The sequence below is a fragment of the Rhinolophus sinicus genome, chromosome 15 (assembly GCF_057876585.1).
Source record: "Rhinolophus sinicus isolate RSI-liver-muscle chromosome 15, RSI-T2T, whole genome shotgun sequence".
NCBI lineage: Eukaryota > Metazoa > Chordata > Mammalia > Chiroptera > Rhinolophidae > Rhinolophus > Rhinolophus sinicus.
The window spans coordinates 10,007,507-10,556,250 of record NC_142515.1 but is presented as its reverse complement, the minus strand read 5'-3'; the positions used below and the strand labels follow the sequence as shown (position 1 = coordinate 10,556,250).

The window sequence follows — 548,744 nt, the reverse complement described above, 5'->3', positions numbered from 1 at the left end:
CACAATTTAGTATAAACAGATCTTTAACCTTATTACTTGACTATCCACTACCTCACCGCCAGTGTCTTCCAGAAATGTGCCAGGTTTATGGAATAGTTTTTTATTAACACCAGAATCACAGTAAGACCTGAATTGACAAGCTTGGATGGCTAAGGTCCTTTTAACATGCTCTCATTCTCTGAATAGAACAGAGCTGAGCGATTTAAGGATCTGTATGAATCTCTCCCGGCAAAATGTGTCCAGCTTCTCAATGGAGTTTTCTGTGAATCCAAACCCTTAAAAAGTGAAGCAGTTAAAGGATGTGTGTGAAAGTGCTATTGTAGCTGCAGCATTGGGTCTCTTTAGTGCTGTATTAGTCAGCTCAGGCTGTCATAACAGAATACCACAGACTGGTTGGCTCAAGCAACAGAAATTTATTTCTCACAGTTCCTGAGGTTGGGAAGTCCAAGATCAAGATGCCAGCAAAGTAGGTTTCCTTCTGAGGCCTCGTCTCTTGGGTTGGGAGGCAGCAGCCATCTTGCTGTGTGCTCACATGATCTCCTCTTTGTACAAGTGTGTTTGGAAAGCGAGGGAGGGAGGGAGGGAGGGAGGGAGGGAGGGAGGGAGGGAGGGAGGGAGGGAGGGAGGGAGGGAGGAGACAGAGATCTCCAGTTTCTTATGAAGAGACTAATCCTCTCAGGGCCACATCCCTATGACCTCATGTAACCTTAATTAATTCCTTAGTGTCCCCATCTCCAAATACAGCCACACTGGGGGTTAGGGTTTCAACATATGAATTTTAGGGGTACACAAACATTCAGTCCATGAGAATGCTTATGATGAAAGTGTAACCAGAATGGGGAAAGAGTTCAGTGGGGGAAGAACTGAAACATAGAGTAGGAAGGAAGTAATGTTGACACATGTAAGAATTATCTAGATTGTTTCTACATATATTCCATCAAGGAATACTCACTTTTTTAGTACATACAAATGTGCAAAAGACAGAGGGGCAATGTAATTTTAAGCACTCCAAAAGCTTACAAACACCAGATTTCACATCAAAGGTTTTTGGTAAGTCCTACTCCAAAATATGTATTCTAAAATTTTCTCAGTGTTAATTTGAGAATTCTCAAATATCTGATTGTTTACTCTATGACATTACTGGATTTTTATAACAAATGTTTTTTTAAGTAGCTCAGACTTTTCTCCTGGCTCTGGTTTTGAGACTTTCACTCTGAATATTATTGTTTTGCCAGTTTTCTGGGGGAAATGTCAGTCATTTGATTTATTTTAATCAATAAATTTACCTTCCCTCCAGAAAATTCCTGCCCTGGAAATCTGCCAAACCATGCATTTTGTGAATGAAATACTTGTATTTATGAGATTTCTATGAAAAATAGAATTACTAAATACGTTTTACTAAATCCTAGTGAATGTGATGTAGCTAGTGAATTGAGCTCGAATTGTGTTGCATCTGGCACTCATTTTGAACATGTAAGTTTCATTTACATTATCAAACATATCTTAAAAATCATAAAGCAGTTTTTCTTTGCCAAGAAATATTATAGTTTCTGAATAGTTTTCCCTTATATTTAGTAATTTTTTTCTTAGTGTAGAGATTACAAGTCACACTCATGTTATAAAAGATTAATTGTGGAGGTCTTTTTTAGTGGCTGCTAAAATCTCTGATTGATGAAAATTTCCCCAACTATAATGAAATCCCTTAAATATTGTTCAGTTGGAAAAAGTGAATATGACCTTGTTGGATGTATAATAAATGTGTTTCTTGCTGAAACTGAGAAAGAGAATAATTAATTTCCATCTATATAAAACGCCTCATTTTCTGCATTGAAGAAAAAGTTGTCCGGTGACTCATGCAGAAGAACAGAAACAATGGAGTTCTGCATTTTAGGAATTCTGTGATTTGTTTTTAAACTTGCAAACCAAAACATCTACAAACAGTCCTGGTCTTCCAGGAATACGTTGAACAACTAGTACTGTGACACCGGAAGGAGTTACCATTTGAGGAAACAACGTTGCTGTCATGTAGGATGTTGCCAAAGAAAAGCACATTTTTTAATTGGTCCTGTCTAGTGCTTTCAGAATCTTCTGGTTCAATGGGCTGTACATCAGAAGAGAAAGAGGACAGGAGAGGAAAGTGTAGTGAACATTTCTGTATGTTAGGTATATTGCATCTAATATCATATGCTTTTATGAAGTAGTTATTATTGTATCCATTTTACAGATAAGGAAATTAAGGCTTCAAGAGTTTAAGAAACTTGCCTAATGTCACACAGCCAGTAACAAGCAGCAGTGGCATGGGGAATTCCCCTGGACTCTCCAGTTCATGGTCTCTCCACTGGCACTCACTGCCCCCTTTAAGATAAACTTCCCAGCACAATACAGTCAATAAAGTATAGACATTATTACTACCCAGTGAGATGTGTACCCAGTGGGAGCTCATGCAAAGAGAGGCTTTGGGAGCAAAATGTGTCTTTCCTCTCCAACCCCCTCAGTACCCCTCAGTGAGTGATCAGATCCCATCAGAGGAACCCTCTTCAATCATTTCTGCTTTGATACATTGGAGTTTAGGTTAGTTTCCCTTTACCTAATACCTTCATCTTCCCAAACAGTCCAAAGCTGTTAAAAGAACACTGTGTAAAGCTTTAAACACAGACCCTGGCGTTTACTGAATAATGGTCACTAAATATTAGTTTCCTTCTCTTACACACAAAAACTAAAGTAGGTGGAGGGGGAGAGGGAGAGAGAGAGAGAGGGAGCGAGGGAGAGAGAGAGAGAGAGAGAGAGAGAGAGAGAGAGAGAGAGAGAGAGAGAGAGAGAGAGAGACAGAGAGAGAGAGAGAGACAGAGACAGAGACAGAGACAGAGAGAGAGAGAGAGAGAGAGAGAGAGAGAGTTGTGAGGAGGAATTAAATTCGTAGAGCACAGAGGATTTTGGGGGCAGCGAAAATTCTCTGCATTGTAACCATAATGATAGACTCGTGTCGTTATATGCATACATTTATCCAAACTCACAGAATATACATCGAGAGTGAACCCTAAGGTAAACTACGGGCTTTGGATAATTATGATGTGTCAATGTGGGTTCATCAATTGTAACAAATGTACCAGATCACTCTGGTAAGAGATACGGATAATGGGGGAGGGTATGCATGTGTGGGGGCAGTAAGTGCATGGAAAAATCTCTGCCCCTTCCCCTCAATTTTGCTGTGAATCTGAAACTGCTCTAAAAAAAATAACATCTTTTAAAAAATCAAAAGAATAATAATTCATTACATGTGAAAATTATATGAAATCCAAACTTTAGTTTCCATAAATAAAGTTCTATTGGAGCACATAGACAAAAAATATTTTTTTAAAAACTAAGGAGTACCTAAGTATTGATAGAATATCAAATTCATATGTCACATCTTCGTGGTCCTTACCATGCGCCTGACACTCAGCACTTTGCTAAGGTTTAAGGAGAAGACACATGAAGTGTATCAACTGGCCTGTTGATACACTGAAGAAGTTTGTAGCCTGAGACACGTAATTTGGTTATAAATACTACATTTTATACCATAAGTATTAAAATTGTGAAGTCCATGATATAAGTATAAACGATAGATCCTAAGGATGGAAAAGTAAGCTAGATGGAATGTAGCACATGCTATTTCCCTTGCCTGGAACACTGTTCTCTTTTATACCTTTGAATTTCTTTTCATCCTTCAAAATCAAGTATTACCTCCTGAGTTAAACCTTTCCTTATTCATGCAGTTTGTGCCTTTCTTCTCTATGCCTTCATAATAGTTGATACATAGCATATAGAAGTACAATCAATTATCATAGCTCAGTCTACCCTGACCAATAAATACATTGTGAGCGCCTTCAAAGGCATAGATTGTAGATCTATGATCAATTTTGAGTAAATTATGTATACGGTACAAAGTATAAGTCAAGGTTTATTTGGGGGCAATTTGTTGAAACTCCTTCATCTGTTGAATGGCCTTTGCACCTTTGTTGAAAATCAGATTGACCATATATGTGTAGATCTATGTTCTAGACCCTCAATTCTGTTCCACTGGACTATGTATATCCTTTCTCTAATAACATACTGTCTTAATTATAGTGGCTTTATAGTGAATTTTGAAATCAGGTAGTATGAGTCTTCCAACCACATTTCTCCCTCCCACAAATTGTTTTGACTATTCTAGTTTGCTTGCTTTTTCATACAAATTTTAGAATTATTTTGTCAATGTCTCAAAAAAAATACTGCTGAGATTTTGATTGGGAATGCATTGAATCTATAGATCAATCTGGAGAGAACCGACTTCTTAACATTATTGAGTCTTTAATCCATGAACAGTTTATCGCCCAATTTATTTAGGTTTTCTTTCATTTCTCTCATGAATGTTTTAGGGTTTTCAGCATATAGGCCATGCACATGTTTTAGAATTTTTCCTAAGTATTTCATGGGTTTTGTACCATATTGCACATGGTACTGTTTTTAATTTCAATTTCCAACTGTTGAATGCTATTAAATAGAAATGCAATTTTTAAATTTGATCATGCACTTGAAAAGAATGTGGATTTTGCTGCTGTTGTGTGGATTGCTCTATAAACATCAATTAGATCAAGTTGGTGAATAGTGTTGTTCAGATTTTCTATTTCCTTACTGATTTTCTCTCTACTTGTTCAATTGATTACTGAAGAAGAATGTTGAAATCTTCAACTATTATTGTGGATATGTCTATTTCTCTTTTCATTTATATCAGTTTGCTTCTGGTATTTGAAGCTAGTTTTAGGTTCATATATATTTGAGTTTTATGAGTTTTTGTGAATAGACCTCTTTATCATTATCTCCTAGTCAACATCATCTTCAATAATATTCTTTGTTATAAAGTCTACTTTGATTGATATGAATATAACCACTCTAGTTTTTCTTTTTAATTAGTATTTGCATGACATGTTTTCCCATTTTTTATTCTTAACATATCAATACCTACTTGGGTCTCTCTTTTTTAACCCATCAATCTCCGTCTTTTAATTGTTGTATCTGGAGTATTTACATTTAATGTAATAATTCATGTGGTCAGATTTAAATCTACTATCTTTCTAGTTATTTTTCATTTTTCCACATACTCTTTCTTTCTGTGCTTTTCTCAGATGAGCCAGTGCTCCCATCTTATCTCTCCTTGATGGGGTCTGTCATTCTTTGGATTTTTAGCTACTTGTTATCCCTATAAACTTAGTGTTCTTATAGTTCAAGGAAAGTTGTAGTTGTGTCCTTTGTACAGCACTGTCTTATTTTTAGAGTATGAATAATGAGCTTTCCACATCCTAGGTAAAAGTGGAACTCATTTTCATTTTTTAGGATATTTTTGCTTGATATAGAATCCTGGGTTGAGGGTTTTTTTCTTTTGTTATTTTAAAGTTGTTCACTGTCTTTTAGCCTCTGTTTATTTCTAATGAGATGTCATTAGAGGCCCATCAAATTATTGTTCCCCTGTTTGAAATGACTCATTTTTCTCTGGCTGCTAGCAAGATTGTCTCTTTATCTTTGTTTTTCTTCAGTTTGACTATAATGTTTCCAGAGATGCAGTTTATATTTTATATATTTTGCTTGGAGATTGCTGAACTTCGTAAACTAGAAAATTTCTGTCTTTAACCAAATTTGGAGAATTTTCAAATCATATTTTTTTCTAATTTTTTTCTAGGCCATTCTCTCATTCCATTCCTCAAATATTAGACATTTTGATGTTGGTCTACAGGACCCTAGGGGCTCTGATCATTTATTATAATTTTTATCCTCTGTTCTTCAGATTATATCATTTATAATGGTGTATCTTCAAGTTCTCTGATTCTTTTTTTTGTCATACCCATGCCATTGGGTCATGCAGTAAATTTTTGTTTTATTTTTCAGTTCTATAATTTCTATTGAGTTCTTTTTTATAGTCTATATCTCTTGTCTGAGGCTTCCTACGTTTTCATTCATTATAATATACTTTCTTTTCAGTCCTTAAGCATAACTATTTTAAGATCCTTATCTTTCGATTCCAACATTGGGGTCTTTTCAGGATCTCCATTGATTTTTTTTTTCTCTTGAAAGCGGTTCATGTTTTCCTGTTTCTTTTTATGACATGAAATTTTGGATTTCATCCTAAAAATTGTGAATGATATGTTGTAGACACTCTAGATTCTATTCTGTTCCTCCAAAGAACATTCACTTTTTTTTTTTTAAAGCATGCAGTTGATTGGCTGAGCCCAAAGTACTGGGCTCATCATGGCAGTTCAAATCTATAATAAGTTCAGTTATTTTAGCATTAGCTAGGCTGCTTGAAGAATAGTCTTCACTTGCATAATTCAAGGGTCATTCAGAGATTAGGGCATAATTTCTATGTAGAACTGTTTTTTATCCTCAGTTTGCATATGAGCAAACTATCCAAAAAACCTAAAATTAGTTGTATCATGAACCAGGAAAGGGATGCAGATCTTCCATATGGCTTTCAATGATTCTACAACTAAAATATGCCTAACCACCAAGAACTTGGATCTAAGTCACATCATTCAATGGTCACTGGGAATGTTTACCTGGTGTCTAAATATTTTTTTCACCAGGATTTTTGTCCCAGTCAAAATGAAGATAATCCTGGGAGTGAAAACACAGGAAGCGAGCCACACTGCATTGTGACTAAATGATCAGCTGATTTCAGGACAGGGGTTTTAACAAAGGGAAGGAGGACTAGGAGGCCATAGAGGACCCAGGAAGAAGCGACAGGGCCAGGTTGGGAGAAGGAAGGGTGGATGGTTGAGGCAGAGAAAACCAGCTTGGCCTACTTCATCCTTTTCTAGGTTTGGGCTTGAAATTCATAAATGGAGATGAGACAATTAGGTGAACACACTGTTTTTTCAGATTAGATGCTGAATTAAAGTACATTTGGTTTTTATTCACTAAAGAACATGTCACACTTTATGTGAGATTAGATGTTAAGAGCTGTACATCTTGCTCTGCCAAATATTAACTCAGGTTAATTGAGGTGATGGTTTCAAAACTTAAAATGATTTAAATTGTTCTTCAAGGTTTACGTTCCTCCCATACTATATGTCACATGTGATAAGTCATCCTAAGTGCTCGAGTGTGTGATGCCATCAGTGACCCTGTGTCAAAAAGAGGAACAAACAGAGTGGGGAAGGGCTCAGGTTGGGTCCTAGTTATACTACACCCAAATGTAATGTTGAATTAAGTTAATTTATGGGTATTTTCTTAACTGTAAACTGAAAAATCTCATTCCCAAGAAGTTGTTTTGACTTTTAAGCAGAGGATACTATAAAAAGTAGACTATTATAAACTCTCCTGAAGCAAACTATTTTGCTTTATGTAAATAGCGTTCTCAAGTAATAAATACTTAAGGGACCCCAAAATAAAATAATGTATGAAGCTCTGAATTTCCAACCAAAAACGTTCCAAAGATTTACCTTTGAAAAGGATCTGTCTTTAAGGAGAAAGAATACTGAAAACACACCAAGTGCCCTAAGTTCCAAAGTCATAAGTGACAATTAAGGGCAAGAATTAAAAAGGAGAGCGCTTTGTTCTAAGAGCGCCAAAGACCTAGGTACAAATTCCTTGCTCCCACGCAGGTTGCTGGATCTCGGACCTTAGATGTTCTCATCTGTGAAACAGGAATAACAACACCTGCTCTGCCTGCTTTCATGGTGGTTGTGAAGGTCAAGTGCAGAGGCAGCAATGGATGTGAAACAGCACCCCTACCAATGGGACACTTGTATATAGAGGGTATATAGAGGACCAGGCTGTGCCTTACATCCCGGGGCCTTGCTGTGCTGTTTAAAACATGTTATTTTGGAAAGTGGTATCTGCAGATAGTACATTAGAGCTGAAGCAGGATGGGTACTTTCTTGAACGTTCTGTTAAGGAAAGAGGGTGGCAGGAGCAAAGGGCTCAGCACCTGAAACTGTGGGAATCACTTAACTTTAGAGGAAGACAGCAAATAACATTCTTCAGATGGGTTTAGTTAGAGACTTAAGGGCAAATGGATCAGGCACCCTGCCCTAGACCTCTGGGTGGAAGGCGTTAAAGAGGGACCTGAGAAGACTAGTGATTTTGTTGCCATCTTAAGAGGGTATGTAAATAGAAAACTAGTTTGTCAACATAGCTACTGGCAGTGGCTATCACTGGATGGGGGGACTATTGTGGTTCCCCCAAATAAGACCTAACTGGAAAATAAGCCCTAGTATGATTTTTCAGGATGACATCCCCTGAACATAAGCCCTAATGTGTCTTTTGGAGCAAACCTTAATATAAGACCGGGTCTCATTTTTGGGGAAACGGTATTAGTGAGAAAATGTGTGATTTTTATTCTTTGTATTATTTACATTTTCTAATTCATCCATAATGAGACTGTCTATTTCCACAATAAAAAATGTTATTTATATAAAAAGTCAATGTAGATTTAAAATTTCACATTACATGTGGAAAAAAGAACCTATATATTTGTTTTTCCAGTTAGTAGGCATATTATTTTACAGGTAACTTCTTTGAAGATGAAAAATGTGCTTCTTGATCATCAGCAATCCTTTGTGATGACCAGTCAATCCACTCTCTCTCGGTAGTGAGGGCAGTATACTACCCTGCTACTATAGGCAGGGCCTGCTCAGACGGGATTGGTTGTGTTGAAGGGGCGTGGCACAAATAACCGGGAGGAATCAGGCCACAGAGCTAATGAAGTGCCCCAAGGAAAGAAAGTCCTACCTATCAGCCATGAATTCTCTCCCCCAGTGCGAGACACCTGAGGGCACATGACCCAGGAATGTGCATCCCAAGATAATACTACTTTCAGAGAACTCTACTTATAGGTAAGTAACTCTCCTTTATAGGAGGTATCTTTGTGTGGCAGACTGTTTATGGGAGCAATTTGAATTGAACTTTAAATGAAAAAGGCATATCTCTGTAAGTGGTAATAATTTTAGTCATCTCGCTGTGGCTAGGGGTTGTGGAATTCATTAGCACAGATTAACATATAAAGTGGGTGAGATATCTAATAGCAAACGGAGAGGTTTAGGGGCCTTAATTCATCACTGAATGAACAGCGTGTACAGTATTAGGGACTATGAAATTTTTAATTTACACAAAGTGTCCAAGAATATAGGGAATAAATTTAAACTCAAAACAGATAATGGAGCTATGCCCTGCCTGGCTGGCAAGTTGAATTGTTTTTACACTGAGTGAAGAAAGCTAATTATCCCAAGCACAAGGAGACTGCTAAAAATAATAAGATTATAAGGAATAATTTGCTGATATAATTACAACAAAATTGGGTACACACAATCGTCAGATACATGTATTGCTTGACCTGGGTGAGAAAGTGAAATAAATCCTTCTTCTATAGCCTTCGTAAATTTGTTTTTATCATCTCCAAGTGGTGTTTGCACAGGCAGCACAATTTGCATGTGTAATGTGGCTGTACAAATTGACAACAAGTAAATTATTCAAGGAAATAGGCTGGTCGCGGGTCTGAACTATCTCACAAAGCCTATTCATTTTGAAGAATCACTGAGACGTGAAGCTCATACATCAACCGTTTTCTGACAATCCTCAGACTTATTGTCTCCTAAAATGTCATTATGGCTATTATTTATGAAGCTAATTCATTTATTAATATATATTTAACTGTGACTTGTCATGCACCTTAGCAGACATTCTGTGCACTGCATATTTTTGAATAGATGAAAGACTTTTGCATGCTTTAATGATTACTGTAAGCTGCTATAGATTTATAGAATGCAGCTTTATTATCTACTTGCATTAATACCTTTTTATAACTTTTTTTGCTTAAGGCCATCAAATATAAATGGCAAATGACATATTCAAAAGATTGTATGGAATAAGATTTTCCGAGTTTGTTGAATTTTAGAACAAAATGGGTTATCTGTCAGTTAAGGCCTAATTCACCTAAAAAGACAGGTATATACCAATTATGTTGAATTTTCCTGCAAAATATAGGCTGCAGTTTTTCAAGAGAAAGGAAAAGATGCATGATTCATTGAGCTCTTTTCCTTCTGAGAAGACAGCCCACCTTTTACGAGCTGAGGTTGGACAACAGTTCCCAAGGAAGCTGAATTTTAGGTGTCTGTCGTTACTTGGGGCCTTGCACTGTGCCGTTTACGTGGTCTTTAATCAATAAATAGGTGTTGCATGAATGAGTGAACAGATGAATAACCTCCAGTTTTTCTGATAATCCATGAATAACATCAGTGTAAATAAGCATTGACCTAGAATACTATTTTATACATTTCTGCTTTAGCACTTCCAACCTCTAGAGAATGTTCTGCGACTCTCCCTATGATTTACACTAAAGCATATGTATATGCAATCAAAATACACAACACATGTTATTTTTATAGTGTGCATAAGAATATATCAGTACTGGACATGGCCTGCTACTTCTGGTTGCCACTGTTTAAAGTATGCTCACTAGCATCTTCCACCATATGTGACATGGCTAGTGTGTGTGTGTATGTGTGTGTGTGTCTTTATGTGTAAAGTAGAAGTAACGAGGTAACGAGCATGAAAAGGAGAAACAATACGGTTGCTTAAGATATTCTGCTCTGACAGGGCTTCATGCTAACCACTTAAATATTCACCATCTTTCTAACCTAATGTTTCTGCATTTGTGTAGGATAGACATAGAAGTCGTACAGTACCAACCAAGTAGTAGGGCAGCAAGGCAAACACAATACCACTGCAACCGACCAATAGAGCTGAAGCTATTGCAAACCAGATGCTTCGTTGTTAAAGGTAAAGATAATAACATAAAGAAAAAGGCCATTATCTGGGCATTGTGTTGCACGTATTAGCTTCCATAATGTCATAAATCACCAACATTTTTAGATAATTAAAATTTGTTTTAAAAATACTATGTAACCTATGGAGACAAAAGTACATTAATGGCTGTGTAGGGCTGAAGAGAGGTGGACAGAATAGACAGTGACTGCTAATGGGGTGACGAAAATGTTTTAAAATTAGATCATGGTGATGGTTGCACAATCCTGTGAATAGATGAAAAACCATTGAATTGTGCACTTCAAATGGGTAAACTGGGGTATGCAAAATATATCTGAATAAAGATGTTTAAAAAATCCTGCTTGATAGATGCCAAAATTAAATTATTCACTACTTAGAACCAACATCATGAACTATGACTAGTAGCATAAGGAAATAACTACTTAGGAAACTAGCTCATGAATGAAACTAAGTTGAAATATAAAATAAGTAACCCACCCACAAAACTAGGGGAAGGAGGCCTGCCTTTCAGGAGGGAAGTCAACCTTCAACAAGAATGTGTTATGTAATCTGACAAAAGGAAACAAATCCCTGTAGCTCAAATACTGATAAAAGTCACCAAATGTAGTTGAGAAAAATCTTTAGTAAACGCGTAGGGAGATACCATTTTTCATTTAGAATCATTGTGTAAGACCAACAAAACATCAAGAATCTATTTTTTAAAAGTAATTTCCTTCCATAAGCATCTCTCAAAATGTCCTATTAGATATGGAAAGCAAACCACACACACACATACAAAATGTCTTTCCAACTGCATAACCCTGGCAGGGAAGCTGATGACATTTTTATTAGTAATATTAATCACATGCTTACAGGGGAAAATGTCTCACTTTTCCAGGAACCATAATATTTACCTATTTACACCTTTTAAAATTTCAGTAACTCCAACTTAGAACCCTTAACCTCCATAACCTTCAAAAAAGAAGTAAAATGAAAATTAATAAATGTTCCCTAGTGTGCTATGAACCATTAATTGTACAGCCTGAAAAGCTTTAGCCTAATAAGAAACATGCCTTCAGCAGAAATGTGAAAGTCATCTGTGATGCTCATGATTTAATGATAAAAATGTGCAGTCAATTTTCAATGAAGTTAAGACCTATAACCCAGGAATATTTTTAACTCACAAATTCTTGCAGATACCTGAGGAACTTTGAAAGGTGAACAACTTGCAGTACTGAAATGTTCTCAGCATGAATTAAATAATTCATCTCTAAAATGGTCTGAAGATAGAGGCAATAGAATTTCTAGCAATAACAGCTGATCAGAGATGGGTTTGGCCCACACACCAGGAAAGCATGGGTGTTTCATTCATCTAGCAACAAAATAATTTTATTAGTAAAATTTTAAAGAAATATTGTATTAGGAATGAAGACATGTTAATAGTATCAATGACCATAAATCTCACATAAGTTTTGAAAATCAGCTCTAGGTTTACCTATGAAAGTCCTAAGTATAATTCATTCATTCAAATAAATGGTTAGTTTTCCCTATGAACCAAGTCTGGGGTAGACATCCTGGAACTAGCAGATTCTGGGAGGATATAAAGGTGAATAAAACACAGTGCTCGTCCCTGAGGAACTTAAATCATGAGAGGAGTGTGATGTGTTTGCAAAAATGTTGCCATTTTTGTTTGAGTTCTTTACGATGAGCAATGTTTTATTTTTGTAATCAGAACGAAGGGCATTAAGGTGAATTTTTTAAAGCACTTAAGTGCTATTGAATGAGGTGCAAACTTTTATAAGCATTCATAGGCGAGATCCCCACCAAGAAAAATTTTCAAGGAAGTATTCGCATGTGAGCTGGGCCAGGAAGGATGACTAGTATTCTGATAGACTGAGTTGGAGAAGGCATTCCAGGTAGAAGAGATTGTGTAAGCTAAAGCTGGAAGTAAAAGTAATATAAAATGTAATGTGCGAGGTGTGACAATTAAGGTCACCAACTCATCCTAGAAAAAGTGCTCCATACCTCATTGCTGAATATCACTACAGTCACCTTTGAAGTACTCCCCTTGGGAAGCTATGTACCGACGCCAGCACCTAGTCTACCCTTCAAAGCAATTTTGGAACTCTTTTTTTGGATTGGCCATCAGAGCTGTCATCATATTACCCTTGATGTCCTGAATGTCATCAAAATGTCTTCCTTTCAATATTTCCTTTATCTTCGAGTAAAGAAAGAAGTCATTGGGGGCCAGATCAGGTGAGTAGGGAGGGTGTTCCAATACAATTATTTGTTTCCTGGCTAGAAACTCCCTCACAGACAGTGCCATGTGAGCTGGTGCATTGCCGTGATGCAAGAGCCGTGAATTGTTGGTGAAAAGTTCAGGTTGTCTAACTTTTTCACGCAGCCTTTACAGCACTTCCAAAGAGTAAACTTGGTTCACTGTTTGTCCAGTTGGTACAAAGTCATAATGAATAATCCCTCGGATACCAAAAAAGGTTAACAACATTGTTGCAACAAGTTCGTGAACTTAATTGTCATACAGTCTTACTATGCAATATAGCTGCAAATAAGGGTGTATGTAGGAGAGAAAAAACTAGAACCTTATGTTGAAGCTGAATCTCCAGAGGCCTACACTGTCACACTCATGAATTCAGATTCAGATTGTGAGGTCACATGTGTAAAGTACTTAGCGTACAGTACCAGGTGCATGGTAAGTGCTCAATACAGATGAGCTGCTATTATGATTGTGCAAGGTCTCAGAAAGAGCTGGGGCAGAGCAAGTCTGTCTTGAATTTAGTGTCCTTTCTATTCCATAGGTAGACTCTAGATGAGTGCTCCCCAATAGATAGGTTGTATTGGGGTACAATCCACTTTTATCTGGCTCCTGGCCCATCTCTACACAGCACTCCTCGTATCCCTGTGGCAGGCAGTAACCCATCTGCAGGTTCCTTCAGACAAAGGCCGTGTCCTCTTCCCTAGCTTGGCTCCCAGGCTTTAGCACACGCTGGGTGTCCAAGAAATGCTGCTTGAACCAACTTTCCTCCCCCCTTAGGTGTTTATACTCCCAGATAAATGAAGAAATTGATACTCCGGTTTACGCAACAGCATATATGGCCTATTTATTTAGTAGGTGAGTGTGTCGTCATAGCACATGCTAATGATACTTTGTTTCTGGACCTGCCAGTTTCCTTAACGAGTACTGTCCTGAGAGGCCCTGGCCTGCAACCCTCTGCATATTGAACCCTATCAGTTCTCCTCCTCCACCCCCAAAATACGTCACTTACCCACATAGGGGTACAGCAAGTAAAATGGGCTTGTCAAGTGCCTAGCACTGTACCTGATGCACACTACCATTCAGTAAGCATGCGCTGTCCCTAACACCAGAGCTTCCGACTCAGCCACCATTGGCTCTGATATAGCACACCACTTAGAGGAGTGTTTTGGAAGTAAAAGAAATTGGAGAAGGCTCATCACAGTTTTCATCTGCCTGTCTCCTTTAGAGAGATTCAGCCACTCAGACAGACATTGACGCACACTTTTCTTTTCTATGACTGTCTGCACCTGCTTGTGGCTGAGCTCATTTCTTGTAAACCCAGAATTGTAGATTTCAGAGCTGCAATGTAAGTCAAGTTTTTCTGTTCCCACAAGGAACTAAGGGACTGAGGCCCAGAGTACTCAAGGCCTAAAGGGGTGCCTTTGGTAAACATTCTTATGAAGGAGGAAAGAGGAAGAGTTTTCAGTTTTAATCTGAAGAGAGCCATGCCCATTCACTTATATGTTGTCCATGGCTGCTTTCACACTACAACAGCAGAGTTGAGTAGATGCAACAGAGACCACAGAGCCTGCAAAGCCTGAAATATTTACTACTCGGCCCTTTACAGAAAAAGTTTGCTGACCCTGGTGCAAAATAATGGCTTTGTCAGTCAAAACTGAGTTTAAATCCCAGCTCCAACTTGGGCGAGATAATCTCTTTACGTCTCAGTTTCCTTACCTATAAAATGGGAGTAATGATTGTATCTATTTCGTAGGGTTATTGTGAGCATTAAATACCTCAAAGTACCTGGCACAGTACCCATAACATGGTAAACTTATTAAATGTGAACAATGATGATGATGATGGTAAACATGTAGGTAAAATTACCATACAGGGAACGCCATACCTCAAAAAGGTTTTAAAGTGGCTTGTTGAAGGCCTACAATATAATGCCGTGTGTGTGTGTACACACATACATATATACATATATGTATATACACACATACTTATACATACATATAATAAATATGAAAAGATATATAGGTATTAATGCAAGTAGAATACACAAAGCATATACATATATTACATATTACATATATGAAAAAATAGGTATTAACGAAAATACTAATAGAATACATATACATACATATACACACACACAATTCCTTTGCAAAACAAAATCCTTTCTCAGTTTCTGGGCACAACACAACCAGTATGCGATGAAATTACCTGGTTGCATGATCTTCGCACTAAAAGTGGAAGAGAGGTCACATGGAGAGCTGAAACGAGGGTGAATTTAGCAGTAACTGAACAAGTTTCCCCTTTGCCACTGATCCCTTTGCAATGACTCTTGAGCTCCTTTCATTTATTTTCCACCCAGTGGTGAAACTCAGTCACTGCAGCCGCTGAAGCCAAGTGCTTTTTTTTTTAATTCCCCCGTAGGACTCACTGCCTGTTTCTAAATACTGGGAAAACAACTCAAAAAAGTTAGTAAAGTTGAGGGAAATGAAGATGTTGGAAGGATTGTGATTCCGAAGAGCCAGCACTGCTTTGGGAATGAGAATGCAGGTGGCCAATTACCACCTTCTAACAAACTATAATGCCTATTTACTGTGTCTGTTGCCTTTGTCCCTCTTCATGATGTTACTTCACCAAGGGCTGGGATATTTGACCATTTTGTTTAATCAGTGTATCCAAAAGGCCTAAAACAAAGCCTTGTATCTTTTAGACACTCTGTAAATATTTGTTGAGTTGAATAAATGGCTTCAGGTCTATAGACTACGCTGCTTTGAGGAAAATACTAAGTGTTGTCTAAGACAAGGTCATTAATATCCTCAGCCTATCTGGCCCCTTGGACTTGATTTGAGCCTCTGTGATTAGAAAGATGAGGTTCACTGGAACTGTTTCAGGGGAGACTGTGAGACTCTGGGCACCAGAAGAGCTGCCCTGGGGTGTGGGAGGGGGAGGGGAGTGATAAATAATAAAGAAGGGGAAAAAACAACATGAGATACAAACAAACTCAAACAAGAAATGGAATGGGCTTCTGGCTTCTGGTAGTCCTCCTGCACATAACAGCTATAAACTCTGAACATAATATAGAAAGCAGCTGTCCAGAGGCACTAGAGAGCAACTAAACAGGCAAATACAGGAGTGGAGCCTGCGTTTGGAAGAAGGGAATAGCAATGGGCAAGTTTCCCATTATTACTGCTTTTTGCTGGAAAGCAGGAATTCGTGCCAAATAGGAGTGACTAATACTTGTACAGAAAACCTGTAGTCTTAAGGGCATGGAGAGCCAGGAGATAGAGTTCAAGGTGATTACAGTAACTGGAAAGTAAGAGGGGAACCTTGGAAAGAAGAGAGCTACAGGTGGTGGGGAGCAGTGTATTACTGCGTATAAATAAACTCTGCACGTATCATTGATGACACTCCAGCCATGTGTGCAAGCAGCCCACTCAGGCTTACGGAACTGGACAGAAATTTCTGTTGCTGCTTACCACAAGGGAGACAGTTTGGAGTCCGAAATGAGTTAAGCTAGAGGAATACAACAGAATCCAGAGGTGCTACAATACAGCATTCACAATTTCGTGGCTAAAATAATAATAAGCACATCAAGAAAAAATGAAAATGTGAGCCAAAAGGCAATAAATGGAGACTAACACTGAGACCACTCAGTGGCTTGAATTAGCAGACAAGGGTTTTAAATCAGCTATTATAACTATGAAAAATAACTAAGACTATAAACATTACTTTCTTTTAAAATATAATGATTGTTATTTTTAATTTATTTTGAAATATTGCATGTATCAAGAAAAACTTTAAAATAATATGGCAAATATTTGGGTACTCTCCACCTAATTTAAGAAACAAGCCATACCAAATATTTTTAAACGCCGCCATTTGCCCATCTCTGAATGTATTTCTCTATACACAATCCCAATAGTAACCACTACATGGAGTTTCATCATTACCTCGACTTTTTAATATAAGTACACTTATGGTTAAGCAATATGTAGTCTAATTTTGCATGCTTTGGAATTCTAAATAAATTGCATTATACTGTATGCTTTCTTCTGCAACTTATATTTTTTACTCAACAATATGTTCTGTGACACTCACTCAGGTTGGTGTACACAGCTGCGGCTCATTCACTTTCACTGCTCTATAGTATTTTATGAACATATTTCCATTTACTTTTTTATTCTCTCTTCCCTGAGTATTTGGGTTGTTACCATTTTTTGCTATTAGCAAAAAAATGCTGCTATGAACATTCTTATACAAAAATGCGTATTTCCATGTTTAAGAGTTTCTCCAGAACAGTGGTTCTCAAAGTGTGGTGCTGTGCCAGGAGACTCAGGTTCCCCGGGGATCTTGTTAATAATGCAAATATTTGGACCCCACCACAGACATACTGAATTAGAAAGTCTGGGGACGGGGATAGCAATCTGTTTTAATGAGTTCTCCAGGAGATTCTGGTGTGCTGTCAAGTTTGAGAACCACGGCCGGAGAACTGAATGGTTGGAGGGTACATGCACCTTGATTGGATAACATCAAATGACTGTCTAAAGCGATTGTATCAACTTACACTCCCACCCGTCGTTATATGAGTTTATACTGTTTAACATCCTGACCAACACTTCACATTTTCAGAATTTCTAACTTTTTTGGCCTATCCAGTTGGTACAAAATGGTTATCTATTGTGTTCTTATTTCAGTCTTCCTTGAAGCTAGTAAGGTGGATTATCTTTTTATTCTTTGTTAGACATTCATGTTTCCTTTTCTATGAAATGTCTGTACCTGTCTTTTGCCCATTTTTCTATTGGATTGTTTGTCTTTTTTTAATTAAGTTGTGCACTCCTTTTCAGTTAGATATTTTACAAATGCCTCTCCCAGTCTGTGCCCTTTCTATTCATTTTTAAATAGTGTCTTTTCACAGACAGCAATTTAGTGGTTACCAGAGGGTAAGGGGGAAGGGTAGGTGGTAGAAGAGGGTGAAAGGGTCAAATATATGGTGATGGAAAGAGAACTGACTCTGGGTGGAGAGCATACAATGTGATATATACTCATAGATAATGTATTATAGAAATGCACACTTGAAACCTATGAAATTTTACTAACCATTGTCACCCCAATAAATTAACTTAAAAAAATAAAAATAAATGGTGTCTTTTGATGAGCAGAAGTCTTTCATTTTAATGTAGTCAAATTGATAATTTTTCTATGTGGTTTGTGTTTTTTTGTATCTTATTTAAGAAATGCTTCTCTACCATGTAATAAACATATTCTCTTTTATTTTCTTCCAAAAGTCTTGATATTTTGCTTTCATATTTGGGTCTTATATTCACATTGACTTCATTTTGTATGGTATGAGATAGAAATCCATTTTTTTCCCCATAAGATAACCAATTGTCCCAGTTGCATTGAATGCATAACTTTGGAGGAGGAGAATTTATAATACGGAGTTTTCCAATTCATGACAGTAGTATACCTGTCCATTTGTTTAGGTCTTCTTTAATATATTTCTATAAAATTTCATCGTTTTGGGTAAATTTATTCCTAGATATCTTACACATTTAAGTTGCATTGTGAATAGAATCTTTTAAAAATAAAAATCTATTTTTCCAAATGCTTGCTACTCAAGTAGAAAAACCACTATTGATTTTTGTATAATGGTCTTCTAGCCAGAAACTTTGCTTCCTTTCAAAGTGGTAAAAGCCAGACTATGTTTCTGCATTATAGTAATTACTGCAAGTTGCTGTAGTAACATTTATAGAACCCTTGGGAAAAGATTTAGAATACTCAGTCAAATTGTTACCCACATATAAAAGCAAAATAAAAAGGATACTCTCAGTTCTACAAAGTCTCAGACTCTTTCTTTTCTGCATCTTGCTTGAGGCCATAGGCCAGAGTATTAAGAAATGAGTTAGAATTTAAAAATACTGAATGGAGATACTCCTGCAAAGATGGACCTGAGGTAACCACTGTCAATACAGAAATAATCAGATAAGAGCTCTCACTAAAAGGCTCTGCTGCTATCTGGCTTAAGTGACTTTTTAAAAATAGTAGTACACAAAATAAATAAATATTTTAGAATAAAATAGGGGTGGCGGGGAGCTTAGAACCTTAAATTAGAAATGGATGGGAAACATGGAATCCATTGTGTAAAAGCTAGTCTTTTATGCAAAGAAGTAATGCGCCTATTGTTTTTATCAGATATTTATAACTTTAGAAGCTGTGAAATACTGTTATATTGACCAGTTTAATTAACAAATTAGGTGTTTACATTCCAAATTGTTTTAAAGCATCAAAGGAGACACTACAGTACATTGTGGTAAAAGGTATATAGAGAAGGGACAACAACAGAGAAGTACAAAAAAGGGAGGAAAAAATAAAACTATGTAATGATGACAATGAATATAGTTATAAATTCTCCATAGAAATAGGGATGGGACTAGGAAGAGGCTCATATTGAATTAAAAACAACTTTAATAATATATTACTTAGAATATTTTAAACCAAAGCACTGCAAACATGATTAGAAATAAAATGATGGTTATTTCAGTAACATAAAGTCTACTGAAGAGAACAGTTTTCTTTGGGAAAATGCTTCTGCAAGATTTTTGCTTTGTATGGCAGGCTACAGAAAGGTATGTTTAAATTGACTACAAAAAAGTTTCTAAATCTCATTTATTTTACTTATCTATCAAATACTTATACAGTGCTTACATGTGCCAGCTATTATTCTAAGTGCTTTACAAAGAGGAACTCATTCTATTAGTTAGGATTCTGGCAGGAAACAGATGGTGCACTCAAATTGGATAAATTGAAGTGAATTGAATAAAAGGAATATTTACAAAGGTGTGAGTGGGATTTAGCAAACGCAATACGGGATTGTGCAACACCCTGGCTAACAGCCGCAGGGAGCCTTTACCACCCATAGTCTGCCTGCGGGCCAAGGAGAGAGAGAGTGGTACCCAGAGAGCCCAGGCCATGGGTTGCAGACAACCATGGCAACCAGGCAGGGAGGGAACAAGGGGACTAAACATCCCGACCTCACTCTTCTCCTGCCTCTGGCTCTTCCGATGGTGCTTCCCATTAGCCAAACAGGACAGAAAGTCAGAGGGCAAAGAGCTCACTGGTGCCACTTTTGTGGCACCAGCCTCCCAGGGTGCAGAAGCAGGGCAGAAAGGTTGGAGGAAGACATGAGGGAGCAAAGAGGAGATACTCAGAACACTCACCATGAGTCTGTTGAGTAGATACTATTGTAGTGCTACACGCATTTTTATAACAAGTGACACACAGAGAGGTTAAATAACTTGCCCAAGATTGCACATCTGGCAAATGATGGCTCCAGGATTTTAACCCAGGCAGTCTGGCTCCATTGCACTAGACCTAGCTCTCTTATGATATTATTACACTAGAAGTTTATATATCTTCTTATAGCCATGCTCTATTTTAAAATTATTTCTTCTAACACTGTCTGATATACTGGGATTTAAATGAATGCAAAAAGACCATTGTGAGAGTCGTTTTTGACTTCTTTCTACCACCTGTTTAAGGGCTGGGAGGCATTTTTATGTTATTGTGGACACTTAACTACCAAGACTCCCATTATGATTCACAGATCATTTTGAAAATTGAGCAATTTTCATGATAGGCATACTTCCCAGCAGCTTCTTAGTATAGTTGGGACGATTATAGCCAGAGGAAACACAGGAGGTGAAAATTTGGTCTCATTTCTAAGTGTTCAGTTATAAATGTGGATTGTGGTTGCATTAAACTTGTATACGAAAAGTCTTTTAATTTTCCAATAGAATTGTAGAAATCCATTAATGCTTCATAATTAAGGCATAAATACTTTCTAAATTTATTTTTGGTGAATATTTTCAAATATTAAAATAACCATATTTCAATATAAAATAAGTGTGTCCCAGCAAACAAACTAAAGCATATTTTTAGAGAGAAAAATATGTTTGTGTGTTTGTTGATTTCTATCATTAGCTTGGTGTACTCTTGAATAAACTACCTACTAGAAGATTCAGAATTGGGCGTAAGTACAAGGCCAAAATGATTGCCACGTCCAATACTGTTTGCCTGGAGGTTTTTGTATTGTTGCATGTGTTTTTGTTTCCCCAGAACTTTCACCCTTCTACGTCTATGCTCCTGCCATCTTGTACAGCTGCCCTTTCCACCCTATTATTCTATTCTCTGCTTGTCCACTGTGCACCCCATGTCCCAGGCACACTGCTCATCTCACCCTTCCCTGGAGAACACCTTTGGCTTTTCATACCTCTGTGCCTTTTCATTTTGTCTTCCCTCTGCCTTGAATGCCCTTCTCTTATGCTTGGTAACTCCTGCTCTCCATTTGGGAGTCCAAATGCTATCTTCTGTGAGGCAGATTTTCACTTCCTTCTATGAGCTTCTAGGATTTTGTATACATGCCTCTTCTGCAGACCTTACTATATTGTGTTAACATGATTTGTTTGTATATCTCTTTATTCCACTGAACTGTGACTTTTTGAAGGCAAAGACCATAAAATGCTAAGAGTTTTCAAAAAGTTGTTGAATGAACAAATGTTACTGAACCAACTAAAGAGAATTAGTTTTATGATTCTTGGCCATCGTACAAGGGCCAGAAACCCTTCAAAGTCTGTTTATACCTTTATGTGTCTGCCACCTGCAAGAAGAGATTCAGAGGATAACTTAATCACATGAAAAATATTTATCCTGCTTTGCATTTTCCTGATATTAGGGTCTATGAGTTAAATACATGTCTGGTATAGTTCCTCAGTAGATAGATTGAATATTTCCAATGTGAACCAGAATTCCCAAATTATTAATAGCTTCCTTAGCATGTTGCTTCTTATAATGATGCCTTCAGTAAATTCATTCAATTTTAGATATACTAAAAATTATATCCATGCTCAAAACATTAAAACAGTCTAAACATTATTTCTCATTACTTACCTCTGAATAAGTATTAAAATCAGAATGTGAGATAGGTCCATATTATTACAAATGGGGATGAAATTTTGGTTTAAAAAATACCTTTCGGTACCCTGAGTGTTACAATAAGCACTACATGTTTGTTTTTAATTTGTGTGTGAATGTTGGTCTTTTTTAAAGAATGAGTGAGGCTCTTCCTCGATCTTCTTCTGGGTCTCAAAAGATGCCTCCATTAGTGGGTGTTATTTCAAACTGTCCCAAAATGAACTTTCCAGTTTCGGCCCCTGTGGTCTACCTGCCTGCTCATCCAGTTTCCCCCAGGGGTCACTACCCACACCGCTTACCTTAAATTCAGTTTATGTTGAACCATTTTCTTTTATCCCCTGTGCCATTGACTGTCACTCCCTCAATTTATCTGGGAATAAGACAGAGCGAGGCCAAGTTCAGGCATCCTTTAGCATGTGGTGCTGAAGCTGGAGAAATAGCAGCCGAGTGGCAGCCTTCCCTACTCCCATCTCTCACCCAAACCCCAAGGTGAGTGTTAACCTTTCCGTGGTGTGGTACATTCTTATTCCATTTGAGAGGGAGTTCGGTGAGGATCTTTCACTGAGGTCGCCTTTTCATTTTCTCTTCCTCCGTGGCCAGATGAGTCCCAACGTTAGTTACCAGCTGAGATGCTATATACAGAAGTGCGTTGTAAGTCACAAAGTAGTACCTAGGAGTAAAACATACCCCTTACCTAAACTGTGAGAGAACAAGGATGCCTGTAAATGTTTTTGAAACTGCAATCAGCTCATTGTAAAGAAAAGTATTTCATCTAGAGACCTCAAAATGCAATTTGAGGACTTAAAACTCAGGCGTATTTTTCTTGGTTTCCAGAACTACATTCCTATTTACTGAGAATCTGTGGTTTAGAAAGTGTTATCTAAATCCTTCACTTAAATTGGCTAATGAATTAGAATCGTTTTTGAAGTTATTAGTTTTACTTTCTAGCATTCATTCTCTTTCCCTTAATCTGCCATATGGTATACATTTATTTGGAATATTAATGTGAATTAAAATTAATTTTGTTTAGGGAATTTGGAAGAATTTCCTAACATCCCTTGGGGTAGTTTGAAATGCCCTGGAGTGAAACAAACTAGGGTTGGGAGACACTAATCTAGATTAATGTTAATAGATACCAGGTCGGGATTAATCATGTGTTTTTGTGCTTTCTGTAATAAAATAGAGTGCTACAAATGCTTGCATTGCAAATAATAGTTAATCCCTGTGTACTGAAAACAATATTTAGTTTTTTAATAATTGTCTGAAGTTAATTCTTCTGATGCAACCATGATTCATTTTCTTCTGATGGTTTATAGCTTTTATTTGGATGTGAATAGTAAATGAATTATAGTTCATTTGGTAGCTTTTAAAACTACAGCTGAAATCTACCTCATGGTTTAGTCAAATGAACAGTCATGAGATTTTAAACAAGTAATTTACAACTAATAATTTATAACAAGATAGGTTTTGCTGTTAAAGAAAAGCACAGTGGATTAAAAAGCATAAGATGAATGTAAGTGCTTGGAGCTGTCCTTTGTTCTTAGCATGCTGGCAATTCCTGTCATTAATACCAATCCTTGGCTTTATTGTGGCAAATTCCATTTGGGATGTTTTTAAGGTACTTTAGAAGCATTTGTTTGTTATTCTTCATCGCATTCCTGGGCCATGGGTGCTCTACCTCAGAAGGAGAAAATTTGTTTCATTGGGCGTTAAAAGTAGGTTTAGGACCTAAGTCACAAGCCTTTTGGAAAGGAAGTAAAGATAGTATGGAATTCCAGTGGATTCTTCCCTACCAACTCTCAAGGAAATACCACCACTCCTTGAGGCCAGTGGTGAAAGAAGCAAAGACGACCCTTCCCTTGCAGCTTTGGAATGAGATGAATTATTCTGCCATATGCGAACCCTCAAAATAATTCTGTCCATGAGTCTAGGATAGGTCAGTATGTGAACTCTGAGCTGGAAATTATTGCTTAATGAGTCGTATTCTCAAAGTTGTGGTCCCCCCAACATCCCCACTGATAACTTGTGTTCTCTAAGCTGTAATTTTCTTCTGAGAAAACTATGGGACATCACTTCTGCTTGGGCAAAAGCTTCTTGTAGGTTGGGGTTTTACCTTTTCATCTTTGTATACTCAAGATCTAGAATCCGACACGAGAATACACACACACACACACACACACACACACACATGCGCACACACACACACACACACACACACACAGTGGTTACTGATTGACCAAGTAAATGAGTGTCAGTAAGTCATAGAGAAATATGACCCCTTAAACTCCATAAATAAAATTTAGTATGTGAAGTGTAGCAATCAATAAAACCAGGTCTTGTTGCCCTTGTTTCTTACTAATAGTTAAGGAATGGTAATTCCTTATCATCCCAAACAGCAGAGATCTTGCTGTTACTTTGAATTCCACTTCAGTTTTCTCATACATCTGTTGGAACCCTCAGCAAGATAGTGGTTCCCGTAATTCAAGCCACCGTCCCAGTGAACATGCCCTGTAGAGTCTTTAATTTAGGATCAGCAAACAAAGATCACAGCTACTTTCTTAGTCCCCTTAAACAGTGACCAGGTGTAGCTTTCCAAGAGCCTTGGCAGACACTGACAAAATGTTCTAGAAGGACCTAGTCTTATTTTCTCCTTTGTGATTAGAAATTATCTTTTCATTGTTAAGAACAGCTCCTGAAAACATGGGGAATGTTGAAGACAAAGCATACATGTGGGAGGGAAATTGAAGACAGGGTTGATCCCACAGTTTTGCAAGTGGATTAGACATGAAGTCAGATGTTTCCTGATTACACTGCGTTTGGTAGGCATTGAGCTGGCCAAACAAAAAGAACCCTGTCTCTGCTCTTGCCTATGCAATTTATTCCTGTTTAGTTAACAGAAACATTGCTCTTCCAAATTTCCAGGTTAATCTTCAATTTTGTAATTACATTAGTAATTAGTGTAAATTAGCATAATTAATCAAGAATTAATTAACACACTCAACTGAGAATTATTTATTTGGGAATTTAAAATATTATAGTGTTCTATGTACGTAAGCTAAAGATGTTGATTGGGCCTGAAATTACAAATTTTATAAATCATTCACTTTGGATGTAAAAACTAAAATAAAAGAAAAACTTGTATCTTTTATTCCTTTAAGAAGAGACAAAAGGAGATTATTTCCAAGCATTATTTTGTCATTGTAAATCTATATTTCTTTCCCAGATTACAGGCTAATTACTAGTGATTAGAGTCATAGCTAAAAATATTCTCATTAAAAATACATAGAAATAATAAATATTGTATTAATTATCTAAGGAAATGAGATTAAAGTTAGCTCTTCTTTACTAGGGCATAACTCTGTGTCAAAATTCCATATCTGGGGCACACTCATATGTGCAGATTCACGGTGGGAAAAGGGATGCAGGATATGAATCACATCAATGACAACACAGTAAACCATTTGATCTCATTTATTCAGTCTCTCTTCACGCTCCAAATCAAATATAATTTATATAGTCTTTGTAAATAGACTTTTTCAGTTTGGCTATGAAAATCATAGTTTAGTAACATGATTCCTATCTAAAGAGACACCCTCATAGGTAATGTATCAGCATACTCTAGAATTGTGTTTAGCCACCTTGAAACCTCTGCTAAGGGTCCAGTCCCTTTCCTCTTTTTGGTCCACTTGAAAAATCTGGAAGGGATACTGGAGGTGCTGAATGCTAAGACTGATTTTGCTCTGACTAAGAAAATGAGGAGGTTACTTCCTGATTTACCCAAGAAAAATACGCTAGCATTCTGGAGAATAATGTTAGAAACGGCAACCATGCAGGAAGGATTATAAAGAAACCTCCAGCAGTGAAAGCCTTGTCATTTATCACAAAAGACCTGTCAGTTGGGTTAGGAAAACAAGCATCTTCTTGTTCTAGTTGGGACCCTCTTCGCCCCCCACCCATCCTTTACATAAGCAATAAATTGGGAGGCATTGGAAGCTGGGTAAGTTGAAGCAAGCAATGTCAGGATACCCAGACCTGGCTCCTAGACCCTCCAGACTCACAAAAGCCAGCTAAATGCCAGATCCCAGGAGCCAGAATCCTTATATCTTATTTTCCAGCGTGTCCACCATAATGGATGGTGAAGGGGGAGAGTCAAGTGAGATGATGGTTCAGGGAAGTTACAGTTGTTTCTGATGAGGTAACCACTTGGATTAGGAACCTAGATTTAAGCTAGGTTTAAATCCTAGCTTTACCATATACTAACTATGTGATTTAGCCTTCTTAAGTTTGAGTTTCTTCATCTGTAAAATTGGGATAATAATAGTACCTAACTCTCAGAGTTGTTCTCAGAATAAAAACAATAATAGCTAATATTGACTGAGCATTTACTATGTGTCTGGCATTGTACTAATCTCCTGACTTTTTCAATCTTTTTTTTTTTTTTTTTTTGACACACCCTCATCACTGGGTCATTGGTCCAAGTATCTCTACTTTTATTTGTTATCATTTTTAATAATCTAGTAGGCACTTATAAATCTACTACCAAAATTAAAACTGGGGCTTTGACAATAACTTACACCTAAATAGGTGGTTCCTCCATACCCCCCAATCCATCTCTATTATCCGTTATCTGTGTTAACCCTATTATTACTCTCATTATATAGGTGAGGAAACTAAAGCTTAGAAAGATTAATTACCTTCCCTGAAGGCATTCATCTAGGAGGTGGCAAGGCCTTGATTAAGCAAAAAAACTCCATGTGGCATATGATATAGCACAAGTATCACCAACCACTCCAGAAATGGCCACCATTATGATTCCCGTATGTCCATCTAAACGTGTTATGACAGCCAATACTATGGCAGAAGTAGAGGGAAGCACAGACCCACCGTTAACTCTTAGGGTTGGATGGCTGGCAACTCCAGAGATGGTAAAGGTGACATTTGCATTTTGCAGTGGAGAATTAGTCCATTGCCCTCTTTAGCACATATCTCAGGTTTCTGCCTTCTGTTCTAATAAAGAGAGCACTGAGCTGAGATTGAGGAAAATTGTGTTCTAGCCCCATGGTTGAGTACACCTTGATTGTATACCCAGGTGTATGTCTGCCATGTGACATCCTGGGAGATCAACAATCAGGACATGTTTCTACCTGATTAATTTTCTCTCAGAGGTTGGCATTGCTAGAGATTAGATAACCTGTCCTCCAGGGCACCCAAGGGGGCATAGAAAATGACAGAAGTGCTCTGATTGCCCCCTCAGCTAAGATATTATTGGAACTGGTACAGACACAAAAGCAAGAATATCACTCTTATATTTAATTTCTTTTCACTTCTTAATTAGGTTGAGATCTTGAATAACCACTTCGACAGAAACACTTGGTAAAAAAAGAAGATCGCTTCTATAAATTATCTTAAATGATTCAACTATAGAAAGCTACATTTCCCAGTATATCATTTTTGCTATTATTCTTGCATCAGTGGCTGACCCCAGAAATGAGAATAGAAAAAGTATTCTCATGGAGGTGACTTGTCTCCTATTGTAAACAAAATTACTGTAACCATTCTCTGAATTATTCTATCAGTTAACTTTCCATTGATGACAAAGGAAATTCAGGACACCAAGAAGCTGATAGTTTCCCATAGAATCTAGCAAGATGATGTGGAAGGATTTTAGACGTTTAGCTCCTATTAAAGTTAACAAGAGCTGTGCTGTTAAAATCCCCTCATGACACTTTGCATATATCCTGGGGAGTCTGAAGAAAATGCCAAAGGGTCATCAAAACACCAGCATCACTTTGATAAACTTGTCACAGGGTAAAATAAAATACGTATATGTTTGCTTCTTTTCCTCTGAAATATAGAGTAATTATGACTGTACAAAAACCTTTTACCATAACTAATTAACTATGAGCTCCTCATAAACTATGTGTTGACAGCACCGTATGTCTAATTATCTTTTTTTCTCTTCAGAATTGTGATGTTGAATAATGAAGAAAACATTACCTGATGAAGTCTTTTATTTTATGATGATATCTCTGGAGACAGAGGAGACTCAGAGGTTTAAGTGCCACCTCCATTTACATCTTGGCTTTGGCAAGCTTTCAGCTGGTTGTGATTTGCATGGAAGCCACATTATTTTTAAAAGAGGAAGGAAGGAAGGAAGGAAGGAAGGAAGGAAGGAAGGAAGGAAGGAAGGAAGGAAGGAAAGAAGAAAGAGAGTGTAATAATTACAAAATGATCTCTATAGCTGTTTAAGCACTCTCCTAATCCTAGGCATGAGAAACCCTTTTGATGTGTAGAAAGTCAGGCCATAGCTGTTTACCTCCAGCCTACTCTGTTGGGCAGTGTAGCTTGGGTTTTGCCAATTCCATTAAAACATCTCTTCGCTCCCTGCTCCATAATGAACCACTCTCACTAATTCAAACCAGACCAGCATGAACTTATATGACAGAAACAGGAAGGTGGGTATTTTTTTTTTTTTTTTTTTTTGGCATGTGTATAATTTTTTCTTTTTTAACTTTTGAAATCAATGGCTCAAATCCGTTCCTGCAGGCACGTATGAGTAGGACCAGACATGCTAGATAGGGCATTTTCAATCCTTGTCTATTCCCAAACCAGTGCCCACCTTCCAAATCTTCCTACATTTCTGTCAGAGCTCAGGAACGTATTTCAACAGGGTTGGCTATTACGCAGCACTTTCCTTGCTCGTTCGCCCAATCCTGTCTTGGGCTGCTCCATGTAAGGCCGTTGAAGTCCAGGAGAGCGGCCAGAGGGAGGGATTTGGGGAGCACTCAGCCACAACTGGAGCACCCCAAGGGCTTGGCTTTCTTTTCCCAGAGGTCTGTCTGTCTTAATGTCTTCATTGTTGCACAGTTCAGTGGGAGTGCTAACACAGTGCTTCCTAAACTGTGATATAAATATGAATCGCCTGGGATCTTGTTAAAAGGCAGAGTCTGATTTAGTGGCTCCCAAATGGGGCCGAAGGTTCTGCATTTTTCCCAAGCTCCCCAGTGACGCTGGTGTTGCTGGTCCATGGACCACACGGTGAGTAGTGAGCTCTCCACTCCTCGGAGCCAGCTCCAGGGTTTTCTCTCTCAGAAGAAATCCTTTCACTTCCCCCTCAGCCCTTCTCTGAAATCTGGGAGCACAGCAATGATACTTGGCGTGGATCTTAGTACCTAAGCAGCCCCGGTCTCCTCTAATGGATAAATGTTTTCTGTGTAGAAGGCTCATCCTCACCGTAGATACCAAGCTCTGCTTACTTGTCCCTCTGCCTCCTGCCCACAACAGTGATGACACCTAGAGCACAGAGGCCGTAGCAACTACTGTCGAACAGACTTGGGTAGGATTGGATAGAATTGGCTATGATTTCGTACACTGTATTGAGAATACATTTCTTTCCAAACAGGATTTATAGACTATGTGAAAACTTGATGGGAGATGTCATATTTTAAAATGTTTGGAGCAATGATTCTCAAATAAGCAATCGAGTTCTAGCACTGGATCTCAGACCATGCACATCACCCCAACCCATCACCCTGTCCTCAAGTCAACAAGCCCAAAACTGGAAGGAACATATAAGCAGCAACTGGGTCTTTACTTTCCCTTCCATGAAGAACCTTCATGACTTCCCATCATGGTCTCCCCCATCTCTCTGACCTCTGCAGGCATCTCAAAACAGTAAGAAAAAGGAAAAAAAAGAAAGAAAAACCTCCTCTCTTCATTATAGGACAACCTCTAATTCGATAACTTAAATGTGTAATAAAGCCCCATTTATTATTATTTTTCCTGAGTTATCTTTCAGCCAAGTGGGTTGAATTTACATGTAGTCATTTGGTTTTTTCCTGCTGTCATTCCATCTTTGTGTAGTACCCTACAACCTCCCATCTCTCCTTTGCCCACCCCATTCCTAAGCATGCATGTAGGTCCAATGCAAATCCAACTTCTCAGATTTCCCTTCTCACTGCCCCAGCCTGGGAATGTCACTCTCCTTAGAAATTATAGAGCTGCAGTTATATGTGGAATATATTCGGCCATTCATTGTGTAGTATCCCATTCTATGTTGTTCTTTGCTGTCTAAGGCTGCTGTTTAAATACTTCATTGTTAGTTAACTTTAGACATACTTATACCTTATCAAAAGATGCTAGATGAAAATTTGCTGAAGAAATCCATGACCCATCCCCCTGTGCCCCCTTGTGTGTAGCATGGGGGACAGAGGTACAGGCCATGGATTCCATTCATCCATTCAACAATTAAGCTTTGAGCACCATACAGTGGGGTGATTAAGTAATAACCAAAATAAGATGAAATATATGTATGTAGTTTAATATAATACCTGCTATTTCACCGTCCAAGTACTTTCACGTATAACATCTCATTGTCCTTGTGACATCCTCCCGAAGCAGATGGGAAAAGGTAATATGTCATGCAAAGCATTTAATTAGTAAACTCACTTTGACAGTGTTTCAACTCAAGATGTGAAAAAAAAAAAAGATATTAAGTGGAATAATATAAAATTTAACTGTGACATGTCAAGCAAACTCTTGGAGCAGATTCATAAAAATACCAGAGATGAACAATGATTCAACAACGAAACAACAGTGGATCGATTTATGGCTTATTTAGCCAAATCAGCAATCTGGAAAAGATACCTCTTAAATTTCAACTGAAAGCTTGACAGAGAGTAAGGCAGCCTGACCTCCATGGTTAATAAATTCCATAAGTAGAGAGCAAACATTAAAAATGCCCCGTAGCTCAATGTCTTCAGCCAAAAAGAACTAATCCAATTGACTGAGACCAAAGAAAACGACTGGGGATGTATGGTTCCAGAATGTCTCTGAGGTATTCAAAACCAAGTCAATTTAAGGACTTGTAAGTTAATAACTAGGACTTTACACATAATCCTGTACTTTACAGGTAGCCAGTGAAGGTTTTTTACAACCAGGGTAATGTGATTTTCATGCCTGGTGTCAGTCAGAGTGTCAGTAACTGAGTTCCAGACCAAGAGAAGTTCCTCAATCAGCACTTTAGGAGAGTCCCCCCAGAACACAGGCATAGGGGTGCAGCATGGACCCCTAGGATGACAGAAGTCATAAACATGTGGAGGGAGGTGAGAACACTGGGCCGCAGCCATGGGGAAAGCTGGTTCGTAGGGCTTTTAGAACTGTGTTTAGTAAATAATGAAATAGGGAGCCTGAAAGATATGTCAGGTCAAAGATTAAGTGCAAATTCATAAAAAAAAAAAAAAAAAAAATCTTGGTTGCTAACAACCTTCCAAGCTACAGCTCTGGGCAATTTACGGATTTGCAGTAATGGTAAGAACCCAGAAGCAATAGGAGTTTCTCCTTCGCGTGATTCATCATCAGCTTTTAACAGTTAGGCAGAGAATATCCGGAGCTGAGGTGGTTAGAGAGTGAATTGAAGTTTCAAAGGGGTGAAGATGACTACCTTTTTTTTTAAATATACTATATAATGTTAGATGACTATTTTAAACGCATTGATTGGATTCCTTTTTAGAAGTGGCCCAAGAGGTAGGGGTGTGTGTGTGTGTGTGTGTGTGTGTGTGTGTGTGTGCGTGTGTGTGTTTTCCAGTGGAAATATTGTAATGTAAGATAATAAGATCTTGACATTTTTTTTGTAATTGACTAATGCTTAGAAAACTAAAATCAGGAAAGCCACAAAACCATTGGTTGAACACCTAACGTTTCAATCACAGTACCAGTCCTTGACACACATCCTTGTACTCTAATGTTACAATGCAGACAGTACTAGCTGCAAATGCAGACTAGGAAATGCGAGCGCAGGGATTCACCGCAGACCAGCATCCCTCAGGAAGGCAGCATCTCAGGCCCCCGCGCACACGTCCTGAATCAGACTCTGCCTTCATCAGTGGCTGTAGCATTCTGACAGGTCATTCTATGTATCACTTGAGTGAGTGCTCATAGAGAACCTGGGGAGACCAGTGAGGTGACCAAGCTGAGGACTTGCCACCCATCCCTGCCATGCAAATGACAGCAGCAGAAGGGCCCCTCACCCAGGAAGTGCATACGCAGAGCATTGCTGGAGAAGTGCCATGTGGTGAAAAATGAAGAAAGGGGACACCTTTGGCTGGCTGTGGCAGGGCTCTCGGGAAGAGTCGTTCCACAAAAAGTTACTGAGGAACAACCATTATTACAAAATAGAGGTCAAGACACTGGGTTCTGGAGCCAGGCTGCCTGGGTTTAACTTCAGATCTGCTTTATAAGCTTGGGCAACTCATTTAATCTCTTTACCCCTCAGTTTCTTCATTTGTAAAATGGGAATACTAATGGACTTGTGGTGAGGCATACAGAAAGAGTTCAATGGATGCTATCATAATTTCCCATGTTGTTCTGGGGGCTATGCAGAGTGTGGAACGAGACAAACATGGCCTCTGCCTTCACATCAAGGAACTTAGCTTTTCGAGGGTAGGCCGACTTGATGAGGTACAACTGTGGTACGTGCTACGTGAGAAGAGTACAGGGAACTACGGAAACGTGTGAGAGAAGAGCCTGACTTTCATTGTGGTCTGAAGTTTGAGTAGGGAGGGTCTTCCTGGTGTAAAGGATAGCATTAAATACCCTAATGATGCAGTGAACACTGGAGGACCTGAAAGATGGTCTGTGGGGGGAGGTTAGAGACCGAGGTGGTTCTGGTGCAATGGAGTAGGCAACCTAAACAGACCCCTGCAAAAACACCTGGAAATGCTGGATACAAAAAATGTTCTCTTACTGCAGAATATAGCTCATAAGAGTGGGAAACCCTCAGTTGCTGGAACTGAAGAAGAAACTGAGTAAACCACTGAGCTCTGCCACGACTGCCCTTCTAGGAGTTATTGATTTCAGTAACCCTAAGGCTTGGCTAAGAGAAGATGAGGCCTTGGGCTGTGGGAGGTAAGAATTTGGAGCTGCAACCCCTTCCATGTAGCTGAGACACGCAAAGGATAGACTAGGAAGTCTCACCACAGGCACAGAATGAGGAAGTAGTCTGCCATTTTGGGTGGAGAGAGAGATTACTGGATTCGTATTTCTAAACTATTCTAGCTGCAGATTGAAAGAGGGAAACTCAACATTCAGGGAAGACATTCTGGTGGCTTTGACTGGTCGCATGATTAATTTCAGGTCCAAAATTGTCCATTCTTCCATAAGTGAAGAATGGAGTTTAACAAAGAGCTTGGGAAGTGACTCAGGAAAACAAAACAGATCAATAACAAGAGTTGGGCTTCTAGCAACCACAACAATAGATGTCAATGGGATCCATGTTGTAGGAAATTTTGGAAAAGTCAGTGCAGGTCAACCCGGGCCAAGAGAAGAATGTAACTACAGATAGGAGGGACCTTTCACACTTTGGTGGCAGTAATCATGGCCATCCCTGCAGAAGACAGTGCTGCAGAGTAGTCCAGGGCAATGGGGGGGGGGGGGGGGGGAAGGGAGGGGCATGGGGGAAGGGAGTGTGGTCTTTGGCTTACATCTGGAGCTGAGACTTCAAAGAAAATTCTGGAAGGGGCTGGGAATCCCACCAGAACTTCAGTGTCACTGACTCAGAATTGTTTCAGGCTAGGAGACCCAGTCATGTAGTCTAGCATCTCATTCATCTTGTAGAGCTGAAAGGCGTAGAAACCAGTCTGCTAATCAGTGTGTACTCCATGGGCCAGAGCCTCAGCCTCACCTGGAGGCCCCACTCCAGGTCTCCTGAGGGAGAACCTGCGTTTTACCATGTTCCCTGGGGATTCTTACACACACTATAGCTTGAGGTGCGCTGCTTTGGAAGACAATGTCATCTGAGCCATCTGTGACGGAGGATATGGGATCAGGGTTCTGAAATGGAGTGTATGAGGGTAGTTTTGAAATAGTCCAATTCTTCTCAGGCAAAACGAAAACAGAAGGAGAGATTTGGCCATATCTAGGCCAAGGTAGCTAGGAATATTGGAATCCTCTGACAAGTCAGACTGGGTAAGTGCAACAAAGTGAACGGGAATGACGTAGAAGAGATGCAACCTTGAGAAGCAGCTTAGAGTTATAATTTCTGATTTCTTTCCACTCCCAGTTAAATGAGAATCCAATTGACATCAGCCGCTAACTTACAATGCAACCTTAAGATGTGCACAAGCATAATTATTTTAGATTTAAATTCATAGCTACAGTGGCTTTGCACTGAAGCAACATTTTCCCCACAACACACATTACAATCTTTCTACATGCCTCCAATGTCACCATTTCGGATATAGTTTACCCATAATGCAGTTAGAACGCTGATACGAACATCACTGAAGCCCACTAGTGGCTTTACCATCCCTCCGTTCAGTGAGTACAAACTGAGCACCGCTATGTGCCTGTGCTGGGTGCTGGAAATACAACAGTGAATCCAATCGATGTGGTCACTGTTCTGACAAGGCTTCAAGTCTATGAGATTAAACATAATCATCGCATCTTGCTGTCACACAGCAGCCTAACTCTCTGTCCCCTCGTGCCTATACCTAAAGAAAGAAGAGTCTGTGAGACTGATCCTTTCAGAGACTTTACTTCACCTTTGTGCTCACACCTCATGTCTCTCTGTTTGGCCCCCAATAGATGGTTGGGCAGCCAATGACAGGTAAGATTCTTCACGGAAGGAACAACCCAAGCCAGGCGCAGCTGAGTGGGGACCACCAGAAGAATTCATGGGGTCGACAGAGGTGGGCACAGCCCCCCACCCTCCCCCAGCTAAGGAGAGCTTCTGCCTGTGTGCCTATATTCCTTCCCACAACCTGCTTGGGAAGTGAGTCAATGATGTGATAACATCAGTTCTCCTTCCATTCTTATCAATAAGTTTCAGCATAAAGGATTTGTCACTGGGAAGGCACATATCATAATTGTTAAGACATCCTGGGACTTTTGATTCCGGCTGTTTGCAGGCAAGGGTGATTGGTCTGAATCAGTTTTCTGGTCTGATGTATGAGACTCACAGACCATGGAGAAAACAATGCTATTTCCTTGTGTGTATATCAATAAAAGCCAGAAGGTGGCCCAATTTGGGGCTCTCAGCCCTTTGAGGTTGTGAGACCCTTGGCCCCCTGTTTCATAGCTGTCTTGATTTCTGTTTCTTTCTTAACCCTTCGCCACCCCTTCTCGTTCTCTCACTGCCCATGTTGCGCTGGACGTGACAACACCTCTATCTACTTTCCTAAGTATTATTACACTGCCACTCTGATTCATCTGTGTCATAGCACTGTATCGGTGATAAACCAGTAAACCTTTATATTTGCATGCCTGCTGCTGTTTTGCTATATAACACGCTGAATGGATCCGAAATCTCTTCTGTGCCCTATTTTTAGGAATATTTTTCTTTCAGCTTCAAGATATTCCTTCCTGTAGTGAAAAGCCTTGAGAGTCCTAAGGGATGGCAATCAAGCCCATAAATATGTAAAATTCTCATTGAATTAATAGATTTGCTTTTTGTTGCCTTTTTTTCTTTTCTTTTTGGCTTGGTAGAATATAAAAATCTGGCAAGTTCTCTAAAATTCTATCACTTAGGTCTCTTGGGGGGAAATGTGAGAACTGAGGAGTACAGCATCAGCATCCTGTACTTGGTGTCTCTAGATAGTGCTGCTGGGTCCCCAAGAGCTGCAGAGATGGTTTCTCAACTTACTGTCAGCTGCAGCAGCTATGGAAGAAGACTGTGGCTTCTCCTCTACCCACAGATGTGCAGAAATAGCATTGGAAGCCAGAGAAGAGAGGCAGGTGGGAATTTAACCCTCTCCGCTCCCACTTCATCACCACCAAGGCTGGCTTTTCCTAACTTCCTTCTCCGGCACTAATCACATGCGCTGATAGGTATTAGCTATATTTATGTTCAAGTCCATATAGAAAAACAACAACAAAACCTGGCCCCTTAGCCAAAAGGCAGATAGAGATTTGTGCCTAGAAAGATAAGACAATAAAAGTAGCTGTTAATTATTATCACTGGGTTAACTGGCGTAGAAGATAGAATATCTTCTAGCTTGCGTTTGCTTCTCCCCTTTCCCCGTCCCTATTGCGTGGATTTAGCTTAATCATTGTCTCCATGGGAGGGAGATAATCGTAGAAGTGTTTGTGGTCTCAGGACCGAGTGCCAGAATCAATACTAATGAGCTCAGTTTTGTTGGGGATTCCAGGCGTCACGTGGTTGGGAGATGAGAATACATTCCTGAGTGTATTGGGATAGTGAGAGGCCTTCAAAGACCTCGTTTCTGCCAACAGCTGCCCCCTCTCTTGTCTTCCTTCACTGTCTATTTCCAGGTGTCATCACGTACTGTCATGTCTTTCCTGGAACTATGTTTGGATTCATCCCCTTCCTCTCCATTCTCATAACCACATCCCAGGTCCAGACTCAAGTTCTCTCTTCACAACCGTTCCAGCTGATATCCTGGGGTCCACTGGTATCCACATCTGTCTATCCCATGAGGGTGATTTTCTATAAAAGCCACTTTGTTCTATTTTTTTATTGGCTCAAAAATTCTAGGTGAATGACAGTCCTGTGCAGTTTAACCTAACTCTTACGTATCTAAGAACACATAGACCATAGAATGAGAAAGACCTGGGTTTGGATTCCGTCTCCACCAGCTGCTTATGGTAAGTTCTCCAACTTCCCTAATCTTTAGTTTGGTGGTGGTGGTGGTTGTTGTTGTTGTTTTTCTTTCTTAATATGGCAAAATATATATAACAAAATTTGCCATGTTAATCATTTTTAAGTGTACAATTCAGTGGTTTTAGTCACACTCACAATGTTCTGCAACCATCACCACTATTTCCAAAAATTTTCAGAAACTTTGTACCCATTTAGCAATAACTTCCCATTTCTTCTCCAGATGCACTATGTTCCTTCAATGTGTTCACCAACTCAGAAGTTCTCTGAATCTTATTGTTCAAGAGTTTTTATAGAGCTCAATCTCCAGCCACTCTCCCCTCCCCAGAGATGTGGGCATGGGGGTGAGACGAGGAGTGGGGAATGGAGTTGAAAGTTCCAATCTTCTGATCATCGCCTAGACTTTCTGGTGACCAGCCACCATCCTAAAGCTATCAAGGAGCCCCACTTAAGTCACTTCATTAGCATACACACACACACACACACACACACACACACACACACGCAACTGTTTTGGAACACCCTCTCACTACTCACCTGCTCTGACCCCCAATGACTTTTTCTTTACCTGAAGATAAAGGAGATATTGAAAGGAAGACATTTTGATGACATTCAAGACATCAAGGGTAATACGACGACAGCTCTGATGGCCACTGAAGAAAATGAGTTCCAAAATTGCTTTGAAGGGTGGACTTGGCGCCGACATGGGTGCATAGCTTCCCAAGCAGAGTACTTCAAAGGTGACTGTAGTATCTGAAATTCAGCCATCAGGTATGTAGCACTTTTTCTAGGATGAGTTCGTGAACTTAATTGTCATACCTCATATATCATTTTAGATTAGTGTTTTCATATTCTTTGGATAAATACTGAGAAGTGGAACTGCTGGATCTTATGGCAGTTCTATTTTTAATATTTTTGAGGAATCTCCATTCTGTTTTCCATAGTGGCTGCATCAACTTACATTTCCACCAACAATGCACAAGGGTTCCCTTTTCTCCATATCCTTGCCAACACTTATAATTTCTTGTCTTTTTTATAATCGCCATTCTAAGAAGTGTAAAGTGATATGTCATGGTGTTTTTGATTTGCATTTACCTGATGATTAGTGATGTTGAGCATCTTTTCATGTACCTGTTGGCCATCTGTATCTCTTCTTTGGAAAAATGTCTATTCAGATCCTCTGCTCATTTTTCTTTCCTTTTTTTTTTTTTTCAAAGATTTTATTGGGGAAGGGGAACAGGACTTTATTGGGGAACAGTGTGTACTTCCAGGACTTTTTTCCAAGTCAAGTTGTTGTCCTTTCAATCTTAGTTGTGGAGGGCGCAGCTCAGCTCCAGTTCTAGTTGCCATTTTCTAGTTGCAGGGGGCACAGCCCACCATCCCTTGTGGGAGTCGAACCAGCAACCTTGTGGTTGAGAGGATGCACTCCAACCAACTGAGCCATCTGGGAGCTCAGCAGCAGCTCAGCTCAAGGTGCCGTGTTCAATCTTAGTTGCAGGGGGCGCTGCCCACCATCCCTTGCGGGACTCGAGGAATTGAACTGGCAACCTTGTGGTTGAGAGCCCACTGGCCCATGTGGGAATCGAACCGGCAGCCTTCGGAGTTAGGAGCATGGAACTCTAACTGCCTGAGCCACCGGGCTGGCCCTCTGCTCATTTTTCAATCAGGTTGTTTTTCACTTACTTGCCTGAAGTTTTTATACATTTAGGATATTAACTCCTTATCAGATATAAAATTTGCAAATATTTTCTCCCATTTGGTAGGTTGCCTTTTCATTTTGTTGATGACTTCCTGTGCTGTGCAGAAGCTTTTTCATTTGATATAGTCCCATATGTTTATTCTTCTTTTGATGCCTTTGCTTTTGGAGTCAGATCCAAAAAATTATCACCAAGATCAATGTCAAGGAGCTTACTGCCCATGTTTTCTACTAAGAGTTTTATAGTTTCAGGCCTTATATTCAAGCCTTTTATCCATTTTAAGTTAATTTTTGTGTATGGTATAAGATAGTAGTATAGTTTTATTCCTTTGCATGTGGCTGTCCAGTTTTCCCAACACTATTTATTGAAAAGATTGTAATATTTGTCTTATTAGGGAGACCACTTCACAGACGGTGTAGATGTCTGACCTCTGCAGTGTACACCTGAAGCTGAATAATATTGAATATCAACTATAATTTAATATACATGTAGTCACAGGATGTGGGGTACAGCATAGAGAACAGAGTCAAAGACATTGTAATAGCTATATATGATGTCAGAGGGGTAGTCGATTGGGGGAGAGGGGTTATCACTTCGTAAGGGGTGTAAATGTCTATTACATTGCTTTGTACACCTGAAACTAATAAAAAAAGAAAGAAAGAAAAGACTGTCTTTTCCCCATTGTATATTTTTAGCTCCATTTTCATAAATTAATTGACCATATAGGAGAGGGTTTATTTCTGGGCAGTCTATTCTGTTCCACTGATCTATCTATTTTTATGCCAATATCATACTATTCATTTATTCTAGCTTTGTAATCTAGCTTGAAATCAGGGAACATGATGCCTCCAGTTTTGTTGTTCTTTCTCAAGATTTCTTTGGCTATTCAGGGTCATTTGTGGTTCCATACAAATTTAAGGGTTTATTCTATTTCTGTGAAAAATGCCATTGGAATTTTGATAGGGATTGCACTGAATTGTAGATAGCTTTATATTCTGGATATTAAATCTTTATCATGTCTATGATTTTCAAGTGCTTTCTCCCATTCTGTAGGGTTTTGTTTTTTTACTTTTCTGATGGCATCCTTTGATGCACAAAAGTTTTAAAGTTTGTTGAACTCTAATTTAGCTATTTTTTTCTTTTGTTTGTGCTTTTAGGTCATTCCCAAGAATCTATTGCCAAATTCAAGGTCATGAAGATGTACCCCTGTGTTTTTTCTAATAGTCTATGGCTTTAGATCTTTTGTTTAGATCTTTGATTCATTTTGAGTTGATTTTTGTATATGATGTAAGGTAGGGACCCAACTTCATTCTTTCACATGTGGAAATTCAGTTGCCCATCACTATTTGTTGAAGAAACTGATCTTTCACCATTGAATGGATTTGGCACCCTTGTCAGAAGTCAGTTGGCCATATATGTTTGGGTTTACTTCTGGACTCTTAATTCTACTCTATTAGTTTATATGTCTAGCCTTACACTAGTAGCACACTGCTTTGATTCCTGTAGCTTTGTAGTAAATTTTAAAATTAGGAGATATTAAGCACTCTTTGTTTCACTTCAAGATTGTTTTAGCTATTTGTGGCCCCTTGAAATTCCATATGAATTTGAGACCTGCCCCCCCCCAAAAAAATGGCCCTTGGAAATTTGATAGGGAGTGCATTGAATCTGTAGATCACTCTGGGGAATACTGCTATCGTAACAATATTAAGTCTTCCAACTGATAAAAATGGATGTCTTTCCATTTACAGATTGTCTTTAATTTATTTCAACAATGCTTTGTAGTTTTAATTGTACAAGTCTTTCACTTCCTTGGTTACATTTATTCTTAGACAGTTCATTCTTTTAGAAATGGAATTGCTTTCTTACTTTCCTTTTCTAATTGTTCATTGTAGGTGCATAGAAACTCGAATATTTTTGTGTGTTGATCTTATATCCTGTAACTTTGATGAATTTGGTTTTTAGTTCTAGTAGCTTTCGTGTGGATTATTTGAAATTTTCTTTATATAGGATCATGTCATCTGTGAATGTTCTACTTTTTCCTTTCCAAGTTAGATGCCTTTTATTTCTTTTTCTTTTCTAATTTTTCTGGCTAGAACTAGTACATTGTTGAATAGTTGTGATGAAAGTGGTCATTCTTATTTTCTTCCTGATAATTTACTTTTAAAATACTTATTAAATTGATGGGATTAGTGCCCTCATAAGAAGAGACAGGCGAGAGCTTGCTTTCTCTCTTTACCTCTCTTCCCACCATGTGAGGATATAAGACAGCTATCCACAAACCAGGAAGCAGGCCTCCCCAGAAGCCAGCCATGCTGGCAGGGTCCAGGGGAGGTCTGATCTTGTACTTCCAACCTCCAGAACTGTGAGAAATACATTTCTGCTGTTTAAGCCCCAGTTGATGATACTTTTGTTACAGCCTAATCTGGTTAGAAAACCAGATTATCATAAATTTTTACACTAAAGGCATATTGACCTCAGTTTCTATTACCCAATACAACATGTCCAACTTTTAACAAAAAGGTACACTAAAGATAAGAAAGAAAAAACAAACAAACCCACAGTCTAAGGAGACAAAGCAAGCATCAGAACTAGACTCAGATATGAAACAGATGTTAGAATTATCAGAGAGGGAATTTTAAATAACTATGATTGATATGTCAATGGTTCTAATGGAAAAAGTAGACAACATGTAAGAACAGATGGGGAATGTAAGCAGAGGTTATTTTTTAAGGTGTTGAAGTTATGTCATATGATACACCACTGGTAAATACTCAGCACTGTTCTTATGTTAAAACCCATAGAACTTTACAATACAAAGAGAATAAATCTTAATGCATGCACATTAAAAATAATAATGTAGGAGGGCACAATGAAACGTAGAATATGACCAAACAAATTACAAATGTATGAAACAACTTCACTATTATAGTGGAAAGTTATAGATAATTAGTGGAAAGAGACTATGAGGTAATGGATTAGACTTGGAGACAGATGTATAAACTCATGTTTAGCTTACTTAATATAGATACAGATGATTACACATAGAAATATTTATAGGTATATGTATATACATGGTTTAGCATACGTACATAGTTTGTTGCTCTGGCAACCAAGAGATTCTAGAAGCAATGACACCCCAGCAGCCATGAGCTCACCTAATGCCCAGATTTTGGTTTCATTCTCTAATGAAAGGAACCAGGGCTCCTTAGAGAAGTGGCTGGTTCTAGAATCAGGGTAGGAAACATATAAGACGACTGCAGAGCATCTTGTAGTGTCAGAAGGATCAGACAATTCCTCTGCATAGTATACCCAGGGCCAGCTGTTTCCCAGGATAAAGCCACAGGGAACACTTGTTCCTAGTTCCCAGAAGAAGAACCGGACCCCACACTCAAGCAATAAATCCACGGGGCCTTTTCATGCTTTCTGCACTGACTCTTTGGCAAGGGTTTTCTCTTTACTTCTCCCCTAGCAGGGTGACCTCACTTTCCACCCTCCCTGGCTCCACTTAGAAGCTCTCACTAAGACATCTGTTGAGGACAGCCCTCTGAATGTGTTTCAAATTTTGTAGTTGAGTGCTTGGATGTCATACTCTGATTCCTGGCTCTATCCACAAGGGAAGTGAGGAACAGGCCTTTCTGTCATAAATGTGAGATGAAAATAACAGTATGTTGGGCAGAGCATGGGAGAGGCTATAGTAATAAGCCCCCTTGATTATAAGTAAGTAAATGCCTATTAGTATTCGGTACATTGCTATCATGTTCATCTACAGCATGTACTTACGAGGGAGAGAAGATTTCAATTCTGCAGCTCAAAGCACGTTTTAAAGTGCCTGTACACAAATTTTCATTTAATTATGTTCCCTACCAGCTGGGAATGATTTACAATCATATGATTTTAGAGTTATTAGGTGCAAAATTTTAAACTCTTCATTTGTAGGTGAGAAAACTGAAGTAGAGAGCTGCCTTGCCATTGCATGTACATTATACAAAGATTTCATAAAAATGCTATTTATGCAAGAGGAAAAACCTTATTGTAGCTTAGAAGAATTACTTAGTCTTTTAAAAGTCTTAATAAACATTAGCTTTTAATAAAACTTTATTATAAAGCCTTTGCATTAGAAGGGATCTAGAGCAACCTGTAGTTATAGTTACAGAGTTAGGCAAGGAAGCGAGGATGCATTCATCCTTCCCCCATCCCTGTTTAACTATTGATTATAAAGTATAGGGGGTGGCATTTTGAAGCTTCATGATACATGTAGGTCATTCTAGCAAAAGACAATACATGAAAGTCCAAACTTCCAAAACAAGCATGTTAAGAGGAAATTGTTTACAATGTAAATAAATTATCTGCCTTACAAAATTAATCATTCCAGGGCTCATTCGTATAACAATCTATCTAATATATATAAAAACTATTTGCATCGAAAAAATTCTGTTTAGGCTATATGACTGAATTGAGAAAGGAAGTACACTAGTACCTGGTGATAAATGTAACCATTAGGAAATTCATTAACCCTGATATGATGCAAATTCTCTTTTGATTTATTTATGTTTCCTTAAAGTTCAATTATTTGTAAGAAGTCTTGAGGCATTTGCTCAGCAAATCATACCTGTAATCTTGTTTGGCCTTAGAAAAGAAAGACATAAAAGTACAGTTTCAACGAAGAGCCCCAGAGTAAGCTGAAATCTGTATTTTACTGTCAACAGAGTTAAATAAATATATGATCTTTACTGCATAGAAATGCTTTCCTCGTATCCTCGTCATCAAACTGTCATGAGAACGATTTCATGTCATTATGGGGTCATGACAGCTACTATGTTTTTTTTCTGAACTTTCAAGAACTAGCCATGTTCTAGACCTATCGAATTGCACATATATGATCAGGGGCATTTCTCAAATGTTTTGTACTTAAAGAAACTTCTGGAAGTCCAGAGGTTGATAACAGAAGGTCAGTACTCTGCTAGACATCCCATTTCCCCACCTTCTCTCATCAGTGGCTGCACACAGAGCTCCACACTCCAACACGTATGGATGGACAAAGTGATGGGCAACAAGACCCTTCCCAGGTGAGGACATTTCCTTGAGACTCTGGTGTGAAGATGATAAATGGAAGGACCATTGGGCTTTCTACCAATGACAAAGACATATTACAACGGATTAAGGAGTATTTTCAGTTTTGTTATGTGTCCACTCTTGACCTTGTAGATATATGATGGATAAAGGAAATTTAGATTACTTCTGACATTTCAAGATAAAATTTCTGCGGACACTTGCTGTACTGGACTTCCCACTTTTGGCAGTAGCTAGGTACAGTATCATTTTGTTAAAATAAGGAAGGCCTGCCTGGCACCTGAACTCTCCACTGCCCTCCTCTGTGTTATAAATAATATTCCAACCAGATTCCGACTAAGCCACTTCACTTTGCAGTGATTATTTTTCATGCCTTCTTAGCAGATTCTAGGTATTATTATTTTTGTTTTTTTCTTTTACTCAATTACATTTACATTTATGGAGCAGGAAAGAGGACATTTCAAACACATTTAACTAGGTTTGCTTTGGGGTCAGAAATGTGCTGCAACTCCCACCCCAGTCTGCAAACATCTGGCATCCCAGATGGGAATAATAACAATTCTTCTCTTATTTTCATAACTGCATTATGGAAGATGTTTGCTGGCTTCCTCCTCAGTGAGTTTAATTCACACCAATACTTTAAGGAAGATTAGAAAGAGAAAAAGGGAATGAAAGAAAACATTTCTGGCAGCACGGAGTTGAGTTTTCAATGTTCCCATTATATATATATAAAAAAAATCCAAGATAATTATAGCATATGACAGATCTTTAAGGCTTATTTTGTGAATCAAATCAATTGTGTATTATTTTCTGTGCAGAAGCTCAATACACACCACAAAAATGCTATATTTTAAACCCAGATATAGGTTTTATAATTTTTCTCTAAAATGATTTTCATCAGTGAAATGGTTTTCATAAAGCCAGCTGAAAATCAAGCAACATAGTAGAGCTGCTTTTTGTTCTATGTCACCATTCAGCCTCACCTGAAATACTGACATCAAGAGATGCTCTAGCTGTTGCATCACTAACTCTTTCTAACAGCTGCACTAAGGAGTAATCATGTTATTTTTTTCTGAGATGATTTTCTATAGCATTATCCAGGTTTGCTGTAGTGAACAAGTCAGAGACTCACGTGCCCACTATCAGCTCCTGACTGAACGGGGTCCTCGGGGTGAACCGCAGAATCACAGATCCAAAGCTAGATAAGACTCAGAGTCACTAGTTATTAGAGCCACCAGAGAGATTAAACCAGGGACAGAGTCAGGTCTGAACTCTGGACTAACAACCTAGTATTCCTGAGGAAAAGACAACCAAATGCCAGTGTCATGAGCACAAGGGGTTTTGTACCTTTTGTTAACGGGTGTGTCCTAAGCGTCTGGAAGAGTACTTGGCACATAGTGGGCACTCAGCAACATATTTACAAAATGAACGAATGAGGATCGCTCCCAGCTTCTTGATCAAGATCATAGTCAGCTAGGAATCCGACTTCACTTTCTTGTGTGGCCCTGCATGGTTGTCAGCATGAGTCAGTGGAAAGAGCACCCAGATCTAATCTTAATGAAGTTACTTATGCATACTTAAGTTATCTCAGGCAAGTAACTTTATGGCTATATTTCCAAGAGCAAATAACTCAGAGCCTTAGCTTGCTCATCTGGGAACTGACATAATATTGGACCTACCTGTTTCATAAGGTTTAATGCATATCACAGTAGATAGTGTACGTCAAACTCTAAAGTGCTGTCAAAATATTGTTACTATCAGTAAATGGTCTGAGATGTCACCAATTTATTAACAGAAGTGTTGGCTGCAGAAGAGTTGAGCCAGGAACTCTGGCAGAAGCAGCTACTCCAGTGATGAAAGCCCCTGGCCTAGGGCATGCTGGGAGCCCTGAACTGCTCCTGCGCTAGCACCAGCCTAGCAGAAGCGAGGAAACCAATGCAACCCAGAACAAGGTGCAAGGTAGGGTAAAGGAGTTGGAGAAAGCAGTTGAGAAGAGGGCAGGGCCAGGCAGAAGTTCAAGTCCTTACCCCAAATAACGTTTATGCATTTATAAGACCCAGTTCAGGTAGTAGATTAAAATGCAGTGCTGAGACCTCTGGGTGGACGTGGACATCTAGGTCATTGGTAGACAAATCATTCCTAGATCAAGGTACAAGCATCTGTAAACCAGAGCTAGATCTGAGGAAAGGGAGCTGGCCGATCCTAGGAGAGAGGGCTGGCATTAGGGCTCTGTCGGGTGCCAGGGATACACCAGGTAGCAGAGGCTGTTAGAAGAGCCCAATGGGCAGGCGTGTCTCACACGGGGGAAGAAGGAGACCAGAGCTCAGGGCTCTGTCCACTCCAGACCTCTGCTCAGACACCTGAGGCTCCTCGAGCACCAGCAGACCCAGGCGGGTTAACCCACAGGGGTCAGACATCATTGTTGGTAGGGCTGAGTTCTCTGATGATTAGCACTAGTGCTGTCAGTAAGACAGGTATTTTTTGAAAACTTCAAAGGATGTTGTTTTTGCTAGGGGGTGACAGGAGACAACAGTTACGGGCAAAACCACAGATGCTACTTTTGTGACATCTGAAAGCATGGTATTATAAGGCGAAATCCTGAATGTACACCTACCAATTTCCAGTGGTTCATTCAGAACAAAAACCATACGGCAGCCAAAGCCATCATAGCTGCAGAACAAGGAGCAATGCTTGTGTGTATATACTCTTCTCCTAGTCCTGACCTTTTGAGTCACCTTGTCCATAGACCACCAACTGAAGGCCATCAAGGGAGGCCGGGGACAGTTTGTGGCTGTTCTCAAGACCTCCTTCTTATCAGTCTCACCCATTCGAGTTCTACCAGAGTCCTGACGCTTGACTTTATTTCCTATTTCAGCTTTGTGGTCCTTCTGAGTTGACAACTGACTGAAGCTTTCCTAGCTTGTCCTTAGTGCACTCCAAGAACTCTGGCCTTCTTGGCTCTGGCCCTATCTACCCCTGGACATTTCAGGCGGAGTGCTTTGCTCAAGCTCTGACCCTACGACTGGACACTGGCCTCCATCAGCGAGACCACTCAGTCCACCCAAAGAGGTAAGCATTGCAAGTAGCATGCTGTACCAAAGCCTCTCCACTGGGATCCTGCAGCCACGGCCCTGAGAGACCTTGGGGGAAACCCACACCTTATGGGGGACAGCTCCACGTTCAGAAGTGGAAGAAAATGGCAAGCTTAGAGGAGGCGCTGACCCAGGAACAGCATGCCCACCCTCCTGTTACCTAAAGCGTTTCACTTTCATTTCTGATTTTCTTTTAAGAATCATCCATTTTAATTATGCAAATAAGTCATTGAAACTTATGAAATTTCAATCATTCCCATTCTACTGTAAAGTAGTTTGATGCAGTTGTTTTCCTCCCAGTATCTAGCTCAGAGCAGCTGTAAGGGTGAATATGCCTTTTGACGAGATACGGGAAGGAGTCAAAATAAGTAATATAACTGAAGACCTTTGGAAGCCAGGGGAAAACGCTCTTGAAAAAACACGGTGCTTCAAGGAGGAGGGGAAAAGGTTAGAGGAGCTCTGAGGACAGCTGGAGCCAGGGCCCAATGACACCAGGAGGCAGAAGAGAGGTAGAAGAAAGAAAAAACCAGTTTCTCTGTGGTCTCACTGCTCTCCCCAATTTTACAGTGATGAATCAAAAAGGAGGGTGAAATCTCTTCCTTCTTCCCATTTTACTTCCTATTCCTGAGGTCAGAGCTCATTCTGATGTAATTATTATCATTTGTAAGTGGGCTTTAATGTTTTTAATTTAAAAATTTGGAATAGATAACATTTCCAATGGTTCAAAATTCAAAAGGCACCCCCCAGAAAGCCATATCCAGTTGACTGGAGATCCTTCTGGAGCGGAACAATCCATATACAAACAAGTACACACTCTCACGCATACTCTCTTTTTCCCTTAGGCTGTTATATTTAAGGTAATGGTTCAGGAACATTATGTTAAATTAGCCTTGGGACCTGCCGGGGAAGCTGACAACAACCATTTATAACATTTTTCCCGAGAGAAACTGTGTTCTCAGATTCACAAAGTCAACCTAAAGGTAAATTTCTAGAACCAAGCACATTCATAAGTTGGAGACTTCCTGTTTAGATCTGTAAAGCAGTGCTGACTAGGCAGAGATAGGATGAATGAGGAAGTGAAAAGCGAACACTGACTGTATGTGTCAGATTAAAGTGTCCCGTGATATTTTTCCTCCCAAAAGCACCTTCAAGATGGGCGTTTTAGAAGCCAACATTTATTGGGCTAAGGGTTAACAAGAAGTGAGAACAGGAAAAAACCTTCATATGTTATCAAAATTCTTCTTCATCAGCTAAAGATAAGATCTCCATGCAAGGGGTTCTAAGGCTGTCCTCAAAAACCCCTCGAACTGGCTCACTGCTGCCAACAGTTGATGTGTCTGTGGATGGAAATTCATTAATTCCAGGCTCTCACATGAGAAATACCTTAACAAAATAAGGGGCCACATATATGTATTTTGTTTAATGTCACTACCTAGTGTCTCCTGGCACAAAGTTTGTGTTGATTGTTTCTACACGACAAAGTAAAACAAGTATAAGGATGTGGATAATGGTTTCCAGAAACATCTAGACCTCACTGTGTTTGCAAACAGTCCACCGTGCCTGGGTTGAAAGTATCTCATCTTGGGGGACCCCACTTCACCCACACAAATAACCACAGGTTTATTACAAAGCCTGTGTATGGACTGCAATGAACATCCTTGAAAGGATAAACATTTAGATTTCTCACCAATAAGAGGAAGTAGTTCAATAGCAAAGAGGAAGTGATTAAATTCCCCCTTTTGAATTTGGTTGGACCTAAATAAATCAACTCTTCTTCTTTTCTTAACCAGAACGTATAGTTCAGTTAGTTTTTGCTGAAAAAAAAAAAAAAAAAAAAAAAAAGGAACATTGGCATCAGAGATTGAAAGCTGTGAGCATGGTTTTCTATCCTAGTAGATTTCTGGAAGGGAAGACTGCTGGATCTCTTGGGTTGAGGGATATTGGGGGAAGAGAAAGAAAGGGAAAGGAAAGAAGTAAGGAAGGAGAGAGAGAGAGAGAGAGAGAGAGAGAGAGAGAGAGAGAGAGAGAGAGAGAGAGAGAAGATAGGACACAGGACATTCAGTTAAATTTGAATTTCATACCATGTCATACTCATCGTTTTATATTCCACAGTGCTCAGAACAGATTGTACATGATAGTTTTTCCCAAAGTTGTTTGCTAAACTGAATTAGAGATCATTTCAACATATCAATTTATTAATTTAGCAAACACATAGCACTAACTAGGTGCTAAGGACTCTTCTAAATGCTTTACAAATGGTAACATATTTAATAGGCAGCTGGTCATGAATATAAAAAAATCTCAGCTAATAGTTTCTCTTTAGAATTTTAGATCTCTGTTGCATCTTTATTCACAGGGTCAATACAATCTGACTTGAATTGCTATCAAAGTTTTATAGGTATAATTTTCTTTGATTATGAAAGTACGTATTCCAGTAAAAATTTAGGGAAATACAGAAAAGTATAAAAAAGATAATAAAAGCACCCTTCACAAAGATAACCCCCTTTAGTATTTTTCATGAGACATGTATTTTGAATATCTCTGCAATAACTAACTGCAACTTCTGCTCATTCTATCAAAAGAGCATCCCAACTCCCAATTATTCGCCATCCTGTTATATATGTTATTGCTGTCCATGCATTTATCACTATCTAAAATTATCTCATTTATTCAACTTTCATTTCCTCTCTGTCCCCTGCTACTAGAATTGAACCCCCCTGTATGTCTGCAGTGATGGGTATATAGTTGATGCTCAATAAATGTTTCCTAAATGCATTAATATCCTTTCTCTGCTATGTATAGGACTATTGTGATCAATTCAGCATACCTTACAGCATTGTGTTTTGGTGCAAACACAACTTCTGAAATTATTTTACACAAGATTGCGTAGGCTCAGTATCAAAAAATGTTAGAATTTTGGCTAAAATTTAATGACCACCGTATCTGAAAAATATTAGGTACAGATTAAAATACTTATAATAATGTTGCAAAAATGCTTTTTAAAATGCCAGTAAAGTCTTGGATTTTAATGGGTTAATCTTTTCTCTCCTGAGGCTATCATGGGCAGAAACTTGACAATGCAAATCTTAAATGAGAACATATTTAACAAGGTCAATAGAAAGTGTCATTGTCACATGTTCTATAAAGCCAAAGTTTTGCTACTTCTCCAAATGCTTATTTGACAAGAGAGTGTTGTTAGGTATGAAAAATCCAATGTACCAAAGGAATTCAGAGCACTAAAGGAAAACATAAATAGGAGCATCCATTTAACAATAATTGGTTGCTGGAAAAATTCTTTATCATGGCCCTAGGCCATATTAGGACACAAAGAAAAGGGTCTGGTTTGGCTCATAGATTTCTTTTTCTTTAAAGGAAATTAAATCTGTTCACATCTATTATCACAACATATCCATGAAATAGATAAATAAAACCCTATTATTGTTCCCATTACCACCAACCCAATGAGTATTTGTTAAGCATCTATTGTTTGCCCAGTTCTGTGCTAAGTCAAACGTGCCTACGAAAGAGTTTGGTTTAAAAGAACTTTAGATATAGTATGGGAAGTGAAATAAAAAGGTTTCAAATAATTAGGAAAAATAGAGCCAAACTAAGCAGCGCCATTTCTTATGGAGTTTGGGGATGGGAGAGGAGGGTGTGAGCAAGTGGAGAAGTGGCATTTCCAGAGACAGAAGGAAGCAGGGATGGTAACCATAGCAATGACAATTACAACATCACATGGACTGAATGCTTACAACAACGGCAGGTACTAGTCTACGTGCTTTGCGTAAACTCACTTAATCCTCACAGAACCCTATGAAGTTGATCCTATTATGACACCCACTTTGCAGAGGAGGAAACTGTGAGCTGCAGGATAAAAAGAAGTTGCCAAGTCACAAAGCTAGTACGATTAGGGAGAGAAAGACACAAGCTAGTCATGAACCAGGCCTGGATATCAGGACTGGAGAGACCCTGGCCCAGCCAGAGAAAAAGATCCAGTGGAGAATCATGCGGATAAAGCCAGAAGGATAAAAACATGCCAGTTACTTTGAGTAGTTTGGGTTCAGTCCTATAAGCCAGCAGTTCTTAAAGTCTTTGGGTTCAGGATCCTTTTATACTCACAATAATTATTGAGAACCCCAAAGAGCTTTTGTTCACATAGGTTGTATTTATCAATATTTACCATATAGAAATTAAAACCGAGAGATTTTTAAAACATTAAAAATTTTAGTATTAAAATAGTATATGACAATCACTATTTTCAATAGTATATGAAAATATGAAAGTATTATTTAAACCCATTACATGCAACACAAGTAATATTTTCACGACGGATGACTATATTATCCAAAACAAAGAATATTTAGTGGCAAGAGTGACACTATTTTACATATTTGCAAATTTCTTTCATGTCTGGCTTAATAGAGGCAGCTGGATCCTCACATCTGCTCCTGCATATAATATGCTTTGACATGTTATTTCAGTTGAAGCGTATGGAGTAAGACTACGCTAACACGGATATGTAGTTGGAAAAGCGAGGAGTTTCTTAACAGCCTTTTCAGATAATTGTGGATAATCTGTGATACTATACTAAAACTCAAAAATTCGTACTTTCTTTCCCTCTTTGTTGTTTATTAAGGTATTACCTATACACAAGAAAACAAATCAGTTTTACACGCAGAACATGACGAAATTTAGTCCCGTTATCAAAGTGCTATAGAACACGTTACCCTATAAAATTCTTTCATGCCATTTGCACTCTAATCCCCACCCCTAGCCTCGGGCAATCAGTGATCTGCTTCCTGTCACTATAGTTTCAGAATTTCGTGTAAATGGAATCATGCATAGTTTTTTTATGTTTGCCTTCTCTCGTTTAGCACAACACTTTTGAGATTTAACCCATGTTGCCTATATTATTACTTTGTTCCTTTTTATCGCTAAGTAGTATTCCATTGTATGGATATACCACAATTTGTTTATATATTCACCAAATGTTAAATATTTGGGCCACTTCCAGTTTGGGGCTGCAAACAATAGGGCTGCTATGAACGATCACATATGCATTTTTATGTGGATGTATGTTTTCCTTTCTCTGATGTAAATACATGGGTGCAATGGCTGGATCATATTGTAAATACATGTTTAATTTTATAAGGTTCTGACATACTTTTTTCCAAAGTGACTGCACCTTTTAGCATTTCAACCCACAATGCCTGAGAGCTCCCCACATCCTTGCTAATATCCACTCCTGTCAATCTTTATTACTTTACCTATTCTACTTAGTAGGTTTATAGTGGTTTCAATGTGGGTTTAATTGGCATTTCTTTTATGACTAGTGATGTTGAACATACTTATACATGCTTATTGATTATCTTCTTTTGTGAAGTTTGTATTCCATCCCTTTGCCCATTTTTAAATTGGGTTATTTATTTTATTGTTGAGTTGTAATCGTTTTTTAGATATTATGAATACAAAGCATGTGTTGGATTTGTATTTTGTGAACTTTTTCCTAGTCTGTGACTTCCCTTTTTGTTTCAGACAGCAGAAATTTTTAGTCTTGATGAAACACATTTTATCAATGCTTTTATAACATGTGTTTTTGGTGTCCAGTTTAAGAAATCTTGGCCAAAAAAAAAAGGAAATAAATCTTGGCCTAAGCCAATATCACAAAGATTTTCTTCTGTATTTTTTCTAGAAGTTTAATCACTTTAGCTATTACATTTAGATCTATGACCAATTTTGCGTTAATTTTTGTGTATAGTGTGAGAAAATGGTTGAGATACACACACACACACACACACACACACACACACACACACACACACATAGATATATCCATTTGTCCCAGCCCCATTTCTTGAAAAGACTATCTTTACTCCATTGAATTACCTTGGTATCTTTGATGAGAATCAATTGACCATGTAACTGTGGGTCTATTTCTGGCCTCTCTAGTCTGTTCCTTGATCTGTTTTTATATTAGCGTCTCATTGTCTTAATTATTATAGCTCTATGATAAGTCATGACATCACGTAGTATGAGTCTTCTAATTCTGGTCTTCTTTTTCTAAAGTTTTTTTTAGCTATATTAGGTTCTTTGCTTTCCTATATAAATTTAAAAATAAACATTAATTTCTTCAAAAAAGCCTGTTGGGATTTTGGTTGGGCTTGCATCAAATCTATAGATCAATTTGGGGAGGATTGCCATCTTAACAACACTGAATCTTCCAACCCAAGGGTCAGCTAATATGGTCCGCAGGCCAAATCTAGCCTATTCTTGTATGCCGTGAGCTAAAAATGGTTTTTACATTTTTGGAAGAGTCATAAGAAACAAAAAATCAAAGAATATTCCACAGAGATATGTGGCCTGAAAAGCCACCAATATTTACTATCTGGCTCTTTAAGAAAAAGTTTGTCAACCTCTGTTCTAACCTTTGGATATGGCACACCTCTCCATTTATTTAGCTCTTTAGTTTCCTTTGAAATGTTTTATAGTTTTCAGTCCACGGCTCTTATACATCTTTCATTAAATGTATGCCTAAGTATTTACTATTGTGGACCACACCTTAAGAACTGTTGCTATAAGTAGTAGGGACCCAAATAGTTAGCTGTCTTTTTCTTTTTTAAATGAGTCAGATTACATGGTGAAAATATGAAAGAATTATTTTAATAATAGTGTGGAAGGATCCACAGGGGCCAGAAGCAAGAAAAACGAGGAGTCTGCAATATTTAAAATGAGAGGTGCTAGAGACATGGGTTAGAGTAGTGGGAGAGAAAAGGGAGTAAATTAAAAATACATTTCAAAGGTAGGGAAAGCGGGATTGGAAATGGATGGATAAAGAGGATGAAAGAGACGGAAGAGTCAAAGACAACTTCAAGGTTTCTAGCCTGTGATGTTAAACGGCTCGTCCGTGGTGATTTTTATTTGGTTTACTTTTATCATCTGGACGCACAAATGGGATTTCCCCCCATCTAGCTATTGTAGCTCCCTACATTCAGATTCAACATTGAAATTACCTGCTATCTCTTCACACCCCATTAGTGAACAGGTAGTATTTTGATGGATGTTATATGATCAGAGAAATCCTGGGTCTTGGTGGCATGTGGAACGTAGCTCTCTCTACAGCCTTGTTTTAATTATTTCTTAATATTCAAAACCTTTGTAGCTATGTGGTAACCTACAAGAACATTATTTTTACCACCTTGTTTGTTTGGAAATCATTAGCCCTTTAAGACATTTATATTATTTATGACATTTAATTTGTTTTTTCCTTTTTCCATTCTTTGGCTTCTTTTGAAGTCACACTATTAAACCTCCTGAAAAATATTTGTGTGTGTTTAGTTAACACAAGCTCCTGTAAGTTGAATCCATGCTGGGAAAAGGTTCAGGTAAGCTCTATATAAGCTTACAGACAATTGTGTAAATCTTCAGCCATTAAAGAGAAAGGAGAAAAAAGCCACCCTCATTACACTGCTGTCATTTACTCTTCATCTCCTGTCCTCTTTAGCAGCATTAAGATGGGATGTAAATTTGCCAGTTAATGCTGTTAGAAAATGGATGGTTCAAGAAGGGCAGGAATTAGAGATCAGTATTAGGTGCAGATAAGCTCCTTTCCCTCCGCAGTGGCGGCTGTTTAACATTCATGGGAAAATCATCATCAAACAGCGTTATCACACCTCTGTTGATGGCTGAGGAACTTCATCACTATGATAATTTTTTTTATAGCTGTGAGCCAAAAAGCTCCCTTTTATTTCTGCTGTCTAGAGCTGTGATAGAAGCTTGTTTATGTGGGTAGGATACAGCCAACCCTGGGCTTCTCGGCAGGGTTTGATTTCTTCTTTCCCCCCTCTGCTCTCTCCTTGTGCGTGTTGCACTAAACAGTCCTACTGATATATATACATACTTCCATATATATATATATATGGAAGTTCTCCAACAATTCTTCAAAGCATTACAGATACTTTTATGATCGGTAATTCCAACTTTGACAAGTGATGCCATTCTGTAATGAAACTGTCATCCATTTTATTGTGAGCAAAATGCTAACTTGATAAATGGAACGTGGAGGGGAAAAGAACTGAGGGGTAGGAGCAGGCCAGAGGCCGGGGAAATAAATGCCTGACTCTGAATACCTGGAAAGCAAACTATTCAAAAGAATCAAAGCACCCCCTCAATAGCCTGTTTCTCATCAATAGGCCAAGTCGTCAAAGCCCCTTGCCTGTAATTACTCCTGTCTGAGTCTCAAGCGAAGTAAACTGGAGATGACTCGGGTCTCCTGCGGTCCCTTTTTGGCTCGATTCTACTTATGTGTTTAGAATGTTTGGGGACAGCATTGGTTGTGTCATTCTAAGCTTACCGAATTTGCTTTAGAACACACAATCTTTGCACATGATATTTCCCTGACATGTTTAGACATCTTCAAGTATATGAAAGATAAAAGTTGCAGTTGTCACTTGCAGAGACGGGAGGTATTCTTCTGAGGTAGATAAGGAACCTATTCAAGGAAAATGTAAATTTATTAAGGTGCTCAGGCGTATGCCTCTTTGCAGCGTTGACCTCATTTTTGGAGGCTTAAGTGCTCTAAGTGATTCCTTCCCGCTTTGAGAATGCAGCTAGAAATCATGGTTCTGAAAAGCAGTTTTGTCACCCGGACAGAAAGGTACTATAACTTAAATGGTTGGAATTTGAATTCAGGATTGATTTAACTACTTCAATAATTTCCTTTCACCTTCAGCTCATTTCCTTTCTTTCCCCAAGAGCAGACTTCCAGTCCTGCCATGATGGGCTGAATTATGCTTGGAGTTTGGAGATAAGCACTTTTGTCTACCAGGCTCGGCTCAGACAACCAAACTCGTTTCCCAGAAGACTGGAGTTTGAATCCTGTTAGGATCCTGGAGGTGAAAAGCTAGCGCCTTATCAGTTAAGTATAGCTATTTAAACATAAGTTTAAAAGAGATACTGCAGGATGGGTGGACAGCCTTTTTCCTATAAGAATAATCTTCGGGAAAGCTGGCTGGCTGTTCCCTAAAGATCAGATAGCCCTTCCGTCCTTAAATAGCTTTGGCCACCTCTGAGTTCTCGAGATCAAGAGCCAAAGATGCTTCCTCATTCCAAGATTTCCTTTTCCATGTTTGTTAAAAAAACAAACACGCAAACCAACCAACCTAAGGAGGTGTTTAATTTTCATGAGCGCACTGGTTTTGAGGTGAGTATAGGTTTAAGTTTTAACTCTGTGGGCTTCTCTTTGTTGGTGAAAAAAAATCACAGAACCCCCCCCCCAAAAAAAAAAAAGAGCTATTCAATATGTTTTATATTCATTCTTCTCACTGGACCCCTGAAGTACACAAGCGAGAGATAGCCCCTGCCCTATGGGTTGGGGGTGTTACCTTCTAACACCTACTCAGTGATCCCCGCATTAACTCCCTCTCTCCATGGACGTTGACACATCCAGAAGGAATCTTGATATTTCTTTTCTCAGTTAATGGAAACTCCACAACACTGAACACCATTCTTTACTTGTTTGTTGCCTGTCTCTCTCCACTATAGTGTAAGCTCTATGGGGCAGACATTAGTTTCCTTTTTTAATTTGTTATTCCTGCTATATACCCAGTAGTGCCTAGAACTGAGCCTGACACGTGGTAGGTGCTCCAGAAATATTTGAGGAATATGAAGCATGCAAGAGCTTCCTAGTATTGTAGCTCAACGCTCAAGGGACTGAACCTGGCTGGTAGAGAAATCCCAGAGGCAGCAGGGACATCCCAGGACACCGGAAGTAACCAAGAATGCCCCTTTGCTTCTGAGAAATTTGTTCACCTCTAAAGCTAGACCTAAGAAAGATCCAGAGAAAGATATGTTTTACAGTCTCCTGCAATGGCCAATGGGAAGAAGAAACCAAGGGATGGGGTGTGGGGTGAGGTGGAATTCTTTTTACCAACAATTTCAGGGAATGTTTATCGCCAGTGGCCCTTTCTAGCCCTTTCTTTCTGTTGAAATACAGATCAGCCATTCTCCATATTAATTATAAAGACTGTATAACTATAAGCCACGAGTCATAAGGGAACTTTATTCAGAGTGGAAGAAGAAGGAGATCCCAGGGGGGACAGCAGGTGGGAGCAGTGGCCCTGGAAAACCCAACAGAGATGCCAGTCCCCAGAAGGGGTCAAGGTCAAGGCCATCATTGTGTCAACCTACAAAGGCCTGAGAGCAGATCTTATGACCCACATAAAAAGGGGCTGGCTGGCTACATTTAGCAACCACTGAAGTCACACATTCTCTAATTTAGCTCATTTTACACTAACTACAAGAAACAGCTTTGAGTTCACAAGAACAAAAGAGAACGCTGATGATTTCCTTTGGCTCTTTTGCCAAGTCATCAGCATTTTCTAGCCCCGGTCCCTACCTTCCCCCCGCCCGCCTTAAATCCACCTACCTCTTTCATTATTTGAATTAGTCTTTATTTTTTTCTTGGAAAAAAAGAAAAAATTAATTAAACTTTTAGTAACTAGAACCCATTACAGAGATATCTTGTACTCACAGTATGTAGGCTATGATTCAGTTATTAATTAATGTATTTTTTTTTTTTACCTAACTTTGACTTTGGAGCTAAGTATGTTAATTTTATAAGCATTACATTTTGACTTTACTGGACACATCTGCGTGCATACGTGTGCGTGCACACACACATGCACATTCATTTGACAGAATTATAACATGAATCAGTTTTGATGCAAACCCAAGTTTACACACATCTTTATATTTTCAGATTTTCTGTGGCTATCAGGATGTCCACTGGAAAGTGTAAAGATGAACCTTACTACGTCTGAGTTGATGTCAATTGAAAAATGAGAGTGATGAGCGAGTTGTTTCCATTGATACTGTCTGACACGGCCTGGGGATTCCATCTGAATCTACTTATCAGCCCCTTGAATCAGATAAAACTCAGGAGATACTTTGTAACACAGAAACCATTCTTCTGTCTGGGGGACTCGGGAAAACAGTCAGTGATGACAGAAGTAGCTGCCTGCAAGGAATAGTTGGTAGCATTTTGGACCAAAGCCTGCTTTCCAGAGAGCAGTTCTTCCTGGCCTGTTTCTTCCCCCAGTTCCTTTACTCTGCATTCTCTAAACAGGATATGGACATTAAGGAATCACAGGAATTCATGCTTGGGTCTTTTTCATGGAGTCTTGGACTACCCATTTGTTGTGTTACAACCTAAGGTGCACAAGCAAAATGAGCTCTGCAATTCCCCTGACCTGATGTAAGCACTGCATCGCCCCATCTCCCCACCACACACACACACACACACACACACACACACGCACGCACGCACGCCCCAAAGATACTGCTGAATCTGTCAGAGGAATCGGTTTTCTCCGTAGAAGGGATGGATTTGGTCTGCTCCATTTATACTCTCTCACCTCCATTGACCCAGTGCACAGCTATGAGCTAGGTGACCAAGTCATGAAGGCAGCCAGAGGCCATGGGGCGGTGATAAGCCAGTTGACCCATTTAAGGTTGGCCCCTGAATGTTGGCACTGAGTCAACTAGCCACAGCCTCCGGCGGCCACACAGCAACACGTGAAGGCCCACAGGTTCTGCGGCATCCAAAGCACTGCGAGCTCCCACCCCTGTTACCTGCCGGGGCCAGAATGAGGTGCTCTGTCGGAGCTCTGCCCTTCACCCCATGTCCCAGTAGTCAGAGACCAACCGGGCCATGAGAACACATCAGCACCTATCTGTCACCTCTAACAATTCACGGAACAGATTCTCCATTTCCTTTGTTACGCTATGAATATTCTGCAGCTTCTCCCGTTTTATTAAGAAGCCTTTCCCTTGGTTTCCTCTTTGTTCTTCTCATCTAATCTCTTAATGGAAGTTGCTAATTAAATTCCTATAGCCATTTTTTTTACAGTGTTTTGAATAGCAAAGTCTGTCAACTGCAGAAAGTGTATATTCTTATCAACACGCCCGTTGCCTGGAGGAGTGCAGGCCTTGCTGACAGATGGCTGCCGAGGAGGGCCCAGCAGCGCTCACATCTGCAGCGCCTGCCAGCAGGAGTTCAAGAGCAAGTACAGGCTGCCACCGCCCAGGGCCTGTTTGGGTTCAGGAAACAGAAGCCAGGTTGCCAGAGTGTTTCTGTGAATCTCAAGTGGAACTTGGCAAATTTGAGCCAAGTATTCTGGGCAGGTGCTTGTTTTTAAGCATCCTTTGATGCTGCCCCCTTAACGAGCACATATCCCTTTACATTTCTGTGGTATCAAATCTCTAAAGGAAATTTAAAAAGCAGCTGAGTGCCTGACATGTACGCCAGCACGTCCTTTTATCAGACACAAGTCATCAAATTGAGTTCCATTAAATTTACTTGTTGCTATCTAGTAGGAGGTCTCAAGGCCTTCATGAACAACGCAGATTGGTCTTTTATGCTAAATTTACATGGGAATTAAAGACGCAATTGCTCTCCCACAAACCAATCTCACTTTTATCCCCACAGAGGTAGTCTGCTGCACTACATCTTATAGTTGTGAGTGGTTAATCGAAGGGCAACCCACCAATCCAGAAATCAGTGCCAAATCAGTCCCTATAAAGAGACATTTGTCCTTGATCAAGTGCTGGTACCTGCCTAAAGCAAAAATTCATTTATTCTCTCAACACAGACTTTGTCTATGCATAGCAGTTATCAAGCACTGGCTATGGGACACAGAGTGGTTGTCACAATCTGGCTCAAGAAAGCAGGCGAATCACACAGGTCTAGCCCCCTCCCTCCACAAGTCATCAGAAGACAGGGGTGTGTGTCTTCATAATAGCGCAGGAAAATAAGAGAGACTGACCAGGGATTCTGAGGAATTTCTGAGAGATAGAAAGAAGGGATCAAATCAAAGGAGAAATAAAGCTAGAGTCTAGCAGAACTACAGCTCAAAAAGGGGGCAAGTGCCTCTGATATAAGGGCAATTGCAGGAGCTCTCCAAGTGCAGAGGCAAAGGCTAGAAGGAAGAAGGGTCCCCGTGGAAATGGAGTCTAAAAATTCAACTCAGCAATTATGTCCATCCAAAAGCAATACTTACACTTGTGCGCCAGTGTGTATAAATGAGAATGGGCCTTGCTGCCTGACTGAGAACAGTGAAAACAATCTGATGGTCCACCTATAGGTGAGTGGGTTACTATGAAATTACGTAGATCACTATGTCCTGACATGAAAAGATCTCCAGGACATGCTGTTAAAGGGAAAAAGCAAGTTGTAGGAAAACAAAGTAAAATTAAAGATTAGATAGATGATTGATTGATGATGATAGGTAGCTGGTAGGTAGGTAGGTAAATAGGTAGATAGAAAGATAGATAGATAGGTACACATGTTTGTGAATGCAAAGATAAAGGTCTGGAAGGAGATTTGCCAAATGATTGTCAAGATAATCCAGGATGATGTCATCTCAAGATCCTTAACTTAGCTGCAAAAACCCTTTCGCTAAATAAGGTCACAGTCATGGGTTCTGCGGGTTAGGATGCTGGCATATCTTTGGGGGAGCATCATTCAACTGACTACAGATGCTTAGCCAGCTTCCTGGGTATTCACAGGCCTTTGTTCTCAGTTTTCTCTACCAGGTTTGGGGGCTGTCTTAGACCTCACACTTGGCTTGCCGTCTAGCTTGGATGTTGTTTTTGGTAGAAAGGGAACAGTGGGGATAATAAAATGGTGTGGTTTGAGAGATGAGATTCAATATCCTCATTATTTAGATGGAAAAACTGGCCACAAAAAAAGCCAGTTGCTCGTCCAAGATCACATTTAGTGGCAATGCTGAAATCTGGGGGCTCTTTCTACCATCCTATGCTCTGGAATATAAGATTCTAGGTACTTATGTTTGACCTTGGTTATGGGTTGCATATTATTAGGTATTAGATGGCAGTTACTGTGAGGAAGAAATATTAAATGGAGGTATCATTCATCTTACAACGCTTTATCCTATAGCAGGACCTTGGAAATACACTCCTGTTGGGCAAAACATAACCAGACTTCCTCCTTCCTTCCCTCCCTATTTCTTCCTTCCTTTCCTCTTTCCTCCCTCCCTTCCTTCCTTCCTTCCTTCCTTTCTTCCTTTCCTCTAGTTTATTTAAACTGCTTAGTACTTTCTTGCTTAGGTCTGATCTTATCCCAATAAAATAAATCTGCCTCCTTATTTCAGTTTAATTGTGGTGTACTAAATTGTGCTTTGCTCTAATTAGAAAAGAAAAACTACCCCCAATGCTATAAAAACAAAACAGTTTAGTTCAATTAGTTCACCCAAAGTGTTATCGAGGCCTTTAGTTCAGTCTGGTAAACCAAGGAATAGGATTGCACACTTCAAAGGCTGGGCAGTATTTTTCTTGGGACCTGAATTAGGAAAGAATGGGGTGTGTGTTGTGCGGGGGGGAGATCCTTTGGACTCACTTACAAGGTTTGGCTTGATAGGAGCGCTGGGTGACTGTGAATATCTGTTATGTAATACACACCCCAAGCAGTTGTAAAGTCATTCAGACAATGGTCAAACTTGGGAAGTTCCCAGCTCATGAATATTGCAGATAGCCCATTTTCTTCACCTTCAGTTGAATCTGATACTTTTGAATAGGCTGTGAGGTGTTCAGGACTTTATCTGAGCCAGTGCCGCTAAGCTGAAAGGAGACTTGAATGGATGAGGGAGTCATTCAAAAAATGCTTTTATTTGGTTTCAGAAACACTTTCTTTGTTTTGATGTGCTCAGCACATCATCTATTTGAAGTCTGGCTCCACAAGAGTTTTTATCTCCAAAGCAAGAAAAATATGGTAATTTTAAATAAATAAGCCACCCCAACAAAATGTATTTAAAGAAAAAAAACACAAAAAACTATCTCCAAGAGATGTGTGCATTTTGAGCAAGGGTAGTGCCTATGTAAAATCTAAATGAATGCATGGCGGCCATCATCCGTCTTTCTCTTTGTTCTTTATGAAAATATTCACATGTATCCAACTAAATTAACATATATTATCACAAACGTGTCATTCTCAAATTACCTGAGCTCAGCTTATCACTCCCCATTCTTTTTTCACTCATGACTGTCTTTCTGAAAACAAAACAACATTATTCACACCAATAAGTGTAACAGGCACAACGGGAGAAAGCCCTGGGAGCAACTTCTTTGTACTTAATCGGGCTGACCTCTCACTCTTGGCTTCTCCTTTCTGTGTCTCTCTGGAGTCGCCTCTCTGAGAAGGAACTGTGGAACTCTATGTTCCATTAGTGTGCCCCGCACTCATTTGTCCTCTGCCACCCCTTTGTGCTCCCGGAGAAATCAGCATCCAGGCAAAATCTAACTCCTGGCTTTATTCTGCAATTGAAAACAGTATATCTTGTTTAAAGAGATATACTCAATTCTTCTCACTATCTTAATTCATATGGGGTTTAAATGGCTAGGGAAAAAGCCTCAGCAGATGATCTCCTGATACTTAAATGAAAAAATAAAATAAACTATTTACTTAAAGCTCCATTTGAAGCCAGAGCCTCTTCGGAGGATTTGGCCAGACTCTAAGAGTCGCATATAAGATGGGAGAGAATTGTATTTGCATACATTCCCACACCTGGGAGTGAACGTGTGTAATAAACACCTTGATCTATACCAGTGAGAAACAAGAAGTGGGGGGTATCTAAAAGTATATGGAGAAAAGATCTCACCCACTCTGAATTCTAATTCAGGCCAGGAAAACAGGAAAAGATTCCAGTTATGTCCAATTTAGGACTCAGAACCAACAATAAAGAGAGATGTTTTAGAATATTCTAATGTCAGTGGTATACTAAGAGCATTACTTTTAGATTCATTATTTAGAGCAACTTGGCGCTCAAAATATCTTCTGATTTAAATGAAAACTGAGCCCTCTACCAGAACATTAGGAACTATATGGGAACAGGTTACAGTTGTCTGACTTATTCTTTGTGTGTCTTGAGTGGCAAATACCATTTACATAGGTTGCCAAACACTCATTCATTATAATAATGACATGAAATAGCTGGAGTTCTGCCATTTTTGCAATATGAAAATTCAAGTATAAAGCAACTTACTCATCTATGCTTGCTGTTTATATTTCTTACAAACTTTTCAGACGGTTCATTTTGACCGAGAGGCTGTAGAGGTCAAAAATACCTTTTAACCATGACTATCATAGATGCACACGTGACCAAAACTCCATTTTAACAATGGCCGTCAGAAACCTGCATATTGTTCAGAATGACCAGACCAGACAGGAACTTTGATGTGCGCTGGATGTTCATTTTGATCTGGGCTTTAACAAACCCTATTTCTTTTTCCAGCATCTTAGCAATATGGGCAGATCACTTGCCATTATCCTTGCATACTCATTCTTTTCTGAAATTCAAGATTTCATCAACCATTGTGGCTAGGGTATTCTGGTTCCATTCCTATCTTCGCCGTAAATTGGCTTATAATTCATCTATGAGCAGAAGGTGTATGCACACTCTCTAAAGAGAGGGCAGGTAAATTATCTCTAATTCTGCTCAGTTACCACAAATCAACATTTATTACTCTTGCTCAAAATTACAAAGTTGGTTCATGCCTGGATGCCTGTTAAGCCTGCAGTGAATCAAGAACTCTAAACCCTACTGGCATTGACAGGCAGAATGTCTGTAAAATTACTCTGAAAACATTAAATCTTCATGGCTTAGAGATTAACACTCTCCCCTGCGTGGAGGCATTTTCTAATACAGAGTGTTAAAATTAACTTGCCTTTGTTAAAGCATCACTATTCCTATATATTCCACCTAAGCTATGTAGGAGACAGACAGACACGGAGATAGATTTTTTGGTGCTAGGAAACTGTGACTGTCCCCATATCAGGGGCAAACACCAAGTCTTTCTTGAAAACGACTTTTGGTTTAAGCCTTCTTCTGAAATAAGGCTTTGGGAAAAAGAAGAAAAAAAAAGCTGCCTACTCTGATTAGACTCACAAAGAGACTACAGTACTCCACATTATCTTAAGAAAAACAAAAGCCCGAAAGCACAGCCCACAGCCTTTCCAGTCAAGTAGACAGACATTAAAGTACATTTAGCACTATCATTTGTATGTCTATAAATATCAATAAAGTATGTGATTTGGCTTCACTTTCACACAAAGAAGGAGGACTATCCTTTTCAGGAAATTTCACAGAGACACTCACCAACAAAAGTTCAGTAACCTAATCTTTGGAAAGCTCAATAATGCTAAGTTCAAAATTGCAGGTTTTAAACTAATGTACCTGATAAGTGATGATGGCAGAACTAAAGCGACCCATTATTAGGTAACCCAATCTCCCCAGTCCCAGTTATCTGTAACAGAGAAGAGTCTCCCTAAAACAGAACTAATGTGTTCACATCTACATTAATCTCTGAAGTCAAAAAGAGGCATTCTTCCTGGGTTTTATCTGTTTCCAAATGTCTGCCTCCATGAGAAGTGAATTCGCACTCCTGAGGCAGCTATGCAAATGACTCCAATATCTTTGTCCGATAGGTGCTATTTCTTACGGATCCACGGGATACTATCCTGCAGACACTTTCACAGCTGTCTGACTTTTATGTGTAACAAGACTTAGAGACCCTGAGCCAAATGGGGGCTGTGCTTCTGTTGCTTCTAGACGGTGAAGGACCTGAGGTTTGAACTGGTGTGTGGTGTGGGGGAAGGGGTGTGTGAGCAGTAGGTTAGGGTTTTTTCCCCTTCTTATGTGTCACACTGCTTCCAACTTTTTCTCCAGCACAAGTTTCCTCTTGCAAGGTGTCATGATGCTAATAGAGGGGATTTGTAGAGCCTCCCTCTTCCAAATTTATTCGCGCAGGGCCACTTATCACTGCTAGTGGTTTGAAACCTCTATCTTTTTTCTCTTTCTGAGTTGCAGTCCCTATTTCCAGAGCTGAAATAAACATGGTCCACAAACCATTCATTACTCAGTAATACGTTAGGAGATAACATGAGAAAGGTAAAACTTATTCAAGATGATGTGTTTCTCCTGCCTCCCTCCTAGGCTAACATTAATAGCAACTCCAGTAAGTATATTTATTTTTACTTTGCACAGTTTTACGCGTTCTAATGTGGACTTAAATAATTTCCCATTTTAAAGCTGAATTAAAATCATCTCAGTGGGATCCAGCAGGTAGGATAACTTAGAGTGGGGCTACCTCTTCTCTTCCTGGGCAATCTTGACTGGTTCTTGCCTGGAAATATACATTTCCATGAATAAGTGTATTGACATATGTGAATTTGCATGTTGGATCTTACAAGTCCAACAGAATTAAGTTAATAAGGACGATCCTTGGCAAATACATTAAAGGCAAGTGTTTAATGTCCCTGAAGAGGGAGTGACAGTACCCTGCTGAGTAGAACATTAGTTTTCTTTCACCAACCTCTCAACCTGGGACTGTACCCAAGAGACATCGCAGGAGGGAAGAAAATGATCAAATGAAGACTCTCTCTCAAAAACAAGAGCTATAAATTTTTTTGAGCCACTTACGGTCCTACAATTTCTTGAATTCAGAAGTTGTGTCTATGAAACAGGAATTCCTTTTTATAATGACCATCCAAAAGAGGCACTTTGTTTGCTATTAAAAATTTGGCTAGCTCCAGAGTGAAAAAAATAAATAAATAAACAGCAATCTCCTGTTTATTCAGAAAGGCTTAAGAATATTTAACTATTCCATATTAAGAGTTATCATGTGTATCAAATATGGATTACCAGTTTTTTTAAGAATCTTAGTAAACTAAACAACATCAAATTCGAAAACTATCCAGAATAAAATTCTTCTAAATTCAGGAATTTGCAGCACTGCCAAGTTAAGACTGAATCCATCAATTAACATTCCATAATCCTAAGGTTGTGAAAAATGTAAGCGATTGAGCTGACCACATGTTGAATTTATTAGGATATTCCAGGGGAGGTTGGCCTTTTAAACTAATCTGAGATTTTAGCTTATTATTGTCACCTGTTTCTTTCCAACAAACATGGAGCAAGAATGTGAAAAACTCAAAGTACTAGAGACATAAAAGAGTGGAGTAGACCTCAGTAGGTAACAGAGGTTACATCTAGAGCAGAGGTTCTCAAACAAGCCTGGACAGCAGAACAGGGGGCCTTGTTGAAACACAGGGTGTGGGCTCCATCCTTAAAGATCCTGACTTAGTAGGTTTTGGGTGGAGTCCAAGAATTTGCATCTCTAACAAATTCCCAGGGGACGCTGATGTCGCTAGTCTAGGGGTTCACATTTTGAGAACCATTTTTCTAGAGTCAAGTGAAGGTTTGCTTGTTTGTTTGTTACTCAGTTAACTTGATCAGGTTAATGTAAACTCAAATAATTCTGTCCATAAAAATCCCTGGTATGCCCTAAGAAACATTAGTTGGCCAGACTGATCAATTAATAGATTTTTATTTTATTTTGTACCATATTGATACAGAGTCATAAAAATTTCATCTTATGACCACAAAGAGCCTTTGAGCATTTCAGTATTTCCATGCAGTATTTAAGCCAAATAGACCTGGATTCATATACAGCTATGTTCTTTCCAGCTATCTAACTCTGGACAGGTCATTTAATAGCTCTAAACCACAGAAGGACAAATACTGCATGATTCTACATACACGAGGTATCTGGAATCGTCAAACTCACAGAAGCAGAGTAGAACGGTGGTCGCCAGGGGCTGGGGGAGGGAAAATAGCGAGTTGTTTCTCGAGGGGTATAAAGTTTCAGTCATACAAGATGAATAAGTTCTAGAGAACTGCTGTACAACATAGTACATATAGAATTTAAAATACAGTGTTGTGCACTTTAAAATATGGTAGGAAGATAGTTCTCATATTAAGTGTTCTTACAAAACAAACAAACAAAAACACCAACCAAACAAACAAAAAAACAACACACACATACAAAAGATCACAAGGAAATTTTGGAGGTGAGATGTTCAGTACCTTGATTGCAGTGATGGTTTCACGGGTATATGCATATGTCCAAACACAACAAAATGTATACATGAAATATTTGCATTTTTGTGTATTAATTATACCACAATAAACTTTTAAAAAGTTTGCCATCCAATGTGTTACAGAGCAATGACAGTGGTGGGGAGGGGCAACAGTGGCTAAAGCAGAGAGGGAAGGCCTCTCTGAGGAGGTGATGGGTTGAACTCTACCACCTTCCTTCCCTAAACCACTGCAGTTTTATTTCCCCACTGACTGAACATGTTGTGGACCCAATTACTACTTTCCTTTCATCACTCGTCTACACCTACTTCATCAGCATGAAGAAGAAACAACCCCAGCAGAATAAACGTTTTTCAATTCTCCACTTTTTGCACAGGTCGTATCATTTGGCAAAACTCACAAAAGCCCCATAAAGATGAATTCAACAATGGACCTCCAATACCTTGAGAAGACATTCAAGTTGTGTGTGGAAGTTTACCAGAGCCCAAGCCAAATGCCTTACAATCTTTGAAACACTACTGAAAAACAGCCCACACTTGCTCTGAATTATTGTGGTCTTTCAAAGTCTATACAAAGTAATATGCAAGGAGACAAAGCTATTTTACCGGGCAGACAGATATTCGAAATTACTCGTTCTTAACAAGCATGGTAATACATCAGTCAAAAGCAATAAATTTAAACTTAATGAAATCTCAATTTGCCTACAGTGCATTTCACTTTGACATTTTCTATATTGCCACGGTGCTTTGATAAAGTTTTTTAAAATGCAAAGACAGTGTCTGTAAGGCTAAAGACCAGACTTGGTGCCATTGTGGCCAAAGCAACATTACAGTACTTAAGTTTCATCACTCCATGCCCTGTGGCAGGCAGAGCCCCAGCGCTAACACAGGTTCAGTTTTCATTATCATCGTATGATTAGGCATTTTACTGCATTTAACTGATAATACAACTACCAGCTCACCTTAAAAGAATTAGCTTGGAGGTTTCATTGCTTTCCAAATGGAATTCATTTGACAAACAAATGACAATTAGCCTACTCTCCCTGTTCTGCGTCAGGATGCTTTTTGATTGAACCTAGACCAATTTACAATTTTTAAATGAGTTTAGACATTTACATTTAAAATGTCTAGAGGAAATTAGCCCTGGGACATCCAACAGCCAAAATGCTTTTTGAAGTTGATTATTATTTGATCTAGTACCCTCTACCTGTACATTTTGTTCTGACTTCAAAGTTTGGGAATGTAAATGTTACTTCACCTCAAAGCACAGGGAGAAACTTAAAAGCGGTTTTGCTCATTATGTTATGCAAAGGAGCCCATATTTTAATATTCGTTTAATATGGTTAGTTAGCTTTAATGACACCAGTGTGACAGTGTCATAGTTTTGGAATCTGAAAGCGCTGATTGAAGTTTCTGGCTGCTGCTTCTATTTTTCTTCACGAAAAGGAAGTGTGCCCTTTGAAGGACAGGCCAGCTCCTGGATTCGTCCATTCGGGTGAGCATGAAATGTGGGAACTTACAGATGAAGAGTTCACCTGCCCCGGTGAAGAAAGCAAAAATCATGAAATCAAGGACCACAGAGACACTCGACTGTTATAAGCCAGTTCTGCGTGTTTTGTAAGGGCAGGCCCTTGCAGCCACTGCTGCGAGGAAACTGCTGGAACTTCCATTATAAATATGCAGTGCTGATAACCCAGCCATGGAAACTGGCATTGCTCTGAAATTAAGCCCAGAGCTGAAAGCATATTTTATTTGTTTTTCTTAATATTGCCACATTCTTGTCAAAAAGAAATGACAGCCCTTTGCCCATCCCACAGTGTCCGATGGCAAAAATAAAATACAGCGAGGGGAAAGGTTATAAATACGTATATAACACAAATACGTATTCTAATATCACCATCCTGTTCTGGATATTACTACAAAAGGCCTGAATATTCTCCACAATACATTCAAAGGAACATTCACGCACAAAGGGCACGTGACGCAGCATCAAGAAGTCTTCCAGTTCATATCTGTATGGAATTATCATGGCTTTCCCATGTCATCCTTGGGCGTTCCCCTGAATATTTTGAATTTCTAGTTTTGCCTCACACTATAGGACATACGCCACGTGTTTTCAAAATAACGCTGAGTTTAAGAGTTCACAAATGGTAATGCTATATACTCCCAGCCCAGAATTAATGGTTTTGAACACTTTTCTGTGACAACATTAGATGCTGAAATAAGTGATCCAGCCTCTCCTTAAACTTCACACCAGTCTCAGGAGGGAAGAATGCCAGGAAAGAGTGAATTAGCCCAAGTCACAAACATAAAAAATGGCAGAGAAGGCCACCAAACCTGGTCTCCTAACTGGATTCCTGGTCTTACCACAATATATTGTGAAAACGGTGATAAACAAACAAACAAACAAAAATGTTTATTTTCATCTTGGATAGCTTAAGTTTGTTGCTGAAAAGATGAAACTTCCTCCAGTTTCCTTCACTTCTAAACTCTATCATTTCATGTCAGCTCCCTTCCCTCCTCCCACTCTCATTTTCCTTAATGAAAACAGAACCAGAGTGTCCTTGGAGTAAGCTCTGTTTCAATTCCAAAATTAACACACTAGCAATCAATTTTCCCACAGGCGTAATATTCAGACTATGCTAGAGACATGCCCTGAGCATCCTTCTTCCAAGGGTTTTACAGTTTCTACTTCTTCCTGCACACATGGGAATTTTTATTCCTATATCAACGGCCTGGCAACCACCATCTTATACAGACAGCATCCTCAGAAAGTGGCTCTGACAGCACCAGACTGGCCTCAAGTCCAGGCAGCAGGATTGGAAAGCTGGAAACTTTTGTTAGGTCATCTGCCCTCTACTGGACGGATCTCCAGCTGCTGGCACTGGAGCCTGGAAACTGCACCAAGGTTTTGCTTTGAGAAGGGTGAGGTTTTCACTAAGCCACAGGAAAGCATTTTGATGTTTTAAGAAATAAGAGTTTTTCCTGCCAGAGCTTCTTAGAAATGCACTTTTCTCTATCTAGTCTGTACTGGTATATCATTTATTCTGCATCTTCCGTTTTCAATCATAGCTGCTTTTAAACAAACAAACCATGGTGATCATTAGAATGAAAGCTATGAAGAATTCTAACATCTCTCTCTGACACTGAAGTGCTATACAAGCCCCGCCCTGGCACCAATGACCTGGTGATGAGGGACGAAAAAAATACCGAAACAGGGCATTCTCATAACACGGTCACAGCATTAAGCGGCAGAAGACCTATTAAGGGGTTGAGACCATGGGAGAGACTGTAAATCCTCCTCTGATGCTTATTAACTGTGTGACATTGAGCAAGTTACATAACCTCTCCATTCCTTCCTCTGTAATATAAAGTTATCATCTGCCTCCTATGGTTATTGTAAAGAGTTAACACATATAAATAACTTAGACTAATCCTTGGCACATAGAAAACACTACATAAACGTTGGGTAGGATCATTGATGTCGCACAACTCAAGAGTTCTAAGTTAAATGCAGAGTAGAAGAGACAGAAGTGGTGGTCTTCCAGATCTTTGTTTTAAGGATTTTTTTTTTTTTTTTTTTTTTACATTTACTCGAAGGGGATGAGTATTACGGCTTCTACGTTGAAAATAAAAAGGGAATTTCTATTCCAAAACAAGGAATAGAACTTTCAGCGAAACCTTACTTGAGGAAGTGACTTCTCTGCCTTCTCTGCTAGTACGACATTGGAGTATTCTTCAGAAAAGGGATGACTTCTCAGGAATTGTTGATCTTGTCTTTGTAGGAGTTTGCAAAGGAAGGCTAAAAGTTGAAATGATTTTTATGTATGAAGCATGCATTGAGGAATATAGTACCCATCTATTCACTTATTCAACAAATATTTATTGGGTGCCAACAAGCCTTGGGCTAAGTAGAGGAGATACAGATGTAAATAAGACAGTCACGGACCCTGAAATACGCAGCTTACAAACTGATGGGAAATTCAGACAGTAAACAAGTGATTAAATGTGAAGAATGGTCTCAAAAGAGAAGGACCAGGAACCATGGAATATGAAATCTCATCTGGAGGTCCCACTGTCTAATTTTACGAAAGATTCCTTCGCATGGAGAGATCTCTATGTGGGAAAATGTCATAATGTTCTTTAAAAGTCACAGAAGAGCTATAAAGTCCTCATTAGCCAGGGTGGGGGAGATGGCATATTTAGGAAAATCAACAACTGGAAAGGGCATATTTATCCACGAGAAAAACATGGGATTTGCAACACCAGTTCAGGAATACATCAGAGCAAAACATTGCATCTTTATGCTCAAGGTTTCCGCTATATGAAGTAGAATTGCATTTTCAGTACTTGATAAAACTGCATGCCACCGCAGTGTGGAATATTCTTGAAGGGTTCTCAGAATTCGAGTGGGCTGCCAGGCTCGGGCAGGGACTAACTTGAACACTCTTAAGGGTTGCTGAAGAGTAACTGGGGATATTACAGATCTGCCAGGAGATATTTTTTCTCCTCTAAGACGTAGAGCATCTGCAGGTATAAGATACAGATGTATATATACAATGTCTACCATTTATAGTGAATTTCTTCCCTTATCAAATTTTCCAAATAACTGAAGTGATACCAGGGAAATAATTGCCTGTGGTTCATCAAGCAAACATAAATCTTAGCTGTATGAAACCTCAAGTTACATTATTATTAGAATCTACTGTCTATTGGGTTGGGATTGTCTTTATTTAATGAATTTCCATGGAAGGAAACAACTTTCGGTTAACAATCTTGGGTCACAGAACAAGTCCCTGATGACAGCCTATTTTCATCAGTGTGTGTGAAACTGCTATTTTTAGTAACCCACCTTTTGCTCTTGCTGATTTTTCTCACTCCCTTCATATCCTTCCTCAGTAACTCATCATTTTCAGGTCAAAGCCATAAACATACAATCAAGTAGAGATGATATATATATATATATATGAATATTATTCCTCTAGCATCTAAATCACTGGATTAAATGTTCCAGAAGATTTCCCAATACTCTGCTCATATAGATAGAATGTCAGACAAAGAGGTAAATTAAAAAAAAAAAAAAAAAAGGTTTGGCCTGATAATTGACATGCAGAAACCAGGGAGGGAAAGTTGACTCAAATTCAAAGAAAATGTATTTCAGAGACTTATTCTTCCAGAAAAATTTCGCAGAACTAGAAAACTGTATAATTAAGAAAAACTACTAACCTGCTAATACTGATTGAGAACTGAACATGTATGGGTTATCGAATGGCTTTAATTTAATGTAATTTAATGAGGAGAAAAATATAAGCTCTTGTCAGATATATCACCCATTTTGGTAACTGTTTTGTTAAGTCTCTCTAGAAGAGGTTTTAATTAGAACCAAAAGAAGATATTTTTAATATAAAAGTTATTATATACACAGTTATTATATGCCTAGATATACATGCATGAACACACACATACATTTATTTCATAGAAAGCAAACTACATACCCATATGCCAAGTGGACCCATGGGAAATGGCTGAAGACCATTACCTTTTATGTAAACATAGTAAAATAAACGAACTCCACTTAAACAAGAAACAAGCCACCTTTTCTCACCTTTCCAAGCCACAGTCTGAAAGATCTTAGAATCTGAAATCACAATTAAGGTGTGCTGATGACTAAGGTAACCTGACATTTGCAGTAAAATATTAAACCTCTTTGAAGTGTATTGCTATTTTGATTGCATTGAAAGCTTTCTTTCTTTTTTTAATTAAAGTTTATTGGGGTGACAATTGTTTGTAAAATTACATAGATTTCAGGTGTACAATTCTGTAATACATCATCTGTAAATCCCATTGTGTGTTCATCCCGGAGTCAGTTCTCCTTCCATCACCACATATTTGATCCCCTTTACCCTCATCTCCCACCCCCCCACCCCCCTTACCCTCTGGTAACCACTAAACTATTGTCTGAGTCTATGAGTTTTTGTTTCTCATTTGTTTGTCTTGTTCTTTTCTTGTTTTGGGTTCATATACCACATATCAGTGAAATCATAATTCTCTGCTTTTTCTGTCTGACTTATGTCGCTTCGTGTTGTAAACATTGAACGCTTTCTAATGATTCATTGTAGTTAGGCAGCATGCTGATTGGTGTCTTTCCCTGGAAAGTAGGTTTCTTCATCCACATGCATAAATTACATTTGGTGATGTTGTAGTAGAGATTAGTAGAGCTACGATTTGGTAAAACTAATTCTTAAGCATAGATAAAGAGCCATTCCATTCACTTGGGAAAGATCCACAATGAAAGTAGCCATTCATGGGCCTGGCGCAGACATCAGCCATCTCCTTCTCAGCGCGGCCGCAGGTCCCCACTCTTAAGGTGGCGTGTAAGTGAGACCCGGGATCTCTCATCTGACAAATGCTTTTTCATGTGAAATACGTGAACTCCTTTCCCCCCTAGACTAAGTTGTTTCAGATCATTGTCTCTTCCGTAGTACAGGAAGAGAAGTTAATCTATAAAACAATGAGACTTCACTCTGGATGCCAAAATCTGCAATTATGCTGCACAGAGGGGCTTCATGAATAATTCCTGGGGTATGACCTGACATTAATCTGGGTAGGTAATACAGAGCTGGGGCATTGCCAGCATAGAGCTGACTGATTTCTTTATAACAGGGCACCTTCGATGTGAGGAGACAGTCTTTTCTCTAAGTTCTATCCTCAATCCAAACTGAGCACGAAGCTGTTCTCTTTATGTCTTATGTTTCTTCCTGAGTTGCATGTCTAGGTCATGGCAAGAGGGTACCATCTTAGAAAAAAGGCAGTTCAATTAGGCAAGACACCTCCAAGATGTTAACTCTTGCTCACATATTGGTTAGTGGCAAGTGACCTTGGAGGAAAATTCCCCAATGTGCCACAACAATCCATTTGTCGTTGTTCCTGGCCAGGGCACAAAATCAAGACACCAATTTACTCTCAGAACTGGTTGCTTACGGAAGGGGGCCCGGGAAAATAATTTCAGAAATTCTTTTTTAGGAGTTATTGATAAGACAATTTTGATAGCAATTGTCTTGAAGCAACCCAAAATTATGACAAATATGTGGTCTTTTCTTAGTTAAAATAGTCCATTGATTCAAATACATATTTACAGGATGTATATCTTTGGTCAGCATTGTGACAGATATTGTGAGCAATTCTTGAAAGTAAAAAAAAAAAAAAAAAACACAACCAACCAACCGATGACAATAACATGTTTTCTGTTCCAGGGATCTTGCTATCAACTTAGAGAAATGTGAGTGGAAACAGATAATAGTGTTCAGAGAAAGAGGAAGTGAGAGGGATAAAATGCAGGGAGATGCTACCTCGCAGAAAGTTGAGTTTGTGTTGAGCTTTGAAGGGTGATAATAAGGGTTTGGGTTGGTGAGGGCGACTGGGGGAATGTTTCTAACAATAATAATAACCAAGCAAAAGTGTGGACAGGGCACCACTTTTTCTGTGTAACATCTGAAATAGTTAACAACAGGTAGAGCACAGGTATTGATCCATCGGAGCGTGCACTGCCTGCCGGTAACAACCACAATGGTCCATCACACTAGACTATCAGCCTGGACGGTTCAAAATTTTCTTGTTCTTCTGTTTGTTCACTTGTCTATTGCCTCCCGCCTCTACAATGTAAATGTACCTGCAGCCCTTGGATTAGTGCCTGAGCATGACTGTTTCTCGTATTTGTTCAGTGGCTGAGTGTTTATGTAACTGCACATAAAAAAAATCTCAGCTGAGCCTAACTAAAGCAGGAAACTCATTGTAGGGAGTTGAGGTTGAAAAGAGAGAGATGGGCAAAATGATGGAAGCCTTTCATTATCAAGATTAGACAGTTGAATAATTTTCTGTGACGAGTGGAAAGCTTCTGAAAATATACCAACAGGGATACAGCAATATCATTCCCAAAGTCATCATGTCCAAAGTCACTGTTACTTTCTGTAACACTGATGAGCTTTTTACTCAGTGCCAGGTAGTATTAGTACTTCGTGTTTTACATGCATTACTTCATTCAACTCTTGTAACAACTCTATGAAGTGGCTCCTATTTTTATCTCCTTTTTACAAATGAGCAAACTGAAGCTTAAAGATCTCCAGTAACCTGTTCAAGGTCACATAATTACTAACCACTGCACTGTATGCCTATATACACCCCACACACACGTACTGATTGGAATGGGTTTTCTAACAAAATTAAATGTACACTTTAATAAGGAAATATTACCCATAATTTCAGCATGCTACCACTCTTATAATTTCTTCTTACTCTGGAGGAGTGGCACTACCTTCATTTTATATAGTGGTAACTACAGCTATTACACAAGTTTATGATGTGCTTTTCTACTTAGAGTTATCAAGTAAAACTTTTCTCTGTTGTTCCATATTATTTATAATTATAGTCTGTAATGGTGGTTCTTTAGTTCCTTTTTTGCCTTTGCTGATTTTTTTCTGAGGGGGTCGGTTTGCTCTTATCAACAATGTTTCAATAGACATATTTTTCCACGTACCATTTTTTTCTTGCCAATTATTTCCTTGCCAATATTTCCTTTGAATTAATTCCTAAGAGTGATTGTACTGTGTCAAAGAGTATGAATATTTTGTAGGTCCTGAATTGTACTGCCAGATTGTTTTCAAAGTAGATTGTCCTAATTTCTACGAATTCCAGTAATTATTATTTGCTAATTTTACTAAAAACCTCATAATCATCTGCTGTTAGATGATTTAATTTTTTTTTTTTTTTTTTAAAGATTTTATTGGGGAAGGGGAACAGGACTTTATTGGGGAACAATGGTCAAATTGTTGTCCTTTCAATCTTAGTTGTGGAGGGTTCTGTTCAGCTTCAAGTTGTTGTTCTTTCAGTCTTAGTTGTGGAGGGCGCAGCTCAGCTCCAGGTCCAGTTGCCGTTGCTAGTTGCAGGGGGCACAGCCCACCATCCCTTGCGGGAGTCAAACCGGCAACCTTGTGGTTGAGAGGACGCACTCCAACCAACTGAGCCATCCGGGAGCTCAGCGGCAGCTCAGCTCAAGGTGCCGTGTTCAATTTTAGTTGCGGGGGTGCTGCCCACCATCCCTTGCGGGACTCGAGGAATTGAACTGGCAACCTTGTGGTTGAGAGCCCATGCTCCAACCAACAACTGAGCCATCCGGGAGGCAGCTCAGCTCAAGGTGCCGTGTTCAATCTTAGTTGCAGGGGGCAGAGCCCACCATCCCTTGCGGGACTCGAGGAATTGAACTGGCAACCTTGTGGTTGAGAGCCCACTGGCCCATGTGGGAATCGAACCGGCAGCCTTCGGAGTTAGGAGCACGGAGCTCTAACCACCTGAGCCACCGGGCCGAGCCTAGATGATTTAATTTTTACCGAATAAAAATAAGTGGTACTTTTCATTAACGTTTTTGTTAATAGCTAATTTAAACATTTTAAAAACGAATTATACTATATATTTATTCATACTCAAATTTACTTGTTGAAATCTTAATGTTATTCTTACAAAGTTGACTGAGATCTTTATATACTATAGATAGTACTATAATTTGTCATTTTCAATATAAATATATTTTATAACAGGCTGCTTTAATTTATTTTTAGTTTCTATGTTTTCACTATAGAGGCATTTTGAAATTTCTTTACAATCTATTTGTATGCCCTTCAGTTGCTTCAATCTTTAGAAAATTCTCATCCTTCCAATTAGCTCAGATTCTATTTTATTTTTGGTTGATTTTCACTGATTTGATTTTTCACTTAATCTTTTTTCCAGATGGAGATTATTTTTGCTCTACAATAAGGAAGCAATCAAGCAATTTTCCTCTCTCTCAATATTTATTAAATAATTCTTCATTTCCTTATTGCTTATGATACTTTATGACACACCAATTTTTACTATTTAATTTATGGGCTTCTTCCCTGTTCCACTGACCTATTTTATTTGTTAGTATAGTCTTATCTTTTTTTTACTACTGTTGTTTTATAGTATGGTTTTATATTTGATAGGATGGGCCTTTTGAAAAAAAAAAAAAAACATTTTTGTGAACCACACCCATGTACTTTTCCAAATAAATTTTCAAATACAGGAAATCACGAATTACTTTTGTTTTTTTCTAAAATAACCTGAAATTTCAAGTGAGATTGCTTTAGCCTGTATGTGGACTTAGGATAAATCAGCACTACCGTCTGCTTCTTTTATTCTAACCTTTTTATATTTCCCAATAAAGATTTCTTTATGAGGTAAGTCACTCACACTTTTTATTATGCCGTTTCTCAAGTTTTTATATTTTAGTGTTATTGTCAACAAGATCCTTGTGTAATTTCTAATTACTATTTTTGTGGGTATAAAAGAATGTAATTTATTGTGCATGTTTAATTTGTACTCAGCTAAATATATAAAGTTATTGCTAGAAAGAAAGATGGTAGATTAACTATTATAAAACCTAAATCTCAGCCATTATCTTAATGGGCATTCCTCACCTTTAACTTCTCTATAGCCAAAAGTCTCCCATAGCAAGTTCTCTTGCTTAGTAGTTACCTGATTTTGCAAAGAGTGTTTTTGGAAAGTATACAGAGGATTTGTTTTTAATTGGCCAATGTGGATGTTAAGTTTCTACACCTTTAAAAATGAACTAAGCTCAAGTTATGAGGATCGTGGACTTTGGGACCTAGATCACTGATTTATCTGTATGTCAGAGTCAATGCAAAATTATGTCTTGAACATTTTATTACTTCGGATAAAATTCAGATGTGAGTAATAAAGACCCAGAAAAACCATGGCTAAACAAGTTAGTCTCACAGAGTCACACTGCTCAGGGCTCGGGCTTCTTCAGGCTGAGTCCTTGACAGAACAGCTTTCCCCTCCAACTTCCATGCCATCATCTGCATGCTCCAAAATGCTCGTTGGAGCACCAGCCATCATAACCTCATTGCAAGCGTCAGGATGAAGGAAGAAGAAAGGAAGGTAAAATTTCCCCCATGTTAATCAAACCTCCCAGAAGTTTCACAGTTCCATGGCCACAACTCAGGCACTTGGGTCACATTAGCTGCTGCAATGAAGCCTGGCAGATGTCAGCTTTTTACTCAGTAGCCATGTGCCCAGCTAAAATTGGGTTTTGTGCATCTGAGAGGAAAGGGGAGATGACTATTTGGTAGGTAACTGTGTCTGCCATAGAATCTTGTCACTGACCAAACATAATTCTTTGGCCTGAAGTGAGCAGGCAGCCCTCCGTTCAAGCAGGATTCCTTATAAACTTATCACTCATTACCCGAAGACCGCAGTCCTACTCCTGGCAGAGCTTTTTAATGTGTTAAAAGTATTTAACCAATACCATAGACTACCTGACATAGGTACTTTTTAGAGCTTATAATTTTGTACTCACTTCTCCACAATGTCTATCAACATCAGTTACATGTATTTTAAATGGGTTCTTTACCATGTTAAGAAAATATCTATTCCAATTAAATTCTTTTAAGTTAGAAATAGATCATAAGTTTTGTCAAAATCTTTGTTTATCATATGTAAGAAGAATTACATATTTTTTCCTTATTTAACCTACAGATGTGAATTATTTCATTACTTCTTTTTCAGTAATTATATTCTCAGTTTGAACTTTCGTTGCATTGCAGGGATAAACTTATTGGCTATAAACCATTATTTGTTTAAAATACAGCTGAATTATTCTTACTGCATTTGATTTCAAAATTTCCTTTCTATATTCATAAGTCTTTCCACCCCACTTTTCTGTTATTTTCATCTTGTTCGGGATGAGAATTATACAATTATATAATTTATTGTTTTAATTAGTTAATTAATTCAATCGTGTGAAAACGTTCATTTGAAAGCCTACTAGGGGCCGGGCAGTACTCTAAATGCTTACAACAGTCATAGCTGCACATGAGTGTAATAACTACTATTATTGCTTGATCTGTCTGTGCTACGTTATGTGGTTCTTATGAAATAAACAGTGAAGAAATCTTTGGAGTCAAAATCAAGAATGTAGTCAACTGTCACAGCCTCACTGAGCCTCAGTTTCCTATTTTTAAAATGCAGATACCAATAACACCTACACAACAAAGCCAGCCGCCTGCTCTAATTTGTGTATAGCTGATATCTGTTAGGGTTATTCTCTGACTACAGATTTCACTGAGGATGGATGAGTATTATTGTAAAACACTTGATAATCACTTTTAACGCTACATTTGACTACGTTTGTTGTTAATATCTTTGGACGACTTTTTATGGCAGTCAAAAACTGTTATCATTTGGGGATTCACTCTTTCCCCTTCATCCATTCACCTCTTCATTCATGCTAATCTAAATTTCTGAAACGTCTTTATCTTTCTGCATCTATTCCTATGACATCATCATCTTCTTCATACTGGAGTCACTCAACTCTACATCTCCAGCCCAAAGCCACAGATCCTGCCAGCTGTCTACAGGATATTTTCCCGGCATGTCCCCCCAATTTTCCCCAAATCTGTTCTTTCTTTTGAATTCCCTAGTCCTGTTATTCCAGCAGAAACAGCAATGACATCTTCAACTTCACACTCTTCCATTCCTGGCTTTCCTTCCACCTGCATCTTAAACATTTGCACCAATTGCCCTCACCCCGGTCCAAGCTGCCATCACTTCTTGTCTGAACAACTATAATGATGCCCTTATTCATCCCTCTCCCACCAATTTTTACTTAACTTTTACTCATTCTTCCCTCTACTTCCAGAAGATTTGGGGAAATACAAAACTGTTATATTATTCTCTTGATTGAAATATTTCAGTCCCTCTTCAGTGCTTTCAGGGTAAAGTCATAAGATCCTTAAAGTGATTTGTCCTCCATGTGCCTTTGTGGCATTTTCCTCACCACACTGCTACTCTCTCTTTCCCTAGAAGATTCCTTTTCATCCTTCAGGCCTCTGGGTAGCTGCCCTCTACTTCCACCACTCAGAAACCTTCCCTTGTGTTTTTTTGTGTTTTTGTTTTTGTTTTTTTAGAGCTCTGTAAGTATTGAATGCAGATAGATGGATGGATAGATAGATACATAGATAGATAGATGATAGATAGATAGATAGATAGATAGATAGATAGATAGATAGATAGGGAATTTTTGGTTAAATGAATGAATGAACTACTGACTCAGTTGCCTTCGTAAATGAAAAACATTCTTTAGTCTCATTATTTTCCCTTGAAATGTAATTCCATTTTTTCTAGTTTTGATCATTTTAGTGAGAAAGGATAAAAAGCCTCTCCAATTTGTTCTCTCTTGTGGATAACCTCAAATTTTGACTTGTAAACCAACAATATGTCTTTTCTTTGCATGAGGCTATATTTTGGTGTTGGTCCCTATTTATATCACACCAACTCGACGAGCCTTCTCAATTTCCAACCTCATGTGTATACATATCATCTATCTTCTTCAGGAATTACTGTTACTCATCGTTCGGATCTATTTTCAATCCTCTAGTTCTGTCCTTTTTTTTTTTTTTTTTCACGATATATTCAGCTTATATGACTCAAGTTTATCTTCTTTTTTTACTCATCTAATTTTAGTATTTTCATTCTGATTTTTATTACTTCTAATGAGAGTCCTTTCTTTGTTTCTTTTCTTTCTTCTTGTCTCCCTCCCTTCCTTCTCTCCCTGTCTCGCTTTCTTCCTATATTGGGCTGCACATGTTTAATAACTATGCATCTTCTATTATCTCTTTGAATATAAATTCCAGCCATTCTTAGAAATATTTGGGGTCTTTTGATGAACATTCATTTCAGATGTAGTCTTTTTTCACATTTCAAACTTTTTTTCAAAGCTACTTTTAAATGTTTATTCATGCATTCCTTAACTTCACCCTGCAAACTTTGTTGAAACTTCTGAAAGTGGCGTATATTTCGGATAATGTTAAAGATTTGTTGATGGAATTTAAGAGAAGGAGATTCCTGTTGTTCCTTTTGATCATTCCAAATGTGTCCCTCTAAAGAAGATATATTTAAAGGATTGGTTAGGAATTAATATATAGGATGGAATTAATATATAAGGAGGAGTGGAATTAATATATAGGATGGAATTAATATATAGGGAGGAGTGGCTAGAGGCAATTGAACAATTAGGAGCCTCTGCAATAAACCATGCCTGTAGCAATATGAGCTTAGAGTAGGGTAAGAGTGGAATAGGAAAACAAGAAAAAGCTGGCCAGAAGATACATTCTAATTGACTTCATTTAAATCAGATGTTTCAAAGCATGAATTAACCAAATGGATCATTCTGTCATTTAACCCATTTGTCGTTGAACAAATTCAAAATGCTAACTAATAGCTATCAATATTCCTGGACAGTAATGACAATGAGTATTGTTTTTGAGCACAAGTAAAGAGAACACATTTCCCCCAAAGAAACTCTATACGTGCTGCCTTTTCATCAGCTCTCTCTGGGCAATTGCCCCTGTCATCTAGGCAGTGCAATTCGACGTGCCAATCTGATTAGGACCTAGAGCTACAGGAGGGTGAGGCAATCACACTGTCCAGCCCTGGTCCATCGGAAGCCCACTGTTCAACCCTCATCCCAATGCAACTGCTACAAGTAACTACAGTAATAGAGTTAATTCTTCCTTTCACATTGTCCCAGCATTACTGACATCACTATTGGAGTATTTGGGTCTCTTGAGATGTGTTCTGGAAAGATCTTGCGAAGAGGAGTTAAAGGCCTGCCTGCACTGAAGAGTGACGAAAATGTAAATTTCAGGACTCTTCCCAGTGAAGCAGACATATTTCACCAAGGCCAGATTAATTTAACAGCTACATTCTCATTCCTGAGTGTTCGTAAGTAAAAACAGACCTACAAAACAGTCAGAAGTGATTCCCTAAATACATACAGTGTGCAGAGGCCCTGTCCAGCCAAAAGGATCCAACAGGGTCCCTAAAAGTTATGTGATGACACATCGCAGCAGAGAAGAAGCCTTTCCATGTTGCAATTATTTATATAAATATTGTGTAGGAATGCTTAAAAGCAATATATCAGGGCTGGTTTGGGGGCCACTAGAAGGAAAAGGCCCCAAGGTATCCTACTTTAGACGGAACTGGAAATTATATGTATACCAATTTCACCCGACGATACCAATTCAACAACTGATTCCAAAGCTATAACCTCTACGTGTTGCTCAGCAACTGACTGGTGCTATCGCCCTAGAAAAGCCATGAAATCCTCTCACTTCCTCCATTTTTTAAAAGCCCTGCTTTGAAAAGTACATCAGTGTCTCACCCTGCAAATATTTTGGAGTACCTTCACTGTGCCAGAGACGCTGGGGCAGGCCTGTATGTAGGACCCCGTGCCAGCCCTCAGGGAATTTATAGGGTAGGTACCTGACAGGCACGTGAATGTGTAAGGTAGGTGATGGGTCAGTGGGAAATTGTATAAAATGGAGCCAGTGGGAAAGCTTGGATTTGGATAGGAGATGGAAAGGGAGCAGCCATTTTAGGTGAGTGTCATTTGTGCCCCTGGTGAATGCAGAGTGCCCCTTCCTTCTCTAGTCCCTGAGGTGTCGCCTATTTGTCTATTTGCATTGATAGCACTGTATTATAATCATTTGCTTTTTAGGTCATCCATGCAACTCATTATGGGCTCTTCAAAGTCAGGCACGATGTCTGACTCATTTTCCCCCTGGCGCCTAGCATAAACTATGTGCTCAATCACTGTCTGCCCAATAAATAAAAGAATGAACAACGTTTCACCATCAAAGTGGAAATAAATCTGCCATGTCCATTAACATAGAAGAGATTGGTTTCCCTCTTCCATGCCAGTGGGAACGGTCTGGGAGAAAACTGCCTGCCCGAGAAGGGCTTGAAAAGTGTGTGTGTGTGTGTGTGTGTGTGTGTGTGTGTGTGTACACACGCACGTGTGCACAGGGGGAGTTTCTAGTGGATCTTGTCCTCAGGAAAGAGTCCAAGGTTAAAGATGAAAATCATTAGTCAGGCATCATAATTGGAGGGCTGAGCAAATGTGGGAATTAAATTTAAAAAAGCAATAAGAGATGGTGAAGACAAGGAAGCAAAGTAAAGCAAGTAGATGACTTGGGGTGGTTGAGTGCATAAATTACAAAGGGCTTTCTGGGGTGGCCGGCCTGGTACAAACTCTTTGGGCTAAGGACAAAGTCTCAAAGTTCCAGATAAAATATATCCCAAATATTGCATGGGATATCTTACACCAAATATTCTTGTATTAAAAAGAAATTATCCACTGTTTATGGGCATCTTGTATATTTATTTGCTAAATCTGGCAACCCTGTCTTAATGGAACAGCCAGGGTGGAAATAAGGGTGGACAGGTCTGGTGGAATGAGATTCTGGAAAGTTAAATCCCATGAGGCTTCACTTGGCAATTTTATTCAAACATGATTACTAGGTGGTCAAGACATCTCTCCAAAGACAAGAATAGATTTAGTGAGTAAGATAATAAGGTGACTCTCAAGTGATAGCAAATGATGTTGGGTTTCTTTCCCACCCCCCTGAGATTTTCACACCTGTGCCTAGAGTCACCTGAACTTACAAACATCCCACATGTGGCTTCTGTCCAGGAGCCAGTGACCCCTCACCAGACACTACCCTCCAGAGGCTCAGGGGAAGAAAACCTTTCCTCTGTCTCTCCTATGAGAAACAAGAGAGTAAATTGAATTTCCACATGGTGAGTAGCGGGTGTACCTTAGGGGACATTTGGCTGCAAAACCTCTACTTAAAACATCTTAAACAGAAGTTTGTTTTTCTTACATAACAGGACATTGGAGATGGGAAGCTGATTTAATTGCTTAGCAACGTCAAGACCACATGCCTGAAATGCTCTGTTTCTGCCTCATGGTTGCAAGATGGCTGTGGCAGCCATCAACCACCACGTTTCTGTCCAAGGCAGGAAGAAGGTGAAGAACATAGAACCATTCAACTGCTTCTGATCTTATTCTTCTTGTCTTAGGGAAACAAATGGCTTCCCGAACTCTGCCCACCTCAGCAGACTTTTGGTTGTATCTCATAAAAGATTTGCGTTCCTCTAAGATGAAACTAGGAAGAAGAAGGTGGGTAGCTTTTGGGTCAAAAAAACAGTTTGAAAGGAGTGCTAACCTGGCCAGCCTTCCGGAAGAAACAGCTCCATGAAGCACTGAAAAGAATCCAGTCTCTGGAATTCAACAAACCTTGATTCAAATGCAAGCTCTACCTTCTCATTGCTCATGGGGCCTTGAGCAAGACACTAAACATTCTGAACATCCGTTTCCTCGTTTGAAGACAGAAGGTAGAAATGGTGACCTCAGAGTAAAGAGGAGGTGAAGATGGGAGATAATGTGCATTAGACACCTCGAATAGTATGTGACAAGAAGTATGAAACGAAGAGTGGCTATTATTATTTGGAGACACCAAACAATTAAACGTGGGTTTGTTTCCTATGTGGCTAAAATATGCCTTCTAGTAGGGATACATTTTCAAAAATTAAGTTCCAAATTACGTACATTTTACCTTTTCAGTGTATGTGCAACCCAACAGAACCATTAACAAACAATTTAATTTGGTTGTCTGGATTAACCATGGTCATTCATCTACATACTCATGTGATTAGCAGAAATCAAAAAGTATTACAAAAGGACACTTCTGTAGATGTACAGGTTTGGGGCACGACTCCAAGATTGTAAGTTGTCATTTCTTTCTTAAACTACATGAAAAGAATTTTTGGTTCAAGGAATATTTAGTTCTTCCATGAAATAAGAAGTGTCATCTTAAAAGCCCTTTATTTTAAAACATATTTTATATTCAGGTTCCCATTGAAAGAAGACTATAGAACTCAAGATAATCAAAATGGTTTCAAAGGCCAAACAATAGGACATTTGGACTCATGATAATGGTCATCTGTAAAAGGGTCCTTGAAGCCTATTAACATTTACTCCATTTGACAACTGAAGCTCCATGAGCTCTTCATAAGGATGAAAGAGAATTATATATGTTATTGCAATGTTTGGATATTGAAAGTCTAAATGTGGGCTAGAGAAATTAGGATAAACGATTACACACACACAGATGTTTAAAATTTACCAGTAATGAACTCACATGCCCGAACTTGAGAAAACGAAGGAAGAAATGGCATTGTAATTCCTCATTATTTGTAAAAACATCTTCTATACAAGCCAATTTAATACCTACAAGGCAAATAGCAATGACTTGTCCAAGGAAATATTGAAATCCATTAGGATTGCATGTGCGTAATCTGATTCAACAAGTCAGTCTATTTTTCTCAAAAACATAATATCTTTTCGGCATTGTGTGAGATGAAGGTTAGATTACATTTCTTGCCTGTGCAATAATTCCCACATCATAAATTCTGATGAAATTATATCAATACAAAAAGCAAATGGATGTCTGACCTACCATGGTTTTCTAGTTCTCAGGGAGAGAGGCTGACATACAAGCAAATCCCCAGCTGCTTGGAGCGATGCTATTACAGCGTGCCTTTGCCTGGGAACTGTTATTAACTATCTTGACCAGGAGCGGCTGCTCGAGTTTGTGGTTTCTGCTCTGAATATTAAACTTGGGCATACAAGAGTCCTTATTGTGGGGAGCACTTGGAAATGGTAATACAAAATTGCTCTATATTTGCGGGATTTGATTGCTTTAGATGATACAGCCCTAGCTGGTGGGCCTCTCTTGCTGCTTGTATTTCCAGATGATAAATCATTCCTTTGACAGGGTATCTGCCACAACCAGGTCTCAGTTTCCGTGGTATCATTTTTTATATTACAACTGGCAACTGCTCTTCTGGGCTGTTCATATAAGTGACACATTTTGCATAATTTATGAGAATGGGGTCAAAATCAAAGCTAATAAAAGCCTCCTCAACTTTTCTTGTACATGTCAAGGCATCTCAGACTTTGAGTTTTGAGAGGACTGGGTCATGGACACAGGATGTTAGATTTTTGTACGGTGTTGATAGGCACAATGTTTACCAATACTGAAATTTAATATCGCAAAAGTCAGCATGAAGCAAAGTGACAGCTACAATTAGCCAATCAGTTACTGATAGTCAACCTTCAAGAGCAAAATAATATCTCCTTAAAATGTATGTAAAGAGACAAAAGCATTTAATGCATCCTCACATGGAAAAGGTAGCTAGAAGTGCCTCACTTTCTTCTTCTGAAAAAGAAGGGCATTGGACAAGATGGTCTGCAGGCTTCCTTCTTGTCCTGACGTTTTGGTGAGGCAACAAAATTCACAGGCGGAATTAAAGTACAAGGAACACGAACGATGTTAATGGACTTATACTTGACTGTTGCAAACAAGCTTAGATGAAGATCAAAGATTTAAGAGCCTGAAGGCATCTTTCATTCCTGGAACCTACATACCAACTCTATAGTAGAACCCATTCCTAAAATTATGCGTTTTAACTCTCAGAACATTGTCAACTCCTGGTTGCGCCTGAGATGCCCTCGTTTTTCTCTATGTGAAGTTAAGGAGCTATTGATGTAGAAGATGATAGCCAACAAGAATAATGAGATCCAGGTAATAGTGTGAGCTGCCTTCCAAATCCTCTTCTTATGAATTTATGAATGAAGGAATCAATAGTTTAAAAGACTGTTTTGAAAGCACCTTGGCCCTGAAATAAGAAGTTCTCAACTCCCCCCACCCCCACCCCCACGTCCAAGAGGCCTGGCTTACTCTGGGTGTCCTTGGTTGCTTTTATTAGATCAATGCTTCTTTGACGTTCCATTAGTCATAATACAAAGCAGGAACTGTGAGTGGCCCAAGGCTCACATTAGCTGAGAGTGGTTTCCAAATTAACCAAGTTCAGCATTTCCTGAGCAATTAGGTACCCTTCCCCATCCACCCTCCCCCACCACCCAAAGGAGGGATTTGTATATATTTTCTAATATAACCAAAATATAACTGTAGTGTAACCAGAGAAATCTGGTACAAAACTTCTGTTGGAAACTCCCAGAGATGGTCCCTGAGCCAAGTTGGCTTATTGAAGTAACTTCCATCCTCATGGGATGTATACCGCTACATGGTCGGCACACTGCAGAGCTCTTTGGGAAAGCATGTCTTTCCAAAATGTGGAAGGATTTTTTTTTTTTAAATTGATAATTGTTGAATGCTGAAATCGATTCCCTTGGGAATTTTACTTAACGATTGGATCTCACAACTGAGGAGACTTTCCAGACAATTCCTTCATTTTTCAGATAAGAAACTGAGGTGCATAAGAGTAGAATTCTTCGCCCAAAGTCACAGAGGTGGCAACAGAGTTGGGACTAGAACCCAAGGACTACTGACTCATACATGCGAACGGTGCCTTTCAAGCTTCCTTGACCGTGAACCACCCTATGCAATGTACTTTCCATCGTAATCCAGTTATATTTACATCCAAGCAACGGAAACAAAATCTCAAAAAATGACCTTTACCCTTATTATGTGTGATGTGCCCTAATCCATTCCATGCTGTTCTGTTTCACTCACTTCTTTTTTGGAACACTGGTCATGAACTACTTATGGTTATAACTTCCAGAGTTTGAAAATCACTGTGCTAGATTACAGTTGCTCAGAAATGGCTAATTAGATTTCCTTTAATAAAGACTTTCTACAAATAAGCTGTTATCCTGTTTCCCTGTCTGAGAGACAGAGTAGAATAGGCTTCCTCATGCAAGCCCAGGATTCGGCAGACCTGCTACATTTGATAGAAACAAAATGGATTCCTCCAATCAATTATCAGTTTCTCCTCAATATTAGTGACTAGAAAACCTTAAATGGCTGGAAAAAAGAAAAGCCAAATAATATGAGATGCAGCAGTGATCAGAAGCAACAATTCTACTAAACTGTGAGCTGCTCAGACAATAGGTGCACACTCCTCTGCCGAGATGCTTAGTCAGGCTCTCTGCCGAATTTTAGGGTTCTTTGCCTTGGAATAAATGGCTCTTGTTAATAATTGGTCCATAAAAGTCAGTGCAGTGTTTTGGCCTATTTGGGGGACTGTGGTAAACACCCAAGTTCATCAATCCAGTTTCACTGGTTGGGGGAAAGGTGGTTTTGTTACAAAGCTAAGCCAGGCTGCGAACCTATCAAGAAGAATGAGGGGGAGCAATCACCTCCAGAGTGATTTGTAGGATTTGCTTGCAGGTTTTCCAATGATGCTCTCAGGTGATCAGTACCTCCAATCTTCTCTATAGCAAAGCACATGAAATCCTAGTTTCAATATGTCTGTCATTTAACATGTGGTGAGTCTTTTTTCCTCATCAGGGTGAAGAACAGAGCCAACGAATCGGAGCTGTGGCAAGTGCCCCGGATGCCAGGAACAGGAAACATGGAAGCAGTTCTCAGAAGACAGACGCTCACCACGGGCCAACTCCTGGCTGCTGATGCTATGCACACTCCCCATCTGACGTGGCCGCTTGCCAGGAGCGTGACCACAACAAGCAGGAACTCCCTTTGTCCACTTCCTCCCTGGGACAAGGCATGGACCTGCATCTCATCAGTTCACCAAATGCTTGATGCCAACCCTGGGTTCATCCTTACAGACTGGGGATGGAACAGCTTAGCTTCTTTCACTGGAAATGCTCATGCCTCCATCCTATGGTAATACGGAGTCAGCCAAACCTTGTTTTTCACTCGGGGTTGATTTCTGGCAAAAGTCCCACCGCAGGACTCCAGCACTGACAGAGGTTAATGGGTACCATTTAGCCACTCTCAGCAGCATTGGTTTGATCTTCTTGGCTCTGGTACTCTTCCTCCTCCTGGCACAAGAAAATTCAGCTTTTGCCCTTTATCTCGTTATCCAAGAGCCTGAGTGCCCATGACAGCCGTGGATGCACATGCTGCTCCTTCTAAGTCCTTGGCAGAGCAGCAGAATTCAGACCAACGCAGGCAACGTGTACTGAGCTCTTCATTTTTCCCTAAACAGCCAGCTGGCCTGTTGCTGAAACCAAGACCAATCAGAAAAGACACACACACATATGTGGCTGGTGCTGCCTTGTTTTCTCCTCCACCAAGAAAGACGGAGGAACAGACAGGGGCTGGAGGAAGCAGTGTCTCACTCTTATAAGGAAAGCTGATTAAAGCTGCCCTGAATCCAAAGAACTCTTTGACTTCTCTGAGTTCCTGAGTCCCCAGAGTACGTGCCTCAGTCCACATAGTTACATATGAACATGGCTTTGGAAGAAAAACGCCAAGGTAAACCTGATGGCCTCTTGGCAAACAAGTACACGTTGGTTGCATTTATAAACATTGGGTCTCTTTCGGAACATCTACTGCTTCCTGACACCCACCGGAAAGCTCCTGGCCCTCAGCCTGAGACCCCACAACAGAGAAGCAGAAACAAGAGGGGGACACAGAGGGTAGGGGCACACAGTCGACTTGGACCTTGAAATTAGCATAAAGTCATATTACTCCGGAAGACGCCTGAAGTCACACACGAAGTACAACACTGTCCCCAGCCCCACTAAGGGCGGTCCAGCTTCCCAGTGCATTCAGCACCGGCATCTCTCCTCCAGCACTGAACAGGTCGCTATTACTTTGGTTGAGCGTCAGAGGAAGTGGTTGGCTTGCATTCAGGAACACAAAATGCATAGCTTTTAACCCAAGACTCACATTTGGACAAGCAAGAAGCTCAAAGATGGGACTGGGACCCACTGCTTACACTCCGTCCACGAGTGGAGTGGCACCTAGAATTGCCCAAGCAGGCAAACACATTCATGACTCAATTTCCCGGGCAGCACCTTCCTACTGCCCTCCTCTCTTCTCTCTTTTCTCTCACGCACAGAGCTGAATTTGCCCATGTTTGGGAGTAAATCTTCATTCCCAAATATAGCTGGGAAGGGAGCTCAGTTTCCAATGTAGAATTCCTGCCCCTTGCCCCACCATGAAGATTCCAGAATTATCCAGAGTAATTCTCATTTCTAACTACATGTAAGTTCTGAAAGTTCATGTTTGGCTAAGGATATTTGGAAATCAAAATTCTGCTCATGAAGTGCACAGGGAAGAATGCAGAGCAAAGGGGGCTTCACAATACAGCACGGGGCCTCAGCTTAACAGCTCTGAAATGGGCGGAATAACACCCGCCTCCATGGAAAGGGTGGAATCAGGTTAATTAATTGGCTTCCTCAGAGCAGAAAATGTGTCATCCTCTTCAAAACCTTAGGATGAAAGGTGTGAAATGGTGTCATTGTTTCATAGAGTGCTACATCAAACATGGGACGCCTATAAACCTGTAACACGTAATTATCATAAAAATAGCACACTGTTAAAACTCCCAGAAGAGTATGCCATATTGGGTGGAAGAGGAACACATACATGGTCCTGAGCAAAGAACCCCACCTCCCTTCCAGATCCCAGGACCTGGCCACTGTTACCTGTCTTTGAATTTTTCTAACAGCCTCCCAGACATTCTCCGATTCCACCTACACTCTGTGATACTGTGATTTATAAAAAGAAAGATATATTTGGTCTTTGTCCCCACTTCTGGCACAGAGCGTCTAAAACCCTTGGAATTTCCTAAGCAGTGAGAACAGCAAAGGGGTCTTCTGTTATGCTAATGAGGTGATCAGGGAAATCAACCCTGTTATTAGAGGGATGGAACTTTGAGTTTCACCCCCTTGACGTCCAAGAGGGGACACGAGCTTGAGGTTGAATCAGCCACCAATAGCCATTGATTTAATCAATCATGCTGATATAATGAAGCTGCCATAAAAACCCAAAAGGATGGGGTTCAGAGAGCTTCTGAGTTGGTGAACGCATGGAGGCTGGTAGGATGGCAGCCTGGCAAGAGCCTGGGAGCTCCGTGCCCTTTCCCCATATCATGTCCTATGCTTGTCTCCCATCTGGCTGTTCCTGAGTTATATCCGTTTATAATAAATCGGTAATATAATAAGTAAAATGTTTCTCTGAGTTCTATGAGCTGCTCTAGCAAATTAATCAAATCCAAGGAGGGCGGTGTTGGGACCTCTGATCTATAGCCAATGGTTCGAAGTGGGTAAGAGGCTGGGTAGAGAAGCAGTCTTTAGGACTGAACCTCTAACCTGTGGAATCTGATACTATCCCCAGGTGGACAGTGTCAAAATTGAGTTGAACTGTAGGCCACTCCGCTGATGTCGGAGAATGGCTTGGAGGTGTAGGAAGTCCCACCCCCACACACACACTAGAGTTGGGGCTAGCATCCTACCCTCCTCTGTTCTCCACACAGCAGCCATAGTGACCATGGCACGTCTCCGCTCCAACTCTCCCCTCACACCCACCTTACTTGCATTGAAGTCTCAAGTCTCTGCAGTGGTCATTCGCTGAGCCTCACCTGACCTAACCTGTCCCACCATCCTCTACGACTCTCCCCTCTGGGTCCCCTCATGGTGACCCTTCAATGTCAGCAGGCTCCTGCCTTGGGCCTTTGGGCTTGCTGTCCCCCCTTCCCTCACGCTCCCCCAGATATTTGCTCCTTCTCTTCTGGGTCCTGTTCAAGTGCTATTTTCTCAGTGATGCCTTCCCTCCTGATTACCTTGTTTAAAAGTACAACACTCGCCTCACACACAATCCCCCTGCCCCTTTCCTGGTTTATTGTTCTCCACAGTTCTTATCCATTTGACCTACTAAGTTCTTGTGTGTTTATTTTCTGCTTCCTACAGGACAATGCCACCTCTACCAAGGCCAGGATGTTGTTCTGCTCTCCTCACTGCTGCCTCCCCATTGGCTAGGTCAGGACCCGACACCCGGAGGTATTCAATACATATTTGTTAGATGAATAAACGAATAACAAGTTCTTCCCATCATAAGGACTTTTTGCACTTCCCACAAGATTATCCTGGTCAGACTCTCTCATCATTTCTGCAGCTGCCCTTCTGATCATTTTCAGGTGTTCACATGTGCCTTAAAGAGAAGTACCTAGTACAGGTGGGGGGAGCCAAAAAGAAATGCCACTGGTAAAACGCTTACTTTGTTTCCCAAAGGGGGGAACTATGCCTCCTACTCTTTTATAGCCCATTTTGTTGTATTCTATCTGATAGAGCCTTGGGTGCTAATTAGGAGCTTCTCTAATGTATCAAGTGAATGGGTGAGTTGTTAGTCCCTGGCTTTCCACCATTTTGTGCTGAGATCCAACAGAACCCCTTTGTGAAGACGGCATTAGGGTAGAGGACTAACACCCATATGTGTGTCTTATTAAAGGCCTTTGGGTTGCAAGTAGCAGAAATCCATTCCAGCTGGCTCATGCAACAAAGTGGGTTTTATTGGAAGGACACAGAGTTAGCTCAAAGAACCTTAGAAAGGGAGGGACTCGTGAGGGACTAAAATCAAGAACTGGAAAGCTGGCACAAACCATGTTTACTCTCTCGTTCCAGTCCCCTGGTCTCTCTTCACAGCTGGCCGTTTTGTACCTATTTCATGCCCTTCTCTGTGTCTTCGGCTAGCATTTAGTATTTTCTGTCTCTTTGTACGTGTGGGTTAGACATTGGTGCCTCAGCTGACTCTACTATGGTCCTTTCAGGTCAGGTGTTCTCCAAGCCCCACCAAGAGCCCAGAGACCCTGTTCCTTGTGCCAGGGAGAGAATATCTGATCAGCTGCCTTGGGACAGAAATCCACCCTGCAACAATTTTCACTGGTGATAGAGGTGAAGTCTTTCGCAGGTCTGCAATTGCTTATCTGAAATTTGTGGGTCCAAATGTGTTTCAGATTTTGCAGCTTTTCATATTTTAAAACAGTAATGTGGTTCAGACACTGTATATTACCTAACATCATCACGGAATCTGGGGCCACATTCTAAAAATTAAAGACATGAACATTTCTGTAGGAAAATATATGAATATTCATAATAAACGGGACAAAGAAATATTACAAACAGTTCCAGGTCAGGTGTGGTCAGCTTTTGCTATCAAATGAATTCAGATCAGGTTTGAGTTTGCCCCAAATGAGTTAGAAAATCTTTCAATTTTCAGTCCTTGGGTTTTCTGGTTGAGGATAAGTAGAATAACCATGTAATTTATTGTCAAAACTTCACTTCTGAGAGTAAAGAGGATGCTCCCAAGAATTACACTGGGAGGGAATGCTGAGATATGCAGTGTCATTTTTCAATCTCTCCAACCCTCCCATAATTATAGTCAGAGCAAGAAGGAGAGCAAAATAAAAACCCAGGAAAAACATCTACCAAAAAAAACCCCAAAAACAAAAACTAAGTTGCAGTTATCCCCATAAGCTCCAAAAGGCAATTAAATATTTAAGAGCTACAAGATCTATATAGCATCTGTGCAGGAGGAAGCAAAAAAAAAAAAAAAAAAAAAAAAAAAAAAGCTACCAGGCATCGAATGGCCTTGAGAACAGTAGAACCCCCAAATCCCCAAAACATACACTAGGAAATATGGCAGGTCAATTTGAAAACAGCAATTGAAACTGAGAGGGATTTTTGCACAATCCAATTCTCAGGGGAGTGCAAAGGTTTATAAAAATGTCTGAAGGGGCTGCAGTAGTCTGGGCCCTATGAACTCTCAAAGAAACAAATCAAAATTTCCTTCCAGGATAAAGCTCCTCCTTCAGAGTAGAATCCAGAGTAGGACAAAGACACCACAGAAAAAAATAAGATCCAGATAAAACTGTGGGTAGGCAACATAGGGGAAAGTTTTCTGAAATATGAAGCCATGTGTTTTTTTATCACTGTGGAAAAAACAAAAGAGAGAGCTCTAGAGACTTGAAGCTAGAAAAAAACGTGTTCTAACTTCCCTCCCCATCCCCACCCAAAAGTAAAAGAAAACTCACTTTACATGATAATAATAAAAAATAATGCTTGCAGTCGAATCCCATACAAAGTTATTATTTTTAAAAAAGAGAATAAGAGAACAAATAGCATACCAGAAAGACATGCCCACAAACGGCATAAGACATGCAACCAATATTTCAAAGTGAGCTGAAAGAAATAAAGATGACAAAAAATTATGGAAAATATGAAAGAAAATCATAAGTCAGAACGATAAAAATTCAGACATGAGGTTATAGAACTCAGGGAAAATTTAGAAATAAAACAATAAGTCATTTCATAAATGAAGACTACGTTATAAGAAACAAATGACCAAACACAACATGTAACACCTTATGAGATGTAACAGCAAACTTTTTTAAATTATTAAAAAATAAAGAAATAAAAAGGATTCAAAAGGAAATGATAGATGCAGGAGAAAGGAAGAAAAAGAAAAAGAAAGCAACATATATCATAGAAGGGCCCTTTCCCCATCAAAGAAGGAAACCAAAGGGGTGGAACAACAAATACTGCAAACTAGAATTCAAGAAAAGTTTGCTGAAATAAAAAAGTCACTTGAAACTACGTATTGAAAAGACATACCATGGACCTGAAGAAAAGAAAGAAAAAGAAAACCCAGAAAGACCAATATTGAAACGCAGTCTTAAAAAATGACTAGACTTTTAAAAAGAAAAAGAAAATCCTTTGGGCATCCAAAAAAGGCCAAGTCAGGTGGAAAGAAACTAAGATGACCATCAGGCAGCTCAATAGCAATGCTTTGTGCCGGAAGAAAAATGGAGTGACATCTTTAACACAGTGAAGGAAAGAAGATATGATTTTATACTTTTTAATCCAGTCAAATGGATATTAAAGTATAAATACTGCAGAGAGACTGTTAGGAACAGTAAAGAACCCAAAATATCATGAGCTCCTAATGAGGAATCTATTAGAATAATAGGCTTCAGACGATCAAAATGGCGGGAGTGACCCTGACCTGAAGACTGATGATTTTGTATTCATGGCACAAGAAAATGGAGATATAAATGTAAGACAAAAGTTTGCAGTAAAAACCTGTCATCCGGAACCTAAACAGTAGCATCAGTATCAACTCAGGATATGCTTTATCTTTAAAATGTTCCTAACTAGATCCACTGGAAAGACCTAGAAACCATGACTAAACACTAGGAATGCGCACCTCAAGTGCCCAGACTGTGGTCTCTAAATACGACATCCTGCTTAAAGGAAACAGGGCTTCTTGGAGAAATAGCTGATCCCAGGACTGGGGGAGGAACTGTACAAGGTGAACATGGAAGCTCGTGTTATATTAGAAGCAAGGAAGTTACCAAAGGAGATTGGAATTTGTCAACAAAACTCAAGAGCCAAGTTGAAGAAGTCCCCACTGGCTCACCATGGGGCAGTGTGAACATCAATAACGATAATAATTGTCATATTGAAACATATGAAATGTACTTATATTCGTGTATTAATAATGATGTAAAAATAATCAATTGAAAGCAAAAGGAGATAGAGAAGGAATCTATAAATAGAAGGAGACTTAATAGAAATATCAAAATATTGCAATATGAGTCTTTATTTGAATCCCAGTTCCAACAAACAAACTGAAAAAACCAACACATTTATAACATTTATGAGACAAGTGGAAATTTTAAGAGTGACTTGATAATTGATTACATTGAGAAATTATAGTTCATTAGTATAGGTGTGATAATAGTATTGGGGTTATGGTGTTGTTGTTTTTTTAAGTTCTTATCTTTTATAATTATGGTGACTGGGATTTGCTACAAAATACTACAGAGAGGAAATGGGGATACATGGAGCTTTATTACTCTATTTTGTGTATTGTTTTGTATGTATTGGAAATTTTCCATAAGAAAAGTTTAATTTTATATCAGGATAACAGACATCAATTAGGACTGTCCCAGGCAAAAACAGTCTGCAGTTCACACTATTGATAAGGGATGATGGATACATGGTCCTAACATGGTTATAGGGGCCCAGAGATGTAAGTGTCAGGCCTGTCAGACACCTCAAAAAGTGTTCAATAGAGTTATATTCTGATCATTTAGCATTTTTGACATTATAGCTAATCTATTTTTATTTTCACTTTTACCCACATGAATCTGTTTAATTTGGATGATAACAATTTCTTATTTGAGAAGTTCAGCCGTGTGATTTTTTTTTTTTTTTTAATCTAGCTCCGTTTCTCCAAAAGAGCCTCTAGCAAACAGGCCACTAAAAGTTGGCAGCTTTATTGTTGAATGCATTCAATTATCATTTTTTAAGTCTAGCACCACATTCCTTTAATGATTTAGGACTTTGCACGGTTTTAAATGTCTCCCAAAGCTTTCATTGTAAATTGTGTTAAACATCAAAGGAGGTAAGTGATGCCCAGATGCTGTTTACCTCCTGTGAGATTCTTCACACTAAATAGGACGGGGCACCCTCAACAGATTCAGAAGTGGAGCTGGGTAAAAAGCAATAATCTTCATTTGGGGATGCGAATCCAAAAACCCGGCGCTGAGTATGAAAAACCACGTTCAAAAATCTTTATAAAATCGACCTTGATTTTATTTCCAGTCCCATCAAGAAACACGACGACAATTCCCATGTCCACAGAGGCAGAGGTCCCGCGAGGCTGCAGCTGACTTAGGGTTAGTGTTACTGGGTTTCAATGGCATTTGTTTAAAAGGGGCCCCTAAGCCAGAACCTTCTCCATTATGAACTCATTTGCCACAAAAGCAACACAACCACATCAGGACATTTCCCTGCTCGCTTCTCTGCAAGGTCCTGCTGGGGGGACAGGGTTCCTATGCCAGGTACCATTCTTGAGGCAGCCACTCACAGGCTTTCATGTTCCTAAGAGGGCTTATTCTAAGGATACATCCCTTACGCTTCCAGATTTTTAAAGGCAAAAGAACAAAAAATCAATGTCTGCTCACCCCCGCCACCATGGATGGCATCTCTTCAAACTTTTGATAGCTTTGTGTCTCTCTGAATGGCTGGTTATTTCGTGACATGAAACCCTAGTATTGGCCCATCTAGTCTGGAATTTGTCACTGGGAAAATTCTCGATTCCATGGTTGCAGAGAGATCCCTGCCTCTCTGCTCTCGTGCTGACATTTATTCCCTTCCCAGTAGACTCCCTTGTCTGTCAGTCTGTCTGTCCCCAGATGTTTATCAAAAACCTACCATGCTCCTATATACATAATTTTAGGCAAAGAGGACATAGTCATGCAGCCAAACACCTCTTTTTATTTTCTTCTGAAGGGTTTTATTCAGTGCAGAGTAATCTGCAGTGCTGCAGTATCCCTGGGTCCCCCTCTCTGTGACCACAAGGCAGGATAACCTGGGCGTAAACGCGTGGGCTCTGGCTGCCTGCATTTCAATTCTGCTCTGTGAGCTCAGACAAGTCACTTAGATCTGCTGTGCCTCAGCTGAGTGCTCTGTAGTATGGGGATACTCAAGTTCCTCCTTCTAAGGGCTGATGTGAGAATTAAATAAATCAATACACATAACAGTGCTGGAAGCTCCATACACATCAGCTATGGACTGTGAATGAAGAAAGTATAGCTGTGGGCTCCCAGGCGGATAAAGCCCACCCTGAAACACTCCCCCACCCCTTCTTTCCCTCTTCCCCTTGCCACCCGAGCCTCTACTATCATCATTCTCCTAGGCCTCTCTCGGCCCTAGCCTCCTATTTTCTCATACTTCCAAATCACACTCTCCCATCCCCCCCAGAAGAATACATAAACTCTAATATCCTAACCTACTTTTTACAAATAGTGCCTGTCAAACATAACAACTTGATAGTGTTTCATGGACAAAAACAGATATTAGAGCATGAGAATGTTGACCTCTCCCCCGCCCTCCTAAGGAGGAGCATTCGGTTCGCTTGGCGCTTGGCTCCTGGGCTTGGCTTTGCTGACCTGAGGCCATGGAGGGAAATGCAGATCAAAAGAAACTGAGAACATCAAGACCTCCCTGCCTCAGGGAGGGCTCGGCGCTCCAACCGGAGAAAAGCAAAGCCCCGGGAGGCTGGGAGAGAAGCCCAGGGGAGAAGAGGAACAGCGAGGAACTGGTACAGGGAGAGTTTTTTGTTGTTTTTTAAAGGCAGTAAAACGATTTGGGGCACTTTGGGGAGAAAGATGAATAAAGACAGATATTGATAAAGTCTGGCTGTGCTAAGAGTACAACTCTTCCCTCTGCTGTCCTTTCGAAAAAGCATTCTGTAGGGCCATACAAATTATTGTCAAGGCGTTTGGAGACTGACTTGCATTTCTTTCGGATTCGGTGAACAGAAAAGCTCAGATTTATTCAAGTTACAACTACAGGTGCAGCTCACACTTACTGGGCACCTACTGTGCCCTGGGGGGTCTCGTAGGCAGTATCTATAATCCTCACAGCAACACTGCCAAGCAGGTGTGATGATTCCTTTTTTCCTGGAACTTAGTTCCACCACAGTTAAAGTTAGCAAGCAACTGGTACAGGGAGAGTTTTTTGTTGTTTTTTTAAAGGTTAAAGTTAGCAAGCAGGTTAGTGAGAAGCAGAGATGGGATTCAAACCCAAGTCTATCTGATTCCAATGCCTGAAGTCTTTCCACCACGCCACCAAATCCAAACATAAGCTTTTAGTGTGTGCTTAAAATATTCTGTTATATCATTATTACTACCACTATTGTAAATTTCAGTGGTGTGCCCAATGCAATGCCATGTGTGTGCTAAACTGTGTTGTCTTTGGTTCTTTTAAATTAAGATATCATTTGAGTTGATAAATGCTTCAGATTGTGTAGTTAATTGAGTTTCCTATCAACACTGCATATCCACATGTCAAAAACAAGACTCAAGGAAATGGATCATTTTTCAAGTACTTTCTTGTATGTGTGTATACGAACTGGCAGAGAAGGAAAGACTCCAAGGAGGCTGTTTAAGATTTTAGTGCAGCTCCTTCAAAATAAGTACATAATGTTGTTTGATTTCCAAGAGGCCTAAAAGAATAGTAAACAAATCGCACAGCCGGTCCTTTACAGCACACTACCTGGGAAAAGCATTGTTTGTTCACAGCAAATATGTAACCACAAAACACATTCAAATGCAGAAAAATCATCTGACCAAACAAAATAACGATAAATCAGCTTGAAACTTGTTGCCATTACAGGATATTAAATATGCTCACCTAGGGAAGAATGTGCCTTAGTCACCTAGTTAATTGTGCACAAAATTAAAGGGGCTGTGCACTGTGATTTATAGGTTGGATCTTCTAATTACTTAGCTGTAGCAATTAGGATTTTCTTTGTATTACACTTCTTCAGGCCAAAGATGCCTTCTATCGCTCGGGCCAGATTTAGGAGGGCAAATCCTGGCTTCCGTCCCATCTCCCATGACGCCCCTGGGGTTGAAGTTGTCCCCTACTGGGCATCTTAAAGGTGAACCCAATGCTGTTGGGAGGAGAGGAGAGGAAAGTCATTGTAATGACTGAAGTGTTCTCTCCTTGAAAGACCAGTTGGCTTTCTGGTCCCTTTGTAGCTTCAGGGGGCCCACTGCCTTAGAGACTCAGGTATTGTCTTTAACTAATACAGTACCTTCCAGAGATTTCCCTACTAGAGAAAGATCAGAAGAGCCAGGAGTTCAAGAGAAATGTTTATAACATTTTTTTAGACCTACATTAATCCACAAAAGTATTATTTAAAGTTGGAAAAGGTTTTGGGACACATGGTACAACAGGATCAGGAGTTATTTACCCAATGCATCCCATGTGCCAGGAACTCTGCTAAATGTGCACAGGCTCTGGAGTCCAAATGCCAGGATTCAATCATGGCTCAGACACTTACTAGCTGTGTGGCATTGGGATACTTCATTAACCTCTCTGAGCTTCAGTTTTCTTATCTGTAAAACAGAGCTAACAAGAGTGTTTGCCTCAAAGAGTTTTAAAGATTAAATGAGATAACACTTTAACCCGAGTTCCCTTAGCATAGCTCCTGGCGTAAAGTAAGCACTTAATGCACACATCATTTTTTAGTGTACTTAATATCTCCAACCCTATGAATCATTGAGTCATTTATTTTTTCACTCATGCAACAAATATTTGAGGACCTATTAATTGACACAGAAGGCCATGTTCTTTTCATTACCCTTCTTTGCCCTCCCAGGACATAAAACTTAAACTCCTGGGCACAGGAAAGCCATTTGTTATGTTGAGTGAGAAAAAATCAACTTTTTGAAGTGTCAAAAGGGTTGGATTTAAACTAGTGTAAATCACAGAGCTCTGGAGAGCACACACAACCAGAGTGTCGGCACCGGGCAGGGCCACATGGCTGGAACTCTTAGCATCAAAGCAGCATGTTGGGTTTCACTGTGATGGTTACGTGAAAGCTTGGAGTTGCCTTCCACAGATCACGTACTGGGGTGGCGGGGAGAGAACTGGCCTTCACTTCAGTTATGGCTGAGTTATGCTGTGTGCCAACCCCCGTGCTGGTGCTGGGGACCCAAAGATGGGCAGCAACAACCTTGTGGTCCAACGGGCACATGAATGTACAAACCAGCCTTGGCCATACCCGTGGGAAGGGTGAGGGAAACTGAGGGAAAGGGTAGCTGACGTCATATGCTGAAGCCTTGGGAAGCATCCCAAAGGACGGAACATTTGAGCTGAGGTTCCAGCCAGCATTTGCCCTGAGGACAAATGTGGAAGAATTCCCTGGGGAACCCAAAGAAGCCCTCCAGTAAGAAGTTTCTAATAATCGTCATAATAAACACAGCTACTGTATATGTAGTCAAATTCAAGATCCATAGTAAATGTCATGGTTTTCATTTAAATGATTTTCTCTTTTCGCTGTTTGAATGACTTCCCCAATTTGAAGACATCGCTCCCAAATGAGACTCAGTTGATTAATGGGAAGACCGTGGTCCCATAATACCTTCGACAATGAGGAACAACTAACAGGCATTCAGCAAGACACACTGGACAGCAGGTACACCCCCACAGAAGTTCGGTACCTCTTTTCTTTTGTGTCGCCTGAATGAAAAAACTGCATTTGTCTCTTGGTTTGTTTCCTTTGGCAAAGAGAATTATAAAATGTGTTACTCTATTTATGAAAAATCAGTTCTCTAGAAAACCATGCTACTTGTGTTGGCAATACAAGCAAAGGTGAACTGGTTGCCACCAAATGATGCCCATCACTTGAAATATACACCCATCACTTTCAATTCAATGAATAGGACCCCTTTATCAGTGGAAACAAAAGGGTGTGGTCAGCTAGAAAATAGCCCAGTTGGAAATAGTACCCTATTTCACTTGGTGGATCACAGACTTTGCACTAGGGTGTTTGAGATTCTGATAAGTTGTTGGAGTGGGTTTTTTCCTTTTTAAAGTCATTAAACAGCATTTCCTTGTGACAAAAGTCAAAGGTTTGATCTCAACAATTAGGAAATGAGTTTTTCTTTCACTGTGCTGGGGGAAAAATACTTCAACTGAGCTAAGACCAGCAGGAAACACCATCTTGGTTAGCAGCGGAAAAACGGCTCTCTCCCAAAAAACTGTTTGTACCTGCTCAACACACTGAACACGGAATAGTTGCAGTGGGACTAACGAAGACCTAGGCTAATCTCTTTCTTTGCCTTACTGAGCCAGAGGGACTCTCATGCTCATTCTGCCCTCTGGTGGCTGGTTTTGTGAAATGCCTCTGGAAGGCTACATTGTAAGCCAGAACCACTTTCTTTTTTCATATGATTTCATGTAATTCTTATCTACAATTACAGTGCCCCAAAGCTGCTATCTTCTGCCTGGTAAACCCAGATTCAGTTTTCTAATCAAATTGACTGAAATTCTGACTTATTTAATTAAACACAGAATGAGGCTTTTAAAATGTGCCTCAACACCCAGGTTTAAGCTAGTTCAGGTGAGCGGCAAATGAATTGATTTCATGAGTGAATTCATTCGGTGGGTGAAACCCAGGACATTAGATGATGAACCCTTGAACATTTCAAAGATCAGTGTATTTAATTTATCAGACAGCACGTTCATTTTTTAGTAATTATTGGCACACCGAGGCTAAAATCCTTATAACTAACAATAACAAAAGCCAAATGAAGAAGAAGAAAGACGCCTAACTTGTTTATTATAAAAATACATTACCTAAATCAGTATCGGCACAAGAAGAGACAAAGTTCAGAAACAAATCCACATATTCATGCAAACTTAATATAGGAGAGAAAGGTATTACAAGTCAGAGTAGAAAGGATGTACTCATAATAAATGCAACTGGGATAACTGGCTATTCTTTTGTGCAAAATAAATTTAGATCATACCTCAAAATATAGAAAAATTAATAATACATTCATATGTAGTATATGTCTAAGTGTGGAACCCAAAACTTAAAAGTTTAGAATAAAGTATAGGAGATTATCTATAAATAATACACAAACACGCCTAACCAAAAATAGCAAAGATAAATGTACACAATTGTATGGCGTAAAACTTTTGTAAAAGTCATCTTGATGTTAACCAAGATTAGCAGGAAATACTTGCAGCACACAGGACCAATGAAATCTTAGGATCCAGGCTACATAAAGAATTCCTATCAAACAGTTTTTAACAGGCAAATAACCCATTACAAAAAAAGAGAAAAACACACAAACTGGCAATTCAGAGAAGAAGAAACCCAAATGGGCGCTATAATGCACAACCTAATAGTAATGCAGGAAATGCAGATCAAGACCTCAATGAGACGGAATTCAGCTCCCATCATATCGACGATTAAAGGAAAAGTTGCCAATACCAGCTCCAGATGTAGACAAGGATGTGCAGACAATAGAATTTCTCTACATTGCTAGTGGAACTTTAAATTGGCACAATTGCTATTTAATAAATAACTAAAATTGTAGAAAAAAAAACCACTTAGTATCTAATTGACATTTAATACTAATAATTGATGAATATCTAGTAAATATACAACTAACATAGATATCAAGTATCTCGATAATTTCTAATCAAATTGATGACACACATTGTTGACAGTCAAGAGTCATTTTGGGTCTAAAGCTGTTTTGTTTTGGTTTTGGTTTTGGTTTTGTGGGGTTTTTTGCACACATGCACCAGGGGGAGTTAGCAGTAATGAGACTGAAGGGACATTGCTGCACAGTCAACACCCAGGTACCTCAGAGCTACTGTCATGTTTCTGTCCGAGTTCAGCATGGCGGCTACAAGCATGGGCTTTGGGGTCTTGCAGACCTGGGGCTCTTAGACTTTGCAGCTGTGTGACCTCCAGCAATATCTCTAGATCCCAGTTTCCTCGTTTGTCAGTGAGGATAGTGATAGCTCTATCCTAAAATTATCGGGAAGATCAAATGACAGGTCTATAAAGTATAAAGTATTTTGCATAGTTCATGGCACATAGTAGATGTTCAATAAATGGCGGCTGTTGTTTTCATTATCAGTATGAACTATCTGTACCGAGAATTAATAATAATTGATGACTAAGGATAAATCATCTTTTCTGACTAGGAAAACAGATATCAAGAAAGAACATTCAATAATACCTCAGGGTAGTAAGAATGGCAGTCGGAATGTCCCTGTGAGGAAATATCCAGAGCTGCATGTATAGTTTTACCACCTATTAGATCATAAACCAAGAATCTCATCGACCCAAATCATCACCCTAAATCATCACCCTACTGGAGACACTGCAGTCCCCTCTCACTGGCAGTGTAGACTGGCGCACACCCTACTTTCTCGCTCATTGACAGACTTGATTTCTGACCATCAATAGGATACACACACTAAGTTTGTGAGACAGCCCATTGTTCACTAAGGAAAGAAATGAAACAACGACTTGTTTGAATGCTCAGTTTCTGGCCTGGCCAAAAGGAAGACCAAGAAGTCAAATGTACCTTAATGAAGTTCTTGGGCTGGCCCACGCCCCCAGGCCTGGGAGCTGCAGGACGGTGGTCCAGATGATAAGAAATAAGACTGATGTCTGACAAGGCCTTTGTTCAAAATGGAGAAGGAGGCTTCCCACCAGCAAATGCATCCCAGTTAAGAAGCCGGGGAAAGGCAGCTAAAATTCTTTTGGTCACATCATTTCCTGTAAGCTGAAACTCTTTTACAACCCATTTGCTAAATTTATAAAAATTTACATATAAGAATGTAGAATTTTATTACATGGCATGCCAACTGCAACAGTGGGGTGTTTGACAAGGAAAGAAATCAGTAAGTCAAAGAACTTTACATGTATGTAAACTGGCTGGAAAAGTGCCTGTCAGCCATCGCTTTCTGTACCAGAGGCTGAATGCAGAGCAGTAGACACAACTGGCTGCAGCAAAACAAATTCAGTTCACCAGCAACCACTGCCCACCCTCCACCCCACCCCACCCCACCCTCAAAAACCTGGGCTGTGCCAAACTCCACTGCACCCTGGTCAGGCTGCAGACACTCATTAACACTGATTTATCCATGTATTTATACTTCAGTCATTAACTAAGCACCTACTACATGCAAACACAAAGATATGGTATCTGCCATGAGATGTTTTGGCTTAAGAAGAAAGGAGCTACTCGGGACCACTTTCATCTCTTTGCGCTAGCCCCTCTTTTGAGCCAGGTGAAATTATTCACCTGCCCTGTCTCCTGTTGGCCCCAGGCTGCCCATATCCTGACATGGCATCCTGCCCCGGGGAGCGCATTAGGAGCACCTAATGGTGTGGTGTCAGGCTACTCACCCCAGCCGGTTACCCGCACCTCGTCCGGTCTTCCTGACTCTCACCACAATTCTGCCTGCTCTCCTGCCAGCAGCTGCCTGTAGGCTCTTTAATTCTGCTGCCGCCAAACTGTGAGCACCTGTTGTCTGCAAAGCCATCTTACTCTCCTTCTTGGCATGTTCACAGTCCTCTCCTCCTGGTGCAGGCTGAGTTTTCTCGAGCAGATGTGTAATGGAGTTTGGGCTGCAAGATGTTTGATGGGGATCAACATCTGTGAAAGGAAAGGGGAAGAACTGAAATCAGACAGAAGGGTAAGCTATGCAGGCCTGACCAACTCCACCAACTCAGTGGGAGCTCTGGAATGATATTGCCTGGTGCAGTTGTCCCGTGTTGAGGTTAAATGGCCCGGCCTTTATACTGCTGCCTGGATGATTCCAGCCACCAGATGTGTGCTTCCCTAAGAAGAGTGTGACCTTGGACAAGATGGCTGCCATGGCTGAGGGATCCCTGAAAAAACTCACAGTTGGTGCTGTCTGCTGGGCAGCAAATCCTTCCTTGACGGGCAGCTGGGTGCCATGTCTTCATATCAGTACACCTGTCATCTTCAGGGCAGACCCCTGCTGGCCTTGACCTTACATATCTGCCTGCTCAGAGCTCCAACCTATTTCTGATCTTTGTCTCCAGACTCTCTTTTGACTTCTGGCACAGAAGTTTTGTCTTATGGCCATGGATACTGGAAAGCTCCACTGTCAGTCCACCACCCCTTGACGTGGTCCACCCCACCCCTGACTCTCAAACCCCCAAACCCATCCATGACCTTCACCCACCCCCAAGTCCCCCATTCCCGCACCCTCTTGACCAGTTCCGCCTGCACCATGGGTCCTGTGGTTTGTTGATATTCCCAAAGAACTCCCAGGGGGGGAAATGGGATTGGAAGAGGGAGATGGCATCCATGCCAAGGTGGGCTCACCCCAAATGCATGGCTACAGCCACAGGCCAGATGTATCCTGGCCTAAACAGTAAGAGAGAGAATCACGTTCTGTGCGCCAATATCTACAAGACAGTTTCAACTCCTTGCAAGTGATGCTGAAAGAAATCATTTTATCTGGGAGATTTGGGGGGCCTGTGGTTTATTTGAAGCTCTAGAGGCCATAAAAAATCACTGAATGGCCAGCTTCTTGAGTATTCAGTAAATCCTGTTCTTCCTTCAATATCATCCTCATTTCTCAACCCAAGAACTCACCCAATCTCTTCGAATCATCGGCCTGGCAGTCATTTCCTTTGATCCCCAGCCAGTCTTTCTTCTCCCCATTCAGATTGCTGGCCTCTTTCCACCATGACGTTCATTATTCCTGCCTTTATGTAGAAACAATTTTCCCAGCCTCAATTTTCCTCCCCTTCTAAAAAAATTACAAATAAAAATCACCTCTGCCTGAGAGCCTTCTCTGATTAACATCTACTAATTCTGATTATGAGTTTATTCTGCATGTTACCCGTGTTAGGTTTATATTAAAACCAAATGGCACTGGATAAAATTTCAAAGCATTGCCCAAGCTATTATTTTTATTGCATCAGTTCCTTTCTTAAATCAATTAAGCAGCAAATAGGCTAGGGAACATTTTCATGCCATTAGGGACACGTTAGATAGTTATTCTTTGCTTTTTATAAACTGGCTTTGTTGTAATAAGATTTGACCTGGTGGTTATTTGCATGTGGTTATTTGCTGAATGTTCACCATTGTTCTTAGCGAGAAATCTATATGAAATTGGTCTGTTTTAGTCACAATCAAAAGACCCCCATCATGATGTAACAACATTTCCTGTAACCCTATATGGGTTCTATTAAAATGCTGCCCCTCGTTAGGAAACTTAAGGACAATAAGGTGCCGGTGTGTTTCAGATATTTGTCTCTCATCCACGTCCAGCCTCCTCAACCATGTAAGGACATCAGGGCAATGGCCACACCTTCAGTCGATTTCCAGGAGCGTCAGGAAGAGTACATTCACCATCACCACCTGCCAGGGGCTGTGTCAGGGGCGCGACGGGACTGATTGAATCCTTCCAGTGACCCCAGAGGAAACTGAGATGAGTGAGCTTCACACATTTGTCCCAGGTCACACAGGAGATAAGACAGGACAGGAATCTGGATCTAGGTTTTCTTACTAAATCCCTCCTCCTTTTCCTCCCAGCACTGTTCCTGCCCACGACAGGGTTTGTATAAGTCTCTGTAACTCAACAACTCAGAGTTGGCTAGCTGCATGGCCCTGCAGCCACCCGTCTCCCAAGAAGTCAGGACTTAAAGAAGTTGGGGGAAAGAAACAGGTTCATGCTTCCCTAAAGGACCAGGAATTACGGGACTCCCACCCCTCCCGAGCACAAGGGCTGAGTGGAGAAAGGGTATTTGCAACACACTGTAGCTTTTCTCTGCATTGTCCGTCGACATTTTCCTGATCTCTTCCTGCCATACGAATGTCAGGTCATGCTGGATAAAATGAAGAGAAGTATCAGAAACACCGTGCAATCTGCCTGGGTCTTGGATCAGAGCCTCCAGGAAATCCACAGGGATATGTCTCGAGGGGAACCCTGGTAAGTAATCAGTACATTGCCTTTCGAAACCTGTTCAATTAGCAGATGGGCCTTTGCCTAAAGTGACTATTACTAAGAAAAACAGGCATTGTTTCACCAAATTATCTCCCCAGGATCTGTTGTATTTAGTGCTACACAATAACGCAGGTTTCCTCTTACTAAAAAATTAGGAGTATAAGCATGCCCGCTTCCCCGCTCCATCTCCCCACCAACGTCGGATGGCACGAAAACTCGGATCGCGAATAAAATTCTAGTCCCCGCCTAATGTATTTCCCTCGTGGAAGAACTGTGTGGCTTAGCAGCTCTGCCACTACGTAGGCAAAAATGCAGAGTTTGTCTCTTTTGTCAGTCTGGAGATAAAATCCTATTCTTTGTAATCCCTGAAGAAACAAATCAAATAAACTCGGGCTGAGCTAACCATTTTCAATCCATCAAAGCAATCAAATTCTGTTTACCTGGATCACAATGATTTCTAAAATGTTATTAAAAAGTAAAATGGAGTTTAACTATTCCAAAAAACTGAAAATGATGTGCAAACACAAAAGGGATAAGATTTCTGTAATTATGTAGACATAAAGTCGGTGCCATCATTTGAGCCACAATACACTGTAGCTATGGCATGTGCAGATAAAGAGCCCTTTGTCTAACATGGTTCCTGCAGGTTATGCATAAACATAATTAAGGGAAGACGTCTTCAAAGAGGTGACTCTTCATTTAAGTTGTATTGCTCTTTCGGGCAAACAATGGTTTTATAATTTAATAAACCAATTAACTGATTATATCTCACCCAAAATATTTGTATATCACCCATTCTATCATCTCAAAAAAGCCCCATCCCGTTTCTTACCCAGAGAGCATTGTCATAAATGTGACTTAATTAGTACATTTGGCAAATGTTTGGCTGGCAGGTTGTTGTGAAGCAAATTCCTTGGGAGTTTTGTCTCGATGTGATGTTGCAAACATTTGCAACAACAACAGCAAGCCCTCTTTTTCAGTGTCTTTAAAAAGTTCAGATACCACATTATTAGGGCTGTTTAGAGCCACTTTGAAAGAAACAATGATTGTGGTCCCGCTTCTTTATCGCAATTCTTCAACTCTTCTGTAGGGGAGCACGGTGCAGTCCGTAAGCGTGCCATGCTTTATCACCCCCTCAAAATTGCTTCTTCTGTTCGGCCAGGAGTCATTCTGCGGGCTTCAGGTACCTATCACCAGCTGTATTATAACGGCAATGTTCACCACATTGCAGCTGATGGATCTGGCAGCATTTCCATTATAAACCTCCATTATCAGGTAGAGAAAAGCCGGCTGGGGAAAAAATGCATCCAGGAATAAAACTTGACATCCTAGCAAATGGCAGAAAGTTTCAACCTAGGCACATTCTTTCAGCACTTTGAAATGTGAAATTGTCATGACAGGTTTTCAGTAACAAGAATATATGTCAATAATGGCATAGAAATGTAGTCATTTAAGAGGATTTGCTGGAACCCTCAGTAAAGGATGTTTTTATCACAGGGACAAATGGCACGCCCTGCTCTGGCGCCCCAAAGCGGCTGACGATCTCTAGCTGGGATTTCACTGACGAGTGTTGCATAATGAACGCTACTCTGACCTGAAACCCTTGACTCCCGCCTTTTGGCACAGAATTCATTCATTTGCTCATGCGTGGAACCAAACATTGAGAGCCTCCAACCTACCCATCATGAATTAGCAATGGTCCCCGTCCCCCAGGAGCATATTGTCTGGGGAGAATAAGGGCAGGTACTGTAAAAACAGGACGGGGGCAGTGAGAGGGCAAGTCCATAGCACGCGCTACAAGACCACGTCAGAGGGTACTTAACTCAGACACAGAGGATGAGGAAAGCTCTCTTCTGCAGGAGGGTGCACAAGCGCCCCACATTCTGGAACTAGAGCTATCAAGTAACGGAGGAGAAGACAGAAACCGGTCGTTGAAGGGAGGATGTTGCTTGAAGCTGCAGTGGTGAGAGAAAATGCCCAGGGAGGCCCTAGGAGGCCGTAAGTGAGGGAGGAACCTGGACCCTGGAGGGCAGGACACAGGAGAAGACGTTAGAGGGCGGGCACACTCAGACTGTGCAGGGCTGGAGGCCACACATGGGAGTCTGAACTTCATCCTGGGAGAAATGTGGAGCCAAGGAAGGTTTTCAGCAAAGGAGTCATGATCAGATTTACACTCTGGAAAATATGGGAAAATACACCCATATTTCCTACAAACCCTGTCTCCTATACCAAAATAAAAGTCCTAGTAGTCTATGGTTAGATGTTTACCGCGGCCCCAGGAGGTATGCTTGACTTTCCCTGGGAGCCTGCGGTATATTCTTGCCAAAACTGCAGCAGGGTGCCACCCTCCCGGTTACCACCCTTGTATTCATTAGTTCGTGCAGGGTCTATACCTTCTTTAGAGTCTGTGTGAAGGACCCTTCCCTCAAGCAGGGGAGAGAAAACAGAAACTTCAATAGAAAACAGAAGACCCCTGGAGGTCCCATCAATTGGGGAACAGACAGTAAGTTCTGAAAGTTCATGGGATGGCTTGCTGTGGACTGAGGTGGCCAAACAAGGGTCATGGAGGTGGCATGTGCTGAGGTGGGTGGGAGGGGTGATGTGCACAGAGGGCAAGGAGAAAATGAACACAGGACCACAGAAGAACAGTCAGTCTGTCAGTGACTGGTGACACCAGCACGAGAGCATTAACATGAGAGTACAAGCCTGTCAGGTGCCAATCAAAGGATGTGGGACTGGATGCTGAAGGCACTGACGAAGGTGACGGTGACAGCAGCGGCAGCAACCACAGCACCACAGTGGATGCTGTTCACGGGGCACCCCGTCTGGTCCCTGACTCCAGACCCTGTGACTTTCTACCACCCCTCACTGCCTTTCCACCTACCAAAATACAGGGAGAGACCGAGAGCAATGATTGACAGGTGACCCAGACACCATGGAATGCTCCTTGAAAGATACGTTTAAAGAAGACACTAAGGAATCAGAGGAACTTAGCATGTCGTGGGAGACTCTTCGTAAACTGGCCCCGCCGCCTGGAGCTTCATCCCTCCCTCAGGCTGCCCAAACCACAGACATTCTGAAACAGGGCTCGCTCCTGGCTCCAGGCCTCGTGGTGCCACCCCAGTCCACCCAGCGAGCTTTTGCCTAAGACCCCAGCATCACCTGCTCTGGGAAGTCCTGCATAGCCATCCCGCACCCGGCCCAGGCTGCTCTCCACTCCCTGGTGGCTGGGAAGTGCTCATTGTAGGACTTTGTTTCACTAACCGCGGGTTGACTTATTCTGGTCAACCTCCAGTCTGGGATCCATGTGGTTAAGCCCAGTAGTTAAGAGCTGGGTGTCTGGTGGGAATCCCCAGGACCTGCTAGGACAGCACCAGAATGTAGCAGAAGTTCCATTAACACCTGACAAAGGTAAGACTAGATGAATGAACTCAGGGAGGGGAAGGGGATCTGTCATAGCAACGTGCCAGCTCCAGTGACCCCTCTAAATGCCCATCATAAAAGCCTGAATACTGAGTTACATTTTTCAAGCTCCAGAAACTGACCTTGGCTCCTAGAAGAATTTTCACTTCAAGGGTGCGGCTGTTTAAGAAAGGTCTTTGGGCTATATCCACACTGCTGCCTCAACAACCACTCAATTCAGACAGTGAAAAAAAAATTAATTCAGGTGGGGGAAAAAAAAGTCAACTCAAGTGATTGTTTGATTTCTTTGGCCTTCCAACTCAATCAGAAAGGTCACTCTTAGAGCCCTGTGTAAATACAGCCAGGCTCTCAGTGTCTTGAGTCACGTGACAATGTTATTTCATTAATCCCCACAAAGTCCCATGAGTAAGATGACAAGATTACCTGAGGGCCTAGACCAGTGATTCCCAAATTTCAGGGTGCATCAGAACACCTGGAAAGCTCATTTAAAACACCAACCGCTGGGCCCCACCTTTGGAGTTTCCAGTTCAGAATGTCTGGGACGGGCGCTCACAAACACACATTTCCAGCAAGTCCCCAGGCGATGCTGATGGTGCCTGTCCAGGACAACACTTCGGGAACCACTGCCCGAGACTGGATGATAACCTTATGTACAGATTCATTTGTCAGCTCTCAGACACTTGGTGCCAGACTGACGTACTTCAGCTTAGCAAATGCCTAGGTAGCAAAATAAAGCGAAATCCATGTGCTCACCTGGCCCAAATTGCTTCTCCTGTAGTTAAAGAAGGGAGTGGCCACTTGCCAGCTCAGCGCCAGTCAGGTCACAGGGCTGGAGAAGGCCAGGTCTGGAGGTATTATTTTTTCAAACAAGAATCCCTGATATCAACTGCATGGAAATTACTCCAGTTTTCTCTTTGAGATGCTCATGGTAGGGATTTGAAAAGGAGGTCAAAGTAAAATTGAGTTCTGACTCAGATTTCACAAAAACGGGTTTTCAAATCAAATCAGATGAAACCTCTAGGTGCATGGGACTGCTTTCCCCCTACCCAAACGTGACCTCTCCTATTAAGAAGGGGGTAAATGCTTGAAAACCCTCTTCAACATCAAATGGCAACCTAAGAGCATTTTCTGGTGATTTAAACGAATCAGAAACATCTGGATTAAATTTTACTCAAATTCTACACAATCTAAACAATTAAGGTGGGGGAGGAAGCACTTGACAAACTGGGCCTTGGGTTTAATCAAGCCCGGAGCATTTCAAAATTGGTCTGAGGTGTTGATGAGCGCTGAGTGAAGCCCTAAGGCCCAGCGTTACCACTCTGAACACTCGAAAGCGACATAGGCCTCACCTGCCCCCCACGCCCAGGACTCCTGGAGGGGCCTCCCTTCCATCCATTTCCCTTCTGGCCCCATTTGGACAGCTAGTTCACAGTTGGATGCTTTGGGCGAATCTGGATGCCTGCTGACCAGAGGCAATGGGAATTGGGAAGAACACAGTGAGTGGTTAATAGTCTGATGGTGCTTGTCAGAATAATAAACTAGCTGCTGCCACAGAGTCCTGGAATTACAAGCGCTTTACAAAACTAAATGTATTTCTCGCTCAGCCATCTGGGCTGGATGACTCTGCAAGTCATCTGCCCTCTAGTCACTCAGGCATCCAGGCTGCTCCCATCTCCCCACTCTGCCATGCCTCATGCTATACATGTCTCCATGGCTGCTACTGAGGGGACGAAATGGATCGGACGCCTGGTTTCATATCTCAGACCTGTCATTTAAGAGCTGAAACATTCTGCAAGACACTTGCCCTCTTTAAGTGTCACCTTGTTTCTTTCTCTGTAAAATGGGATTGATCATAGCAGCCCTCTCGTGGGATCTATGTGAGAATCAGATGATGCTCGGCATGAGAGCCTTGCTACTCAAGGTGTGGTCTGCTGACCAGTCGCATTGGTACCACCGGGAATCCTACTGGAAATGTGGACCTACCAGGTCAGAACCTGCATTTTAACAAGCCACACGGTGATCCGAGTGCCCATCAAAGTTTGGGAATCACTGCTCCAAAGCACCCAGCACATAGTAAATGCTCAATGAACATTGGCTGCCCTTGTTATCATCTAAACTCCAGCTGCCTTTCCAGGCTTAAAACTCACCCAATTAGCCCCTCACCCACTCACAATCAGCAGGGGCATCAGCAGAGACTATCAGGTTTAGGGGACCGGCTTCTCCTCCTGTGAACAGTGACACTTCCTACTAATGTCCTTTCATGAAAGGGTGGAGACGGGGTCTTTATTTTAACTGACAAATCAAAGCAAGTCGGGACTAAGACTGCAATCATTTTATCCTCATTATCCCAAGGAATTTCAGTCCATATGGCACGCTGCCCTCATCATTACACACTGATCACAGACCCCGTGTGTTACCTGGGATCAACCCAGAAACATAAAAGGTAAGGAATGGACCCAGATTTCTAGACAGGCTGTCACGGAAAATTTCCTTCCTGGGGGGGCTGGGGCGGGGAGGATTAGGACCAATGTCAAGTAAATCATTTCCCCCCCGTCCTGGTAAAACACATTTCCATGGCCAGCCCAGCTTTCCCAAATGAGGCCTGTCCGGCTCACTTAGTTTATGGCACCGGCGCTCCAGAATGAGGATTCCTTTGGCTGGCTGCCTGCATGCCTAATTTCCGTGATTACACCAAATCGTCATCCAGAAAGTGCCCTCTGCAAAATGACTAAACTCATATCAGGTGTCTCTCCTCCACCCTCACCCCGGCTCCCACCTTCCTCCACAAAGGCCCCCTCTCAAACACGTGACACTTGAGTGCTTTCTCTTGGTAATGGATCACACAACTTCTGAATCTCAATTTCCTTTCCTCAGCACCCTGTCACCTCAACCACATGGATCAATGTGAAGCCAGTACGGCTCAGAGCAGCTTGCAGCCTACCTCTTCTCTCCCTCCCTTCTCCTCTCTTCTCCCTCTCCTTCCCTCTCTTACACACACACACACACACACACACACACACACACGCACGTGCACACACGCAAAATACTCAGAACATTAAAGAAAGCTGTTAAGCTAATCTGGTGCATCTAAATGGGCAATATATATTGAATCCATGCTCCATTGATCATAATTATTGCAGTGCCCTTTATCAAGTAGCCATCTTAAACCATTATTTAGAGATCATTTTGCTTTCCATTACTGTCACTATATTGCAAAATTCTCTGGGAATTGGATGCCTGGTGATGGAAGGGAGTGCACAGTATTAGCTGGGAATCTGTCCATGTCATCCAGGAGTGTTTCCAAACGGAGAGACTTAGCGCCACAGTCAGGGAACTTTTGAAGAGCTCCCCCCATCAGCTTTATGGTGGAAAAATAAATCCTCCAACTGGGTCTGGTTTTCCACCTTGGCTCTGCAAACAATGTGACCATTATTCTTGCCTTACGATAATCCCCAGTAAGACCCTAGACATACAAAGCCCCCAACTCGCACTGGGCATTCCGCAGATGAAGTGCAAAGTGCCTGAATAAAGGCATCTGGCCTGTGGGAAAGAAAACAAGGGCGCCTTATCTGGAATGGCCCAGCCTCCTAAATGGGAACTTTTATACCAAAACCGTGGCTCCTTTTCTCCCCCATCCTAAGGATGCCCGTGGAAGATGAGCTGCTTCATCTCCTCCAAAGCCCTGGTCCTTCTTAGTGAATCCTTTACTGGAGACACGCCGCAGAGAATGGGTACACCGTGGACTCTCAACATGATGAGCACAGGGCAGTCCAGCATCATGGTTAGGGCCATGGACTCTGTCTTCAGAGCCAAGTTCAAACCCAGACTCAGCCATCTGCTCCCTGCAGAGACTCAGGCAATCCAATCACCCTCTGTGGGAGTCCAACACTGCTTCTGCGGTAACAGGAATTCGGATGATTATAAACGCCCACCTTCTAGCGCCCCCTAGTGGAAAGGTTCAGATCTGGGGCAGAGCCAGCGGTCAGGACAAGTCAGCAGTCCTTTCTCTTACCCAAGGCGGTGGTTCTCAGATGGTAATGTGTATCGGAATCACCGAGAGAGCTTCTTAAAGCACAGATGGCTGGCCCCACCCCCTGGAGCTTCTGGTTCCAGGGGTCTGGGGTGGGGTGAGGATTTATACCTCTCACACCTTCCCAGGTGACGCTGCTGGTCGGTGACCACTTTTTGAGAGCCCCTGCTCTATGGAGTGGAAACTATGAAATTATGGCAATGGAGCAGACTTTACTCCCCCTCTCAGGTCACTTTAGCACCAGCGAAAACCAGTGAATAAAGCAGACCCAAGACTGGCCTGCTATCGAAGAACAAAGTTTGGGGTCAGACTGACATGAATCTGCCTTCTGGTTCTACCACTGACTAGCTGTGTAACTGTAAACGACTTTAGTAACTTCTCTGAGCTTGTATTCTTATCTGTTGATTGGGATGACAGTTCTTACCTTATAAAGTTGTTATGGAAATAAAATTATATGACCTATAGAAAATACCTGTTGCTGGTAGATGCTCTGTGTCCCCGAAAATAAGACCTAGCCGGACAATCAGCTCGAATGCGTCTTTTGGAGCAAAAATGAATATAAGAGCCGGTCTTATTTTACTATAAGACCAGGTCTTTATAATACAATATAATAATATAATATAATATAATAATATAATATAATAATATAATATAATATAATATAATATAATATAATATAATATAATATAATATAATATAATACTGGGTCTTATATAAATTTTTACTCCAAAAGACTCGTTAGAGCTGATGGTCCGGCTAGGTCTTATTTTAGAGGAAACACGGAAATAGATAATAAATGGTCATTATTAATACTGTTAGGTTGGATCATATGAGATTGCTGATATTTGACCATATTTTACCTCTAAATATTGACAGTTTCATATGGATCAATCCAACCAATAGTAATAATAATAATAATGATATCACTGAGCGAACTTTAGCCACCCCAGCTTTGTAAAATACCTAGCTAACAGCATTCACTGCAGGAAAGCTGAGGACATCAGTCAGTTCAATTGCACCATCATTTTAGCCCCTGTGCTTATCAACCTAGATGCCTGATTTCCATTCCCCCACCAGCCTCCACCCAACAAGAACACACACACACACTGACTTACTAGGCTCAGGCATAGTTTGTTCATTTCAGTTTTTTTGTTTGTTTGTTTAAGAGATCCTCCAAATGATCCCAGTGCATGGCCAGGATGTGAACCACAGAGATATATGTCCTGTGTGGGTGCTTTCCTGGCCACAGCTAAATGACAATGTCTGCCTCTGTCCAGCCAGCCTTCTTTCTCTTTGGCAGCTCCTAATTTGCTAAGAGCTGGGAAATCAAATAACTTAGCTTTTCCAGTTTATGTTTGTATCTCTGTTTTTTAGTAAAATGACTAATAACACAGTTGATGCTTAACAAGTGTTGAATTGAAAATAACTATTAAATAGGGCAATGAAAGAAAAATACATTATCATCTTGAGAGAGACTGAAAGGACATCTGATAAAGTGTAATGTCCATGTTTAAAACAAAAGAAAACAAAAAAACCCTTAGGAAACCAAGAATGTAAGCTAATAACCGACATGATGGGTGGATGAATATGTATATGTGTGTAGTTGTGTGTGTGTGTGTGTGTGTGTGTGTGTGTGTAATACGTTTTTTTCAAACTAACAGGCATCAAGTTTAACTGAAATGGAAGATACTGCCATTAGAAGGCACGAACAAAACAAAATTGCCTACTTGTTATGACTATTTCACCTTGTTCTAGAAGTACCCACTAATATAACAGAAAATAACATGAAACAACAAGGATAAACATTGGTAACTGCACACAAAAATCATCATAACCATCTACTTGGAAAACCCATGAAGAAATATTAGAACTTAGAAGAGACTTCAATGAGTTATAAAATTAGTTTACAGAAATCAATAATGTGTCTGTAGTTAAAAAATATGTTTCACGACAGTCATAAAAATGTAATGCCTAGAAATGAACTTTTCAAAAAATGACTAAAATCTATATAAGAAACATAAAACTCTACTCAGGAATACAAAAGAATATCTGAATAATTGTAGAAAACATACCATGTTTCATGATGAAAAGACATGATATTTAAAGATAATGCTGACAAGTAATGCTATGAATTTAATGTAATCCAAATAAAAATTCTAATACTTCTTTTCAAACTTGACTAAAGTTTATTTGAAGACTATGGGTGTGGCAATAACCAGGAAACAAGTCTAGGGGACAAAAAAGACTAGCGAGAGAGCATTTGCCTTTCTAATTATTAAAATGTATAAAAATTCTGATAATCAAAACTGACTCCAAAAGAGACATTAATTAATAGACTAGGAAATTCAGACACAAAACCAAACATGTAAAAAATTTTACATATAATAAGGTTAGAATTTCACATCAAGCAAGAAAGATAGGAGTATTCAATAAAGAATCTGGGGATTAACCATTTAGGAAAAAGAGACAACTTATACCGACATAAATTCCATATGAATTAAACAATTTAATGTAATGGTACTAACTAAAACATATATAAATATTTTTATAAAACTTGACAGAAAATTCCTTTCAAAGAATGATACCAAAACAAAATTTTGTAATGTTAAAATTTATAACTTACTCTAAAAGGCAAAGAAAAAAATTCACAATAAAGTTAAAAGGCAAATAAACCAGAAAATGTATTTTTTAATATAAGTAATAGTCAAGGGATTAGTGTCCTTACTGTTTAAAGATATCTTAAATTTCACCAGAAATATATATATAATCCAATAGAAATTTTGGTTAAAGACATAAACAAGATATTCACAAATGAAGAACTACAACGAAATAACCACATACAAATGTTCAATATCATCAGTAATCAAAGAAATATAAGCTAAAACACAATGGTCTACTCTTTATACTTATTGTATTATTAAAGATTTTTAAAAGGATGGCCAGAATTGTCAAAAACGTAGGCCAATATACAGGCATTCTCCTAAGTCTTTTGTATATAGGAACGTAAATTAAGAAGGTCCTTTGGAGGCCAACTTGGAAGTAAGTGTCTGAGGCCTTAGACTTGACCCTGTCAGTACACTTCTAGGGATGTAGCAGAGGAAATAATTAAACGAGTGCACGAAAATAGTACAAGGATGATCTTTGCAGCATTACGTATAGTCGCCCCCAAATTGGAATATTCGTCATGAACAATTACGGCAGAAATCCCTATGTATTTACACGCACTCACAGTCACAATAGAGCAGGAGTCCTCACACTTGAACGTGCATCAGGATTGCCAGCACAGCTGGTTAAAACAAGACTGATGGCCCCATCCCCAGAGTTTCTCATTCAGTAAGCCTGGGATGGGGCTCCAGAATTTGCATTCTAAGTGCCCAGGTGAAGATGATGCTGATGGTCCAGGCATCACACTATGAGAGCCACTGTGATAGAGCATCACTTTGTGAGAAAAGCAAATTACAGTAGAGAGAACATAATCCAGTTTCTCTAGTACTTCATATACACGTAGAAAAAAAAAATCCTCAAGGGTAAACCTTAAAATGTTAACAATGATTAAAATGTTAACAAGGATGTCAAGATTATGGGTACTTTTAATTTTTTATGATCAGCATACATTATTTATATAAATTTAATTAATCGGCCATTTCTCCCTCTAGTAAGCAAATTTTATGAAACCCACATGTGCCTGAGCCCTCTAGAGCCACCTCTGTCTTCAGACACTTGGGGCCAGACTCAACACTCGGGGAGTCTTTTGTTTTTAATAACTACTTTATTAAGATGTAATTCACATACCATACAATTCGCCCATTTAAAGTGTACACTTCAATGACTTTTAGTATATTCACAGACTTGTACAACCATCACCACAATCAATTCTAGAATATTTTCATCAATCCCAAAAGAAACTCATACTCCCCAATAGTCACTCCCGTTCCTCCCTCTTCCCCTCCCTCCAGCCCCTGGCAACTAATGTGTTTCCTGTCTCTGTGAATTTGCCTATTCTGGACATTTCATACAAATGGAAGCATACAATATATGGTCCTTTGTGACTGGCTTCTTTCACTCAGCACATTGTTTTTACACAAAATCCCTGCCTTTGTAGGGAAATCTTGCAATCCACCTTGTTGCATGCCCTCTCCAGGCAAAGCCCAACATTCCACCTTAGGAAGACTCTACAGACATAGAGTAAAATGCATACAATTTAATACACTCTATGTATCACTCCTTGCCTCACCCCAGGTAATTTTAGTTTACAGTTGGTCTCTTACCTGTTTTGGACTAGTTGAATTCTGAGACACAAGTCATCTCCTAACAGACGTGATAAAGAGGCAGTATAACCTCACAGCAAGAGGGCAGACCCAGGGCCCTGCCACGACCGGCTCTGTGAACCCAAACAAGCTGCTTGCTTGCTCTAGGTCTTGGTTCCTCTTCTGGGACCCAACCATACTGGCACCTTAGTTGTTGGAGAACTCAAGGAATTAATGCACATCCGCTGCTCAGAGCAGCGCCTGGCACCACATAAATGCTACGCACATGTTAGCTATTAGCATTATTATAACAGTTAATTGGATTTCAATACCTGGCAAAGTTTCTTTGTCATGAAGTTCTGATATGGTCGGAAGCAGATGCCTGGAATAGATTTAGCAAAATCTTCTCTTACGGTAATATCCTGCCTCCTCCTTGAAGGGATGGGAGGGGGTGGGTTGGTTCCAGTCCAAGCAGTTGCCCCAAGCTAAGAGATTAACACTTGGGAAGGGATTTGGGAAGTTACTAGATCAAATATAAGGACAGACCATAATAATGATCACCATATCAATAAAAATGAATGTCAAAATCAACTCCATTGCAGTTATGTTTCTCCCAAAGAGATGTCTGCCATCATTATACTTAATGCCAAGAGACTCTTGGGGGCAGCAGTCACGTCTGTGGGCTCCTGAATTAGCAAGATCCATTGTAAGTCCTGGGAAAAACCCAGCACAATTATATGAGACAAGAAGATATATATACCTGGCCACGCCTTCCAGAGGAAAGATCAAGCCTTACCAGGTCAGTATTGCTAACTAAACGCTCTGAGTGGGACACAGCAAGGTTAGTTGCTCAGTATCTTTCTTATGGTTTTTTAGGGCCCTTTACCACTTATTTATTATTTTTGCTTCTTCTCTGTCTCAAAGGTATCACTGCCTTTAACTTTTAAAATTCAGCCTGATCAATAGATAGCATTTGTGAGGAACCGTGTTATATGGTTTGCCAGAATTTGACTTTTCTGGGCAAGATTATTCTTTTTGGCGAAAAAGTCTAAAATGTTTAACATAGCTTGGACACCCCTCCAGAGAGAGGGACAAGGCAACTTCATTTTCCTAACCTGTGAGGTATAACCAGGAAAGTCCCCCACGTGTGCACCCACCAGCGGCAAGAATGTGTTCTCTGGAACTGAGTCTATACTGTGGCGCCCCCCTCTGGCCCCAGCGTCTCCAGAACATTCCCTTGTATCCATGAGGCCTCCTAGCTCTTGGGCAGGCTCAGCCTCCATTTTATACCCATCTCAGGCGGGAAAGAAAAATTCCCAGATGCTCTTTGTCTCTCCTCCCCCGCCCCTCCTCTTCCCATTCTTCCTCCTTCTCTTCCTCCCTCTCTTCCCTCTCTCGCCTTTACACCAAATCACCAAAACACTTCTTGTTGAGTAGATGGTTATAGGTATACATTTTCATAATGCCTCCTCAATCTGCTTTTTCTTAATCCCCAGAAACTGGTTCAAATTATTTTTAATAGCTGCTACTTCACAAGTGAAACCCAACAGCCCCACAGTGCTCTGTGAACTAATAAAAACATAAAATCCCAACACAATATTTAATAAGTCATCAGTAGTGGAGCTATTCAGTGTGAGGGCAAAGAGTTCTTTCCTGCCTCAAAATATCTGAACTTGTTATTGTGATACTATTTTGTAAAGTAACTTGCTTCCCACACACAAAACCTACATTATGTTCAATATTTTTCATATTTTCTAGTATCATCTAAATAATAGAAAATGAGTGATTATTTTTTAAGAGGTTAAAATGATCTTAGTTTTTGCAGTCGAAGGACTAAGATTTGTTTGAAAAATGTACACACATTAAATGACCCGTTTTCAGTGACAGCCAAATAACTGAAGGATTACTGCACTTATTTTAACTAATAAAATGCAAATGTGTCACTGTTTCCCTTGTCATTATATGTTCTTGTTACTAGTACCTTTCAGAAAATTAAAACATTTATGAAACTCCGTATTACATAAGTACTACTTTAAGACATTTTCCCATTTCGCTAAGCTTCTCCTTTGCAGAGTATGAAACTGACTTACTTAGTCAGTTATAAAAAAAAAAAAGATGGTGGTGTATCTTTTCACTCATGGCATTGGGAAAATGTTTGTTAGGGGCCTTGAGAATGGATATAATTATATTTATTTATTCAAAACAAATAAAGTTGAGACTGCTGGGCTGTACAAATAATTGCCGCCAAGGGTTAGAAAAGATTTCTTCGTGATATCTGCTGTTTGTAAATCTAAGGCTAGGAAACAAATGAATCAGCTGGGTTTTAACTATTTTTGGCAAAAGGGCTTTTGAAAGCACCTATCACAAAGCACTGCTGTGAGATTTTAATTTATTGTTATTTCTTCAACAAACACTTATGTCAGTCATTAATCTAAAGGTACATATTACACATTTTAACTAATTTAATCCTCATAACAACACATTGATATTAGCTCTGTTACTCTCACTTTATAGATGAGAAATGGCAGGCACAGAAAGGTCCTGTGCTCACTGCCTCATACGTGGGAGGTGAACACAATGTGTGACTCATATCTAGAATTTAACAAAGGCTAGGGACCATTTCCACCTAAGTCACCCCGACTATCCAAGGTGAAAAGTGGATGAATGGAATTTCAACATTTAGAACTAAGAGAAAAATTGGAAATTTCTGATTTATGACAATTTTGGAAAGGTATATATACAGTTTAACCTTTCTGCTATTTCTTAGGCAAAGGAAATTGAGACATTTGAAAAGCATAGTTAAATGACAGATCACTGATTTTTCGATGTCCTTATTGGGTATAAGGCATCTGTTCTCAAATCTCATTGACTCTCCAAATATATTTAATTGGAGAAATCTTTAAAAATAATTACTATTGAAAATCTTTGAACCTGTTGCATTGTTTTGAATCAAATAATTGGACGTATTTTTTAAGAGAAACAGCTGCTATAAATGAATATGTTTGTCCAAACAGCGTCCTATAGTGGCTGGTTCAGTGATAATGAACCATCTGCCTCCACAAGTGCTGTGCATGCGGCATTTCTGCTCACAGTCCCAACTGCAGAGAAAATTAAATCACAAGCATTTGAAATTAATCAACCAACAAATATATGAGTATATTGAAGTATGCAAATATATTGTATACCTGCTACACATAAGAATTTTAGCCTAAGGTACTGAAGAAAGACACCAAGACACACAAGGACCTTCAAGAGGCTTGCAGTCTCAGAGAGAAGCTAAGATAAAGGCATGTTCAAAGATCACCCACGGAATGAGTAGGGAAGGATAACAGAAGGGCAAAACATAGTCAGCGAGAGCTTAGAGAGTACAGAGCAGGGGCAAGACCGCAGTGGATGGGGCTGACTGCACAGGACTGGGCAGGAAACAGCAGGAGAATTGGGACCTTGACTGGCTCTCGGGAATTGTGCCCGATCGCACGGGAGGCATAGGATTTGACTCAGCGAGGAGGGGCGAGGGCAGTCGGGGCTGGTCTGTTCATTATCACTCCAATGCACATTGCTGAGCCCCTCGGTGTGATTTATGTTTCTTCTATTTAAGTAGAATAATCCAGATGTAATTTTTCTGCCTATAATGCTCTGCTCTTTTGCTGTGGCTTAGTTACTCTTTGTGTGTTCCATCCATCGCCTAAGTGGCTGTGTTTACTTTGCTCTCTCACTCCCTTTATGGCTCATGAATAACAAAATTATAGAAACAGATCGAACATGTTTGAAAGCCTTCACGTCGTGCTGAACCTTTCGGGTTGACTGTCACACAGGCATTATCCCTTTATCTTTTCTCCTTCCTCCTTTTTCCCACCGTGCTTCAAACATTAATGGTTAATGTTTGCAAAATAGCTTTTTCTCGCCAAAGAAATGCCACAAGAAAGAGCTCAAAAGAAAGTGTCAATACACGTTTCACTGTACACTCTAAGTCTTATGGTGTTTAATTAAATATTTGTGTTTTCTTTAGTATTCGGTCTGATATGGGCCTATCAGAAATACGGAAGCTGATGAGGGTGAATTGTCCCAATCTGGGTGGGGGGAGCGTGCTGTGTGGTTGGGGGCTCACCAACATGACCCAGTGGAAGCTGGGGCCAGTGGGCAGGTGGAGTGACCCGCCTGTAAGAATGCTTCTCAGAGGTCCAGAAGTCTAGTATATGGTGTCAGAGAGGCCTGTGCGTACTCAGAGGGGTCCACCAGACATGACAACAAAAGGATCCAGTAATGGGAGTTCTAATACACAGCTCACACCAACATGATGTAAAATCAGTCCATTCGATCCCCTATGACTATAGGTGTAGAAGATGGGGTTCAGGCACCCAGGGGAAAGGATGATGGTAAGAGAAAAGCATGGCACCAGTGCCCCCAGCAGTGGGCCTAGGTTCAAGGCAAAACTACCAGCCCCTGGGAATCTGCTCATAAGAAAATAATGACATGGGCAGCATGGTGGGGAGACGTCACTGGGCACAAAGATGCCAAGAAGGAACCGCAGGCACCCCAGACTCTGGCTGCCCAGCAGTGTGACTGATTCCATGCATTCCTGACGGATCAAGGCTGCCCGCTGGGTCAGAACTGACTTCAGAACAACGTAGTGGGAGGATTTTGCAGGGGGCAACCATAGAGCTGGTGGGTCAGCTGGCAGAGTCCGTGCCCTTGACTGTTTCCTTTTCATCACATTTTAAAAATTGAAGTACACGTGAAGTGCACAAATCTTAAGTGATAGATTTTTGTACATGCATACACCCATGTAACCACCACCCAGATCAAGACACCGGGCAATGCTGGCACCCAGTGGGCTCCCTCTTGCCCCTTCTCAGTCTGTAACCACCATTTCCACTTCTACCATCATACATCAGTTTTGACCTGTTTTTGAACTTTCTATAAGTGGAATCATGCAGGATACTATCTTTAGTGACTATTTTCTTTTGCTCAACAGTATGTCTGCAAGTATTTCCACATTGTTTCACTTTCACTGCTGTGTCGTATTCCGTTTCATAACTCGAGCACAACTTCTTGCTGTCAGTGGACATTTGGGTAGTTTCCGGCTTTGGGGTCCTGTGAATAAAGCTTCTGCAAACATTCTTGCACATGTCCTTTAGCAAACATAGCACTCATTTCTGTCGTCACAGAGCCAGGTGTGCCCTGCTGCGTCATAGGGGATGTCCTTTAGCTGTAGTCCCTTGGACACTTTTTTAAGTGACTTTATTTGTTTTAGAGCAGTTTTAGGTTTATAATAAAATTGAAAGGAAAGGACAGAGATGTCCCATATATCGCCTGTCCCTGCACATGCTTAGTCCCCCTCCCCATTATCAACATCCCCACCAGAGTGGGATGTTCGTTACCAAGGATGAATCCACATGGACACATCAGAATTATTCCAAGTCCATAACTGACTGCAGGAGTCACGCTTGGTGTTGCACATTCGATGGGTTTGGACAAATGTATAATGACACATAACCATCCTTACAATATCGTACAAAATTCTTGTGCTCTGCCCCGTCATCCCTGCCCCCCCCCATCTCACCCCTGACAACCATTGATCTGTTCATTCTCGCCATAGTTTTGCATTTTCCGTCATGTCATGTCTTTGGAATCATACAGTCTGTAGTCTTCTTCCTCCCTATCTTTTCATGTCGTGGGAGCTCAGATGTTTTCAGCACTGAATAATATTCCATTCTCTGGTGTCCTGGCGTACTTTTAAGAGTAATTTCCCCACTAGTCAGTTTAGAAAAGACACGCTAAACTAATAAAGTTAACCCCCAAAGAGTGTTTGAAGCCAACCCAGCCTTACATACTGGCTCATAGACTAAAGATATCCATCACGGCTGCCACATCAGTGATTTGCTTCTACAGCAATTCCTGTCATAGCTCCGGTGGTAACAGAGAAATGGGGGTGGTTGACGAAGCAAATGAAAGGCAGCAACATCCTGTAGAGTTTAGAGTTTGCATTTCTGCTCTGTGATGGACCACAGAAATTCCAAGTTAGACTTAGCAGTGGGGCAGAGCTGGGCTTCCATTCTTGTGTTCCCTACACTTGCTCAAAGTCAAATCACCTCACACTGCCAAGCCAGCTGGGAAAATTAGAATGGGGAAGTGACTCTAGACCATTCTACAGAATGCTGCCCTTATTAGAAGAAAAGACAGTGTCATGAAGACCACAAAATATAGCAACCTTTCTAAAGAAGTGCGTGGAACTCACATGCCAAGATGGACATAGACCAGGATAAAACTCAGATCTGTCCCTTCCATGACCTGGGCTTCCTCTGGCTACAAAACTCAGAAGGAAAAGAAGATGGAAACTCTCCCTCATCAAGTACATTTGAATTGCCTGTGGATTTTAGTCGGCTGGCCCTGTTAATGACAGAGGAACTGGAAGCAGTGATTCTGTATGGATATTTAAAAAGACCTGCTATCGTGGGCTGACACCAAACATTAATAACTTGATTAAAACCCTTGGAAGGAAAGGTTTAAGGAAGGAAGAGCAGGGGTTTCTGGGAAGAGTCACGGCTATACGAGTCACAGCTAAAAGCCCCAGTCCAGTCTAGTTATCCCCACACATTCAGTGTGGGTGTCCTGCCTCAGTCAACCCCTCCATGGATACCAATCTCACCACAGGGAACCCACTTGGGTGATGCCTTGAGGCCCTATCAGGGATTCAGGATGGGAAAAGGGCCTTTAACAAACCTGAAGGAAAAGAGCTTCAAAGGGGCTTTTCAAATTATCTCAGGCGTCCAACTGCTCCTGTGTCTAATTTCCTGTAAATGAATTATGGCTACAAGAATTAACCTTTCCTCAGGGAGAAAAACAAATTACAAGAGACTTCATATAGATTTTTTACTAAGGTGAAAGAGAAGAGAAAACAAAGAGAAGAAAGAGGGAAAAAGCAATATTGGCAGGAGCCATGTTAGCCAAGACGGGACCTCCGTGTCCACCCCTCCCCTACGTGGACATGGCGCCAGCCAGGGCACACATTTGGGCAGGTGGGGTGTGGTCTGGATTTCAGCCGCACTCCCCTCTTTACTGCATGCCTTGTAAAGTGCCCAGTCTATACCGCTGTACACAGCAGCCCCAGATGTCAGCTTTCCTTCCTTTTTTTCTTATTTTGTGAGCCCAAGCATTAAAAAAAAATACCTGGGGGAAAGAAAACAAGACAGCATTCGTTTCGGTCAACCCTTGAGGGGAATGGGGGGAAAATAGCCATTCAAAGGGCATCCTTCCTGCCAGCCATGAAAGATTAAACAGGCTTGTCCAGAAAGGGCAGTTCGTTGGTTCTTTACTAATTCATGACTTAGAGTGGATCAGGGATGTGATTTAGCTAAGGAAACACAGGGCAAAGGGAGGGTCTGGGTCTGGATGAAGCTAACAGAGAAAACTCAGCTCACCCTGCAAATGCCACATGCAGTTTGCGCTCTTCAAAGGAAATGAATATCAGCAAACTCCACCCAGCAGCGCCATGCAGCCACACCTCCATTTTTTTTTTTCAATCAAAAAGATTCAGATCATGCGATGACACTGCTGTTATCTTTCAGAAAATGTTTATGCCATTTGGACATCATCCAGTAATTCCAGGTGGCCTGTGCTATAAGATGACCCACTTAGAAGAATTATTGTGGATCCATTTTAAATGGATTATCCTGTGCCATAAAACTTTATCTACAGAGAAATGCAAAGGGACAAAAAGTTAAAAGGAAACTCAAACTATTTCCCTGGAAAATGAGAAGTGTGGCTATGAAGTAATAAGGCAGATTTTTGCACACATGGTCTTAAATCATATTTTTAGTTATATCTTGTAGTATCATTTCCCTTGAAAAGAAGCTAGTGGGCGTTGTTTGTGGGCAGCCTAAAAAGGACACATTCTTTGAAACCATATTATTTCCAAAATGGTTGACTCACATGGTTCTTGGCAGGGGCCCTCAGTTCCTCACCATGAGGACCTCTCCATAGGACTGCTTGAGCGTCTTCATGACATGGCTGCTATCTTCCCCTAGAGTGAGTGATCAAAGGGAGAGCACGGTACAAACTACAATGTATTCTATGACCTTGTTTCAAAAGTCACACTCTATCATTTCAACAATATCCTACTGGTTACACAGGACATCCCTACTGATGTGAGAGAGACCACACAGCACGGGACACAAATACCTTGGAGGCCATCTTGGAGGCTGGCTGCCATACCTTCCTATTGCAGATCCAGTGAATTTCTGTCAATCCTTCTCTCACTTCCCAGATACTACACTCTCCTGGTTCTGGTCCTTTCCCTAAACTCTTCCTTCTCCTGCTTCCATGACTCCTCCTCTTCTCCATGACTTCCATCATAGTGTTATCCAAACTGGGGCTTTCCCATAAATGTATACATATATACTCATATTTAAGGATGACTCTCTAATCTCTATATTTAACCTAAATTTCTCTCAGAAGCTCCAGCCTGTGTTAGCATCTCCTAGCAGACTGGATGGGCCAGTGGAATGCATATCATTCAGCTGGGGGGGAGAAAGGCCAAGTTCATGACCTTTGTCACCTCCAGGTTACACTAGTTTTGGCTGTAAGGAAAAGGACAGAGAACAAAGATCATAGCTTTGCCCTCTCTCTCGGGTACCATGTGCCTCATTTCTCTGCGAATGGTCCTGATTCCTGTCCCTTGTTCCAGTATAATTATTACTATTGTTCCATTTTACTATCTGAAGTGTCCCATTCCAGATAATAAATTATATGGTCATCCTATAGCCCTTTTACGATGCTGGACCATTTATCATTATTTTATAACAGGTAAATGTTAAAAAGCCATCTACAAATTGGATCTAGACTGAAGCAATGTGTCAACTATGCCAGTAAAACTAACCATTAGAAACAGTTAGACGATGTGTTATGGAATGTTATTCTTCGAACATCCGTGGTATTTAACATTCTCTGGCATTCCGATGACCTTTTATGAGGCATAACAAAAGTCGAAGGACTCATTGATTCCATGGCCATCATATTGTATCCAAGAGAAAATGAGAGACCCAAAGCAGGTGTCCTGAGCTGAGTGCATATTGCATTTCAGAACCTATTGACCGGATGCTAATTTCTGCCATTTGCATGGGGGCCCTGTCCTATCATTCCTATCACTGTATCCATGTCAGCTCAATTTTCAGAGCAGCTGTAGCTGAAACATTGACCCGCCACCGATTACAGTGGTGTAATGAAGTGCAATGGGCCGGTAATTATTCTACATTACCCTGATCAAGTAACATACGGCCCAGAGTTATCACAATGAGATCCCAGTGCTGGGTCAGAATGGGGAAAAACAAAATGGCCATAAATGTTATTTAAAGGGTGTCATCAAAAATGAGTTTGCAAGGCTAGAAATGCAAGAGGCCTCAGTCCCAAGATGTTATCTCGGCCTCCTAGCTGGTAAATGCCTCACAGTTTGTGCATAGAGTCCTCCTTTCATGAACTCATTTTGAGTAACTTAATGAAAAGTGATACTTAAAATGTAAATCGAGAACCATATTTTGGTAGAGGAGAGGACTCGGAGGAAGATGGAGGGAGAGGAGGAAAATCAATTAATGAAATTTTAAGCAACTCGACATTAGAAGCGTACTGGCTTACTGGCTTCAGGAAAGAGCTTTATTACCCTGATGGGTGTCCCCAAAACTGAGGTTGCTGGCGGGATGGGCCCTTAAAATCCCCTGAGTGTGGTTTCCATAGAGAGCACAGCCCTCTCTTTTAAAAGAGTGTGATAACCTGAGAAGAATAAAGCAAGCGCCAGTAGTTTATTAAGCTCTCACTCAGCAAAGCTGACTGGGTTGACTATTTAACAACTGCCACCTCATTATTTAAAGACAGTCCATCGTTCCATTTCCCCTAAAGCATATGATTGGTCCTGGAAATTGCTACAGTTTGCGTTTGCAACCTGTTGAAAAATGTGGACCCATAAAGTTGTAATTGCAAAGATAAGTAGAGGTACCCTACCTTGAGTGTTGAGTGTTTCTACCATGACACAGCCCCCAGGCCACACACTCATAAGCCACACATGCACATGTGGATGCACATGTATGCACATGCACGCACACACACAAAGTGTATACCCTCATGGGAGCAGAGAATAAGAACGCAGGTATTAATATCATATATCATCAGCTTTGTGATGCACGGAGTCCACTGTCCTGTGGCTAAGAGCTGCCTCTCCCCACCCCCGACCCCCCACTCCGTCCCATCCTCCCCTACCTGCCACTCTTCACACCTCCCTTCCTTGTTGTCTTCCTTCTCCCCTTCTCCCCAACACCCCAAAGGGCTGTGCCCTGCTAAGTACAACACAGCCTCTCTTTGTAGGGAAGGGGTAGAACAGACCACAGCTGACTCCGGACAATGGGCTGCTCTAAGCTTGGGCCCCAGACAGGGCTAATGAAGGCTTTTATAGGCTTTAGATGTCACACCATATCAAATATTTTTAATTGCACCACACCCTATACTAACCACAGACATTTTTTGGAATGATTTTTCTAATGTTACTAGTGAAATTATTTGTCCAAAAGCAAGTCATTTGATTTATAATTGGCTATAATTTTGCAACAATCACCATGGGCAATCAGGAATTCTTACAAAATGAGAAACTTTAATTATTGTGAATCCTAAACTTTACAATAAATTTAAAATTATGTCACATTCCCTGGACAGCACATCCTACATTTATCAAGTTGTGAGTTGGAATTTGGACTGAATGCATCGTTTTGTTTTGTTTTAGGTTTCCAGTTTTCCACAAGTCATTGAAGAGCTTGTAGGCTCCAAGTGCTTTCCCCATGGTGTCTAAAATTGGTTAAAATAGCCCGAGTCCAAGAGCCAAACCGCCTGGGTTCAAACCCCTTTATCTGGCTGAGCAAGTTATTTGACCTCTTGAAGCCTCAGTTTCCTTATCTGCAAATTAAGAATAATAGCTGGGACCACCCTGCTAAAGGCATGGAAAGTATTTAGCACAGGGTCAGGTCAAGGAGCATTAGCTATTATTCTTAGTCATTCATTTCTAAACTTTTTTGCATAATAAGATTTATAGGGACAATAAAGGATATTTGAAGAAAAAAATTACTCAGACTCTTATAATCAAACATTTTCCATGCTCCATTCCATGCATATATAATTTTACAAAGTTGTAATCTTTTCATATTTAAATTTTTATATTCTAAGCTTTTTTCTTACAACTTTGGATCAAAAATACTTTTCTACATTGTTTTAGTTTTCATATAATTATTCTTAAAAGCTGTATAACAGTCAAAGATGTTAATTTACCATAATTTGTTTAACTAGTCCCGTACTGCTAATCATTTGGATTATTTTCATGGACATAATTTATGACTATGTCATTTATATTTTTTAATCCATTTATATTCCTAGTCCACTTTGCTTTTGGAATGGAGCATTCCCCAAGGTAACTTTCTACTCTGTAAAGTAACATTTCCTTTAATTTGTCTAAAATGTAACTGGATCCAGTTTCAAAGAGTTCCTTCCCGCTGGCTTTCTTCTTCTCGCTGGACCTCAGATACAGGCTGTAAGCAAAAGAAGAATAAAGAAAATCTCTTTGCTTCTTCTAGGCTTTGGGAGTAGAGTTTCCTGGGCCTTTTACGGGCGCAGGGCATGACCTGATCACAGACCCGTGTTGCTGAGTGTGGCCCCATCTGACTTTGTGTACAAGGGACCCAGTCATTGCATGACCCAGCCATGCTGTCATGTGACCTCAACCCTGGACAAGGCTTATCGACCCAGAGAGGTGGTCCACCCGACCCGAGGCTGGGATATATGAGGTAGCCAGGTGCCAAAGAATAAGCTGAGTTGATGACTTCTTTTTTTTCCTGGAACTGGAACACAGAAATACCAAGAAAATGAGCCAAATGCCGTAAAAGCTTAGGCTGGAAATGTTGGTGTGGAGGACCGACTTTAGGGTCCCATGGTCCCCATGAGCCACTTCCTCATGTCCATGGCTTTGTGCCCCTCCTGTTGAGCAGCAGCAAGATCTGTGACTTCCTTCTAATCAATAGAATACAGCTAAGGTGGCAGGGTGTGTGTGATTCGTGTACGTGGTTCCATAATTACGTGCATACGATTGTACTACCCAAAGTAGGTAATACAATCTCCCTTGCTGGCTTTGAAGAAGCAAGTGACCCTTTGGGAAGGCCCACATGGCACAGACCTGAGGGCAACCTTCAGGCAACAACCAGAAAAAAACTGAAGTTCTCAGTCCAGTAACAAGAAACTACGTTCTTCCAACAGGCGTGAGTTTGGCCAGACCCCTCCCCAGTCAAATCGGGATGAGACAGCAGCCAGTGCGGACACCTCAATGGCAGTTTTGTGAGGCCTTAAAACTGAGTACGTAGCTCAACCTGCCCCATGGAAATCACGAGAACATCAATGTGTATTATTTTAAGCCGGTAAATTTTTGGTGATATTGTCATGCAGCAATAGAAAACTAATACTGCTGATATGGAGAGGTGGTCCACACGAGTCAGAATCATGAGGGTTCAGAAACTAGCAGTAAACAGAAAAAGGAATCACAGAGATCAAAGACATGAGTTGGCAGAGAGAAAAGAGTGAAACTTGTGAGAAGCCAAATTCCATTAGTGGTAGAGCACTTGAGCCAGCATCTAAGGACTTCCTTTGAGTTTCCCACATTTCAGAGCTGTGCTGTCCAATATGGTAACCACCAGCCACATGTGGCAATTAAGTTTAAATTAATTAAAATTAAATAAAGTTAAAAACAGTTCCTCAGATGTATTGGCCACCTTCCAAGTGCTTGACAAGCATGTGTGGCTAATGGCTACCAACTTAGTGTAGAAGAGAAATTTTCCATCATTCCAGAAAGTTCTATTGGCCTGTGTTGCTCTAGGGGTTCCTGGGGCTATATGGGTCAGTGCTAGTTCCTGAGAGGCTGTGCTCGCCCACCATTAGTTGCCTTCTCACGCCTGACACCATCTTTTTCTGGGTTGCTCAGCATTTGGACTTGAAATAATGTGTAATATTTTGATATCTATTCTTCTACCCAGATGAAGTACCACACAAAACTTCTCCAATTACAACAATCACCATCCCATCATATTCAATGCACCAGCACTCATGAGCCTTCGTTTCTTGTCATCCGGACTACTTCTTCCCACCTATCTTCCATCTCTTGGGTAAGTCAGGAGACATTCTAGCTGTCAACTGATTTTTTTTTTTTCCTTTCTAGCCTCTTGGGAATGAACTTGGAGTGAAACTGTGGCACTGTCTGACAGGCAACATTTCTTCCCTCATGTGGGTCCCATGGCTCTGGCTAAGTTACCAGGTTTGCTTTCCCTGTTGACCTTTGCCCTACCAAGCATGGTTAGCTCATTAACTATTTTGCTATTACTGTACCTTTAAATCAGTCACCAGAAAAGTTATTCCCTTGCTGCTGTAGGTGTCTGGTGTAAAACTTTATCTCTCCCTCAGCTCAGGTAACAGGATATTAAAATATTTGTATCAAGCATGCTGAAAAGTTCAACTGTCAAAAATAGTAATTTTGTGTCAAGTTCAAAATGAAATAGACAGTCCCAGAAGGACAATTTTGAAGAATCTGCTTTTGTCAAACCTGCAGAGAAGGGGGGAGGAATAGAAATGAATAAGAGCAACAGAGTGAAAAGGGTGAGGGGAAGTGAACAGGGAAAGGTCTGCATTTGATAGGGCTGGATTTTCACATCCAGCTCGTATGTAATTCACACATAGTAACTCACAGAAAGCAAAATAGCAGGTGATGGATCAAGTGGCACATAAGCCAAGGGGATTTACTGTCTAATTGTCCGCCACTAAAGGTTCCATTTCCAACTTAGCTCCAGTCAGGAAGAGAAATAAGATTTAAGAAATGAGAAATAAGGAGTGATGAAGAGGAAGGAGACGTAAAGGGCAAGAGTGAATAAGGAGCAATGGGAAATTAAACTTATATTCAGTTCAGGGTTGCATGTGTGTTCAATTGTTTGTGTTATCTCCAGATGGTGAGGGGTGAGGTCCTGTGGCAGGAGCTGAGTCTTGTGCACTTTGTATCCCAGCGCCAGGCATGTGCCAGGAGTCGATAAATGCTGTGTCAACAGATGTATACTAAGATATTAAAGAGCAGCCCTGACGTAAGCCCCAGTACACTCCCAGATTTCCCCTTTTGTTCCTCTTATGGAAAATTTCTGGATTGCACCTCCCATCTGGAACATGACTCCCTCTTTGCTGGCAACATACCCTCGAAATTAAAGAGCATGAGTTTTGGAGCCAGTCTTTGGTTCAAACCTGGCTGTGCAACTTAGCAGCCTTGGCCCTTGGGCAAGTTCCTTCATTGTTCTATCCTCTTCCCCTCATCAGTAAAATGCAGATATAATTCCTACCTGGCAGGATTTGTGGAAATGAAATGAGATAATAAGATAGTACTTAATATACACTAAGAGTCAATAAATACTAGTTGTTGCAGTTGCTGAGGTCGTTATCATTGTCAAGATCATTGTCATTATTATTGTTCCTACTATTCAAAATCCAGCATGTGACATCTCCTCTGACAAATCATTCCCATCCTTCCTGGACCACACTTAAAGTTCCCTCTTCCGTCCACAGCATTTTTATCTGAATCAAAGTTTTTTGCCCATATTTATCTTCATAACACATATCACATCTTGAAATTATGCTGTGGGGACAGAGTCCCAGAGAGCAGTTTCCAGGCTCTCGGCCTCACGTGGAGAGGTGCTGGCTCGGGTAGTAGATGGCCGTCAGCTGTGGCTAATTGGCCGTCAGCTGTTACCAGTTAGCCAATTAGCCACTGATATAACTGCCGTGGCTGTGTTGGTTGGTTAGTTGGTCAGTTGGCAGGCAGAAAAGCAGACAGCAGGTTGCAGGTCATGTGACTCCAGCCTCCAGTGAGACTATAGTGCCACCAGTGAGACTACAGTGGTATGACTCCCCTACCTATGGCTCCTTGGGTGTTCCTTTTTGGCCTCACCATATCCTGTGTTCTTATGTGGGGAGCGGGAGCAGAGACTCGCAGGCCTCCTCACGACAAATGGCACAGCGAGCAGCGTCTCCCGCATGACATATGCATATACACATTTTATATAATCGTAATACATAATATATTAAACATATATAATATAAATACACATATTATATATGTTCTTGTACTGTTATTGTCTAGTGTGTCTCTATTCAATAGAAGAGTTCTCTCTGCCTCGTTCATCTCTTGAATCACTTCAATTGCAATACATTTTAGAAAAGAGCCTGTATTATCTCAGATGACTGAGAAGTCCAGGGTGGCATTGCTAAATCCAGAGTTCAATGAAGTCTTTAGATCGCTCCCTCTCTCCTTATTTCTCAGCTCTATCTGCTTTTTCTTTCCTCCATCATCAGATATGTTTTTCTCCCCCTGAGACAATGTAGACGCTGGCAGTTCCAGAGGAAGAAGTAAATGTTTTTGCTGAAACTTCTAGGGAACAGTCCTATGGCAGATTCTGATTGGCCCATTTGAAGTCACATGCTCATGCCTGAACCAATCACAAATGGCTATGGCTGTGTGGCATATTCTGATGGGCTAATCAGGGGCAGACCCTACCCTTTCAGGCAGGAGAATCGTCAGCCCAGACCAAATCAAGTAAAGGGAAAAGGAATGTGATAGAATGAGTGAGAGTCTGTTGCACAAAGAATTCTGAGCAGACAAAATGTAATAATAAGCAGCACTCTGCTGTATATACAATGCTTACCAGGGAGCAACCACAACATAAGTGCTCAATGAATGTTTTTAGAATGAAGAAGTAATTCTCACACTCAGCTCTTGCCACACTGATGCCTACAGATAAGGACACGCATACTGAGGCAAGGTCCATTCCAGAATTTAAAGCTTGCTCCAGCACCTAATCCCAGGGCGATTTTGAATAAGTTATTTTCTCCATGAACATCTATTTTCCCCTATAAAACAACATAGAAAATACTTTATATCTCTTGGAATTGTTATGAGGATTAAATCAGATAACGTATATAAAAGGCCTCTTAAAGTGACAGGACACAACAAAGAGCTGTTGCTAAAAACAATGGGACTGGAAGCCAGCTCTGCCTCGGAAGCCCCTTCAAGACTTGGCACATCACCGTGCACACAGAATGCGGTGGCCCTAGGCCTCTTCGCACCTCTTCTTTCTTTTAATATCTGTGTAGAATTTATAGGAACGCTTTGGCTAAAGAAAGAATAATAATAATAAGGTGTGAGCACAGGCATGGTGTGTGTGTGTGTGTGTGTGTGTGTGTGTGTGTGTGTGTTAAACCAAGATGTAACTAAACCTCAGGAGTTTTCAATCTGTTTTTTTAATAAAGTTTACTCAGAAACACTGGATTGGCCGTGACTGTTGAGAGACCCCAGGGCTCTTTGTGTAAATTGAAAAGACTCCCGTGCTTGCTCCTGTTTTTATTATGGGAATCACACTAAATGTGATAATTTTTGTGAAGCGTGTTGCTGTCAACTTCTAATTGTGCTTGTTCATAAGCAGCTGAACGGGAATGGATCGTCTCAACCCATCTGTGACAGCAGTCACCAAACATAGAAATCGTCCCAGCAACCCTGAATAAGAAAAGCCTTGCCTTTCATCATTTCATGAGGAGCAAATGCTGGGTGCACAGACTCTCGGAGGGAAGTGCCATCTGAACATTCTGTGTCTGGGGTTGCCTCACACCATTCATAGTTGTGTGTGAGGTGAGATTTGAATTGGGGCTGCTGCATTCTCTGCCGCCCAAATCTGAACTGTCATGCTAGGTACTCCGAGGTGTTCTGTGACGAGACTTGCTGAGCTATGCTTACCAGCTGTAATTTTGAACTCAGAATTCAGTTGTACCACATATATACTAGATTACGTTTTGTTTTATAGAAATTTTCTCGCGGTGAAAGGAAAATTAGCCTCTCAGCAAAATTCTGAGCTCTTTGAGGATTTCTTCTACGTTTAGAACTAGGGGGGAAAAACTACAACAAACCCTCAAATGCCATTTAGTCCAAGCTCAATTTAATAGATGAGTAAACTGAGGTATGGATAAATCGTCTCCCATTGCTGTCTAAGACACAGTGCCAAGAGCACAAACATAGTAGATGCTTAATGAATCCTTACTAGTATGACTTGAGTTGAATTTTAGCCTATTTTTTAGCATAGTTGGTGATTTGCTGTGACAGAGAATACAGGGATCAAAGGGCATGGTATGAGTGACACCACAGTATTGAGATAACATGAGGGCAACAACGCGGCCCTGCGTGAAACGCACAAGGCTGGCAGGTAATGGCCCACTACCTTGTCTAGACCTGGCTCGTCACATCCAAACTGGGCCTGGATTTCACCAGGAGGCTTCTGAAACTGGACCCCTCCCTGAGATCTAGAAAATTCCCTGAAAGGGATCTTCTGCAGGGAATGTTCAACCCCTTGCACCCAACACTTCAGATTTATCCATGCCTTTGCTTTGCTCTTCCCTCTGTCGGAAACACTCTTATTCCATTTTCCTCTCACCCCCACCCTATTTTCAGACCTCGTCCTGTCTGTGGGTCCAGACCTGGAGCGCAGCTTTCTTCTCCCTGGAAGTCTAGTCACAGTCGTAGCTTCGTTCCTGAGAGCCTCTCAGGTGCCAGATCATTGGCACTCATGGTCTCATATAATTATTCATGAAACCCTATAAAATTCTTCTTATTTTGCCTCTTTTACAGACGAGAAAACTGAGACAGGGATAAGTTAGGTAAATTACCCTAGGTCATGCAACTAGTAAGTATTCAAACGAGTGTCAGCCCCATTTGCTCTGACCCCAAAGCCTGTGGTCATGATCTCACTCAGGACCTGGCTTGGCTTGGGTAGACTACCTTCAAAGACTCTTGTTTAATGGAGTCTGGCTTGTCTGAGTTCGAGAGTTGAGGTTCCATGCCATTCCGTGTGGTATTTGCTTTGACTCGATATGAGCCTAGTCAGTCCTTCTGGGAATGGTTGTGATGCCATTTCCTTATGGGATCAAGGCCCAAAGCTAAATTAAAACCCTACAGAAATGAATCAGTTGGCTGGGAGCCTGTAGTGATGTGCTAAGAGCATGTGTCATGAGGTTACACCATGTTTGTGCTCTGCAGATTTCACCCACCATATCAAGTTATTATTTTGGGAGCATTTAGGGCCACTGTATAGCAGGTGTCCCATCTTGGCAGCCAAGGCTGGGCTCTCTGTAGGACTCAGGCATGTCCAGGCATTTAGAAAGGGCTGGGAGGCAGGCCTGCCAAGGGTCTGTGTGCATGAGGGACCAGGAGCCTGTTGGGAAAGGACTCACCCCTGAGTGAGACAGAGAGTGCAGTTAGATAAGCTTGTCCTGGAGGGGAGAGGAAAAACTGCGAGCAAACTCTGAGTCTCTGATCCTGGTCACAAGCAGAATGTGCCTGCGTCTGAAAATTTGTGAATACCAAATTACCACCACGACACTTTTTCATACATCTTTGTGTCAGATTTGTCTTTCACATTAAATATGTTTTCCTCAAATCATATTTTTGCAAACTTTTTGTTGGTTTTACATGTGGAGGTTGTCTCCCAACCATCAGTCCCTTTTGGAGAGAGGTCTACCCAGTGTCATTCAACAAGAAACCCAGACATGACTGGGATTCAAGGGCCATTTGGCCTGTGGCTCCTTGAGGCTCCATGCCAGGCCCGTGGCTCCCCCAAACCTCTCTCTTCCAGTGATGCAGCAGCCCGCTTCAAAGGTCTGCTTGTAAGAGGCTTTACCCCTGTGCAAGGCTCTAAAAACCTTACTCAGGGTAAATATGATCCCTATTTTTTTTGTTTTCTAAACAAATTATGGGTAAATTACATCATCAAATACAGCTGGCTTTAATGTCATTATAAGACTTGAAAGATTTTGTTATGTCATTTACTTTTTTATCTTTTCTGGGCCCTTCTGATTACATAATTATAAGCAATTGCTAGAAGCATATGCCCTAGGAAAATACAAAAACGCCACACAGTTTCCTGCCTCTGAGCCTTTGCTCATGCCTTCCCTGTGCCTGGAGTGCTAATAAAAGCTGACATTAGCTGAGCTCACACTCTGTGCCAGCCATTGTGCTAAACGTGTCCCAATACCCTTAGGAAATGGATACTTGCTTAGCCTAATTTTACAGATTGGGGAAACTGACGCATGGAGTAATATATGACAACTAGTGAGTAATTAGAATGAAAACTCAAAGCCAATCTACCTGACACCAAAACTGAGCTCTTGACCATTCCCATAAACTGCTTCCTGACTGAATGTCCTTCATTCTCACCCCCTTACTCAACTGTTGAACTTCTATTCAGCCTTCAGAACCCTGATCCACAATCACCCGCTTTATGAAACCCATCCTGACTCTCACAAATGGAGGTAACCTTTCCCTATGGTTCACTTTGGCATTGTACACACACTTTTTTGTTGTTCATTGAAGTTATTTTCTATTGCATCTGGCTTGCACATGGGACTATAGATTTGTCAAGTTCAGGAAGCATGTTACACGCCTCTTTGTATTTCTCACATGCCTGGGACATAAGAGATGCTCAATATATGTTGATTGACCACTTATATGAAGAAAGGGATCACAAATAAACATCATCCTTACTTCGGGAAACACAGGACACTTACATTTCCTCACCTCTTTGAGACTTTCTGCACCAGGAAGCATGCAATAGAGTATTTGACAAGGCTTTATAATTCACCTCTAAGAGAAGTGTTTTCTTGGCCTTCTTCTCCTTAGAGCTACCATTTAGAAATGAAGGTGGGCTCATACGTTTGGGGACCATGCTCATTCTGTCACTGGCTTCTCTTGTTCTACCATCACCAGTTGTCCCTTTTCCTTCTCTGTGTTCTCCACAAGCAGCTTAAGTTAAGAATCTGAGCATGCCACAAAGACAACAGACTCTAATTGCTGTTTTTCATTCGAGCTTAATGAATCTCTCCTTACAGCTAACCCATAATTACTGTCCAGAGTTCAGTGCATTAGCATTCATTCAATAATAATGAATGATGCATTTTTCCCTCACATATCTAATTTAAATGGTCTTTTCTAAATGGTCGCTACGACTTGGTGACAAGATAGTACATAAGCTCAGATTTCTGTTGTTGTTAAGTACAAATATTTTGATAAGTGCAGCTAATATGAGCTATTTCCTCTTAGCTGGACATGATACACATTGAAATATGACATTGGTACCATCTGTTCTTCATCATAAATATAAATGAAGTGATAATGAGCAAAACGTGATAAGGACTATCAGGATGATTGCACTCCAGTGGTTTAATTTGGATCTTCATTAATCTAAAAATAAAACAATCTACAAATGACAAGTGAACACATTTTTTACGGGTGCTGTGCAAGTATCTTTTAGGATGCGGACTATGGTCTTGCCACTTAAAATGAGAAGTGAAGAACGCAAAAGAGATTTGCTTTGAAGCTCCCATTGAGTGCTTTGTTCACATCATTAACACACTGCTCCCGCGGGTCTGTATCAAATCAGGGGATGAAGATTTGGCCGAGTGGTGGTGAGATCAAAGCACAAAAGACCTCGGTTCAGGTACTTTCTCACTGGGTGACCACGGCCAGGTTCCTTCAGCTCTCTGAGCCTCCATCCCCTTCCCTCCCAAGGTTGCAATGAGATGTATCAGGCAGCCCAAGTCTGTGGAGCCCAACACAGCCCTTGGCTCCACAGCGTGCTCCGAACATAGACCGTGAGCTGGTATTTCGGAGGCGCGTATTGAGGGCTTAGATGAATCTCAAATAAAATATCATTTATGCATCACCATTTTTCTGCATTTCACGCATGAAAAATCCAAGGCGTAGATCTGCTTGTTGTAGATCACACGACTTTGTGTTAAAACTGGGGTCCAACCCAGGTACTCTCATCCCTGAAATTTTTAATTTTATTATTATTATTACTATTATTAATTCTCAATTATTAAGGAAAAAGATACACTATTTTCTAGCCAAAGTCTACACAGCAAAACAAAGCACAGGGTTGTTGTGACTAAGCAGGAGGCATCTTAGCACAGACCCCTTTCCAGTATAACACAGATTTCATCCAGCACCCGAGTTTGTCGGCAAATTACCTTTTCCCAGGCCCATTAACTTGCCTCATGGGGGGATCTTTTATTTCCCTCTAGTTGGGTTCTCCTGCCAATCAACCCCTTGAGGAAACAGGCAGAAACTTCATAAGACCATTCATGTTTTGCTGGGCAGTGCCCCCAAAACTCCAATTGGCTCTGAAGGAATCTCGCAAAGGCTCTTGCTCATTGCCACACTCTGGGCCTCTCTGGAGACAGCCCAGCTCCCTCCCGCCCAGCCCCCTACCTTCTGCCACACCCTGTAGTACTTGAGCCCTGAGAGAGCCAAACAGATCTCACACCTGTTTGCTTAATCCTTCTCTCCCCTGGGGGTCAGGACTAGCCCTTGCTGAGGGCCTACTGTGCCAGATGCCAGTTCCAGGCAATTGACATGCCCTGTCATTTAATTCTCAGGTAGCTCCCAAATTGTCCCCCCCATTTTATGAAGAAGAAGCTGAGACTCAGAGGGTTGAAACAGCTTCATGTTGCATCTCATGCTCTCCTCTTCCCTCTGGTCTAACCAATACTCAAGGATCGCCACCCTGGTACACTTTCCTCTCCCCAATCCACAATCTGTTTCAATGCCCTGTCTCTGAGCTCACACAGCACAGGGGCTCATCAGCCACTCCCACAGCTCGTATCCCCTGGGTTAGAATCAGCCATACCCTCTCCTGGCTTACCCACTGGGCTTTCATCTCCAGTAGCTAATAAGGCATCTATGAATGAATAAACAAATGGACAAATACATACCCAAGGTCACACTGAGGTCATACACAATGGTGTAAAGCACAGACTGCCTGGTGCACACTTGGCTCTCCATTCTATGCTAGCTGTGTGTTCCTAGACAAGTAGCTTAACCCCTCTGGGCCTCACTTTCATCATCATGGAAATAATATCAATGGCCTCATTGTGCTGTCATGAACACTAAATGAGTTAGTTTATGGAGACTTCTTAGAACAGTGCCTGGCATGCAGCAAGAGACCAGTAAAGAGTAGTGATTATTACTCTGGCATTATCATCATCATCCTCATCCTCAGGCAGAGCTCTCCAAAGCCCAGGGTTCTCTGGCCTAAAAGTCCACACACCTGCCTGGCTTAGGGAAAAATCATCAAAATTGTAAATCTAAAAAAAAATTCAAACGACTCAATTAAAACACTGTGAAAGTACAAATTTACAAAATTGAACTTAGAAAACAATGAGCTTTGATAGTACTGCAGAAAAAGAACTCATCACTGCTTTTCAGCTGGCCTGCCAAGTGGGGTTCTTGGGGAGGCCAAGGAATGCCCATTCCCACGGATACAGAAAGGGCACAACCCTGAGTGGGGCCTGTCCCTCTGATTGTCCTTTCCACCACCAGCTCTTTCCTCTTGCCTGAGGTGGGAAGTCCAGTGGCGGGTGAGGAGAGAGCCGTGCCGAGTCATGTGGGCCAGGGCCTCAGGGTGCCCTCAACCACTGAGAGTCATTTTATAAGGATGCGCTTAGTTAGAGCAGATCCACCAGCGTTATTTAAAAAGCAACTCCAAAGATATATCTTCCAACGGTCTTCAATAATGACATTCCCCTAGGTGAGAAACAGTGGCTCCTTGGTCAAGCTGGCTGCCTGTTCCCAGGCATTCCTTGCTGACTTCTCCTCTGGGCCTTTGCTCCTGCCTCGCCCTTGCTACTGAGGTTCTTTCTGCTCCGTCCCACCTTTCTAGGCCTTGTTCATCCCCCAGATCTCAGTTCAAATCATGACTGAAGCTTTCACTGGCGTTTCACCCAACCTGTGGCCCATCCACAGTGACAGTCACATGGCACCTCTCGCATCTGGCCAGCACGATAATGTAACTTTTCACATCTGTGGCCCACATCCCAAGATAAAGCTCAAGCTGCTCCAGCACAATACCTATCAGTCATCCTTCCAACACTGTGCTACGAATATTGCAGACCCTTAATATGTGGAAACTAAAAAATTCGATTCAGTGGGTGATGAAACCATCCGGTGATGCTCAAAGAAGATTTAGGGCTAAAATGAAGTTCATGTGATACCGAGTATTTGGAAAATCATTTTTTGTGTTTCTAGTGGAAATGGCTCATGGCATGCTTTTATCACTTAAACTCGGTATTGTTTTTCTCCCAGAGTACTGTACCTCTGCTCACCATGTGTGAATGAATAACTCTGTAGTCTGTGGAAGAGGTGTAAGCCGAAGTCCAAAATGACAAAATCAAGCACAAGAAGATATTTTGAGCTCTAAGGAGTAAAATACATGAACGGTTTAGGGAGGAAAGCATGCATCATTCACCAGTGTTCCACCTGGCTATTTATTCTACTCAGAGTCTTGCTTACTTGGATGAAAAATACAGATAATACACTGGCGCGTGCCACAACTGACTAGATTCAAAGATGTTATCCTCTTTCCTAATGGAAAAAACACCAAGTAAATAGAGAGAGTGTATCATGGATTACCAAGTTTTAATCGCTGTTGTTTTAAACAATGATTTTTTTCAAGGTTCTTTTTTGGGGGCAGGATTCTGCATTAGGTTCTACGTTCATTAAAAAGTGATCTGAAAATACTGTGAACAAATCTAAAAAGAAGAATATTGGTTTAAAGATCTCTTTAAAGTTTAGTTATTCAGCTGTATCTTGACTCCCAAGTGCACTTAATTCATTATCACTCTTGTTAGGAAAACACTTCTTTATAAATGCTCAAAACACTTAGATCTTGAAAAGGGTGTCTGAGTGAGGGTGGAGTGTGGTAATTGCAGTTAAATCCATCTATTTAGTATAAGCTATTTACGTTTTGATAATAAACTGAATCAAGTAATCTTGAAAAAAAAATGATAATGTTGCTTAGTTGTCTCCATAGCTCTATGAGGACTTATTTCTTAGTTTGCTACCTTATAGAGAGTTTTCAACATTTTGATGCATAGTCGTTATAAGTTGTTAAAAATAAATGAAACCCTTGTTGTTCCGACCTCACATTGCAATTATTCCTCCTATCTTGTGAATAAATGTAAAGAGAACATCAAAACTCAGAGGGAACTCTGCTGATCACACACACTGCAGGTTTCCTGTGAATGCAAGTCAGAAAGTTGAATAAAGAGCAACTCTTCTGATGAGATGCTGATTATTTACTTGAAAAAGGTAACATTCTTGTTTTCTGCAATTAACTATTTTCTTGAAGAGCAACAGGCATAGAAGAATCACACATCTATGGTGATTTTTTTTCAAAGAACACAATTAGTGCCCATATCAAAAAAGCTAATTCAGATTAATTAAAGAACACCCACATCAGTTAAATATAATACTTCCTCTTTCACTTAACTAGATGTACACAAAGTGTTACTAAAAAGTGTTGGGCTTCAAGATAATAAAGAATGACAGTTGAAGGGTCTGGAGCTTGGAAGAAAACTTTAGGGTCTATAACCATTTTAATTGCACATAATTATGGATAAGGAAGTGGAACGATTTAATTTCTGGGCCTTCATGCTATTAGAAGACTAAGAGGACAGTACCAAAATTGGTCATTTAAGTAAAATTGCAAGAAGCTGTTTTTCATTCCACAATATAAATGGAAATTAAATGAAATCCTGAATAACTCCTGTTCCGTCTTTTCATTTATATGGTATAACGGTAAGTCAAGATCTAGTGGAAATTATTGACGGAGAGTGAAAACAAGTAAAGTGAAACATACTTTTGAAATATTTTATATTTTGATTTGGAAACTACAGAACATATGACGCGTAAAGTAAAACTGCACCCTAATATGTAGAGAATGTCTCTAGAAGGGAAAACAAGAAACTAGTAATGATTGCATCTGGGGAAAGCAGCTGGCAATGTGGATGGCAGGGGTGGGAGGGACCTTAACTTTTATTAAATAACTTTTATTATGTGAGAGTGTTATTGTTTAAAGGTAAATTGTCTTTAAGAAATTATTCATGCTCTCACCAAAGATTAGACTGTTAATATTGGAGTATACTTCCAACATATTTCTATAGACTTACATTGTCTTTTCCAAAATTGGGATCATTGTGTATTTTATAACTTATTATATTCTGAGCTTTTCCCATGTTATAAAGTGTTCTTCTGAAGCTTGCTTAGTAATAAACAGTGTTCATCTGTGGATATATCTATGTATCACGTATTTGACTAAACCCTCTACTGTTAGCATATCTTCCATTTTCTAGTGACATAAACAGCTCTGTAGTAAACATTCTTGTACTTAAGTCTTTCTGTACCCTCCTGATTATCTTCATAAGATATGTCTTATTGATATATCTTATGGGAATAATAAGAGTTGAATTACTGAGTCAAAACTGATAAACATTGGAAGCTTTTGATACACACCACCAAACTCTGCTCTAGAAAGAGATGATCGATTCACACTTTCACAGAAGTCCATGGGAAGGCCCATTCCTTGCACTTCTCAACACTAGGAGAGACATTTGGGGAGTGTTTACATGCGCACTGAGTCTACTGAAATTTTCTAATCAAAATAGGACCTTCTAAATAAGCCATAAGTTGCACAAATTTTTTTACTCCAAAATTTGAATGTTGTCGAGATGCTGCCATAGTTAATTCTACAAAACACATTTCTCCCTTTGGGGCCTTGAATGAAGTGGGATGGGACTTAAACTTCCCTCTCAGAAGGCGAAGACTTCCCAAATGCCAAGAACTGGTTCTCTGCCTTGAGAGCTGAAAATGCTTTTTGAACTACAAAGTATTCCAGAACAGTAGGTTTTGTAAATCCATCACCCAAAGTCTTCTTTGGCAAAGAGAATTAAAAATTGAGGGTCATATACACCCTCGAGGAATTCAAATTTCAAAGGTGCAATCTGTTCACTCAGAGGCTTCACTTCCCTTAATGGGTCTGTCACTGCCTCAGACTATGCCTTTTGGAAGGTGCAACCGACCAGTAAAATACCTTGGCCATAATCCTCTTGGGACACTTGTCAGAAATAAGTGTAATCTGTCTTTTAACTTAGAACTAAAACATATGCCTTTAAGATGATACAGAAGTAATGCTTCTTCAGTGTATCTGAATTTTGAAATTATAGAAAAACACAAAGAAAACAAATATTACCTTTAATTCCACCATTCAGAAATAAACTCTATTAACATTACAGTGTAGTTTTGATAACCTAATATCCAATTCTTCTGTGCATAAGCATATGTTTACTTTGTAAATAAGGGATAACATTATGCTTGCTGTGTGTTGTAATCTGCTTTTTCACTTAATATGTCATGTACTGTTTTCCAGGTCTTTAAATATGTTGTAAAAATATTTTTGATGTTTTGATACCTTTATAGTATTCTGTACCTAGATGTACCTTTTTTAAAAAACCGACCCCAAATATTTATTTCCAAATTTATCTGTTAAAGTAGGAGCTCTCTCACCTATCTGTATAACATTTAGCAAATGCCCCAGACATGTGGAATGGCTTGTGAGCTAAACCTAGTATCCTTTGAAAAGGCTGGATAAAGGTAAGGAACTTAAAAAATGTGTTTAGTTAGTTGTGGAAGAAAAAACTCTAGGAGATGGGCAAAAATTAAATCTAGAACAATTTTGCACTTAAATTACTTCATGATGACTTTGAAATTCTTGCTCCAGTTTAAAGAAATTAAATCTGGAAATGATAGTCAATGCCTTATTGATTTGTTGAATGTGACAAAAACAATACGGAGTGCAATCTACAAGCTCAAACTCACAAAAAAGGCCTTGGGGAATATTCATATCAAAATTTTAGTGAATTATGTTTTAAGTAAAAATAATATGTTTTGAGTATAGTTCCCCATATATCATCTTTTATAATTCCCTGCTTTAGCCAATTTTTCCAATTAATTGGCTCATAATCATTTTAATTATATCAGATAAAAAGATTTCCAATCAATGGATAACCTTGTGGAAAAAATAATGTTTATGAATAGGATGGATGACTTCTTTAATTTGTTAGTGAAACAGTGAAAAGCCATGTTGGGTCCAATGCACCATGAAAACAAATTGACTATAAATAGTTTAGGTGATTTATGGGTATTTTTCAACTTCTATAAATGGTACAAATGGCTACTTTTCTCCTTGTACAAAATCCCTTTCCTGGAAAAGCCCTGTTTTGAAAGGTATGTTCGATTATCTGTAGTTAGGAAAGCTACTTCTCATTTTTGGAGGCATATCTAATGTGTTAATGCTCAAAGACATCTTCCCTTTGTGCAGATAATGGCTACACTGAAGGACATTTGACTGTAAGAAATATAATACAAAGGAAATGTCACAGCAGGAAGGGTGGTATTCCTTCTTGTTAGAATCAACCAATCATAGATATAAAAGGTTAGAGTATTTCCCATCTGCCAGTCTCTCTCAATAATATGACCGCCCACAGTTCATCAATAGAAGCTCATATAGAACTTTCTACACATAGAGGGAATCAACATTGATTTGGCAAGTTACCAAGTGATTCTGTGATATGAGAAACATGCTTATTATTCAAGCTTTCGTGCTATAACCACAGAGTGTGCTTCGTTTAAAGTTGTTCAATAACATTGGTTATTGTTCCATCTTGAGCCTTTAGAAGTAAATCACTGTTGCCCACTATTAATATCATTAGGATAAAATTTTTCCTATGTATTATCAAGTTTTATTCTCTCTTCAGATTCTCTTTTTCTTACTGGATCACTTCATTTTCCATCTCCATAGTCAAACATCTGTTCTCATCCCACCAGCATCTCCCTTCATTCTTTCTCTTTCAGCTTCAGTTAGAAGTTTGCTAATGGGAGTCTCTCCACTCAGATCGTGGACCTTGCAATTAATTTTAATCAGGCTTGTTAACACTTTTTTAATATGTAAGAAATAACAAATATGTAACTAAAAAGCCGTTTATGTCTTTTATGAAGGTAACAAATATGCAATTAAAAACTCCTCTCAGTGACTTTGCAATAAATTAACTTGTTTTGCCACTATTGTGCCTGTATAATGTCATTTTCTCTGGAGTTTTGACAGTCAGAATTTTTTTATCCTTGGCAAAATTAGCAAGTAATATTAACATCTAAGAAATGACAATTAGTTTGTGAATTAGGTGGGATATATAATGTGTTAATTATTGAGGGACCAGGCTGCATGCAATTAAAATTTAGCTTCCAGATAATGATAATGTAGTAGGCTTCTGAGTATCTAATGAAGTTGAAAATGTTCATTACCAATAAATTAATTCTCAGTTCCTTAACCAGTCTTTAAAATGTCTATGCAGAGGACTAGATCATAATAATCATTATTGTTCACAAATAGAATAACAACATGAAATCTTGCAAGTCTATCGGGACTATCATTTCATTGTTCGAGTTCCCTGCACACTGACAGGAAATCTTCCCAAACACTCAGAAATATGGTAGCCCACAGAGATCTTTGCTGCTCCTAAAGTGCTTTTTCAAGTCATCTAAAGGTCAAAGAATAAGAGAAGAGGAAAGGGCATTGAGACCAGAGATGGGTCAAGATAGCCTACATTTACTCTAATGGACCCCACATATTTTAATATGATTCAGATAATGCCTTCTTAACTTGACCTAAATGTACTCCTTTTTGTAATTTGGAAACTCAGTTCCCTGTGAATTTCCTTTTTTAATAGGTGTACCCAATGTTCTAGGCGCTGGAGAGTCAGTGGCAAGTCGTGTCTCAAGGAGACCTCCAGTCTTTCAGGGGGTCAAACATAAAAACAAGTCCTCATCTTACAGTGTGATAAGTGCCATGCCATAGAAATGAAAGTCTGACTTACATCCTACAAGTCCCTCTGGCTGCCGAATGGAGAGTAGATTGTAGGAGGCAAGAGTGGAAACAGGGAGACCAGCCAGGGTACGGCCGTGGTCCATGAGAAAGACAATGGTGGTGTGTATTGTAGTGGCCGCAGTGGAGACAGGAGAAAGGTAGAAGGATTTAGATATATTTTGGAGGTAGAATTGTATCCCGGTTTTGACTTGAGAAACGAGAGTGACATTGCCATTGTTACCTGATTTGGGAAGACTGGGAGATAAACCAGGCTAGAAGGGAAAAGGCACTGGAGTTCAGAAGTGAGGTTTGATTGGAGATAGAATTCGTCAATCATCAGCATATAGATGGTTTTGAAGGCCTGGAATGGATGAGCATACCTAGGGAGAAAGTATAGAGAAGAGAGAACTCAGGAACAAGCCTCCAGGGACTCTGACAATCAGAGGACGAGGCAGAGGAAGAGGAGTTGGCAAAAGAGAATAAAGAGGGTACAGCAGAGAAGTCTCAGGACAAAAGGAATGCACCGTGTCAGGGAAAGCAAGAGAGGAAAGAGTTTCAAGGGGGAAGGAGACAAGTAAGCTGATACCTATACTAAGGTATTCATTGAATCCCTCTTGTTGGTACATTAATTATTACAATACATTAGCCACAACCTAGGAGGCCATAATGGAAGACTGAAGAAATAAATTGAGGTCCATTCTTACAAAGGAATACTTGGCAGTTGTAGAAAAGAATGGACAATTTCCAAAAGGTACTATTACAAAATTCACTAAGCGAAAACAGCAAGGCTCTTTCGTATGTTATTTGTGCAAAAAAAGGGAGTACATACAGAATGGCTGGCATATGCATTGACTATGAAGGCAGATGCAAAATAAACTGCTAAGATGTTTGTCTGTAGGGAAGGGAACTGGATGACTTAGGAACATGGTGTAGAAGCGATAAGATTGCTTTTAATCTTGGTAATGTAGCTTTTAGACTTTAAAATTTATATTTTATGCTATGTACCTTGACTAATCAACATCAAGAAATAATATATCTTCATATTTATTATCACATTGTTTTTCACTGTCTTTTCAAGAGTTATAATATGTACATTGCTTTAAGACCACATTAACCACAGTCATTTAGATAATTCTATGCTTAATTGGTTTCTATGCTCACTGTCGGTCCTTTTTGAATTTTCATCACCCATTTCTTCATTCGTGAGGTCCTTACACTGCTTATCTCTCATTTGGCTGCAGTCTATGTTCATGTAATTTTCTCACAAAAAGTAGATAGATGAATATTTTCTGAGTCCTTAAATGTGTGAGAATTTTTCCTATTACTTTCAGACAAAAATAAGAAATGGTAGAGGTCTTAGTTTAGGTTCTGCCCAAAACAGCCTGAGACAAGGATTTGGAGCTGATCCCAGAAAACAGCAGTGAGGGAGCAGGGAGAGATGGGAAAGATGGAAAAATCAATAGCGGGTATGTGATTGAGCTGATCACCACTGTAGGCAATGGGGGTTCAATGCCACTGGGGATCCCTGAGCAATCACGTAGAATGTGCCTCAGGATTGTTCCACAAAGGTTGGGAGGCTGCGGCATTCATCTACCAACTTCCATCTCCCGTTGGTCCATAGCAGTAGTTGCCCTCAGGGATACTAACTGTCTTTCACTTCTGGCTTCTCCAGTTTGGGATAAAGCTCTTAAGCAGAAAAGCTCCCAAAGTGGCTTGTCTGGGAAATGCCACCACAGGCAGCTGAAATCACAAGTGGCCTGAGAGAACACGGTGCGGAGCACAAAAGGCATGTGACCACAGAATCCTTGCACCAAAGCCTTCTTACTCAGAAACCTTCGTGAATGTTGTTCCATTCTTATGGAATCTCACATTGCAGAAAAGTCTGTAGACAACCTGACATTTTTTTCCATTCTAGGTAACCAGCAGTGCTTTCAAAATTCAAAAAGATTCAAGAGATGGATGTTTGTCTAGGTCTTGGCAATTTTTTATTCATTTTGACCTAAATATGCAGCACCTTTTCAATCTATGAATTCAGATCTTTCTTCAGTTCAGGGAAGTTTTCTTCTATTATATCTGTGAGTATTTTTCTCTTCTTCAGTAACTCTATGTAGACACGTATAGCTATGTAATCTCATTTCTATAACAGTTATTATCCCTCTGATGGATTTCTTCACTTTGACCTTTTCCTTGACATTCTGGGAGGGTTTTCTCAAGCCTGATTTCCACATCTGATAAAAATTTTCAACAGTGTCATTGTGCTCTTAATGATCATAACATAACTTTAAATTTTATTTTGGTGTTGTTTCCATAAATTTTTTTTTCCTTACCTATGCCAACATCTCTTTTATTTCAGTCTGTTTAACTAATTATCATCTCTTCTTTCACATAAATACTTTTCCTATTCTTATAAAGATTACTAAAATTCATTTCTTCAGCTACATATTCATTATCATTTGCCTGCCATGTATCACCATTTATGGCATAGAAGCTTTTCTTGAGTCCCTTGTTGTTGGTTTCCTGTTTTGAGGCTTGCCTCCTAGGCCTGTGATTTGTCTCAAGCAAGTAAGGTTAGGCTGATGTATATTCCTTTAATCTCCTCCCTGGTTCCCTGAGTACTGTTAGAATTGTCTTAGTATTTAAGGTAGAAGGCTGGGTGGTGTTGGTTCTAGTACCATTTCAGCATTCATCAGTCTGGGAGTGGGGAGAGCAGGCCTGGGGATGAGAGCTGGAGCAGTCGCAGCAGGGAACTTTGCCCTTGAGTGACTTTCCTCTTTGTCCCTGAGCAGTCTATTGTAGTCATACACAGGGAACAGCTTCCTGTACCTGGTTCTTTTCTTCCAGAAGCTTAATGTGCCACTCTCTGGAGAGCTGCCCCCTCCTGGAGCATCTGCTGCCTTCATCAGGGCCATGTCCCTTCCCACTTCAGAGAGGATGGGAGGCCGCACCCCTAATTCTGAGAGATGATCCCCTCCAGTTTCTCAGGAAGAGAAGTCAAAATTAGGATTGTGGTGATTTCCTGATCCCATCCTCACTACCCCTGCAGGCAAGGCCCGTTTCATGAGTATAAAACCTGTGCAGTCACACAGGACCCTGTGTTCAGGGGGGTCCTGCCGTTACCATCTTGAAATTCTCAGTAATTTTCGAATTAAAGCCTCGAATTTTCATTGTTTCACTGGACCCCACAAATTATGTAAGCAGTCTTGCCCAGAAGTTATTCCTTGAGATTGATGGCATAAGTTACCCTCTGCCAGTCTGACCATAGACCCTCCAATCCTGGCACACCCTATCAGCTATATTCAGTGGACGGTAAGGAAGAAAAGGGATAAATAGAACAAATACTGCTATGAAGGGTGAGAAGCTGGGTGCTTTGACCATGTGAAACCACAAAGAAATGGTTGAGCAGAAGCACAGCATTAAAAGCAGAAATAGAGTGCCACATAGTATCCACACTCTCCAGACTGAGCACTGGTCTGTTCTCATGCGAATACCCCCAGTCTCCAAACCCCACCAGTGAACTGTGATGAGCTGTTTGGGGAGGGTCTTATAGTCATGACCTGGATTGAATCCATCACCAAAATGCTCTATTCCATTTCCTATTGCTTTCCTTGGGTATCCTACCTCAAGCTTTATAAACCAAAGCTGAAGGAAAGATATAGCAAATTTCACACGTCAGACCTATGAGGCTATGGCCTTACTATACTCTGATAGTCCATCACTGAAAAATCAGAACCCACCTTTTCAATAAAAGCCTAGTGAACAGAAACAGTGTTAGCCTGCTGGCCTAACAAGCTGATTGATGTTTATTTCCTAATGTGAATCACTTAGTGTAATAAAAAGAATAGCTAACAAACTGGGCGCTGTGCTGGGAGGATGGCCTCTCCCTTTGAAAATAAATATCAAGTCTTTACCTCAACATTTATTTTTGGTAAATGCTGAGTCTCTGAACATGTAAATAGCAGCGGGAGACCTGAATCAGACCAATGGAGGGCTCCAGGACTGGCTGGAGAGAACAATCGACGTTTGTTGAACTTCTAAGAAGTTCAAAGTGTAATGCTGACTACTGTACATTCTCTTAGAGTGGTGCCTGAGGGAAGAGGAGGGAGAAATGATTTTCCAGTCATTTGGATTTGTTTGCGCATTGCAGCCAAAAGAACTGACCTTCTTGTCTACCTCCCTTTGTCGAAGGAGGTCTGTGAGGTCCTCTAACTCACTCCCTTTGTGTGTGCAGAGCCCATGTCTTCACCAGCATGTGCCAAGGCCAAATACACCAGTGTAAACTGGAGAGCCGGAAATGGGAATCAGAGACACAGAATGTATTGTTGCCGGGACCAATTCGGAGGGAATGAATTTTTTACTCCTTCCTGAGGCTTCTTCATAATGTGACACTGAAAACAACAACAACAACAACAAAAGAAAAATGCAGCGCCCCCTAATCATTTACCAAATTCCCATCAACACTTTTCTTGCGTTGTTTTAAGCTCTCTCTGTTCCAGTAGGCAGAGGTTGTGCTCATGCTGCCAAGTTCAAAATTCAGCACATGAGTAAAACATCTGCACACCACGTTCAGCAGCCAAGATCACTGATTGTTGAAGACGCCTTGCGCTGCTTCTCTACCTGGATAATGGCGGCCTGGCAGCCTCTGAGAGCCATTTCAGTACAATGGAAAGAACATGTTCCTTAACCAGGACAGAATGCTACCATTTTCATTAAAACAAAAACAAAGCAAAACCCTCCGTGTGGCACCTGCTGATTCCTGGCTCCACGATGGCCTCAGTAGGGCCTGAGAACACCTACGTCACACGGGCCCTCCTGCCCCCGCGCCCCCCCTAGACCAGGGCCCACCACATTCATCCAGAGAGCGAGCGTGGCTTCCTAGATGGGCAGGGGTCACATGCTAACCTGCAAACTCCAAATTACCACCTGACAGATACACTTTAAATAAATCGCACAGGAGGTGTCCCCTAGACCACCTGTCCGTCCCCAGAGCTCTATGCTTCAATCTACAGCAGGACCGAGGGGCCCCACCTCTGAAGGGGATCACGATAATTTCATTACACTACCACCGGAGGGATGCAAGGCAAGGGCCATTTGGGAAATGAATGTTCACGTTCAATGAGCACTTTTGGAAATTCAAAAGACATGAGGAGGCAGCGGGGTTGGCAAAGAGGAAAATGCTATTTCCTCCCTTCCATTAGCACCTTTCTCCTCTTCCCAAAACACTGGGCTGTCCTGTAGAAGGTGATGTGGTGTCAGCACGGCTCTGAAGAAGTGAATGCACATTGAGAATCAAATTCTCGTCTGGCCCCATCCTATAAGCTGTGGGGTTCTCTGTGGGGTTCCAGATGGACACAGTGCATAAAGTAAATATGGTAACCAAGAAGGAATACATCCATCAAAGGAAAGAGAACGGTCATTTACTAAGGGCTACTAAGTACCACACGCCGGGCTTAACACAATTCCACTTGGTCCTTCCCTCTTTACAGACGACACAACACTCAGAACATGTAATTGACTAGCCTAGACACCCATCAAGTGGCAGTGTCAGGACTACAACCCAAATCTCACCACCCGAGGGCTCACCCACTCCTTCTGCTCTTCCACTCTCTGCCCTGAGGATGGTGACTCCAAGCTGGAAGGCTTCGTGGCCGTGTGACCTGAGCAGTCACACGCAGCCCCACACATTGAGGGGCCCTGAGCTTGGCTTAACGCTCTGTTGTCACTATCTTGAAATTCTTAATAATTTTTTATTAAAGGCCTCTGCATTTTTGTTTTGCCCTGGGCCAGCAAATTACATAACTGGTCTTGCTTTCAGTTATAGTTTCCCCTCACCTCCCGCACATTCTGAGGTACCATTTTTCTCCCATCACAGTAGCTGCCTCTCTGAGAGACCCAGTTTTGTTTCTTTCCTTACATCATTACTGATATCTGACTGGAAAGAAATAGAGAGTACGAAGCGATCACTCACTATATACCTGTGGGTACCATGCGATCATATCCAATCATCATGATAACCTGGGGGGAGGAGCTACCATGATCCCCATTTTATGGATAAAGAAACTGAGACTCTGAGAAGTTAACTTACCCACAACTGATGAAGGCCAAAGTGACATTTGGATCCAAATCTGTCTGACTTAGTCTTCTCACTACATTATGCTTCCTCTTTCATTCCTTCCACCAATCCAACTTCTATGCCAGAGTTTGGTATAAATACCAACCAGGAGCCAGCTAATAAATAATTTTAAGCTTTGCAGGCCATATGATCTCTGTTGCAATTCAACTTTGCCATCGTAGCATAACAGCAGCCATAGACTATAGGAAAATAAATGGGTGAGGTTGTGTTCCAATGAAACATAGCTTACAAAATAGGGGGTGGGCCAGATTTGGTCCAAGAGCTGTAGTTGGCCAGCCGATTTTATACCAACAGCTATTTAAAAGCCCCTTAGCTCAACATGGCCTTCCCTTTATCTGAATCTCAAACTTTATGAGTCAGAAAGGAGACAGGAAACAGAATTCCACTCAGATGGTTCAACTAAAGAGACATTAATGAAGCAGTTATTATCAGCTGGTTAGGGAAGCCAGCAAGGATGCTGAGGTGCCCAGAGACTAATAAAAGTGGGATACTGTTACCACCCAGGAGAGGAAGTAGTGTTGGTGAAGCCCTGTGAGGGCGGGCACCGTGGAGAAGGGGTCCCCAGGAGGAAGAGTAGTCATGGCACAGTGCTGCCATGTCTAGAGATATGGCCCCAAAGCAGAGGACATAGAGGAAAAGCACCCCAACCTCTCTCTCTTCCCGCCTCTAATTTCCTGCCCAAACATGCCATTGGCCAAACTCTAATGGAAGCCAGCCAGGAAAGGTGCCCTGATGCTGCCACCTGAAAAGTTCAGTCCGTTGGGGCACAGCGCAGGCAGTGAGGGGCGGAGAATGAATCTGGGTGCAGCAAACAGAACGACCAACACTCTTACTCATCTTTTGTTCCCTCACAGCCAATGCTCAAAGGGGCTTGATTTAGGGAGAGGTTTATAACCCAAGCCAAGCCAAACAATCAACTCAAGTAGTGGTTTCAAGATGTATTTTGTAGATTAAACCAAGAGCCTTCTTGCTCTCGCCAAGACAGATGCATGCAGAAAATAAAAGCTCTCAAATCATCTTTGCACACTTTTCCCCTGATGAAAACAGCAGCAAGCATTTCCTTGGCCTCATCCAGAAGTGGCTGCAAGTGCATTGACCCAAATCAGATTTTGAAAAAATGCTTCACAGGTGTGGCATCTGCCATTTGCCCCCACGAAGCAAAGAACGTTCGTTGTAGTCCTCATGCCCAAGCTCCTTCTTAGAGTTTATTCAGAAGGTGGGAGGGACAATGTGGGAGGAAGTGGTTTTAAAGATTCCCAAAATTTTGATTATTACACTTGATTGGACATGTATGAAAAAAAGAAAACACAGGGAACCATGTTAGGGTGCATTTCTTCAGGTGGTTATTCTGAAACAATAAAATGTTAAGTAATTCTACTTATACAATTTAACATGAACCCTCGGGGGAAACTGACCTATTCTTAACAGTTGTGGGCTGAATTCTGTCTCCCAGAAAGATTTTTCTATGTCCTCACCCCTGAAACCTGTAGATGTGACCTTATTTGGAAATAGGGTCTTTATAGATGTAATTGAGATGCAAGTTCAGATGAAGTCACATTGGAGTAGAGTGGATTTTAATCAAATGTGACTCGTGTCCTTACCGGAAGTGAAGAAATAGAGAGAAACACAAAACGATAACACCATGTGACGATGGAGGCATGAATTAGAGGCCATGGGTTTCCAGCCACATCAGAAGAAGGTCAGAAAGAGAGTATGGCCCTACCAACACCTTGATCTTGGATTTCTGGCCTACAGAACTGAGAGAATAAATTTCTGTTGTCTCATGCCACCCAGTTGTGGTACTTTGTTACTGCAGCTCTAGGAAAAAAAATACTGGGGTTTTAAAATGGAAACAAATTTTGAGTTTTTGTCAGAACTCCAAATTTGGGTTTGGGAATATATACTTAAATGTTTAAAATGCACACCTTTCATCACTTTCCAACTATGTGCACATGTAACTTTTATTTCTTAGAAAGGTCTTCAGGATTATCTGGGCAGTCATATCGTGAGCCTTTTTAGACTTTGCTGCATTAAAAAAAAAACTAATATATGTTTTTAAAAATTAAAAAGCACATTTATAAACATATATAAACACACACACATCTACACACACTAAAACATACATATAGTTTCAAATTATAATTTCAAAATGGTATTTGATATCTATTTATTTAAATACTAGTTATTTGTGTGTGAATCTTTTTCTTGTACCTCTCAGGGTCTTTAGCCAAGCAGACACTGGAATATTAGTTGATCAAATGAAAATCAACATTAGTAGCATATTGTTAGAGGCAAATGAGTTTTGTAGGGAAAAAAAATTCATCCAAGGAACCCCTAATTAAAGACCAAATCATAAATCAAAGAGCTGGGAAAGAAAGTGAGGCTCGTGTTTAGTTATTCCACACCCATCCTCTAAGTAATCTTGAAGAAATTCTTCGTTCTAATTCTATATGAGTTTTGTGGGCCTAATTAGATGATAGACAGATGATAGATAGACAGATGATAGATAGATAGATAGATAGATAGATAGATAGATAGATAGATAGACAGATAGATAGATGGATAGACAGATAGATAGATATCTTGCAGATAAATACATACATACTATATATCTATAGATAGATTAGATGATAGATAGATAGATAGATAGATAGATAGATAGATAGATAGATAGATAGATAGATAGATAGATAGGATGGATGGATAGATAGATAGGATGGATGGATAGATGCCCTCAACACGATAGAACTGGGAAGAGAGCCATACATTGAGCCAAGAACTAAACTCGGCCAATCTCATTGTCAGCTATGAGTGGAGGCTTGGGTTTCAGTGTCACAGAATCCTGCCTTTCATGTTCCCTTGGTTTTCCAAAGTGTTTGCAGCCACTCAGATCTTTCCCTCTTATTTGATGGGCTATCCCCTGGCCAAGGCCGTCAACTATTTAAAGAGCCCACAGAGAAAATGAGGACTAGGGCCAGGTAAACCCTCGTCTCCCTGCTCCCCACCCTCTCCCAACACCCCCAGCTGCTCAGTGAAGCTTTTGCCACGTGGAGGTGATCTGCGGCAGGACCACAGCCACTTCCAACTCCCTCGGGATGCCAGGGCACAGACAAGTTCACATGTGTAAGCTCAGCCCTTCATCTTCTGCCTATTATTTTTAACGGGCACCATATGCAATCCATTGATTTTTTTGTTTAACGTCTTTCTTTTCCTCCTTGACCTTTGCAAGCTATTCCCCCTACGGCAGGCAAGCAACCACAGCTGGGGAACACACCCCATCATAAGAATCTGGTTCCTGTGAAGCCTTCTCTTTGGACCCACTTTCAGATTTAGGAAGAAGGCGCTGGGGGCGGAGGAGCAGGGAAAGTGGATTGTGCCCTGGCCTGGTTTGGAGGGAGTGATGTCATCCTAACTTATCAAAGGGAGCCAGACTATGATACATTTATGGGAAACTGCTGTCACTTTCAACGGAGTACATGCTATCTCCTTTAATTTCATGATTATTGTCATTTCATCATTGGAAAGACCACGCATTTTCCTGTTCAGTGACATAAAGCTAACATAAAATCAAGCATGTGGTTCCTGAAAATATTCACACAATGTGTTTTTTTTTTAATTGACATAGTTCAATATTTGGGCAATAAATTTCCTGCCGAATGAGATGCTAAAAAGAAAGTGAACATGTGATGTTATGCCTAAGAGAGCTAGTTAGTGATTTATTGGCAATCTGTGCAAATACTGTGCTTTTCTTCCAATGAGTTTATAATTTTGGCTTGACCATCTGCAGGTGTCTATATTTGCCTGTGATATTAGATGCACAAAACTGGAGTAATAGACATATAATGCCTTTCTTCTTCTTGATCTGTACCTCTCCCACGAACATATTCACAGCAGAGTCATAGAGTGCACTGATAGGCTAGGTGCTTACATCAACATAGATACATGACATTAAGTAAAGGCAGGCCTCTAGCTACCCACAACAGCAGATGGTGTGAAAAAAATTCTCCTTTCTCCAAGTTTCCCCCAGAGAAAGCTGGCCTTCCAGACAAGGAATGCAGAGCTTCACTGCTGACCTGGGATGTTCCCCACTTGGAATATTCAGAGGCCTCAGGGCAGGCATGGCCTGGAGGAGCATCTCAGGTCTTGCAGCAATAACGGGCCTGGCATTCATTTTCTGCTACTGCTCAGATAAAACCTTCCTCGCATGGGATTCTTTTGGAAGCCTGGCCATATCAAGCCTTTTATGCTGTCCCGGGAGAAGCTACAGGGACCTTTTTCAGTGTCTTTTGCCACCACTAGGAGCATTTGAGTGGCCTTGTGTTGTAGGTCTTTGTGTATTCCTGTAATCCTGCCACACATATCAAATGGAGGATGAGTGAGTAAACTTCAAAGGTCTTGCTGCTGTTCACAAGGTACACAGCGCCTCGGAGGAGCAAAGCCCTTTCTTCTCTGAGCTCAACTCATCCGTTGCCATCTGTACGGCAAGAGCAGGAGGGCAGGTGTGGGTTTTCTCCCCGATTTAACTGCTCCGCCTTCTGAAACACAATGAGCCTTTTTTTTCCCCTCACATTAGGTTCACCCACACAATCACTCTTCTGGTCTTCTGGGGATCTCCCAAAGAAACCGGAAGCCATGAAAAGATTCAAGCATGCTGTGTAAACAGAAACCATAGTGACTCGCGTCTCCTACCAGACTATCTCTTCAAGCTCCCTAGGTGTTGTTAAACTACATGAAGTGTCTCTAGTAAGAATCAAGCAATAGAAAGTATATAACACATGTAGGTATTCTTCAATCTGCAAAGCTCTAAACATATGGTGGTGGAGGTGGTGGCAGTGTTGGTAATGATGGTGGAGGTAATGGTGGTGGTGATGGCGGTGATGGTGGTGGTGGTGGTGGTGGCAGTGGTAGTAGTGATGGTTTTGGTGCTGGTGGCAGTGATGACAGTGGTGATGAGGATAGTATAGTAGTGCTGGAAGCAGGGGAGGTGATGGTAGTGGCGGTCACAATGGTAGTATTCCAGTGTATTATCATTTCTTAACCTCAGTTCCATATTCTTCTGATAAAGTACCCTATTGCTCAACAAAAAAATTTCTCCCATTGCCTGATGCTGAACTGCTTTCTCTTCATTCCCTGAAGCCTCCCTGAGACAGAAGGGGAATCCTGGGTTCTTCTGGAAACTTGCATCAGCTAGCATCCATCCCTGTTCCCAAATAGGCAGAAGTCATGGAGAGATAACCCCACCTGGCTTTCTTCATTCCCACGTTCTCCCTTCCTTGAAGGCTGAATGGGCAGCCTACACGGGCAGGGCTGAGAGTGAGAGTAGTGGGATGTGGCCCCAGGAGACTGCTGGGAGAAACATGCCAACATTCTCCCTCCTTCATCAACCCAGAGCCAAATGACAAACCTGCCAGCCAGCTCTGGCAGAAACCTCGGTGCCATCTGCTGGCCATTCCAATTATGGTACCCTGGTGGTTAAGCTGTCTTGCGAAAGCAGCTGGGCTGGAAGCCCACACACTTCAGGAGTCACACACTCTCTATGAGGCAGTGTGTATACTCAAGGGGTGGACAGTGGACAAGACAAGGTCCCCATTTCACAGGCTGTCTGGAAAATCAGAGCACATACCAGCTGGGGTCTTCTCGGGAAAAGGTTGGAAATGTAGACCAAGACCATTTAAAAAGGTTCTTAAATGACAGTCCAACAACTCAGGGCACCAGCCTGCTTATGTAACCCCGAGTGTGTCCAGTGAAGGGCCGGGGTATATAAAACCCCAGGAGAAACATCGCGCATTTTCTGGAGAATCTATTCCACTCAGAGACTTCCGAGGAAGATTTGTAACAGTTTTTAAATCATTGTAAACTGAAACAAATGCATGTGTATTATCCATTAGAATGCAAAATTCTTACAATTTTTAAAGACAACACAGTTTCAGACATTTTCCACGTGCAGGCGCTGTCTGCTGCCCCCTGGAGGTCAGGGTTTCTAAGTGGAAGAGGTTGAGGCATCCTGCACAGCGAACGTTGGAAGGGACATTATGTGGGTGATTGCAGATGAGAAAGGGCAACTTCTGGCCTGGAGAGGGGCCAGGGAAGGAGAAGTCCTCGAACTCTCCTGTTTGAGGGGTGGATAGTGGGGGCTGGTGGAGGCTAGGAATCTTCATTGAAACCTAAACTTTCTTTTTCAACTGGCATGAGAAAGACATACAGAAAAAGAACTGGGTGTCAGCCTCCATCTTCCTTGGTCCTTCCTCTTTCACACTCCTGGGAGAGCCAAGGACTTGCAGCTGCTGATGACATTGAGGGCTAGGGTGAGGTGCCTGTGCCAACTCCAGGCAGACCAGCTGGTACAGATATCCACACAGTTGGTGGCAGGTGGTAGGGACTCATTTATCGTTTATTAATTGAGTGAAGGATTGATCAAAGCTTCCCAGAAGACTATCTGTGAGCCAGTTCACTCAGTTTAGCATTTATTAAGTGCCCGATATGAGCCAACTGCCAGACCAAGCCCAAAGGAGCAAGATGCAGGCTTTTCCCTCCAGGGACTAATGGTTAAGAGGGAACACAGTAGGAAGTACTCGAGTCACAGGAACGCAACAGCTACGGTGTTGGCCATGGGACAACATGCTGGCTTCTCTCTTTGGCCCTTTGCAGCTTTGATGCGTCGTTGTCACCTTCCAAACATCTGCCCAGAAAGGGCAATAGTCTCGGTCATTGATGTTAAACATACATTGGCATCCCATAACGTGATAGTAATTTCCATGTGTCATATGCAGTGAACTAGTTTGGAAAGATAGTAGCAACTGGGCTTCCATCCCGCCATTTTGAGCACCTGCTGAGGTCTGACATGAGAAGACGAGGGTCAGGAAGTGCCTAGGACAGAGTGAAGTCTTTGCAGGGGAACTCAAGAAAAATATGTAATGGCTGCAAATTTGCTCCAAAAAACTCAGATGACACAAAAGAGAAAAATCATATTATTTTCTTTAAAACAAAAAAATGAAACTAGATCTGGCTCTGAGCCCCCACGTGTCTTAGTGACTAGAAATTCCATCTAGATCGTATTTCCAAAGAGAAGGTTTGTGAGTGTCACATGACATCCTCAGGGGTTAGCAGAAAGGGTGGGTAAGGTCCATCCTCAGTGCATGGGGTCACCCTACTAGCATTGCTCCTTCTGCTAAGTGACACAATCCATGGGCCTGGTGGTTAGTGCCTGGAGCCTAGAGGGGCGCAGAGGTCCTCCTAGTGCCCTCTACACTGAGTAAAGACTCAGCTTGAGACCGCTCTCCCCCTGTACCCTAGGCCTCGGGCTTAGTAGTCTCTGCACAGCAGCCCACAGCCATCTGCACGTCCCACAGCTGCGTGTCAGTGGGATCCAGGACCGCAGGACTTGTGGACCGCACCCCACGCACACTCAAATTCATCCCATTCCCAGTCCTGGGGGAGCTCCAGAGCATCTTCCAGCCTGAGGCCCCCACAATCTCACTCGGTTTCTCCAAGAGCCTAGATTCCCAAACAAAACTGAGATGGATTGAGGAGTGACCTCCCAAGTGCCTGGCAGGTGCAATTTTGGACTCTGAAACACCAAAACAATTAAGGCCGGAGGCCTGGGAAGGGCTTGGTGTCTGCTCAGGACAGAGGAAGGAAATCACTGCTCAGGCTTATGAGCTGCAAGAAGAGCATATAAATGAGCATATCAACAAGTCACCTGCTGCTGGCACCCACAGAACTGATGTGTTTCCCATGTACGATTTATGCAAGCCGCAGACGGCCACTTAATTCCTATTGCTCTGGTCCTGATTCTGTGCTGAAATTAATAAGTTTCTCAAAGACCCAGTTTGTCCCCAATTCCCATGAGGGCACAGAGCTGCAGAAAGGACAATGACCTTAGAAAAGTGATATTTTGAACATGAAGGGAACACAGAGAACATCCGGGCTTTTTCTTTTTCTTTTTTCTTTTTTTATCGTTTTTCCCCTGCTTACAAAAGAAATATTTGTATATTATAAAATGTTCAAGAGATTAAAGAAATATTTGCTTTAAGAAGCAAAAGTCACAGAATAGGGAATATAGTCGATGATATTATAACAGCTATGTACGGTGTCAGAGGGGTAGCAGACTTGTTGGGGTTTTCACTTTGTAAGGGGTGGAAATATCTAATCACCATGTTGTTTTGTACACCTGAAACTCAGAATAACAACAACAAAAAAAAAAAACGATTGGTTTAGTCATCGTAACGAATGTATCACATTAATGCAAGGTGTTCAAAATAGGGCGAACTGCATGGGGTGGGTATGTGGGAATTCTGTACTATGTACTCAATTTCTCTGTAAATCTAAACTGCTCTAAAGAATAAAATTTATTAATTAAAAAAAGATGAAAAAGTCCTCCATAATCGCATTTCTCAGAGTTAAATATCAGTAATGGTTGGTGCACATTCCTCCAGATATTTTTTTGGTCAATGTGTTTATTTTAGTTATGTTTTTAAAAAATAGAATCATACTATATGTGAAGTCTTTTTTTTTCAAACAATAGCTCTTCGATCTGCCAAAACAAAGGGATGTCGCTGCCTCATTTCTCAGAGTTGGGCAGTATTTCATTGTGTGCCCTGTAATTTACTTAACCTGCCCTCTGTCGGCTGCCGTTTTACCCAGGCAACTTTAGAAGTGAATCCCAGACAGGTAAACTGGCTGGCGTCAGGTTACATGCATGGTTAGAAGTAGCCCCAGGTTCAGGCTTTCTCATGCCCAAGCCAGGCTTTCTCCTACGCTGTGCTGCCCCTTGAGTTTCAATTTCTTAGTTATTCCATTCCCCAAGCACAGAAGCAGGGCCTACACTGGAGAAAGACTCTTGGGCCCGCTTTGTCCCAGGGATTCCAGAGAAGCACTGAGGACAACTGGCTGTCACCGCTAGCAGAATGCCAGCCAGGTCCTTTTATTAAAGAATGAGTTAGACACGAGCCATCTGACTGAATTAATAAGAACATAGAGACAAAGAACATAAAAGAACATGGGGAAAGAAAACTGGTGCCTGGTCCTTAAATCAATTTTTGATAATGAGTGTCATATATTTAAATGTTCACACATTATCATCACATTAGCATTAACTATACCATCAAAGACAATCCGATTACATAATATGCTTTTTCATGTATCACCGCCATGAACTTGTTAATACATGTAATTATAAATGGAGAAGTAGATTGGGGATACATCCCATAGAAGCCTCTGGAAGTCTGAGTGTGATTTCCTGCCGTTTCCTATCAACGTGAATGAAACAAAGCTACATGATTGTCCTGGCACCATGACACCAGGACACACTGCCTGGCTGTTCCTCCCAGGCTTCAAGGCAGACTTGCTTTTGCTGCTTTTCAGAGTGTTTGTGGTCTCTGTGTGTCATCCAAGACTTCTCTGACTGTAAGAGGCCCTGGCCCAACTCCATCTGGCTTCAGTGGCAAAGGGGTAGGTGGCGGGGTATTAGGAAGTCAAAGGGGACTAAACCAGCAAGAACTGGGAAAGCAGAAAGAAGGCTGGCCCTGGGGCCCTCAGGAGCTGGAAGCAGCTCAAACGTGGTTGACTGCACACATACCTCTCACCCCATGGGGCCCCAACACCCACTGGGCTACTTCTGCATGGATGCCCCTCACCTTGCGGAGGCTCCAACACTGTATGGTGGACCACCCTCTTCATCCGATTCATGACCAAGTATCTCATATTCACCACCTTCCGAGGGAGGGCATACACCTCCATGCCAAGACTTCAGTTAAAATACCAAATCTACTATTGACTAGGTATGTGTCCATAGGTAAGTAATTTCACTTCTCTCACTCAAAACACCTTGTTTGCAACATGGAGACAGTAACACCTATCTTGCTTTTTGTGTGTGTGAGATGTTGTTATAAGGATTATTATAAAATACGTGAAAAACATCCCGCACATTGCATAGTGTGTAGTAAACAAAACTGAACTTATCAAGTGCAGGGATTTTTTTCTCCGCTCTGGACTCACTTAGCTCCCATCCAAGGGTTGAATACTTGGTTAGTTAAAAAAAAAAAAAAAAAAATGCTTATTGTTTTACTTGCATTTTCTCTATTAAAAATATTTCCAAGTAAAACTAGGCCTCCACAGCCTGAGTTATCATTATTCTGAAGTAACACAGCGGGACTCAAGATCATATTAGGCTAAACAGAGCTTTTAACTGCAAATGGAGAATAAACGAAGATGGTTGCTATATATGTGTGCACATGAAAATTGACAGTTCAGACAGTGATAGGAAATTGAAACTACTACCTGCAATGCTTGATATGAATTATAAACTGATCTCCCATAATCACCCAAATATCTCTAAAGATGTTTAATGTAACCATTCAGGAGCACACCCTTTTTAAAAAAAACAAATTTGCTTTACTGAATGTGTAAATGGATTAATTGGTAGAGGGTCATGGAAGCCACTGTGTGTTGATAATCTTGTTAATAAAACATCATGAAATTTTTCTAGGGAAAAAAAAAGATTGCTTTTCTGATTTCAGCCTTAACAGAAGGGGAAAATGTTCCTTACAACACAACAAACTTGAGGAAAGCAGAAGAATAGCATTAATAAATACAAATGGGGGCATTAATTCATCAGAAAACAAGAAAGAAGAGGAGAATACTGTAAAACAATCAAATCTCTAGATAGTATAACTAAGTAAAAAGAGAAAGCAGACATTGAACATTAGAAGTAAAGGGATATAAACAAAAATATGGAAGGTATTTTAAATCACAGAGAAATAATAGATATATTCTGTGATACTAAATTTGAAAAGCTTGAATAAATGGATGGTTTGCTAAGAAAATTTAAATGGTCAAAATTATCTTAAGAAACACAGAGGGAGTCTGAGAAGATCAGCAACCCAGCAAACACTTAAAAGAGTCCAGGCCTCCCTCACCGCCTGCCTGGGCCTGGGCAGGAGCCCAATCCCTTCCACACGCCTCCTTCTCCTTCTTGGCCCTCTCCTGTCATTGCCCAAAATGGTCCTTTTTTAAAATCTTGCCATTTGCTACAACTTAGACGGACCTAGAGGGTATTACACTAAGTGAATAAGTCAGACAGAGAAAGACACATCCCATATAATTCCACTTACATGTGGAATCTAAACAAACAAAATAAATGTGCAAACAAAACAGAAAGGAACTCATCGATGCAGAGAACAAATTGGTGGTCCCCAGATGGTGGGGGTTGGAGGGATGGGTGAAAAAGGTGACAGGGATTAAGTACAAATTACCAGTTATAAAACCAGTCATGGCGATGTAAAGTACAGCATAGGGAATATAGTCGATAATATTGTAATAACTATGTATGCTGTCAGATGGGTACCAGACTTATCGGGGGGCATCACTGCATAAATTATATCAATGTCTAATCACTATGTTGCACACGTGACACTAATATAATATTGTACGGCAACTATAACTGAAAAGAAGTTTTTTTTAAATATTCTAAAAAGAGATTTTTTTAAAAAAAGTAAACAGATCAAGTCAATTCCACAATTATAAAACTCATAATGGTGACCCATTACAACTAAAAATGAAATCCTAAACCCTCACTAGAATACTCTCCCCATGAGGGGAAGGAACATTTTTATCTAGAGCCTAAAGCCGGCACTGGCTCCTAATTATTCCTTCATACAAATGAAACAATGAGCAAGTGTGACATTAAGTGGCAATGGCAGAGGGTGAAGCAGAAGTGAGAAGAGCAAGCATGTCTCCACACAAGCCGAGGAGAAGGCAGAGGGCCAGGGGCTCCCTTAATTTGATAGGGTCTCTTGCCGCTGAGAGCAAATCAGGTGCCGGCAGAGCTTGTAAGCTTACTGACAAGCATGGCCCAGAGTGCGGGACTCCAGCCCCTTTGCTGGGCGGCTTGTCAAGAAGTTGCAAAGTCACAGGTTTGATGGCAAAGCAAACCCCCCAGCGCTGTGGGTCTGCTTCTGGGCTTTCCCGGGCTCTAGAGACCCTGGTTCTGCCAGGCCGGTTAGCTCCCCTGCCCCACCTGTGTGCGCGCAGGAGCTGATGCACCAGGAATGACTTGGGTTCTGAGAACACGGATTGCAATGGAGGGCGTCCTATTTTAACCCTGCCTTCTCAGACTTCAGGCTCTGCAAAGACATGGATATGTAATCACCGTCTCATGGATTGAGGGGTGGACCGCAAGAGGACTATTGATCCTCCAATCCTGGATAGGGAGACAAATAACAGGCCAGCGGTGAGAGAAAGGTCTATATTGAGAAATTTGAGACTGTGCCAGAGACTAATGTTAGCCCTAGGAATACGTCCATACGGAAAAATAGAGCAGATCATGGGGAATCTGGGAGAAATTGTTAACTGCTCACTAATCAAGCATTTAGGGCGTGCCTGCTCTAGGGCTAGCCTTCGAGGTGCTGGGAAGAGACCCCTCTGGGAAGTGCCCCCTCTCTGGGCCCCGTAGGACACGTCTAAAACAGTGTTCACCATCTTGTATTGTATTATCTGTGCTGGAGGCTTCTCATGCTGGGGACTGTTGTGTCTGGTTCCCCTAGCAAAGAGCCCAACTCTGCTCAGCGCTATTGGGAGGTGAGGCGGTGCCTTGTAGCTTTTCCCCAAGTTCATCCTAGAAAAATATCTCTCTTTGTCACAAGGTGGCGCTCCAGGCTCACACAGTTTTGGACACAGCCTTTCGCTGGAAGTACGCTTAAAGATAATCTAAATCCCACCAGCGCATAAATTTTTTTTTTTTTTTAATCAGGAGGGGAAGCCAGTGTTCCTAAGCAGCTTCCCCACACCCCCATCAAAATCTAGTTTTCCTTCCAAACCAGACTTTTGTCTGTGTAAACAAGCCATAAACAAGACGGACTTCTGAGTTGTCTGGGCACCAGACATGAGTTAACTTTCCGGGTGGCTATGAAACATGGGGTTGGTTTCATTTGTTGCTTCTCCATCCTGGGCCAGTTCGGGCCATGCTAGACACTATTGCCTTGCTGGCCTTAAACAAGTGGGTCTGATTCAAGCCCATTCCATGACTTTTATTGGAATTAATCAGGTCATGACATTGCTTTACAGCGAGACTTACTAGTTACCAGACTGTAAGTCTGAGCTTCTAGAGAGCTACCTGTGCATGAAGGTAGCACAGAGGGAAAGCATGCTGAGACCTGAAGAAAGAGACACAGAAGCCTGGGGACCCCATTTGAGCCCCTGGATCCATCATATCTAAAGCCAGGTCTGGACTTTTCAGTTGCATCAACCAATGTTAGCCAATAAATTCCTTTTCAGCTTAAAGCCAGTTTGAGTTGGGTTTTCTCTCTCGATATTGAAAGAGTTCTTGCTAATGCACTTGGAGAAAGGTCCTTGTCAGCTGATATGGTTTTAGAGACCAAAGGCAAAGGTGTTGGGTCTGCACCAGGGAGCCTAGGCACAGCCTCGGAGCTGCCCAGCTCCTGGGTTCCAGACACTGTCCTGGGCACTGGACATCTCTGGACCTGGAGACTGGGGTCGTAAGGCAGCGTCTGAGCATGAGCTCTGCGGTAACAATGATGATGATAACAACTAATCTTTCAGATGAAAAACGGGCTCTCAAAGGGTTAGCTGCACTCCTATGTTCACGGCAGCATTAGTCATAATAGCCAAGACATGAAAACAACCGAAGTGTCCATCAGCCAATGAATGGGTAAAGCATATGGATACACACACACAGGAATATTATTCAGGCATAAGAACGAATGCAATCCTGCCATTTGCGACCAGGATGAATCTTGAGAGAATTATGCTACGTGAAATAAGTCAGACAGGAAAAGACAAACACTGCATGATCTCACTTATATGTAGAATCTTAAAAAGTGGTAATTCTATGACTCAGTGGTTCTAGCCTCAGCAGCCCATGAGAATCACTTAGGGGGCTTTTTTAAAAATCTCATGCCTGAACCTCACCCCAGACCAATTACATCAGAATCCTTGGGAATGGGGCCCAGATGTTGGTCTTGTTTAAAAGCCCCTGGGTGACTAATGTTCAGCCAGGGTACAGAGTACAAGAGAGTTTGGTCTGGCAGAAACGGAGTGGCAAGGTCTTCGCAAGCCTTCTTCTCGAAGTATAAGAGTGGTCCCTCCAACAGGAAAATCAAAGCTCATGGCTCCACTTTGACCATTGAAATTTACACAAATCAAATGATTTTGCTTTTTTTTTTTTTTTTTTCCAGTTTGGATAGATCTGTTCTCCACCCTGGAGTTGCAATTATTAGCTCCACCAGGCTTCAGTGACATGGTGACAGATGGACAAAATGAATACTCTGGGAGATTAAATAATGAGAAGTTATGCCAACAAAATTAACTTGTCCAGCCCAGTTCCTTAGCAACTGCACTATTATTTCAGGTTTCCTCCCAGAGCCTCTGGTTGTTCACACTATTCCCTTTCATTAAAATGTGAGGCACAGTTATTTGCAACTTTAATGAAAAGAAGAGAAGTGCAAAAAAAAATGAAGCCAAGGAAACTTCTAATAGCCCTTCAAATTGCATCAGGCCTGCCCAAGGCAAATAGGATCGAATTGGCAACTTGTAAATTGGGGTGCTTATTTCATTTTCCTGCAGATATAGAATTCTATGCCCCTCCAAGGCTTCAAAAAGTAGCCCTGCCTTTTATGAAAATGCAATGCATTTGCAATCTAATCTGGGGCTGCCCAGCCAGTCATTGTGTGGGAGTCAGGCCCTGAGTGCAGGAGCTCAGAACACAGTGTCCTCGGAGGAAAATCACTTTTGTGTAGCAGGAACAGGCACAGAGCAGGTAATTGGCTGGCTGTCAGAGGGGTGGGGGCAGCCCTCCTCCTTCAAAACTCTGCCCAGTTTCAAACAGCGAAAGACCCATCCTCTTCTCAGATAGCGTCTCCTGGGTGACCAGCAAAGACCAGGCTTCGCTGAGCTTCCCACTTGACTGGTGTGTGTCCATGGCTCTGGGTGGGAGAAATCTCTGAGATCCGGGTCTGGCCCAGGAACTTGGCTCCTTGCTATTCTCTAATCAGACCCAGCTGTGCTCTGGGCTGGCCGGGCCTGATCATCTCATTTATTGATCACTGTGGGCTTCTGGTCTCAAATGATTTGGGTTTTCATTTTCTTTTTCTTCAGTTTCTGCCAGAAATCTCCGCCTACAGACTGTGCTGCTGTTCTTCTGGGCTTGAGATTAAGAATAGATCCAATTTTGTCCTTGAAAACAGGGTTGTTAACCAGGGTTAAGAATTCAATGGGTCTGTGAACTGGGGTCAGAAAATAATCAACCTTTATTTTTGACTCACCTATAACTAAAATTTGGCATTTCCTTCAAGTGTGAATGTAGGCAAAAAAGCATAGTCGAATGAGAGATATCAATGATTCTTTCACCAGGGAAAATCAGAGATCATTTGACATTATATTACCACTAGTTATAATCTAGTTTGTGTAAGTTCTCCAAATATCACTTACACAAATGACTATTTCAATATTACAGTGACCATAAGACCTACCACTAGATAGTTTACTTAATATATTAATAAAGAAGTGGATATATTGATATATCCCAAATGTGGTTTTTAATATCTGTCAACTATGTTTTCATATAATTGGTTTCCTTTGCAAACCTATGTGTTTTATTTTATGCACTTACAAACATTATCTTGAAACATTATCTGCTTGCAGGAATATAGAATACATGTACTTTTTCCTATTCCTCCTGCTAAGTACAAGCAAAAATCCTAGCTACTATATTGGATTCTAAAAGGTGGAAGGAAGAAGAGGCACAGACCAGATGGGGACCTCGGGACCTGAAGAATGGCACAGTAGTGATTCCCTGGGTTGTCTTTTTGCCTCATAGATCCTAGACTTGGAGCTGAAAAAGCTGGCAACACAAAAACATCACTAGACATAGACAACAACTACGCCCCCCAAAAGCTTGCTCTCTCTAGCCCAGTACAGAAAAGAAGCTCAGCAAGAAAGGTAACTTTCAGGCAACAACTGCCCTCTACTCCTACTTAACACAACGTCAGTCAACAAGATGAAATCAACATTTATAGTACACTGCACTCGACAGCAGCAGAATACAAATAGGCCATATCCTGAGCCATAAAACAAATCTCAACAAACTGAAAAGAACTGAAATCATACAGAGTATGTTCTCTGACCGCAGTGATCAAACTAGAAATAAATAACAGAAAGATAACATGAAAATCTCTGAACACTTGGAAACTGAACAACACACTTCTAAATAATCCCTGGACCACAGAGGAAGACTCAAGAAAAAAATTTTTTAAAACATGGAACTAACTGAATGAAAATGAAACATATTGTGGGATTCAGCTAAAGCAATGTCGAGAGGAAAATTTATAACCCTAAATACCTACATAGGAAGGAGAGAAAGTTGTAAGTCAATCATCTAAGCTGGCACCTCCAAAACCAAGAAAAAAAAGTAAATTCACATAAGCAGAAGGAAGGAAATCATAAAGAGAAGAAATCTGAAAACAGAAAAACAGTAAAGAAATCAATAAAACAAAGAGCTGCTTCCTTGAAAAGATCAGGAAAATTTACAAACATCTAGAAAGACTGACAAAGAACAAAAAGGCAGAAGATACAAATTATACATATCAGGAATGAAACAGGGTATATGTTACAACAATCCTTGACGATATCAAAAGAATAATAAGAGAGTACTATGAACAACTCTATACACATAAATTTGACAACTCAGACGAAACGGGCTACTTCCTCACAAAGCACAACTGCTATAACTCAATTATTTATGAAATAGCCCTATAACTATTAAGAAAATTAAATTTGTAATTTTTAAAACTCCAAAAACAAATCTCCAGGTCCAAACGGTGTCACTGAAGAATTCTACCAAACATTTAAAGAAGAATTAACATCAATCCTACACAGTCTCTTCCAGAAAGCAGAAGAGGAAGGGACATTTCCCAGTTAACTGTACGAAGCTAATAATTACTCAAGTACCAAAACCAGAAAAAGACAGTACATCCTCTATGGTTTTATCAGTTTTCATGACTGTCTTCTGACCTTTGGACAATTGTATGTTCCCAGTAACGGAGATCAAGTTTCACCTCTTATATCACTCAGAGAATCTAGGTAACATCAAAAAACATAAATGAGCAGGTGAGTATGCAAATAAATGAGTGAGGGAAGCATCTGAAAGAGGCAAGACACTCTTCCTTTTGCAGTGAGATTATTCTAGAGACAATTGTGTTTGGAGCTGCCAGACTCCATTCCCTGTTTCTGATGGCACTCCCATTTCCTTTGGAAGAATTAGCTTTCTCTGTGGTTCCAGACTAATGGGATTGCACTCAAGTTCCTGGTTCTCTCTGGCCAAGGGAGCAAACCAGGTCCATCAGATGCCTCCTCACTGTAATTTTAAGCTTGAGCTGAGACCGAGAGATTGAAAAATAGTAGCATTCACTTACCCCTGCATTGCCCCCCAACCAGACCATTCCTGCTGTGAGCTTATTGTTATAGTTCTTGGGTATATTAAACTCCCTTCTTGGCACCTAAGTTTCTTCATTTTAAATGCTGTCTTGGTCCGTTCACACTGCTATAACAAAATACCGTAGACTGTTGTCTAAAATAAGCTTGATCCTACATAAACTCACAGTGCCCTGCTTGGAGAGCTTGAGAAATCACTGATATTTTTCCATTTCTTCCTTATGCTTTTATGTCTGGCTGGTTTTAACAATAAGATTATTGTTTTTAACAGTAAGAGTAATTATTTATAAAATCAGAAAAATAATAAGACAGAATTGAAACAATTCACTGAAGTGGTTCTCTGCTGTGCCACTGACACAGGCTGTATGGCTGGGGTTAAGCCCCACACCCTCTCCGGACATTAGTCACCTAATCTGTTAAATCAGAGACCAGCCTGCCTGCCATGATGTGCGAGACCTTTCAGGGTCTCGTCCGTCAGCTGTGGATATCAAGAGCTGGCCTGCTCACTGAGTCTGGTTTCCAATCAAAAAAGAACATAATGAGCTGCTATTCTCTGAGCAGTTCTGCTGACCATGGGGACAGGACGATGAGCATTCTTTCATGAGTATTAAATGAACTCAACACTAAATCACCTTTAATGAATGGATTCATTAAGATACACATCCAAACGACCTTGACAATAAGCATGAGAAATTGACAAAATACATTCTACCATGATCTTTCCTCGCTTAGTCCAGGCAGGCTGATTTCTATCCAGGCTGTAGCTGCCGTCCTAGAGTGTCATTACCTATTGATTATCATATTGAGCCCCGGAGTAGTAATGGCCTGACAAATTGCTCGTGTATTTACATATTTAGTAGGGCACTCATTCAAGCAGCCAAAATATCCTCCATCCTTGCATCCAAGTGGAAAATAACCAGTAGCAAAGGAAGACAGATACGGGCAATAATGTAGCAAAGAAGGAAGGAAGGGAGGGAGGGAGGGAGGGAGGGAGGGAGGGAGGGAGGGAGGGAGGGAATTCCACCTAATGATACAATTTCTGACCTCACTTGGTCAGGATCCAAAGAGGGCATGAGTTTGCTTGGGAGACCCACTGTAGGCTTGGGCTTTGTCTCAAAGCCAGCCTTTGGGGAACGTGTGCCAGGAAAGCAGCTGTCTGGGCATCAACGGGCACTGGCAAACACAAAACAACAGCAACAGAGGGAGTGCAGTTCGGGAAAACACACATGTTGGAAAACATATGTTTCTGGAGAGGTAGCTCAGTGTTGTGGGGAAGGAATATGGGCTTTGGAGCAGCCTACCTGAGTGGGATTCTCCACTCTGCCACCAAGTTACAAGCCGTGTGATCTTAGGCAAGCTACTAGTCTCTCCGTGACTTACTTTCCTCACCTGTAAAACGCAGTGTGAGTAGATTGCAAATGGCCACAAATGCTTCGTAACTCCTTCCATTAGGAGGCAGGGGACATTCATAGCAATAGGTGTCACTATTATTATTTGCTATTATTATTATTATGTCAACTGTGTGGTACAGAATAATGTGACAGGACGAGGCTTTGGAGCCAGATAGACTTGAATCCAAACCCCATGCCACTCACCGACTCTGGGTAAATGACTTCTCTGAGCCTCAGTTTCTTCACCTATAAAACTGGGATGGCAATGCCAGGCTTGCCGGGCTGTTATTGGTGTTAGAGATGTGTGAGCTTGTCTCAGAGGAAGAGTTCATGAGAGGACCTCACTGGTACCACTCATGCTGTTTTACATTCCAAGGGTGGCTGTGGAGTATATTCTGGAACAAGCCGTTCTTGTATCTCCCATTCATTCTAAACCTTCAGTGGCTCCCTACTACCTCTGAAGAAGGTTCAGACGCCTTAGGTTGAAATGCAAGTTAGGATATTACATGGAGAGGGACGCAGGCTTTGGAACCCAGATCCCAGCTCGACCACTTACTACCTGGGACACCTTGACAAGTTACCTGACTTCCCTAAATATCTGTTTTCCTGGCTGTAAAATGAGAATAATAATGAGAATGTCTCCTCCGTAATGTGTTGAGAAATAAATAATGTACTTATTTACATTATTATGGAAGGTACTCAGCCCTGTGCTTAGCACATAGCAAGAAGTCAACAAATGTAACAGGTATTGTTAATCTTCCCAGATGGAGCTTCAGCCAACTCGCCTTTCTCTGCTCCCACAAGTCCAGCCAGCACTCTTCCCAATGGGCGTCGCCCTTCCCTACCTCAGTAGGCACCTTTGCGAACCTTCCCTGTCCATGGCATGCTCTCCGGCCACTACTCTCTGCATCACTTACACTCCCAGGCACCTTAAAGCCTGGCTCAAATGCCACATTGGTCATGAAGACTTCTTTGATCGTCAAGGCCATATGAGACTAGCCCCTCTGCTGAATTCCCATGGCACTTACATATGACGTTAGTGACACTTAGCCATGTCTGGGGAGTATTCTAGTTCCTTGTGAACTTGCTTTTACCCCCTGGCTCCCCCTGTGTGGAGATCTGATTGTAGCTCTCCACTGAGGACACTTCTCCTCCCCAGGTGGCCTTCGCTAAATGACTCTGTCCTTTGGAGTTTCAGGCAGCCCTCCTTCGCTTCCTGTCCTTGGCCTCGGGGATGGTAAGAGCTCCTCCACTTCTACTAGCTCCTGGCTACTGCATCATTCCTCAGACATCCCTACACCTCACGCTTACCGTCACCTCTGTAAACAGGCCCTTCGTTGATAAACCCTCCTCAACAGTTTCACAACCCTGGCTGAAACCCTCACCTGGGGTCAAATAAGGTGAAGGACTTAACTCCCGGTGGGCCTTGGACCTGTGGGGATTCAAGGCCACAAGAGGGACTCCCACCGCCACTCCTGGGAAAACCCTGACTTCAGTTGTCAGTGTGCCATTACAAACACTAGCCATTCTTTGCTAAGGGACAATTGGAGTGGCACCAGCCATGATCAGGGGCTGTGCAGGTCTGGAAACAGCTAAGAAGAGGGCACACCACCCCACCCAGATGGTAACGGGTCCCTGGTAAAGCTCCCCAGAGGACCTCCTCCTCCCTGACACCGAGGGGCAGCGTGTCAGCGTCTGTAATTACAATGAACTGAAACTGCTCTGCATTTCCTACAGGGCCTAGGAGCCCTTCTAAGCTCTGGAATTGCCTCTTCACAATGCCACTCATTGGCATTGAAATGACTAAATAGTGGTACATCCAGACCACGGCCTCCTCTTCAGTCAGCCAGCCTAGAATGAGGTCTATCCCCATGTCCCCTCACGGGAGGCTGTGTTTGATATAACTTTAAGGGGAAGGGAAATTTATAATAAAACATTATAAAGTTATAAAACTATGTACAGTTTAATCCCTTTTTGTAAAATATAAGCTATATATATAAGCTATACCCTAGTAGAGTCTAGAGGAAAAACCATAAACTGTTAATAACTTGCCCAAAAGAGATGGGTGGGAAGTGTTCACCTATTATTTTTTAAAGAAAAGAATTTATTGATTTTGTAATTTTTTTTAAAATCTAAATCCTGGGGCCCTTTATTCAGCAGGAGACCTAGATTAAGATCAACAATTGTCCGGAACAATGAGCCGGCAATCGGTGGTGTTCGCTTTTCTTCTGGGTTATTTTTATTCCCCCAGCTCATCCCCCTCTTCTCCATGACATCGAAGGTGATCAGGTTGCAGGAACCTCCGCTCCCAACACAGGTGGAAGGAAATCAATAGAGGCCTGTTCTAAAGAAACAGTTGTGGCCACTGAAAGCGCTTACAAGCTCTCTAGTTTTCCACCTGTGCCTGACCTTGGCTCTTTTTTTGTAATAGGGGGGAAGTCAGTGTGCCACCAGAATTTGCCCTGAAATGGACAACAGCCTCAGAAGGACTGACTCTACACAAGAACCTGCTTGTGGTACATCCAGGATGGCCAAGCCTTGGATCTGACCGTCCTGGGGCACGTCATGCTGCAGCACGGTGCCCCCTACCCAGGGGAGTGCGTCCTTACCGAGGATGAAGAGCAAGTGTGATTGTGGAGTTCTGGGTTAGAGGAGAAGCCCGGCACCTGACTTCAAACCCAGAGCTCAGGTCTGGCTTTTTCCTGAATTTGTGCAGCTCAAAGGATTTATTTATTTATTTATTTATTTATTTATTTATTTATTTATTTATTTATTTTACTACTTGGCAATAGCTGAGTGTGTGTGGTAGGGGAGGAGAGTGTAGTTTTCCATTCATCATTAGATGGCATCCCAGACGGAGGATGAGTTCTGGGGTGAAGGGAAGTTAGTCATCCCCAAGTCAAGAAAAGGATTTTTTGAGAGCTATGGGAGGGAGCAGGGAATGCTTAAAAGAGAGGGCTATCCTTTGCTTTTTCTGGCTTAGCTGTCCTGGCTCCAGCCCCAACTATCAAAATGAAACACATTTGTCCTATCACTAGTAGGCCCCTCTTGAGAGCTCTCTATGAGATTTATTGCATAAAAGGGCCCTGCAGAGATGCTGTGCAAAGTCCTGTTATCCACCTCTGCCTGAAGTCACCTGTGCAATAATCAACTGTGTGAACTCCAAGACCCCACAGTGGGCAGGAAATGCAACAAACAGCAGCCCTCCACTTGTTTGGTGACCCACCCAATGCAATGGCATTAGCCAGGATCATACTCTCCAACATGAGTCACCTTAGACCCACCAGAAGATGGATGCTTGAATGCCACCAGCTCCCTTTCACTGGGATTGAGGTAGCTTCAGATTGGAGGTATTTTATAGATAAATGGGAAACTAGCAGAAAATAGTAGAATAGAGAAAAAACCGAGTGAGAAATAAAGAGGAATTGAGTTGGAAAGCAGAGAACCATTCAAAACCTGTTAGAAGTGTGCACACTCAATTTTCAAAACAAGACTTTCTACTTCCAAAGACTGATTGGGAAAGTATGGTCTTTTAACAAATCAAGATTGCAACGCTCATCCAAGATGGCAGACTAGATAAACACTGTGCCTGCTTCCTTCCATGAACACATTAAAATTACAACTAACTTATAGAACAATCACCCTGGAATCATCTGAAGTCTAGCTGAACAGAAGTTTTATAACTAAAGATATAAAGAAGCCACGTCAAAACCGGTAGGAAAGGCAGAGACGAGAAACGGGCTGGCCCCAAACCTCCGTGTGGGCCACAGAGATTTCCCCCAGAGGAGCCAGGGACCCCCGCCACAAACCAATCTCCCCAGCCCAGAGTACTGGTGCCAGAAAGAAGAGCCCCCACAATATGTGGCTGTGAAAAACAGTGGGGAATCCAACCTTCTGTTGTGGGGCGGAAGGCTGTGGGAAACCCAGATGTCCTCTTAAAAGGCTTGTGCACAGACTCTCTCACTCGCAGGCACTCACCTTGGGCTCCAGAGGAGGGACAGTGGCTCAAGGTGTGTCGGCAACATGCGGGGGACAGACTGATGTGTGTGGCTTCGTAGTGAAGGCTGGAGGACAGTCGCCATTTTCCTCTGTGAGGACTTCCTCCTGTGCAGCTGGCAGGTGAGCGCCATCTTTCCTGTGTTAAGCCCACCCCCACAGGCCAAATCTGAATCTGATTGGCCTGGTGAGCTACACTCGCTCCACCCTGCTGATTCACTGGCCCTGCCCCACACAACTCACCCAACACCACAGGCACTTTCTTGGCAAGTAGCCAGCTCCCCTCCCCCCACTCCCCACCCCCACTTCCACCCCTCCTGCAAATTATACATTCTTAAAAATCTATCAGAGTCTCCAAGCCCCAGGTGGGTAGTGACTGGCTTCGGTATGCTCTAAGACTTTTGCTGAGTAGATCCAGCACTGCCACCAAACCAGAGTCTGCATTAACCTGGTGACCACAACTCTTCCCACTGTGGTGACTCCCTGAGTCCCTGTCTCATGCAACTTGCATACTGCACGAGGCATTATCAGTGGCTGAACCTTAAGGAAACCAGCAGGTGACAGCAGGCCTCAGGATGTCCTGGTATTTGTGGAGCTATCCCAGGCTCAATATTGGTGGCAAACGTCCTCGGTTTGCAGCATAGCTTCTCCCACATGCCTCCAGGGAGTGAACAATGGAGGATCACTTTTTATCTCCTACCAGGTAGTCGCCAGCCGGTCACAGTCAATGAGTGACCTGGGCCTGCACCAAAGCGCCTTGCAAAAGGTCCCAGAGCCAACATACTTAAGGGTTGGCTCAGACCACAGCAGAGCACTGCCTGATTAGCTCCACAAGTGGCACACCCAAATGATGGTCTCAACAGGCACCAGAGCCCCCTGGGACAGATCCCACTCAGTGGGATAAGCCCCCCACACAGCAGCCCATAAGCTCTGGATGTGGCCAAACTCCACAGCCAATCATCCTGAGGGTTAATACCACCCACTGATGTGCCAATAGCAATCAAGTCTCAACTATTAATATAACAGGAGGGCATACACACAAGGGACACACCTGGTGCATGCAGAGCAGGTGATCAGGGAGACTGTGCCAGGGCCCCACAGGGCACCTACCACATAAGGCCACCTAGTACCTAATACATAGAAATAAACACAGACAGGCAGCCAAAATGAGGAAACAAAGAAATACATTCCAAATGAAAGAACTAGAGAAAACTCTAGAAAAAGAACTGAGCAAAATGGAGGAAAGCAACCTACCAGAGACAGAGTTCAAAACAATGGTTATAAGGATGCTCAAGAAACTTAGTGAGAACTTCAACAGAGAGATAGCACACATAAAAAAAGGGCCTAGAAACCATAAAAAAGAACCAGTCAAAAGTGCAGAATACAATTGCAATGAAAAATGCACTAGAAGGAAACACCAGCAGATTAGATGAAGCAGAGGATTGAATCAGCGATTTGGAGGACAAGGTAGCAGAAACACCAATCAGAATAGTAAAAAGAAAAATAGAATCCAAAAAAAATAAGAAAAGCTTAAGAAACCTCTGGAACAACATCAAGTATAAGAACATTAGCATCATAGGGGTACCAGAAGGAGAAGAGAGAAAGCAAGTGACTGAGAACCTATTTGAGGAAATAATGACTGAAATCTTTCCTAACCTGGCAAAGGAAATAGACATTAAAGTCCAGGAAGAGCAAAGAATCCCAAACAAGATGAACCCAAACAGGCCCACACCAACACACATCATAATTAAAATGTCAAAGGTTAAAGGCAAAGAGAGAATCCTAAAAGCAGGAAGAGAAAGGCAACTAGTAACTTATAAAGCAGCTCCTGTAAGATTGTCAGCTGATTTCTCAACAGAAACTTTGCAGGCCAGAAGGGATTAGCACAAAATATTCAAAGTGATGAAAAACAAGGACCTACAATCGAGGGTGCTCTACCCAGAAAGTTATCATTTAGAATCGAAGGACAGATAGAGCTTCCCAGACAAGACAAAACTAAAGGAGTTCATCACCACCAAATTAGTATTACAAGGAATGTTAGAGGGACTTATTTAAAATGGAAAAAAAAAGATGAAATTATGAATCATCAAATGGCAATAGCTACATATCTATCAACAATCACTTTCAATGTAAATGGATTAAATGTTCCAATCAAAAGACATAGGCAGGCTAAATGGATAAGAAAACAAAACGCTTACATATGCCGCCTGCAAGAGACTCACTTCAGACGAAAAGTATAGGGATGGAAAAAGTTATTTCGTGAAAATGAAAACAAGAAAAACTGGAGTAGCAATACGTACAGCAGACAAAATAGACTTTAAAACAAAGGCTACAACAAAAGACAAAGAAGGACCCAGGAATCCCACTTCTGGGTATTTATCTGAAGAAACACAAACACTACTTCCAGGGGACGTGTGCATCTATGTTCATTGCAACATTGTTTACAATAGCCAAGATGTGGAGGCTGCCTGGGTATCTGTCGATGGAAGAATGGATAAAGAGGAGGTGGTACATATACACAATGGAATATTTCTTGGCCATGGAAGGGAATGGGTTCTTGCCATCTGCAGCAGCATGGATGGACCTGGAGGGCCATTACATTACTGAGTGATGTCAGACAGAGAAAGACAGATGCAGTGTGATTTCACTCATATGTGGAATCTAAAGAAAATTAACAAAGCAGAAACAAACTCATAGATATAGAGAACTTATTGAAGGTTGCCAGATGGGAGGGGAGTTGGGGGTGAGTGAAAAAGGGAAAGGGACTAAGAAGTACAAACTGGTTGTTATACAGTAATGAGGGGGATGTAGGGTACAGCATAAGGAATATCATCAATAATATTGGAATAACTATATATATGGTATCATATGGGTACTAGGTTTGTCAGGGAGCTAGATGGGAGGGGATGAGAGGAAGGGCGAAAAAGTTGAAGGGTTTAAGAAACTGGTAGTTACAAAATAGTCATGGGGGTGTAAAGCAAAGCAAAGGGAATATAGTCAATCACATGGTAATGACTATGTATAGTACCAGGTGGGTACTAGCCTCGTCAGGGGGATCATTTCTTAAATTATATAAATGTCTGTGCCATATGCTGTGCACCTGAAATTAATATAAAATAATATTGAATGTCAACTGTAAATGAACAGTTAAAAGGGGGAGGGCGAGAAGGTGAAGGGGAATAAGAGGTCCAAATTTCCAGGCATAAAACAAGACATGGGGATGTAATGTGCAGCATGGGGAATACAGTCAATAATATCGTGATAGCGTGGTACAGTGTCAGATGTTGCTGGACTTATCATGGTGACCACTTCTTTAGGTGTATAAATGTTGAATAACTATGGTGTACCCTGAAACTGATATAATAGTGTATGTTAGCTATATTTAATAAAAATCTTTTCTAAAATGTAAGTACAATATAAAGAAAATACTAATGGAAAAGTAGGGGAGGTATCATAAACCTCCTAACCGTACATCAAAACTTTAATATAAAAAAACAAAAAATAAAATAAAAAACTTCACTCAGGTCCTTAAAAAAAAAAGAAAGAAAGAAACCTGAAGATCTCAGATCATGCATTAAGGATATGGTTTATGAGAAAAAATTGTCATAGAAATCCAAGCAGACTCATACTCAAAAGAAAGGTCTTAACCCTACATCAAAAGATTGGCTTTCTTTCATTAAAATAAAAAGTTTCAAGTATAAAAAGAAAGAGTTTCCTGAAGCTTCTGTCTTCTAGTGGAAAGCCTGTCTCCTATGGTGAGAAAAAAATTAATAAATATTTGTATTTTACTTGAAAAAAAAATTGCAACTCTCATCCATCCAAATAAATATTTTACATTTCCAACATCTGTACCCTAGTTTATCTCATTTAGCAAAACAAATGGATCCCTGGAAAGGTATACATAAATCCATCTTTAAGTTTTATTTTAGACGTACCAGAAAATCCTGTTTATGACTCTGTCATGAACATTTTGGAATCTAAATGATTAAATTTTTTTATAGACCCTAGTGTTGAATATCATTTTAAATTTCCCAAGTTATATGTAGAAGTGGGTAATTAAATGTTAACATTTAAATAACGATACAGATTCATGATCGTGAAATTCTCTACTCTCCCTCTGGTGGACCTGTGGATTTAGGCAAATGGTATCTTGGAGAGCACAGAACTTGGTGCCATGTACGGAAATGCTGTCATTACTGAGGTTGGGTCACAGAAGAGCTCAAATCACAGTTGATTCCTGGAATTAGCTGAAATGGACAAATCTAGATTGAGTAGCATGTTTTCCTTGGCATGATTTACCCTTGCTATAACCCTGGCCATCCTGAGGTTGTGTAGTTACACTGTGCGTGTAACTAGCTTGGTTTATTAAACCCATCGCTGGAGACTGGACTACTGATTTAATGTTTATTGAGCACCCAAAATGTGTCAAACACAGTACAAGCCCCAGCCTGAAGAGCTGCACACAGTGGGTCAGCCACACATGCGTCTGACAAACGCATTACAAAAACATCGATGCATGAAGGAAAATCAATCAAGGAACTATCTTGAGGAAAACAGTGCTCCTGACCTCCCACTTGTGAGCGATGGACCCTGGGCTCACTCCCAGATCTAGCCACACTCTGCCTACGTCCTTTTAATGTCAGTTCTGTGACTTGCATTTGTAAGACTGGGATGTTCAGGAATGCAAGCCACAGGAAAGAGGTGATTAACTAACCTACCTGTGGAAATTAACCTGTAACTACACACACACACACACACACACACACACACACACACACACACACACCCTGCCCCATAGAAGAGCAGGTTGAAAATCCACAAGAACAAAATTCAGGAAGTTTACATCAATTGGAATACTGTTACCTTAGCATCTCTCACAGTTGCTATTTCCAGGTAACTGTTGTCAGCACATATTGAAACACTCCCCAGCCGATTCAGTGAGATAAACCTATTGATTGACTGCCAAAAGTGAGACCTGGTGACAAAGCTTGCAAAGAGGATTACAGAACCTCCGTCAGACTTGGAAAGGGCTGTTGCCAAGTACTAAGCTGGCTCAGTTCCCAGCTTTATGGCTTGCATGACTCCTTGCAGGGAGAGGACTGGATGCTTGGTATTGCCTAAAATGAGTCATATTAAATAAAAATTTCTACTTCAACCCTATGTGGATTTCTCTAGAACTTGCTTCTGAGAGATTTTTTTAAAGGTTAATTTGTTTTGTAGTCAAACTAGTCCCAAATAGATTTCAGACAGGGTAAGAATTAATTAGTTCATGTTCAGTTGCCAATTTGCCTAATTAGTAACGCTGTTTATAAACACAGCATAGTTCACCAACTATAAAGTCTATGTAAATGTTAAGAATTTTGGGCTGGCTCGGTGGCTCAGGTTGGTTGGAGAGCCGTGCTCCTAACGCCGAGGTCGCTGGTTTGATTCCCACATGGGCCAGTGAGTTGCGCTCCCCACATCTAAGATTGGGAACAACAGCTCTGCCTGGAGCTGAGCGGCCGGAGGGCGTGGGCTGCCGTGTGCTGCCAGGAGCCGCCTGTGGCCAGCAGCCAGCGTGAGCTGCTGTGAGCAGCCAACCTTCGGACGATGGACTGCCTCAGCGGAGGGAGCGCAAGGCTCATAACACCAGCATGGGCCAGGGAGCTGTGTCCTACACAGCTAGACTGAGAAACAATGGGGCGGGGGAGGGGGGAGAAAGAAGGGGTAAAAAGTTAAAAATTTTAAGTTGTAAGCATGGTATAAAAAGGTGGCAGCTTTTCTAGTAATGAATGGAGACACTTTCTTCTCACAGCTGATACAGACTTAAATCAAGCTAATTAGAGAACACTTCATTTAAAAAAAAAAAATTTTAAACGCTGGCAACCAGGATTTGGAATAATTCATGGTGTATAACTTTATAATGCAATTGGCCTGAAGTTGAATGATCATACTGAAAAAAGAAAAAAAGAAAAAGAACTGATTGGACTCACACGATGCCTTACACGTAGGAGATGTATAAGGAAACTGTTGAACGAATACCTGTGTATTTCTGATTATAACGAGTAACCTCCATGTGCTCCATCGGGTATTGTCAGAAGGTTAAAAGAGTATTCCCCAAGTATGGGATCTAACTCACTGTCAGAATTCAACTCCAAATTCTTAGTACCTCTAGCAGGGATACTCGAAGCTTCATCCAGATGTTCTGAGTTTCATGAGAAACAGGATAATTCTTCAGGCACTTAACCTTAGATGAATATTAAAACCATCTGAAATGCTTTGAAAAACACTCATGTCCAGACCCCATTTCTCTGCAGATATAGCTCAGGCAATGATGTTTTGTGAAAGCTCCCCAGGTGATTCTAGGAGCAGCCAGGGCTGAGAACCAGTGATTTAAACTTTTCAACAAAGAGACAGCAATGAACCAGATTCCTCCCCAACTAATCCCATCCTTTACCACATCCACACATACCTATCCAAAGAATGCTCTGAGGACACAAGAAATGCCTGGCCTTGAACCTCCCAATGAATGAAGCTCCTAGAAGCACAGGAACCAGTCTCTGCAAAGCCTGGGAGGTGAGCTCATTTGGAGCAGGGGACTGACATATTGTGGGTGGGCTACATGATTAGAGCACAAGGTCTTTGTTCTCCACATCCATAGATGCCAGAGGGAATTTACATCTCCCAAGTTAACCTGCCTTTTCCTTTCTCTGAAGCCAGGCTTTTCCTACCCTTCCCCATGCTGCAAAAACTCTAGTCATATAACTATCAAAGACTCACATTGATGAACTAGCCCAACCACAAATACTCCTCCATCGTGGCTGCTGACGTTGGAGTAATAGGATTTAGTTCTTGTCATCCCCAAATCACCCCCTCCTTCCCTTTCTTTAATGGATGCATGAGCTCATTTCTGAGAGTGAGAGAATGGGAGAGAAGGTGGGGAAACGGACTCTACTGTTTAGCGAGCTCTGGCAATACTGAAATCTTACAGATGGTACTGAGTGACAGCAGACACTAGTTCATGCCCTATGTGCCATAGCAGCTGATCTGACCATTGGATATCACATGTCATGTCCCAAGATTCCTGCCCTCACTGCCCTGATCACTCTTCCAACATCAACGTGGAAACCCTTGTCACAGGGCACTTGTCCTCAGTGACAGAATTCTTGGGAGGTTAAGGTGAGGATTATCAAGGTGGTATCATGTTTGATCTATGCATCCTGTGGGTGACGGTTTATTTTTCTGCTCTGGCCCTAAGTAAGCTTCTCCACATCCTTGTATCTTGCGGTTGATCATGTTCCAAGCGTGCCACCGCAGAGCAGGTGGTGAGCCGTCAGATGACAGCTGTTGATCTGTTGCAACTGAGCAATTAGAGAATGCAGGGGAATGCTGTGGCAGACAGTTTACATTGAGTATTCAGAAAATCAAATATTTGAGTGCCCACCTTGTGGCAAACACTGGGTATGTATACACAAACATACACACAGATGAGATGTCTGTCCGATGCACAGTTATATGTCTCCTTAAGTGATTGGTACCTTTTCCTCTCTATTCCTAGTTGTCTACCTCTTCATTGACTAAGTCGTCTCATCATTTTCAAATGGAAGTTGGGGGATAAGAAGGGGGAAACAATAGCAAGACCTTTTGAAAGGTGGTTTGTAAATGGTTTTGTACTGTAAATGCAAATGGATTTAAAATGGAAACCCTTTTAATGTATAAAGATCTTATTCAGGAAATGTTAAAATCCTAGATGTAGATTTGTAATACATATTTCCCTGGAATTCTAGAAATAAATGGGTTCAAATTCACTAAGCAATTTCATATATTATATCTTAGTTGTGTCCTTTTTAAACGGCAACCTAAAAAGCTTTACCACCTTTTACACAGTCATTTTAAATCCCACCCCCGTTGTTCCTCCATCTCACCATCGAACAAACAATAGGAAAAACAAGGAAAACAGCCACAGTTCGGAAATACTGTTTTGAACCCAGAGAGTTTTGTTTGGCTTTCAGGGGCATAAAGAGGAAATAATAAATCCGCTTCCCTCTCCCAGCACAGCACTCCCACAAAAGCCCACTTAACATTTTACAAAAATGCCAGGATGAGGCAAAACAACTGGAAAACAGGGCTGGGCTGGAAGTTTTGCCCGTATTGGCTTAGCTCTGGTGCTGAGAATAAGCTCTCCAGTCCATCCTGGGATGAACCCCCTCAAAGACCAACGGACACCGAGCTCCCCAGCCCAGGCCTGGGGCAGTGGCATCAGATGACCACGCTGACTGTCACGCTCTGGCCATGCGGCGCTATCTTGCGGGGCCAAGACAGCAACAGCTTGCGCAGCTCCTCACGGAAGCTGTCGTGCAGCCAGGCGTAGATGAAGGGGTTGTAGCAGGCCGAGCTCATGGCGAGCCAGTGGCAGAGCAGCTGAACTAACCCAAAGGCATAGGGATCAATGGCGTGCGGGTCGAGGTCCCGCAGCAGGTTGAAGACGTGCAGCGGCAGCCAGCAGATGGCGAACACCACCACCACCACCACGAGCAGGCAGAAGGTGCGGCGGCGCCGCGCGCGGTCCCAGTCGGCCTGGCTCTGGGTCACGCAGCCCGGCACCACGCGGTTCCGGAGTTTCACCGACACTCGGACATAAGACAGGAGTATGACCAGCAGAGGAAGCAGGTAGGTGACAAGCAGCAGTCCCCACGCGTAGAGCTGGCGCTGGCGCTCCTGCGACCCCCAGAACTCTTCGCAGAGGCACACGCGGTGCGGCTTGAGCTCGACGTGATACGTGTGCAAGGCGGCGGGCAGCGCCAGCACCGCAGACAGCGCCCAGATGGCCAGCACCGCGTAGGCGCTGAGGCGCAGCGAGATGCGGCGGCGCAGCGGGTGCACGAGCACCACGTAGCGATCCACGGCGATGGTGGTGAGCGTGAACACCGACACGTAGACCGTGACGGGCTGCAGGAAGAAGACCAAGTGGCACAGGCCACCGCCAAACACCCAGCCGCGTGGCTCGAAGGCGTAGGCCAGCGTGAGCGGCACGCAGGCGGCGCACATGAGCACGTCGGACAAGGCCAGATTGCCGATGAGGAAGTTGGTCACGTTGTGCAGCCGACGCACCCTCGCGATCACCAGCACCAGCAGGCAGTTGCCCACCAGCCCCACGACCACCACGACGCTGTAGAGCAGCACGATCAGCCCCTTTAGCTGATGCACCAGCTGCAGACTCTGGAACGGCGTGACGGCCTGCGCGCCGCCGGGGCCAGCCACCGACCCATTGCTCACCGAGGCCTCTGCACTCTGGTTGGCCGGAGTTGAGGCCGCCGGTGGCAGTCCAGAAAATAAGTCGGGGACCCGTGGGCCCTGAGTCGGCAGTGAGGCCATGGCCACCTGTCCAAAGTGAATCAAAGCCCGTCACTTCCCATTCTCTAGCCACCCGCTCCTCCACCAACGACCCCCCTCCCCCCGCAACTCAATCACCCAAATACTCCCTTTGGAACAATTGACCAAAATAAATAACAACAAAAAGTGTTGTCATCCCACCTCTGTAAAAATAGACCTATGCGTGGTTAGACATGCACAGGTTGTTTAAACGCATCCAACTCAATGTAGAGCCCTCGCTGTCCACACACGCCAAACCCAGGAGTATGGTCCTACCTGGTGAGCGGGGCTTGGCGGGCCGGAAAGCGCTTCGGGCAGAGAGAGGCAGAATCCCTGCTGTCCCTAGTGCTCCTCCGCCCAGGACTGACGTGCAGGTTTCTCGCTTCTCCGCGGAAGCCGAACAGATTCAGGAGTTCCCAGTGGGCTCGCAGCTTTTGAGGGGGACTGGGAGCGCCTCCCCTCCGCCCCACCCCCACTCCAGCGCTTCCTTGTATGGAAAATAGGGGCGGAGCCAACGACACCTGACTCGGTGCTTAGACAACTAGAGAGAAGGACAGTGTGAAGAGGATGGAAACAGACAAGGAAGGAGGGGTCGACAAACCTGGACCAGAGGGGAAAGGGAGACTCTCGACTGCGAGAGCTTGCTGCGCCCTGGGAGAGACCCGCTCCGGAGAAGGGTGGGGTGGACCGGAGGAGACGGAGGCGTGAAGCGCCAGTTCTGGGTTTACCTGGTGCAGTTTTAATAAGGAAGGAGCAGGGGAGGAAATGGGATGGGGGGTTGAGATACAGCACGGAATGTGAGAGAGATGAGGGACCCGTCCTTAAGGGCTGGATCCTGCGTAGAGTCCAGGCTGAGGTTAAGAGAGTCGCACAGGGGGTTCCGGCAGTGATTTAAAATTTAGGGCAGGGAGGTGGCCGCAGACCTTCAGGCCCTTGCCCTCCCCGGGACCCGCGGAGCCCTTCGCCTAGGCTGAGGCTCCCGCGGAGCCAAAGTAAGAGTTCAGCACCACGGACAGCTCCCGCGGGCACTGCTGGGCGGTGCGTGAGTGCCTGCGAGGGGGCAACAATTACCGAGTTCCGACATCTCTCTGCGTCCGATGCATTCGGAAAAGGGAACAGCCTGGTTCAAAGAGCTTCCTCGTTGCCTGCTTCCTGGACTGGGGCTGCCGACTTAGAGAACAGTAGGGTGGAGTGGAGGCCAAAAAGCCTGGGTCTCCGAGAATTGGAGGGTAGTGACTTGTGTGATCTTGCTGTGGATCGCCGCACGTAGTGCCAACGACGACGCTGTCCTTTACTTGCCTAGGCCAGAAAATACAGCCATCGTGCCAGTTACCCTACCAGGCACACTTCAATACCTGGCCCCCAGTAATTCCCTACTCACCCTTTTCCATTGTTTCTTTCTCAGCTACCATGTCCTATCCTTATCTGCCTGACTTTCCCAGTACAAAATGTAAGTTCCTGGACTGGGATCCTACCCTTGCCCTCCTTATATGAACATCCTCAGGTCCCTTCGCCCCATGTTGGGAGTAAAATATACATATATTATATCTATTACATATATACTAGTAATTTCAGGGTTTCCAATAGGATAACAAAAGTAACAAACATTTGAGAAGCTTCAAAGTTACATAAAATCTTCAGTAGTATTAAATCGTCATTGAAATGCAAATTAACCTGGACCAGGGTGGGGGTGGGGTGGGGAAAGAGGCTTTGTAACCTCCCTCTTTTGAAGGTATCTCTTCCCTTCCTGTCTTCTTTCCTTTTTCCAGAGGGTGGAGTGTCAATGCTCCCTCTCTGGTAAACCTTTGTATTTTGTCCTCTGGCTGCGGATATTTTTGTTAGGATGGAAAGAAGTAAAATTAGTCTACCCTCCAAATGCAAATGATTCATTCATGAAGGAGGAAAAGTCAGCATTGGAACAAAAGCAATCAATTTTATGTATCTGTATCTATTCTAAACTCACACTCTGAGTTATAATCAATTTAACTAAAGCAAGTATAATATGAAAAAAATAAAGCCTCAAAATAAAATACAATCTGTGTCTGCCTAAATCCCTCAACCAGTAATTTTTCTCATCATGTGTACCAACAAGGTTATATGTGCCCAAGAGCAGAGGCACTCTTTTACTTCAAAATATCTTAAGCAGAGGAAATTGTGGTGATGCAGGTAAGAAAGGATTTGGGACTAGGCCCCAAAACTACAGCCATCACTCTGGTCAATATCATTGATATGTAATACTAAAAATAACAACAAGACTAAAGCCCATGCAAATGTCAGTATTTGAAAGCTCAATATTGGGACACCCTCCAAAGAAGAGTTGATCCTTTGCCACGTTTCAGATAAAATCTGGTAAGTGTTTCAGTGTTGTCGGTATTTGCAAGGTGAAAAGGAAGTGAACATCTTAGAATAGCCCACTTTAGATCTTTTTTCTCTCTGGTCTCACTGGAGTTAAGGCTGGTCTCTCTTTCAGTGATGACATTACGATTAAACCACATTCATGTTCAGACTCTCCTGTACTGATAGTGCTCTAGAAACCCAAGAGATCCTAAATAAACAAAAAACTTTTAGAACGAATGAAGGAAAGATAGTACTTCATATAGTAAATAGCAAACTACAGGATTTTATTACCTCCCCTCCACCCCCTAGCCTTCAATGGCCCATCGAACAAAGGCCAAACCCATTAACATGGCATTTTCAATCAACATGCCCCCCTATTCTGATCTTCCTTCATTGGAGAGGCTTCACTTGCTTCCTACCTCATCCATCTCACTCCCACCTCAAACTAGACTGTTTCTTAGATGCTGAAATGTCCTCACCATTCCTGTCTAACATCTCCCTTCAGGTTTACTCCCCTTTCTCCAGAATGCTAGTTGCTTCATCCCTACTCAACTCCACATTCTTCACGTCTTACTCAAAGATTAGGCCCAACTTAAAGATTACCCTCTCCTCAAAGTCTTTACCTTTTCACAATCATTCTGTCCTTCATTACTTTCTACCTTCGCTCCCCTGCCTCCACTAACCATGGCTGTAAACTCTTTATGGATAGGGGCCAGTGTCTTGCAGTATTTTTGTACCTATAACATGCCTGAACTCAGCAGATACCCAATACATTATTCTTTTAATTGAATGGGTTAAAAAAGCTACTATTTGTTGAGGGCATTTTACATTTCAGGCACTGTACTGAGTACTTCACATATATTATCATATTTTATGATCCCCTCAAAATTCTTATACCCATTTTACAGATGAGGAAATTGGCTCATTGGGGCTCAGTAATGAATCATATGGCACAACTAATAAGCTGTGGGGCTAGAATTTCAACTTAGATCCATCCGATTATGGAGCCAAAGCACTCAACTGCGGTTCTTACTGCCTCCAAGTGAATGACAGATGCGTCTGCAGAATCTGAAAATACAATTAAGTTCAAGTGGAATTCAGTAAATATGTGTATAGAGACACACACCCCTGCCAACCCACAGCGGTTTGCTACAGGAACTTCTAAGCTTATCATGTTTAAATGAAACAGATCTTCATGCCTCACTCAAAATGTTCCTTGCTTATAACCCATGTAGGAGACAAAATTCTGGGCCATGTGAACATCAGTGGATGGTCTTACATTTTATGATGACAATAGGTGACACGATGTGAAAAACAGAAGACAGAGATATCAGAGGAAAGGACTGCGGGTGGGGGTCTGGGAGCTTGATTACAGGATCTGAAAATGTTACGCCATCCAAGTTCATGCTGGTACACTGCAGTTAGCCCAAACCACTTTTTGGGAGATCACTTTTGAGTTACCAGTGGGGAGAGAACAATTATTTGAGACATAAATCTAGGCAATAACACAGCAGAAGCCCCTCCAGACATGAGTGTTGTCTTCTAGGCCAGTCCAGTGTGTGTTTCAAGATCCAGGCTCCCCACTGGCTCCTCAGGCTGAGCCTAATGAAGAAACCTTCACCCTCCCCCCACACATACCTCCATACAATCCTGCTGCCATTTCTACTATTGCCTCCATTAATGCCACTTCTGCATTAGGAATTCAGTCTTGCAGCCATTGCCGGTCCCAAAGCCAGGCACTCTGCAGCCTCTCTGACCAACAAAATGGGGCCCCCATTTCTTCAGGTCCTCAAGCCACTCATTTTGAAATAAAAGTCTTACTCAGGTTCGTCTGAGTGGCAGAGCGCAGGTCCTGTATTTGAGTTCTAATTAAAAACTGTGCTGGGAATTTGGGTTCTGACTTCCAACTTGGGAAGATAATGAGGAGGAATTTCCCCAAGTATAAGCAGGTGATGAGTAGCCATGAGTTATGACAAATGTTCACTACACTTTTTTATCAGTCTTCAACAGCAGTGACACTGGTTTTAAACACCAAAACCTATGAGGAGACCCATAGGCTCTTTTAATTTGCTACCCTGCTTCTCCATCATTTTGAATGAAAATGTCAGAGAAAACATATGAGAGAATTAAGGATATAAAAGTATTATGTGTATTTTATAACACGTTTGTTTAGGTTACCCTACTCTATGTAATTAACTGTGCTCTGCTTTATGAGAAATAAACCCCCCTAAAAAACTAGCTTCCAAAGACATAACAGCACATTGCTAAAATTTGTTTCTCATAAAGCCCAAGTTGATTGCCAAACAGAGAAGAACTGGTCCCAAAGCCCAAGACCCTAATAAGGAATAGCATACCACTCTTGGGCCTGTGTAACAGCTCTCCCATAACTAAATGTGAGTCTGGGCAAACCCCTTATACTGGAAGAACCCCAGTTTTGGAAAATATAAGAAATTCATAATAATAACCACCTGTGGAAGATGTTGAGAAGACCCAGTATGTGTGAAGGAACTGGCATATATATAGTAATGGGGGCTACGCTTCGATAATCCTTTGTCCTGCCTTAGGTCACTGACTCCTGTCAATAGGGTTTCTGGGGTGCAAGTCCCATCTTCCACTTGAATGTTACTCCAGAAGATAGATACTCTTTGCAGTGAGAAGACTGTCCTGTTTTTCAGTCTAAATGCTTTCCTTCATTTCATCATTGTTTAGCAGGCATGCAAATCCTGGGCAAGATACTATGAGAAGAATCAGAGACACACAAAAAAAGGACATCATTATCTAAAAATGTGCACTCTCGTGAGTAAGGGAAGAGTCTACCAAAATCACTGTGCTGTATGACCATGATAAATGCTACTACGACCACCTGCTATGAAAGGGAGGTGTTAACGATCAGTGGGAAATGTACTAATTGCTTTAGTAACTTAGAATTGTATTTACCCTTATAAATCATATTTATTTTAATGCACAAGAGTCTTTAAAGTGCTTATAACATTTTTCACTCAATCATATCAACATTGCGCCCGTGGCTTCAATGGGTCTGCCTTCCTATGTTTATGTAAAATATACACAACAATTTAGGGCCCATTATGAATGTCTATGAGTTAAGTGTTCAGGTGGCAGGAAATGAATGAAAAAAACGAGTGCTCATTATGTTTTTTAATCCTCAAAATGTTCTGCGGGCTGAAGCTTTGTGTCAGGAGCCCATCCGCCCTCTTTCCCCAGCCACTGTCCAGTGTCACATCTTCCCAGGGGAGGGCACAGTGATCCCTGCATCCCTGTCAGGCCATGGGGTGGAGTAACTGGGCAAGACTGCTGCATGGCACGACTCCTGTGTCCTCCTTCCTGATGGTTTAATGTTGAAATGTACGCCTTTAATAATATCCCAAGTGGACCATGAATGATGCTGACAGAGTGGCCTATTTTAATGTGATTCGGGCTGAGGGCAGCTCCAGGCTGGCTGAGTTGCTGCCCGCACCCCCCACCCACCCAACACCCAACATTCTAGGGCAGCTTTAGTCCCTGACCTTGGCTTATCTAGGGTCTCTCACCACAGTCAGCTTCATTGGATATATATCCCTGGACCTCACTGCATTCCTGAAGATCCAGAACCCAGCCAGGTCACCTTCTCTGGTGACACTCTTGTCGAAGAAAAACCACTAAGAGACACAAGACTTGACCAACCAGCCCAATTCAAGATCCCAGCACATTTTATTTTTTAACTTTTAATCAGACTCATTAACACTCAGACATTAGCAGCATGGATGGCGTCTATACAAGTACATAAATAAATAAATATGGAGACCAAAACAAAACACTCAAAAGCCATTTCTATTACTTTCTTTTCCACGGACAGGCACAAGGCAATTTGCTTTCCCATTTTGATTCCAATCCTGCTTCATTATTAACTCGAAATGGCTTTTATGGATGATAAAATTCATCTTGCATCTGCATCATGGCATTTAGTGGTGAAGGGCTGTGTAGTCACATTTAGATGGAACCTTGACCTTGCAGAAGGCTCTCATTTGGGTTTCCATTAATATACGTCTCCTACAAAACACAGTGATGAACCCAAACCACATCTCATTATGTCCATCTCTGAATTGTTATCTCAACACATTGAAGTTCATTCTGGTGTTACTGCCTAATGAGATAAGGCTCTTTCCTGGAATGGTCCTCGTGGTGTTTTTCCAGTGATTTATACATGTGTGTGCACAGCAGTTCAGATGTCTAGAACGGTATACCCTCCCTGTGTTTTATCTTAGCTGGTGGGTCTCTATCCCTAGAGAAACAGCCCTAGCTTTCATCCTTGAAGAGCTCGCGAGGCAGCATCTTTGTGAAGGGTGATCAACAGGGGCGGCTCATTCCCCCAGGGTGGCTTCAAGGCCACCTTCATCAGAATCAACTCCAGCCTTGTTAAACAATGCCGATTGATGGACTACAGGCCTGACCTATTAAATCAGAACCACTGACAGTTAAGACCTGGAAAAATGAATTCATCACAAGCACTGCAGCTTATTCTGATGCCCCCTCAAGTGTGAGAACCACTGTCCTATAGTCTGCCACTGGGTGGTGAATCCATGCCATCCTGGCTCCCTACTTCCCCCGACATGATTAGGAAGCCAGCCAGGGGGCACACAGCAGCTGCCAAACCCAGCCTGGCCTCCTGCCAGAAGAGCCCAACCGTGGATTTCAGCCCGCCCTCTCTCCTTACATCATAAATATGGGAGGACATTTGTATGCTAGTAGCTCGGTGCTTTCTCTATAGTCTATCTTTTCCAAGTTATTTAATGACATAAATAGCACATGAACACATTCTCATGTTTTATAGACATGAAACAGATAAGGCTAAAGTCCCCTTTGACCTCCACCCTCAATCTCAGTCCCTCCCTCAGAGCTTATACCTGTCCTTTCCCCGTGTGCTCACGTACATAGGTCTGAACCCATAGAAAAGAAGCAGTATTGATGGCCATTGAGTTTGTTTGCCACTTTGGGTTATTTCAAACCTTCCCATAATAAAGATGTTCCAGATGTTGCTCAAACTCCCAACGATAAGATGAAAAACTCTAGGGATCTAATGTACAGCATAATCACCACAGTTAATAACACTGCATTATACACTTGAAAGTTGCTAAGAGAGTAGATCTGAAATGTTCTGACCACAGAAAAGAAATGGTAGTTGTGTGATGTGACTAAGGGTTAGTAAGCTACGGTGGGAATCATGTTGCAGTACACAAGTATATCAAGTCAACTCGTTGTATACCTTCAACTGACACAATATGTCACTTACACCTCAATAAATCTGGAGAAAAAATTCCATATGTTAATATTTGGATTGAAAGTACATTATCAATGATTGTGTTTCCTAGCTGACCAAAATATTCTTATACTTCTCAATAGCCATTTATTTTGTGAAAACTCAGGATTCAAAATCAGAGAAATAAAATAAGCATGTTCCCATATGCCTCCATAGCTTGTGGCTTAGAAATTTCTCTTTGCCGAACGGCCCCTTGGGGAGGATTTCTCAAGGGGCCATTCGGCAAAGAGAAATTTCTAAGTCACAAGCTATGACACAAGTCACACTGCAGGGGACTCTCGCCGAATGGATTGGAAGAGCTCATCCTGTACGCCAGCAGTCCTTAGAAAGCTCAGGAGAGGTGGAAGGAAACGCTGCTCTTGAACCATGCAGCATTCTTCATGGGTGTGGGGAATGACCACACAGCCCCCCAACTCGGCTTTCTCTGCATGTCCCCTTCCTCCTGGTGAACACACTAGTACAGAGCTCCCGTGGACACAGCAAACTGCCATTGTCCTTACACAGCCCACTGCCCACAGAGCCTCATGGTGGCTGCTGGGAAAGATGAATTCTCCAGTGCAGGGGGCAGGGAGGAGACATTGGCTCACCCGGAAGGACCTGTGTAAAGCAAGTGCATTGGCCAAAGGCATTGCTTTCAACTTGGAGACGGACCTCTATTGTAATGTTTTTTAAATGAGGTGCCACTGGCAACCTCACTTAAGCTCATAATTCCTTGGCTGATAAACTGTCTAACCAACATCTAAGTCACTGGCCCCCTGGATTAGGTTGAGTCTGTAGGACAGGCTGGTACCATCATCAGCCAGGCTCTTGTAAGAGCGACCTGGGATGAAGACAGCTTGAAGAGGCTCGAGGGGAAACACTAATGTTCCCAGGCCTACAAATCAGGATACCTGGTGCAAATACTGCCCATCACTATCAGAGTCACCCAGAGCAAGCCCCCTCCAACCCAGGATCTCCTTGTCCTCACCTGCAAAACAGGTTGGGGAAGGAGAACTAGACAACGTCTCTACAAGCTCTGATAGCCCAGGAGTCTGATATTGTGATCCTGAGATAGTGAACAATCTACACACCTGAATGACGTCATCTCTCCACATGCCTGGATGACAGCAGTTCTCTGCACACATGTAATGACACCACTTGTCTGCACACACCTGGATGACACCTGTCCACACATTTGCGTGACATCACTTGTCTCCTTAATAAAAGGCAGTCCACCTTCTAGCTGATGCACTTGGACCCTCTTTACAGCCTCATTTTAGTTTTTCTCTCCACAGGTCTGGCCTTCCGACATATCTAGGAAATAACCTTAGGCCCTTGGGTCCACACTTCACTGAGGGAAGTATCCCTGAGGGAAACAATTTAGTCCACGTGTACTTCTTGCAACGTTTCAGTTCTCAAGCTTTAAACACTGTGGGGAAAATCAGCCTGTGTAATTATTGACAAGCTTCAGAGCTGAGTAAGTGGCGTTTTTGTTCGATTCTTATGATTCACCAGATCCAATGAAAACAATTACTAATTCTCACCCTTCGGGGGTTTTCCGGCCATGTGAAGACTGCTGGTTTGATGATGTTTTGCATTCAAGAATTTTTTTTAAAAATTGTACCAGTCTGTCTACTATTCCCCCAGGCACTTGCCTTTCGTATCAGAAATTTAAAAAACATAATGAAGGGATGCACTTGGTTTTTTTTCTTTCCTTACATCAAATCCACAAAATTAAGCATAGCTAGAGAGCTCCCTGAGATGTTTCTTATGCAAATACCTCCATTAAAAACAAAGGAAACACACAGGACACAAGGCAATAAGATTTTCCTAGGAAATGTGCAGTCATAAATCAAATATTTAAGCAGCTGACAATCCTGGGAATATATCAGGCTTTGAGACCTTGTTTTCCTTTCTTCGTTTTTTCAATTCAATTTACTGGCCTATCAAAAATGGGTTTAAATATTTTAGGGGCTTGCTACTGTAACTATGGCCCATGAACCATCAGCATCATCTGGGAGTTTGTTAGAAATTAGACTCTCAGGCGCCACTAGACCTCCTGAATTGGAATCTGCATTTTAACAAGATCCCAGGTGATTGGTTCGCATATTCTAGTTCGAGAAGTGCTGCGGTGCTAGAAGCTTCTCCATCTTGCCTTCAGTTGGGTGTTCAGAATCACATCCCTCATGCTGCATCTGAGCAGACACACCAGCAGAGTTTAAGAAAATGTGCCTATGTAGCTCAGGCCAAAATCAGGGCCTGAAAAGACCTGAAACTGTTTACCCCAACCTAATCCTAGGCTTTCCAATGGAAGTGTCTCATCCCCCACACCACAGATCCCAGACAGCATTTTGTTCACCCCAAACCCCCTCTTCCTGCTCTCCACAGTACAGGGGTGTGTGTGTGTGTGTGTGTGTGTGTGTGTGTGTGTGTGTGTGTGTGTCCCACTCTTCAGTTCATGACAATTAGCATCATATATCTTAGCAAGGCCCCTCTCTTGTAATTGTTTGTTTTTTCTCCCTTATCTCTGCTTTCAGGTACTCATTCTAATGATGTCATATATAACCTTGAACATACATGTATATCCTTGAAATAAAGTAATGTGGCTTGGAGGAAGGCTTAATTTACATACACGTTATTGTGCCGTCTGTCTTGTTCCGGGCAGTCACCTTGTTCATTCAATACTATGCTTTTAAGGTCTCTCCATTTTGCAACGTGCATTCCTAGCTCACTGCTGCCACCAGATGCTTTGCACTCCAGGAGGACAGTGCAGCCTACGAGGAGGTGACACTCGGAAGCCGTGTGGAAAGGATGCATCCGATAGGTAGCTTCTCGTCTTTTAGTACAAGAGCAGTTGTCACCTCTGAATCCAGGCTAAGCGTGAAGATAAAGCAAGACTAGAGAAACGACATGTAGACAAGAGAGCGTCCTGTACCCAGACAGGCGCCACGCAGCCGGTGCATTCACGTGACACAGCCACAGAGGGGCTCTGGGCGTCGTCAGCTCTCAGAGGGAAGTTCGATGCAGCTTTGCTGTTGTACGAAGTAACCTCTCCTCTGTGTCCTCCAAACCTCTGGTAAAGCCCATACCTTTCAGCGGGGCATTTGGCATTTGTTATTGGGGGAAGGCTAAGGACTGCATGCAAAAAGTGCTGAGTCCGTGCCCAGGTTAGAAAATATTCAGACTAATAAAGACTTGATTTTTCTTATATTCGGACACTACAATGTCTTATCTACAAAGAAATAGGAACATCTTTCAGAGTCAATTTAAAAAGTCTACTACGTGCACATTTCCTTTACATTCACCCACTTCTAGACGTACTACTATTGACATTTTTAAAAAGAGAAATGCAAATTAAAATTATGCTGAGATACTAAAAATAAAAAATTTGAAAAAAAGGCTCTGAGTCTGGCACCCAACTGGACATGGGGTTAAGAGCAGACGCTGTGCCCAGTGACTCCGTCATCTCAGGTTGAAATCCGTGTGTCATGACCAGCCTTGATGGTTCTGGTTCCAGGAGGAGGCTGTCTCCTCGCTGGAACGCGATGCCCCTGGTGGCTGGCTCCACTTATCCATGCTCAGCTGCCATGGACTCCATCCGGGCACCCAGCCGCTTCCCCAGGAGCCCAGGGCGCCAGACAACCATGGAACTTGAGGGCAAAAGGGATTCTTATGGATAAGGAAACCAAGGCTGGGCTGAATGATGGGCCACGGTCACCCAGCGAGTCGGCAGCAGAGCGAGGCCGTGGCTGCAGCTCTCTGGGACTCACACGCAGCCTTTCATCTAAGGCGGAGGGTGCTCTTGGGACATGAATGACCAGCTGAAAGGGTAACAGACTCTGTCTGGCTTCCCACACCTTATGACATGTCTCTTCTATTGGTTCACACTAGAAAAAGACACTGTTTGTGCACAAATAATCAAAACAGAGAACAGAGCAGTGTGTAGAGGTCGCCCTTGTTCTTGCCCATTCATCGCCTTGCTTAGGCTGTGCCCACCCCCGGGACGGAAGGGCATCCTCAGTGATGTTTATCTTTTTAAATCCTGTTTATGCAATAAAACCAAGAAAAGATGCACTATTTGTCCCCATTTCAAGCCCCCACTGACCTCTCCCTCTTCCCAACTCCTGCAATGCGTGTGGCCGTCACTATTGTGGGGTCCACCTCTCACGGGCACATAAGTGCTTTCTTCTTATCCTGGGCTTTATTTGTTTGGCTAATTGCCCCCAGGAGACCAGCCAGAGATGGCAATTTATCCTTCTCCTGTTCCCCACAGCTTTCTGTACATACTGGTTAAGTTAAATCCAGAGGAAGGAGACTTGACAGCTTCCAGAATTCACTGAAGCAGACATCAGCAAGAGCATACCCGTAGGCATCGTGTTGATTCCAGCCAGCCAGTCAGGATTAGATGAGAAAAGTTTTCCCTGGAGACCGAGCGAGACCATATTGTGTCTGCTTTAGAAATCTGACCTTTCCTTTTTTCCCCTTCGATTCTTTGAAAGCAGAGCATTGATTTTACAGGAGAAAAAAATTGATTTGTACAATGTCAGCTCACCTTCCTCTCTGACACTCAAAATGGCCTTTGAGCCGAAGCAGACACCACTGGGGAGGCGTCCAACCTGCAGCAGAGAGCAGGTGGGCTTTGGTTTCCCTGAGATGTTAAGAGTGGTCCCGGCCCTGAGAGAGAGAAAGGGGCCTGCGACTGGCAGGTTGTCTCCATGTGTTCGGTCTGCTCACTCACTGTCATCCAGGAGACCTGGGAGGTGGCCTAGCAGCATTAATGCATCACGTCCTCCAAATTAATTCTAAGACTATACCCCGCGTTTTCTGCTGCATAAGCCTTTGGCCTGCCCTGGGTAATTATTCCTGTGCCCCAGCGAGCTTTGGTGTCCATAGCAGCCCTCCCCCAGCTCAGGCACTCCAGTCACAAATTCCAAACATCCAAGCCTGGGCAGAGTTCTGGGCCAGTAGCCAGAGACAGGAATAGGGGAAATGGGAAGGGGGGACCCACTCTCACTGCCACCCCTTCAAATACAACTGCTCTGAAAGTTCAAGTCTCATGGAAAGCACAGGGCAGGCCTGGGAGAAGGACGACTAAGGAGACACAGTGCATGTGGGACTAGGCTCGTCACAGTCAAAACACAAGATCAAGGAGGCACCTGGGAATTGGGTGGGTGCCCAGAGGTGCTCGTCCAGAAAGCTTCTTGGAGTGGGGAGCAGAGACCTTTCCAAACCACTGCCTGTGAAGGTCTGTGGTGGGAGCAGCGTGCCAGGGGTTAAGGACATGGGCTCAAACATTCCAACCCTTCCTGGCTGTGTGATGCTGGGTCAGTCACCTACTCGTCTGAGCCCGTTTCCTTCTCTGTAAAATCAGGTTCATAAGAGTCCTCACTTTCTAGTGCCCGTGTAAGTCTGCAATGGGCTCTGTGCAGGACCCTGCACATGGTCAGCCCTCCGCAAATATTAGCAACCATATCAGCCCTTTACGGTTCTTCTTGGTACACTCAACATTCATTGCCTTGCTTCTACCTCGCAGCAGCCTTGAGCATTAGGCGAGATTATTATGCCCATTTTACAGACTTGGAAGCTGAGGCTCAGAGAAATTGAATGATTTCCTGAAGATACCAGGGCAGAGCCTGGCTACACACCTGGTCCATCAGCCCCACTCCTTCTCATGAAGGCACCAGACACCAGGGTGTTGGGTGCTTCTAAGAACACCTAGAAGCTTCTGAGCTTGGAAAGTAGGTCACCCAGCACAAACAGAGTCACTCATTTCATTCTTCCATAAAATGGGCAAGGCAACTGCTCTCATGCTGTACATACAGCTTGGGGTTAAGCATGTGGATTATGGAGCCAGACTGCCGGGTTAAAATCCAGGCTTCACCACTACCTAGATGTGGCTGTGGGGTATTAGTTAATCTCTAGGTGGTCTCAGTTTCTCTGTCTCTAAAATGGACAGAGTAATGTCTGTGCCTGTTTCATAAGAATGAAGGACTAAAATGCTTAGGATAGCACCTGGCACACAGTAGGCTCTCCGTGAATATCAGCTATGACTATCCACACTTTATAGATGAAGAACCTGAGGGCTAGAGGGGCGGAGACTTGAAGCTCGGTTTCTAGGATTCTTTCCATCCTCCCTTAAGAGCCAAACCCATCGGCTGAAAACCAGACCCACTCAGCTTAAGCGTCTGAGTCCCTGTGTCAGCCACCTGTGCAAACGACCAGGCACCTCGGGCTGACTCATTCCGTGCATCATTCCTCCTACTGTCAGGGGATTCTTTTTAAAATATTAAATAGATGTATTTTTCATTTTTTGGAGCTTTGTCAATTTTTTAGCACACAATCAAGAATTTAAGCCTCCAGGGTAAAGAGGGATGGAATTACGACAGAGATTAAATCAGTATTTAAAGGCTAATTTCGATGTCTGCCTTCAGCAACAAAAGTCAGAATGAAATAAACAGTTTGAGAGCATATTCCAATTGGAGACTTCAAGCTCAGGTTCAAAAACGGTAGGGAAATACAATGTGCTTTCATTTTCTATAGTTAAATACAAATCTAATTAAGTCGCAGAATTTGCCACGGAGAACTCCAGTGAAGGCAGGTGTGATTTAATAAACAGGGAAATGCACAAGTGTGGAATCATAAACACACAGATTCAAGACAGCAAGACATAGTATTCCTAGGATTTATATAGAGCTGGTTGCAAGCACATTCTACAAATTTTAGAACTATTGCCAAACTGTGTAAAAGTACCCAATGCTTCCTAAACAATTTAAAAACATCAGTAGCACAAACTCTCAGTTTCGCATGAAGTCAGATCTCAGGCCTTTGCTTCCCACTCAAAGATAAGGGTTTGGAACACAAAGATGGAGTCTGATTTTAAATTTTCAACGGTCCCTGGTCTGGGTAGAGAATCTTTTCCCCAGACAAGTGGCAAGTCCTGTGGAAAAGATGTAAGGGGGTTTATCTGGCTGCAAGCCCAGCCTGAACTCACTGTCAGAGGTAGTCCTTAAGAAAATGTACACATATTTAGACAACATTGATGATGGTGATTCGTAGAAGTACAGGGTGTGAGTTTAAGGAGATGACTGTTCCATTATCTCACTTGTGTACTTAAGACTCAGCCTGACCTGGAACGAGTCTGGAAGAAAGACGTGGACAAGCCAGTGTATTATGGACAAGAAAATGGGCAAACTAATGAAGGGCCAAGTTGAAGACAGTGTCCATTTAAATTAAAGAAACAAAAGAATAGTAGTTAACAAGACATGGGCAGAGAGGGGGAGAGACTGAGGTGTCCAATAAAATGTATTCATAAGATTGTGTATGAAGTTTCCTTCAAATATATTCTTTATTAACATATTGTTTGAAAGAAGAATATGGCAACCAGAATTCTTTCTAGTCACGATATTCTTTGTGCATATATTTTCTTTGAATATATTCTTGAATGAGTTAACTATATTCAAAGAATATATTACCTCAAGGCTACAGTCTTATGCATATGTTCTTATAAATATATTCATGTTTCCTCATCTTCCCTCCTCTTCCTCTGAGAGTCCCCTCTCTCTTGCCTTCACCATCCATCTTCATTCTTCAGCCTCTGGCTTCACCAGGGAGTGAGGACAGAGATAAACTGAATATTCTCTAAAATACTTCTGTGAAGACAAGGGGGAAACCAGTAAGTTAAAACTACCCAGTCTTATTTTATCTTTTTATTTTATCGCTTTAGTCAACGTGGTGAATTGACAATATCCATTGAGCAAATTGATCCGTGAAGTAGCCTGGTGGCAGGTGATGAAAAAGGTGGAAAGCCATGAGGATTTTAGCTGGCTGCAAGTCCAGTGTGAACTTATTGTGTGTGTTGGTATCAAGGAAATTAGCGATAAGTTGGTATGTTGCTAGTAAAACAGCTCTCAGTGACCATGACTTTCCCCATGACCATGGTTGAATGAGTCAGAGGTGGTCAGCTGACCCAAGCAAAGCCTGTAAGAATTCTTCCCTAAGATTTTTCAAATTGAAATTGAGAAAAGGAATGGCACCTCCCTAAGAAGTAAGATAGACATAGGGAAGATGTGTGCCTTTCCACATTTTTACCGTCCTGTTAAAAATAATCCACCTTCCCCATAAGTACTAACCTAGTGAAACAAACAGAATTTGTACTTACATAACTTTGCTCCCTTCAGGGTTGACAAATTCCATTTTCTTGGCTATTTTTGACTCTTGGCTTAGCTTTCTGAAATTGACTTCGAAGTGTGTAGGTATAGTCGTTACCTGCCTTAGAGCATCATTCGAGTGCCAACTATCTAAAAAGAGAAAGCCAAACCTCTCCCCAGGGAAAATCCAAAGAGCCCTTAAGGTCCAGAGCACTCAGAAGCAAGTACAGTGTACCCAGTGTCATTTAAAAACATATTTTAATACACTTAACAAAAGATCAAAATGAAAGATAACACAACAGAAAATATTAGCTCTTGAGATTTTGTTTAAAACCATCCTCTAACTCTCCCCACTTGAGCTCCACATTTGAATTCGTTTTTGAATAGGAAAAAATTAGGTTTCTCCCTTACTCTCACACTGCTTCTACCACGCTCACACTTCTGTGGCTAAATGTGTGTGGGCTTTTCCTACACCAAGCAATTCTCTGGGTGTCCTTCAATTTAACTCAATTCCGACACTACCCACCTGAAGCTAGCATCAGATGCCCCAGGTTAGGGGCTCAGTCCTACAAGACTGCCCCTCCCCCTTCAGGCATCAATCACAAGTCCAGGCTGTCACCTGTGCTTCTGACCAACCTGCCATAAATCAGAGGTTCCCAGGACTCCTTCCTCAAGTTCAATAATTTCCTAGAGCTGCTCATAGAACTCAAGGAAACAGTTTATTTACTAGATTATGTGTCTATTACAAAAAGAAATATTATACAGGAGCCGCCAGATGGAAGAGATGCAAAGGACAGGGATGGGGAACGAGCATGGAGCTTCCATGCTTTCTCCAAGCTGCCACCCTCCCAGCACCACCATGAGTTTTTCCACGTGGGGCTTTTATGGAGGCTTCGGTGCTTGGGCATAATTGATTAAATTATTGGCCATTGGTGATTAAGTTGATCTCCAGCCCCTCTGCCCTCCCAAGAGATGGGGGGTAGGGTTGAAAGTTGCAACCCTCCAGTCACATGGTTGCTTACCCCTGTACCCAGCTTTCATCATTAGGACTTTCCAAAAGTCACCTCATTCATATAAACTCAAGTGTGATTGAGAGAGGATTGTTATCAACAACAAAAGACACCCATTTTACCTTCATCACTCTGGCGCTCTTTCAGAAACTAGGAACAAAAATTAAATATTATGGGGCCGGCCCGGTGGCTCAGGCGGTTAGAGCGCCATGCTCCTACCTCCGAAGGCTGCTGGTTCAATTCCCACATGGGCCAGAGGGCTCTCAACCACAAGGTTGCCAGTTCAATTCCTCGACTCCCGCAAGGGATGGTGGGCTCTGCCCCCTGCAACTAAGATTGAACACGGCACCTTGAGCTGAGTTGCCGCTGAGCTCCCGGATGGCTCAGTTGGTTGGAGTGCGTCCTCTCAACCACAAGGTTGCCGGTTCGACTCCCGCAAGGGATGGTGGGCTGTGCCCCCTGCAACTAGCAATGGCAACTGGAGCTGAGCCGCGCCCTCCACAACTAAGATTGAAAGGACAACAACTTGAAGATGAACGGCACCCTCCACAACTAAGATTGAAAGGACAACAACTTGAAGATGAACGGCACCCTCCACAACTAAGATTGAAAGGACAACAACTTGACTTGGAAAAAAGGCCTGGAAGTACACACTGTTCCCCGATAAAGTCCTGTTCCCCTTCCCCAATAAAATCTTTTAAAAAAATTAAATATTATAACAAAAGATGCCGCCCCCCCACCATAGTTCTTATCACTAGGGAATTACAAAGGTTTTAGGCGCTAAGTGCCAGCAACCACAGAGGAAACCCAAAATACATACTTTTTTTATTATATCACCACTTTCTTTTCTCCTTTAATTTTTTTCTTCACTTATTTTTGTTGCTCTATCGGGCATCTTTAGCACTGAGCTCTAATTTCTCAGAGGAAAGTGGACACATGTATTACCCTAGCGTTGTCCCACAATTCCTTAACTTAACCAAGACTATCAAAAGAAAGAGAATCAAATTTAATATCCAAAGTCATCTAAGAAATGTGCTGTGGCAGAGACTGTTTTGGGTTTACAAACTCCATTTCCCTTTTCTCCTGGACTCAAACTGGACTACGTTTCCCAGCCTCCTGTGCAGTTATGTGGGCCAGCTGACTAAGTGCTGGCCAATGGGATGCAGGTAGAATTGCTCAACTCCACATCTAGGTCTGGCCTCTAAAAAACCTCCTTCATTATCTTTCTTTTCCTTTCTGCCATCTGAATGCAAATAGGACAACACCTTAGAGGATAAAAGACCCACATTATGGGAGAAACCTGGATCCCTAACTGACAGGATAGAACAGACTAAGCCCTGCCACCCACTTCCCAACGACCACTACTAAACCACATTGAACTGTGTGACATCAGCAAGAAATAAACGTTTACTGTTTTGAGCCATTGAGATTAGGAAGTTTTGTTGCATCGATTAATTTACCCCAAATTACACATGTGCCCAGCAAAATAATTTTAAAACTTCCACCCATGAAATTTACAGAACAACCTCCAGATCTTACACACCTCTCATCCTATTGACTGTATTGTGTGACTCAAGAATCAACCCACAAAAAGCAAAGATATAGTCAGATTATGGCATTTCCATTTCAATTCCGTAGTGAGCTTACATTCAGGTATTTCTCAATATCTCACAAATAATTACCATATTTTTTTATCCTATCCCCCAGGAGTTTGGATAGCTACACTGAAAAATAAAATCAAACAAAATTCAACAGGAAGCTTTGGTGGAAATATCTAAATTTTTGCATGAATCAACACTCAGTGCTATGCTTACACTCATTATTTACCTGGATGTCTTTCTATCGTCCTATATCATGGATGTATTTTTTATCAACAGCATACTCAATCATGTTGAGAAAATAGATTAGGGCTGGGGGCAGGAGGTGGAGGGGAAGGATAAGAGGCAGATTCCAGGGGCTCTGGCTTATGTGATGCAGAGAGAAGTGCGCTTAGGGGACGATGATTGCTTCACTTTGGGACATGCTGCGTTTGAAGTATTGTCATCTAACCAGGTGGAGATGCGTATGGATTTATGAATAGGTCTGATGGACGCTTTCCTGTGCAGGTGGAAAAGAAAGCCATGGGCCTGGACCATGTGCCAGTCATGCTGTCACTGGGCTTCTGCAGCCTGGGAGCAATTGGAGCACCTGAGCGTGGGGTCCAGACAATTCCAAGGAAAAAAGGAACTAAAGAAGCATTTTGCCATCCAGAAAACATGAGGGTGGTCACCATGTTTTTACCAGAGAAACAAGCTCTGTGTCCAGCCCTGCTGCCCTTTCAGTGAGGAAATACAAGTGGAAAAGCAGAGGTTCACAGGAAGCCACCTCCTCTGCCAGGTCATGGTGGCCTTACACAAGCTCTTTTTTCCCCGCCACAACAAAGACTGTCTGGAAATATAATTGCCTTCACAAGGCCAGCGTGGTAACTCTGGGAAAAGCCTCAAATCGGAGGGAACAGGGATGTCACAAGAGCGCCAGCTGGAGGCCTGTGCTTACTGCCCTCTCTGTAGCAAGGAGGAGCTCTGAGCAATAGGGCCATTGCTCAGAGAGGGGTAGGGGGCTCAGAGCTGGCTTACAAATCAGCTGTGCTGAATCAGGGAGCAGGAAAGAGTCTCCTGCTAGTGACGGCAAGTCCCATGATCAATGCAGCCCCTCTTGCTCCCAGACCTCCCCAGGCTTTTTCAGGGCACAGTGGGAATGGCTGTGCAGGCCAGTCTGTTCCCACAGTCATTTCTGAACATGCAGCAAGGGAAGCTGGGGAAAAAAAATGGGGCTTATGCAAGGGCTGCTGGGACCTGCCCCCCCCCTGAGCCCTCTGCTTTCTGATGCCCCCAAAAGCTGGGAGACCCTCCAAGATATTGTGGAAAGATTCCCTGAGCTAAAGAGACCTGGAAGCTGAGGCCTCATCTACTTCTGACTTGCTGTGTGACTATGAGAAATGACTGCCCTTCTCTGGGACTTACTTTCCTCATAAGATGCATAAAAGGCAGTTAGTGCAGTGAAAGGTTCGTGGCAAACACCCCATGAATATTAGCTATTTTTATGATGTGATAATGATAATGTTAAATGGGGCATTTGGACTAATGATCCGTCTCCAAGGCCCCTTACTGCCTTGTAGCTGAGGAAGAAAAACATCTGTTTTTAACAAGATGATGTAATAATAATCATAGACACTGTTTACTAAGCACTTACGTGCCAAGCATATAGTCACATCATTTCACTTACTTCTCACAAACACCTTGCAAGGTAGACAATATGCACCCCTATTTGGAAGATGACAAAACTATTGCCAAAAGAGGTGAAATAACTTTTCCAAGGTTACACAGTTAATAAGAGGTAGAGCTTGGACTGGAAACCAGATGTTTTTATTATACCACGGAAGACACCTCTGTAAAAAGAGAGATGCCCTATCAGAAGAGTAAGGTACTGGCAAAAACAAAACAAAACAAACAAACAAACAAAAAAACCCAGACAGAATAGAATAGAGCCCCGAAATAAATCCAAGCATTGACAGTCACTGATCTTCAACAAGGGTGCCAAGAATACACAATGGGGAAAAGATAGTCTCGTCAACAAACGATATCAGGAAAACTAGATATCCACAAGCAAAAGAATGAAATTGGACCCTTATCTCACTCCATATACAACAATCAACTCAAAACGAATTAAAGACTTAAACTTAAGACCTGAAATCGTAACTATGTGAGGTGATGGATAATGTTAATTAGCTTGATTGTGGTGATTATTTCACAACGTATACATACATCAAAGCATTAGTTCATATACCTTAAACATATACAATTTTTATTTGTCAATTATATTTCAATAAAGCTGAGAAAAAAAGAGAGGCAGAGAAAACCCTATACCTAAGGTGACTACATAACTTATGGTCTGAATCCAAACATTTCATTGCATGACCAACTCTCCTGGTTTGTCTAGGACTGAGGAGTTCCTCAAAACATGAGATTTTTTGTAATTAAACTGGGACAGCCCTGGACAAACTGAGAGAGTTGGTCACTCTACTATTGAGAATGAAAGGGAACATTATTATCCACTCAGTTTGCAATACTTTGAGTCTCCTTGTGATTTCTCCTTTGACCAATGGATTTTTTAAAATGTGTTGTTTGATTTCCAAATATTTGGAAATTTTCTAGATACCCTCTTTTTTATTTCAAGTGCAATTCCATTCCAATTAGGGAGCATTCTTTATATGATTTTAACCTTCTGAAATTTATTGAGACTTGTTTTGTGTTCTAGTACATGGTTTATCTTGTTGAATGTTCCACTGGCAGGGAAAAAGAATGTGTGTTCCGCTATTGTTGGGTGGAGGGTTCTGTAAATGTCAATGAGGGCAAGTTGGTTGAAAGTTTTGTTCAGATCTTCCACAGCCTTTGTCTACTTGGCACTACCAATTACTGAGAGAGGAGTAATCAAGTTTCCTACTATAATAGATTTGTCTGTTTCTCCCTTTAGTCTTGTCAGGTTTGCTTCTTGCATTTTGAAACTCTGTTATTGGGTTCATATACATTTAGAATTGTTATGTCTCCTGATGAATTGGGCTTTTTCATCATTATGAAAGGCCGCTCTTTATCTCTGGCAATATTTTTTATCTTGAAGTCTAGCTTAAATAATTCATAAGCTCCCTTTGGTCTATAAAAAAAGAGACAAGAAAGTCCCTGCAGGAGCCCTAACTCATTTAAAGTCAAAGATAGTCTGTGTGGGGTTTTTTTTGTGTGTTTTTTTCCACTCCCTCTCTTGGAGCATAGCAGATCTCAATGCTTAGAGTATTCATTTATACAAAAAGAAATGGTCTGTTTGGCTTAAACCTTCCCAGATGCGATTCCAAGTCAGCTGCAAGGGAAACAGCTGGTTCTCTCAGCTGGGCTGATAAGGCCCTTTGTCTTGGGGAAAAGTGGCAATTTTTCAGCTCTCTTAGACCCAAGTCTCTGGGCTTTTTAAGGCAGATGCTAATGCTGCCCTTTGGAAGCCTCAAGAACACAGGTGACCTTCTTGGTTAACAACCTCCTTCCTTGTGGCTTGTCTGTCATTTTGTCTGCACAGGGATACACTTGGCTAGGACAGGGCCTTGGGTCCTAAAGCTCTCTGTGAAACCAGAACCTATAGCAGGGCCATGCGGATCTGAAGGGAGTAAGAAGAGAAGAGTCAACAGCATGTGTGTGATGTAGAGTTTGGAAGACAGGAAAACGGGCTTCCCAAGACTGGCACGAGGGTGCTGATCGGTAGGTAGAGTCTTACTTCACTATTGTATCCCCCATGTTCACACAGTGATTGGCACCTAGTAAATGCTTGATACATATGTTTGGCTGATTCAATAAATAAGTGAATGAAATTGAAGTCAGAATGTGCTCTCAGAGAACGTCAGAGAATAAATCAGGGTTGGTTCAAAAACACTTTTCCTTCAGGGAACCTATTAGTCGGGGTTCCACTGCAGACAACAGTAACCACTCTAGCTAGTTTAAGCAGAAATGAATGTAATCTAGCAATAAGGTGCTTACAGAGTCATTGGAAGGGATGGAGGAAGAAGTAATCTTTAAGCTGAGAAGAGATTTGCCCCCTAAAAAAGCCAGAACTACCGAGGGAAGGAAATAGCTACTTGTGTGATAAACTGCCTTTAGGTCTCCACCACCGGTGGGGGGGGGGGTGTCAGGAAGCCACCCGTTAGCACTGCCTGCTCCAGAGCCCCACTGCGTCTGCTGGAATCCACTGCAGAAAACCAGATGCTGCGACTCTCCCCCTGCTTAACTTAGCTCAGAATTCAAGTCCAACCAAGTGCATCTAACGGTGTGTCTGAATCACTTCTGGAGCCATACCTGCAGGGAGTTTGGGAAGCGCAGGTCTTAGCTCCCCAGCCTCTGCCATGAGGAAGCTATTCCAGAGAGAGGTTGGAACAGAGGCTTGAATAAGTCTCTACTGCAGGCGCCAAGCAAGCCACGTCAGTGTAGTTGGTGTAACACCCGGTTGACTGGCGCTGGGGGTTCTGATTCTAAATGCTTTAAGAACATCGTGCTGGCCTGACAAGACTCGTCTCAGCCACATCTGCCTCCCTCTATGAGTGTGAGTCCTAGCATAAACAAAGATTGGAGAGGCTGAGCAGAGTCTGGGGAAGGCGTAAGAGGAAGAGCCCTGTAAAGGCGGCAGGAAAAGCAAGAGTGGGTGTGAAGGGGAGAGAAACCAGGAAGGTAGGCGTGGTCAGCGATCTTCAGAGCCTTTGAGGCTGGTGGGCGGCCCCTGTGAGATTAGAGGAGTGAGCAGCAGGGTAGAGCCTGGAGGGAGGGAATAAAACGGTGGTGACCAGTTAGCCGGATCTAGTACAGCTGGAAATGTACATCTGGAAACTCTGAAACTCACACACATGCTCAGGGAGACAGATACAGGCACAGGCACACGGAATGGGGGAAATTGCCCCTGAGTGTCCAGCAAGAGGGGCAGCGCAAAGTGGTCTGTCCATCCTGTGGATACTTCACAGACGTTCAGACGAAGTGTGTGCATTAGCTATGTCATACACACCAACACAGGTGTCAAAAATAAAATGTTGGACGAGAAAAGCAAGAGGACAAATGGCATGTATAGAACAATATCATTTATGTCTTTTTTTTTTTTAAACGCACACAAAGCTATTGGACACATAGTGTGTGCTCACTACGGGGCAGAAGGGTCCACTGCCACCTCGCGGGAGGCTGAGGGCGGGGTGGAGCCAAATGGGATCGGACAAGGTACTCGAAAAAGACTTTAGCTCCATTGCTAATGTTTACTATTTGAAAATAAAGGCATGGAAGAAAACAGGGCAAAATGTTAACAAGCTATTAATTTAAGTGGTGACAGTTTGGGCGTTGGTTATATTCTTTTTGTACTTACTTTTTTGTGCAATTTAATTTCTCACAAAAGAGATTTCTTTCTTTCTTTTTTTTTAAAGAAAAGGAGGTGGGTGATTTCAAAGTGGTTTTGCACATTTAACGCAACTCAGTGAACATTTGTTTCTCTCTGACTTGTTTGGATCTGATGACTGTTGTCCAGGGGGCCCAGTAAATCCTGCCTCTCCTGAGGTTTAGGCAAATTAACGAGGCTTCAATCAGCCAGTTTCTGAATATGGACGTGCGATTTAAAGTCATCACAGCTTCTGCTCCTGGTGGGTTCTCTACCTACCTGGTAGGAGAGGGGAAGAACAGGTGGGCGGGCTGGCAGGAGGGAGGGCATCCTAGGTCTCCCTGAGGAGTCAGAAAGGAGTGAGAAAAGGATCTGGGACCACAGGCAAACTTAGGCAGGGAAACGGCGAGTCCTCAGAGCAGACAGAGCCTCAGCCCTCTGGGAGATCCCCCACCATGAGTTGGTTGCTTGTGTCAGGCTGTCTCCTCCACCTCAATAAACTCGACTCTCTTCTCCTGGGCAGACGCTGGGAGAAGCCCCACTGGGTAAGTACCTATGTGTGCCAAGCTCTGAGGCAGGCACTTAATTACACCAAGTGATCCGCTCTCTTGTCTCCCAACAGGCCTGTGGGTGATGTAGGGTTCTTTGATTACAAGCAAAAGAAACTAACCCTGGAGAATGGAAGCAAAAAGGAACGTATGGAAAAGAGTTTGGTTAGCCCATGAAAGTGACAAGAAGGCTAGAGAAGTGGGATCAGAAGAGGACCTGGAACCCAGAAAGATCCAGGGGTGTAAGAAGCAACATTTCTCAGGAGTCCTGTCAGGGCTCGGCTGCCAAAATAAGGATCGCTGGTCATTCTGAGGGTGTCCATTTAAAGTCACTTTGATTGGCCCAGTTTGGTCACATGATCATTCAGGCCAGGAGAGGGCAGCACACCTTGATACATGGTGGGGAAGGTAATTCCCCAAAAGGAAATCAAGGAGCTGTTTCCAAAGGAGGGAGAGGAGATGTTGAACAGCCAATAGCCAACGTCCTAGAGGTCTGTTATAATCACACCCATTTTGCAGATGAAGAAACTGAGGCCCAGGGAGTTTTCATCATTTTCCCAGGGCCACACACTGGATACCAGCTCCACTCTTTTGGGCCATGTACTTCCCACCCACTATCCCCATGTCTCCAGACACCATGATCTGGTGAAGGGAACAAACATCACCACAGAGGCAAGGCACAACCTGAGTGTTCCCTCTCTGTACACCAGCCATCTGAAAGCTACAGCTTCTCAAAACTCCGTGCATTCTCACACCAGATGGAAATTAAGGCCGTGACCAAGCTCAGGACTTGTTGCCATGATGTGGGACACTGCTGGAATAATTGCTTTAGTACAGCAGGCCCAGGGACGTAATTTCTTACACCGTCTGGCTGGAGTACGTGCTGAGGAAGGACAAATTAAGATGCCCTTGGAGAGACTAATCAAATAATAAATTGCAGATACACTCCTAAGAGCACTGGTTCATGGAGAAGTAGCCCCGAAAGCTGTTAAGGACCCTGAGCTTGAGACAGCTGGCCTGTGTGCCTGCCTCTATGCCCTCCCCTCTCTGAGTGAGAAGGCACTGTTGGCCAGGTGGCAAGCAGGGAAGGGGAGGGAAATTGGGTTCCAAAGGAGAAGCTTTCAGAATAAATGAAATGAACTTGTTCGTTTCTCTCTTGAAGAGCCCAGCTGATCATATTTGGTATAAAACATTTTAGATACAATCTCCCGGTAATCTTGTCATCATGATAAAGACCAATATTTAGGCCCCCCTTTTCTCCCAGAGAGGCTGGGAACAAGCAGGGAGGAGGTTAAAGTTATAGAAACATCTTGGATCCGAAAACTGCCTTCTGGAAAAGGAGCGGGCAGCGTGGAGCAGGCCTGAACGTATTTCAGATAAAGAAGTGGCATTAGGCCGGCATTGGGAGACAATCCCCTATTGCCTAACTCCGAGTTAAGAGTGTGTGTACACACATGTGCGTGTGTGTGTGTGTCCTACAGTGCACAGGACAGCCTGGAGCATGGAAGAACTATCCAGCCCCACATGCATGAGGGTTTTTCAGCCTGGGCACTGCCAACATTTGGGGCTAGTTCATTCTTCGCTGTGGCCATCCTGTGCATTGTAGGCTGTTTAGCAGCATCTCGGGCCTCTACTCACTAGATACCAGTAACACTTCCCAACACCCCGTTTCTCTCCAGCTCCTTTCTCCTTCCCCAGCCCAACCCCTCATCCCACCAGCAACTCTGACAGCCTAGGTCAAAAACTCTTGGGCTGGGGACCAAGCTGGGCACGTTTTGTTTGGTTTACTAGTGTTTTAAGTGCTTTAATTAGCTACCTACCAGCAGAGCAAGTCATGTTTCCACCTCATTCCGTTAATTCAGAAAGTCAGAGAAAACAGCTGACTTCCCTGGGTGGCGCAGGGTGGGTCTAATGGTGCCTAATCACCATGGCAACCTCCCATCCTGTTCCCGCCCACTGCCACTACTCTGACTGACAGGACCAGCCCAGCCTTCAAGCATTTGCATCTGTGCCCCTGGTCACTGTAGATGCTTCACCGGATACCTTGAACACTGGGCATCTCTGTGAAAACACCCTCCCAACCTGAGGTGAGCTTGAGGCGCTGAGTCAGATGGAAGATCTGACTTTTTCAGCTCAATTTTTTAAAATCAGGGCTGGGAAAGCGTGACCCTGAACCCCGGCTTGCTGCTTACAGCCCCACCTCCAAGCCCCCTCCTCCTCCCACCCCACACGCGCCTCCTCCCCAGCACAGGCTTCTCAGAAATAGAAAACTGCTGCCTCTGATTAGAGGGCAGGAGAGACCCCCTCCCTTCACTAGAGCTGTTGACACAAATCTGCCTGACACTGAGGCAGGACCACTGAGCTTCCAGCCCACAAGCTTCTAAAGCCTCGGTGCCTGTGCCCAGCCTTGCCTGGGAACAGGGGCACTGCAGCCTCCGGAGGGGGTCCCTAAGAGGGCAGGAATGGCCGGGACAACCATGACGCAGGCTCCCCACTGCCCCACCCCCCGCTGAGTCCCCCTGTCCTTGGGATGTAGCTGAGACAGCAGCCCCCAAGCCTTTCCCTCCCTGAGAGCTGCCTCTAGGGTCTCCCCTTCCTCCCCTTTCCCAGACAGCTCACTGACAAAGAACCATTCTCTGAACAGCTGCTGTGCGCCAAGTAGCGTCCTGAGCCTTTCCCACAGACCTCACTTAATGCTCAGTCTATCTGTGTGTGACAGCTCCTCACACTGCCCCCCTCCCCAGATGAGGAAAGGGGGTGCAGAGAGCTTAAGGAAACTGTCCAGTTAGGAAGCAGTGGTGGTGGGCTTTGAACCCAGCACACCTGCTCTCCAGCGTGACGCCTGGACAGGTGGGTCAAGTGGAGAAGGTCTCAGGTTGTGGGGGAGCTCTCACTTCCATGAGATGCTGCTCTAATATCACCCACATCTGATGCTTTGCTTGGGTCAGTGGTCATAGGAAGGAGGAGTCCCCACACTCACTGTCACCTCTCAGATGGCCCAGGGAATCCGGCCTAGTGTGGGTCTTCATACACCCCTTGGAGGCCACGTGGCCAGACAGAGCAGGCCCTGGGGAGGTTCCAGCCCCCACACGTGGGCTGGGACCATGCCTGGCCCCGGCCCCCCACGAGACTGACGCCCATCCTGCAGGAACCAACCTCATAGAAACAGAGAGTAGACTGGTGGATGCCAGGGGCGGGGTGAAAGGAGCAGGTAGAGGTCAAAGGTACGAACTTCCACTTATAAGATGAACAAGTTCTGGGCTCTGGTGTAAGGCTTGGCACTGAAGTGAACAATACTGTGTTTCTATACCTGAAAGTTGCTAGGACAGTGGGTCTTAAATGTTCTCAGCACAACAAGAAAATGGTCATTACTGTGTTTCCCCGAAAGTAAGCCCCAGTTAAGATCGTCAGCCAGACGGACGCATTTAGTAGGTTATGATGATGTTCCAGAAGATGACATGACTGTATTTGAATAAATGTAGATTGTTGTACATGAAAAAAATAAGACATCCCCTGAAACGACGCCCAAATGTGTCTTTTGGAGCCAAAATGAATGTAAGAGCTGGCCTTATTTTCAGGGAAACACGGTACGTGAGCCGATGGATGTGTGAACTCACCTTACCGTGGTCATCCCTTTGCGGTGTATGCGTGCATCAAATCACTGCACGGTACACCTTAAATTACACAATGTCAAGTGTATCTCCATAAAGCTGGGCAAGAAAGGAAAAGTAGCATCCAAGGCGCTTTTAAAAGTGATGGGCACTCGAGGCTGTGCTTTCATTGGCCTGGGCGCCCTGGGTCTGCAGGCTCCCCAGGCGAGGCCAACATGCGGCCAGGCCAGGCGAGGAGTCTGCCCCGCCTCCACAGCCTGTCTCCATCGCCTCCCTCCCCTTTCATTCTCTGGGGGATCTGGGAGCTCGGAGCTGTGGCAGATGCTCTCACTAGGGCCTGATTGCTGTCATCGGAGGCTGACAGTCACAACAAGCCATCAGCCAGGGAGATGCATCCCTTTCAAAACAAGCAGGATCCGTGTCCACACCACTTTCCATGGGGCTCATTACTAGAAGGGTAACAGTCTGAGAAGCAACCCCACAGATTGCAGATTAATGACACCCAACGCAGAGGGGGGCCGGCAGCATGGGGACAGAGGCGGGGCCAGCCCTCACTGACCACTTTACTTCTTGGCCCACTCTCAGGTTATGAGCAGGTCTGGAGAGGAGGACCCTGTCCAGGCACAGATCACAGGGCAGCCAGGGCAGAGGGAGGCTGCTGGGCTGGGGCAGGGAGCTGCCTGGGACCTGGAGAGAGAGCAGAAGGGGTCCCCATGGAGCTCGAAGTCCAGATTCTGAGGGCCCTTGGAGCTGTGCTCTCCACCTGTAGCCTGCCCCAGAACCGCCGAGAAGGCTCAGTTACAACACGATTGCTGTCCCCACACCCAGAGATTCTGTGGTTCTAGGTGGGGCCCTACCTCTGAGAGGGTGTGGCTGCTGCGGGTCTGGGACCACACTTTGAGAACCTCTGCCTTTGAGAACACACTTAGCAGCAGCCCTTCAATCACAGGCTGTTTAGCATAATGGTTAGCAGAACAGTCTCTGGGGTCAACCAAACCTGGGTGTGAAGCCCAGCTCTGCCACTCCCTGGCTGTGCGATCCGGGGCAAGTTACTTAACCTCTCTGTGCCTAGATCCCTCATCTGCTAAGTGTTGGTAGGACAGTGGCTATGCCTTAGTGTTGTGGCCAGGAGTAAGTGAGGGAATACCTGTGAGGTCCTGGAGCAGTAACTAAGCTGTGGTCAGGGCAAACCTGGAGGCGTGTGTCTACCTCCTGGGGGCCTGGTCCCCTCTAGGGCTCAAGGGCACTTTGCCCAAATATCTCTTTTAATCCTCAAAACAACACCTTGGAGCAGATGCTAGGAATAACCCCCATTGTACAGATGAGGAAACCTGCTCAGAGAGGCCACACTTCTTCTGAAAATTGCTCTCAGAGAGTGGGTGCGGGGTGGGGGGGGCACTCACTAAATAAGCCCAAAGCCTGGGTGCTTCCTTCTAAGATGAGTGAACCTGCCTATTAGCAAAATGTGCCCTGTGAATGCAGAGTTCTGCAGTCAGATTAGCAACTCCTCTCCCCCAGAATGGGAACACCCTCCTCCCAACAGCCTCCTTTTGTGGGTGTCCCCTCTGCCCCCTCACACCTGCTGTCGGTCCATCAGCATCCTTCCACGAGGGGGGAGCCTGGAGCTAGGTAACCCTTTACCCCTTGCTTTGCATTAATGCAGGTAATAAATCTGCATTTCAGTAACTGCACCATCGAAGACTATAAACCCTGTCCTGGATGAGACACAGGGCCTAGGCTGTAATAAGGCCGAGGGCTTGCTATGTGCAGGCACTGTTCTCGGAGACCTACGCAGACTATTACCCTTCATCCTATAATAACCTAGTGAACTTGGTATTATCATTACTCCCATCTCTCTGATAGGGAGACTGAGGCACAGAGACGTTAGATAAGTTGTCTCTAACATACAGCTAACAAGTAGCAGCACTGAGATTTGAACCAAGATGATCTGAACCCCTGAGCCCACTCTCAGAACCCCTAGACCACACTGCCTCTCCTATCATGTGCCTCCAAATGTCCCATGCAATGAGAGAATCTGGGCTGGAGATCAGGACACCTGGGGGGTAGGGGAATGGGAGAGAGGGAGGAGGGAGGGAGGGAGGCAGGGGAGAGGGAAGAAAGGCGGGAAGGGGGGAGGGAGGGGGAGTTAATGCAAATAGTCAGCTCTGGGAAGCCAGTCTCCCTGCACTTTTCTCTATGTCCCTGTGAGCCACGCAAGTGGGAAGCTGTCCTGAAAAGGGTTAAGCAAGAGTCAGTGAGTCCTCACGAGCCCCACAGCAGGAGTGCAGACACTGCCTGGGGACATGGACTCTCCCCTGACCAGCCGGGGAGAAGCCCAGCCGCACCCTCTGCAGGGGCCAGACGCCTCTGCTGGTTTCCTGACTGGCAGCCTCACTCAGAGAAGCTGGGGGTGGCGATTAGCTCTTCCCTTGACATTTCCATGTCTGAGCCTGACGGGAGACTTTCAAAGACAGTTCATCCATCATGTCCCACAAGCTGAAGTGTGGGCGTTTGCCTCTCTGTGCGGTGGGTGAGTGGTGCCAGCAAAGGGACACTAGCAGCTTCCCCGAGGACCAGGCTCATGGGGGCGGCATGAGCATGATGCTGGAGCCTAACGTACTCGGAAGCTCGAGGACTCCCATTGGTTTCATGGACAGTACCTGGCACAAAACAGACACTCGGCAAACACTTGGTGAATGAACAACTAATGGAGGCAGGTTGTGGAGCCAGACCCACCACATGGGTGTGGCCGTGCCTGCTGGCTGTGCCACCCAGGACCAGTGCCTAGTGTCTCTGAGCCTCATAGAGCTATAGGGAAGATGAGACAGATCACGTATGCAAAGAGGGAGTGCAACCTAGTGCTCGGGAAAGGTGGTGTCTGTGAGGAGAATGAGGGTCCCACCGGAGCCTGGAAGGCAGGTTTCTACCTGACAGCCTTTGGCATCGCTCTGCTCTCAGTGTCCATGCTGGGTCGGCAGTGTGTGACAGCTGGTAATGTGGCAGGGGGCCCACCTGGACTCCGCTTGCCGAGGCCCCTTCTGAGTGCGAGTGGGTCCTGCTCTGCGTATCTGGACAGCGCTGTGTATGCTCCCAGCTCCTGCTCTCCCTGCCTCCCCACAGCCTCACAACAGGGAGCCCCAAGAGTAGGCAGGGTGGAGGGTAGCATGGGGGAGACGGCCCAAAGCCTCCTGATCCCAGCCTATGGCCTCCCCCGTGCCAGTCGGCCTCACAGCCTCTCCGTAGGACCCGTCCTGTGCCAGTACTCCATGGGCGATCCCCAACTGTCCTCAAATGACAACCACTGCCGCTGGCATTCAAAGCCCCTGGTGGAGAGCCCACGGGCCTGGGACACGGGGGCCTGAGGGTCCACAGCAGACCTGCCTTGTTTCCCTGCAGGGCCTGGCCTCATGCCAAGAAGCTAACAGAGCCCCTCGAATGACACCCGTTCTGTCACCACCCCTTATTCTAGGCACCCCCAAACTCACAGATTGCAAAGTCTAAGGGCAAGAATAGAGACCTGACCCAGCTCATCTCCTTGCCCTGAATAATGAATAGAGCCAGGCCTGGTTGCCAGAGTAACCATTCAAAATCCATTCATTTGAGGAAATCAAGAAGCCTGTCTATGCCCATTAATCTTTATTAATCAGCCCTGACTGCGGAGGACTGGGGACGGGGGGAGCTCCATCCAGCTAGCTGGGACTCGCTCCACCCTAACTAGGCCAGAAGACAACGGGCTCCCCAGGGCTGAGCAGCCACCAAGATGTGGTGACTGCACAGCAACACAGCAAGGTTCACGGGGCTGGTGGGAGAGGAGGGACCCCTGACTGGGAGGCTGAGAATGCTCAGGGAGAATTCTAGAAAACAGGACCTGTATATCCTGCATGCTAGGCCCCCATCAAAGCACTCAGCTCCTCTTAGCTGCCACCAAGAGCTCTGTCATGTGACCCTATAAAGGGAGGGTAGGGGCTACTGTGTGTCCCCATCCACCACCCCACCCAGGTCCTGGCACCACAGGGGGTGCTCAGGGCACAGGGACAGAATTGAATGAAAAGGTCAACTAAATGTGGGATTCTAGTTTTAGCCTTAGATGAGACAGGTTGAAAGATGACTTAAGAATTGGTCTTGGGACGGCCAGATGGCTCAGTGGGTTAGAGCGCGAGCTCTTGGCAGCAAGGTTGTCGGTTCAATTCCCGCATGGGATGGTGGGCTGCGCCCCCTGCAACTAAGATTGAAAACGGTACCTGGACTTGGAGCTGAGCTGCGCCCTCCGCAACTAGATTGAAGGACAATGAGTTGGAGCTGATGGGCCCTGGAGAAACACACTGTCCCCCAATATTCCCCAATAAAAAAAATTAAAAAAATGGAAAGTCTCAGACCCTAAAAGTCTGAGATTAGAACTGCTCAAGAACAAAATTTAAAAACAAAATAAAACTAAAAGATACTGGGAGAAGTTAAAGACCTTTTAAAATAAATATGTATATTATGTTAAAAACAAAAAAGAATTAGTCTTCAGTGAGACAGCATAGAACTTAGAACCTTGGACCTGATCTAGTCTGTGTTCCCCCCACCCTACGTGTGGTGGCCCTCAGGTGAACCCAAGTCACCTGGAGTGTGGGGCTGAAAGGCAGGTTTCCGGGCCCTGCTCTAGGCCTACAGAACCAGATCTCAGGGGGTGGAGGGAACAAGACCCCTGGGGATATCTCTGCACCCTGGCATTCAGGAACCCCCTCTTCTTCCCAGTGAGATGACAGAGGGGCAGCCAGTTGGCCAAGGGCCCCCAGGGGGAGGCCTGGGGCACAGCTGAGAACGGCTGGCATCAGCAGGAGGGACAGAGAGGGGTGGTGTCCAGACTTGGATTTGTTGGGAGGCAGGGCTCTGGGCTTCTGCACAAGATGGTGTCAGCTGCACACAGGTGACCTGAGCTCTGGTAGCCGGCAAAGCAGGTGCACGCCAGGCAGGCGGGGCCTCAGTCCAGTGGGGTCTTCGGGAAGAAGCATGGCCACTGGTCTGGGGTCCACTGCTGGCTGGCAGCAAACAGCCAGCAGAGACAACAGTGTAGGGAACAGTTCAGGTGGGGCTCTGATTTGGGTCTGGCCACGTTGGCTCTGCCACTTAACAACTGAGTGCCCCTGGATAGCTCTCTGAGCCCCAGCCCCTCATCTGAAACAGAATGACCAGAGTTTCTGCTTCCTAGGGTCGCTGTGGGGTGCAGGAGATGGTGCAGGCTGCTCGGGTCCCTCCTGGTCCCCGATGCCCACCCTCATCCCTCCCTGCTTGTGAGCTCCATCTCTGACCCCAGACCTAAGCACCCAAACCCTCAGTTCACTTCCTCCCCCAGCTGCAGGCCCCACCAGACTCCATGCTACTGCTCACAGTCCACTTAAATGCTAACTCTCCCTGTTATATTAATCACGTCTTTATCAGTCCATCCGGGCCAATTAGACCAGAATGAGATTTCCAGGGTGGCCACGAAGAGTTAATAGTATTTCAGCTGCCAACTGGGCCAGTCTGAGTAGCATTTTGGGGGTAAATGGTTGGTTCCTAGTTAGTGTCCTGAAACGCTGAGGCAGCTCGGGGCCTCATTCCCACCCTGAGGTCTGCGGTGTGGCCCAGGACGAAGAGCACAGTCTGTGGGGACAGACCCAAGTTGGACCCAGCTCTATCCCCTGGTAGCTGAGAGACTTTGGATAAGTTACTGAATTTCCCTGAACCCTACTTACCCCATCTGTAAAATGGGGTTGTAAAGGTCCACAGCTCCCTGACAGAACTGTCTTGGGATTAAACGTCACCGTGTCTATAGAGTGCTTAGCTCACAGCCTGACAACGGACACGCTCGATAATTGAAAGCTACTATTTTTCACTCAAGGACTTCGATTCCAGGACCACAGCCTTGAGCAGAGGCCCAGGTACAGATCTAACAAGATGTAGACGCTTCAGATTACCATGGAGATCATCTCATCTAATCCATGGAAGCTGCTCAGTGGCTGTGTATTGAGTTAAAAGACAGCAGGCGTCTGATTTTAGCCCAAAGAAGAGAAAGCTAAAAGGCAACTTGAATAATGGGCTTTGGCTAGACAGTAGGATAAAAACTGCTGCCGTTTGCAGCACTTACTGTGTGATAACAGCTTTTCTTTCGAGAAAAAAAGTCATTTAAACTCACTGTAATCGTAGCTACATTTAGCCTGACTTCTGGTACAAGCCGCAGTGTATCAGAGGGGAAAGTCGGACCAGAGTCACACCGCAGTAAATGGCAGAGCTGAGATCTGCCTGTCTCCAGAGAACTGTGCTCCTGTCTAATGCTCTGTATCAAACATCAGGAAGAAAACTCAGCAGCACCTAACACAGCACCAGTTCTCACTCTCTCTGGCTCAGCAGGTGGAAGGGGACAGAAAACGAGGCCCCAAGCAGCCTTCCAGCATCACCCTTCCTAGTACGTGGGACCCACGGTGTCACCATGCACACATGGAGCCATGCTGGGGAGGTGATGGCCCTGGGGCAGGAATGGAGACCTGGATTTAGTGCCAGCCCTCCCAGGGCCACCGCATAATAGAAGCCCCTCTAGAGGCAGAAGGCCCTGGTTGGGACCCAAGCCCAAACCTCATGTGGAAACAAGATGAATCATAGTATTCCCACAGGGCTGAGTGAGGATACGTGCCTGGCATAGTGCTTCACACAAAGCAGGGTCTGGCTAAGTGGAGCTGTTATTCCTAAATGGCCTCATTTAAAGGATAGAAACTGAGGCCTGTTATTCAGTGTCCTGCTCAGGACCCAGTGCAGCAGAGTTGGTAGTGGGGGTCCTTCCAGATATCCCAGGGCAGGTAATGAGAGGGCCACCCTCGCCCCTGCCCACCCCTAACCCTTAGAGCCCACTGTGGGTGTGGGCAAGGGTCCCCAAATGGTGCCTGTTGCCCATCCACGCCCTCCTTGGGCCGCCTTGCTCCCACTCAAAACTCAGGAGACACAGCACCGAGAACCAGTGCCCAGGCTGTCAGGCCGTCCCTGCAAGCTCCCACTGTGTCTACAGAAATACACCTGCTGCTGCCTAGGGATTGAAAATGCATTTTTCATTCTGTCAAGCCCCAGGGCAAAAGCAATTTACAAATAGTCAGCCAGAGAAGAGCTGCAGCTACAAGTGTTTTGCAGCTCATTAAACAGAGTTGACCACCACGGCTTCAAGAGACGCCAACAACCATGCAGAGGCATTCACTCACAGAGGCCCAGCTGTGCCTGGACGGGGGCTGGGATGAGTGGGCACCTGGGTTTCTCTGCCGGTGGGTGACCAAGGCTGAGGCTCTTAGGGACAGCGTGCCTAGTTACTTCACCCCGGGAACCTTACGTTTGGGATCATCTGAGACAGCTCCCTTTTCTTCACACTTGATCTTAGCCAAAAGGCCGAGAAGCGATAGCTCCCTTTTCTTTCTAGAGAGAAAATGCAGAGAAGGAAGCCATCATCAATCTCTTATGAGGAAGGGATCACAGGGAAGCAAGAGCCCAAGAAATCTCCTGGGGGTCTTAGAGCACTTGGGCTGCAAGTGCAAAGAGGGACCTTCACCCCTGAAGGTGAAGGAAAGGTCACGGTGGGGGAAGGGAGGGTAGTCACCAAGAGGAAGGCGTAGCTGAAGAGCCAGCCTTGGGGGTAAGCGCCTGGCAGCACCGGGATCTCCCAGCCCAGTCCCTGGCATCTCTGCTCTTGGGAGGGGCCGGCGCCTGCCCTTTTCAGATTTCAAATTGCTCCATACACAATTCCAACTCCTGGCTGGCTCGGATGACATGCCCATCTGTTGGCTGAGGGAAGTGGGACAGCTTCCCCGGCAGTCACTTCAAGTCTGCACTAACTGGGGAGAAGCCGTTCTCTGAAGTAAATTATATGAAGAAGGGCAGTGGCGGCTGAGCAGACCCAAACAACACTGTTCACCACCATGGGCCAGTATTTTGTTTTATAGATGAGGAGACAGAAGGTCAGAGTGGTTAAGTGACTTGCCTGGTGAATTAATGGTGGAGCCAAAATTCCCAGTCTGATCCAGCTTCTAGGATGAGCTCCCCCTACAACAGGGTTCGGCCTCCCCTGAGTATGTCTGACCTTGGCCTATGTCTCTCTCCCTCCCGACAGCATACAGTGATTAGCCACTCAACTGTGTTTCCTGGTTATGCTGGCAGGACATCATTTCAGCTTAGGGGGCTCTGACCCTGCTGAGAGCCCACTCTTGACAGCCCTGTGGGGCACCACTATCTCCAGTGCCCCAGAAGTCTGGTCTTCCTGTGCACTGGGGAGCTCAGGTGGGCTCTGTCTGGAGGCCTAGAGGTCACCCAGAGCTTAGGGGGCACTGCCCAACAGAGAATGCTGCTGACACAGACACTGCCCACAGACAGAGGACTCAGCACTAACAACATTTGGTCATGAGGAGGCTAGCTCCATGCTCCTGGGATACTTCTGCCTTCTGGCAGCTGAGCCATGGAGGAGCACGCCCTGATCTGCTGCCAGGCTCCTACTCTATACCAGGCCCTGTGTTACATCTTGAACCCCTTATATCAACCCCTGACAGTGTGTGATCATTAAGGACCAGCTGCTATGTGACAGCTAGGTGACCCTGGACAGGTCACTTCATGTTCAGCTTTCTCACTGGAAAACAACTGTCATGAGTGTTGATTCAGACAATGGGTCTGGCACACAGTGAACACTTGGAAAGCATAATAGTGGAAGCAGTAACGGTAGTGGTCGTTGTTGTTATTCTGAGACCTGAAGGATGAGAAACATCTATGCCATGGACCAAAGGAAGGCAACAGTACTCTGATTTTACAGCAGAAGACACAGAAGCTCAGGAGGAGGAGATTCAAGATGGAGGAATAGATACATGCTGTGCCTGCCTCATCCTGTGAACACATCAAAATTACAACTAAATTATGAATCAATGAGCCTGGAGAACCATCTGAAGTCTAGCTGAACAGAAGCTTTATAACTAAGGATATAAAACAGAAGCCACATTGAGACTGGTAGGAGAGGCAGAGACGTGAAACGGGCTGGTCCCAAACCTCTGTGTGGTGGTTGAAAATCAGGAGAGATATCTAGACCAGAGGTTCCCCACGAAGGAGCAAGGGACCCCAGCCCCCACACCAGGCTCCACAGCTCAGAGTACTGGTGCCGGAAAGAGGAGCTCCCACAATATATGGCTGTGAAAAAAGGTGGAGATTCCAACCATCCAGGTGGGACCAAAGGCTGCGGGTAACCCAGACGTCCTCTTAAACGGCCCTCGCACAGACTCACTCGCTCGCAGGCACTCACCTTGGGCTCCAGTGGCGGCACGATGACTCTGGGGGCATTGGAGACGTATGGGCAAAGACTGAGTTATATAATTTTGGGGCAAGGACTAGAGGGAGAGTCCCATCTTTTGTGCGGGGCCCTCTGTGCAACCGGCAGGTGGGCGCCATCTTTCCTGTGTTGAGCCCGCCCCCACAGTGCAAATCTGAATCTGATTGGCCTGGTGAGCTCGGCTTGCTCCACCCTGCTGGCTCACTGGGACCCTGCCTCAGCCAACTTGCTTACTGTCAGAGGCTTTATCAGCGGCTGAACCAGAAGTTGGCAGGTGGCAGCAGGCCTTGGGGTGTTCTGGCTTTTTGCAGAGCTACCCCTGGCCCAATACTGGTGGTGGCTGTCCTCGGTTCGCAGTGTGGCCTCTCTCACATTCCTCCAGGTATACCACAGGCAGTGACCTAGATCACCTAGTAGTTCCGACCAGGTACTCTCGGGCTAGTCACAGGTGGTGGCTGACCTGCGCCTGCACCTGAACCCCTCTCAAGAGGCTCCAGAACTAACATACTTGGAGGTTGCCTTCAGACCACAGCAGACCACCACCCAATTAGTCGCACAAGAGGCACACACAAAGGGTAGTCTCAACAGGCATGAGAGCCCACTGGGGCGAATCCCACTCCATATGGTAAGACCCCTGCACAGCAGCCAGTAAGCTCTGGACGTGGCCAAACCCCACAGCCAGTCAGACTGAGGGTCACTCCCACCCACTGACATGCCAATAGCAACCAAGGCTCAACTATAACAGGAGGGCACACACAACACACAAGGGACACTCCTGGAGCAACTGAAGCAGGTGACCAGGGAGACTATGCCACTGGGTGCCACAATACTTACTACATAAGGCCATCTAGCCAAGACTGGGAGACATAGCAGCCATACCTAATACATAGAAACAACACAGAGAGGCAGCCAAAATGAGGAAACAAAGAAATATACACCAAATAAAAGAACAGGAAAATCCTCCAGAAAAAGAACTAAGCAAAATGGAGGCAAGCAACCTACCAGAGACAGAGTTCAAAACAATGGTTATAAGGATGCTCAAGGAACTTAGAATTTCAACAGAGAGATAGCAAGCAAAAACAGGACATAGAAGCCATAAAAATAACTAGTTAGAAATGAAGAATACAATAACTGAAATGAAGAATGCAGTAGAAGCACATTAAATGAAGCAGAGGATCAAATCAGCAATTTGGAAGACAAGGTAGCAGAAAACACCCAAACAGAACTGCAAAAAGAAAAAAGAATCCCAAAAAATGAGGATAATTTAAGAGATCTCTGGGACAACATCAATCATCACAACATTTGTATCATATGAGTACCAGAAGGAGAAGAGAGAAAGCAAGTGATTGAGAACCTCTTTGAAGAAATAATGACCAAAAACTTTCCTAATCTGGTGAAGATAATAAAACATACAAGCCCAGGAAGAATAGAAAGTCCCAAACAAGATGAACCCAAACAGGCCCACACCAAGACACATTATAGTTAGAATAGCAAAGGTTAAAGACAGAGAATCCTAAAAGCAGCAAGAGAAAGGCAACTAGTAACTTATAAGGGAGCTCCCATAAGATTGTCAGCTGATTTCTCAACAGAAGCTTTGCAGGCCAGAAGTGATGGCACAAAATATTCAAAGTGATGAAAAGCAAGGACCTACAACCAAGGGTGCTCTACCCAGCAAAGCTATCATTTAAAATCAAAGGACAGATAAAGAGTTTCTCAGAAAAGGAAAAGCTAAAGGAGTATTACAAGGAATCTAGAAGGACTGCTTTAAAATAAAAAAAAATAAAAAATATGAATAATAAAATGGCAATAACTACGTATCTATCAACAATTGCTTTCAATGTAAGTGGATTAAATGCTCCAATCAAAAACATAGGGTGGCTGAATAGATAGAAAAACAAAACCCTTACATATGCTGCCTACAAGAGGCTCACTTCAGATTAAAAGACACACAGACTGAACGTAAAGGGATGGAAAAAGTTATTTCATGAAAATGGAAATGAAAGAAAAAAAATCTGGGATAGTAATACTTATATCAGACAAAATAGACTTTAAAACAAAGGCTATAAGAAGAGACAAAGAAGGACCCAGTAATCCCACTTCCTGGTATTTATCGGAAGAAACCCAGACGCTACTTTGAGGGATCATGTGCATCCATATGTTCATAGCAGCATTGTTTACAATGGGCAAGATGTGGAGGCAGCCTTGGTGTCTGCTGATGGACTAATGGATAAAGAGGAGATGGTACATGTATACAGTGGAATATTGCTCAGCCAGGGAAGGGAATGGGTGCTTGCCCTCTGTGGCATGGATGGACCTGGAGGGTATTATGCTGAATGGAATATGTCAGACAGTGAAAAACAGATACAATGTGATTTCATTTATATGTGGAACCTAAAGAACAAAATAAACAAAACAGAAACAGACTCATAGATACAGAGAACATATTGATGGTTGCCAGATGGGAGGGGGTTTGAGAGGGTGGGTGAAAAAGGGGAAGGGATTAAGAAGTACGAAGTAGTTGTACTTTGGTCTTACAGAGTAGTTATGGGGATGTAGGGTATAGCATAAGAATCATAGTCAGTAATGTTGTAATAACTACATATGGTGTCAGGTGGGCACTAGATTTATTGGGGTGATAGATGGGAAGGGGGTTGGCGGCAGGGTGAAAAAGGTGAAGGGATTAACAAGTACAAATTGGTCATTACAAAATAGTCATGGGAATGTAAAGCAAAGCAGAGGGAATATAGTCAATAATATGATAATGTATAGTGCCAGGTGGGTACTACATTAGTCAGAGGGATCACTTCTTAAATTATATGTCTAACCATATGCTATTGAATATTGAATGTCAACTGTAACTGAAAAATTAAAAAGGGAGGGAAAAGGTGAAGGGCAACAAGTGGTCCAAATGTCCAGGTATAAAACAAATAAGTCATGGGGATGTAACGTATAGCATAGGAAATATAGTCAATAATATCGTGATAGCGTGGTACAGTGTCAGAATATTACTGGGCTTATCATGGTGATCACTTCTTTAGGTATATAAATATTGAATAACTATTGTGTACGCCTGAAACTAATATAATATTGTATGCTAACTATATTTTTAATAAACATCTTAAAAATAAATAATAAAAAATTCCAGAGGAAAAAGAAAGACAGAGGCTGAGAGCTGAAGTGACCTACACAGGGACATACAACTTGTAGGACCGGGAGCCAGCTGACCCCAAATGCATATCTGAGTCTGAAGCGTATATTCTTTCAACTGCACGATGCTGCCTCGCAGAAATCCTGGTCAGTGTCCCAGCTCTGCCACTTCCTCCCCTTCCCTCTCTGTCTCAAGGTCGCATGTCTCCTGTTCATGAGGGCTCACCCTGGGCCCTGGCCCCAGATGAACTGATGGGACTGGCTGTCTTGGCTGTTAGAAATGCTTTTACATCCCATCTTGCCCGGAGCACCTACCTCTCATTTGATTTTCCCATTATTCTTTCCAAAGCCCCCTGGCACCCCTGATAAGGGAGCGCCCCACAGCAGAAAGCCCTTTCATGCCTGCTTTCTTCTCTTTGATCTCCTTTCCTATATTAGCTGGTGGGTCTGGCACCTTTCGTCTTCTTGCTGTACTTGTGCTCTGAAGCAATTCCCCACGTCACATGCCACCTTGGATTAGCTTGACTGAGCATGATTTTCAGTAAACTCAACACCCCAGGTCTGTGGGAACTTGGGAGTATCTGACTACATAACCATGCTACCCTTGAAAAGCCCGAGAAAGTGTGAAAAACCTAAAAGAGAGGGACCCCCTTAGTGCCCGGGGAAGACCCTCGGCTAGAAGACTGGGTGCCAAGGACTTCAGCTGCCTCTCTTTCAAAGCTTCCTCTGACAGGTTGCGATGACATTTTAGTTAAAGCTAAGCCAATCCAATAAAAGCTAGGTCAATACCAATGCCAATCCAATTCTCCAATCCCTGATTGGAAGCCAAAAATGTACTGTCAACACCAGCAAGAGGACGCGATGACCAGAATACGTGATTCATATGTCAGCTTGTTAAGTTCAGACCCTTTGATGTAAAGATGAACACTGAAGTCATCTCAAACAGATTTGTTGTAAAAGAGCTTGGAAATCGGCAATCAGGCCCAATAGTCACATGCACACCAGAACAATTGTGGTTCCCTGTACGGCTTCTGCAAGAGGAGTCAGAAGCTTCCTGTGAGAAGTGTTCCAAGACCCTTCATAACTCTCTGAGAAACCCACAGGGTTTTTAAGAAACTCTTTTTGATACAGTTTGAAATAGTTTTAGATTTACAGAAGAGTTGCAAAGAGTACTTTCTGTAAATTCTTCCCTCAGCGCCCCCTAGTGGTAAACCCTTACATAACCCCATGGTTCTTAGGAAACAGAAATCACCATTGGTGGTACAACATTATTTACTAAACCACAGATTTTGTTCGGAGTTCTCCAGTTCTTCCACAAACATCGTTTTTTGATCCCAGGATCCCACATAGCGTTTAGTCACCATGTCCACATAGGCACCCTAATCTCTGACAGGTTTTGGTCTTTCCTGGTTTTTCATGACCTTGACAACCTTTGAAGAGGAATAATCAGATGTCATCCTTTGGCCTTTGATCCCAAAGGAAGGAGCCACCTGCTCAGTGCCGTGTCTATTCTCCACGCCACGACTACCTCTCAAAGCCTGCACCATTACCACTGTCTAAATCAGAGGCTCTAAGACAAAAAGAAACTCGGATGGTGTTGAGTAGACTTCAGTCTCAGCCCTGCCTTCAAACTTTTTGGTTAAAGCTGTTGGATGAATCTGATACATATCCAGCATCCACTCACTGCATACAGGAAGCCAAGCACCTTCCCTTATGGTGTGATTCTATCTTCACAAAACTTCACTGGTCTTGGTGGCAGGTTACGGGCAGAAAGAACTGCAATCACCCTCCCTAAAAGGAGTCATGTAACCTGCCAGATAGTCTCCAGGATGAGGGCAACGATTCTAATCCTACCCAGGCCTCTTGTACCTTGGAGACTCCACTGGCTTGACTGCACTCATGAGCTATGTGGGCTTGATCAGCTCTGACTCTGACCATGACCAGCGCCTCCTCAGTGCCCGGCCCTGTGCTAGGTGACTTCCACTCATGTCCTCGCAGGTTTGGTGGAGTGATCCTCACTTCACACCAAGCCTTTCATGTGGCCCCGCCCACTTCAGGAGGTCCCTGGAAAGTGCAGGAAAACTTAGAAGTGGAACTCAAGCACCCAGTCCAGCTAAGGCCTCACCCTGTTATCACCTGGGCAGAGAGGGGACAGGCCATGAGCTGTCCCTAACAGGGCTGTGCCCACCCTCCACCAGTAGCTTTCTAGACTGCTTTATGAGGAAAATCTCTTTTCTAGGGGAAACTCAAGGTGTGGAACCATTTCTCTATCCACGGCGCACCTCATGATTTTCCCCTTCTCTGTTTCGCTCTGCCCCAGCCCTTCTCAAGCAGGGTTCCTGGAGAGAATGAAGCCCTTATGCCCTAAAGCATCCAGTAGATGGAACTTCTGTGCATCTAGAAGTTATGTACCATCCTTGGGAAAAGTCATATACCCTCCCCCAAACCATTTTCTGAGGGCTTCTCTCATGGAACCTGGGTCTAGAAGGCCGTCTCTCCTGACGTTGTTACGAACATGGTTGAACAGCCCCAGCTCAGGAGGTATGATGAGAGGGTCTTAAGAATGGCACTGCCTCTAACAAAACGGGGGTCTGTGGAACAGTGTTTACCTACACTGGAGGCCACCAGGAGGGAGGATCAGGCAGTGAAACAAAAGCACCTGCCAGGTGAGGGTTCTAATCTGCCACTACTATGGGGCTTTGGGCAAGTTATTTAAATCTTCATTTTCACTCTCTTGACTATTTCATAATAGTTATCGAGTGCTCTGTAACAAATTACTCCAAAACTTAGTGGCTTAAAACACCACACATTATCTCATAGTTTCCATGGGTCAGGAAATGGCACAGTTTAGCTGTTTCAGCATCTCTCACGATGCTACAATCAAGATGCTGCCAGAGAGGAAATCATCTCAAGGTCCACTGCCAAGTTCACTCAGTGGCTCCTGGAAGGTTGCAGTTCCTCAGCTCCTTGCTGGCTGTTGGCCGGACGCTCCGCACTTTGCCAGGCAGCCCTCTCCATGAGGGCCGGCACATGAGAAGAGACCGAGAACACACAGGCAAGACAGAGGTCAGGCTTCTGTAATCTCCTCACAGGCATGACACCCATTACTTGGGCTCTATTCTCTTCCTCATTAGGAGTCAGTAGACCCAGCTCACACTCAAAGGGAGGAGATTACACAAGGGTGTGAACACCAGGATGCAAGGATCATGAAGGGCCCTGTCAGAAGCTGCCTCCCACACCTCTGTAGAGGGGGGCTAGGAACTGACTCACTAGTTTGCTCTTAAAATGTGCTAAAGCACCTGCCACACAGGTAGCCAGTAAAGAGCAGCCATTACCTACCCCACAGCAGGTGCTCAGTTCACACCGGTTCCCTCCCCTGTGCTATTTGAGCTGTCTTCTTTCACCTACAGAGGATGTGTTTAGTCACCAATCACTACCTCGGAGGTCATGGCCCAGTTTTTGTTCCCCAATGCCTTCACCTTTACATTGTTATTTACCATCATCCCACTTAGCTTTGTTATGGGTGAAACTAGACATACCCAAAAGAGAGCTTTCTTTTCCAGCCAGGGTCTTTGTCTTCTTTGGCCTATGTTCAGAGAGCTCAAGTTCTTTCCAGCATTGTCTTTATTTATAGCTCCCGGATATTCCAGTCAGAGGTGTGACTATTTTGTTGTTTATGGATTCTAGATTTGGACCACCAGGACTTTCAAACAAAAGCACATCGGTTCATTCTGAAGGAGAGCTGGGAAGAGTTGCTGTGCATTTGGGCACGTGTGTGAGAAACAAAGCTGGTGTGGAATCAGGTTGTTTTACCATCTCCCGAAGGCTTCCTCCCCACTAGCAGGAGTCACAATCCTGTGTAGTAGCCTCATGCGACCAAAAGCTGCCAACAGCCATGCCTCCCTTCCGCCTTCCTGAGACCCGGCTATATTCAGTCAGGTATCTCCTGCTCTGAGGCCATTGGGCAGTCGAGCCCAGCCACAGGCCCAAGAGGTGAGGCCTATGTAGCCTGTCTACGATGGTGGTTCCATTCTTCTTCCCAGTTATTAGACTGGACATGTTCATGCAACCCAACTTCCCCAATGAAAAGAGAGGGATGGGGAAAAGTGAGGAAAACGATGCTGGTTGGCTTTTGGGAAGTCCCCTTGCTCTGAGAGAGATGCTGGGGAACAAAGTGGCCTTCTTCTCAAGTGGTGGTTGTCCTGTCTGACAACTGCATAGCCAAGTGAAGACCCTGAGGGAAGGATGAGGACAAAGCTACCACCACTGAGACTGGCGGGGCAGAAAGCTGGAAGCAACCTGGGTCCTTGATGTCAGTGAGCCGCTGTATTTTTCCACTCCGGAACTGCCCAACTTTGGGACGTCTGTGAGATAAAGAAAAATCTCTTCATGTCTAAGTTAGTGGTCTCCGAAGCAAACAAGATCCACAGAAATGCAGAAAGAAAACACGAGCTTTGTTTTTAAAAGCAGCTTTGCCCATACTTAACACTGTACATCTAAATCACCAGGTAGCACGTACAAAATGTGGTTATCTTGAAAGGAGTGTGAGATCAGAGGGGTTTGACCTGGTGCCGCTCTCTCCCAGAATATCGCGTGTTGTGTGCTCCCCACAAGGCAACTGGACTTATGGATTTTATCATCCTATATAAGGGCATTTTTAAAGTATTTCATGATGGGAAAATTTAAACCCCCAAAAATTTTTGCTGCTTATCTCACAGCAACATTCTTAGAAGTACTCTCAAACTAAAAGATACATATTTTTCTATTGATAAAAAGACAAATGTTGGGCAGCCGGATGGCTCAGTTGGTTACAGCGCGAGCTCTCAACAAGAGGGTTGCCGGTTCAATTTCCACCTGGGATGGTGGGCTGTGCCCCTTGCAATGCAACTACGATTGAAAATGGCAACTGGACTTGGAGCTGAGCTGCGCCCTCCACAACCAGATTGAAGGACAACGACTTGGAGCTGATGGGCCCTGGAGAAACACAGTTCCCCAATTAAAAAAAAAAAAAAAGACAAATGTTTGTAATCTGCAAACCTTTCTTGTGGTGACAAGTGCTTATTAGTAATATGTGATCTGCAAGTTATTTTTAAAAAATGAACAGACTTTATCCGATATGATGTTAAGTGCATTTTGAAAATGGTCAGACATGCTTCTAGCTTTGTGAAAATGTGTTGTCAAAAATTGTCACCTATACAAATTCTCATAAGCGCACACTTAAACTTGGGAGATGCAATCCCGAAATGAGTTTCAGTAGATTTTGAACTCATTCACTACCAACAGTAAACATGCCACACTCCCAATTATTGAGCATGAACAACTTACTGACAGTGAGAAAGATGGAAATTTATTATAAAGATTTCAACAAACATTTTTAAAGACTAGTGGATGGAACTGAAAAATGAGTATTGTTTTTCAGCAAGCAGTCATTTGGATCCACAGATCTTAAGGAAGTGGCTTTTCAACTACAATTGCTATTAAAACAAACTTACCTTAGAACCAGACATTAACTTGTTTATATCATAAGATGTTAAAACTAGGAGTTTCAAAAATAATGAGGCATTTTTAATCGTATGGCTCTCCCTAAAAGAAAAAATTTTTAGAAAGAGCAAATGTTTTTTTTTACCACAAATACACAAAATATTTTAAAACATTTTACCTCATCTTTTTTTTCATTTTCTTCTGTGTATCGGTATAGTACATAAACATTACTTTTAAAATATCTATGTTTATACACACTCATGTGCTATGGGCTGTACACAGGCTTCTGTTCACTGCTTGTACCCTTGGAACAACGTTCTCCAACCCCCAAGAAAATATTAACTATACTGCCTTCTAGTTTTTATAACTTAATTGCTTTTGGTGAATGGTATAATAGGAATCAATTTAATTTCCGCCAGTTATACCAGCACCTTTTATTGAATAACCCATCAAGGCCAGGCTTATTTCAAAAAGCCACCTTTAACGTACTCTAAACTCTTAAAAGTAGAGTCTATTTTAAAAACGATTTTCCATTAACTTGTCTATTTTTATACCAGCGTAAAAATTTAATTGCACTTTAAAAACACTATTCCTTTTTGGTAGAGCAAGTTCCTTTTTTTCTCCCCTTTCAAATGAAGGTTTTCCTATTTTCATTTGTTTACACTTCCATATGAATTTTTAAAGTCATGTTTATTTAAAACATAAAGAAAATAACATTTTTTTAAAGCCACGTTTTGTGCATGTCCTTTCATAACACATTCATCTAATGGGTTTGTACATATTTTTGCATTTTCACTTATTATGAATACTTTCCCATGTTGCTAAGCAATCTTCTGCAACATCATTTTTAACGCCACTATATGGGCATGCTGTCATTTAATTAACTCCCCATTGTTGGGCATTTCGGTTTTCTCATTTTTTTAAATTGAGGTATAAATGACATTTAACATTACATTAGTTTCAGGTGTACATTGTGGACTTATAATATATATCAAAAACACTCTTTGGCATTGGAATTGGCTTTGCACTGAATGTACAGTATTAACTCAAGAACTGACCTGTTCACAGCGGTCAGAATGTCCCTATGACCACGTGCTCATAAGCCCGTGCTCCTCTCTGCTCCTTCGCTCCACCTCACCCCCAGGAAACCATCATCTTGAATGCTGCAATCCTCTTCTCTTTCGTTTTACCACTTAGGAGTCCTTCAATATAGTTTTTCCTGTTTTTGAACTTTACTTAAAGGGACCCAGGCTGACTGTGTTTTTCTAACTTGCTGCTTTGACTCAACATTTCTGGTTCACCCATACTGATGTGCAAAGCTCTACATTACACTCACTGCTCTAGAAAATTCCACTGTACACGTATGCTTCCTTTATTCATTCTACTGAAGAGGGGCATTTGGCTCTCCTTCCCTCCTCCTTTTTGGTTATTACAAATAACAGTGTTGTGACCATTTCTCTGTGTGTCCTGAGTGCCTGCACCCGCACAAGTTTCTCTAAGAGCATAAATCCTGGGCTGTAAGCTGCACCTGTGTTCCACTTCACTAGATAATACTGTTTTCCAAAGTGGTAGCGCCAGTTTACATGCCAATAGTGGATGCAAGTTCCTGTTTGTTGTGTCTCTCCAGTTGTTGGTATTTTCTGACTTTTTTGTCGCTGCCAATTTGGTGGCTAGGAAATGCTGTTTCTTTACAGTTTCAATATGCATTTCAATATGCAACTAATGAAGTTGAACATCGTTTCATGTTTACGGGCCATTTGTTTCTTCTATGAAAGGCCTGCTTGTGTCTTCTGCCCATTTCTCTGCCAAGTTGTTTTTGTTACAGATTGGCGTTCAGCTGTTCTTTACCAGTTATATATGTACATGTCCTGGTTATCTGTACCTTATTCCAGTTTGGGCTTATTGTTTCACTCCCGGCATGTTTGGTAAACTAAAGTACTTGCTATCAATGCAGCCAAATTATTTTTTTTAATTAATGATTTGCACTACCTTGTTTACAAAATCCTTCCTCCATTTCCCAAAGTCTTAAAAATATTCTTCTATATTGTCTTCTAAAAGTTTTATAGATTTAACTTTCCTATGTAAATCAGTCCACCTGGGACTGACTTTTGCCTAGTGTAAGGTAGAGGACCAATTAGTTCTTTTCCTTTGTGAAGAATTACGACACCCCATTTATAAATAATCCATCCTCCTCCCCAGTCATCTGCAATGTTACCCTTTTAAAAATCAAATTCCCGTACAAGAGTTTCCAAGCTCTTCATTCTTGTTCATTCATTCTTGTTCATTCACCTACTTGTCATCTCTGCACCAATTCCACATTGTTTTAACCACTATATTTTATAGTTTTACAATTTGGAAGTGCTAGTTCTCACATTTCATTCTGATTTTTAGGAAGGTCTTGGATATCCTTAGCCCTTTGTTCTTCCATTTGTATTTTAGGATCAGCTTGTCAAGTACCGCAATGAAAACCATTGGGACTTTTTCTGGAATTGCATTAATCTAGTAACTAATTTGTAGAAAGAGTTGAAACCTAGATGATTTTATCCATCACAGTCTTGCCATATATTTATGTCTGTAAAGGTGTTTTTTCTTTTTTAATAATTATTTTCTCATTTAAAGGCTTATATACCTTTTATTAAGAGTTATTCTTAGGTGCTTTACATTTTTTGTTCTTACTATAAATTGTATTTCTTAATTATGTTTAAAAACTTTAAAAGTCACTGTTGCTTGCGGTTGGTGCATGAAAATATAATTGACATTTGCATACTGATTTTGTTCCAGCAACTTGATAAACTCTTAAGTCTTCTAATTTGCCTTGTAGATTCTTTGGATTTTCATAGACAATCTGATTATACAACGTTAATCTGTTAATAGATGAGTCACATTAATGGATTCCCTAATATTAACCAATTTGCATTCCTGAGATAAATCCAATTTGGTCATTTGCTATACTTTAATACAATCTTAGATTTGGTTTGCAAAAATGCTTATTTTCTTATTGGAGGGTACAAGGGGATATAATATATCTCCCCATCAAATTTATTAGCTGTTTTATTTAAATCTTCTATGCCCTTAATGATCATAATAATTCTGTCTTCTTCATGATCTATTAATTAAAGATGGAGATGTATTAAAAATGCCTGTTATATTGGTAGATTAATCTATTTCTCGTTGTAGTTGTGGCCACTTTTTTCTTATTTTGACGTATATTATTAGTCACATAGGTCACGTAATTAAGAAGTTTAGAATTGATATATCCTTCCAGCAAATTAAGCCCATTGCCATATGTAGCGGCCCTATCACTAGCAATCTGGGAAGAAAAAAAGGGTAATATTAACATAGGGAAACTGAGGTTAAGAAAAATAACATATCCAAGAACATACAACAGGTTAAGCTGAGACGTAAACTTTTGCTCTCGGTTTCTATGTATGATATTCTCTCTTACTATATCATGTTTTTATGAAATTCAAATATTTTAGAATTATAGATTGAGAGATAGGCCAATAGAGTAAATAAATTAAACATACATAAATACATACAAAGAACTGGCTCCAGTAGATAAGTTTTATAATCAGTTAAAAAAAATTGCTAATAGAAGGGAGAGGATTTAAATAGCCCCCTACTTGGCTGGAAAAAAACAACACAAAAGCTGAAGGAGGAAACTGTCAGGTGATTTAAATGCAGAGAAAAAAGAAAATTTAAAGTCACTGCATCCAGTTCTGTGTGTTAATCAAAAAGGAGGTACCATCAGCACACAGCTTAGGTTACAAAAAAGAGGGGAAGAGCCAGCATTCTGAGAACACTGTAGGAAAGGACACTTGTAAAGAGACAGCAAGAGAAACTAAAATTGTCAAATAAGATTACAAGAAAACATTAGGGGATATTACTAATTTCATAACAAGAAAACACAAAGGTTTATTTTTCTAAAAAACATGGTATAATCAATGCAAAAAATCCCACATCAGAAAGTTTTGATTAAGGGTCCACCATGTGCCAGTGTTTAAAAAGGAAAAACTACATATATGTACATATGTGTGTGTGTGTGTGTGTGTATATATATATATATGTGTGTGTGTGTATATATATATAAAACTAAATACATATAGTTACACATAACTATATATATGGTTAAATACACACACACACACACACACACACACACACACACACAGTATTTTACAACTGGTACAGAGGTCCAGGTGGACACGCACCCTGCAGACTACTTAACCATGGTAGAAGAGACGTGCAGAGTGTCATTTTCATTCAGGAGGCATTACAAATGTACTATAAGCAAAATCATCATGTTCTGTATTACAAGAAAGTTCCAGTAAACCAGGTATCAACATAACAAGGTCAAGGACATCTGTACAAGATTTATTTCATTAACCACAATGTTTCAGAGTGATGGTTTGCACCCTAATACAGAAGGACTGATTCAAAACCATCAAGAGTTAAAGATCAGGGCCAAAGTCAGTGGATTTGAATCCCAGGTCAATACAAATGTCATCCACCATATTGTTTTTCTGGGATTCATAAAAAGCTGATGCACAGGACACCCTGTTCTAAGCCCCACTATGCTTTCCAACAAACAAGCACCACCAGGGACTGGATTTCATTGCTTCATCCTTGCTCTGGCTGTACTGGTGGGCGACAAAGCTTCTTGTCTGCATCTGACCTTCCATTTATTCATAAGCATTACCACCACAGCTCCCCACAACTTCACATTTGAAAACTTTCTCCTGACTTGCATGGCTGTAATATTGACAAACCAGACCAATGAGTGTAATTAAATTGCCATCTGTTTTAAAAAACACACCCTTCTAAGAGAATATCTACAATCTTATTGCATTCAGTACATAGTCACAACATTGAAATGACATGTGGCAATCAATACAAAATATTTATTTTTTCAAACCACAGAATTCAACCTAGAGCCACACTATAAATTTCCCAGAATTGTAAGCTATTAACACTTTTCTAAACAATCCAGTCCAACCAGAAACAAAGATCGTTTCCATCAAGCAGAGGTATAATATATACGAGGGTCCTGTAAGAATGCACCGCTGCTGAATATTTTCATCAATTCTCCCACAGCCATTCCATCAACAGAAGCAGACATAGTATATATACTTGTGCCACTCAGCTCTGGAAAGACATTCAAAATAGGGTCTTGGTCAGTGCAGGAGGGAAGGTGCAATGACTTAGATAATAAACGGTGGGGACAGAAATCATTTCCCTTGAAAAGGAACAGGAGTCCTTTCAGATATTCTGGTGGCCAGAAATGGGCACATTTCAACAAGCTAATAGAAGGAACAGGAAATCCATTTCTCCATGAACTACTTAGGACCTCTATTTTAACTTCTGATAAACATGATTTCATCTTATGCCACCTTATTGAAAATAGTAATCACAACCAACAAGGTCCTATAATCCTCTTATAAGCGTCAGTCAAGGGATTCACATTCTGATCTTAAATTTTAAAGTTCCTGTAAGAAGTCTAGACCTGGAGTAAAGTAAACATCATACTCTGAAGCTCAATGAGATACCATAAAAAAAATCAACTCAAAACATCCAAACACTGACTGGATAGCTAATGTAGGTTTTTCGTGTTAGTTTTCAGGTGTAAAGTTTTTAAATATCTCGGGTTAGTAGTGTATGTTCATAAAACAACATTCAGTTATTTTAATAGCTGCTTATTAAACAACCGACGTTTAGCTTAAGGACAATACCTCTTGCATAATAATCATGGAAATAATTGTAATAAAACAGAAGGAAACACAGCCAGCCTCAATAAGACGACGACAAATCCGGAAGGGTTACTCCGGGAGATTAAGCGGCTTATTTAATACTACCGTGTTTCTCCGAAAAGAAGACCTAGCCCGACAATCAGCTCTAATGCGTCTTTTGGAGCAAAAATTAATGTAAGAGCCCGGGACCTTATATTAATTTTTCCTCCAAAACACACATTAGAGCTGATTGTCGGGGTAGGTCTTCTTTTCGGGGAAACAGAGTATGATACAGGTATCCCTGCTCACTTCATACCTGCAGAAACTAGTTGTGTTTGCTAGATCACTCACTACCTTTGCTAGTATGTGTGCACAGACCACCACTCTGAAGTTCTCCTTTTGTGCTGAAGGACTTTCAAATCCCTTATTCGGTCAGTACAGAATATTGCGAGGTGATTCATATGCAAACTCTTCCTGAGGAATTCTTTATGTGCAAATCTGCAACTAGACAGAAAGCAAGGGGAGGGGCAGCTTTCCGGGGATGCAGCCTGGACACACCTGTGCAGCCTTATGGCCAGGGGCACCTGTGCTTTTGCAGTCTCACTCTCAAATTAGTTTTCATCCTCTACCCCAAAGAAATAGAGGGGAACTGCCTCAAACTTATAAAAGGGACAGGAAAAAAAAAAAAAAAAAGGTAATGTTTCCGCGAAATATAATAATGCACAACTCACACATCCAGGTTTGTGTTTCTTCTCACCAACTCCTAAGAACTACTAGCTTTGGAGTCACTATACCAGGTTTTGCTTTCTTCCCCACAAAAAACAAAGGAGTAGTCTTGTTGGGCTGGGGTGCAGCTGCGACAACAGGGGACATGACACTGTTACTGAAGATTCAGGCCAACCTTGAAAATAAGTACCTGTCTCACAAAACCATGATCACCCTTTTATACTTGAACACTCCATTACGTCAAGGTGACGGAACTGGCTCTCCTTCGGAGGGTCTCAATTCAGGCTGTACACACACTAGCAGTTTAGCCAAATTAAGCGCACATACGCTTTTCTGTCTTCAGTGACCTGGCCCCACCAGCCAGGATTTAATGGGTGTGGAGAAACTGCACTGTACGGGCAGGAAGCGCACAAGTGAACATGAGAAGAGAGTACGTGCTGGCACAGTACTGAGTCCACACGAAATGGAGGACAAACCTTGTTCCCTCTCATGTTGCAAACTAAGGATTTTGTTGAGAATCCCAATTAAACAAGCAGGGTCAATTTTGACTTGAAATAAAGAAATAGCTTCTTCATACTGCAGTGTGTCTCCAGGGGTAAAAATGAGTGCCCACCAGGTCACAAGCACAGGAGGACGTGTGTGTTCTTTCTATGGCGCAGCGCCAAGCCCTGACCCACAGCTGGCTGCGTCACTGCACAAACATTTAGAGAAACTAAATTTGCAAATTTTACTCTGCTGTTTTTGTTAACACATATATAGCAATAAAAAGACAATATACAATATTTCTCCATTAACTTAATAATACAAAAGACATTCAAAGATTTTAATGCCAATTCACATCATAATACAATGCTTTTATAGGGAAAGTTCCACTGTTGGCCAAAGAAGAATCGTCTCTCCCAGAAAAAGCATTTGGGTATATTATTAAAATACTGAAGAATTCATCCACATTTAAAGAAACATTCCAATTTTATTCCTTTCAGAAATATTATTAAAACCCCTCAGGACAGACTTCAGCTGCAGGTGTTATTTATAAGCCTGCAGCAAGCATTCCGTTGAGAAAAGTAAAATTTGGACGTCATGATAAAACGGAATTTTTCCTCGATACTAGAATGTTACTAGCAAATCAAACTGCACAGGGCATAATGAGAGCCTGTATATAGTCTTACAGTAATTCAGTGTTTATCAATATAATCTAAAATGCTCAGAGAGTTGAATGAGTCTAATTCAAGTTCTCCACGAAACCCACCCACTCTGGTTAATAAGTACTTAAAAAAATAAATCTGACCACCTTTACTTTTCCTTCTATGAATGGTAAGTTTACAAATATAGGAATTCTATTAGATGACTTACTTGCTCCCAAGATCACATTTCTCACTTTCCCACCCCTTCCACCCCCAAAAAAGGACAAACTGAATTGGCAGAGGCAACTCTTACAAAAAACCTGCGAAGTGTGACAGTATCTCTGATATGTCGTCTTTTCCTCCTCCAAGTTCTCTAAAGAGGTAAATATTAATCTGACATTTCCAAATAGACTCAAGCATATGCTCAAGTTAGATTCAAGCAAAACTGAGGGGAAAAAATATTTTTCGCTTGCCACATCGCCCTATTTTTCTTTGCCTTTCAACAACTACATTAATCTTCGGAGTCTTTTACAAGGAGCTGAACAGCACTGTGGGTGCAGAATCAGAAGACAGCTTTGCCGCCGCTGACAGGGAGCCTCACACAGCAGGGCTGCCGCTTCTCTACTGACTCAAATACAGCGTTTAAAAGATGCAGACTGCAGACTTTTTTTTTAAGTACTCATCTTACCCATTTAAAATGAAATGGATCAGGAATCCCACACCACTGATTGTATTTGGATTGAATAACCGTATCTGCTTCCTAGAGCATCACAGGAACCAGCTTTTACTGTTGGATAATTCTCAACACTATTAAAAGGGGAGTTTTAATGCTCAAGTACCGGCCACCCCTGAACACGATGCCCATCCTACAGTAGCCGGTGAAATCGCGTTAGGTGACAGAGGGAATGGAAGTGTTCTACAAGAGTTGGTCCCCAACATTAACGTGAGTATGTCGCAGTGAGGCGGGGGAAATCTGACCAGTGTGCAACGTGTTTCTACTTTCCCACTTAGTTAGCATCCTGCTGGGAAGTCACACCTGCCATGTTGGTGGGTTAGTCCGTGACACCTTCAACTTTTTCAGGAAGCGTCTGTGAGTTTGACAACATGGTCACAGAGTTGCAAAGTGCACAAAGCTCAAGGCACAGAGTAGAAAAAAATTGTGAACTGATGGGGGAAAAGTTCTAGCGAAAGCAGAGTTAGCATTTTCCTTTAACAAGAATGTCTAATGCTAAACAAAGACCAACTCTTTGAAAGGGGTTTGTTTTAGTTATGGGTGAAAAATACTGCATTGTAATGATTCGCTTGGTTTTAAAGCAAACAGTATCTTGATGTGTGAAACCAATATGCCGAAGTGCCAAGTCCACAAATGAACAAAACAAGTGCTTAAAAAAAAAAAAAAAGAAAAAGATAAAAGATTCTTCTGCTCTTATATTTTTGGAGGAAGCTGCTGATTTGGGCTGCTGGATTTCATTTAGCAATGGTCACTTTTCAAGATGCTTGCTCCTCATGGAATCTGTAGATAAACGCATTAAAAGATTGCCCCATTTCAAAATGATCCCCAAGTCTAGCAGCAACTGACTGTGATTTTGCTTTTGCATGTTAGTTTTTTGTTGCTTAAAATTACAAACCAAAGTAAGAAGTCCAACATCATCCTCTTCCAAGAACAGCTTTGTGACAGAGCTCCTGAGTGCAGGACCCTGCTGTGCTCTGAATACAGTCTCTGCAGCTCCAGTGTGTCCTTTTTTCAGGAAGGAAAGTACATTCAATACATTCACTATCTGTACCCTCTGGAACTTGCACATGCTGATGAGCTGTCTGAAAAGAAATCATCGGAACAGGAAAAAGTATGAATAGCAGACATTTGATAATGGTCGGAATCTGTTTATTTAACACATATTTCTCACCCCTCTCCCAACCCCCAAAAGGAGATCACACACACACATGCACACACACCCCTATCTCCAAGCCATGTGGCTTTGAGTGAAGTAAAAGGGGGCTAGATCATCAGCAACCGAGACTGGGTCATCATCCCTTTCTAGAAGAGACTGAAGAAGCTGGCAGCCTCCGCACAACTGCCTGAGAACCAGCAGCAGCATCTGGACGTGACAGCAGCCACTGCAGGACAGTCCGACCTTGATCACACATTGGCCTAATGAGGGAGCCATCGAGAACACTATGGACGTCACAATACTCACTGCACAGTCACCGCAGCGGCCACCTCACACCACAAAGCCATCAAAGGCAGTAAGGGGCATCAGTACTTACTATAAGCCAGCTCATCCCCGGCTCTCTTGCGGGACTGATCACCTCTGGGGATGCAAGAAAGAAGAGGGAGTCAGCAGGACTGACTGGTATCTTCACACACAAAAACAGGAGAAATGAATTGATGTAACTGACAATGGAAGTACAGCAGATATTTCAATTCTAACCCAACAACCTATTTTAAAAAGGCACTAAACTTACACAGCAGCTGAGTCATTTATAACCTGGATATTCTTAGCTAAAGGTGCTGTCTTTTAAACATAGAAAGCTATTTTAAAAAAGAAGGATTATCTATAAAGATGGTTTATACTGGGTTCTAGAAATAGGTTCAGACTAAAATGTTTTTGAAGATTAACCTGGGCTCTGCTATCAACGTCCCTAGTGACCTTGATATAGGGCAAATTTCAAATATGAAATAGGATAATTCAAAGTCTTCCCCCTAAAAGTCCTATTACGAGACTGATTACTGCTTAGAGCTTTTGAAAAATCTCAGAATCTCACGAATCTGAATATCCTTCTTGCAGACAGAACATGAACCTTTACATATGTGAACCAGTTCATCTTCAAACACCAAAGTTCAAGTTCTAGTTCCACTTTAGAGTTAAGAAAATAGAGGTTCTGATTAGGTCCTAAACTACCTATAAATCCAATTTTTGTCTCTCTACTTTCTCAGAAAAATGCAGACAAATGATGAAAATGCTTAAGTAATGAATAATAATGACCAATTCACTAGCTCTTTCTTCCTCGGTCCCTTAGCAGCATTTACGCAGTTGATCTCTTCCTTCCTAAAATACTCTGTCCTTGGCCACTTTTCTTCTCCTTGTATATTCTCCTTAGTCTGGAACAGCAATCATACCAGGCCTGTGACTTGAAATACTATCCATTTGCCTCTGGGTCCCAGATCTATTTCTCTAGCTCTGATTTTTCCCCCTGCACTTCAGACATAGATCCAACTGCCTCATCACCGCTGCCACTTGGGTGATTAATATATTGCAAATGTGCGCTGGCCACCGTGCAGTGCTGACTCCACAGCGTCCCACTCCTAACTCGGTCTCCTCCATGAATGGAACCACTATGCAGCCAGTCACTCAGGCCAAAATCCCCGCTCATCCTTATTCCTCTCTCTTTTCTTCCCTCTGGAACATTTTATTCCAAAACATAATCCGAAATAATCCTCACCCACTCCACAGCTACAACCCCAATCCAAGACGCTACCGTCTCTCCCCTACACAATTCTAAGTCCTGACAAGAGCCAAAGTGATCTTACGTAAAAACAGAAATAAGGTTATTTCATGCCCCTGATTAAAGCCCGTCAGTGGGTTTTCATTACAATTAAAAATCAATTCAAATTCACTTTCCCAGCCCTGTGAGAAACGGCTCCTGTTACCCTCACAGTCCACCTCTGTTCACCATTCTTCAGCTCTTCAGTCTGGCCTCTGCCTGCCTCTTGGACATGTCAGCGTTTTTGTACTTACTATTTCCTCTACCTGCAGTACTCTTCCCGCTAGCTAGCCAATGGCTGTGTCCTTATCATCTATACCCCAGCTGGAATGTTTCGTCCTCAGAAGGCATTACGTTACCAAGTTAGCTGGAACAGCCCCTCACACGTGCCCTGCTCACTCACTCTCTAGCCTACTCTTTAATTTTCTTCATAGCACTTGTTGTTACTTGAAATAATTTGTTTATATGTTTACTATTTAACTCCTGACATTAGAGCATAAGCTCCATAAAAACAGGACCTTTACCTGCCTAGTTCACCCAGTACCTAGAACAGTGTCTAACACATAGAAGAAAATAAATATTTGCTGAATTAACAAATTAGTGAATAATTCATAAATGGCCTCTAGAGATGGATTATTAAATGTTAGGCCAAGTAATTATTTCTGCTTTTGAATAATCTTCCAGATTACCAAAGTTTCCCACTTTCCTGCTCTGGTTCTATTCAAGACTGGGAAAGAAATCTCTTGCTGGGCTGGGTGAGGAGTCTTAATGACAGGCAGAAAGAGAACAGGCCTCTGAATAAACTGAATATTTAGAGAAAAACACGAACAACATTTAGCATGTACTAGTCTTAGACAGCCCAAAGAACTCTAAACAAACATTCTAATGTCACTTTTAACACTTCTATTGTGAACACTACATCTAGACAAAGCCAGTGTCTTATATTATTATTTACACTAATATTATAACAATAACATTCAACAAATATTCTGAAACAAACAAGTTAATGTTGATCAAAAGGAAGATATAGGATTTTTTATCTGGAACATTAACTGCTATGGATAACCTTCATTCCCAACCCCCAAATGTTAAATAAAAATTGAACGTGCAAAAATAACAGAAGAAAAATATAGATGTGAGAACAGGAGAAAGGAAGTAGAGTGTAAATGTGACATATGTGAGAGGCTGCCCTCTAGAGATTTGATGCAACGCCACAGTAGGGAAAGCTATGAGCTGTGCTCAAAACCAAACCCCTGCTACTAAATGCACAAGCCCCAATCTAGAGTAACCCTCTCAGCTAAAAGATCTAACAACACCCCTACAAGGTTCTATTTTGTTTCAGAAATCCAGGTCACTCAGAAAGAGCTTTTCTTTTTTTTTTCCTTGCCTCTAAGAGCTACTGGGTATAAGGTTTGGAGAGGACCACATGCTGGCCTCAGGAGGATGCTCCAGCTGAGAGCGTGTGAGCCGTTCCCAAAGGACCTGACCTTCCATAATGTAATCCTTGACAACAGGTGCAACCTGCCCTCCCCAACAAGAATCAGCTCAATTTTGCAGGTAGCAGATAAAAAGAAAATGTAGCCCTTAGCTTGTATGCTAATTCTAGCTTTGAAGTAAGTCCACACTGTATTTCCTTCCACCTACAGATCTTCTGCATAAACTCCAGCTCAAATGAGACTCTGTCCATTAAATGCAAAAGAGGATACATCAGACATTATTTCAGAATATTTCAGCCTTACTCTGTGCCATCCACATTAAAGCCGTGTACTGCCTATTTAGGACTCCGTACATCATGTAAGTAGAACAGAAACTTAAATGAAAAATAGTTTGCAAAGCTGAACAGGAATCACGTGGCTGGTTAGGCATATATATAAAATGACTGCTCATATCAGAAGAGCCAGTAACAGGATTATTGTTAGGTAGCCTGTACTATATTCTCTAAGTTTTCTGCATCAGTGGACACCATTTCTCCCAAAACACTCCTAGCGAAATAATAATCACAGAAGGCATCAAGTTTGGCTGGGCAGGATGTGGACTAGAGCTGGAAGCGCAGAGCTGGAAGCGCAGAGCTGGAGGCGCAGGCACCCTTCCTCTTAGCTGCTAAGTACACGGTCTTGCACATCCTTCCTGAGAGGTCTGGAACAGCTCAGCAGGGGTCAGAGTGAGTCCGAAAATGTCAGCTTGGGCATGGCCTACTGTGCAAAGCACCCAACAGGATAATTTACAAGGCAGACCTGAATCCTTACAGTAAATGTATAATAGATCACTAATTTAATTCTAGAGATGGCCCAATTCAATCTGTACAATAAAACTATTTAATCTGATCACATCTCGAAATACTAATGTTTAAATTTCAGGCAGAAGTTGTATGAAACAATCCCCTAAGAGAAACAAAAATTCCAATACACACCCACACTCCAAGGCACTTCCCTGAATATAACCAACTTGGCCGTGGCCCAACAGGGCCACGTTAGTCCTTCATGTACACAGGAGATGTTACCGGAAGCTATTTATAGAGTCACTCACTCACTCGCTCACTCTTCTCAAGCAAACTTAATAAGAGCTACTCTATACCGAGCAGCGCCCTGTTCTCTTATTCCTGTTCCAAGATTAGGACTAGGAAAATGTCTCCGGATGTGTTTAAAGGGTTCCACGAACTGCTCTGAAAGGTGAATTCAAGGTGCTCAAAGAACTCCACAAGACCTATCTTCCTAAACTACTTCACAGAAATAGAATTTTCCAGAAGGCTGTTTTTTTTAAAAGCCATCAGTAAGTTCATCTCTAAAATTAAAAACAAGCATTCAAATAAAACATGGAAAAAAAGCATAAAACACTTCAAAATGATGGTTAGCCTAGAAAAAATAAACATAAAAGGTATACTCAGATTACTCTGCATCTATTTTTAAATATTTAAGGAAAAACTTTAAACTACAATTCAAAATACCTAAGCCATAAAGACAAAACCTGATAAAGTTAGTGATACAAACATAAAAAAAACATCTACATGACTTAAAATTAAAAAGAAAGACCAACACCACAAGCAAAGTCAAACTGTCTTATGTTTGGCAAAGAATCAATCTCTTCACTGCAGAAAGAGCAGCTAGAAACTAAGACAAAAAGACTAACAATCAAACAGAAAAATGAGCAAAGGATATACACAGGAAAATACAAACATATGGAAATATGCTTAGCCTCGCTCATAACTAGATAAATGCCAATTAAACCAACGCTGAGTAATTATTTTTCACCTGCCAGCCTGGCAGAAGTCCCAACTTTAACAGCACATTCCATAGCCCAGGCCATGAGTGGCAGGCACTTTCCCGCTCTGCTGGTGGCTGTGCCCGATGGTACAATCCCCTATGGAGGGCAATTTGACGAGACTGTATTAATCAAAGTTACAACTGCATTTACTCTTGACCCAGCAATCTCACTTATGGGAATTTACTCTCCAGATGTCCCTGCAACAGGGACAAAATTATGCATGGATAAGGCTATTAATTGCAGCATTCTCTGTAATAGCAAAAGACTAGAAATAATTCAAGTTGCCACCTACTGGGGACTGGTTAGGTAACTTGTAGTACATTTACACACATGAATGTGTAAGAAAGGAATGAAAATAAGAACATGTATTTTGTTTGCTTGTATCTGCATATATTAAAAAAACACTGGAAGAAACTAATAAAAATGATTACCTAATGGGGTGGCAGTAGATGGGGATACAGGGGGCGCCAAACTGCTCAGTGTCTACTTCTGATTCTCAACGTTTATCATTTTGGTTTTTGAATCATACATATACATTAGCTCTTCAAAAATGAATAAGCAAAATTACTATGGTATTAAATGGCCTCATTCTATCTATGAAAATAATACTGCTGTTAGAAATATTACAGCGAATGTCAGGAAACACCTGACCACTGGACATCAGGGAGGAAAACTAGCTGTTTACATTCCACCATTTCCCACTGGCCTTTCCTTCCCTAACATGCCACCAGAGTCAGGTTTCCGAGGCCTTCTACTGAAATAGCTTCACTGAGCCTTTCCAATGTGAGCTGCCCGAGAGTGAGTGGGGTACAGGACCAGTGGATTACTCAGTGCCGTCACTACCACATGAACACAGATGCCACCAAGACAAAATGGGATAAATGTCAACCCAGGCCAGCAAATGATCTGCTTTCTTTCCTAACCTGTGCTGAAACCAGAGACTTAGTTACAGTGATCTTGGTCAAGACTCTGGGATTTAGTTTGGCCTCAGAAGCTAAGAAAGAGAATGTCCACCCGCAGTCCTCGAGAGATAAGTGAGTCACTTTGTGGTGACAACTATGCCTAAGTGAGAAATCCGGGTATCTTCCTTTCCACAGCTTTCTTCTTTCAATGCCAGGGATTCAAATAAAAGAAGATATGTAAAACTGCTAAGTAAAGAGTATAGACTGTGAAAATATAAGGTATTATGTACCGTTCAGTGATATGGTGACCTAACATGGTGTTTTCCCATAAGGAATCACAAAGTTTTTATATAATTTCTTTTTGTTGAAAATATGCACTTTGCAAGATTTTCTGTATCATAGCCATGATGCCGAATTGTCAATTTTAAAGAAATCAGCAAGTGTATACGTCAAAACCAAGGCAGTCCAATTTTCTGGCCACATTAAAGAGATACCCTACTTTTAAAAAAGAAACAAGAACATAGAGCAAAAATGAAAACATAAAAACAGAATCCGAAGCCTCTTTACACTAGTTTAGTCATAAAACTAGTCATTTGCTAGTTCAATCATAAAAGTACATTACAACTGGTCATAAATGTCGACAATGAGAGGATCACAGTTGGAAGAGCTCTCGGAGGCTGCCCCGCCTAACTGCCCACCCAGTGAGAAATCCTTTTAGTAAAGAGCAGCTCCCATAAAATCAAAACCAAGCTTCAACATTTCCACTACCTGTCGCTCCCATAGCAGCAGCAGCAGCAGCAGCAGCAGCGTGTTTCCCGTTCTAAGAGCCTCGGCCTCCCTCCCCTGCTGTGCCCAACTGGCCTAAGGAAATGGACATATTTTGTCATGAAAGGAAGAAAACAACTTGCCTCATAAAACCATTCTGTATAAGTTCTCTTTGAAGTTTCTGATCTTGAGCAGCATATTCAGAAAGTTCAGATTCCACCGCCGGAGGGAGAATGTTTGGAATAAATTTAGAAAATAGACTTGGAGCCATTTGAACCCACTCTGTGAGGGAAGGAAAAGATTCATTAAGAAAATCATATAGGCAAATTAAGTGGGAAAGGGGAGGTTTTGTTTGCTCAATATATTTTAAGCCAAATTTAAGTGTAATCCCATTCTGATAAAGAAATACGAGAGGTTTAATTTCCTCTCTAAAAAGAATTTACAGTGTAAAGAATGCAGACATTTTTACACTTTATTGCTATTAAACAAAATTTAATGAAAATCTCTAGAGAATTTTGGAATGACCTTATCAAAATTTCTAAATATAAGGGAAAACAAGAATGAGATGACTGAAGAATTCTGAGGCGAAAGCGATTGGGAGGGAAAAGTCTTGGTAGAAACACTAGCCCTATTAAGCATTAATTAAAACAATGTACTAGCCCAAGAATAAAACACTACAGGTAGTAGTAAGTAGACATATAAAAAAAGAAGAACCACAAAAATGAGGAGGGAAATCAAACATTTAATAAGTGGGCTGGAGATAACTGGTAAGTACTTTTGAAATAAGAACTTATTTTGATCGATGCTAAATGACAAATTAAATATATAAGAATTAAACTGCCATTTAATTATTAACAAAAAGATAAACGATCAAGAGAATAATCTAAAGAAAAACATTCACAAATAAACAGGCAACGAAAAGGCTAAGGAAAATACTTGTATCAGACATGACAAAGACAAATTAGTATTTTTATTATAAAACATTTTTATAAATCAGTAAGACAAGATGAATGAAAAATAAGACTGAATAATTTACAAGAGAAAAACAGAATAAAAGCCTTGTTAATATTCAGGAAAAAAATTAAGGTACAATAAACACAATCTCTTCCCCCTACTCAATGAACACTAACTATAAATAATGCCCATCAGTAGCAGGGGTGTGAAGAAACCAGCATTCTTCCTTGTTGGTGGCCCGAATTTTAGCACTGCTACCCTTTTGGATTCTTTTAATCTGGCCCTTTCAAATGTTTCTCCTCTCGGTAAACATCTTTGTATCAAAACCCGTAAAATGTCAATGCTCTATTTATTCCAGTGAGCTCACCTTAAAAATTGTAATCTTGAGTAAATATAATTTTAAATGTGAAAAAAGAATCACGCTAATGCTGGGTCATTGGTAAGTAAAAAAAATGTAACAGGAGAACAGCTAAGTTAGAGATGGAAAAAAAAAAAGGGGGGGCATCGCAAATGACACAAGGACCAATCCACTCAGCCCTGTACAAACTCATGGCAAAATGTTCTCAACTGTGTCCCTTCATCCAGCTCAACTCAAATATGGCTTAGAAAGAATCTCAATACATTGCTCTGGAGAACCACCGACCAGTCAGTCAGAGGTGGCAGGAGTCAAACAGATCTGCCATTTTATGCAACTCCAGGCAGTCATTAAAATAAAGATGAAGAAACAAAGACAAATGTGTGTATTAAACGAAGAAGGGCAGGATGGGATGGCTGCAACTGTTTTGTAAAGACCGAATTAAACACACCTCAAATGATAACAGTCATCAGAATCTCCAAGGACTATGGTCCGAAATCTATAGTTTAAAAAACTTCCTTGGTTGACTCAGAAGCATTCATTATACTAAGATTAGCATGTGCAAACCACTGCAATGAAAGAAACTTTTACATTTAAAATTCAACTTTTAAAATATTTTAACCTTACTCTGTCAGGTGAATAAAACTCCTTTAATAACCCAGGAATACAATGGGTACTGGTAAGACATGTAAAGGTTAAATATGTTTAATAGTATCTCAGAAAAATGCCTAGGGCAAAAAAAGGTTAGTCTGTGATAAAATTCACCTTTTCAAAAGGACAATCCTCAAATACAAAATGCTCACCATAGTATGAATTCTATTACAAGAGCTCAAACCTGGATAAAACAGCTTTTAAATAAACATGTATCTATAAGCATCTCTACTCTTAGGAATTACTTTTATTCTGCAATTTGTTATTTATGATAAAAGCCAGAGCTTTTATCATAAAGTTGCCTACTTAGGAGGCAGAATTTAGAAATTTGTCATACTGCACTTGGATGCCTTCCAAAATAAAAAATAAATTATTCATAATCTAGCACTGGAAGAAAAACGCATGAGCCATTTTCACCACATTTAGTAAAATGAAATTCAAAATTCTGAGAAACCAGAGAAAGAAAAACATCAGTTTATTGGACACATGTAATAAAATTATTTTTGCTACTTTATATAAGTAATTACTTTATACAAATAATTTGTTAAAAAATTATAAATAGAGCAAGAGGCGATCCACATTTAAGTAACATTAAATTTGAATACTACTGTAGAAGTCACTAAATTATTGAAAGTAGCCTGAGCCCCTAGTACCAGTTTTCACTTGGTTTCCATTTTAGCAAGCTAAAGTCTGACATATCTTTAAATTAAGCAAGTAATCAAGCCATCAATTAATTAAAATAACCACTGGACCCAACTGGATAGTAATAACAACAGTTAGCATGCTTATATTATCAGGTACTGTGTTAAGCAATTTAGATCATGTTTTATTTCATTTAACCCTCAAATGATAGAAGACATTTCACAAAAAGATAAGTAGTCCCCCCTTACTGAGGGGAGTATGTTCCACTGGATGCCTGAACCGCCAAGGGTAGCAAACCCCACACACACCAGGTTTTTCCCTATACTTACATACAAAGTTTAGTTTATAAATTAGGGACAGTAGGAGATTAACAACAATAACTAATAATAAAACAGAACAATTGTAACAATATACTGTAATAAAAGTGATGTAAATGTAGTCTCTCAAAGTATTGCACTCACCCTTCTTGTGAGGATGTGAGGTGATACAATGCCTACGTGATGAGATGAACTGAGGTACTCAGAGTGGTATGCAATGTAAAACTTATGAATTATTACGAATTATTTGTTTCTGGAATTTTCCATTTAATATTTTCATAGCATGGTTGACCGCAGGTAAACTGTGGAAAGTGAAACTGCAGATAAGGGGGACTACTATACTATCAATATAGCAGCCCTGTGTTTCTAGATTGTAGAACAATGTTCTACCCTGAGAACTTCTACAATCTCTCTCCCGTGGATCTTTTTAAATTGGCTAGATGACCATATGACAAGTTTGAGGTTCTGGATTAGAAACAGGAAGCTATACACAAAAGCATCTGGGGATTCCTTTAAATTCACAATGACTTTATTCTAAGATAGCTACATTAAGATAATTTACAAACTATGCCTTTGAATACAGTGATCTTTGACTTTTAGTTCTGCTATTCTATCACCTTTCTTCAAAATATTCTTAGGAAATGACTATAACTTTACCAACATTTCTAGATTCCTTGCAAGTTACATACTAGGCCTAAGAAGACGAAGTTGTGAATATAGATGCTTGTGCATCTTTGTAGTGTGGGGCAGAGGTGAAGGAAAAACTCCATAACAAAAAGGACAAAGATTAATGCCAGGTTTGAGATTCAATTTTATCGAAAGTGTCTCCTACAAATTATTTCTTATATTTCCCAAACAAGTTGGTTTTCACTAGTATAGAGAGAATTCCAAGTGAGTCCTGAGTTTACATTTCACAATAATGAGTTATCTACTCAATTTTCTTGCCATCACAAATCTAAATACCATATAGGCCTCAGAAAACATATAGAGAAACACTGTCCTCTTGAACAAGGCTGGAACTACCATAAACAAATAGAGTCCAACCCCAAAAGAAATGATGTATAAGTTTACCTGGTCTGAGAGTGTACAGGCCTTTCACAATATTTGCCATAGTTGAAGGTGTGACCTGAAATGGTGTTGACTGGGCTTCTAAAAGTAAAGCTGAAATAAGAAAACATGGGATATAAAAATGATGTAACACTTACTGTCTGTCCAGGTTTCTCTTTCTATTACTATTTTTCCCAAATACGGAAGAGTAAACAAGTTCAAGAAAAGAACAGCCTAAGAGGACAAAACCGAGCGTTTACACACTAAAGATTTTTTTTTTTTTTTCAATCCAATGCAGTAGAGCTCAATCTAACAAGTAAATATGTGCAGGTCTGCTGAAATACTGGTGGAAATGATTCAATTCATGGAGTTTCTGAAAACAAGTAAAGCTTTCTAAAAGCAACAGCATTCACGGTACTTAGCGAGTGAGCTGAAAATGCTTCCATTAAGTTCAGGATTCACATGTGGGGAATAAAATGTTCTCTAATTCTCTCAATTTCTCTTTCCCTCAAATCACCATATTTGAGGCTGTTGGAATTTTTCTGAAAGGCACGCTATTAGTAATTTTAGTAACTGCAATCAGAGTCAGAAACTGACTTTCCCAAATGCTGTAACTGTACGTACTTTTCTTCTTACTAAAGGTAAAAGTAAGAAAAAACCATGCTGGCTCATCCTTCTCTCTTTCATGACTGGTAACCATGGGACCCTGACTGACCGAACGTGACAACAGAGTCAGATTTGTTTTAGGTTATCTGCCACACAAAAATTTTATCAGAACATTTTTAAATGGATAGGAATAACTCCTCTTGAAATGAAAGCATCATTAACAGATACAAATTCCATTATTTAGTGGTTACTATACATACTACTGACTTAAAACAGTTCATTTTGAATTTATCTCTCAAATTCCTGCATTTTACTAACCAAAAAAACCTCCCATAAAACTTGGCATCATTTTACTCTGTGCCAGTTTTTTTGTAAAATTATATAAGCTACTTTCTTCTTTCTATGCCTTTTAATAAATGGAAACGCATTCTCACTTGACCAACAATGATTTTATAGCTTCAAACACACAACGTAAGTTACATCTGGATTTACATGAGGGCCACAGACGCGTTGTTCTGAGCTTATGCTTCTGATTCTATCATCAGTAGTTATAATTTTGAATGTCACTGATACATTTTAAGAGGACAAATGTTAAGCATTGCAGAAAATGTTCTAAAATACAATGTTTAAAAATTAAAATTCCCAATTTTAGGTTCTCGAAGAGTCTCTTCTACTCAAGGTTCCCCCAAACCCCGGCTCTATTAACCCATCTTCCTACTTTTTACCCAATAGCTTTGGCCTGCAGTAAGCCTTGTTCCCAGTCAGTAACTTCATGTGCAATCACACGTTCATTATGTGGTCAAATATTTACTTTTGCAAACAATCCTTACATAACTATAATCACTTATATCAAATTTGATAGCTATGAAGCAATGATGAATTCACAGATTAAATTATACATAAAATATATATAAATTAATTTGGGATGAATTCATTGAAAATAATTACATTCAGTAACAAAAGATTATGAGGGTTGAGAAGGTATAACATTTCACTAAAATCCTCTCCATTTAAACTCTCTTTAGGAAAACAATGTTTTAAAAGATGTTCTAGTTGATCTCCCCTTTTAAGGAAAAAGAAAAAGGGGGATTTGGGGAAGCAGTAACTTGAGAGCAGAAAGAAAGTGTTTATTGAGTATTTTACAGGAGCTGAGTATTTTACATAAATTTAATCTCATCTTTAATTTAGGATTTACTTTCTCACAAGCTTAATTCTCATCTATTTTTTTTTTTTTACAGATAAGGAAACTGAGATTAAAAACAAAACAAAATAAAACAACACTAATAATTCCCACCAAGTCCCAGAGCTAGCAGTTACAGAATAGGTCCTAGAACTTGTGTTTCACTCTAAATTCTGTATAATTTCTAGTTACCATGCCACCACTGAAATGCTGATCTTATACATGAACTAATACTAAAAGTGTTACCCTTAGCAAGTTTTCTTCCAAAAAGTATATAATTAATTATATAATTAAAAAACAAAGACCTTCCCACAATCCCACTGATTGCTGATTATCAGAAAGTAAATAGTTTTGAAACTAAAATAGGACCTTAGAGAACTTCTCCTGCTAATCCTTCTTTACAGACTATGATATTAAAGTCTAGAGAGGTTAAGTGCCCTCCTGAAAGTCACACAGCTTTTTAATAGCTGAACCAAGCTCCTCAGGTCTTTCCATTATTCCTCAGAGCAGCAAGCTTGCCCATGAGCTTCTCTCCTTTATTTATTTGAAAAGTAATTCTTAAAAACAAAATTAAAACTAAAACTACTCTTGACTTAAAAAAAAAAAAAAAGCAAATTACAAAGGTCTGAACTAAAATAAAAAGCAGAACCTAAGAATTACTGAAATGTAGTATTTAAAACACTCTATGCAACCTGAACTATAAATCTTCCACTGTAACTCAACATGTTTTCTCAGGAAACTTCTACCATTAACTGATCGACCCATTTTGTCACATTTGCTCAGAATAATCAATACAATACTACATAGGTACCCTTGATTAATGTATATCTTAGTATTTCTACTGCTTTCAAAGTTTAATGCAAATAAAAATTGTTTTCAAAGGAGATTTATTGCCAGCCAAAAGCAGAAACCATTTTCTTTTATAAGCATATGCATATGAAAATGATTACACCATGGAGGGATGATATAAAACTACCTTTATCTGCAGTGAGAAGTCACTGTCTTCATTCATGAAATAACTGCTAATACGGGGCATTCAGATACTAATTATTTGTTAGCAGAACAGGAGTTCATTTTGCCCTGCTGTCCTGGTTTTAAGACATGGCCCCCACATTTTTCTGGCATGCCTCCCATCGAGAGATGTGTCCATGACCACTCCCCTGGAATCTGGGCTCCGTAACTGCCTGCCCAAGAGAATACAGCAAAAGTGACACTGTGCCAGTTTCCAGGCCCAAGACTTAAGAAACTGGCAGTTTCCATTTCCTGTATCTGGGGACACTCACTCTTGGAGGAAACACAAGAGAAGAACCAAAAGCCAGTACCATATGCCAGTCATGGAAATCAGCTGTCTTGAAAGTCCCTAACCCCTGATGGAGTCACATCAACCAATGCTGGTAAAGCAGAAATAAACTGCCCCCCAAGCCCTGTCCAAACTGTAGATCTGTGAGCAAAATAAAAGACAGTGACTATGTTTAGCCACTACCCTTTGGGGTATTTGTTACACAGCAATAATAAGTGAAACACTAGCATTTCCAAATGTATCTGAAGCCATCAGAAGGAAATTACTGATCAGATTTTAGAGAATTATAGAAATTGAATGTAGTTATGTGTTTTGGTGGAGTGAAGGGGTGAGTATAGGAAAATGTGTAACTAAAGACAAGAAATCAATCCCTAACAGCTATGTTTTTCTGGCTTAAAATAATTTTAGCCTGTCTGTAACTCGGTTTCCCCATCTGAAAGTGGAGGTAATAACTGTCCCTACCTTAGAGTTGTAAGAAATGAATAAGTTAATATTTGTGAAGGATCTAGAACAGGTCCTACCACATAGTAAGGGGTGTGTGTGTGTGTTAGAAAATCTTTGTGATGATCCCCCACATAACACGATTAAACACTTACAGAGTCCCTTGCTATTCCACGGCCCTAACCAAGGAGACCAGTGGTCACTTTTTGCACCCCTTACTCTAAGCACAATGCCTGGTACTTGCTCAATAAATATCTGATAAAAACCTCAGTTTTACCCAATTTAGAACAATTTAAGGGCCTTTTCAGTTTACTTGGAAACTACCTTTAAGTGTAATTTTTATCGAAAATCAAATTATATAATAAAAAGGAAAAAATAATCTATTTATGTTTTCTCTCACTAGATCTAGCCTGCTATATTCTCTTTGAATATTCTCATGCACATACCCGATGAAATTGATTTCCAAATTACTGACAAATATAAAAACATATTTACATAGTAAATAAGCTTTTCTACCAAGTGGTAACATTGCTCTAAAGAATTTTAATTGGAAAGACTCAAAAATGCTGTGCTTTATTTTACAATGGAAACAAAGACAATGTCAACATCAGAGATAATACATTAGTGGTTATAATTAATAGCTAGACTATCTCACGAGATAATGTTTAAAGATATTTGTAAACAGTTGGCCAGCCTTAAAAAAAAAATGTCATACTCCCAAGATTCTAGCTCTCTATTTTGATTCTGGAATCTCGTGGGAACATAATAAAACATATATTATCTTCATCAACAATATTAATGGAAAACCAAATAAGCTGGCCCAATATTTAACAATTCCTTCCCTTAATTTACACTAAAAAAAACAGAAGAAATTTGTAGTCAGGTTTACAACCACTCTCTTGTAAATTCTGATAAAAGTTCACTGTACGACTGTTAAGAAAGCAAAATCTACACACCGCAAATCCAAAATGTGCCAAATTTCTAAAAACTGACTCGATGATATACTGCATAAAATATGAGCTTTTAAAGAATGCTGACACATTAGGCCGTGGGGACTTCCTAACCCCCACTCGGAGAGTATATTGTTTTAGTAAAGGAAGGATAAGTTGCCACCTACTGTGTGGGGGCAGGGGGCCCAGGAATAGGGGGAGAGGAAAAACTAACTTAACCTGGCACCTTGATCTGCTTACTTAGTAATAACCTACATAGCCATGGTAAACATTTTACAAATCCCAATTCACAGAAAACACAGGATCAGAGGCCTAAGACACAGTGTGACAGAGCCAGACAGAGAATGGTTTTTGTACTAAAGAGTGAAAATCAGAGAGGATTCTGTGCTACCATTTCAGATATAATACTGTGCTCCTTCTAGAGTTACCAATAACAAAGTCAGGGGTAAACCCCTTAATAATATTTCCCCCATTGTCAGAAGGCCGGGGTGGGGGTGCCGGGGACAGGAGGGGAAGAGTAAGTATCGGGCTAGATACGCAGGCACAGTCCAGTGACATGGCTAAGCAGCTCCCAGCTCACTGCGTGACCTTCAAGTCACATTTTTAATTCCTCATGTCTCTCTTTATAGAACCGGGCTTCCACACTTCCTGCTGTATAAGATGGAAGATGTCAACATTGGGGTTTATGTGCCAATGCTTTCTGATCATAAAAATATGTGTGTCATTGCTAGTGTTAGTTCAGCCCTATGAGTTGAATTACTTACGCATTAGGCTGTAAATGTGCTTTTCTGCAACATGTTCCGTAAACAGCTTTATAAGGTCATCTTTTAAGTCTCTGTTAAGCTTGGTTTCGATGTAAAACTTATTCTGAAAAGAAAAAAATTATGTTTCATTGCACCAATTAGGGGGAAATGATTAGTCTTATGAACTGAAACACTAAAAAATATTTTAGGAAACAACGCATAAAGGCATCAGTTAAACATAAAAACCCAACATCAAACAACAAAAGAAAGCCCTGCCCTATTTCTGTGTCTTTCCAGCATGGGCTTGTATGACAGGAAGTTATTATGCCCTTTAAAAATACCACATCATCACCTAAAGGCAACACCGGGAATCACCAATGCAAGGTCCCTCATGTATCACCAATCTAAGCTGAAAGCTGGTAGGGGACACGCACAGCGTGGCTCCCTGACACACGTTCATCTCAGTGCTTAGTCTTAACCACTCAGCTTATGGCAGGCACTCCCTAGGGATGGTCTTTGGTTCAAGGCAGACCCACGACCCGAGGTAGCCCAATTAGAATGAGAGAAACCTAGGCTTGAGTGAGAAGTATTTTACAGTCATCTTACAACCATGAGGAGAACAAAATGAAACAGATGTTATGTAAAGCAAAGAGACAAAAAAGAACCTGAGTCTTTGGTGACACTGTTGAACCACAGATTCAAACAACCCTGGAAACTGCCTCACTGGAATTTTATTACAAGAGATCATTCTTTCTCTTATTTATTCAAATCACTTTGAATCAGGTTTTCTGTTTCTTGCAGCCAAAAGCATCCTGATTAGAATGACTGGCAAGTCAAAAAAGATTGAATTTGTTGATGTTTAAATGTTTACTCAATGGATAAGAACGGAACATACAAAGAGAAATGCTAACAAGTTGCTGTCTCTTAATTTTTAATACAGTTTTGTTCTCTTTAAAAAATTATGAAAATATCATGCACCTGATTAAAAAAATAAAACCAGGCAGAAGGGTATGCAATAAAAACAACTGCCCCACAGCAGATCCGCTGTCCATTCCTAAAGGTCCCATCTCACACTGGGAAAACTTTCATAAATTCTTTCTAAAATGTTGCTTGCACATATGGATATGCTTTTTTTCCCTAATAAAGAAGAAAACACTTGCTAACAAAGAAATATTACACATGGCTTTGCATCTTGCTTTTTCACCTAATGTTATATCGTGGAAAGCTTTTTCTCTAAAATAACAGAGACGTCATTATTTTTAACTGTGTGTTTTCCTACTCTTAGTACCTTCCATAAATTACTTAAATAATAGTCCCCTGCTGATCACAGAACTGTCTCCCAGTGTTCTGTTTTTTTCCTGTTGTTGTTTTGTTTTTGTTTTTTTCAGTTTATCTTACGGAGAATAAATTATTTTGAAAATTGGTATTCCACATACAGCAATCTCTATGCTACAGAATATGATAGGATCAACCGAAACACCCCATTCTCTAATCTAATAAACAGGAACTGGGATAATGATTTCTAAGGGCCCCTCTGTTCAACAGGAACACTAACATTAAGATTCTACACCTTTATATATTTAAAAGGAGGAGGGGCTAAACAAAGTCAACACACTACAAATTATACTCAAGGCCCAATTCTCCAAATGAAAGCGATCACCAGAATGGAAGCAAATTTATTGTTCTATTTTTTATGGAATGACGTATTTGGCATTTATCATACATCATGTTTTTAGATATATGTCTTAACTCTCTATTTTCTGAGGATAAGAAGTCTTTCTTATACATGTTTATTTTCCAAGCACAGTAACTTCCATATGGCAGAAATAAAATAAATGCCGAGTGGTTGCTGATATTAATGCCTAACTGTCCATTCAGCAATGTTATTTATGGAATTTTAAAACAGGAAAGGGGTGAGTAATTCTTCTATGGCAACACTATCAAACATTATGAAAATAGATTAATTTCCATTTCTAACATAATATAGAGTAAAAGGAAAACAAAACAAGCTTCACTCTTCGCTTAGACCAAGAGGCAAGGTGTTTAGAAGGGGGAAAGAGCTCTGACTTACCATATATATGAAAAGAGGCACGATACTCTGCAGCGCTCCCATATACTGCCCAAGAGCCACATTAAACCTTTCAATGTAGACGTCTGGAGGGCTGGCCTGTGCGAAAGAATGTGTGGTCATTCTGGGAAGCCAGGTATAAAGACTCCACCACCATCTAAAATGCAAATAGACTGAGAAGGCTGAGCCTCAATTCATATCAAAATTCCAATCAAAAAAAGGAGGCGGCTTATAGCCGGAAATTTAGTTGAGACTATAATCTTGTTTCAAAATCTGCTATGTAAAACTGAAATTTGGTTTAGCTGTCTTCAAAAACTGTGTAACCTTACCACGTTAATTAAAAGGCTTGTTCTGTTAATGAGCAAAACGGCACATTCACCATTAAGATAAATGATATGATTTTTAAAATTATCACTGAATTATACAGACATTTCCTATAGGACCCAAACTATATTTGGGCCTGGAATAGGATAAAAAAGAAATTCAAGGAAGTGGTACAGGCTTAATATACTATTAGAACGGCTACTGAATGTTTATAATTACCTGAGGCACAGTAGTAGTCTGTCTGAGTTCTAGACTAACTTGGTTGTAAACCCCTTCGTAGCTAACCAACTATAAACATTATTGGCTAGAAAGCAAAGACTCAAATGGTCCATATACATCGGCAGCTCTAGAGAGCAGTAAAATAAATATGATACACGCCTGGCATTTAACTCCTTGTTAGAAAATAGCAAGTCACAAAGCCATAAAAGAGCACACTTCCAATTTTACTGCATGTTGTGAACTGAATGTATATGTGCCCCAAATTCACAGATTGAAGCCTTAACCAGTGCAGCAGTATTTGGAATAAGGAATTAAAGCTAATGAGGTCGTAAGAATGGAGCCCTGATACTACGGGATAAGTGTCCTTATGAGAAGAGCCGCCGTGGAGCTCACTGGCTCTCTCTGCACCCTCAAGTAGAGGAAGGGCCATGTGAACACACAGCAGGAGGGGGGCCATCAACAAGCCAGGAAGAGAACTCTCATTGGGAACCAAATCAGCGGGCACCTGTTTCTTGGACTTCCCAGCTCTAGAACAGTGAGAATTAAGCTTCTGTTGTTTAAATCACCCAAGTCTGTGGCATTTTGTTATGGCAGCCCAAGCAGACTAAGATACTGTGTTTGACAAAAGTGAATCCATGTAGTATTTCATTTTATTCTCTAAAGCTAAATTACTTAGGTACCATTTCAATACCGAAGAAACACAAACAGGCGAGTGTTAGAAAATTACAGATCCAGGTCTTCCAGCTAAAAATTCCTTCCTGGGCCAGGAGTTCAGGGGAGCGGGGTGGAGAGAGGGGGACAGAGCACAAAGCATCATGCACACAAAACTGATTCTACACAAGGTCTCAGCTGTGGCAGCCTCATAACCGGACAACCATATTATGTACAGAAAGCCGTACTTTTAAAGAAGAATACAAAGAAATCTCACATTGAAAGATACCTAAATATTAAATTTAAACATGTGAAATTATAAAACCATTTCAGCTAAGCTGTTTTAGAAATGTCCAAGTATTCCAATATTATTTTAAAATAAAGTTTAATTCATTATTTTTTTCAGTTCTACTTAAACAAGCTTGGTGTATGTATAATGCACTCTCCTTACTTCCAATTCGTCTTCCATTGAGTACTTACAAGTTTGGTGCACACTAAGTGCTTTTTTAACATTTTTTCTCCTTAGTCCTCCTAACTGCCTGCAAATTAAATGTCATTTCCATTTTACATATAAAGCAACTGGGGCTCGGAACCATTTAGTCACTTACTATGGTCCCATCACTAATAAGCCCAAGAGCTTAGTCTCATTCCTTGGTCTATCTGATTCCTTCCATCTACTTACATTCCTTCTTTAGCATCCTAAAACCTTTAGAAAAAAGTTCACATGTCCACTGTATAGTACACTGTTTACCTCTCTGCTTTCATATCCTGCTTCTCATATGTGGCCCAGCACCAAGCAGCCTCAATGTGATGCTTCTGGCCTCCTTACCTGTATTTTCTACCTGAACGCTTTTATCACCACCTCTACCCACCTCACGCGGGCTAACTTCTATTCATCCTTCCTATTTGTGTCACTTCCTCTAAAATATGTGATATATACAGCCCTTCAACTGGGGCACCATTGCACTGATTCACTTCTCCCACTGGGTGGTCTCTGTCACTAAACTTCAAGCCTCTGGACAGCAAGATCTGTCTCTTGGTTTCATATCTCCAGTGCTGACCACAGAGCCTGGAACATAGTAGGTATACACACATAAAAGTGTTTCTTGCAAAGAGAGAGTGTTACTTAAATCTAAATCTAATCTAGCCTTGTCTAAATCTAAATTATTTTACTGTTTAACAAGGTTAAATGATATTAGGCAATTCAATTCATTTAGTCCCCTGAATTTCAATTTCCATACACATAAAATAGCAAAAATACTAATTGTGCTATTTCTAAGACGTGCTTAGAATCAAAGAAAATAATGTGTAAGTGCTTTGAAAAATGTCAAATATTATATACATTCATATGTAACAAGTAAACTTTCTGAATTAACTACCCGTTTACCTAATACTTCATAAAAAACCATTAACATTATTAAAGTTCTTCCTTATTAACTAAAGAAATTGGGGAAAATGATTCAACATTATGGACAAACTTTTAACTATAACTAATCAACAAACACACGTAATCTTTCTCTAAAGTGCTTCAAAGAACTCTGGAAATGATATTTCAGTATTCAAAGAAATAAATTTTAGAAGTATTATATGAAAAAAAATCTGAAGCTTTTGCATTAAAATAATTTTCCCTTTTCATAAAAGGATACTTTATCCAAAAGTTAAAAGTATGGAGACTGATCAAAAGCCACACTTAATAGCAGACAGAATAAATAAAATTGAATTCTTTCTTCTTTTCAAGAATTCCCAAAGCCTCAAAGGTTATGAGTAATAAAAAGTACTTTTTATACTGAATCAAATGTCAGAACATTTACTTAGCTTTTTACTTCCACATTTCATGCAGCACTTATTCAAAACCTTTTAAATGACAGGACTATAAACTGTAACAGTCTTCTAAAATAAATCCAATCTCTCTACTAAGAACCTAGGAAAAAAACTACTATTAAAAAAACTAATCAAATTGTTCCTCCTTAAAACTCAAGTTCAGTATACTTTGGGTCCCACTGGGGAACTTGCTACCTATTTGATTTACATTATTTCAACATGAGTGTATTTGACTTACCCAGAAAATTAAATTTTTTACCCCTAACACAAGCAAGCTTCATTTTCTTCTCAAACAAGAAAAAGCTGCCAGAAAAATAACCATTACAACAAATGTGCTCCAACTTTTCATAACAGACCTAGATTCCCTGAAATTTATAACATAGCTTATAGGAAGAATGTTTCAATTTCTTCTTCTTTTTCTTGTTTTTAAATGAATAATGTATTCATCCGGTTTAAAATTCAAATGAGTTCAAAAAGGTTTAAACAATTTACCTTTCATTCCTTCCTTGCTGAACTAACCAACACTTAATTCCTTTATGTCCTCCCAGAAGAATTTATGTATGTATATACAAAACAGTAAGTATCCCATTTATACCTTTGCACACAAATGCTAATGTATAATCACAATGATGTACGATTTTTCTAAAAACCTATCTCGGAGACTGTTTTATTCTAGTGGTTCTCACACGTTTTGGTCTCAGAAACCCTTTACACTCTTAAAAATAATTGAAGATTCCAAAATTTTTTGTTTATAATGTGGGTTATATCTACCAATATTTACCGTATTAAAAATTAAAACTGGGTTTTAAAAACATTAATTCATTCTAAAATGACAAACTCATCTCATTTTAACATATTTTAATGTTAAAATATGGTTGTATATTTTAAATGTGAATAACTATTTTCCAAAACAAACGAAAAACTAGTAAGAAGAGTGGTATTGTTTTTCAATTTTTGCAAGTCTCTTTAGAATCTGGCTTAATAGAAGATGGCTGGATTCTCCTATCTGCTTCTGTACTGAATCTGTTGTGATGTGTTGTCTTGGTTGAAAGTAAATGAAGAAAATCTACCCTCACACAGATATGCAGACAGAAAAAAAAGCACATTTTAATACCCTTTTCAGATAATTGTGGACATTCTTCTTTGAAACTTGACAAATGGTAGTTTCTTAAAGGTTAGCTGCAACATGAAATCAGAAACTATCAATGAATTCTTTGTACTCTAGTAATTAAAACACACTGGTCTGTCTTCTACTTTGAGTGGGTCTTTTACACATACATCTGATAACATCACGAACTGGTCATTTGGAAAATACTGACTCACTTGAGTTATGCAGATCTTCCAAATGTTGACACATTTCACTACATAGAACATTAAAAAAGATTGCATTTGTTAATATCACCACCTATCTCAGAAAAGTCTTTTTGGTTATTGGAAAGTGATCTACATCATGGTGGTAGATACAGGTATTCCATATTCTAATTTTCACTTAAAAGCTTAAATTTTATCAGTGGTAACAAACACTGTCAATTGTTTTCCTTGAAGTGACAGACTTACATCATTCATTTTTGAGAAAATGTCTGTCAAATACCAGAGTGTACATAACCAGTTTGTCAGTTAGTCGTTCTTTAAAGCAAAAATAGTGTTCTATGGGGGAGGGAGGGAAGCAAATTTAGCTCAAAACTCATATAAACATACAAGTTCTTTTTCTCAAAACAATCACTGTACTTTGGTATGCAGCTTCCCACTTCATTTTTTCAAAGACTATTTTTTAGGATATTTTCCAAGTATACTCAAAGTCACAACTTAATAACAATAATTTTCACTGCTTTATCTACAACACTCTTAAGTGAAACTGGCTTGTTTCTGCTTTTGTTTTCTACTGCGAGGGTGTGAAAGTGAATTCATGCTAATACACCAGCAGTTTCATTCACCACTGCTTTTGTACCATCACAGCAAACATCAACACAGTGGAAAGGGCAAAAAACATCTTGGTAGTATTAGAAAAACAGTTCTTATATAGTTACAAGAAGTGGAGTACAGCATTAGGAATAGAGACAGTGGAAATGTAATGGCTGTGTGCGATGTCAGTGGGGTAGTGGATGGGGGACGGGGGTTGTCACTGTGTGAGGGATATAAATGATAAATGTCTATTACATTGTTTTGTGCACCTAAAACTAATTAAAAGAAAAAAGAAAGGAAAAAAAAGGAAAACAGTTCTGATTTTGCAGACCTCCTAAAAGGATTTCGGGGACTCGCAGAGGTTCTCGAACCATACTTTAAGAAATCTATTCTTGTAAGTACTACACAATGTTTGAATGTACTAGTTAATCAGTACCCATATTGATTATGTACTTATTGCTAATGTTTTGTTACCACAAATGATGTTGCAATTAATAACTTCATACAGATGCTATTTTGTAAACAGCAGTTTTAAAGAAAAATTTTTAAGTTAAAAAATGGTACAACTAGATGATAACCTTATGTATCATTAGATAAAAACAAAATAATTTTGATAATTTTGACACCTAGTTTTAAAGACCCAATCTGCTAAATATCACTTAGTAAGTAAATTGTGAGAAATGCCTCAAAGCAAGAAAGTAAGGGTCAGGTTTTATATATATATATGTATATGTGTGTGTGTGTGTGTGTGTGTGTGTGTGTGTGTGTGTGTGTGTATATATATATATATATATATATATATGAAACAGAAATAAACTCACAGATACAGAGAACATTGTGATGGTTGCCAGATGGGAAGGAGATTGGGGGTGAGTGAAAAGGGGGAAGGGATTAAGAAGTACAAATTGGTTGTTACACAGTAGTCATGGGGATGTAGGGTACAGCATAAGGAATATAGTCAATAATATTGTAATAACTATGTATGGTGTCAGATGGGTACTAGATTTACCGGGTGATAGATGGGAGAGGATTTGGGGGGCAGGGTGAAAAGGTGAAGGGATTAAGAAGCACAAATTGGTACCGTGCTTCCCCAAAAATAAGACCTAGCGGGACAGCGTCCTTTGGAGCAAAAATTAATATAAGACCCGGTCTCATATAATATCGTATCGTATCGTATCGTATCGTATCGTATTATATTATATGAGACCGGGTCTTATATTAAAATAAGACCCGGTCTTATATTAATTTCTGCTCCAAAAGACGCATTAGAGTTAATGCTCTGGCTAGGTCTTATTTTCGCGGAAACACAGTAGTTAAAAAATAGTCATGGAGGTGTAAAGCATAGAGAATATAATCAATAATATGATAATAACTATGTATAGTGCCAGGTGGGTACTAGACTAGTCAGGGGATCACTTCTTAAATTATATAAATGTCTAACCATATGCGGTACACCTGAAATTAATATAAAATATTGAATGTCAAAATAAAGTGTAAAAAATCCATTGCATTCCTATATACTAACAATGACATTTCAGAAAAAGAAATGAAAAAAAAATTCCTTTTGCAATTGCAACAAAAAGAATAAATACCTAGGAATAAACTTAACAAAGGATGTGAAGGACCTATACACTGAAAACTATGACAGTATTAAAACAAATTGAAGAAGACACAAAGAAATGGAAAGATATTCCATGTTCATAGATTAATCAACATAGTTAAAATGGCCATATTGCCCAAAGCAATATACAGCTTTAATACAATCCCATCAAAATCCTAATGGCATTTTTTAAAGAAATAGAACAAAAAATCATCAAAAGACACCAAATAGCCAAAGCAATCCTGAGAAAAAAGAACAAGGCCTTAGGTATCATACTCCCTGACTTATTTATACTACAAAGTGACAATCATCAAAACAGAATGGTATTGGCAGAAAAACAAACACATACAGACCAATGGAATAGAACTGAGAGCCCAGAAATAAACCCACATAGATATGGACAGATAATTTTCAACAAAGGAACCAAAAATATAAAATGGAGAAAAGAAAGCCTCTTCAATAAATGGGGCCAGGAAAGCCACATGCAAAAAGAATGAAACTAGACATAAAAATTAACTCAAAATGGATTAAGTACCTAAACGTAAGACCTGAAACAATAAACTGCGTAGAAGAAAGAATAGTACTAAATTTCTGGACCTTGGGTTCAGAAAGGATATTATGAATTTGACCTCAAAGGCAAGAGAAGTAAAAGCAAACATAAATGAATGGGATTATATCAAACTAAAAAGCTTCTGCACAGCAAAAGAAACCATCGACCAAACAAAGAGGCAACCAATCTAATGGGAGAAGATATTTGCAAACAACACCTCCAAAATATATAAAGAACTCATACAACTCAACAACAAAAAAAGAAACAATACAATTAAAAAATGGGCAGAGGACCTAAATAGCTACCTCTCCCAAGAAGACACACAAACAGCCAACAGACATATGAAACAATGCTCAACTTCACTAGTTATTAGGGAAATGCAAATCAAACCCACAATGAGATACCACCTTACACCTGTTAGAATGGCTATTACCAACAAGACAAGTAATAACAAGTGTTAGAGAGGTTATGGAAGAAAAGGAACTCTCATACACTGCTGGTGGGAATGTAAATTGGTACAGCCACTATGGGAAACAGTATGGAGGTGATCATGCTAAGTTAAATAAGTCAGACAGATTTCGCTCATATGTGGGATATAAAACTGAAAGCAACAAACAAACAATAACTCAGAGACAACAGGTTGGTGGTTACCAGAGGGTAAGGGAGGAGGGTGGAGTAGTAGAAAAGGGTAAAAGGAATCAAATATATGGTGATGGAAGGAGAATTGACTCTGGGTGGTGAACACACAATGCAACAGATAGATAGATGATATAATACAGAACTATACACTTGAAAACTACATAATTTTACTAACCAATGTCACTCCATTAAATTTAATAATTTTTTTAAAAGGTCTGGTTAACCTGCAAAATCAATTTTTTGAGCTCATCAGAGACTTGAGGTCTTTCTATTTTATATATGCAATGTCCAACGAGCTGAAATGAATTCCAAAGGGTGACAAGTTCCTCTAAAGAAAGAAAGGACACGAACTGCTTCTCCTTTGGTGATGGCAGCCATAAAGGCTGGTAAGAAAACCATCAAAGTTGTAAGGAATCATTAAAGGCCAAGTATGACCTGACAGTACAGAACTTTTCCGTGGGTTTCCACTGGGTCACTGAGAGGAAGATTAAAGGCAGGGAAAGGACCTGTGGCACAGATGAGCGAGGCCTGCCAAGGCTGGAGGACGGGGCAGAGTACCTGAAGAAGCCCACGCACACTCCTGGCCCTCCCGGAGGGAAAAGGTGATCAGCTGCCAAGGGAAGACGTGGACAAAACCTTCCTGTGCCTGGACCCGACCCAGACACAAAGCAAAAGCCATCTGCTGAAGGAAAGGGGTAAGAGACCCACCTGCACCTGGTGACCCTTCTCTGACCTGAGGCGAAAGCTGTCCACTGCTGGGGATGGACAGGTAATGCTCCAGCCCTCCCACTAAGGTCAGCTACCCCTGGGGAGGGGGCAAAAAATCCACTATGCAAAGAAGCAAGAGGGTACTGCTGCTGGGGAAGTGCAGGACACTGGCTCCCTCCCCAGGTGCTTCTTTTCCATGAGACGCAAGGGGGCCACAGGGTGCGGGGGACAAGGGGGCAGACAGAGGGGAGAGCAGGAAACCCTCCTGAGCGTTAGACCTGGGACAACAAACTCGAGCCTGCAGGCCAGATCGGTCCACCACATGTTTCTACAAGTGATACTTTACTGGAACACAGTCGTGCCCATTCACTGATGAATTGTCTATGGCTGCTTTCATGCTGCAACAGAGACCTTAAGGCCCACGACGGTCATTACTCTCTGACCCTTAGCAGCAAGTTTACCAACCCCTGCTCTAGACCTTGAACTAAGCAGGAAATGGCTATCTGCAACTGAGGTGGGAGGCACGGGGTAACAGGACCCCCCCCCCCCCCCAGGGCTCAGTCACAGGGACTGCTTATGACTGAGGCAGGCGCAAGAGAACCAAATCAAACGAAACAAAACTGAAAACCCCAAATCTGCCCCTCACCCCTCAAGCTTTGCACCAAGGAACAACAGCCATCCACTCACTGCCGGGGGAGGAGCAACAGTGCAAAGAAAGTCTCCTTCAGTGAGGCCCGGAGCTGAGGGTAGAGCAGGAGGAACAGAGGAGTCCTCCTGATTCACGATTCCCGCTAAGAACAAGGCCGCCACCATCCACTGCTAGAGCCTGTAGTAACAACAAAGCCTGTAGGAACAACAAAGCCTGTAGGAACAACAAAGCCTGTAGGAACAATACAACTCAAACCCAACTCAGCTTCTGGTACGACTGGCTCCTCTCTTCACAGCAGCAGCCTGACAGAAAAGAGGCTTCCCATTTCTAGGCATAAGTACTTTTTATGTCAGTCTCCACTGTTGTTTTTATAGACAATGTTCAGCATTCAACCAAAAATTAAGAAACACCAAAAAATCAAGAAAACGCAAACCAGTAACGAGTTAAAAGACTCAACAGGCCCAGATGCAAAGACGCCCACAAACAGTAACCGTCATACAGACTTTAACATAACCATGATTAATGTATGTAACGACCTAGTAGAAAAGGTGGACAACACGCATAAAAAGATGGGGAATTTAGCAGACAAATGGAAAGTATTTAAGTCAAGTGAAAATGCTAAAAATTCTCATAGTTCCTGCTTTGAATTTAAATCTTTTAACATTTATTCCTGTATCACCAAGTATAACTTTGGCATTTTGCATACCATACAAATGGACCTGGATGCTCTCTCAAAGATCTTTAATGTTATTTTCTGAATCAAACTAGAAATTCCTTTTTTTAAAAAATCTGCCCCTACATGACTAACTTTAACAAAAACGGATCGTGTTCAATATGCTTTTAGTCTAACTAGCTTATTCCATGACTTTCCAGAACAATACCATACTGCCAACAGGCAGATGTGCCAAGGTTCCAGAAGCAACATCACTTATAACCTGAGGCTGACAGAGATGCTACATACAAATGGAATTCCCTCCCAAATACAAATACACCTGATATTGCATTCATATTCCATTGCCATTCCTGCTGTGCAGACAGTTTCTACAGTAGAATATCCAAAAAAAGGGTAAGTTATGTAGAAGGTAAATGAACCTCAGGAGCCATCAGCTATAATATATATATATTAGATGTTCCTAATATAAATTGTAAGAATGATTTTCTAATTACAAGTGACAATAAAGAAGTTGCATTCTGTGGAGCCCTATAAGGGCACAGGAGAAAGCACAGTCCCTGCTGACAAAGGGTGACAACAGTCAGCGCACTAGGATTATGGTCTGAATAGAAGCTATAGACTCACCGGGGCTTAGGACAAATTCTCTGAGACAAGAAGCAACTGCGTTCTAGTTTGGGTTAATATATAGATGACCAAATAACTTATTCAGAAAACATTTTAGTAAAATACGCATGTCAAGAGCTACTCACCAGTTAGCAACATTAGGCTGGTGCAAAAGTAACTGTGGTTTTTGCAATTATGTTTAACCTTTTAAACTGCAATTACTTTTGCACCAACCTAATATTTTACCTGAATTTTATGTAGAAAGGATAACAGGCAAATTTCTTATTATCTAAAATCTTCATCACTCTAGCGAGGAGTATATAGTATATTTTGGGGAATGAAAGTTTGTTGTTTTAAAACACACTTTGCAGTTCAACAGGTATAGAAATCATAGCCTTTAAAAAACATGAAATTTCAAATGACCACATACAAGACAAGTTGAGTTATGCTGCCACCCACCGGACAAAACACAAATAGCAAAGCAACCCTTGCTTGATTTTAAACAGGTAGTTTGGCAGTAAAGCTTTTATGTCATCTGGTGTCTGTGAAGAGTGAACAAAAGTTAAGTAATGTGGACTGATTATGGTTTATTTTCTATCAATTGCCATTATTAATTGGTTTGAGAGTCAAATTACATTTAACTCAATTAACATGTATTTAGCTTAAAAAGACCAAAACTCCTCAAATTCTATTAAGATGAATGGTTTAAATGTAGTTAACTTCCTTTTAATTAAAATAGTTGACAAATACTCAAACTACTCTAAATTCAGCCCTATCTGATAATAAAAATTGCAACGTTCTCCTTTCTGCCTGTCTGTGGTCTCTCCTCCTCAGCTTAGTATCCCTGGTGCTATCCCGAACACTCGGGTTACTGTCCTGGGCAGGGAACCAAATCCCCGTTTAAACACTGTGCACTGGGGGTAACGCACAGCGTAAGCTCCAAACCACTGACAAAGACACTGCTGGAAGGAACACACTTACTAGTGGGTTCCTGACTATAAAGCTACTAGATCAAAGATATCAGGATGTTTCTATTTGGTAAAAGTGAAAATACACTCTCAATTTGATGAAGTGCATTAATATATACAAAAAATGTATCAGCATTACACGGGGAGAAAATACCTCATAATTGCTCTAGTGGATTCTGGATTCAGATGTACATAAAAATAATCAAAATGTGGAAGTGTCATTTAAGACACTTTTTAAGAGTAAAGGATGTTTAGAAAAACAGAGTAAAGGATGTAATTTATATTCATCAAATTCAATTATCCAAATGGCAGTGAGGCAAAACAGGATATTCTAAATATTGTCAAATCCAATACTAATTGTGTCAGTCAAAAACAAGCCCCAAAATCTCAGTGACTTAAAATAACAAAGCTTGGTATAACCATACAATGGAATGTTATCCGACCACAAAAAGGAATGAAATATTAGTCATGCTATAAACATACATGAACCTTGAAAACATTATGCGAAGTTAAGTAAGCCGGACACAAAAGGCCACATATTGTCTAATTCCATTTCTATGAAATGTCTAGAATAGGCAAATCCCCGGACAGAAAGTAGCTTAGTGGTTGTCAAGCAGCTAAGAGGAGTGACTGCTACTAATGAGCCCGGGGTTTTAGTGTGACGTGACTAAAACGTGGTGAAATTAGTGCTGATGACTACGCAACGTTGTGACTGTATTAAAAACCACTGAGCTGTACGCTTTAAAAAGGTGAATGTTAGGGCATGTGAGTTGTATCTCAATAAACAAAGACTTTAAAAATAGACTAAAAATCGGAGGGAAATGTATATGGCAAAGCTTTATTTCTCACTCAAGTCACACATCCATCTTGAGGGTCTGCTCAGGTCATACCTACTCAGAGACGCAGGTTAAGGGAGCGTCTACCCTGGGGAACACTTGGCAGGTTAAGGAAACGTGGAAAATCGCACAACCGATCTCAAAGGCTTCAGATTTGGGGGCACACACTTCCCTTTCACTCACAAGTCACAGGCCGGAGTAAGTCACTTGGCCAAGTCTAACTTCGGTGGGATGGAGAAGTACACTCCTACCATGTATCCAGAAGGGAGAGAACTGGAAACACTTGGTCAATAGCACTGTGACTAAAACACTTATCTAACGTGTACTTAACTTAATTCAAGACTACAGTAGGCCGAGAGAAACCAGCATGAGGAAGTCGGGATTCTTGCCTTCAAGAAACTCGGGGAAGCAAAGGTGACATACGTCGTGCTTGGCAATTAAATACACGCCGAAGTGCTACACTAAGGACTACAGCAGCGATACAAGTAAAGCGATACAGAAGCCAAGAAGGGAAAGTGATTAACCTACCGGGAACAGCGAAGTTAAAGAGTTGAGCAAACCCTAGTATTAGGTTGGTGCAAAAGTAATTGCGGTTTTTGCAGTTATTTTTAACCTTTTAAACCGCAATTACTCTGGCACCAACCTACTAGAATGTCCTCGCTGCAGAAAGGGTGAGGAGGAAGGAAGTAGCAGCAAAAGAAACCAACGGAGAAAATAAAGATGAAAAGACACAGCCCATTTAAATTTCAAAAGGAAAATACTGTTACACTGTCTTGCTTTGTTCAGAGTGTGAAGAGCCTTGAAATCCTTGCTAAGGAGTATGGCCTTGGCTCTTTAGGTAAAAGGAGAGTCAGAATGTTAAGAAAATGGATGACAAGTCTGAGAAAAATTAAAAAAATGGGTTGAGGGGAGGTGCAGGGCCAAGGTGCAAAGTAGAAATCTTTTTCTGTTGTTCGGGCAGGTATCAGTTAGGACCTAATCTAGGGTGGTGGCAGAAATTAAACTGAGACATTTTACGAGGAAAATTAGCAAGACTTGTGACTCATTTCCTATCTCTGTATTATTACTCATCCCCGTATATTAAAATGATCTTTAACACCTTTCCCCTAAACAGTATAAAGTATAACCCCGTATCTGCACCCTTAGCACCCAGCACACTGGCTAGCGTCTCTTACTTATCTCTGTACCCTTAGCACCTAGCACATGGACACTAAATGTTTGTTGAACAGAACATTCTAAAGCCACTATTATTCTCCTTCCCTATTTCTCTAATCCCCTCTACCAACTTCTAACATATTTCTATTGAAAGCAAATCACCTTTCAAGCCTCTCACCCCACCTCTCTCTCTTCCAACCAGCACTGTCTCACCTACACTGTTGCTTTGGCTTCTGCAATGTGTTCCAGATCCTTCTCCCTTCTCATTTCCAACAGGTCCACAATTTCTTATCCAGGATTCTCGGGGCCAGATGTGTGCCGTGATTCAAAACTTGTCAGCTTTAGAAGGTATTATGGCTATCTATACCACACATTATATTTAAAAATCCAGTAGCAATTGGGACCATCAACACATTGATTATTTCTGGGAGAAAACATAAGAATGTTCCCATTAATTTCCTCCCAAAAGTTTAGATCAAGTTTTACTGCCACATGAGTTATGGCACCAAACGTATGGGGGGAAATACCACTTCCAAAGCTGTTTTTTTGATTTTAGAATTGCAGATTGAGGACGGTGGACCTGTGTTCACCTCGTCTGGGGCAATCACCATTTCCCTACATGTCATTCTTTCCCACTCCAATCCATCTTGCATTCTCTTACCACATCAGTGTTTCTAAAATGGAACTCCCAGCATTTAAGGGCTTCTGCAATTTCAGTCCAATCTGCTTTTTCAGCCTGTCTCCTGCCTGTCTCCCCCAAACACTCTCTCCTTACAGGGCCACTCCTTGTTACCCAAAGCTCACTAAAGAACTGCCTTCGCTTATGAAGCTCTCTCAACCCCAAACGCCCCCTCCCCAAATAGCTATCCATTCTTCATGACGTATTTTTAATGCTGTGTTCCTCTTTATTTCTCCATCGGACTGTGATCGTTCACCTTTAGTCTGAAACAGCACTTTCCTTATTATTCTGCTTTGTATCACAATTCCCTGGATATTTCTTATTCTAATAGTCTACTAGCAGAGATTGTGACTTAATTCTTCCTTTGGGTTTCATTTGCTATTCTTTTCCTAATTTCTTGAGATAAATACTAAAGCCACTAATGTGTTAACTTCTCACTATGACTGTGGATTTGTCTTGTTTCTTCTTTTGGGTCTGCAAATGTTATTATTGGGTGCATATAAGTTTAGAATTATCTTCCTAGTAACTGAAACGTCTGTCATAATAAACTGTTCTCTTTATATACAATTATACCTCTTGCTCTGAATCTACTTTTTATAATATAGCTAGATCATCTTTCTTTTTCGATGTTTGTATATCTTTTCCCATCATTTATTTGCAATCTTCCTCTCCCCTCATTATTTTCCACTTATTACTAGTATTTAGTAAGTTACAGAATTTCATTCCGTCTGACAACTGTTTACTTTTTTAATGCAGCATTTAGTTAACATTTCATATAATTGATACACTGAAGTTTAAATTTATATCTTACTATTCGTTTTATTTGTCCCGTGTGTTCGCTATACCTTTTTCTATCCTTTTTTGACTTCATTTTTCAATGATTCCATTTTCTCCATTATCCTGTTAATTACACTTTCATTTACTATTTTTCAGTAGTTACCCTAAGTTTACAGATTGCATCCTTATCTCACAGTGTAAAATAATTTAGTACTTTTACCTCTCCCTACTAACGCAATAGCCATAGAACATTTTAAACCCATTTACTCCTTTCCTCCTCACATGCAACTGTCATGTGTTTTAATTATATAATTTTTTTTACCCAATAAGACATTAACATTATTATCATTCTAAACTTGCATACTTATTTTCTCTGTTCTTCATTCCTATCCAATCTCCAAGTTTTCATCCAGGAACTTTTTCTTCCTATCGGAAGAACACTGCGCTGTTTCTTTAAAGTGAGCGACTACTGGTGATAGATGCTCTCAATTCTTGTCTAAAAATGTTTTTCACCATTTCTCTTGGTTTTATGAGCACCTCATTTCCTAGCATGACTAGTTATTCCTGATTGAGTGCCAGACACTGCTTAGGAAAAATGATGGAAACAATTTGATGCCTAGGATATAATACAATCTTTCTCCAGAGAGAATTGACTTTTGCTTCTGGTAAGCATCTAGAGGTACTAGGAAATCCAGACCGTCTTAATCCAATTAGGAGTCAGCTGCCAGCTACAACAAACTAGTCTATAACTTGTTATTCTTACTACTCCTAGGATGTGATCCATCCTTCAGGTTTGGTGGGCCCTACACTCCAATTTTCATGACCCTATCTATCCCCAATGAGTCCAGCAAAGCTCTATTACATTTCTCAGCCTATTAGCCTCCTCTTCCAGAATAAACAGGTGCCCATAGTAGAAAAATGGCTCAAATGCTCGTCTCCCTTCTCCGGGTTTCCTTCTTCTCCCAGATCTTGGCCTATAATTCTTCACATTTTTATTAGCTCCCTGGTCCATTTTTAAAATTGGTCTTAGTAGGAGGGTTGCTCCAAATTATCTAGGCTTATCAATCATATATCTACTACTGTACCTAATAAAATACCTTGCATTCTTGGGTAGGAAAGCACTAGTAACTACGTCACATTTCGTACTAGGAACCCTTGCAACCAACCAGCTCAGTTTTTTATACTGACCAATAAATCAACTGTGATTAATTGAGAAGGCAACAGGGAGTCTTTAAGGTTTTTTAACAAAAAAAAGTATGCCCATCAAATTAGCGTTTTTAGAAAAATATTCACCCAAATTAACAGACTATAGAAAGGCAAAACAGGAGAATACTGCACTAGTGCAGGCATGAGCCAATGACATGGAAATGAAAGGGGACAGAGGCAAATGAAATGATAGTATTCTGCCAAGTTTAACTATCACCTGGAAAAAAGAGGTAATGGAGAAACGAATAAGTCAACGATGAATATGAAATTTCAAGTCTGAGACTGAAACTGATTTGAGTGAAGGGGAATTTAGATTTAGACAGGAATATGAATCTCCATAAGAGGAAATCCAAGTTTAAATGTTCAGTAGGCATTTGGAAATCCTAATCTGAGCCCTCACCAAAAGGTGGGTGATTGCTAAAATTTTCAATATAATTTTCTAAAACTAATCAGAGTATCATTTACTAAACTAGCAAACCAATTTTCTCTCTACAGTCATTTATTTCCATTCATTGGTATATAAAAAAAATCAGAACTGGAATTTCACTTTTGGAGGTTTTGGAGAATTTCAGTATCACATTTAAAGAAGAAAGGAGTTAAGCACAAGGGGGGAAAGAATGGTTTAAAAAAGAATACTCAGGCAAAATATCTATCACTATTAGTCCAAACTAGTAGTAGGCAAAAAAAAAAAAAAAATATATATATATATAGATATGCAATAAAATATAATAGGAAGCAGAATACTAAGTGGATTTAGCTATTTGTTAAGTGGGTTTACTAATTTAACAAAAAGATTTTTAAGTTACTGAAGTGGTAGAAAACGCATTGTTTCCAAAATAAAAGAAAAAAAATTTTTTTAGAGTCATCAAGCTAGACTATGTATGTTGTTATACAAAAACATTTAAGTTTAACCAATTAAAATATTCTTTTAAAATCCTGAAAACATTCTCTCTTGTTTCTAAGAACGTGGGACATTGTTTCATATATTCTACAGTCTCCCCGACAGGACCCACCTTTTAACAGACAGAGATAACTAGGTCACTCTGACATGTACACTATACAAACCTGCAGCTATTGGAAGATGCCCTTGGCAGATAGAGACCGACTCCGTGAAGGTCCAACTCATTGATTTATCAACCCCAGCACTCAATTTCTGATTATCTGCCAAATGCAACTCATCCCACACTCGTTTTAGCTCACAATAACCATATTTCACTACTAAAATTTGCAAACAAAATTCTCCACCCAAATAAAACAGTTCTGGATCATGGGGTGTGGTATATGTGCGCGTGTTCCATCCTGCAGGAACCCTGCCTTCAGGGCTCTATAAAGGAAAGATTACACTAGGGTTATGCCACATACTTGTAACGCTGAATAAATTAATAAACACAATTAGTTGAACACTGAATAAACTAATAAAATGCCTAACAGACAGATTAGTGGTCATAGGAGGATAACTATGCTACTCCTTCCACTGGAATAGGTCAAACTTAGCTGCTGAGCATTCACTCAACAAGCGTTTGCCGAGCTATAATTGTGCCAGGCACTAAGGATAAAAAGACAAAACAAAGTCCCCGCCCTCAAAGGAGGACCTATGAGGTGGCCAGACATGGAAACAGAGACAATATAACACAATCACTGCTCTAACAACCAAGTGGCTATTGCCAAGATGCTATAAGTACACAGAAGAAATCCTAATGGTCTGTTTTGTTTTGTTTTGAGGATAATGCAAGGGTTCCAGGAAAACTTTACACATGTGGGTGGACACATATGAATTTAAGAGGGTGGACACATATGAGAAAAGAATGAAGAAGCATTTGCCAAGCAGAAAGCAGAAGAAAAATATCTTAGATCTTAGCTTAAGAGAAGCAGGTATTATAGTAAAGCCACTTCATTTTAATGATGAGAAAATTTAAAAGATGTATTAGCATGTCCAATCAGAAGGCACACAGCTGCTGAGGGGCAGAGTTGAGAAAAGAGCCCAGGTCTCCATGTTTTAAACACACCACCCTACTTAATAATGGTTAGATTTTATAATCTCACAAAAGAGATCATTTAGAAGATTGTTCTATAGGCCATGTTACTGAACTCTAAGTAAGACATCTACTGATTCTAAAAGTAAACTAAAATCCCTGCTTTTAGATCATATACTACCTTTACATTTATCAATATGGTTCTCAAAATACTAATATCAAAAGAGCTATCACCCTTATCCATGTTTTAATTTTTAGTAAGAATTATTCCTATATTAATATAAAGCAACAATTATTTAGTTTGTAAGACGCTGTATGGTAAAGGTAAAGGAAAACAGCGCTCTGATACATACGTAACTGGTGGGAGTGTAACTTGGTACGACTTTTGGGAACTGCAATATGGACATAGTAAAGGACAGTACTTACAAGACTGATTACTCACTACGACATTTAGTAACAGCCAAAGATTGGAAGCGACCGAAATAGTCATCAATCAAAAAGTGATTAAATAAATTCAGATACATCAATAAGGTCAGGTACAATGATCTATTAAGTGTTCATGAGAAAGAATGAGGGAGCTCTACGTACATTGACAGGGATCATTCTCCAAACCTCAGAAACGTACTCTCTGGATGTCAGTGACTCCTAAGTATTAGCACCTGGGCAGCCCAGGCTGGGTCAGAAACAGGTTACCTTCCTATTACTGATCATCGGTCAGGCAAACTCTTGGCAAAAACTGCAGCCAAGTGGCCTCTCAAAACTACCAACTAGACTGAGCTTGATAACACAACACTATAGTGCCCTCTAACTTTAAAACTGTTGTACAACATAGCAGTCCTCCCTTATCCGTGGAGGATACGTTCCAAGACTCCTAGTGGATAACTGAAACCGTGAATTGTACCAAACTCTACATATACTATTGTTTCCTATACATACATACCTATAATGAACTTTAACTTGCAAATTAGCAATTTCAGGGATAGAAGATTTGTTCTCACTGTAGATCTTAGCAAGCTCCGATTTTTTTTCTTTCCTGATTGAGAATATTCACGTTTTCTCTCATAGGAAACACTTTACGGCTTCTCTTGGGCACATCCAAACTGCCAACATCACTACTCTCGCAGCATTTGGGGCCATTATTAAGTAAGATAAAGGTTATTTGAACACAAACACCGTGATACTTCGATAGTCGATCTGATACTGAAACAGTCACTAAGTGATAACGGGCAGGTAGGTACACAGCATGGACATGCTGGACAAAGGCATGATTCACGTCCCGGGCAAAACAGAGTGGGATGGCATGAGATTTATCACGCTACTCAGTACAGTGCACAATTTAAAACTTATGAATTGTTTATTTCTGGAATTTTCCATTTAATATTTTCAGATCCTGGTTGACCATGGTAACTGAACCCACAGAGGTGAAACCAAAGATAAGGGGGAGACTACTGTTATATTCTAACTGCAAGAATAAAGAGGTCTTACAGTGCTAACAAAACTAAACACAAGAAAAAGCTACTCAAGCAGAAACTGCAATATGACAAATGAATTTAACAAATCACAATTGCGTAACTCAAATGAATAACCACATGTGAAGGCAGAGCACAAGTGTAATTATAAATTTTTGTTAGGTTACAATAATATATTTTGTCCTTATAATTGGAACTGAGATGGTTTGCTTTCTGTTCTTATCATTATTTCAATAATGGAAGAACAGTGCTAATAAAACAATCCTTTTTGAGGTCGATGAGTGCTTTGGCGATCTAATGGAAGCTCTGATACTCCCTACACCCCAAAGACCACTTGGACTTCAGGTGAAAAACCATGATCAAACTCAGATTTCTAATAGAAAACTTTCACTACCCAACAAACAGTAAATCGTTATTCGCAAACATTCATTCTATACACATCTTATTCAATAAGTACTCAGTGCCTCGTGTGCATCAGATACTGGGCTGGGTTGACGGCACAATAATGAAGGAGCCAGACACGCTCCTCTGCCCTCTCAGAACATCATGGGGGGGGGGGGGCAGGGAACGGGGCAGTGCAGGGAACAGCTAAACAAGAAATGACAATATATAATGAACTACAATGATGTACTACCTGTTAGAGAAGCACAGATGAGGGGCCCCCAAACCCACACTTGGGGGAACAGGTAACAGAGAATGTTTCCCAAAACAAACAATGTCTCAGCTGCGGCCTAAATGTTAAGTTCACATTTTCACATTGACCGCAAAACAAGAAGGCAGAGGAAAAGGAAGAATGTTCCAGGCAGTCAAGGTAACACGGCAAAAGCCAAGAGGTGAGAGAGCACATGAGATGAAATAAGGAACTGAAATAAGTTCAGTATACAGGAGCAGACAGGTAAGGTATCAGGCTGCAGATAATGAAAGAATTCCTCAATCTTATTAAGACGTTTGACTTTATTCTGACAAGAATATGATAATCAGATGCGCACTATATAGTCACTCTCGCGGAAATGCATGAATAATTTAGGTGTGAAGACTAGAGGAGAGCACCCAGCTATGAGGAGCATGTCAGTAAAACACCTGAGATGTGGGGGCCTGGACTAGGCAGCAGCAAGTGAACCGAAGGGGACAGATGCCAAGAGAGAAACAAACGGGATTTGGCAATCAACTGGACGCGGGGATTCAGGAAGAGGGTAGAGTCAGTCAAGAATTACGGTAGGTAGTAAGCAAATCATTCAAAGCTATAATGCGCAGATCTTGGGTTTCATCTACAATTTATGTACAATGCCTAGACACTAACTATACTTGTTAAATGAGTAGAGTTTTTTATTTAGTGACAAAAAGATGAAGAAAACATTTTACACTAACAACAAAAAAGTGTGTATTTGGCTATGATAAACATTGCTCTGGCTATAATTAAAAAAAGAAAAAAGTTACTAGTGCAACAACTGTTCAGGGTAAACAAGACTAAGATACCTCAGCCCACAGGTAAGTGAGGAACACCGTCCAAGCCCAGTGCACACCCCAGCACTTCTAGAAACTGTGGCTATTTTTGGAATTGCTGGAGCACTTCCCAGCGGTGGTGCGGACCCTGGTAGTCTCTTGCTGAGTGACTTTTCTACACATCATGTTACCTCTACACCAGAACTAAAATGTGATCTGGCCCTGGCATAAAGATAGTACCTGACCTTCAAGTCCTGGAAACTTGACTGAGGCAGAGAGGGCTGGGGTCAAGGGGCCAAAGGCTTCCTTGAACAGAGGATTTTCCATGACTTGCCCCAGATTTTATAGCTGGAATGACATTCCTCTACAGAGGGTGTATCAACAAAATGTGCACTGCAGTTGTTTATATTAGCAAATTTTAGAAACTGGTAGGCAAACCACTCTTCAAAGATAATTTTCAAAAAGTTCCACAAAAAAAATTAAAATATACACGTTCATACTACAAATGCCACCAAACACTGAAATTACAGAAAAAAATAAGGTTTTAAATAAAAGAAATGTTGACAGGTTAATAAATGGAATCAGTTAAAATCTGAAATATATTCAATCTAAAATTTCCCACAATTTATGTCAAAATTTTAAATAATCTATTCCAAAGATCAGATGATTTGGTCAGTATTCACCTAGATAATATTTATAAATTGATATCATAATCAAATTAACAAGCCTCCAAATGTACATAATACAGGCTAATTCCAACCAGTCAGAAAATCCCAAGGAAGCAAAAATCAATAGTCAGTTCTTTACCTGCAGCTCCTTTGAGACTCTCTCTAAGTGATTAGTTATCTTTTTAATCAGATCACTATACATCTGTTCCGAGTGCTGCTGGCATACACATTTATACACACAACTGTGGGGAAGAAGGAAAAAACAAGAAAACCAAGTTAATGATAAAGCACTTAATTCAACCTAAAGTTAAAATATACTTTGGATATACAACCACTGGTCAAATAATTAATTCAGGCCTAAAATTAGTGACCAGTCACAACTTTTAAATAAAAATCTACCCTGCCCCAATCAGTGTTCAGATGGAAGAGGTACTACCACTAGCTACAAATAATCTTTTTGAGTACTCTCGTATACATTTCACCAGTACTGAGTAATCCAATATTTGGTGATAATCTATGACAACTACTTACAAACCAGCTTCTCTCTCATTTTAATGAATGTCAAAACCAGGAAGAGAGAGCGACAATGAGCAGAAAGTTTCTAACTCACAAAAACATTTGCAACGTAACTACTTTGTGCATCGCTCGCTCGTGTGGAACGACACATTTATCACTCCCTCCTCTTGTGACTAAGCTGAGAGCATATCCCACCCCCCGTTTCTCACTAATTTGCTGCTTCCATTTACCAGGAGCTGGGAAACAAAATAACCAGAGTTAGAAGTGGGTGTCAATGAACATCAAAGATTAAGCTAGGGTCTCCCTATGAAACTAAAAATATGTATTTTTACCTTTTTTGCTGACCTCCATAGTTTCTGCATTATGCATATACGTATATGGCAGGAGTGGCAGGCTGAAGTGGGAGGAAGTCTAATTGAGTGAGGTTAACTCTATCTTGATTTGAAAACCAATTCTGAAGCAAAAACATAAATCAAACCTCCAATCCACAAGTGTGTCACATATAATTCACAGTCTTGTCTTATGCATTACACACGATATGCATACATACTGTCATAATTCAAGTTGCCATGAACCTCAACATACCGGCTCCAACCCACGTACATTAAATCTGGACTTACCTGTATATCTGTTCATAGGATATGGGGATATAGTCACCAGGACTCTGGGTTAAAAGCTGATCTATGGCACCATCCAATTTTGGCCAGTATGTGCTCTTATAATCTTCAATAGTTATAACATTCATTACTGAAAGTAAAAAGTAAAATAAATATTACTATGTGCCAATGTAAAGTAAACACAAACTACACCAGTGTGGCACCTTCATTCAAATTCCTTTCTAATTGCACATTGATCCTCTATCAACTAAATACAACTCAATTACTATCCCATTTCCAATTAAAAAAAAAAAAAAGTAACCTGCTCAGGGATTGAAATTTTAAAAGTAATTACTATGAATCTGTCCATCTTTAAAAATAAGACCAAAACAAGCAAATATCACTGGTTTCCCTTTCTGGTTTTTACAAGCTTCTGTTCTCAGTGGAGATTCTCAAACATGCGCTGATCTTCAAAAACGCATTGTCGATGATGTGACAAGATGGCCTATCTGTGAACCACAGTAAGGTTCTGAGAAACTATGAACCCCATCAATTGATCTTTACAGACACCCCTGGGAAAATCTACCTAAGGCTAGGAGGGTAAAAATTACAAGTCCACATACTACAGTACCAAAAGAGGTTGCGGGAAACCCGCAGAGATTTACGGCACCGCCAGGACCTCTAGACATCACACCTCTGACTGAGGCTCTCACTATCTTACACTTCGGATAAGCCCACCAGAAAAAACATCCATGACCTGGAGACTTACAGTGAAGGCTTACCTCCTTCCTACTGGTTGGCTGATACCGTCACAATAGGTTTAATAACAGCTCTTCCTAACAACCTGAAATCCAAGGGTGCCAGCCGTTTCACAACAGTGAAATGAAGCTAACATTAGAAAGGGTGACCCAAGCACTGAGACACCCGTGTCTCCTGAAGCACCACTAGCTCAGGAGGTCGGAGCCAACAGCTACTACATCAGTATTGGACTATTCTACCGGAAACTGGGGAGCAGAGCTTTAGCTTCCCCAAAGATTCATGGCTAATTGCTGGCAGAAGTACCAGGTAGAACAAGGCCCTTACCTAGCAATTCTATCACATTACTGATTGCCAAACCTTAGTTATTCAGTTCAAGATGTTTCTTCTATCTATGTACCACTTACATCATTTTGTTTAATATTTTCTTTAAACCAATTCCCCTTTTTTTGCTTAAATAAATTCATTTTAAAAGACAACTGAGTGAACTGTTGATTTACACAACATGGAAAAATCTTTGATGAATTGTGCTAAGTAAAAGAGTCAGACTGAGAAGACTACATATTGTAAGACTCTCACTCATATGACACTAAGAAAATAAAGGCAAAACTATAGCGAGGAAAACAGGTCAGTGGTTGCCAGGGCTGGAAGGATGTGACAATGTTTTGGGCAATGAATTTTTAGTATGGATACACCTCCCCATGCATTCATCAACACCAAGAACTGTGTACACCATAAAAGTAAATGTACTGTATGGAAATTTAAAAAATCCACCAGGATGTCGTGGTAAAGACAGAATACAAATTGATGAATCTGCTTTACAAAAGAATCAAGTAACCTGCACTGAAGGGAATGGGGAAGCAAGCAATGTTTTGACCGCGTCTAAGGCTAGAAACACAGAGAATTGTTCATGGGCGATCTCACGTGTGTGTGCACACATATACAGCCACAGAAGGTAGAGAGAGGCCAAATCATGTAGAGCCGTATGGGCCACGTAAAGACTCTGGGGACCTCTGGAGGGTTTGGGGCCAAGAAGAGACCTGATGTGACTTAGGTTTTCTATGGATCACTCCAGGGGCTGTTTTAGGAAACCATGAAGTTTGGAGGCTGGGAGGTGATAAGGGTTGGAACAGATGGTGGCAACTTGGGCGATGAGAAGAGCCAACAAGATCTGCTGATGGTTTGACGGGAGATGAGAGAGAAGGATCACGGAGGACTCCAATCTCTTTGGCCTGAGCACCAAAGGATGGGGTTGCTGTTTACTGAGACGACGAGGATGTAGAAGCTTAGCCCGTCTGAGGTCTGAGAGCGTAGCAGGAACTGTCGGTGTCCCACCCATTTCCGCTGCCCACAAAGGCCGTGGTCGACACCTACCATTATTTGCCTCCATGTCCTCTCAGGCTGCCATGGTGGCTCTGCCCGAAGGAAACACAAGTTGCAAGTTCTGGAGGAGCCACCTTCACGTAATGACTAATGAGAAGTCAGCGCAAGGACCCCAGCTTGTCCAGTACGCTCAGCGAGGCAGGTGTGCTGCATCCACTCCCAGAGTTCCCCTCGTGGAGGAGGCCCAGGTGCCCACTGCGGTGACTTCTTTACTGGCTTCCTTACCTTCCCCGTCTCATGTCTCCACTCCCTGACAGGTGCTTCCTACAAGCATCCCCTTGACTTAAAACTAATTGCACTTAAAAAGAAAATCTATCAAAAATAGCAAAGCAGTGTCATGTGCCATTAAACAGAAGGCAATGCAGTAGTAAATACAATGTTATTAAATTCCATCTACTGACTGCGAAAGGTTCTGAGATTGAAGCTTGCTTTCCCAGTGAAAAAGGGAGAATGGCAGATGTTGAGAAGTATTACACTACCGTGTTTCCCCAAAAATAAGATCTAGCCAGACAATCAGCTCTAATGCATCTTTTGGAGCAAAAATTAACATAAGACCCAGTCTGATTATACTATAAGACTGGACATAATGTAATGTAATGTAATATAATATAATATAATACCAGGTATAATATAATAATACCAGGTCTTATATAAGACCAGGTATAATATAACACCGGGTCTTATATTAAGTTTTGCTCCAAAAGACACATTAGAGTTGATTGTCCAGCTAGGTCTTACTTTCGGGGAAACAGGCTAGCTCAAAATACTACCTTTCTGCTTTCAGAGGATTGAAAGAAGATTGAAAATTTTTAAAAAATAAAATAACACCTAAAAAAGGAATCCCTTTCCCACTATGTGATTCCAGCTTACTGAATCCCCGACCAGTGTTGTCATCTACACCTGCTCTACACCAAACTGAGTCTTGAAAAAAGTGACATGCTCAGAAAGAAAACGTCAAGTCCCAGAAAGCCAAGCATTAACATACCATCCCATGGGCTCCTCGACTGCTTAGTTCCAGAAACTACACTTACGATTGCAGTGGGAACACTTCTCAAGCACAGGCTTCACACCTGAGCAAGTCACCAAGTCAAAGATAGAAAGGAGGGAAAAGAACGGAAAACATAAAGTCCTGCAGCCATAAGCGCAGCATGAAGTCCCCCCCACAGAAACAGGGACTGCCGATGCTCGCAGGCGTCTTTCACAAGGCACTTTTTAAAAAACTCTCTGCTTTTAAATAGCTTTGAAAAGAACCTTTAACACCAAATGATAAAGGTACGAGCCAGAATAGAAAATCCTAAAGCCTTTTTCCACATCCAAAAAAAGCTTTATTCCCACTGTATATTTCCATATATATATTTGTGTGTGTGTATATATGTATATACATATATGTGTATATAAAACATACAACTATTTCCACATCTATTTTCCTTGAAATAAAAATAAACAGGAAGCCAATTCAGTCGACCTTACATGCTAGCGGTTACGGACTGAATCTCTGTGTCCTCTCAAGATTCATATGTTGAAATCCTAACCCCCAATGTGAGGGTATTAGGAGGTGGGGCCTTTGGGGGTGATTAGGACATTGGGGGGGGGCCGTCATGAATGGAACTAGTGCCCCACCCAGAGCTCCTTCTCCCCTTCTGCCACCTGAAGACCCAGCCGGAAGAGGGCCTTCCATGAACCAGGAAATGGGCCCCTGCCAGACTCTGAATCTGCCAGCACCTTGATCCTGGACTTGCCAGCCTCCAGAGCTCTCATAAGGAAGCCGCCCGCTGTATGGCACCCTGTCAGTGCAGCCCGAGTGGACTAAGACACTAGCTAACGTAACTTTCTTCCCAGGAGGTCACCCATCTTCACCACACTAGCAGCAGAACAGATAAGCCCTGCAGTTAGAGGCAGTCTGAAGAACAGTACTAGCTGGTACACACGCTTAGCCAAAGATCAGGAAGGCTTTCACACGAGTCTGCAGTCAATACTCAAAATGACAACCCGGGAACCTTTACGACACTTGTCATTTCCTTGCTAATCTCAACACCATCCCTGATTTTTAAAACACAAAACATATTAGCTGTTTGGTTTCTTTAACATTTGACACATACAGCCTCAAAGTGTGTGTTTGTGTGTGTGTGTGTGTGTGTGTACTTTAAAACTTTAACTTTAAAACTAGATCCTCCTGTTAGAGAAATGAATCAGTCGCTTTCAACTTTGCCCACAGAAACGTTCAGATTAACCAAAAATACAAAGCACAGAACCTAAACAAAAATGAAATTGCCATTAAATTACTAAATTTTACCCAGGTTAGATTTTTCAGCATGTAAATAATACACTATTTTTTAAACCGTTTAAAGAAGGTATTATAAACTCCAATGCCTACAAGATCCAGGCCAGCAACATAAATGAGTAAGGAGGGCTGGTATAAGAATAAAAAGAGCAGTGAACACTTCAGTGAGCTGTAGAACACGTACCCCTCTAGAGACATTCAAGTTCAAAAACTTTTATAACCCTCTTGTGAGCCTCAAAACATCATGCCACAAGGCTTAAACCTAGAACCGCATATTTATACGATAACAAGCATGCAGCCCAAATCCTACTGAGAAAGTAATTTAACTGACTTTTACTAAAATAAAGTGAAATAAAGTTCTAAAATACATGGAATAGCTGGTATGTAATGTTCAGGAAATATTATCAGGTTAATAACTAAGAAACTATTAGAGATATATAATTAATACCAACCAGGAATAAATATGGTCAAATCTTATACTTTCTTATCCAAGTAACTTCTCTGAACTTGACACATTTATTATTGATCTCCCTCAATGTAGACATCAATCCCAGGGAAGAGGAATTCACTGCTAGAGCCCCAACTCCAAACAGTGCCGAGCACACGGTAGGTATTCAACGACATGTGTGAAGTAAGCTAATTCAATGAAAATCAAAATAAATGTTTAATATAAAAACAGTCCACGGCATACTACTTAATAGTTGTTTTGAAATTAAAGCTTAAATCATATTTGATTTCACACAGTCGGAAGCAAATCAGGAAAGCCCTACTAGATCACCTTTTTGAGGTTCTTTTTTGTTGTTGTTATTTGTTTGTAAGGGGAGAACATATTCAGAAATGACAGCACGCATTAACTCATTCTTGGTCTACTGCAAAGACTGGTCGTTACCTTACATCAGTGGTTCTCAAAGTGTGATACCCAGAGCAGCAGCACAGCATCTCCTAGAAACGTCCGTCCTGCTCAAGCTTGAGAACCACTGCCTAATGCTACTGCTTCAGCAGCTCAGGACAACCAGGGGTTCCTCCGTTCTTGAGTGCTAGCACATGGTTTTTTTTGTTCTGAATAACTTGACATGGAAAGTCAAATAAAAGTGTAAATGTAGCAAAGAAAAAATTTTACGGGCAGCTAGGAACTGTTTTCATGTCAAAGTTTATTAAAGTTCTACTCTTCCAAACCCCTTCTCCCCACCAAAAGGGCTACCTTCCTTTAGAATTGATTCCTTAAGAATATAGTAATGGCAATTATGAAATAACTGATTAAGCCAAACTTCACAGTCTCAATTATGTCTCAAATATAATGACTTTTTATATTAACTATAATTAATTATCACTAGATAAATCTGACCAATGGAGTATGAGAAAAAAGCTCGGGGTTTTCTATTTAACTGGCTAACGTATATAATCTCAGAGAAAAATGATGACTTCTTTTTGCCACAAAAAAATTACGACTTCTTGTTGCCAGTGTTATCTATCATAACAATCTAATAAATCTGTGTGATCCAAAACATTACCACCTGCTCCCTCCAGCACAAGCAGATGACTGAAATCTTTCAAGTAATGGACAGAGAAGCTGAAGACCAAGAACAAAGCCAACAGAAAGGGAATTTTAAAAAGCCTGCCTCTGGGAATCAAGAAAAGGAACAGAGTGCAAGAGGAGGACGAGAATGAGAACAAGGCAGTGGAATATAATAAATAAACGGGCTTTTAACTTTATTTTTAAAAAAGAAAATCCCAGTTATTTATTTCTCTCAAAAGGAAGATAACTTGACACTGGCAAAGGAGACAGTAATAATTACTTGCTCCTAAGCGAACGGCCCAGTTTTTAAAAAAAGAAAAAAAAAAAAAAAAGTCAGTTACCAAATACCTTAAATATCCTTTTCTTTATTAGGAGAAAAAGAAACCTGCACCACATGCTCAGGTATATTCTGATTTGCCAACAGAAGAGGGTAGCTAATGTTAAGTCCTAAAGAAGCCTACTTATTTCTAAAAGGTAGGACAAAACCTTTTTAAAAGTTGCACGCTTTTAGTTGTCTCTTTGTATAGGGAGTGTCTATGTTTTAGGATTTGTGGTTTGTATAATTCAATTGAAACAGTACAGACAATATAAAATGTCTAGTGTGAACAGTGAGAAGTCATTCTTCGTAATGTTACATCTGTGTACACGTGACGTGACATTAATGTAAATAACTAGATAACACTGATGTGTTATTTTTATTGTATGCAAGTCCTCATCAACACATTCTTTAAGCTTCCCACCCCATTCCATTCTAACCCCACACCCCCAAAGAAAACATTTTGGTCCAGCTAAGGCTGGTAACATACTAACTATATGAAACTACGTAACTTCCTTTTTTGCCTTGCTTCAAATAACATGTTTCTTTCCCCAAACACTGAAAAACTTGTATAGAAAATGCATCCCATTTCGGTTTCACCGCCGAGAAATCCACACACTTCTCAGTGTGAGGAAATGTAATAGAACAGTAGAAACTTCCTTCATCACTACTATCCTAAAAAACTGAAAACTAGATGCAGTGGCCTACTGGCAACACTGAAATCGGCATTCCTTTAGAATAGTTACTGCACAATGTTAATCTACAATTAATTACGTCACACTTGAGCCTGTGACACAGTTTCTAAAATTAACATGTAATGATAGTGCATACACGCAAAGGTCAATGGCTACCAAGACACCCATTATGGCTCCAACTCCAACTTATCCAAGATTTCACAATATTCAAATAGAAAATATCTGCTCGACTGAGATTACACTGGGTATAAGCCATGCTAACTACAGGTCTGCCATAGTTTCAAAATTCTGTGATTTCCTGGGCGATTTAAACAAGCTAATCTTTCCATGGCATTAAGAGCAGGAAAGTTTAACTGTGAAGTGTGCTGAGGTGGCAACACCCTTCCGTGTGCTAATCCTGCCCCGCTGGACCCTGAGAAGTCCAGAGCTTGAGGACAGGATAGTCGTGTAGGTTAGAGGCCCAGAGTCGGTGAGGTGGGCAGTGACCACTGGTTGCAAGTCTGGAGACTAAATAGTAGAAAAGTGTCATTCTGCACAGAAGTGGAAAGATACAGGTTTAAGACTCCAAGACACAGATACGTGGTAGTGAGTGAGTGAGTGAGTGAGTGAGTGAGTGAGTGAAGCATAGGGCTGGCAGATTTTAAGTAAAAGTCTACAGTCATCTTCAGAAATGCTCAAACATCTAACCTTGCCCCTCTTCCATTCTAGAATGAATCAGCCAGGAGAAATGCACTTGACTTCCTGCTCCACCTACCCACCCCCATCATTCTCCCAGAACGGAAGATCCTTCCCTTGGGAAACACAACAGTCCCAGAGAAAAGACATTCACATACTAATATTTGGCAGTTCATCAACAAAAGAGCAGCTCTGCATCCAATTAGCCTGAAGAGAAGCCCAACACTTACTTGGAAAGGCCCCCTGCAAACTCTGAACTACCAATTAGCCTTTTTCACTTTTAAATATGAATAGAGACCTAAGGATCACCAAGATTTGCAAAGTCTCAGGCATGAGAGATCAAAACAAACAAAAACTGAAAAGATAAAAACAAAGGTAATTAAGGTAATAAAAGAAAACTTCAAAAGAACCCCTATAATTACTATCCTCAGGGAGGTAAGATAAAAATTAAAAACACTGTTATGAAAAAGAAGCAATCCAAATGCTCTTCAAGTTAAAAATTAGCCATTGTTAAAAATGCAACAGAAAGGGGGGGGGGGGGGGGGGGAATCAAGGAACTCTCCCAGAACAGAGCAAAAACCATTTAACAGACTTAGAGAATCAAAACCAGAAAGTCAACATTTGACTACTAATAATTCCAGAGAAAAGAGAAAACAGAAAATGTAAAGGGAGAAAAATATCGACACATTAACATAAGAAAATATCTAAGAAATGTTCTCAAGGGAAAAAAAGTCACATACAAAAGAATAAGAATTAAAATGGAACCTGAATTCTCCATTCTAATGCTATAAGCTTAAAGTCAATGAAGCAACGCTTTAAAAATTTCAAGGAAGAAAATTTTTCAGTTAAGAATTCTATACCCAAACTGTCAGTCAAGTGTGAAAGCAGCATTTGTGGTATGGAAGACCTGAAACTATTATGCACACACACACATTTTTTCAGGAGGCTACTGGAAGATGTTCCCTCCCTCCTCCCTCCCTCCCTCCCACACACACAGAGGGAATACACCAATAAAAAGGAAGACATCAAGTAACTACCTGGAAGTCCCTGAGTGGCAACTGTGCAGTGGCCCTAAGGACCAAACAGGAACAGAAGACTTAACAAAAAGAAAGTATGGATCAATTGAGCGTTTCAAAAACCACCAATGACAGGTATATGGTGAATCTGCTGAAGCTGTTGAAAAGTTTTTAAGTTTAACAAAACTTATCAAGTATAAACAAGGCAACTAATAACAAAGTTCTTTCTATGTGGAAGAAAATGTAACCTGAGGACACTCCTAGCCCTTGAGTGAATATTTACTTAGTCATAATGTAAATATGACTTATTGATTGAACTAAAAATTGTGGTATCAAGAGAACTGAAGAGATCAGGCAGGCAGAGCTGTAGGAGAACGAAATCCTCACCCTAATGGGAAGTCAACAGATAACATAAAAGTGATAAATTAAGCAATAATAAAATTACACATTCAAATGTGTGGCTAAACATCAGAAGAAACAGCTAAATGAATTAAAAGTGATTGACTCTGGCTGGGTAACAGGTCCAGAAATGGGAAGACGTGGGGGAGAAAAACCCTGATTTTTAGTGTTTTAATTACAATCCTGTATTTTAATAAAAGCAAAGTTTTGTTTTAAGGCCAAAGAGTTTGGTGAGTCTTATATCCTCAAAAATGGAAAAATAAATCTACAGAACTTTTTGTCTCAGTATTTCCAAGATTCTAAGGCACAGGAACGAGAAAGCTCAGAGTTGACCGACTGCCTACTGGACCTCTCTCCCCAGATGGTCCATAGATGCCTTAAAGAGACAGACACACACACACCTACCTATCCCCCTCCCACGTCCAGGGCAAAGGCAGTGCCAGCTCCAGTCATCCAAATCAGCAATCGTGACTCTTCATCCTCCCTCCTTCACGCCCAAACTGTGTTTACTCTCGTCCCCCAATATTTCTAAAAGCTGAAACAACCTCTCTCCCAATGCTTTATTTAAGCCTTCATCTCTTGTCTAGACGACTGTAATGACAGCGCCCTAACTAGTCTCCAGGCCTCCATTCCCTCTCCTTTCTAAACTAACTGACACACTAAGACAAATTTTCCCCAGTTGACCGCCTGACTACCCTCTGGTGGCTCCCATTCCTACAGAGGAAAATCCTGCCTGCTAACGCGGCACGCGTGCCCTGGCCTCTACATCCTTCTATCTACCCGCGTTTAATTGTGCCCTCCGTGCATGCCTCACACCCTACGCACCAAAAATAACTTCAACTCTGGGTCCTTAGCACAGGCTTGGCCCCTCTGCAAGGAAGTCTCTGAGTCCTCCTCAATTCTCCTGACAAACTTCTATTCATTTTCATAAAGGTTCGCTTTCCTCTGTGCTACCATATATATAACTTTATTTACCATTTAATCATAATTATCTGTCCATAATCTCCTACACTAAACTGTGTCTCACACCAAAGGCTAAACTATGACCCTGGCGTACAGAAGACAATAAATATTTGTTGAATAAAATACCATTCAGATGTCTAGTCGGCACACCTGCAACAACAAACTACAGATCTCTGCAACTCTGTCTACAAAGGTTAATAGCCAAATGTCCACAACAGTAGGAGAAAAATGAAAGGCAAGTTTGCCCTGCCAAGACATTTTACAAAAGGGTATCAATAATCATTTTTATATAACATGTAACAATTTACAATATGATTCCATATGGTCTACAGCTTAGAGTTACAGTTTAAAGAGGAAGTAGGAGGCATTGATTTTCTGCAGAGACCTGGGCCTGGGCCTGGGCCTTACATAAGCCTTGCAATGGCTTTCTCATACAGTTTCCTCGATGCCACTTTGTGTAATACTGCATGTCAAAAATGGCAAGACAAGATCCCCGGCAGGACTCCAGAATTGAGCCGATCGATCAATATAGTGATGCTCCACTAACCTGCAAAGCAAGAGACCAAACAATCACCACAGACGCTGCAAACGGTGCACATTTTAAGACCTGAATACAATAACTGATTACTTCTAAAACGATCAACCCATCTGAAAACTGGCAGACAGGACCTGATGAAGTAAAGGGTAACTTTATTTAGGATTTAATAAAATCAGTTAATTTCATTCCATTCAAAAGTCAATTTTTAACACATTTTTGAACCACTAATTTAAAAAACAATGAATTCAGTGAGTTCAATGTAAAATACTGTGACGCTTTTGTTCATCTGGAGAAGGGAACTTTTTGAACTGGATTAATAATTCTCCTGAGATCAGGGCCCAGTATCATCAATCAATCAATGCAGATCCCTTCCCCCCTCCATTCATTGCCTTTTATCCTCACACCCTAGTCCCACCTGCGCACACCCCCCACCACTCAGACAGGAAACCGTTCTATTCTGTTTAACATATTTGGAATACGAGCAGATGTGACACATGCTGCATCTGAGCAGAAGCTGTAAAAGCCGCTGTGTTTCTATCCCCTCTTCTCTCTGCCTCTGCCAAGAATGACAGGAGCTAGAAAAGAGCTTCTCTTCAGAATGAGATGACATGTGAAGAGCCACAGCCAACTGTCAGCCACTAACATAACATGAGGAAGAAATGAACCTTTGTTGTACTGTAGGCTCTTGAAATTTGGAGGTTATTATAGAAAACTGACTAACGTAGAATGGAAACTTACACTAAATAATTACACTTCCCAAATTAGATTCTGCCAATGAGATACATTTGAGTGAGATTTGGAAGGCCAAAGTGAGGTCAAGAATCTATTATTGCAGCTGGTGGTTGAGGCAAGGTTAGAGATGTGAGAGTTTGTGGCAGCCACACTCCAAGTTCCAGTGTCTAGTCACCCATTTCAGGGGCGAAGGAGGCAGCGGGGAGGCAGGAGTGGTGGTGGCAGCCACCTGCCCCCTGCAATGCAGTTTTAGTGGAGAGGCCTCACTGACTTCTACACCTCTAACCTTCCCAACAATTTCTAACACACCTAATTCCCAGGATTAAATCTCTTCTTGCTTTGACATCTAGAGTGGTTTCATGCACTAACTGTGACTGATAAAGTATATGGTCCCAGAGCAGTTACAGGACACAGACTCTCAGAAGCTAAGAAGCTGGTTTTGGTTTTCCAATCCCGCTGGGTTGAAAGGCAATGATCCACTGCCACGATTACACAACGTAATACTAATAGCACACAGCACGAAGCAGCAAAGGGTTATTTAAATGATCACCTGTAGGTACCTGGAATAAAGTTTCTTCTTGAAGAAAACACCCTGACAAACTGCTTTGACAGTTATGACGGAAATAAGAAATACAAGGACTGCGAGTGCGCTGATTCTCACAGGTGAAAGCTTTAAGCAAATGATTAGCTCATTGAACACAAGACCAAAGAGCATCCGTGGCTACCATACAGTAAGCTCTTAACTCTTAGGGGCACAGGGCTGAAAGGGCCAATTGCACATATAAAAGGGAAATGCAAAATCAAACTACAATGAGATACCACTATTCACCCTCTAGAAAGACTGCAATTAGAAAGACTGATTATACCCAGAAGGGAAGGCTAGCCAGTAAAAGTATCAGTAAATATGTGGCGCGACCGGAACTCGCACACATTGCTCGTGGGAAGGTACAATGGTACAACCACTTCGGAAGAGGTTAGCAGTTTTCGCTAAAGTTAAACACATAGTAGATAAATTTAACCAAGCAATTCCAACTGTAGGTACGATATGAAAACCTATGTCCACACAAAACCTTCTATATGCTTGTTCTTAGCTGCTTTATTATTATAACAATAACCCAAACTGGAGACAACCCAAACGATTACCAATAGATGAATACATAAACAATCTGTGGTATATCCCCCCAAAATAGTACTCAGCCATAAAAAGTAATAACTGAAACATGCAAGAACAAGGATGAATCTCAAAAAGAAAGGGGAGCGGGGGGGCGGGGGGGAATGGTGAAGGAAAGAAGCCAAGCATGAAATAATACAGATTGTATGATTCAATTTGTCTGAAAACCTCAGTGGATGCCTGGGGCTAGGGGCAGGGCTGCTGACCGCAAAGCAGCCTGTGACATATTCTAGTGATGGGTATGTTCTACCTCTTGGTAGCTGTCGTGGTTACTATTGGAAAGACCATCCTTCTTGGGCCTGTTACTCTCTGTCCTACATGTCTTGAGTGTGCCAAGGCTGCAAGACGCGGATCAATGGCTCTTCAAACTGGGCCACGCTACAGCTGGTAACCTTAAAAGATGAGGTAACGTCTCCCCCCGGACAAAGAGCAGGTCTGCTCACTGCTTTCTATAAAAGCAGTGGATTCCTCAAAGTTTAACATTCCTCAGCAGCAACACAAGCCCACTGAAGGAGCATCCATCTTGGCTGTACTCTGTCACCCCTGACAGACTTAGGGGGAAGGTGAACCGATGCAAATAGGCTGATTCTCATGCTATTTGCTGTGCCATGAATAATGTATTTCTTTCTCTGACCTTGAGATCTCCCAGCTTCTGCTAGGATCCAGTGACAACAGTAATGGGCTAGCTTTTAGTAGCTTGCCCAAATCCCAGACCAAACAGTTACATAGGTCAAAATTCATCAAATTACATGCCTAAAATAGGGACACTTTATTGAATACAAATGGAGAAAAGGTGTACAAGAAAATAGACAAGGTGGAAGATGAGGGGAAGGAGAATGAGGAAGAAGAGGGAGAAGGTCAGGACCCCACAAATTCCTTAGCAGAGAAATGAAACCAGACTTACGACGGCAGGATTGTTAAGAGTGTTTTTATCATATCCAACCCACTCACACAAAGTTGTCTTCTAAGAAGGGCCTTCACCAAGGAATTGAGAAACATATTGGTAAAGGAGGTGCTGATAGCTTGGAAAAGGCTGTGGTGGCTGTCCTTTGTAGTTCTGGGCTGAAGACGGGCAATACCGCCATGAAACGGGGCTCCCTGATTTCAATGGGATAATGGGATTCTCAGAGCGATCAAGGGTAAGTAGAAACATTTAATCCTCAGATATAAAAAGGGCATGATTATAACAGGCAGCAGGGCCAGACTGGTGAACAGAACGGTGTGGATCACTGGTGGCTAACCATGGTGTCCTTAGGAAAAACAGATGGGCACTACACACGAAGATACTACTTGATGTGTATAATGGGACGAAAAAAGAAAAAAACTCTAGGTATATTTACCAGAGACCACAATGGAGAGTGATGGCACCTCACTTAATGCCCAGACTGGGCATGATTACAGACACAGAGCCCCTGGAACAAAGGAGAGGGTGGGTTCCACTGCGGAAAGACCCTATAAAACTGTATCAAGAACACAGTCTTTCTCCTGGCACTTTCCAATAGAATACACAGCTATTTACCAAGAAAACAGTACATTTGGGAAACAGATTCACTCGCATTTTTCAGGAGTTACTCACCCCTGGCTCTAAGCTGATAACAACCCTTAGAGACCAGAACATCACCGTGGTAAACCAGTTAGATCAGCTGTGGATGTCATACTGATAAATGGTGTTTTGGCCTCAATCCATCTCCTAATGGGCCCGAGATCCGGGGACCCATCCTGTATTTCCCAGTTCTTGAATGCACAGTCAATGGCTCCCTGAAGCATGGAGTAAGGGCATTCAGTGTAGAAAAGGCCAGGTAAAACCCTCCTAGGTGTGCCCCTTCCTGTCCAAGTAACAAACCCAAAGCACATCCCTGAGGAAACTGCAGAGGAACAACCTCAAGGCTTGAGAGACACAGGGATGGTGATTGCTATGGCATTCCGATTTTACCAGCCTGTGTGGCCAGTGCAGAGGAGAGGTCTTGGAGAATGTGGATTATAGTCAATCAAATCAAGTGGCGACTACAAGTATAGCTGCTGTTCCAGACATGGTCTCTTTACAGGGACAAATCAACACCGTCTCTAGCACCTAGTAGGTATCCATCAAGCTAACAAGTGCTTTTTACAGATCTCTTCCAAAAACAGACCCCCAGAAGCTGTTTTCATTGAACAGCCCACAGCACACTTTTACCATCCTAGCGCAGGGTTATACCAACACTCCAGCTGCCTTTCATTATCTCGTCCAGAGACCTGGGGCATCTCAACACCTTACAGGTCCACTATTAGTCCCACCAGCAAATCCTCTATCCCCTGTCCCCACCCACACTTGGTACTGTCTATTAATAGCGTTCTCATTTTTGCCAACCTAATAAGTGGGAAAAGACATGCATTACTGTTTTAATTTGCATGTCTCTGATTGTTTACTAATTGCAAACATCTCTTTCTGTGCTTGTTAGGATTTCCTATGCTGTAATCTACTTATTAATATCCTTTGCCTATTTTTCTACAGGAGTCGCTGCCCTCTTTTTACGGAGGTATATAGTCCCTTGTCTAGATATGAATCCCTTGTTAATTTTACACACTGCAAATGTTCCCTCATTCTTTCATCTGTCTTTTGCTAAATGAAAATCCTTAAATTTTATATAATCAAAGTCACGAAGTTTTCACTCTTGTAAATTTTTGAAGCTTTAAGAAGTCAGTCCTTCCCTATCCCAAAGGAAAGACCTTCAGCACTGTTTTCTGTTAATTTTATCCTTTTTCCTTTGACGTTCAGGTCTTTCATTTATCCAAAGTCCATCCTGTTCACGGTGTTAGGTTTGTTTGTTCTTCGTATAGTCTCTCTCCCTGACAACATGATTCCTTTTTCCAGTGATTATACCACCTTTACCTTAAGTTCTGAACACATGTAGGTAAGTCTCCACTCTTTAATTTGTTCCCTAATCTATTTTTTGTTCTTGCACTTATACTAGTTTTTACTGCTACAGCCTTGAAATATTATCTTAACTTCTGATAAGGCAAGCCCGGTTAAAGCAAATCTTTAAGACTGATTTAGCTATTCACAAACTTTATCCTGCCTGCCATATAAGTTTTAGACTTAGGTGACGGAGTTTGTCAGACAAACCAACTGGAATTTTGATGGCATTTTAATTAAATTTATACATTAAACTGGAAAAATTTGACATTCTTATAGGTAATCTTATCCCCAGAGCATGAAAAGTTTTTCCATTTATTTAGATCCTCTTCTAGTTCCTTATTAAAGTTTTAAAGTTTTCTCCTTAAGTTTTATGTGTTCTTGGGTTAATTCCTAACACTCTGTAATTTTGTTACTATTATTTTATATAAATATTCACCTTTGATTACCTTTACCAGTTCATTATTGCTAGTGCAGTAAATGCTATTAATTTTTCTAGGTTGATTTTAATCCAGTAACCCTGCTATACTTTCACTAGTTCTAATAGTTTCTCTCGATTCTAATGTTTCTTCTAGGTAAGTGATATTATCTGCAAAAAATGAGTTTTATTGTTTCCTTCCTTATCCTTATCCTTATTTCTTCCCTTTAAAGTATTATCCAGGACCTTTTTTAACCTGTTAAACAGTTAAGTGACTTGGGGGCGGGGGGGGCGGGGGCGGGCGGGAGGGCATCCTTATCTGGTCACTGATCTTAAAGTGATTGTATCTAAAATTTCTCCATTAAGTATTATTATTTACAGTAGGTTTTTGGCAATGACCTTTATAGGAGTTATCTTGTAGTCTGAGTTTGCTAAGAGTTTTTATCGTATATAGGTGGTGCTGGATTTTAGTGAATAATTTTATGGTATCAAGATAATCATTTTTCTCCTTTAGCCTATTAATGAGATAAATTACATTAATAGATAAAAGTTTAACTATGTTTACTGTCTTAAATTCTATGGATCATAATTCTTTTAACACATTTTTGGATGTGATGAGCTAGCATATTGTGTAGGGTTTTCCTATCTTTGTAAGTGAAACAGAGCTATAATTTTCTCATATTATCCTTATCTAGTTTCAGAGTCAAGATTCCATTAACCTCATAAAATGAGCTTGGCATCTTTCTTTTTTTTCCTATTTCCCAGAACAACTTGTAAAAAGGAATTAAGTGTTATTTAAAAGTTCGATGCAACTCACAAGATTATCTGGGTCCATAGTTTTTGAAAGGGGAGGTCTTTAACTACCATTTGTTTATTAAATATTTATTAGTTCAAGCTGTCTATTTCTTCTGATACTAATTTTCACAGTTTATAGTTTTCCAAGAATTTATATATTCTATCTAGGCTTTCAAATGTATTAACCTATAGCAAGTCGTAAAATTTTTTTTTAATCTCATGCTTATAGTTATTTCCCATTTTTCACTTATTTTATTTGCATATTTTTGCCCTTGATCAATCTTATCAGAGGTCTGTCTAGCCTACTCATCTTCAAAGAATAATCTTTTGGTTTGGCAAATCTTTTCCAAATTTCACCAACTTCTGCTCTTTATCAAACTCTTCAAATGAATTCTGTTTAAGCACTAAAGCAAGCTTCCTTCAGCATTTAGATAAGCCACCCTGCCACTCTGTCCAAGGTCTGGTTTCACCACATAGATTTCAACACACAAACTATACAAATAAATATTCTTATGTATGCATAACGCAGAAAAAAATCAAACACAATTCTTACCAACCATACCTACATACATATGAATGCCTTCCACTAAAGCAGTATCATGAAGGCAAGTAAGGTTATGTGCTGTTTCCACCCACACACAAAAAAATGTGTAAGGCTGTGATTATGTATCTGAATCAAGGCAAACATTACTCTGCAACGCTAACTAGATAACTACTGATACAGTTCGATAAAATTGTAACTAGATAAAATTAGTAACTAGAAATGGAATCTCCAGTTGCTTTCAGATGCCATCCAAAACGTGCCGTTATTAACAAGAGAGAAAAATCTGGCTGTGACCGCCAATTTTCACCACTACCCCCCCAAAAAACCCACTCAAAGCAAAAGCCGTTTTTTCTCCCCTAGCTTTTGTAAGCATACTTTCTAGTTGGGGGGCAGTTTCGGATTACAAAACAGATTTTGGTCTTAAATTTTTCTGCCTGCAACTGAGTGTTAAGGCAGCTCACTAACACAAAGTTCAACATTCAACAGAATTATGGATTTGGACACATGCTGAATAGATTATTCTTATGAGTGTAGGCTTGAAAAAAATTTTATACGTTATTAGCTTCCAAACGGATGTCGCAGCTCCCACTGCATGAATTTACTTAAGAGGCAACTCATACATCTGCCTGTCGGGATGCAGAAGGTGTACACTGGAGAAGAGAAAGAACGAGGTATAGCTATAGGTCAACGTGGTAATTCCGGACTTGTTTAACGCACACTGGCTAAAAGCACAAGAAGTTGCCAGATTTCTTTTCTCTCTCCGGCTGCAAAAAAGACTGAAGGCCTCTCTCCCTATTCAAAGTCAGGCTGCCTTATTTTCCCCCTCACGTTTGAGGGGGAAACTTTTAAGGGGATGACGTTGAAGAAAAGAGCTTCCTAATGTTGAGTGACAGCCAGTTCTGATAAGGATCGCGTTCGTGGGAGAACTTGGGGCTGTGTGCGCACCAGGCTGCTTCTCCAGGCCAGGTAATACAAGAAGCCAGGGCCGCTCCGGCGCTGGCCGCAGACACCAAACAGGGGGGAGGGATGCGGGGAGGGGAGGGGAGATCCAGGCCTGAAACAAAGGAAGCGGGGCTGCTCCGAAAGGGGCGGATTCGGCGTCCGGGTGGGGAGGAGGAATGCCAAGGCTGCTGGGGAAAGGCTGCACTCACAGAACTTGGAGGTGGAGGTGTTGATGTTGATGGTGGAGCTGGGGGTGGGGGCGGGGGCGGCCTTGGCCACGGCGGCGGCCGCGTCGCAGCTCTTCAACATCATGATCACCCCATTGGCCTCCGGCGGTGGCGACGGCCCCAACGGGAGCCCCTCCTTGTGGCCTTTCCTGTCCACCGAGACCGCGGGCACCGCCAGCAGCTGTCCCCCCGGAGGCTCTCGGGCAGGGGCTGGGATCGACGAGGGGGGCGGTGGGGGTGGCGGGGGCTGCCGGAAGCCGTCCACAGCGGCCTCCCAGTTGTTATGGTTCTGGTCATCCATCATCGCCTCGTAGCTGCCCCCCTCCTCCTCTTCCATGCTTTCCTCCATCCTGCTGGCCCCCAGCACCCACCCGCCTCACAGGCACCTGCCGCCCGTCTCAACCCCGGCCCAGGGGGCACCGCAGCCTCCTCGAGTTCACATCGCCGGGGGCCGGAACGGGCACGGCGGAGAGGGCAGCTGTGCGCCGGGTCTCTCACTCTCCGCCAGGCCGACTCTTAGAGACAGGATTGACGGCGGTGGGCGCTCCCGGGCTCTGGTCTGGGAGAGGCAACCGTAAAGCGGCAGCGCCCCTCACGGCATTTTACAGCAGCTTCCAACAAGCCGTTGGAAAGGGCAGCTGGGGGCGTGGCCAGGAGGGCACGTGGTGCGAGGAACAAGCAGCGAGAAAGCCGAGCGAAAAGGGGCGGGAGCTGTGAGCCACTCCCACGCAATAGGGAAGAGAGGCAACGGGTCGGGTTGAGCATTCCTCGGCCCCGCCCCCGTCCCGGCCTCACGTGATAAGGGAGTTTGACTGCGCACGCGCGTTTTCAGTCGGTTGCCCGGACGACGGGGAGCCTGGCCGGCTCCTGAAGATCTCAAATCCTGGCCGCCGGTAGTTGTGACACCAACCGCGCTTTCGGTAGTGCTTTTTTTTTGCGCTCATCCTGTTTACCCGTCTTTCGCCCCGCCGAGGGCCTCGCAGCCCGGCCTTGACTTAAGGAGGGAGCTAGGGGTCCACAACGGGCCCCCGGTCGCACATTATAAACGCGTGGGACTGCCTTGGACGGCCATTGATGGGACTGCTCAGTGGGCCTCAGCCCACACCTCCCAAACCCTCTAAACCGGGAGTAGAAACCGAAACATAGCAGGGTGGCTTAAAAAATTAATGCATTTGAAGTATTCATCAATTTTTTTTTAAGTGCCTTAACTCCATACACTGAGGCCATAAATTTTAAACTTAAAAATACCAAGCTTCGTGCACTATTTCACACATCTGACTACAAATTTGGGTTTAGGTGTGAGAGTCTTGAGGGGCAAAGAAGAAAGATTATGTAACTATTACAATGTTTTTCATTGCTCTGCATTCTCAAATTAATTGCAGTAGTATGTGAAAATATATAATTGTTTATTGTGGAGCTTATTCCAGCTATTAATACAAAAGTTGTCTAGAAAAACGATTACATTTAAGCTAGCAGATAATATTTCCGCAGGTATGTAATTAGTGTGAAGAATCACTTCAGCCCCTGAGAAACTTGCTCTGGTGTACTTAAGTGTCCGCATTTGTTTCAGCTTCTTTACATATACCCAATATATTCTGCACTATGGAACGTTTCTACCAATTACTTAGAATGATTTAATTTCAGAGAATGCGCCCTCATATTAATCAAAGACATTGTTTGAATCATATGTTTTTAATTCTCTGGGCCTGAAACATTTTGGGAATACAACAACAAAAAAATGTAAGACAATTGAGTGAAATGCTGAGGGGGCAAAATGTAACCTTACAGTTCTGTGTAAAAGGATGGAAGAAGGAAGAATTAGTCTTTTTCAGACTGACAACAACTGATAGTTTGTCATCAGTGTACTTTCTAGGTAGGTGGATGGGTGTGGGTGACGGAGATAAAAAGACGTCTTTACATCATAAAAGGTTCAATACACAAGGAAGATAAAAGAGTAATAAATGTGTCTCTAATATGGTCACAAAACACATAAAGCAAAAATTGACAAGTACAAGAAGAAAGAGAAACCTACCATCAGAGTAGATGATTTTCACATATCTTTCTAACAGATTGCAATGGGTTGAATAGTAGCCCCCAAAAAGATATATTTGTGTCCTAATCCCTGGAATCTGCGAATGTCATGCTATTTGGAAATAAGGTCTTTGCAGATGTAATTAAGTTAAAGATCTTGAGATCATCCTGGATTATGCAGGTGGACCATAAATCCAATGACAAATGTACTCAGAAAGGCAGAGGGAGATCTGAGGCAGAAGAGGAGACACAGAGAAGAGGCGGTCACAGTGTAGCCACAGAGGCAGAGATTGAAGTGACGGAGCCACACTCCCACCCAAATGCCAATAGCCTTAAAAGCTGAAAGAGACAAAGAATGGATTCTACCCTAGAGACTTCAAAGAGAATTCAACCCTGCTGATGTCTTGATTTCAAACTTCTAGCTTCCAGAATTATCAGAGAATATATTTCTGTTGTTTAAAGCCACCTTTTTATGGTAATTTGTTACAGCAGCCACAAAAAACTAGTACATAGATCAAGGGGACCAAAAAAATCTTTAAGGGACTAGAAGATTTGAATAACAATTACCAAGCTTGATTTGATGAATACATGTAGAACATTACACTCAATAAATGCAGAATATACATTCCTTTCAAGAATATATGAAATGTTTACGAAACTGAACGTACTGGGTCATAAAGCAAGTCTCTCTACATGTCTAAGGATTGTTATCATAGTAACTACGTTCTCTGTTATGTAGTTAAGTTAGAAATCAACAACCAAAAGACAGCGCGTAAACCCCCATATTTCTACTCTTCCAATCAACTCAGGGGTCAGAAAATCATAATGGAAATTAGAAAACCTTTAGAATTTGAGGGATTGGTACTCTCATAACAATATAACTTCCATCCTAGTAAGGCCCTACTCCAGGGGCTTTTACCCAGCATACTGGTGAATACTGAACCCGCACATTCATTTTTGCTATAATTGGTTAAACACACCATTATGGTGTAGGGGTTCAGAATGAGTCAACCCAAGATGTGCTTTTGTGGTATGTAGATTATTTTGAGCTAAAGGCAACTGAAATTCTGCAGGCTCAAGAGAAACTTCTGCCCCCATTAACCTAGAAGAATTTAAATTAGGGGCCTTGCCCATAATAAGAGCATCTAATCAGAAATAACTTTTTATGATCTATCTATAGGGTAGGGAAAATTATTAACTACTGAACATCTGCTTTTATCATCCTGTACATGACCTTCCTCCCCTCTGAAGCCCCAAGGCATCTTACGTCATCCTTAGCTCAGAATGCCGTATACTTTGTTTTAACTTTCTGTTCCTAAACCTCTCATGTATGTGGGGTCTCTGACTCTCTTATGCATATGTATGTAATTAAATTTGTTTATTTTCTCTTATTAATCTGTCTCATGTCTATTTAATTATTAGACCAGCTGAAAGAACATTGAAAAGTACAGGAAAGTTTCTTCCTCCCCTACAATGGAAAAATCTAATGATGATCTGGCCAAAGCAGTCTCTCACAGGGGGCAACTTGCCATAAAGAAGAAGAAAAACGACCTATTGAAGGGGGACCAAATGAACATATTGTTAACTAGCTGATTTTATGGACATTATAAGACTTTATTATATTACACTTAAAAACATAATATATTTTAATAGTTATTACTTAAAATCTTTGATGATTTGTTCTGCTGTGTGGAGATAGGAAATAACATTACCAGCAATCATTTTCTCAACGACACTGGACAGTTATAACACAGGTTATTAATTACTACAACCTTCCATAGTCACAGATACTAAGCTGTTTTGTTTGTTTGTTTGTTTTCCATTTCCCACTAGACTATGAGTTTCATTAAAGCAGGATAGATATGTAAAATATATATGTAAGTTTGTACAGGTAAAGACTAATACAAAATATTCATAGCAGGTTATCTAGGGATGTGATTTTAATGGTTCTTGGTATCTTTCAGTGTTTTCTAAGTTCTCTACAATGAGAATGTATTATTAGTTTTATAATCAGAAAAAAATTCCAAACCTTAAAATTTAAAAGAATATACCCAAACAACACCATTACAGAAGTATAAATTGGGATTCTATACATTAAAATGTTTGTTTTGGCTTCCAGAAACAGCAATCTTAAGTAAAAATTACTTTGAGATCAAGGCTATTCACTGGCTAACAGACTAATAAGGTCTAAGACGGGCAAAGCTGAGGTGTAGTTCAGTCAGGGCTCCAGCTCTGTTCTCTGCCATGTTATTTGTCCTGATCTCCTGTTTTGCACACATTATCCTCAGGCTGCTGGCAAAATGGCTGCCATGCCCAGGCGTCATATACATAGACAACAATGGCAAGAGGAAGAGGGCCCATGACTTCTGGTAGCTCCCTATGATGAGCGAGCAAGTTCTTAACCAAAAGTTCTTAGAAAACTTCCTCTCACTGTCTCATTGGCCCATTCCTGAACCAGTCCACGTCGCATTTAGACCTATGTTCCAGAGCCATTTACTGGAAAGGGTTTGGATTTAATCCTAGAAAATAAGGTCCACCTCTGGAATTCAGAACTCAGAATGGGATCAGCTTCTCCTTAAGTACATTGGCTGAGAGGGAACAAAAACGGGGGTCAAGTTGGGAAGTTTAAATGGGTGCTAAGGAAGGCAACAATGCCTATTACAGGCCCAACTACCTAATCCTCTGGAGCCTACCGTGTTTCCCTGAAAATAAGACCTAACCGGAAAATAGCCCTAGTATGGTCTTTCAGGATGACTTCCCCTGAACATAAGCCATAATGCGTCTTTTGGAGCAAAAATTAATATAAGACCCGGTCTTATTTTCGGGGAAATAGTGTCTTCATCCAACCTCTGCATCAATACCTCCCTGACCAACATACTTATGCAACATTGTGTATTGTACTGGTTAGAATCAAGAAAGACATAACTTGTGTTTATCGAATTACAAAACATATGTGAAGCTAATTGTTTAAAATAGTTAAAATTTGGAGTGGCGATGTAGATGCAGAGACTTTGTCACTAGGAATTAGTCTTTGTATGGTTTTAAAGACCTTAATGTCCCTTTTTCCATGGAATATTTCATGGCAGTTGTTCAATATTTTCAAATGAACACATGCATGACTAACTTAAATCTACATTAAATCTTATTTCATATTAACAGTCCTTTTTATTTTCGTCAACTCTTAAAACATAGCCTGTACTACCATGTTTCCCCAAAAGTAACACCTAGCCAGACCATCAGCTCTCATGCATCTTTTGGAGCAAAAATTAATATAAAACTGAGTCTATAATATAATATAATATCAGGTATAATATAATATAAGACCGGGTCTTATATTAATTTTGGCTCCAAAAGACGCTTGAGAGCTGATGGTCCTGCTAGGTCTTATTTTCAGGGAAACACGGTATGTGATACATTTTTCCCTAAGAAAAAGCAGTTTATTATTGCCATTTTTACATCGTTTCATCTCTCCCACCCTATCCCACATAATTCTTGCATTGTTAGTAAAGGATGAAATTGCTCAGAGGCAAGCAAAAAGAGAAAAGAAGAAAAATTATATGAAAAAAAATCCAGAACTCTACATGCCTCTTCTAACTAATCAAGTAAGAACTAACTGAATCAGAGATAATTGTGATAGACAGCATACAGACATACAAATTGCTATTTCATTTTAAATTTACTATTAATTTCATGAAGGCATTAGCATGGAAAAGTTTAAAACGTAACTTTGATAGAGATTAAACTATATTAGAGTAAAGACGAATGAATACTTTCTTTAATCCCTCGGAGATTATAATGATACCAGTACAGCATTTGACCAAAAAAGAAAAATGACTTGTGAATGCATAACGCAAAGTCTAAATGCAAAGCTATCGGAATGATCTTGATTAGAAGGTAAGAGGATTACAGACGTGTAAATAACTCAAGCCTTGATGTTGAATTGAACACTGAGATTACTGCTTACAGTGAAGATGTGTAGCCACTCGGGGGAGTATTCTCTATTCAGTATTTCTTTCCATGTTGTATTTTGTTCCTTCCTTTTACATCTTAGCATCTGAATCCTAAATTCCATCCTAGCAGGGGAAGAGAGTTAATTATGCAGATTTTCTCCATAAACCTGATGAATTTAGGAGCTGTAGGAAATGACTTCAGGCTGAAGGAGATTGTAGGAAAAAAGCTTTTCCTCCCAGCACCCTGTTGCAGGCCTATCCCTTTCACTCAGACGTTCACAGTTATTTCTGGGTTCAGGCACGGTGCTGGGACTACAAGAGTAAACAGACAAAAAGGGTTCTGCCCCTCATGGAATTTCCATTCCGCTGGGGTGCCAAGTATTAAGCAATTAACCACAGGAGCCAAACCATGACAAGCATTATGACCTAGCACCGAGTGCAAGGAGCTGTGAGAGGGCCTAACGGGGAAAATGATTTTACTTGGATGACCCAGGAGAAACTGTCTGAAAAAGTATATTTCTGCTAAGATGAAAGGAGGGGTAGAAGTTAGTCAGTCAACAAGGTAGAGAGAGAACATTCCAGACAGAAGAAACAATGGGACAGAAGGCATTTGACATCATCTAGGAACTGAAAGAAAGGTAAGGAGACTGGGATGGAGTGAAGGAGAGGGAACGGGACATGGCACATGGAGGAAACGGCCAGGTTATATATACATAGTCCTGTCGAGCCTTTTTGTTTCTGTTTGAATGGAAAAGAAGTAAGGAAGATTTTATAAGGGCAACTAATTGCCCTAAGGGAAGTGACGTGTAGGAAAGGACAGGGTAGAAAGAGAGACCAATTAGAGAGTATGGCAGTACTTCAGTCAAGTGATGACAGTGGCTTGGATGGAGGGATGGTGGTGGGCATAGAAAGTGATAGACAGCAGATTTATTTTGGATTTAGAATGGACAGGTCTTGATGCATTAAATATTGAACGTGAGGGAAAGAAAGGTTTCAAGGGTAGATGATCATATTCGTCCAAAGCTGGGGTTTTATCAGATGCATGCGATAGAAGGAGAGTTGAGTGAAAGAAATAATTCAGCTATGGGCTATGGACTCTAAGCTGTATGAGAAAATACAGACAGATGGGGCTGATGGCTAGAGAGAAGGTAGAATTGTTTATGGGTGAGCAGTCTCCATGAGGTTGAAGAGCTATTACAAGATGGCAGTCCTTAATCAAAAACCCAGCAGAATAGGTCATAACCAAAAGGTAGAATGTTTGCATTGGCAATTCAGTATTGCTTCTCTACACCCCATGTCCACCCAACCAGGGAATGCTTCTGGATGCTATAAAGGTTTCTGGGTGGTGTCTACCATCTACACACAAGACAGTGACATATCAGAGTGCAGAGAAGATTTAAGCAACAGAAGCACTTAACTGAAAGAGAAGACTAATTAACTTCTGAAATCCTTTCCACTTGGCATTAATGCAATAGATTCTTACAAAGCAAAGTCTCATTTCCCAGTTGTGCCAAGTGTCCATTTGCATGCTCTAATTCATGGTCTTGGAGCTACTCTCTGTGTTAAAACAATTTAATTTAATTTAAACAAGACAGATGAAATGCACTTGAAGAGTTAAGTGAAACAACGGAAGATCCTCAGATAAGAGTAAATTGTAGTTTTTAGTGGAAAGTGAAATTAGTTTTATATTTGCACAATCCACAACTGTTGGCATGAACTGTTGCTTACAAATGAAAACCACATAGAGTTAAATTTGTCTAGTCCACTTTTTAAAGCATTGATTTTTTTTTTAAATTTTTAAAGACAATTTTAAAGGAAACTAAAATGTTTACATGACTATGAAGAAGACTCATACAAAATTTCCCCAAACTAATTTCTATAGAGACTATTTTTGGCCGGGATGGATCAAAACGTAAACTGGAGAAAGATTTAACAAATTAAAAACATGCTGCTATTTCAATTTTCTTATTATATCCCAGCATTAAAGAATTTGAAAGGAAAATACTTTAAAATACTTTATGAATCTTGATATTGCTTTTAAGAGAAACTCATGATATTGATGATGGCAATTTATGTAATGAAATAAAATTATTTTATACTATTTTCTGTGACAGTAATTGATCATATACAACCTAACCCCATCAAAATGTTATATATTAAAATAATATATTAAACTCATGATGTATCATGATCATATAAACATGATATATTAAACTCATGGTTCATTTCCAATCTAAGTACTGTTTAAGAATTTAATTGACAATTTCAATTGCTTCAACTTTAGCCAAACATAGTTTCTCCATTTTGAAATTAATGAAAAACAACGTAAGAACCACAATGTCCCCAGAAGTTTCTCTAATTACTCATTACTCTCAAAAGACCACAAATTATGTGAAAGTCTTGATTATAAAAACATAATTAGTAATTTACTTAAATGAATCCAAGAAAATGAACTCTTATGGAATAAATATAACTTATGAATTATGTATGACTTTATTTTATTACTTATCCTAATAATAAACTCATGGAAAGAGCACTCAGACATACACAAAAACAGTTAAATTCAGTCACCTTTGATATTTTAACCATAACGTCACATATTTTTTTTGTCATCCTATAAAGGTATGTTTATCAAGGGAGGGTAAAAGGCTATGTGTCATTTAACAGTTTGTTAACTGGAGCCATAACATTTCAATATTTGGACATGCAAATGAGCCTCCATTTGTACCCTTGCTGCAAATATGAAAACTGGGCCTGGTGAAGAGACCAAGGACATAAGAGTTCCAAGGACTGAAGGGCCATCCACATGGAAACTGAAGTTTCCCTCATGGGAATGAAGGCAGAAGTCACTGTGAAGATAAAGGGAATCCAGAAAGGAAAGTGAGGAGGTGGTAATGACCAGGACATGGAGGAGGTGGTCAGGAAAGTGAGGAGGTGGGGTGGAAAAATCTAAAGGTGTGAGCCACAGTGGAGTGCACAATTGGGAAGGGAAGGAACGGAAATTAACAAGGAGGACACCAACACCACCTTCCTGTCAGAGGAATGGAGGGTCTGAGAAATACGTGTCCCCTTGAGAGGTCTCAGGGAAGCAGTGCTCAGGGGGACAGCTCAGTTTGGGTTAAGGCAGACTTGGAGGGAATAGTTGAAGAAAAAATTCATAGAAGAATGTGCTGATCACAGAGCAAGTGTTCTGGAAGGCACGGCGAAGGAGATTGTGAAAGAAGAAAGGGGCAAAGGATTGTGTCAGGGGAAAAGCCAGAGAAGTTCGGTGATAAGAATTCAGTTTATTAAAAATAATTGTTTGCATTTTGAGTGATGAAACAGCGTTGAAAGATCCAGCACATCCAATCCCAATGAAGGGAACACCTGGGCCTAACACAGCTAAGGCCTGGAAGGGAAGCCCTTCCTGGGACTGAAATTCAGGACTGGCCCTCCGCCATCAGCCAGCACTGGCAGGTGCCATGGGCATATCCGTGGTTGGCAGCAGTGAGCACGAAACACCTGGTTCTTCCTGGCCAGTCAATCCAAGCAATTCTCATCGGCATTGCACGTGGTTGGACCACAACGCTTCACGATCTTGGGGCCATCACTCTCAATGGATTAGCCCTGGGCAGAGGCCAGAGCCTTTTCATGGCCACACCAATCATCTGGTAGGAGTTGATATCTACCTTGTCATATTTAAGAAGGGGCAGAAACCAAATCCATGTCTCACACACAGTCGGCGTTTTCATTCATTATACCCCAAATTGCCTTTCATATTCTAAACACAAATATTTCCAGCTTTGGCACAGGGGGTGCCTCCCACCAGCCAACAGGTCAATTTTGGCAGCTCCCTTTCATTATCTGGTCAACAGTATATGTTTATGAAAATTGCATGTTTTTGCCTTATTGTTTTGTAAAAATGAGTACAGAATGGAAAAACTGGATGAACTGATACCAGTGATTTTAAAAAGCTGTAAATTTAATCCCATTTAGACACAGATGGAAACCATTACAAGCAGAGACTCTAATCTCTATCGGCCAGTTATTCATGTGTTTAATTGCAAAATTAAATTCAAAAGCCAAGGACTGTAAAAAAAAAACCAACAACAACAACAATTGTGATCAAGAATTTTATAATATTTTTAGCTTTCTGAGAATGGAACAGCCTTTTATAACTATGTGGATCCATCGTTCAACTTCCATGCAGTCAGTTGTCCCAATGTTTCGAGGAACATATTTTAGAAGGAAGTAGAGGCTGCCGCCTGTGCAGAGATTCAAAATGGAAACCTCTCTCCTGGAAACAGTATCTCCAAGGTGACAGGAGAGAACATGGGAAGACTGTTGAGCTGGTTGATAATTGGAAGGCCGGGAAGGCAACTAACAGTTGCTGTGATTTACTATGTGCCAGGCTCATACCAGGGGCTCTTTCCATCTTGCATCTGTTGCCTTTCCTCTGGACTCAGAACTGCCCTTAAAACCAATCATGAGAAGGAGTCTGGAAGTCGAGACGGCCACAGCCTTCGCCAGCTTTCCCATGGGCCCCAGAATACCATGAATGATAATAATATTCGCAATAATAAGGCCACTAATAATAGTGATAAAAATAGCATATATTCCATGCCTGTTAACTATATGCTAGACACTGTGCTAAGCGTTTTCTATGGATTATCTTATTTCATCTTCACAAGAACCCTATGGGTTAGAATTTGACAGATGAAAAGTCTGAAGCAAAAAGAGCTTTACAAAATTCCCAAGGTCAGGGTGAGAAGCACTAGGATGTGGGCACAGGAAGTCGGACCCCCAAGTCCACATGTCCTCCACACCCCACTGTCCAGAAGCAGGTCACGCATGGCAGCAGAGGGAAGCAGGAAGCTTGGATGGCTGGCCAGCCGGAAGATGGTCACTTCTGGAGACAGCCTGGTACATCACAACAGTAGAGTTTGGGTCAGATAATATAAAATACCCACTTCAGACTGTTGGGAGTATTACCTGAGACGCTGAGAGCCAGTGCCATTCTCTTTCCAAGGCAGAGCTCTCAATACTTTCCAGAGACAACCGGGGTGGTTTGGCCACTCCCACAGCCTTATGTACTTCTCTCTCATCTTCCAGTCAACTTGCCTCTTTCGTCATATTTCTGAAAGATCCTCTTTTTCATTCTTTTCCCCTTCTTAACTGTGCCTTATCCTGCCAACACTACCTACAAATAATGCCAACGTTTAGCCCTCAGGAACACAGAGATGGCAGCTATTTGATGAAACGTCAAGGAACAATTATTTGCAGCTGGATTCCTTTGGTCATGATATTGCAGACCCGGCTGAGTTCAGCTAGATATGCCGAGGGTGTGTCTCCAGGCACAGACCATTGGTAGCCTAACCAACAGCCACTCCCTGTCCCCACAGCCTCTACTAATTTGCTGGCAGGCATCAGGCAACCATGGGCTTTAGGAGAGACTCTACAGGATGAATATTGATTTTCCCAAGCCAGTGGTGACTCCTTAGGAACAGTGGTTGACTTAGGAATGGCCTGTGCTGCAAGCCTGGCCAAGGAGTCATGGGAAGTCCACTGGCGGCTCCAGGGATGCAAGGAAGGAATGTCCTCTTCTGGGGACAAGGGAAAGCTTGGGGCTGCAGCAACCATCAAGCAACTACTTAGTGACAAGCATGAGGTCAGAAGCCAACATGCTGAAGTTGGTAGAGCAGGAAGATGGAATGAGCCTGGGTCCTCCAGGATGTTTTGAAAGCAAACTAATGAACCCTGGCACTGGCTCACCTCCATATTTCGCACAGTGTCAGACTTGAAGTCCCTTTGAGGCTCCAACTTTTTTCAGTTGTAACTTCTATTACATGCAGCTGAAAGCACCCTGATACAACAGCCCCCAATGGGATGGGTACGAGGTCCAAATCTGCACCACACTAAGGGCAGGGGGAGGACTTTAGCTACTAACACCCCAGATCTGTGGGCAAAATGAAAGTGAATAAGTGGAAAGTTATGTAATGAACTTTCCTTGAGACCGGAAAAAGTGTCAAAGCACTCTACAATCAAACCTAATTGAAAACAACAGCTCTTTAATCTAAATTTACAACATAATCAGCCTTCTGGTTACCTAATTATAATTAAATTAGATTGGCAGTGTATTTCATAGATGCTAATTAAAAGCACCAAAAGAAAAAGCTGCATTTGGAAACGGCTGTATCTGTTCACTCTCTATGAGAGCCAAGTGTGAAAGGCAGCTCCCTGGGCTCTAAATTTGGAGACCTGGTTTTCAGTCCTGCCTCTGCTCAAACTGGCTGTGTGACTTTATGCAAGTCACTTAGCTCCAAGTCTCTCTCTGTCTTCTTGTCTACAGGCATTCAAGCAAACACAAAGTGTCATCGCTCATTTGTTTTGCCTATTCTTGAACGTCATGTAACCACAATCATACACAACACATTTGTGTGTGTGTGTCTCCTAAGAAGCCTACTACAATTTTTAGGGTGCTTTATTGCCAAAGAAATGATGTGCCCTAACTAGCAATGATTTTTCCACTGTTAAGCATTAAACAACCCTTGGGGCCCCAAGATTGCACAAGCAGGAAGTCAGCTTGTGCAAGCCATACAGCCCCTAAGTAGGGCAAACTTCCCAACATTCACTTTAGAGGCAGCCCAGGAGATGATGAAGGATGGTCAAGGAGAAATCTCCCAGAGGGTGGAGGCAGGGTCATAAAGAACCATGGATGAAGGACCTCCCCCCAGAAATCAGAATGGGCCCTCAGGAAGAAACTTTCCACCGCGGTCCCACTTCCTCAGTGCCTATCCAGCAGGAGCTCACAATTGTCGGGGGCCGAGGGCTATTCCGTCTGCCCTTCTTCCCCTTTCTGAAGACAAATTTGTACTGTGGTCCTGCCCTTTCTGCTGTACCTCTGTGAATGGAGTTTGGAGGTCAGGATATTTAGCTAACTTGTCCTTTTAGTTTATATGTCACCAAAGCAAGAGAAGCCACATCCAAACTCGAGAGAGGACTGCATGTCTTTGGCTTTAAGCTGGATGCAGTGACCCTGAGAGGTCTCTGGATTATCTCCCTTGGGGAGGAAGGACATGAGGGGATTCTGGGGAGAAGGGAGGAAGAAAGGTACACACAGATATTTAGCTTGTCACCAAGGATTCATGACCTTCTTTTGGAGTGTGGCGTTGTCACTAGGGAACTGCAGCTGTCCTACCAGCGACCACATTTCTGAGCCCACTTGCATTTTTTTTTAAATTGAGGTGAAATTCATAAAACATAAAATTAACATTTTAAAGTGTAAAATTGGAAGGCATTTAGTACATTCACAGTGGTGTGCAGCCATCCCTCATATCAAGTTCCAAAACATTTTCATCACCCAAAGGAGAACGCTGTGTCTAGTAAGCAATTACTCCCCTCCCCTCTCTCCCTAGCCTCTGGCAACCACCAGCCTGCTTTCTGTCTCTATAGGTTTACCTATTCTGGATGTGTCTTATAATCAAAAGGCCATATGTGGCCTTTTGTGCTTGGCTTCTTCCACTTAGTGTAACGTTTTCCAGGTTCATCCATGTTGTAACACATATCAGTACTTCATTCCTTGTTATGACTGAATAATATTCTGTGGTATGGATGTACCACAGTTTGCTTATCCATTCATCTGTTGATGGACATTTGGGTCGTATCCACTTTTTGGCTCCTGGGAATAATGCTGCTATGAACATTCGTGTACAAGTATTTGAACATTTGTTTTCAATTCTTTTGGGTGCCTAGCTAGGAGTGGAAGTGCCAGGTCATATGGTAATTCTCTACGTTGAACTTTCTGAGGAATGGCCATATTGTTTTCCACAGCATCAGCTCCCTTGCATTTTGGTGACTGACTCGTCCTCACCAATGGCAAGTGACTGTTAGGAATCTTTGTCACGCACGGGCAGGCGTGCTTCCCTACAGTCTCTGCCCGCTTGTGGCTGAGCACAGGGGACTCCAAGGTTGTAGGGGAGGGAGGGACTACAAGATGAAAGGACCTGGGTTCCTGGATGACAGCTGCCTGACCAGGAACACTCACATACCATGGTGTAAACAGCTTATACTGTGTTAAACCACTAAGACTTCAGGATTTATCTGTCACAGCAGCTGGCATTATCTTAACTAATACATCGCTCAAGTTCCATCTTTTAATTTCCAGATTCCTAGTGGAGTTCAACCTATATGATGCACCCGACATCTCAACTGGCCGATATCAAAACACAGATTCATCATTTCTATTCTAGACAGGGATACGATGACCGCAGGAATCAGAAACCATTCAAACTAACTGAAGCAAAAGAAGTGTCTTTTATAAGTCTCCTGAGATCTCATGGACTTTGGAGACAGAAAACAAAGTACATCCAAGCTCGTGCAAATGATCAAAGGCATAGCAAAGGAATGGTGGGGAGTGGTGGGGGGGACACAGGTCCCTGAGTGCCAGTCAATGGGGGCATCACAAAGATGCAGGTGGAGAACTTTTTCAATTTCAGTTTTGCACTGAGTTACTGTTGCAGGTACGTTGAACATGAAACCTCCGGTATTGCTATGTGTTTGATATTTATTTCCAGGCAAACTCTGGTCCCCAGGTACCGACTATCTCCCTCTGCTAGGGTGAGGGTCCAGATTGCCATGAGGAGCGAAGGCAAGTACCATCTCCACCTCCTCATTCAGGGCCCAGGTGGTCTCTGGTCTCTGCCTCTCTCTGGATAATTGTGCCACGCTCTGCACCGCAGACTGCCACCTTCTGTTTGCTTCCCCTCTCCCAGGCATGGCTCCTCACAGGAGGTAGGGGGGTCCAGCCCTTTTCCTTGAATATCCAGACCTCATTGGTTTCTTTGTTGCCTCTGAAATCTTAGATTGCACATGGTCCACCCCCATCTGTCACCTGGAAATATTGACTTGTGTGGCTGGCTCTCTTTTTAGTGAGTGTTTATCTCATCTCTTAAGGGAGAAGGCGGGGCTACAGTTTCATGCCTGGGTCAGGGCCTGGCTGCCCCGCATCATTCTTTGATCTCAAGCAATTGATTTAATATTTGTAAGCCTCGGTTTCCTCATCTACAAAATGGATAGACTAATAGTACCTACCTCAGTGTTCTTGCAAATACTATATATATATATATATTTTTTTTAATCAGATAATGCAAGCAAAGTGCTTAGTAGGGGTCCTGATACACAGTGAAAGTTCTCAGTTCTTCTGGTCCTAACTCCTTCCTCTGCCCATCAGGGGATTGGGGAGCAGCAGATGGAATCAGTGAGTCAGTCTTCTTCTCAGACCTTCAGAGGATCAGGATGTAATGAGGAGCTTTGGGAAAGGGTCCTGGCCCCTCCCCTTTGCAAGTGGATCAGAATCCCAGGGCTGGGCATGGGAACTGAGATTCTAAGAATCCGCTGCCCTTGACACCCCCAGGAAGACTGGCTAGGCCACCTCCCTCCAGTAGAACACAGAGAGAAAATGCCAATCTCAGCCTGAAGCAGTCATCCCCCTGCAGTCACAAGGGTCCCCACCTCTCTCATGTAAGCCCTTGTTCAAGATCCCCTCAACAGGTTGGCAGCTGTCTCCCTCCATCTCCTTCCTGGTCCTTCATAGCCCTTCTCACTACTGGACTCTGAGCTGTGTGCATTTTACATCATCTGTCTCCTCACTCCTGGGTGCACCTGGTAGTGCCTAGCACATAGCAGGTGGTAAGTACATAGGTGGTGAATAAAAGAAGAGCCAGACACTGTCGAATCTCCCTTTCCCATCCCTTAACAAGATCTTGGGCAGATTCCGGAGTTTTGGGATACCCTTCCTTATTTAAACTCAGCCCAGTCTGGTTTAGAACTCTAATCTCTTATCTGATTCCAAGGTCACCCCTTCCCTACCACACTTGGGCTTGGGCTCTGGGGACTTGAGTGGGGACAGGCAGTCTGCTTTGCACCTCCTCCCACCACCTGCACCAAGGGAAGTTCGGTCTGCCTTTGAGAAAACCCTCCCCTTCTCCAGCTTGTCAAGAGTTGGGGGCTGGGAGTGAACAATTCGGGGGAGAGGCCAGAGGTCTCCTGGTATAGCTGGTGCATGGCAGTCATCTCTGGGTTGGTAGGTGCTGCTTCAGTGGCGAATCCTTACTGGATGGGGGTGGTTTCTAGATGCTAGTGCCTTGTGGGTGCAGGCATGAGTGCCCCTGAACCCCAGGGGACCTCCACTCTAGTTCCTTGAGTGAACGATCTGGTTCCACTCCACCACACACCTAAGCTACCCCCCTGGCAATTACACTCACAGCTTCTTGCTGCTGAGGTTCTTCTGCCCAGAGGCAGCCACCTCCCACCTTGTCCCCTGGGCACCTGAGAAAGTCACACATGTGGGTATTCAGGACACAGATGGGTAGACAGGTGCCTGACCTAGCCCTGCCATTTCTCTGCAGCCCTCTTCTCCCCGGCTCAGTGAGGCTCATCTTGAAATCAGCATGTCCAGGGCTTGGGGACCATCTGATTGGGATGGGGTGCCAGGCTCCCCCTCCTGCAGACACCCCAATCCCTCCCTACGAGGTTCTTTTGCAAGCTTTCCCCATCACGGGGCTTGGTGGTACAATGAGCAGCACAAAGCAGCAGCCCCTCCCTCCTACATATGTGCCTGGGGAAGGAAAAGAAATGGCCCCTCTTAGCCCTCCCTCACATGGCACGAAGTGACTCCCTGTCCTCATCAGCCTTGGTGATGCCCCAGAGGGCAAGCCCCACTTTACAGCCTTGGTCCAACAACCAAGCACTTGTTATCTTTTGATCAAAGCTGCCAGGCTTGAAGGCTCAGCCAAGTGCAGTGAGCCCACGGACCTTGGGAAAGTCAAGCTCCTAAGAGAGCAATAAAAGTAAAATTATTAGTTCCTCCCTCCCCACTTGCCTCCTTTACTTCTCCAGTGGCCGAAGGAACATAAACTGACTTCCAGGGAGTGGCCTTTGAAGAAAGGGGCAGGATCTTCCCTGCTCCAAGTGGCTAGACGGCCACCCTGGTGGACATGACGGCTGAAGCTGCCAACCATCTTGGGCTCCACAGGATAAAGGTGCCAGAGCAACAGATCAGAAGGAATCTGGGTTCCTGACAATCACAGAACTGCCTTTCCAACCCTGGCTATTTGCCTCTGGCTCATTTACATGAGAGAGAGACATACCTTATCTTGTACAAGCAATCTTTTCAAGCTTTCTGTCTCTCACAGCCAAACCTCGTGCTGCGACTGTGGCTCTAAGCTGGAGGACTGCTCTTTTACGGAAAAATGATTTTCTTGATATAATCAGAATCGAAAGATGAGTGGAAGGGAAATGACTTTTGCATGATGATTTGATGTTCTCTAAACGTTGTCTGTGCACGACTTAAATGGTCTCTCCTACTGTAGGTGGTGCCTGTCGCATGCTTTAGGGAAATCTCAGAGGTTTCGTAGTCAAACCCAGGTAAGAATTTCGTTCCGAAGATTCACTAGCTGTGTGGCTTTGAGCAAGTTACTCAAGATTTCTGCACTTCAGTGTCCAGTTTTAGTAAATAAGAATAACAATATCTGCCTTGAGGAATTCACCTAACACATTTTTATAGTACATTCTTCTACCTGCATGACTTTATGCTGGAAATATCATGAAGAAAAAGACAGACAAGGCCTCCACCTTCATGGGGCTTGAAGTCCGGTGATGGAGGGATGATAAAGAAAGCAAATTAATAAGCAAACAGAATAATCACAGTAAACAGTTGACTGTAACGGAGAATAACAGTGTGGGAACACTGAGAACCGGGAAACCATCCCCTCTAAGGACTGAAAGAGTAACCCCACATATAGATCTGAGCACACTCACCGCACCAGAAGCAGCCAGACCTGCTCGCCTGGCCCCATGCAGCTTGCGCACCGCTCCTACCAGGGTGATCCAATCTGTTCTTCTTCTAGCCATCTGACGATGGAGGGAAGGGGGCATGGACAGACAGAAAGCCTCACACAGACCGCCAGCACGGAGTTATTGGCTGCAGACCCTGCCTGGCACAGACCCTCCACTGAACTGGCTTTGTCCCTTTACATAATGGGCACCACCTGTGTCCCAGGAAAGGCGATTGGCGTCAATTAGTTCTCATTGAGCCCAAGTTGGCGTAGCAGCCTGGCTCCCCTCCCAGGTAGTGACTTTGGAAGTCGCCAGCTCCTAAGCTGTAGGTCTTTCACTTCCTAATGACCTCGACTGGTGTTCTCCTCCCAAGTAGGCAGGGCCCACCAGGCCCACAGCTGCCACCATCATGAGAAACCAGAGCTAAGTGATCAGACCCCCATCCACCACTGTGTGCCTGGAGGGGCCGGAGGTGGGCACAGAGTTCAAGGTAAGCAAAGGAGGGCCTCTGAAAATTCCACTTCTAGCTTTCATCCTTAGAATTTCATTCAGTATAGAAAGTAGGCTGTGTAGAATTGGTGGTACTGCGTGGCACCTAAGTGGGTATTATGAAGGCAGACACACAGGAGACCAAATCCCTCCTTAGCTGTTTCCAGTTGCCTGGTCTTGGGTAAGTTACTTAACCTCTCTCAGGCTTGGAAACTCCATCTTTAATGGGCATGGTAATCATAGTACCTGTGCAAATCTGGGGAAAGGAATAAATAAAAGAATCCATGTAAACACACTTAGGAAACATTCAACGTGTGTTTGCTATGACCTATCTTCACTCAACAAATGTCTTTGAGCATATAATGTGTGTGAGGCCCTGTTCTCGGCTCTAGACATGCAAAGACAAATAACAAAGCTGGAAGGACTGTTGAAAGTCATCTCATCTGGTGACTATCCATTTTTTAGACTGCAAGCCATCTAAACTGGGTGAAAGACCCTCTGACCTACCTACCGAACTGTGCACGTAGCATTTGCCATGTAACAAACTACCCCGAAACTTAGTGACTTTCAGCGATAAACAATTCTACTTTCTCATGACTGTAGGTTATCTGAGCAATTCTTCTGGTCTGGACCAGCCTGGCCAGAGCTGGTCTTGGGCCTCACCCAGATATCTGTAGCTACTCTCCTTGTGGTCTCTCAACTTCCAGGAGGCTATGGTGGGCTCGTTCACAGGTGCCAGAAGGTCCCACAGTGAGAGAAGGCAAGCTCCAACTCACAGCAGTTTCCAAACCTCTGCCTGTGACGCATTAGCTATCATTCCATTGGCCAAAGCAAGTCCCAAGGCCAAGGCCAGAGTCTGTATGAGAGAGGCCCGCCCAAGGACATGGAACCAGGGAAGCAAGAACAAATGGGGCCATCACTGCCATAATCAACCATGCTGAGCCATTCCCGTTTTCCAGAGGAAAAAGAATTTGACAATAGGAATTAGAGAAGGAAGATATGGGAACCACATATTATGTGCTTCGGTGGTCCCCAAATGTTTTCGATCACATATCCCTGTAGTAGTCAGCTCAGACTGCCATAACAGAATACCACAGACTGGGGGCATCGCCACAGAAATGTATTTCTCACAGGCTGGAGGCTGACAGTCTGAGACAGGGCGCAGTGTGACCAGGATCTAGTGAGAGGTCTCTTCCTGGCTTGCAGATGGCCGTCTTCTCGATGTGGGCTCATGTGGTCTTAGCTCTGTGTGTGCACGGGGGACGGGGTGGGGGGGAGAAAGAGAGAACCCTCTCTTCCTCTTCCTATAAAGCCACCAATCCTATTGGATTAGGACCCCATCCTCATGACCTCATTTAACATTAGTTACTTCCTAAAAGCCCTAGTTCCTTATAGTCACAGTGGGGGTTAGGGCTTCAACATAAACATTTGTTGGGGGTGCAGGGGACACATTTCAGTCCATAGCAATTCCTAATTTTTTTTTTAAATTTTGCATTTCTGATATATGCATATATATGTATACATTACATGCATGTTCCATTAAATAGAAATTTTAAGGAGATGAGTTAAAGCAAAAGTAATATTTTTAAATGTTCATTTTGATGACTCTTTACTATTCATAACTATTCATAATCCCAAGGCACAACATACACACAGAGTGAGTTTCATTGTTAACAACACTGGATGTAAACCCATCTTTCAAGGGACCTTCTTAATCATTTTAATTTGTGGGAGTGAAGGGACTGACTTCTTGTCAGGTCTCATTTTCACCTCACAATGTGCTAATACAGAGTTCATACCAGCCGCATCAGCTCTGCTCATTTCTTGTTGTTTTACTGAGACTTGTACTATTAATGTTGTCTTGAACCCATAGCCTCCCCACAATACTCTATTAAGACCATCTTCTTCCATTTTGTAAGGATTAGTTTCGCTAAAACTAGATTGCATAATTGGTAAATCCATTACCCAAGCACACCTGGACCATCCTACCTCAAATTCCCCTGATTGCTGATGCACAGATGAGGTTACCACCACTGGCCCCCACATGATGGAGCCCTTCAGGCCCCCCACCCCCACCATGTCATGGATGACAGAGGATCCTCGGACGTACCCACTGAGGGAAGCTACTAGTGCTGATCTGAACCTCAAGAGACTAGGAAAGTATAAACATTTTCTTTTTTTTTTTTTGGCCCCAAAGCTCCACTATTTTTTCTCACAACCCAGTAGATTGTGGTAGACAACCCACTTAGCGACCACTGACTGGCTTTATCAAAGATAAATATAAGGTTTTGCACATGATATTAAAATTTAAAACAATCCTTATGGCCAAAGTCAATAACAACTGAATAGCTAATGTAAAGTATCTGGAAGGAGGGCATGGTCTTAACGTAAAATTGGAAATACATGACATCCTGGGCCTTCTCCTCATTAGAAACTAAAAAACGCTTCATATTTGCATCAGTGTGTCGCCCTCCAAAGGGAGGTCCTTCTCAATTCCCTCCCCCAGAACACACACTGGGCTTTCGGACACCAGTTCTATGTTGTATGAGTTTCCTACAGCTGTCATAACAGATTGCCACAGATTTGGTGGCTTAAAACAACAGAAATTTATTCTCTCATGGTTCTAGAGGCTGGAAGTCCAAAATCAAGGTGTCGGCAGGACCATGTTCCATTTGGAGGCTCTAGGGGAGAATCCCTCTTTGACTAGCTTCTGCTGTTGTCAGTATTCCTTGGCTTGTGTCCCTTTGTGACGTGTTCACACTGCCTTTTTCTCCATGCATCTGTCTTCTCTGTGTGTCCTTCATCCAGACATTTGTCATCAGATTTAGGGCCTGCCCAGGTAACTCAGGATAAAGTCCTCATCTCAAAACCCTTAACATAATTACATCTGCAAAGACCCCATTTCCAAACAAGTTCACATTTGCAGGTTTTGAAGGTCACCAGTCTAGCCACTGCACACATCCTCCCCACAATTTCAGTGGATGAAGGGGGGCCCAGAGGAGAGTCAGGGCACAGCGCGGACCAGCTTATCTTTCCTTCTTGTGCCATGTGGTGCTTCTCTGAGCACCATGCTTCATCACAGAAGGCTTCACCCTGCAAAGAAGCACTTGCTCATTGTCTTTCACAATGAACTCGTGTTTTCTGCTGGGAAGGAAGAGCCTGTGATTTAGGAAAGCAATTTCCTGCCCTTTAAGAACCCTAAAGGCACCTTCCTCCTGTCTTCCCACTACCATTTCCACGCATTTCTTCTCCTCTAGGACTCTTCAACGTATTCTCTAGAAAACTAGCAGCCGGCTTTCTGATCTCTGGGGAAGGAAGCAGCCATCTGGGATTTTGTCCGTGGGCACAGTAGCAGAGAAGAGGAGCCAGCCCCAGGGGTAAAGAAAGCTCTTACCTAACAGGGAATGGAAGAGTGGACAAGGGAGATTTCCTCTTGGCCTCAGAGTCAAACCACTTTCAAGTTCTCTGATCACGGTTGTTTGTTGTATTCAGCAAATAAGAATGCAGGATACCCCATTGAATTTGTATTTCAGATAGGCAATGAGTAGTTTTTTAGTGTACATATGTCCCACGCAATATTTTAAAATCTACTTAAAATGCAATACAGTATTTGGAACATACTTCTATTTTTTAAATTATTCATTGTTTATCTGAAATTCAAATTTAACTGAACTGAGTATCTTGCATTTTATCTGTCAATCCTACGAATGACCTTCCCTGCCTCCCTCTCTTCCTTCCTTCCTTCTTTCTTTCCTTCCAGTGAGCCTACTCTCTGCAATGTCCTATATAATAAATAGGCACTAATAAAGCATAATGCTTTCCTTCAAAGTATTCACAGCATAGTGGAGGAGACAACCTGGTAACACATGCCTTTCACACAATGTGATCCATCCCCGTCCTAACGTTCATACAAATTGTTTGAGGGACACAAAGGAAGAAATAATTCTGAACGGGGTAGAGCTGGATAAGATAAGGAGCCGACCCCGACAGACAGGTGTAAAAAGCAACAGAAAGGGGTTCAGGCTGGGGCACAGCAAGTGCAAGGCAGAGCAAGAGGCAGACGGGCTCTGCTATGGGAGCATGGAAATGCCACTGGGACTGGGTTGGTGACAGGAGCTGTGTGTGTCTGTGGGGGTGCTGGCGGATGTCCGGAGAGAAGACCCAAAAGCTTGTTTGGGGTCAAGAATGAAGGGCTCTAACACCTTGCAGAGGAGTTGGAGCTTCCTTTGATGGGCCTCAGGGGACTGAGTCTGCCAATGGACAATGCCAGACCATAGAAGACAGTAGAAATGACCACAACCTCTGCAGCCACCTTCCCAGGAAGCCAAACCACCGCATCTGCAGCAAGTGGGCTAGGAAGGTCAGGACTCGGTCAATGCCTGCAGCTTCCCTATTTTTCGCCCCTGCTTCCCACTCAGACCATGCACATAAAATGCCCCACTTCTAGTTACCGGCCTCCAGCTTCCCCAGGTCAACAACCTCCAACCAGGACACTCCTGAAAGTCCTCCTTTTTCTTCCCATAAACATCGCTACTCCCCTGCCTGCCTTCGAGTTTCTGCTCTGAATAAATAGCTTTTAAGTGACTTTTAGTTATTTCCTCAGTACAGACTGTACACATTGCTTTTTAATAGAGGGTGGGGCAATGGGAGTAGTTGGCCCTGTGGAAACTGATACCTTAATATATGCTGCTAATATAACCACAGATAGCAAAATCTGCTTTTTGAGACCCTTTGCAATCTACACACACACACACACACACACACACACACACACACACACATGCATGCGATTTTTTTAATGTTTATATTCACCTGAATATCCCCAAATTCTTGCATATTGTAAAGAAAGGCTTTGAATCTTTAAAGTACAGTTTAAAAACAAGAATATTATTGTATTGTTAAAGTTACCCTTAAATTTTCATTTGATTTAATATTTCATTTTGCTTTGTAGTAGATTGCACCATTGACTTCAATTTTCCGTCCTTCTCTGTATCCACACCCCCAGCCATTTGACTCTGCAGCACCTCCCACTAAATGGGTGGAGCCCCTTGATGTTGAACCTGGCCATGTGACCTGATTTGGCCAATGAGATATTAGTAGATGTGACTCAGTAGAGATTTGAAACAGGCTTACTCATTGGGACTTGGGCTCTTGCCCTCTTCTGTCTCCCTGTGAAGAACATGCTCCATTTATTCTGCTGGTCATAGGAAGAGGATGAGAGTCAGGTAGAGTTGAGTCACCCCCAGCCAAGTGCAGTTTAGATTAGACAACCTCCAGCTGGCCCACAGACCAAGAGTTAAATGGTTATTTGGTGATGCCTCTGGAATTTTGTGGTTGTTTGTTATAGAGCACTTCTGTACCAATACTTGACTATCACACCCCTTGATTTCAGAATTTCAAGACATTTTTCATTACCATGAATATGTAATTATTAACAGCAAATCCTATTGGTTGCCTACCCAAATCTATGCCCTCTGCCATTCTCTCCTGCTCGTAGAGGCTTGATTATTTTTCAGTAGTTCACCCTTTGCAAAGTCCGGACAAGTGCTCAGGGAACGTGTCCTCTTCAACCTCAGGGGCCAAAATCATGATTGATCCAAGTCAATTGCATTTTGCTGGCAATTCATTTAGGAGAGAGCACATAACACAAACACAGTTATAACCAATTAAATGTGCGAAGTCTGCTGAGGGGCTTTCTAGGAAGGCTTTTCTCCTCTGTAAAAGAAACACATGAGATGATGCTTCCTCTTGGAACCGCTGCCACCAGCTCGGGTCCGTGAGGAGAGTGACCAGAGGACAAACCAACATTCTGAGGAGAACAGATTGAGAAGAGCGTGAGTCCCCGAGGCCCCTGAGGAGCCATCCCACAGCAAGCTCCTGACCGTCACTAACACGGGGCTACTTGTTACGTGTCCTTGTTGTATGGGCCACATTGCCTTCGTTTCTGTTCCTTACAGCTTCATTCTTCCTAACCGATTCTGATGCTTCCCTAGAAGAGGAAAATCCAAGTTAAGGAAGGAAGTATTCATTTCCTTTTCTTCGCTATGTTTTTATCAGGTGGTTCATCATTGGGGCAAGGCCTCTAACAAAATCTTCAAAGGTGGGCTTTAAAATGTGAGCTCCCATGGATGCCTCTGCGATTTGATTCTGAGGGTTTTCACCATGGCTATACTGTGTTCTGAAATGACTTCTGACCTCACCGCTGTGACTCTGTGATGTTTTGCCCAGTGATGTGAGGACCCCTTGAGGACAACTTCAGAACCGGGGCTGATCGGAAAACGCAGGAAGAATTTCAACAAGCATAAGGTTCCTTGGTGAAGGCCCTTCCTTCCAAAGAGAGACTCCCAGGGTCTATTACCCTTATGTGGCCAAGGTGAAATTGGAACTTTTTAAGTAGTGGCAGCTAAATTATAAAAAGTGAAATCAATCCACAAGAATGATCTTTCTCCATCCAGTACAAGGAGCCTATGATACATTTTCTTAGTCAATACACTTCACTTCCATAGGTAACACACTAAAATGTCATTAGATTTTATTTTAAATTATTTTATTTAAAAAATTTTTTCAATTATGCTGATAATTTAGGTAACTTGACTATCTCCCTCTCCTGCCATACTGTGCTCAGTAGAAAACAGCTCAGGCCAAATTATCACTCAATCATTTTGTTAAAACAGAATTTCAGGCTACTCTCTGGACTTGCCAAACTTTCTCCCACCCCTGGGCCACTGCTTTCTCTCTCTCTTTGATTTTTCCTGGAATGTCTCTCTCCACCACTCACTGCCTGGCAAACTCCTCATCATCTGGCAATGCAAGATTTGAGTGTTAATTCCTTTCTGAAGCCTTGCCTGGACCCCCGAGGCAAAGCTGCAGGAGGAGAGGTTGAAGTTAGGCCCACCTGATTTGGGATCCAGTTCTGTCTCTAATTGGCGAGGTGACCTCAGCAGAGGAGCCCAGCTTTTGTCAGGCAAGTCTCAGCTTCCTCCCTCATAAAATACTCATCATAGTTGCTCCTGCCTCAGGCTTATGTGAGAATAAGAGGTGCTCACGTGAGGGGCCCTGGTACAGAGTAAGGTCTCCATATATTTTATCTCTTGTTACTGGATACCTTCCTGCAGAATCATAAAGCTTTATAGCCAAAAGGGGCTTCAGAATAGCTCCTCAACCTTTGCGGTACACACAAATCACCTGGGAATCCTGTCAAAATGCAGGATTCTGGGGTGGCCGGTTAGCTTAGTTGGTTAGAGCATGGTGCTGGTAGCACCAAGGTTGCCGGTTCAATCCCCGCATGGGCCACTGTGATCTGCGCCCTCCTTAAGAAAAACAAAGACAAAAAGATGAAAATGCAGGATTCTGACTCAGTAGTTCTGGGGCAGGGCCTGAGATTTTTGTGTGTTTCTTACAACTTCCATGATGGTGCAGGCGCTGCTGGTCCCAGAACCATGCTTTGAACAGCAAGGGTAGGAGACGCTAAGCTCCTTCTCATTCCAGAGATGAGGAACCTGAGGTCTGAGAGGGGATGTTTCTAGGCCAAGGGGATCCAGAAAGCTGCTGAGAAAGGCCACACAGAACACAGGCCTCCTGATGGAGTTTAATGGGAGATTCACTTTTTTAAAAGCAATCCACATCTGAAACAACCCTGTGAAGTTTATCTATGCATTGAGAATTGATGTCTCCACCCCAAGAGCCAAGCGCTCCATTCCTTGAGTGAAGTAAACTTGATTCTTGACTCTGAGATGGGAGAAAGAGGGAGTGAGATGGACATTGTCACGAGCAAAGGCGTTGGGGGAGACGCGGAAACACATTACCCTGAGATCTGTGGCCTAAAACATAGCTTAGAAGGAGCAGCCATGGGCTTTTGCTCTTCTCATTATATCCTTAAACAGTCAACGTTTTCAGGAAACTAGGAGAGTGTGCAGGAATAGTAATTGCTTTCCAGGTTTCCGACATTAGGGAAATAGACACAACTCATTCATTCCTCTTGGGGAAGCATCCAGGCTAATGCAACTCCACCGTGTGACAAACTGAAATGGATCCTGCAGCTTCGCTAAGTGCACTCCAGAGTTATAGTAAGACTATGTGTGCGTCACATGACACCTTCTGTGGTGCTACCTGAAGGCCTATCACATTGACCTTCACCGTGTGTGCAACTGTTTTCCTCTCACACCTGACCTTCTCTCTTATTTGACTCACCCATGATCCTCAGCACAGCTAGAAAGGAACCAACTTCAGAAAATACACAGCACCCCTATTCACAGAAAGTGCCAGAATCTACCGGACACCGAACACTGTCTTTTTGAGAAGGCCTGACTCAATCTTAAGAAGCAAGATCTGATACTTAACAATCTTCCCGGCTCCACAAGTCCTGTTGGTGTCAACAAAGGTTTTCCCATCAGCTGCTGGAAGAAATGGAAATGATCTGTCAGGTATCACTGATGCCTAAAAGCCTACAAGTGCCCAGAGGTGCAAGTACCTGGGAAAAATGAATCAATTCTTCTGCATTATAACAACGATTATTCCAGCAATTCTTTTCATTTCCTATCAAAGCATAAGCAGCAAACTCCCACAGGTCTCTATGCTGTTTGCTGGAAGTCAAGACACACATAAGACAAATAGCTCTTGTCCTCAGAAAGTTGATAATCTAGTAGAAGGAGGAAGAAATGATCAGATAACTAGGAAACAAGGTGAAGAGTGGCTCCTTGCAGGAAAATTGCTAAAGGAGGGGAACCTATTCTTAGAAGTAGAGCATTGCCATTCAGGCAATTTTTCATATTAGTTTCATGGTCATGCATTCTCAGCTTTCCTAGGGATGTCTCAAATATGGGACAAGTCGTCCAACTTAAATAATAAGTGAACAGGAAATACTGTATGTACGTAGGTAATCCTCTGCTTTTATAAATACGAAAACATATAGAAGTAGAACAAAAGACAGATTATAAGTTGTTGTTCCATCCCAAACAGCATTCTACAGTTGGGCAGGTTGTGCACTGTACAAAGCACCTGGCCAAGGGGGTAAGTGGAGACTGAAATCAAGCTGTGAACTGTGGGACAGAGTTGAATTTATCCAGGAACAAGGAGTCTCTTTTCCTGATTTGTACAAGACACCATTTTGGCTAGTGGGGACCCTGATGCCGAGAGATTAAAAAACATTTTAATATTCCCATCAAATATTTACAGCATTTTCTTTCATGCCCTTCTTTTCCTTTGGCATTGAGTCCATAGTAGAGCCTCTTAAATTCAATGAGCATGCAACTGAGGCCAAAGATTGGCCACTTCGGGCACGATTTTCATCTTTGAAGCAAGGATATTAAGCATAGAACTATATACAGCGGCCTATCTCTGATCTTAGCACCATCTCTTTTTTTCTTTTTCTGTTTTCCACTCGTCTTTTAAAGCATGGGCAAAATGTAATCAAATTTTAAAACGGTTACCCATGTACTGTTGGACAAAAATGGCAACTGCTAACAGTGAACTGCTGGCTGGCAAGCAGCATCACCAGGGGCGGCTCGAATGATTTTGTCAGTAACTGGTATGTGACAGTCTAAATCTGTTCTAAGAAAGGCAGATTAGAGGTGTCATACACACAATGCCTCTCTGATCGTGCAGTTGAGAACAGCCCCTAACACGTGCACCCCACATTAGGTGGGCAGACTCCTGCTTGATTAGTGCTGAGAATTCCCACAACCTGTTGCCAGGCACAGCCCCTAGCGCTTTATTCCCTTCTGGGCCTGCTGAGGCCTTAGCTCCCGGAAACTCCTGTGTCCATCTACTGTACTTATTACCTCTCCATGCCTCTTTTGCATAGTCCAGATACAGCCAGGAACTACCTCTCAGCTCCGAATGCATAGGAACTGCCCTTGCAGGCTCCACCTCCCAGAGTGACAGGGAGCTCCCAGGTGGTGAGGGGCACTTGCTGACATAGCCTGTTCCCACCAGAAGCAGACCCCTCTCTGTTGTGAGCTGGCGAATGCACTCATTTACTTTCACTGCAGGTTTCCACACATTGTTTTCTTTTCCCCTTCACTTTTCCTAATCGGGTCATAGATGCACCCATTTATTCCATGAACATGTGCTGAGTAAATCCTTACAGAAAGTTGCATGCTGGGCACTGGGCGATGCACAAACTTGGAGCTGATACCCTCAAGGTGGCAAAGGTAGACAACAAGCCAAGCAAACAAATATAGATAAATAAAGACCAACCGGTGGTGTGAAGAGACTAAACAGAGTGTCCTCCAGAAGAGCGGGAGGAGGGGCATGCCTACACAGAATCAGGGAAGGCCCCTCTGAGCAGATGGCCCTTAGGCCAAGACCTGCAGGGTGAGACGGAGTCAGCTGGGAGAGACACAGCATGGGTGAGGGCTTGAGGCCTAACCAGGGACTGGGAGAATGTGCACACGTCTGGAGCATGTGGGGGAGGGGAGAACAGCAGGAGAGGGAGCAGTGAGAGAGGCTGACAGGGGTCACTCACACTGGTACAGCCTTGAGTCATGGTGTCCCCTTATCCCTGCAGCCCCCCAGGAGCTTCTGTGCTCATATCGCCCTCTGATCCTCACCCCATCCACCTTATGTTATAATAGTCCAGTCATGCTGTGTTTGGATAAGTGAACCTCACTCACATCTTTCCACTCAAATTGTAGACATTTCCCAAATGAATATCTCTTCCTCTTTCTATACAGACATTAAGAGAGTCTTGAAATTTAAACTAATCCCACCCAATCAACTTCATTAGATCAGCTTAAAAGGAATGTGTGGGGGTGGCCAGATGGCTCAGTTGGTTAGAGCGCGAGCTCTGAACAACAGGGTTGTGAGTTCGATTCCCACATGGGACAGTGAGCTGTGCCCTCCACAACTAGATTGAAGGACAACGACTTGGAGCTGATGGGCCCTGGAGAAACTCACTATTTCCCAATATTCCCCAGTTAAAAAAAAAAAAAAAGGGAATGTGTGAATTCAGGCAACTTTTGAATTGATTCCATTTTGAGCATCTTTGATGTTCAACAATGAGTTGGCCTGAAAGTGCCGCCTTCCATTTGGTGGCTTGGCAACCCAGAGGCCTGAGTAGAGATGGGACCTGAGGCGGAGCAGGAGGAGAGAGAAGGAGCTGGAAAGACAGCTCGGGACGAAGGGCTGAGACATCTCAGGTACTACCGTGCACCCTCTAGCCTGCTGGTGGGCGAGGACTAGGTGCAGGCTTTCTGGCAATATCTGTTGACAATTGTTTACGCATGTGCCTTTTGACTCAGCAGTTCCACTACCAGACATCCCCCTCTGTACATACTCACAAAGGTATATCGAGACATACACGGGGGTTTCTAACCCCCCAGAGTTGGAAACAACCTAAATGACATTCAGTCGGCCAAATCTGGCTAAATCAATTCCAGTCCACCCACACAATAGACTATTGTGCAGTGACTAAAACTACGGAGGTTAATCAATGTGGACTGAGCGTAAAAGACTTCAAAGATGAAAAGGTACTAGAGATGGTCAGCACAGTCCAGCAACCCATCTACTGAACACCTACTGTGTGCTGACACAATGCCAGGCCTAAGGAAAGAACAGATACAAATGCAATTTTGTCCCTCACCCCCAAGAACAAGACAGACATAAATAATTCTCACAAGTGGAGACAAGAAGGAAGTGCTAAGAGAGGTGGGAGTAACGTGGTTCTAGAGGAACAGAGAGATGCTGTATGGCCAGACGGATTGGGAAGGCTTCCTGGAGGAGGTGCGAATTGCTCTGGGGCTGTCCAGAGGGGCCGTTCCAGGCAAGAGGAACAGCTTGAGCAAAGATTGGGAAGCAAAAGACAAATAGGTTTGTGCAGGGAGAGAGAGAGAGAGAGAGAGAGAGAGAGAGAGAGAGAGAAACGGGGACCTAGAATGGTGGAAGGAGAGGTGGGCAGGAGAGGCTGGAGCCGGGCCTGAGAGTGCTGGGTGCCAGGCAGAGAGCTTTGCAGTTATTTCTGTGGACACTGAAAGTTCTTGAGCCAGGGGCAAAAGGATCAGAGCTGTGTTTGAGACTCACATTGACTGTCAGGTTTGTAAAAAATCTATGTCACCTCCCCCAAAACATCAAAGTGCCTGTGGAGTAAGTACCTGTACAAAGGGCAAGGAAGGGCTTGGTGACAAAGTCCTCAGTGCTGGCTTTACAGAGCATGTGGCAGGACAGCAGGGCTGAGAGCTGAGGAACGTGGTCTGCTGGGGTCTGATGTGGCCTTTGTCTCAGAGAATCAGCTCCCTGCTGACCTGGAGCCAGGATGGGAATTTCCACCTCTTTGCTTGTCCACTCTGACAGCTCTTCTAGGTGACTCGGCTCAGCTGCCCCCAGAGCCCACCCCAGAACCAGCCCCCTGGTCATCCTGTGACATGGAAAAGGCAGCCCAGAAGCTCAGGCAGAAATGTGACCACAGACGCAAAAGAACGTCAGCTTCACTCCTTTAAAAAAACAACACAAAAAGCAGGTTTCCTGTTTGCCTTTCTGAAGAGGAAGTGTTCTGTGACTTCTCCATCTTTCAGGCCCCACTGTTGGCTCTTCGTTCCCTTAAGAACCTCCAGCTCCATTCTCGGGTAAAAGTGTGTCTCTACACCGTCGGCTCCAACCACATCCAACTTTTTAGTAGCTGATTCCAACCAACCTTCTCTCCCTGATTCCAACCCTGAGAGGACTGCAGAGATTAATTAGAGAGAAGCTACTTGCAAGGAGGCAACCACGTTATGTGTCTCCTGAGAGCAAGGGTCCTTCTAATTCAGCCATTCATTCCATAAATACTGAGTGTGCCAGGCATTCTTCCAGGTAATACAGCAGCGTGGGAATGGCACGGGCTCTGGGGCAGGACTGCCTGGGTTCGTCTCTCCGCTCTCCCACCTACAGGTTGTGTGACCTTGGGCAAGTTAATTAACCTCTCTGAACCTTCAGGATAATAATATTACCTACCTCATAGGGTTTCAAGGATTAAATATAGAAATTTCTGAAAACAAGGAATGAGAACATATGTCCACACAAAACTTGTACACAAATGCTCATAACAGCCAAGAAGTAGAAACAACCCAAATATCCATCACCTGATGAATGAATACAATGTGGTACATCCATACAACAGAAGATTATTCAGCAATAAAAAGGAATGAAGTACTGACAAATGCTACAGTAAGGATGAGCCTTGAGAACATTATGCTAGGTCAAAGAAGCTACAAGTTGTACAATTTCATTTATGTGAAATATCCAGAACAGGGAAACCTATAGAGAAAGAAAGTAGATTAGTTGTTATCTGGGGCTGGGGGAGGAGAGAATGGGAGTGCCCGCTAATGGGTACAGGGTTTTCTTTTGGAGTAATGAAAATGGTCTAAAATTGATTCTGGTGATGGTTATAGAACTCTGTGAATATATTAAAAGTCACTGAATTATACACTTCGAATTGGCGAATTACATGGTACGTAAATTATGTCTCAATAAAGCTGTATTTAAGATGTCTTAGGACAATGCCTGGTGTTATTCGGCACCAAGAAAATAGGAATAAGGAAGCTGAGCAGACTCTACGTCAGGAAGCTTTCATTCCAAGGACTGGCTTCTGCATCCCACGCGCTGCCTAGCACAGTGCTGGCACATAGCCGACCCTGGCCACTGTCTCTTAGACTGTCCATTGTGTAAAGCCCAGCATGTTACGCTACGTGAAGGTGGAACTTGTGATGTCTGGCCAGGGCTGTCTGCCCGTGCATTCTCGTCTCCTAACAAAGCTCACCCTCTCACGGCCCACATGGCCGAATCACCAGTTTTGCTTCTGGATTTTCTCCACTGTTGACCCGGCTTTGTTTCGTGCTCTCAGAAGTCCTTGACCCCCTCCTTTTTCCCTCCCACCCTTGGATTTGACAATGCATCTGCTTCTCTGGTTTGGATCTTCAGTTTGGATCTTCAGCTCTCAGGGACAGGCTCTGGGCCCCCCACCCTGGGGATGGGATGGTGCCAGTGAAATGAGGCCATCTCGTTCTCAGGGCATTGCCAAGGCTCCCAGTGCACCAGAGGGACTCTGAGTGTGGAGGCAAATGAAGAGGAGACTTTATCCCCCAGGAGCCACACCCAGGCTCACATGACAGGTGACCGCAAAGCTACATTTCCAGAAAGGCTCAGGGGAGCTGGAGAGGCCGGCGCTGTTCTTCCAGGACCGCAAGGTGCTGCCTCCGGCCCCATCCAGCCCCGCTTTCCAGAGTGTGACCAACTCGTCCCAGCTTGCCAGGGACTTTCTCAGTTTTAAAACTCAAAGTCCCACCTCCTGGGATCCCCCTCAGTCCCAGGCAAACTCTAACAGTCGGTCGCTTTAGTTCCACAGCTCAGTGGAAGGGGAGTTCTCCCACCAGTGTCCCACAGGAATCAAGGCCCCTCCTTGCCCAGTTCCCCTTCCTCTTCCTCGTCCTTTCCTGCCCTGGTAACAGCCAGGGTGGAAACCATAATGACAGCATCAGGATAAAGACAGACGGCACCCAGGTCACCCGAGACTGGGGCGCCTCCCTCACATCCAGGGGGGGCAGCAGGACATCTCCTGGTGCCCGTGCACCACCAGCCCCTGAGTCCTGAGGGGTGAGAGGGCTGGCTTCCAGGAACGAAAGGAATGGAGCCCAGAGTGGCAACTGCCTTCCAAGAGAGGGCCTGGGCCAGGGCGTCCGTCCTCCCCAGAGCCCCTAACCAGCTCCCAGCCTGTCTGCAACTGCCACCTGTGCCTTTGTCGCCCATGGTCTGTGCCTCTGCGTCACACACCTGCCTGGGTGACAGCAGTCATCTGTCTCCCTGCACAGGTGGCCTGAGGTCATTAGGTGGAATGAAGCTGGCAGAACAGAGGTAGGCCAGAACAGAGTGTGGCAGAACAGACTCCCACACTGCGATGTGGGGAATAATGGACCTCACACCGGGAGCCATGCAGCAAAGCCACCCAGGAGTGGCCGTCCTCGTCTCTCCCCGCAGTGTTTCCACCGGCCTTTCCCTCTGGGAGAGCCAAGTCACAGTGTGTGAATTCACATGGGAGAACTACAGGATGGGCACCCAGAAGGCGATCGGGGTTCCAGATGCCAGGGAGCAGAGCGGCCACCTCTGGGGCTCACTTTGTATTAGCCAGTGGGGTCGGAGGAGGGGGCAGGCAGGAAGAAGGGGTGCCTTCTTACCTCCTGAAGGGTTGTGCAGCCTTTGCCACTTCCTCCTCTGTCCCTCTGACCTCACACTAGTCCAGCAGGGGAGGCTGGACACGTTGCGTGTGGCTGGCTGGCACCGTGGACCCCGGGGTTAGACCGTCTCTTACTGGTGTCCCCAACATGGGGTTGGGGTGGGGAGCAAATGCCAGACGTTTGGTCCCAGGCAGGGTGCCAGGGAGAAGATGGGGAATGGTTCTCACTGTGGTTAAGTGAGAGGAAAGAATGAGAACGTGGGCGGTCAAAGCAGGAGTGAGGAGAGTCAAGGACCCAGAAGATCTGAGAGACAGCAGACAAGAGGAGAGGGAGGAGGCAGGAAGGCTCTGATTAGACCACTGGTGTGTATGGCCTCCCCCAGCTCAGTCAACACCACCCCGCCCCCACATCACACACGGAGGGGCTCTTTCAGGTTCTCAGACACTTTTTAAATAAAACAACGAGTCATCCACACTTTCGTACAAAGTCCTACAATCAAGCTACAGGCCCTTTCCTCCTAAGTCCTAGGTGACACCAGCCCAAAGTGAACTTGGAGAGCAGGTCTTTGGGGCTGAGGGACTCTGGATGGTGTGTCTGGGAGAGGAGCTCTGTGCAGCCAGGACCTGTGGTGGGAGAGATGGGTGCTCAGTGGCGCCATCTTCATTTCTTCTCACCGGATCTTTCCTCCCTGCTCCCCACACTGAAATGCCTGTGCCCACCTGTGCCCTCAGGACTACCCAGGCCTGAGACCCTCCCAACAAGCAGCAAGTGTTTCCACAGCCTTACGAATGCCAGCGCCGGGGGCCTAAGGCTGTGTGGCCAGGTTGCAGTGGGAGTCAGAAGCCTGCTTGTAGACCCTTGCGTTGGCCCAGCACGGAGGACAAGCTTCCCCCCTCAGTTTCCCTGCCCAGCACTCCATTGTCCTACAAACCTCGAGCCCCGCTCTGATTCCTCTCTGCTTAGTCGGGGACATAATATTCTGCTTGAGTTCCTCCAGCCCCTTCATAGAGGCTGGAGCTTATTTCCCAGGTTGCCTAGAGCTTGCCATTGGACCTTGGACAGTGGGCCATTCAGTTGGCCTCGCCAGCACCACCCCTCCCCATCCCCCTTGGTCCTAGGGCTTTCTCCCCTTCCGTGAGCCTGTCAACCAACATGGCTACGGCCCCAGTGGGTCTCACACGGAAGCTTGTCTTCCTTCCCTTCTCTTTCTGTGTCCATTCAAGTGGACTGGAAGGGGTATTCCCGTGGCTGAATACATGGCCATGGCCTTACTGAGAAAGGAGAGGAGCCAAAAGGGAGCAGAGGCAAGAAGTGTCCGTGCCCCTCAGGGAGGCAGGAGCCGCTGCTCAGAGGGGCCAGAGCAGGGAGAGGGCTGTGAAGGGCAGCTGGGAAGAGGTCCAAGGCAAATACAAACACAAATATGAAACAAAAAGTATTGCGTGGGGTTTAAATGCTCAAGGTCTTGAGTCAGACTGCCCAGCTTCAAAGAACCTGTGGGATCTTCAGTAAGTTACTTAGTTTTTCTGAGTCTCATCTGAATTTCCTCATCTGAAAAATGGGGATAATGAAACACAAAGGATTGCAATAAGAATCAAATGAGCATATAGATCATGCATGACATACAGTAGATAATTTAGAAATAGAGGCCATTATATTATTGGAAAAATAGATACATCCTGCTTTGGGTCTAGAACCACCACCTCCAGGAAGCCCCCTGTGGTTTCTTTCAAGCTTCTTTCAAATGTACTTTTGGGGAAAAGAGAGGGTAAAGGAGGGTATACTGGGGGGAATATAGGAACAGCAATGAGCATGCATTTCCCCCCTCCCTGGGGCCAGGCCCTTGATAGACCATACCTCACTCTATCCACCCAGCAGCCCAAAAAAGGATATGCTGGTTGACTCAACAAAACAACAACCCAGCCTCAGTCACTGCCGGTGAATTGTGCCTGTGCATTTGATACAGGGACATGCGAGGCCCAGAAGGAAAACTAGATCAGGACTGGCATTCAGCGAACGCTTGAACACCAGGACCCAGGCTCATCAGCATGGAGACGCATCACTCTTTTTTACGGCCGAGGGGTTGTGAGCATCCAAAGGACACTGCTCGTTCTTCCTCCAAAAAGAGGGGTGAAGGGAAGCTATTTCCAGGTACGAAGCAGGAGCATCAGCCAGGGCCCATCAAAGGGGAGGCCAAACACTGCGCTCAGACTCGGGTTAGAGTCTCCGCGTCTTCCTCTTCTAAACGCAGCCCACTCAGTGTGCTGGGTCACGGTAACCGGCGAGGTGGGGTTCTGCAATCATCTGCTTGGCTCTCCACAAATGGCTGTTTGCCATGGCAACAGGCACTGCAGAGACTCTGCGCCTGCTCAGATGGGACTCCGCTATCTGGGGACATTTCAGGCTTTTTCCCCTCATTGTGTGGGAGGAGGCTACTCATGGAATGCATCTTGGGTGGGGGGGCGGGAGTGGAGAGAAGCCCAGAGCTCCCCATTTCCCCTTCTTAGTGGGAGCCCATATCTCTCTGTTGTCTTTCTCCAGGAGATTCAGATCAAGGGGCGATGGATGTGAAGAGGAAAGAAAATACAGCATAGCCTCTCTACAATTGGCCTGCCACAAAGGGTCTTTCTCCATCCCACTCCCACCAGCAGTTACTAAAAAGATAAAAACAGACACAGCCCCACCCCCTAGGAGCTCCCAGAGCCCCTGGGAGGCCAGGGCTGTGGTGTGGCCCCAAAGGGCAGCCCCAGGGACAGATGGAGTCCTGAGAAGTTAAGGGGGTGGAATCCACTGAAGATCCCACCACACCCCAAACTTGCTTCTCTACGGCTCTCCCCATCTCGAAGTGACCAGACCCTCGCTTCTGATGCTTCCGGACAAACCTTGGACCTACATTCCTCTCATTCTCTCACATCTCAGATCCAGCCTGGATTCCAACCGTCAAGATTTAGTCACATCCTACTTCTTCCTACCGTCTCTACTGCTACCAGGGCCTCTTGACTGGACTCTCTCTGGACCCCTCACTGCCTGTTCTCCCTGGAGCAGTGAGAGCGAGTCCTTGATTTTAAATAAAATTGAGTCCTTTTCTGCTCCAAACTCAGTGCTTGCGCTCTCTCTCGGAGGCCAAGCCACCTTCTTGGTTTTCAAAGGCCGCAGAATCCCCGTCCCGGCTCCAACTCAGACTTCTGTCACCACTGGCCCCTCACCCAGCCTGCTCTGGTCATCCTGCCTTCTTATTGTCGCCTCAGATGTCTCCCCCTCAGAAAGGTCTTCCCCAGCCCCCACGGTAGAGGCTCTGAGACTCCTCCTGTCAGAACAAAGGACAGTGCTCAGCAGTGAGCGCCCGCCAGGGACGACTCAGCTGCCTCACCCAAGGTCACGCCTCCTCCCCAACCAAAAGCTTGGGTGCATCAAGGCCTGGCCCTCTCACCCCAAACTGGAACAGCCTTCAAGGGTCACCCCATCTCAGAACTCCCCGCAGGATGGGCTGAGGTCTCTCTTGAGCCTGCATCACAGCTCAGCTGCTCCCTCCGTCCGATCCTGCTTCCTCCCCTCTCCTCCCTCCTGCAGGTGTGGAACAAACCACCTGACAGGACAAGCAGCAGCATCGGGCCCGATGGCACTGTTTTAACATCCCTCCATGTGGGATTCTTCCGCCAAACTGATTAGGTTCAAATCCCAGTGCCAGCCTTCACTAGCCATGTAACTTTGGGCAAATTCAATAACCTTCCAGTGCCTCAGTTTCCCCAGCTGTACAACGGGGTGATCATAGTATCTACCTCAACATTTCTTTATACCCCCTCCCACATCCTAGCCCCAGGCCTCCCAAAGGCCTTACATTCCCAAGGTCACCCCCGTTCTGATCCCTCCCCTGAATTCCTGTGTTTTTCCTGCTCTGCCTTCTGTGGCTGGTTCTTTGCGCTCCTGTGATCCCTGCCCAAGGGTGGGGGCACAGACCCCACCCTGGCCCCAAGAGGGCAGCACTTTACATCCATGATTTGGAAACACGAAGGGTAGATGGACCCACAAAACAGGTTTAAAATTAAATCCCGGATATGCCTGCTCTCAGAAGAACCCAGCCATGCCACCAGCCTGCGTCGTTGCTCCTACCACGCTGCTCCGGCTTCTCTTTCATTACTGGCTCCTTTAAAGCTTCAAAAAGATCCCCCCTCACTTTATTGTGCAGAGTAGCTCAGCTGTCTCCAGCTCCAACCAGCAAACAGCCTAGAACCCCTTTGCGGGTCCACCACGCACATTCTCGTGACAGCATACCCTGTCCCGTGGTTTCACTACCTTCTTCCTTCCCGCAGTAACATACACATTCACTTCCTCACGCAGGTGGGGAGTAGGCCACACGCTCCCCCTAGGAAGGCCGGTGCCCTACAATTGGCTTGGACTTCTTTATAACAATATTTTTTTCTTTATGCAGAGCTGGGTCTGCCCTGTTCTCTCATCTGGACTCGTCCACCTGTTCCTCTAGCCAAACGGGGTTGGGGGTGGGTCTCGAAGGAGGAGATGCTGCTCAGGTGGGAACTACACCTGTTTGTGAACTGGCCTCTCTAGCACGATGCTGGAAACCATCAGGAGACGACAGTCACAGCCCTGACACGTTAAGCCAACCATTTCTCCTGAATGGCCCAGCCTGCGGCTCAGAGGTTACAGAATGAACTGCAGAGTTCCCAGAGGTATGACATTCCCAACCCTTCACTCCAGGAAAAAGGAAGAGCTGGGTCTGCCGGGGCACCTGCAAGTAAGAGGCCACACAGCTGCTGCCTCCCGGACACCCTGGCCCAGGCCTGTGGACGGCGCACACCTACCAACACCCTGCCTTTGTCCTTGGCAATGGATAAGCATCCAGCTGGCAAGTCCCCGGGGACAGTGACAGGGGAGGAACGGGAGGGGAGCTGGCAAGGGGTCAGGAATAAAAGCTGATTGGCCCAAACAAAGACAGGCCACACCTGGCACCCTCCCAATGGCGTGTCAGGGTGTCTTCTGTTTGGCTGGCCTCCCCACACTGCTCTGGGTCCAGGTTTTCCCGGGAGCTTTTCACCCTCCGTTAGCCACCATCTGGCGGTGTCGTTGAGAGCCTGGAGGGTGGCCAGGAGCTGGCACAAGCTAAGCACAGAGATTTCCTGGCCTGTGTGCTGGGCCTGGCTCTGGGGACTTCAGCTCTCTCCTAATTTGATGGTGGGGGAGGGTTCCAGCTGCACCAAGAGTGGCCTCCCAGGGCCCACAGATGGGCACCCCCTGGAGGAAGCCACATGGCAGTGCCCTGCTGTTGTTAAATGTAACTCGTTAGGTTTTATCAGTAAGATGCTACTTGGTTGGCAGGAACACACCCGCCCCAGCAGGATCAGCTGCCAGAAGAGGCAATGGCCCTGGGAAGATTTGGGGTTGGGGACTTGCTCTTGGAGCTTCACATCCTTTCTCGGACCTCAGCAGCCTCCTGCATGCTTGAGGGGCCTCAGGGGAAACATGGAGGGTGTGTTGGCACACTGAACCCGAGGCCGAGAAGCCCAGCATCTCACCCTCCCCAGGACCAAGACCAGGGCAAGGCCAGGTCTCTCCACTAGCAGTCAGCTGCCCCCGAGGCTGGACTCTGAAATAAGACCATCCCAGGGGCCAGCAAACTATGTAAAGGCTTAGAGAGGAAATAGTTTAGGCTCTGCAGGCCAAGAGGCCAGACTGAGGATATTGTATAGGCACTTTTATTTAAAGTTTAAGTACTTAAAAATGTAAAACACCATTCTTAGTTCACAGGCCATACAAGAGTAGGGGGTGGGCCAGATTTGCTGACCCCTGGACTACAGTCCCGTGGGCAAGGAAGCCAGCAGGAGAGGCCTCCGACGGCTCTCCTCCAAGGCAGAGCTCTCAGATATGGAATTCATGCAGGTCTGAGGGCTAGCCGAGCCCGCACATACCCTGTGCACACCTACCCTCTGGGATGACACCTTCCCTTGGGGACCAGACCTGCCCAGGTGTGTCAGTCTCTCCATAGCACTGGCCTGCTACCTGTGACATGCTGACACTGCTCTCCCCTTTAGGACCCCACTTGGTCCCACAGGCCCCCGAGCTGTGTGTGGCCATCCTGACAGCTAATGGTCCTTACTTGCAATGTTGCTCGCAACCCCATAGATTGCTGAGGCCCCAAGCTCTCCTCGGGCTCACAGTGGTGGCCCTCCCCATGTCATGGGCAGAGCTGGGCTGAGACGGTCTCCCCAGCTCTCTCTGCCTTAGGTGACTCTCTCCCAGTAAACTCCTTGGTCCACCAGACAAATACACTTCAGGTGGCCCCAGGGCCCAAGCCTAGCCACATCTGAATCCTCGAACCTCATGCTGGCACCCTCACGTATCACACCATATTACCAACCCCATCCCATCTTACAGGGAAAAACTAGCAGGTGGCAGCCTGTGTGCAACACCTGGCTTGGATGAGACACCTGACCAAGGGACCTTGGAGCTTGTCACTCAGCCGCGCTCTGCCTACCTTCCCATCTGTGAAATTTGGTGAGCTCTGTGCCCAGCTTGGGTGCCCATAAATCAGGCACATGGAGGGGTCCAGCATATGGCACATATGGCATGTACACACGTGTCGTCCTCATAGCTCTGTAATGGACCCGTATGTGAAACTGAAGCCCAGAAATGGGGTGACCTGTGAAGATGGAGGTGGAGAAACCCCCATGGGAAAGTGGACTGCGGCTGCTCTGAGCTGATGAGGGGGGAACACAAGGGAGGCTAGGATGGGAACAACCCCACCTCATTTCTCAGGGCAGTGCCCACTGGTCTGTCGCACAAAGATAGGGGGACCATCTGACCACCTGTCACAAGGGAGACATCAAGACTGAGGACTGCATCCAGTGCCCTTACACCCCCTCCTTGCCTGAGTGGGAGCACACACTTTCGCTTGGCTGCACCTGGCCAAGTTCTTCCCAACGAACTTATCTGTGAACGGGACGGCTTTGGCTGCAAGTGACACTTGAATGAACCTGGCTTAAACAAGACACATTGAGAAGCCTGGAGGTAGGAGGTTCCAGGGTGTGTTCACGGCTCTGTAATGTTCACCCCTATGCCCCACTCATCTCCTCTGAGAGCCTCTTGTGTTGGCCTCCCCTTCCTGGTTGCAGGACCACTGCCACAGGCATCACATCCCCAAACAACTGCATCCCCAAGTCAGGGGGAGGGGACTTCTCATCGAAATCAAGTCCCCAGGAGACTTCCCTCAAGTCCCGTTGGCCAGACTGGGTCACGTGCACATCCCGAAAGTAGCAGTGCCTAGCAAAAGGGAGAGAGCTGGGCTCCAGGAGGACCCCCTCTGAGTACATGGCACCCCATACCTGAGCACAGTTGGGGTGCCACTGGAAGGAAGGTGGTAGGAATGAACATTTGATTGGAAACCCACCGAGCTGCCAGGTCTTGTTGGAATTTTGGGGTTTTTAAGCTTCTGCATTGTTTTTAACAAGAAATATTATACCATCAGAACCAGTGAGTCACCATGCCCTTCTGATGGGAGCCTGGTGGATTATTAGTACTTCCGTCCAAATTCCCAGGGAGACACAGATGCTTGGATGGAATATGGCAAGGAGATGTTAGGCTGCCCTTAGAAGGGTTTGGTGTCACCACACCAGGCCCTGGGACATCGAGTTTATAGAGAGTGGCCCAGCTGGGGACACACGTATAGGGATTTGGTAAGTAACGGCTCTGTTCATTCATTATGTGATAGGCTCTCCACTCAGACATGAGGAAACAGTTCATAGAATGTTAAAGGGAAAAAATGATTTGACTTGTCCAAATAATTGGTCCCTGCTGGTTACTGAAATGGTTCAGAAAGCCATGGGAACCCCAGGCCAGGGGACAGGTTACTGGCATTCTGACCCTAGATGAGCCAATAGCTCTGCCTCCGTTTCCTCATTTGTAAAATCAACATTTGGCATCAAAGGTCAAGCTCCTTGCCACTCTGATCCAATGTGATTTCAACCTTGAGCAACAAGTGACAAACAAGACCCAGAGGCCTGAAACCAGCAGCCCCCTGGAACCTGGTAGTTTCCTATAGACGGATAGAGATAATGCAGGGGCAATAATGATGATGATGGCAAGAATGACGACGATGATGGCGCTGGTGCTGACGGTGACACACAGCACGCTGAGTACTTGCTCTGTGCCATGCATTGTCCTCATGTATCACCTCATTTAATTCCCACAAAATCTCTATCGAATAGTTCCTTTTATTCTCCCCCTGTAACAGAGGGGGAAACTGACGCTTCGGGAGGCTCTGGCCCATGTTCACCGATTATAGACAGAACCGTCTCTCTCCAAGATTCCCATGCTGAAGCCCTAACCCCCAGTGTGAGTACATCTGGAGTCACTAAGGTTCAATGAGATCATAAAGAGTTGGGTCCTAACCAAACAGGACTGATGTCCCCGTAAGAAAAGTAAGAGACATCAGAGATGCACTTACACAGAAGAGAAAAGGCCATGTGAGGACACTGTGAGAAGGTGGCCGTCTGCAAGCCAAGGAGAGAGGCCTCACGAGAATGCAAACCTCAGACACCTTGATCTTGGACGTACAGCCTCTAGAACTGTGAGAGGATACATTTCTGATGTTTAAGCCCGAGCTCAATAACGTATCACCCAATGGAAAAGACAACATTGGAACCAGGCGATCTGACTTCAGAGCCACGTTCCTCTACAATTCACCCCTTTAATGGGAGGGGCAGGTAGTAGTGTCCTTATGGTTGGGTCTGTGTGTACAAAGTATACAGAGGGTCAGGTCTACTCCCTTCACTCCTTACTCTACACAACAAAAGACCACTCAGGACTAGCCAAGATCCATGTTTTGGATGGAAATGGTCCCAGGGAAATATGGGCCAGAGTTCAGTGGTGGCTAGACCCATCTGGGTAATGTGGCTAGAACCTTCTTGGTCATGCCTAAAATGACTATAGGTACCAAAGAGATTTCCGTCAGAGATATTAAATGGTATCACCATCTGCTTCCCAGGGAATGGACTTGGATGCTGCCCAAATCATACAGACCTGGATTTATATTCTGCCTTCCCCAGGGCTGGGACCTTGGGCAAGCCACTCCATCCTTTTTTGCCTAAGTTTCTCCATATGTAACATGGAGATAACCATTCTGACTCTGCAGCAGTGCTGCGAGGGTGAAGAAGTTAACACGTGGGAAACTGCTTCACAGATGGTCTTAATTCAGTAACACCTAACCCAAGGGACCACCTGAAATCCCCCTAGCTTCATCAAAGCAAAACCCGCAGTTACAAATCTCCTGGCAGGCAGCTGTCAGTCCTTTCTGGAAGGAGCTGGGTATAAATTATAGATCATAGCCTATCATTGGATTAGCTGCTGTTCTGGTTCTTGTCTCCCTGTGGGCAGGGGTCCAGGCCAGCTTCCTCAGAGCTGCAGTGACCACCTCTTGCCACCAGCTTGCCTTCCTTCTAAATCCAAATGAAATGCTCCTTGGGCTGGGGTTGAGAGGACCCAGAAGGACTCCCAGACAGCTGTCCTCCCCTCGGCCACTAAGGCTTGGCACTGGCCACCGCCTGAGCACACCCACTCCATCCAGCATCCCGTGGGAAAGTCTCCATCTCAGAAAACCCCAGAAGAGAAGCAGAGTGCCCTGGGAGGATTTTGTGTTTTAAGACTGGGAGGCTGCAAGGGGCCAAAACAAAAGCAGCCCTGTTTTCATCAGTGGGATTTGCCCACCTGACAGGACGAAGATTCCTGGCTTCCTTCCTGTGGCTGCCCCCCCCCCACCCATCTCCATCACCACTCACACATCCCACCCACATTCCCAGGCCACTCACAGCACTGGGCTGTCTCTCCCCATCCCCTCTCCAAGGAACTCCCAGCCAGGGCAGAGTGAGCAAGCAGCCTCTGATGGCAGGTGATGTCCAGGGAAATCGGGGGTTCTGCTAGAAGAGTGTAGGCCCTGGAGCCTGATGGCCAGGACTCCAGCCAAGCAAGCTCTTCCTGGTGACTTTGGACAAGTCACTCTCTCTCTAAGCTTCACCGTCCTCATCAGTGAAAATGGCGACACCAATAATACTCACATCACTGGGGTTGTTGTGGGGCTTAAACGAGATAATGCATAAAAATGAGTAGCACAGGGTGGGCAGGGAGTAAGCTCAAAATAGAGGTTAGTGAGCGCTGGTCCAGGGCCTGGGCTGGAGTGAAACAAGCAAGGGCACAAAACGCAGGGGTCTGAGAGGGAGGGCTCCTTAAAGTCTGTGGCCTGGCACCTTGCTTCCCTCACTGACGATACAGGCAGGTAAAACAGAAACATACAAAAAGCCCTAAACACCCAACATTGGCATCAGTCTTCACGAAGGATGCAAAGACGCAAGGTCCAGCCCGAGGAGGGCACGGTTCCTGGTTTGGCTCTACTTCCTCATTTCATTCTCACTTCTCATCAGAAACACTGAGGCTCCTCAGTGGGTCCCTCCATGCTATCCCCGCCACAGAGCTGTGCGGGGACCAGATGAGATAAGGAAGTGAAGGTGCTTTATAAACAGTGGACTGGACCACTCACAGGACGATGCTCACCATCAGGGTCGTATGATTAAGTCCCGTACATCTCTCCCCACTCTTCCCACCCCAGCTCACCCCCCGGCACCCTCCCAACAAGCTGAAAATTTCTCCAGGTATTTAAAGTCTCCATTAAACATATTCAGTTGCCACTTGATTCTCTGGCTGCATATGTTTTTATTTGAGGAAAAGAAAGCAAAATTATCCAAAACATGAGTTGGTAGTTAAGTACTCTGTAGCAAGACCCATTTATTTCACCTCTGCTTTAATTTTTTAAAACAAAACCACAAATCACCAACCACCACCTTCACTGAATTAAATTGTAAGGAAAATTAGGAAACAGCTCAGATTTTAATCAATATTTGCCTTGGCCATGAGAAAAGAGGTTCCTTCTTTGGCCTGTGTCTAATCAAGAGTGTTAATTATCTTGGTTACATGCTAGCAAATTAATTATGAACTAATGAAGTTAAAGGAGGTCATTTGTTAAGGAAAACTGATTACATATTGTTAGCTCCAGGGGATTAAATGGAAAACCACTGTCATGAAAACAGCTTTAAAAATTAGACTTGATATTTGATTTGTGAGGTTGCCCAGCCGAAACGATGAATAACAAAGGCGCCTACAGCACCCCATGGGGGGCCTGCGGGACTCGCTGGAGGCCTCCACAGAGCTCAGGTCTTACAAAAATCAGAAGGCAGAATGCTGGGGCTTGGTCAAGAGTTGGTTATGAAAGTCAGGGCAGACTTCCTGTATCCTCCCATATTCGAGCCAGGCCTGCCATGCAGGAAAAAGGAACAGAATAAGCTCACTGGTGTGAAAGTTCATTCAAGGCCTTGACTGCCATGCTACGTGAAGCAGAAACTGCTTGCTAGTCACCTACCCAACATCCATTCCTCCTTTCTTCCTTAGAAACAGAACCCTTGTTTTATTCAAGGTAGCAATGCACCCAGCTAGAAAACTACATTTCCCAGCCTCCCCTGTGCCTGCATGACTTAATTTTGGTAAATGAAAAGAGAGCAGAGGTTGCAGGGTATGATTTCTGAGGAGAACAGAAAGCTAGAGAGCACATTTTTGCTCTTCCCTCTTCCTCTTTTTCCTGCCTGGAATGCAGATGTGATGACTGGAGCTTCCACAATCATCTGGGAGCAGAGGCAGCCTTGAGGATAAAAGCCACTCACTCGCAATGGTGAAGCAGAAAAGCAGAAGGAGCCTGGGTCCCTGATCCCTGGAGAGCCCCACTAGCCCTGTAACACCTTCTCTGGACTTCTGCGTAACAGGAAAAACAAAACCCCTGAGGTGATGTGTTTGACCCATAGTTTTTATTGGGGGACGTGAGGAGGCTCTTTGCTCAGAATTTAAAAGCATGTGTAACTCATGCAGTCAGTTATGGTTGCCTCAGTATTAACAGTGGGTAGCCCCAAAGATTTGATTCTCTCCAAGTTTGTCAGGCTGGAAGAAGAAAAAACTATTTACAAGTGGGGACCCCCTGTGGAAGGGGGTGGTCATGGAGGAAATCTGGCTATGGTGACTCCTAACTCACTCTGGCTATGGTGACTCCTAACTCACTCTGGCTATGGTGACTCCTAACTCACTCTAGGCACACCGACCTTGCTTTCCCTCTTATCACTGGCTTTGAACACTAGTTCCTCTGAGGTTCAAGCCCACTTACTTCTGTACTCAGGTCAACAGGACGCACAGAGCCTTGGGGCTTGGGTGGGAATTTAACTACCAGGACCCTCACTTCCTGAAGTCCAGCTATGCTTGGCAGTCCTCCCTCTGAGGCCACTGACCAGTGAGGTGGCCTCTTTCTAAGTCCCAGAAGTCTGTCCATCTGCTCTTACAGACTCAGGCCAGGAACAGCTGCTGTCAGGGGCACCCTAGGTCCACCATGATAATGGAAGGCTGGGAGGCACCAAGTCTCCCTCTCTCAGAAAATAGCCACACTTCACAGGGAAGGTGGAGGCTAGGAGCTCAGGTCTTGAGCCCTTTTGGGCCTCATACCAACACCACCGCCACTCGCTGGGACTCCCGAGCAGATTTTCTAATCCTTCAGAACCTCAGTTTACCCTCTCTAAAATGAGGATATTCATGCCCCGTAGCATTGCTGTGGGACTTGAACAGGCTCCTTGTGACTCCGTTTCCTCCTTTCCAAACGGGATAAGAATGTCTCTCCTCATAGGTTTGTAGTGAGGATAAAATTAGCTAACACTCAGGCTTGCAACTGCAGCTTATAACATCTCTCATGGTTCCAGGAGTCCACGAGGCTCAGCAGGGCAGTTCTCATCTGGGGTCTCATGTCCCCACAGTCAGAGATCAGCTAGAGCTGCCGCCATCTGAAGGCTTGGCTGAGCTGGGTGTCTGAAATGGCTGACAGTGGGGGCAACTCCTAGTAGGGGTCAGGGCTGCCTTGGACAGGTAGTCAGGGAGGGCTTTTCTAAGGAGGTGACATTTTAGCTGAGGCCTGAATGGTGAGGAGACAGCCATGCAAATGCCTGTCTCCAGCTGAGGAAACAGCAATTATGAAGGCTACAATTCCAGAAGGACCTTTGCTGGAAGATGTACGTCCCATGGGCAGGGGAATCAAGCTAGCCATTGAACATGGCAGCTGCTGCTCTCTGCCTTGGGAGTGAATTCTGCAGAAGGACAAGAAAATGCAATAAAGAGGTGGGTGTGCAGAAAGCCTGCCTAGCACGAGGCTTGGGAAAATGAAATTGGGCCAGGATCCTCCTTCATCTGGAAAGCTGCCTCACTGGTTTCGTCAGGGCCTTCTAACTGAATTAGGATATTTCCCCATTCTTCAGGTTTTATTACTGCCACCAGCGACAAGTCAGTGACAGCTTACCCCAGCAGAAACGGCGCTACCGGAGACAGAATGCAAACAAGCCGCCTTTTATGAAGCAAGCCCAGCAGGCGCCCAAAACACCCTTCGCTCTGTTCCTTTCTCTTTGACATGAACAGCTGCACTAATGTGAATTTACCCATCAGATTAAAAATAATTTGCTGCATATCACAGTGATTTCTAAGTGGCGTCAGTTACTGTAATAAGACGCAGGGCTGGGTTATCAGTGAGGTGCATCTAGACAGCAAAAGCAGGGATTTGAAACAAAACTCCTGGTAAATTAGATACGTATTCATATCTCAATTAGGTGGACGGTACCCTGCATTACTTATCTATTTGTCCACAATTCTCTGCTTTATGTCAATATACATATATGACTGGAGGTTGGAAAGGACTGCCATGCAGTTAAATTTTATTTCTTTTCAATAAAAACTGGTGATGAGCTAAGCTCAGCTGGGCGCTGAGCTGGGTTCTGCAGGGAAATCAGAAAGTTTAATTAAGATCCAGTCCCTGCCCTCAGGTGGCTCACAGCCTGATGAGAAGGGAAATACACACGTATGGACAACTGATTCTTAACAAAAAGTAGAATGAAATGAGAGCTAATAGAGGGAGACTCGATAAGGAAATGTACACAGAGGAAGAACTAATTAATTCTGCTGGGAGGAGAGGCGATGTGGCTAGGCTTATAGAAGATGCACTTATTGCACTGGGTCTTCACCTGAAGGCTCGTGTTTGTTTTTAATAAAAAGTCAGAGGAAGTATGTACAAAGGTGTGGTGTCCTAAAGGTCCAAACCTGAGAGTCAGGGTCATGCATCCACCTGAGGAGAAATTTCGACTCAAGCATTCGAGTTGGTTCTCCACCTGGATGCATCCCCTGGGGAGCTTTCGAACCACTACACTCTGCAGAGATCCTGACCTAGTTGGTCTGGGTGATGCCCATAACAGAGCTTGAACTGCTGCCCAGGTAATTCCAGTGTGCAGCCAGGCTGCCTTCTCTTCATTTCTGGGGAGAAACAAAGCTACACTAAGCCAATGGTTCTCAAAGTGAAGTGGCCAGACCAGAGTCACCGGGGAACTAGTTAGATTCTCTGGGCCCACCCTGGACCTGCTGAACCAGAAACTCTGGAGGTGCAGCCCAGGAACCTGCATTTTAACAGGCCCTCCAGGGGACCCTGATGCCGTGGGAAAGAGGCCTAACTTCTTTTGTCATACTGTGTTTCCCCGAAAATAAAACTGGGTCTTATATTAAGTTGTGCTCCAAAAGAAGCATTAGGGCTTATGTTCAGGGGATGTCATCCTGAAAAATCATGCTAGGGCTTATTTTCCGGTTAGGTCTTACTTTCACGGAAACACGGTAGGTGTATCTGGACATTTTCCTCTAATCCTACGATAATAAACATTACCATTTATTGTATGCTTTCTGTGTACAGAGTGAATTAACCAGAGTTCTCCAGAGGAACAGAACCAATAAGACATATATACATGTGGAGGAATTGTGGGGAATTGGCTCATGTGCTATGGAAACTGAGAAGTCCCACTATCTGCTGTCTGCAAGGAAAGCCAAAGGTGTAATTCAGTGTGAGACCAAAGGCCTAAGAACCAGGGGAGCCAATGGTGAATATCCCAGTCCACAGGCTGGATAAGATGCATGTCCCAGCTCAGCAATCAAGCAGAAGAAAGAGCGAATTTTCCCGTCTTCTGCCTTTTCAGGCCCCCAATGGATTCAGTCCCCCAATGGATTAGATGGGCATCTGCTTTCTGAGTCTACCAATTCAAATGCTAATTTCATCCAGACACACCCAGAAATAATGGTTAGCCAACTATCTGGGCACCCCCTGACCCAGTCAAGTTGACACATAAAATTAACTACTACATCGGGCCCATACATTAACACACTTTATCGAAACTCTTTCAGGTGGGTCTTATTAGTACCCTATTGTCTAGATAAAGAATTTGAGGCTCAAAACTTCTAAACTTGCTGAAATCGGCACAGCTAATACAGAGTTCAGCTCCAGATCCGAAGCCAGGTCTCTCTGACTTCACATCTGTGCTAGTTCATTTTCCCTTGGCACCTAGCTGTGGCACAGTTCATAAATATTGGGCAGGTGCACGTACTGGTTAGAGGAGTCTGGGAACTCCATGCTGCCTAGAGAGGGGCTGCAGAGTCAGGAGAAAAATTCCACTTATGCCTGGAGCACTATCTTTACAGAAAGAGCATAATTGGCTGGGAAGAGGATGCTGGCCTAGAACTCGGTTAAGCCTGTCCCAGCATTTTTCGACCTTAGGAACCTCTCCTGGGGTCAATTGGTGTGAGTTGCAAGGTAAAGACCTCAAAGGAAATAGATAAGAAATAAACCGCCCCTTTAACAGCCCTGCTTTCTCCTCCTCTGTGCTTTTGGTCCACTGAGATCATCAGCTCAGAGGTCCCTGTCCTACTGACAAGGAATCCGGAAGCTTTTTCAGAAATGGTCTCCTCCAAATGCAGAGACAAAGGCTCAGAAGCTGAGTGTGGAGGTAATCTGTCCAGCTGTTTAATGCCCTGCCTCTGGTGTGGCTGGGCTGGAGGGCTGGGGAGTGGGGCTGGCAAAGCTGCGTGGCCCCCGCACACCTGAGCCCGTCCTGCAGGAAAGGCAGCACAGTCAGTGCTCCTCACAGTACCTGCTTCTCTTCCCTCCCCTCCCCCAGAGGCCCTCCTGGTTCCTTCTCCCAGAGTTCAGCCCACTGGCCTCCAGCCAGGTCAGCACCTGGCAGGTGAATGAAGGCAGTGTGAGTCACAGCTTCCTGGAAAACCGTGGTCTAGACAAACTCCCAGAGGGCAGAGGCCAGTCCAACTGGCTTCTCCAGGAGCCTTGTCCAGGGTGGGCTGTGCAGGCACATGATGTGCCATTAGAAGAGAGGTGGGGACCTACAGGCTCATCCTGGGGTTGGGACCTGGTCTCTGCCTGTGCCTCCTCTCGGTGCAGCTCTGTTCTGTGCTTCCAGGGAGCCAGGCCTGGGCTCGGGAGACCAAGGCCTAGGAACTGTTTTCTAACATAATGCATATCAAGCTGTAATGCACACAAAAGTCAGCTGAGATCTTGATGACGTACAGGTTCTGAGTCAGCAGGTCTGGGATGGGACCAAGCCTCTGCATTGCTAACAAGTCCCTGGAGAGGCTGATGATTCTGGCCCTTGGCCCACACTCTGAGTGGCAAGGGCGCTCTAACCTGGTCTCCTGCACTTCCAGGGTGCACTTTGGTTTGAAGAGGAGACACCCCAGCAGGGGCTGGTCAATGCATAAGGAGAGCAGCATCAAGTAATGAAGATATACGAGCTCAGGGGTCAGGCAAACAATCACTTTACCTATCTGACCCTCAGTTTCCTTACTATAAAATGAAAATAACTATTTCATTGGAGTTTCTGAGGAATCAAATGTCCTAAAATTTATAAAGTCTGAAATTACTACTTTGGCCCAATCAGAATATCAGCGATCAATACATTTGTTTACAGAAGCACATTCAACCAAGACTGACTAATGGTTTTTGATACCACTGGACCTCAAGTAATAACAAACAGTGATCCTGAGATACAGGAAATAAACAAGATAGGACTTATGATTGCCCTAGCTTGCTACTTTCAGAAAGTTTCCAAACATGGTGCAGGAAAGGGAAACCTAAGAGGAAGCCAGTGGACTCTCTGAGTTGAAGAGAAGGAACTGAGAGCTGGGGGAAGACACATGAGGCTACCGGTTGAAGAACAGAGTGCTGGAAAAGAGAGATGTGCACAGAGAGAACTCCCGAGACCTGCAGATGCTCGCCTCTGAGGATTTAGCAGAGACTGACAGCACATACATGTGAGGTAACGACCCATGGTCATGGAAGAACCTCCCAAAAGGAGAGCCAGGAACAGTGTCTCTCCCCACCAGCCAGACAGGAAAACTTCATGCCCATCAAGCATTCAGAAAGGTCTTGCCTGGGTAGTGGAGAATAAGTAACCCCATACAGCACTGCTCTGGTCCTGCCTACAAAGTCTTAAAAGCAAGACTCAAAAGAATCAAACTGTAATTTAACTGCATCCCAGAAAAAAGTTCAAGAATTCAGAAATATCCAGCACCCAACAAGGTAAAGGCACAATATCTGACATCTAATCACAGATTAGTAGACATGCAACAAAGCAGAAAAACATGACTATAGTGAGGGGGAAAAAATCAATCAATTGAAATCAACCCAGAAATGACACGGATGTTAGAATTAGCAAACAAGGACAAGTATTATAATTGTATCCCACATGTTTAAAAGTTACACAGAAACATGGAAGATAGTTTTTAAAAGATCAAAATTAAACTTCTAGAGATAAACGCTACAATGTCTCAAATAAAAAGCAATACTGGATGGGATTCACAGGAGATTAGACATCGCAAAAGAAAGGATTGGTGAACTCGAAGACATAACAATAGAAATTATCCAAGATAAAACAGAGAGGGGAAAAAAAGATTATTAAAAAAAACAATTAAAGAACATCAGTAAGCTGAGACAACTTCCAGGAGCCTAATATACGTGTAATTCGAGTCCCAGAAGGAAGTGGTTCAGATGATGACCCAGGTCTGAAAACATTCTCCAGCCAATTTCTATGGCTCCTCCCAGCCATATTGAAATATACATGGGGCTTCTGTCATTGGATTCTTAGGGGGCAGCCACCTTATGAGACAGATCATGTTAATATACCCATTTCACAAATTAGGAAACTGGCCAACTAAGAACAGCTAATTCATGGCTCATTTCACTTGGCCTTAGTTCCAACCAGAACCCAAATTGTCTCAAACCTGTGTTTCATACCTGTTCATCTCAAACTAATGCACAGATGGGCAGTTTTTCTGTAAAGGGCCTGGTAGTAAACATCTTAGGCTCCGTGTTTCACACAGCCTGTGTTTTAGTGGCTTAATTCTGCCACAGCAGCACAAAGCAGCCTGAGACATCATGTAAATGAGCAAACATGGCTGTGCTCCGATAAAACTTTATTTATAAACACTGAAATTTGAATTTCATGTTTTATGTCACAAAATATCTTTCTTCTTTTGATTATTTTTTCCAACCATTTAAAAATACTAAAAACCATTCTTAGTTCACAGGCCGTACAAAAACAAGCATCGCATTAGATTTGGCCCAAAAGCCATCGTTTGCTGACCCCTGCACTAATCCATTCACTTATCAAGCAAGCAACTCTCCACAGCAATGAGCCGGGGCATTTGGGCCCTGTGGCAGTTTTGGTTTCAGATCTATCACTTCACTACCTCCCACCCCACATCTCCTGTTTGCTTATCCTTGGCCCTGCCCGGACTGATTTCTTTGATTCTCAGATTTGCACTCACTCCTTGAACCTGAACAGTCAGCACGATGCATTCCACCACCCCTACCTTAACGAGCCTAGCCCAGGACCCCACTGACCACTGCACTTGCCAGAGACCAGACACGTCATTGGCACACCACTTGGAAATTCAAGGTAGGGACACATATGTATTTCCAAAGAAAATCATATCGTCCCAGCTAGTTTGCAACCCACAGCCTCAGGTGGGGAGGCATCCCCAGCTCTGGGTAAGACTATTGTCCGAATTGAATGGGGCAGAAGTCACATTGGTTCAATGCTTTTCACAAACAGCCCCTTCTGCATTTTATGCTGAAGTTCTTATGCCACTACATTCTTTTTTAGTGGATTATTTTAGCTACTAGCCAGTTCTGTAATCTCTCTCCCCTGGGGTCAAGTTCAAAGAGAATTCCAATGTGATTAAGTAAACATATGCAAGTAGTATATTTATGTGCTACTGTGCTATTCTTTGTGATGTTGGCATTGGGGGTAGAGAATTATAACAGCTCCTGTGTGCTCAGTTTATTTCCTAAGAATTAACCCATCAGTCCCCACTGTGGATGAAAGCACTTCTTGGGATATTTGAAATTCAAAGTGAATCACATTTCAGGGCTCTATCAGTTGAAGAGGAGGAGGAGGAGAATGATCAGGAGGAGATGATTAGCAAGAAAGGGCCAGTGAAGAGCAAGCTGATGAATCTCTGTGGAGGCATGTGGTTCGAGGAGAGGCACGGAGGTGCGTCTCAGGCATTTCAGTCCCTCATGACTGAGAAATTGAACTGTAAACAGTACCTGCAGCAGTGGGCTGCAACTGCCCCACACAGGGAGTTAATGGAAACGTGGAGAGCTTTTCGCTTTTAACAAAGTCCTTGAGCGATTATCTCGGCACACCCACTGTGCAGGGGGACAGGCAGGCTGCTGCGTTACCGGGCAGTTAGAGGCGAAATAAATTCCCTGACAGCCGTGGCCAGCAGAGATGCTCTGGTCCTGATTTGCCACCAGTGACAAATGCTGCTCGGAACCCAAGACACCCCGTCTGCACCCCAGGATGCAGAGGCCCATTAGGAGAATGATTGGTTATCAGATTCAATTCACAGCACTGCCCATACATAGGACCCATTTTAATCCTCACCATCACCCTGTGGAGAGGTTTCTTCAGCACCCCACCTCACACAGATGAGAATCACATTTGACATTGAGGCCCACGGAGGTTATCAAGGCAGAGCGAAGTCTGGAAATCAAGTCAGCTAACGGAATACTCTGCTCTTTTCATGATTCCATGGTGATAAGATCCTCGGCATCCTGAAATACTCTCATGCATCAGCCCTCATGCATCAAACCCAAGCAAACTTTCAGGTCAAGTCTCACTGGGGATGGGGAAGTGGATGGCCCTGGCCTTGAACAAGAAAAAGTAGAAAATGGGGAAGGGGCCAATGTGAAAGAAACTGGAGCCCCACTCAGATCTGAGTGAGAACAGACCTGCATGGACACGTCTGGGAAACCCATCTGGAGGTTCCACTAGACCTCTATTTGCACAATAGTCAAGTTGCATCTTGAGAGAGCCCATTCCATGAGAAAGGGAGCCCAAGCGGGAGCTTAGTGGACAGATTTGTCGGAGGGGAAAGACACTCTGATTTCAGTGTGGGATTTGTTGTTTGCACGGGTTGGTCCCTCCGCCAGCCCCATGGATTCCTGATGGAATGCTACAGGGGGCAGCGCTGGTATGAGACAGGCAGATGGGTGTGTGCTCGTGTAGAGTCAGGTTCTGAGGCCAGGCAGCCTGCACCGAGTTCTGACGCCCCCTCTCAGCACCCATGTGACCTGTATAAGTTGCGTGACCTACCTGGGCATAGTGTGGGAAAAAGAAAATGAATGATTTTGTGATTTTCTAATTCTGTCATTCTCGTACCCTTCGCCTGGGAGAAAGGAAACACATACGTAAGCTAGAAGAAATCCGGTAAAAAGCCTATGATTGAGTTTGAATAGGGCATATCAGTCAGTATTCTTAATGTAGCTTGTCTTTAACAAAAGAAAAGAACTGGTTCTGAGATTTAGTTACTACAAAGGCCTAGAAACTGTCACCAACCCAAGGGAAATAAACATATCTCAAACCCAGATAATGCTTTTGAAATACAATTTCCTACTGAAAAGAACCAGGGCTACTTGGAGAAATGATCGGTTCCCGGACTGGTGCAGGAAATACACACGATGAGACTAGCCAGGACCATATCAAAGGTCACATCATGGTCATGACAAAGGACTCAGGGGCCAGTGGGGAAGAAGCTTCCACTGGCCAAAGTCGGGAAATTCTGAGCATCAATAGGGGTCACAACTGCCATGGATCGAGACACACCAAAGATATTTAAATCCATGAAGTGTATAATGGTACTAAAACTAACTGGTTACCATTGGAGGATGCTAGACGATCCATTTATGATTTTGAAAATGGATAAAATTAAAACAAAGCAATCAAACATTTAACCTATCTCTCCTGAAAGAACTGTGCCGCTGAAGAACCAGCGTTGACAGAGGGAAGTTTCTCATAGAAGCATCCCAGCTAAGAAAGAACAATGATAGAATTCGCATGGCATCATTTTGTAATCCCTAATAAATTAATGGACCTAAGCATTGATCCTCAATGACTGCTAACATCACAAAGAGAGAGAGATAGAGACGGAGATACAGATAGAGCGATAGAGATAGAGAAACAGAGAACAAGACACTATGTGCCTTCTGATAGAAGAAACAATGCCTATGAAATAGTCTTGACCCCTCCAAAAAATGTACTTGAATCTGATCAAGTTTCTAGATTCAATCCCAATTTATAGGAAATGCAGCAGAGGAGCATGTTAAAAGACACCAAGGGGATGCAATCAGCAAAACCCAGACTAGAGAAGCCCCGTAGGGCAAACAGCCTGATTTCTTTCATGATTAAATTGTAAGCAGGAAAAAGGAGATGGAGGGGGAAACTATAGAATAAAAGAAACTTAAGAGACAAGTCCACCAGTCACAATGTGTGGACTTTTTGTGGCTCCTGATTCAAACAAACAAACTGCCTAAAAAGTATGACATCTGTGAGACAACAGGAAATTTGAACACTGACTTGCTATTTGATGATATTAAGGAATCACTATTAGTTTCTTTTAGGGGTGATAATTCTATTATGGATATGTTTTTTTACAAAGACTCATCTCATAAATCCTTATCTCAGAGGCATACTTACATATTTACGGCTCTGCAGTTGAACTCTGGAGAGTGTTGGCCACAGGAAGACCTCAGCACCTGGGCTTCAGTGGGGGTGATGGTTTCTGGCCAACACTAGGGTACCCAGGAGATGCCTGGTCACAGATGGCAGAGGCCTCACAGAACTCTGGGTAGCCCATGGTGCCACCTGGTGGAAGAGGACTCGATCCTTAGTGTGTTTAAGTGACTTCACGGGAACTTCCCAAATTGCTTGGCAGGAGTCTTAACGGGGCTAGAGATCCTGTATGAACAGCTAGGATCCAATCAGGTTACTTGGGATTATTACTTGTAACATGACTCTCCTATCTGCTCAGGCTGCTGAGGTCTACAGAAAGTCAGGTGACTCACTACTCACAAAAAGGTAACAATTTCTCGCACCAATCTGGAAGGACTTGTTCTAGATATTCAAGTTCCTCGGCAATTTCCCACGGGAAGAGAGAAACCAATGGCTTCTTCTATTCAAGATCATTTAAACCCTAGAATATTCAGGTTTAAATATACAGCCCCTTGTATATACATTCACCTTGGCAAATTTTTCCCAAAACAGTAGTGCTCGAACTTTAGAAAGCGCTAGACTCACTCGTTAAAAATACAGATTCTGGGATCATCTACGACCCCGCACTTTCGTGGGTGGGTCTAGGAGAAGCAGGGCCCTTGACACATGGTCAGACCTCCAGGAAGGGCTGTTTTCTCCTCAAAACAAGGAGAGAGAGAGAGAGAGAGAGAGAGAGAGAGAGAGAGAGAGACAGACAGACAGACAGACAGACAGACAGACGGACAGACCTCTCCCCGCCCTTCCCATTGTTTCCAACTCAGGACAGTCAAGGCCGATGTGCTTTTGTCCTATAAGGCAGATGCTTACTCTGTGTCTTGATGGTACTGAAACCTCACAGAGTGGGCCCAGATGACAGGCCCATGGCCAAGGCCAGCTGATGGTCAAAACCCTTTCCTACTGTCCTAACCAGCTGATTCCAGGATTTCCAACTGCCCAGCTGCTGATCTTCCTGTGGACTCAAGAAGAGTGGGATGAGGAGGTTCCTGGCAAAAAGGTGACTTGGGGTGGGGATGACGTATCATTGAGGATGGAGCAGGCCCCTTCTGTGTGCTTCAGACCTTGTGCAGGAAACACCAATGCTAGAGAAGACCTGGCCCTGCCCCAAAGGGACTCACAGTCTAACCAGCTCCACTCATATCCTCTCCTACACCCACCCTCCACTCCAGCTTCACCTGACATTCCCACCTCCCCCAGACCATCCCAATAATCTCCACTCCACCATCACCCCCACTGAAGACCAGGCCCTAAGGTCTTCCAGTGGTCAAAACTATTCAGGGTTCTACAGAGTTGCAAATAATTCAGTACGCATCTGAGATAAGGATGCATCAGATAAAAACTCTCTGTAGGGCCAGCCGGTGGCTCAGGCGGTTGGAGCTCCGTGCTCCTGACTCCGAAGGCTGCCGGTTCGATTCCCACAAGAGCCAGTGGGCTCTCAACCACAAGGTTGCCAGTTCAATTCCTCGAGTCCCGCAAAGGATGGTGGGCTCCGCCCCCTTCAACTAAGATTGAACACGGCACTTTGAGCTGAGCTGCCACTGAGCTGCCACTGAACACCTGGATGGCTCAGTTGGTTGGAGCATGTCCTTTCTACCCCAAGGTTGCCGGTTCGACTCCCACAAAGGATGGTGGGCTGCGCCCCCTGCAACTAACAACAGCAACTGGACCTGGAGCTGAGCTGCGCCCTCCACAACTAAGATTGAAAGGACAACAACTTGACTTGGAAAAAGACCTGGAAGTACACACTGTTCCCCAATAAAGTCCTGTTCCCTTTCCCCAATAAAATCTTTAAAAAGAAAGAAAACTTTGCAAAAAAGAAAAACATATCCATAATACAATTATCACCCCTAAAAGATACTCATACCCTTAGTCATTGGAGAAATGCAAATTAAAATCACAATGAAATATCACTTCACACCCACTGGGATGGCTATCATCAGGAGAACAGACAAGTGTTGATGAGATATGGAAAACTGGAACCCTTGTACATTGCTGCTGGGAATGTAAAATGGTGCTGCCACTTTGGCAAATAGTCTGGCAGTTTCTCAAGAAGTTAAATATAGAAATACCATATAACTCAGCAATTCTAGTCCTAGATGTATACACAAGAGACCTGCAAACATGTTCACACAAAAATGTGTGCACAAACCTTCAGAGCAGCATTATTCATAACAGTCAAAAAGCAGAAACAACACAAACATCCATCAACCGATAAATGGAAAAATAAAATGTGGTATATCCATAAAGTGAAATATTATTCAAGCATAAAAGAAACGAAGTATTGATTCATGCTATAATACGGATGAACCTTGAAAACATTATGCTGAGTAATAGAAGACAAACACAAAAAGCCACATAGTGTATGACTCCATTTATATGAAATGCCCAGAATAGTCAAATCCACAGAGACAGAAAATAGATCAGTGGTTGCCTGGGGCTGGGGGAGGGGGAATGGAAAGTGATTGCTAATGGGTGCGGAGTGCCTTTTAGGAGTGTAAAAATGTTCTGGATTCGATAGTGGTGATGGTGGCAAAACCTGCGAACATAATCAAAACCACTGAATTATGTACTTTAAAAAGATGTATGTGAATTACATCTAAAAAAAACCAGCTGTTAAAAGGCCAACCCAACCAAGGAGCCTCTCATGCCCTGCTCTGACACCACTCATCATATCCATCCCAGCCTAACACAACCAGAGTCCCTCATAAGGGAAACTTTGCCACCCATGTCTGCTGCTGAGGGAGCCCCTGCCGTTTTTTCACCAGGTGACTCTGGGAATGAGGCAGCACACTTACAGACAACTGGATCAACTCGTCCCCTGGAACACCCACAGACTAGCCAGGAACCTGGCTCAAGAGGATGACCTAGGTCAGTCAGTCAGATCTCTCTCTCTCTCTCTCTCTCTCTCTCTCTCTCTCTCTCTCTCTCTCTGGAACTGGGGAATGGGGACTGGAGAGTTCAGCCATGAGAGATGAGCAGAGAGGATATGAGAGAGACCTCCAGGCAGAGCAGCCCTTGAGCTGGTATGTGGGTGGAGATCAGGAGGAAACAGCAATGATACAAAAGGCAAGGAGGACAGAGGAGAGCAGGAGGGGTGGACGGAAGAGAGGCCATTGTCTTTCCTTCTCAATAGCTCTGCCAGCTCCAGGAGCTGTACTCAAAGTGGGGCTCTCGAATTCCCTTGGGTCCCCCTGGCATCTTGACAGTAACCACCTGCCTGCCCTTCACCTGAGCTTATTTGAGTGAGGTCTGTTCTTTGCACTGAAAAGAACCTGATGACAGCACCCAGCAGGAATTTGTAGACCTGGGTTGGGTAGACCAGCTCCCCAGCTTCATGGCCTTAGGGATGGGCGTCCCTTTAGTGGGCGTCCCTTACAAAGAAAACAGCAGATCTCCAAAGGGCACAAGGCCATCTGCCTGAAATTCCCCCAGACTCATTAGATACTGGCCTCAGAAGCCCTTAGACCTGCCCAGCAAAGAGAAATTCATGCTCATGTGGCAATATGTGAGGTACACGTTTCCACAGCACAGACCAGTTACCATCTTGGTGCCTTTCTTTACCTCCCTTTGCCTTCTGACTTATTTCATATGATTTAGCCTCTACAATCCCCTCGAGTTAGCTCAATTTATATAGGATAAAAATTGGTGTGGAATAATCAAGGTAGTCAGACCAGATATCTTATCAGGAGTGACCTTGAACTTATCAGTATTCTTCAAAGTAAGGAAAAGACATTTCACATCTCACTTTTAATGAGGGGAGAAAAAACTGTTACTGGAAATATTTACCTTTCATCTACTGTGCTGAGAGACGGAGGAGATTTGTCAGCTTTGATCTCCACTTGTTTAATTACCAGGAAATGTGTGCTCGAACCAGCGGGATCATGAAGTTTCACTCTTGCTGCAAAAGATGGCCGCAGGGGACCCAGCAGCCAGGACTTTCATTTTCCCAGATCAAAGCTGAACCAGTACCAAGATGGAAGAAGTACCCAGAGGAGATGCACCTGAAGAAGAGCCAGGCGGTGGGGTCCTGAGCAAAGGTCACTAGACCAGCATCTTCCACGGGGTCTCCCTTTCTTTCCTCCCACCCAAAGGGAAGGGCAGGCTGTAGGGTGGGGCCCTGCGTGTCCTGCCTAAGCCAAGTGTCTGCCCACGCACTGCACACCGGGCCCCGACTCACAGCGAGCCCCGCACACCTGCACACCCACGGCCTTAGTTCTGCCCACTCTCCTCAGGGTACTGCTCGCACCTGATTCCACCTGCTTTGGACCTTCCAGCCACAACCTCAGGCTGGTTCTTCTCTCAGCCTCCCCTGCACAGCCCAGGTAGGTGGATACCACCCCAAGGATAGACTGGGAGACGGAAAATGAGACAAAAGCTGCCCTCAACACAGAAGTGATCCGGATTTGGCCTCTGGGTATGCATGGCACTGGCAGTACCCAGGGAAATGAGGGTGGGCAACATCTGGGGATGGCACTGTCAGTTGCGACAGATTGCATCCAACCCTCCTGAATACAGGGCTAGTAACTCCATGATAATCATCTCTGAAATGAGGGAGTTGAATTAAACATTCTTTAAGGGCCCTTCCCATTTTACCATCATCTGTCTTTATCATGCTATTTATGGAGCCTCTTTTATAGGCAGATCTGTGCCAGCTACTGAAGACATGTGGGATGATGGCGACGATGATGATGATGATGATGATGGCCACAGACATTTATTGAGCCCCCACTATGTGCCAGATGCTGTACAGAGATTAATTCATTTATCTTACCACAACTATCTATGGGGCAATACCATTATTATCCTGATTTGATAGATGAGGAAACTGAGGCCAGAAAGATTAAGGAACTTATTCAAGTTCATACAGCTGTAACATGACAGAGCATGATGTCAGGATATTTAAACTTCCCTTACATTCTAATCAAGGAGACAAAACTAATCCATATGAAACAATATAAAAGGAAAATATGAGGTAGAATTACATTGTGCAGTACAATGTTAAACTCTAGAGCAGGAGGCAGAAAATTTGGCAAATAAAGTTTTATTGGAACACAGCCACACCCACTTGGAACATATTGCTTATGGCTGCTTTCATGCTGCAATGACAGAGCCAAGTAGTTGTGATCGAGACCATGTGATCCACAAAGCCTAAAATATTCACCATCTGACCCTTTAAAGCTTGCCAAACGCCTCTTTTATGGTGACCAAATGGCTGGGTTTGCCTGGCACTGAGGGAGTTTCTGAGATGAGGGACTTTGTTTTAAAACCGGTAAAATCCCGGGCAAACTGGGACAAGTTGGTCACCCTACCTGCTCTAGAGAAGCTCAGAGAAAAGCAGGATTGATGGGAGTCACTGAGGTGACAAAGGCAGGCCTTGAAAATGTGCAGGATTTGGATCTAGGGTTGGTGGGACACTGGTAGGGTAGAGGGAGGAAGAATATTTGAGATAGGAAAGTGCAGCAGGAGCCTGGAAGAAGACAGCATGAGATGTCCGTGGGAAAGTGAGGAGGGAGGCGGGTTCCCTTGAACAGAGTGCCTATTGGGAAACAGAAGTGAGGTCTATTAATCAGAAACTCCGCAAAAGATAAGCAATGTCAACTGGTTTTTTCTACCCGACAGTTTATAAATACGTATCAAAAGGTTCAATGTGCAAGTTTTGATTGTCTATGGGAGAGTGATTACATTAATAACTCCAAAGCTATACCCACCCTGTATCCAAGCTTTTGAAACATGACTTTGTAGCTCTTCTCATCTTTACCTCTTATGCTTGAGGTCAGCCCTGTGACTCGCTTTGGCCAATGGAAGTTAGTAGACTTGACTCAAGTGAAACTTGAAAAAGCCCTTGCATATTTCTGCTTTGTCTCTTGTTCTTTTGCTTTTGCCCTAGAACACGTCTAGGCCACGGAGCAAATCCAAGCTACCCCCTGTTCCAGCAGAGGTCGTCTGAGATCATGCAACGCACAGTTGACCCACAGACTCGTGAGTGAACTTGGCCAAGCGCAGAGCAGCCCAGTCCAAGCCACGCCTAAATTGCCAACCTGCAGGCTCATGAGCGAAATAAATGTGTATTGTTTTAAGCAATCGAGTTTGGGGTTGTTTGTCATCCAGTATTATTGGGCAAATAGATAACTGACACTGCCTAATACCATTCTAGGAACCTATCCTAGGGAGCTAATCAGAAAAACATACAGATGTGCAAATAAGGCTATCCCTTACAGTACTGTTTACAATAGATTAAAAAAACTCTTTCAAAATGATCTGAATGCTCAACAATGGGGGATTAGTTTTTAAAAAATTAAGTCCATATAATGGAATATCATTCGTCATTAGAAAAGGTAATGCATATCAATATTTATTGACATGAAAAGATGTCCACTTCACATTAGATGAAGAAAATAGAAAAACAGCTTTTAAGGTATAATCCATTGTTTTTGTCAAATTTGACAGAGAGAGAGAGAGAGAGAGGAGAGATACATACATCAAAATTAAAATATTAACAGTGATTATCTTGGAATGGTTGGGTATTTTACTTGCTTATCATATTCTGGATTGTACGAATTTGTAAAATTACAATGTATTATCTTTACATATAGAAAAAAGTGGAAATGCACCAAGAGAAACTTTCTCTCTATATAAAAACACGGCCTTCCAGTCCTTGGAAAACCACTGCCCTCTTCCCCAGCTCCCGACTTCTAGAATGGAATCTGATTAACCTTCAGGTTGCCCTTCCCACTGGCCCAGGAGACCAGAATCTATGTTGGTCGGGGGGTGTTGTGGGGGGGCACCAAGCCCCAGGAGGCCTTCTGTGGAGATGTCAAGAAAAACGTTTCCCTTCCCAACCATCTGCAATTGGAATAAAGAAATTACCTGTGGAACCAACTCCAACCATGTTTTTACAAACTCTTTCCATCCAAGTCATAATATTTTTAGAGTGAGATTTACTTTACAATATTTTAATAACTGCAGCATTGCGACTGGAAGTCCTTTGTAGCTGGTCTCAGGGGCCTTCCTGGGACATTGCACTTAATGAGGTTTATAATTCAATATAACTACATCTGCATCTTTAATTATGCCTAACATTTAATCTTCATTGAGCCACTTGAATCAAAAGAGCTAAAATTCAGCCTGCTGTAGTTTAATCTGATATAAACATCCATGACATTTAGAGCAAAAAAAATGTACTCATTTCATTAGAGTGGCCAACACGTTTACCATTTGCCTGAACTGAACAAACACTCTCAACAGTCTTTCCAACTGTAACAGAGAACATTGTTTTAAACAATCCCCCTGGAATTCTAGAGCTGAAGACCCTGGAGGTTAAGTCATCCAATATCACTATTTTTCAAGGGAGGGCTCTGAAGCCAGAGAGGTTAAGTCATTTGTTCAAAGTCACACAGCCAGTTAACAGGTAGAGAATATTGCAAGAAACAAGCCCTGGATTCCTGAATTCCTACCAGTGGTCTACTTTTCCTTCCTCTATTGCCACCCTCACACATGTGGCTGAAGTAAGACATCATTTTTTATTGGGGATGCATCCCTCTGGGCAACTACCACCCCCCTTTTTTCATGGAATCTAAACAAGATGTCATTCAAGTACCTATATTAAGCCTCACACCCCAGCTCCAAACTCAAAGCAATAACAAATAAAATATAAAAAGAAAATGTTAAAGACATGGGAATCGTGGAATCCCATCTCCCTTCTTCAGTGGTTGGAGAAAGAGGCCAGGTCTAGGCTGATCCGCACGTGCCACTCCCCTGAGACACGATAAGACGTCTGCTAGGGGCTTCTAGGAAATGCTTCCCTACTTTTTTTTTTAATTAAAGTTTATTGGGATGGCAATTGTTAGTAAAATTACATAGATTTCAGGTGTACAATTCTGTATTACATCATCTATAAATCCCATTGTGTGTTCACCACCCAGAGCCAGTTCTCCTTCCATCACCATATATTTGATCCCCCTTACCTTCATCTCCCACCCCCCACTCTCCACCCCCCTTACCCGCTGGTAACCACTAAACTATTGTCTGTGTCTATGAGTTTTTGTTTCTCATTCGTTTGTCTTGCTCTTTTGTTGTTTTTGGTTCATATATCATATATCAGAGAAATCATATGGTTCTCTGCTTTTTCTGTCTGACTTATTTCACTTAGCATTATACTCTCAAGATCCATCCATGTTGTCACAAATGGTCCTATTTCATCTTTTCTTACCGCCAAATAGTATTCCATTGTGTATATATACCACAACTTCTTTATCCATTCATCTATCAAAGGACATTTTGGTTGTTTCCATGTCTTGGCCACCGTAAACAAAGCTGCAATGAACATTGGAGCACACGTGTCTTTATGTATAAATGTTTTCAGATTTTTTGGGTAGATACCCAGGAGACGGATTGCTGGGTCATATGGTAATTCTATTCGTAATTTTTTGAGGAACCTCCACACTGCCTTCCATAGCGGCTGCACCAGTCTGCATTCCCACCAACAGTGTATGAGGGTTCCTTTTTCTCCACAGCCTCTCCAACACTTGTTACTATTTGTCTTGTTGATGGTAGCCATTCTGACTGGGGTGAGGTGATATCTCATTGTAGTTTTTATTTGCATTTCTCTGATGATTAGTGATGTTGAGCATTTTTTCATATGTCTATTTGCCATTTGTATGTCCTCTTTGAAGAAATGTCTCTTCAGGTCCTCTGCCCGTTTTTCAATTGGGTTGTTTGTTTTTCTGTTGTTGAGTTTCATGAGTTCCTTGTATATTTTGGATATTAGCCCCTTATCGGATGGAGGCACTGTTTGCAAAAATCTTCTCCCAGTCAGTTGGTTGTCTCTTTATTTTGTCGATGGTTTCTTTTGCTGTGCAGAAGCTTTTAAGTTTGATATAGTCCCATTCACTTATTTTAGCTTTTACTTCCCTTGCCTTTGGAGTCAAATTTGCTTCCCTACTTTTAAGAGCATGACTAGGAAGTTTCTCCCTCTTCCTAAAATAAATGAAGAAGAAGGAAGCCTAATTTGCTGCTGGTAGCAAACTTGGAAAGATGGGAACCAGCCCTAAAAACGAAGTTGACACTGGATGGCAGGAGAGAGAGGTAGGAAGGACCAGGCATCTGTGATGACCGCATCAAGTGCAGTGCCACACAACCCTGAAGCCACATTCAGTTGGCTCATCTGTTCATTGCAGTCAAAACACCCCTACTGGATGCAGGCCCCCTGTCCCCTGAGGCAGCCAGGCAGCAGGGAGCCCAACAGTCTGAGTGCCCCATTGAACTGCAAGGTCATCATGAGACCTGCCTCACCAGCCCCCACAATCCCCCACTGTCCTCAAATGGCTGTTGGCTGACTTTATTGCATCGCATCTCTTGAGCTTTATGAATTTCACAGGGACAGCTGCTCTCCCTCACTCACAGTCATCCTTCCAAGAAGCAGCCCTACAGCTGAGGCAAGATGAAGATTAGTCTGTTCCCAGTACCCACCGCCCCTCTCTCCTCCCTCGCAAAGGACAGCTTTCCTCAGAATCCGTGCACATGCAATTTCCAGTTTCAATCCTGTTGCCTGCTGCTTCTAGTTATTCACTTGTAATCAGAGCTGCTGGGAAGTCAAAATTAGCCTCATTCTACCAGCATGGAAAAGAAATGCAGAAGCACTGCTTCAGCTTCACAGCGGCAAGAATCTGAGATTTTTCTCCCCTTCCTGTGAAGACGGGGCTCAGGGTTACATGATTACATAGTCATTTGGAAATTCTGTGAGTGGGAAACAGGAGTGTCATCGACTCCCTATACAGAAGAGGCAGCAGGAGAAGTCTTCCAGTGAAGGGACATAGGGGCAGCCATCTGGCTGGAAGTCACCACATTGACAAGTTGTCTCTTCACCTGCAGGAGCAAGGAGCTAGCTGTAGGGAGAGGCTGTATGTGACCCTGCGCCATGCATGACACCATGTTTTAATCAAATTTTTTATTTTCTGCATTTTGGTGTTTTGACATCTTGGGGTCTTTCTGATCCTGGAGAGACTGGCCCTCCCGGGGCTAATTCCTACAGATAGCACGCAGCCTCGGAGAAAGCGACCATAGGCAAACCGACCAAGCCAAAGCCCATAAGCCCAGCCACCACGTCTATCTGACTCTCACACACCAGTCAATTTCTCCCCCTGCCCTACATCACCCCAGGGCAGGATACCAGACAGCTAGAGACCTCCCTTATGGCCTAGAGCCCACTAACATTATTTAAACTACCCAACCCTAAATTCGCTCACACTTGCCTATGCTGCCTCAGCCATTCCTTCCCGTGGAAACCACAATCAAGGCTCTGGCCGGGCTCTCCCCTTGCTCCTTCTGCCTTCTGACCCACCGGGCGCTTCTCCATCTGGCCCTGCATAATGTGGCGTGCGCCCCCTCTTGGGAAATGTGAGTACTACACTCTTTTCTCAAGGCAGTTGTCTCCATGTCTGTGCATAGTTGACTACAGCAGATTAGATAGGAAGAGGGACATTGCACTGTCTCAGGTGCTGTCACCACACCATTCCTGCAAAGCGGGACTGGTGAGCTCCGTTGTACACGTGAGGAAAGGGAAGCTCAGGGGATGAGTAACTTGCTGATGTGTGTGGACAGGGAGTACGGATCACGAGGTAAGGGTGCTGCAGGAGGACGTCTTTTTATAGAGATATAAGAAATTTTAAAGAGATATAAGGAATTTTGTTGGTATGTGGTAGGAGAGATGGGTACTAGTCATCAAAATTAAAATGATGACTTTTTCTTTTAGGAAGGAAATGTATTAGGCTTAGTTCGTGGAAAGGAAATGTTAAGTGAATCTGTTCAGAGGAGAGATTGGGGAAAACTGATGAAATAACTAGGGGGAAGCAGCCGGCATTACTGCATCAACTCTCTTGAGCTTTTTATATACAGTTTTACAACCTCGAGAGGAGGTGAGCCAAGTTAGAATGCAGCCAGGGACACAGAGCCCATCTGAGATTCAGCTCAGCAGCCCCTCTCCAGGGGATCCCAGTTACAAAGCATGGCACCCCCATCACATTAGTGATATCATGAGGAAAGCCACATGCAAGAAGGAAACAGTAATTACGGGAAGAGCAACATGTGGCCTTACCCCCTGCTGCTCCAAGTCTGGTCTGCGGATCGCAGCTTGGCATCGCCCAGGAACTTGTTAGAAATGCAGAGTCTAACCCCATCCAGACTCACAGAATCAGAATCTGCATATTAACAAGATCCCTGGATGACTCACATGCACGTCACAGTCTGGAAAGCTCTGGTCTGTGAGTGGGAAGCAGCAGGAAGTGAGGAAGTGATACAGATGTGGGTAAAGGATGAAGTCAGACAGAGATGGAATTAAGGTTTGTACTGAGCCTGCATGCTTAGTACCTCTTGGGTACCACAGAGCTGATATAGCTCCCATTGCTTTGGTCATAGTTAGTTATCAGGTTTTTGCCAATTCAGCCTAAGTGGGAAGTCCCACCATTAAATAAGCTGGTCCAAAGGAGAAAATGGGTAGTGAGAGCAAGTCTCAAACAAGGCAGATGTTTCTTTCATTTGTAACAGGGGGTGTGGATGGATGGTTAGCCAAGATCCTTCCAGATTGGACATTCTGTGACTCTAAGGCTATGGAACCACCCCTCCTCCCCAGGGGACACTCGTTAACCAAACCATTCCCAGTACTGGGGTTCTCTTCAAATTATTTGCTGGAACCTAAATAAAACTGGGCCTCTTTCAGGCCTGTTTCAGCACAGGGCTGCATCCAAAGAAATCTAAATCCAACTCCTTACAGCTTTGAAAAGAAACATAGGTCTATACAGAAAGACTCTTAAGGAAGTAGAAAAATGGAAGTTATATTACATGACACATAGCAAGGATGCCTAAAAATAATTTACGTTCTCTCCCCCCAAACCCTCTCTTCGACACATCTCCTAGCCTCCCTCTGCCACAGCCCACCCGGCCTCAGCACTAGTTATCTTTGCTTCCTGTCCCCTCCCCAACTAGCCTGTGTTCTTAGAGCCTCTGGCTTGCTCCCAACTTCTGGGATTCTCCTCTCCACTGTCTGCCGTGAATAGCCTCACAAAACCCCAGCAGCCCATTCTATCCTCTAGAAACAAGTTTGGCTGCATGAATTAGTAAAGGAAAACTATCAGTGGCCGGGTTGGCTCAGTGATTAGAGCTCAGTGCTCATAACACCAAGGTCACGGGTTAGATCCCTACATGGGCCAGTGAGCTGTGCCCTCCACAACTAGATTGAAAACAACGACTTGACTTGGAGCTGATGGGTCCTGGAAAAACACACTGTTCCCCAATATTCCCCAATAAAAATAAAATAAAAATTAAAACATGAAAAGGAAAACTATCAGTGGCTTAAACACTCAAGATGTTAGTTTCCCATATGAAAATGTGGGCAGTCAGCAGGCCAGGACTAGATAGCAATTCCCTCATAGCTTCCTTTCTGCCCAGTGCCCCAGCTGGGGGTGGTCTCTGTTGCCAGGTCTAAGAGTGTGTCACAATGTGTGTTCCCAGCCCCAAAAAGGAGAAAAGGGGATGAGAAGGGCACATGGCCACCCTTGAAGGACACTTTCCAGTATTGCTGCTGTTCAGATATAGAAGGATGTAAAAGACTTGATCCCACTGGAACAACAAGAAAAACTTGGACAAAAATTAAAACCATACTTTTCTATGGGTCTAGCCAAGAGCGAAGAATGCAAGGAAGCCTTGAGGAACAGAATTCCAGAAAGAAAAGAGCCCTGCATAGGTGAGCAGAGGGTCAAGGCAGCTTCCATACCTGAGAAAAAATAGGGAAGGGTCCATATGGCATGTCCTGAGGGGAGAGATTTTCCAGGAATGAGGAGGAGCCAGCCCAGCCTTAGCTGACTGTACGGCAGTCACAATGAGTCAGAGAAACAGAACTACTGCCCTTGGTACAAATCAGGGATTTATCTCCTGGCTTTGTTTGACCTTAGGCAATATGGGAAGCTGGTGGAACCGTCCCCACAAGCTGTTTCCTCTGTAACTAATATTAAACCTGAAATTACAAGAGGTCAGCCAGACTGGTCATCAGAAAAGAGAAGTGAATGTGGATGAAGGCAAGCACAGCCTGGAACCGTAGGATGAACTGGGACCTACGACAAATTAGAATCCTTGTCTGTCACTCACACTTTCCTAACTTCATGCTGTGAATACCCTGCAGGAAAAGCTAACACCCTTCCTCTCAGAGATGCACAGGCAGTTGACCCACAGCTCAGAAGCTACAGGAGACCTCATGAGAGGAGATCTCAGGAGCCGGAGGTCAGGCACCCCACATCAGAAAGGCAGGGGAGCCTTCCCAGGGCCCTTGCAGACCTCCAGAGTGTAAAAGTACAGCTGCGGCTTCACTTCTATCTTCTAGGTCTTGTAAAAAATGTCTCTTGTGGTCAAAAGTAACCCAGAAGCGCAGGGAAAGAATCTTGGAAACATAGCTCCATTTCAGCCAAATTGACGAAGTATAGAGCTCTCGCAGACTGTGTGGGCTGGCAGGACAGGGTGGAATCCGGGAGAGCCTCAAATGCAAAAAATAATTGTGCAGCCCAATAATGCTTGCCCCTATCAAAACGTTGCCAAGAAAGGAATCCTGAAGAAAGGGCAGGTAAGCAGAGACAAATCACTTAATCCCACTCAGCTTTGTGGTGATCATGGAATTGAATGTAAAGAGACCCCAAAATAATTGAAACTGGAATGCAACCTCCTCCTAATTCAAATACCGACCAGGTTTAAAAAACAAAAAAGGTGGCAGGCAGGATAGACGAATAACAGGTAAACTTGATCTAGTTAAGCCTGCAGTCCCAACCAGACTCGAGCATTCTAACCGATTTCGCCTCTCATCCTATTTGCAAGACAGAGGAGTGGGTTTGCATGCTCCAGAAAACAAACAAAACAAACAAAACAAAAATATTATAGTTTAGTCTTGGCAGCAAAAAATTATGAAACATGCAAAGAAGAAGGAACATATAACCAAAAGTGAGGAAAATCACAGTTAATAGGAACAGATCCACAGACAAACTAATTGTTGGATAACAGACAAAAAATTTAAATCAACCGTTATAAATATGTTTAATAAGTTATAGGAAAAGATAATGGCTGAATATATGGGTTATTTCAAGACAAAATTTAAAAAATTAAAATTGACAAAAGAACCAAATAGAAACTCAAGAACTAAAAAATAATAACAATACATTGTAGGATTTATAGTGTATGTAAAACTAAAATATAACAATAGCACAAAAGATGGGAGGGGAATAAAGGTTCTTACATTATTCATGAATTCAAGGTAGACCATGATAAATTAAGACACATATTTAATCTCCCTATAGATTATACGGTAAAAAAAAAAAATTACCAGAGATAAAGGAAGAATTCATAATGATAAAAGGGTCAATTTTTTAAAAAGACATAACAATCTTTAATTCAGTTATACCTATTAATATAACTTCAAAATGCATGTGGCAAAAATTGACAGAAAAGGAAGACATAGGCAAATCCATAATCGTAAAAGAATATTTTAAATTCTCAGGAATTCATATCAGTAGGAATATAGAAAATATGAATAATATCATCAAACAACTTAAGCTAATAGACATTTATAAAATATAAACCATGATACAAGTCTAAAAAAAATTAAAATGATCAAAATAATTCAGAGTATGACTTTGATCAAATGTATTTAAATAGAAGTCAGTATTTAAAAAATCTGGAAAATCCCTAAATAGCTGAAAATTAAGCAACACTCTTCTAAGCAGTCCATGGGTCATAAAGAAATCACAAATTAGAAAATATTTCCAATTGAATGATAATGAAAACATAACTTATCAAAATTTATGGAATGTGGCTGATGGAGTACTTAGAGGGAAATTTATATCCTTAAATGCTTACATTAGAGAAGATTTAAAATCAATAATCTAAGCCTCCACTTTAAGAAACTAAAGACTGAAAAATGCAAAATTAGTAGAAGAAAATAATAAAGCATAGAAATCAGTGAAATAAAGAACATACAAACAACAGAAATATCAGTAAGACCAAAAGGTGATTCTTTGAATAGATTAATAGTATAAATAGATTAATAATAAACTCTAGCAAAGCTAATCAAGAAAAGAGAAAAAATATTATCAATATTGGGAATAAAAAAGGAGCATCACTACAGAGCATATGTACATTAAAAGGATAATAGGAGATATGAATAACCTTATGCCAATAAAGTTGACTTTTTGGATAAATTTCTTGTAAGACACGACTTCCCAAAATTGACATAAAAAAAAGAAAAGAAATCTGAAGAGCCTATACCTGTCAAAAAATAAAGAAAGAAAATTATAATTAAAAACCTTCCCACAAAACTCCAGACCCAAATGGCTTCCCTGTAACTTCTATCTAGTGAAGAAATAATATTAATCTTATAAAAACTTTTGCAAGAAATAGAAGAGGAACATTTGCTAAATTGTTTCGGATGAGGCCTGTATAACTTTGTTATTGAAACAGACAAAGATATCACAAGACAATTACAATCTAATATCCTCCATCAGTATAGACACAGAAATCCTCAACAAAATTTTAGCAATATATAAAAGGGATAACACATCAAGATTAAGAGGGATTTATTTAAAGAATTCAAGATTATTTCAACACACAAAAAAATCAATCAATGCAATTTATCATATTAATTAAATAAAAGAAATAAATCAGATAATCATCACAGTAGTTGTAGATAAAGCATGTGGTAAAATGCAACGTTCATTATTTAAAACAACAACGAAAACAAACAAAAAATACCTCCCAGCAAAATAGAAATAGAAGGGAACTTCCTCAATCTTATAAAGCATAGTTATGAAAATCTTATAGCTAGCATCATATTTAATGATGACATATTGAATGCTTTCTTTTTGAGATAAGAAATGAGGTAAAAATATCTCACCATTTTTATTCACCATTGTACTGGAGGTCACAGACAATGTAATAATGCAAGAAATTAACAGTATAAGGTTTGGAAAGAAAGAAGTAAAATTATTTGCAGATGACATGATTGTTTACATAAAAACACCTAAGAAATTTCTAAAAAGCTATTAAAACTAGTAAGGGGATTTTTGCAACATCACAGGATACAGAGATAACATATAAAAATCAGTTATATTTCTGTATACCAGCTGCAAATAATTGCAAAATGAAATTTGAAAAAGAGTAATACCTACAATAGCATTTAAAAATTTTCTTAGGGGCAAATTTATTGAAAGATGTGTAACTTCTACACTGAAAATTATAAACATTGCTGAGAGAAATTAAAGGGGACTTTAAAAAGTGAAATGATATACCATGTTCATGGATTATGAAGATTTAATATTGTTTGAATGTCAATTTTCCCCAAATTCAAAAAAATCCCATTTTTGTAGAAATTGAAACACTGACTCTAAAATTTGTAGAGAAATAAATGCAAAGGAACTAGACTAGCCAAAGCAATTTTGGAAAGTTCACACTACTTGATGCCAAAGCTTACAAAGCCACTGTAATCAAGTTAGTGTGGCATTAGCATAAAGACGAAAATATAAATGGAATATAGAGTCCAGAACTAGATCCAAATGTATGCTGACAGCTTATTTTTAAAGAAACACTAAGGCAATTCAATGTGTGTGGGGGTCAGCGGGGGTGGTGAAGGGGATTTTTTCAACAAATTATGCTGGTACAACGAGACATCCATGAGGGTTTAAAAAAAAAAAAATGAACCTCAAACCCTACCTTATCCCATACACAAAATTCAATTTGAGATGGATCACAGACTCTTATGTAAAAGCTAACATTACAAAGCTTCCAAGAGACATCATTTGGGAATAGTTTCATAAATTTGAGGTAGACAGAGGTATCAAAGAGCACACAAAAAAGTGTATACCATTAAAAAGGATACTGATCACTTCCATTTCATCAAAATAAAAATGCCTTCTCTTTTGAAAAGCACTGGTAAGCAAGCCAATGACTAAAAAAAATACATGAAAAATATACATATCTGATAAAGGACTTGGATCCATAAATAACTCTTCCAACTCAATAGGAAGAGAACCCAATTTCAAAAGGGAAGGGCAAGATTTAAACAGCTGTTTCACAAAATAAGATGCATGGATGGCAAAGAAACACATGAAAATACGCTCAACATTATTAGTCACAGGAAAATGCAAATTAAAGCTACAATTAGATGCCACTACACACCCACTAAAGTAGCTAAAAATTAAAGCAATTAACAATACCAAGAGTTTGCAGGAACGTGGAGCAATAGACCTCTCCTAGATTGGTGGTGGAAATAGAAAACGGTACAATTACTTTGAAAAATAATATGGTAGTTTCTTATAGAGTTAGGCATACAACCTAGTAATTCAAGTCTTAGTTTTTATACAAGAGACATGAAAACATATACCCACATAAAGACTTGTACACAAATATTCACAGAATCTTTATCATAATAGCCCAAAACTGAGAAGCAACCCACCAGTTGATGTACCATTCTCCAACTAGTGAATGTATAAACAAACTGCAGCATGTCCATACAATAGAACATTACCCAGCTATAAAAAGAAAAATATATTGATGCATGCAATTACATAGATAAAACTCAAAAACAATATACTGAGAAAAAAAAATTAGACACAAAAGAGTAAAAAATATGAAGTCATTCATTTGAAATTTTACAAAAGGGAAAACTAACCTATAAAGGCAAAAGCTCATCAGTGGCGGCCTAGGCCTGGGAGTGGGAAAAGAAGATGAAGACTAACTGCAGAGGCATTTAGAGAACTTTGTGAGATGATGGACATGTTGTATAGCTTGCTTATGGTGGTGGTTATACAGGTAAATGCATGTGTGAAAATTCTTTGAATTATGCAGTAGAAATGGACGCATCTTACTGAATGTAAATTATATCTCAATAAGTTTTTTTATAAAATACAAGCAGTACAATCTTTAAATTGGCAAAACACTTAAATAGATATCTCACAAAAGAATATGTATGAATATGCAATGAGCATGTGAAAGGGTACTCAACATCATCAGTCAACAGGGAAATGCAAATGAAAACCACAATGAGATGGCAAGGTACACCCATCAGAATGGCTGAAATTAAAAAGGCTGATAACTCTGTCAGTGAGAACATGAAGCAACTGGAACTCTCATATATTGCCGGTGGAATATAAAATAGGATGACCACTTGGAAAACTCTTTGGCAATTTCTTACAGAGTTAAACATACCCCTACCCGCTGACCCAGCAATCCTATTTCTGAGACAAATGGAAACATGTCCACAAAAAGACTTGTTCAAGAATGTTCATAACAGCCTTAGTCTAATAGTCCAAAACCGGAAACCTCCCCATCAACAGACCAGATAAGTAAAATGTGATACATCTATAGAATAGAACACTACTCAGCAATAAAAAGAAATGAACAATTGATACAAGTGACAACATGAGCGAATCTCACATTGTGTGAGTGAAAGAAGCCAAATACAAAAGGATACATACTATATATAACTTCATTCATATGAAGTTCAAGAATAGACAAGCTATATGCTGGAAATCAGGACAGTGGTTGGCTCAGGGTGGGGAGGACGACAGGATTGAGGCATAGAGACAGGATTAAACGGAAAAGGGGAGGTAGGAAACTTTCATAGGTATTGAAAATGTTCCTTATCTTGATTGGAGAGCATACATTTGTCAAACTTCATTGAACAGTATAGGTAAGGTCTGTATGTAAATTATACCTCAAAGGTTTTTTTCTTTTTTTTACTAAGGAAAGAGAAAAAAGGAAGCTAAACACACCTCTTCTGCCTGGATCTCAATGACAAAAATTTAGTCACGTGGCCACCCCAAACTGTAAGGGAAACTAGGAAATGCAGTCTTTATTCTAAGTAATTTTGTGATCAGTTAAAATTGAGAGTACTTTTACTGTAGAAAAAAGCAGACGCTCGATTTAGAAGGATAACTAACGGTCTCTGCCATTGGCCAAGCAAGCAAATAAATGATTCTCCTTTTGGGGAGGGGAGGTGGTGTGGGGGGGGCGGTTCAAGGAAGATTTCAAATAGGTATAATCGTTCTAATTTACACTGTCATGGTACTGTCTGCAATTTCTTAGTGTTTCCTTTTCCTTACTGTTATCAAGCAAAGCTACTCTTTCTACAGTGACCATAACCTTGAGAACCTGCCAAGGGCACACTGGTGACAAATGAAAAGGGGACAAAGGAAGGAGGGTAGCAGGGCTGGGAAAGAAAATGAAACAGCCTTGAAAGTGTGAATGAAAACCTGCACAGCAGACAGGGCAAGTGTGACATTTGCCACCTTCCGGTTAGAATAAACCACCTCCTTTGTGAGTAAAACTTGGCTTGCCTTCCGCTTGGGGCCACCCAGGATTTCGCTGGTTTTAGCCTATGAGAAACACAACGACAATAACATTCGCAGACCCTGGAGGTCTGCAGTCCTTCCTGGGCATCGTTGGCGATGGCCACCACAAACACAGGCGGTCATCCTCTCCATAGAGAGTCCAATGTTGACACTGCCAACTGGCTAGAATGTTCCTACCACGAATCTCATTCCATAGGCAAGAACTGGGAGAACGCGACTTTATTTCCCAGAGGAACCACGCATGACTGATTTCCTTGCTGCCTGTAATCTTACACCAGTGCTTTCTCGATTAGATAATAAACACTTATTGAGCGCCTACTTCGCGTGGCTCTGGGCTCAAAGCTGAGAAGACAGAGAAAACACAGAACTGTCACCTGGGCTGGGAGTCAATCTCCTCTTCCCCGTCCACCCTCTGGATTGAGCCCCATTAACACTGATGCCTGCCAGAAACACGCCTAAGATCCCCAGTACCAAGCAGTCTGGGGACAAGCCCTGCTCTATGTCCCCAGTCACCTCCCTATCCCATCCCCCCTCCACTCCACCCCCCATGCTACCAGGATTTCAGCCTGTTCCTGCTTGAGCCAGACACAACCTCTTTCCCAACATAGCAGATGAGAGATGAGCAGGGTCTGCTTGATGAAATTGGTTCATGGGCTGCCTCCAAGATCTGGCTGCAAGGAAAATGAACTGGAAATTGCACGGTCATTATCTTTGCAGACAACCCTCTCCTCCCCATCTCTTCAACATAATGAATTGCACAGAGAGCTCAGCTGTCATGAAAGCTTTTGAATTCCAGCCCTACCATCGTTCAGAACATCCTTCGAGGTTATCTCAGCAAGGCAGGTGGGAGAGAAAAGAGAAAAGCTTAACCCTATAAGAATAATTATGATGTATTATTAGCAACTGATGGCAATCTAATGCAGGATTTTCAGTATAGACACTGCCGGCTGTAATTTCTCTCTGTCATACACACATACAAAAAAAAGGCTACATTTAATGACTCCGAGTTCAGAGCAGTTTCTCAAACCAAATTTAGTTCCTTAGAAGCAGTGTCTTAATAACAGTGTGTTTTAATAACATAGAGACACAGTTTGAATGTGGGAGATACTTTTCAGGGTAGATGAAAATGCTATGATTAGAATGTTTATATGGTAAGACCACTAGCTGGCATTAGAGTTGAGTTTATAGGGCTGTGCTGACAGCACGATGTTCAGAAGTCAGAGTGGCACTCAAAACGGCAGAACCCCATTTGCCATAGGATCTAATCACAGTGTGATTAGATAGTCTAATTAGTTTCCCTATCATCTACCCCTCGCACGATGCTGGCCACAAACAGAGGTTTGCTAAATGACTGTTGGCTGGACAAATGGATGGGTGGATGGATGGATAGACAACTTTAGCAGTTTATTTTAATGTGTTAGGACACCAATCTTGTTACGAAGAGGCTGAGAGCCTGGGCATATAAATTCAGAACAGTGATGTGATTGCCTGGAATATGTTTGACTTGGTTAAAAAGTATCAATACCCATGTCTGTAAATTAGTCTTTTTTGCCTCTCTATCCTAGTCAGATGTGAAATGCAAGTAACTAAATAAACTATAATAGGTATTTGTTGGCCTTAGCTTGAGCCAAAGCGGACCCTGGAACAAGGGTTGAGGGGCAGGTGGTTTCTTAGGAGGTGATCTCAGGAAGTGCAAGTGAGGAAGTGGGGAAAGAGACAGGATAGAGAGAGAAATCAATAAGGGATATAACAAGGAGTGGGTTGCCACTGTGGCCAAGTGGGGCTCAGACTCACTGGGGACCCTCTGAGAAATCGTGTGGAGCATGTCCTGGAATTTTCCCACCCAGACAGAAAGCTGGCCACTCACCAGCCGAATCCCATTCCCCATTGGCTGGAAGCTGCCCCATTAACACCTTTACCCCTCCCACCGCCCCTACCTTTAGCAGAATGAAAGTGGGAAGCCTTCAGTCAGAGAACAAGGTTGGCTCAGGCACTTCAGGAGGGAAGCTAGGAACTGTGTCCACAGCTGGAGGTGAACCCAGTGGTAGGGGGTGGGGCATCAACAGCATCCCATAGCGGAAGGGATTTCGTAGCGGGAATTACATACATTACAGGAAGGGCTAGAGGAACCGTTCTCAGCTGGCCTCCAGGAATAACTCCCAGACAAACAGAACTGACCCACCAGGGGACCTTTGCCCTGGGAGGTCCCTACTGCTGCCGCTGCTGCTGTTGCTGCTGCTGCCATCACGACTCTCTCTCCAGAGCCAGGAGGCTCCAGCATGGGCTTTGCAGCATGGCTGCAGAAATCCTCACACTTCTATGACCTTGTTTATCATCAGAAAACAGCCTAAAGCGGCAGGAGGGAGGCCTCTGCCACATTTCCCCTAAGTCTTGTACGCCTGTGTCTAATTGACAGGACCCGCTTCACATCCAGAAAGCTAGCTGTCAGGGAATCTGGGAAATGCGATGTTCAGCTTTCTATCCTCCTGAACTGGAAAAAGGGTGCAAACAAGCTTGGGGAAGCCAATTCATGTATGTACCATACACTAATGACTCACCCTTAACCTGTGCTTTTATCATTATCTGGAGCCCCTCCCGGAGGGGGAGCACACCTGTGGCCCCTGCTCCACCTACCTACGGAAGCTGGTTCCAAGGAAGACACAAGGCTGCCTGTTCTGCACTCCAGCCACACCAGCCTTCTCTCTGTTTCTCAAAAGTGCCAAGTTTGCACCAGCCATAGGGCCGTTGCACACGCTATTTCCTCTGCTACAATGGGCTCCCCATCTCTCTCACCACCCTCTTCTTCTAGTTCATGTTACCCTTTGAATTGCAGCTGAAACACCTCCTCCAGGGAGCCTTCCCTGACTCCCTAGACTAGATCAAGTTCCCCAATTAGAGCTTCACTTAGCACTATAGCACCTGCAGATTATTAGCTGATATTGGGCTTCCCTGGTCAGCCACACCCTGTGACTGTGTGCCTGGGAATCTCTTTTTCACCTCAGCTTGTAGGTCTAGACTGACTCCGGTTCAGGCTGGTCCTCAGACTGTCTCAGCCCCACAGCCATAGCCCCAGTCCTTGTTCTCAAAGAGGCTCCAAAGCTCACAATGATCTTCATGGCACTTCCTTCAACTACACATTGAAATACCCTAACATCACAGTGTTTGCTTCTATAAAACAAGGTAGACCAAAATGCCAATCCCGGCTCTGACACTAGTCATATCACCTGAAGGAAGTTACTTCCCGCTCTGAGCCTCAGTTTTCTCATCTTTACCCAGGGATAATAAATACCAACCTTGGAGAGCTGTTATAAGAACAAAGCAAAGCAAATGAGAGAGCAAGGCACTGCCAGCGCTGAAGTGCATGTCATCTCTAACCTTTTGGGGACACTGAGGGCCTTTGTTACGTAGTGCGTAATGCCAGGGGTTTTTGCTCAAGATGTCATTTCTAAGTCTTCCCCGGGAAGATGGGGACGAGTTGTGAAAAGAGAGAGCTGGGAATCCTCACAGACCATTTTCTGCACACATGGCTCTAAGAGGCTGCATCGTGCCCGCTGGGTTGGCACAGTACATGGACGCACCCTTTCGGAAAGCAATGTAAAGATATTTACCAGAAACCAGAGGACAGCTTCACACTCTGGCCCAATCATTCTACTCCTGGACTATATGCTAAGGGAGGATTCTATCAAAGCAGAAGTTTTCCCTGTGAGGATGTCCGTTACGGTGGCCCCAGATTGGAAACCCTCTCGATTACCAACAAGTAGGGGGCAGGTCAGCAAATCAGCACACTGAGATTTTGCAGCCATTAAAAGAATTGCTGTGACGTTGCTATAGAAACATGGAAAATCATTTCTGATAGAATGTGAAGAGGAAAAGCCATGTTTCACACAGGGTCAGCCTGACATCTCTCACACACTCACAAACACACACACACACACACACACACACACACACACACAATCTTAAGAGTTGCCTTGAGAAGGGGGAAGGTTAAGGGAATTTTTTTAAATGTCCTTTAATGTTCATTTTAATGCTAAGCTGTTTCCAGGTTTAAATGACCAGCCAAGTGGGCATCCTGCACCAATGACTGGAGAAAACCCCTTCCGTCCCAACTACCGGAAATGAAGGGCTCCTTTGTCACTAGAACAGTGTTGATGCTGGAGTCCATGCCTCAGACAAGACTTTTTGGGTGGGACAGACAAGGCAAATAATATTGGGGAGACTAACCTGTTAGTGGGGGAAATTAGTCTTCTTCCCACCTGGAACGAGGGGGAACGTGGAAAGGGTCATAACTCATGGTGCAAACAAGCGAGGTCTTCCCCTTCTGATGCACCAGAGGTGAAGGAGGCCGGCTTTGGACACCGTGGAGAGAAGGCAGACACAGCCGGAAACGTGCCACCCACACCTTTCAGCGCTGAGGCTCCGAAAACTACTATCTGCTACTTAACGGCATGACGCGTACAGTCGACTTCCTGTGTTTAATTCAAGTATTTCTCCCCCGGTCCTTGACTAAGAAGCTGACTCAGGGCTGTGCGTGCAAACACCCAGAAACAAGCATTGCCCATGACATTCACAAACACTGAAACGTTCTCCAACTTAGAACGCGGGAACTTGCAGATGTTCAAAGGAACGGAGGCGCTTCAGTGAACCAGAATTCTAAGACACCTACCCTGGACTTTTAAGATAAGGAGGCCTTTGAACACAGTGAAATCTAAATGCAGGCATATCCAGTTGAGGCCAGGGCACATGTATCCCCGTCTCCTGATGCTTCGTTCCTGAAATCTACAATAAACAGTAAAAGTCAGCATTCAGAACGGTGCTCCTTGAGCTGTGCAGCCTCCTCAGCGTTGCATCTGGAAGATGCAGCGACAGGGAAGACGGCGAGCACCGACAGCTGCCTCGGGAATAGGCAAGACAAAGCCTGAGCACAGAGTCATTCTCAGGAAAGTCCAGGAACAGGAAGTCGGCCCACAGTGATGTGGAGGGTGGGAGCCTCAGTTCTGAAGCAAGGGGGGTATGAGGAGAAGAAGGGGCCTAAGAAACAAAGCCTGGCATCATCTCACGGAACGTAGGTGTGATGATGGCAGGGCTACCGCACTGCAGGGCAATGGTGGGGCCAAGGGGCCCAGCTGCCGAGGCAATGGGTGGGGGGATGGCAGGTATGGATCATCAGAGAATTATTTCTGTTCTTCTCAGGGCTGAGAAGGCCCCTCACAATATGTGCCTGGGATTCTAGACCATGGTCTCCAGTCCTGATTTCCAACAGGCCCCACTGTCAGGCCATGGCTCCTGTGTAGTCTGGAACAGATAGTCATTATCTCAGCTGGGCTCCCCCAGAAGCAGACCCTGAGATAAGGCTATGGAGTACATTTGGGAGGTAAAGGACTGTAGAGTGGGGGTGGGGGGCAGAGAAGGGAGGCATCCCTAACCCTAACCCAGTAAATGGTGCTTTATCAAACAAGCTACCACTGAAGGCAACTGAAGCTTAATCCCCTGGGGAAACTTTGGGAGCCAGTGTAGACACAAACCCCAGTTAGCCCACTGGAAGGGTGAGAGAGCCGGGGAATGTGTACCAACCAGTCACTGGTTGAGGGCACAGGGGTCGAAGGCATTAATTCCCCAGCGTTACCAGCAAGAAACAGCATGGGCAAGCAAAAATGATGTCAGCACCATAAAAACGCCCTCAAGTGCTAATGTCTGGAAGTCAGGTGTTCCCGCACTCACGTGGTAAGGATGAGAGGACATAGGTGGGTCATAGTGTCAGCAAATTTAAAGGCGGTGTGATTCAGTGATGCCAATTGGTAAGTAGCCCAAGAGTTCGGCCAGCTCCAGCAATGGTTCCCCTAGTAATTAATCAGGGACTCATTACCTACCTCCCAAGGCAGCCCAGCATTTCTATTCCTTGGGAGCTTTTTGGGGTAGGAAGGTGACTCCCCAGGGAACTGAGTTAGGAACCCCGCAGCTCCCACCTGTGGTACATGCAGAGCCACAGGAAGCCTTCTCCCTCTAGGACTTCAGTTCTATTCATGGTGGTATTCTTAACTCAGGCAGGACAGCAAAGCAAGCAAATACTTTAGAAAGAATCCTACAAAGGGCGGTTCAAACCAGGGAAAGAGTTTAGTTAATTACTTGAACCGAAGTTCGAGTAATCAGACGCGTCTGCTCCCAGCCCTTCTGGTGAATGAAACATCCACTGCAGGGGCAGTCGTTATTACCAGGTGGGCCAAGGGCTGCATGCATTTATCATAAAATATGAGGTTAAATTCAATATCAAGATGAAAGTCAAACGAAGGCTCCCTGGGAGACAAGGGGCTCAGCTTTCACAAATCTAGAGTGGAGAATATTGCCTTTAGCAAACAGGGTTGCTAATTTGATCCTGCACAGATTCCTGCAAAGAGGAAAGCAACAATATGTCAGGCGAATGCGGTGTGTGTACACTTGTCTATGTATTTTTTATCGTGGCCACATTCTTCAGCATCTCAGTCATCAATTATTTGTGACAGGCAGTCAATTGCTTATCTTTCAAGAACATTACCACTTACTTCCCTTTATACATCTTCCCTGTATTATTGTGGGGACAGGATCATCCATTTTTCTCCTCCCTTCCAAGTCCCTCCGTCACTTACTGCCCAGCGTCCCAGTGTAATGTCCTGGAATGATGGGCTTTGTGAGGCTGGAAAAGAAATGACTTTGTGCTCCCCCATCATGAAGGGATGCACATCAGGGCACCCAAACAGGCATTTAATTCAGCCAAATGTCAGGGCCCTGCTCGTGGAAATTCACCTCAGTGTGTTAGAACAGGTGTTCCTAGGAGATGCCCAGAGAAAGGGGAACCGCGAGAAGCAAAAACATTTCCCCATCCCTGTTCAGAACAAGAGAAGCAAGTTTCTGCAATGAAAACCATTTTGGCTTAAAACACCAGCCTGAAATAATTGCATATTTGTTAGCAATTGACAGTTGAGTTTTTTCAAGAATTGTGCTCTCTTTTGACAGTAGCAAATAAGTAGGTAGAAAAATGCACTCTCTTGGTGCTTTTAACGACAAAAAAAGAAAAAACAACAAAACCACAGTAGGAAAATTGCACCAAAGAGCACAACAATATTTCCATACTTTGCTGAACTTACGGGGAGAAAATGGTCATTAAAGGTAACAGGGCTGTTATAAAAACAGTGGTTGTATTTCCAGGTCTTTCACTTGCCCAAAGCCTGGGTGTGCAGTCATTGAACGTGGGAAAATGCCAAACCTGCACTTCTAGAACGTGCCTTGCAAACAATTGGATTTATTTTTAATGGAGCCTTGCTACATTTTTACATTATGCAGCATGTAATTAGCTAGTAAATGACTTTGGAATAAACGACTCAGATTTGTTGGGCCTGATGCCTGATGAATGATTTCATGCTGTTCTTTTAAATCAGTGCTGGTGGGTTGACTGTAATTTAGTGGTGGGTTTGAGGGTTTTGGGGCGGGGAGGGAGAGGGGCTAAAAGTCTCCTAGTTTGGGAAATCTGAAATGACAATGCAACATTAACTTAATTATAAACCTTTTAACCAACCCAGTCTGCAAGACAGTTCTGGGCAGCACAAGTTGAATTCAATCTCTGTAAATAGCGCTTCAGACTCTCTCAGGTCTTCTGCTCACCAAAACAAAACAGAACACACACACACACAAGGCACCCTTTTTCTATAATGTTAGGGGATTTGAGGGGTGGCAGGGAGCCTGAACTGTCAATCAACTGGCATGAACTTATGAAACTCCTACCACTATGTCCAGAATGGCTGATTCTGGGGTGCAAGGTCATTTATTGAAACCTTAAGCTGTATTTTGTTCTTGCTGCACTTTTTTCATACCCCATCTCGCCCTCCAAGAAGGTAGACAGGCCCTGAATACCTCCTTGGCTCAAAGGCAGTTTGTGTACCCACGGCCTAAAATAGAAGCTGCTGGCAGAAACTGTCCTGGCTTCAAACAGAGACAAAGGGTCAGCACATTGAGTGGCTGGTGCTAAATGACCCACGAGGTGAGAAGAGAGACGTGAATCTCTTTGAAGAAGGGGGACAGGGACAGCAGAAAATTGGGGGAGGAGAAATTGTCCAAGCTGGGAAGGAAGGTAACGGTCTGCAGGTTCTGGACGGAAACCCAGAGCAGCCTAGATCTCTGGAGGGAATGACTGTGAATATTACCCAGGGAGTAGCTCTGGGGGCGCTGGTTGAGGCGTGGAGATCCCCAAGACCAAGCAATGCAGTGGAAAAGACTTCAGGAGCCTTTGCTCAGCACGAGACCCCTGGTCAGGGGGAGGAGACCCAATCAGGACAGAAGTCTTCACCAGCCCAGCAGGGTGAGGGTGAGGAGGCATTTCTTATACACCCAAGTTTTTGGGAGAACAGGCACACCCACCACAGTTGTTGGTCCTGACTGGTGGCCAGGGGGCCTTCGCCTTCTCCTGTCATCCTACCACGGATTAAGGCTGGAACTACAATGGCCATGACTGGGGTGACTCCAGGCCACCAGCCGAAACGGCTTAGAATGACAACCTACAAGCCCCCCAGAGCCAGGAGCTGGGGCAGAGCCATTCCTGGGTCAAGCCCCACCATCCCCTCCTCCCCTCTCCCATGACTGTAGGTCAGTCCTGGGCCTGCGTGTCCTCTCTCAGACCTCCCTGGTTTCCTCGCTGCTTCCAAAGCAGGCCCCACCCCAAACCTCCAGGGCCTTCGACCAGGACCCCGGCTTCATGCTCAGAGCCACAGACAGAGATCCTGCCCTCAACACAGGCCCATTAATCCCCACCTGAAGCCACATCACCACCGGCTGCCCTGGCAACCCCAATGGTCATCTCTGTGCCCTTGCCCTGCCAACCCCACACTGCCGTGGGTCCCATAATGCCTTGCAACACAAAACCTGGCAATGGGACAGAACGAGCTTGGCTGCCATCTTGAAATGGGATGGGAATGATAGTAATTGCAGGGAGAACAAACCTAAGTTAATATCTCCATAAACCATTGTAGCACATAACAATTACAGAGAAGTGCAGTGCCAAGCAGCATAGGGCACACTTAAGGCAAGAGAAAGCCCTCTGGGCTGGCAGTGGAGGAGTGAGCTGAGTGCGAGTGGGTAGGTGGAGGATCCATAAACGCAGACAAGAGGTCCTCCATGGTTTTCATCTTCTAAGACCTGTGCTATGAATGTGGCACATATGCAAGAAGACAGGAAAAAACAACCAGCTGTTGCTCAGGCATTGCTGATGGGAGTGAAAGGGGCACAATCTTTTCAAAAGCAATTTGTCAAAACATTTCAAGAGCCATAAAAACCTTCTAACATTTGATCCAGTAATCTTTCTTCTAGGAATACATCTGTAAAGAGTGATTCAAAAACACAATAAGAAGGAAAATAAATTATAGTAAGGCCCTACTGTACACCAGATGCTATTCTAAGTACCTAATTCATGTGTTTTCTCACTTCATCCTCACAACCCCATAAGATGGATGCTATTTTATGCCCATTTTACAGATGATAAAACTGAGGCACTAAGAATTGACAACTTTCTATACAGCAATAGCCAGGATCCAAATCTAGCGCCAGTCTTTTTAATTACTACTCGACACTGCCTCCCAAAGATCAAGCAAACTGTGCAGTATTACCTATAATGGTGGAACAAAGGAAACATATTTTATGCCCAGTAACATGTGACAGTGAACTGTAGGGATGCCAGCCAATAGAATCCTATGCAGGTGCAGGCAAGGAACTGATTATAATGGAGATTACGTAGCAACATTGGGGAATGTGGAAGGCAGCAAGGAAAGGCTGTCTGGGCTGAATCCAGAGGAATCAGTAAAAATAATCCAGTGTGGTTAGAGAAATACTCAGCTCTAAGCAGAGGAACTCGGGCAGAGGAAGAAGCCTGGCACAGACAGGGAACCAGGAGGCCTTGGAATGGCTGAGCCGTAGAGACCAAAGGGAAGCAGTCAGAGATGTGGCTGAAGCAGAGAACAGAGGTCTGTAGCCCAGAAACAGCAAGGAGGCGGCTGTGTCTCCGAGCAAGGGCTGGTGGAAGGATCCCAAAACCACTGGGGCAGCTTGCTGGTGAATTACATGTGCAAGTAAGTGACAGAAAACTCTGGGTTTCTTTGTGAATTGTTGGGCTGTTCACAGAGACAGCTACTATGGGAGGGGGAGAAAAGAAGCCTCCTTGAAGATAACCTAAGCATCTTGGAAGAACTGGCTTGTGTGACTACAGATATTCACGTGTTTGTTTAAATCTTGTGTATTTTCCTTTTGTGTATATGTGTGTATATACGTATATTTGTATGTGTGAATATACGACAATTAAACTTTGCCAATGGCAAACGATTGAGCTAATACTGTTGAAGAGAGCCTAGATGGGGTGTAAAATAAGAAAGGTTGAAATATGGCCCAAGCATGAGTTAAAGGAGAAAAATAGATCCTAAGATTGCTGGAAAACATACGTGGGTCATTGCATGTGACCAGATTCAATGTATAAATGGCAGATCATTTGAGCCATTCAGCAATTCTAGGGACAATCGTTTATGACACCACAGGGACGACCTGCCCTCCCCCAACTCTTGCAGAACAGTTCGCAGTTAACCCAGAAATTCCAAGTAACCAAAGCCCTTCTAAGGGCCATGGTGGATACTTACCGTGTTTCCCTGAAAAGAAGACCGGGTCTTATATTAAGTTTTGCTCCAAAAGACGCATTAGGGCTTATGGTCAGGGGATATCATCCTGAAAAATCATGGCTGGGGCTTATTTTCCGGTTAGGTCTTATTTTCAGGGAAACAGTATCTGCCCATTAATGTCCATTACAGCCCAGCTCCTCTCCCCAGAAGTGCCCCTTGCTACAGGACCATCAATAGTGGCATTTGAGATGGTGACTTCACTGTGTCATGTCCCAGGTGGAGCTGGGATGTCACTGGCCTCAAGGCCATCAAGGTCCAGTTGATGGCTTGGTCGTGCCCCCACACAGAAGCCCTCATTCCTTGGGCAGCTGGGCTACTCCAAAGACCAGGCCTGCTCTTCCCTTTCCTTCCAGATTCCTGTGCCTGAGACCCAGGCCGCTCCAGACTCTATTGCTGAGAAGTCTTTGGGAAGAAAATGGACACTCTCCGCCTTCCTCAGATGGTCAGGATGAGGAGCCAGTACCACAGCCTGTGCTCCCTCGGCGCTGGGCTTCGTTAGAGTCCCCTAAGCTTCCGCAAGATGTTGGAGCCAGATGGGGCCAGGGGGACCAGCTGGCCCAACGCTCTCCTTTTACCGAAGGGGAATCTGAAGAGAAGGGACTCGATCAGCACACGATAGGAACTGGAACCCGACGTTCCTGACACCTAACCTACTGCTGAAGGATATTTCTCACCTCCAGAACTTCCCTTGGCTACTCCAAAAGTTCTGGTAAGCATGGCTTCCCTTAATTTCCCAAAATGACTATGAAACATCCAGGGCGGTGTGGACTCTTTGTTTCAAGACCCAGCCATCTTGCCTCCAATTACACTGACTTATTTAAACATATCTTTACTGAGCATCTACTGCACACCAGGCCTGTTCCGGACCCTAGATATATAGAGACAAAGACTCCATGGCCCTGACTTGAAGAACCATGTTCTTCTTAGATACCATTTCTTCTTAGATACAGCTCTGCTGTTCCCGTTAATTCAGTCAACCAAACACCAGTTAGTAAGCACCTACTGTGTGCCAGGTACTGTGCCCAAGAGCTATGTAACCAGGGGTCCGTGGAACAACAAAGGGACTAAGCCTGATCCACTCCCTCCACTGGGTGCTTCTGAGCCCTCCCCTTCCTCCTCTGGGCCTCAGTTTCCCCATCTTGAGGACTGACATGTGATCTTTCTAAGAAGCTGCATCAGAATGTTGCCCAGCAGCTCTTGCAGATTCCTCTCTTTTCCTTGATCTTTCTGCCCCTGGGATTTCAACCCAGACGAATACGATGGGCCTTGATGAAAGGGGCACCAACCTGGTGTCCACTTACCAGGTCAGATGGAAATGACTGATGAAATGTAGCCTTTGCATCTGGTGGAGGGAGAAGCCCTTTCTCTTCCACCCCATCACCACAGAGCACCAGACACAAAGGAGTCAGAACATAAGAACAGTCACATGAATAATCCTTTCTTTCTGGTTGGAGGGGAGCCCCAAACAGGGGACTGCCCACACAAGTCCAGGGGGCGCCAACACTGACCCCCAGAGTGGGGCCTGCATGGCTGCACGGCTGGTCGGGTGCTGCCCTGCCCCTAAAATCATACGGCATGCCCCAGAGGTTTTGACTTTGGGGAAACCAGGAGGCGGACAGGCCAATGGTGCAGGCAACTGGTGGATGTAACAGGAGCTGGCGTTTCAGGGTGGAGAGCACACAATTTGGAGCCAGCCATTTGAGCCCTGTCCAGGCTGTCTCAGCCACTAATGAAGACAATGCTGGGAAGAGGGTTTGCAGAACTGGCTGAGGATGAAGGGGAAAAATCAGGTCAGACAGCTCGCTTTTGATTTAATTGTTCCATTTTGCAAATCCATCTGGCTGCTGGGAGGTTGGACTGTGTGTCTGGGCCCAGCCCAGGCTGGGGGAGGCAGTGCTCCCCCAATTAAATGATGGCATCTCCAGGAGCTCAGGGCAGCAGCTCTGAGCTGGGGAGGCGGTGGGGGTGGGGATGGATGACAGTTCCCAAGTCCCGCATGTCCTCTGCGTCACTGCCTCCCAGCCCACACGGAAAATCTTCACAGTTCATTTAATGACAATCTGCAGCCCAGAGACCCACGGTAGGAATGTGGCTGAGTGTCTGACTCGCCACCAATTTCAATTAACCAGAGTTGGAGAAGGGGGCAGGACACAACAGGAGACAGAAGGCCTAGCATGGGGGTGGGGGCCTCTCTGAAGGCCTCAGCCAGGTTGTGGTCCCTTCCTGGTGACCCACCAAGAACTCCACTAAACAAGGCCTTTCTCACCATAGAGGGCAAAAAAGCAGTGTCCCTCTGCTTTTCACTGAGAGTCGTCGTGCGACTTCACTGTGTTGCTTTATAGGAAGCTGGAGACAGAGGACAAAAACGCTTGAAGAAGGAAAAGAAATGGGTGGCTGCAATTGCCCTCGCATCTTCAGAAAATAGTAGCACACCAGGGGAGTGTGAGGAGACCAGTGAAAGACCCAAAAAGCAGAAAAGCAAAAGCTCCAGGAGGCTCCTCAGGAAAATGGAATGGAAGACCCAGCTGTCTCTTTATCCAAACGCAAGAAAAAGAAATCTGTTTCCAAGGAGGAGCTGGTTAGTAGTGGTCTTAGGAAACAGGTGGCAGGAGAAGTCTTCCCAAGAGGAAGAAATCTTTCCCCAAAGAGGAACCAGTTATTGACCCCGAAGAGGCAGGAAACAGGAGTGTCCCCAAGAAAAAAAGGAAATTCTCTTCCAAAGAGGAGCTACTCAGCCGTGGACCTGAAGATGCTGCTGGCACCAAGGGCAGCAGCTCCAAGAAAAAGAAAAAGTTCCGAAAGCTGTCCGGGAAGATTAGAATGGACAGTAGTACCCTGGTGGTATAGAACCACCCACAATGACATTTCCCAACCCATTCCCTATATCCCAATAAAAACAAGTTCACAAGAAAAAAGAAAAAATGAATCTGTGTAGCTTTAAACCTCTAAGTTTGTGGCAATTCATTATAGTAGCAGCAGAAAACTAATATACAGCCCTCTCCCTCATCTGCACTTTCGCTTTCCATGGTTTAAGTTACCCTCAGTCAACCACAGTTTGAAAATATTACATGCAAAATTCCAGAAATAAACAATTCATACGTTTCCAATTGCATGCCATTCTGAGTACCTCAGTTCATCTCGTCACATAAGCACTGTATCATCTCACATCCTCACAAGAAGGGTGAATGCAGTACAATAAGCTATTTTGCGAGAGAGACCACATTCCATAACTTTCATTACAGTATACTGTTATTGTCCCATTTTATCACTTGTTAATCTCTTACTGTGCCTAATTATACATTTTCTCATAGGTATGTATGTATAGGAAAAAACGCGGTATATGTATACAGTGTTCAGTACGGTCTCGGGTTCCAGGCATCCACTGGACAGCCCCGAGGATAAGGGGGGGCCGCTGTATTCACATCCTATAATTCTCTGGGGAGAGAAATGAATGGAGAGGATTTCCCTCATTCCTTCATCTTTAGCCCCTCTCCTCTCCCTCTGGACAATCAATAGGACATTTGGCATCAGAACCCTTCTCATCAGAGCTGCCCCATCCCTCCCCAGGAGTGGCCAGTGCAGACAACTCCTGCTGCAAGCTATGCCCAGGAGGAGCCAAGGGCAGCTCAGCTCCTGGCGGGCAGGTTGACAGGTCAGCAGGTGGGCAGGTCATTGTCTCAGGAAGGAAACCTTCCCTCCTGGTCCTCCCCAGGCCCTGAGACACAAGAACTCTAACCCCTCCCCCTAGAGTTTAGTCCTCATTTAAGCAAGGCCACCTTCTGACAATCAGGTAAGCAAAGAACACACCTGTCACTGCTATTCTTCTGGCCTTTGCACAGGATCTGCATTTTCTACATGGCTATCTCCCCAGCAACTAGCACAGCTGCTGGCACACAGACGGAGGGAGGAGGGAGACTGCAGCTCTCACACACCACTCCACCAGGCTCGAAGCTCCGACCTCAACAAAGGAGGGAGGCACCTCCATGCTGACAGTGAAGCTGTTTCGGGTACACAATATGCACTTTGGAAATCCTGCTTGGGGACTACTCTAGCATTTGGGGCTGATGTCTAAGGACCTATTCCATATGCCGTCGTCCAGGCCCTCATTGTCAGCCTGCTTTGCCCGTAAAGCCATCTTTGCCCAATTCAGCCCCGCTACAGTCGGGCAGGATTAGGCTGGTGAATAACTGGGTACACAGAACTACTGCAAACCTGCCACAGACGCCTCCTAATCACACCCAGATGATACCTGCTATTTGCCAGTGAAAGGCGTTTTACAGTGAATCATTAAAATTGGGAGAAGGCTTAAGAGGCCCCGTTCTTGATTAATGACTTTCTCCGCCTGAGAGATATAATCCTATCCTATAACCCCAAATAACTAGAAATAAAATTAAATTTCTACCGAGACATCATTCAGGGCACACATTGCACCAGGCCCCTACGTCTTATTTTCTTTACAGATTTTATTCAGCTTAAAGGCAGAGGATATTCTGATCCCAAAACCAGACCTGTTCTGCTATACATAGCAGCAGTGATAGGAAGGAAATTCCTAGGCTTTTCTCAGACACTAAGAAAAAAGTTTATACTTTTAAAAGAACAACCATTTTCCTTTAGGTAAAGACGTGCATGGGTGTGTATATACAATGCAAAAATATCTAAATATCATCTGTCTCCTCAGATCCTTTTAGGAAAATAGGCGTCAATACATCAAAACCAAAAGCTGCTTCACTGGCTTCATTGATTTCCTTCTCTGCATCTCGATTCTCATGAAAAGGCCGAGGATCATGGACTATTCAAACCAGGAGCGACCTTCAAGACCCTTTCGTCAAACCCCATAACCTGACATGAACAAAGTGATGCCCAGATAGACAAACGGACTTACTCAGAATTAGTGTCTGGTGAGGGCCCACTTCCTGGTTCATAAACAACCACCTTCTCTCTGGGTCCTCACATGGCACAAGGGGCGAGGGAGCCTCTGGGGTCTCTTGTAAGGACACTGATCCCATTCAGGAGACTCCACCCTCACGACCTAGTTGTCTCCCAAAGGCACCATCTCCAGACACCATCACATTATGGCTTAGGATTTCACATAGGAATTTTGGGGGGACACAAACATTCAGTCTATAACACACACACATTGGAACCAACATTTACCAAGCATCTTCTCTACTGTGTGACGCATTGAGGGGAATCCAAACAGAGAACATGCTCTTTCAACATCGGTTCCAGCCCTCAGCCCCTTTCTACTGCACAGAGGCTGGAAAGCTTGCATCCTGTCTGTCGTAAACTCCCTTCCAGCTAAAATTCTAGGTGTGATTTAGGCCCCATAGTTGCTTGTACTTGCATAAGACTCTGAAAACTAAGCTGATGGAGAGAGGAGTGCTGGCATGAGACTTTGAGTTGGGAAGGAATTACATGGGGAGAAAAAGGTACAATGCATCCATTTTGCTGACAGATCCTAGCAGGGAAGGTACCATTCCAGAGCCAGGAGCAGGGGCAGGTGGCATCCTCATTGAGCAATTTCCTGACCCTGGAGAGGCAGCAGCTCCCTTGATGGCTCCGTTTGACATTGTGCCTTTGGGAGTTATTCCTGGAGTACAACCTCCAGTCTGTCTCTCCAGCCATCCGACCCTTCTGTGGGCTAGCTGGATTTCCTAATACGTCATTCCTACTGAAACCACCAGAATGCATTTTGTTTGTCTATAGTTAAAACCATCAGTAACATGGACACTGGACTTATTTAAAATATAAATCAGGAATCAGGTGTTTTGCTAATCCAGACTGCCCTTCCCACAAGTAGTTCAAATTAGACATGATTGATCATATACACGGGAATTGTATGAAATGTATACCCAGAGATTCAATACCTACATCCAAAGAAGCAGACAGGTGCTAATTTGTGTTAATGTAAGATGGGTCATGTGATCACATTCATTTCAATATGATTTCTAGGAGTTTCAAAATGGTTAGAATCATACCGGAGCTGAAGCAAGGTAAGTAAGTGAAATTTAATTATCTAGAATTAGATGCAGCGTTCAGAGAGACATCAATTCAAAATGAGTCATCATGTAGATGCTTGACCACTGCGCTGTACACCTGAAGCTGAAGCTGAATAATATTGTATGTCAACTGTAATTTAATGTATATAGTCACAGGATATGCAGTACAGCGTAGGGAATAGAGTCAATGGAATTGTAATAGATATATCCGATGTCAGAGGGGCACTAGATTGGGGGAGGGGGGTTATCATTTTGTGAGGGGTGAAATGTCTAACTAGTGCATTGTTTTGTACACCTGAAACTAATAAAATTTTTAAAATTAAAAAATAAAACGAGTCACCAGTATGCGTAGCCATTTCCTAGATGCAGGAAGGAGTAGGCCCCAGTGCTAGAGGATAAGATTGTTTATCTGATGTTCAAGCTTTCCACTCTACTCTTTTCTCCTATTTACCTCTACACCCGGGACCTGGGGCCCCTCACAATATCCCATTCTCCTGGGTGGGTTTGTCCAGAGGAGGCCATGATCCCCTGGCTGAGCCAATGTCTCCCCCAAAGACTTACCAATTTGAAGCTGAAGGTCCCGGTGCTGAGAGAACACAGAGGTGAGTCTGGCAGTGGCCGCTGGCCCTGAAACATGGAGAAAAAGGCCTGCTTTCAGTTGGAGACAATACACCAAGCACGAGAAAAGATGGGGACATAGAGGGGAGAAAGCACGTTGCAGCTGTTTGAAGTGTAATTTCAGCCCAGAACCTGATTGCTGTAGTTCTTACCACCCCACAAGCTGTCACGGGGCCCTTCCCAGCAAAGTGAGCCATAAACCCCTTCTTGCTTAGACCATTTAGAGCTGGATTTCCTTAACCCAGAGAATCCCCAAAGCTAGCACCATCAAGGCACTGTTTTCCCCAGAAGCTGGAAAGAAGGAAAGGGGTGCATTCAGCCTACAGCAGCTGCGCCTCGAAGACAAGCAGGCCTCTCTGCTTCTCTGAGAGCCACACTTGCCTCAGCAACATCCTGGCACCAGGAACCCTATTCCAAGTTCATGCATTGCCATGAAAGCACCCGCTCGTCCACAGCTCCCATACCCATGTGCCAAATGCTAGGCCCTGTCAACACCTTCGAAGATGAGTCAGCACCCCACTGTGACAGACCTTTCCATCCCTTACATAGCCGAGGTGAGGGGTAGTTTGAAGGATGTTATTTATCACCCCCTTTGCTTTGTAACCACCCAGGAGGGCGAGTCCTGTAACTGGAGGACTCTCTTTTACTGAGTTTAGTTCTACACACCAGAAGAGGTGGCTGGGGCAAAGTGACTTGCTTTGAATAACACAAGCATGAGAAGTATGAACCTCCAAGGAAACTAAGAAGGAAGGCTGGAGACCGGGTATGGGAAGGGACAGAGTGGGAATTGGTGGGGGTGGGGTTGTCTATAGAGAAGAGATTACGGTTAATGAGGATTGTTCAAGGCAAGGGCTCTGTGCTGTGCAGTGTGATCCCTTCCTAGGCCCACAGATCTTCACTAACAGAAGGCCAAAAAGTGTTTGGTTGGCTTGTATTTCTCATGGAAACCAGTGAAGGTGCTAAAGTATACTAACGGGAGAAGCCAGGCTGGGGCCAAAGCCGTCAGGTCCCCTGAACAAGGAGACCCTAATAGCAGGTTACATTTCTACAGGTTTGAATCCAATGAATCTTAATACAACTAGTAAGTTATGGTACTCCTACTTAACAGGCTGTTACAGGTACTTAAAAGGATGAAGCTAAATACAGGGGGAAATGTGCAAGGTAGTATGTTTAAAGAAAAGAACGTGGATTTGTACGTTCATCGTGACTATAGCTCTGAAAATACAGACACAAACACTGAAAGGTGGAGAATAAAAATAAGATGAATTGTGCAGGGTAGGGTTATTGTGGTGGCTTTCTACTCTTTCCCCAAAATTTCTTCTAATGTTATTTGAAAATCCAGACCACTAAAAGAAACTTGAAAATTTTGATGTGGGCATTTGGTGAGCACCTAATATGTGCTAGTCTCTGTGAGGTGCACTTTCAAGGAGTTTGCAGGCTCGTAAGGAGACAGCAGTTCACAGCTAATTACAAGGAAGAAAAGTGATACATACAAAAACTAGGAGAGAAAAAGAAGCCCTATGGGGGCGTGGAAGAGAAATCTATCCAACTGGCAGGTTGCAGAAGGCATTATGGAGGAAGGAACTCGAAAACTTTGAACACCACTTCTGAGGACAATGGGAGTCACTGGAAGTATATGAGAATACATGTGCCATGAGAAGAACTGTGCTTTCTAGAAACCCCAGGGCACGATGTGTAGAACAGAGGGCCTAGAAAGAAAAAGGCTATCACAGACCAGGATGGAGAAGGCTTGGCCCAGGAAGAGTGCTGGGGTTAAAAAGAGAAGGAGAGGAAGAAATACATTAGAGTTCAGGTTATAGAATAGCTTGAAGGGGAGAAAAACCCCAAGAGGGCCGCCTGAGTAGGAAGATGTGGGGGCGGCGGGGATGCACCACAAATGTTTGCATAAAGATGGAAGGTCGGTTGGTCTGCTCAGGTCGGTTGGTCTGCTTGGGCTGCCGTAACAAAATACCAGAGACTAGGTGGCTTAAACAACAGAAAGTTATTTTCTCACAGTTCTAGAGTCTGGAAAGTCCAAGATCAAGGTCCAGCAGGGTTTGGTCTCTGGTGAGAGCTATTCCTGGCTTTCAGGTGGCCATCTTTTCAGTATGTCCTCATGCAGCCTTTCCTTAGTGTGTGCATATGGAAACAGAGAGCTTTTCTCATATGGACATTACTCCCATCATGGGGTCCCACTCTCATCTAAACTCAACTAACTCCCAAAGGCCCCACCTCCAAATACCATCACATTAGGGGTTAGGGCTTCAATACTATATGAGTTGGGGGAGAGAAAAAAGAGTACAATTCAGTTCATTGCAGTTGGGCAATACTGCCATTCCTTGGTTGATGGGTGAGAGGGTGAAGAAAAAACACATTATGAGTGTGTGTGCCAGATAGTATTGGTCAGAAAAGAAATTTACTGCATTAGAGGACGAAAGTCAATCAATATTAGTGATTAAAATATATAATGTATTAAGTCTCAGAATTCAGGGGAAAGCATGGCAGTCATCAAAACACTGTGGGAAAGCAGATTAGAAAAGAAGAGGCAGAAAGCAAAATGCTCTAATTCTTGCATCTACGACAGTGAGTTTAAACCAGAATGTAGGTGGCATCTGAGCACATAAAACAGGTTAGACTTCTCCTTCCAGCCAGGTGGAAAAAGAGTGGCCAGATTTACCCTCCTGTCTGAAACAACTAAAAAAAACTGGACAGAATGTTGGAAACAACAGTTTTCAAGAGACTGAACACTAAGCAATGAAAGACAGAGGTCCCAGAGAGTCAAGAAAAAGAGCAGGTGACCCCACAGTGGTCCAGCTTGCTGCCTTGGGAGCGTTTTCAGGCTGCAGCACTGAGAGGGGGAATCCGGGCAGCACCCGGGAGAAGCCCTGAGTGGAGAACACAGAACAGAGAGTCCAAGGGAGATGGAGCTGCAAGGGTTCACAGGACAAAGAACCAGAGAGAAGAAGCTTCACAGAGAGGAAGTTCTAGGGACCCACAGAAGATTCATAAGGAGCATTCAGCAAAGTACTAGTAATTGGCACCGTGTGTGAGGAAACTACCCACGACTGCAGAATGGACAATCTGACAGCAGAGGGAATAACAGTACACAGCACTCTACCAGACCAGGAAGAGCGCCTGTCCCATTAGACTGGAAAACCCCCATTCACAGGCCCAGTGTCTTGCTTCCGTAATGGGGAATAATTACCTCAAACTACACACAACAGTAGTCCTGCCTAGCAAATCTTAAAAACAAGATTCAAAAGGACCAAATGTTTCCAACCCATAACAATGCTTAATAAGATTTATAGGAAAACAAAACATCCAGCCCACAAAAAGTAAAAGTCAAATGTCTGGAACACAGGCATGCAAAGAAGTGGAAAAGTAACAGCCGTGATGAGAGAAAAAGCCAATCAGATTTCACTAGAACTGACACAGATATTATTAGACTTAGCAAATGAGAACATGAAGACAGTATTAAACGTATTTCATGTGTTTGAAAAGTTAAGCAGAGACTTATGGAAGACATATTAAAAAAAAAAGTGATATATATGGAAGATATATATAAAAAAAGGACCCAAATCAAAAAATTGAAACTATGAAAAAAAAAGAAATTAAAACTATGATGTTTAAGGTTAAACATATGCTCAATAGGATTAATGGCAAACTAAACATCACAGAACAAAAGATGTGTAAACTTGAAGACATAACAATAAAAAACCATCCAAATGAAAAATAGAAAAAAAGAATTTTTAAAAATGAACAAAGCATCCATGAGCTGTGGGACAACATAGAACAACCTAATATATGGGTGATTGAGCCCCCAAGGAGAACAGAAAGCACTACAGAAGAGAATATTTAGAAAGCACTACAGAAAGTGCTACAGAAAAAAATATTTAAAGAAAGCACGGCTGAAATTTTTCCAAATTTAATGAAAACTATAAACCCATGGATGCAAGATGCTCAATGCACCTAAACATAAGACATGAAAAAAATGATCCCAAGACACATTGTAGTCAAGTTATTCAAAAATCAATTATAAAGGAAAAAAATCTTAAAGGTGGCTAGAGCTTTAAAAAGATACATTACATACACAGGAAAGAAAGAGATGGATGACAGCAGATTTCTCTTCAGAAACAATGCAAGCTAGAGTGGGATTACATTTTAAAGCACAGAGAGAAAAATCTTCAGCCTAGAAATCTATACTGCGTTTCCCCCAAAAATAAGACCTAACCGAAAATAAGCCCTAGCATGATTTTTCAGGATGACATCCCCTGAAGGTAAGCCCTCATGCACCTTTTGGAGCAAACCTTAATGTAAGACCCGGTCTTGTTTTCGGGGAAACACGGTACCTTCTGTATTGGTTTCCTATTGCAACATAACTAGTTATCACAACTTGGAGTCTTAAAACAGTTTTATTATTTCAGTTTCCATGGATCAGCTTGGCTATCTTCACATCAGACAAAGTACATCAGACAAAGAATATTACCAGGAATGAGGACCATCATTTCATAAGGATAAATTATATCAATTCATCAGGTGATATAACAATCCTAAATGTTTATGCCCTAATAACAAAGTTTCAAAATACATGAAGAAAGGGGTGGCAGGTTATCTCAGTTGGTTAGAACGTGGTGCTGATAACACCAAGGTTGACAGTTCAATCCCTGCATGGGCCACTGTGAGCTGTGCCCTCCTTAAAAAAATTAAATAAATAAAAAATACATGAAGAAAAAAAAAAAAGATAGAACTTAAAGGCGAAATAGGGAAATCTACAAATATTATTCCAATACCCCTAGATATTTCAATACCCTTCTCTCAATAATAGATAGAACAAGTACACAGAAAATCAGTAAGGATATAGGAAAGTGAACACAATCAATTAACTAGACCTAACTGATATTTATATAAGATTTCACAACAGCAGAATACACATTCTTTTCATATGTACACAGAACATTTACCTAGATTCTGATCCATAAAACAAGTCTCAATTTAAAATTCAAGTCATACAATATATATTCTTCTTCTACAACAGAACTTAATTAGTAATCACTAACAGAAAGATCTCTGGAAAGTCTTCAAATGTTTGGAGACTAAATGACACATTTCTAAATAACTCATAGGTCAAAGAAAATATCGTAAAGAAATAGAAAGTACTCTGAAGTGAATTAAAATGAAATACAGCATGTAAACCTATGTTAGGTACCACTAAAGCAGTACATAGGGAAGAATTTATAACACTAAACACCGATTTTTAAAAAGAAAAAAAGTCTCAAGTCAATGACCTCACCTTCCACCTTAAGAAACTAGATAAGAGCAAATTAAACCTAGAAAACAGACAAAGGAAAATAAGATCCCAAGTCAATGAAAGAGTCAACAGAAAAAAATCGAAGAAACCCAAAGCTGATTCTTAAAGAACATTAATGAAGCGGACAAATCTGAGCCAGACAGATCATGGAAAAAACAAACAAACAAACACCTGCTATAGCAGCTACAGAAGGCAAATGACCTATCCCATATCCATTTGACACTAAAACAGCATTGTTTTCAGCCCTATATTTGGGCTGTAGAATGGGTTTTGCACTTTTCTGACAGCCTTCTCACTCATCGCTGAAAATCAAGACTATGCACATCCTGGGGAGGGATTTCCCAGAACACAGGCTTTCAGTACTAAAACTGGGACTGTCCCAGACAAACGTGCACGGTTGGTTGGTCACCCTAAATTTGCCACCTCATCCTGACACAGCTGCAAGGCAAACACACTGGAAGCCATGCTAAGTCCAGCATGGCCCCCATTCCCAAGTCATCGCCCCAGGGTGACAGGGAGCTTCATTCAACACATCCCAGCTGAGGCTACTTAATATTAACTCCTTCAGAGCCTTCACTGAGTGAGGTCCAACCCTTTCCTGCAAAGGTATGGGAGTTAGATACCAGGCAAATAATTTGCAGCAATTTATAATTAATTTATGCAGCTTGAAATGTCCCAGTAAGTCAGTATCGTTCTTCACCCAGTTAATGGAAGGATTGATTTTATAGACACCTTTGATCATGAAAAACATGATTAAGATTTCCTCTCTATTACCCTTCTCGAAGAATGAGCAATGAGTCGTCCTGCAGCAAACTGCCTTGGTTCTCCCAACAAATGCACTTGCTGCAATCTTGTGTTGAATTAGTCTCGCGCTTCGGATGAAAGAACTGCTGTCTCTGCTCTGGATTTCATTCATAAGATCACTTCCTTTGCATATGGCAGGCTCTCTACTGACGCGCTCATTTAGTGCAGAGCCATATGTACACACAGAGCAAAGCAACGATGTGTTCGGCTGAAACCCAGCAGGAGCAGGGGAAAGCCAACAGTCTGACGTCAGTCAAGCCGCCAGCTGACATTTAATTGACTGCCTACTATGTGCCACCAGGTTGGAAAGTTCAGAGGTGAGCAAGAGGCACAGACACTACCCTTAAGGCATTTTCTCAACCTCAGCACTATTGACCTTCAAGGCCAGATCATTCTTAGTTGTGGGGCTGTCCTGTGCATTGTAGGCTGCTTAGCAGTATCTAGGACCTCTACCCACTAGACACCAGTAGCACTGTTCCCCCACTCCCAGTGTGACAACCAAACAGAGCTCCAAACATTCCCAAGGAGGCAGAGATGCCCCAGGTTGAAAACCTTAAGGTGTCTTCAATATAGAAGAGCAACCAAGACAAGTATACAAATACTAGTGATGAAGAACACCATGGGACAGTAATGGCAGAAACATGCTGGTCGTGCACTTCCGTGCCCGTGGGATGGGCCAGGGATGAGCATGCCAGGAAGGCGGTGGGGACGAGAGGACAACCCCGCCCCAACGCAGCAGCCACTGCTTAGCTCCAGCCACGGGTTACAAGACAGTCTGACGTGGATTCTAAAATCAGGACTTCCATGTGAAATTTCTCAATTTTTTTGAATGTTCTCAATAGTTTTAAAATATTTTCAATATCACGTGTACCCAGAATGTAAATAAATAAAAAGATTAAGGGTCTAATTCAGCCAGTTGCCCTTCTGTGGTAGAAAACTGGGCAGCCCTGAGGAGTCCTGCATAGCCTGTAGCGCCCTTCCCGCCCTGGCCTTCGGGGTCCATCTCTGGAAAGTGGAAGGTGGCCGTGGGCTCGAGGCGATATGGAGGTTCTTGGCCCTGGATGCTCATTCAAATTACCTAGAGATATTTAAAAGCCCATCAATGCACGGATCCCACCCCAGATCAACTAAACCAGAATCTCAGAGGGTGCGGTCCAGATATCTCTGTTCATAAAACCCTCTCCACGTGATCTAACATCCAGCCAGGTTGGAGAACCACTGGTGCAGAAGGAAACCAATATGTGTCAGGCCCACCATCTTAACCAGGCAGTGTGCTGGTTAAGATCCGGGACTGCAGACTCGGATCATCTGGGTTCAAATCCTGCTCCAGCACAGGCAACTATGGGGTCTGGGAGAAAATTAACCTGGGCCTCGGGGTCTCTATCCACTAAGCAGGAATCATAACACTACCTATCTTATCAAGTTGGTGTAAACAGTCAGAATCTCTAGAGGTGGGGCCCAGGCATTAGTGTTTTTTGTTTTTCCAGATGTTTCTAAATAGCAACTGGGGTCGAGATGCAATAATTAGGTTTTGCCAGCTCCAACATTCTGGGAATTTCCCTTTGTGTGACTAGGAAATGAGTACTAGGCAGCCACTAGGTCTGGGACTGAGATGCCCCACTGGGATCCCTCAAGAAAGATTGGACATAAAGAGCCATCTGGCTGAACGCAACATAAACTCCAAAGGATCACAACATACCCTCCTACACACAGTCATTAGCTGCTAGGAAGAAGTACCTTGAATATCATTCTGAAAGGACTTGGCTTGTGAAGGCTGCCTCCTGCTAATAGGAAGGCTCTTCCACCACAAAAAACAAAAAGTCTCCAAGAGCCGTAACATCCAAATACTGAGTATTTTGAAGCACGTGATCCAGTGTCATGCTGGTAATATTTCCATTATACACTTGAACCTTCTATAACGAGTTGGCTAACTACGAGACTTCCACGTGGACACACACATTTATCATTTGATTAGGAAAGATTACCTATTTTTAGATAAAACATATATCCCCTAACAGGGATGGACAGTTATAAATAACTTGGGAAACTCTAGCCGACGCCCAAAACATCATGATTTAGGTTGAAAGAAAAAGCCTTTCTGATCACTGTCCTTTCGTGTTCCCCAGCACATTTTTCATGTTTACTTGCCGTCACACCCAGATAAGTGATCACCTTGGCTGTATCCCATTTCTTCACAAGCTAAGGTGGGAGGGAGAATTGTCACAATCAAACAGGAAGGATCAAGGCTCCAGGAAGGAGAGGCCGGGGTCTGGGCCTTAGCCCTGCAATCAGCCCACCTTCAATTTACGTCGGACAGCTATTGGAGGAGCCACAGAAATGGCATCTACTCAAGCTGTCAGATGGGAAAACAACTTAAAAGAAGCCAAGCCTGTCTTCCCACACTGAAACGGAGGCTTAGCCCTTTCCTGAGGAGCCTTCCTTCCCGGGCCATTGAAGCAGCTCATGTGGGTTCTGATGCAAAGAGGAAAGACACTCCCAGTGATGATACCTGGACATGTTTGAGCAAAAAAAGAGAAACCAAGTTGTATTGGATTAGAACCTACATATAAAATATATTACCATAAGTCCAGAAGAATTTCCACTTCCAGGAATTTGAAATAGAACCACTTTTCCCAAATGATTCCACTATGTACAACTAAAACCCCTAGATATTATATGTAAAACACACATAAGTGGACTGACAGGTAAAGGGAAGAAGATAGACTAGCCAGGGACCTTAGTGTCCAAGAAACAACATAATGAGTTCCCTGGGTTTTCTTTTTGCTTCATATATCCCACACATGGAGTGGAAGAAGCCAACAACCCAGAAATGCCAACACACACAGACAGGGGGCAAAAAAAAAAAAAAAAAGAAAAGAAAAGAAAAGAAAAGCTTGTTCTCTCTAGCCAAAGTGTCAGGAAACAGCTAGCCTAGCAAAGCAGAACACTTTTAGCCAATATAACCATTCGACTCCAGTCAACACCAGTAAAACCTGTGGTACCACCTCTACCTATGCCAAGTGGGAAGCCTAGATTTCCACCCTCTCCAGGTTGTAACAAGGTGTTCCAACACCCCTACCCAGATGGTATCAGAGAAGACCAAGTAGGGAGCCAGGACTTGTATCCCATCACTGCTTGGTGGTAACGAGCCCCCTCCCCACCTATGTAGTACCAGTGAAGACCACATGGGAGCCAGAACTCCTAACCAGCAGTAACAAGGAGCCCTCCACCTCCGATATTAACAAATACCAACTAGGAAACCTGGACTTCTACCTCCACCTGCCAGTAATAAGACAGAGCTACAACTTTCCCTACTGAAGTGGTATCAGAGAAATCCAGTTAAAACAAAAGGTTTAAACAAGGTACAGTATCTCATAACATAATATAAAAATGCCCAGGTTTCAGTCAAAAATCACTGATCATACCAAGATCCAGAAAGAGCTCAACCTAAATGAAAAAAGACAATCAACCAATGTCAACACCAAGATGACAGGAATGTCAGAATTACGTGACAAAGATTTCAAAGCAGCCAAGATAAAAATGCCTCAACAAGCAATTGCAAATGCACCTGAAGCAAATGAAAAGATAGAAAGCCTCAGCAAAGAAATGGAATAACCAGAAGTTTTGAAACTGAAAAATATAATAACTGAAATAAAAGTTCACTGGATGGGCTCAATATACAAATGGGAGACAAAGGAAAGAATCAGTGAACTGGATGACAGAACAAGAGAAATTACCCAATCTGAACAGCAGAAAGGAAGTGATTTTTTTTTGTCTTTAATCAATATATCTGTTCATTTCTCTTTGTCCATGACACAGCACTAATCTGGAACAGTGCTGCTGATAAAAAATTTTTTAAAATGGCAGGAGGAAATAGAGCCTCCGGGACCTACAGTACTACATTAAGAGATCTAACATTTATGTCATCAGTGTTCTACAGGAGAGAAGAAAGAGGATGAGGCTGAAAAGGTACTCAAAGAAATAATGGCTGAAACCTTCCCAAATTTAGCAAGAGATATAAACCTACCAATTTGAGAAGATGCGTAAACCCCACATAGGATAAACCCAAAGAAATCCACATGAAGACATATCATAATAAAATTCTTAAAAGCATCCAGAAGAATATGACACCTTGCCTTTAGGGGAAAACAATTAGAATAACAGTAAATTTCTCATGAAACCATGACACCAGCAGGAAGTGGCACAATATTTTTCAGGTGGTAAAAGAAAGAATTGTTAACCTAGAATCCCATAACCAGCAAAAATATCCTTCAGGGATAAAGGAAACACTTCTAAATAAGTCATAGGTAAAGGAGGAAGTCTCAAGAGAAATCAAAAAACAGATTGAACTGAATGAAAACACACTATCAAAAATTTGGGGACAGAGCTAAAACAGTTTTAAGAGGGAAATGTATTGTACTAAATGCATATATGAGAAGAGGAAAAGTCTAAAATAAACCCAGAAAGAAGGAAATAATAAAGCTAGGAGTAGAAATAAATGAAATTGAAAAAGAAAAGCAATAGAGGAAATCAACAAAACAAAGAGCTGTTTCTTTGAAAGAGCAATAGAACTGACAAGCAACTAGTAATATTGACAAAGAAAAAAAACAGAAAAGACACAAATTATCAATATCAGGAATGAAAGAGAAGATATTACTCAGACCCTACAGACATCAAAAGGATGAAAAGGGAATACTGCAAACACCTCTATACACAGAAATTTGACCACCTAGATGAAATGGGCTATTTGCTTGAAAAACATTGTCTACCACAACTCATCAAAACATAAACGAGATCATTTCAATTGCCCTCTAACTATTAAGGAAATTTCACTTATAATTTAAACTCCCCTAAAAAATAGAAACAAACAAACAAAGAAAACCAGAGCGATCTCTAGATCCAGATGGTTTCACTGGTGAATTCTATAAAATGTTTAAAGAAATATTAGCATCGATTATTTACAATCTCTCCAAGAAACTAGAAGAGGAGGGAACAACTCCCAGTTCATCTTATTACCTCAACACCAAAACCAGATAAAGGTAATACAAAAAGAGAAAACTACAGCTCAATAGCCCTCATGAATACAGACACAAAAATTCTTAACAAAATACTAACAAATAGAATTCAGCAATATATAATAAGAATTCCACTCTAAGACAAAGGTAGGTTTATTACACGGATGCAAGGCTGATTCAACATTGAAAAACAATAATCAGTATAAGCGACCCTATTAACAGGCTGAAAAAAGAACAATCACAGGATCATCTCAATTGATGCAAAAAATCATTTTACAAAATTCAAAACGCATTCCTGTTAAAAATTCTCACAACATAAGGGTAGGAAGAAAGTCCTCAACTTCATAAAAAGCATCCACAAAAACTACAGCTAACCTTACATTTAACAGTGAAAGACTGATGCTTTCGCTCTAAAACTGGGAATGAGGCAAGGATATCCACCGCTACCACTCTTATTCAACATAGTGCTAAATATACTGGCCAGGATAATAAAGCAAGAAAAGGCAACAAAATTCACACAGATAGGAAAGGAAGAGATAAAACAGTCTCTGTTCTCAGATGACATGATTATTGACATAGAAAATCTAAAGGAATCTACAAAATCTACTAGAACTGGCAATTTTAGCAAGGTTATAGGATATGAGCTAAACATACAAAGACCAATTGTATTTCTATGTACTACTACCAATGAACATGGAGATACTGGAATAAAAAATGCAGTTATCATTTTAAATGGCTTCAAAAAATTGAAATAGGCATAAACCTAACAAAATATGGACAGGGTTTACATGTTAAAAACTACAAAAAGCTGATGAAAGAAATTAATGAATTTCTAAATAAAAAGAGAGATGTACCATGTTCAGCCTGGAAGACTCAACACAATAAAGATGTCATTTCTCCCCAAATTGATATACAGATTTAATGAAATTTCTTTCAAAACCCCAGCAAGAATTTGTATAGATATAGACAAGGTTATTCTAAAATTTGAAAAAGAAAAAAGAAAGAAAAAAAACAAAGAATAAAATTCGTATGGAAAAGCAAAGGTAATACAAGAACTAAAACAATTCTAGGGGAAAAAAGAATAAAGCTACTGTAACCAAGACTGTGTGGTATTGGTGGAGGGATAGACACACAAATCAATAAACAAAATAGAAAACACAGAAATATACTCACACAAATATGTCCAACTGATTTTTGACAAAGGTGCAAAAGCAATTTGATGAAGGGAGAATAGTCTTTTAAACAAATTTTGCTAAGCAATTGTATATCTATTGGCCAAAAATAGGACATCTAGTTAAGTCTCATACCTTATATGAAAACTAACTCAAAATGCATTGTGGACTTAAGTGTAAAACAAAACTGTAAAACTTACAGAAAAAAAAATATGAGAAAATCTTTAGGATCTAGGGCTAGGCAAACAGTTCCTAGACTTGACATCAAAAGCATGATTCATAAAAGAAAAAATTGACAAATAGGAGTGCATCAAAATTAAAAACTTTTGCTCTGTAGAGAACCCTGTTAAGAAGATAAAAGCACAAGCTTTAGAGTAGGAGAAAATATTTGCAAAACGCAGGACTAAGTATCTAGAATATACAATGGGCCAAGGGTGGAAAAAAAAAAATCTAATTTTTAAATAAGAAAAAACATGAACAGACATTTCACCAAAGAGAACATGCAATGGTAAATAGACACATGGAAAGATGTTCAACATCATTAGTCATTACAGAAATGCAAATTAAAATCACAATGAGATATTACTACAAACCTATCAAATAACTAAAATAAAAAATGGTGACAACACCAAATGCTGGCAAGGATACAGAGAAACTGGATCACTCATACACTGCTGTTGAAAATGTAAAATGGTAGAGAGTCACTCTGGAAAAGACTTTTACAGTTGTTTAAAAATCTCAACATGCGACTACAACATGACCCAACAATTGCACTCCTAGGCATTTATCCCAGAGACCTGTGCATGAATGTTTACAGCAGCTTTATTCATGATAGCCAAGAGATAGAAACAACCGAGATATCCTGTAATTGGTGTACGGTTAAACAAACTACAGTACATGCTATAGAATACCAGTTAGTAATAAAAAGGAACAAACTATTAACACAAACAACACGGATGAATCTTCAAAGAATTATTCTGAATAAAAAAAAAAAAAGGCCAGTATCCAAAGTTTAAATACCATAATGGATCCATTTATATAACATTCGTAAAATGACAAAACTATAGAAATATAGAACAGATTAGTGGTTGCTAGGGGTCAAGGAGGAGGTGGGGTTGGAGGGAAGTGGATGTAACCATAAAAGAGCACCATGAGGGATCCTTGTGGCAATAGAAACATTTGGTGTCTTGCTGGTATCAGTGTTAATATTCTGGTTGGAACATTGTACTATAATTTTGTAAGATGTTACCAGTAGGGGAAACTGCACAAAGGGTAGGGAAGATCACTCTGTACTAGTTCTTAAAACTGCATGTCAATCTACATTGATCTCAAAATTAAAAATTTAATTAAAAAAGCAGAGCCACAGGAGGTCTTTGAACTTTCCAAACAGGCTCAGAAAATAGGAATCTTCATTTGATACTGTCCTGTGCAAATAACAAGGAGTTGGCTCTGCTACAAGATGTACTTTCAATATATGATGAAGGGAAAGGGTAATTTCTGCACTCTCTGCTTCAAAATATTGGAATAGATGATGATTCTGGAATGGATGAGAACATTTGACAGAGGCATTGCTTTAGTTTTTAGATTTTCTTCCAAATCACAAAGCAGCTTAACAATTTCCTGGGCATATTGCTTCACCGAGGTCTTTTATCCAACAATGCATCAGGCCGGATGACTCAACCCAACACTCTTGTTAGGGAAATCCAATTCTGGTAAAGTTCCAACTTTTTTCCAATTGAGCCTTTACTCAGGAGAAAAGAGGCAAACCATGTCATGTATCTTCAGGACATAAAGGACGGCTTCAGCTTTGTTGGCTACCTACTTCTATAGATAAGAATCTTCCCACAGGAGATATATTATGGCTTTTGCGTTACGTCATGTTGGATGCTACAAGTAAAATGCAAGATATATAAAAGTTGTTACACATGCTTTTTGTGATGTTTCCCAGCATAAGCTGGAATCAAGGTATAAATATGCAGATGACCATAACCACAGTGCCACCTCACATTCTCAATTCATATCAGAGAAAACAATTTTGAATATCACAACATGTGAATGACGACAGTTATAAAATACCAACTATTCATTGCTTTACATGCTACCTTGTATTTATTTAGTATGAAAAAATATTTTAACAAAAATATAATTGGTATGGAAAGACATCCCAGACTTATTACTGTTAAGATGTCAGTATCTACATATTCAACACCTTTTCTATCAAATTCCCAGCTGGTTTCTTTGCAGAAATTGACAAGCTTATCCTAAAACTCATACGGAAATTCATGAGACTCAGAAGAACCAAAAAAGTCTTTAAAAATAAGAACACCATTGAGGGATTCACACTTCCTGATTTCAAAAACTTTCTATAAGTCTACAGTAATCAAGATAGTGTGATACTGATGTAAGGACAGACATTTAGATCAATGGAATGAATTGAGAGTTGAGAAATAAAGCCTTTTGCTTACAGTCAATTGATTTTTGACAATGGTGCCAAGACCATTCAATGGGGAAAGAATAATATCTTCAATAAATGGTGCTGGGACAACTGGATATCCATACACAAAAGAATGGAATTGGACTCCTACCTCATACTATATCCAAAAATTATCTCAATGTGGATCAAAGAGCTAAACTATAACATAAGAGCTAAAACTGTAAAACTCTTAGAAGGAAACATAGGCATAAGTCTTTACGACCTTGGATTAGTAATGGTTTTATGAGTATGATATCAAAAGCACAAGCAACAAAAGGAAAAACAAATAAACTAAACTTCATCAAAGTTAAAAATGCTGTGCTTCAAAGCATAACATCAAGAAAATTACAAAACAATCCGCAGAATGGGAAAAGATATTTGCAAATCATATATCTGACAAGGATCTTATGTCTAGAATATATATTTTTAAAAAACTTTTACAACTCAACAATAAAATGATGATTGGCCCAATTTATAATTTATGAAAAGATCAGAATAGATATTTCTCTAAAGACATACAAATGGCCAATAAGCACATGAAAATAGGCTCAAAACATCATTAGACATCAGAGAAATATAAATCATAACCACAATAAGATACCACTTCACATTCACTACTCAGCAGTTCTGCTCCTAGTTATACATTTAAGAGAAATTAAAAACATACGTCCACACAAAAAATTGTACGTGAGTATTTACAGCAGCATTATTCATAATAGTCCCAAAGTGGCAACAACACAAAAATCCATCAACTAATGAATGGATAAAATAAAATGTGGTCTCTCCACATGGTAAAAAATACCATTGGCAAATGAAAAGACATGAAGTACTGATACAAGCTACAATATGGATGAAACTTGAAAACATCATGCTAAGTGAAAGAAGCTTATCACAAAAGAACACATATTGTATAATCCCATTAACGTGAAATGTCCAGAATAAGCAAATCTGCGGACACAGAAAGTAGGTTACTGGTTGCCTAAGGCTAGGGGAATTAGGAAGAAATGGAGAGTAATTGCTAACAGGTATGGGTCCCTTTTTGTGATGATGCAAGTGTTCTAAAATTGATTATGGCTATGGTTGCAGAACTCTGGATGTACTAAAAACCATTGAGCTGTATAATTTAAATGGGTGAATTGTGTGGTATGTGTCAATAGAGCTGTTATAAATATATATGTATAATTTGAACAAAAGAAATCCTTGAGTCCATATTGAGATAAATAAATGATTGGACAAATAAACAAATATATAAATGGGGAAAAACAGACACATCTTCGGGACACAATAATTCCAAATAATTTATGTAAATACTTTGCCCTCAGGGAGAGTGTTTCAACAATCAATTGACCAACATCATCACAAAAGTAAAGACCAAGATAATTTTTTTAAACCTGTATTTTTTCTCAATCCTGGAGAAAGTTAGGTGAGTCAGCTTTCAGGAAAGTCATTTGGCATTGTATGTCAAGAAACTTTCAAATGTCAGCCAACGCGAACCAGTAATTCCACTTCTAGGAATTAAGCCTGAGGAAATCATCCAAAATAAGGTCAAAGCTCAGGAAATGTTCTTTATTGTTAATAACGAAAAATTGCTAACAATTTCAATACCCATCAGGGGAATGACTAAGTAAATTATGGTACGTATAATTACAGCCATATTATAGAATCACATGTCATTGTTAAAAATATTCCTGAAGAATTCTTAATGACACGAGAAAATATAGTGAAAAAGCAGGCTATGAGATCAAAGTTAAGATATGACCTCAAAATTGGTGGGGGGAGTTTATACATAGTACTAATAATGTTTATCTCTAGGAAAAGGGATTAGTGCTCATTAATAGCCCTTCTCTTTTTGAAAATTGTCAACATTTTTCAGATTTTTATCAATGTGCATGTATGGAATTTTTAATTAAAAATAAAACAAAGAAACAAAAAAGAGTCTCTTGTCCATAGTAAGGGATGTTGTAGCAGATTGCTAGTTACCCCCCAGTATACTCCCAGTGCCTTCTTCTTCCTTCTTAAGTGAGCCCTAATTTTTAGCTAGGCACAAGGACACCCAGCGTCATGCGGGGTCTCTGGTCCTGCTCCCCGCATAAGAACGCAGGACATGGTGAGGCCAAAAAGGAACACCCATGGAGCCATAGATAGGGGGTTCATACCACTATAGTCTCACTGGCGGCTGGGTTGGAGACACAGGAAGCAGGAGCCGCAATCTGCCATCTGCTTCTCTGCCAACCGACCCCACTTGCTAACTGCAATCCGCGCTTGCTAGCTCAGCCACGGCAGTTATATCAGTGGCTAATGGCTAACCAGTAACAGCTGATGGCCAACTAGTCACAGCCAAGGGCCATCTACTACCCGAGCCAGCACCTTTCCATGTGAGGCCGAGAGCCTGGAAACTGCTCTCTGGGACTGTGTCCCCACATCCAGGTAAAAGAATCATTTCCCTGGCTCCCTTGCACCTAGCAGAGTCATGTGACTGAATTGCCAAGAGATGTGAGCAGAGCAGCTGTAAAGATGACTTATAGGTAGAGTCTAAGGCTTAAAGTCTGATGACTTTTGCCTGGGTCCTCGAGTCTGGGTGGGAGGGGATTTACTGGGCAGAGTCAGCTGGTGGGGTTTAGTGACAGAGACATAAGGAGACTAAGCAACAGGTCAAGGAACAGGCAACCATCAGCCCAGGGCTCCAGGGAGCCCAGTCTGTGCTCAAGCACTTCAGGAGGTGCTGCTGGAAGCTAAAGACTGGATTTGGCCCATGAACACCTGGAAGCAGAGAGAAGTGAGAGCCTGCTTGGGGTAGCCGAACCCCTGTCCTGGCTCTGCCCAACCCCTCCTATTCAGGCAGTTGGTGGGTGGCCTGCAGGAATCTCTCACCAGTTGCCTTAAATGTGCCATTTCTCAGGTTCAATGTGATGCCTTTCCTTCCACACCCAAAACTCTTTGATCAGCCCATCATTTCATAATCAAAATCACAGGACTGTGCAACCAAACAGTTCTATCCAGGATTAGAACCCTCCTAAAACCTACAAGAGTGTCTAGCATTCGATGGGGAACTATGTTCATTAAAAATCATGGTGTGTTTTCCCAGTGCTGTATTTCATGCAATGCTAGTTCCAAAAAAGAGATACGGTGGCGGTGGGGAGGAGGCTTACCTATGGCACAATATATTTGGAAAATACTCCATACTCTATCCTCATTTAGAAAATTCATACTATATATTAACATATTAAAGGCTCTGAAAAGTCCTGCAGTAAAGAAAACTTTTACACTTGACTATTTTTCCAAATTACTTAACCAAGAATGCTTTTTTCATAGAGCACCTATTAACTTCTTTTACAACACACACAACTGGCAATGCTATACTAGATGCTCAAAAAATACTTTATTTTGCTCCCCAGTTGTGGAAACTTCACATCTGTTTGGATAACCATTGATGTTTGTCATTATTACTACTTCTGGAATTACTACTACTTGAATTGGAGTGAATTCCCTTTTGACTGAAAAATGCATAGTTTATCGCATTGCAGGGCCAAGGAGAACTTTCTTGGAACATTCTTTTCTGATTTTGTCAGTGTGGTTTGGAGACTATTATTTGCATCTGAACTATTTCTCCTATTTCTGCTGGAAGTGATATAAAGTTCAAACAACAAGTTCATTCATCATTTATTCACCATACACTTAAGCCTCTACTACAAGCCCTTTACACACGTATTCCAAGTTCTCACAACACTGAAAGGAACTGTTTTTATACCCATTTCATAGGTGTGAAACTGAGGCTAGCTAAGACTGAGTTATTTACCCAAGACCACACAGGGATCAGAGCAGGGGCTGCATGGCTTGCCTGACCTGAGAGCCTATATTCTCCCTCCCTGTCTTGTGTCACAGGGCTCTCAATTATCACCTGACCTGCACTTTTGATGCTGCATAGGTTTCAATTTGGTATCCCTAATTAGAATCAAATACTTCTGACTCTGGAAATAAATACTGTTAACCAGTGGCTCGTGCATAGAATAAACGTAGTGAAGAGGCATCGAGAAGGAGACGGGAGAGCAGGAAGCAGATTCCAGCCCCACAGAGGTCCTTTGACTGCTCCACCTGAACTAAAGCAGGACTTGGGCAGGTCGAGAACTGAGCGGGGCACCCCAGGGCCTGGAGAGGATATGCCTGGGGAAAGGGTCAGCTACCTATCCACCCCAGCCTATTGCAGGCCCATTGGGGCCAGCTGGTTGTTCAAGAGAAGGCAGAGGTCTCTGTATTTTGTGAAATCTAAGTGTTCATCATTGGCAACTGTAGTGTGTTGGGTGGTGTCCCCCAAAACTTTGTGTCCACCTGGAAACTCAGAATGTGACCTTATCTGGAAATAGAGTCTTTGTAGATGTAACTAAGGTAAGAATTGAAATGAGATCAGACAAAGTTGGGGTAGCCCCCAAATCCAGTGAGAGTGTCCTTGTAAAAGATTATTTTTTTCTAGTGCTAACGAATCTCATTTAATACATGGCCACTTCCAAGATCAGCTAAGAATCCCTCTCCTCCAAGAAGGCTTCCCGGACTGCCTGGGTGAAATTCATCTCTTCCTCCCCTCCACGTTACCAGAGCACTTTGTTTCTGCCTCTGTTCTGGCACTTGGCCCTGTCTGCTCATTGTAGAGTGCTAACCATGCTTCATTCTCTCCCACTGGCCACGGTCAGTCCCTGGAGGACTGGCCATCATCTGGCTTTGGGTCGCCTCGAACACCTGACCCAGGGCAGAGCATACTGAATTGCCACTTATTGAACTGAATGTGCGTTGGGTTTTCTTAGCTCCACCAACCTGAATCTGATACAGTGGTCTAGTGATGCATCTTCTGCCCGCCACCAGATTTCTGCGAGCTATGTCGTGTGGGTAGAAGTTACGACAATGAGGTTGCTTGCCCTTGGCCAGGACCACAGTTCACAGAACCCACCCTTTCAGCCCAGATTGGACATCATACCCCACAGGTAAGCTCAAGTTCTTCCTCTGGCCCCACTCCAAAAAAATGATTAGGGACTAGCTCCAAAACAACCGGGGCTAGTTTTCTCCTCCCCCAGAAATGGAGGTCCAAACCCTTCTTCAGTGGAAAAATCCCCAGAAGCTCTCCCCTCATGGAATGGCTGTGCCAAGTGGGTGTTTGGTCATTTCCAAGTGGGTGACTTTTTTGAACTTGACTTTGCTGGTGCCTCCAGAAAATTAGAGCCACAATTCCACTGCGTCTTAACAGTATTAGTCGTGCACACACATGATGTGCCCACACTTCTCATTCCCCTGCAAATGGAGCACAGCCTGAAGATGATGGGGAAGGGCAAAGAATTCCCTCCCATCCCCTTGGACCTTTTGGGCGTAAGATCACAGAGTGAATACGGGACGCCCAGTTCGATTTAAGTTTCAAATAAGCAACAAATAATTTCAGCATAAGTATATCCCATGTAATTTTGGGGACAATGCTTATGCCAAAAAAATATTTCAATGTAACTGGGGATTGTGTATTTTTATTGATAAATATGGTGATATTATTCAGGCAGGATCTAGAGCCCAGGATCCCTGAAGTGCTTCCAGGGAGAGTTCTTGTAAGTGACAGAAGGAAGATCAGAGAAGCCATAATATGGAATCATCTCGGCTATCTGGAGTTCACAAATGCAAGTCCAAATATATGGCATAAAAAGCCTTGTCAGACACTCAGTGCAATTTACACAAAATATTTTTCAAGGGTATAATTGCTTGGCTAAAACCCATCAGCATTAATTCTGTACTTGGCATAATAACACATCCGCTCCCCTTACTCGTTCTTTTCAGGGGAAATACTTGACCACTTCCGTCAACTCACTTGCTTGAATGCCCCAGTTTTCCAACTGTGCGACAGTTATTGATTTTTGATGAATGACATAGCTCTCTCTTCTGGGCTATTACCACTTTGTTTTCAAACCTTACTTAATTGTTCGATGATTTCTGATATTTTTTTTCCTTTCCAGAGAAATAAATGCAAAGTGTTTATTCTCCAAAGGCTGTAAACAGAGCTTGCAGGTCTGGTTTCTATGACAACCCCACTTGATACAGCAAACCTAGATTATCTCTAATGACAGACATGAAGTTTAAATTGCACATTTTGAACAAACAGTGCTCTGCTGACCTTTTATTGAAAACTGGAATACAGGGTGATTAGCATAATGAGTTATATAAAAGGGGAAACCGTGTATCGGGGGCATTATGCACCGGCAATTAGCCGCACCGCTAGTCTTTTAAAAACTGCTTGCCAGGATGGATAGCTTGGGAAATTAAGATTTGCCATCTATCATTTTCAAATTCAGTAAAGTCTGCAGCAGTAATTGTACTAAACAGTTTTCAAATAACACATGCTGCTGTTTCTCTTATTCAATTGAGTCTTTTAGCAGGGGAGTAAGCACGGAGAGGAAAATTTTACCCATTGTACCAAAAAAATAATAATAATAATAATTGTTGGCTCCAATAGCTATTCTGAAACAATGTCTACCTGTTAATCCCCTCAAGTAATTCCTGGAGGCAGCCTGGCAGCAACCGCCTGGAGACTGCTCGTTAGTGCTGAGGTGCAGCGGGGTCCTGGGTTGGTTAACCAGAGGTGGGGTCTAACCGCCCACTGATCCCTGGGACTAAGTTCTACGCCCAAACCAATGGCCAGATAAAAGGCTGGAGAGTCTGGGCTCTGGAGCACACCACCTGTCTCAAATGCTGGCTTTGCCTCTCACCTCCCTATGACTTTGGGTAAGTTACCTCGCTGTCCCAGACTCGGTTTCCTTTCTACACTATGGGAATTACATCCACTGCGAATCAGATTCTAGTCATGGGCCCCACTTCATAGGATCATTGTGAGGATTAAAGGAAATGGTACACACTCGCTGGCAGGACCAGCCCTCGATGACGGATAGCTGCCTTCATGGCGTAGGGTGCAGGTTCCGTCTTCTGTTCCCATGGGAGCGTGCTCATAACAAAACTTCCTACGCTGCTCTCACAAGACACTGTGGACTAATGGAGACAGAATTCACTACTCCTTTGACCACATTTACTGCGTGTTGGCCGTGTAGGACATAACACGGAATCAAACAGAAGCTGGCACCCATGCTCCCAGCTGTGTGACACTGTGCGTGGCAGTCATTCTCTAAGAACAAATGATATTTGTGTCATTTGATCCTTGCAGCAACCCTGGGTGAAGAAGCTCATTCTCATCACCCCCATATCACAAACGTGGGAGCTGAGGCTCAGAGTGATGAAGAGGCAGCTGAGCGGGCCGCACTTTGAGTTGTCAGAATGCCTTTCCTGGGTGTTGTCACTGACCCTCAGTCTTAAGAGGCAGGTATTATAGTGACTCAAGTGTCCTTGGCCACCCCTGTAGGTGGGTGCTCTCTGTGGGCCCCGTGGCCAATGAGCCTACGTCTCACCAGACCACAGCCATCACCCCCCGGATCTCAGCCTCATTGAACCTTGCTCCTGGGGCTCCTGGGGGCCTTAGGAACAATCTGTCACCTCACTCCACACCCACCATCTTACTTAGTGTTGCTCACAAGCCACTCAGGGGCTACGTCTCTCACCCTGCCCCTTGCGCTGGTGTTCATACACCATCTCCCAGAGCCTAAAACCTTCCAGGTGCCAGCCACCCATGTTCCCTTAGCCCTCACTATATTCCAGGCTCAAATGGCACAGGGGCCTTCCCGGTCAGGTCTTCACATTGTCCCAGATCCCCAAGCAGCCCTGCTTGAGCCCCAAGTCTCACAAAGTTTCCCTAAAGTAGCTATTTCTATTTTTCGCTTCATGAGGCGCTCAAACTCAGTCCTCGAGCCAAGGATGGAGGGAATCCAACAGTATACGCCCATCCTAGTACCCCTCTCGGCCCCAGGCACACGGTGCCCAAATCTTCTTCTCCTCCTTGGGCCAAGTAGAAATATCCTTTATGCATATATATTTTTTAAATTTCCTTCCTGCCTCATGACCTCAAAGCAGAGCAGTCCCTGAGGTACAAGACTAGAGGCTATACTCTTACTGTCCCTATTTCTCAGAGGAGACACGAGGCTCAGAAGGCCAGGTGGCTTGCCCCAGGTCCCACCAAGCTAACAAAGGGGACAGCCAAGGCCTGAGCCTCACGGGGCTGACATCAAAACCAAATCCAACGTCTTCTCAGCCTGTCCCTCAATGCCAGTAAGAGCTAACGTGCCTGAATCCTGTAAGACCACAGGAATTGTACAAACCTCCGATTTTTCCAGGTCATCAACCACAATTATTTTTATAGGCACAGGGTTTTACTTGCTCCAACCATTGACTATCTTTCGGAACGTAACTGCAAACAGGACCAAAATGAGTGAAACTGCAAAAATGTCTCACTTCCAGAGAGCAGCCGCAGGTCAGCAGGTACCCTGGCAAATGGGCCATCACAAATAGCCTCTTTGGTTGGTGCAGGGTTGGTCTTGCAGGCCTTGATCCCCCCCACCCCTGCTCTGCTAGCCTTCCACGCAGGTCACCAGGAGCCCACTACCTCCAGGTTTCAGTAGAGACATCCGTCTCCTCTCAGCAAGTGAGAGGCCACCACTGCCGTCCTTGGTAACTCAGTTATTCTAGGCTTCTGCGAGCAAACTCTCCTCCCTTTCCTGGAGGAAACCCTCTTCTTCCTGAGAAAACACAGCTTTGTCCACGAAGCCGGGGTGAACCACATCTGGCTTTGGCCTGTTTTCCAATTAGAATCCAGATGTGAGCAACCAGAGCCCCAAACCGGCTGCAACTGAAACACAACAGTTCTAGAAAATAGCAGACAAGATGACCTTGAGATTCAGAACCCTCCAGATGAAGCCACCACCGTCCTTCCCAGAGAGTGATGGAGAACACAGAACCAATGTCTGCCCCAGCAGTTACATAGCAGCAGACCTAAGTGGAGGCCTGGCCTGGGAGGACAAAGAGAGAGAGTGTTTGCTCTCCCTTGCTGGATAAAACTCATCAAAAATCCCTGCGTTCCCAGTGGATTATGGGAAGGGGAAGATATTAACTTTACAATAGAGAAACCTGACGGGCAACAGCTAAACCAAGTAAGTGACCACTGCTGATAAGTCATGTTGGTCTCCCAGACCCTGATCTATAAAGCACTAAGGAGACTTCACTTCTTAGTCGTCTTCCCAAATCCATAACCTCAGTCTACCTGTGAGAAAACATCAGGTCAACCCCAATGGAGGGACATTTTATAAGATACCTGACTGCAGGTAAGAAAAGGCAGGGAAAGATGGAGAAAACTGTCACACATTGGAGGAGACACATGATGCCTAAAAATAGGATGACACATGAAGACTATAAGAACACATGACAACTAAAAGCCATGTAGGATCCTGGATTCAATCCCAGAACAGAAACAGACATCAGTGGGGAAAACGGGGAAATCTGAATAAAGCCTGTAGTTTAGTTCATAGTGACACAGCAGTGTTAATTTTTCAGTTTTGATAAATCACTGTGGGTATGTAAGGTGTTAACATGAAACTGGATAAGGGCATACAGGAAAGTTGTATTATCTTTCCAACTCTTAGGTAACCCTAAAAATATTTCAAAATAAAGAGTTTTAAAACAAACCCCACAAAACCTTTTTTTTTTTTAAATCCTTGTCTTCTCATAACAGTGCTCCAGGGACTGGCATCTCACAGCCGGAGCCCCAAAAGGGAGCGATCGAAATGGTCTTTCCTCTCCCTCTGCCCGTGGCTCTTTGCCTTCCTCTCTCAGTTGTTCTGTTTGCTTTTGTCCCTCCTCCAACGCACTTGCCCGTCCTCATCTGTTGATTTCACTTCCCTGGCCTTTCTTCCCCAGGGAACAGCCCATCTTTTGGGGTAGAGACAATGCCCCCAATCTTAGGAGGCTGAGCCCATTCCCCAGGGCGGGGCCCAGGGCCAGGTAACTCACACCCTCCACCTGGACGTCGGGATCGGTTCAGATATTGGTCCTTTCCCCAGGTTTTACTCCATGAGAGTCGGGGCTGGGACTCTTTCTAAAATCACTGGAGGAGAGGCAGAGTTTTCCTATTGCAGTTGCCGAGCTGGTAGAATAGAAACCTGGGGCCGGAGCAGGGGGCACCACCACTCCCTTCCAGAATGAAGCCCATAACTAGGAAAGTAGATGAGGGGTGCAGCCCCTGGACCCAGCTGTGCCTCAAGCTAGTGCCACTGTCAGGACTTTCCAGTTCCAAAAGCCAATATTCCCCCTTCTGGGTTAAACGAGTCAGAGCCCAGCTTCTATTGCTCACAACCTCCAGTACTGAGCCCTCAGTAGTGGCAGGCTCTGCAAGTCTCCCCGCCCTTCTCAGCCCTGGGACCAACTGTGCTTGAGCAGGAGGGACTGGACGGGCTCCAACAATCCCTCCCGGACAATGACCTAACTCTGAACTTGGGTTTCCCCGGAAGCAGACCTGAGACAAGGATGTGAGTGCCAGGAGTTGCTTTGGGCGGTGATCCCAGGAAGCATAGGCTGGGGAGTGGGGAAATGAGACAGGGAAGGGTGTTCATGAGCAGGTTATCGCCATGGGCTACTGGGGCTCCATCCTAACAGGGACCCCTGGGAGAGGGCGTAGACCACTGCTCAGTTGCCCACCTGAGGGCCAAGGGAGCGGGAGGTTCAAACACCAAGTTTCATCCATCCTGGGTTGAGGGCTGCTCCTGGAGACATTCGTTAATCAATTAGCATTTCTGGCCTGCCCCACACACAAGGTGGCACATGGCCAGGCACAGTAACAGGTGCCTCCAGGATGGCCCCATCAGCCTGCCTGGAAAGGTGAGTGCCCAGGGAGGTGGGCAGGGCACAACAGCAGATGCTCCATGCGGGACCCCATCAGGCAACGGGGCTCCTGGGCTCCTGCTTGGTTTTCCAGCCCCTAGGGAATCCCCCTGGCTTCTCTCCCCAACCCCCAGGCCTTCTGCTCTACTTTCTTGTCAACACCCCAGATCTCCAGTGATAACCACTTGGGACCACACTCTATGGACATGGGTACACTCTGTCCATCCAGCGGTACCTATTCCAGCAGTTCTGGCTGCACCCCAGCCAGAAGCTCTAGTTTTGGGGTGGCCCCTCCAGGGGTGTCTCATCCTGCAGGAGTTAACTTGGCGTCGCCTGGCCCTCTGACCCCATAACACCTGCCTCTTCTCCTCAACCGGATCCTGCTGTTCCCTGCTCCCGTCCCTTCTTCCCGAGGCTTCTTCCTCACCAGAGTACCTCAGCCCCACATTCCTGCAGCTCCTAAAATCCCTCCTCCTCCATACAACTTCCCAGCTTTATCCTCCCTGGATAAAAGCTTGTGCGTGGTAATTCAATGGGGAAGGACAGTCTATTTAACGAATGGTGCCAGCCCAAGTGGTTATCTTTCTGGGAGAAAATACATTAAACCCTTACCTCAAAAACTATTTGCAAAAATAAGTTCTAGGTGAAATCAATGCTTACATGTAAAAAATAAAACAATAAAAATCACATAATTTAAAAGACAAGAAAATATGAGTTAGGCACTGGGGAATTTTTTTTTAACAGAGATCGGAAATTGAAAATTGATAAAAGAAAGACATTTTCACCAAAAATAGCAAACATTCTCGAATAGTAAAAGATATGTGAAGTAAAAAGACAGACTGACGAACAGGAAACATACTCACGTTTGAGAAATAAAGAGTTACTATCTGTCCTGCAGAAAGAGTTGTCACAGATTGATAATAGGAAGACAATAGAAAAGTGACCAAAGCAAATGGACATAAATTCACTATAAACCAAATCTAAATGCCCGATAAATATATGAAGACACAAAAAAAATAAAAGTGAGTTAGTGGAAAATGCGTCTGAACAGGACGAGGACTTGGTCAGGAGCAGACTGTCCATTTCCACCTAAGCTGCACGGCACAGAACAAGAAAGCCAGGCCACCACGCAGGCACATGGACCAGTTTAAACTCCAGCTCACCACGGACTAGCTGTGAACATGCACTTAACCTGCTTGACTACGAAACAGGGATAATAACAGAACCAGCTGTCAAGACTGCCGTGAGGTTCAGTGACGTGCTGTTCGTAAGGCGCTCGGCTCCGTGACTGGCAACAGAAAACCCTCCATATTTACTAGCCATGGCATATAACATCACCGCCAGGTCTTGCAAGGTGGAGAAAGCACCTTTCTGGATGGTTACAGTTAACTCCCAACCCAGAATCCCCCTGTCAAGGATGGGCTTCTGTTAGGAGTTGAAGTATGTGCCCCATATGTGGAAGTCTAACCCCCACTACTCAAAACGTGCCCTTATCTGGAAATAGGGCCATTGCAGGTGTAATTAGTTAAGAGGAGGTCCTACTGGAGTAGGGTGGGCCCCATATCCAGTACAGCTGGTATCTTTATGAGAAGAGACGTAGAGACAGGCATACAGAGGGAAGGTGGTCACGGGAGAGCAGAGGCAGAGATGGGAGTGGTGCTGGATGAGCCACGACACACCACGCATTGCCAGCACCCACCGGAAGCTAGAAGAGGCAAGGAAGCGTCCTCCCCTACAGGCATCAGAGGGAGCCTGGTCCTGTCCACACCTTGATTTCAGGCTTCTGCCCTCCAGAACTGGGAGACAATAAATGTCTTTTGTTGTAAGCCACCCAGCCCTTGGAAATGAATACAGGTTTTAACTGATTTTCCATTCTTAAGTTTCAAAAAGTCAATTCAATCACAATTAATGTGAACTGTGGGTTAGTCACTTGGGGGGAAGGGTCCCAAAGTATGTTCTCGAACTAAAGGATGTTGATGGGTGTAACATGTAAAAAGATTATGTGGAAAGGGGTTCCCTGGTCAAGTAGTCAGGGAAACACTGGCCTCAACAGAATTACAAGGGCTTCTTTATTGCAGGACTTCTCAGGGCCTTTAACACTAGTATGCATTACGAACACCCAGGAGGGGATACAGGAGTGGCCGAGTCCACATTCATGGGACCACAGAACCCTCTTCTCAGAGCCCCTGGTGGGACTTGTTTCTGCAGAGCAGAGTTTGGAAAACTCCACAAGAGGGAATATGGAGGTAAAGGAGGAAAGGACCCCACCTTCCTGGAGTTTATAGCCCCTCCCCCATGGGAGACACATTTGCCTCCCTCACCCCACCCCCACCAATTCCCTCTTTCTTTCTTTCTCTCTCTCTCTCTCTCTCTCTCTCCTCTCTCTCTCTCTCTCTCTCTCTCTCTCTCTCTCTCTCTCTCTCTCTCTCTCTCTCACACACACACACACACACACACACACACACATTTTATTTGCTGTCCTCCATGGCAAATGGTCTCTTGGTTTCATCTGGGCAATTTTCTTGCTATCCAGTACCACCCCCAACCCCACCTGTCAGTTGGCATTTAACTTTGCCTAATATCTTTAGTTTGATGGGGGAATGAGCTGGCTCTTTAAAAAAGAAGTCAGATTTCCAAATGCTGAGTCATTCCCAGGAGGGAGCAGTGCCCGAGGCAGAAGTAGGTCAGCCTGGGGCAGAGCCCCACCCCCCTCACTTCCCCCCAGGATGAAAAGCACCCACCAGATAAGGACAGCTCACAGGTGGCCCAGGCTCTTCTGAGTGCTGTGTGTGGGTTCACTCATTTAAGCCTCGCAACCAACCCTACAAGAATAAACCATGGTTCTATCTTCCAAATGAGAAAATGAGGCATAGGGAGGAGAGGAGGGCTAGAAACACACTCTTAACCAGAAACGTCAGGTTGATAATCTCAGACATCGCAGCAAGTGGCGTGTTTGCCATTCATTCATTCATCAAACATTTAGTGAGCAGTGGGGGAGGAGATCGGCAGGTACCAATAGAGCCCTGTTTCTAACAGTGGGTAGTCAACATTCGGCTGGGAGCAAGCCCAGTAGCACCAGGAGAGGCACCCCATCTGGACTTTGGGGTGGTCAGGGAGAGCTTCCTGCAGGAAGTGGTCACCGAGCCAGGTTCTGAGAACAACTGGGAGTAAGCCAGGTAGAAGGGCATTCCAGACCAAGGAAGCACATATGTGGCAGCTTAGAGGCCAGAAAACAGCAAAGGTGTTTGGAGGACCTTGGGGACAAGGAGGAAGAGCAAGAGACGAAGGCCAGTTACAACCAAGGAAGCTCCCTGACCCACAGCCACACTTCAAGTCAGAAAGTCTAGATTTGAATCCTGACTCCACCTATTTCTAGCTATGTCACCTTGAGCAAGTTAAACAACCACTCTGGGCCTCAGCTTCCACATCTAGAAGAGGCAGAAAGGACAGTACGTTTCACACAGGGCTGTAGTGAGGGGGAAATGAGCTACTGCGTATCAAGCCCTTGACCTGTACATAGGAAGTACTAAGTGGCATCATCACTGTCCTCGGGCAGGACCAGAGCTCACAGCTACCCTCAGCCCTGCAGACGGGGCCCAGCGGAGCACAGCAGCAGGCCTGGGGCCTCCACAAAGGAAAGAAGGAGTCTTCAAGCCAGTGAGATGCCAGGAAAATCTACCCTCCCATCACTGATCCAAACCTCCAGGTTGCCTCCTCCTTCCCCAGATAAGTGTCTGCCAAGAAATACCACTGAAATTCCAAGAAAGTTCATTTTGTTTCTCCCAGGTCTAAATAGAAACCGCACAAGGGAAAACCTGGAGCTTATTTATTTTCTCCCCGTGATGAAACCAGCCTGACATAGAAAAACACCACAATGCCTGCCTCTCCATCAGGCCCGGTCCTGCCCTGGGCACGTGGAGTACCCCCCAGCTGTGGGGACACGGTCTTGCACTGGGAGTAGGCCGAGGGCAGAGGGAGCTGTGACAAGGGGGATCGTCTCCCCAAGCCTTGGCGATTTGGAAGGGATGCAGGTGGTTTAGCGCATACAAACATCCAGGCAGACCCACGAGCGGGGGCCACGAGCAGCTAGATCATGTCCATGAGGGTTCATGGAAATCCTCGCAGGGATTTTTCAGGCGGACATTGGACCATCCCAGGCTGGTGCCTGGATCCTTTAAAGCGGGATCCCAGAGGTGACCACCTGCCACCCCGGTTTCGTCCTGAGCCGCAGCTGGTGCCTAGACCCTTGATCTCTGTGTTCTCTCAGCCTCTCAGACCCAGTCACTCAAGGCTCTCAGAAAAGTGCCAGCCACCTCGGGAAGAAAGCATGTATTATTCTGATGTACAGGCCACCCTGCTGCTTCAGCTTCCGAGTACCCATCCTTTAAAATGACCCTGATTACAATACATCATACGGAAGAAACAGTACTTTGCCGAGAAAAATTTTAGTTTCATTTATTTAAAAAAATGACTCACCAACTCATGGATGCCACCAGCTACTCTTACAGCACCACGTGGTGGAGTCAGGCCTTGCCTGTCAGAAGAGAAAGGTGAAAGGTGAGAAACGTCCCGCGAGGGACACGAGGACTTGGCCCCCAAGCCCCTTCACTCTGGCTTGTTCCTGTCTCGCGGCATCAGTCCCGTTCTGTAACTGAGACAGCTACCTGGATGCTCGTCTCTTTTGCCGGCCAGACCGTGCCTCGAGTCTCACAGGTGCCCCCTCCTGTCTGCAACAGGGCCCCCCCACTCAGGCCCCAGCACCCCCTCACCTGGGCTAGCACGGCAGCCTCTTCTCTAATCCATCGTATCATTGAAATTAAGTCCTGTGAAGTGAGGGACACTCGCCTCACACTGGCATCCCAGGCCATCTGCTCTAGGGACCCAACACCCTTCCTGGCACTCCCCTGGCACGCCCCTGTCTTCTAATTTTTATTGGACCATTACCAGGTTGCAAGGTGCCAAGGCCTTTAGATAAATTACCTAATTTTATCCTCAAAGCTACCTAAGGAAGCAGATACTACTATTATTCTTATTTTCTTGATGGTGAAATAGAGACTGAAAGGGGTTATTTCATGAGTACAAGGTTATACAACTAATAAAGGTCAAGGCAGCACAGCCCAGGATTCCGTGGCCTGAAGCCCGCGGTTGTCTCCAGCGTTTTCCCTCAGCTCACTGAGCGCCTCCTGCTCGCTCTAGATTCCTCCTCCCTTTCCTTTTCACCTCATCCCATCTCGATCCCTTCAGGTCCCACCATCCTCAGCTGGTCATATGTTACGCACTGGATTGTGTGTGACCCCCACACACACTCCGCCAAAACCCTGATGTTGAAGTTCTAACCCCCAATGTAACTGTATTTGGATACAGGGCTTTTAAAGAGATAATTAAGGTTAAATGAGATCATAAGGCCCTAATCTAATAGGACTGGTGTCCTTAAAGAAGAAGAGACATTTGACACCTCTGTCTCTCTCTGTCTCCCTCTCTCCCTCTCTCAGTGCACTGAGGAAAGCCCAGGTGAGGACACAGAGAGGAGTTGTCTGCCTACAAGTTAGGAAGAGAGGTCTCACCAGAAACCAACTCTGACTTCAATCTTAGACTTCCGGCCTCCGGAACTGTGAGAAAGTAAATGTCTGTTGTTTAAGCCATCCCGTCTGTGGTATTGTGTTCTGGCAGCTGGAGCCGACTAACACAGCATACAAACCAGGTACCCGAGGACGCCCTGCTCCCCAGCTTACTGCTGTCCCCACCCCAGGAAGACAGGACAGTGCCAATCAATAAGGAATAAAAGAGTGTATTCATGAACAGTACAGCCCTGAAAAAACAAAGGGCTAGAAGCTTCTTGGAAGTGGTGGCCCTTAAAAAAAAAAAAAAGGGCAGCAGAAGGGGAATATGACAAGCACATTCTTTTACATAGAGCTGTCCCCTTGTTCCACTTAGTGAGCAAGAGCCTGGGTCCTGGTCTCAGAAACACCTGTGTTTGATTCCCTAGCCTCCTTATGCCTCAGTTTCCTCATCTGCAAAATGGGGATATTAATATTGACCACACCAAGTTGCGTTGTCAGGATTATTAAGAATATATGTGAAAATTTAAAAAGTATTAAATTATAAGTTTTTGCAGTCATCACTCTCCGCATCCTATCCGCCAAAGAATTATTTCTTTACCCAGCCTGGTGATGCCAAAACAGCAATAAAATGAGAAAGACACAGGAGCAGAAAGGAAATCTGCATCCTATTTAATCGGGAGGGGGGAGGGGAAAGAAGAGCCGTGCAGACTTTCAGGGAGAATCTGGTATTGAGTGGAGTGTGAGGGAGAGTTTTGGGGAAAGCAACCCTGTCAAAGGCAATGGAAAGCAGAAATGAGGAGAAAAGCGTTTCTAAAGAAGGTCACACACCACACTGTGAATATTGTCCCTGCCTTTGCTGTCCCTCAAGAGATGGAGTCAGTTTTGAACTGCCTTTAATTACCTCTGAGGTGCGGCACTATATTCTTTGAAAGCAGCTCCCCACAGAGACTGGGACACCTGGGCCCCAGTAGCAACCAGGTTCCATGTCAGAGGCACCTCGAGCTCAGTAGCTGACAGAGTCAGTGCTAAACAAATGATCTTCCTTTTGGCTGTTACTGTGACTCCTAATCTACTCAGGCTGTTAGATCTGAGGCGGGACATCCTCAGGTATCAGCCTCAAAGCCCTGAGTCCCTAATCTCCTTCCCCACATAGAAACCCAACGTAGCCTGTGCGACACTTTTCCTTGAGTTCAGATGCCCCCTGAGAAAGGGGCCTCCTGGCCAGACCACAGCATCCTGGTACAAGCCCTGGGCAGCAGGGGACAGTTCTGGAACGCTGATGGATGGACCCCAACTCTCATCCGTCGGCAGTCCAGGTGCAGCCTCCAACCATGTGATTCGCCCCTGGACACAGAAGTGACTTAGAGTGATCGCCGCCTGGCTTCCTCCCAATAACCTGCAGACCCAGGAGCAGATGGAGACAGTTCAGAGAAAGGCTGCCTTTCTCCTCCATGGGGCTGATGGAGAATTCCGAAGAAGTGGAACCACTTAGTATGCGGCTTGAGACACTGTTGGAGTGAGGGACCTGTGTACCTGAGACTTGCCATGCGTGTGTCTGTCTCAGGAACTGTGAAGACGGATTGGTATTTGGGACCACCTCCTTTAAGCGAGTCTTTGAGATTAACTGGGTTTTGTTCTGGGGACTTTTATTGAGCTTATTTTTCCCTCCAAAAAATATCTTCGTAGTTCCTAGGGCAGTGAGCAAACAAGGTGACCCCACCCACCCCAGTTATGAAGGGCAAGACCTTTCCCCCACCCCCCCATACACAGAGCCCTCCAGCGCAAACCCTGGACATACTGGAAGCCAGACCCAGTTCTCTGCTTTCAGGAACCAGTGACCCCCAAGGGGAATGGGGCCTTGGCTTAAGGCCTGACTCAACAAAACTGTTAGTGCCTGCCCCTAATCAGGTCACTTTCAGGGAGGTACTCCTATTATCCCCACTTTACAGGTAAAGAAACTGAGGTCCAGAGAAGTAGAGCCAGTCACCCAAGGCCACAGAAATATGAGATGGAGTAGGGATTCAATCCACACACTAGGTCCAGAACCCACACTCTCAACATCCCCCCAATACCACAGGAAACAGGAACCAAGCTGCTCCAGGTAGCTCAGGACTGTGGCCTGCGGCCAGTGTGCACTGACGCCGCATGGGGACACTCAGCAGTACACAGCCGGGGCCTCAGGAAACACCTGCCAGATAGGACTCGAAGCCTCGGCTGCTCAGAGCCTCTCAGTCTGCTTCCCCCTGGCCACCTGCAGCTGCATAGTCCTCAGGACAGGAGGCTGTGTGGGAGGAGGCTCTGCAGCTCTTTTGAGGTCTCTCTTAGCCCCCCAATATCCACCCATGTAGGGCTCTGGCTCTTTCATGCTGGCTCCAGTCCCGAAGAAACGCCAGAATCAAATGGAAGCAGCGACTGCCCTGGGCCTCTCCCAGGGACAGTTGTAATTCAGAAGGCCTATAGCACATACCTGGACCGTGCTGCATTGTGAAACCTTGCCCATCCTACTCAGCAGCTTAGAAAGAGTCCACACACTCTGGCTGACGTAATCCTCCCAACAACCCTCAACAATGAGTGAGGCTGTCAGACCATCTCTGTGTTACAGGTAAATCTGAAGAGACTCTGAGAGGGCTTTCCCCACCATCTTAAGCTTTAGTGGAAGAGCTGGCTCTGTACCATGTGCTCTGCTCACAGACTGCCAGCTCCTGACTGCTTTCTTCAATGTTCCCAAAGATCTGAGCACTTGCCTTGAAACACTAAGCCATAAACCAGTACCCCGGACAGGGCAGCCATGTACAGTCACGCAGGTTGCACACTGCACAACTCCAGGGGGCGCCATCCAGTTCAACGTCTGGAGCTCTGTCCTGAGCCTAGAACCCACACAGGCCTGATCCAGCCTCTTCCCCAATTACACAGAGTCCTATGTCCCCTGACCTTATGTTCAGGGCTCCTTCCATTGGGCGTGGCCACATCAACCTGGACAGACCACCGCACTCAAGAGCCTGTCCCACTCTGTTCTCATCCTATACCAAGTCCTGCCTGAGGCCAGGGCATCACCCATGAGCACTGGCTCAAGAAGCCTGACGGGCTCTAGAGCCTGATGTCAGGTTAGTGGGAAATCCACCCCCCACAGCTGCACCTCGCCTGCCCGCCTGTCGGCTCTACCTTCCAATGGGCCCCTCAGGGCCGTTATTCAGGGTCTGCTGCATAAACATCTGCACCGAATAAATAGAGCCTGAGTCACCGGGAAGAGGACTTGAGAGCACAGTGCAGCTACGGCAGCCCCCACACTGGGCCGGGACCAGGCTCTTGCCAGTGTTTCATCCTGCTCAGTTAATTCTCCAGCATCGCTGATCCAACAAGAAGAGGCTTGTAACATGAGGCTTGTGAGCAAGAAGGGGGTAAACACTCGTCCTGCAGACCCACCATTTAGAAAAGGAGTGAGAAATTCAGCTTCAAGCCACAGAACTATTTTATATTCCTTTGTAGCCCCCAAAACGTCTGACCATCATTGAGTGCTTAGTATGTGTCAGGTCCTTTTTGAAATTCCTTCCATGCACCACCTCCCATAGACTCCCAATCAGTGAGTAAGGCACTGTTATTGCACCCATTTTAAAGATGGGAAACTGGAGGCAGAGGAAGGCAGGCTTGAAGATCATGCCTAAGATCACTGCAGAGACCAGCTCTTGAGCGCCACGGTTGTGCCGCTTCCATCACGTGTATGCATTTGTCCCTCTAGTGCTTCCTCTGTGCTGCCATTCTGCCAGGTGCCAGGGATAATGGTGAGCAGACTCCATCACAGGCCTGCCCTTTGTAGAGGTTGGTGGGCAAGACAGGCCTTAATCAACCGCCTGTAAAATGCACCTGTGGTAGGTGTCCAAGGGAGGATGCAAAGTGTGTTAAATGGAGGTTCTTCTGGTCTGGGGGGTCAGGGAAGGCTTCCCCGAAGAACTGATGAAGGTTGATGGATGTGAACAGGGGGTGAGGAGGAATATAGAAAGAGCAAGTTCAGACCCCATGGCAGGAGGCCTGTGGGAGTTCCAAGAAACTGAAGAAAGGCCAGTGTGCAAATCACAAAGAACACTTACTGGAAGATTCCATTTACATAAAATTCTAGAAGATGCAAACTATATTGACAGTGGTTGCCCAGGCTGGGAGATGGGGCGGGGGGAGAGATCACCACGGGTGACTGATCTGTTCATTATCTTGATAGTGGTGATAGTTGCATGGGTGTATACATATGTCAAAACTCATCAAATTGCACGTTTTACATGCAGCTGATTGTACATCCATCATACCCCAATGGAGCTGTGAAGAAATGAGTATGTAGAAGGTCAGGGTGGCTGGAGAGCAAGGAGGGGAGAGGAAGGGATGGGAGGGAGGCCCAGGAGGGCCGGCTCAGCCAGGCTTTATGAACCTCTGAGGACTGGCCCTCTACCCACAGGCAGTCTTAGATGCCATCACAGAGTGCCACACACTGGGGGCCTTAAACAGCAGAATGTATTGTCTCACAGTTCTGAAAGCTGCCAAGTCCAAGACCAAAGTATCAGCAGGTTTGCTTCCTCCTGAGGGTGTGAATCTATTCCACGCCCCTCTCCTAGCTTCTGGTGGTTGCTGGCAATCCGTGGCATTTCTTGGCTTGTGGAAGCATCACCCCAATCTGCGTCCATCTTTATGTGGCCTTCACCCCGGGTGTGTGTCTGTGTCCAAATGTCCGCCTTTTATAAGGACACCCGTCGTGCTGTATTAGGGGGCCCACCCTACTCCAGCATGACCTCATTTTCACGCATTGCATCTGCAATGACCCTATTTCCAAATAAGGTCATATTCTGAGGTACTGGTGATTAGGACTTACTTGAACATCTAAACTTGTGGGGGCCACAATTCAACCCGTAACAGGCAGTGTGAGGAATAAAGAATAACTGAGCGAGACGGGGGAGAGAGGAGGAGAGGCAGGCCAGCAAGCCTGAGTTAGAACTCTGTTCTGTCCCTTCCCCTGGAAGCCCGGCAGTCACATAACCTCTCAGAGCCTCTATTTTCTCCCCTGTAAAACAGAGATTATAACCCATGCTTCCTCTTGCCACCAGGATTATCCAAGATCAAAGAAAAAGATCAGTGGAAGGTCCTGTCTGCCACTGCTGGACCTCTGGACAAGCTCTCCATCCCACCCAACAACTTAGAAAGTTGCCCCTGACGCCAGCCCTATATGCTCACTCGCCATGCCTAGACACTGGTGACTCAGAGGGAAGAAGGTGAGTTCCCTGCCCACACTTCCCCAGTTAGGGGGACCTGCGCTTGAGCACGGCCTCACAGGTATGACAAAGTACAGCTGGGACCATAGGAGCGCAGACTACAGAGCAGCGGCCTCTGACTGGTGCAATCAGGGAGGGCTCCTAAGAGGAGGTACCCACTAGCACCTGAACCCAGCCCCCAAAGGGAAACTGTCCTGGCTTAAGCCCCAAGCCTCAGAGTGGGGTGGGTGGTAGGCAGAATAATGGCCCCCAAAGATGTCCACACCCTTGTCCCCCTGAGGCTGTGAATGTATCACTTCCATGGTCACAGGACTTACAGAAATGAATGAAGTTAGGAACCTTGAGATGAGGAGATTATCCTGGATTATCCAGATGGACCCAATCTAATCACAAGTCCTTACAAGTGGAACAGGAGGCAGAGTGGGTCAGAGATGTGATAAAGGAAGAAGAGGCAGGAGAGGTACAATGCGTGAAGAGAGACTCAACCCACTGCCTTTGAAAATGGAGGAAGGGCCACGAGCCAAAGCAGGCAGGCAGCCTCTAGGAGCTGGAAAAGGCAAGGAAACCGATCCTCCCCTAGAACTTCCAGAAGGAAAGGAGGGCTGCCCACACCTGGATTTTAGCCCATTGAGTTTCGTGTCACACTGCTGACCCACAGAACCGTAAGATAATAAATGTGTGTTGCTTTTAAGCCACTAGGTTTGTGATGATTTGCACAGCAGCACCAGAAAACGAGTACAGTAGGGTTGTACCCTTCAGTCCCCTGGAAGGGGACAGGCTCAGGCAGGGCTCTAAGGAAGTGGGAGGTTTGAAATAAGTGGGAGGTTTACTGCTGACCTTGGTCCCCACCCTCCAACTAAGGTCAAAGTCCTCATCGTGTCTCCTCAGGTGAGAGGGGAGCCCGTCTGACCACACTGCAGGAGGTCATGAGGGACAAGGCCTCAGGCGCTGAGCTTTGGTGACTTGTCTGGGGCTGGGACATGAGCAAAGGGACCCCACAACTGGGCTGTCAGAGCCAGGAGGGACCTCATGTCACTCCTCGACGCATGGCTTTGCTGATGAGAAACCTCAAGGAGAAGAAAGGACACTTGCCTGGGGTCCCACAGGAAGTCACAGGCGGGAGCCAGGATGAGAGCCCAGGTCTCCTAACATGCAGACCGAAGTCCGGGATCTGCTTGGGAATGCTGCAGCCCTGGCAGGAGGGTCCCCCCTTCACAGCGTGGCTTTCTGAATGAGGGTTTTTGCCTAAGCACGGATCTCGGACGCCACGAGTCTGAGATCCTGTACCCGTACCCTCTGCAGGCCTGGCTCAGGGCCATCTCACGACCCTGCCGGACGGCCCCCGGTGGGCCACCCCCATCCCAAAGAAGCCTCCTGCAGCTGCCACACAACAGTTAGACAACTACCAGGGCTGTCACCTAAGCTATCACCCATTCCCAGGTCAGGTTCCAGAAGCTTGTCCTGCACAAGGATTCGTTTCCCCCTCCAGCCAGGAGGAAAGGAGGAGATCCAGCTGGGGCCATGAATATCAGGCGTCTGGACAGGCAACCAGCTCCGCTCCGAGGTGGGCTGTGTGCGGGGGTTGGAGGGAAAGAATGAACATCACTAAGAACCCAGAAAGCCAGTTTCCTAGTTAAAGGAATCTTTCAGGTCTCAGAAAACTCACTGAACATTCCAAATGCGTCCACTGGCAGGTCCTCCCCACTCGGTAGGCTGAGGCGCCACGGCTCTCAGCACTTGTGTTGTCATCCTTGGAAGGCTGTAAAAATGAGGGTCAGCTATTAGTCATTATGTTACTCAATGGAGGAAGGTGCGCTCTGCACAAACAGTAAAGGGTTTTCAAACGCAGCATTACTTCCAGCATCAGAGGGGCCAAACCAGTGGGGATTTGGCACCATGGGTATCCATCACCTTGGCCATTTCGTAAGACGACGTCGGAGAACCCGAAGACTCGCTCCAGGCAGTTTCTCCTTTCTTTTCTCCGAGCATCTGAGATATTTTATGTCATCAAGTGAAGGTCCATTAGCAACGGTCCCAGAAAATGGCTCTTTCAAGGTCAGGGAAGTGCGAGCAAAGGAGCAGAGGGAGCAATTACTCCAAATGTGGGGCTGCTTGGATGCTTTAGGTCTAAGAAAGGGGAGGCATCCAACCGGAAAGAAAGCCACACACCAAGTACTGGGACTGGCACATTCTCTGATTAAACAGGAGCAGTATGACGGCGCAGGCTGGGATCCACAGAAGCCCCACGGCTGGATGTCTTCCTCAGCCTCCCGCCCCCCACACCTGTGGCTTAGCTTCTGGTTGGGCTCCCCCATTGGAAGGCCCCAGCAAGAGGTTGGCGGGGGAGAGGAGAAGGCGATGCGGGAATTAAATCAGGCACCGATGAGCAGAGCCAAGTTCATCGCCCTCTGGCCAACAGCCCTAGGCCCAGTGGTCTACTCCCCTTCTGGTTCTGACACCCCTCCCTGCCCTTCACTTTTCCGGTCTGGTAAGCAACCCATTCCAGGGGGGGCTTCTTTCAGCCCCACCTCCCCTTTGTGAGCAGTCCCTGAGCTCTCTCTCTTCAGGGACCCCACTTGGGTGTCCCCTCTATTCCCTGCCAGGACCTAAATGATCTTCCGACCTTCTCCAGAAATTTTCCTGGACGACGCCAGCCTCCTTCCTAGAGCTGCCATAAACGCCATTGTTCTCTGGATGCTAGTCCGGTTTGCCAAGCCAGTTTCAGACCTCAGAGCAGGGACCAGACAAACATACCGTTCATATCCACGCGGTGCCTACTAAGCAGCTGTCTGGTTGAGCTGGTCACACCTTCAGCAAAAGGCCCCCTTTTCCCTGCCAAGTTCATGGAACAGTGGTCAAGAAGACAAGTGGAGCCGGCGTGAGCCTGGGAAAGAGAAACCAAGCATGAGTGACCAGAGCAAGGCCAAGGAGTGGCATCCAAGGGTGCTCCTCCCCTCTGCCCACCTCTTCTCGCCCCCTTCGGCCAACAGCCTGCGCTGAGCCAAGAGGCAGGGCTCTCCTCAAGCTCTGGCTTCTTGCTTCCTGGAAGAAAGCACATCCACTCAGCAAACATGTACTGAAAGGTTATCTAGGCCACACTGAAATCAGGCGCCGGAGTCGTAAACAAATAGGACCTAGACCCCAGCTAGGCTTCTCACCTCAACCCTACAAGCTTCCACAGACCCACCGCCACGAATATGGGGAGGGTGTTCAGAGGCAGCCTGACCTGGTCAAATCCCGCTTTACCACTTAGTAAGTGGGGATTCCCCCAAATCAGACCATGATGCACGGACGGGGTGCAGGTCGTTTATCTGGGACATGACCCCAGGAAGCACTGGCTCCTGGAAGTGGAGAGGTGTGCCAGGGAGGGAGGAAACCAACAAAAGGTGCATTAATAAGCACCGACCACTGTGGGTGTCTGGGACACTGGGCAGAGCCACCTGGGGTTGTCCCATGGAGGGTGTGGAAGCTGGGCACTTATCTACCACTCTCCTTCCCCCTATTGCTTGGGAATTTGAGGAATTCTCCAGGCTGTCGACTCCCTGGCACATCAGACTAGCCACGCACATGGCCCAGCACCCTCTCCAAGCCAGAGAACACGCTCAGGAAGAAAGGCAGGAAGTCACCAGTGTGGAGGAACTGTCCAGGGGAGCAGGCTAAAGAGCACACTTAGCCTCTCTGGGCCCCACTGTGAAATGGGCACCAGAGTGCTGGGATAGCTGAGCAACAGAAAGTATCAGGTGCACACTTGGCACCTGGCACTCAGTGAGGGCTCTGTCCAGACAGCCATCAGTCTAGACTTACAGCAGTGCCATGTGCCCAACGTGCCACAGAGCTTGGAGGCCCCACAGAAGTTTTCTGACTTAAATCCAGGAAGACTTCCCAGAGGAGGAGGCATTTGAAGAATGGGTAGTATTTGATCAGCAGATAAAGGATCCGATTTGATAACCCAACACTTCTTTCATGGAATCACTGACACTTTATACCTCTGAAATGGACCTCAGAGGGAATCCAGTGATCTGTTCAGAGGAATCTCAGGGCCCAGAGAGGCAAGGGGACCCCTGGTGTGAGGCTTATGGCTCCTCTCTCAGCCTCAAAGCTTCACCTCCTCCAAATGGCCTTCCTCCCGCAGGCGGCTACGGAGGTCAAGGCAAACATTAGTACACATACCAGTTCTTGAAGGACCAGCTGCTCGGGGCTGCCATCCAACTCTCTTTGACATGCAAGAGCCACAAAAAATACCCACTTGTAACTGTGATGAAGACAAGTGTCAAAACCCAGCAGAGGAAATGTCAAAGTGATCCCTGACCCGCAGTCCCTGAAATCTGCCATGGGAGTCTTAGTCTTCTGATTTAAATCTCTTTCATTCTGTTAACATTTATTGAGGCTCTTAGGAACCAGTCCAGAGGGCAGACAAACCCAGGTCAGTGACAATCATACCCTAGAAGAGTGAAGGAGAAGAGTTCAGTGCTGTGGGAGTGCAGATAAGGGAGCAATTACGTGTGCCTGGGGGACAGAGAAGCTGATAGATGATTGGTTCTTAAAGGATGCAGAGGAGTCTGCCAGGCAAAAGAAAATAAGTTTGCGGAAGGACACTCCAAGTAGAAGAAACAGCACTATCAAAGGAGGCAGGCTCATGCCCAGGTGAAGAATCTCCAGGGCAAGGCTGAAGTGGTGGAGAGAACAGCTGCAGGCGTCCCCATGGCAGCTCCAGTGGTTTCCAGCCAGCTTCTGTCCTGATTGGTCAGTGCCTGTGTTTGTATCAGTTGTTGAATAATTTGACTCTCAAGGCTGCTTGGACAAGGGCTGGACCACCAAACTATCAGAGGATTGATAGGATCTGACCGGGTTTTATAGAAACATCCCTTTTTGAGCATAAGCAGGGCAGGCCTGCTGCCACGGAGGCACGCAGGCCAGAGCCAGCCCTCAGCTTCTAGGGCCTGTGTGCTTTGCCACCACACTGCTTGGGTGTCTGGTGAATCCACACACAGCTATCCTATGAATCCAAGTCCCACACTGCTCAGTAAATTAGAGTCTCAGAACTTGAGCTCTGGAAGGGCCCTCAGAGGCCCCGCCCAGTGCACGTCCCTTGTTTGGCAGATGAGTTACCAGAGATGAAACTGGAACTAATAACCCCCTCGATCATCCGGCCAATACTGGATGCCCCTTCTGTGCCAGGCACTGTACGAGGCCTTAAGGACAGAGCGGAGAATAACAGCCACGGCCCCGCCCTCGCGGCCTTCACACACTAGTAGAGGAAACAAAGTATGAAATAATTGAGATTGTGCGAGGCTTTATGAGGGAAATAAACAGAGTGCTGTAATGCAGCGGTTGGCAATGTATGGCCCGCCGGCGAAATCCCACCTCAGCCTCTTTTTGTATACCAGCAAGCTAAGAACTCTTTCACACTTGTAAAGGGTTGTGAAAAACAGAAAAAGAATATGCAACAAAGACCCTGCAGCCCCCGAGGCCTACGATGTTTGCTGTCTGGCCCGTAACAGAAGAAGTCTGCCAACCCCTGTAGAGACGTAGTGGGCGGGAGGCTCTCTAAACTAGCAAGGTCTGCGTTCCTGCCTTGTAATATGGCCTCCTTCTGCTCCCCCAGAGCTGCCTCCACCTTAAGGAGGATAAAACATTGAAATGGGTCGTCAAAAGTTCACCGGAGTTGGCAACCTGCCTGTAGCCAAGAGTCCGGGTTTCTGGATGCCTCCTTCCCCACCTGCTGTCTGGGGTCTCACTCGAGTAACCTGGTTCTCAACTTGGCCACAGCTGTGCCTGCCCCTCCCCAACTAGCAGACAAGAGCCACACAGACAACAGCTCCTCCCATGGCCCCCTAACCCCTCCACTCACCTCCAAGTCCTGCCTGAACTACTTGGTCAAAAATAGAACCACGTGATGTCAACTGTAATTGACAAAAAATTTTTTTTTAATTTAAAAAAAGTAAAACCGTGTGGATGCCTATTTGAAGACACCTCCCTGGAAATCTAACACCAGAAGCTTTGACTTCTTTTATTTCGGTCAAATACGTTTCTCAATCCACAGCTCAAGAGTTCAACCTTACAAATCCTGGCATTTATGTTCAAACAAAATCAAATGTACAACTTTAGCTCCCAGGGAAAGAAAGTCCACAGAACACATTCCAGCAGCAATTGTGAATGGAAACCCACACGAAGCAAGAAGTATGACATAAATCCACAAACTCGCCACGTAGCAGCATCTGTGATACAGTCCATCACATTTCTGTGCAAAATGGGAACCAAGTTGTCTCTTAAGAAAAAGTTTGTCCAACACAGAGCTGTTCCTCTCACACAGCCCATCACCCTGGAAGGTTCCAAAAGACCATTTTGTTCACAATGAAATCTGTGCCTCGTGGAAAATATATTTCACCTGAACAGTTCACTTTAAAATGGTTAACGAGTCATTCCATAAAGTTAAAATAACTCACATGTCCACACAAAGTGATACCATAAATTCTTACTAAGGTGATGGTGAAAAATGATGGATTGAATACATTCACCCGGTTCCTCCCCGAATCCCATTAAAACCATAGTAAGCGATTCTTTAAAGGAATAAACCCACAAGAACAAAAGGGATGAGACACAGCAGGAACTAAATTTTGGAAGATGGAAAGCAGGTGGATAAATTGTAAGTGATGAAGCAGAACCCAGAAAGCCGAGCGGAGAAAGCAGAGACTCAACCTGATTTACACTCAAGAATCCCACACCAGGGATGGGCAGGGCCAGGAACCCTGGCAGTGGGGGTGAAGGTGGGCTTGAAAACTTGATGGTTGGCTGAGAGTCTACCTAAGGAACAGTTAGACCTGATTACGTCCCCCCTCCTCATAGTTGGCAAAACATCCCTTCTGCCCCAGCAGAAGTCTAGAAACTGATTTTGTGGAGGAAGGAAAACAGAATCTCTATATTGGGGAGGAGCCGTGGGGAGGAAGGAACTGTGCTGAAACAGGAAATTAAATCAAAGCTTACATATTGGATACATGTCGTCTTCTTCCTCCACTCAGATCTCAGAATGCTGGCAAAAAAGCAGGAGATTGGAAAATTCTTCATTTGGGCATCTGACCAATCAGAGGAGTTCCAGGTGCCAACATACTTGTTTTGTGTCCTCAAAGGACAAATGGTAGATAAAAATGTTTTCCCTGCTGGCTGGCCCGATGGCTCAGGTGGTTAGAGCTCTGTGCTCCTAACTCCGAAGGCTGCCGGTTCGATTCCCACATGGGCCAGTGGGCTGTCAACCACAGGATGCCAGTTCAATTCCTCGAGTCCCGTAAGGGATGGTGGGCTCTGCCCCCTGCAACTAAGATTGAACATGGCACCTTGAGCCAAGCTGCCTTCCAGATGGCTCAGTTGTTGGTTGGAGCGCGTCCTCTCAACCACAAGGTTGCCAGTTGGATTCCTCGACTCCCGCAAGGGATGGTGCAACTAGCAATGGCAACTGGACCTGGAGCTGAGATGCACCCTCCACAACTAAGACTGAAAGGACAACAACTTGAAGCGGAACTGCACCCTCCACAACTAAGATTGAAAGGACAACAACTTGACTTGGAAAAAAGTCCTGGAAATACATACTGTTCCCCAGTAAAGTCCTGTTCCCCTTCCCTAATAAAATCTTTTTTAAAAAAAATCTTTTTTTTTCCCTGCTTTTCTTTCAGGAATACGTAATTTGGAATTGACTTCTGTCAGAGAAAACACAATTTCCTGCTTTATTTCCCCCCATTTGTGTTTTAGATGGGGGAAATAGTATACTGTGTTTGACATGAATGATTACAAGTTTACAGATTCTACTCATGTTGCTGTTGTTACTAGTTTCTCGAGACAGCTGAACTAAATCATCCTACAACAGGGCTCTCAACTTTACCTGCAATTAGAATTACCTGGGGAGCTTTGCAAACATACCAAGCCCAGAGCCCCACCCTTCAGGGATTCTGATTTAATTAATCGGGGAGGGGTCAGGCATCATAGTTATAAGAGCTCCCAGGGTGATTCTAATGTGCAGCAAAAGTTAAAAAATCACTGAAATGAAAAACACTGAAAAAGGAAGCCTGAAGTTGACAAGCCTATTCATTCTGTCAGAGTGACAAATCAACATTTTAGTGTCTATTTTTAAATATGACTAGACAGGCAAGAGTCACCAGATACCTGAGGAAAACTTCTAACATGAAAGACAGACCAAAACAATCAAGTATATACAAGCAAGTGTGAGGAAACAGACTATACAGGAAGAGAAAAATCTTTGGGAGAAAGGGGGAAATCATTAATTTCTCAGATCTTAGATGATCAAAAAATAAAATAGGAAAAAAATTAAATCCATGAAATCAGAACAAGATACTATTTTAAAAAGGAAACACTCAGACTTCAAGAGGCCCAACATCAAAATAGGCATCCCAAGAAGAGAAAGGAAACAGAGGGGAGAAAACATCAAAAGAAATAATTCAAGATGAAGGACCTGAGTTTCCAGGTTGAAAGGCTGACCAAGTACCAACATAATGGATAAAACAAAAACCTCCAAGAAAGCATGTGATGATTACATTTCTGAGAGATCGGGATCAAATATATGGTGATGGAAGGAGAACTGACCTTGGGTGGTGAGCACATAATGTGAGATACAGATGATGTATTACAGAATTGTACACCTGAAATCTATGTAACTTTACCAACAATTGTTACCCCAATAAACTTTAATTTAAAAAAAAAAGATGTTTCATAATGGAAGGAATAAAAAAGAGCAACTTCAGTGCAAAATAAAAAATTTTCAGAGAGATGATTCTACAAGTTTCCACAGTGAAGAGGGAAAAATATCTACATACAAAGTATCAAAAATTATGATGGTATTGAGTTTCTCTCTATTCGATGCTAGAAGACAGTGGAACAACTGAAAATTCTGAAGAAAAGTATTTTAAATCTAAAACCCTGTTATTTGTAATAGCTAAACTGTCAATTAACTGGAAGAACAGAATAGACATTTTCAGACTTGCAAGAATTTACACGGCTCTCTTGTGTACCCTTTTTCAGAACGTTACCGAGGATACGTACCACCAAAATGTGAAAGAGGAAGACATGGAATCCAGGAAGCAAGGCGTCCATCACAGGAGAAGAGCAAAGAAAAAAATCCAGAAAGATGTGGAAGGGAGATCTGAGGATGGCTGCTGTGCAGCAGATCTAGAGAGCAACTAATCCAGGAGAATTTAGAGTGTTCTCTGTCTCCCTTGCAGCTAGGTGTGAACATGTGACCTTGGCCCCACCAATCAGTGAATCCACATGAGATTTCATTTCTGGAGAAAGAAAACAATGTAAAGAAGCAGGTGTCGATGAGAAACACCTGCTTTTCAGGAGGTAAAGGGGAGGCATTTAACCTTCAAAGACAGCAGCAGTGAAAAACTGACCTCCCTGACATCCAACCAGGTGGTCTGAGCACTGTCTCTGGCTGTGATGTCCCCAGGCCTGACTGACCCCCCTCCCGCCTGGGGATACTGGAGCTAGTCAACATCCTATAATGAATTCATCTTCTAGCTGGAGGGTGTTCTGTTTTTTGCAACTAAGCATATGATGGATAGACTGTGACCAAATAGCTAAGGCTGAATTCATAAGTATACAGAAAATTAAGCAAACAAAAAAGACCATTATTAATTCCAAGGAAAACAACAAAAAATTGTATAAGAAAAATACATAATCATGGTACACTATATGGATTAGCTGGGAACAATATTTAACATTAATGTAAACATTGAAGCCTCATATAAAGTTATAAATATATCAGATGGAGAAGGGGCAGGGCAAGTGTGTGTCTCAGGGTGGAAGGTGTAGTTTTCTGTGGCTGCTGTAACAAATGACCACCAACATCGTGGCTTAAAACAATACAGCCTTACTTTCCTGCCATTCTGGGTGGAAGGGGTCTCCCTGGGTGAAAATCAAGGTGTCAGCAGGGCTGTATTCCTTCTGGAAGCTCTAGGAGAGAATCCATTGCTTTGCTCATTCAGGCTGTGGGCAGAGGGTAGCACTGAGGTCTCTGTTTCCTTGCTGTCAGCAGAGGCCTGTTCCTACTTCTGGAGGCTGCACACTCCTTGACTCAGGCCCCTTTTCTCCATCTTCAAATCCAGCAACAGAGGCTGCAACTCTCTCCTGCCTCTTCTTCCTTTGTCACATCTCTGACCCACTGTACCGCGAGTCACTTTTAAGGACTCAGGGGACTAGAGTGAGCCCACCCAAATATTCCAGGATCATCTCCCCATTTTAAGGTTCTTAATGTGAATCACATCTGCAAAGTCTCCCTGGCCACATAAAGTACCATATTCACAGGTTGGGGGAATTAGGGCCTGGCAGACCAGGGCAGGGGAGAAATCCCCATCTTCCAGAGTAGGACGTCATCAATGTCGGAAACGGAAAAATCAAGAAAGAGCACCATACACATTGGAATATGGAAGTAGAAACCAGAAGACACTTGTAGAAAAGCAGAGAACGGAGAGCAAGAGTTGGCAGTTTTTTAATGCATTTGGAATGAAGGAGGGGATGGAAGGAAGATTACACGAAGGTGGGAGAAAGCAAGGCGGACACTGGATTACAGGACAGTTAGCTAAATTATGTACGCTCTTGCGGGTGGTTACACCTTCCAGGGGTCTGGAAGAAAGGATTACTTCTAACATTTCAAAGGCGTGTTACATAGATTGCATGAGAACAACCCACAGGGCTGGCTTAAAGAGCTCTCACAAAAGAAGTTACAGGCGGGGGGCATGACTACCCACCATGACCTGCCCAGTTGGGAATTATTCATGATCAGATCACCCTGTGAGGTTACTTGCAGTTAGATGTATTGCAGCACCCCTTTTTCATCCACAACAAACTTTCCAGAAGACTTGAAGCTACAGGAAGTGAATCCTGGAGCTGCTGCAGCCACCTTATGACTCTGAGGTTAGGGCCTCAAACAGGAGCCACGGGGAAGGACCACAGGAAAAAGGAAAGAGAGAGACATCCCCGTGATGTCACTGCAGCTGCTGCTGTTCCCTCTACAGTGTCTATGGCCTCTGGGATTTCTGGCGCTAATGATAATTACCCTGAGGCATTGGTTCTCAGCCCTGGCTGCCTATTAGAATCAGCTGGGACACCGCAAAAGAAACCCCACAACACCCAGGCCTGGTCTCATCCCCAACGATTCTGATTCACTTGGCCTGGGGTGGAGCAGCCCTAGAAAAACGGGGAGCAGAGAAGGGAAAGGGCAGGAGGAGAAAAATAGCATTTCTGCCAGATCTCCTTCTGATAAGGTTGGTTTGCTAAAGCTGGGCTTCAAGCTATTCATGCAAAACAAACCCCAGATAAATTTCCTTTCCTGTCTCCTCCCCATTCACCTGAGGAAATGGGAACTCCTTGACATTTTGGTGGAAAGCAGGAGCAGGGACTGTAACGAAAGAGACGGAAGAAGGGGGGAAAAACATTTCAGGTTTTTGTGTTTTTTAAGTGGAAACCATGGAAAGTAAAACAAAATCTTCTAGAAAGTAATTGGGAGACTACTTTCATGACCTTGGGGTAGGCAAAGATTCTGTAAACAGGACACAGAAAGTATATGCTCCAGGGGCTTGAACAGGAACCACGGCTGTCATTTACCATTTGCTCCTGTGCATATTAGATCCTGGTACATAAGGAAAGCGGGAGGGTGGTCCATCAGAACTGGCTCAGCACAGGAAGTCCTATTTTACATTGCAGGGTGAAACTCCATCTGGAAAAGAGAATATAAACTCAGGAGAGGAGGAGCCCATCACCGCGTCCTTCCCACACAAGGCCCAGTGTGGGAAGGGCCTGGGGTGATGGACACCAGGGGGCGCCCTTCAGACAGTGCGTCCAGGCGCCCCCCCCCCCCCCCCCTCCCCGCCAGCAGCTTTGGCTGGAGTCAATCAGGCCCGTTCGTTTCACTGCTGTCCCCATCCCAGCTTGTCTGACAGTGGGGTGACAAAGGACCAGCATTTCCTGGAAAGGTCAGCACTAGGAGGAAAGGCTGAGGAGCCACTGCGCCCCCTACAACACTCCATGGTTTACCGAATGCCTTCCTCTGCAGTCTCACCATATCCTCACACCAGCCTGCTGGGGACCACCTACTCTGTATTATGGATAAGGCCACGGCTTCAGCAAAAGGAAAACTCCGCCTGAGGCCTCTCAGCATGTGAACAGCAAAGCCCAGCTCCTAAGCCTGGTGCCCAGGAGACCCCTCCTGCTCCCTCACTGCACCGTCGCCTTCTCTAGGGCAATTTGATTCCAGCTGCCAGGACATCATTGACAGAAGTGTGGGCAAATATGTGGACCTGTGGTGAGGCGTGGGTAGTGAAGTGGACCGGAATATTCCACCCCAAAATAGGCCCCTTTGGCCTATTTTGGCATGTGGCTTTGAGCTGAAGACAGTTGAACAGCAGACACAGCGCTCTCCCCCGTTAGCCTAAAAGCAGGACATAAATTTCCCTTTGTGACAGTGTCCCCCTCCCCACTCCCATACAAGGAGAACAACCCTTATTATCACTGCAGACGGAAAGTCAGCACTGAGATGGGTCTAGGCAAACCTTTCTAAAATAACCCTTACTTCATTAGTTTCCCCCCATATATTGACCTTCCCACAATTTATCACCCCTAGAAACCCAAATGGTTCTAAATGAAGTTAAATGGTATATAAATCCCCAGGTCTGTTTCTTTGGGTCTTCATGTCTCTCTCTCTCTCTTTTGTTTTTGTTTTAAATAAGAGTTTATTTGAGCCAACCTGATGACATACTGGGGTCAGACAATTAAATTTGTGAACTTTCCACCATGTAAGTACACAGTGGAAACTTCGTGAACTTAATTGTCTGACCAAACGTATGCTGGGGAGCAAGCTCTCAAATGCTCCCTTCACTTCTTTTCTATGAAGACCTCCATGCACAGAAAAATTAAAATATTAACATCAAATAACATTTGTATGCCTTTTCTCCCATCATTTGTCAGTTTAATCTGTCATTTGTCAGTTTAATTTGCAGGCCTCAGAGGCAGAACCTAAGAGTAAAATTTATTTCCTCCCCTACATCAATGATATACTCTGGAAGAGAGACATCAACAGGGCATGGTTCAGCTGATTGGGGGCCCCGGATAAAGGCTGAACAGCAGACAGCTAGCTGGCCAGGGTTGAGGAGAGCAGAAGCTCAGCCATTGTCACTATGTAACTTTGAGGATATGTGGCCAAGAAGGCCTCCCCAGGAACCTTTGGAGCCTCTTGTCTTCTCTGCAGCTGAAGTTCCCGCCTCTTTTCAGGACTATACCAAGGTGCCCAGTTAGTGCCCTGAAGGGGGAGAGTAAAGGCCTAGAGTCTTGGGAGGGACAAGCCCAGGCCAGAGAGTGGATCTGGGGCTGCTTCCCCTATATACAGCCTCACTCCTGGAGTGCCCAGTGTATGACAAGGGAAGGCACAAACTCCTGGTGATGACACTGAAGCATTCTTACATCTCTTTGGAGGAAATAGGGGCCACGCTCAGAAACAAGGCCTTGGCAAAGGATGTGTTGAGGAAACAGCAGTGATTCTGGTGTTCCCAACCCAGTGAGCTCCCAGGCGAGGGTCAGTGAGCTGCTGTTGTAGGCCTGCCCACCTGGTCCAGGGATCAGCCTGGGAAAACTCGGGCTGAGAGACGGGGCCCTACACAAACCTATCCATGAATAGAAACACCTGCGGGGGGGGGCACTGCACCTGCACTCAGGCAGACCTGGGTTCAAATCCCGGCACCACCACTTACCAGCTGAGACCTTGGGCGTGTTGTTTCCCTTCTCTGAGCCACGGCTTCCCCTAAAACAAGAAGGGGATAACAACCCAACTACGCATAGATGAAATGGGATGGTTCACACAGCGCTCGGCCAGGGTTAACTGCTACAACAGACCTAGTTCTCAGATCTACAGCGGAACTGATTTTGTGTTGCACTTAATTTCTGTTGCATGCCCCTTTTTTTACTGAATGGTAGAAACTTAATCAATTGAGGAGGTCCCCATCCCTTCAGTTCTTCCTTATTGGCTTCTAAATTCCTCCCAGTGCAAGGCCTGTAGGGAGTGAGCAGAGGTGGGCCCCAGCTGGCAGCTCCAGAGCGAGCTTCATTCTGCCTGGTCATTGCGTCACACAGTTTTCTGCTATATCCTTTGGAGGTGCCCACACACCAAGGCTCTTCACCTCGGTGCTCACCCTGGAGCAGGGTCTCTCACCTTGTCACTGATGACATTTTAGGCCAGATCAACCTTTGTTGTGGGGGCTGTTCTGTTCATTGGGGATGTTTAGCAGCACTCCTGGCCTCTATCTATCCACTAGACACAAGAAGCATCCTAGCCAGTTGTGACAACTAAAAATGTCCCCCACCATTGCCAAATGTCCCCCGTGGGGCAAAATTGCCCTGATGGAGAGCCACAGTACTGGACCACTTGGGACCGCCTGCTCCTCTATACCTGGGAGCAGGGGTTCTGGTGTGGTCTCTCGGTCACATTAGCCCTGACCCCCACTGGCCAGCTCTTCTGCTCTGACCACTCCCGGACCTCGCCCCATTCCGTGAGCAGCCCTGTGACCCAGGGCTCTGTGAGGACCCTGGACGCCAGGTGCAGGATGAAGGTAGCTGACGAATGAGAGGTGGCGTCTCCAAAGGGGCACCCAAATAATGCAGCCACATACATTGCACATGGTGGAGAAGGTGGAGGAAGGGCCTACCATTGGCCTCCCCACCACTGATTTGCAGCCCAGCTGCTCTGGTGGAAGCACCCTGCTCTGTGGACCCCGCCGGGTGATCTCAGGTGCCTTTAGCCCTTCCCTCTGTGGCACCCGTGGGGCTCATGCCCTGGCATTTGTCCTCAGCAGCTCACGGTGGTTCAGGTTGGCCTCCCTCCACTGCCTGTTTCCATGATAGGTGAACACTGACGAGGTCACTGACAGTCCTTGGATTCCTTTCCTCACTGAGTCCTGGAGGGGACATGCTCACCTGAACCAGACCCAGCCACTGCCCCACTATGTAAGGGCCAGCTGTCACTCGTCTTTATCCAAGGACACCGGCTCCAACACAGTGCCTGATAGGGCAAGATGCTTCACACTCGGGATCCTACTGTGTGCGGCGTCCCTGAAGGTGATTCTCTGTAGACCAGGAATGATGGCTGCATCACACTGCGTTTCCAAAATTAAACAGGGAAGATGAACTCCTAGGAAGTGGAGGCCAAGCGATGGTATTCAATCACCAGAGACAAGGCTGGCGTGGTTTCCGGGATGAGCAACAGAACCAAGTACTCCTGGCCTGACAAGAAGGGGTCCTTGGTCCTGGCTCACGATCACGGTGTCCTTAGAACTGAAAGAGATGGACATTGTGCTACTGACTTCATTTGCATAAACAGGAAAGTACTAGGTCTGGTGAGCAAAGGTTTGTTTGAGCACAGTAGTCAAAGGCCCTCTACCCTTCGCAGAGGCCAGTTCAGAGGCCCAGAGCCCCTGGAAGCAATGCTGTGTACCAAACCACCCCAGAACTACAGCTTAAAACATGTATTCTGCTCCGAAAGCTGCATTTGGGGCAGAACTCACTGGGAATAGCTCATCTCTGTCCTACTTGGTGTCAGCTGGGCAACGCAAAGGCTGGGCCTAGAAACATCTGAAGGCTCATCCAGGTGTCTGGTCGTTAAAGAACTCAAACAGCTGGTGCTGGAACAGCCAGGAGGGCCCCTCAGCCATCTCTCTCCATCTTTATGTGGCCTCTCCCCAGGATGGCAGCCTCAGGGTAACCAGACTTTTCTATGTTGGCTCAGGATTCCCAAGGCACACGTTGAAAGAGAGAGAGAGAGAGAGAGAGAGAGAGAGAGAGAGAGAGAGAGAGAGAGAGAGAAATGGACAGTCATGTACCAGATGGAAACTGGATCGTTTTTTATAGCCTAGCCTCAGATGCCAAGCCCCATCACTGCTGCGATTATATTAGTCAAAGTTCTCCAGAGAAACAGAACCAATTGGATATATATGGATAGATATGAGATTTATTATAGGAACTGTCTCACACAGTCATGGAGGCCAAGAAGTCCCACAATCTGCATCTACCATCTGGGGAACCAGGCCAGCCAGTGGTGTAGTGAAGGCCTGAGAATCGGGGCTGGGTGGCGTTGGGAGCAGGGGAGCTGATGGCGTAAGACCTGACAAGAGTCCGAAAGCCCAAGGACCAGGAGTGCTGATGTCTGAGGGCAGGAGGAGATGGCTGTCTCAGCTCAGAGAGAGTGAGTTAGCCCTTCCTCTGCCTTTCCATTCTCTTCAGGCCCTCCGTGGACTGGATGAGACCCACCCTCACAGGGGAGGGCCATCTGCTTTACTCAGTCCACCAATTCAGATGCCAATCTCTCCTGGAGACACCGTCACAGACACACCCAGAAATAATGTTTTACCAGCTATCACGTTGTTCCTTAGCCCAGTCACACTGGCACGAAACAGTAACCATCACAGCCATGCTGTGTTTTAGAACTAAGACAGCCCTTATTCACGGGGAGAGGTCAGAGACTCTACCGCGCAGGGGAGGAGTCGCAAAATGGCATCACAAGAACACGTGAGCTGGGCTACAAGCAATACAGCCAAGGCTGGAAATACAACCGGCCACAGTCCCCTGGAGGAGCTCTGCTGGCCCAGCACAGCCTTCCACCAGCTTCCCGGGTTCCTGTCCACTGAGAAGAAATGACTCGACTTTTTAGGAATTACTGGACACTGGCTCTGAACCTACACCAAACAAAGTGGCCATGGCACTTTGATGAATGGAGGTCACACATGAGCTCAGCAACACGGACTTCCCCTCCTCAAGACTCATCTCACTACAGATATGTCACCATTTCCCAAGGGGACCAGCCAGTGATCCAGTGGCAAACTGATTACTTTGGATCACTTCTATCAGGAAAGGGAGGGCGCTTTCTTCTCACTGGAATAGAATCTCTAAATATGGATCTGCCTTCCCACCCTTCTGCTAAGGTCACCACCCATGCACTTACCAAATACCTGTCACAATCACCATATTAATAAGTGCTAGTGTAAGGAGGAGAGGGTGACTTCCCCAAATCAAAACAAAATATGGGCAAATGATAAAATTAATATTTTATCTTCATCAACTTCAGACATATCAGGGGTTCTTTCTGGCCATATGAGACCAGCAGATGTTATGTTTCAGGGAAGAATTATTTAAAGGAATCCTGCCCCACCACACCACAGTCAAATTTATTATGAAAGATCAGCTGAAGGAACAAGGAAAACACTTTCTAATTTATTATAGGAAAACATTTCTTCCACTGTCTGCCAAGCTTTGTACAAGTTGCAGACCGGGAAGCATGGTGATCATCTGATTCCTTTTTTTTTTTTTAAATCCATCACTTTTATTCCTGTAGCCACGCTGCAAACAGTACCTATGCCCCAGGGTTGCGACTCAGGAATTAAATCTGAACTTTTTCACCAGGAGCTGAAGCTGTACATGGTCAGTATTCCTGGCAGGAAGTCACTTTTCCATCCATCCCAATGGACCTCTGTCCCCGACCACGGCCCCCGTGTCACACAGGGACCTGCCTCTGACCTCCTGGCCAGCTCCTGGCTGCTATCTAAGGGGCCAACACACACACACTCTGATGTCAGCTCTTTCCCTCGTAAGTTCCAGAACTATGGCTTTGGGCTCTCCATTCCTCCAGATAGTTCTGTCTGTTCTCTCAAGTCAGAACCAGATCATCGAGGCTCTGCCCAAACCCAGCCTCATTCCTGAAGTAGGAATGTTGGCCAGTGGGGCCAGATGTTGTTTGTTTTCTTAAAGTCTCCTTGAGAGGTAAGTTAGACCCGGCTTATCCTTGCATAGAAGTATTAGCAGCTGCAGAAAGGGTCTCAAGGTGCCCATATGCACCCATCCCTCCCCCATTCGCTCCATCACCCTTCACTAAATTTAATGACCTATGGTCTCAGAGCTGTGGGCTGAGGACAGTAGCAAGTGGCGACAATGTAGCACAGAAGGAAAAATATGAGTTACGAGCATGGTGGGGGCACTGGTGGAAGCCATGGACGTTGTTCTGGTCAGTTCTCCCTCAGATGCAAGGAACAGAACCCCATATCAAACCAGCTCAAACAAAAGGGAGATTTACTGGCTCACCTAACTGGGAAGTCCAGGAGAATCTGCTTCAGGGACAGCTGGATGCAGAAGCTGTGCGATGATGTCATTTGGGCTCTGCCTGTATGTGGTTTTCTTCTGCACGGAGGTGCTCTTCCTATGTAGGCAAGATGGCCACTAGCAGCTGCAAACTCAAAGCATCCCAAGTGAGCAGTGACAATGAAAAGAGCACTTCCCTTTTGCAGTATTCTCACATCCATCTCAGGGAAGAGTCTGACTGGTCCTGTTTGAGTCACATGCCCATCCCTGTACTAATCTCTGTGGCTGTGGGAGTTAGATCATCTGATTGGTCAGCCTGTGTCATATGCCCACCCCTGCAGTAGGGGAAGAGCTGTGATTGACAGCCCTACCAGGACCACATGGCTTAAGACAGTTCTCCAGAGAAACCCGAAGAAGGAGTGTGGGAAAGCACGCTGGGCAGATGAAACTCACCTCTCCAGTCAACTGCCGAAGGCTTCGCTGAGGAGGCCTCATACATAGGCTGGACTTGATGGCAGAGCAGGATTTACTGGGAAGAAAGAGGAGAGCAGAGGGAAAAGGTGTGGGGCAGGAGTGACCCCAGAGAGTGGCTGAGAAGGAGAATGCTGTAGATTGAATGTTTGTGTCCCCCACAAATTCCTATGTTGAAACCTAATCCCTAATGTGATGGTATTTAGAGGTAGGATTTGGGAGGTGGTTAGGTCATGAGGGTGGAGCCCCCATGAATTGGATTAGTGCCCCTTATAAAAGAGGCCATGTGAGGACACAGGGAGAAGACACTCATCTGTGAACCAGGAAGCAGGCCCCCATCAAAATACCAAATTAAACAGTGCTTTGATCTTGGACTTCCAGCCTCCAGAACTTGAAGAAATAAATTTCTGCTGTTTACACGTCACTCAGTCTACGGTGTCCTGTCATAGCAGGCTGAGTTAGGACAGAGAGGAAAGGAGACGCCACAGAGCTCCACGCACCTGCCTCACCCTACTCCAATTGTCACCTCTTCAGGACTATCATGAGGTATGAACCTAGGGGGGGGGGGCAATGTGTGCCACGGTGAGAAGGGAAAAAATCTACAGGATCCAGACTTCCACTTGGCTGTTTTGAAAATGGAGTTTGTTTGGCACCACCAAATCCCAGCTGAAAGCACACTCGGGTGTGCCACGCGGGGAACCCACCAGGAGGAAGGAGGCAGAATGGGCAAATACAGTTTCCAAGAGCTTTCTGGCAGATGGACGTGGTCCTTGTGGTGAGCTGGCTACAGTCCCCAGGGACAAGAGAGGACAGTCACTGTTAGGCTTTAATAGCAGAAGAAACAGCATGGACGAGCCAAGAGAACAGTACTTGGAATCTAACATTCTGGGTTTGAATTTTTTGCATTTTAAAAAAATAAGGATATTACTGCAAAAAAGTCACCCAGAAACCCAGCACCTGGAGATGACCACTGTTAGCGATTTTATGTATATTCTTCTAAACTTTTACATACTTTTACATATTTCTATATTTTTTTTACACAAAATAAAGGCAATTACACCTTCCAAATTTTCCTTTAACAAAAGGGGGAAGGTCATACTGTTCAGTGACCTTGTAAAGCGTGATATGTAGTAACATTACTCCATGTACCCTTTTATTTAACGATGAGGAATCTGAGGTCTGGAGGAGGGAAACAGCTCGTAAGATGCTGGTGGGTCAGAAAGCCCCCCCAGCTCCATCTCACTCAGGGCCCTTCCCAGCCCATGACGCTGCTGTATGGTGAGTTCTCTTCTGAAGGTGACACTTGTGTTCAACCATGGGGGCCTGAAGCAGCAGCTAGGGAAGGGGAGGTGGTGTGATCGAGTCTTGGACTCCCCCAGCAGATCCGGGGCTCACACACCGTCAACCTCAGAGCAACCCGCCGTGCAGCCACCCTGCCTTCCTGGCCAGGACCCTGGACCCTGCCTCCCAGGAACTGCGACCTCTTGTCCCCCAGCTGGGCCCCATCACTATGCAGAGAGATGGCCCTAGATTTTACCTCTGGCTGAGAGATAAGGTGTGGCCAGTTCAACCCAAGTCCGTGGGTACACCCTGAGCATATCCAGACAGTCAGGATTCATTTTGGGGCTGTCAGGGGACATGTGGTGTGTGTTCCTGTGGCTAGAAGATAAATGCTCTTTGGTTCCAGGAAGCAAGCTATTCATTAGCAAATGTCACAGTAGTGGACATCAGGGGCCCTGACAATGCATCCAGCCTCCTGGGAGGCAACTCTGTCACCTTGAACCTTCCCAGGGAGCTGGGAGAAGCGAAGAGATTAAAGGACAGCAGGAGACACACCCAACAGGGCTGCAGTCTGTTGAGGCAAGAGAGGAAAATCACCTCAGAGGAGGGCTGATGGGTTAAGAGCGTTGGCTTTGGAGTCTATTAACCTGGGTTCAAAGTCCCTTCGCGCTCTTGCTAGCTTTGCGACCTTGTGTTGCACTCCAACCCCACACCCGAGCCTCACCCTTCACATCTATAAAACGGGATTACCCATAATACCCACCTCCCTGGGTTGTTGGAGATTAAATGAGGTAATGGGGTAGAACTCTTAGCCAGTGCTGGACACATTACCCACCACTATTATCTGCCTGTTGGTTTTGAGAAAGGAGAAATCTCACATAAAGTGAACGTAGGTACCCGACAGACACTCCAAACACCAAACTATGTGTTAATCATTTTCTAAACCGCACTATGCATTTCCTGCCTCGTTCAGAACAGAGAAACTGAAATTTAATATTTTCCCAACAATTCAGAATTAACATTACCAAATGATCGTGTCCTGCCATCATACAGTAATATCTACAGAGGTGACTGGATGCAAGTTGGGTTTTTTGTCCAAATGCTAAATGGCTCTGTGCTAATAGAGCTGTTTTACAGTTTGCTGGCCTCCTCCCTCAGCGTCAGGGTCTCAGTTACCGCTTCTCACTGCTTTCAGCAGGCCTTGCTCAACCCATCACCTCAACCTCCTATACCACCACCACCACCTTATGGTTTGAGCTGAGAAACCAGATAAAGGAGCCTGTTACAAACGTATGTAAAGTAAGAGTTATTAGGTCTCTAGAGAGGAGCTGACTCTTCTGCACAGTTAAAAAGAAAAAAATGTTTCAGTAGAACTCTAAGATAGTTAGCCAAGGCCTTTCACTCACTTCCCACTTCTCAGCCTCACCTCAGGTAGCTGAGATTTTAGGGGTCAGAACAAACCAGGGGAGGTGCTCATCAAAAAGTGACCAATATTATGCTCATCTGACATGACTTCCAACCTAGAGAGTGCTCCGAGAGGCTTTGTTGTTTAGATACATGTAAAATATCATAATAATATATAATATTATAAATAATATAATTAAAATATCACTGAAATGATTGCCATCCTTCTTTAGTATTTTTCTAGAAAATACAGAGATTTCAGCTGAGTTGAATTAAAGTCTCTGATGCTCCGGGTTTCTGGCTCCAGCCTGTAAGGACCATTCTGAAGATGATGAGGGAATCATCTGAGGAGAGTCAGTGCTGAGTGGCCTCTTTATGACAGCCCGTATTTCCTCCTCACATGATTTCTCAGCTCGTTCTCCCCTGTGTAGCCTCACTCAGTTCACCTGCTGTTTCAAAGTGTCTTTATTCTGCAGTCACTGAGCTTCCCTCCCCCAGCAGATATCTGCAAAGTCCCATGACATGCCAGGCACGAGGAGGGCACCAAGGTTCCTTGCCTCCAGAAGCCCCCCATCTGGTGAGGGGAGCAGACAGGTAGCAGCCCTACCTGGTGACCAGGATGGAGCAGGTATCAAGTCCCTAGTCACTCAGAGAAGAAAGTGACCAGCTCTTCCCAGGTGGGAAAGGGGGAAGCGCCACCAAAGAGGGGACATTTGACTGAGCCTTGAATACCTGAAAGAATCAGGGAAGGGTATTCCTGGCAGAGAAAACAGCTTATGCAAAGGCATGAAAACGTGAACACTCAGCACGCTTGGAGCTGAGGGAGGGCTGGGGCAGAGGCCGAGGCCAGAGCGTTAGATGTCCCATCAGCATCCAACCACCATCATAGAGACAGCCTGAGCAGGACCAGGAAAAGACCCAGGACCCCCTGGTATCCAGTACCCATTGGCTGGAGCCAACTCCAGGAGACCCCCCCGTCCTGCTTGAAGAATCAGGAACTCAAGGTACCATATCTGCTTCTGAGCCAGGGCCAGCACAGGCCCAGGCATATCTTCAAGAGCTGTGAACGCCTGCTGAAAGCAACACGTGCCCACAAGCCTCAGGCCCAAAGTGTACGTTTCCATAGAGCAGCTGATCCCCTGGCCAGAAAGGCTAAAAATAATCTCGGGTAGATGTGCAGACCAGACTCTGACACATTCAAACCAAAAAGACTCAAAGATTTGCACAGTTGATGGAAACTGAAATATCAGCCGGCTCCTCCAGCCTGCGGACCACTTTGCCCAGTGATTCAGCAAAGACATTTGTTTGCTGAGCACCTGCCAGACACAGGAGGAGAGAAGGGAGTTCAATACCAACCCTTAAATAAACCATGGTTCATCTTCATAGCTGCTGAAAGAAGAAGGCTCTATATACACTGACCTGGAAAGCTCCAAAGGTGTGTTAAATGAAAAAAGCAAATTGCAGAACAGTACATAGCATCTCAGATGTACTAAGCTTGAAGGAAAGTGTGCATGTGCCCGTGTAAATGCATGGCCAAAGACCTGGCATACCTCACAGAGACCCCATGCCAGTCATAGTATTAGCCCCATTTTGCAGATAAAATTATTAAGGTTCTGTGACGTTAGGTAACTTGATCATGTGGCTGCTAAACTACGGAACGGGGGTATAATAATAACCACTAAGATTTACATAGCAAAAATTTTTAAAGAACTGCAATAATACACACTAAACTCACTCATTGACTCATTCATTCAACAAATATGAATAGAATGTCTACACCACTCCAACCTCTGGAGAGAAAATGATGAAAAGTACAAATGAAGTCCCTGTACTCACGGCACTCACATTCAGGGGTCACCTCTGGAAAGGGAATGATAGAGGGTGGGGGTTGGAGACATGAAAGAAAATATTAGCCTTGTCTAAATTGTTATAGAATTTTTCAGAATAGGAATGAACTATTTGATCAACCCACTATTTGAGTACTTAAGATTTATTTGTAATATTGCCATTGAAAAGAGATCTTTGGGCTTTGGGGGTAGGAATTTCATCTTCAAGCCGATTGCCCAACTGCTAAGAGTGTATTTCCAATATACTTTTGTTTTAATTACTGTAACAGTAATGTGCATTCAGATAAGCAAAATGCAGAGAGCTAACACTTGAGGGGACCTTGCTGTGCACCAGTCACTATGCTAAAGCTTGTGTCTGATCCTCGTAACCACTCTATGAGGTAAGAAATATACCCATTCGATAAATCAGTCCTCAACCAGGGGTGACTTTGCCCCCAAGGGACACATGACCAAGTCTGAAGTCATTTTGGGTTGTAACATTGTGGGAAAGGGGGAGGTTTCTACTGTCATCTAATAGACAGAAGCCAAAGACGCTGCTCAATATCCTGCAATGTATAGGACAGCCCCGGAACAAAGAGTTCTCTTTCTTTATGTCAATAAATGTCAGTAGTGCTGAGGTTAAGAAACCCTGTAATAAATGAAGAAACTGAGGTTCAAGAGAATAACCTGCCCAAGGTCACATAGCTAGTGTGGTCGGCAGAACAGTGGCCACACACACCTGTGAGTATGTCACTGGACATGGCAAAGGGAAACTCAAGGTGGAGATGGCATTAAGGTTGCCGATCAGCTGCTTTTAAAAAAGGGAGGTGATCCTGAATTGTGTGCACCACGTTATCACAAGGGTCTCTGAAAGTAGAAGAGGGAGACAGAAGAAAAAAACAGAGAGATGGCAACATAAGAAGGTAAGAAGGACTAACCGGCTGTTGCTGGCTTTGAAGAAGGATGGGGGGCCGTGAGCCAAAGGAATGCAGGCGGCCTCTCGAAACTGGAAGAGGCGAGGAGCCTCCAGAAAGGAAGGCAGCCCTGCAGACAGCTGACTTTAGCCCAGGGGGACCCACTGCTGACCTTCAGGACAGCAAGAAAATAAGTGTGTGTTGTTTTAAGCCGCTGCATTGGTGGTAATTTGTTACAGCAGCCATAGAAAACCAATATGCCTCCCACCAAAGCATCGTCACCTGTTTGCTTGTCTGCCCAATTAGAGTGTAAGCTCGTGGGGCTCAGGAGAAGGGCAGTCTTAGTCCCAGGCTTTGAGGGTGAACAAATAAACTGTAGAACTGGAAAGAGCCAAGAAAACATGTCGGCCATCCAATTACTTTCAATGAGAGGAATCTGAGGTGCAGAGAAGGGAAATGTTCAAGGCTGCTCAATGTATTCCAGCCTCGGCCACCACCTGCCTTCTTTCTGGTCACTAAGCCACACGAGCCCCAGGACAGGCACTGCTGCCAACTCAAAACCATCAGGGTCAGGCTCCGTCAGGGTACAAGACATCCCTAGGGAACTCAGGACCGCTAGGAACACGTAAGACCAGGAGATGTCTACAATGAGGAGCGCTCTTGAAAATGTTCATCCCAACGGAGCAGCTGATCCACCCGTCATTGCTGTACCCAGCCCCTGCCTGAGCAGCTCAATTAGGAAGACATCCGCACTCAAAGCTTTAGGAAGGCCCGTGGGCACCTGGCTAATGGCAAACTTGAGGCCTGCTTTCAAGAAGCTTAGCATTTCACACCTCTGGCCAGAGCCACAGCTGCAGGCATTCTGGGAAAAGGCACTTCATCCATCAGACATCTTTTCCCGTCTGTCAGAAAGTTGCCATAATATACTAACTTCATTAGAAAAAGACACTCCAGATCTGCCAGAAAACTATCATAGATTCACTTGCGTATGTATTACCAGATCTATGAAGTTAAAGGCTTCTGCCTTCAGATGCGAAGCCCTTGTGCAGTGCACAACCTGCAGAACTGTACACAGCAGCCCTGCTTGGCAGTCGGGTCTCACCCCCTTCACTGACCTCATCTTCTCCCCTCCCCGAAACCAGCCCTCAGGCCCACTGGAGAACAACCTTGACCTCATAGTTCACCATTTTATGTGTAACAGCCCCACTAGGGGCCCCTGCTTTTATTCCTCTCCCCTTGCAGACAGCAGGAGTTGAAGATGAGTAAGAGAAGGCTGATGGTCCCATTCAGCAAAGCACGTGAGGAGGTGGGAGGCAGAACCCAGTGAATTCTCACGGAATGAATGTCCACGGGCCAGGAGATGGCCAAGGAAGTATGGTGGCTCACAGCACAGGCCTTGGAGAAACCCCACCCACTCACTAGCCAGGAGATGTTGGGTATACTCTTTTTGCCTCCCCAAATTTCACTTCTTTTTTGTGAAATGGGTATCATTGTAGGACTGCTGGAAGAATCTAAGAAATAATATGAGTTCTTGCCGAGTATCTTGTACGAGCTCCAAACCTGAGAGTTACTGTTGTTGTCATTATTATTATTATTTATTATTATTATTATTATTATTATTATTATCAGCACCATCAGCCTGGGGACATCTGCCCTTCAGGCTGTCAGCTTCCAGGCATTTCAACGAAATGGGGACAATCCAGATTTCTAAAAGCAAACCACACTCCTGGGGGGAGGGAGGGTACGTTATAGAGAGAAAGGGTTACTCATGTACCAAAGTGCCCACTCCTGGATAAATAGAAAAATCCAGACTGCTTTGACATGGCATTGGTTTTGTTTAGGGGGCAATCAGACACAGGGTGCAATGCACCCAGTTTTGTCCCAGGTAGCTCCCTGTGCTCTCTCCTCCTGCCCCTGCCCCCTGTGCTTCCACTGGCCCCGCCCATGTGTCCCCAGAAGCCCCATGGCCAGAGGCTGACCAGGGGCATCCAGTAGGCACTGGCCCAGCTTTGCAGTGAAAGGACCCAGGTTTCAATCTGAGCCCTGCTGCGTGTGAGCTGCACGGCCTTCCCCCATGTGTAACACGAGGCAATCACGGTACCTGCCCCACGTGGCCGCCGCGCTAGCGAGCTCTAAAGCACCTGGTCTGACGATGTGGTGTCACTGGCATTACTATCACCTGGGAGGCTTCAGCACAAGGTGGGGGGGTGGGGGGAGGGGCGGTGAGAGGAGGGGCCTGACAAAACCTGTTCTCAGTTCTCTGACTTGCTTCCTGCTCTGTCCACACACACACACAATTCTGACCTGGTTGTCACCTCCATCTGGCCAGAATATTGTATCCAACCCTTTTGACAGAATTACCAAATGCATTTTTTTCTTATTACTACGTTTCAGTTAGAATAAATTCAGCTGCAAGTAAAAGAATACCCAACTCCCAGTGGCTGAAACAACAAAGACGTTTACTTACCTTGTGTAACAGGTCACCGGGTCAGCAACAAAAATATTGCTTTTTTTTAATCACTTTTCTGGTCAGCCATCACCAGTGTGTCAGCTTTTTGTCCTTAAGATTTGGCCCTCAGCGTGGCCTCAGCTCCAGAACCTGCCGGTGTCCAGAAGAAGTGAGGCCCTTTTTCAATAGACAGCAAACTCCCTCCCAGAGTCCTCTTCACAGAAGTCCCCTTATATTGCAGGGACCAGAAGAGGGTCCTCTGCTAACCCAATCTTGCCCGGGGGAAATGGGATGTTTCTGCTGGCTTCCACCTGTCACAGCTCATCCCTGAGGCCGAGAGAACAAGAATAAGTAAGCAAGAACGGAAAAGTGGCCGTCACTTCACACGATGAGCCCCTCACTGATCACAGGAAGGAGCTGGGGCCCAGAGTGGTTACGTCTGTCGTCCAAGGCCACAAACGACTTTGCAGAAGGGCCAGGAAGAAAACCGGCCACCGGCCTGGCAAGCTCTTACCACGTCACCTCCTTGTGCCTGTCAACCAACCATGGCTGACTGTAAGCCCTCAGAGGGCAGGAGACTGTCCTCAGGACTCTCGGAGCTTGGCCAGAGGCATGATAATGACCAAGTCAACACTGTTACAGAAGAGAGCCCCCAATGTGCCCAGCTACGCTTCACCCGCCTCCAAGCTCCACGGCTGGGGAGCCAAAGCACTTCCTGCCCCTCGAAAGAGCTTGGCAGGCGAGTCAGCGGGAACCCAGAGCCTGACAAACAGCATCTCTGTAGCTGCCTGGACACCTGCCAAGCCGCCTCATTCCCCAGGGCTGACCTCATGTTTCTGAAGAGCCTCAAGACGCCTGAGGTCTGTGTGTTGCCTCTCCTGGTTCAGTTCTGCTGCCAGTAAAGGAAATGGCCCAGGCTGGGGGCCACGCGAAGAGGTGGGGACAAAGAGCCCAGCAGCCCTCCCCAGCACCCACCCTGCCAGAGCCTTCTGCCTGTGCCACGCAGGCCCATTCCAGGAGAAACTGAGCAACACCCTCTCACCTCTGAGATGACGCCCGTCCTGATCTGTCTTCCTGCCTCCACCAATCCAAAGGTGTCCCTTGAAGACACTTTCACACTCAGGCTATTTCTGTTGCATTCCAGACTTCTGGAAAGGAACAAAAGGCACTTCAACTTCCTTGGAGGTGCTAAGAACATCTCTGAAGTCAGTTCCACCTCAACGAGAGCCAGAGAGCTCACCGCCAGGCTGAGGCTTGTGCTTGGCGACAAAAGTAACTATAGTTAACCCAGAGCTGAACCAGGCACCCACCCCGGCCTTCCTGTGGTCACCCAGTGCACTGAGGTGAGCACGTGACAAAGGCCTTCATGCACTTTTGGCTCCACTTCCAAATATTCTTTCTGGGTCAAACACCTACTGGCATTAGACAGTGGGCAAGGTCAACAGCCTGTGGAAACAGAACGCAGCCAGACCCCCAGGACCCACGAGCTCCCTTCCACCACTTTCCAGGGCATCTTCTAGCAATTGTCGGTACCCACCCACCCAGCCTGCAGCTCCAAATCAAGGCGTTTGTTCTTACTCACATTCACTTAAAAGTTTTTATTCCCCTTATAAAACCACACACACAATCACGTAGGAGAGGAGAGAGGCCTCACTCTTTTGCCATCCTCTCTTTGGCCTGACCAAGCGGGATCAGACACAACAGCAGGCGATTTTAAACTTTCCTTGCAGAAGTTTTTCTCAGAACGGTAGCTCCCACTCCTCAGAACTTGAACTGTCTGCATACCTTGAAAGCATGCAGGCTGCAGGGCTGCGCGAACAGAGAGGAATTTTCCATTTATAGAATAATAAGCTTCCTACCAGTCTGGGGGCCTCGTTCTCATGGTAAGAGCTCAGAGTTGTGTCAGCAAACCTGCCACGCTTCGGCAAGAGCCCCAAGCCACTCGGGCTCTTTTATTTATTTTTGGTGGGAGAAGGGGAGGAAATAAAGGAATGACTTTTTCACTTGAGCGCCAACACAAACTTGAAAAAGGAACTGGGTTGGCAAGTGCAGAATATTACTGCCTGGTTTCAGGACCTAAATCAACCATTAGGGAGGAGGTGAGGAAGAGACTGGAAAAACACATCTACAACCCTTCCCACGGACAGGTGGCCGGAAGAGGCATCACATTACTGCCTCTTGTGCTTCCCTGCGCCTGCCGCCTGGACCCTGCACTGCACCTGAGGGTGCGGGCCTAAGCAAAGGCATGGCCCCAACTCACTTCTCTTCTTCCAGTGTCCTCTGTGTTCTACACTTGATTTTTGCTGCTGCACACACAGACTCATAGTCTGAAATCCCTTTGGGGTCCGTGGTATAGCAGGAAGGCCACCAAAGCAGGCATGCTGGGGCCCAGGTCCTAGTTCTGGCTGGTACATATTCACCATGTGACCTTAAAGAAGTCCCTCTCTGAGTCTCATTTTCTTCTTCCTGTAAAGTAAGATTAGATTGACTGATCCCTGATCCCAGAGATCCCTTCCACTGCTGACATTCTGATTCTCTCGTTCAATCTAACATTAACCAATGCCAGCACTAGTTTCTGGTCATCCTCTGCGGGGCCATTCTAAACCTGTGGGGCACAGCCAGACCTGTGAGCATGGCCTCACACCTATTGAGGACCTCCAGCACCAGCCACCTGGCTTCCGGTTTCAATAGGAGGGGGGGAAGACCCGCCACCTGAAGAGCCATGTTCGAAGTCCCACAGTACCCTACAAAGACCCTATCTAGTACCTAAAACTTACCTACTTCCCATGAAAACAAACGAAAATGTTGCCCCTTCTCCTAAGAAGGGCATGACCAACTTGCCTCTTTCTAATCAAAAATCTTCTGATTTTTTCCCATTATTTTTACAAAACTATTGTACCTATTTCAAAGTATTAAATTATGATGCTGAATATGCTTTGGTTTTTCAAACTGCACATACACCCCAGATTGTGATAGCTGAAGGAGGAGAGCTTCACGCACAGACACACGCACACACCCCAGTCCTAGGGCTGGAAGGTTTTCTGGTCCAATCCCCATTCCCACCTAAGTCAGCAGCTTACATCCACCCAGTCTCTGAACACCTGTTGGGAGGCCGCTGTGTACTGTGGGAAAGTGCTGCGTCCTTCCACTACTTAGTAAGGCGAGAACCACAACCTCTGTGAACCTCAGAGGTTTGTGCGAGGATTTCATCCAGTGGAAATCTCTCCAAAGCGCTGTACAAACAGAAGTTACCTGATTACTGAGCGGCTCTGACTTTAAAACAGCATCCTTAGATCGGGCCCAGTCCTACCTACTTCCCCACAGTTTTTCTTGCTGACGCTGGTGAGAAGGCAGGAGGCGAGAAGGGGCTTTGGGGCCGGGGAATTAAAGGTTGGGAGGTGCGTGCGTGAACCTTGGGGCCTTCCCTAATCGCCATGCATACCCCCCTCCTTGGTTAAGTCTCACCACCAGGCCAAAGGAGCCCCAGGTCACCTGTTCAAACCCAGGGCACAGAGCTCAGGCAAAGGCCGGCCCCAGCGCCTGCCCCACCCCGGCTCTCCCATCCTTTACTTTCCCCTCCCCGCCCAGCTGCGCTGACAGGGCACGCCCCCTACCTCCGCTGCACCAATCAGCGTCCGGAGCGGCGCCCATGGCGCAGGGGGCACTGGTTGGCAGCCAATTAGCGCCGGGGCCCGTGGCGGCGCCTCGCTCGCCCCCTCCCAGAATGAAAGCCTCCCGGCTGCTGGCTAGGCTGGCGCAGCGCGCGGGGCGCAGGAGCTGCGCGGGCTCGAGTGGAGAGCGCGCATTGCTCGCCCGCCCGCCTCTGCTCCGCCTCCGTCCGGGGCACGGGTGAGGTGGCCCGGGCGAGGAAGCACAGGGGGCAGGGCTGCAGCAGCGAGGCCGGGGGGCGGGGAGGATCGGGGCCCGATAAAAGGCGGCGAGGCGGCCCCACCCCGCGGCAGGCCGGCGGACAGGCTCGGCGCGTCCCTTCCGTCCGGCCCGCGCCGGCGGCGGCGGGGAGGCGGCGCGCGCGGTCTGCAGCCCGCCCATGGAGGCTTTCCACTGGGCTCCCCACTCGCCCCGCCGCGGCCGCGCCCCCGCGCCCATGGCGCTCGTGCCCAACGCCCGCTACGTGAGCGCCCAGGGCCCGGCGCACCCGCAGCCCTTCAGCTCGTGGAATGACTACCTGGGGCTCGCCACGCTCATCACCAAGGCGGTGGACAGCGAGCAGCGCTTCGGCTGCGCCAGCGGCGGAGACGGCGGCTCCCCACCGTCTTCGTCTTCCTCGTCTTGTTGCTCTCCCCACTCGGGGACCGGGCCCGGGGCGCTAGGGCCGGCGCTGGGGCCGCCGGACTACGACGAGGACGAAGACGACGACAGCGATGAGCCGGGGACTGGGGCCCGCTACCTGGGGGGCGCGCTGGACTTGCGCGCGCTGGAGCTCTGCGCGGGCCCCACTGAGGCTGGGCTGCTGGAGGAGCGCTTCGCAGAGCTGAGCCCGTTCGCTGGCCGCGCCGCAGCCGTGCTGCTGGGCTGCGCGCCCGCCGCTACCGCCACGGCCGAGTTGGCGCCGCGCGAGGAGCGGGCCCCGGCGTGGGCGGCCGAGCCCCGGCTGCACGCCGCCTCCGGGGCTGCAGCCGCCCGGTTGCTCAAGCCGGAGCTGCAGGTGTGCGTGTTCTGCCGGAACAACAAGGAGGCTGTGGCGCTCTACACCACCCACATCCTGAAGGGACCCGACGGGCGAGTCCTGTGTCCCGTGCTGCGTCGCTATACGTGTCCCCTGTGTGGCGCCAGCGGTGACAACGCGCACACCATCAAGTACTGCCCGCTCTCCAAAGTGCCGCCGCCGCCCGCCGCGCGGCCTCCCCCACGCAGCGCCAGGGACGGCCTTCAGGGCAAGAAGCTGCGCTGAGCTCGGCCTGCTGCCACCTGACGCCACCGGGGTCACCGCCTGCCCACGCTCCTTTTTGGTCTGCACACCATCTCTTCCTCGCTGTTGGGGAGGCGTGGAGCTCGGCCGTTGGTCCAACTTGGGATGTATTGGTTTTTTCAAAGCAAGCCGGCCGTTCCAAGTACTTTGTCAAAGGGCGGTCGAGACTAGACGCTAAAATCTTGATTTGTTTAGTTTCTAGGGTGTGCACACCCAAACGGTGAAGGCTGTGTGTTTTCCAACTGAAATATGGCAACTTTGAGACGCTGTTTATTTACTGTAAACGTCGACCTACTTTAGGTGCACATCATCAGTATGAAATTGTCTCAATCTAATCTTGTATGTTTAATTTTATGAACAGAGGCACTTTACTAGGTCTAGAATATTTTTTTAAAAGCCTCTTAATTGAACTTAGAACTGGCGATTTTACGGAATGTCGGCGGCAAAATGACTATTTTATTGTTTGAAACAATATTTCTTAGTTGTCCTTAACCAGTTATCTAATTCCAGGTGAAGCGAGCCCCTGGTGGCATCACTGTGTTGGGAAGTGGAGGTTTAGTAACCTTTCCAGTGTTAATTTGGGTGGGTATTCCCTCCCTGTGGCTTGTTCGTCCTAGCTGGAGGTGGAAAATGCACAATCTGTAGCAGGTAGAGTACGGCTCCTTATCCTTTTATGTACCAGATCTTTTATTACTAAAGTAGCAACTAGCGTTTTCCACCTTTAAAAATTGTGCCAAGTTATAATCATATTGTGTATACACTTGGAAATGGTGCTGTTTAAAAAACTTGTGTATTTATACAGTAACAGTATATGAATTCATTAATCTTGCCTATAACTTTGCTACTTAGCCTTTTGTCTATGTACCCACCCCACCCCCATTTCCAGTTCTTTAAAAACACTTATCTTAATGTCAGGAGGCAGCAGCATTGACCCTGAATTGTTCAATTTCAGAGTTCCTAAATTGTGAAAGCTCATTCCAGCTGTTGCCTCTCTAAATGGAAGATGGAATGTTTTGCGCTCTAGGTTAATAATAATAACCTGTGTTCAAGAAGGTTCCACTCTGGGCTGTCGGGCTTTAGGCACAGGCACTGCTCAAACCAAAATAAATACTAATTGTGGAGCAGGGACTGGGACACAAGGACCACCACTCCCTCATATTCCCTTTCCCACAGGAAGGCCCCAGTCTGTTTCTGGAACCCCACCAGTTATCATAAACCAGATGAAACCTGATCCTTAGGCAAAGGTTCTTAACTCCTACTTTATCTCCTCCCCCCCGCCCCCCCTTATTTTTAAATTCACCAGGCTGAATGCCACACCATGGCATGTAGCTAGATCAAGACCAGAGGCAAGGGGCGGCCGGATGGCTCAGAGCACGAGCTCTGAACAGGGTTGGCAGTTCGATTCCCACATGGGCCATCGAGCTGTGCCCTCCACAACCAGATTGAATGACAACTTGGAACTGATGGGCCCTGGAGAAACACACTATTCTCCAATAAAATTTAAAAAAAAAAAAAAAAAAAAGAGGCAAAACTGGAGATTAAGATGAACTCACCTAAAACAAAATGCATCATTGTCTGAAAATACTAGCAAGAGATTTAGTCTAAGTATATAAAGATTCCAGTAGATTAGGTTATGAGAGGTTAGACTGCTCTCATGTTAAACAGCTAACTTCCTCCACAGCAGAATGGTGTGAACACTCCTTTGAAGGTGTGAGAGGCTGGTGTAAATAACATTGGATGGCTTGTGAGCCTTTTTGTTCAAGAAAGGGGCATGGAAACGAGGAGGGGGACAGGCACAGGGTTTCTAGGCAAGGAAAAAAGAATCCACTCCTCTACTTTAGTGCCAGGCCATACAAGTGCAGATTTGACGGGGCCTAAACTCAAGTAGCTTAATAAAGCCATGTACTTATTCTGTTGTTTTTGCTAGAAAACATACCAGCCTTAAATTAGTTGCTTTTTGCGTAGCATTCAGGACAGTATGAATTTACCTCTTCTACCGCTGTTCTACCTTTTCAAGGGTCCCTATAAAACAGATTAATGCATTCATTCGTCAGACCAGGACTAGGCAGGCGGCTACTTTGTATTTTTAAAAAGAGCCCAATTATAGACCCTTTCCAGGTCTCAGGCAAGTGGCTTTAATGTATCTTCAATATGAGAATGCCTTGGTGGTATGTACCTAAACATGGAGTTAACTTAAGTCTGGAAGTCAGGAGAGTGTTGGGAAAGGTATCCAGAAGACCTCACAACTAGTCAGGTAACCACTATATTAATCTATTCAAAATGCACCCCATGTCACACCCTCCACATTTGCCTGCTTTCCAGCTAACATTAAAATACTGGAAGTTAAAGCATGAACAGAGACTATTACTGCTGTTAATTAATTTTCCAGAGATCTGTTACGAAAAGTATACTAGTCACTCATACATTTAAAAGCAACCTTCCAATTGTTCAAAGTTTATAAAATCAGTGTGAAAACATTCTTATTAAGAACATGCAGTGTATTTGGCTACAAACAAAATGACGTACTCGTATGGATACACGACTTGAGCTGCGACTGCCTTGACCGGCTGGTCCTTTTCTGTAGACATTTCCAGCGGCTTTTAATGTCTTTGAATTTTGATTTTCCTTGTGAAGTCCTTTTTGGAAGCTGCAGAATTACTTTGATTACAACTTTTGGCACAGATTTATTATAAGCCAAAATTACATGTTTTAAAATACCACAAATACATGTATACTTGAAGGGAAAGAAAACGAAAGTTTCAGTGTTAGCGTAACTTTCCAGTCTGCTCTTGGACACCTGAGAAACAGTCCTTCCGTAGTGTCCCAAATGTCAATTAGCCTTGTGAAATGATAAATCAAAGTGTCTTTGGTAATAAAAAACAGGTAGTCCTTGGCGTAAAAATATGCCACACATACAGAGGCCAACCTTCTCCTGGCCACTGTCTCCACCCCCACATCCACCTGTATTAACAGAAATGGTATTCTAGTTTAAAAATGAAGTAGTTGGGCTGGCCCGGTGGCTCAGACGGTTAGAGCGCCATGCTCCTACCTCCGAAAGCTGCAGGTTCGATTCCCACATGGGCCAGTGGGCTCTCAACCACAAGGTTGCCAGTTCAATTCCTCGAGTCCTGCAAGGGATGGTGGGCTCAGCCCCCTGCAACTAAGATTGAACACGGCACCTTGAGCTGAGCTGCCGCTGAGCTCCCAGATGGCTCAGTTGGTTGGAGCGTGGGCTCTCAACCACCAGGTTGCCGGTTCGACTCCCGCAAGGGATGGTGGGCTGCGCCCCTACAACTAGCGACAGGCAACCGGACCTGGAGCTGAGCTGCACCCTCCACAACTAAGACTGAAAGGACAACAACTTGGAAAAAAGGCCTGGAAGTACACACTGTTCCCCAACAAAGTCCTGTTCCCTTTCCCCAATAAAATCTTTAAAAAAAAAAAAAGAAAAATGAAGTAGTCACTGGGAACATGAAGACTTCTGCGCGTGAGTAGGTTGGTCAGCTTTCCCTTGACACCTGTGAATAAATGGGGGGTCAGGAGTGGGGGACGTGGCTAAGCCCTGAGAATGGAAACCTAAGATCAGGCCCACCAAGCAGCAGCAGACCCTTCTTCTTATCTTGTGCGCTGCACTTGGCCTACCAAGGGGTCCTGACAGGAAGGGTGGGCTTGCAGACGAGCCTGGGAACCTGATCAGCAGACATGCATCTAAACGAACCCTCTTACATGAACTGTCCACTGGAGCCTGTGATGTCACAGGACAGTCCCCCTCTAGTAACTTAAGACTCAGAGCAGTTTACAAAAGAAAAGGCCCTCCACAAAAGACCTTTTAAAGACGTTCACTTGTTTGGAAAGAAAGCTAAATGTTTAAAACTGTGGTTTCCATCATGGTAACATCAATACTCCCTCTTCTGGCCTTACAGCTGTACCAACAGGAATTTTCACCGCTACTCAACATCGGAAATAATTTAAGTGTCTACAGCCACTATAACTAACATTCTCTGAACTATGATTTTTCTCATTTCAAAGGAAAGCCCAAGATGGTACACACCCCCCCACACACACACACACACACACACGCATACAGGCTCAGACAACAGCATTACAAGGAAACGAAGGGGTCCTCGTTAATAAAGGAGGACGTCGTAGGAGAGACATCCTAGCCACATTTGCTTTATGTTACGTTCAGGTTATTCTCTTGGATCTAGACACTGAGACACTTAATGGCACTAGTAAAACTCAAGTAAAATGAACTCAACTGAATATGCAAATTCACCACTATAAAAAACCACTTTGACTATAACCACAAATCAACACTAAAACAAATTCTGTAAGTATTTTATTTATCATTAAAGAAATACCACAGCAGCAAGTTCTGTGTTGGCTTCAATGAGACCAAATAGTTAATCTTTAACGTAGCTACTTCACTCCAAAATTGAAGTCAACACAGTCGTTACTACAAATTACTTATTGAAAGAATCTATGCTGAAGAGAAAGGAAATTAAGAAAAAGAATTTTAAACAATTCCTCCAAACCACACATTTATAAATATTGTCATATTTAAAATGCTTGAAACGCATGAGTTCTCCATTAATGGAAGAGCAGGTTGCTACTGGCACCAGAAAAAAGCTCAGCAATAGTTTACCAAATGCTTTAAAATTTAAATCCTCTGTTTTGGATTCACACTTGGGTGGTATTCTTGTCATTACAACAATGTCTGAGAATTGCTTTATACTCACCTCTCAAGTAAAATCTACAGAAAATCCCACTGTATCCAATGCTGGTAATGTTTACTGCACTTAAAGTGAACCTAAAAACTTTCTAAATTTAGGTAATACCTCAAAATACCTAGAGGTATAGAGGTATGTCTCAGCTGCTAATGATGTGAAAACTGTGTCAGCTCCCTGCTTTAAAGAGTCATGAAATACATTTTCTATAACAGAACCTTACCTCATTCCAAATTAATATATTTCAAAATAAAAAAAAAAAAAAAAAAAAAAAAGGATCAGCTCTATACCAAGATATAGGTGTTACTCAATACCTGAAGGGTTCACATTTTAAATTTATTTTTTAGTTTTTCTTTTTTGTAAACAAGTGATTGATGAAATAATGCAACACCTTAAATTCCAGAAAATGGCATGGTTTTCCAACCTCCTGTGGATACGGTGCATGATCAATCTATTATATAGGATTAATACAAGTTCATGCTTTTTGTGTTATGGTGAGACAACATTAAAGAATCCAATTTAGACAGGTTGAAGCACAAGTATAATAATCCTTGAATGTAATCAAACCTATGTAAGACATGAGTTTGAATCCATTATCTTGAGACTTAACGTCGTACTGTAGTCCACCCGTCTTCATCAGTCTCATTTTTAGTACGACGAAGAGATTCCCTATCTTTCTCAGCTCTCCACGAGGCCTTCTCTTTTTCACCTTCTCTTTCTCTGTCTCGGTCTCTTTCCCGATCTCTTGAAAGAGCTGGGGGAGGAACACGACGAGGGGCATCCCGCTCTTCTGCCCGGTCATCTTTCCTGTCATCAGCACGTCTCCAAGAACTTGCTAAAAGTTTAATTGAAAGAAAAATAAAGTTTGTACTATATTCTATTGGCTCAGACTAAACAACTTCAGAAAAAGGAATGCCTCAAGTTACTCAGAAATCCTGTACTGAAGATAATACAGAATCGCCATGAAAAACCAATAAAAGGGGGCTGCCATGGCAGGCTTGCTGAAGACCACTGGTCTTGTGGGATTGGGTGTATGAGAATCCACATGAGAGGCTATGAATACTGTACACAAAGATTCTTGATGTTCTTGAGCAAATCCCTAAAAATGCAGCATACAGAAAGTATACCAAAAAAAATCACAAATGAGAAGCTGGATATGGTTAAAGCAGAACCAGATGTTAAGAAATTAGAAGACCAATTTCAGGGTGGCCAAATAAAAGAGGTGATTCTTCAGGCTGAAAGTGAACTGAGTTTGGCGAGAGAAATAATACAATGGAAACTATGTGAGCCTTTAGTGGAAGAGCCTCCACTATAATATGGCCAATATAATCATCAGAAGACTTGTGTTGACAGGAAACTGATATAATTAAACATTGTTATACATTAAAAAAAAAAAACAATAAAAGCTAAATACATTTTAATCATTTTGATACTATTTCTCACAAAATCTTTAAAACATACACACTAAGATATAATTCACATTTGCAAACAAGAAGAAATCATTGGCTTGGCAAGTGTGGTAATTGCTTTAACAACAAAAGCAAAAACTAAGACAAAGTGACAAAAATCTGGCTGAATGAAAAATTTTAAAATTAAAAGGACTTTTGGCTCTTGAAGACATTTTAACAGCTAATTAGCCATAAGAAAATTTTTAATTACAATTATAATAGAAGAAATATCTTTATAATCCAGTGGTACTAATACTAAAAGATTGTTGAGACAACTACTTAAATGCAATGATCATTTTAAACATTAAAAGTTTTTACTGGGGGCGGCCGGATGGCTCAGTTGGTTACAGTGCGAGCTCTGAACAAGAGGGTTGCCAGTTCGATTCCCGCATGGGATAGTGGGCTGAGCCCCCTGCAACTAAAGACTGAAAATGGCGACCGGACTTGGAGCTGAGCTGCGCCCTCCACAACTAGATTGAAGGACGACGACTTGGAGGTGATGGGCCCTGGAGAAACACACTGTTCCCCAATGTTCCCCCCCCCCCAAAAAAAAGACGAGTTTGAGACCATCAGACTGTTAGATGATAAGGAATTACTAATTTTTAAAAAAATTTTACTAAAGTTTTAATTGTTACAATTTCAGAGAATGTTTTACACTTTGTACTAATCTGACTTAAATTAAATAACTGATAAATTATTTCATTTACATAAACTTTTCACCTGTATGAGGTGTGATATCAAAACATAGTGAATGTTTAAACAAAAAAAAATTATTATAGTTAAAGACACATTGCCATTAATCCCCCTCAAATTACTCCCCCCACCTCTGCCGGCTTCCAACAATACTTATCCCATCGTTCTTGCCACTTTCTGAAGCGGTTCTGGAAATCCTCTTTCGTGTCTTTAGTTGTGCTGTCGCAGCTGCCTCGATGTCCCCAATCACTTGGACTTTGGGAAAGAGCCAGAAGTTGCATGGTGCCAGATCCGGTGAATGTCAATGAGGACACACCGACGTGTTCATTTGACACAAGTTGCCGTGTACCAGAAGCAATGTGTGACACAGGATGATTTACAGCACACTTTTAAACACACCTTCTCTCAACCGTAGCTGCACCGAACAAGTTGAAATTTGTCACACACTATAACTAAGGTTCGGCGCACCGCTTCCCGTACTGAAGATTCCTGCCTTTCCGTTGGATGGCACTCAGCAGCAGAGTTCACTGTATTTTGTGTCACACATCGTTTCTGGTACAACATTCTCTGTCAAAAACATTACAGTGTGTCCTCATCCACCTTATTCACAGGATCTGGCATCGTGCAACTTCTGGTTCTTCCCCCCAAAGTCAAAATGACCATGAAAGGAAAACGTTTTGAACCAACTCAGGACATCGAGGCAGCCGCAACAGCACAACTAAAGACACTCATGAAAGAGGACTTCCAGAACCGCTTCAGAAAGTGGCAAGAACGATGGGATGTGTTCAAAGTGAGGGGTAGTATTTTGAGGGGGATCGATGACAGTGTCTTTTACTGTAGTAAATTGTTTTTATTTAAACATTCACCGTATTTTTTAATCACAACTTGTATATATTTTTTGCTTACTCTCTAATTTAGTTTACTATTGTGTTTCCCCAAAAATAAGGCCAGGTCTTATATTAATTTTTGCTCCAAAAGATGCATTAGGGCTTATGTTCAGAGGATGTCAACCTGAAAAATTATGCTAGGGCTTATGTTCTGGTTAGGGCTTATTTTTGGGGAAACAGTATTATACTTTGAATTTAGAGATGAGCTAACTTCATAAAGCAACCAATGAGTAAATTTATGAAATCCATGACTTCTCAACTGAATAAGTATCCACCACCTACCTTAATTTTGGTGTTCATACAAATTTACAATTAAATAAAATCCAAAATTCCCCCAGAAATTATGGTTCTCCAATAGTTCAGACCACTCATACCTTCTTCACGCTCTGCTCTGAGAGGAGGTCCTCTGCGGTCTCTGTCATCTCGTCTTTCTCTCAGATCACGGCGATCATCTCTGTCACGACGACGGTCATCTCTATCCCTATCATCACGACGACTTGAATCTCTCCAGCTTGAAACTTCCTCAGCTGGGCCTCTTCTCCAGTCACCTTCATCCCTGTAGCCATTCAAAACGACATATTCTAAGTTCTGTTGTTAAGACGACATAGGTAATCATGTCGAAGTTGGTGCTCAGAGAGTTTACGACTATAACAGAGATGAAGTTTAAACTCACCACTTGACCTCAATCTGGGCAAGTGAGAACATCTGGAGCTGTGCTGTCCAACGCAGCAGCCACTACCCACATGTGGCTACTTAAATTTAAGTTAACTAAAATAAAATCAAGACTTTCCCTCAGTAGCACTAACCATATTCCAAATGGTCAACAGCCCCTTGTGACGGCTGGCTACCATAACAGACACTACAGATATAGGACATTTTCATTCCTGCAGAAAATTTAACAGTGACGATCTAGATTTATCAATACAAAGCCACTTTGGCTTAAGGAAACAGGCTAGAACTTTTACAACTCCTATTAGGTTGGTGCAAAAGTAATTGAGGTTTCTGCAACTATGTTTTAACCTTTTAAACCGCAATTACTTTTGCACCAACCTAATAAAAGGGCTTTTAATAATTTAAAGGCAACAAAACTGATGACCTAAACCACAGGGAGAAAGCAATGGACTGGCAAAGATAACTGGACCAAGAGTTATACAACCTGCAGATAGCCACAAAGCTCACGCCTCCACTTTCTCACTTTGTTAAGAGGGAATGTTCAATTAGATGACCTCTAAAATTCTTTTTTTTTTAAAAAAAAGCTACAATATAATTCTAATAGATAAATTTGGGCAGAGGGAGGAACAAGGAGCACCATTTCTCAAAACCGGCTGGGAGTACAAGGAGAGTGTGTGAGAGGATCCTGACTGTAAACCACAAACGTGCTATCAGAACACCTAACCTTGGACGTCTGAAGCGCTCCTCTCGATCCCCATCTCTCTCTCTGTCCCTTTCTCTCTCGGGGTCCTTGTCGTTCTCGTCACGATCTGGACCATCTCTCTCTCTCTCTTTTTCTCTATCCCATTCACGTTCTTCTGATGGTCTTGACTCTCGAGGTGGACCCCAACTCTCTTCTCTGGCTTTTTCTTTCTCTCTCCATCCACCTATTTTTTTAAAGAAGCGAAAAATTTTTTCCACTCAAGAAACAGATTAGCAATTATGAATAGAGATCTTAATGTTAACATTAATCCATCATCATTCTAAATACTAATTTAAGACACCACACCTCATGACGAAAAAAACAAAAACTAAAGCCATTCACCTCATTTCACAGAATCACCAGCTATTTATGTCTACCTATCATGTTTTTCAAACATATAGGAACATATAAGAAACTTACAAAGCCTGGGTTGAGTATCCCGTATGTAGAGATTCTGGATATAAAGAAAATCTGTTTTGATGGTAAACAACTAATTTAAGCAGAAAACATAAAGGGTGAGGGTTAAGACCTAGATCTCTGAGAGACAGAGCCCCAATTATGAGTTCATTTATATCTTGTAACATTTTCAAAACCTTTGTAACCAAAAACTCTTTTCATATCCCTGCCCTCCACCATTTACCACCCACGCAGTCATGAAACAAGGATAAATCCTTTGACCCTGCCCAACACTTCACATTTATCCATGTGGTATCCCAATCAAGAAACATTTTATTTATACATATCTGCACAAAGAGGCCAAAGGGAACAGAGATTTCAATGAAAATGTATTATAGCTCTAAGGCTAATAATTATTATGGCCGTTAGCATTTATAGTACGTGCCACAGCACTATTCTTAACTCTGCATATATTAACATATTCAATCCTATCCACAGCTGAGCCAAGGTTTCATAGTTGATAATCTGCCTACATGATAAAATTTATTTGTACCTTCTAAAGTAATACTCGAGAACTTTTACATTCACTCGCAGATACATGCAAAGTAACAAAATGTGAGTCGCCTGACAAGCACATTCTAGGCTAAGGTCAAACAAGGTGACGACGCTCTGCCATCTTGCTGCAGCTCTCATACTTTAAATATGTGTCCTTTTGGAGGTCTAGTTACTGTCACATTTTTACATTTTAGTGCTTTTGGTTGGTGATTTCATTGTATAAATGGCCCAAGCATTGTGCTAAAGTGTTAGCTAGTGTTCCCAAGTACAAGAAGGTGATGGATGGGATAGAGTGCATGTATTAGATAGGCTTCACTAAGGAACAAGTTGCAATGCTGCTGGCCGTGAGTTCAACATTAACGAATCAACAATATATATTAAATAAGGTATGTTTAAATGGAAATGTAATAAACAAGGTTATGTACTGTCTGGTTGACAAAAATGTTGGGAATAGCAGCTCACAGGAACCTAACCTTTTTGTATTTCTCCTAGGAGCAAATGGTTCAGTATTCACAGACTTTATAAAACACAACTAATGCAAATTAATGAGAACTACACTGTTATCCCAATTTTATTGGAGGCACACATAAGTTAAGCAGCTTGCCCAGAGTCACACAGCTAGACAGCAGAATGAAGTGGGCCCTGATCATTACCTAACCGGCACCTGGGACCCCGGGCATCATCCATGCTTCGTCTGGGACCCCAATCATCAGCATTACACCAGAAGAGAGTGAAGTATGCACCAGAACCACTAAGGCTAAAGGCAAGAAAACTGCTCACTTAAATTTGCATTTAAATCAGATTACACTGAGCCAGCAGAGACCGGTAACAAGAGTTCAAAGAAAGAATGATGGTGGCCCAGACCCAAGTACATGCATGGGGAATAGGGAAGTGGGTGGGCTTAAGGAACACTGGACAGGCAGAACTGAACTAAATGGGAGATTTAACCTAAAGGATGAAAGAGAGGGCGAACAAATCCCAGATTTCCAGCTGACACAACTGTGGACAGTGGTGTCCCTGAAGGGAAGTATTTGTATATATGTGTGTAGGAGGTGTGTGTGTGTGTGTGTGTGTGTGAATTCAGTTTTGATAGGTTGAGCCTAAAGGGTCAGTGTGACACTTCCAGGCAGATATTTTGTTGGAAACACGTCTAAAGGTAAGGAAAGAAGTCATCTGGGAAAGATGGTAAAAGTCACAGACTTACATACAATTGCTCAAGAATAATGAAGTATGAAAAGATGAGCAGGCCAAAGACTGAAAAATAAGGAAATGAGCTCTTCCCATGAACATAATCCCATGGGTGGCACGAGTACAGACCAATGTTTAGTAAGAGTGTTCTTTTCTTCATTATTTATTATGGGATTGGTCCAGGACAGAACCTGAAGAACACGCATACTTAACGTATGAACACAGGAAGAGGAGCCCTTAAAGCAGCAGTCAACAAGGCAAAAGGAAAACAAAGCACGTGACATCACTAAAGCAGAAAAAAGGTGAAGTCATTTAATTTGTTTTGGTGTGTGGGATACTGAAGGCAAGCTTTTGACATAAAAGTCACTGCAGAGATACTCTAGGAAAGATAAAAGACCAGTTTATCTAGAAACAGTAATATAGCCCAATCTGTCATATATCCATTAATATTTCATTTTTTCAGTTGAAGAATAACTTTCTTATTAAAAAATCAAAATGTAATTAGCCCTTTTAGATATTCCTTGTTTGAAATAACCTGCTACCATCTAAGAAACAGTGGAGATTAACTTGTGCAAAATTTTTACTTTCTATTGGTTAATACATCAAATGGATTCTATAAAGCACTCAATCTGGTTTTCTAAATCCCAGAATTTTACCTGGCTTGACAAATGGTCTCCAAAGACCAGGTCTCGAGTCTTCGCCCCTTCTGCTGGGAATCCGATCATCATCCACCCGTCTTGAGACCCGGTCATCATCCATATTTCTCCAAGGCCCCCTGTCATCATCTGCACCACGCCTGGAAATTCTATCATCATCGGCATTCCTCCAAGGTCCCCGGTCATCATCCATCCCGCGCCTAGGACCTCGGTCATCATCCATGCTGCGTCTGGGGCCCCGGTCATCATCTATCCCGCGTCTGGGGCCCCGGTCATCATCTATCCCGCGTCTGGGGCCTCGGTCATCATCTATCCCGCGTCGGGGGCCCCGGTCATCATCTATCCCGCGCCTGGGGCCCCGGTCATCATCTATCCCGCGCCTGGGGCCCCGGTCATCATCTATCCCGCGCCTGGGGACCCGGTCATCATCAGCATTACGCCAGGATGACCGCTCTTCATCAGCACCTCCTCGCCGCGGCCCCCGCTCCTCATCCATCCCACGTCTTGGTCCTCTGTCCTCCTCAGCTGTCCGCCAGTTTCCTCTATCCTCATCCAGCCCTCGTCTAGGTGGTCTGTCATCATCCGCATGACGCCAGCCGCCCCTGTCTTCATCAGTAATTCGTCTGGGAGGCCGGTCATCATCTGCATTACGCCAGGTGGGCCGGTCATCATCTGCCCCGCGGCGAGAGAACCGATCTTCATCAGGACCTCGTCTAGGAGCTCTGTCATCATCCACACCACGTCTCGGAATCCGATCATCATCTGGTCTAAGAGGAGACTCTTTCTCTTCATCTTCCCCCGAACGCCTGGGGCGATCATCATCTCTTCGGAGAGGCCTTTCCTCATCCCGCCCTTCTCCACGTCTCCACTCCCTACAGAGCAACAAGCCAAACATTTTTAGGAGGAAATTTTCTAAAACAGCACATGATCCTTGGGGATTTCACTCACTTTTAAAAATCACTTCAATGTAAATCCATTAATCCTGCTCCTAAAATACTTTCTCCTAATAAAAAAACCCCCACAAAATCCAAAATACTACATCAACGAATAAAGCAATAAGCAGACAACTGCCTTAAAAGGTATCTGCACTTTACTAACAGTACGTTGGCAATTTTAAAGAATGGTTTGATTTACTTAAATTTAAAGGAAAAGAAAAATGTGTTATGGAACTATTCATTCTTACTCTGGCTTCAATACTATTCAATTAGGGAATTAAAAAACTGGAGCATATTATTTCTCAAAATGTTTAGAAGTCAATTAATTACAGCAGTATTGAAGTAAACTATGAAAAACATTTCAGTAATAGAGATGCACACAATTCTTCACAGCTCTCCTTTCCCCAACCCTATAAAACAAACCAATTAGAAAGCTACTAATAAGATATTAACAGGGCCTACGATTAGCTGGTACTACTTTCCTTAACTCTACTTACTTCTCCGGCAGGCCTCTTCTCCACTCAGACTCTACTTCAGGTCCTTTTCTCCATGTGCCTTCGGAATCTCTATCGCCCCAACGAGAGTCCTACATTGACCAAAGTTAGTTAAGATGCAATGTTTATTACAATTACAGGTACTGTAATTCAACAGTTTTCGAACTTCTATTGAACAATCTTAAGTCTTTAAATATGAACAAGTTTAAAAATTGTTTCTTTTTAAACCTGAAATCAGACTGATAGTACAGTGAAACTGGTATTCGCAGGTATTGCAGGTGGCTTTAAAAATTGATAAATCACAGGGTGGCCAGATGGGTCAGTTGGTTAGAGCACAAGCTCTGAACAACAAGGTTGCCAGTTTGATACCCACATGGGCCAGTGAGCTACACCCTCCACAACTAAATTGAAGACAACAAGGTGCCGGTGGGGCAGCCAGATGGCTCAGTTGGTTTGAGCGGGAGCTCTTAACAACAAGGTTGCTGGTTCAATTCCCGCATGGGATTGTGGGTTGTGCCTCCTGGAACTACAGACTGAAAACAGCGACTGGACTTGGAGCTGAGTTGTGCCCTCCACAACTAGACTGAAGGGCAACAACTTCACTTGGAGCTGATAGGCCCTAGAAAAACCCACTGTTCCCAAATATTCCCCAATAAAAAATTAAAATTTTTTTTTGATAAATCAAGACTTGAAAGCAGTGTGGCAGCAGCCTCCTAGAATTATTAAAATGCCGCCAGATTTTCTTTGACCTAGAAATTCTCTTTTGAGATTATGTGAAAAGAGCCCAGTGTCCCCAAATGTACATAACAGTACCTACTAAACAGAGGTGGAACAAATGAAATATCTAATAGGGAATGGTTAAATAAACAGTATTTCCCACTTCAAAATACTGCACCGTCATTAAAAATTATGGAAAGGGAGTGGGAGATACTCAACACCTTTAAGGTGAAAATGTAAAGCTGTTACAACCTTTGTTAAGGGGCAATGCACACAGCTTGAATCACAAACACCTCAGAAACAGCTTGACTGCTCCTACAAACACAACCTAAGGCCACAATCAGAAATATAAGAAGGATATAAAACAAGGTCTAGGTGTGGGATGGAAGGCCTAACAAAAATCTAATGAAGCTGAGAATAACTATAATCCCACGTAGGTGAATAAAAGGATCTTTATTTAAATTTTTTAAAGTGTCTTGGCCACAAAACCCTCCAACAATTAGTGATAAGAAGCAGTGTGAAGGACAACGATGGCCAGATGAGTCATCTGCCATCATAGCTACTGACTCTGGGCTCTCTCTTAAGTTGGGGGCTGTTCTAAGAGACTTTCCCAAGTGAACAGTGAAGGAATAGAGAAAAGGAGAAAAAACTTCCCTAAGTTAAGGAAATTCAATCCTCTCTAAATAAAATCCTGACTGAAAGGGCACATGTGACAAAAAGGATGGAATAATAAAGACTGTACATTTAGGTACCTAAACATAGTCTTGGTGAAAATTTTAAACTCCCTTTACCCCAAGGATAGAGAAAACTCTAAAAGTTTCCAAGAAATAAAACAGAGTAACAATACCAAGACTAAAACAAACAAAAAAACTATGTGCACAGGAGAAAAGGTGATACAATGTTAATATATTTGAAACTAAATCATGTTTGCCAATATGGCTGTAAAACTGTTAAATAAATGAGTCAAATAGAGAGATAAGGGGTTTTAATGCTCTGGAGGCAAAAATATTCAGCTTACTGCAATGAAACATAAATATAGGTATGCTCAATATTTTCTGTTCTGAAGAGACAGAAGAGTTCTCAAAAATATAGTGTGTTAAAGTTTGACAGATTTTGGAAAACACTGATGGTGATCACTAAAATAATAGAGAAAAAAATGAACTGAGCAAAGTTCTTAAGTGTGGCTTAAAAAAAAGAAGGAATGGCAGAGATATGGAAGCAAATAGAAAGCTCCAAACCTATGTTAGGAATAAAACAAATAAAATATCTACCATGTAAAGTGCAAAAAGACAAAACTAAAGACTCTCCAATTGAAAGGGAAGGTGGGAAGGGGGCACAGAACAGAAACAAATGGTTGAAAAGGAACAAAACCATGAACATAGGGCAGATTTGCAAAACTAAAAGAAAAAAATCAGGAACACACAATCACAGGTAAATTATCCCACTTTCTTCAGAAGATGATGTTCCACAAATTAACATGAAGCAAATTAAATTAAATATCAACAGCTCTGATGTCATACACAAAGAACTTTGTGCCCAAGAAAAAAGAATACTCAAAATCTGACGTATTAGTACACAACAGAAAAATGTGTTAAATTCAAAAAAATTAAAAATCATATAAGGCCACATTCACTGATGACAAGAAAATAAAACTAAGAATTAGTAACAAGAGTAACAAAACTGGGGCCGGCCCGGTGGATCAGGTCCAACCATGCTCCTAACACCGAAGTCGCCAGTTCGATTCCCATATGGGCCAGTGAGCTGCGCCCTCTACAGCTTGTGAACAACAGCTCTCCCTGGAGCTGGGATGCTGTGAGCTGCCGTGTGCAGCCATGGGTTAACGTGTGCCGTCATGAGCGGCCGGTGGCCAGCGTGAGTGGCTGGCAGCCGGCGAAGGCTGCTGTGAGCGGCCAACCAACGACTGACAACCGACTGCCTCAGCCAGGGGGAACACAAGGCTCATAATATCAGCATGGGCCAGGGAGCTGTGTCCTACACAAGTAGACTGAGAAGCAACGGCTTGAATGGGGGTGTGGGGTGTGAGGCCGGGGGGGGGGGGGGGGGGGGGAGTAACAACACTAAAAATCTATCCACATACATTAATTATAAAACAGAAAATGAAGACTAGTAGCAGTTCCTCCAATAAATGTAAGTGTTTGATACTAATAAAGGAGTGGAGAAAAGTCAGGCAACAAATCCTCCAACTACTTACTCTGTTTAAGAGGAAGCCTGGGCACACGCCAGGGAAAACAAAGAGCATACAGGTCGATGTCACAGACTTACGATAAGGCATGAAACTAGCTCAGAATGGCTATAGTATATAGGTGACACTAAGCAGAAAATCTGACAGCTAAAGCTAATGACAAAAGCAGTAATCATGAAAGGACTGACTGTTAAGGCATGTTTTGCCTTTTACCCTAAGTAATGAGTACCAACCAAAGGAAAGTTTGAAACCCAAGAGCAGATGTCATGAGCAAGCACGCATTATGGAAAATCAAGTGGGTCATAATGTAGCAGAAGGTCTGAAGCAGGGGGAAGATTATGCGCATGGAGAATAGAAGAATACAGGCAAAAGGAAAATATGAATAAAGGCAGGAATTTAGAAACAGAAGAAGGAGCGGTAGATTCAAAACTGTGATTAAGTAGGTAAAGTGCCACCAGTCAGGGGAGGGAAATAGACACAAGACAGAGGGAGAAACAGGTCAGTTCTGGACATGAGTGCATTTAAAATACACACTTAGAGCAGCATTTGCATCGCCTGCCACTCTTGTTAAAGTGCAGATTCTGATTCACGTTTGGTGTTAGGTCTGCAATTCTGCATTGCTAACAAGCTCCCAGGGAATGCTGAATACTGCTGGTCCACCAGACCCAATCTTTGAGTGCCAAGGAGTTCAAGAACTCACATCATCCTCTTAATTCACAACAACTCCTTCCAAGGAACAGGAAGGACAGTCCCTCTTCCATAGCACTGAGTGTTATCTTTTGTCAACTACTTCGTCTCATGAGATTTTTCTTACTGACAAGTACTCTTTGAACTGAAGCCTATAAAACCCCCGTTTTGTTACTGTGTCTAACTTTCCCCCCTGTTAAGGACCTTTGTCTTTGGGAAGACAAAGCATTACTAGACTTTAAGAGACTGGTGAATGTAACCAGTTTATAACACCATGCCCAGTCACCAACACATGCACTGACATATGGGTATCGTGCAAGAGAAATGGCTGACAAGCATGCGTCATCCCAGGGCAACAGTCTACACACTCACCTTTCTAGAAAGTGGATCCTCACCAAGTCTTCGCTCTTCCTCTCTACGACGCTCCCTTTCTTCAATTTCCAACTCCCTTTGGCGTTTTTTCCTTTCTACTTCTTCTAACTTCTTGACCCGCTCCTGATATTCTCGAAGCTCTTCCTCACGTTTTGCCCTTTCAGCACGTTCTCTCTCTTCACGCTCTATAGGACATATTAAGTTAGAATGTGGGCCTCGTACCCACACCTTTCCTAGTGCTAGGTCTACTTTTCTGATATTAAACATGCAGAGTAATATAGAAGTAAATCCTTTTAAGGTTTTAAAAATAGCTTACAATCAGCTAAAGGGCAGAAGATATTTGACAAAAACAAGTATCATGCCACTCGTTAACAGTTTTGTAATGACTGATACTAGGAATCCCTACCCAACTCCTGAGGATCTGGGATTCCAGATAAAGGATCATTTGACAGACTTCATCTGGCACATATTCCTCAAAAAATGTTAATGCTACAGAGAACAGTGATGAAATTTAAAAGGCAGCATTAATTTTTAAAAGAACACCAAAAATGTGAAAATCAGCAGATATCACATACAACAAACTGCAGACAACTAAGTTCTCAGTAACTGAGAACTAGTTGCAGTTAATAAGCCAATAATCCTGATTCCTCATTCCTTTATTTTCGAAATAAAGTTGCTATCAAGTGCCCTAATAGCAATCTTGCGTTATCACAGCTCCACTCCTGTCTAGTTACCTTTCAGCATTTGTTCTTCTGCCCTCCTCTGTTCCTCCTCTTCTTTTTCTCTGTAGTAGGTTATTCTGCGTTCTTCTTTACGTTGCCTTTTACGTTCTTCCAAGCGATTATGCCTTTCTTCTGCTAATCGCGCTTCAAACTGTTTAAGTTTTTCCTGTAATTGGTTACCCCCCCCAAAAAAAAAAAAATCAAAATTTTTGAAGAGCTACAAGCTAGCAGTAAGTTTACAAAAGCACTAGTTTCTGGGAACCATAAAAAGCAACCTTCAAGTATAAAACCCAGAATTTTCACATAACTGAAGTTTATCTCACATGTCAAATTTCTAAAAATGTAAACTGTTGACAATATCAAATGGGTTTGCTACCATACAACCAAATCGAACGATTAAATTAGAACTTAAGGGCAGAAGACTTGTTTCTTTCTTTCTGAATCAAACAATAAACAAAAGCTTGTATCAACAGCAAATTTTACAGTTTACCTTCACCGTCAGAGAAATATAGTAACTGTTGACTTATTTAGCCTAGAAAATATTTTGAAGAAATTTTCTATTAAAATATTTGAATGATAAATGATATTATAATGTTAGCCCAAGACAGAATGTGCCACTGTGTTAAAGAAACCTTAAGGCAAAACTAAAAAATTTATGAATAAACATTTCCCTGAAATCACAAATTCACCTCATAAACAGACTGTCGTGCTGCCTTGAGTCGCGTTACAAATGAATCTCTGTCTTCAAGCATTCGTGACATTCGATTCTTATGTTCAAGAGCCTTTTCACGTTCTAGCTGCATGGTAGTAATCTGCAAATACATAATACAGTCAAACTTCCTAAGCATTCATTATCTGATTACTAATCTACCCCAAATTCCTGACAGAATTCTTGAAAAACACAAGCAACTCCTTTATCCCTTCGACCTTGCCACAAATGGAAGGGTGACTATCATTCATGCCAACAGGTCCCTAGGAAGGCAATCAGGGACAGAAGATGGATAAAGGAGTCCTGGGCCATCTGTAAAAAATGCTTTATTTAGGCCTATGGTACCACAAGCTTTTAAAAAGGAAAAACTATAATGTATATGGTAAAACAATACCTCATGGTAATAAACACTATGGTTGAATTATTAAAGGCATTTCTTCCTTAAAAACACTGGAGGTTAGGGCAGGAAGAATTACTAATGTAGGCAGGTTTTTCCTTTTGTGCTTCAAATGAAAAAATGAAAGGCTTCAGGGCAGAGATTGAAGCAAATCATCTCAAGTATTTTATTTGACCTGCAGCATTTTCCTAATTTCATATATTAAAGAGAATTATCACAAAAATTCCAGATTCTAAAAAAACTAAAAGAACTAGCAGCACTAGGCCCAGAATGAAGCTGCATTTTCCACACTGCGGTCCCTCCCCACTGATGTACACTATCTCCTAACCTTTGTAACGAGAATGAGGTAACTTTTTATTACAAATTTTATTACAAATTTGGCCACCACACACATTTGCAAGCCTTACTTTTGTATCATTAATTACACATAATACAGACTAATGAAACTATAGAAAGAGCTGTTTAGTCACAACAGACAACATATTGTATGATTGTATCTATATGAAATACTGAAAACAAAAAAAAGGTCAGTGGTTGCCTATAGTCAGATGGTTGAAAAGAAACAGAGTAACTGCTAATGGGCACCAAGCCTCTTATGGTTGCATAACTCTGTAAATATATTCAAAACAATCCATTATATACCTTAAATAAATGAATTACATGGCATGTGAATTATATCTCCATAAAGCTGTTTATAGAAACTAAACTTTTCTTGTATTTTACAAATTTCATTTTTAAATCTCTACTGTAAAAATTTGTATCTGTCAACTACTCTGTTACTATGTAGCCATTAAAGCACCATTTCTGGTGCTTTAAAGAACGCACAATAAATCAATTTTAAAACCCTGGTCCCATTACTGGCAGATTTCATTATGGCTTACAGTCTAAAACTATTACAACTGAATTAAAAACTTACTCTTTCTTCCTCTTGTTGCTCCCACAGATCCATGTCTTTAATTCTCTGTTCTTCATAAGCGCTCTTTATCAAAGGGATTTCTTCCAAACGTTTAGCTCTTTCAAAATAATCAATCTGAATAACATGAAAACAAATTTAGTTGTAAATAAAATCTCTTTTAATTTGGCACGTCAAAAGTTTACCAGACCTTTCATTTACCTTCTTTTCTTGATTCTTCAGGCGTTCCTGCAGTTCCTTCTTTTCTTTCTCCAATTGTTCAACCTGTTTAGCCATGATGAAATCTGGATCCAATTCTTCAAGGTCCTTAAAAGTGATATAAATGCACAATCATTAACAAGAATATAAAAATAAAAGAAATGCAACAGAGCACTGCTTCTAGAATCAAATCCTAAATTACTTTTTATAAAATGGGTAAATGTTTACAGTAGGTAAATTTATGCAATGTAAAAATGTTTTACATTAGCCATATTTCCACTTGAATATAAGGAAAAAAGTTAACATCTATTTCTCACTCTTCCAATATGCATATACCCAAACCCCATTTCATCAGTGGTTAAAAACTGCAGAGCCATCAGAAACAAATGCTTACTTCACAGATTTTAGTTAATGAATCTTGTGTTCCAAAATAACCAAATAACCCAAAATAAACCAATAAATGGTAAATGACTGTGCTTCTAAGAAATCTGGACAAAACTAAGCTTAATGAGTAATGTGCTACATACTTCAATATCAATATCTTTGAATGCTTTGGCACCCAGTTCTGTTTTCTTGATCTGTTCCAAACGCTCACGAACAGTTTTCTTTTTGATTTGTTCATGTTCCTGTAAGATACGCTCCTTCTCTCTCTCCTTTGCCTCCTGTCGCAGCCTCTCTTCTTCAGCCTTCCGTACTTTCTGGAGTTCAGCTTCCCTCTGCTCCAATTCTTCTTTCTCACGCTGAATATTCAGACTCTCAAGCCGCTCTTTTCTTTCCTCAATTGTCTGCCGGCGAGCCAGGATACGCTGATGCTCTTTTCGTGAATTTTTAAGGTAAGCGGTAACAGCCAACTGATGTTGTTCTTCTTTCTCTTGCTTCAAAAACAAATACATCAAAAAAAAAAAATTACTAAATAATCTTGATGCATTACCCGTATATGTGTCTGCAATTAATAACAGAAGAAGACATGATTCAAGCTCTAGTTCTCAGTACCAAGTGCCATGGCTATATTATATCTGCTATTCCTATAGTCTTTAACAGCAATGGCATAGCTGAAAAACCCTTATTCACTAGGTCAACTATCCTCTGTACCAAATCTACTTTAAAGTATTCAAGCTAAAGAATACTAATAATACACAGACAAGGAAAGAAACAACTAAAGCAGGAAGGAAAAACCCAATCACAGTACCCCCAATTTGGAGGGTTATTATATGTGTGGTCTGTTGTATGCCAAGTACTCATATTGCCTGTGTAGTATATTATTTTACCCCATGGAAGGCAGCTCAATAATCTGTATATCTAATAAAGACGTGATAAAATACCAAAACTACCAAATACAATTGAACATGAAATATATACTAAATCCCTTCTCTCAGACATCTCAAACCTTTTTAATGAAAGACATGGCATAAGGGCCCCTCAAACATGCTGTAGTTTATTTCTTCCAAAGATACATACCAGTATATGAGCTGGCTTAATAACTTCAAGAGCTTTTGCAAGTACTGAAGACATGGCTGTCAGCTGGTTTCTTATCTGTTCTGAAGGCATGCTTTGCAAATAAGGACCAAGTGGAGCATCTTCTCGAGTAGCATAATTCAAATCAGATCCAAAACTAAGGGTCCGAGAAGTGTGGTCAATACGAACCTTTAAAAATTAAATTAATTATCATCAACAATTAAATCTGTATGCATATATGAAGTCTTCCTACAAATGAATGACTTGATAAAAAAATTTCAACTGATTTGAAAAAAAAATGGAAAGAATATTAAATACAAAAACTAGAAGATTTGGCGGGCCGGCCCGGTGGCTCAGGCGGTTGGAGCTCTGTGCTCCTAACGCCGAAGGCTGCCAGTTCGATTCCCACATGGGCCAGAAAGCTCTCAACCACAAGGTTGCTGGTTTGACTCTTCGACTCCCACAAAGGATGGTTGGCTCCGCCCCCTGCAACTAAGATTGAACACAGCTCCTTGAGCTGAGCTGCCGCTGAGCTCCTGGATGGCTCAGTGGGTTGGAGCACGTCCTCTCAACCACAACGTTGCCAGTTCACGCCCACAAGGGATGGTGGGCTGTGCCCCCTGCAACTAACAACGGCAACTGGACCTGGAGCTGAGCTGTGCCCTCCACAACTAAGACTGAAAGGACAACAACTTGACTTGGAAAAAGTCCTCGAAGTACACGCTGTTCCCCAATAAAGTCCTGTTCCCCTTCCCCAATTTAAAAAAAAAAAAAAAAAGCTAGGCTCACTCAGGAAGCTTTAAAATGGTGCCACTGTACCAAAAGCTGAGACACAAGGACAGGTGTTGTTAGTCCTCCAAGGCCTTCCATGTCAGTGTCCCCCACAGCACATACCTGCAAGTCGCAGTGCCGGGCTGCATCTACTATGGCACGTTCCAGTTGGAAAGCATCAACAAAAGGAACCAGAGAAGTCAAACGAGAAAACTCAATGCTCTGATAAATTTGTGCCACCTGCATAAAAAACACAAGGTTACTAATAATAGCTATCATTCATTCAGGATTTTCTCATGACAACCCTGGGAAGCAGAAATTATGCTCATTTGTCAGAGAAAAGAAATTGAAGCTCCGAGTATCTGTTAACAGGACATTGTTGGAGCTGGCATTCCAATACAAGGCTCTCAACCCCAAAGCCTGTGCTTTAAATCATGACATTATACCACTTCTCAAAAGCATAATCTTTTCAAATCCTACTTTCATAAAACAAAAAACCCTAAGTGGTTATATACTTGTAGATAAAGGCCTGCTACTTACCTAATTCATCTGAACGTTTTTACAAAATTGTTTGTCTGAAGGAGACTGGCAGCATTACTATTTAGTTATACTGCTAATTAACCTTCAACTATTTGTGTAGCACATAAGAAATAACACTGCTCACATGTACAAAAGAAAGCAGGTCCATGAAATGTGCCCAAATACTGAAGCGAACATAAGAACCCTGCTCAAACGAAACAAATGGAAGACAAACAGGAATATTTAAACCATATTATAAATCATAATAGTCAAATTTAAGAAGTCATACTAAAACATATTAAAAGATTGATAATACCTAGTGTTACCATAGCAGAAGAAAAGGCTTTCTCACTTACTACTGGTGGGAGGATCCATTATAATAGAATATTTTCAGGAGCTAGTAAAGGTTTAAATGTGTAAACGCAGACTTATTCCAACTCTTACACTACAAAAAGTCACAGAAGTATGCAAATACGTTATGAAAGATGCTTACTGCAACATTTCTCTAGTGGCAAAGAAAAAACCCCTAGAAATACAGATTTCCATCAATAGTGTCTGAATGAATAAACCATGGCACCCTTAGACAATGAAAAACCATGTAGGTATTAAATGGAATAAGGTAAACCCTTGCATTTGTACAAGGGAACATGTACAATGACTGTTCAACAAAAACGGAGAGAAAAAAGCAGTTACGAATTATGCAACATAGTTGTTTTTCAAAATCAAACAGATAAAATAGTAAGACTAATATGGGGCAGGGAGTAGAATTTGGGGAGGCTTTCACTTTCCCAGGGCATTCCTAAATCTTTCAGCTTTGCAATCAAAACAAGAGGAGAGATTCCAGTTCTTATGCAAAACATCCTTTTTAAATTTTTACCTGCTGCAGAAGACGGAGTATGGTGTTGTTTTGCAGCTGTGGGACATACTGTTGTAACTCTGGTTCCTTTTCAGGTTGATCCCTAACCCAATTCAGAACCTATAAAATCCATTTAAAAAAAATTATACTTTCTATGTAACAGATATTAAAACACCTACCTGCAAAACTTTTTCAATTTTTTTAACATACAAAAACACCACACAATACAAAGAACTACAAAACGTGACATAAAGTTATTGATATTTGTCTGAAGGTGACTGACAGCAATGGCTAAATTAGTCATGCTGCTAATTTACCTCCAAAGATTTGTTTAGCACATCAGAAATACCTTTTCTCTTGACATAAAGAAAAAAGACAATGAAATGTGCACTGAATTCAAACATACAGGACAATAATTCTCTCTTAATAGAAATACAACCTAAAACTGCAAAAAGGCAGGCTATATGGTGCTAAAACCAAAATTCAAATACAAAGGCTTACCTTTGTGACTCTCTCACAGAGTTTTAGAGGATTAAATTCTACTTCCAGCCAGTTGTAAAGGTCTTTCACTTCTGGAACAACATATTGTAGTACATTGAATCTGACCTAGAGTAAGCAAAACAAAAGGTTTAACTGCTGAAGAAAATTTTCCAACTGAGATGCTGAACCGAGTATAAATTAAAAAATACAGAATTGGAAATCTGAAAAATAACTGAAAGACAGTCTAGCCTCAATCTTTCTAAATTTAACAAAGAGGAATCCAGGATGGCTATGTTGCATCTCTTGCCCCAAATTACGCAGCTACCTACAGTGAAAAGCCCCACAGGAACTTAGAAAGGAAGTGAAATCTCTGAACACAATAAAATATTTATAAAGACAACTCATGTGGCCAAAATAATCTAATTCATTACCAACAAGTAAAATAACAGAGTACAAATAACTGAATCACACAAAAATGATCACAGCATCACTATTCATAAAGGTCCCAAAGTAGACGAACTCCAGACAAAGAGGAATACGTTCATATGCTACACAGAAATGGTCACAGAAAAAACAGCTATATTGAACACATAAATAAATCTTACAAACTATAATGGTTAGAAAAAGAATTTCATAATGAGTCCATTTATATGAAATTTACATTTCACGTAAAATACATAAACAGGCAAAATCTGTGGTGTTAAAAATCAGGACAGTGGCTATGCTTGGGGGTGTGAAAAGTGGTGACTAGAAAGAATCTTAAGAATTTACCCAATTACATTTATGATTTGTAATCTTTTTTTAATGTTATAATTTAGTAACATTTTGTTTATATTTAAATAGAATTTGACTTACTTTCAAAATAAAGATGCCACTTGCATAATCTTTCTTACGAAGGAAACAAAAGAGTGGCATCATTTTATAAACCCAAAAACTACCCGTAACCAAATCTGTGTTTTCACCTAGAATATGCAGTGCATGGAACCTTTATCCTTCTCGTGTTGGGAACTGCTAACCCAAAGACAGTGTAACTGCAGGGACACAGTACGTACTGGAACGAGTATATACCCACACAAAGCAAGTCACAAGACTGACGCAAACGTTGGCAGACCCCCCTCCCCAAGAGGATACGACATCCAACACTTGAGCAGTCTAGCCTAAATTTAACATCAATGCAAAACAGGTACATGACTAATCCTACAACATTTAAGTACCTTCCTTGTAAGTGCCCTTACAGCTTTTCTGGAATACAGTGGCAATCAAATAAAATTTCCCCAGCTCTGATTTCATTCCTATCAAATTATTCTAGATTCTCCCATTTAGCACCCCTTCCAAATAGGGAATGTACTAAGACAGGCTATCCTAACCTATTAAAGTATATTTCTCACTAAAATTACTAACTGGCTTTCTGATCTAACAATGAATCTTTTATGAGCTTAATTAGAGTCTGTTCACTAGATAATGGAATCATTCTCTTGGTGCTTCCAAATTCAGTTATATGAGCCCAAAGCTCAGGTCTCAACCTTGAACGTATGGTGAACTCACCAAGATTTATAAATGCCTCTTGGCAGTCAGCTTATCTAGTCACCTGACACAAACCAGTATCCTTCTTATAAACACCTACACTTATCTATGGGCACAATGAGGACCCAAATCTGGATGTCCTGGCTGCTGGCTCAAGGCTCTCCAAGACTGAATCGGTATCACAACAGACCAGTTTTAATCATCAAGGTGTAGTATGTACCGAAACGAGCTAAAGAGATACAGATCGTACTTCATTTGACACACTTCTTCGATATTAAACAAAATTTTTAAATATACGTTATTTGCTAGTAAGACCTCTTCCCAAAGACAAGGCTATTATTTTATTACATTTAATCCTAAATCAGTCCCATAAAAACTTGACAAAACACAAAGCTGTTTTCTGTGGGCAATGGCAACACAATAAAACATGGAGGTGTACAAAGACAGAGAAATACTCTTTTACAGATTAAGTCTACTTTGAGAAGTATGTTACAAGAGAAAGCTGTTGCTATTTAGAAAACTCATTACAGTAGTTCCCCTCCATCTGCAGTTCGCCTTTCCATGGGTTACCAACAGTCTGAAAATACTAAATGGAAAATCCCAGAAATAAACAATTTATAAGTTTTAAACAGTGCGCCATTCTGAGTAGCATGATGAAATCTCACAGTCCTGCTCTATCCCGCCCAGGACATGCATCATCCCTTTGTCCATCCAGCATACCTACATCTAGGTTGTAAGATGGACAATATCACAGTGCTTGTGTTCAAGTAACCTTATTTTACTTAATTATGTCCCCAAAGTGCAAGAGTAGTGATGCTGACAATTTGGATATGCCAAAGAGAAGCCATCAAGTGCTTCAAGTAAAAAGGTGAGTATAGTACAAGATATTTTGAGAGACCATATTCACGTAACTTTTATTACAACATATTGTTATAATTGTTCTATTTTATTATTAGTTATTGTTGTTAATCTCTTGCTGTGCCAAATTTACAAATTAAATTTTATCATAGGAATGTATGTATAGGAAAAAAACATTGTATATATAGGGTTCAGTACTTTCAGTAGTTTCAGGCATCCATTGTCTTGGAACATATCCCCCAGGGGTAAGGGAGGATAACTGTATTTCTTACTGAAATTCATCAATTTTGCCAAGAAAATAAGGCCTTTTCTCAAGCACCTGTCCCTCTTTTTTCTCCTGTCCCAAAGTAATTTGCTAGAGGGCACAGTTACACTACTGTGAATAAAAATCCCTAAAATCTAAACTCCTCTGGAATACAAATTCCATTTAAGTATCACTTGCCTGGCATATAACAGGCACTCACAAAAATTTCTGCTGAATGAAAGATTCCATCAATGTAAAACATAAAGATATACATATCTCAGGTTCCATACTCTGAAATTGATTTAGTATATGCAGTGGGTGAAACCTAGAAATCTGCATTTTAAAAAGTGCTTCACTGGCCGGCCCAGTGGCTCAGGTGGTTGGAGCACCGTGCTCCTAATACTGAGGTCGCCGATTCAATTCCCACATGGGCCAGTGAGCTGAGCCCTCTACAGCTAAGATTGTGAACAGCAGCTCTCCCTGGAGCTGGGCTGCCATGAGCAGCCAGAGGTTGGCCTGGGCTACTGTGTGCTGCCAGGAGTGACCGGTGGCCAGCATGAGTGGCCGGCAGCCAGCGAGAGCTGCCGTGAGCTGCTGTGAGCAGCCAACCGACGACTGGCGACCGACTGCCTCAGCGGGGGGAGCGCAAGGCTCATAATACCAGCATGGGCCAGGGAGCTGTGTCCTACACAACTAGACTGAGACACAACGGCTTGAACGGGAGTGGGGGGTTGGGAGGGCAGACGAAAGGGGGGAGTGCTTCACTCACATAGTTTCACTGCACGGCCCTGATGAAGAACCACTGCTTTAGTGACATAATATGAAAGTTTAAAAGAAAACTAGTTGGAAGTATTCTAGATGTCTAGAATCAGGCCTCGTCATACTTCACATTCTTTCTTAGCCTCATCATATTTCCATCAACTGTCAGCTTGATTAGTTTTCCAACAGCCCTGAAATAAACCATGAACCTCCTTGCCCATCATTATTCTTCTCTGAGTGGTCCATACTGTTCCTCAGAGCTAGTCCAGTCTCATCTACTACATCAAGTTTAATCCCAGCTCTCCTACGAGACACAAATCACCTCACAACTGAACAGTGCTGGCTTAAAACAGAGGTTCTCAAACTGGTCCATGTATCAGAATCCCCTGGCAATGAATGAGAATTCCCCGTATCCAATCATGAATTATAAAATCTGACCGTAGTTTTCTGTTCAAAGCCATTAAGAATGCTCCCACTTATACCAACCATATCGTTGATGAGGCCAACTCGCGTTGGCGGGGCTTGAAGACCTAGCAGTGTTGCAAGGCGCCGTTGTTTTTCCACTATAATGCCGTCCATATCCAGAAGTCGAGCAATATCAGTGCGCTCAGGGGTAATAGGGATGGAAAGAGTGGCCAAAAGGACTCTAGTAGACATTCTGGAGAACAAAATTACAAAGTGTTAAATTTGTAAATGTTACTTGATAAGCAGAAACACTTTTTAATCACTTGGGAGGATAGATATGCCAGTGACAGAACACGTACACCACCATGGTGAAAGATACCCATAAATATTATTCATCAAAGCAGAAGATTAAAAAAAGAAATGGACCATGCTAAAATAAATACTCGAGAATCAGAACTTTATCCACCCACTTACTACTGTAAATGTTTTCTAGCTATAGAAAAAGACTGGGTTAAATGGCAAGATAGAAATATTTGTATATCCCATACTTCCTTACAAAAAAATTAAGGCACCTTTAAAATCTAAGAAAAAAATGACAGTAAAAAGGGAAAAAATTACAAGGACCATTGAGTAAACACAAGACGGGGAGCAATAGCTAAACTTTAGCTTCCTTAAACATCAGAGGAAAGTCAGGTTGAATTCAGAGCGCCGCTGGACACCAAGGAGTGTGCGCTCTGCAGCCGGAGAGTCAAGAATTGTTAGGTCAGTTGTTAAGTAATAGACCCTTTTTAAACATTCACCTATGTGTACCCCAAATATTCTACAGTTAATGTTTTATAATCAGGAAAAAGTGACTAGATAGAAGTATTTAAGTGTCTAATTTGCTCTAAGAATAGATTCTGAACACCTGCATGTGGATAGATGCTTGTATCTTAACACTCTCTTTCCTAACATTCCATTTTCTCAATTGGGCTTTTGGTAGAGTTGGTTACCAGACAAAAGACAGCTACTGAAGACCAAGAATACTGCCCGAGAACATGTGGAGATATTTTTGGTAGTCACAAACTGGAGGGACTGCTGCTGAAATCCAGTGGGTATACTGCTTAATATCCTAAATGCAGACCCCCACATAACAAAGAACTATCCAACACCAAATGTCAGTAACGCAGAGGCTGAGAAACTCTAATCTAGAGTATACTACCATGCACGCCATGTAGAAGATACGTTTCATAATTTCAATTCTATCCGATTATAACATTCTTACCTTTGCATCTCTTCTTGTGTAAGATTCTTTCTCATCTCCCTAGATAGATGGTAAAGACGATGGAGTGTAGATGCATGAAAAAGAGCATTTCCAGATTTCCAAAACACAGTTGAGACTTTGTTATAGTAATTGGCCATCAACTGAGGTTTAGGCGGTTTTTTAGACAAGGAGAATAGCCCATGAATATCTTCCACAGCTTTGAATGCTTCCTAAAATTAGTAGTGTAAATTAGTCACTGCATTCTAAACAAAAGAAAAAATCTAATTCAAATCTCTTTATGAAACCTAAAGCACAAAACACGTAATAAAACTGACAAATAAAACATCCTCATGTGCGGTTCTTTCTATTCATCTATAACTTAGTATCTGATATATTTCTGAAAACTGTTACAATTACAAAAACACTAAATCCTTAAATTTCTTAGACAGCAGACTTTTTTTAATGTGCATACTGTCATACTAATTGCAGGAATATAGAAAAAATTAGGAAGGACATAAAATACAATATAGAGGCTATTTCCGAGATATAATGGGTGAATATTTACTTCTTTTTACTTATCCATTTGTTCTATAATGAGCATGTTTATTTGTCTTCTATAGAACTTTTTTTTCCTCTTTAGTTCATTGGGTGGTTATTTTAAGGATATCCCTATAGAAAAGGAAGATAGAAGGAGAATGTGGGGAATCAAGTCACATTTTCACCTGGCTGAAAAACTACCAATTTTTAGTTTCTTCCTCTGTAATTTCAGTTAGATTTTTCGGGGGGTCAAATATATAAAAGTCTCAAGTTATGACTACAAAAGCATGTGGGGAGAGGGTTGCAGAGCTGGCTGAAAAAGGCAAAGGGATTAAGAACTACGGATTGGTAGTGTCAAAATTGTCATGGGGACACTAAGTACATCATAGAGAATATAGCCAGTAATATCACAACAACTATGTATAGTGCCAGGTGGGTACTAGATCAATCAGGGTGATCAGTGCATAAATTACATAAAATAATACTGAATGCCAACTATAACTGAAAAAATTTTTTAAAAAAATCATGTGAAAATATCTTTGCAGAATTCTTAAAGTAAAAAGGCCAAGTACAGGACCAGATTCCCAATACCACTGAGATCTCCAATGTAGGATTATCCACCATGTACGCTTACTAAGCTGAAGCAACGCCTCCCAGTAACCTAGGCGACCACCTAATGCAGCACTTCTCCAATATCTGCAGTAAAGGACAAGTTTATTTTATTAATTTCCAACCTGTCACCAATAATTTTATAAAATACAATAAAATTACTACAAAAATAAAATGGAAAGGCAAACTGCGTTTTTTAAAAAGAGTAAACAGACACAAAATTACCACAGAACTGCTATAAAAGAAAACTTTGTAAATGTATATTCTCCTCAATACTCATTTCATTAGGGACCAGTAAAGCGCTCACAGACTGGCACCAGGCACTGAACCACACTGGGAACAGCACCAAGGATGAGCTGTTTTCTATGGATGGAAAGAAACTCGGTCCAAAGAGATTACATGACTTGGCCCAGATTTTATAGCAGTCAACTAAAACCAAAATATTCTGAGATCCCCTGTCCAGAACTCTCCTTATTCCATCAGACAATCTTAAATTCCTCACCTAGTTATTGAAATTAACCATAGCTATCAAGAAGGAAAAAAAGCGGTCTGAGTGAGTACGACTTCAAAGAAAAGCTAGTAGTTCACACCATACCTGCCACAATTCCATGCTGATCGCACTGTCCAACTGAACAAGCCTGGTTTCCAAATGCATGGACTGGCTCTCTGGATTATTAAGATTGATTGCTGTACTTTGGTTATGGTGGCGTTGAATCTGAGACAAGTGCATTCGCAAATTGTCGCACAGCTTACGGAATTCGGCCTTACGGGTGTATTGGAGGCAGAATTTGAAAGCTATAAGCATAAATGTAAAACATATTAGGTACTTTCCACAGTCAACTTAAGTATTAGGATAGGTTTTATCTTGTATATTAAGATCAGTTATTTTAACAAAATTTACCAAACTCATCAACAGTCTTTAGAAGTGATCAGAGTCCTAACTCACTCCATGTGCCCTGAACACCTCCTGGACAGTCTTCAGTTCTGCCCTAGGACTATAATATGGTTCTGAGAGAGCTTACAAAAGGGAAATTATTCAAATTTAGATCTAGGAGGGACTCACCTTTCAAACACCTCAAATCCTAGAGCAAAAAAAAAAAATTCTAGTCTGAAATACAGATAGAGGACCCTTGAACACAGGTTTGAAATGCACAGCTCCACTTATATGCATATTTTTTTCAATAAATACTGTAAATTTCTCTTCCTTGTAATTTTCTTAATAACACTTTTTTCTCTAGCTTACTGTAAGAATACAGTATGTAATGCGTATACAAAACGTGTTGACTGTTATTGGTAAGGCATCCAGTCAACAGTAGGCTATTAGTACTTACATTTTTGGGGAATCAGAAGTTCTAACAAGGACTATTAACTATGAGCGGGTCGGTGCCCCTAACTCCCACATTGTTCAAGGGTCAACTGTATAATGAACTGTTATCTAACTTATATAGAAAGTAACAAGTTTTGCACTAATTAAAGCTGCATAGTACAAACAGGGAGCCTACAGTAACCTGATTTCAACTGTGTACATAGATGTGCACATGAACTACTTGGCCCATCATTAAAATATTAGTATTTTAACTATTTTTTAATAAATGGACATTAAAATATCAATTTAAATAGTAATTTTCTACTGTCATAGATGCAATATTAGAACAACTTGGCGGGGAATTCTTCTGCCCTTCTTTAAAAAAAATAGTATTCCTGGGGCCGGCCCGGTGGCTCAGGCGGTTAGAGCTCTGTGCTCCTAACTACGAAGGCTGCCAGTTCAATTCCCACATGGGCCAGTGGGCTCTCAGCCACAAGGTTGCCAGTTCCTCGAGTCCCACAAGGGATGGTGGGCTGCACCCCCTGCAACTAGAAAATGGCAACTGGACCTGGAGCTGAGCTGCGCCCTCCACAACTAAGACTGAAAGGACAACAACTTGAAGCTGAACGGCACCCTCCACAACTAAGATTGAAAGGACAACAACTTGACTTGGAAAAAAAGTCCTGGAAGTACACACTGTTCCCCAATAAAGTCCTGTTCCCCTTCCCCAATAAAATCTTTTTTTTTTTTTAAAAAAATAGTATTCCTACTTTGATAGGCCTAAAAAAAGGGATGACGTTTAATTTCAAGTTAATATTTTCAAGTCATCAAAAAGCCCAAGTTTACTTGGGTTAAGTGAAAAACTTGTATATGATAGCAATATGAGCAAAATGGAATACAGATTCTTATACTCCTAGTAAAATATTCATAATCACAAAGTCACTTAAAACTTAAACAAATGCCAATCAGCCCCATAGTAAAAAGAATAGAAACACAAGCTCGTGCCAAGGCCAAAGTAGGAAAAAGCCAAGAACCACTCTCAAGTCACATATATCCCAGTCACATATAGTTCAAAGGCTGCACTAACAGCAAGTGACATTAGGAAGAGACAAGTAGAAAAACATTACAGTTCTTCAGATTAAAAGTACATGCAATATAACAACTGGATACTTTTAATGATGATTCAGAGTCATCACAACGGCTTAATTCTATATTTAGTAATACTGTTTATGAAAATATGTATTTTTCACGGAATTGTCAAGTTGGGAGCTATAAAAGACCTAGAAACCCAGTGCACAATTAAGTAGCTTGCCCAAGAATATGCAGTAGTAGAGTCAAAAGTAGAACTCAAGTTTATCAGAAAGTAATCAAAAAGTTTATTTTTTCAATCACCTGGAAAATTCCAAAATGACTTTAAAAGATCTTTCAGACATCAATGGAACACATTTCACATAGAATTACCTTGACTAGTAAAACAAATTTCTTAGTCACTTATTTAATATTCAAACGAATGTCAATCATCTTTCACTAAGGATAAAAACAGTATTAAATAGGTACTATGGAGAAAAGGAGGTTAAGATTAATAGTTCATCTTTTGCAAAATTTATTCTTAAGTCAACTTTTCAAATCAGTTGTTTTACCTTGTTGGGCAATATCATGGTAGAGACGCTCTACTCTAGAATTGTTTCGAAGAAGGTCCAAACACTGTCTGTATGACTCCCACAGGAATTTAACCCATGGAGTTAAAAGCAATCTGTCAGTACGATCCTGAGTGTCTTCACCACTTACAGCACTTAGGAGAACACTACAAAAACATTAAAAATGGTGAAAACACTTTTTGACATTGTGTCCTACTTTGCCATATGACTAAAAAACCAAAACCAACATGATCATTACAAAATGGTACAAATTCTTCCTATAACTTTGGATACACTGTAAAGCTGTCACTTAGTGACCATGTATTTGAATTCCCAATCGGTATTACCATTTAAATTAGTATACACCCACCTATCAGAAGGTTGTAATAGTCTACTTTTATGAATTTTGAATAGTACATGATTTTTTGGTTACTAATACATTTACAATTTCAAAGCCAAGCAGTCTTTCTAGTAAACATCTACTTCAAATAAGGATGATGGAGACACAGGTAAAGAAAAACAGAGAAAAATTTACTACCAGTTTAATCCACATACCTCTCTGGAGTCTGAATATTATCCAGATCTTCTATATCTAAGACCATCTGCTGGGATTCCTCTTTAGCAGCTTCAGTTTTTTCCTCTGCCAATTTCAAATATGCCCTAACAACGTCCTCTAGAGATTTGATGTTCACCTAACCAAATAAAAGAAAGAACTTAAAACACTTTTCCCAACAAACCATAAAATATTTTAAAAGCAAATTTTATGACAGAACATGTATTAACTTTGAAAGGTAAACTCCTCTGAAAATGACTAAAAGCACGCTCACAAATACAAAACCCAGCTGTGTTCATACCTGTTGACAGATGTTCTTATACTGGTATAATCCTTCTTTAGCCAAATGGCTCTTGCGAAGATCCACACAAAGTTCCAAGTATTTCAACATGATTGGCTCGTGTATTTTTTGCCATGTTCTATGTTTCTTACTTTTCATAACATCATAGAGAACGTCCAAAGCAGGCTGCTTTTTGCCAACCTCAAGAAATTCTGGAAAAGTAATTCAGGAGAATTAAAAGCAGTTATATATACTATACAAAATCTCAATCTTGCTTTCTAAATTGGTTGCTTTCATTTCTGAACTCATTACCATCTCTTTTTAGGTCACTTGTGTTTGACTTCTAAAGCTATGCCAAAATTATCCAAGGTAGAACAATGAAAACCTGGTACTATCTCAAAATATGATCTACAGGTAAAGCTGTATTTCACTCACTTTTACTGTACCAAACGTATCTTCCTAAGTGATTTTAAAGTTCCAGAAACAAGTCACGAGGCAAAAAATCTCCCACAAACACAGAAAAGTATGACTTTAGTCACAGTGACCTGACTGATGAAATTTTTGCTAGCTCATGTTAAGACTTGAGGCAGAAAAACACATTAGACTGATATTGTTCCTTTAAGACCAACTATGTACATAATTCTACTTCTGGGCTCTCTATTCTGCCCATTCTCTATTGATCTATGTACCTAGTCTTTTGCCAATACCTCTCTGTCTTGATTCCTCTAAAGGAGTGTATGGGAGTCTTGAAACCAGACAGTGTGAGTGCTCCATTGTTCTTCAGTATTGTGTTGTCTATACTAGGTCTTCTGCCTTTCCACATAAACTTTAGAATTAGTTTGTAGATAGCTACAAACTAGCTCATTGAGATTTTCAATTGGGATTTTATTGAATCTATACATCAAGTTTGGAAGAACCGACAACTTAACAAAATTTAGTGTTCCGATCCATGAGAACAGAATATCTTTCCACTTATTTATCCCAGTCTGAACATGAGAAAAATATTAAGACAAATCCCAATTGGGGGATATTCTATAAGATAGCAGACCAGTATTCCTCAAAACCATCAAGGTTATCAACAAGGAAAGTCTAAGAAACTGTCACAACCAAGGAGCCTTTAGGAGATAGGACAACCAAATGTAATATGATATCCTGGATGGAATCCTGAAATACCATTAGGAAAAGCTGAGGAAATCTGAATGAAGTATGGCCTTTGGTTAATAATAATGTATCAGTAGTTGTTCGTTAGCTGTGACAAACATACCATCATACTGATGTAAGATATTAAAAGGGGACACCGTATGTGGTATATCTGAGAGCTCTCTGGACCATCTTTGCTATAAGTCTGTAAATCTCAAACTTCTAAAATTAAGCTTCTTTTAAAAAAAAAAAAAACATTTTAGAATGTACAGCAAAGAAATTACTCTCTTTTGAATTTACTACTACCTAAACCTAAAGGTATTCTGTACGTGGCAGTATTTTGAAATCCAGTCAAAAGCAAAGGCTCCTCTATCAAATTATTTCCGATTGAAGTTAAAATTTATCTTATTTTTTCTCACTTTAACTTTCTTTTGCAGCAACACTCAACAGACTGGGGGAGAGTGGGTGGTTATTTATCATAAGTCATCTAGTTATGTTCACCTTAAAATTCAGTAATTGCCAGACTTCACACACAAAAACTTTCCATGAACATTTGAAAAATAATTTGGGGAGAAAACACTAGTTTACACTATAAAAAATGCCTTAAAGTACTACATCTCCATTTTTTAAAATCATTGTTTATTTTCCTCCTAAAAATAATTTGACAAAAAGAATTATTTTTCTTTAAGAGTTAACCTAACCTAACAGTGTATCTACCATGTTTCCCCGAAAATAAGACTTAGCCAGACAATCAGCTCTAATGTATCTTTTGGAGCAAAAATTAATATAAGATCTGGTCTTATTTTACTAATTTTTGCTCCAAAAGACGCATTAGAGCTGATTTGCCGGTTAGGTCTTATTTTCAGGGAAACACGGTAGCATTACCTACCATGCAACTCTGTGCTACGCAATAGGCAAAAAGGTCCTTATTTGGCAGTTTTATTAGATCTACAGATTCAGTAATTCTCGACTATTTCTTCTTCCACTATCACATCTTTCAGGAATGTCGCCTGTGAACATTCCTTCCTCTAAGAAAACTACAAACAATATTCCAACTCACTAGTATATTAAAAAGCTTGAACAGGATAAATCACACAACATACTGAAATAACTATCTTTGCACAATATCCTACTTCATCCATATTATCAAATCATATTCCTCACACATGCAAATAAATGCAAACCCCTTCAATACTTCAAGCTAATAAACTCAATATTGATGTTGCTATTATGCAAGTCCATTTTCAGTTGCCAATTTTATTACTCCGCCCCCCACAAAAAAATCCTACAAAATGAAACAAAGATGTAATACAACTAGATACTTTGTTGGAATAAGCCTTTCCTGTTTTAAGGGGAGGACCTGCCTATCTTGTTCCTGGAGCATCCATACAAGATTATTTTCTAAAATCCAAAAGAATTATAGGTGCTTTGCACAACTACTTAACAAAAACAGTCTCTATCAGCCAAAAATTTGGGAGCAAATGTTTTCATCCTTTACATTAAGATTAAATTTATCCTTTGTATCAAGATCACAGGAGCAGCAACCAAATGACCTGTTATTCCCAATTTTAAATTGAAAATTTGAATCTTATACTACTGTATATAAGTATTGTCAATATGCTTTTAACATGGAATAGGCACAAAGAGAGTTAAAAGTTGAGAGCTGGCCCCAGTGTGGTGTGATGACAAAATACTAAACTGTCTAAAAATAATTCACTTTCCTAATCTCTTATTTTTAAATGGGAGTATGGTTTCTTAATGTCATTCTAAAAAATAAAGTCTTGTTTAGGGATAGAATTGAAAGTATTTTTCACTTCCTAAACAGCCAATAAAAACTTATGATTCCAAATCCTGTACTTTTAACTCTGCTATAGGTTCAAACAAGCCAAAGCAAGTGCTTTAAAAAATAATTTTTAATAGGACAGACCCGCCCCCTGCCCCCCCCCCCCCACACACACACCAAGAACATAAGAAACCATGGATACAAGGCAAGGATGTTTTTTAAAAAACTGGAATGGGAACAGATTTATCATGATAATCCATGATGGTGAGTTCCTGTCTTTACTGTAACATATAAAAGGAGGATTTAATTCCTCTGAATTATCTAATTTGGGGAAAAAAAATTTGAAGCGGGAAATGTTCATTTCCGCTTGATATTCTTGAAATCAAAATCAAAATCTGGAATTACAAACTATATTAGGAGCGTGGGCGTTCGAACTTACCTTTCAGACACAATGGCTGAAACTATCTATAAAGAAAGTTTAAGCTCAACCCTTCAATTTTACCAGCTTATTTGCGCAACACATCAAGTAGATAAGCTATAATGCTGAACAACTTGTGGGTTCAAAGACAACTTTATTTTTAAGTCATTGGTCGTAGAGTGTAAGTTAAAAAGCTGTTACAGGGTCAGGAACAACTAATTGGGCACTACTAACAATATAATCTGGAAAAAAGGCTTTTTCAAGTGATTCCAGGTATGAAATTTTTTTTTTTTTTTTTTTTGCCTGTAACTGCTGGGCCAAGTTCTCATCTTCCTGAATGATTACTGTAATGTTTTCCCAAAAAAGTGTTCTGATATACAGACTCAGGGTAAATTTATTCACATTTTAGTAATAACACAATGAATTAGGTCTAAATGTGTTTGAGGTTACAAGTGTTATAAAGTATAAAGCTTTTAGATAAAATGAGTATTTCCATTGAATGAAATGAGCTTTCATCATTCTATTTAGTTTTGTAAGGAGTGCCATCCACATTCTGCTCACCTTGACACTTTTATGAAGAGAACTCTTATTCACAAGATCAAAGGTACAGAAATTACTACATGAATGGTAAACTGTTTCATCTCTACCACAGAAACACCCATCCTACAGCTTAAAAAGGGCTTCAGCAAGGAGTTAACACATCCTTCTCTGAAACTACACTAACAAAATTCAAGCCCCTCTCCAGCAGTATCCCCTTCTCTTGCCTTTAATTTCAGATGCTTTTCCCAACTTGCCCTTCACGAAATTTCAACTTTGAAAACATACAATGTTTTCACATTTTTCACATAAAATGTTACACATACATCCCTTCTAATTTTAAAAATAATGCTGAAATATTAAGTTCATATGAAGATTCAAAAGGGAAGAGTGATGAAGGAAGTAATATTACACATCAAATGTGTAATATTTAGGCCATGTTTACAAAACTTCAGCTTATTAAAATGAGAAAAAATGTCTGCTGGTAAAGCATCCAAATGACTGTAAACAGATATACAATAGCAAACAGTAGTGATTTTACCCAAGTCATTTAATATAATTTTAAATCTTGAAACGTAAAAAAAATTCCTAACTTTGCTAGTTAATTTGTAGTGATAAATTTGCATTTCAATCTATTTTCTTTCCTGTAAATTTTCAAAATTTCTCTCCTGTTCTAACCATTTATAAGCAGTGACCAGATCTTAAGTTGTAGTTCAACCACTTTTCTAAAACAATTACTCTATTTCCACAGAACGTAGAATTGCCCTATTCCACGGAGTTACCCTCTCCGAATTGTTACTTTTAGTTAAAATAATAAGCATGTGACAAATACATCTGGCCCTGACAGATTATCAGTAGTTTCAATTTTATGTAATGACTGACAACGACCTTTTAGCAAGAGGAATTTTCAAACAAACTAACAAAACAGGCTCCACAAACATAATACTGTAACACAAAACTTGTTTGGGTGGAAGGGAAGGTTGAAAATAAGAGCTATGAACGCCGGAACACAAACTGTTACACTAAAAAGAGAATTTTTTTTAACTCAAACAAAAAAGTTTTTAAAAGACCAGAAAGAAGCACAATACATTTGCACTCCATAATCCCAACGTAATAAATGCCTATTGAGTATACGGACACATGCACAAGTTTTCCCGAAAGGGCCCGTGGCTTAAGCACACATGGAAGTAGAAATCGCAGGCAACAACGCTGTCGCGAAAAACGACTCATCTGGAAGTCAAGAGTCCTCGGTTTTAGGCTCCTGGCTCAACAACAAACTCCCTAAGTGACCTTGGGCAAACCATTCTCTCTAGGCCTGTTTCATCATCTTAAAAAGAGAACTTTAAGTATCTGTCTTATAGCGTTAATTCTGTTCCAACTTCCTGTGATTCTGAATAGGTTTTGGGGCTGCCAATAATCAATGCCAGAAAAAAAATAGAAAAGTTAAATGGGTCAGGGTCCCCGAAGAAGAGATACAGTGGCTGGGGATGGTAAGTGGACCCTGACCCAGAAAATCATGGCACTAGATTAGGGGGGCGGAGGGGTCTACGAGAGGGCCGCGGATGGGACTGCCCTTCTCCGGGCTCCGGCGGGAGGTGGAGTCGAGGTTCTCGCGTGCATTGTCCCCGGGAGGGAGCCATGTTTCTTCCTCCCCGGCACTCCCAGATGGCGGCCGGGGGCGCGGGGCCTAAGCAGACGAAAAGACCTATGGCCGGAAGAGCAAAGCGGTGGAGGACAGGGTGGAGGAGCTCCAGTCCGGGCAGGCCTGTCTCCCGGGCCGCGGCCCCCGAGACGCACCAAGAGGCGGCGGAAGGCAGGGCCCCCGGGGCAACAGTTCCCGAGTCCGCGCCTCTCAGCCCTGGGTCGGTTGGAGCAAGAAAGGAAACCATGCCCAACTACGGGCTGGGACGGCGGTGGGCAGGCCGTATCGGCCTCCTTTCCGGCCGCAGTTGGGCGGAGAAGCAGCAAGAAGCAGGCCCGGGCCCCTCGAACTCCGAGGCCTCGGGCCGCCCCAGCCGGGTGCTCCCCGACCCCCTACTCACCGTTGGCGCGTTTGAGGGCATTTTCCGGCCTCTGGAAATAGGCCGGCATCTTGGCGGCAGGCTCAGTTCACCCGGCGTCAGCGAACTCTTAGTGGCCTGGGCCGGAGAGGAGACGAAGGGGAACCAGCGCGAGGTTCCACGCGCCTCGACAGCAGTCGCCCGCGCCCAGCCGGCCAGAGACGGAAAGGAACGAACCACGTGATCCCTGCGCGGCGGCGGCGCTGCCGCCACCCAGGCCCCGGATGTAGGGACGGGCCTCCGCGTGCGCACCGCCCCCCTCACGCGCAGGCGCGCTGGCTTCGCGCGCGCGTCGGCTGACGTGGCGGCGGCGGCGTCATCTGCGTGCCTCGGTGTCCCCTTGGGACTCCGAGGGGAAACGTTAGGTAGGAGACTCTTAGACCTCTCACTCCTCAAGCGAGGATAGGGATGGGAAAGGTGAGATTTGGGTCAGAGTTTCTGTCTGGCTAGAAGGCAGGCGTCTGCACAGATTCATTTTTACCAGGATTTGTGCGGAGTCATGCAAAGTTGCAGTCAGGTCCCATCCGCCTAGGGCATTGGCCCGTCATGACTGAATGAAAATGCGGAATTTATCCGTTTAACGGAAATGCATTGTGCAGGTACTGGGAAATAGTGGTGACCTGTCACATCACGAACTAGCATAGAGAGGAGGGACGCAGTAGATAAGTAAACAAATAAGCTTATTTTACGTCTATGTAAAGTTGGTGACAGATTTCCTGAGGAATGGGGACCCTCAGAGAAGGCGAGTGTTGAGCTGAGACCTTAACGATGGGGACAAATTTGGGACAATCTGGCAGAGGGCAAAAGTCCTGCAGCAGAACAAACATTCATAATGTTTGAAAATACGTGGACTGTTGTCGCTTTTATAGTCAGCACACATCACAAATGTAAGAAAAGTGAGCGTTAGTGAAAAAAATCAATTATAACAGGTCGATTGCTACAGTCTTACTGGTTAACTATCAATGTTCAAACATTAACTAAAATACCTAGAATTTGAATGCCATTTAAATCAAATTTAATTACTCAAGCTCTAGGCATGAAATTAAGATGAGTTCAGAAGGAAAATTCAGAAAGCAGCCATGGAATAAGTTGTTGCAAATTTATTACACATTTTATAATAGTGGATGGGATATGTGAATTAATGAGAGTACTACATTAATGAGGAAACCACAGTAGGTAAAAAAGCATTTCCCATCATTCCTTCTGCCTCTGCAAAGAGGTTTTCCAATTTAAATGTATCACTGTAGAGAAAGAAAATTTGGGAAATGCAGACATAGACAAAAACAATAAATCACAAATTCTTTTTAAAGATTTTAAAATTAATTTCAGCGAGTTCTTCCTCCAAAATGCTTAGACTACTCTAAATGTGTGAGCTTACATCCCCAAAACTAGAGCCAGACAGGGTTGAGCAACAAATACTAAGGAGCTGCAGGATTTGTTTTATGGGACAGGATCAAGAGACTCATTTCTGTATATAATAATTAAGTCAAGATTAAAGAGCTAAACATAAAAGCAAATATAGCTCTTAAATGCTGTAGCTAGAAAACTAGTAGGCTATAGAAAGACCTAACAATAAAATGAAAGGAAACCTGACCTAAATAGCAGAAAAAGCTTTCCAACATTCTTACCTTTCTTTTATCATATCTGAATGAAATTGGTAAAATGACCTCATTGATTAATATTTATTCTTTGGTAGACCTAAAACAAGACAAACACAAGAAAACTGGGAGATGAAAGGAAATCCAGTATCTCTACAGCTTTATCCTTTTCTCTTTGAAGTTATTTAAAGTATGTGAAGCATTTGGTAATATAAGAGCCAGTAATCATTTAAGTGCATTAAGTAAAATTATTTAGAGTCTAGTGCCGTATTTGTGAATGAGGAAAGTATACTGTCAATCTCTAGGATAAACTTACCTATTAAATTTAACCAACAGGTATTCAGTACCAACTAACAGCCATAATGTTAGGTGCTGGGGATAAAGAGATGCCAGGTGCCTGCTTTCCAGGAGTTGATAAACTGGTGAAGACAGATGAGTTCAAAAGGACAGACAAGATAGGATCTTTTCTGATCCAGAAGAATAGCGTAAGTACTTGCTGTTAGTTAATGCTCACTTAGTAGAAAACAAGCAGCTGAATGTGCTAGAAGCCACTTTAGGAAGGGATGAAAGGAAATGACCAGGCTGATTGATGAAGATTTTTCCCTAATGAAGCTACTTTGTATTACATATGACAGGATAATTTCTCTAATGCGATGTTTTGTGATGTGGAGTATTAAGATTCGCAAAAAACGCAGTGGTTAAGGGCACAACAAAAGGTACTACTTTATACATATTTGCAACATACTACCTCAGTTTTCAAACAAGTGTCATGTTTTACAGTTTACAAAATGTTTGTACATTCATGGTTCTGTTTAGAAGAAGGCTGCAATGAAGGTATTTATACTGATGAACATAACAAATTTCAAAGAGGTAAACTAAGGTTCACAGTTATACATTCATGCAACAGACCATTATCAAGTGCAGATCGTGTGCCAGGCATGGGACGTAAGCTCCTGATAGATGCACAGCAGTGAACAGGACAGACGTGGTTCCTGCCTTCTTGGACTTTGCAGTCTAGAGAGAGAAAGACTTCGAACACGTCCCAGAAGCTCTGTGAAGACAGACACTCCACTCCCATCCAGGACCCATTGTTTCTCCAGGCCCATCTCTCACTACATTCAGTGTCTTTCAGTTCCTTAAACAGCCCTCTCTCCCACCTCCAACTTGATGCATGTCATCACTTCACTTGGAACATTCTTCACCACCACCCTTGCTGGGACAACAGCCACCTATTTCTCCTTCAGGTTAAATGTCCCTGACCCCCTGATGATTTAGATGCCAAGGCAATGAGCACCAGTAACATCCTGTCTTAGCACCGTTCATACTTCAATATAATCACTTGCAGACTAAGCTCAGAGAGAGTAAGGGCCACATCTGTGGTGGTCACCGCTGTGGTACCAGCCAGAGCATCGGGCAGAGAGGATGCTCTCAAAACTCTCCAGAGAGATAAATGACTGAATCCCCATATTAACATTCATGTAAAAGTTTCCTACTATACCTGTGGAGAAGTAACAAGTGTGAAAGTCAGATGTGCGTCTTCTGTCAGTCATAGAGCACCTACCCATATACACGGAGTGCTTGATATGCTTAAGCCCTAGCATGCAGATATTAAAGAAGAAACAATGTTCCTCACCAAAAGCTCCTAATCGCACGGGTTCTGAACCTCCAGCTGTGCCAAAAGTCATTTGTGATTTTCTGAAGTCAGTGTTCAAAGACATCATGCTCTCCTACACCTGTGTATACCTTCACTCTTCCCGATCTTACCCACCGTGACCTAACTCCTGCCAATACGACAAGCCTCAGCTCAAAGGCTTCCTCTGCAAAGTGCTTCCTGGCAGCTGGAGGCCAACTTAACTGCCCCTTTTCTTGTGCTCTTTGCTCAGGCCACCATACTCCATCACTGGGGCCATCCCTGAGCATTCTGCTGCCCCTGCAGCCCTGTCAAGGGGTGGTGCCAGGAGGTGGATAAATGACCGACTAGCTCTTCCCACCAGCTTCTTCCAGAGCATTCTTCTTCTCTCCCCTACCTTAAACTCTGAGCTTTGAAGCTCACTCCATCAGACTAGACCACATGCCATCCCTCCATGTTCTATTATAGTCCTCTATAGGCGGCTACAGATCCCAGGTCACATCCGCTCATTGCTTGACTCTTCGTTCTGTCCCCCTGCCACTCCAACGCTACCATCATAATTACCAGTGGTTTCTGTACCCGTGTAGATGATCCTGCCAATATCCCAGCTCCCACCCTTGACGACTGTGTCTTCTACCTTACCTCAGCCACTCACACAGCGATACCCTAAAGTCTAGACCTGGAGTTGGCAAATTTTTTCTGTAAAGGGGCAGATTACAAATATTTTAGGCTTTGTGGGCCAGGAAGCAATATGTTCAATTCTTGGAGCAACTGTTCTTGCTGAAAATATATAATAATCTTTTTTTTTTCATATTACATTTAAAAATGTAAAGACCATTCTTAGCTTGAGGTTGTATAAACACAGGCAGCAGGTCAGATATGGCCCATAGTTTGTGGACCTCTATCCTAGACTTTGTCATACCTACTGTCTCAGTTCCCAAATCTTGATTTCTAACCAACTTTCTGGCCACCACCTCCTGTGGTTAATCCTGTTGCACCCCAACTCCAACAACCCTGCTGCCTCACGGGGCCCTGCAATCCATTCATCAGTCCTACTTCCTTTTTACTTTTCCTCATCCCCACGTCCTCTGTTTCCTCCATACCCAGCTTGGATTCCATCATTTAGTTCTTTTCTTGCTTGGCTCTCCCTTTAATCTACCTGGCCAATCCCATCCTCCACCTGCTCCTTGCCTGCAGCCTAATATGACCAGAGAAAAGTGTACAACCATGTTGACAAGTCTCACTTTAAATTCACAACCATGAGCCTCAACAAGCACCATGTTGCTGTTCAGCCAGCCTACGACATTTCTTTAGGTCACATCCCTTCTCCCTATTTCATCCTTTTCCTTTCTCCAACCCTCTATGAGCTGTTGGCCTGATTGTCTATAGCCCTGCACATAGTAGAGCCGTTGGAAGAGAACTTTGGCACTCTGCCAGTTACCCGCCCACCGGCAGCTGTACTCATACACTTGCCCTCTTTCCTAGTGCTCTTCAGTCTGTGCTCCTATCTGAATCCAGCCCCTTCATACTAATGCACTGGATTCCATCTCCGCTCACACATAGCGTTGATCAGCCATCCTCCCTGAAACACTTCCTTCACTTAGCTTCCAGCATCACCCTTTCCTGAATTTCTTCCATGCGTTTCTCACTACTCCTCAATTTCCTTTGCTGGTATCTCCTCATCTCTCTGACCTCTAAGCTTGAAAAGTCCCAGGGCTCAGCCCCTGGATCTGTTCCCTCCTCTAACTACATTCATCTCTTGGTTCAAACTCATGGCTTTAGACATCATCGCGATGCTTATGTTATAAAATTGCATCACCAGCACTTGAGATCTCTCCTGACAGCCAGTCTCACACCCAGATGCCTATTTGACACGTCCATTAAGTGCTTGATACACAACATACACCCAACCTGCCCCAAACCAGACTCCTGGTCTCTTTGGCCTCCAACCTGCGCCTCCTGTCATCTTCCCGGTGGAAGTAATGGCAACCCCGTTTTTCCAGTCGCTCAAGCCAAAAACCTTGGAAACATCCTTGACTCCACTTCTGTCACATCCCCACATCCAGTCACTCCTTCAACAAACCCCACAGCTGCCACCTCCACTGCGTCACTCTGGTCCAAGTCAGCCGCACGTCTCATCCAGGACTCATCATAACCTGCTCACTTGTCTTTCTGTTTCCCGTTGGCTCCCTTCTCTTTACTCTTCACACAGCAAGCAGAGGGATCCTTTCAAAACAAAAGTGAGGTGATCATGTCTGTCCCCTGTCCAGACCCCTTGTGGCTTCCCAGCTCATGCAGTGACAGTCAAAGTCCTTACAATGGCCTGCAAGGCCCCGCACAACTCCTCCCCCTCCCATGCCACACCAATGCCACCTTTTCAATGATGTTTTCCCTGCCTCTTGAATAGAATGATAACCTCCCTCCCATACTTCCAAGCACCTTCCTTTCTTTGTTTTCCTCCATAGCATTTGCATACTTATCACCATCTGATCCCCGGTATATTTTATGAGTTTATTTCTTTGCTGTCTACCCCTCTAGACTATAATAAGCCTGATGCGGGCAGAGATTTGTGTCTGTTTTGTACAACTGCTATATCTTTGGCATCTATAACAGTGCCTGGCACACAGTGAGTATTCAATAAGTACTTGTTGAAAAAAATGACTTAATTGATTAAAGCAAGCCTCCTACATAATAATTGCCGATCTGCATGTTGGTCTCCACTATGACACTGGAAGTCCCTTGAAGGTAATGACGGGGACCGTTCATCTGTGTGTATGGACAGGGCCTGGCACACGGTTAACACTCAGAACACCTTGATGGTCCCGGCTGCATGATAACAAACAAGGTCTGAACCCTCACAGCCTTGCATTCTCGACCATGGAAGTGTTCAGCTGGGCTTGAAAATCTTTTCAACAGTGGTGAAGCAAGGGCAGACGTGGGGTGCACTGTGCCTCTGCCAGGCAGTTCTCATGGAAACTTTGGGTTCTGGAATTTTAAAGCAGGAAATTGGAATGCAGATTCAGTTGAGTATATTTTTAGCAGAAACATCATGGTAGTATTTGCAATTGATTGGGAGAAATGCATATTATACCCTCGTGAGCCTTCACCCATTAATATTCTGCCAGACTCCAGGAGAAGGCTGAGGGGAAGGAGAAGCATGTTTGTGAGAACTGGAGCACATCCTTACATGTGACATGGTTGGCATGCCACGAAGCCTAGCTCCTGCTTGGGGATTTGGGAGATTATGCCCAAAGCTACACAAACCAACTGGAGCCAAGAAAGCCAAATGAGTAAGACACTGTGCATAGTGGTTTTGGGTGTGTTTTGAAAACAGGCTTCTCTGTGAAGTATGTTAAACATGATTAGAAGGAGCCCTGGAACCACCCAGGGTACGGGCTTTTATCTTGGGTTTGTGGATATTAGACAGTATCTACAGGGACCTTTTCATTGTGTTATCTTCTCGTGGAACAACTGAAAGGGCACCTCCTCAGAGATTTCCTCCTTCTTTCCTGACCACCCAATCTAAATCTAAAGACCACCCTATTTCAATCCTCAGGAGAGCATTCATCACTAACGGACAGTTCTTTGTTTCCTTGCTTACTGTTTGTCTCACCGCACTAGATGGTAAGCTTTCAGGGACCAAGTTTTGTTCACTCTTGTATCTCCACCTCTTGGGACTACGCCCGGCACAGGGCAGACCCTCCATAAGTGAAGTGTGAACAAATAAAGGAATGGAGACAGTGGTAGGCACATTTTTAGACTCCCACTCCCTGATACGCACCCTGCACAATATCTGAGACTGTAAATATGATGGGTATCACGCCTATGATTACGTCATGTTATACATCACAGTTGACTTTAAGAAGGGGAGGTCATCTGGATGGGCCTAACCAATCAATCACACAAGCCATTTAAACCTGGTCTAGAGGTTGTGGGCAGGGGAAGTAAGAGATTCAGAGCACGAGAGGGGGTGTGGAGGGAGCTACAGAGCAAGGACCTACAGGCGCCATCTTGGAGCTGAGAGCAGCCTCTGGCCAATGGCCAACCAGTGAAGAGAGGCCTCCATCCTACAACTGAGTGAACTGAATTCCATCAACAGCTTGGATGAGCTTAAAAGGCAAATTCTTCCCCAGAGTCTCCAGAAAGGAATGAAGCCTGACCAACATGTAGACTTCAGCCTGGCAGGACGCTGAGCAGAGAATCCAGTCATTCCACACCTGAACTTCTGATCTACAGAGCTGTGAGCTAATAAATGGGTGTTGTTTTAAATTACCACCACATTTGTGGTAATCTGTTACACAGCAACAGAAAACTCATACAAAGGCATTATCAGTTGTCTCCATGTTCATTATAGAGGAACAAGAATGAAACACTAATGAAGTCTACAATGTTAAAGCAACTTTACCTTGCATGAAATGAAAATGAAGGTATACCTCAACGGAGGAAAAGGGCAAAACTGTGCAAGGTTTAATTGTACAAGTAGACTGTTGGAGCAAAAGCCCCATAGAAGGAATCAGAGACTACTCCACATTGGTGTGTCAGGGTGTTTCCTAGAGAACTAGGATTATAAATACATCTCAGTTCATCCTATAAGCATGCAGATTTGGACATGGCTTCAAACCCCATCTTTGCCATTTACAAGCACTGTGATGTTAGGCACGTAATCTCTCTTTAGAGAACACAAAAAGGATGACTTCCTTTGAGGAATGTTCTAGATGCCTACCACAGGCTAGAAGCCCATTAACTGTCAGGACAGAGTGTCAGGGCAGTTGATTGAAGCTCCTTCCAGAGGTAACTTCCTGGTCCCCAAATGGTCCTGGAATGTCTTAGAAGAGCTGCCATGCCAATGACGCTTTTGGCTGAGACATGCCTAATCTCTCATTAAAATCCAATTATGGAAAAAAGACGAAAAGAAGAGCGCATTTGGCTCCCAGGGACCTGGGATTTAGAATATCTATGGAAAATGTTGGGGTCTCTTTTCAAATGCCCAGACAGTCTGGGTATTTTCCAATTCTGTATCAGTGCCAGCCACTTCTTACTCTTTTCCTGGAGAGCAAGGAGTGAACAGGCTGTGCAAACGGCACAGCAAGCCTGAGCCTGCCATCCTTAGAGATGCCTGCTGGAAAGAGGCCCTTGGCTGGTGTCCGGGAACTTGGATTTCGGGAGTGCTCCCCACCATTCCCAGATTTGATAAGAGGGATGACTGTGCCTAAACTATATGTGCAAACAATGGGGTTCATGCTGAACACTGTTTCCTTCCGAGAGTCTGGAATTTTGGTACATGCTAGGCAGAAGATGTCTACGTGACTGGCCCCCAATAAAAACCTGAGTCTCTAGTGAGCTTCCCTGGTCAACAATATTTCACATGTGTTGTCACAATGCACTTAGTCCTGTGTGACGCCACTAGGAGAAGACTGGAAGTTGGGCCTACTTTCCTCTGCACATCACCCCATGTGCCTTTTCCTTTTACTGATTTGGCTTTGTATCCTCTGGCAGTAATAAATTACAGATAGCCATGAGGACAGTTGTATTCCAGGTCCTGGGAGTCCCCCAACAAATCATTGAATCTAGGGGTGGTCTTAGGGACCCCCCTTATACAAGGCTATCCTTATCTATAGAAATGGCATAAAGGTTTTTATTGATTCAAACCTTCCCTGGGAAAGTCACAGAGGAAAGTATGATTAGCTCCATTCGATCACGGAGAAAACAGGCGCGGAGAAGATAGGCAGCACGAGTGAGATTCCTCAGCTAAGATGGCAGAGCTGGGATTAGAAGTTGGGTTTGTCTGTTTCCACACTTCAGCTCCTTCTGTTGGTGACAGTGCAGCAGTCGGTCTTATTGCTAAAGGTTGGGAATGCTGCCCTTCTCTCCACCCTCTATTTCTTTCCCCTGAACTCTGGTGAACCTGTCTGGCAGGTCTGACAGCACTGAGTGGTGAAATGGGAGGGAAGGAGGCATCAATTACAGTCATCCTCCCCACTTCCTGTAAGTAACCTCTCCGCCTCTCGCCCTGTGTCCCACTCCATCCCATTCTGGCCACAGCCTTCACTGTCCTTCCCTCTCTGCACCCACCCGTCTCCCTCAACCCCTTTGTTTTCCAATCTATTGATCATCGTCTTCACCTTCATTCATTTTTTTTTTTTTTTTTTTTTTTTTAGTAGGCACCTGGAGATTACATTTATTTATTTTTTTTTAATTTAATTTTATTAAATTTATTGGGGTGACAATTGTTAGTAAAATTACATAGATTTCAGGTGTACAATTCTGTATTACATCATCTATAAATCCCATTGTGTGTTCATCACCCAGAGTTCATTCATTTTCTGAGTACTGCCCGTGTGCCAGAGACAAACGTGGTGGCACCTATGGGCCTTGAGCACATGAGGCTGCTACTTAACTTCCTCACTGAGGAAATACGTAGGGTCAGAGACTGCAGGAGACATAGCATGAGCAACCCCGCCAGGAGCGAGGGGAAGCAATACACCTAACATGCTTTCATCCTGCTCCACCTCTGCGACGTGTCGCCTTTCTCTTTCCTCAAGTTGGCATCTCTATGTCTGAAATCCCAGCAGCAATAGGTCTGGTCATGCCTTCCCTCCCCCTTTCTGTTTTCCCACCTGATTATAAGGCTGTCACAGGCAAGAACTCTGCTGTGGTTATATCTGCAACCATCTCCCCAGCCTTGAGCCCATGTCACAGGCCTGTTTGGCAAATGTTTGCACACTGAGCAAGGGAAATCAATTTTGCTGATCCTACATTCCTGCTAACTTAATGGAAAATTATTCCCCCAGCCAAAATACTGCAGAAAATTATATTATGTATTTTAGGCTAAATATCTTTTTGTAAGATTCAGCAAATCAGAGGTGGCCGGTTGGCTCAGTTGGTTAGAGCGCAGTGCTCATAACACCAAGGTCACCGGTTTGATTCCCACATGGGCCAGTGAGCGTGTGCACCCTCCACAACTAGATTGAAAACAATGACTTGACTTGGAGCTGATGGATCCTGGAAAAACACACTGTTCCCCAATTAAAAAATAAAATTAAAAGAAAGATTCAGCAAATGACTTTGGTGAAGTGGGAAAGACAGGAGATCTGGGGTCTAAGGATTTGACATATTTTCTCATTTTTTCTATTTACCATATTTCATCAGATCTAGAAATGCCATCAATAATTGAGCACATCATTTTATATACCATTAAGAAAAAAAACACGCAATTATAATTGTACTGTGCATCCCAATTTCAGAGATTTTAAAATTTGAACTATTGGAAGCCATGAACACAGTATTTTTTAAATTGTGAAATAAAAGTTAGAGGAGGAGGAAAAGCTTGCTGGTTTTACCTATGTAAAGAAAACTATTTTATTAGCATCTGTTATTAGCGTTTGAAAATTTTGAGTATTTTTCTATGACAGTTTCACTGTTATGGACATTATATGTAGTATATTTCATACACTATGAATTAAATATATATTGATAAATATTTGTAAATATGTACATTTGTTATACATTTCTAAATCTGTTGACATTTTTATTATACAATTCATAGTGTTGGAGTTCTGTATAGATGTTGATGTGAACAGAGCCAACTCCATCTTTGTGTGCCCCCTAATTTCTTTCTAGTTTTCATGCTGCGGACTCTAACCTAACTAGCCTCACCCAGCCCCAAAGCTTCCGAGTTAATGATTAGCTGTGTCCTGTAAGCTTACACAATGTACCTATAAAGATTCCTGTCAGTGAATGGCCAGAATGGCATAACAACCCAGATAAATATCAAACTAGGAACTGGCATTAATTGTAAGCAATTCCCCATCATAAGACCACCAGAAGGTATTTTCCTTGTAAACGCTTTATCTGCAGAACCTCACTAGAGATTTCAAAGGCCAATGAAACATGAGTGGAAGTACCTTCTTGGCTTCCAAACAGATTCTGAATCTGTGTCGCTCTCCTTAGCCCCTAATACCTGAGTATTTTCTGTGAGAACTAGAAACATTCACAACTATTTACTACAATAGTAAGCACAGGAAATGCAAAGACCTGTAGTTCAGGGTCCTGCCCTCCAGGAGTTCAGTCTAATGGGAGAAACTGAATAGCCTTATACACACCTAAATATACTCCATTCCTAGCTCTATGGCCAAATGCTATCCAACTCTGGAAGAGGGAGAAATTAGTTTTGCCTGGGTTTAGGGAAGAAATTGTATTTGAGCCTTCATGATTAGAATTTTCCCAAGGTAAAGAGCACTTAGAACAAGGAGACTTGTTCAAAATATAGCAGCACTGATGATAAAGAAACAGGAAACAAATTAATGTCCACTAACAGACAATGGAACTAATCATATTATCATACACAAAATATCACTCGGTTAAAATTACTGAACCCAAATACTAAATATTAACTTGGATAAATTTTAAAATAATAAATTTAAGCAAAAAAAAAAAAAAGCAATTTACAAATCATTACAGACAGTATGCTACAGCTGTGTAGCATAGTGATCTGGTGTGTCGCTGGAGTCCCACTGCTTGGGTCCACATCCTGGCACTGCCACTTGCAAGCTGTGTGATCCTGGGGAAATTGTGCCACCTTTCAGTTTTCTCACCTATAAACTGAGGATCATAGTAGGACTTATACCCAGGGTATCATGAGGATTTAAGGAAGTAATACAGGTAAAACACTTAAAACAGTGCCTGCCACTCAATAAATGTTAGCTATGGTTGCATTGGTGTAAAGTTTGAAAAGGAGTACAGTATTTTTGTTGAGTGAAACACATATACCAAAGTTCAAAAACATTTAGGAAAATGACAATCACCAAATTTAGAATAGTGGTTACCTCTGTGGCATAGGGAGGGGAAGGAAATTAGGGAAGAGAAGGAAAAGTGCTTCGGCTACATTTATAATAACTATTTGTTGAGTGGTAACTACATATTTATCTTAGATTGGTATGTATGTACGAAAAATTTTATTTTAAATACCTTGAAAAAATATTAAGTGAGATGGGAGTGGGACTCTATTTCTGTAGACACCAAGGACCCTCCCTAATTACTCTTGTGTGATTTGGGGATGGAAGAAGGGAGCCACCCACACTGCCTGGCTCCTTCCCATCATTCAGATCTTGGTTCAAATAGCCCTTCCTCAGAGAAGCCTTCCTTGACACCCATTTTATTTTTTTTTATTTTTAAAGTTTTATTAAAATCTTTCACTAAAGAAATTATAGGCCTAGGTCATAACTACCCACCATGACCTGCCTGCCCAGTTAGGAATTTGTTGTCAGATCACCCTGTGGGATTATGTTCCATAGAACCCCTTTTTTTTGCATCCACAGTTCCCCCTTTTGGTCATAAATCAATCTGAAGGATGCATTTGATGACCAACATTTTGGTCAGCTTGACACCCATTTTAAAGTAGCACACCCCCATCCACTCTCTAACACACCGAACTAGGAGTATTTCATTGTAATGGGCTTATGATTTTGAGCTGTTTTAGTATTATTTTACTTGGTAATTGTCCACCTCCCCCCACTGGAATGCTTTGTCTCGGTCAACACCAAATTCCCAAAGCCATTTTAAGTCCTCAAATATTTTTTTTTTGTTTTGGGGATGGATGGATGAAAAGCCAAAGGCTGAAGTTGAGCGAGTGGAAGAGAAGGAAATCGGCAGAGTGGGGCGGGGGCGGGGCCTCCAGAGCAGGGGCGGGGCCTGAAGGGGAGGCGGGGCCGCAACCTGCGGGTGGGGCCAGCGGGTAGGCAGGCCCTGGAGAAGGGGCGGGACCTGCGAGCCGAGGTTTGGAGCTGCGGGCTGCGGCTGCCGCGGAAGATGGCTGCGGATGGGGCGGCGGACACTCAGCTGATGCTCGGAGTAGGGCTGATCGGTGAGGACGCAGGCGCCCTTCCCTGCAGGCCCGCACCCTATTTCCGCTTCCACCTCCGCCTGGGCCCGGGGCGGCCCCTGCTCCCGCAGGCCCCGACGCGGCCCGCGGTGGGGAGGGCGCGGCCCCCTCCATGTTGGGCCTGGTGGGGGGGCTGTGGGGCCCGGCCTTCGCCGCGCGGGAGCCAGGCCAGCAGCCCTGGGGCAGTCAGCCGGCGGCCTTGTCTGGGGCCCGCCCGGACCAGGCGGCGGGGCGGAGGGAACCCCGGGGCCTCCCGGATCTAGGGCGGGGAGCTCCTCCTGAACGCCCGGGGCAGCAGACGAACCCGGACGTGGACCGCGCTCCCAGGGCTGCGAGGGGCCGCTGCGCGGGCGGGACCCGGGCCGGGCCCAGAGCCGCTCGCGGGCCGCACGGCGGGAAGGCGGCTGGGCGGGGGTCCCTCTGAGGTGGGGGAGAAAGGCGAGACTGCCTGCCCGGCCGCCTGCTGGCCCCGAGCATGTGATCGAGCGTTTCGAGACTGGGTGGCCAACGGTGCGGGCCCCGGGTTCTGCGCATTATGCATGGATTATCTCCGTTTAATCTATGGCTCCAGGGGGTGTGGGTAATGTTTGCTGCGCTCTGTACAGAGGAGCAGATGGAGGCACGGAGTCATTTGTGCACCGCCGCACGCTAGTAACTGGCGGAGCCCGTTTTGGGACCCTTGCGGTCCAGCCCCAGAGCCCCAGCTCACGCCATTGAAGGACCCCTGCATCTCATGATAGAGCTCATGCACGTAGCAGGGGTGTCTACATAATCACACTGGGTGGGACCCCGATTACTTTTGAGGAATTGTGGATGAGGAAGTACGTTGGGAACTTTGGGCAGCGCAGAATGTGTGCCTGAGCCATGTGCACTGTTTTAGGGGTGGGTATTTCAAGGAACCAACCATTCATTCGATAGGTGACTGCGAGCTCGGGGTTGCTTGAATGAATGAATGTCGGTTCCCTGCGTGCTATTGTCCTTTGAAAAAGTTATTCTGTGGAGGTTTTTACAAACCCCTAAACACTCTTTTTTCCTAGTGTACAAGAACATTGCTTGCGTTCAGCAAAACTGGCGAAATGCGCTGATTGCTTTTTAGTGTCTCAAAGGAATGCGTTTACCTGTATTCATTTCTAATGTGATTTTAAAACTGCTTCAAAACAAAACCTAAGTACCTTGGGCATCTTAGTCCTGCTCGAAGGGACTTCTGAATTAAGACTGAGTTATCTTTGGCTTTACCTGGTAACAGTGAAGAAAAAAAAATGACATATTTTCCATTCAGCAGACTTTATATTAACATGCACTGAAAAGGGATTTGCTTCAAAATAATCGGACGAGGGGTGCTCCACCCCCTCATAATACAAGGAGAGCCAGGTGTTGATAATTGCTGAAGATGAATGAGGGAGAAGGGGCAATTTTACTCTCTGCTTTTTTTATACATTTGCTATTTTCCATAATAAAACCCTAGATTCTTACTGCTATATGTGCAGTAACTATTTCTCTAAAGTTTAGGCTGTTTTTGCATGGAGTTTTTATTGGTAAGTTGCTTCTGTTTTGTTATTGAGGTGTTTGTTTACTTTGATGATGAAACTCTGTATATGACTAGATAACCTTTATTATTAAAATTTTAAATACAGTATTTGCACAATCAGTATGTAACATGATTTACTTAGGTGGCCTAAAATTCAAGGTCAGGAGAGCTAAGTAATTTGACCAGTAGAGGTAGGTGGAAATTAGGGGTGTCACATGCTCCTGGTTGCTTTATAAAATGGGATGTTAAAAGTGATTCCACTAAATGCTTCTGAGTAACCAATCAATTCACTTCCTTGCTGCTGTTTGACATTCTCACAGTGACCATCTTTCCACCGTAGAAAAGGACACAAATGGAGAAGTTCTGTGGGTGTGGTGTTATCCTTCCACAACAGCTACTTTAAGGAATCTGCTGCTGAGAAAATGCTGCCTTACAGATGAAAACAAACTTCTCCATCCCTTCGTCTTTGGTCAGTACAGAAGAACGTGGTTTTATATCACAACAGTTGAAGTGCCAGATTCTTCCGTTTTGAAAAAGGTATGACTGCATAAACGTTAAAAAACCCACAATATTTAAAGTGATGTAAGCTTATTCCAGTAAGTCTTAGCTTTAGACTTTTTCATTCGCAATACATTTTTGAAAACCATTAAATATGGTTTTCATTGGGAATGTTCTTTTTCAAGTTTCATTCTCATTTGTCCTACAAATATTTATTGGTGTATATGCTATGACTGATCCTGTGGATGGTATACTGAAGCCTTTTCCAGGTTATACTCTGATGAAATAGAAATGTAGGAGTAGTTTCAAAGTTATGACTCTTGATTAAAAGGGAAGAAGTGTTTTTTCCAAAATTAACTATTTGGGAGGATCATTATCCTTGGCGTAGTTAAGAAAACTTTTTATTTATTCATTTGTTGACGGTAAGGCTATATTAAGAATAGAAAGGATAATTAAGGAAACTCATGTATTTGGTAGGGTTCGTGTGTCCTCTGATATGAACAGTATCAATGTGACGTGTTGAAAACCAGTATGTAGTCATTGTGGACTTTCCCAATTCCAAACAACCAGCAGGTTTTATCAAAGAAAAGAATATTGGAGAGAAGGGGCTGAGACCCTGGCATGTCCCTGGGTGGCAACTTCTTTTACCTTTTCAGAGCTAATTTTATAGCCAATTACCACACTGAGTGAAACATATCCAAGATACCAGTTGAAATGTAAGAAATTCATTTTAAAATAACAGGAAGGCAACAATTTAGAAACTTAGAGGTTTAAGACAAAAAGATTCATAATCTGAAAATGTACATTTATAAAAAGATAGTTTCCAATGTGTTATAAAATCTTTGGTTTATGTTCATTAAGTTCTTGCTGAAAAGTTTTGATGTATCCTCAGGCAGATTATCTGTTTTACACTACAGACTGCCAAATTATAGCAATGTTGATTTCAAATCTGTTTTTCAGATTTGAAAAAGAGTAAAATTTAGAGATCTTGTATTTCAAAATATGATTTTTAAAAATGTATTTCTTAAAGGCTTTGCTTTTATAAAGTTCTGAATTTTGTCTCAATGGGAATAATAGGTATGTGATTATCAGAAATTTATGTTTATAATAATAGAGGCATATAAATAAATGAAGCTTGTTATAACAGTGCCCTTTAGATTATATAGCATCCTACAGAGAATTTACTATTTCAGGAACTGTATAATTTTAATGTAAGAATTGTACTGAGATTTATTTCTGTTGTTTTCTATCCTATTTCATTAATTAAAAAATAGTTGCTTTAAGGTATAGAGTCAGTGGAACTGTAACAAGTATATATGATGTCAGAGGGGTTGTAGATTGGCGGAGGGGAGTTATCACTTTGTGAGGGGTATAAATGTTTAACTGTTACATTGTTTTGTACACCTGAAACTAATAAAAAAATAAATAAATAACAATAAACAAAACAAAATAGTTGCTAAATTGGTAAATCTGATTTAGCATTCTGAGTTGTGCTTTGATGAGATTAAGGGGTTTTAAATAAAAATTCACATTTTTGATATTTGAAATATTTTTGTGTTTCTGAAAAAACTAAAAGTATTACATTCTTAGGTAGAAAATTAAATATATGTGTATATACAATTTTTTTAATTTCTGTATATACATATAAAAGTATAAAGAAGGAAGTAAGGACTTTGTTACATTTTGCTCTTTTCCTTAATGCTGGATGTCTTGTGCAAAGGGTTTGTTAGAATATAATAATAAAAATTAACTCTCTTAAAGTGTCTTTAAAAAGTGTACTTTTTTTTGTTTCTTTTGGACAGGTGACTCATTTTTCTATTGTTCTGACTGCCAAAGATTTTAATCCAGAGAAATATGCTGCCTTCACTAGGATATTGTGTAGGTCTGTATGAAAACTGTATTAAATGCTAACATACAAAAATGATGATCTTACTCAATAGTTAGCAGATTTCTATACTGAAGAAGCACATTTCCGCCCTCTGTCTCCCCAACTTAATCTTTACTGGCCCTTCAGAGACTTTTATAAAGAGGAACTTTCTCTTCTGTTTCAGTGATTCTGCTTCTCTTATTTGGCAAAATGGCAGAGGGAAGGAGAAAAAGCAGCTTGCATAAGTGATCTGGGTCTTTTGAGTCACTTGCCACTTTTGGTCTGTTACTTCTACTCACTTTCAATCTAGAACTTTCCTTACTTGGATGGATAAGTTAAGTGCTTTATGAAGTGGTAAGCTGGTTCTCATGTGTCAGGGTCTGTGTGGGGGACCCATTTTGGGGAAAGTTAATGGGCATTTTGAATTATGCTAAAACACAGGAAAACATTTCTTAGCTAGAATGCTGAGGAGCTGAAAAACTGATTAATTGGTTAATCATGATTCAAGTAGCCTTTAGTTTCACCTCAGCTATTGAAAAAAATTATGTAAAGAACAAAACAGACAAATGAAGGAACAAAAACTCATAGACATAGACAATAGTTTAGGAGTTACCAGAGAGTAAGGGGGGATGGGGGCTCTAGAAGAGGGTAAATGGGGATCCAATAATATGGTGATGGAAGGAGAACTGACTGGGTGGTGAACATACGATGTGATATATAGATGATGTATTACAGAATTGTACACCTAAAATCTATGTAACTTTACTAACAATTGTCACCCCAATAAACGTTACTTTTTTTGAAAAAAAGAAAGAGAAAAATTATGTAAAATACACCAGTCTACTTTCTTACCTTGGTAAGTATATCTAGCTGACTTAATGAAATCTTTCTTATATGTTAGGGACATTGGCTTTTTCTGTCATGAAGACTTGTGCAGGGTTTTAGTTTCTTTTTTTAATAGTGTTGTCATTAGATAAATGGTTGCCTTTTTGCCAGTTTTATGCGCACACACACAGCATAGTATTAGAATACCTTTTCTTACCTGAGGGTTCCAGTTAGGTTGTATTTTGACAAATGAAGTTTTACTGTTCTTCGCAGCCAGCTACAATAAAGACTTCTTGCTGTCCTGAGATAAATTCCAGGTATATGGCTCACTGTAGAATATAAACAGTGGTCAGCTAATATGACACTGACACAAAGAGAGATTATTATTGCTACAATTATTATTGCTTAAGCTACAGTAAATACCATTTTCAAGTAATCTCTCTTAAATGGTGATTTTATTTTCTTCCCAATTTTCTATCCCTTCATCTACTAAAAGGCCCCGTCCTGCTTTTCAAGCGAAATTTAGATTTAGTTACTCACAGGAAGAGAGTTCAGGGGAAGGGATTGATTTCACTTGTGAGCTATAAGTGGAGCCAGTTTCCTGTCAGCATTTTCTGGAGGTTTTTTGGTGTTTTTTTTTGGGGGGGGGGAGGGGAACAGTGTGTATTTCCAGGACTTTATTGGGGAACAGTGTGTTTTTCCCCGGACCCATCAGCTCCAAGTCAAGTTGTTGTCCTTTTAATCTTAAGTTGTGGGCAGGGCGTAGCTCAGCTCCAAGTCCAGTTGCCGTTGTTCAGTCTTAGTTGCAGGGGGCACAGCCTACCATCCCTTGTGGGAGTTGAACTGACAACCTTGTTGAGAGCACGCGCTCCAACCAACTGAGCCATCCGGCTGCCCCTCAGCAGCTCAGCTGTAGCTCAGCTTAAGGTGCCGTGTTCAATCTTAGTTGCAGGGGACACAGCCCACCATCCTTTGTGAGAGTTGAACTGACAACCTTGTGGTTGAGAGCACGCTCCAACCAACTGAGCCATCTGGCCTCCCTGGATCTCGGTGGCAGCTTGTTGTCTTCATTCTAGTTGTGGAGGGCGCAGCTCGCTGGCCCATGTGGGAATGGAACAGGCAGCCATGTGGCCCAGAGCTCACACTCTAACCAACTGAGCCACCAGTCTGCCCCCTGGAGGTTTTAACTTGACGAATATATCTAGGATGTATTTATCACCAGAAGCTTAAAGGAGTTTGATTTCTTAATGATGTAAATATACCGTGTTTCCCTGAAATAAAGACCTAGCTAGATAATCAGCTCTAATGTGTCTTTTGGAGCAAAAATTAATATACGATCCGGTCTTATAGTAAAATAAGTCTTACTATTTTACTAGTAAAATTAGTCTTATTTTCGGGGAAACACGGTAGTTATCTCTGGGAACTCTGGCAATAAATATAGATTCCACAACTAATTACTGCTTTCTCTGTGAACAATGCAGAGAACTCCTTTCTTATAAAAGGCAATCCCAGCAATAAAACAGAGTTGTTATGACTAAGAACACCAGCCGTGAATGTAAGACACAAAAAGAGATAATTATACAGTGTTCTTGGGAATAATGGGCCTCGAATAGCCCAAGGTTCATTCTCCTGCCTGAGTGGAGATGCTTCCTCAGATGTAAGGACACAGCCAACTTCAAAAAGTTGTTGAAGGTCTCCTAAGTGGTTGTGTTTTTTTAATACATTTTCGAATTAAATTATAGAATAATGTCATGAAGAGATTCAGCCATTGAGAAGTGTATTAGCAAGTTGGCTCCGAGTCTTTAGAAACTACCTATGCCTATCCTTGGTGCATTTCTCCTTGTGGTTCGTGCGAAATAAAAGCATGATTGCTTTTTGTCCTTTCTTACAGAATGTACCTGAAACATGGGAGCCCAGTTAAGATGATGGAGAGTTATATTGCAGTTCTCACGAAGGGGATGTGCCAGAGTGAAGAAAATGGCTCTTTCCTCAGCAAGGACTTTGATGTCCGAAAGGCATACCTTGCAGGCTCTGTCAAAGGTAAAAAAAAAAAATTTTAAAAAGAAACAAAAAACCATCCCAGATAATTCCATCTCTTCAGTAACAAAATCACCAAGCCAAGGACTGTCTCTCAGCATACTCGGTTTTTCCATTTTTCCACTATTTTCATCTGTATAATATTTGTTTCCTATGTAGGAGGGTACTTCAACTTCTGCATTTCCTTACTTGATTAGAATTCTGTCATAGGAAAGCAGACTTTTGTGGTGTTCTTTCCATATGATTCCGACTGTTAATATAGAAATGTCCTTTCACTAGTAAGCTGAATTTCATGGCTCCAGGTCTCCACTGACTTCCATAGTTTTCTTGCCTTAGATCTTAGGAGTTACCTCTTCCATCTGAACATCTGAAAAGCTCAAGCCCTGACCTAGACTCCTAGTCCAGCCTTTCTCTCCTCGTTGAAAAATCCAGATTGGCAGAGAGCCCAGGGCTAAGCCACAGACTTCAGGAGGAGAGGGGAACTCCAAGGGCAGTGCTGGCCTTTGCTCTCGTCCTCCCACAGCACCTGTTTTCACTGTTGATCCTATTGTTCTGGATGGTTTCTAAGCATCCCTGTGGAGGTGTTAGGTGTTGTCTAGCTATCTCGAACGGACTTAAGTATGAATGCGTGGGTAGATGGGAGGGGGTGGTCGGTGAACATTTTTTAAGACTTACGGAGTTTTCATGATGCAGAAAGGTTCTGGTTCCCTTGATAACTATTTTTTCCACTTTCTTGTGAGTCTGGCTTCATCTCTGCATCCAGCATAGAGTCCCTTGGGGGGCAGGTGTGGGCAGCTGTCACACCCATCCTAGGGAGTGGATGTATGCATTAATATACCCATCTAGCAGATAAGGTGCTTCTGTGCTTATAGCATTGACCTAAATTTATTCTGTGTTGAAAATAAATTTGCATTCATATGACAAGAATTCTTTCTAGTAAAAACCTTATTTCCTTATATAACATTTAATGCAGTAATATAATTTCTTTTGTTTTAAGACATTGTATCTCAATTTGGAATGGAAACTGTTATCTTACACACAGCATTGATGCTAAAGAAAAGAATTGTCGTCTATCACCCCAAAATAGAAGCTGTCCAGGAGTTTACCAGGTATCCTCTCTAATCATTAAAAAGTGTAAATGTTGGCAGCCAGTTTGGGGCACTTGGTGTTACTGTGGGTTTTTTTCTTTTTAAGGTATTATTTATTTATTTATTTATTTATTTTTCATTTTTATTAAATTTACCGGGGTGACATTGGTTAGTAAAATTATATGTTTCAATTGTATAGTTCTGTACTACATCATCTGTATATTGCATTGTGTGTTCACCACCCAGAGTCAGTTCTCCTTACATCACCATGTATTTGACCCCCTTTACCCTCTTCCACCAACCCCATTGTATGCTGTTCTGTTACACATTTGCTAAAAATAGAATGTGTTAGACTGGGGCTGAAATATCATTTTGGTTTAATGGTCCAGTTTAGATTTAGCAATTCAGGGTCACTGAATTGGGACAGATTCTTCTTTAAATTTAGAAATATGAATATTTTAGAGCAGGGAGTTTGCAAACTTTTCCTCGCTAGAGTAAATATTTTAGGCTTATAGGCCATCTTGTCTGTCCCAACTACTCAGCTGTCAATTGTAGTGTAAAAGCAGCCATAGACAGTACGTAAATGTTCCAGTAGTATTTTATGTGTGAAGACAGGCCCCAACTCATGGGCCTGACCCCTGTAAGTTGTTCTTCTGTTCAATTTTACCACAGACTCTTCTCTTATTTTTATAATAAATATAATGGGTTTTTCTGTTTGTTTTTTAGTTTTTTTCTTTGCCTAATCTAACTTGTTCTTAGATTTCGTTTTTAAAAGCCAGGTGAACTAGCATTTATGCTGTGTTTACTGTATGGCAGGCATTGTATAAGACACCTTAAATTATTAAATTTACTCATAACAAGAACCTTGCAAGTATTATTACCTTGTTTTATGGATGAGAAAATGGAGGCTCAGAGAGGCTAAATGGTTAGATAATGAAAAGAAGAAAGGCTTGGTAGTCAGAAAGACCTGGGTAAAATCCTGGGAGGGCAATTGATTCACTCTGTGAACCACATAAGGAAGCTAATGTTTCCAAGCCTTGGTCTCCTTATCCGTAAAATGAAGCTAATAATACCTACCTCATAGGCTTGTTTTTAGGACTGGAAATACTGTGCGTAGAGTGCTTAGCAGGTACCTTGCCCACAGTGTGCACTTTAGACATGATTATTGCTCTATTCACGATCACCTCAAATCTTAGGTGAGAGAGCTGGAATTTTTACCCTGTTCTCTCTGACTCCAAAACCCTGTACTTTTCTACCCCATTACCCTTCTCCTGTACATTTACGCTGCTGAAACTACTGGGGTGTCCATAGCTTCTGAGTTATGTAAGAGCACCAGGGGGTTCATGAAACCACAGATAAATTCAACCTATCTTCCTGCAATAGCTGTTTTACTGGAAGTTTGTTTTGTGTTTTTTTTCCTTCCCCTTCCGCCTCCCCCAACACTCCGGTTCAAGCTGTTGTTTCTGTCTAGTTGTGTAGAACACAGCTCCCTGGCCCATGCTGGTATATGAGCCTTGCGCTCCCTACCCCCTGGCAGTTGGTCGCTTGTCGTCGGTCGGCCGGCCGTTCACGGCTGCTCTCGCCTGCTGCTCACGATGGTAGCACACAGCAGCCCATGGTGGCACTCAGCAGCCTGTAGCAGCCCAGCTCCATGAAGAGCTGTTGGTCACAGTCTTAGCTGTAGAGGGTGCAGCCCACTGGCCCATGTGGGAATCGAACCGGCGACCTTGGCGGCCTTAGGAGCACAGTGCTCCAACCACCTGAGCCACTGAGCTGGCCTTTTTTTTTGGAATCTATTTTGTATAAAACCAAACACAAAGTACATTGCAAGTTTTACTGGAATTTTAAATTGAAATAAGAGACTTGAAAAATATTTCATGCTTTACAGGGCCCACTTTGGGTTGTATCCTCAGACTCCCCGTGACAGTGAGCAGATTGGGGTGTTTGGAGGAAAACCTTAGAAGCGTCACTCTTTGCCACCATAGAGATCTTTTGAAACTTCACCTGGAGCTTGCTAAATCTGACCCCTAAAGTGGAGCTTACAACATTGTATTACCGGTACTTTCATTTGAAGCCTGGAGGTGTGGGCATGTGTAGGGTTGGTTCTCCCCTCTGCCTCTAATAGCCAGTTTCCTCTCTGGAAGAATTAAGAGGGCAGGCTGAGTGTCTTGGGTTTGGGCCAGCAACCATCTGAGTTCTCACTTTGATTCCCTAGGACTCTGCCTGCCCTGGTGTGGCATCGACAGGACTGGACCATACTTCACTCGTACGTGCACCTCAGTGCCGATGAGCTGGAAGCCCTGCAGATGTGCCCAGGTAGACCCCAGGCTCCCTCCCAGGAAGGACTGACAGCTTTAGCTAGGATTGTCATATGGTTTTTTATTTTTTTATTTGTTTTTTATTTTTTATTTGTGTACCCTCCTCTTTTTTATTTGAGTACTGATCAGTTAATATTTCTTTGGTAAATGGAACCAGTTTTTTTCCCTTTTAAAAACTTTTAATTAAAAAAATTGGGTGAAATACACATAACATAAAATACACCATCTTAATCATTTGTAAGCGTATAGTTCAGTGGCATTAAGTACATTCACATTGTTATGCAACTATCACCAAAATACAACTTATTTTCAACTTGTCAAGTTCTCATCTTAAGTTTCCCTATCAGTGATTTGATTTAGACTTCATTTTGAAACTTTTCGTATTTTTTCTCAAAGGAAAAAAATAAAACTTTTTAAATGATGTTATGTAATCATTTTTAATTAGATTCTGGGAATACTTTAATAATACAGTTTTATTTATGTCTACAGTAATGCTAACTTTGTAGTACCATAGTTTTTTGTTTTAGTTTTTTAAAGGTTAAAATGCCCTTTATATTTTCATAGTTTCAAAAGATCCTTTCATAAAGTGATGCTGACAGATGATAAGGGCTTTTGTTGTTGGTTTTTTCATTATGAAATATTTGTTACATATAAAATAATATGTAATATTTGTGCAAATTACAAAAAATAAAAGGAACACTCATGGACTCGCCAGGGATGAAAAAATAGAATATTTTCAGTAGTCGGAAGCACCCCATGTACCTTACCATCTTGTTGCACCTTTTCTACTCTCTTCGCCTGCTCACTTACACATAAACACGTATCTCCAAACAATATACTATTTAGTTTGCTAAACTAACTTTATGTGTACGGATTTGTGATAGATGATAGATGAATTCTTCAGGTTTTTCTATTTAATTTTTATAATTTTATTTGAGCCAAAATTGACAAAAATTGCCAGAAGCAAGATCTCAAATGCTTCCAGATGAGTTCTTTGGGCTGTTTTTTTTTGGTTTGTTTTTTTTGCTTAACATTTAATATTTTTGTGAGATTTCATCCAATGTTCATGTGGATATCTGTAGTCCCATTTTCACTGCTGGATAGGATTCCATTAAATGATATACCATAGTTTACTCATTTGGAATTTTCTCATTTTTCACTTTTAAAACAGTGCCGCTGTGAGCAGTATTATGGGTCTCTTGGGGTACATATGCAAGACTTTCTCTAGGTGACACATTAGGGAGTGGAATTTCTGGGTTATAAGGCATACAAATTCTCAAGCTGCTGGATACCAAATGTCTTTCTCAGAGATCGTACTAATTTACCCTCCCACTAGCAGTGTCGGAGATGTCCCATTACCTCATGTCCTCAGTAGCACGTGGTTGTTACCAAACTAAAATATTTGCCCATTTGGTGGGTGTGTGGTGAAATTCCACTGTGTTTTCCTGATTCCTAATGAGGTTAAGCATATTTTTATGTTTTTGCCATTTGTGTTTCCTCTTCTGCAAAATAACTATCTTTTACCATTTTTCCATTGGGTTTTTCTTACTGATTTATAGATGTTCCTTTTTTTTTTTTTTTTTTTTTTTAATTTTATTGGGGAATATTGGGGGACAGTGTGTTTCTCCAGGGCCCATCAGCTCCAAGTAGTTGTGGAGGGCGCAGCTCAGTTCCAAGTTGAGTTGCCGTTTTCAATCTTTAGTTGCAGGGGGCGCAGCCCACCATCCCATGGGGGAATTGAATCAGCAACCTTGTTAACAGCTTGTGCTCTAACCAACTGAGCCATCCGGCCTCCCTAGAAGTTCTTTATATACTTAGGATATGAATCCATTGTTGGTTATATATGCTTGAGAAATCTCTGGGTTTGTGGATTTTTTTTTTATTCTCGTGGTATCTTTTGATGACTAGAAATCTTCGTTTTAATGTGTTGGAATGTCCTAGATTTTTCTTTTATTATTTTGGTTTTTATACTTTAAGAAAATATCCCAGAAGGCCGGTTGGTTCCGTTGGTTAGAGCGCGGTGCTCTTAAGAACAAGGTTGCCAATTAGATCCCCACATGGGCCACTGTGAGCTGCGCCCTCCACAACTAGATTGAAACAACTACTTGACTTGGAGCTGATGGGTCCTGGGAAAACACATGTAAAATAAATAAAAGTTTAAAAAACAGAAAAAATATCCCAAGGGTAGAAATTCTGCTATATTTTCTTGTAAAAATTTAAAACTTTTTTTCTTTCCCATTTAAGTCTTTAATCTACCTGGAATAATAATAATAATTATTATAATAATAATAATAATAATTATTATTATTATTATTATTATTTGTAGTGTGTGAGTTTGGGAGCTAATTTCATTTTTTTCTATTTAAATACAAATAGCTGCTTAGTGCAGGGAAACTTACTGAATACTGTCCTCCTTTCTCTAGTAATTGGCAGTATCATTTCTGTCTTATATCTCATTTTCGGATATATGAGTGAGTCTGTGTCTGGGTGCTTTGTGGTAAGCTTTTCTTTTTGTTGCTGTTGTTTTTCAAATGACCTCACCTGGTAAAGTAAAACTTTAGGATACATTGGTCCTCAAAAAAATTTTTTTCATTATATTGCTCTGTGAAATCCAGAAAGTCTAGATCTGTTGTCTTAACACCAGTTCCAAAGGTCTGCTAATTCTGGAGTTGCCCTGATTCCTTTAGCACTTACTGTATCGGCTCTGAAATTGGTGAAAAATGATGCCATTCCTACCATGGTATCCCTGAGAAACCCAGGGGTTTGGCTATGATTTCTTGGAGGCAGAGACCTAAAGGGAACACTAGTCAAGAGCATCCTTTTTACCTTCTGCCTTGTCTGTCATTTTTCACCACAAAAGCAACGATTGAAAAGTAAATGCTTTCCTTTAGCCTCCTTCCTTGACATTAAAGTCTGGCTTTGGAACATTTTGAGTTGTGTGAGTTTCTTCAGGCAATTGACACTAACGTAGTCTTAATAAATTGCCACAGGTCACAGCTAATGTACCCTGAATAAATAAAGCAGTGAAGAAAAGCAGCTGGTAAACTTTTAGACTCAATGCTCTATTGATATGTTCACATGATTTCTTCCTCCTCCAGTAATGTAGGTCATCTTTGTAATGCAGGTTACATCGCAGGATTTGTAGACTTGGAGGTGAGCAATAGATCAGACCTTTACGACGTCTTTGTGAATCTGGCGGACACTGAGATTACCATTGCTCCACACGCAAAAGGTTAGTTCTGTTCTGTTCTGTTGTTGATACAAGATTCAAGCCAAGCAGTTGCCTTTTTTAGGCAGATTCTCTAAAACCAGTATTTGAGGGTCTGCTTAACCTGCTGTGTTGAAGCTGGAGGGATTTTTCTGTGTCTAGAACACAGCATTTATTCTTATAGACCTAGCCATGTTAGCAATGCGTGCTGGGTGCTGCACAGTATATGTTAATATGATAGTCTGTTCATCTTGTTTCTCCACTTTAAATAAACAAGGTGTATTTAAACAAATCACTTCTAAACTTAGTGATTTGAAACAACAAATATTTATTATCTCAGTTTCGGTGGGTCAGGAATTCAGGACTGACGGGGATCTCTCCTGAGATTCCAATCAAGATAGTGCCAGGGCTACAGTCATCTGAAGGCTCGACTGGGTCTAGAGGCCCCACTTCCAAGCTAACTCACATGGCTGTTGGCAGGAGCCCTCAACACATGGGCCTCTCCATAGGGCAGCTTGGTGTTCTCGCGACATGACAGACAGCTGGCTTCCCTAAGAGTGAGTGATCCAAGAGACAGAAGGAGACCACATCACCTTTTATGACTTGGTCTCAGAAGTCAAATACCATCACTTCCTCTATATTCTATTTGTTAGAAGCAAGCTGTTAAGTCCAGTCTACACTTAAGGGAGAGGAATTAGGCTCCCCCTCTGAGGGAAGGAGTAGCCAAGAGTGTGTAGACATTTATCACCACACGTGTTGATTACGACTCCTGTGTGGAAAATCTTTTTGCAGGCTGTCTCAGTAAGCCCGAGGGAATGAAAGTGTTTTTGGAGCTAATCAAGAAAGGGTGTGTCTTAGTGTCATAGTATTGTCTCTGGAAACTTTAAATTGTCCTAAATTACAGCTACACAAAATGGTAAAGATTGGGTTAAATGTGTGTTGAGCCAGGGCACTTCTGAGGTATTGGTTTTAGGTGAGAATTACTGATAACAGCTTTTGTGTTGGCTTTTGTCTTTCTCCTAAAAATGGGAGCTGCTGATTGCTGGCCCGTGAGGGATTTTTGTTAAATTCTCATTCTGTGAGATTTTTGTCTAGTAACTCCAAACGAGTAGAACCAAAACTAGTTTTCATTTGTTTTAGAATTGCAAACATGCATGTTCATGGTGAAAAACTCAAAATATCGAATCAGAAGATATTTAGGAGATATTGCCTTTTGTCAAGCCAAAATGACAGAAAACTAACTCTGGCCAGGCCCACTTCAATTGCCAAAGCATTCGGACCAGAAAGGATGGCCATCTCCCTGCTGCCATCTGAGTCTATAAAATGGGCTCATCCCAGTCAGCACCACTTGAATGGAGTTTGTCTTTGGCGGTGACAAATTTCTGTTAATCTCCTACTGCAGAAAGTAGCACCGTGTGTAATTAATGTAACTTAGATTGTTTCCTTCACTCGTTTCTAAGGGCCTTTACACACTGAATGTTTAGCTAGCTTCTGCAGAACTGACAGGAAGCGCTTCTTTCACAATATTCCTGCCAGAAAGATAAACTCGAATTCTTAACTATAACGACCTAGACGGGACAATCAGGCTCTTGGCTGAAACTCACTTTTTTGTAGTCAGCTTTCATTAGATTTTTTCCAGAAAGAAAAGTAAAACTTATTAGACAGGTGTGAAGGAGAAATCTGGTTTGGTTTGGGCAAGTGTTTGTTTTGGACACAAAGTACATAATCATGATGACGCCTCACCTCCTAGCAGGTCATCATATTTTATCATGTTTGTGTTTAGCAGCAAATGGGGGAGGAACTCATCAGTTGCTTTTGGAAAATTTTCTCTGTATGATCGCTCACATTTTCAAAGATGGTATGATCATTTTCTATTACGTAAACTTTTAAATATTCACACAACGCATTCTTCTTAATCTCGTCAGAGGCCATGACAATGGGCAAACTGCACAAAGAAATTGGTCAGCTAATTGTTCAGTCTGCAGAAGATCCAGAGAAATCAGACAGCCAAGTTATCCAGGTAACTCCGTAATCTGCCAACTTCCTGAGTCCGGAAACAGCATTGCCGGGCGGTGTGCTGGGCGGCTACTGTTCGCATAAACAGCGGGCAGTGACTGGGAGAGGCCAGTGGCATTTGCTCAGTTATCAGGCTCTGGGGACAGATACCTACAGGGGCTGGTGTTGAAGCCAAGCCTTTATGGAGAGAAATGTACCTGCTAAGTGGTCTGGAATGCTTTTCTGGACCGGCCAGTGCATTCTCACCTCCTCGTAGAGTTTTCATGGAGGAACAAATTGTAAAGAGAAGGTTGCTGCTGAGCATGGGGAACTAGTTGGTAGAGAACATCTTAATCTAGCTTTGCCGTCTCATCTCCAGGACATCAGTAGGCCCACAATCAGTCAGTCGGCCAAACCAGCTGACTCTGGTGTCACCCCTGCAGGGCCAGTTCCTGGGGGGGGGGGTGTACCTGTCAAGCTGACCAGTGTCCATGTGGATGGACCCTCTCCTCTCCCCTTGCCAGACTGGGATGGCAAATGGGCTTCATTTATGCCTCCATGCGGTGCTGAAGCCCATCCTCTGCTCCCAGCTTGCCCGGCCCCCTCCCGTCCTTTCTGCCGCCAGTTTGCACTACGTCTGTTTCCAGCAACTTGCTCACCTCCTACAAGGGTGCACTTTCTACATTCTTTCATAGGCAGAAAGTAGAATGGTGGTTACCAGGGGGAGAGGGGGTGGGGAGTGACGGTTTAAGATACAGAATTTCAGTTTGGGATGATGATAAAGTTCTGGAAATGGATAGTAGTGATTATCACACAGCACTGTGAGTGTACTTCATGCCACTGAATCGTACATTTAAAAATGGCAAAAAGAAAAAAATTACCTGTGACATTGATTTTTCTAAGCTATTTTAAGTTTGTTTCATTTTTCCTCATTTATTAATATAATCTGATAAACTTTAAAAAATAGCAGGAAGAATTCCATTCAAATGCAACAACTATTCAAATTTTCTGATGCTAACAATTACATATTTTCATTCTATTAAAGGATATTTCCCTAAAAACAAAAGAAATCTTCACCAACCTGGCACCATTTTCAGAAGTTTCGGGTGACGGAGGAAAGCTAGTTCTCAATTTTGAGGCACTAAAGCAAAGACGATTTCCACCAGCAACAGAAAACTTCCTTTACCATCTAGCAGCTGCCGAACAAATGCTGAAAATATGAACATTTGATCGAGTGTATCACTGATGACTGATATAAAGCTCTTTGACCATGATTATCCATTAACTATGTAAAATACTGAAAATAACAAAGAAAATATTGTTTTAATGATTTGAAAATATTAAGATTTGATCTGAAAAGCACTGAAACACATATGAAAATGTTCTGACTTTCTCCTATCTGATTAGTTTCATGCCTACTATCGATGTTGGACAAAGTGCTGTAACTACCATAGATAACGTTATAAAATGGCCCGATGTCCTGGCGTAAGAGAAAAAAGCTGTCAAGTTCTTGTGCAAATCACAGCAAATCCGAAAGCCTTCATTATTATAAGTTCCAGTTTGTCTCAGTATGTAGCCACAAATTAATGGTTTATTTTCAGAAAACTGCCTGAAATTTTGCTTTGTATTCTTCTAGGAAGAACTTTAATTCCTCATGAGGAGCTCTACTTTCTGAGCAAAACTACTAAGTTTTCTGCAGAACTGTCTCAAAGATCATTCAAAAGACCTTGCAGTTGCACTTTCTTGTAAAAGAAATTGTTTTCTTGGCCTTTGAACATTTTGCCTGTATGAGGGTTTTGCATAAATTTTGTACTTGAGTAGACAACTTTAATAATCCATATTTATACTTGGCAAACGTAAGTCACCAGTACTCTTCAATTAACCCTGTTGCTAGCAATATTACTTTGAAAAAGATGCCAGTGCTTATATGGCAGAGTAAAATAAGCAGCCCACTTTGAATATAAATGTGACTGAAACAGCAACTTTATATAATTGGTAAGGAGTGTGAGAATTAACTTCTTGCAAGGGCCAAAACCAGAGAATGTCTTCCAACAGCTTCAGTAAAAGTAACTTGGCCACATATGAAGGTAACTGTTCCTGTTTAGTTATGTACCTTTCCCATAATTGGAGACCTAAAAATTGCAAAATAAGCATGGAGGTCTAAATTACATACTTGTCATTTTATATATATTCATGTTAATTATGAAAGATTATTTTATACTCAGTACTGTTGTCCTTAGAAATCTTACCCAGAAAAAGGTGTGCAAAAAAACCTTGTCTTTATTGGATCTTTCATTTATTCTTGTAAAAATTAAAAATAGCCTTTTCCTTCCCTCCTTGGGGAGGGGTGCATCTGAAATGAGATCTTTACTAAGGCAAACAACTTAAAATTAAATCTGCACTTTATGAAAATGAATACTAACATCTTTTTCTCTCTCGTTTTTGTATTACTACTATATTAGCTAATAATGATCAAAGTTGTTAAAATTACAAATTTTTGATGCAGAAATAAAATGGAAATATTTTGATACTCAACAAAGCTTTAGGTAGATGAAGAATTGTGCCCTCTTTCTGATTTCTCCCCAATCAAAACAAACAAAAACCCACCCTTTTTGTCAACTGCAGATGCACTGGGGAATGATTAAAAGACCGATCTGAAGGTGAAGAAGTCCAAGCTGTTTCCTCCACACTTGGCCTGGCCCTTCTGTCCCTGCCCTCACGCTCCTCATCACCCATCTCCAAACTGAAGATAACTTAAGTGTCTCCTTTGAAAAGATGCCCTTACATTTCTTCTCCATCATGTTAGCGGGTAAGCCTCCACCTAGAGCAGGGGTGTCCAAACTGCAGCCCGCGGGCCAACAGCGGCCCATGATCCATTGTTAATTGGCCCGCAGCAAATTCCAAAAATATATTTAGTTAAATAAGCCAGGTGAGGCAATACGTACTTCACCTTGAGTGAGTGGCCCAGCTGTTTGTGTATTTTACCGCATATAGCCCTTGGTGAAAAAAGTTGAAAAAAGTTTGGACACCCCTGACCTAGAGCCTTAGCACATTTTGTTCTTCAGTGTAAGTCTAGGGCGATACCTGAACCATCTGGTAGGTCACTTTTACTAATTTCGTCCTTTTAGTCTGTTCTGAAACCCTTTTTACCAAATTTGAAGGTAACTATCATTCTGGTCCAGGGAAAACTGAAAGCCACAGATGTATTTGATGATTTGGGGCAGGGTGTGTTGGAAACATTCCTCCAGGATGCAAATACTTGGGTACCCACTCTGTGCCAGGGACTGTTGTATCCTGGGGCTCCTCTGGTGCACTGGACAGTTCCTGTGCTCAAGGCACAGAGTCCACGGGGCACATGGGAGAGGCCCCTGGTTCAACACAGTCCTGCAAGGCTTCCTGGAGGGAGTGAGTGTGCAAGTCAGACATGACGCATAAGCTGGAGTTGGCCCAGGGCAGAGGAAAGGGGGTGAGAAGGCCCAGAGCAGGGAGACCACAGCCCATTGGAAGAACTGGATATTGGTCCAGAGAGGAAAGGGAGTGGCAAGAGATGAGCAAGGCAAAGGCTCTTGCCAGCATGGCAAGGAATCTGTACTTGACCTGGGTGCGTGGGGGAGCCATTTAAGACTTAGAAGAGCAGGTTGGAGCTCGGAGCGGAGGGAGCCAGATTGATACGCGTGAGACCAGCAGGGGATGCTGTTGGACTGAGCTGGGCAGTAGAAGTGGACGTGGAGTGAGTTCCAGAGATGACTTGGGCTTGGTCTACTGAAGGGGGTGTGAGGACAGAGGAGGAGGGATGCCACCAGTGTTCCTGTCTGAAGCATTTGTAAGTGGTGGTGACACTTCCTGAGATTGGGAAGTCTCAAGGGGACATCCAAATGGCAAAGTGCAGGCGTTAGCTGGTGTGGGCCTATTACTCGGGAGAGCACCCAGTGACAAGTCTGAGAAGCCAGCAGAGGTGGTGCAGCGTTTGGGGCATGGCTGAGAGCAGTCTCAGCAGAGCGGAAGGTGGGGTGGAAACAGTACAGACAATCTTTGGAAAAGTTTGGCTATAAATGGGGCGGGTGTGTGTGTGATTTTTTTCATGAGGCAGGTGATTCAAGCAGCTTAAATGTTACTGGGAAGGAGCAGACAGAGGTGGCTGGAGGCAGGGGGCCTGAGGAAATAAGAAGGGACGGGCCCAGAGCCTGGGGCCCAGCTGACCTGTCATGGAGGAGGGAAGGCTGGGTGCGGGTAGAGAGGGAGGTCAGCAGATCTGGTGTCAGGAGGTTCCGTGGCTGGCCAATAAATAGCCTTGGTTGTCACTATGAAGGAGGAGGCAGGGTTGTTTGCCAGTGAGAAGAAAGCAGGAGCTCAGTGGTGGGTAGCCAAGAGTTTAAGTAGTTGTCCAAAACCGGGAGTAAGCTGAGCAGGGAAACAGGATTGCTTTGGGGGTCAGAGGCTTTCAACAGCTCACCAGAGGTTCACATCTACTTTGAGTTGGGCCACCAATTTAATGCCTGTGCCCTGGACTTGGTGGACCCTTCTTTATTTTTTCAAATACTCAACTTTAGACATATTTATTAGTAATTTCACAGTAGCCTTTCACGGGCTGACAAATGAATAGAAAACTGAATCTTCGTATCACCCATCCCCTCAGCAACCCCGTGGGGGTGGGTCAGAGAGGACAGCTTCTCATCTCTCTCCAGGCTTAAAAACCCCAGGCATGACCGGCCTTGACAAGGTCTTGGCATGTGTGACTGTAAGCCATCCTGTCTGCGCAGATACCTCTGGGGTTTCCAGGAGACCTCTGGCAGAGTTCTCGAAACTGAAACCTTGAGATGAAGGTTTTCAAGCAGGAACCAAATAAATTCACCTAAAACTCACCCCTACACCCCTCTGTTATAGAAGAGTTCTGTTTCTTCTGTGGCAGACTGAATTTCCTTTTCAAGCTTACTGCACTGTATCTGAAAAACAAAGTTAAATTCTTAGTATTCATGTTAAGAACTTTTCTTGCCTTAGAAGCCAAGCTTTTTTTTTTTTTTTAAAAAAAATTTTTTCAGAGAACATTTAGTTCACAGTCCAACTTTTTCAGTGATGTCTAATCTAGAGCAAAAAACCTAACTTCTTAAGAACGTTCTTATGGAAAATTGGAAATTTTCAAATTTCTGCAAAAGCAAATGCAGAAAGAATATAATGAACCCTCGTGCATGCATCACTCAGCTGTAACTCTTCACAATCTGCCAATCCCACAAGATTTAAAGACTTCTCTAAATGACCTAATCTTCAGATAAGCTATCTATTCCATCTGAGTCCCAATGCAATCATAAGTAATTATTTGCAAAAGGGTTCACTTTTATTGCAATCTTATTGTAACAAAGTATGTTCTAGTGGGGGGGGGCTGTGAGGATTAAGGATATTTTCTTCCTCTAAAATGTTACTTTAATGAGAAGCTACTCCTCCTGCTCCCTGCCCCTCACTGCCCGTCATAGTGAGTGTAACAACTATCTGAAATAATGTAAAACTTCTATGTTACGTGCTGGCAAAGTGGCCTGAATTAACAATTCTATAAACCTAAACTTAGAGAATTTGGGTTTTGAACAAGGTCATTCCATAAATATAAATGCTTCGAGGACATGACTGATTTTTAACTTCAGTGACAGAAACAAGCACTGGAAATATTCAGCCTAGAAATAACATACGTTGCTAATGCCAGCTAGCACCAACAATGCCCTTGGCACCAGCAACAACCCTTTGCGAGTTACTATTATCCTCACCATTCTCTAACCGATTTGGAAACTGAGTCTCAGAGAGTTTAAGCAGATTGATCGCGGTCGTGGAGGAGCTGGGAACTTGAGTCCAGGGAGTCTGACTCTTGAATTATAACATATCTTAGTCTATACAACCATGCTGTCCAATACAGTAGCTGCATGTGAGTGCTTTAAATTTAAAATTCAGTTCCTCAGTCATCCTGGCCACATTTCAAGTGCTAAACAACCACCTGTGGCTAGTGGTTACCGTACTGGACCCCACAGATACAGGACATTTCCATCAGTGCAGAAAGTTCCACTGAATGGGCATTGGCATAGAATATTATGGAGTATTTAAAATATCTCAAAGGATGGTTGCTTTCAAGTCCTAGGAAAACGCTTCTGATATACCATGAAGAAAAACAGAATCCAAAACTGCACAAGTGATCTGGAGGATGAGATTCTACGTAAATGATGTTATTTTCTTTACAAAAGTGTATTGTAAACTTTGCTGATTTTTCACAGGGAGAAGAAATGATACTCACCCGTCCAGTTTGCGGGAATATACTGAAAGAAACTGGCACCATCAGTCCCATGACAAGGACAGTACAAGACAGCTTCAGGGTCCACAATGACCACGGATAGCGCAGGAATAACTGGGTCCTGTAAGAGACAAGGAAGGTTACAGGGCTTGTTGTAGAGGCTGGTCCTCTGCTCTAATGGCAGCCAGTTGTCTTACTCACTAGCGTCAGGCCTGGGGTTAAGCACGTCATGTGCATTTGCTCATTTGATCCCTTCATTCTAGAAGTGGAGAAACGTGCTTCAGCAGGGAACATGCCCGAGAACACACAGCTAACCGAACACAGGCCTGGGCCAGATGACAAGTTTGTTGGCATATACACATCTGGATTTCCATGCCTGCCTCCAGTCAGTCCTACTGTCGTAACGGTGACAGAGTGTTTAGTAGGAAGCCCACTGAAGCAACTTCTTCCCATCCCTCCCACCAGATTCGGTATTTGACAAGTTGTATAAGGATTCTGACGGTCAAAATACTTATTCCTACCTGGGGAGAGGAGCATACATCGTACCTTTTAAAAAAGTATGAGAAGACTTCAGGAATCAAAGCTGAGGTCCCAAACAGCATGACTCTGGACGTAGCTGTATCTTTAACGGCCTAGTAGAAAGGGAAAGAAAGCAGCTTAGCACATGCAGTGAGCCAATTCCTAGGGATCCTGTAACTCATGACAGAGACAAGCAAACAGCAACTCTCCTTGCTCACTTAAAAAAAATAATGAAGTGGAAAGAGGTGGAGGCAGCGCCTGACACGCCCAGGTATGGAGGAGGGCTGGGGTCAGTGCCAGGATTAACTGAAGTCGGGATTGACCTCCCCCTGACTCTAACAGTCTCCATCAGTCCGCCGACCACTCCAAATACTAAGTATGAGCAAAGGCAGCTTATAGACAAATCCTCCCTCAGAGCCGATGGCTGTCTCCTTGGTACAAATGCTGGGTTTTGTCACTGAGGACCAATCCATGTTTTCCTTCCAATCCAGACTCTGCCACTGGCCTCCCAGTTATTCCCACTCTTCCAGTGGAGGAATCCTCCAAAAGCCCAGCTCAGTGTGCAACAGCACGGCGTCACACCGTAGGTAACATCCACGAGCCCACCTGTGTGCACCCATCTTTTGCCTGATAATTAATAGTGTGCTATAAAATTTTATTTTGCACAAACATGTACGTATAGCTTATAACATTTTTCTCATTTCTATTATATACATTACTCTATATAGTGAACATTTAAACATATAACGTACGGTATGGGTTTTATATGCACAAAATCATGTGTACTCAAGGGCAAAGTAGGAAACTTCTAAGGGAAATAGTGATTACAGATGACACTGACATGTTAACTTCAGAACCCAACCCCTGTGTAACATACAACTCTACATACAGCACTACTGTACAAAAGATAAACAGGTACACGTGCCACCATTCCCTTTCCTCAGCGCCCTTCCTCCCACTTCCGGTTTCCCAGGACCAGGCCACAGCCTGCCTTCTGGGCTCCTCTCCTATGCCTGGCACCCACTCTCTGCTTGTTACACTGATGCTCAGCTAATCCAATCCCTCTGCTGGGAATGCCTTTCCCCAACAAGGGCAGAGGAAGCCAAGGAGGGTGGCTTTTAAAATAAACTTTCAGGAATATAGAATAAAATCCCTCTTCTTCAGGAAGAGAAAAGTGGCCGCTGAGCGTGGTGTGTTTCCATGTCAGTGCTGTGAGGTCAGCCCCTTTCCATTTATCTCGTGCAAGGGGAAGACACTCCAAACAAGCCAGCCGTCATTAGGAGGCATTGGGAGACCAGTTATAGTTTGTAACTGAGTGGCTTACAAGGCCAGTCTAGGGAAAACAACATGGACTAGGCTCCTGAAATCTGATCTAAGGTGCCCTATTACAATCAGATATTGGTGGTTACGCAGTTTCTGAAATTTTAGCCAAAGAAAATAAACCTTTCGGTGACAGGGAAATGATAAAAGAATGCTTATGCTTACGCACAGTTGCAGACACTATTCTTAAGAGAAAGATAAACTTTTTTTTTTTTTTAAAGCCAACCATCGAACCTTTCTTTTACCCTAAACTGGCATTCACACAAAAGATGAAGTTCCTCCTGGTGAGATGGTCTAGATACCTAGATAGCTTAGCAAGGCCTGAGGCTGCCTCCCCACTAGGAGGCCCAGCGCTTGGGGCTCCTGGAGAGAAGGGATTCGGACTGGTGAGGGCTTGGGTATCCAGAGCCTAGCAGGGTGCCTGGAGGCCAGAAGTGCTGAGAAGCAACTTGTAGATTCAACACTTGCTCTCACTCTCATTCTTTAGCTGTATGAATAGTTCACAACACCACCAACAGCCTGCAGGGAAACCTGAGTTGAAGAGAAACGCATATATCCACACAGAGAGCTACGTATCAACGTTCAGAGCAGCATTACACATAACCCCTCACAACTGGACACCACCCAAATATCCATCGCCTGGGGAATGGAAAAGCCAAAATGTGTTATATCCACACCATGGAATACTGCTCAGCAATAAAAAGCAACAAACTATTGAAACGTGTTAAAAGATGGATAAACCTCAAAAGTGAAAGAAGCCGAACACAAAAAACTATTGTAGAATTCATTTATATGGAATTTCTGGAAAAGGCCATACTGTGAAGACATAAAGCAGACCAGTGTTTCCCTAGGGCTGGGGGTGGGAGGGCAGAGTGACTGTTAATGAGCACGACGGAAATTTGCAGGGTGATGAAAATGTTCTAAAACTGGACTGTGATGATGGCTGCACAGCTGTTTAAATTTACTAAAATTCATCAAACTATACTCTTACAATGAACTTTATAGTATGTAAATTACCTCAATAAAGCTGTTAAAAAAAGGTCTCTTACGCACAGAACCTTCATTTCAAAAACGAGGTATAATTTCTGGCAGCGATTGCCCTCTTGGTTAACTTGCAATTATCATGTCTGATTGTAATTCGTTGAGAAAAGTGGCCATTTTTTTCAGACATGCTACTGGACAGACTGGTAGAAACACCGCAGCGTATATCTGACAGTTTATAATTCAGCTTTGTAAATCACGGACAGGATTTATTAGAGTAACATGTTTCAAAAGGCGAGTGATAATCAATTTCCCGACCCGGGGAGCAGCCATCTTTTCCGACCTCCTCTTCCAGACAAGCCTGGCACCAGGCTAAGGGTGTGCCCTGAATGCTGACACTGTAGGGAGTGCAGTCATTCTCTCTGCTTCGTATCAGGGGCTGTTCCGCTCTTTCTGCCATTTGCAAACAATTGCCTCACCTTACAATGGTTCGGCTAAAATCACTTCACAGATACCAAAAAAGATCTCACTTGCTGAAAAAACTACCATAGGCTATTGCAGGTTCCCAGAAATGAATGCGTACAAAAGGCACTGTGTTGACTAGAGCAAATGAACAAACTATTTAATAATAAAACTTATGAAAAATGGAGGCCTTCTAGAAGAGTTTTAGGTCACAGCATTGGATTTTCTAAGGCCATTCTTGACAGCAAATTGGTGCTTAAAGATGAAGACCGTCTGCTGTGAGGTGGAGAGAGAGTTTCTCTTAAATGCAGAGAGGGTGTCCACAGACTTCCGCAAGTACAGAGCAGGAGGAAAGAGTGGATGCTGAGCTTGAAGAACCAGATCTCACACTCAGAGAGAGCCAGTGTTTGGCAGACACCCATCTGTGATAGTTGGTCTTATGAGACAACTCGGCTAGGCTACAGTGCCCAGTTAATCAAATGCAAACGGAGGTGTTGCTGCGCAGGGGCTTTACAGACGTGTAACATCTCCAATCAACTGACTTTAAGTAAAGCAGCTCACCACCACCCCAGGGTGTGGGTGGGCCTCATCCAATCAGTTCAAGGCTCTAAGAGCAAAATCGGAGGTTTCCCAAAGAAGAAATTCTGCTTCAAGTCTGCAGGCCGGCCTACACATTCTCAGCCCTACTTGAGCCAATTATGTAAAATAGATCACTTTAAATAAATAAATAGATCACTTTAAATAAATAAATACATACATCTCCTAACATAAATGTATATAGATAAGACAGAAAGATATCCTACTGGTCCTGTTTCTCTGGAGAACCCAGACTAATGCACCATCTTTTAAACATCAGGGTGTAAAATGTAAAATCTCTCTCAGCATAATGAACGAAGGAAGACAGGATAAGGAAAGGTCGAAGGGAGACATGAATTTGTCACCAGCTCTCAAACAGAAAATTCAATTCTTAGCCTCAAGGGCAAGCAGCTAGGGCTCCAGAGCGCACCCCTACCTTTGTCCCAGCTCTTCTGGAAAAGCCCACGACATTGCCTTCCTTGTCCATGACCTCAATCCCTCGTGTGGACTCGAAACTTCGGGACGCAACAACATTCAGTCCGCTGACTTGGGCTGTGGATGGAAAGAAGAGAACACAAAGATGAGTTTCGGTCCAGGGAAGGCACATCTTGTCCGGTGTCAAGCCTTTCTCTGATGGCTGCACTTCCCCAGCGCTTAGCAAGCACCTGACGTGTGCTGGGCCAACCAAGCTCTTTCCTGGGGCTGGGGAGCTGGGGTTAGAACTGTCCTGACTACAACCTAGCACCAGGTTCCAACACCCCTCAAAGTCCAGCCTAGCTCCTTGACAGGGTTCCAGGAGAAACCCCGGGGTCCTTGAAACATGCCCCCGCTCCCTCCCCCCACCCAAATCTTTGCTCAAGCTGGTTTGACCAGGTTTCTGTAACATAATTTCCCAAATTTTACCACTGACATTCTGCCACTCTTCAAAGTGCTAAGATTCCCAAACCCAAATTTGGGGCAGGAATTAGTGAACTTGCAGACCGGCAAACTTCAAACAGTTGTTTAATGTGTCTGTCCCTCCCTCGGTCAGACTGCCCAGCTGGAATCCCCTATACCACTACTTCCCTGTGTGACCCCAGGAAAGTTACTTAATGTCCCCTGGCCTCAGTGTCCTCATCCGTAAATGGGAATAATATCACCTACCCATAAATTGCTCTCAGGATGAATTGGAATAATACATGTGGAGGGCACGTACAGGTGGTCTTTAAAACGTAATTTGTGTTTCCAGGTTTGTGTTCATGCTTTGACAACAAACAGGGTATCTACAGAGAAAGTGTCACCTCTCAAACCAAAGACTTAATTTGGGCCTAGAGGCACCAGCCAGCTGCAAATGGTGGCTGTCATCAGCTACGCTGTGGCCAAAGGACCTGGGTGTCCCTAAAGATGGGGGAAAGGCTCAAAGACCACAAAGACAGCATGCTTCCTGCTTACCGAGAATGATAACAGGCAAGGTTTTTCTTACGAGAATGTTTTTCAGTTGCAACTTTACTTGGAGTAAATGAGAGCATAACTAGAAAATAAGAGAAAAATCATTATTGCATGGGACGAAAAAAATCAGCTGAATGTATTTGAACAGCAGAGACCTCCTTCCTGTCACAGGTCAGACCACAGCCAGTGCTCTCCGTGAGTTTTTTAATTCCTGCAGCCTTGAGCTGCTCTACTAATCATCAGGAATACACAGAGGCTTCTAGAAGTGACAACATGTCCAGAGTCACTGAGCTGTTAAGGAATTGAGCCAGGATACAAACTCAGGCTTATCTGACTCTAAAGTCTACATTTTTAACCATTACAATATCCTGACATGCAAAGTAATATATAATTTGTATAACATGTTCATGGCACACAAATTAATTTTTAAAACAGATAAAAGTACTGAGCATGGCATGTTCACACGATTATATGGAGGTAGTAGGATTACAGGTGACTTTTATTTTCTTCTGTCTTAGTCATACTTTCTAAATTGTTTAAGTTGGAACACAGATTTTTTAAAAAAATTTATTAGGGAATATTGGGGAACAGTGTGATTTTCCAGGACCCAACAGCTCCAAGTCAAGTCATTGTTTTCAATCTAGTGGGGGAGGGCGCAGCTCACTGGCCCATGTGGGAATTGAACCGGCCACCTTGGTGTTATGAGCACTGTGCTCTAACCAACTGAGCCAACTGGCTGCCCTGGAACATAGATTTCTAACCAGGATAAACTTTTTTTTTTTTAAATTCTGAGGACCAAAAAAGAAGATTTGACAGAATTTTTAAATACCTACTCCAAAAAAGGTTGTAGAAGCACTTACTCCTGCCCCTAGCAATATACTCTCATATGGGTGACGATTCTAGGGAAAAATCAAAAGGACATATTTAGCAAATACCACAGTCTTACTCAGTAAACACAATTAAATAAAGAATAACTACGAAACAAATAACACAAAATTGCAATGCTCTGGGCCTCCTAATACTCACATAACTTGCATTTCCATTGATGATGTTGAATGCACTATTGTAGGTATAGAAGGCAAACTGCAGGAAGACAGGCAAATAGATCACATTTTGGTTTCAAGAACAGAATTGAGTAATCATGAAATAGAAACAGTTGCTACCTGAGGTAAAATCATGGACTTGAGACTTTTTACTGACACCAGCGACAAAAATACCTTTAAAGAAAAAAACAAGCAGAGTTATAGTGTTTTGGAGGAGGCAGAGATTGTAGGAGCAAAGAACTTCCCTCGGGAAATGCCGAACGGAGCCCCCAGGAACTGGGACAAGGAGACAAAGGGACCGATGCAGGGAGACACCGGTCAGTGGACAAGCAATGCTGAATAGGCAGCAGCCGGGCACTAAGGAAACTCAGGGGTCTCAAAGTGGTCCTCGTATCTGAGACCTGCAACTGTGAGGCAGGAAGCACATCTTAACTCACAGATCTCCCACAGTGCTTTGGGCACAGTAGGCAGTCAAAGGATTACCTTGTGACACTGTGGACCTTCCAGAGGCCTGGATGCCCCGACGGATAAGAGGGTGTGGGATGGGAATATATGAAGAGCAAACAAGGGTCAGTTGTAGGGGATCCTTAACCATCTATCAGGCAGTCGCGGGACAGGGGTGGGGAGCTGGAGACACAAGCCACCGAGGTAAGGAGATGGGTGGACAGCTGCCTAAACCCCCGCCTGCTTACACAATGGTGAGGGGTAGTTTACTCACCATGGGCGCCATGAAAGGCAGGAAAGCTAACAGAGAAAAGAAGAGGGTCAGTGACTGCAGATAGGCAAAGGGGGCACCGCCCACCCGAACAGTCTCGAAAATCTCGTCTTTGCCTCCTGAAAGCATGGATGGCAAAGGGTATTTTTTACTCACTTTTTATTTTCCTAATACAAATAACAACTGTTGCCATATGTGTATATGGCAAAAATTTAAATCAGGACGGTACAGAAAGACCTAACAAGGCTCCCATCAGCTTTCCGAGTACCTCTCACTGAAGGTAAGTGGGGTTAACCGGCTAGTCATCCAGCCACAAGAATTTAATACCTCTGGATGCTGCGATTTATGATAAGAACTGTGTATTTGCTTTCTCTCCCCAAGGCTAGAACAAAGATCCTAAAACCCAAAGAATTTCCTGAGATCTCCATAAAGGTGAGAGGAGTGTCTTTGTTATTCATAACATGCCCCTTTCAACCACTGCAGACTTTGTTAATGAACTGACGTTTAGAAAGCCCCTAAAGCTGGGAGCTGGTTGCCAGAGCAACCAACCAGGTGATTAGGGGGTTGGACCTTTCAGCCCCACTTCCCCCAACCTCCTCTATCTCCAGGGAGGGGAGAGGGGCTGGAGGTTGGGCTTACCACCAATTGCCAATGATTTAACCAACCTTGCCAACTAATCAAGTCTCCATTTAAAAATGCTAACCAAGGTGGTCTGGCGAGCTTCCAGGTTGGTGAACACAGGGAGGTTTGGAACTGTGGCTTTAATGAAACTTCTCGCCCTTCCCCCCACACCTCATCCTACACATCTCTCCCATCTGGCTGCTCCTGAGTTATATACTTTTATAAGAAATCCATAATCTACTAAGTGAACTGTGAACCATTCTAGCAATTTTGAACCTATGGAGGGGGTCGTGGGAACTTCCAATTTAGAGGAGACTGGAAGCACAGGTGACAACTGGACTTCCAATTGGCATCTGAAGTGGGGGCAGTCTTGCGACTGAACCCTTAACTTGCGGGATCTGAAGCTAATTCCAGGTGGACAGTGTCAGAATTGAGTTAAAATTGTAGGACATCCAGCTGGCGCCACAGAATTGGTGGGTGTGGAAGAAGCTCATACACATCTGACGTCACAAGTGAAGCACTGAGAGTGGAATGCTGAGAAACGAGAGTGTTTGTCCTTCACAAGATGCTTCAGGATATATGCAAATTCTCCCTCTCTCTCCCTCTCACACACACAGGACTTACATGTACAAACAGGTTCCCTATACACTGTTTCACACTTTGCTTTTTTCTCCTTAATACTAGTTTCTGGAGATCCATTCTTCCATATTAGCACACAGGATTTACCTCATTCTTTTTAATGAATTCCTTACCTAGTCTGAATTGTTTGGTATTTATGTTGTTCCCAGTTTCTTGTTTGCAATATAGAGAGAATTTTATAGTTGGAAGAACCCTACGTGATCATGGATTTTATTTCCTCTTTTTAGTTAAAATACGAGAGAGAATACTAAATGGAATTCATAACACTAGTACGTACGAGGTGTGATCAAACAATAAGGTGAATGTTTAAATAAAAAAAAATTTAATACAGTAAAAGACACATTGCAATTAATCCCCCTCAAAATACTCCCCCTCGCTTCGAACACACTTGTCCCATCATTCTTGCCACTTTCTGAAGCAGTTCTGGAAGTCCTCTTTCGTGAGTGTCTTTAGTTGCACTGTCATGGCTGCCTCGATGTCCTGAATCAATTCAAAACGTTTACCTTTCACGGTCATTTTGACTTTGGAGAAGAGCCAGAAGTTGCACGGGGCCAGATTCAGTGAATGAGGGCAACGTGAAAGAGGACACATCATGTTTTTGACAGAAATTGCCGTACCAGAAGTGATGTGTGACATGGCGCCTTTCAGTTGTGATCAAAAATTACGGTGAATGCTGCTGCCAAGTGCCAACAACAGAAAGGCAGGGATCTTCAATACAGGAAGCGGCATGTTGAACCTTAGTAACAGTGTGTGACAAGTTTCAACTTGCTCAGTGCAGTCAGTTGGGTGTGAACTACGGTTGAGAGAAGGTGTGCTTTATTAAAGTGTTCCATAAATTATCCTCCATCATGACAGTGCTCTGTGTCACACATCACTTCCGGTATATGGCAATTTTTTCAAATAAAAACATTACGGTGTGTCCTCATCTACCTTATTCACTGGATCTGGCACCGTGTGACAGACCTTCCCCAAAGTCAAAATGACTCAGGACACCAAGGCAGCCATGACAGCCACGACACTCGTGAAAGAGGACTTCTAGAACTGCTTCGGAAATTGGCAAGAATGATGGGATATGTGTGTTCAAAGCGAGGGGAGTATTTTGAGAGGGATTAATTGCAATGTGTCTTTTACTTTAATAATTTGTTTTTATTTAAACATTCACCATGTTGTTTGATCACACCTCGTACAAACCATCCCTGAAGTAACTGTTCTTTGGGAATGAGGGAGCAGGGCGCCATTCAGCCCCAGGCCTGTCCCCTCACTCCCAGTGCCAAGATCTTTCTACAGGACTGGACACAGCTCTGGGCCCCAATCCTGTTCTTCTCGGCTATCAACCCCAGACCTTTGAAACATTCTTTCAAAGCTGTGGTTTCCAGACTCACCATCAGAAATCCTTCTAGGAAAAAAAAACAATTAACATAAGGCAGGCCGAGTTTTCTGTTACAAACCATATCTTCCCGCCCCACTTCTGCACATGAGAATCGGCTTACCTGCAGGTCGGAAAGGGACGGGGATCAGTGTGCTGTTGTCAGGATGCACTGTGGACTTCGAAAGGGGAGGCACAAACGTGAGTTTGATGTTGGTTTTGTTATTTTAGGAGGCGAAAAACTAGGGAGGGGCTGAAACTTACAAGGCTTCTCTTCCAAGCTTCTTGTACCTAAAAAGAGAAAAACCAAGCAATAGCTTTTAAAGGTGGTTTGGCAGCAAACAAATCTCTCCAGTCTCATTAAAAGAGCTGCCTGTGCGCCACCTTTCAGAGAGTGAAGGGCAGAACTGCTTAATACCACATGGACAGAACACATCATAATACAGGAATCCAACAGATGAAGGAACAAATGAACTAACAACAAGCAAGGAAATGATCCACATCAAGAAAACGACCAAAATATTAAAAGGCTCTAAGTCTCTGACCCGGGAGAGGACTCAAGGCCAACATCTAACTTATTCCTCAGGTGAGACCCTGAATCCAGCCTGGCTCAGAGCAGAGCAGGCTGTGTGCAGACGACACACCATGAGCCAAGTCACTTGCAACAGAGCCAGGCTGTGAGCCCAGAGGCCGGAACAAGCTCTTAGAAATACCAGGTTAGATCTGTGAGCTTTCCACAGGCGGCCTCATGGGACTCACGTTTGTGGGTTCTGGAAACTCCATACACTGCAAGGTAGGTAACAAATACTTGCTTTGAATCTTTGGACAGGAATGGGACCCTGCCCTGGGACACTGCCTCTAATGGGTAATAGATGCTGACTTCTGAGGCCTGCCTGAATTCTGGAGTTTGCCGTGGGGCTCCAGGAATCAGCTACAGAGAATCCCCACTAATACCCATTGCACAGGAGAGACCCTATGATTTTTCTCCTTAATACTAGTTCCTACTACTAGTGTCTAATACTAATCCAGTTTATGAGAAGGAATTCTAACTACATTTAGAAAACTAAGCCAGTTTTGCAAAGCAGATCCCTTGGGCAGTGTTTTCAATGACCGAGTTCCACCTGATTGCAGACAATGCCAGCAGAATCACCTGAAGGCAACCACACCCAGCCTTGGACCAGGCTCACCAGGCACATCCGGGTACCAGGCACTCACGACATACCTGTTGGTCCTCCAAGTCACGAACAGATGCATCTTCATTTGTTAATAATAGTTGCCTCGACTTTTCTATTTTGTCCTATAATCAAACATAAAGAAATCAAGCCATGAGCTCATCGCTGTTCAGATTTATCCAGATACAGGGAGCACATGTTCATCACACCTGATTTCAACGGGACATGGAGCCAAGGCTCTCTGCTCCCTGAGCGTTTCCATTAGGATAGTCCCGTATGTCACGCTGATTCAGACCGCTCAGCCTCCAGCTCCAGCAGCTGCCATTACCCAACCCCCCCCCCCCCACCGACCCCTCCTGCATTCTTCTGGGATGTCAACCATCTCAGTGAATACACCATCCACCTGGCGGTGCAAGTTGGAAACCTGGAATCCCTCCTCTCTTACCCCCACATCTAATCATTTCAGTCTTATTTCCTATTTTATTTAATTTGCGGGAAGAAATTAAATACAGAAAATATAAAAATGACTGCATACTCATAATCCCCTTATCCAGAATTAATAACTGTAAACATTCAGTTGTATTTGCTTTTTTCCCCCAAAAGAGCCATCACCTCCACCCTCATTTCCCTCCTCATTGTATCAGAGGCAACCACTATTATGAGTTCAAGGTATAAACTTCCAGTCCATTTTTTATACTTATACTCACATGAATACATGTATCCATAAACAAATGTGCAGCATTGGTTTTTTATGTTGTAATTTGCATAAATACTGTATTTATGCATCTTGCTTTTCCACTAAACATCACAGACATGTTTTTCCATTTTACACCATATGTATTGTCTGTCTCTACGTAATATCATGTTGATAACTAGATCACTTTTAACAGCTAATCAATATACCACAGTATGAGTACATCATATTATGTTTCTCTACCAATGGACATGCAGGTTATTTTCTGTTTTTCTCTATTATAAATAAGGCTGAATGAAACATCTTGAGTACAAGGATGGAAGGAGTGTCCCTTTGGGTCTGGCCCTAAAGGGTCATTGCTGGTGACAGGACATCTCCTCCTCATTCCTCAACCACACCTACTTCAAACCCTTGTCTTTCACCTGGAAGCAGAGCCATCCCCTGCACAGATCACCTTGCTTACGGTCTGCTCCCCCTGGTCACTCACCACGCTATGACCAGAGACCCTCTGAAACACAAACCTTGCCCTGTAGGCTAAGCGCAAACTCCTCTCCTCTGAATGGCCCTCCAAGAACTTCCTGGTTCCCTGTGTAAAAAGTCCCAGTGACTGCATGACCTGCTGTCCTATCCTGGGCTTTGCTTACATTCCCTTCCCCCGCTCAGCCTTTCCTCAACCCCTCCCTCAATTCCCTGCTATACCCTACCCTTAAATCCCTAGATGAAGGTCTGTGACTAGTGGTGCCAGTCTGTCCTCGTTACCAGGGACATTTATTTTGATTCCCTCTGAACCACCAGCACCCAGACCTGGGTTTGGTAGTCACTGTGAAATGGATGTCCACTTTTATGTATCACCCTTCCAATCTAACAAGCTCATCGGGAAGGAATAAAAACAGGAAATAGATGTGGATTCTGTTATTTCAACTGCTTTCAAAAGGGATGCAGTCTTCACATTTCAGAATAAAATGTGGAATTCATTACATCTGAAAACAAGAAAGTACTTACAATTGAAATGACCAAATTTGTAGGATCCAATAACTCTGTCCACTGAAGAAATCGCTGAATAAAAGACTTAAGAAGGGAAAAGTACCAGAGAGGTTAACAGCAGCAGAACAAAGACATATGGTAATAATAATGGCTAACATTATTTTTGATTATGGAATAGGGCTATTTACCTGCAACATCTCCTGAAATGCTCACAATATCCCCATCTTACAGATAAGGAAACTGAGGCTTATAAGGGCTCATGAATTTCAAGGGAGCCCAGCCAGGAAAAGACTCAGTGGCCTGTGCTCTTAACCATTCCAATACCAAACTGCTCTTCAGGATTAAAACCCCAGACTCTGGATCAAATGGGCCTATGTTCACATCCCACATATGACCTTGAACCAACTACCTAGAAAGGTCTCATAATCTGTTTCTTCACCCTGTTAGGGTTGTTGTAAGGCTTAATTAACTTGAAGCATAAAGAACCAACATGCCAGCGAGGCCTTAATAAAGGCAGCTGGGTTGACATGTGGAGAGAGGAGGCATGGTCTGCTCCAAAAAGCCCCAAAACTTTGCAGTGGTTCCAGCTTTGAGTCCTGGCTCTGCGGGGACAACTTGGGCTCCCTGTCCCTTCTCTACTTCCCCACCTAAAAAAAAACAAAAAAAAACAAAAAAACAACGGGCTGGGCCCTATTTCAGGTAGGCTGAAACAGAACATCCTAGAATCGTGCTGTCTATTAGCCACATGTGGCTATGAAGCCCTTGGTATGTGGCCAGACCAAATCGAGATATGCTGTATGTGCAAAATATACACTAGATTTCCAAGACTTAATACAAAAAATGGATGTAAAAGATCTCACTAATAATTTGTATATTGATTACATGTTGAAATGTTAATATTTTGTATCCAGTGAAATAAATACAATATATTATTCAAATTAATTTCATGTTTCTTTTTGCCTTTTTAACGTGACTACTAGAAAAACTTAAATTACCTATATGGCTCCCGTCATATTCCTATTGGACATCGCCGCGCTAGACACGGCCTGGGGGCGGAGCCTGCGCTGCCGGTCGGTGTCGGCCACAGGCTCACAGGCTCCCAGTGTGGGTGGCAGAGCCTATGGGGGCTCCATAGAGGACCCGATACAATCTGGTGCTCAGCAATAGCTCAGGCAGCAGAGGGCGGACACCTGCGAGGAGGTGACTCTTCATTTAGGGCGATCTTTAGGTGACTTTGTGGCGACCCTCCTTAGCCAGGCCTGGGGTAGAAGTGACACACGGGTAACAGCTCTGGCCGTCGGCATCCAGCAAGCTTGGGTTTCCCCTTGGTCGCCTGCCGGAGTCCGAAGGTGGGAAAGCTGGTGGCATGGCCACGTGGCCTGCCCAAGGTCATCCCGCCAGCCCGCGACTTCACACACACGTCACGCCCCGCGCCCTCCCTGCCCCCAGCCGCGCGGGGCCCGAGCCGTACTTGGCGTTCGGTGATCCAGAAGCGCACGTTGGGCTCCATGCGGGCGGTAGCGCCGCCGCACCCTGAGAGACGCGCGGCTCCTGCGTTTCCTCCTTTTCCTGCTCCTCTTCCTGGGACCTTGGCGATGGTTGGAGAGGCCGCCGCCGCCAGGCCACGGGCGGAGGCGGAGCCGGGAGGCGTGCCCGCCCCGGCGCGCGCGCCCCGCTCCCAATACCCCGGCCTGCGCACGCGCCGCCCTGTCACCACGCGCCAGCGCCTCGGGCGCCTAGTGTCCGCTGTTTTCGCTCCCGGGTTCCTGCGTGCGCGCTGCTCGGTGTCACCACGTGCAAACGCCCGGGGTGCCCCGCACCCGGTGTTCCCGTCCTGGGGCCCGGCGCGCCTGCTTCTCGGTGTCATCACCTTCCAGCGCCTCCAGGTCCCACTCCTCTACCCCCCGAGACCCCACGCACCCACTGTTCCTGTGACTCCAACTCTCCCATAGCCCAAGTCGTTTCAATCCTGCTCCACCCCTCAGAGTAGCGAGGCTGCTTCCAGGCTGGGAGGAGTCACCTATGGGAACCCTCCTAACCAGCATATACCTTTTGGACATTACCCTGGAAAATCCCTTCAGTTGCC

General features: G+C 42.8%; 7 protein-coding genes, 2 long non-coding RNA genes, 2 other non-coding genes and 1 pseudogene across 21 annotated transcripts; 5 read left to right on the top strand and 7 right to left on the bottom strand.

Moving 5' to 3' along the window:
- Positions 1-183,752: 183,752 nt before the first annotated feature.
- PRLHR (prolactin releasing hormone receptor) lies at positions 183,753-186,772 on the bottom strand. Its single transcript, XM_019725155.3, has 2 exons — positions 185,597-186,772; positions 183,753-185,329 (listed from the first exon to the last, which is right to left on the bottom strand). Exon 2 carries the CDS (start codon positions 185,321-185,323, stop codon positions 184,208-184,210), a length of 1,116 nt encoding a protein of 371 aa, XP_019580714.1. The 5' UTR covers positions 185,324-185,329; positions 185,597-186,772; the 3' UTR covers positions 183,753-184,207.
- A 44,197-nt stretch (positions 186,773-230,969) lies between these two features.
- On the bottom strand, positions 230,970-458,509 carry CACUL1 (CDK2 associated cullin domain 1). 6 transcript variants are annotated; one of them, XM_074338983.2, is made up of 18 exons: positions 458,370-458,509; positions 455,226-455,331; positions 454,202-454,333; positions 446,292-446,367; positions 445,842-445,983; positions 441,470-443,045; positions 439,332-439,443; positions 430,476-430,605; positions 429,388-429,480; positions 391,307-391,372; positions 281,016-281,142; positions 280,019-280,121; positions 258,370-258,465; positions 256,320-256,422; positions 251,103-251,192; positions 247,256-247,394; positions 240,967-241,010; positions 240,564-240,850 (listed from the first exon to the last, which is right to left on the bottom strand). In XM_074338983.2, exons 9-18 carry the CDS (start codon positions 429,392-429,394, stop codon positions 240,657-240,659), a joined length of 969 nt encoding a protein of 322 aa, XP_074195084.2. In that variant the 5' UTR covers positions 429,395-429,480; positions 430,476-430,605; positions 439,332-439,443; positions 441,470-443,045; positions 445,842-445,983; positions 446,292-446,367; positions 454,202-454,333; positions 455,226-455,331; positions 458,370-458,509; the 3' UTR covers positions 240,564-240,656. The 6 variants fall into 6 exon arrangements, with proteins under 6 accessions (XP_019580820.1, XP_074195083.1, XP_074195081.1 ...); XM_088791834.1 differs by lacking the exon at positions 441,470-443,045; XM_019725261.3 differs by lacking the exons at positions 240,564-240,850; positions 391,307-391,372; positions 429,388-429,480; ... (6 more) ...; positions 455,226-455,331; positions 458,370-458,509 and adding exons at positions 230,970-240,516; positions 299,234-299,881.
- LOC148755158 (uncharacterized) lies at positions 322,402-367,567 on the bottom strand. 3 transcript variants are annotated; one of them, XR_016018860.1, is made up of 2 exons: positions 367,452-367,567; positions 322,402-323,524 (listed from the first exon to the last, which is right to left on the bottom strand). It is a non-coding gene; the product is annotated as an uncharacterized LOC148755158 (long non-coding RNA). The 3 variants fall into 3 exon arrangements; XR_016018858.1 differs by lacking the exon at positions 367,452-367,567 and adding an exon at positions 329,625-330,260; XR_016018859.1 differs by lacking the exon at positions 367,452-367,567 and adding an exon at positions 324,721-325,867.
- LOC148755157 (uncharacterized) lies at positions 383,004-387,724 on the top strand. The gene is made up of 3 exons (XR_016019110.1): positions 383,004-384,149; positions 385,100-386,536; positions 387,089-387,724. It is a non-coding gene; the product is annotated as an uncharacterized LOC148755157 (long non-coding RNA).
- On the top strand, positions 458,232-460,635 carry NANOS1 (nanos C2HC-type zinc finger 1). Its single transcript, XM_019725264.3, has one exon. It carries the CDS (start codon positions 458,232-458,234, stop codon positions 459,093-459,095), a length of 864 nt encoding a protein of 287 aa, XP_019580823.1. The 3' UTR covers positions 459,096-460,635.
- Positions 460,636-463,435: 2,800 nt separating this feature from the next.
- EIF3A (eukaryotic translation initiation factor 3 subunit A) lies at positions 463,436-499,520 on the bottom strand. The gene is made up of 22 exons (XM_019725265.3): positions 499,381-499,520; positions 493,482-493,672; positions 493,183-493,319; positions 492,631-492,794; positions 490,280-490,479; positions 488,560-488,768; positions 487,377-487,548; positions 483,527-483,631; positions 483,047-483,145; positions 481,774-481,890; positions 480,883-481,068; positions 479,952-480,299; positions 479,428-479,532; positions 479,230-479,343; positions 477,897-478,019; positions 477,220-477,373; positions 476,486-476,670; positions 472,510-472,598; positions 471,078-471,949; positions 468,265-468,466; positions 467,243-467,424; positions 463,436-464,675 (listed from the first exon to the last, which is right to left on the bottom strand). Exons 1-22 carry the CDS (start codon positions 499,427-499,429, stop codon positions 464,446-464,448), a joined length of 4,233 nt encoding a protein of 1,410 aa, XP_019580824.3. The 5' UTR covers positions 499,430-499,520; the 3' UTR covers positions 463,436-464,445.
- LOC109444119 (NADH dehydrogenase [ubiquinone] 1 alpha subcomplex subunit 5 pseudogene) lies at positions 464,830-465,155 on the top strand (annotated as a pseudogene).
- LOC141572967 (small nucleolar RNA SNORA19) lies at positions 482,220-482,349 on the bottom strand. Its single transcript, XR_012498556.1, has one exon. It is a non-coding gene; the product is annotated as a small nucleolar RNA SNORA19 (small nucleolar RNA).
- LOC141572968 (small nucleolar RNA SNORA19) lies at positions 483,288-483,416 on the bottom strand. Its single transcript, XR_012498557.1, has one exon. It is a non-coding gene; the product is annotated as a small nucleolar RNA SNORA19 (small nucleolar RNA).
- LOC109444120 (uncharacterized) lies at positions 498,949-506,904 on the top strand. Its single transcript, XM_088791838.1, has 3 exons — positions 498,949-499,763; positions 501,333-501,481; positions 506,760-506,904. Exon 1 carries the CDS (start codon positions 498,977-498,979, stop codon positions 499,580-499,582), a length of 606 nt encoding a protein of 201 aa, XP_088647964.1. The 5' UTR covers positions 498,949-498,976; the 3' UTR covers positions 499,583-499,763; positions 501,333-501,481; positions 506,760-506,904.
- A 5,432-nt stretch (positions 506,905-512,336) lies between these two features.
- DENND10 (DENN domain containing 10) lies at positions 512,337-530,286 on the top strand. The gene is made up of 9 exons (XM_019725267.3): positions 512,337-512,488; positions 514,375-514,571; positions 516,335-516,414; positions 519,116-519,264; positions 520,259-520,370; positions 522,565-522,665; positions 525,792-525,899; positions 527,801-527,895; positions 528,916-530,286. The coding sequence occupies exons 1-9, from the start codon at positions 512,434-512,436 to the stop codon at positions 529,090-529,092; spliced, it is 1,074 nt and encodes a 357-aa protein (XP_019580826.3). The 5' UTR covers positions 512,337-512,433; the 3' UTR covers positions 529,093-530,286.
- Positions 530,287-532,410: 2,124 nt separating this feature from the next.
- On the bottom strand, positions 532,411-548,336 carry SFXN4 (sideroflexin 4). Of its 4 annotated transcripts, none has more exons than XM_088791837.1 (15): positions 548,130-548,333; positions 546,847-547,305; positions 546,677-546,742; positions 545,031-545,105; positions 544,073-544,099; positions 543,933-543,987; positions 541,186-541,301; positions 540,588-540,641; positions 540,451-540,507; positions 540,258-540,323; positions 539,428-539,506; positions 538,433-538,548; positions 534,685-534,770; positions 534,142-534,259; positions 532,411-532,813 (listed from the first exon to the last, which is right to left on the bottom strand). In XM_088791837.1, the coding sequence occupies exons 2-15, from the start codon at positions 546,853-546,855 to the stop codon at positions 532,736-532,738; spliced, it is 1,002 nt and encodes a 333-aa protein (XP_088647963.1). In that variant the 5' UTR covers positions 546,856-547,305; positions 548,130-548,333; the 3' UTR covers positions 532,411-532,735. The 4 variants fall into 4 exon arrangements, with proteins under 4 accessions (XP_088647963.1, XP_088647962.1, XP_088647961.1 ...); XM_088791836.1 differs by lacking the exon at positions 548,130-548,333 and adding an exon at positions 547,654-547,761; XM_088791835.1 differs by lacking the exon at positions 546,847-547,305 and having other exon boundaries at positions 548,130-548,336.
- Positions 548,337-548,744: the final 408 nt, after the last annotated feature.

Excerpts from the sequence above, each read along its gene's own strand:
- PRLHR (XM_019725155.3), bottom strand. The coding sequence starts at position 185,323 with ATGGCCTCACTGCCGACTCAGGGCCCACGGGTCCCCGACTTATTTTCT.
- CACUL1 (XM_019725260.3), bottom strand. The coding sequence starts at position 299,600 with ATGGAGGAAAGCATGGAAGAGGAGGAGGGGGGCAGCTACGAGGCGATG. Across the intron at positions 258,466-280,018 it reads GAGTCTCAAAGGAGCTGCAG|GCCAGCCCTCCAGACGTCTA; the intron begins GTAAAGAACTGA and ends TCTTTCGCACAG. Across the intron at positions 247,395-251,102 it reads CCTGTACACTCTCAGACCAG|AGTGGGTTCAAATGGCTCCA; the intron begins GTAAACTTATAC and ends CTTCCCTCACAG.
- NANOS1 (XM_019725264.3), top strand. The coding sequence starts at position 458,232 with ATGGAGGCTTTCCACTGGGCTCCCCACTCGCCCCGCCGCGGCCGCGCC.
- LOC109444120 (XM_088791838.1), top strand. The coding sequence starts at position 498,977 with ATGTTTCTTCCTCCCCGGCACTCCCAGATGGCGGCCGGGGGCGCGGGG.
- EIF3A (XM_019725265.3), bottom strand. The coding sequence starts at position 499,429 with ATGCCGGCCTATTTCCAGAGGCCGGAAAATGCCCTCAAACGCGCCAAC. Across the intron at positions 493,673-499,380 it reads TGCCCTCAAACGCGCCAACG|AATTTCTTGAGGTTGGCAAA; the intron begins GTGAGTAGGGGG and ends TTACTTTTCCAG. Across the intron at positions 479,533-479,951 it reads TCAAAGATATTGATATTGAA|GACCTTGAAGAATTGGATCC; the intron begins GTATGTAGCACA and ends ATCACTTTTAAG.
- DENND10 (XM_019725267.3), top strand. The coding sequence starts at position 512,434 with ATGGCTGCGGATGGGGCGGCGGACACTCAGCTGATGCTCGGAGTAGGG. Across the intron at positions 516,415-519,115 it reads TTCACTAGGATATTGTGTAG|AATGTACCTGAAACATGGGA; the intron begins GTCTGTATGAAA and ends CCTTTCTTACAG. Across the intron at positions 527,896-528,915 it reads CAGACAGCCAAGTTATCCAG|GATATTTCCCTAAAAACAAA; the intron begins GTAACTCCGTAA and ends ATTCTATTAAAG.
- SFXN4 (XM_088791835.1), bottom strand. The coding sequence starts at position 548,168 with ATGGAGCCCAACGTGCGCTTCTGGATCACCGAACGCCAA. Across the intron at positions 540,508-540,587 it reads AGTCCATGATTTTACCTCAG|TTTGCCTTCTATACCTACAA; the intron begins GTAGCAACTGTT and ends GTCTTCCTGCAG. Across the intron at positions 532,814-534,141 it reads TATTCCCGCAAACTGGACGG|ATACAGTGCAGTAAGCTTGA; the intron begins GTGAGTATCATT and ends TTTGTTTTTCAG.